Here is a 576716-nt window from a genome sequence, read left to right on the forward strand (position 1 = left end):
TCTTTTCGCTTAACAATCACATATTCAGTGTCTGACAGTAAGTTAGTTATGTAATTATGTACGTATATTTCTTATCCTATATATTTAGTGTATGCGAATAACTTAAAGTTAGCAATAATTCTACTGCTACTAGCTATTGACTGAATTACTGTAAGTAAATTAAAAATATATGTTCATATTTAATATATCGGGTTGATTTGTGAATCAGAAAATATCGATAATTGAGTTCCACACTATACTATGGTATCATTATAACGAGAAATAAAATGATTTTAATTGATATTAAAATCGTTACTTGCTTTGGTTTCTTGACGTTTTAATGTTTATATATTAAAAAAAAAAAAAAACTAGAGCTAGTACAAAAATAAAAGTAAACGTGTAACTCAATACACATGACCATACATATTTACGTCATCAAATAGAAAATTAGCTTTTTCATTATTATGCTCTATTTTTTTTTACTCTAACCTTAAAATCCTAGTTATACAATTCAATATCGCACCGAATATTAACCGAAACGCATTTTTCACGGTTTTAATGTACCAAAGAGGTTCAACCTTTGTCATCTGTTGTAATCGTCAAAACAGTCATAACAACAATGAACATATTGTCGCTGAGTTGTAACGAATCGTATAGAAAAGACGAACAATACCAGTGACAGCTCTGTATTCAATTTCCTTACGAGCTTAAACCGTGGTACAAATTATATTTGATGCATATTTAATACTTATTCTGAACAATTATCATAAATAACTAAATAAAAAATGTTATTACATATAATATATTAATCACATGTACGATATATTGTATAAGAATTTAAATAAAGAACTACAGAAAAAATTAATCTATTAATAAAAATAAAAAAAAACTAAATTATTTGGTCGCCTGTAAAATGCCTCAGCTTATAAAACGTTCAAAGTGCTCGTAGTTTTACCGTAAATAACAAATGCGACGACAATTTGTTTCGACCAAAGTCTTTAAGGTCATGTAACGTCTATATTTTTGTCTATGTTGATTAAACCAAATCCATACGTGTGTAAAGATCAAATTTAACATAAATATTATAATTAATCCCTTCGATAATTTATATTTACACAACAATTCCAACGGTATTATATTTCACATTTTATAAATTACCTTTTATGTTTCATTTGTGTTCCAATGAGTTAAGGTTACAGACACACAAATAAATACCTCAGACGCCTTGTATTATTAATATTAATTTCAGACTCAACCACTTACTGCTCTTAATAATGTGCCCGTAATAGTCTACCCTTTTTTCTTCATATTTATAGCCTTCATATTTCCCGAGATACACGTAACCTATATTTTAGTTCAGGATATGATCTATCCGTGGCAATGTTTTACTATAATGCATCCAGTGTCGTTGAACATAGTGTCCTATTTTGAAGAAATATTTTCTTTATGGATATGGACTTGTTACATTTTAATTATTTGTAAGAGCCGAGATGGTTCAATAGTAACTCAACCGTAGATTACGGGTTCAAAAACGGACCAGAACATCTGTTGTTTGTGCACATAGACTGTGTGCTGGTAATTTGTGATTTCGTGCTCGAAAAACTAGATATGCCGGATGAAAATCGACCACATGTGTATTCCCTAACCTTCCACCACCAGATCTAGCTCTCAGCCCAGTAGAGACATTTACGAAGTGTTACTTTATGTGTAAATATATATAAACATCCCAAAACATTCAATCTTAAACAATTATCGTATTAATGTCGCCAAAATACCGCTACGCCAGTGGTACCATAGAATATGACCGTGGTGGTGTCAAACGGTACCATCCATCACGAATTATCCACGCCCGTCCGCCGCTGTGATTTACGTTACGGAATTTCTTTTACGTAATAACTAATGTTATTATTGATTCATTTATCTAAGCTAACATTAAGTAACACGAAGGCTGTATAAGTTGGGCTTAAGGCTATTTGCAATAATGTAATTTATGATAGATATCTCGTCAAAAAGCATATTTAAATAAATATTAGATATAAAATATTTAAGTCTGAAGCATTTTGTCATAAAAAATTATATAAAAATAGTGATTTAAGAGGCGTTCTGAGGACCCAACTTCAATCCTAAACTGCCTCGTTGGTTTAGTCGCTTATACGGCATCAGATAACAAAGGCCCCGGTAGGGTGGACGGAGTCGCCTGAAGGTTCCCCACCAAAGAAATATTCATAATTCCTTATATCGCCTACTTATGTCCGTAGTGTAGTGTTGTGTCCGTGGTTCACAACAATAATCATTCCTCGTATCATCAATGCACTGTTATATGCTGGAGATATCAATGCAAGAGCTGGCCATACAGTAGTAGTATACTGTACACTGTTACACTGGCTTACTCACTCATCAAACCGGAACACAACAATACCAAGAATTACTGTTTTGCGGTAGAATATCTGATGAGTGGGTGGTATCTACTCAGATAGGCTTGCACAAAGCCCTACCATCAGTTGACCATGTTTATATGTTATTATAGTCAACTGATGCTTTAAATAGCCCGTAAAATCGTCGGTCATCTACGAGGAATATTTACGAACTATTTAACATAAAAACGTGTAAATTAAAAAAATACGAATTTGTTGTTACCAAAAAAAGCACTTAAAAATGTTAACTTGGTTAAAAATAAATGTAACCAAACGATGTTTTACAGTTACTTTATTAATAATTAGATTATGATTGAAGACGCCTCGAGTGATCTAATATTACAAAAACATAACGGCATTCAAAATTAATTTTTCATTTTAGTCTCCCTCAAATATAATTTGAAAATTAATTTCGTTGTTACGATTGTATCGTTCAATTTTATTTTAATGAAAATCTATTATTAGATCGTATCGAGTATTTTTTTTATTTTCCTTGTTAATAAAATATTATATTATTATGGTTTTCTACTAATAACAATTAAAACTGCTTTTATTTTCTTCCTTACATTATCATCACATATTTTAAATAGAAATCCCATAATTCCATAATCTGTATTAATCAGAGATGTACCCGTCAAACACATAACCTTCTTTAATTATTAAAGTTAGTTAAATATCACAAAGATATCGCATTCGTAAATTAATATACACGATACAAATACATCCGATAACTTAAATGTTAATAATTCAAAACAATCAAACAATTATACCGACAAGAGATTTGCCGAAGAGCAATAATTTCTATTGCTGTTTCCTGGTTTAAAGGTTGAGTGAGTTTAGGGTAATTACATACACAAGGGACATAGCGTTTCTGATCCTGTATATGGTGGCGCTTGAAGGATGTAACAAATCGACACTCAGCTCTTACCTCCACGGGTACCATTTACCTTTAAAAATAACGATTACACTGCTTTACAAATATTATATTAAAACTAATCAATTTAAATTCCTTAACAAACGTCGAAGCACTCTGATTAACTGAAGTAAAATTGAAAAGATAATAAAACATTTTAAACGAACAGTCTCAAACTGGTTGATACAACGTCGCATGCAACAGTGCAACACGCAAGCGCAGACAGATAGCATCGCCGGGAATCGAACCCGGACCAGTGCTTAATTAACCTATTCTTTGAGGCCTTCATTTATTCAGCTTTAATATTGCTTTACGAGCTGCTGTCTATAACGCATTTTGTTTTAAAATAAGACTAACTGCTAACTAAAGTTTTGTTATTAAAGATATATTAGCAGGTCGTGTTTTATTAAAAATTAATCGCTTAATTTAACTGCGCTTATTTTCAGATTATTTTATCTATATCTTTTCCAAGGTGAAATATTCCCGTTCAGTTTTGTTATGTAAATTATAATGTTATATTTTTAATAAAATATTTACACATAAAATTAACGAATGTTTCTTTTTTTTGTTACAGGTAATTAAGAAAACGATAAGAGTTATCTTCCATTTGTAACCAAAACATCAAAGTTAAGTAAACTATTTAAGGTAATAAAAATATTGATGAACAAAATGTCACATTCATAATAAATTTGAATATATATTTTTCGGAATGATTTAAGCGTCATAAATACATGATAAACGTCGCATCGCATTAGATATCTTGTCGTTGAAATCTACGATTGACATAGAAAATAACAACACGACTGATTCTTACATATGTACATAAAGATCGTGGCACTACGATTTTGATGCAATGTCGTATAAATTTTTTTAAAAAATAGTAGTAATGCCTTTAATCGATTGAAGAATACTCATATTCCAATTTACCCGTCATTTAAAAAAAAACGAACCGAAACCATTGCGCTAAGGACGCTTGAAATTTCGCACACGTTTTTTCATGCCTATAACCTACGAATTTTAATGCAAAATGTACTTTTAGTACGATCATTGACAGATCTGAATGTGTAAAACGTATACAATACGCGCAAAATGTTGAGTCCAAAAATATACTGCTTGCCCAAGTAGCTCGCCACCGTGACGTAATATCTAATCGTCGTCTACTTAAATTACGGCCAATTTCAATAATTTGGCTTTGTGCCTTCGTCCATTGTTCACGGTAATGCGATTCGAAATTAAAAAGTATTGTTTTTGGTTAAGTATAGAGTAAGAAAATTAAGATTGGAATTCATTTTTTAATGTGATATTTATAATTTTGAAATTGTTCTTTGTTACAAATGTTATGAGGACGTTGTCCTGAACGATTTCGTCCGTGGCGGTCTTTCGTAATAGAAACCAATCTTCCAACTAACTGAGCAGAAGATAGTATATAATTTTATACACATAGATATTATATGTGCGCAAACACAGGTCCCTTTCTCTGTACCCGATTAGATACGATCCAACTTCGTAAGTCCGTGTTATATCTGAAATTATTTCGACAAATAAACTCACTATTTCTTATGGACCCTGATCCTATACAGAGAGTATTTCATAAAAATACATTTCGAAGACGAATTAAAAATTCGATCAGGCCTTAAATGATCACTTAAAACTGTATTCAATTAAATCTACTTGCTTCCTTTCATAATGAAAATATTTGGAGTCATATTCATAATAATCTGGAATAATTGTTTTGGCGATTAAACGGTAAAATTAGTAGTATAAATGCTCATCTTTGTTTTTAGATTAACATTGCAAGAAATGCAAACAGTTTTTACAATGTCAATGTATCGCTCAACGTGGAATCTAAAATATAATGTATTGTAATTACACTAACTCACTCATCAGTCAATGAAATTTATCAAATTTTTAGTTGGCAGTTCGGATGCATCTTCACTCGGTCATACCACAGATACCGTTCTTATAAAAATGTAAGAATATCCACAAAACAAATGAATACTGTGCTAATGTTGTCTTCGTTTATGCTCTAAGCGGTGCCTGCTGGATGCACACACGTCAATGTATCTTCTCACGGCTGTCACCATTGGCGAGTTACATTATTCGCGGGGTCAACAAATGAGAGATTTACTTCGAAAACGTTCACAGTTGTTTGTGAAAAAGTTTACTTTAATATTTTATTGAACATAAAAGTACGTCTGTGAATATACCAATGTTGGGCAAAGACCTTCTTGAAGAGAAAGATTGGACCACGCTGAGCCTGTTCTGAATAGTAGACACATAAGTTGCACACAGAAAAAAGCACGATGAATTATAAATACAATTTAAAACTTAAACTCTGTACTTGTCTGGGTTTGAACCCAAAATCTTTTGTTAGTATTTGAATGTCCAACCACTGAGTTAGCTATTGTAATACTCTGAAGCATAATTATGTACATTGAATCGCTCAACCTACTTTCAAATAACTAATAACTGCACAATGATTTTACAAAAATCAAAACACAATGATTGACTTTTATAACTCAATCCTTTTGTTACAAAACGATTAGCGATCGTTCAATAAGTCGTTCGGTTCAATGGACGCAAATTAGTTAAGATTAGTAGCTCGATGCTACCGGGAGATATGGTTCCGTAGGTTTTATTTTTTACTCGTAGCAGGAAACTAAACGGTTATAACATCGAACTTATCTTCTCCCTTTTTCTTTTTTCTATTATTTATAAAAAATAGTTAAACTCATTTTTGTAATTGTTTTAATTCATTATATTTTAATATTTTAAAAAAAATATTTTTACCTTGTCATAATTTTTTTAAGAGCCGAGATGGCCCAGTGTTTAGAAAACGTGCATGTTAACCGATGATTGCGGGTTCAAACCCAGGCAAGCACCATCGAATTTTCATGTGCTTAATTGTAGGTATTTATAATTTATCAGGTGCTCGGCGGTGAAGGAAAACATCGTGAGGAAACCTGCATGTGTCTAATTTCAACGAAATTCTGCCACATGTGTATTCCACCAACCCGCATTGAAGCAGCGTGGTGGGATATGCTCCAAACCCTCTCCTCCAAGGGAGAATAGGCCTTAGCCCAGCAGTGGGTAATTTACAGGCTGTTATTGTTATTGTTATTGTTGTTATGTTATTTAATTTTTCGTAAACATTGTTTGTTTATTTATTAAGTATATTAAATGTAGCAAAAGCAACTTAGTTCGAACCGTTACTCCACGACATAGCTTTTTTTTTAATTTGATATCGTCAACGTTTTGAATCATTGTTTACCATGTGTTATAGATTTACAAGAAACAAATGTTGTGTGACGTCACCATGCTGATAGACTGATGACATCATATGACACAGAAAGACCCTTGTAATGTTTCGAAATACCTATCAATGATTTGCAACAAACGATTTCCTCAAAATGGCTAAATGATTTTTGTCCTTATAGCAAAATTTGAGTTACACAATAGAGAGTTTTACCTACCAATAAAACTTACCTATTATTTTTCCTGAGATATCCGGAATCCATGTTGAGTTTAGTCTCTGTTTTTCAAGTGTTCCGGCGTTGTTTACCCCTCTGCTTCCGGCCACCAACGCCCTCTAGATTAGTTTCGCTCTTTGTCCGCAGAGAGTTTTGGTGGTCACATTTATAGTTTTATTTCTTCATTATAAGCGTATGTACCAGGTAGGAATTATTTGGATTCCGGATATCTCAGGAAAAATAATAGGTAAGTTTTATTGGTAGGTAAAACTCTCTATTATTTGTTCCGTCATCGATATCCGGAATCCATGTTGAGTGATGTGTTTGTTTTCTCCTGGTACCGTATATAATTATACTATTGATGCTATAATGTGTTGTAATTTGTTGTGATACAAAACAATCATTACTTCTGAATTAATTCAAGTAAAATCCTTTTATACTTAACTACATATCATATTTGATTAAATTATTGATTAAATCAACGTAAAAATTCTATACTGCCTCAAAATATTGTGACAATGATAATTCTTTATTTAAATCAATATTATCAGAACTTCTTATCTGTCTTTGGTAATAATTTCTAAAAGTATGTTCCTGTTTCCAATTACCAGTAGCTAGAATTTGATCAATTGAATAGTTTTCTAACCAATTTAATGATGAGACAGCTGAACGTACCGAGCCAGGAGTCGCTTCAATCCCAGCTTCCCGAAGTACACTTTTGATCCATCCTCCAATAATTGTCCTCGACGCTGGTTTACATTGCCTTCGAGGTGTAATAAATAATTCTAAGAATTTACCTTCATTACGCCTTTCCTGTGATATTTCCAATAATCGACGAATCCAATATACTATATTTAAGTTCTTCTCGGGATGCTGTATCACTTTCCAGCCAGATTGTCTATGAATAGCGGAATCTGTCTTGGAACCAAAAGCTGGCCACATAATAATAAAATTACCTTCATCTATTAGATGCTCTGAATCACATCTTAATAATGTTAGATCATGCACTCTTCGACCCGAAGCAAGAAGAAGCAAGATGGCTGTGCGTTTCGAAACATGAAAGAAATTTTCTTCATCGGGACTCTGATTCTTTAAAAACTTTAAAAGTACTCTGGGATTCCAAATTGGAGGTTTTGGTGATTTTAAATTTTTTGTAGAAATTGCTTTTAAAATTTGCTTTACTAGGAAATTAGATGATATATTTTGTTCACTAGTCTTTGTAAAGGTAGATATGGCCGATTTATGAACGAGAATTGTTCGATATGCTAACCTTTGATTATTATGGAGATATGCTAGATAGCGAGCTACAGATGACGGGTGTGGATCTTTAAAATCAACTGATTGATCTATACACCACTTTTTCCATTTGTTCCAAGCCGGTATGTAAGTACGTATGGTTGATTTCCTCCAGCTCGTTAGTAATAATGATTTTTCTTCCTCAGACCAATCTTGAATTAAATCTACCCACCTCGAATCAACCATGCTTCCAAGAGTATGTTCCTCATCTCTGGCGGATGACGGCCAGTTTTTGTGTCTATTAAGACTTGCGACAGATCTGGTATCAGGAACGGTTGTTGAAGAGCTCGCTGTTGTAGGTCTGCAGTCCAAAAAGGTTTGTTCCATTTCGGAACTATTAATATGTACTGACCTTGGGCAGAGTTCAGATGAGACAGCACCTGCGGTATCAGATTTGGCGGTGGAAATAGCCAGCCTAGGCTGTAGTTCCAGCGATGCAGAAAAGCATTGCGAGTTAGGGCTTTTTCGTCTGGATCTAATGCTACATACCTGGCTACGACATGAGCTGTCTCTGATGCAAACAGATCCACCACCGGCGTCCCCCACATTTTGAATATGACTTTCGTCGCTGGTTCTAGGAGATGCCATTCTGGGGCTGTTCTTCTGCGTGACAATGCGTCTACTTCGGTATTGTATCGGCCTGGGAGATATTGTGCAGTCAGATGTACATTTAATTGGTCCAATAGAACTAGGAGTTGTCTGGTTAACTTCAGAAGGTTTTTTGATCGCGTTCCACCTTCCTTGTTTATGTATGCTACAACAGTACGATTGTCCGACTGAAGTAGTATGTGAGCATTTTTCAGCAATCGTCGTTCGTGATATACCGCTGCGTGGACCGCATATAACTCCTTGCAGTTCACATGCCAGGATAGCTGAGCTGTTGTCCACTGACCTGCTAACTTCATGTGTCCTAGTTGGGCTCCCCAACCTATATCGGATGCATCCGTCGTGAGTAGATGTGTGATGGGTTTCGAATGTATCGGTAATGTGCTGGTTGCCATCTTCATCCACCATTCCATTTCGATAAGAACTGGTTTCGGAATCATCACCTGATAGTGAGGGTGACTTTTCGGAAAATGTCGACTGTGGTATTGTATGGTTCGACAATGAATTCGCCCTCTGGGAACAACGAAGGAGGCAAAGTTGAGTCTCCCCATTAGGGACTGGGCCTGTCTGAGGGACCAACTGCCTTTCGACATCTGTTTTTGTAATGCCATGCGTAGCGTCCGGCACTTTGGTTCCGACAGGGATTTGGAATTGTTCCGTGTATCCCAAGTAACACCTAGAAATTCTAGGTGTTGTGTCGGAACTAGAACAGATTTGTCGAAGTCGATCGTCCATCCTAGATGCTGCAGCAGGCATATTGTAAATGTTACCTGATGCTGAAGCTGCTCGTAGGATTGGCTGGCCAGCAGGAAGTCGTCTAGGTAAACAACACATCGTATTTTGTTGCTTCTTAGATACTCCGCTATCCAATTTGTGACCATCGCGAATGTCTTGGGCGCTGATGATAAACCAAAAGGTAGACACGTCATTTGATAAAGCGACCCTTCGTAGCTCATTCTGAGAAATCTGCGATGTTGAGGCGCGATTGGCAGATGAAAATAAGCCTGGCTCAAATCTAATTTCACCATCCAGTCCTTGCTTTGTAGGAAAGACGGTATCCGGAAATGACTGAATAGCCGAAAATTTCCGACTTTCACGAAATTGTTCAATCTTTTCAGGTTGAAGATTGGACGTACCGATCCATCTTGTTTTGGTATTAGAAAAAAGTTGGACAGGTAGCTGGGAGAGACTTCTACTTTTTCGAGAATCTGGTTGTCTATCATGCTTTTGATTTGTTGTGACATTACTGGAGATATCTTTGTTGCAAAACTGGACATTGTTATTTGGCTTGGATATACCAGAGGCGGTTTCATTATGAAAGGAATGTGAATACCGCCTAGAAGTTTGCAGATGTGGCGTGGAGCTCCTAGATCTTTCCAAATATGTCGATATCGCATAAGACACCCACCTTGAAAGCGTTTGTAGTCATGCACGTCGAGTTTTGTTTTTAACGGGAAAGCGGGAACGAGATGTCTTGCCTTTTGGATATCCTGCAGGTCTCGCACTGGATTTCTTACCTTTAGTTCCTTTTCGGTTGCTAGATTTAGCTTTTCCCTGAGGGCCTCGGGAACCTCGAAAGGAACTTTCCTTGTGCTTATAATTAGACAAATTACCTCTGTATCCACTGCTAGTACTGGGACGACCCGCATCGTAGTTTTGATTTTGCATTGAATTTGCTGGGCCCATATTTTGATAAAGTTTCTCAGCCCCCCCTACTTTTTGCATGTAACTATTAAGCGAGTTACTGTCAAATAAGTTAATTGAATTAGGGGGTACCCTTTCTAAAATAGCACTAATGTATTCATCAGAAATTTGTTTAAGAATCGAATCTCTACGTAACTGAATTAAATCCGCTCTTCTACCGCATACTATTTGTAATATGTCGTCACTTGTTTTCATAAAATTCGAATCTTTACAAAATAAATCTTCTACCTTCTCAAAAAGGGTTGTGGCCGTCAATACTGTTTCCTTTTCAGTTGACCAATTAATAAGGCATTGTAAAGTATTGCGTAATTCATCTTTCTGAACTAAAAGCGCGTGAGTGATTGCCGCAAAAGAACGTTCCATTAAGTCTAAACGAATGTGTTCACTAGTAGACGGTAAATAACGTTTTAGTTCGTCATTAACACTGAGTTCTACAAAGCCCGGAGAAGTAAGGTACTTTTTCTGTACTTCTGCAAACCTAATTGAACTCCATTCTTCCGACTGAAATCTTTGTAACTCTTCTAACCTTTTCAAATAACTTTCTTTTGATTTTGGAAAAATTGGATCTTTAACTACCGTCGCGTAATCCGAAATATTTAACTGAGCCTTTTCTACACAAACATTGGCGGGTAGTTGTAAATTGATTCCCTCGACCATATTATCGTTTGAAAAAGGTACGGCTTTCGAGGATGACTCATTAATATTACTAGCATTCACTTCTTTATGAGACTGCGTTATCAAACTCGTTAAGAACGCTACTTGTTGTGACAAAATTTCAAATTGCAACTGACTCACCGATCGCGCCCGCTTCCTTGGTCTTGGTTCAGATTGCCTACCTTCTGATTCATCAGACCTTTCTCGTTCCACGCTACTCGAACTTGATGATGTATCCGAAGCCTCACTGTCATTCCTTTGTCTCTTCTCAGCTCGTCGAACCACTACTTCTTCCTCGTTATTATTCATTGTAAAAGCAAGGGGATTCCTATTCTACTTTAACTTTTACAAATTTAACACAAAACTGTATTCGAAAGTATTAATCTACTTTATATTCAAAAAGTAGGTAGTATTAGGAAACACGTCTGAACACTTTGAAAAACGACGCTATAATGAAGAAATAAAACTATAAATGTGACCACCAAAACTCTCTGCGGACAAAGAGCGAAACTAATCTAGAGGGCGTTGGTGGCCGGAAGCAGGGGGGTAAACAACGCCGGAACACTTGAAAAACAGAGACTAAACTCAACATGGATTCCGGATATCGATGACGGAACAAATAATAAATAATTATAAAATAGAAACAAAAAATGTGTGTGAAATATTAATAATTTTATTTTATTATTAATATAATTTTTTATTCGTCTGTTTGTCGTGGTGAATTCTCGTTTCTTCGAGTTTCGAATCAAAACGATTCTAAAAAAGTTTCTCTTTAATAATAATATAATATTAATTACAATTTATATATAATACATATATGTGAGAAATGTTTATACTATGCCGCTACAAGTATGTCGAACTACCTTTATACCGAATCAAGTAACGTCTAGATAAAAGTATCACAAACATTAAATCATTCAATAAATCTGTCAAATAATTTGTTTAAATAACTCAATTTGATTAGGATTTCATAACATTGTTTAATTTTCAACGATACAACCATATCGGATGAGGCTCAGAATAACCAACGGCGACTTCCGCGCCGCAAATCAAGCCTCGCATTATCATCTAACGCCACACATCAGGGACATACTATCAACCGTTAATGGTATAAATATATACAAAAAGATACAACATCTCCTTTTTAAAAGACAGTTACAATCAGAGCGACGGCAAGGAAGCCATTTGTCAACGTTACGTACGGACTGCGTCAGACCTGTCATACAGCACACAAAAACACTAACAACTACATCTGAAGAATCTAAATCAAAGCCTCGTCCGGATAAGGGCCTGGCACACTTGACATTACACTATTAGAGAATATATAGCTGTATACGACGATATCATAACTAAGTTCGTCTGATACAGGGACGTCTCGCAGACTGAACTTCATATTATAAGGAGATTAATGTCGTTTGTTTTTAGTAGGGGGTGATGGTGACTAATGATCTAATTCTAAGAAAAACTGTTAGAAAGCTATATTATTCCTGAGTGATATTGTGTATAAATTATTTTTATATCATATATATTAACCGAGCTATCACATCTTTTATCTATAAAGTCGGAAATAAATACCTATTAAATCAGAAATATTTTAAAATAACATCAATTCCAAATGTGAAAATTTTGGCCTTCCGTTAAAAATAAATTGCAATCAGTCATTAGTACATATACTTATTAATAATTTAAATTGAATAATATATACGTTATCTATCTCGTCTCTATATGCTATGCCGTTTTCAATATTTAAAGTTATGTGTCGCACATAAATAAGCCTCAGGCATGTTTTAATTCGAAATATTAAACATTTTATCATATTAGTGTATTTTAATTTATTATGAGATGGTTTTAGTCATTGAATTTTCTATTTCATGCCTACAAGCGTTCTCACCACTTCATAACTTTGGCTGGTGAAAAATCATTAAGGTCTTAATGTTGAAATGATAATGAAGAATCTTTTGTACGCTATATATATTATGAGCTATAGAGTATTAAATTAATAAAATATTGGTAATTATATAAAATGCGAATAACCCGACTCTGGACCACAGAATCAGATAGAGAAAGGGATATCACATAGTAAGACGATTTATTATAGAATAGAGCGTAATATTACTGTCATGTTCATAATTTCTTAACGCTACTGATTGAAAAACGTAGCTTAGAAGCATTCAAGTTAGTAACGTAACAGCTTGTAAATATCTTCAATAGCCTCCTCTTCATCTGAGGTAGCTGGCTATATAGCTGGTTACACCGTAATACAACAGTGTGAATTGGTGGATAAACAGGACCCAATCTTATTTCAATACACGTTGATATCCTCGTGTTTACTTCGCATTAAAGTACAAGATGAGACATTTAAATTGAGAACATAGATCATTCGTCGATTTTTGTCCGGGCTTAAACTCACAATTAACAAATAAGATACACATGTTCTTCACCAAAAACATTGGCCTTGTAAAAAATATTAACAATTTCTAACATCGCCAATGCGGCGCCAACAACCTTAAGAACTTGTGTTATGTACCTTGTGCCTGTAGTTACACTGGCTCACTAACCTTTCAAACTGGAACAAAATATAAGATTTTAAATTAACATGGTTATTTTTTTTACTACAAGTATTTAAAACGGGATATTTAGTTCTCGTTAAAAGGTAGATAATGTCGAAATATCGAGCTCCATCAAATAAAATTAAAAAACATGGTAAATATCCCGTTTTAAATGCTTGAAACAAAATAACACTGAATATTGCTGTTTGACGGTAGAATATTTGATGATTGGGTGGTATCTACCTGAACTGGCTTGCATAAATCCTACTACTAAGTTAATATGTAGTCCGGTGTTTATAAAACCGGCCTAAACAGACGATAAAAACATACAATATGATTATTAACAGAACATTCTGAGATTTATTTATTTAAACTTTCTACGAATTGGATTTGCATATGAATTCGCACCGAAGACGCCGCAAATCATGCGCTGGATTTAATAAGAGATTTTATCTTAAAGCGTCGCTTGTATTGATAACATTTCTAATTTATCGTCTCTTGCTTTCACTTAACATGATAAGTATTTCATGCGGAAGTTTTGATTCACATATATAGAAGTATGTTACAATAGTCACAATATAGCTGAGTAAACGCCTTTTAAGGATTACTTTAGAACTTATTTTCCATCTTTGATCACTGAGATTTAGTGAACTCAGGGATGCTTGTCTGGATTATAACGCGCATTTTTAGTTAAGATCCTGGTGTTGTATTTTATTTTATTGTAGCAAAGATTTATATCAAGCTTTAAACAATATTAAATATATGTTTTATTTAATTCCGTATTTGTGACAGCACATATAAGGACATTAATTCTGGATACTGCGTGACTAAAATTATGAATTACATTTTCAATATACAAAAATATAAATTATTATTTTTATTTTGTAATAAGTATATTTTCTATTAGTATTATTTTCTAATAATACAGTGGATATATACATATATGGATGGTCAAAAATTATTCAAATAAAAGGATATTACAAAACTAATTACTTTTTAGTTGATTGCACACCCTGGGAATGATAGTTCATTTCATGCTTCAGCCTATTTGAAATAAAGAAATAAAAAATATTATTGTATATTTATTTAGTTTATCTCGGCGGTTTTTCTCAGGTCCTGATTTTAGTTTCCGAACCGGAGGTAGATATTTCTACAAAGCAAGTGTATTGACATGACGCTTCTATGAACAAATAATTTGACATTTGACTCGGGCTACCATTTCACAGTGTGGTGGATGAAAGTACGTATTTAAGTATTTATTATATTTACACTATTTAAAATTTGTAGTTTATTTTTATCACAAATCTCGTTCAGGCAACCAGCATCACTATTAGATATGCAATCACAAATAGTTTAAACACACTAACTAATTTGAACCATTAAAATGAAACGATTAATAACTAAATATATATTATGGGGTATTTTTACCGCACTTATTCTAAGGGAGTAAAGTTGTTAATCGCATAACAACCATTTAATTGGTTCGGTTTTTGACCCGGGGTCAGAAAAAATATATAATGGCTGGTTGAGCAGGTGATGTAACGGACAAACGGACGCTATACTATGCGGTATATCTACATACAGAGTATACATACCATGTACTTTACATGAAATTCTGAACTAACGGAAGATAAATCCAAAGATAATCTCATTCTGATCGATTTCGAGGCCAAAAAGATGATTAGAATACATATTTACTAAAAAATCTAAATACCCTGAGAGGTAGAGGAGACTTTTATCATTTAAATAGTTTTTAATGGTATTTTTAACCAAACGATATTAATGGTATTCCCTCTTATAATAAACTCGTACAACAGTTACTTGACATTTACGTACATACGACTACATTTTAAACGACACAAATATTTGATATCGATATTCACTTATAAAAAAATATCTTAAAGGCACTTGATATTAAATACATGATCTATTCATGAGTTTAGTTGAACCGATATAGCCCAGTGGCTAGAAACATGTGAATCGTAACCGATTATTACGGATTCAAATCCCGGCAAGTACAGAGTCCAATTGCGCTTAATTTTTCTTTACAATTCATCTCGTACTCGGCTGTAAACGCTAGAAACGCGAGAAGGGTTAACTTTATGCATCAGTAACGTTTCAATCATATGTTACATGGAGAAACGTAAAATTCAATCTTGTTAATTAATTAAGTTAATTTTGATATGGTACAAAAATAGAAAATCACAAATAAACTCGATATAATATGTAATTCACAAATTGCATAACAAAAGCTGTATGTATTTTTGTTTGCATTCTTTATATAGCGTGCCTGCATATTTTTATTACCAGACAGCATACATATGTAATATAAATGTCTGTTTGTATATTTGTATGTTAAAGCTGCTCTTAATAAAGCTGTGTATTAAACTGCGTACATTGAAACTAAAGTCGATAGAGACAAATAGCTTTAAATAAATTATATAAAAGGATGTAATCCATTGTGATTCAACAAATACCGATATATATTAGATGGTAATATTCTAGATATTCGCGACGGTGGACAGCAGTCATTGTTTCTGCGCACAATGGAGGTGATTTATTGGAGCCGTCCACACCGGCGACGACTCTAGCGCTGACTCTAACCGCGACATTACTCTCGGACACAACTTAACTATTCCGGTTAAAATGTGCTTTTGTACTAACTATATAGCAGTTTTTATTCGCTTACCGACTTGACGCGTCTTTAAGGCGTTTCCAATACCATACGCGAATGTTTTTAAACGCAATAAAGTGCGTTTGCGTTTGAAATACATTGCACGTTATACTATGAAGCGTTTTTGGTTTTTGCTCAACGGGGAAATGTTGAAATGCCTCTTATACGATTTGTTCCCACAAAGTGGAACGTAAGTGCCTACTTACCTAGGTATACTAAACGTTTCTTATTGTTCTTACCATGGTTATAAATAGGTGGGATTAGATGTAAACTTAAAACAATTTTATGTTTACTATAAAAACATAAAAATGATTATAGAATACTTAATGTTACAGTTACGGTACGTATATACTATTATAATGCTGTCAAATACAAATTATCTTCAAATCCTACTAAACTAAGCTTTCACTCACTTACTACAATATGGCCCATTATGGTCCATAAATGCTCTAGTCTATAGTAGCTGCGATGAATCCATTCGATTGTGACGATAAATGCTTATTTGTTCGTACGCGTTCTTAGACGTAACATAAAAAAATATTAAAAAACGTGCGAACCTCGCCCGCCTTGGCATGCCGCCTCGCACAATAGCACCGTCTGAATAATGGGCGCTTGCAGTGGTCCATTACGATGGGCCATCATGTAGAGGAGCGAATAATAGCAAAGACAATGATTTGTCTATTCTATAGTATGGTAGGGTAAATTTATGAAATTTTAAATACATAGATCATTTAGTATATAAATTGATTATTTTTTTTTAACTAATATTCTTGAAAAATCTAGGAATTTTAGAAAAAAATAGGGCTGTATATTTTAGGACTGATCTAGAGCCATACTATATCTACTTCCTTCAACAAAAAAACCAGGAACGCTTTCGGGCCCAGAAAATGAAAAATATTCGTGAATCAATTTTCATAATTATAGTAATGATGGTAAAACATACCAATTCCAAGGACAAAATATGTGCCATCTACTCTTACTACTTCCCAAGGTTGGTGATATGAGGATGAATAATTATTTTTTAAAGTACCGTCTATGGGCAGTGTCGACCACTTACCAACAAGTAGCCCAATCACCAGTCCGTGACCTGTGACATAAAAAATATAATAAATATCCTTTGTCATATGAACTCATCTGCTTTGTTATTCAAACCTCATCCACCATTAGAGAATGCTGAGTTATTTTTATTTACGTCTATTGTAGTAACTCCTTGTATTCCCATTGCAGTTAGGATACGAAGTAGCCCCTCGTGAGCTCTTTACGATATGACTTCAGTATCGAAACAGACACGAAACGAATATAAAATCTATCTCAAATCGCTATCGGTCAGACCCACGCGGTAACTGGCTACCAATCGAAATAAACTGGTTTCGTCTCATTTAAAACTCTATTACGTTTAAGTAGAGTTACAATTTCCTTGACAGAAAATTGGCGGTTAAGATGCTAAGGAATTTAAATTAATATCAGAGTCTGGTGTTGGAAACGACGCTTTAAATTTAAGGGTTAAGGTTGATAATAGTGAATCAGATAATTTGCTAGTGGAGTCGGAGCGCGTGCGCTCATCATCTGCGGTACCATGAATTTAAAAGACACTCGGAACGTGTTTCCAACAATCCAGCGATCAGATCACGATCGAATTATTGCAATTCAATCTAAAATTAGATTTATTTCTATTTTATCTGCTGAAAAGCTTAGAACTAAAGAGCAATATTTTGAAACTGTATTTGAGAGCAGTGCTTCAATTTTAATTTGCGAAATTCATACATGGAACCTCTCTTGTAAGAGTATTTCGACTATTCCGTATAAACTAAGACATATTAGCTAAGACTGATCTCTTAAATCTGTCTATTATTTATTTCGGACGTTGCAAGGAAAACTGTATTTACTTTAATGCATTTTTCACGTGTCCTTCGTTAAGAAGTACATCTAACCCTAATTTAAGCACAATTTCAGTGTGTACATAGTAGAGTTATTCTGAATTTAACCTGAAATTAATGATCATGGAACATAAGTTAGTGAAACCAATACTTAGATTTATTTTTGAAAATTATAAATTAATATTGTAACTGAACTGGTACTGCCATTATCCCGGGTATCTTATCTTTCCTGATGTTTTTGTTTTTAACGACTCGCCTTTGGAGGAACGGAAGAATGGGGAAGTGTGGAGAAAACCATTGTAAATGGACACCATTGTCAAGAATAGGTCATTCATCATCGTAATGTTCTTCAGTCGTCAGAATAGAATCAAATTTATTTTTGATGATTAGAAAAAATGAAATTTGTATTTAATCGAATCGCCTCACACTAGCAGCCCTGCAAGATTAATCATCCGTGATTACGTCGGTAGCGAATGATACGAGGCGGGGCCCTGCGGCAAATTGGAGGCCCTATCACATTCTGAATTTTTTATACTCCTTTATCTGTCTCAGCAGGAATATTTAACGCGTGTACGTTATCAATTATTTTAAAGTAATTATTTCATACAAATGTATATTCTTATCATATATATAAATATTCTAACTGACTGCCTATCAAGGCATAGCTTAAAAACTATAGAGACTTTATTAGACTTGAAATTTTGATGAAACCTTCGATACGTAGCTTATAAAGAGAGAAATATATCTCTCTCCTTCTCTAACATCTCCTCTCGAGGAACAGGCTTGGAGTTTATTAAATGCTCCAATGCAGGTTTGATGGATGGTACACTAATCTTGATAATAAACCATTTCTGCCGGAGTCTACTGTTATCGGCCCAATTTGCAGTTCCCTTCGGTCTGCAAATGTCCATGGGCTGCGGTTATCGATTATCAGAAGAATCGGGTGACCAGGTGAAGGTGACGAGTAAACATTCCTTTGCTTAAATAAAAAAAAAAAAATAAAAAAAAAATCACATAAATTCATTCTAATATTCATTAATAAAAATATTCAAACACAATATTATTTTTATTTTTCAATTTAAAATCGGTAATAAATTAAGGAAGCATTTGATATGCAAACGGCGCTCGATGGACTATAAAATTAGAGATAACATGACGAGATTCTGTATAACCGCCGATCACATTTTTGAAAGATTAATCACAGACCTAATTTTAGTATATAATCTAAATCAAAATATGCTTCATTCAAGTAGGATGTAGGCAGTTTTATCTCGTCTAATAAAAGTATTGTAATATCCTCCTACTAGGCTTATACTCACCTGACACATTAAACGTTTTATCAAAATGCTTACCTGAACCGATCACTATATTTTAAACAAATTAACCATGTAAAAACTTGATAGTGGTTGCTTGAGAGTGAACAGACATCCCGGATCACCTATCACGCAAAAACAATATGATGAATCGTAATGAAATATGGTGTCTTAATCGATTTCAACCAGCGCAGGCAATCGCAGGAGGAACCAGCCAACCACGCAAGACTTATTTTAGTGCAAAAGTATGTGCACAAGCACAGGTACATTCTCTAATCTCTCACCTAAATGTTGATCCGATGTGACGGCAAAACTGACTGGAAGGAGTTCCGGCGCAAGATCAACGGCTTCACGTGCTTTTTGAGACACGTGAGTGTGAACACTTCCACCTTCCAGACTCCGGACTGTTACTGAGAATTTGTCCAAGAAAAAACCCAATAGCTATTTTATGGGCCTGACCTGAATTTTGAATCCTCGACTTAGAGATCTGCAGCCTTGTATCTCGCCAATAGACCAACGAAGTAGTCAGTGGTAATACATAATATACAAAGGCTATGTGCTGTATATGTGACATAAAAGATTTCCCGTGTATTAACTTTAAACGCACCATGTATAAAGTTCACGCGTTCTAGAACTTTCATTTACCTACTATTGTACGCCTGTACTTGTATTTTTAAATTAGATACAAACCGTAACGATTTGTTAACGAGATAAATATTTAATTCTATCAGGTTTTTATACTTCATTAATGCTCTATATATTTTATCGTAAACAAGAATTTAAATGTACTCGTTTCCTTATCAAAATTGAAACTCAATTTGTTATTTCGCTCGATATAATAAACACTGTATTCGATATTATTATTAATTTATTAAACGTATGTTGATTTTTATACAACGAAGATAAAATATGTTCGTATATAGTAATCATATTATTTAAAACATAATCACCGTCTCAACCTGCTTTTTAATAATATTTTATAAAAATATATTCTCGTATAGACATATTCGACTCTAAATTTATTTTAATATTATGAAGACTCCATTTTGACTAAATTATTACAAAATGATGGACCAATATTATGACTCGTATATTATTTATATTTAAATACAAATTTCAAGTTATTCTTTATTTACGTTATAATTATTATGAGTTATGAGTAAAAAAATACGTTCACCGAGAAGCTGAGACGAGGCGTGTCTTGTCGGATCGATTTGTTTCAACTTTCTACAGTTAATTAAACCGCAAATGAGACTATCATAATTTATGATGCCTTGATAGCCACAGTGACATACATTGAACTCGTTTCAATTAATACTCATAGCAAACAAAATACAAAGTTTACAAATTTGAATGGCATCCGTCAAAGGGTGGTTTCATATCGGCCATCCTTGTTTTGCAAATTAGAAAAGCATCCATCCATCTCACTTATGATGACGCTCGACGCGGTTGGCTAGCGCCATGTCAGTTGTGCGCGCGCAGCCGCGGGAAGCGTTTGTGTTTAAATTTTTTAAATGTTTAGCCCTTTTGCGTTATTACGCGTATGTTATTGTTGTGAATGTGATTCCATTGAGAGGAGAGAATGTTGGGAGCACGCTTGCGTGACATACACGGTTCAGTGATGTGTGCTTTTTGTGCCTAGAAAGTGAATTCAAAACAAAGGATTACAGTGCCATTAGTTGGAAAACACGTGGGAAAGATTTGTGTAGGTAAAATTCATGGTTGCGTTTGGAATTCGTAATAATACGGGCCAATTAAAATACAGCTAATTTCTATACACCTGCCTGTAGAAAGGTGTTCTAGCGTGCGGGGACGAGTAACATAATATTATTGCTCCTAATAACATGTTTCACGTGAACTAACTTCTTGACATTCAACAAAGTTGAAATTAAAGGCGAGGGGGCGATGTTTGCTTTAAGGCGATCGTTAATACATTTTATGATAATGATTCAATATTTACTTTAATAATTAAACTAGTGTTAAAACAAATGGGTATGTGATACGATTATGAGAATATAAAAATGAATATAAAAAGCCTCTTTCCTTAAGTAAGACTAGCAATAAAGTCTTCAACAATGATTCCCTACATGACCTACAGCATTCTCAGTAGTAATTATGATCACTGCTCTTAAATCAATTATGAATCGAAAATAAAATGTTTATTCTTGATCATAAATTCGTAAAATATATAGTGCAGGATCTGTTATAGTAAACTCCATACATTATTGTCAAGCCGATTTTGTGAAAAATTCTTTACGACGAGAAATAGCTTAGACGCTAGGTGAACTGTTTTACGTGCTTTCCGAGAGTGTAAACACTGCAATTTCCAGACTTCGAGTTGCTTGTAAGAGTTTATCGACCTTAAAAACTTAATTTCATACTGGTCTGATACCTGGAACCTAGGACCTTAAGATTCGCGGCTCTCAAACCTAGCTACTGGACTAAAAAAGCAGTCTTTCTTATCAAAATTGTCTTCTTAACAATGTAGCTAATTGTAATCACTATTATAGAAAAAAATATATTTCGAAGGTTTAAAGGCTAGGTCGGATTTAACACACTTTCCCTGACACACCACAAGATATATTCATCGACATTCTCGCACAGATTAAATTAAAAATATGAAACTGTCGCATAAATCAAAATTATTATCAAAATACAAGTAGAAAGCGTGGCCCTTGCGGCGCTGCCTCTCTCGTGATACAAATCATTCAATTAAGATATCATTACCTAGACAGCAACGTTGGTAGGAAGTGTCACGTGACCAATTACACTAGCTCTACAATATCAATATTTGGTAAATCTTTCGGTCACACTTTAGACCTCTTTTGTTCATAAATGTTGTTTTCATTTTTTAGTGAATTGACGTAACAGAGTGACTCGCAATTCGCAGCTCGTTGTGTATGACCCATACGTATATAAGTAAATCTGAATATCTGCGTGATATTTATAGACTTTGACCACGTGAGTTGTTACCCACTACCACGTGATTTATTACATATATGTGTATATACATTTTTATATATACATTTTTATATATAAATAGTTGCGTTATTAATGATTTTTTTTTGTACCATCCATTTTATACTAGCTTGTTGCTAGAAAGAGCTGCGACACATGAACTTCTATGCCTTTCAAACGATCGCAATGACATTTGATATATATATACAATTGCAGCTGTCTGTCCGATAGAATAATATGAAACTTTCTCAAATAAACCTTTTTATTCGATATGTTCTTCAGAACTTAAGCACCTTTGCTATTATAACATATAATCCTACAGTAACAATGTGTCTTCTATATAGTCTTTGGAAGTTCAAACTTCCTTTATAACAAATTCCATCAATTTCGATTCAGTGGTTTCGTCGTGAAAGAGCAACGGTCGTCCAGAGTAGCTTTAGCATATAATAATATATATTAGCAACTATAAGGATGTCAACGTTTTATGTATTATTTAAAATTTGTATCTAAATACACGCTTATCTTTGCAATATTATTTAAACAAATATTCTTTGTATTTAATTATTATATAAAATTTGATCTGTTTGGTTGTTAATCTACTTAAATAAATTTCAATGTCCGGGTATTCAGTATCTTATAACCTTGCTCAATATTTCGCATACTTTTGAACACTTAATATATAGAATAGTCCGTCCATAGTCCCGAGCAGCTAGAAATTGCAACGATAATGTTCAGCTCGTCTGCGGTGCGCACCGCGCGGTTACAGAACACGGATTATATACAAATGATTAATTCTCATCACAGCGGTTCTCTGAAACGCAGATATAAAAGGCGCACAACAATGGCACGACGACTGGATAAACATGTATCTTTATAAAAATTACAAACATCACCATTTTAAGTAAACGAGTCGCGGCGTGATGTTATCGCATATTTGCAAGTTACTTTTTGTCTTTATAGGCTTAAAGTTACTTATCGCGTTAATCTTGATTCATGTAATAGTGATTTGACTCGTTGCTAAGCCTGAGAATGCTTGGAAGAACAAATTGATGTGAGGTAAAGTCGTAATCACGAGCTCGATGATCGTTCCACTTCGTGTGGGTCGAACCCATCCCACGTGAGATTGACGAAATTACAAGCAATTGCTACTGCTGGACTTACAGCATTGAAAGTATTGAAGAGAGCAGCTATTAGAGTATTTTTACGAAAACGTGAAAAATAAATCCATCCTTTAGAAGAGAAAGTTTCGAACTATTCCAGCGCGCTGCGATTGGATTTAGAGCTGATTGGAAAAACACATGTGGTAGATTTTCATCTGATACATTCAGTTGCCTCGAGTTGTTTTATGTTATAAAATGATACAAATAAATTGTGCTTTTATAACTTTGAACCCGGAATCTTCGTTTAACATAAAGAGATCCAACCACTAGATCATCTCGTATGCGGTGATTAGGTTAAAAAAAACCTATGAATATAAAAGTAGTATAATTTGTGTTGCTAAGCGTTGGTACCATTTCCTACATTAGATATTATGCACGAGTATGGCCATATTAATCTCCATATGATTAAGGGTATTATAACGTCTATGTTTAATTCTTTGAAAAGGTTATACGATTCCATTTAGTTGTAAATTTTAAATATTATTTATTTTTCTAACATACTTACAATTTCTACGAAATTACTTTAATTTATACTAGTTGTCGCCCGCGGCATTGCTTGCCTTTTAAAGGTTGATAAAAGTACCTTTCTCCTTCCTTGAAGATCAAGCTTGCTTCATACCAAATTTGATCAAATTCGGTTCAGTGGTTTCGCTGTGAAAGAACAACGGACAGACAGGCAGAGTTACTTTTCCGTCCTAATAATAAAAATGAAATAGCATAACTTTTAATATACATATATAAAGATATTAATTATAAGCCTTTTTGTTATTAAATACATTATTTATATAATAAGAATTCTTACAACAAGAACAGTGCAATAGCATTTCTTATTTGTAAACACTTTATTGAGTATTACATACTAAATTAAAATGATCTACTATGATTATATTATGTTCAATTTGCTGCAACCTAATTTAAACTACAAACTTAATAAAAACGGGTTACCATTATAAACAATTTCAAATCCCATTAAGGGCGAATACGAATTAGGTCAGTATGAGATGATAAAGCGATTACCATTAGATGTGTCATGAGATAGCTTCTCAGTTAGCTCGGATATGTGAAACGGTTACCAACATAAACGTCTAGATTTATTAACCGCGAATAGTTTATCCCAGTATGGAGCTGACTGTTTAAAAAATGTATGTTTTTTGGGCTGACTTGTTGAGTATATATTTGGAGATTTTTCATTTTATTTCGATATATTTTTTACATTTTACATTCTAATATTAGACGTCGATGTTTATATGGATAACAAAAAGAGGCGAAGTGATGATTAAATTAATTTTAGAGGTGCCTTATGAAAAGTACAGTTCGCATTAATTCATACATTTGATATTATAAGTACAAAAAATATAGTACATTTATATATTAATTTTAATCAATGGAACTAAACCCCAAATACTTGACATTTACATAAGTCCTTCCGCCTTTACATAAATCATGGATACTACTAAATTATTAAGCTCGTATGAAGTATCATTTATTATATCGTACATTGACCCCACCGTAAGGCTATAAATATAATCACCTGCGTTTGAAAGTACATTTATAAAGACAATTGTATAAAATAAGTTATCATTCGCAAATGGACAAAGACGATAAGATCTTTAATACCTTCACGGGTAAACCTTACCAATAAAAATGTTATTTGCATCGTTCGTGGACAACTTAATTTATTACAGAAATACTGCCTCCATTTTTTATTATTCAACTTAATAATAACCAGTGTTGTTACATAGTTGGGGAAAAGGTTTCTCATTTGTTAAGTTTAGAGCTTAGAATGATTAATAGGGATGAATAGGGATGGATGGAATCCCGGACTCGATTTGAATCTCACATCTCTGTGATCACAATCCAAGTGCATCTATGCACTGAATCATATTGGCTTTATATTTATTTCGTACATAATTCAAAAGCTTTCAATTCAAAAATCTTTACAAGTTTTTTAAATATAGCAGCCTATAAAGGCAACGAAACATCTTATGACTGTGGTTTTACTTTTATATATGAGTATAGGTAAAGCCTATCGGTAATATATTTGGTAAAACTCATTATTTACTAATAGCAGACTTGCACTACAGACAACTAGCGAGGGAAACAATAGTTTAGTGGTAACAAAATCAGCATAATTAAATAACAACGGTCGTATAACGGATACATTCATTCGATTGAGTTATTATTAAAATTAAGGTTCGGTATTGTTAAAATTTTAATGTGACTAATAATTGTATCCAAAAATAATTTCAAAATGTCCTAGAATGCAGGACATTGGTTAGTGCATAAATCAGTACATGTCGTTTAAAGAAATGTTTGCCAGTGTATTGTCCTACATAACGGAGTGGGTGGCACCAACACTGCACTTGTAACGACGCCGTACGTCTCAAGTATTGTCACGGCCGTAAAACGTTTACGTCTGGTTTACTGGTTTGACCCTTTGCACGTTTATGAAACAACTGTTTAGCTTTTATTCGTTAATTATTAACCATCTTTATTTTAAGGCTTACATAGTGACCAGTTTTTATTAGCTTAGTTATTCAATTATGTATTTGCTTGTATTGAAAAAGCCGGGATGGTACAGTGGTTAGCACACGTGAATATTAAGTAAAGATTGGATACGATTGGATTCGAACTCGAGCAAGCATCACAAATCGTGAGGTAATCTGCATTTTTCGGATGAAATTCTTTGACATGTGTACCAGCCAACGCGCTTTGAAATAGTTTGCTTAGTAGTGTACATTTATGTTTTACAACCACTAAATAAATTACTTCTATTGAAGAAGCTTTATTTCTATTTCTATATATAGCACGATATTTACGTTTATATTTGATGCGTAAGTTTTATTATTCGGGTCAATTTGCATGATAATAATTGACAAACGCATGTTTATTTAGGTAGATGTGTACAACTCGTCTTATCAACTAAAACTTCCAAATTATGGGAAACCACAAAGATTTATTTTACTCTATTATTTATTTCCTACGAAATTTTATGAATAAAAGTTAAACATTTGAACATTAAATTAATATTAAACACGAGTCTTACTTAAAAGTATATATATATATAGTATATAGGAAGTGCCTCAGTTCGTTTACTCTTCTTAATTCATTGTTTTGATCTTGTTTTCTAATGAATGAAACTCTATTAACCGTTGCCGTGACAACGGCGAATACCGTGGAATTAGATTATTTAAGCTTGATTTCACTCATCTTTGAATATGTATATGAAAACATAAGGCTGCGTATTAGACGCCTAATCTCGCATTACTCAAGCGAACTTGCACAAGCGAAATTATTTACCCATTAACCGGTTGTGCTACCTGTTGCATACGCATATTTTACATTGCGACTTTACTTAGTACTTTTTTAATTTTCGACGTGAGAACACGCAATGAAAACCAGACGTAGGCAAATACAAATTTGTAAAAAGTTTAAAAATGTCAACAACGTCGCCCGCAGCGTACCTCATTCATTGCTGTTCTAGTATGCAAGGTTATGAAAATATGTTGAAGTGGTGATGTAATGTACGACAAACGTCGAGTAAATATGGATATGAAAAAAATACAAAAAGCTCAACAATGTCGCTGGTAGCGGAAACTGTCTTATTTAGCTTTTTGTGGTCAGAGGCTTGTTTGAAAAAAATATTATGATGCAAACAGCGTGTACCGAGCTATGTAGTCGGGACTGAATTAAAATAAATATATTCTAAGCGATTCAAATATTGTAGTGCATATATAATCATCTAAGATTGTTTTCTTTGAAAAAAGAAGTTTTATGAACTTTACTAATAATGTATATTTTATACATTAATAAATTCATAAACAACATGTTCTGGTTATAGTTTAGCAATTCAAAGAACTAAAGTATATTTATTTGATTATTGAAAGAGCTCTTATACCTATGTGATTGATTTGCCCGGCTTGAATGCTTCATATAAACTTAGAACAACAGTTAGAACTTATTCGATAACATTCAATCCCATTAATATTATGTTTACGATAATCTATTTCATACAAATAATTTATTTCTGGGGGTCGGTCGTCAGGAAGGTCGTTTTAGGCATTAAAAAGTAGCCTATGACCTACTTTAGACTTTTAGTTTTGTTTATACCAAATTTTATCTAACTCGATTCAGCAGTATGATCGTAAACGCGTAACAGACAGTCAGACAGACAGAGTTATTTTCGAATTTATAATATTAATACAGATTACGATTATTCTTGTGCTACGATATAAGCCGTACCTATTGATGTTTTATTTAACATATATTAAATTTATTAATAGAAAAAGTATTTGCGGAATGTTATTATAGAGACTAGACCTTGCCCCAGGCAGGATGTATTGACTTGGAATCGGAAACTTCGTAAGCTAAGTATGCTACGGGAGACTTCAGCCCCAAGATTATAAATAGATCGTAGGGTTAGTAGACCGTCATTTTTGTTGAAACAGTTTCAATATCAGTAGTAATATTTTATAAATATAATTTCGACAACACAAATAACATGAAATAAATTTAAATAATAAGCACGCTTTCTGCGTATGTTTTTACGACGCTAAACGCTGACGATAAAAACTTTAAGGCTTTACGGCACTCAATTTTTATTTAAAAAAGTACTTAATTTTAATTTCCTAGAATTATATTAAACCTTGGCGTTTCTAGTTTTTTATACTATATTTTATTTAACAGCTAATTACTCGGTGAATATCATTAATTACTTTTATGGTAAAAAGCAAGATAGAGTAACATCTAAAATTATAAAATAAAGTCGTACAAAATTATTAAGGAGTAATTACGATATCCGGGAAAAATGAAAAGTAGATAAGTTATAATAATAAGTATTGTCAAATAGGCACCATGTATACTGGAACTCGAAAGTAAATACTAATTGAATCTCTAGTTTGTGGCATTTAGGTTTTATTTCTTGAGGAACTTTAGAGTTTCACGTGCGGCTTCGCTCGCGTTTTAGTATGACGGACAGACAAAGTTGCTTTCGCATTTATAAAAATTGTATAGATCTGAGAAACGTGCCCGATAGAATTAGCGTAACAGAGTGGAGACTTCTGTCGACTAGTAGATGAACCATTAATAGATGAATAACGACCCAATCACAGACAAAGGGATGTTCCGTACATCTTAATACATGGTGGCGCATTGGCGATACAAGGGGTGGTTAATATATCTTACAGCTCCAATGTTTACCGCCTTACGGTACGTCTGAACGGTCACTCACCATCAGGTGGCCCATTTGTCAGTCTGTCTATCTATATTAAACAGATTTTCATTTCGCAATCACTGAGCCAGCCGTACTTTAGATCATTTCATTAAGTCCAAAAAAAAGTATCCATTGATTATAAAAGCGTCAAAATGCACATACATTACGTCTTATATAGATTGAAATTTATTCATTCTAACAAAGTTACGTTATCACGACACGATACGTTAATTGAATAACCATTTAAGACCTTGTTTTGAAAGTAACTACTTAAACTACGCTTACTAGTAATAAGCGAGTTAACTCACTACCAAATGTATACAAGGCTTTATCAGATCAATACAACTTTATACCTCGTATGTTCCGTAACCTGTCTGAAAAATATTATAATAGTTAAGTTTATTTCTCTTCACAAAAACAGACCTTACATAACTAAAAAGTGCTATTTTCTAACGAAATTGTCTGCGTGTCTGTAACAATATATCAGCAGATTTAATTTATTACAAACATATATATGTAAAAAAGTAAGAGCTTCTTATTATTCCACTGATAAATCTAAGTTCATCTTGGGCGACCTTTCATTGAGTTAAAGTTTGGAACTCATTCCAAGCCAATTCCGGGTTGGTGAATACACAGAATTCAATCGGATACAAAATGCTTTATTTTTTAATCATAACATGATGGTGTTGAACGGGATATTGATGGAGGAGGTTTCAGTCTAATTTATTTTTATTATGACAAATTAATTAGTGTAGTCTAAGAAAAGTTTATAAAACAAAAGAGAGATGGAGCGTATAGAACACTATAGCGAAGCATCAAAATCAAAAACGAATTCAAATTCCCAGTAATGTGTACAGTAATTAACAATTTGTTAATATGCCAATAATTTATATTTAAATTGACGGCACTTGTAATATATTAACCAAAAAACGTCGTTTTGCCTTGGCCATAACGTAAGTGCAGAGTTATAGCAATACCTTAGCTTATTAGTCAGTAGTTTATTTTACTGCAAGTTTATGCTGCTCTTAGTAAATTGAAAACATTAAATTTTATTACAATTTGTAATTAAAGAGCGAGTTAATTACTGAGGAAACAATAATATCGGACGAAATGTAAATTATTGTTTTGTACCTGTTGTTATATATTTAAAAAAATATCTTGTGATACTACTAGTTTCTGCCCGCGACAACGCTTACATCAACAACTCACCCACTTCCCCAGATTTTCTGAAAAATGATAATTAATATATTAACGAAAACCATTTCATCTGAGGTAGGTAAAAGCTTTTCTTAAGCATATTAATTACGAATAGAGAATAAAGCTTGTATAACCAAATCCATCTGAAAACTTTCAAGTACATAAATAGATTTACGCGAATAATCTTTGAAAATATAATGTATTCGCAACATCAGAACGGACTTTAAGTTAAGGGTGCATTCTTTAACTCACTAACGTGGGCGCAAAGCTCATAATTAAACGACTATCGATGTTATCATTACGATAACTCGAAACAAATCGCATGCGTGGGATTTTGTGATATTTTACGCGTATCTCTAAAGGTCGGGACACACGCAACGACTTACCTGCGCAGTCCGGTTCGCGCAGTCAAGACTTTGCATGAAAAACCTCTACGTTAGCTACTATATACAAGTATGCATCGACTTTTAACCACATGATTGTGGAAACCGCAAATTCACGTGTCGCCTTAACCTGTAGCAAGACTATACAATCCTAGTTTAAAGATAGTTTTACCGCCCGTATAGACGCGTTTTAACATGCAACCTGTTTTTTAAAACTCGCGATATGTGTAGGCGGGCTTTAATATTTCTTGGTTACGGGTAGCAATTTAGCGAGTTTGTCCCCGGGCAGCAATTACTGCTGTTGTAAAACATAGTTGCATTCGTAATAAATCTTATTACAGTGACGGAGAGATGGTAATCGAATGTCGCGCGTGAGATCGGAGTAATTATGTTATTTAGATATTCGAGAACCCACACATCGCTTTAAAAGACGATTAAACTAAATATACGTATCTATAGGTCTTGTAATGCAAATTCTTTATCTAAGTAGAGGTTAAGCTGGCATAGAAACCTATTTATAAAAAATATTTGATAAATTTTATTTATAAACGAAATTTTTTTTTATCTGTTATTGTCTGTATATTCAATTGTTTAGTGACTTCTTTATTTTCGGGTAAATGGACGAGCTACAAAATAATGCTGTTTTTTGACTCAGCTATACTGAGCTGGCTCCTTGTGTCACTTGTACGTGGAATTTTAATCTTCATTATTTGCTTTGTTACGTAGAATGTGACAATAAGATAACATCTTTCTTTATTTCTCTCAAAAGTCTGTGACGTCAAACATTATGTCTTTAATTTTTCGCTTAATTTGTGTCTCACCTTAACTTTGCGTTCGGAGGAACTTGCGTGACTTGGTGGCAATTTTAAGCGTTGTAATATTCCACTCCATTAAACCGCATTGGAAGTCTGGTTAAGGTTCTAAAACATTTAACCGCGTACATTATTTTGTATATCTAAATATAGATAATTGAAATAAAACTAATACGTATCTATCATATGACGACGTCTTGTGGGTCACCTTGGCAGCTGACCGATGAATACAATTTCATGTTCGCTAAATTATAAAGTCCTATAATAACTACATATATTCGACTATTTTCTAACATATAATAAAGCGTTTAATTCACATTAAGGACAATTTACATAATTTGATATACATATAATATTATATATGCGGAAATACTTTCATCTAAACGTAATTAATGGAATTTTGAGCCAAGAAAAACGTAGACTGCTTCTATACATGAGTATTTTAATGGGGCAGCATAACCACACGAGCTACAAACTAGTCGATACGTAATAGCTACGTCAATTATAATAAATTATTTTGAACATAGTCCACACACGTATTCCCATTAATATGCAATACGTGAGGGTAGCCACTAACCACCAGGGCGAGCCTCTCAGGGCGGGATGCTAATCAAACAAGTGGTTATTTAACATATTAATACTCTGTCAACTAAACGAAGATCAATTATTAACGGTAATATTTATCGCTCGTAATAACTATCGTGTACAAAAAAGAGTTCAACGAAAACTCGGCTTTTTGTTTTCACCCAAGTATCGAACACAAGAATGAGTTCTCAAACTTGCCTATGATTTATTTTGAAAATAGAATGTCATAAAATAGATTAAATACTATTTATATTTTAATAAAACATTGCATTATCACCAGCACATGATTTGTCCAATCACAACAAAAATAATACCGATGTGGTTATACGAGTACTTAAAGTATCAACGATAATACAGAGAATTGAAGACTACTTTGTATTAAATACGTTCTAAACACAAAGTTTTCAGCTTTATATGAATATCTCGATACTGCTTAAAGTCAATCTTAAGTAAGAAATATATACAAAAATATAAAAAGCACGGTACGATACACGAACAACTTACGGAGTCGTAATGCAGGTTACCTTTAATAGTAATGTTTGTAATATTTTTTTACACAGATTTATTTCGATATATTATTGATTATGCCTATATGAATGTCTCTTTGGTCTAGTAGCTAGATAAGACCGTATATTCCGAGGTCCCGGGTTCAATTTCTAATAAATCTCTCTAATAAAAAATTACTGGGTGAGAAACATTCTCTGTGGCAGCTAGAAATCTGGAAGTTTAAAGTGTGTTCACTCCGGTGGGGAGCATGAAATCTTTCCGCTCGTGTCGGACTTGCCATCCCGGCAGGTTATGAGGGTTTTGTACCCACACCTTTGAGCACTAATAATATGTCCTGCATAGTTTAGTGGTTTATCTTGAGTTCGGCTTTATTTTCACTCCATGAAACCTGAAACACGAACATGAACGCGTATTTGAATACACATGTCGGAAACATACTCTGTGTCGAATGGGGTGTATGCTCGCGTCGGGTTAGCGAGCGGCGGAAACACAAACGCAAAGCATTCATTCACTCACGCCAGTAAAAACAGTTGTACATTTTTGAAAACTAATATTTCAGTTAACATGCCCCTTGAGCGAGTGAACTAAACTGAAATAAAACTGCGAACTGTGGCTGTTGAGTTAATTATTAAATACGCTTTCTCGGCGGGAAAATCTTGGTTTAAATTCACATCGTGATTCACGTTTTCACCTGGAGCCCAAGATGACGATTACTTTGTCAGAGAATGAATCGTAAAAATATATGATTTGGATTCATCGTTATAGTCAGAATTCGATGTTTCGTATTATATTGATAACTACAAAAACGCATAATTTATTTATTGCAACCAATATTTAAAAAAAAAAATACAATATGCGCTAGGAATTAATAACTGTTAACTTAAGTATAATTTTCAATACCACCATAACCATCATATTATATCACTATTGTTGCCATAACATCTTAAAATACACAACATCATTTTTTGTGCGACCAAGATATCAATTTAATGTAATTATACAGACAAATAAAAATGTTTCTAACATCCTCATACATATTTTGTTTAAAATTCATGCGTTACTTTTTTATTGCATTCAAAGTAATTGTGCTAGATTTGTGTACCATAACAGCCCAAGGGTAAGGATCGAACAGGATTCCTACAAGAAAATATCACTTATACAACATTTTATTGTCAATTTAACCGGCTCTGTTATTAATATGGAGTAATATATATATCGTTAAAGGTATACGATAGCTATGCAGGACGTAAGCTAGCGTATCGGACCTGGTTTCGCCCGCGGCCACCTGCTGCTTGTTTTTTATCGATAATTGATTCTTAATGGACTGCGCCTCTGGAACGTGACTCGGCCTGCCTTTATATGAAATAACACCACAGATTTGATTTCCATGACATAAAACTGAGCAAAGTGTTGAAGGGATTAAAAAAACGTGTTAAAATTATTAATAAATTACAATATTATCTTCATTATAATATTTTAACTAAAAAAGTATTTTATTTGAACATTTAATTTTTGTTCTTAAGACCGATTTCCTAGACAATTGCACTTATTGTACACTAGTTTATGCAAAAACTGCTGCACTTAATATTCCCTTACTCGCATAACTTTTTCTACAGATAAAACAATTAAAATTATTTGTATGGCCCGATTCGGGGTTCCAAACAGGGACCTCAGAATCTGCGGCTTTATAACTTCTAAACCAACGAGGTAACAATTAAGAATCTATATAAAAAATAAAGATTACATGAAAACCCATCATATACTCCATTAAAAATACAAAAAACGAATCCTCAAGAATCGTTGTCAATGTTCTCATAAAGAACGGATAAGTTTTCAAGATACGATAAAATCGTAAAATGAAAGATAAAATCAAAGCAATTATCGCAATTCAGTGAGTTTTATACGATCGTTTTAACTTTTACTTAATGTATTTTTCGCAATAAACTGTTATGTTTAAAAGTTCGAAACTAATCCTGTTTTATGGCAAAGGTATTACAAATATTAAATATAAATACGAAACAATAATTACTGAATCTCAGAAAGAATTGAAGGGATTTTATATTTATTTCTTATTGTTTATTGCAGCTCTGCTATTTGTAACATGCTTTCGTGATCTTTAAATTTAACTGCAAACATTATTATTTGTACCGTAATAGGTTTTAATCAATAATAAATTATCTTTTCTTTCTCAGATTAACTTTTAGTCGGGTTCGACATCAGTGCCTTAAAAATATCCACTAGACAACTTTAAATAAGTCCACGAATGCAACGCCATGTGCGATTACACACAAAAAAATCCTATAAAATTGTAAATATAAAAGGATTTAAGATTAATAATTACAGGGATAGTCAATTAAGATTTCTCTGCTTATGTTCATTCAATATGCGGTGTTTAATGCAGATATAAAAGCATATTAAGCCAACAAATACTTAAACTCGTCCTTAACTACAAATGAAAGGTCTGACGTCATTTTTTTATCAAAGATTTATAGGAAAATTGAACTATTTCAAGGTTTAAATTAACCGGTAAATCACATAGCGGGAATGAGAAGGGAGACAATAAATAAAGGGAAGCGGCCGCAGGAGTGCGCGGAATTACGGGTAATGGGTAGTTCCAATCCGGTGAATAATGCAGGATGTGCCAGGGAATTATTAACCTTATGTCTAGGTGTTAAGAAGGGAATATTTTGTAAAATTGAGTTGTGGGGCTTCAGTAAAAGGTTCTAGGGCTTGGTTGTTATGCTGTGTATCGAAATATCTTGTATTAGAACGAGATTGAAAAATTACTTTCTGTAACACCTCTTGGGGTTATCGGCTTATGTTGTATACAGTTAGTGGAGGAAGGGTTTTTCTTTAAAGATACATAAAAGTATACGTCGCAAAAACTATCTAAATTCGTAATTCCATATTTGAAGTATTTTATGTACATATTTATAAAGTACACAATTTGAAATTTCGTTTAAAAATTCAAGAACATATTGAGTCAATTGCTACTTAACTTACTATTATAAAAGAATGTCATAAGAGCAATTATCTTATAATGCTGCATCTATTTATATCGATGTAAATTATTATTGTAAAAACACGAATTCAATTTGTCGTCCGATAATTCCATGCCATATACGCATCATTCCAAACGCAACCATCTTGACAGGTTTGGTGTTAAGTGAAAATAATAAAAAAATGTCGACAACCGCAACACGACATGTGAAATCATCGAACTCCGCTAACATACTGATGTGCAAACAATGGTGGAAGGTTTGCTGGATGTATGGCGACCAGGAGAAGTACTACAGGCAATTATATGGAAGGAGAAAAATTAACAATCCTACGCACATGTTCTTTGACGACACGAAACGACAGGGCGCTCAAATAACCGAACTAACAGATGAGTTCTTCGAAGACACGTTATCTAATGAAATAGAACCTGCGCCAGATGAAAGAGCAGAAGCGAGAGCCTCAGACAACAAGGAGTGGTTCGGCGCTGAATCGGAACCTATATACGGTTTCGATAAAACCTGGCAAAATGACCAAAGACGACAACCAATACATAATTATGATGATTTGAACGAATTCTTCGGTTCGAATCTTAGTAGTGACAGTATTAAGAACATGCTCAGTAATGGTCTTCCGTCTGATCCCAAAAACGAATTGCTAGATTCAAACGAGGTTGTGCATAAAAATGGTGACGTATTTGGAAAGACTTCCAAAACAGTTTGTAAGACTAAAAAGGGCGCAGTGGTTACTGAAGAGACGGACATTTCTAGTGATGGCAAGACGATGGCCAGTTTAAGGTTTCAGCGGTCGACTGTGAAAACTGGACCGAATAAGGTGAAAGAGATTTTGCAACCTTTAAAAGAGGATGCGGTGCTGGACGAGTGTTCGAGGAAGAAGTGCGTCGGGGACAAGTTGACAACCACGACGACGACGCTGGTGACCGTAACGCAGACGATGGTGACGAGTTGTAATGAGTAAGTAATTTTCAATATCTCACGAATATATTTAAAATCATTAAATAATTAATATCAATTATATAAATATAAAATATGAAATTTTGAATTAGTCATATATTTATGAAATTTTTATTACATAAAAGTTGATGTGAACGAGAAATCCTACTACGGCAAATGTGATAATAATTTAACAGTTACGAGAATGTAAGCAGGCCTTATTGAACTCACGGCGACGTCTAATAGCTATATCACTCGGAATACTATTACGAATCTATCGACACCTCGTACTATTGATGTTTCAAGAAATACCTATTTACACATAAACTCAGTAAGTAATAAATTATTACTTACTTTAATCCTTCTGTAATTTCAATAGTACTTCGTTAGTAGCATTTTAATATTATTTAACATAACATACATAAATATCTAAGTTAGAACATAAAAGTTAATAAAAGAGTCTATTGCTCTCAACTCTATAAATCAAAGAAATATAAATAAAACAATATTTTATACAAGGCTTTCAATACGTATTGTGAGGAATGCAACTCCCATAGAAAAGACTTCAACGTCAGCGCATCGTCTTGAAATGGCGTTGATGTTCGTTTTAAATAACTGACTAGTTTACTTGCAGTGTGCCAATATAATAAAATGTATATATTATTTATTTCATTATTTTGAATGTATTTAAATGATGTCTCTATCTAATCGAGCGTATCGATGTTTTAGACGTGAAAACTATGTATTTTTCATATTGTATTTGAAAAATTACTATAAGAAAGATCATTACAGCTAAATATTATTTTTAATGCGTACTTTATTTAACGTATTTAATATAAATTCCAAATACTCGGTTATAATAATGTAGGTCACATATATGTACATACATGTTATCTTTATATATATATACATATAAAACTTCGGCAGAACAACGCACGGCGCTGACCAATGCAAAAAAATAATAAAAGCAACATGGCCGCGAGCGGGTACCCGACGATGCTATCGCCTCGCTACTGTTTACAACCTTCATTACATTTTTATAGAAGCCTTTCTTTTGTTTCTTACATAACATTAACCATGTCTTGTACTTGTCCTCGGTATTGATTAAAAACTTACCACCGTCACAACTTACGTCCTCTTTTTTCAATACGAATTTAGTTCGTTTGCATTATTTATGTCATGTTCAAAGTATTCACATTTTATTGCATAATATAATGCCTCAGAAACATTAACACTTAGGTTTTTTATTAATATTTCCAAGCTGAATTAATATTTTTTTTTACGTAAAAGTAAGATAAGGAACATCACAAACAATACGGAGTCATAATTAATAAATATTAATAAAATAATATCTTAATATGAAAAGGCAAATTTTAGAATATCCACATAATTGTAAGTCAAATTATATTTTCTTAAACGCCTCTCGACAGTTATCTTTATTTAGTTAATTACAAAAACCGGCTCATGATACGAACAAAACGGCTTATAGTTTAATTTCTCATTCACTTAAAGTCTCAGTTAAAACAATAAAATAAAACTGTATACATAAATATACTAAATTTAGCAACTAATTAATATTATTTTGATTATTATTAATATATTTAAAGCGTTGAAATAGTGTCTTTGAACCCGTGTACAACTGTACAGTTCGCGCTTCTTACGTTGAGAAATTTTAAATAACATAAAACAAATGTATGAAACAATAGTTGAAAAAATATTTTTGGGCGATTTAAGTTGATTTGACACAAAGCGTGAAACACAAATATTTATACGGAGACATAGAATAATAAAATCCGCTAAAACAGCGAATCGTAACGGGTTATAAAACCAGATCCTAAAACGTTTTTGCAAATTTTAGCTCAGATTTGTATTTATTGATAGCTTATTTTGGGCACAAGTCTGCCCCAATTCTCAAAGGTGTGTGTCGATTTTAGACACAGAAGATCTGTCAATATGTATTATCGGTTGTTGTAGTAGTTAGTCATCAGTTGGATTTTACTAAAAAAAACATCTTATAAGAAGTTTTGTGTATATGTATTCTATTTATAAAAAGTAACTGGCAACTGACCATCCTGATGGCAATGGAACTGAAAAAATATTTAAAAATCCTTACATCACCAATGTACTACTTTAATATATAATTTATTTTTTGTCATCCATTCTTAATTAGGTACGTTATTATGGAAATATAAATAATCACTCACAGACACATTCTCGCTCCTCGTATACATATAGATTAAATAATAATAAACACCACATCTTAAAAATATTTGAACGTTCGTGTTTTATCGTAAAATATTCAATTTATGACAACCACATGCTGTCTTTCTCTACGTTTTAAATTAAATACATGCTAGACGTGATTTAAATCAATTTTATATATTAAATGACCAATGAGAAATGATGTAATAATTAATTCGGAATTACAATTTAAGTTGCTGTTAACATACTGTGCTGACTTAAAATAAACGAATAATCATAAATCAGTCATAAACTTAGGAGCACCGTATTCTAATTTCTTCCAAGCAAAAGTACCCAACCACCTTAAGTCCAGTAATCTTAGTAGTTTCACCTCAAAACTATTTAAAACAAAACTCATAGATACTTTTATCCGCTACAATATTTAAAGTAAATACAAAAGCGTAATTTAAACTCACATAAAACGAGATATTTAAAATAAAAATGTGATCTGTGACCTTGTTTCACTTTGAGTATTGAGGGAAGTAGGATGTCAAAATAAAAGTTTGTACAAGTTTACAGCTGGATATCTCGAATTCCCAGATACTTACCTAATTTTGACTAAGACGACTTAACTACTTGTTGAACTAATAGATTTTTGAACGTTTGTTAAATTGAAATATAATGCGTCAAATCTTCGACCTTAACAACTGAAGATTCTCCTACCCAACTGTTAGGCTGGTACTATTTCAAAACTACTGTTATACAATTTATCAATTCAGTAATTTGTTATTCAGAAATAACTATAACGAGGAATGCTTAAGAGACATTAACATCAGTCAACAGTCAATTATGATAAAAAATAAGATCTGTAATAAATATGATTTGCATTTAAAACCAATGATCATATATTTTTTAGAATATGGAACAGTAAGGTAATGGACCACTTCGATCAAGCCTTTTGTTTTAAATATATATAATTTAAATTAACTGTACGAGCATTTTTGATTCGTCGATTGACAAATCTGCTTATAAACTACTGTTAGATCATAATGTCGATTCTCTCGACAAGCCTTTGAAAGTAATTCCTGATATCTTTTCAGCTGATGTCAATAAATCTATAATTATTTCTCTTTTAGTGTAACTTCATTGATGAAAACATTATTCGTCTTAAATTAAATATAATTAATTGTAAGTATCTTTCTTCTAGGTAGAATCTATTTTTCGAACCGATGGTAGCTTTAAATTTAATTCGACAGTGTAAAATGAAGATTCAAAAGTGCTTTTATGAACTTGAATAAAGAATAGTTTGTTTTTGATTTTTTTATGTTAATTATTAATTTTGTCATTTCTCATCCTCTCCTTTAAACTTATTTTTAACTGATTATTTTGTTAATTGCACGTAAGACTCGTTCTTTGTAATACGTTAATCAATCACTGAAAATTTTTATTGTTAATAATTTATTAATATTTTTTATTTATGAAACGTACTGTTTGATTCGACAAAATGAAAAAAATTAAACATAAAAATCCGTCATGCTAAACGCACGCTATTTAATTCTGAAAAGTATAAACTAGCGTAGCTGTCATTTAGATAAGAAACGTAAATATATACACAAGTAACGGTATCCGACTAATAAGGCTATTAATACATAAAAGTTACATCCTAAAATATGTAGGCGTATTATTTATTTAGTAACTGTTCGTATAAAAACTCGTTATTGTAATATCTATTATTGAATTCTTCATAGGATGTTTTATAGCAGGTTTAACACCGGCTAACATCTTATTATAATTACAAATGAGATCTAAATTAAATGCAATTTACATAATATATTGCTTGGATTTTCGTCTTGATTTTATTGTTTAAACAGCCTATAAAATTAATATATTAATTAAATATATAGATATTCTCGATTTCAAATACTGAGATAGTATTATTAATAATATATTCCCTACTTGTAATAAGTTCAATGAATGAATTGCGTTATAATGTATTGGCTTGTCGTATAAATATTGCCGGCTCGATTTAATTCCTGTTTTAATTAAGAAACTGTCATTTTTAATAAAGAGCTAATTGAGAGTAAAGTCTCGGGCGTGTGCTTGTAGCGAATAAATCTTACAAGAATAATATATTATATGTCTCAGGCGCCTGCGAACATTCAATAAATTATCAGAAAATAATTTGTTCCGCGTCGACGAATGTATAATATAGTTTTATTAATTCAGTTTCAATTAAGTGTAATTAACTCGATGTAATATTTGTATGACCAGTACTGAGCAACATGGTATTTTCATTAGGTCTTTATTTTTTAAACCATTTCAATAGTCGTCGATTACATTTTTCTATTGTTATTTATTCACTGTCTCGCTCACCTTGTAAACTGGAACACATCAATATTAAGCATGGCGGAGGAATAGGATATGAGCTGGTGTTAAGTGCACAAAGTCCTAGCACCATATAAGTATAACTTAAAAATCTTGTGGTAGAACTGGCGGCTTTACCTGCGCGAAATTTATAAAACACAACTTCCAATCCCCGTTTTACCCCCATACGGGTGGAGTTTAACGTATAGAAAATCCGTTCTTAGCAGATATCTACACCCTATCAGGAACCTACCTGCCAAATTTCAAATTTGTGTAGTGTTATAGTTTCTGAGATTTCATGATTAATCAGTGAGTGGTTCGCTTTCGTATATAAAGATTTAATGTGTATTTGTATTTTACTTATTTGAGTTCATAGCATTTTTTTTTTTAGCATTAGCAGCCTGTAAATTTTCCCACTGCTTGGCTAAAGGCCTCCTCTCCCTTTGAGGAGAAGGTTTGGAGCATATTGCACCACGCTGCTCCAATGCGGGTTGGCGGAATACACATGTGGCAGAATTTCGTTGAAATTAGACACATGCAGGTTTCCTCACGATGTTTTCCTTCACCGCCGAGCACGAGATGAATTATAAACACAAATAAAGCACATGAAAATTCAGTGGTGCCTGCCTGGGTTTGAACCCGAAATCATCGGTTAAGATGCACGGGTTCTAACCACTGGGCCATCTCGGCTCTCATACTCATATTTGAGTTCATTTAAAGCGAAGTCGTAACGAGCAGTAAACTCAAAGGAGACTTTTGCCAAGCAACCTGCTATTACTGTTAGTGTGCACTATGCTCTCATTGTTAGCCATCCAGATGGACATGTTCCGAAGCCTACCAAAGAATTACATTTACAATAGATTGATAGATTTATAAAACGGAAATACTGGCATACTTTGTAAAGATAAATATACTGACTTATTGATCGTTTCTTTAGAATCGGTCGTTCATGCCCGTTCACACTTTCATACCGAGCTTTTTTGTCCCGTTCACTAGTAACTTATTTATTATGAGCGCGAAAGAGATGACTTTGTTGAATTTGACAGTAGCCCGTGAAGTTTCGTGTTTGCTCAGCTCTCGAAGCGACATTGACATATACTATTTGATGCTTGGCTTTGGGGTGACCACAAATTGAATATTCAAATTCGGGATAAATAGCTTCTGTTTTTTTACTGGTGTAGTAGACTTTTTCAAAGTATACTATATATATTATACTATCGAGTGACATTAATCAAAATCTCAGTATGTCATGGATCAAATACACTATACAAAGATATAAGGTAATTGTATCACATTAATTTACAATACAATAGTCTATGGGAAGTTTTGGCCACTTCCCAGCATTCAGGAGTAAGGGACTCTTACTATACACCATATATAGTATTGTTACCAAAACCAATAATTAGAAAACAATAGTTATGCTTAGATGAATTAATTAATGAGATCTTATCCTTAATATCTGGGAATTATGGTGACCGTGTTGAAAGCAGATGATATTCACTTCTGGTTATAACAAGTTTCAATGTTTTGATAGGTTCGATTTATTAGGTTTGTGGAAGGAATAGTTATATCTAAGTCAACAACCAAAGAGTACGCCTTCAATAAGGGATTTAGTACCTGATATTTACATCATACGAAAGAACGCTGCTGTTTTTTTATGGCTTAGGTTGACGGACGAGAATATGGGCCATCTAATAGTAAGTGGTCAGCACCGCCGATAGACAATGGCACTGCAAGAAATATAAACCATTCCTTACATGGCCAATGTGCCACCAACCTTGGCAACTAAGATGTTATATACAGGCACAAGGCCTGTAGTTACACTGGCTCACTCACCCTTCAAACCAGAACACAACAATACTGAGTACTGATGTTTGGCACTAGAATATCTGATGAATGGGTGGTACCTATCCGGATGGACTTGCATAAAGCCCTATCACCAAGTAGACTCTTTAAAGTAAATTAATATTCAGTAACAATAATATCGATGTTATGTATTCATGTTCCCGTGTAATTCAAACATCACGCATAGATGCTGGATAGAATACGCGAGATCATTGGTCGAGAGCTCGAATAATCTATGATATTCTTATGTATTTGCGAAAAAAATACGTTTTAAACGTTGACGAAGGTTTTATAAGAACTTTGGAAGTAAAACTAAAGTCATTAAAGTATGTATTATAAATAAGAATATATTAAACAAAAACTGTTTGAAATGTATGATATAGCTGAACTATTAGCAAACACGGAATACGTAAATCTAAGATTCGTTTATCATTCCTATTTCGATTGAATTAGACATTATTTCCTACGCCTATAATATGTATAGGATAGTAAGCTGCAACCTTAATATTAACTATGAATATAGTGCGAAACAATAATTTATTAATGTTTATGTTGTTTTTATGCGTCTTATTTTTAATCAAATAAACTTAATCTAATACGAGATCAAATCGAGCCAAGAAACGTGTTAACGAATTTAATGGTAAATGTTCGTCAATTTGTGCTTATAAATATGTATGTATGTGTGTGTTCAATCGGTTCAGGTTCGCACACGGCGTGTTTGCATGCGCTAATTAACGTGCAAAATGCGCAGGCGCAGGCAATGCTGAATTATATGCGTGCGGGTATTTTTCCTTTTCTAATATTTTTTTTTTTTGCATTAAAATTATTATAAACATGCTCCTTTTTCAGAATATTTAAAGCTTTTGACTTCGCACGGCTTAAAAACGTTTATGTCGTAGCACATATGACTCTATTGGTTTACTCGGCGCAAGTCGGTGGTATCTCGCAGGTCTCATATCTCAAGGTTGAGATATTGTTTTTGCATTCAGCCTACTTACACAAAACTATAATTCATTATACAACGCATTCTTCATTGTGAATCACTTCGTCCATTGGTGAAAACCGTATGAGACGGACAGACGCGACGAGGGCACTTGGTTGTATAATATTTCGTGATGGAATAATATTTACTTGATTTGTTCCTTACGTTAAGGCTCACCTCATATTTATACTTGAATTCACGATCCTCACTATTTCCCGATCACGTTTACCTTCCTGCTAAAATATAGAAAACTTTTTAAAAGAATAAAATAAAATTAATCAACATTTATAAATAATGATTTTATTTGATAACTTCAATAAGTATAAGGCTTTTTACATTAAGTGATATTCTTAATCGATGCAGGCAATAAAATGGAAATATTTTTGCACTATTACGTCAAGGCTCAAGATTGTTAACTACAAAATAATGTCATTCGGAAATGAAAAAGTTCACAATAAAAATAAAACAAACCCTGTAGTGTATGTTTAAGTTCTAGTTTTCATATTAAGTCTTCTTATTCAACTATAAATTTAGATTTTGGTTAGTAATAAGTGCATGTAGTATATAAGCTTGTAATAAAATATAATATTCAGTTCAATATACGCTTAGACGTTAGACTGTAAGCATGTGTTTTATCTAACCCGACTCATAAATAATAATAAATAATTATAACATACATTACATACATACATTAACAGCCTGTAAATTTCCCACTGCTGTTTTGGCGCATATTCCACCACGCTGCTTAAATGCGGGTTGTTGGAATACACATGTGGCAGAATTTCGTAGAAATTAGACACATGCAGATTTTCTCACGATGTTTCCTTCACAGTCGAGCACGAGTTGAATTATAAGCACAAATTAAGAACATGAAAATTCAGTTGTGCCTGCCTGGCTTTGAACCCGAAATCATCGGTTAAGCTGCACGCGTTCTAACCACTGGGCCATGTCGGCTCATAATAATTATAAGGCTTATAACAATTCATTGTCCTGTGTAATCGCTTCTAATTTGAAGAATATGCTAACAGCAATGACGTGCAACGAGAAAATACACTAGAAAATAACTTGGTCATAATTTATAACAAGATGACTTCATCCTTTCGTACTTCAAATAACGTAGTTATAAAAAAAAATACAAGCGGTTTATTAATAATTATACATACGTTTCTTCGAATAAAATAGATTAGACAACATCACTAAAACTTTTTAATATCAGAGTAGTAAATTAATACCATAATTTCAAAACTGTTACAAAATAAATTCTGTATATTAGTGATATGATATTAATCATGTAAAATTAAATTTGTAAAAATAAATTAATGCCTAAAATTCTCTTCTGTACTTCGTAAGTTTTGCTGCTAAATAATGAGTTTAGTGTAATTTAAAAATATAACATAATGTAGATATCATGTGGAATACAGTATCATTATACGAGTGAAAAAAATGTATTTGGAATTGGATCATTAGTTCCGGAGAATACATACCCCACATAGAAATAAACAAAGTTTATAATATGTAATGGTACAATGTATATAAATATATTATATATCTAATTTAACATTAACGACAAGAAACGAACTCATTCCGTTCGTATATAATGGTATAGATTGATATATAAGTTTCAGTTTTACCACTACAAGCAAGAAATTTTTCCCGCAGTGTCTAATTAGTGCATTCTCGGACAAATAGCGCACTTAACAATCATGAACATCGTAGTCTCGCTTAACAAACTCGCTCATTTGCTCTTTAGATACAAAACCGTTATAAGTGCACGACTTTATGAGATATTTACTGAATGCGGAACTCCGAAATGCTTTGAAAACATCCTGTATCATATAATAAACTATATCATATTTCAAAATGTTACCAAGCCGTTTCCTTTTTTATATATTTTTTTCGGGTTTTGACTGATCCCTTTTTAATTTTGTTCGACGTTTCGTAAGAGCTGCATCTGTCGTAGGCACGTGCTGACGCTCAGATAAAAAAGTGTAGGTCGCTGCCAAATCTCATAGATATATATATTTATTAACTATATGTTTAAGATTACCCTTTGAGGTGACATATTTATCAACCTTTTTATACTACTCACTTCATTGTACCCCACCGCTAGGTGTCGCTCTATAGAATTCAACTGATTGCATATTATAGGCAAAGAAAAGAGGCTGTTAGTGGTTCAGTGAGAAGATTTACGAGACGAGGAGTTGAGTTTGACGCTTGTTAAACACAGCTGTTCTACATGTATATTTAAATTGTGATTAGCGTATTTAAAAATGTTTGGAGGAAAGAAAAAAAAACTTGACGTCGTATTGTACAAATTAATAGTGTTCAAGTTTTAATAATTAACATTTCACAACCAATTACCAATTCACAGAAGCAAATTTAACGGTACAAAATAAAACGCAACAATGAAACCGGTTAAAATAAGCACTAGTTTTATAGTTGGAAAAAATAAGTTCGTTTTATGGTTCAACAATGTTGCCAGGCTCAGCGTTATAAACTGTTCGTATCAGTCATTACGTTGAACTACCGGCTATATTACTATGTGGGATTTTTAATTCCTTCTATATATTAATAGCATGTTCTGTTACAATGTGTATCTGTTTCGTTAAATAAATATTAATCAATTTGTTTTTATCTGGTATCATTACAGGATAGGAGAAGGATTATGATTTTATGCCATATATTATATAGTCTAATCCATTAAACAATTTACCTGTATACTAAATGTATTTATGTTATTTTGTTGTGACAAAAAAACCTAATACCAAGTTACAATGTAAGTAAAGTAGAAGGTAAAACTGTAGGCCTGTAGTACCACTAACAATAAACGCTCCCAACAAGTGGCAATGTTTTGTATCGTTATGTCGCGGTGTGAAGTAGGAGTGAGCCAGTGTACTTACAGGCACAAGGGCTAACAATTTTCATCTAGTCTGCAAGCAACTTTTTATTTATTATTTATATCATAAGTAGGCGGACTAGCAAATGCACTCCTTGATGGTACGTGGTCACCTACGACAAGACAAGACAGTGTTTCTGCAACAAATATTAATCATTCCTCGTATCATTAATGCGCCACATACCTTACGAACTGAGATATTATGTCCATTGTGCCTATAGTTACACTGACTTACTTATCCTGCAAACCAGAACACAACAATACGTATAGCTGTTTGGTGAAATAATATGATGAGCGGGTGGTACCTGCCCAGGCAGGTTTACAAAATTAGGTTAGTTAGATTATACAAAATCCTACCAATGACAATATTGTGTGATGATTTAATTTGACAATCAATGAGTGTAATGCTTTTATATTGAATAAAATAATTTCAGTTTTAGTTTGCTTCACAAATCGGTAAGGGATATGATCATTATTATTACTTTCATGTACCCATGTATATTTGCGTCAGTGTATCATTATTTGTAAACAAATCCACCATATGTGATAGTAAATAAATCAATAAAACCTTATCAATGGGAGGAATAAAAAAATCTTTTTACCACATCAAAATGACGCTTATATAACAATATTTATCAAATACATTTCGGATTTGAATCCGAGCGCTGACGGCGCGGGAGCGTGTCGGTCACGGCTCGTGCCGCACACAAGGTCACTATACTTTATCGTTATCCTTACCGTTCCATTACATCTGTGAATGGGAACTAGTACATCATTCAATAGAGTTAAAAAAAAAGTGGTTTCATATATATTTATTGGTAACTTCATAGCAGAAGATCGAGCGTTCGAATCCTTTTAAGAGCTGATTTTTAACGAAAGCTTTATTAAGCAAAAAATCATATGTTGCTCTGTACGAGAAGTCTCCATAACTTGCACAGTAACGTGTTTGAATAAATTCAAAAAATCCTCAAAGGAAGAGGAGGCCTACGCCACCAGTGGTACATTTACTTTTACTGTGACAAAGTTGTATAATGTTTCAAATTATCGGACATAACTAGTTTGAGAAATCCTTAACCTATAACTATTTAGACTGTAAGAGTATCTTAACACTGTGCCTCAGTTTTTTAATATACATGTAAACAAAGTGCGTGACACTTCATTTCGGTTGTATATTCTGTATTAACCGCTTAATAACTGATGTTTAGTTTATCTGTGATCTTTTTTGGTTCAAAGGAGCGGTCTGTCATTTATTAAACGATTATTGCGTGCTAAATATAGAGGTTATAATAACTGGTAAAAAAAGTAACTTTAAATGTGGTTTCTCATTTCAGTTAAATTTATAGATTAAGTAATGTTCAATAATAGTTTTCTTAAATTTGTAAAATTAGTGTGTAATAAAATCCTCTCTTTTCAGAGCAACTCAATTCGGCTTTTATTTTACTGAACCATAAGATCTAACAAATAAGTATAAATTAATAAGTATGAATAACAAAACTTACTGCATACGAGTAAAGTTCATACAAAATGGTACCTCCTCATACCTTGACTTAAAGTTGAAACCATAAAAACGTTCTGTCTTAGAGAATGACTATGTCACGAAAAAAATAACCAAGCTAAATTTCAAGTCAGTCGGACCTGTAGTTTTGAAGATCACGTTATGAGTCAGTAATATTATACATATATATACAGATAGAGATTTATATACAGCCGTTATTGTTGGCACATCGGTCATAGGAAATAATTTGTTGGGCTTCGTTGTTGAACGTTGCTTCCTATTGTAGGGGAATGTGATACCTGAGTGCGGTTAGTTCGCTGCTGTAGAATGCGGAATTGCCGGAATTGCCAACGTAGGGTGAAAATGCAATTATATTTACATGTTTACTTAGGAAAAACATCATATCGTCCTTATTAATATCTTATAATAATATTCTTCATCCGCAACCTAATACCCATACCCCAACCTAATTTTACCCACTACATATGTATAAACCTCGCTTGTCTCTTCCTCACGACCCTTGTCTTCGCACCTTGCTATATCACTTTGTAACTGACCATCTGTCCGTTTTGTAATCAGTTCTTGGACGCCATTTTGTTATTGATTATTAATTTGTAATGGTCCCTCCAAGAAGTTCCACCCAGTACTGTTTCTGTAAATAAAGTGTTCATCTACACTAAAAAACCTACGCGTAAAGTCAAATTAACCGTATAAAATTCAAAGGTTTCTAGACAATCTTTGAGTACAGTAGTTTTGCTGTAGGTTTAAGTAAAAATAAAAATTATTTATCCAAGGGTAAACATTAATATCGGAATTGCATTTAAATACATACTTACACGAGTTGATAAATTTCTTCTTTTTAATGTCTGCTAATAATTTATTCCTTTCTTTGTTCCAGGTGAGTGTCCGTCGGTGTATCGTGAGAATATTGTATGTATACATCGATGTTTATATTCATCATTATACATAAACACCGAAAATCTAAATTAAAATATACTTTATTCGAATAGACTTTTACGAGTTAATTTGAAGCGTCAATTTACAAAATTGTATTAAAAGTAAAGCTGCCGGTTGCGAATGTTCTACCGAGAATAGCTGGCAAGAAACTCAGTAGTTACCTTTTCCAACATTGGAAATGCTGTTATATTGATATATAATATATAAACTTTATGAAATGCACGCTAATGTGATTAAATGTAAGGACTCAGTGTAGACCTGTATAGCTTTTAAAGGCAGATGGTGACTGCTCATCATCGACATTCCTCGTGTAAGGCAAACTTTAGGCTCTGTACATTTAAAAGAACTCAGTTATTAAATACGTTGATCTCGAATTCAATTTTTTCATCGAGGACACTATCTCAACCAGAAATGTCAAATTAAAATACATAATGCTCTGAACGAATGCATTCTTAGATTTTAATTGACAAAAACTGGAACGAATGATCTCGCATTGTGTGATTGATGATCATGTTAGTTTCCATTTTCATACGACACGACATTAACGTAACGTGTACTGTCATAACATGACACTATAAAAATTTTAATACACAGAAAATTTCGAAACATAATTAAATTGTATTTAAAAATGTTATCAGTTGTGTCTTTATATATTTGTATTTTACCTGTGGCTTAACTTTTGGAATGAATGTACATGTTACGCATACGTTTTGTCGTATTAGTTTAATGGAAACATTTATCATAAATATAAAATCGAATCGGACATAATTCCTTTTTAAATAGCTCCAAAGGAAGCTATTACTGGAGTAAGTAATTGATCGCTCCTTACTCGGAAAAATTAATTACTTCGCGATGAATATTTATAGAGTTTATCCCTACATGAATTACGATTGTAACAACTTCAACTAGTGTAATGATATATGTTTTAATAAACTAATTGCATATCTTAATATATATTTTTGAAATTGCAAAGCATTTTTTTTTAAATTACTAGTAATTCTCAGGTAGCAATTTAGGAGACATACATGAAAGAGTATTATATTTATTGAAGTTTATCCTCTTTGGATGCAATTATTGGAAATTTGAAATTCGAATGTGAGCGGAACGTAAAATGTTTTTATTTTTTGACAATTTATCTAGTTGGATGGAATTCTATCAACCACCAAATTACACTGGAGTTACGTCATGCAATGAAAACCAAAAAAGTAAAGAAATATATTCTCTTTGTTTCTTTATTTTAGTTTATATATTAAATACTATTCAAATTAAAAGACTATTAACTAGCCACAAGAAAATCATTAAAAATCTTTTTAACAACCAGAAACTCGATATTCGCGAGCGCCATCTTTAAACTTTGTTTTTTTTTGTGCGTTTCGTTCTTGCATCTTATCTACAGATTACGTTTATGTCCGACTTGTTGCGTTTTGTTTTTACATTTTAATGACCCATTCATTTTGAATATGCATTTAAGAACCATTTATTTTATAACAATAACATTAAAAGTAAAGATTCAATAAATATTATACATTATAGTAATTAAATAGTAATACAATAAGTGATAGGCACTCATTAACAGATTTGACGGTATGTTTTTTTTATTTATAAATCAAATGAATCAGGTCTACAACGTGTTTGTACACAATTAAAAGATCTTCTTTTTCAACTGACGGTATATCAGTTGCATTCGTTGAAAACCTTTGTACATATTATCTTAACATATGTATATATGATAAAGACTTACGAGACTTTTATTAACATATTTATGAAGTGATCAGGTATTAGGAAACCTTTGTCTTTTTTATACCTCTGACTAAAACTATATACGAGTTATGTTACGACTTAAACATATTAACTCTAGACATTATATTTTCATTGATCACGTGGAAATAATTAATTAATATTATTAAAGTTCAAACATAGTTACTTATGTATATTCAATTATAAATAATATAAAAACGCATTTAACGATTACAAACGACAACTGACAGACGGACAAATCTCTTAATGGCAAGATAGATAAAGTAGATAGTGTCTATTCAGAAACATTGACAACCATTACTGGCAAAGACAAGAGAACGTAAGTTTTTTATGGGAGGAGAATCGCCTTAAGATAAGTGATCATCGCAGCCCATAAACAACCATAGAGAACTGTCGGCTTGTTTCAAAATAAACTATTATTATACTTTTTAAAGTTTAAACGAAAACTTCTAAGATAATGAAAACCTGCTTGTTTGATTTATTAATTTCAAATTTAAATTATATTAAGCAACGTTATTTTTATTAAGAACAAATTCGTTAATATATATGTATTTGAAAGATATTACCTTGGAGGGTTAGACCGATTGGTATGTCCTGACATATAGTCCACATGTTAAACTGCATGACGCTCTACTATCCGTCATTGTGCTATCCAACGCCCCCGTCTTCTTCCTTACGTGTGATATGTATATATATAACATACTAGTCGTTGCCTGCGGCATCGCTCGCGCTTTAGGTGTTGGTCGCCAGGTGTTACGTATAAAAAATAAAAAGCCTATGTGCTTTCTTGGTGTTCAAATTCGCTTCATACTAAAATTCAGTGGTTTGACCCTGAAAGAGCGACAGGCAAGTAATATACTAGTAAAAAACATATATTTTTTATTTCGACATATAAATACTTAAATAACCTTCAATTTAGATTTTTCTACGCACATGTTTCAAGATTGCATTAATTTTTTTGTACCCCTTGTATGCAAATGACGTTATTTTTAATAAAATCATATAAAGTCACGAGCAGGAGAGTGTTTTAGAGACGTCGGTTAGGATTAGTTTCAATAAGCCGACATTATCTGTCATCGGGATGCTGCGCGACGTAATGAAGCGAATAAAGCAGCTGAATTAAGCCTGTATTTAAACGACACTCGAGTAATTAAAGCCGCTGTATTTTTGCAAATAAAATAAGCTCAATAATAAGAGCCACTCTTATTCTTTTAAATCCGTTATTTGGTGACTGGTCGGCGCAGTGGTCGCCTTACAACGGGTATCAGTGGTTGCTTTATTACCATCTTATTCATTTTTTAATTAAAATCTATATAAAAAAAGTTTGTTCAACTTCTTTTCATTGAAATAAGTCGCAAAGTCTGATTAAAATTGAATTTAAGTCTTATTTTGCTCAATGCAAATTAAATCGTCTGTATACACAGACGTGTCGTGTTTCAACTTAAATTTGCCTCGCACACCAAACACATTGACGTAATTAGATATTAGTAGAGTCAACAGACATTCATTTTCATCACATCTAACAGTTAATAATCATTATTAAAATATTTATTAATTTAATTACCTTTTTGAAAAAGATATCAATATCAAGTAATAAAAAGCAATAATAGTAAAACTATCACGAAGAAATACTGTAATTTCACGGAAAGCATGTGACGTTGGGTGGGCGGCGCGTGCGCAGCCCAATTATCGCTAAAACGTGATCGTCTGATTTATTCGCTTTGAGCTAGATTTTTACTCAATATGTAAAAACAAATATTAATAGTAAAATGACTTTTTCTTAACATATCATTAAATTGAATATAATTTAAGAGTTTTTCTTATAAATAGATTTAAATAGAACAATTTAATATAATTTAAAATATGCTGTATCTAGAACATTTGCCTTTATTTGGCAAATAGATAAGATTGGTTGGTGATATCTTATGTTAAAAAAAACGCATATTAACACATGATTATATGTGGATAATCAAAAAAGTGGCCTTGGTAGCAGATTTCAATGAGTGATATAAATTCATTGTAAATACTTAATAAATGTACATTAATTGGTAAAAAGTAGTTACATTTTTTTGTATGTCTTGATAATTTTTTACACTTAAATGCCTTTATTTCAAGGTTAAAACATGACTTCGATTTATCTTTTTATTTGCGAAATTAAAATTAATCATAATTACCTAATTGGCGGCGGTTCTTTGAGAAAAATATTCAATTTAAATAATATAACTAATTTAGTTTTTTTGTCTTAAAATATATAATAAGATTAAATTATTTTATTATATACACTATATGTATATAATATAATATATTGAAGTCTAAAAGCTTGTTCAGTATAATATATGTATGTGCATATGTACGAAAAATCCTCACCAAGATATGTTGCTATGTAGACATTTTTTATCTCTCTGGAAAAACGCATTACGCGTTTCCCCCACGCTTATGTTGGACTCGTGGGTACCCTGGACGCCGAGTGACCCCGAGTACCCACCAAAAGACCGGCGGTAACCTCTCCGTCTGTTCAGCGGGCGCCACGGGATCGCTTCCGCATGCTACCGTGACGCCTTGACAGTCGGCCTGCCTATGCGGACATCCAACTCCTAGCGGGGATTCTCGGGGTACTAGGAACCTCCCTAACTATGTAGAACTACAACATAATGAAAGATTATTTAAAAGGCTTTATTAATAATAAAAAAGTATATTTAGAATAAAATAATTCACACACAAAATACAAATCAATGTTGTTATATTTAATATAACTTTTAAAATATAGCTAAATTTACAATTTATTTATTTAAATTCAGTCATATAAAGAGAATAATATTATACAGCGAAATAGAGAACATAGTTCGCGATCAACACGCGATTCTCGTTTCAGTGGGCGAGGCGTTCGATGTACGATTGAATACAATTTATTACCTATTTTCGTTATCACGCTTAAATATCCACTACTGCATTACACCTACGAGGCGTTGTGTAATATGTCGTGTGACCCGCAGACTTTACTGGAATATGTCAGGAATGCACAATGTAAACATGGATTTAATATTTGAATAACCCACGTGTCTCATTCACTGGGTCATCTCGATTAAAATTTAATTATATTATGTAATTATTTGGAATATGCTCCAAACCTTCTCCTCAAAGGGAGAGGAGGCCTTTATCCCAGCAGTGGGACATTTACGGGCTGCTAATGCTAAAAAAAAAAAAAAATGTAATTATTTAACTAAAATGACTGTATTTTTAGATATTGAAAAAGAGTAACTACTGAGTTTCTTGCCGGTTCTTCTCGATAGAATCTACATTCCGAAGCGGTGGTAGCTTTACTTTAAATATTTTGTTAAATGACGATTCAAAAGTGCTTGCAAAAGCCTACTTGAATAAAGTATATTTTGATTTTGATTTTTGATGAATATTACTTTTGTTATAAATTTAAAATGAGCAGTCGCGGGACGCCGAGCTGCTGTGAAACATCTATATTATAAGGTTAGCGCAGTTATTGCGCCTGGCGAAGCGTCACCTGTATAAGATGTTCATACTAAATCATACTAACATGCGGCGTGACAACCCGTCATCACGTATAAGATGTTTCGTACTAACAGACCGCGTGACGAAGTCTCACCACGCTGTATTAGATATTTCATACTAACATACAAAGTGACAGCGCGTGACCAGGCCGTATGAGATGTCAGATACTAACATACAGCGGGACGACGCATGACGCCAACAGACGGTCTGATTGCTGCATTAGACGTTTCACATCAAAACTTTATTGAACACAGCCCGTAGTGCGGTGTGGGAACGGTCGCAGCGACCGTTTCGGGCTACTACATACACAAATATATCGACACAAATATTCCGCTGAGTTTTTTTCGCTAGTTGTTATGTAATGTTGACGAAAATTGAATTTATAAAAACAAAACATTTCAGCCTGGGAATTTCCCACTGCTGGGCTAAGGCCTCCTCTCCTTTTTGAGGAGAAGGCTTGGAGCATATTCCACCACGCTGCTTCAATGCGGGTTGGTGGATACACATGTGGAAGAATTTCGTTGAAATTAGACACATGTAGGTTTCCTCGCAGTACACTGCGAGAATTACACATAAAAATTCAGTGGTGCTTGCCTAGGTTTGAACCCGCAATTATCGATTAAGATGCAAGCGTTCTAACCACTGGGCAACCTCAGCTGAAAAAACATAACAACACCAACTCAATCACACGTAAGCGATTGCTGATTCGATATTTAAGTACTAATTTAAATAAATAATCCTTCAAATTTAATTTTTAATACTATAGCTGCGAGAATTTGTATAACTGTGCTTTCATCGCCCATTTTTATTATATTATATTTGTTTAAAAAAAACTTCAATTTGTACACCTATATAAAAAAATGTTAGCGAAACATAATTTGTGACCAAATTAACCGTATCGTACCTTCCATCTCTCTCACACGCTATTGCAATTATAATATAGTTATCTCTTTCTTCTCATTGGAGAGAAATTTAATATCACACACGGCTGTCTGGTTTTGCTTGCATAATCAACATTCAAGTTTTTTGTTCGTGAAATTATTTCGATCGCAATATTCCTGTTTCGGCTCTCAATTAACTTGTGATATTTTATTCTTTACGTGAAACATTTTCTCTGAATTTCTTGGAGTGATCTTTTAATTTTTGACTATTTTTAACCTTTATATCTAGCTTAATATTATTAGGAGGGGTTACAAGCTCTAAAGCTTCAGTACTGAATTGACTGCTTTACTTTTTCTAACTAGTTTTTCAAATCATATTTATTGGACATCCACGATATCTGATCACATTCCTAATATATCATGACACGCAATGTAGTTCGTTGACGACATTAGTTCTCGTAAAAAATATCGATAGATATAACTAACTTAGTTCTACTTATCTATTACTTATACCTTAAAAACAATTACAATATCAATTTATTTCAGTTCTTTATTTGAGATATCGACGCATTTAACGTAAGAAAAATTGAAGCGAATTTACACTGCGGTTAAAGTGACGTCACAAAACTATGAAATATCGAAAATCACTAACGGACATATAACTTATCCATCAGTAATTTGTGCTGCGGTTTTTAGGACGAGTCAGTGTAATTACGGACAAGGAGTATAACATCTCAGATGCCACGGTTGGCAGCGCTTTGATGATATAAGTGGAGTAGTTAATATTTCTTGCAGTGTCAATGTCGATGGACGAAGAAACTTATCAAATGTAATTATATATAAACGATACGTGTAAAAATTATTTAATATTTGTACAGGCAAAGGAAAATATGCCACAGCCTGCAAAGTAGAAGGTTAGGAGATTTAAAATACGGCTTATACGATACATGAGGAGGTTTTTTTATAGAAACATATATTTCCTTACAATGTTTTCCTTCTCATTAGAGCGCAAAATAAACCCAGATAGTGCGCGCTCGGATCTGAACCCGCGCAGTCATGGTAAAGATCCACGGACTAACACGTTTATATAGTTAGGTATATAAGCAGAATTACAATTGTGTGTTTGTATAGTTACGTAAACAATATAATAATAAACTGGCAAGCGTTTGATTTAATTAATATTTACAGTATGTATAACAAAACATATTTGAAATATATCATTCATTCGCTTTTTACAAACATTCATTCAATAAAGCTCTTCTCTGAACCATTGTGTTGGATCAATAGATATAACTCTTCAGATTTGTCTTCGTTGTAAATAATATATAAAGGTATAAACCACCTTATAATTATGTGTCCTCGAAATTTCGCGTAATGTCTGCGCCATTATTGTCCTCCTTTTTATATCACTCGTCATACAAAACAGTTCAGTTCGCTCTTTGTACGAAACAACCAGAGAGATCACGTCAAAGGAACAGGTTCCAACTCAATTGCGTTTTTACTTCGTTACGTACGACGAAAAAGTGCAATGATTTTGACAAATAACATGCCGTGACAATTTTTTACGTCAAGAAATAAATATGGCGAATTACTAGAGCTGAAGTGTTTTAAAGATCTTTTTAAATTGATATATTTAATATTTGGCATAGAGCAGTCTAGACACGATTACGTGTCACGAATTAAATTATTAACATAACAATAAAATATTATATTATATAGGATAATGAAGTGCGAAGTTATTTTACATTTTCATACAGCGATTAGCATTCATAATAATAATTTAATTGTATTATATTTACATTTAAATTAATTTATAGAAATAGTATGTGGATAAAAGCTTGCAACGGGAATACTGAACATTACGTACTATACATATACAAATTAAAGAAATAACAAGTATATAAGAGATTCCGAAACTATTTGAAAATTGAAATTAAAGAGATGAATCATTTTTGAAAGTAGAAATATAGAAGGAGTTCTATAGACAACCTAAAGTTACCAAAAAACGAATGTTTCAAACAACGCTTCCGATAGGACATCCCACATAAAACTCGCGCGACCGAAGCCAGGACACAGCAGGTTTTTCTTGAGGAATGTGCGAAGATGCAGCATATTATGGACGAAGCGTTTTTAAGTTAAAAAAAAAAAGGTTTGGCTCCAATATAAAATTATTAATGATTGATCATAAGGTCAATTAATCATCGCTTAATGTCTTTGAGATGCAAATCATAACCTATTTCAACGTTGACATTAAACTGTTTCGTGTTTTGATCGGCGTTATATCATTTTTATAGCATTCCAATACATGTTGATTTTTAAACGACTAAAAAAAATATTAAACGTTGTTTCAGTCTTTTGTATACCTTAAAATCAGTATCGTTATTATAATGGTAGAAAGCCACCGTTAAATTTTGTGGTAAATATTTGTGCGCGTCTAGGTGGGTACCACGAAGTTTCAGTGTGTTTCAGTTTGAATGATAGATTGTTTTCAGTAATCTTAACTGTATTTAGGCTGGAACAGTAATGCGTAAATTTCGCGTAGATGCAACCACGACTAATAATATGTATGTGTCGAATAAAGTTTACTGTCAATTGATAAACGTAAGGTTAAAATACGTATAATACTTGGTGGTAGGCCTTTGTGCAACTACTACTACCGCCAAACAGCAGTACTCAGTGTTTTTGTATTCTGGTTTGAGGGATGAATGAGCCAGTGTAACTACAGACATAAGGAACATTACATGTTAATGTCCAAGGTTGGTAGGCATTGGTGATGTAAGGAATGGTTAATATTTCTTAAATCACCATTATCTATCGGCGGTGACCATCAGGTGGCCCATTGCCTCGTCCGCATACCGTTTCATAAAAAAAAATACGTATAATCTTAACCAAATAAATTATATAACAGGCAGTAAGTTCATAGACCTCTGTCGAAGAACATAACTACACAGAACTGAAAACTCGGTCTTCTAGAAGCGATATTACTTTACGTGCACAGCATGAGTACCACATAACGTTTTAAAAGGAATTTACATAATCACATAGTGCATGTTCTGCTAGCGTTTAATTTTATCTCCTTGTTATGAGAACAGCGTATAAAATAAAACAAGTATTGCTTCTACGTTCATGTTAGAACTGTGTAATCTGTATCGATAATGATATTTATGTTATTTTAATGTTTTATATAAATAACAACGGTTTTGAATTCAATGAAACCGATTAAATTTTAAAATGAACTGAGGAATCTTTGTTTGTCAAAATCATACAAACATAAATTAATTTAAACACGAATTGCCCAGAACATAGAAAAGTGCACTTTCGTCTTTCTCATAGTCTAAAGGGACGACATATCCTGCTCGATCGGAACGAGAACAGTCACTAGACTAATGGCTTAATATGCTTCTAATGCCGTCTGAGTACCACCCACTCATCAGATATTCTACCGCTAAACAGCAGTACTTAGTATTGTTGTGTTACGGTTTGGAGGGTGAGTGAGCCAGTGTAATTACAGGCACAAGGGACGTAACATCTTGGTTCCCAAGGTTGGTGGCGCATTGGTGATGTGAGGAATGGTTAATATTTCTTATAACGCCATTGCCTATGGGCGGTGGTGACCACTTACTATCAGGTGGCCCATTTGCTCGTCCGCCTACCGATATCATTAAAAAATAAAGACTTTCTAACTTTTGCTACTTAACTTAATCGAGATTTGAATCCTGGACCCCGGAATCTACAGCCTTATAAGAGAAACGAATCAGATATAATTACAACAGTATTTAAAATTATATTATAGTATGTCCTGAGGCGAAAACGCTTGCCCGCCCGAGCAATACGAAGACACCGTGCCTAAGGACAACCGATACACCTAAAGAACTAGACGAGGTACATTTGTATTCCTTTTTTATTGCGATATGGTACATGAAAAATTGTATACATTTATAAAAAATGGCTCATATATTAAAACGGCATCCTCTATTTATCTTTAAAGAAATATTGCGTACAACTTAATCGCAATAATAAATAAAATCCTGCATAAATTACTTAGCGTTTATCTGTACGGGCGATGCCATTATTTTAAAACAATATGGGAACAAATGTGCTTGAAAAATTACTCATGACGTGCGTGCCTCTTTTTTATATTAATATATTAACATGTTTTATAAATTATCAAAATTTAAGCTACCAGATTTAAGCTGCCTTACACTGGTACGATAAGGGTGTATAAGTATATACAACTTTAAAATTTTAGAACAAACATAAAAAGAAAAAAATCTTGTTTTTTTTACGGCCAGGAAGTTGAAATACTTGACTTTTAATTACTATAATATGAATGTTCATTTGAAACTTCCTTTTTAATCACTGTTTATGGATGAAAACCGCATTCAAATCCTATGTGTAGTTTAAAAGGTCAAATCGTACAGACGGCGGGAAGCGACTTCGTTTTACTATGTAAAGATAAAATCGTACAACTTACAAATAACTAAAAATGTGTAATGCAATTAGTGCAAACATATCTCAAATCTTCTGTCATTTACATCTCAGTTTTTGACATATTTATACGACAGTTTTTTGTATTAATGATTGTTGATTTAACCTTGAGTCATTTCATTCGTAAATATTATCAAGTTAATTAATTATTTAATTATATAATATCATGGTGCCGCTATCATTCTTGCCCCTCATTAAATGTCACCGTGTTAACTAACTTCAACTTAGATAAAAAAATATATATTGATAAATATAAGAAATATTTCCTTATAAAGCAGGGTCAATATCCGATAATATGCATTTAATGAATGTGTGAATGTTGTAAGAAACGGTGAATTTAATAATATCGCTTTGAACAACTAATGCAATGATCTTTAAGCTCTCGATGGAAAGGATTGCATCTTAAAACTAAACTGTTTTGCTAACTAAATCAGGCCGACTTCAAATCTATAATAATGAAAGTTTAGGACATTTATTGTATGTCAAAAACAATATGAACTCAAATCAGACGCCGTATCCACATCAGTCAACAGTCTAATATTTGAATCGTCAATTCATAATATATTTAATTAAACTTTTTTTTTGGAATAAAAAAATAATAATTATAGAACTTGCTATCACTCTGCCGCGCGCAGTTATCATCTCATTAAAGGTTCAATATGTTCTTGATTATCGTTCAACGGTTTTTTTATTGTCTTCAACTCATAAAGTGCGTGGTTTATTGCAGGACAGGACTAAGCCGCCGACTGTTAATCGTTTATACGGTACGCACTGACGGTTGCGGGCCGTGATAAAGACGAGACAGCGTATACACTTGCGTTTTAATGATAATTGCACATTGTTATCGTTTTGGGATTCTTTTATTTTATGGAATTACTTTTTCTACGATAACCTTTAGCGGATTGATAAGGGCACTATAACCGTTTTGTTAATCTGTAGTAGTTCATTTATGTCCAACTCAAATGTCAATAGTGTCTTCACATCTTGAGAATACTCGCAGCTTACTTCACGTAAATAAATGTAGAATATTTCTTTCGGCATATACAAGGTGATTTATAAAAATAATTTAAGTAAGTAACTGTTCTGAATTCCGCAACACTAAGAAAAGATATTTGTTGACATTTTAGATTACATATTTACAACTCGTATTATTTTCCAATACATATATTTTATCTTGAAAACTAAATCGAAGACAAACTCAAACTGAATTGAAGGCTGTATGATGTGATACAAAGGCTCAAATTAGTACTAATTAGGGTATTAGTTAGTCTACTCGCTAGCTCACATTTGTAAGGCACATCCCGACGAAACCAGGAAGAGTCGGACCAATAAAAACTTAATGGGGTTTTTGACACAAAATTAATAGCGACCCAGAGTTTTGAACTTGGCAATGTTTACGCACCTGTACATCAGGAAGTATGACGAGTTAGTCCTTCACGTGAATTATTTTCGGTCGTGTCGAAATGGTGAACCGTCAGATAATGAGAGTAAAGAAATAAAGTGAACACGAGACGCAAACACTCGGTCGTAATAATATGTCCTGCTCGCTCTTTTCAGTCTTTTGAATGGCCTACATATTTAGTAAAATGGGTTATTAAATAGATCATATTAACGTAGAATATAAATAAAACAAAGCAATTGGCATTTTAGTTCATAAAATATGTCATTTAAACAACACAAAAAGGCACGCACGTGATCTGTATAATTGCAAAAAAAATGTATTAAACAAAAACTTTATGTATGTTAACTTTTTCGTAGAATTTTTAAATGCATCGACCACATTCTTACGATAAATTATTATTTATTTAGCCCAATGTTTATTTACATTTAAATTAAGTAACGTTATAAATAAATGATTATCTTAAATTTACCAAATAAGTATCTGTCCATTAATGGATGTTGAGGTCAGATGTTAACAGCTTTATAAAAGTAACCGGGAATTTATACTAATAAAGATACCGTGACTTTTGTCAGATTATACAGACGGTATAATATGATTTTAATTTTATAACGATATGAATAATGTATTTAATTTTATTAAATATATCCGTAAGATTTATCATTCGGTTCAATGTGAATATTATATTAGCGCACTTTTTCTTTGTATACCATAAAAAAATATATAAGACTACCTGCTGATTCGCATTTAATAAATGTTTCCAGTTTTGTTAAAATCCATAATTATAATCCCGATAACAGCCTTCGGAATGAGATGACAGGATATAATAATAAGCCGGCGCCATTAGAGCAGACATTTGTATGCAAATAATGGTGCCTTCTGTCCTGTCGCCCCCATCGGCCGATGAGAAAACAACAATATTTTTTTCAGGATTCAAATCTCGAATCTAGGACTGTATAAACTAACCACTGGACCAGGCAGGGCGATGAACAGAGCCGTTTGCATTTGTAATCGTTCCAATATGTCAGAGTGACGGTATCGTATCTTATTGTATTGTTCATAATATCTTTCTGATGGTATCAGTCAGTATGTCCGAATGAATACATCCATTTAATACGTTCTGCTTAAACGTCGGCCTCAACCGTTACAAATATTTAGCCAATAAGCGTTAACGTTAGCGTAACTTTTGTCTATTTAATGACTTATTTTAAATTCTAATACTAATTATATTATTAGTAATTAACTATAAAAAAATATCGTTGGTTACATATAACCTTAGTATATACTGTAGTTCATTGTAGTCTTATATACTCATAAAGTCAGCGGTTTGAACTTTGACCCATTATGAAATATTGTAAACGACCATATAGGTTTAATTTTAAAGTCGATTTTGATATGTATTTTCTATATAACTTTTTGTCTACAATATACATATAGTCTGCTTGACGTTACATCCTAAATATTTTTCTTATTCTTCTAAGTTCTGATGCTGCAGGACGATGACAATTATAGTAGGTATATAGTTCTTTACAACTTTCGTTACACTTTTTAGGTAAATAATATAAAAAATTAACCAACGGTTCGGAATTACATTAATAGATAAGATTTGTTTTTTTCATTCAACTATTTCGGTTTGTAATTAATTTTATGTGTTCTTTGAAATAACTTGTAAGATATCATTTCATTCCCAGGGTGTTTTATCAACTATGCATTCATTAATTTTAACTTTGACACCCAAACGTTCTTTAACATAAGATTGTATTCAATTTAAATATATTTAAAAAAATTTAAGTTTTATGGAATACTGTTTTAAATAAAATCGTAAATGTCGGTCGCTATGTCGGTCAACATAAGCTTAGTAATATTTTTATTTTTTATACGTAGACAGACTTGTTCTTTCGCCGGTTCTTCTCAGGTCAGGGTGTTTTCTTTTTCCGAACCGGTGGTAGTGTTTAATTTGACCATCAATAAGAAAGTGTAATACTTCTATATTGAATAAAGGAATTTGAGTTTGAGTTTGAGTTTGTTAATGGTACCTACCCAATTGGTAAGTGATAACTGCCGCTCATAGATATTGGCTCTGTTAAAAATATTAACCACCCCTTAGGCCACTCTGCTAACAATCTTGGAAACTAAGACCTTATGTCCCTTGTGCTTGTAATTACAATGGCTGTCACTCTTCAAATCGGATCCCAAAAAAAAAAAAATAGGAATTGCTGCTTTCCGGTAGAACTTGAGATGAGTAAGTAATACCTAATTAGTCTATCTGGGTGGCCTACACAAAGTCCTACCATCAAGTTAACCGAGAGACAGAAAAAGAGACAGAAGAGAATAGGGATTCTCACCAGCTAACTATTAATGGAATATGTATAAAACATTATTACATAGTTTTAAATAGTATATAACGAGGTAATTAAACACACAAGTGCCCAATCGATCCTGTCTACACGGCTATATTGGCGAGAAGTAAAAACGAACGCGATAAAAACTTGAACAAAATAGCTCGTGCAAATATGTCCATTAAAGCCGAAGAATCCACATATTTACGTAACTATAAAGAATGTTCAAGGAAGAAATCTCAAACGAAAGTTGTCGAGAAAAATGTAAGGAATCCAATTGAAGTTGGTCGGCTTTTTAATTGGCGTTATTGCGGATTCACACGGTTCTACTTCGTAGCTCAACAGAAAAAGGACTGATTGATTTTTTTTAATATTTCACATTTCACTTCACCTTGATTAGAAATCTGTTTAGACAGTTCAAATGCATCGATTTAGTAATTGATCGAATCGATTAGTATGAACACGACTTTAGAAATATATAAAGACATATATGAGTAGACTTCCTACAATACATCTCTGTTCAATTAGGCAGATATTAACATCGGTCTCCCTCACACAGGTGTTTAAGAATCTCTGTATATCGATCAAAAAAAGGATTAAACACACAGCTTATGTGGTAGATTTAAAATAGGTAACAAATATATAATACGAATCTTATATATAGGCACATGTGTTGTATCTGACCTTGGTAATAAGCAAACATTGACATGATATCAGAGAGATTGGGATGGTACCATCTGCCGACTATAGCGTCGCACGCTTCCATTGGTTAAATCAAATAGCGCGCGCTTTTCCGCCTTCCTGTTACACGCTTCCGTCCCTTTTTAGGATTTCACTGCAACTTCGAAATTCAAATAAACTAAATAACGTACTGTTATTGCACTTATATTTTTAATGAATAAAATTAATACTGACTGAGCGTGAGAATGTAAAAGCAGCATCGAAAACACCATAAAAAGCAGTTCCGTCCACGAACGTCGCAAACAAAATAATAAATAACACATCATTAAAAGCTTAACGAATAGACGCTGACCGTATTACCTCCAAACATTCATATTGAAATACATGACTGTTCTTGTGAAATCTGTGTATTCGACATTTTTTATAATTTAAAATAGGTAGGCAGACTGGCGCTTGTTCAGCTGATGGTTTGTGACGTTGTGTGACGAGTATTAACCATGACCATGCATTATATAACTTCGCAACCAAGATGTTATGTCTCTCGTGCCTTTAGCAACGCTAACTCAATCAACCCTTCGAACTGACCGCAATGCACAAAACCCATATTATTAAGTAAAATATACTCAATATTATTTATTTTTAGTTAGACCGTCCAATAATAAACTGAAACACCATATTGATATATTCATTATATCAATGAATATATATTCAGTATACTGTTGGATAAATTATAATATTCTAATATCTGAGTTATGCCGCAGTTCCGCTCGCTCGTCCGTCGTACATCTAAAGTTTTCGCCCAGAGGCTTGAATTACAATGATCGCGTCATTTGATTTATATTTTCAAGTAGATAGGTTTAATTAATGTGTCGAGTATTAGCACACGAAAGAAGCCGACCGCACGAATGAGCACGCGACCGCGTTGTTTCTTTTTAACCGTTTCACTTATATAACGAATATAAAATACTTTGGATTATAAATCAATTTTCAATAATAATATATTAATTCCTTCGGAGCGCCGAAACGTTTGAAAACCAAGCGAATGTACATTAGAATTAATTTGAAAATTTATAAAATAGACATTAAAAAAAAATTGTATTGCTGAGTTATCACTACTATCAGTAAACCATATTGTTTTCAATGGTGAAAGTTAGCTTATTCTTAATTAAAAATGTAATTAGTGATTATAAAACCATTAAATCATTAACAGCCATAAAAGCTTTTAGCGGTACACGTCTCTAAGTTTTATTACTCAGTGATGACATATCCGAGTTATATATATACATATGTCGCTATAAACATGAACAATTAATATAAACCCTTATATATTAAGCAATAAAGTTGAAATTAATTAACAAATATATTTAAATTTGTTAGTATAAGTCATTTGTTATCAAGAAATAATTCCAAGTTTAAAGATTCATCTACATAGTGGTATCAGGTTCGTAACGAAGTACCTATATAGAATTTGTGTACTAGTAATATTAGTTACCATGTAAAGTAATGGTTAGAACCATTCATAATTTCAAGGGATGAAACTTCTTCTAATAATCAGAACGCCCCCCTGATCCCCCGATTTTCCCCGGACCCTATCTACACGTTTACTAACAAAGACGGCGTCGAATTATATCTTATATCCATGCCAATATTAAATATAGGTAAAATCTGTTTGTTAATATGTAGTAAACCTAGTAGAAATATCTAAATAGTATCTCTAGTAAATTTATATAATATAATTTTCTTAATAATAAATTGCATCCATGCGAAGCTGGAGTAAGCCGCTAGTGTTATGTACAGATTAAGGAATTCAGTGACCGTTAGTAATTTATAAATCACGAAGTTAGTCTCCTGTGGTGCGAAGGATTATATTAACGGAACATTCCAACAAATTCCCTTACTTTTATTCATGTGACAAGCACCGCTCACCATGGTTCTACAATTGTTTTATATGGACCGTGCAGTGATCAGTTAAATCAGTACTTTTATCTGTAAATATCTCGTTGGTCTGGAATTGACTTGTAAAAGTCTCGTGTCGAAAGGACTCAAATGTCTCAAGGTCAGAAAAGTTATTCGGTCTAGCATAGCCTACTTTAATTTAACTCACAAACATAGACAATTGGTAATGTTACAATAATTATTTTTTTGATAAAATAAAGCACTGTATGATAAAGGTCATCTTTATAGACCGACCGATATACACATCGTAAAGTCCTTTATAACATTATTTGTTCTAGTTCATATTTATCATTGAAATATAGGAACGCGAAGTATTAATGTTAATGAAAAATAACAAGTTCATGTCACCTTCCCAGAAAAGCCTACAACATTAACAGCCTGTAAATTTCCCACTGCTGGGCTAAGACCTCCTCTCCTTTTGAGAAGAACGCTGCTCCAATGCGGGTTGGTGGACACGTGGCAGAATTTCATTGAAATTAGTCACATGTAGGTTTCCTCACGATGTTTTCCTTAACCGCCGAGCACGAGATGAATTAATAACACAAATTAAGCACATGAACATCACCACTGGTGCTTGCCTGGGCTTGAACCCGCAATCATCGGTTAAGATGCACGCGTTCTAACCACTGAGCGATCTCGGGTCGGAATAGCCTACCAACACTACATATTAGACAAGTGCAAACAGGGTTGCAACATCAAACCAACGGCAGAAGGCTAGGATTAAACTATGAATTAACAAAATCGTCTCAATCCAAAGCAACGAACTCTCAAACACAATTCGTTAATAATCTTTCCAGCAATACTGACATATTGTCTGAAAGTCGGTTAAATGTATTTTAAACAGAAGGCTGTTTAAAAGCGCCTCTTAAAATTCTCATACTCATCAATGAACATAAATTAGAGGAGACGATATCTGCAAGCATCATGAGATAACCGGTCAATTTGTGGCCGCTCTCCACTGAATATATAGCGCTAATTAGTGCGGTATCACGCGTTAAATCGAAACTAGAACGCTTTATTACAACGATTAATATCTTAATACAAAATATCAACATGGTATTTATAGATATATCGTACCTTTTAAGTTTGTAACGCAAACCACCGACAATTATTTATACAAAAGAGATATATAATTTTATTGTCAACAACACTATGGAAATGGTAGAAAAGGGTAACTACAGAGTTTTTTTCCGGGTCTTCTCGAGGGAATTTACTTTTCGAATCGGTGATAGCTGTACATTTAATTAAATACTAAACATTTTACTTGGTGGTAGGACTTTATACAAGCCCGTCTGGGTAGGTACCACCCACTCATCAGATATTTTACCGCCACACAGCAGTACTCAAGATTGTAGTGTTCCGGTTTGAAGGGTGAATGATCCAGTGTAACTACAGGCACAAGGGACGCAACATCTTAGTTCCCAAGGTTGGTGGCGCATTGGTGATGTAAGAATGGTTAATATTTTTTACAACACCCATCAGATGGCCCATTTGCTCGTCTGCCTACCGATATGATTGAATAGTGCCTTTAATAAACATATATAACAAATTACAATAATCTCTACTACGAATAAAGATTAAAACAAATAAATAAACTTTGTAATGCAGATAAAGATACGCGATTACAGAAGCATTCACATAAAATAATTGTGCGGTCAATTGAAAGCGATAAAAACATACGCTTTGTATTGAATGGTCAGCTACCTTAACTCTTATTGGAACAAGTGGCATCAAGATTACGGCAAAAACTTATTATGCCCTTCGCAATATTAATTTATTTTTCTCTTATGTAAAACATTCCATATTGGAGCAATTTGTTTTATTTGAATTTTTTACGCAGACTTCTTTATGGGCTCCGTAGAAAATGAAAATAAAATTTGTATTACAAAATGATACAATCTACTGAGAACTTTATACGTACTAGGTTTATACGCACGGGAAACTGGTGGCATTACAACGACGATAAAATTCTTAATAGTATAATACATAATAATTATACTATTAAGAATTATTTATTGCATTTCTTTTTAATTGGTGGTAGAGCCGTGCGGAAGCCCTTCTGTGACGCGTGCATCTTAACCGATGATTTTGGGTTCAAACCCTGGCAAGCACCACTGAATTTTCATGTGCTAAATTTGTGTTTACAATTCATCTCGTGCTCGGTGTTGAAGGAAAACTTCGTGAGGAAACCTGCATGTGTCTAATTTCCACGAATTTCTGCCACATGTGTACTCCACCAACCCGCATTGGAGCAGCGTGGTGGAATATGCTCCAAACCTTCTCCTCAAAGGGAGAGGAGGCCTTAGCCCAGCAGTTAGCAGCAGCAGGAAATTTACAGGCTACTAATGTAAAAAAAATGTAATGTAAATAGCAATACTTAGTATTAATGTGATCTATTTTGGAAAGTGCGTGAGTCATTATACAAGGGACATACAATCTTCCTTCCCAAGTGTATAGAATGCTTATTCTTACGGCGCAAATGTCTATGGGCGGTGGTGATCACTTATCATCAGGTGGGAACAGTCAACCTTGGAAACTTGAATGTTTTGTCTCTTATGCTTATAAATATACTAACTCACTCACCATTCAAATCTGAACTAAACAGAACTGAATATCCTTAATGAGGTATAAAGGATGACTGTACCACCCAGTTAAACACAACGAAAAACTATACTTAAAATTCTTGGGACATATTTTTTACAATCTACATTCGATCCATTTTCATTAAGTTGCAATAGAAAGCGATATATCTGGTATTTAAATTAGACGAATAAAAAGTAAATCTAATGAGTGTAATAAATCCACTTTACACGTATTTGTCGCATAACTATGCTAAGTTTAAAAGATACTCTGCGTTAACAATTTGAATATATGAATACGTATCAACCGATACGTCCTACTTATAATGACGGCTTATAATAGATATAGTTTACTTGCTCCCGTTATCTCAGTAACTATGCTTATTATAGATTTTACAATCATAATAATAATGAACTCCACGCTGCATATTCCGCCTTGTTTTGTGTATCAGCGAGCGTATTTCGAACATCAGCTGTTTGAAAACTTTCTGATTTTTGAGACCAAGATTTTTAATTATAGTTTATGTCAATTCTGTAATATTTGGTAGATAATTTTTCGTGGTATGTTGGCATAGTGTCTACATATAGGGCCGCAAAATTTAAAGCCTATAAAAAGTTATACGTCGAAACATTCTAGTTAGCAGTCCGATGTCTGGAAGTTGGAAGTGTGCACACTCCCGTGCCTCGGGCGCGTAAAGCAGTCGCTCTTGCACCTGAACTCTTTCCGCTCGTGAGGGATTTTACCGTCGGATGATATGAGTGACGGAATATAGAACCCAGTGTTTACGCACACACTTGTGCTCTATAATATGTCCTTCGCAGTCGGTCGTTGAGAGTGGTGGCCGGGATCGATCAGGAGGACTTCATCGAGTTCTTTATAATATAAACTTATTTCAAAATAAGATCTTCTGTAGCTCTGCTATGTAATGAAATTCTAGACTATAAACTCTAAAGACTATATGAAACTTCGGCAATTGTACCAACCCATCTAAGTAAGCAATTATGTTCCTCGTTCCCATTTGGCAGAATAATATAGGATGAGTGGGTGGTACCCACTCTGACGGGTTCGCACTAGTAAGAACTATACTAAGTAGTCGTGTTGTTAGCCTTTAAATATTATAATAAGTTGTTTCGATTTTATCTAAAACTGAATCACTTTTGTACAACATTATTAAATTATGTGAAAGTTATTTTAATAAATAATAAACCGACCACAGAAAGAATTTAACAAGGGCATCGTTCGTTAGAGCCCACAGTAAATCAGTGGAAGCCGGCACCGATTTAACACAGATCATAAATTGGTTAGAAATGGCATCAAACGTATTTATTTTATGACTAAATTGCAATATACAAAGATTCCATTACTCAAATGTATAAAGCATGTTGGGTGGTATTTATTGGACGCTATATTACACTGTAGCGTCTATTAAATACAATCATATGTCGTATTTGTTACATGATTTATGGAAACATGTAGATAAAAAATTAGGCATTTTGTGAAAAAATATTTTGGTAAATAAGATGATCAACACTCGATTTTTTTTAATTGTTAATAAATTCTAAAATTTAAATATAATAGGCCTAATCGGCTCATCGATTAGTACAGGTAATTGTTAACCAAATAATGCTTCAAACTAAGGCAAGCACCGCTGAATTTTCATATGCTTATATTGTCTTTATAAATCGAGAAACATACATATTTTAGATACAATCTTTCCACATATTCATCCAATAACATCCAATGTAACAGCGTGGTCGAATAAGCTTCAAACATTCACCACGATACGAGAGCCTTAGCCCAACAGTGGGACACTTTCAGGCTGTTATTGTACAACATTATCCAACTAACTATAAGCCCAGGATAAGTCCAGTGTAATTTGTATAACCTTTACAATGTAGCACGCCACTTAGCGAAGGCTACCGCTCGTTATTTATATCCTCACAACGCTTGCATTTATTAATTTATGAGTAATATAAGTGTTACGTGTAGATGTGATCTAAGTTATAAAGCAACACATTACACACGTCAACGATAGGGATTTGTGTCGACCCGTCTGATATAGTAATACCTTGTGTTGCTGTGTTCCGGTTTGAAGGGCGAGTGAGACGTAACGCCATAGATCATACGTATGGCGACGTATTTATTATGTAAACATTTAAAAAATAGCACTGATCAACAAAACAATGAACAAAATTCGAGCCTATAAAAAACATACATATATTTTCACCTTAAGGAAAGTTTTTTTATTTAAATGGGACCTACCTGAAAGCATTTGAAACAAAAAAAAAAAAAAGAATTTTCTAAATCGGTTGTATATGAAGGAGTCTGAGGTAATATTATTATTTATAAGTGGATTAAAAATACTTAATAGTTATCATAATTATAGTATCGATAGACCAAGACAATTAATAAAGTTGCCATCGAGTCGGCCGCCCTACGATAAAACAAGAAACATATTGAATAAAATTCACAATATATTCCTTGGGGAAAACCAATTTGAATTACGTTGAAATACGTTATATGAAAATATAATATAATCATTTATATCTGCTTCTAATAATATAAACGCTCATTTGTAGGCCACGCGAATACTTCATATTATTACAAAGTCCTATTCTCCTATGGCTAAAACTTGGAAAGCAAATCCTCACTTTGTCTCTGTCTTGCATAGCAAAATAAAGCAAGCTAGAAAGAGATGGCATTATATAGGTTATATTGAGGTTTTTCATTAGTAGTAATATAGGCAGAATTTATGAGGCCGACGTTAAAGAGTTTTTATACGTTTATGACTATTGTAACGTAATTTTGTGGCTTAACTACGTATATTTACATCGAGTATTCGTTTGAATACTTTGAAGGGCAATAGAAAAGTGCCGTATACAGCTTATTTTTATGTTCAATAAAGTTTATTAATTTAAACTTTATAACACCGAGTTCGAGTCTTTTAAGAATTAAAATTTTAATTCTATTAAGATTATTGAAGGATTAATATTCTTAATTGTATTGAACTCAGAATTACAAAGATATAATTCTGAGTTCAATAACACAAATTAAGCGCATGCAAATTCATTGATGCTTGTCTGAGTTTGAATCCGCAATGTACAGTGTAGTCACTCGGTCATTTCGGTTCTTTTTAATGTTATGGACAATGTAATATAATATCCCATCAAAAACATAAATGTAAAAATGAGAGCCAAGTTAAATATTATGATATATACCTTGGTTGTTGACTTCAACGACAAAAGAAGTGAGATCTAAATTTTTGCCAAGTTAAATAGCCCTTCTGAAATTTATTTATAACTACATAAAATAGCATTTCTTCTTATAACTTGGGATAATATATTGTTGCCTAAGGTCTGACTTGGCTAGTTCTCATATAAGAATGATATTATAGCCTTCGTAAGTTCTAAGCCTTTACAAATGAATTATAAACACAAATTAAGCACGCAAATATTCAATGGTACTTGTCTATATATGAACTCGCAATATCTGGTTAAGATTCCTGTTTTCTAGTGACTGGACCATCGCAGCTCTTAATGTACGTATATACTAACTAAGCAATACTGAGCTGTCCTCCATTCTTCTTAGATGTTCTGAGTTATAATTTGTTATTTTAAACACAAAATACAAGTAGTGTTTATAAACATATAAGAACTAGCCAAGTCAGACCTTAGGCAACAATATATTATCCCAAGTTATAAGAAGAAATGCTATTTTATGTAGTTATAAATAAATTTCAGAAGGGCTATTTAACTTGGCAAAAATTTAGATCTCACTTCTTTTGTCGTTGAAGTCAACAACCAAGGTATATATCATAATATTTAACTTGGCTCTCATTTTTACATTTATGTTTTTGATGGGATATCACTACTTTTTGTATATAAATTATTAGTAGGTACTTATTAATAACAAAATTAATACCAAATGGTTTTTGTTAAGCTATTCTATTTTCCTACGTTTACGGGGTATAATTGTTTTTTTTTTGATACGTTCTTATTTTTCTTGTAGGTACCTCTGAAATGTTCGAGTGAATTGTCCATTCAGTGTCCGGATTTTTTTTACGCGTTTTCTGTTTATACTTAATTTGGCCAAGTAGGGTGGTATAACGTGCGCAGACGGTTGTACTCTACAATAGAGCTCTCTTGTGTCTTGATTTGAATTGGACCTAAATTGATAAGATGTACTCCATCTAAGGTTTTAACTCTAGAGAGGCCAACGTAAGCCTGCTCTTTACTTAATATAGAGGAGCCTATGTCGAAAAGAGCACCGTCAAGGCGAAGGCCTTGTAATTTGTGTATAATAGTAGAATATGCTAAGCAAATAGAGAATTATTTCCTTTGAACATATATGTACATTACTTAATATCTGTAACTTGGTTTTGACTTCTAGTTCGCAAATTAAATTATGTTTAAATTGAATTGTTATTTTACGTGCGCTATTGCTGTTATCGACGTCCCCAATGTACCTTCTCTATTTTTCCATTGGACCCATTCATCAGTCCTTTGCTGACATCAGCATGCTTGCTCGATACTGTTCTTCCAAGCAATAAGGATCCCCGTTTGTAGCGCTAGAGTACAAACTTAAATCATTCCAGTTACGATATACATACTCTACTACAATCTCACGAAACCTATTTTATTGTTGTATACTAGTATACTCAAACAAAAAATATGCAGTCGAATAGACTAGGCAGTTTCCATCGGAAGGTATTGAAATAATTCTTATGAGCGCGGTTGCCACTCGCTCAGACACGTCCGCGGTAAGGTTTAATCGCAACGCTCCTAACCCGCTGCTCCGGCGTCGCGTCGCGCGCCGTGTACCGAAATGCCTATTATTATTATTTTTTTAAGTATAATTATTTGGCACCATTGATGTGCGCTAAATGCTAGTTAATAACGTAATAAATACGAAAGTCGGCTATACTCATAAGTACTAAAACGGAAATATTTGGATTTAAAAAACTTAAGGGTAGTATTCAACTTGTTATATATTCACGTGAAGACCTTAAAATCCACATGAAGACCGGCTGTCATAAGTTTTGATTGCTGGTTCTTACATAATTTTTTTCCTTTATATTGGCCTAATTATCTACCTGCATGCCAAATTTGAACTTTCTAGGTCACCTGGAAGTAGGATATAGTTTTGATCTATAGGTCAGTCAGTGATAAAAATGACGATTTTTAGACCAATAAATTAAATAACCATTTGAGATGCGTTTATGAAATTTGGAAAACATATGTATCTCGCGAGTCTCAATATATGAGCCAATTTTGACACATCTATGTCAAATAGTTATTGAGTTATGAGGAGGTCAAAAGTGGCTCCAAATGGTTCGTGTAATATTACACACGGTGCTACTAGCCAGTTCTGTTACTAGAACTTGGCTGACACGCTACCGCGTGTCTAGATCTAAATAACGTGATAATATTTATATAACGTTTATTTTTAGTTCTCGTTTAAATAAAATAAAACTGGGGAAGCAACTCATTGATTCCCGGAAATGTAGAGTAGAAATAATTAAATAGGCTTTATGTCGTCCTCAGAAATAATATTGCGGTGTCACGGTATATGTTATATAGGCCATTATTATTGTTTATGATACATGTATAAATGTAATGTCTCCGAGTCGTTTAACAATTAATTTATTTAATTTATTCAAACAACTTTCCAGCGACACGCTCGGAGCAGGTTCATAACATACAATTAAAACGTTAAACATTTACACCGTTTCATTGTTACAAAAAAAACTCTCACCGCTCTGAAACCATATAAATAACGTATTGTTAACTATGTAACGGTTATTAATTCACGAATTTAATTAATTTGTACTATTTTCTTCAATATTAAACTACTTGTCCGAGCCGACTTCCTATGCCGTAACTTTGCCGTCATAAATTCAAGTCTTTGGTAAAGAAGGCATATTATTCGAGACAAGATTATATTGATGATAAAAAGGCGTGGAGTTAGTGCGTTTTGACTATATTTTTAGATGTTGAAAAAGAGTAAGTACTGAGTTTCTTGTTGGTTCTTGTCGGTAGAATATACATTCCGAACTGGTAGTAGCTTTACTTAAAATAGTTTGTTAAATGACGATTCAAAAGTGCTTGTAAAATTCTACTCGAATAAGGTGCGGTAGGCTGAATATTAAGGATTAAAGGTTCTTTTATATGTGAGGAATAAAACAACAGTTTAGGTTTAATAAGTAAACAAGTACGCCACAAGTTTGTTTTTGAGTTGAGTAATCAAATATACAATATATTGCAGTTATAATATATTAAATAACAACAATCATGTCTCGTATTCGCTTCCCTTATCATCTATACCAATTAGACAGAGACAAAACACTTAAAGCTTTCAAATATGAAACTGTCGTAAGTTACGCGCTCGATAGCGTTAAACGCGGGTAATTTGTTGGTGTTAAAGTGTTATCGTCTTGTCATCTGTATAAAGTGTTTACTAATTCTTGAACACAAATCTACTTGACAAGTGATCTTACGGTTTATATGTTTTAATATGTACCTAATATAGTTTTAAATCCCTATTAATGTTTATATATTTGCGAGTAAGCAGTTTTTCGGAAACTTCGGAAACTAAGATTGTCTCTTGTGCCTATAGCTACACTGGCTCACTCACCCTTCAAACAAAACAATACTGAGTATTGCTGTTTAGCGGTAGAATACCTGATGAGTGGGTGGTATCTACCCAGACCGCCATGCACAAAGCTCTACCACCAAAACCAAGCATATATATGACTGTGACCCAAAAAAAAAAATATATTTTTGTATTAAAATTATTATCATAAACCAAAGATGCTTTTACAAACTAAAATCTCATTTAAAATATTTTAATACAACATAATATTATTATTATTATTACTATAAGGTTGAAAAAAACTATACTCGGCAACCAGCTTCATTAGCCATTCAATTAACAGCCAAGCCTTTTTACTCAACGGCGCCGTTCAACCAGCTGTCTGAACGATATTCATCTTCCGTTCATAGAATAGGTTAATTTGCTTTAGGTAGTCCTGAACTCTCCTGTCTCTGCCAGAAAACTTCATTACCTTGATTAATATTTTATTGAGTTTTTATATAATTCGTAATATTTAACAAAAAAATATTGAAATAATATTATCAAACCACATATAAAATCTTAAAAACATTGTTACCTCTTAATAAAACACTTATTTCTCTCTCTTTCTATCATTATGGTTTTTATATAAAAAATATAAAAACACAGCATTGTTCAACCAATTATCACAAACAACATTTATAAGGCCATACATTTTTCAAGCGACAAAATAATCACTGTATTCCGATTATATACGCGCCAAATGAAACAAACTGTAGTAATAATGTATTTTTCTCTGTCTAACAATTGAATGATTGAACATATTCTGTTTAACAAAGGTCGTTCGTTCCCGTTGCTAATATGTATGAAAGGCACGTGCGTTGTGGGAATGTCTGTGTTTGTACACGAATCACATGTTAATATATTTGTTCTAGCATTTCTCTCGTTTAATTCATTGGCATTCAAACTTTCATAATTAAGTACACTACTACTTCAAACAAAGAAAAAGTACACTAAGAGCAAGTAAACAACCACTGCTGGGCTAAGTCCTCTTAAGAAGGTTTGTAAGTGACATTACGGGAAAATTCACACACGTCGCAGAACGTATTATAAACAGGAAAATTAGTCGGACATAGATTTGAACCTGCAACCCTTGCTTTAAAATTCCCATATTGTACCTACTGAGTCATCTTGGTTTTCAAGAAAACAGTTAATATTCCAAATACAAAAGTTAATTATAACATTATTAATCTTGATAAAAAAAACAGTTATTAAAGAATTTCCGATCGAAATACTCGATACAGTCGAACATCAACAGTGGCGATACTTCGTTACCGATTGATTTATCGAACAGAAATCGATTTCATCGAATCGTGACGATCCTACACTTTAGAACAAATAGCTTTTATTCATTCCCAATAAGGTTTAAATCTGAATGACGTTGTCAAGTCATGATTACTTGGTTCCGGAGAAATGTCAAGCAAATGTTGAACGAGCTTCCTTCGCTTAAAGTACCTTATAAGTTATGCCCTTCCTGTAATTAGTTTGCATAAGTTACATATTTGTGTATAATCAATCAAATGCGTATAATTAACCACTAACTAATAGGGTAATGAACATTTGAAAAAAACGAACGTTAATTATATAGACAAGCTGTTTTCATGATATGGTCCTAAAGTGATCCCCGCCGAACCAGTGGCTGTGGCATCCGGCGCTCATCAATGAATTACTCTACCGTCAAACGTCCATCTATACCTCTATACTAATATTATCAAGTGAAATTTATTTGTTTGTATGTAGACGATATTCTACGGAACTGATCAAATTCTAAAAATATAATCACTGGTCGAATGCTACATAATTCTTACAGTACTTAATTGTACAGTTGAGCGATAAACACTCTCCAGTTTACTTACACGGTTCAACGGATTAGGAAAATCTATCTTGATAAAGCCCAACGTGTATTTACACACACATACTCATACCTCAACAAATAAATGTGTTATTATTGTACATTATTTAAATGAGAGCCGAGATGGTCCAGTGGTTAGAACGCATGCATCTTAAATGATGATTTCAAACCCAGACAAGCACCACTGAATGTTCATGTGCTTAATTTGTGTTGATAATTCATCTCGTGCTCGGCGGTGAAGGAAAACATCGTGAGGAAACCTGCATGTGTCTAATTTCAACGAAATTCTGCCACAAGTGTAATCCACCAATCCGCATTAGAGCAGCGTTTTGGAATGTGCTTCAAACCTCCTCAAAGGGAGCGGAGGCCTTAGCCCAGCAGTGGAACATTTACAGATTACTAATGTTTTTCTTTAGAATACATTTCTGAATACCCTCGATCATATTAAAACGTGAAGATATGTTAATATTTTTGAATTGGAAATCGAACCTATTACAATAACATAGGATGTCAGGCGGGTAATAAATCATAATAATAATAACATAGATTCGTAACCTAGCGACTAAAATAAGCCGTCTTATTGGAGCGTAAATTATTGCCTTCATTTCGCAAAGGAAGTACATAAACGTGGAGGCTGAATTAAAGTAAGCCTTGTTTGTGTCCGTAACATTGTTTGTGTTCAGGAATAATATTTTATACTCGTATTATATATTGTACGTATGTCTATATAGTATACATACATTATATATATGTACATGTTATTAAGCATTTTTATTTCGTCGATACAATTACAATTTACGAAAATCGTGACACTTATGATTTTTATTTTTGTTTATTTATTAAGAAAATTTCCATAGAGTAGACGACTCATTCATTTTTCTCAATATATGTTAAATATCGAATATAGTAAGTCATTAAAATATGGCGATGTTACTTGTAAGTATATAGTTTAAATAAAGTCATAACGTTACAAATTAATAACTAACAATTTCACGTTACGTACGATTACGTACGTTAGCTCCTCCCTATATTTGACGAGTAAACAAACCGTTGAAATTTTATCGGTTAGACCGTTAAACTGTCCGAACAAGAAAAGTTCGAAGTAGCTTCGTATATGCGTTACTTCTCGGCACGCAGACTTTTGTAACCCATTTGCCGTTATAATTCTATAGGCAAATAAAACTACATGCAAACATTTTATCAAATTACGTTCCTCACAGATTTTAATATTCCAAACATGTTAGTAGCAATAGTCGTTGTCCATTATTTGGTGATCCTTGACATTTATTTACATATACATGACATAAGATCACACACGTTAATGTTAAACGTTTGTTAATTTTTCAAGAACATTATACTCGTAATCATTTGCGTCACGTCAGCCAAGATTTTAAGGGGGTGACAGCGAACACAGCTGTTTACATAATCATATATATATTTTTATGTTATGTTATAGCGGGCAAACAAGCAGGAGGCTCACCTGATAGAAAGTGATTACCACCGCATGGACATCTGCAACACCAGGGGGGTTGCAGGTGCGTTGCCGGCCTTTTAGGAAGGAGTACGCTCTTTTTTTGAAAGGTTCCCAAGTCGTATCGGTTCGGAAAGACTGCCGGCGAAAGCTGGTTCCACAGAGTGGTTTTGCGAGGCAGAAATATCTTAAAAATCGCGCTGTTGTCGATTTTCAGACATCTACGTAGTGCGGGTGAAATTTAGAATCGTATTACAATACAACCTTCTCCGTCCCAGGTTGCATCTTCTTGAATATGTTTAGTGATTGGTTTGGTTTAGCACTGTTTTTCACCTCGCTATTACAAAAAATACTCTTTCCTTAAATAATTTATATTTACCCATATTTAGTCTATATTTTCCCAACGGTTTTATTCGCATCTTTGTATTACAACACGCAATTTAAAAAAAATACCCTTAAACGTAATAAAATTAACGACATTAAAACATCGCCTATTGTGTTATCGCGCGAAAATTATAAAAAAAATCTTTTAACAGTAAATAGCTTTTAGTATTTGCCATGATACATATAATTCTTCATAGGTTGAACCAGTTTTAATAACCCAACCTTTGGAGAAAAGACATATTAATTTGGAAAGCAGTTATTTGAAACCAGAGAACGATCAAGAATCAAAAGAACACGAAGATTTTATTTTACACTATAAAATAGTTTAACTTTGCAAAATTTTCTACATCCTTGATAATGGTTTTAAAACACGCTGACGGCGCGCTGCGGAAGATCCTTACTAAAAACGACAGTAAAGTCAGCGCCTCTTGGGATTTTTATACATTATTCAAAAGATTCGAAGTTCTTGAGGGTTTCTTGAATAATTTAGCCTCATCAGCGTTTGGAGTTGTAAAATATAAAAAAAAAACTTAAAGGATCCCTTACATATATAAATATAATTGTATATGATTATAACATTTATTAAGAATGATGGAGAAGAGAAAATACTGAGTATCCTGTCGGTACTCTTCGTTAGAATCTACATTCCGAACCAATGGTACTCAAAAATAACGTTATAAATATAACAGTTCAAAAATGTTAGTCAGGTTATGAATAAAGTATATTTTGGTTTTGGTGAGCTGATGACTCAATAGTAGAGTATTATGGATCTTATCCGGCCGCTGAATTTTCAAGTGTCTAAGTTGTTTCATCACGTGATCTAATGAAACATCTGAAATATCGTGAGGTCACCTGTATGTGATAAATGAAATTCCGTCTCAAGATATGTCCACCAACCAGAGACTTAACTTCGTGGTGGGACAAGCTCCAATCCTCTTATAAAGACCCGTCCTTTACCCACCAGTCAGGGTGTTATATTATATTCGTTTTAACTTATAGAAATATATATAAAAAACGAGTATTTGAATGTCGTCTAGGCGCTCATAAACTATCCACCCGAATTTATAGATTAAGCTTAAAACTTGTGCTAGGGTTGGCTAATAAATACAAAAAAGGTTTGAATCTCATATCTAAGCGAATAGATCGTCGATTATAACTAGTCCTATATATTACACGGGAGTTAAATTAAGCAAGTTCAAATGCTGAGGCAAATTGCCTGCCAGGAAACCAGTCGGAACCATTTTCCCTCCAATCATTTAGGAATGTTTTACTATGTTGCCTAGAAAGCATTTATTGCTGACGCTTATCGGAGATAAACCTGATTTTGGAAATATTAACAGACGATTCGTTTCTCATTGTCGACGCCGCGCCATCAAACCTGGACAAGCGCCCTTGAATATTTACACGCAACACTTGTGGTTCTAATTAATATATTTTTTATTAAATCTGTCTTATACTACCCGCTTGCCAGACCTCAACCGTACCAGTCTTTCGTTGGTTTCGGACCACCACAAACGTTTTTAACATTTAACCAACATGTTTTTTATCATTTTAATAAAGTATAATTTAATTATCAAAAAAGAGTAGCTGTTAAATTTCTTGGTCCTTTTTGGTATAAGTAGCATACTGAGCGCTGGCGACTTTAAATTTAATATAATCTTGAGAATTGACGAATAAAAAGTGATAGTTAAATTAAGTTTCATTTGTTTGAGTTTTTTGTCGAAGTCCTTATGTAAACTAAAATTATTATACTTATAGTAATAGTTAATACAAATCACATGTAATTTATAACATAGTTCTGTTAAAAAATGTTATGAGCATACCATTTTTTTTATGGTAAGTGACCACGTGTCGTGCGGTAGAAAAATCCTTTCGACGCCAATGCGCCACCAACCTTAGGAGCTGAAATGCTTTGTACGTTTAGCCTGTCGGTACACTAACTCAATCACTATTTACACTGGAACACAATAATACTATGTATTACTACTTGGCGGTAGAATATATGATAAAAATATATAATATATGTATCATATAAGAGTTTTTTAAATCTAAAACATCGTTATGGAATTAACTCCAAACATTAATCTCAACAAAAAAGAAATATTTTGTTCAACAGCGGAACATTTGCTATTGCCTCAATCTCGTTAAATTACACAATAATTATTCGAACAATATAAAAATGCTATCAGATACCGATATATAATTAATCAGAGGCTAATTTAAGAATATGTATTCGTCATATATCACTGCTAGTTTGACCTGCGGGACTAATCAATCATTGAACATAGATCGGTCGCTCACGATCTCATTAAACCAATAATAAATTCCAATATATTTTATTGACCCATCATCGTTTTGTTATCATATTCTTTGACATTTTTAATCAATTTCAAATTAAATACTTAAATGGTGTTCACGATGTGAGTCATATTCACTGATTTATGTATAAACTTCAAACAAAACCGTCGGCAGATGTTGTGTGCCATCTATTATATACTAAAACTTTCTCCGATTCCCGCTGCATCGCTTTGTATAACTTATATACTTATATTAGTTTTTCAGTTAGGGACTATAATGAGCCGACATGGCCCAGTGGTTGAATCGTGGTAGAATGCGTGCATCTTAACCAGTACATCAGGCAAGCACCACTGAATTTTCATGTGCTTAATTTGTGTTTATAATTCATCTCGTGCTCGGCGGTGAAGGAAATCGTGAGGAAACCTGCATGTGTCTAATTTCAACGAAATTCTGCCACATGTGTATACGACCAACCCGCATTGGAGCAGCGTCGTGGAATATGCTCCAAACCTTCTCCTCAAAGGGAGAGGAGGCCTTAGCCCAGCAGTGGGAAATTTACAGGCTGTTTATGAATAACTATAATATTGTTCTAGATACCACGTATATACAATACACAACCATAGTAAACAAAACTTCAAAGCAACGTTACCGCAGCAGCGGCTTAAGTGAAGATAATTGCATAATAAACAGTAAAGATATATTAAAATGTACACAAATCTTAAAAAGGAAAACATAGCCTTAAAATAAATACTAAAACTTAAATTCTACAACCAAATAAATAACTAAATATTTATGTTAAAATAAGTTTACGTTATATTCTGTATAAAAAGTAGAGTACTACATATTTGTTTCAAGAATATTTTAGTCACATAGCCACGTTATTATTTCAATATGCCTAAATATTCTATAAAATATAAATACTATAATAATATAGAACACAATAATTTATTTATTTTTCAAATATATACCACATTTGTAAAATAAATAAAAGTCAAAACATTGTATTTGATAGAAATTCAAGTATAATTAAACTAACGACAATTTTCTTTCCAGACCAGTATGCCGTAACTGCGTGGTATCACCGACTGGCTCATCGCCTCCTCCGCTCCACGAGCAGCAATCATCACCACCGCCGCCCGCGCCTGCTTCGCCACTGCCTCACTTACCATCACCTCAGCCCAGCCACAGTGGCTCCTCAATACCCAGTACCTCTAACTCTCCGCACCCTTACTCCTATCCAAATTTCCGGAGAAGTCAGCCATACCAGGAATTTAACCTCTTACATAGTCATAGCGTATCACAATTGAATCACCCTGGTCAGAGTTACCATTCGCCCCAATCACCTCAATCAGCCATGTCCTTGTCTCCCCACCCAGTACCACAAGGGAAATTACGAGGTCTACTCGAACACGCAGAGAGGCTGATGAAACCTGGAGATCCTCACAGGCATTCGCAAAGTGATGACGATTCAGGCTGTGCGCTGGAGGAATATACGTGGGTCCCGCCTGGCTTAAGACCAGAACAGGTAAAAGATATTTTTTATTTACTAATTTTTTACGAAAAAAAAAAACTTCACACATAACAATGTTTAAGTACAAGGGGCTTAAATCCCACTGCGATGCAACCTATAATACATTATCGAAAGCATATGGGTATCCTTAGTTGGAAATTGATCAATATCTTAAATATAAATATTAAATAAATAAATATTGGACAACATCACAAAAATAACTCTGATCCCAATGTGAGTAGCTAAAGCACTTGTGTTATGGAAATCAGAAGTAACGACGGTACCACATACACCCAGACCCAACATCAGAAAACTAATGAACTTTTTCTACATCGACTTGGCCAGGAATCGTACCCGGACCTCGGAGGTCGTAGAAATTGTTAAAAATACACTTTATAGTCTCACTAATTGTAAACATAATAATTCAAACTGGTTTTTCAGATTTAATTATATCCCATATATTATCTAAATAATGGAACTAACAATAGAACGAGGAGGATTTTATGTGATATTATCACGAGATATTATTTCATTAAAATAAGACAATGCTTAAGTTTTTATCCGAGAAATCGAACAAAAATTATAAATGTTAGGGTGTGTGCGCCAATGGTTATTAAAAAACTAGCGATTTATAAGTTGATAGCATTGGTAATAAAGCGATCGCCTGCAGGCATTTTTTCAAATAAATATATATTAATCCACCCCAGTTTCAATCGTCATTCTTTCTCAGATCTGAGATATTTGTTTCCGTTCCGATCACAGATATTTGACGACAAATAGGCACTATTTCTATACTGAGAGAAATAATTCAAATAACATCACATGAAATCCTATAAGTACATATAATTTTGTAGTTAGTCTGAATGTCGTGCTCAACGCCGTCCATATTACAAGTGATCGATACGAAGGCACAAACATCTACAAGAAAAATAGTGTAACGAGACTGTAATGGCAAGATTAACCGTTGGCTCTCAGCGGCAGATAGAGATCTAAAAGCTATCGGCTGCCATTAAAGAAATAGCTCCAGCCACATTCTACACATGTTCACAATACAATTGTCATTGCCTATAGATCTGCTCCGGATAGGGCGGTATCTGATATAATAGGCTATTTCGTACCTAAGGAATTAGTCAGTCAATATAAGATTTTATTAGAGATAAATAATGCAATCCTAGTACCTCGAGCTATACGTAACACGAGTTGCCAGTTTTATGGTTTGAAATGCGAAGACTAAAAATAATGTTATTTATTCTTATTTGTATTAAATACTACTTGTCAACGCGGTTTCGCTCGTGTTTAGGGGTTGGTCGTAGCTTGCCAGTAATGTCCTTCCTTAGAGTTGCTTCATACCAAAATTTCATCAAATACAGACAGAAAGATCTTTTGCATTTATAATATTAGTAAAGACATAGAACTTTATTATTTAGTTTATTCACAGGTTATTAATAACCCCCTTTAACGGGGGGGGGGGACTCGATAGGAGCTTTAACTTTAACTTTTTTGTTTTTTACTTGTATAGATTTTGGCCCGGCATCATATTACATATATAACAATGTAAGAGAACTCGACTTGAGCATACTTTGCTGCAACTAACCCATAGTTCCCGCCGCTAAGCACCCGGTTGAGGTGCTAAAAGCTGATAGTTTAATGGATGCACTTAACACAAAAAAAACTCTTAGTCGGCTCCTACGACACACATACTTTAAAATGAGGTGAATCTTAAAACTATTCATAGGAACTCTAATTAAATACGTTTTTCAAGTGAAAGTCGTGTAGCATAACTTAGTGCAATTTTTGAATTCATCACTTCAAAAAAATTATTCAGTATCTTACGCTTCAGATACATTATTAAAGAAATCATATATCCACTACAAATAAGGTCTAATTTGCAATAAAAACAAAAAAGAACATAATCTCATTTGCAATACACTAATGAAATTTCCTACGATCCTATGATAATGATAGAGTAAGTAGGAATTTTATTATAAAACAATATTGCTCATTTAATTTCCTACTTTAAAGCAATAGGAATTAAGGTGAAAATTAAATAATATTGTTATATAAATTTAATACACACATGCGGTGTAATCTTCAAGCGATTATGGAATTACATGAACTTGTAATAAGGGTGGAAACAGTCTGCATACTTATTAATGTTTTGGTTACAAACTGTGACGTCAACCGAAGTATTATTTCTAGAATGTTCAAAGTACGCCATTGTGTTTTCGAGAAGCCTTTGTACCTCAAAGCTATTGTTTCGGGAAAGTTTGCTGGTTTTCGATCTTTGTATTTAAAGAGACAACGCGACGCATTGTACGAGTAAGGCTGGGTATTACCATGGTATTTTTTCCATAAAACTGCTATTAAAACTTTCAGCACTAGACATGCATGGCACAAAAGTTGTTTTGTTTATGTTTATCTACACAATTAATAAAATTAGTATCTCTGTTTGTAATATTAAAATAACCGCTTTTTACTAAATGCGTATGTATGTATACACGGTATATATACAAAAGTAACATTTTTTACAATTTCGTGTATTTGTCTGTCTGTCTCTCTGTCTAAATGTTTGTTCCGGCTAATCTCTGGAACAGCTGGACCGATATTGACGGTACTTTCACTGACTGATAGCTGATGTAATAAGGAGTAACTTAGGCTACATATATAAAATAACAATAAAGTTTTTTTTAAGTGTTAAATTCGAACGCGTTCGAAGTCGCGAGCACAGCTAGAAAAAAATAAAATTTAAATTTCGAATCGAGTACAAATTATTTTAATTTGGCGCCCATTTTACAAGAGCTCATGCATTTGTATGCTATACATATTGATTAAGTTTATTGGCAGAATGTTAATAATTAAATACAATTCAAAAAAACTAGTTTAAGTAGACTTTTACAAGCGCTCGTCAGTCTTCATTCATAAATATTTAGATTCTTTACAAATTCTGAACCGGTGCTAGCTTTGCATTCAATTTGATCCAGTAACAAGTCAAGTCAAAATTAAGAGTTTAATTACAAGTATATTTTCATTTCGATACTCACAATTTCAAAATGAATTAATTTAATGTACAATGAGCACAAATTTCTATTATAATAAACTTTAACCTTTCTGTTTAAACGTTTATTTTAACGGCTTACGATTCATAGAACACCATCAAGACGTAAAACGAAACCCCGCTCCCATTATAAAATTTAACGTCTCGAATACGAAATTCGTTTGGTATTTATAATTAAGGTAAAAAATAATGTGCAGCCCGAGTACCCGGAGGCAACCGAGCAAAAAATTAAAATGTTTCCCCGGGCGCTCCCGTCTTGAAGTCGGAGTTCCTCTTGTGGCGAATTTCGAGGAAACCGTGCGAATGAATACGAAATAATGGCTCCATGGCTGTGAGTCAACATTTTGATATATCATTATGTGAGCAATACTGACGAAATGTAACTTTATTAGTATGTTTCTTTTTGAGTTTTTTGAAATGAAATTAAATGAAACAAATTTATTTGTTGAAAGATAAAAACTAAGTTAGTTAAACATATAAATAAAAAAAGTAATTAATCAAGAAATAAATAATAATAATTGTCGCTATGCATTTATGTTGATAACGACACCTCAACGCTGGGTTTCAGTGGATGCCACCAAGTCAGAAGTATGTAACAGTGTCATATGTCAACCGTCAATAAAATGAAAGTTTGAAATATAATAAAATACTTGAATGATATAAAGTTTAGCTAATTTAGTCAAGTTATATTGAGTATATTCAAATAGTTCCATTGCGTTACACGACACAAAAGAAAACTCGATCTCAGAAATGTTTTTATATCTAAAACTTGTTAATGACGAGTCGGACAACCTTCAAACTTCCTCCTCGAAAGGGAGGAAGGCAGTAACTTTTCTTTATTTATAAGATTCCATTATTATCAAAAACTATAATGTATCAAAATAGTTTCATCTGAGAAGAGCCGAAGAGAAGCGTCTTTTCTAACATATTTTTTTAATTTTATACACTTTTCTATATAAAACAAGAAGCGATCGTTTCTTTCTCTCATCTATGAACTCACTGATTACTGTAAACTGTTGTTATATAACACTGGCTAGCTTACGTACCGAGCGCACATCAGACCAAGTACGATTACTGATTAAATTCATTTAAAATATATGCACGTAATAATACCAAATACAGCTGCTAGATGGCGCACAGCACCGCTCTATCTGGGCGAAAATGGGTTCTTGAAATCAGTGTTTCTTGCAACTTTTCTCTCTCCCGACGACGTTTGAAATAAACATATAGAATGCTGTTACTTATAAGGGCGCTGACAGATGGACTACACGCGTGCAATCGAGATTAACTAGCGATGCCCTGGCGTCAGGTTTAAGGCCACCAGCAGACTGACGACAAACGAACTACAGATTGAGTTTTCAAGAGCAGTGGTTAAAAGTTCATTCAAGTGATTTGAAGAAAAGTATTTTACATTAATTGAAACCGCATTACCATCCTAATATATTGCATTTATATATAAAAATCGTTAAATCATGTAATGCGTCATTTTTTTTTGTTTAAATTGTTGATCATTGTATACGATTTTCTTCTTTAAACTTGTAGTTTTATAAAAGCGTATAAAATATTTAACAAAACAATAACAAATTCTATGTAGTTAATTAACAGAGAATACAAGTATATACGTGTGATATATAGTATATACTTGTTTCCTGTATACAGCACGAACGTCAAAAATTCTAGTAAAAACGTTTATATCTAATCAACATACATAACATATCAAATATACACCGGGAAGCGACAGACCATATTTAAATTGATTCCGTAAATCAACAAATTGAGAATATAAATCTAAAAGTTATAAATAAATATTGCGTGTATTGACCAGGGACTTCAACCGTTAAACGGCCGCAGCTGTGCGTCTGTCGGCGCCCTATCAGCGTGTATTGATGAATGACAGCTACACTTTATTGCATAAAAACTGTAATACTAATTGAAATCGCAACTCATACGTTATAATACTTAGATCCACGTTTCTTTTTATGTAATTAATGTTCATTCGGTTTTTTAATTTAAATCGAATGTTATTTATGAACGGCCAGTGTCGTTATATTACAGTTGTCAAAGTCAAAGCTCTTTTCTCCCTTTTGAGGAGAAGATTTCAAGCTTATTCCACCACGGATTTCTGGACGCATGTGGGAGATGCTCGTCCGCTACGTGCAGGTTTCTTCACGATGTTTTCCTTCACCGCTAAACACGAGATGAATTATGATAAAAAATTATGCACATGAATTCAATGCTTGAACTCAGCATCAAAATCATTGGTTAAGGTTCACATATTTTAAGTGGAACAACAGTTTTTCTTGTGAATTATATGAGATCATAACGTCACCCCTTTTTGATCAACCGTCTGCATATGAAATAATGAGTAAAGACATGTGTACATGTTATTGAACACTGAACGCTCATTAGTCGCCTATTTCGTCATCGCTGCCATCGACTAATGGCAATCTTGAATTAAATTCAAATTAGTTAATCATTTATCAGCATTTAAAAAACGTCATTAATATTTGAGTTCACTAGTTGCTGTTTTTATATTTGTTCTGAGTGCCTTCTTTTTATACGCATACATTCAAATTTATGACACGTTTAAAGTCAAAGTCCAACATATTTACTGTGGACAAAAGGTCACAAAGAGGAAAAAAATTATATGATTTTATATTTAGATCGCTAATGTCCTGTCCCAAAGGCGTATAATATTAAAATATAAACACACAAAAAAGATCAGATAACACAACGGTTTAATAATTAGTAATATCTTATTGGATTAATTAATCAGAGCACTGTCAAAAAATCCATCAGAAAGGTTGTTTTTATGAAATATGTAGGCAAACAGGCAATCGGGCCACCTGATGCTAAGTGGCCACCACCGCCCATAGACATTGGTGCCATAAGACCATTTAATAATTCCTTACATATCCAATGTGCCACCAACCTTTAGAACCATAAGTTATTATGTTCCTTTTGCCTGTTGCAACACTGGCTTACTCACCTTTTAAACCGAAACACAACAATACAAAGTTGCTGTCTCCGCTTGCAAACATAGAGCACAATGAACTATGACATTGCTTACTATTTTTATGCAGTTTTGTGAAACTTGCCCTTGTACCTTACTCAGACAAGTTTAACTAAACTATATAAAAAATGAAAATATTCACAAACAAGAACTTATGAATCGTCAATTTAAAAGGGTTATTTGAATAATTTAACAACCACATGTTCGTTATGTTGATTCTCCCAAAAGAACCCGCCAAAAATTCAGTAATAACTTATTCTTTGTCATTAAAAAAATGTACATTTAATAGGCATCTACATCGCATGTTTATGTATCCCGTATAATATTAACGAATAACAACTCCAAGCTCTTCTACATAACAGCAATAGCTCTATAGTATAATAATCCATGTTCGCTTACCTTGAATAAATTAAAAGAAAATCTTACAACTTCTTTAAATCTCACTTTTTAAACAACCCGGATAACCGTATGACGCCATCAAAGAGCTACGTGTAACTGTTACTCTTTTGTTTTGTATAAAAATCTGGAGTTTAATTTCAACTCACTATCGCAAAACTATTAAAAATAAAAATTTCTCCTCACACACTTGTCACGTCAATAGTGTTGATCCAAAGCGGCAAAATTTAAGGCTTTTTTACTAAAAAAACTAAAATTCTCTGCATCTTTAAGTTTTTTTCAGTTAAGCATTACAAAAAAAGTCTTCTCAATAAAAATTCGTTTATAAATATATATCTATTTATATATTCAGTTTAATCATTACGTTGCTCGTACAAAATGGCAAAACTATAGAAACTCCCTTTTCACTTTTAATAAAACGTCTGACAATTCTAAGCACGTACACTTTTCATTAGACCGTCTTCATTAAATAAAACAACAACTGGGGGCATTATTATAGCTATTTATTTTCTTTATCCCACGGCTTAGTGAACAAACCAATTGGATTAATGTTATATATCCTATTTTTACGTGACTATAATACAATTTACAAATTAAAGATGGCGACTATGCGATACGATACACGTATGACTAAGAATAACTTAGCAAAAATATTAAAGAAATCTTATTACATTTTACTAGTAAGTTGAGATATTTTTTTTGGAATATTTGGATATTATGATATGAATAAAAGGTAGCTACCCGCCCCGGTTTCACTCGGGTGCAGTAAAGGTCTATATATAACTTTTACATCAAAGAACCAACATTAAAAATTTCCTTTTCTCCGGCTAGGAAAGTTGAAATTCTCGATTAGAATTGAGAATATATTTGGTTGAATTTTCCTTGTTATAACCAGGTGATTGAACCAACGAGGTATTGAAAATCTTGTTGAAAGTTAGGAAAACAACAATCTACTACTAATTCTAAATAAACTAATACTTTATCAAAAATAATATTAGTCATCGCCTTACATTAAATTAGATTAACTGGCTGTTGATATATCGGTATCATTTGATTGTTTTCGCTGATTGTTAATTGATTTTAATATATTTTATAATTAAAGTGTATCTTACACTCAAATGTCTAGATAATAAATAGTTAGCGGCATATTCACAAAATAAACATTAATTTCGAACACTTTTTGGCAACAACGTTAAATGAAAATATATAACTATATAAATTATAATTACTTATTTTAAAAAGCACATGCCCGAGTTTATTTCGAAGATTTTTTTAGTCTTTCTAGTTATTATTTCAGATCTTTGATAGATTTCAATCAATAATTAAAATAATCTATACTAATATTAAAAATGCGAAAGTAATCGTACGTATTCACGCTTAAACTGCTGAACCGGTTTAGCTGAAATTCAGTATGAAGATAGCTTAAGTCCCGGGGAAGGATATAAGCACTTTTTTTTTAATTCACCCCTCGAAGAAAGAAGCTACAGATAAAGTTTTATAAAAAGCGCAGGTAAAGCCGCAGGTTCAGCAGTAGTATTATAAATAAAGACTTTGATATTAATATTGCCTTCATAGAGTTTTTCTACAATTTTTCATTTACATATTCATATTAAGGAAATTTTCGTACAACCTTATACTAAACAATGATGATTGACAAATTCTTTAAACAATATAAGTAATGCAATTCGGTTGCGCAAGCGCATCCAGCGATCTTATTACGAAACACTAAGTGTTACACCATAAGATAACATTACATTTATACTTGTCGTGTGTGCTTGAACAATTTAAAATCACTTCGAGCTTTATAAACGTTGTCTTCCCAAGAATGCTATAATGATTGACTTTTTGAACTATTTGTTATCTAACAGGTTTGAGGTGAGGCTTAAAGTGCTCCTGCGTAATGTACGGCATTTTACGTTAGTAATATGTGCCTAATATTTTGTGCTAAAAAATTAAAGTGGAAAACAAAAGAGGTAACACGAAGCATAAATATAATTTTTGTTTTGAATCTATACTTATATAATAGATGCGAAAGTAACTCTGTTACACTTTCAAACCACTGAACAGAATTGGTGTAATTTTGCATGAAGCGAGCTTGAACCCCGAGGAAGGACTTGGCTTTTTCTACCTAAAACGATCGATCCCTAAAATACGAGCATTGCCGCGGGCGACATTAAAAACTAACTAACTATTAGTTAATAAAAATGAAATGTTTTGAAATGAAACGAAAGTATATTTTGTATTATTTTATGAAAATATAACATAAAAAAATCCGCCGAGTTACTTACGCCGGTTCTTGTGTTGATTTCAGAACCGATAGAAACCGATTAAACCACTGACTGCCAATAAGCAACTTTGTTTTTGACTATCTAGGTGAACAGTTTATATTTATGGGCGCTTACCTCAGCATCTAGCAGTGTTTTAAATAAATACTGTCATGTCAAACGCAAAAATATTTATTCTTACCCTCAAGGGTTTATTGAGAATGTACGCATGGAACGGAGGTTTATATCATCACGCTACAACTCGGTGCGGATATCCCTATTATGAATTAATAAAATGTATAGTTTAAGAGCTAATTCCAGTGACGACAAAATGACAATAAACAGTACTTTCAAAATCCAAGATAGTATTTAATATTATATTGAGAATTACCTATTCAATACTTCAGAGGAACAAAATCTTGATTATGGGGAGTTTCCTCAATAACAATAAATGTTCCTTAAAATCCCTTAAATTTATGCAAATGTATTTATTTATTTACAAGTGATATGTAATCTCACTCTTTAACGATTCCAGGTCCACCTGTACTTCTCAGCGTTGCCAGAAAACAAGGTCCCATACGTGAACAGCGTCGGCGAGCGGTATCGTCTCAAGCAACTCTTACAGCAGTTACCTCCACAGGACAATGAGGTATACCGTAGTGAGGTATACACGAATTAGCGGCCAATGACCTTTAAGTTATAATTACAAAAACTAGAATTAGAAGTCTAAAACTTCGCTTGTACTTATGTAATTTTACTTATTTCACATTTTATCATTATCACACTCGGTTTTCTAATCCATGTTCTACTGGCCACCTTCCGTACGTCGTCGCCCCATCGTGCCGCAGGGCGTCCTACAATATGCTTGTCGATTCGCGGTCTTCTTCTTTTAGACTCGAGACCATGAAATAACCAAACAACATAAATCAAAATCAAAATATTATTTATTCAAGTAGGCTCATAAGAGCACTTTTGAATATTCGTGTTACAAGTACAGTGTTGAATTAAATATAAATCTATACTACAAACCGTTACAAAATACCAATCCATCGAGGTTTTAGAGATTTGTTTGATAATTGTTTTTACTTTGATAGTAGAGCTTCTCCATTGGTCTCTCATTCCGCAATCGTACTAGTAGGATTGTCAAAAGTACCTTTCCAATTATAAACTTCGCAGACATTATTGAATCGTGATCATTACCTTCTCCTGTTTCAGGTCCGCTACTGCCACTCGTTGTCTGATGAAGAACGCAAGGAGCTCAGGTTATTCAGCGCCCAGAGGAAGCGGGAAGCCCTCGGCAGAGGACAGGCACGACAGCTGCTTGCGCCTGCGCCGTGCGATAGGGTAAGTAATACACTAAGCCATGTACTATTTTATTTATAAATTATAGAAAGTAATTATCGATTTCGTCTAGAGAAGAATCATGCAGAAGTGCGTCTTAAATAAATCAATACAAAGACTAGAATATCTGGTACGGACCACAGACACAGGTACTGTAAGAGTATAAACTATAGCTTACATTTCCGGATGCCGACTACCATGGAACCGAAGGTGTTACGTTCCTATAATTACACGGACTCGCTCACGTTTCAATCGGAATACTAGCTCAGTAATTATGCTCTTTGATGATAAAATAACTTCACCTTACAGAAGAGTGAGTATACTTTACGACTCTTTTTTTATATTTATAATTTTAAATTTTATTTTAAAATAATATTTTAATATCTTTAAAATACATGTTAACGTTGGTTTTGAATGAGACTCGATCTTTTATAGAAATATTTTACAGAATAGAAGTCACTCTTTAGGAACTCCAATTATATTGAGTAAACGCGAATTTTCGCAGGAGACCCGCTAGTAATACTTTAAATATTATAAGTTCATCCCGTTTTTAATCTGTTAAATATAATAAATTAAATACATCATGGCTCCGGCCTCGCCTCTCCCGCTGTCTCGTGAATGCATTCCGTTGTTTCACAGAAACCAATTACAAAATGTCTTCGCTATTCCCGCGTAATTAGATTAGGATCGGAAGAGGAATTCATGTAATCGCTAATCGACGATTAAAATAATTTCAATGCATTACAACCTCTCGGAAAGTAACTGTAAGTGTTTCACGAACAGTTATTTGTTTACCACAAATTGTTAGTTTTCATTCACAATGTGTGGTGTAATGGCGCTGACTGTACTTATTATAAACAGTAACGGAACTGTGATTGTAGTCGTAATAACCATCAATGCCCCACAGCTGGGTAAAGACTAGTTGGGAAGGAGGTTTAGAGCTTATGCCACGTTGATGCATCACCGCAGTTCGGTTTTACATATGGCAGAATCAAGAATCTCATCTGATTGAACATGAGATGAATTATAACAAGTTCAATGAGGCTGGTACGGTGTTGCTGTTGAATCTTTACGTGTCTATGAATTCGGGAATATTGACTATGAATGTCATTAACATTTCTATGAGCATAAAATGTATTCTTTACGTTAGATTTTATGTCATGGGAGGCTCAATACATTCACCATGCCACCGCGCCGACCTAATTAAGTACGCGCACATTTTAGTAACGGATACTTTATTTTTATTTGGTTTTATATTATTGGTATACGGACGGACCACCGCCATCCCTTACATTCCCAATGCGCCAACCAACTTTTGGATCTAAGATGTTATTTTTATTTATTTCCTTTAAGTATTTTGTGCAATAGAACAGACGGACGCCAACGTTTTTAAAATTAAACTATTCGTCATATACATATATAAATCATTAAAATCTTTTTCAATATTAGGCAAAATAGTTTACGCAAAGGGTGTGACAAATTCGCTAAACTTATTCTAGTGTTAGGGATGTTGACATTTTCAAAATAAAATCTTACCACCTCTAGACAGAAATATAACCGATTAAATAAAAAACAATTATCTAACTCGAATCATAATCTGCGAAGATATCGAGAAACAAATAAAAATAAAACACTGAATAGCTAACCTCCTTTTTGAAGTTAGCTGACAAATAAACGACATTAATCAACAAAACGAGTCTCCACTCCACTTAAAAAAAAAAAGAAAAATAATATCTTCAAACATAAGTAATTGTTGCCGTGAAGTGAAAAAATGGTTTAATTTAGTCCTCATTTGAATGCGAGTCGGAGCTGATCCGACGATCCGTATAATACAGATGTTAACACCTCTCTTTATCTTGATTCAGATAAGGGTGTGACTTTAATTTTAAGCGATTTTGTCGCACGAGCGATTTCCAAATTATATTCGACACGATGCGCGTCACGGTTGTAACGCCTGCCTAAAGTATTAATTTATATTCAATGAAATCTCGTTTAATAAAATTTAATATTGAGCTTACTATAAAATACAATTTAATACGTCAACCCATTTCCACACCCTATATACTTTACTTAGTTATAATACTTAGACTGGTTTCTTATAATTTAATAAATTTTAATTTAAAATAATATTATCATAAATTTAGATCTTACCTATTTTTTAATAATTTTATAATAAATATAAAAAAATCTCAGAAGGGCTTACACAATGCTATCTGTATTATTTTAAAAGCAAACTATTTTCTACATCACCCATCAATAAACATTTATTTACTTATTATATAAAAAACAACATTATTAACAAACGAAAGGGCTTATTTAACAGGTATGTCGTATACGCTTTCCGCCATTTCTGTCACTATAATCACAAATCGTCCGACGTCGTCGCCAGATGATTTATTTGTAGCGGAATTAAAACTCTACGCCTCATCGCGACCAATTAATCACGGAGACTCACGTCTATTACAACTGACATTGTTGTATCGCTTGCAATATTTTTACTAACAATATTGAGGAAAAAATATACTTAAATAAAAGTGTCTTTATAATCTTTTTTATAAACTACAAATCGGATATTTTGTAGTGGGACTTTGTGCAAGTCCGTCTGAGTAGATACCATATATTCGACCGCCAAATACTCAGTATATTTTTTGTCAGCGCAAGTATAGGCACAAGGGACATAACGCCTTAGTCCCCGAGGGAAATCTTATTATTATACCAACATAAAATAGTACCAACGTTAGCGTTAGCGGTGGTAACCACGAAATTATTTGTAACGCCTTCTAGTCTTATTACTTCAACATCATTATGACAATTTGCAAACACATCTAGGGAACAGAATATGATATAAGGATCACTATCATTACACCCTTCATATGCGGGAAAGCCGCGCGGGAAAACTTCTATTAAATTATAACACATCACAGAAAATATTGCACCATAGGCAATAAAATCTACATTTGAAATGTTTCAGTACCAGTGTCATGTTTTTTTTCTTAATAACGTGTTCTATGGATTTAAATACCCAAGTTTATTGATACATAACTTGACTCGACGAAATAAAATTTCCGAAATTGCCTAAAATACACTTTCGCTCCTAAATGTTTTAGAATTATACTTTGCAAAGATGCAAATTAATTTGATTCGAAACTCAACCCCCGGTCTCTCGCGTCGTTAGAAAATATCCAGACGGTGAGAATTAAGACGAAAAATTCTTATACAAACAGACATAAGACAAGACTTATCAGATCGTAATTATTTTACAGCTCGCTTTAGTAAACGCATATTTAACTATGTATGTACTAAAAGAAATTACATATAATGTTATTTACTATATCAATTTCTCTTTACTAATATTATAAATGCGAAAGTAACTCTGTCTGTTTGTCTCTGTCTGTCTCTTTCAAACTTGCTTGAAAGATAAGAGACAGACAGCTATTTTAACGGCTAACACCTGACAACTAACCCCGTAGCTTTTTTCACCGGTTCCTCTCAAGTCTAGGTGGTTTATTTCTAAATCTACTTCTTTGATCATCAATAAGTAACGCAATATTATACATGATAATTAGAATTTAAGAATAAGTGAGTCAGTGGACTCGGAATCAGACGAGGATATTACATCTTAGGTCTCTTATGATGGACAGCATGATTGCTACTAAATAAATATTCTTTACATGTTTCTTCCGTCGATTGGTCTTGGTTGACCTCTTTCAATTGACAAGACAAGTGCCTTAACAACCTTCTTTCTTCAGATAAGATATAATCAATAATTACGTTTTGTATATGCCAGGCTAATCCACTATTTCCCTCTGATTGATGATATACTGATATCCCCGTAGAATTGTAAATACCGTCGGATATCTATCTATGTAAACTGTAGAAAATTAGTAAACGGTGACAATAAAACGTGTAAAATTTTGGTAGTTTATCTATAATATTTCTGTTACGTCAGCGGTTTTCTAATTTAACCGTTATTCACTTCGACAGATTACCATCAACCGAAAAATAGTAATCAAATTCTAAGCTGTATGTTACGGTAACAGCTTACTTACTTGTCAGTTTACAATGTCGATATATATATATTAATTAGTAACATATTATGAAAACTGAGTAAAGGTTTGTAAAATGTATTATTTTATTTATTAAAATTAGAGAAGAGCACTCACTAGAAAGAAAAAAAATATATATATAAGCAATATAAGCAAGCAATAATTATATCAAACAACGTACTTGTCTAATGTCTGCGCTGCGTCCTTTTTTCATTTCCACTTGATACTAACGTCAATGACTTTTAATTGACAAACTTCTATCTAAGTCCGCCGAGGGGCAAAATGAGTTTTTATGCCGTCTGTTAATTTTTCAAACTTCCCCAATTTTATTAGAGCGTGGCGTTCAAATCTTAACAGTTCTTTTTCTTTCTTTGCATTTTTATTTAAATTCGTTAATTAAAATATTTTTCATGAGGAGCAATGTGTTAGATGAAGTTTTGCCCCCCTTTTAAGCTGGCGCAATTTGTTGTGGCTTCGAACCTTCTTCAACGGAATATCTATATCAAAGTACAATTAAAGGTATTACCGTATGTTTTATAAAAAGCTGTTCCTTCCGACGAGTATAATTCATACAAAAATATGTAATTTATTTATTAGAATTTTTGGGTAAGTTTAATTTTGCTTATGAAGTAGGTTATTACAATAGCGTCCTAGCAGCTCCGTTATGGGGCGCAGCCAAAGCGCTACTTTAAATAATATCTAAATGACGTGTTAACCGCAGAAAGATAACAATTCTGTTAGATGTATGTATTATAATATTATTAATTTTTATAGATTTGTTTAATAATAGGAACTATGAGTGACATTTTCTAGTTGGAAATACCCTGTTTAAAAATAAAGAAAAAAAATAAACGTATGCTTACATTATAAAATAATTCTACCCGTTTGTTCCAAACTTCAGCATTCTAAACGAGTAGTTTTGACTGTTCGATAATAAATCGGGCCAAAACGATTCTGTAATTATTATTTATGTCGGCGCAGTGACTTAACTGCATTAAAAATAATTGGCAGACTTTTACTGCCGTCTGCTGACGATAACCTTCCTCGGGTTTAATTTTGCTCGTGGATTGGTTCCCCTCAGACGTACAAGTAAATACAACTGTAGATCTAATCTAACAAAACCATACTGCTTTGCGTACATAAATTCAATTCTAAGTAAAAATATAATACTAATACGTATTTATATTTTCCTGCAGTTATAAGTTATTGTAACGTCTTTTAGCAATGTTATTTCTACCAGAGGCGCTGTAAGGCGACGCGGGACGTGGCAAACCGCCCACGGGCTCGCAGTAAAAGTTAAAATGAAAAGTACCTGTGTTAAATATATTAACCTTTTCAAAAAGTATAAAACGATTAAAAAGGTCCTGTCTACAAAAAAAATGTTCTTGCCCCGCAATTGCTTCCCGCGATATCAAACTTGGACAATTTTCTAGACCAATGAATCCGCGATAGACGCAGTTATGATTGTCATTATAATTGCACTCCCCCCTCCACAATTAGTGCTTAATGTAGTGGAACATCCCCCTAAAGGGAAACGCCGACTGTGGTCGAGTGGCTCTTAAAGATTCTCAAAGTTGTACGGCTCCATTGTTAATACCGATGCGTTGACACACGAAAGTCGATATAAATTACATTCTTGCTAATATTCTGACTAACGTAATACTTTAGAGTTTAGATTAGAATTAAGGATGTTTTAAGCAAATTCAATATATTTTATTGAAGTAATTGATAACTATAACTATATATTAACGATAAATTTTCAAAGGTGACAATAGTTTTTGATGATTTCGATTTAAACAGTGGTTTTTGATTTGAATATATTGTTATACGCAAGTAACAAACCATACTAAACCACACGACAGGTTAACAATCGAAACATGACATTAAAAACTAATTTATTGCATAAACTTTGTAACCAGTAAGAAAATAGCTAGAAGATCAACGTAAAAATTATGTCCTGCCGCCGCAGTTTCAATTATTGCTGAAGTATTTTTTCTACTTTTATAATTTTTCAAAGATTCAAACATTAACATGCTGATTTGAAATTTTAAAAAGTAAAGGTTTTCCATCCATCTAAATAAAAAAAAACTCTTGAAACTGCATGTAACTATGAACAAGACGCTTGAAAACTTTAACCCGATAATGTTTTAGAGTATCTCGTATGGAAACGGTCTCCGAGCTCCATTAAAGTTTTAAGAGCGCACTGCCGAGTTCAGTTCAACGGTTTCAAATGTTTTAAACTTGACTGTCTTTTAAAAGAGCCTTTTACATTGAAGTGTACATTCACAATTGTACATTATATTATAAATATATAGCACTTTATGTATAGTACTAGTTGTCGCCTACGGCTTGGTTCATGAGCTTCAAGCTTGCTGTAGCAATTCATCAAATTCGGTTAAATAGTATAGCCGTGCAAGAGCAATTTGTGCAATCCGACTAGGTAGGTTCCACTCATTATATATTTTACCGCTAAACAGCAATGCTTAATATTTTTGGGTTCCGTTTTGGAAAGTGAGTGAGCCAGTACAGGCATGAGAGACGTAACATCTTAGTTTCAAAGGTTGGTGGCGGATTGATACGGAGAATTCTTACAACACCAATGTCTATCGGCAGTGGTGACCTCTCACCATCAGGTGACCCATGTGCCAATCTGCCTTTCAATATGCCATAAAATAAAATAAATGTTAATGTAATTAGTCCGTCTGGACGTGCAGATGTTCGGTTGCAACTTGCAAGGCAACAGCTTTTCATATGTCAGACGATTATAAACAAATTACATACATAGACACATACATATTCTAAAACAAATGCAAGTGCATACGTGGATGGTAAATTAAATACAAAAAAATATGGAAAATGAAGTTTAAAGTTAACTTAGTTAACCTTATTTCTCGAAACATTACCAAACGTAAAATTTTGGAAATTTATCGTTTTCGTCTTTCCATTGATATTATAAATAAGGCCACATCTATAAATACAATTTACAATTACTTTGCTCGGGGGTCATCAACTCGCAATAAAACAGACATCATATACACCGCACGTCACAGATGGTTACTATCTTGAACTTCACATTAAGATATTAAATTGTTGTTATACATGTATTTATTGTTGATTTACATTTGTAATATTGTTTATACTCTTCCTCTACGTCCTCTATAGTAAGTCTTAATATAAATGAATGCAATGATAATTAAAATTCATATTATAACTAATGTGAATGTTGACTGCACTTATATAATAATTTTTAATTGTTAAAAATGATCAGGGCCGGACCGTAAGTTAACCCCCTGGGCTAACACTACTCAGGGCCCACCTAAAACATATCTGAACGTAGACTTGAATTAAATTAATTGAATAGGTGACTTGACTTAGCTGGGGCCCCCTTGAATACCCGGGGCCCTGGGCTGAAGCCCAAAAAGCCATATTGTAGATCCGGCCCTGAGAATGATTTACTTTTTTGTCATTTATTGGCACTCGCGTAACTCTGAAATGGTAAGTTCACTTATATTGCAATGATCAATTTTAATGGCACGTCAGTGGCTAGCTAGTAGGATGTGGTAAATATATTGAGTAATACTTTAATTTAAAAAACAATAGTGTCACCCAGTTCTTCTAAATAATTATTAAGGTAATTATAACCAGTATCGAGACAAGCGAACTCTACAAATACCCGCGCTTTCTCTAATCCAACTTTTCCTCATGCGTTTATATCTTGTTATAAATATATTTTGATAAGAAATATTATCGTTTCGATGACTCGACGTGAACTTATTGTAGCCGTTTTTAAAACTAATGTACTATGTCGCAGGTTTAATTTAGTTTTAGATAATTTTATGTATCTCATACTTTATCATCGCAAAACTTGATGCCAGCTGAGATGAACGCTCTATCTTCCATTTGCATCGACTATGTACATGACTAATTGAGCCATCTGATACCATAATTACCATATGTTAGCGATGTTCCTGCGATGCATGGCTTGAATATGCCATAAAATAAGCCATAAAGTCACCGCTTTTGTTAACTGCCGCCCATAAAATGTAATTAGTTTTTAATAAATCGTCAATTTTTAGTTTTTATTTTTACACGAAAGATTTTAAAACGATAAAATCGCGATTGAATTTTACAACGTTATAATTATAGAATTCTTTATCGTGGTTTTTGTCATTTTGTCCGTCTGTCTGTTGCTCTTTCACGGCCATACCAATGAAACGAATTCGTTAAAAATTTGCATTAAAAAAATTGAACTTTAAGAAAAAAAAGGCCGGTTGTTTTTTATGCCAATGACATGACGACCAAACTCTAAAAGTCGTAGAACCGCGTGTGTTAACTAGTTAATTATAAAATAACAATAAATAATATATTACATCTTTTTTTAAGCACCAATATTAATTTGTTTGTTACAAAAGTCAACTAATACTAAAAATGTTTCCTAAACCTAATATAACAATTAACACCAATTTCCAATGTATATAATAATGAAACATATACATAACCTAAGGAATGATTTCAATGAAAACAAGAACTGAAATTACTTATATTCGCACCTGCAGACATAACAGGAAAACTCATAAACAAAACCTGTGCGGGAATTCGCTGAGATATTAGCAAACTTTTAGCGCCATCTGTTGTCACTTTTTTGATTTATAGTTACAAATAATATGTGCGCGTCTGCAGCAGATGGCGCTGTTGAGTTGTTTATTGCGTTTCAAGATTTATAGCTGAAGGGGAGTGTAACTGAATAATCTAAATGCTCTGATCATATTCTTTGGTCTGGGAATGTTATCAGTGCATTATTTTAACTGTTTAGTAATAATTCGTTTGCCAAAAATGCCAAGACAAGTCTGTATTATTTTTGACACTATTTATGGCGTATAATTGTTGTTTTTGCTTGTATATATTTTTTTTAATATTTTCTTTTTATAAAATTTATTTTGAGTTTGAAATTACTTGGTACTTTTTTTATTTATTAATTATTATTTGGAATTATTTTAATATAGTATGTACCGATTACATATACATTATGCATATTTAAATAAACTTAAATTAATATATACAGAATAACAATAAAAATTGTTGCTTGAAAACGATGGATACAACCCCTTTAAAACACAAAATTCAGTTTTTTAGGGGAAAATTTAACCAGCCCCGTAGCGGAGCAATAAGATGGGGTTGCTGTGATTAATGCTAAAATTATTTATCCTATAATATCCAATAATAATAATCACAATTTTGTTTTTTTTTATTTCATAGCTTTTATTTTCACTTTTCTCTAGAAACTATGCTATTAGTGGTTAGACAACAGATTCAGTATCAGTATTGTAGCATTAACGATGAATTTAAGAGAAAACCTTTACAAACCGCAAAATTGAATAAGTATATAATGCATTCAAGTAATGTTTATAAAGTTGTTCATTATTTAGTATTATTTATTTCGCTCGAGTCTCTTGGCAGACTAACATAAGCTTCAGGCAAAAGTGCAATATTAAATTAATAACTGTATTGTGTTTGCAATTTACATTGCGTTATTTCAAAAATAAAGCAAATGGCGCAAAACCACTAAGTTTGACAGCGGAACACTACACTTGATTATAAGGTAAGTTAATTTAGAATAGAATATATTTTGTTTATAAATATAACTTATGCTGCCATCTATTGAGAGATTTTAATTCTACTACGAAGCTTTAGCGAAGCTACTTCGATTATAAAAGTTAAGAGGGCGCTGTGTAAAACTAAACTTTTGTAATTTCATGAAAACGTAATAGATGGCGCTTGCCGTCAACATCATCGCCGTCGTTGAACATGTCACAATTTACCGACAGATGTCGCTACGTGTAGCGTTGACAAACAACAAAAGTAAAGAAAGTTGATGCGTCCATTATTATTTTACATTCGTAATAAAAGCAACCTAAGACCTTTCTGCGAAGGTGTGAAAATAATTTTTGTTCTTCATTTTTGATTTTTTATCGTCTTTTTTGGGCGTGGGAACTGGGCAGGTAGTGTTTTTATTTATAGAATAATATGCGTCGTAAAAGCGAACACGGCATAGTTATTGTGCTCGCATCACGTTCCGGACAGGGCCTACGTGGCATTTTTTTACGATTACCCAGTGTAATCGCTTTTGTCTTTTAATTGCGTGCGTAATGTCATACCTCAATAGTATCGGCCAGCGTGTGCCTGCCCGCTAGACAAAGCTGTTGGAGGCCCGTGCGGAGTTTACGTGCATGCTTAAACATTTCCTTTAGATTTTGTCTGATATTATAACAAATTAAAGGAAGCGTTATCATATTTCGATGTTGTAGGCACTCCTTTCAACTTTATTATAAATGAAATATACATTCAGCAGCTTTTATTATTAATCAAAATTTCGACATAACTAACTAAAGGATTAAATATTTTAAACATAATGAGTATATTTAATTTTTCTTACGAGGTGTATTTATAAAATTATTTCATCGTATTGTTGTGCTACTGCAAGTAATTCTAGCGTTAGATTTTGTAATTCTTGTTTTTGTTTTTCAATCAGAATAATTGAAAAGTTCATCTTAGGAACACAAATGAAAAATTGAATAAATATTGTTAATACATCTTAATTCATTAATATAAGTTCATAGATATTCGTATCAGTAATCTAGATATTAACTCAGCATCCAAAAATTGTATGTTCACTACCAAACAATTATTTATTTTAGGAACAATACGATTCAAATACTTTTATAAATATTTATAAAATATCAAGCGTTACAGAGGAAAATGCCTTTTTCTGAGAATAATCGATAAGAGAGTCGATACTTTATGTTTCTAGTAACCCTATTAAAAAAAGAATCACTAAACGATACTTCAATACATTACATGAACTAAATTAATTTCTACGCATGATGTGGCAGTCATAAATTGCATGTATTTTCTTCCGAATTATATTATGACACAAAGTTAAAAGCTTTCCTAATAAGCTAAGCTTCATGAGGATTTGAAGTTTATTAAAGTAATGGGCTTCGGAATACAAAGCTGTAAATGAAATATAATTTGCCTTAATAAGCTGATAGATAATCAGCAAGCGTTGCAAATATTAAATCTCGCGCGAGACGTATTATAACTCGCAGTCACGACGACAACAAAGCCTCGTCGGACTCCGCACGTGTGGCTCCGGATTTACTATAAAACGCAAACGACGTCGCGATATACAGTCCGTGTAACGCGGTCACGTGACCCCGCACATATCCATTGATAACCCGGGTATGTTATGAATGGACGCGGGCTATATTTAGAACGTTTCCACAAACGCATCAGCGTTCATTCACGGCTTAAATGTGTAAAACAGATCTTTTGTTACAGCTACGTTTAATATTAACGATTCGATCTATTGATTTATTTAAACTTTCATAGTGAACTAGGGAGAAAACTATTTATTTATTTCTACAAATCATATATATACTTCCAAGCAAAGCCTATAATGATCAAAAACTCAAAATAACCTTAACAACAATACATGAACTTAACTTAACTCGATATAATTAACACAAAAGTGAACTTCGATGTTTCTTATATCAATTTAAAAGAATGATTAAACGTAAACATATTATAATAATAGATATGATTGTAATTTATGTGACAAGTTATCGCCCGCGTCTTACCAAATTTCATCAAATAAACCGATTATTGGTTTACAGACAGACAGAGTTCCTGTCACATTAATAAATAGAATATTAGTATAGAAAAAAACCGAAGGGTTAGCATTCGTTGATTCTCGTTCGAGATAAATAACAATTATATAAGTAACTACTGGTTTACTTTTCCGAAACGGTGTTGACTTTAAATTTAAATTAATCTTGCGATCCTACTTTAGTAAAATATATCTAAATTCGTTTTGATTTACTTTACGGCAATATAAATACACGTTATGAGATTTACCTGTACCGTCCACGCGAACAACGTTAAAGTTTAAAATATGCATGAAATAACGCAGTCGGTATCAATGTCGTTACGAGTTAACCAAAGTGTTTGGTTTTTCGTCACAAAAACTCAACTTGGGTTCTACGGATAACATTTTTTTACATAGAAAAACTTAATTCCGTGTTATTTTTTTAATATTCAAATGAATGCCACCTGCTATCGCATGACACAGACGAATTGATACACTATTAACATGTTTACAAGCCTCGACTACGATCTTAGGCTTACTCGTATATATTTACTTTGTAAAATGAACGCTTGCAACAGTTTTCAGAGTTAGAATCGAAAATTGATTTAAATTTTACGCTGCGGTTTAACAAATCCACTTAATTTATGTTGATTGTATATAAATATGGTCTGAAGTTAGACTGTCTGAGATGTTTAAATATTAAAGACAATAAAACATACTATTGACAAATCATTAGATTATGCGTATTCGTAAATCAAGAAGAAACTCGAAACTCGAACTCTGAACAAGAGCGTAAACTGTCAGAATGTGATTATTATAAAAAATATTATATTGTATTTAAATATCTAGGATACACAAATCAAAATGGCGTATCACTGTAAGTCGCCTGTCAACATTTCACGAGTGTGTAACGAAGTGAATTCTTACAGAATTGCACTGCTGACCTCGTTAATTGACCAAAATCGCTTTGATGCTCAAACCAATCTGTGCAGCCACTCGTGGCTAATTTCAGACCATCTTAGATAGCACGTATTGTAGGTTATATGTACTGATGATATATAATTATCTACTATTTATTACTAACACTAACTTATTAATTAAAATAAGGTGCAATCGCTTTGTTCGCTGAGACCGTGGAATCTCTACGTCCTAGGATTAATGACCTTATATATTTTTTGCAACAAACATACATTTACAACAAAAGAAATGAATGAAGAAATATATAATTAATAATATTTTTTAATCGATAAAAGATTATTTATCATAATATATGACATAAGTTCAATCCGCGCATAGTGACGAACAAATTTCACTGAGCGACAGATGTCATGCGCCCGCGCCGGTGGCTAGGGGTGCCGCAACGAAATATCCCACAAATTACATTACATCGTTGAACTGAGTTTTCTTGATAAACCGAAATATTATCGCAGTTAAAACAAGAAACACTAAAGCTTCCTAACGATCTTTATGATGAATATTACATTATGTGATGAAAAACCTTTATTTTGAAAATTTGTGGTTCTGTGAACCAGAAAAAAGGACGATAACGCAAAAATAAAAATTAACATGAATTATTTTTTAATATAAAATTTAGATTGTGATGCTGTCTGGATATAAAACACGCAGGCACATCGAACTACGGAACTACACCAATCAATAGGAAGATATACCATAACCACGGACAGCAGGTCTGGGGAGACTATGAGACACAAATAAGAAATAAATAAAAATGCCCATTATTTGGAATTTAATCATTTAATAAAGTAAATGATCACGTATTAGAAGTTAGACTTAAAAACCTTGATAGCAAAATAAAAACGGAATACGTAATAATAAGGTTTTTTTTTTTATTCCGTACTAACAGCTTTTATTTCAACTCATAATATTTTGTCAGCCCTGAGTAAGCGCCTTCCAAAGCGTCTATTTAACCTCAAAATGAGCGGTTTTTGTGTTAAGTTTTTATTTAACTTACTGCCGTCAACTAATATTATGCTTATGTTACAATTTTTTCACTCTTATCTCCGGTGGGTGTTTGATGAGTAAAAAAAATTACTTGGCTTTGACATAATAAAAAAAATATTTTTTATCTGTGCCCAGCATATGGCGTCGCGCGTGCTACATGCACATTGCGTTTAATTTTTTTCGCATCCGATTCGAAATTTAAACAGCGCGCCGCATATGCGCGCGCTTTTTTTATTATTTTTTTTTTTATAAAAGACGCCGTCTCCCTGGTCTTTGTTTATGGGCTATGAAAAAGTAATCATGGTATAAAACCTTTGTTAGTTTTATGTTAAGCGTCGGTTTTATAAGTTTCGTAGATAAGGAATTTTATTGGAAGGAATTGTCTTTGAATTTTAAAATGTTTCACTTTTGTTGTAATCTTTTGGTAAAACTATATTTTTTTCATATCTAAATATTTTTTTAGACTTTAATTACCTTATTTTTTAAAAGTTACTGTAAATCAAAATATCTAAAAAATAGCGTTCCATAATTTGATGTGTATTTAAGCACCCTAATTTAAAGGGTTACCAGTGTTGAAAATAAGTCTTAAAAGGTGATTAATTAGTTGTTTTGAAGGGATCGGTTTATGGTTTACCCCTTGAAGGTGTTGAAGACGTTTATTTCATTTTGTTAAATAATTGATCATCATAGGGGCCTCTTATTATTATATTTCATATTTTGCGCATTAGATCCTGAATACATTATAACAGTAATAAAATTTGGAACGATTTGATCATAATTGTTTCAGTATTAAATAGAACCTTAGTAAAAATAAAAAGTTTGTTTGGATAATAGTATATACTCCGGTTCATTTATAAGTGGCATTGCGCTTTCGATGTCACGCACGAGGGGTGCAACGCTATCAGCTTTATCGCAAATTTTTATGGACCTGTTCACTCACGAAGACGCGCATCCACATTAAATTATCGGCGTACATTCACAAATATATTGTTTTGTATTTTATTTTGGAGCCGAGATGGCCCAGTGGCTAGAACGCGTGCATCTTAACCGATGATTTCGGGTTCAAACCCAGGCAGGCACCACTGAAATTTCATGTGCTTAATTTGTGTTTATAATTCATCTCGTGTTCGGCGGTGAAGGAAAACATCGTGAGGAAACCTGCATGTGTCTAATTTCAACGAAATTCTGCCACATGTGTATTCCGCCAACCCGCATTGGAGCAGTGTGGTGGAATATGCTCCAAAACCTTCTCCTCAAAGGGAGAGGAGGCCTTTATCCCAGCAGTGGGACATTTACGGGCTGCTAATGCTAAAAAAAAAATGTATTTTATTTTCTTATTCTTACCTACGTCATCACTCGCACACCAAGACATTTAAATAAGCACGAGCGTCACTCATACTAATGCACGCAAATTATATTATTAAACGTGGAGGGGCGCGCCATCGTGAACGAAAAGATCAATCATTGAAGATCATATACCTTGAATAATTATATGTTAATTCTCTGTTAAGTTAATTAAAAATTTTTTTTTATCATTGCACAGATAATATAAGCCAAATACAAAAACGCTAAAAAGCCACCACAGTGATAGTGATACCTCGACTCAATGTTATTGTTAAGCATTTTTTTTAAATGTAGCCAGTATAAAAATATAAAAAGATATACACATAAAATACAACAATTTACAATATTATTGAGACAAAACTTAAGGGAATTATATATTTAAGTATAAAACATAATAAAGACAAAAATAAGTAATGACGTGGTCCTCCCCTCTCTCGGACCAATTTAAACCTAATATATAAATAATTAAGACCTAATAAAACAACAATAAAAAAAAATATTGTCTGCGCCGAAAGATCTAACATAAATCACAATCAACGGATTATAGACAGAAATGCTTAGAATATCATAAAATAACTATGAAAATTTCGACGAACCAAAATTTTCGCCCACAGCCGGCCATTCAACCCAGACTTACGAGTCTGTTCAGTAACAACGATTATTGTCGTTCACCGTCATTGCATTCGTTAAACATAGTCACCGTCTGTGGTTTAGCGTTCACGTTTAAATATGTAGGCAGACTGGCAGATACCACCTGATGCTAAGTGATCACCACTCCTCAAGGACATTTGCACTGTATCAAATACTAACCATTGCATTGCACCGCCAATGCGCCACTACACTTGGTAACTAAGTTGTTATGTCCCTTGTGCCTGTAATTGCACTGGCTCACACACCCTTTCAACCGGAACACAATGTATTCCTGCTTGGCGGTAAGATATGTGGTGAATGAGTGGTACCAGTGGTAAAAATCTACCACCAACTATTGGATGCTTAATTAAAAGCGCCGTACGATTAAGTTCACGTAACGATATCGCTTTCTTTGACGAAATACTTGATATATTTTCGCAATTATTACATACTCGTATTCCGGACATCGATTGAGTACGCAAATAATTGATATACGCTAAAATATCAAAATCAAACTGAACATTATTCAAGTAAGCTATTCCAAGCACTTTTTCGTCATTTACGGGATTATATTAAACGCGGATAGCGGCCACTAATATTTCTTTAAGTATAACAGAAGAGACGAGCGCCGGTCTATTTGGCGTCAGCTCAACATTTCCATAAATACTCATGAAATTAACATACGACGTCCAAAAATTTATTATATAATGCTCCTAAAAATAGAACTATGCAAACATTCACCTGAATAAATATTTATGAATGTTCAAGTTACGGATTATTTACGGGTTACGGGTTGAAACCAGAGCAATTATATGCTCTAAATAATTTATTGTACTTTCAATTAAACCAATGAGACATTACATCAGGTCGAACTAGTGCCTCGTTCGTTTTTATAATTCAATTGTGTTTGTCAAAGAAAAACATGAGGAACACTTCATGAGTCGGATATAAATGAGAACCACCAACTCACATTGGAGCAGCGTGATGGAAAAATCTCTAAACCTTCCTCAATGTTATAGCAACTGCAATTATATTGCCCGTGTAAACTTGCGCAGTTGAAGGTTTGGTAACACCTCTCGTAGCCATAGCAACGCGGTGACAAAAGTCGTTGCGTATTGGCAACATTCGCTGTCAGCGCCATCTTCAGTCTCGTTAACTGGTGCGGGCTGTAAGTTATACCAGTGAACATATCATTGTAATAACAATATCCACATAAATAATGTAACAAAAAGCATCTAAAAAACTCCTTAGTAAGAGAATAACTAAGATAGAAGTGGTAGGCGCAGGGTCATACGATTATTGCCTTCTGTATTATTTTACAAGTTTCAAGATATACTCAAAATGATAAGTTAAGATGATTGAATAATATAATAATAATGCGTGTATATATCTATTATAAATGTGAAAGTAACTCTGTCTGTCTGTAATCTCTGAACCGAATTTTTGATTTTTTTATGAAACCGCGAACGAAGCTGTGGGCGACAACTATACAAATTATATAAAATTTCTACATATACTCAAAAATACTATAAATTAATAATATTACACGTAAATATTTTATAAACGGATTCAAAATAAACGGTACTTATATATTGTATTTAAATATATGTATATATAAAATCGATTGGAAAACGATACATATATATAAACCATATTCTTAAAATAAAATAAAATATCAATATATTTTGTATAAACATACAGAGAGAAACACAATAAATAATGCTTTGCAAGCAAACCTAATTTATAGAGACATAAGTTAACATACATGTACATACATGTACAAGTCCCAAGCAAATACAATGAAAAGTTACCAAACAACATGAGAAATATAGTTCCATTTTCAAATTCTTCGTCTACGAACACAATTGCAAATGTCAAAAACTAATTTCAAATTTTTCGTAGCTCTACGTCACTTCTAAATGAAATCGTTCCGTGTCTGTGAAGGGCGCTTCGTATCATTGGCAGGACGTTGACCCGGCTGTGATAGTACATAGTAATGAATATATTTGGCAGAAATCCACGCTGTTAATCTGTCTGAATCGCCGAGACTTATTTCGATGGACGATAGAGCCTTCGGAATAGGGATGAGCAAGCATCGATGAAAATTTTCTTTTACAGGAATATGTATGAACATTATTATATGAAAATTTGGTATTTTGAATAAAGTTCAAAAAATTAATCAACTGACGTAATGATACTATCGTAATTTCACGTATTCTTGTTTGAAGAGTCATTAACAATTGATTAATTGAAGAGCAATTGACAAATACTAACTAACCGGAGGTAGAGTTTAGTGAGCCGGGGTAGACAACACATCCACGTATTGTACCCTCTACTGCCCTTTGAAGGGTGAGGCAGATTATGTAATTACAGGTACATGTGACATAAATATATGGCCACATGCTGTCGTATCTACTAAATACTGTGTCTTGTAGTGGTATTGCTATCAGGTTATAAACCCTTAATACTCAGTGTGTCTTCCTGTTGTAATTAAAATTGTGACGATCATGCAATTCCAATTAAAGTAATTGCGACGTTCTTATCTATATTAATATGACTGTCTGTCTGTCTAGCTGTTCCGCTTTCAATGTTAAACTTCAAAACCGAATTTTATAAAATATGGTACGAAGCAAGCTTAACACCAAGAAAGGATTTAAGGCATTTTTTCTACACTTAAAACGTTCTATTATACCCCGACGAAGCCGTCGAAAAACTAGTATTAAATATATGTATCGACAAAGATGTTAACTCAACCCTAGTAGGAAACTTGACGTAGTTTCCTTGGAAGGAACCCAAATGTCCGGAGTCTGAGGGCGGTCGATGGCGATGAATTGAAGAACTTCAGACATACATATATAACCGAGACTTACGAGTAACTTCTTTTATAAAACATTTTTTTCCGTTACATTTTCACTTGAAAACATTTATATGGTCCGTACAAAAGTCGACTTGAACTGTTTGTATAGAAATAAAAAAGTTACTAAATAAATTGTCCCGTATTAGGAAAGAATTGCTTATAAATACAAATTGAATATAAAATAAATTCTTAGCTTATGTGTATTATTTTATTATTTTATAATTTACAATAATGCTTACTATAAAAAAAAAAAAAATTAAAACAAGTCTATTTGCGACTGACGGAGAGAGTTGTACGTTGTTTGAGATAAAGTAAAGGCTTAAGATGAAGATGCAAGCGGACTGTCAAATGACTTGGGAACCAAAGTATGATGTCCCTTGTGCCTGTAGTTACACTGACACATTCAACCTTCAAACCGAAACACAACAATACTCTAACATTGCTGCGCAGTGGTAGAATATATGATGTGTGGGTAGAAAATAGGACCTACCCAGACGGACGTAAACATAGTTTTTCGATTATATTTTTCTGTAAATACTATTGATTGATATCGATTCATTAGTAGTTTCAGAGATGAAACTTATGTTTTAATACGTTGAGCCGATTCAGTGTTATTAAATACTAGTTGTCGCCCGCGACTAGGCTAGCGTTTGAGGGGTCAGTTAACATGTGTTAGATAAAAAAGTAGCCGATGTCCTTCTTTGGAGTTCAAGTTTGCTTTATACCAAATTTCATCAAATTCGGTTCATTCGTTTGGTAGTGAAAGAGCGACAAACAGACAGAGTTACTTTCACTTATAGTATTTCAATTATAATATACATTATAAGTAAAACATAAACATACATATAATTATTTGAGTCCGCGATGCAAATAGCTCTTAAACAACAGAAGTCACGTAGAATGTCGTTATTTGGCGCTATTTGGTATTATTTCTATTTCCGCTTGTGACATTCCGGACAGATGATTGAAATCTAATTATAATCGCACTTGGCTAATAATAACTCAGACAGATAAATAAAGAGCTAGCGGTCCCTGCGCGTGCGCCGACACGACGCTCGCCTTCACATTTATTTTCGTTTAAGGACATATTTTTAATCGACCACAAAGAATACATTTTATAAGTAAACTATTTTGACGTGACTCTGTTTGCTTGGATATAGCTCTAATGGGTAACAGGATAATTCTACTATTCAACCTTTAAGTATCGTTCTTAGAAGTTGATTTCGTACTACTTTATATGATTCGGAATCTTCCACTTACAAACATTTTTACACAATTTTCTTATTTTTATTTCACGTCACATAAATCAAAGGATCTTAAAGCAAATACCTGTGTTAACACAAATATCTGTCGCAGCGGATAAACCATCGACAAAGTGTTAAAGTCAGTCGTCTTCTAAAGGCCTGTTTACACTATCTAATATCTTGACGACACTTAAACATTTACGATTCAATAAATATTGTTAAAGTAAGTATCCCATGCAGGCGTGGTCGTAATATATAACCCAACTAATATAATAAATGCGACATTGTGATTGTTTATTTGTCCTTAGGACGCGAGAAAAGGTCGACCGACGTAAGCTATTTACTGTAGAGGTTAAAACGAAGAGTTATACATTATTTACTATTAATTCCAGCCAAATAAACGAATATTAAGCATCATATAGATATTTAAATACCTAATTGTCCATACATCATAATATTATCTACTGCCAAACAGCAATAATTAGTTTTTGTTGTGTTCCGGTTTGAAAGGTAAGAGAACCAGAACTACAGGTATAGGTAGGTAAGGGAAATAACGACATACGTCACAAGGTTATGACGCATTGGTGATGAGGAATGATTAATATATTCTATATACCAATACCAACGTTTTTGAGAAATGATTACCACTTACCATCGGGTAGCCCTTTTGGCAACCTATACGGAATAATAAAGGTTTAGCTATAATACACAATCCCGATTTTATTTCCTTCCCGATAAAATGTCGTCATGGCACATTGAAAACAGTCTCTAACTCTTCCATATTTAGAAAAATTCTTTAATCTCACAAAGTCTAATGAATGCTCGACTTGCGGCGATATATAAGTGTGCACCGTCTGTCTGTCCGGGTGTCACAATATCGTCCAATAAATCCTTCGCTGAGTACATTAGCGATACACTGAGACTAAATAAAATACATGTAAGGAACATTAATCATTACATTTATTCAAATTGACGAATTTAGGATTATTCTATATTTATTTAAATGAAATTTCCTTTTTGAAGACTTTTTTTGAATTATTATAACATAGTTTAAAAATGTAGGAACCACCGCTGTCGTACTCCATACTAATATCTGATCGCCAGAACTTATTTTGTACAAGCAGTTGCGGATTTGAGGGAGAGCAACGGGGGCAACTGTTATAGGGCCTCCAAAAGAGAGAGTAGAAGAAGTTAATCTTTCTCAACACTAAATATAGAAAATTCAAGTTTCAGTTAAAATTTGTGTAATTTTATTATTATGAACTAAAACCGAATATTCTTATGCGTGTTCTAGGTATGTTGGTTTAGTACTTTTTTCAGTTAGGTATTACAAAGAAACGTCTTCTCATTTATTACTTAGATTAAAATTTAAGTTTTAACAATTTTTATAATAACTTTTTTTCCACAATGTGTCTATGTCTATTTTACCCGATTCAAAGAAGGTTATATATTTGAAGCGGATTATTTATAAATAATATATATATTTTCATGTTCTTTATTTCGCTCCTCTAATCAAGTATACATGTTTCTGGCAAATTATATCTACATCGACATATAATTATATAATGTGTCTTTGTAGTAGTTTCTGTAGCAGAGCTTGCGCCATCCAGGCAAACGAGGAATAAGATCGAATTAAGCACCACATCGCCTTTGGTCAGATACTCCTGTAAATTCTTCTTACATAACATTAAAATAGATTATCATTTTTATATTTTTTTAGAAAATAAATGGTCACCGCTGCTTATAAAAATTGGCGCGTTAAGAAATGTTAAACATTAAACTAACTTACATCGCCAATGCACCACCAACATTGCTAACTAAGCTGTTGTGTCACTTGTGCCTGTAATTACACTGGCTCACTCAAACCGAAACAAGACAATACTGGGTATGGCTGCTTGCTGGTAGAATATAATATGATGAGTGGGTGGTACCTACCCAGACGGGCTTATACAAAGCCCTATTACCAAGTGAATATAAAATGTATACAATAATGATATTCGAATACAGATAATTCTTGTCTTATTCTATGTACTTATGAGCTTGTAATTATGTATATATTGACTTTCATTCATTTGATTTAATATTCAAAAGAAAAGTAATAAATGCTCGCTATAAATTGCACACCGTGCCGCCGCCGCGCTGGACAAAAATATTAATTTAGACGTAGCAATTTGTACAACATTTTATTTTATATTCACAGTTTAAAATACGATAACCATCTGTTCACACGATTAAGGAGAAATTAATTTTCGTTACAATCGACCGCGAAAGTCGTCATTTATATTATTTGTTTATGAAACTATAGTCTCACGCTCTACCGTATAAAGATTAAAATTGCTTGCATTGTTGTTACAATATTGCTTTACTTGAGTATTGTTAATGAGACAGGAAAACTGTCACCGTTCATATCTTGACGAAAATCTAAACACTTCTCTTGGAATTACTATTTGATGAACTTAAACGACTTTTTTTTTAATATTTGTCACGTTTAAATCACTTTCAAATTAATAATAAGTTTTTTGTTTTGTTTTTTTTTTTTTTTTATCAAATGTGTAATTAATTTGGTACTCTAATTAAACCTCGTTTCTCAATGTAAATGTACATTATAATTAAGTTAAATATTTAACTTTATTATATTTTATTAAACAAAACGTAATGAATTGAAAAATGGAAGGACATTACTTCATTTGTAATAATTGCTCATCACAGTACAAACTATGAGTATTTTGAGCGTCACCAGTAATAGATTTTTACTATAAATGTAACATTACTTTGATATTTATTAGATTTTAAATTATTTTCTCTTAAAAAGATGAATGTGCAATGTAAATACTCGTCTTTAGTTTTTTAGTAGCTATTTACTTTAAATATTTAATTTGAACAAATTAAAAACCGAGAATGCAGTACAATGTATGTACATTTTATTAAAGTGTTAAATTGGCACAGTTCGTCTTTATTGCTTTAATTAACATTAGTAATTAAATCACAGTACACAATATTCGAATGACACGTAATAAACCGCCCTCAATCTACACATTTGCTTATCAGAATTGATTCCATCCGTGAATTTATATAAATCCATTTCACGAAGCGTCGTGTCGGGCGGCGCTTGCAAATAGTCCGCGAATAGCCGCTGCCCCCAACAGACTGCGAAGACATCTGAAACTTTAGATATGCCATTTTAATAATAAAAACTTATTTTTTTTTAAATATTTTATTCATACATTTTATACAAAGACTAGGATTTAGTAGATCAGACATAGATTAAAAAGGACGATCATTAATATTTATTTAGCTTTAAATTAAAATAATATGAATATAAAATTATGTGGTTTTATTTGATAATTTTTAGGCTTTCCTTGTTAAATGTTAATTACTGATATAAAAAAAAAATATATTCAATAACTTGTATCTCTAGTTATAACCAAAATATATATTTAAGATTACGATAAAACAGCACTCAGTAGAAATTAAGTCTGTCTGCGCAATTTCCAAGTCTTAAAAACACTTCTAAAATCATGTAGCGCGTGCGCAGATCAAAGCGGGCCACGCGACGGGATGCGCAGACGACGTCTCGTCGCATCCCCCCCTCCCGACGCGGCGCTTTACATTTGCATATGCGCCCGCATAATTGAATTAAATTGTAACTCAATGATTGAAGCTTTGGTTATACTCGTAACGTTATCGATTGTATGTCTGTTGATGTTTTTTATGATAATGAGGAATATTTAATCACGTCAGATTTTATCGTTATTAATTACAACTGATACGTATTTACAAATGCTGATATTAAATTTAAATCTTGTTACTATTTTTTATAAATTCGGCATAGATTATAAAAATTGTGGAGAGACATTTCCATTCGATATGTATAATTTTTAATTGTATTTTATAAAGCACATCGATTTCATTTATTTATTTATTGGAAACACTAACTATTGGAAAAAGACGTACGAGTACCTATATCCTGCATATCCGGTCGCATCGAATAGCCACTCACAGTGGTAATAAGGCACAGACTGCACTGATTTTTGCGCTCAAAATTGTGCAGTTTGTTATTTCTTAAGACAATGTTATCATTTAGAAGGATTTTTTGGGGTAAAAATTTGCTTGTGACCGCAATCTGCTACGAAAATATGTGGTCGACTACGGAGCGAGCAGGCCTATTAAATGCCGATTTAAGTCAGCTTTAAAAGATTTTGCGTTGTAAGTGCCCAGTAAACACAGATGCCGGCAACTAAAACGACTGAGCGTAATATGAAGTCGTTTGCCAAGTGCTTGGCCCTGATCATAAGGATTTCTACTAAGAGTGGATGATATTCGTTCTCTCAAGTTTATTATACAAAATTATATTTTAATAACGTTCTCGTCTTATGTATAGAGAGTCGAAATAGTTCAGTGGAATCAAAAACCTCTGAATTTTCATCATGGATTCTGTATTTACAAATCATCTCGTGCTCGGAGAAGAAAAACATGGGAGGAAACCTCCACGCTTAGGTTATAAATCTGTTATCGGAGCAGCGTGGTGGAAGAAGCCCAGCCTTAGCCCAGTGGTGGGAAAACTGACAGTTACTTGAAGTTCTTATTTGTTATTCGTACCTTTTAAGTAAAATGTTCCATAAATATTTATTTATTTTTCCTAAATAGTATATTTAATTCCAATTTTTAACAGCTAGCTAGGAAGAGTCTCGTTAATATTTACACGAGACAAAATCGTGCGTCAAGCGGATATTACGGGTCCCAAAGTTCGTTTCGTTTATGGCATACAAATCGTCGTTGATATCTTGTACAGTTACACACGGATTATCGGCCAATTTGATTTAGTCCCGACCGTTAACACATAAACACTTATATTGTTATAATAATTGTTATCTTTACAACGAAGAAGGAGTGTTAGAACGTTGTCTGTTTGTTAGAATTTAGTTATTGTACGAGTTTTGAGTTAGAATGTAGATTTTACATGCGTTTTTTTAAATATTTTGTGATATTTTTTTTATCTATTATTGTAACGCTTTCATTGTTTTCCTAAATATTTATATATTCATTTGTTGTCGTGAAAATGAAATTTATATTTAAGTTTAGTTTTTTTTTTAATTTTTAATCTTCATAGTTTAAGCGTCAAAAGCGTAGTGGTTTGGGAGCCATCTAGCGATGTAAAAAGTTCGATCATGACCCTAGGCTGTTGTCGTATCTACTCCCAGCACAAGCTTGACGCTTAGTTAGAGGGGTAAATTGAAAAAATAGAGAATAGCTAATCATTTTTTTAAAAACCGCAAAATGTGTTACATGTTTATATTTTTTATAGCATTAAATGTCTTGCACCAGATAAGATGTATTATTATTTGGTGACGCGCATTATCGTAAAAGTCCCAGCTGTATACCTACACAAATTAGATACCTAAGTATTATCAAAGCACATAACAACAAATACACGCGACATTAAAGTACGGAAAACAAATTCAATAGAAAACGTAAACTAATACTTGTATATAATAACAAACAATGCGTTTTATCTACAAAGTAACAGTACACCCACCGCTATTCGACGAAAAAAATCATACCATCTCGAAATCAACTAGCATCACCATCTGGTGCGCCTTGCCGAAATATACCTACACATGTCTTTTTTCCAGATGACTTGCTTTCTAGACCAGTGTGCATCTACCACGATGGAAATTCAACCTTGGCTATTAATATTTAAGGTTTATTTTAGATTATCATCTGTAGTAAGTAGGTTACGATAGGGGTTGCCGATTATGTGTTTTGGTAGTCAGGGGTAAGATTGAATTTTGTTTGGTGGTTTTTGGAGATTTTTTTCGAGCATAATTCATATGGTAAGGAGCGTGTCAGGTTACGGCAGATGTGATATTCTGCGCACGCGTCGCGACACATTTCAAACATCTCGCTGCTGTTTTTGTTTGTTTGTTCATAGTTCATTACCTTAAAGTGATCATGTGGTCAAGTTCCGAACATTTTCGTTTTCATCGATAACGAATACGAACTATATTTTAATGTTATTAGCAATTGCATTCTTGAATTATTATTGGACTACACCATCATTTATTGGTGGTTTAAGCTATTTTAGAATCAGTAGAACCCCCCCCCCCCCCTCACTAGTTATTATATCACCAATAGTAGGACCAGTTCTATAATATTGTTTGATATGGAAACGTAAAAAACAATAAGTACATCTATCCATGATCCTGATCGCACCTGCTTACCATGAATACCGATATAAAGAACAAAAGTATGAAGTGAGATGTATTACTACGGAGTTGATACGTGATATTGTTCCCATAACATACTTACATAAGACTGCGAATTGAATCAATTTGACATTTGAAGATAAGTTATCCAGTTGCGAACTAGTTTTTACAGAACTACAAGTCTGGTAATATATATGTATTAAGAACTCGGGCTCGTCGTTGTAATAGGGAACAATTTGATAATTACTGGAATTATTTTCATTAGTACAGTTGGTACACGTTCCCCTTTGCTTTAAATACTTCATCGCGGTTAAGGGATGATTATTTGTTGGTGTTCCAGAATGTTGATTTATCAAAGGTGATAACCAAAAGCGAGAAAACACAAACGCATATAAAGCACATGAAAACCTGTGTCTTTTTATAATATATGTAGGCTGACGAGCAAATAGGCCACCTGATGGTGAGTGGTCACCATCGCCAATAGACTTTAAGGCCGTAAGAAATACTAACCATTCCTTAATCCCCAAAGCGCCACCAACCTTGGGAACTAATGAGTTATGTCCCTTGTGCCTGTAGTTACACTGGCTTACTCACCCTTCAAATCGGAAGACAACAATAACGACTATTGTGGTTTAGCGCCTGAATCTGTGTTGAGAGGTGGTTCCTACCCATATGGGCTTTGTACAAAGGCCTACCAACAAGTACCCTAAGCCGGATTTCAACTTACAAACTATATTAAACTTCACGTGTTCAATCCACTGAGCCTTGACGATATTATATATTTATTTACCTGTCTTAGTAATTAATTACATTCTTAAATCAAGATGTCATCATAAAAGCATTGTGTTTTGTTAAAAACAACTATAATATAAAATTTTCGATAATGTTGTCATACAAATCGAGAGTATAATTAGAAATTAATAAGTATTATCAACCCTGCAATAGTCACCCACAAATACCTCCCCCCTACGCGCACTAATAAATCAGACATAAACATCGATTTGTACGAATCCCTACATTATCATCTTCGCAGATAGACGGAAAAACGCGCAATTTCACTCGACATGCAAATTCACTCAACTTGCCGTGCGCGTGCGCAACAAAAAGCACGCAGCTGCCGCAGCTGCCGTGAGCTGTACCACGATGTCTGCCAGATGGTTGTGTTCAAATACTGAAGGTTCAAACCTTAAGTGTACCTCTTGTGGCTACAATTAAAACTACATATGTGTACAAAACAATTACATTCATGAAAATCTATATGAAAATAGATCTAGAATAGACACTTAGGGTGTCTTTAAGATTTATTTATTTTTATGTTAATATTCTGGGTTCTTTCAACGGATCTTCTTTTTAGTTATATTTGTCATTTAAGAATATTTGTTAAAGTATTAAAAAAGTAAGCATAAAATAAGAACTTACAAAATAAACTTACTTCACAATAATAATAAACTAAATGGTATATAGAATTTAAAAAATATATATTCCACGGTTTCTTTCACTGGTGCTTTTCAGATTAAAGTGGCTTCAAAAATGAACAGTATGTCATCAGTGACTCGTACATATATAAATATTACATGTGTAATACAAATAATGGAAAAACCTTCTTATATGGTTCCATTTAATGCAGTTAGAGATCGTAGTACAAAATATCACAACATTTTTTTTAATTACCTATACTCACGACGTAACGGAGGTCTGTGCAAAATTGTGCATTGTTCAATCTGACAGGTCTTGTCTTTTGCACATATAGAACAAATTAATCAACTAATATACTTTATTTATAGCAAAGGCACTTTCGTTTCGATGTTTTACAAGAATAAATGTAACAGCATTAATCTCTATAGTCCAATCCTCCTGAAAACAATGACTATATTATTAAGTAACTCGTTGTCGACAGCGGCTTCGCACGCTTTTGCAAGTCTAGTCATCGGGTCTTAGACATAAACAAGTATGTTCTACCTTGGGGTATACTAAATTTTATCTAATTCTGTTCAGTGATTTTGCCGTGAAAGAGCAACACACAGATAGACAGACAGAGTTAATTTTCCATTTATAATATTAGTAGGTATATAGATATAGTGTTTTATAATTTTTATAATAGTAATAATAATCTCGCTATAAGTATTGAGGAGAAACACGAAAATTGAACTGATTTCGAGGTGTATTTAAGTTTAATCGATTTTCGTGTTTATAATTTAGTTCTCCTGATCGCGTGCCCCTCGCGTAAGTGTTACCTTTGCAAATATTTCAAAATTTAATAATTGTATCAATGTTACCATGCTACTATATTATTAAATTATATATATGTAATATCTTATATTATATATTAAGTAACTTATATGTAGAATAGATGCATATATTATTAATAATAATACAATAATACAGCTTATAAATAAACACAAATACAACGCTGTGTAGATTAACTTTGTGTAATACTCATAAAATCTTTTAATTATCACAAAATATAAATTTAATTGAAAACTACAAAGTAAATTTTAAGCTATGCCGACTTACTGGGTATAACTGGAGACTATTCTTATAACTCGAAATAAAAGAAACAGTACTTGTACAGTATACATTTAAAATCAATAACGCTTGATTTGATTGTAAAATCGTCAATAACAAACTAACAAACATATTCTTTCAAGCACTTGACTTTCATATATATAATTGTATTTAACATGACTGTATTTTTAGGTGTTGAAAAAGACTAACTACTGACTTTCTTGTCGATTCTTCTCGGTAGAATCTACGAACCGAACCGGTGGTAGCTTTACTTTAAATAGTTTATTAAATGACGATTCAAAAGTGCTTGTAAAAGCCTACTTGAATAAATATATTTTGATTTGATTTGATTTGATATAAAGAATCGAGAATCTGAAGAGATGTAATATGATATCGTCGTATTTATAATAATAATAATAATTCATAACATTTTTTTAAAATTATTCAACGAAAAATCTCTCGTTATAAAATAACTTATAGATAAGTATGTCTGGATATTTCAAGTCGAATGGTAACCCTTTGAATAACAACAGGCATTCCGAATTTCTAACAACAAAACAGTTTGTTTCTTTTCTGTATAATAACATGATTACCAGTAACCACGAAACATCGCTCGGATTCGAGAGGTTTCAAATTATAAATAACAGTAGCGTGCATCTCGTAGAAGGTTACAACAGTATAATGACGACGCATCTCTTGTATGCGAAATGGATTTGAAATTTTGGGCGATTGTTTCATTTCCTTTAATAAAATTATATGTAATAAGTCTTAGATTTGAAGTTACGCATCCAAAGCACATTTACAGGTATAGGCAAAATTTCTAAACAGTAAAACAATTTATATATTTTGTCTTTAAATCTTACAGCAATAAAACACAGCGACAATTTGCTTATATTTTCTTTAAATTTAACTGAAATAGTACTGACGCGATGCAGGTATTCATTTGGCGCAGTGAGCTGCGGGCGGACTGCAGGTGGCATTGTTACCGAAACATTCGATAACAGGTTACTGGACGCTATGACTTAGAACAAAATGTTATGGAAATGCCGTTCAGTATAACAGTCGCCAATGGAATTGTTGATTACGATGAAGATTAAATTTATTGTTTATACATGCAACTAGATTAGTGGTGACTCTATCTCGTCGGTGAAGGAAAATGTGGGAACCAATCTACGTATGACATTCATTCTTGTTTATTCATTCTGAATAATCAACATCACAAATTGACAAAAAAAAACCGCTGAGTTTCATTAGCCGGTTTTTCTCAGATCAGTTTATTTTCTTTTCCGAAACAGTGATAGTGTTTGGTTTGACAATCAACAAGTAAGTGTGCTTTTATATTTAATAAAGGATGTTCATTTGTTTGTCACTTGTCTATCCAACTCGTATTGGAACAACACGGTCGGAATAAGCCAAACCTTCTCAGTTACCTTTGGCATATATTGTCAATTATACATAAAACTACGATTAATAATATAGCATATTATTATGCAGTCGCCATTCCTATTTAAATATAAATTAAATAATATAATTTAAAAAATTTTAGTTATTAACGATTATATTTTTTTGTCTTTTTCGTAAATTCAAACCAAAATTGTTTATTATACCATTTATTTATTTTCTTCTTGTAAATTTAATTCGTGTAACTTCATTGAATATCAATTTTAATATTTTATTTTTGTCTTTTTTTGTTTAGTCCATGTAATTTAATTTTATTATGTTCTTGATATTCCTACTGTTGTTATTGTTTAGTACTAATACATAGTTATCCCCTGTATTGGAATTTGTTAACTGTAATAATTGGCAATCCCGTCATGTTGTGCATGCACCCTTAGGGTTATAATCTGTTCGACACTATTAATGCTTAAGAAATATTCTCTATGTGATTGTAACCTGTTGTGTTTGCCTTAATAAATAAATAAATAAATTTATTCAAGTAGGCTCTACCGAGGTTTTTTAGATCTCGAATTATCAACATAAGTCATTACTATAGCTCGAACTACCATCGTCCATAGACTCGGTAGTTTTTTAGATTAATAATGTTCATCATGCGACGTGTATATCAAACCGTAGTTTTTGATGTATAAGTTATTACTGTGCGTGTATTAATTATTGAGCTATGATGGTATATAAATCAAAACGCGCGAGACGCCGCCAAAGTCACGCCGCACTAGACCGGCTCGTTAAATGTGCACGATTTTTTATTAATTACACAATAAATTTCGGCGTCCGTACATCAAATAAATATAAATGAAGCGCGGCAAAGCCATCTGCAAACGCTAGGCAAGCTTTACTTGATTAAAAAGAATGTTCAAGTCGTTGTTGAACAGCTTAAACACTAACTACAGTAAGTAGACAGTTAAGAACACGATACAAAAGCGATTTTCATCTTTTATGAACATGTAGCCTTCAATAATTCGAAGCCGCAACTCCATTACTTACGCCAAATTAAACGTGCCCGCTTTATAATTTCCTAACCGCATTTAGGGGTCGCGATTTAAAGAAAAAAAAAATGTTTAAGGAGTCAATGCCCCTGTACGCCATCTGGTGTGCGCGCGCGCCGCTATATGAAGGAAAACTGCCTTTTTTGTGCGCACCCCGTAGCAACACATTACAAATTTATTAATCTCGTTTTAAACAATACAACATCTAATTATATATCTTATTTCTATGGTATTAAGAGCTATTTACATGTGATTCGAATGTAAATATATTTTGTCGTGGAATTTAGGGGGTTGCTCAAAGTAAAGATGTTTTGCCGACGTTAAAAACCTTTTAATCCCTAAGTTAATTGGAGTAAGACTTGAAATTGGTTATTTAAGTTTAATTTCGCCGTGGGGAGAGATGGCATAATACAAGGGATTAAATTTAGATAAATGAGAATAATAACACGCACTCACGCAGCGCGTGCTGACTGATACGGAATATATTGAAATAAAAACTCCTATAAAGTAATATAAAAACAAACGTAAATAAAATATATGAATACTGCATCAATTGATTGAAAACAAAGTTTTCATCGGAATATACTAAAGGAATATACAATACATTGAATAAAGTATTAAATACCGTTGACTACACCCGCGTTATTATAAATATTATTAATTTATAATATTAATAACGATTTTAGATATAAAATCAATAATAATCCATTATTGTAATGATACGCGAAACTGTATTTCGTATTCGACGTCTGTATAGCCATTTTGTAAGAACAAATTTCGGAATGTGCAACGCAATATTTACGATATTAATTATAACGTTTAAACGAACAAAATCGGGTTTCACTATAAGTGGTTTTCAATATTTCACGATCGTACGAAATAAGTTGTACAGTAGGTATACCACTGGGACTTAAATAATATTTATAATAATAATGATAGTACGATACGTTTGTCTAATCTCAAAATTTTATATGAACATATTTCTTCATTGCGTACAAAATAAGTAATGGCACATTGGAAGATTAAGGTTGTCGTCCTTTAATTAAAATTTTCCAAAAATAATTTTGTTTCCTCTAAAAAAACAAAATTTCACCTAAATTTCAAGGTCTTGAAAGCTTAAGAAAGAAGATTAATATCGGAATAAAGAGTATACATGCTGTCGAATAAAACCATCACGCAGAGCGAAAGGTCCATAGAGTAGACCTGCATAATTTGCAAGATATAAACATTAATTTTTTCACTAGTAGGCATCCTAAGTACATGACGAAAGTGTCCCTTATATGTTGCTTGTTACATATATGTATATAGGTGGCTAAAAGTCGAATTATCTATGTGTGTATGTACCCTTGAGTGTTTGTATGTGTTGGATTCTTATTTTATCTCCTCTTCTATCGCGTGGACGTATTTCATTTACAATATAAAATCACTTAAGATTTGGAAGGTATATCACAGGATCACAGCAGGAGCGTGCCCGAGCGCACCTTGTCGCGTATCGTTTGTTCAATCAACCCAAAGGGAGCCTTCGACTAAATATAATTCAATAGACACCCTCTTCCTGCCAAATACGCGGTCTTAACTTACAAATCAACAATACGTTTCGTCTGAACCTTATCTATTTATAATAAGTGCGATTTTCGCTTGCACTGATAGAAGATTTTTCTTAGGTTTTCGAGCAGGTGTGCCGCAAGGATCGCCTCGGGCATTTATTTCTGAGTCACGGTCCCGACACGTGGCTGAGCTGAAGCAGTGCAAAAACCATAGCAGCTTTCGACTTCCGTATGGCACAAACATAAACAGAATTAGATCGCCATAATGTTTTTCCGGTTTCGTGAGTTTGTATTGCTCGGTCCTCGAGTGGTCTTATGCCAATTATAAGGGCCAGTTAGTTTCGCAGTTTTGTTGATGTGTGGATTTATATGGGCGTCTATTTTATTGCAATGTTATAGAAATGTTTGCTTATAAACACAGCGAGAAAAATGTACGTCAACTCGAACGCTCGTTGATTATTATTAATAAAAGTTTATTTTGTCATCTTACGGTATGTAATAAAGAATATATATATGTTGTACCGGGAAGATTCCTGTCGCTTATTTTTAAATAGGTTGCTTTACATTACTTTTAATTATGTAAAATAACAATCCAATAGTTTAAAACCCCGATTGAATGAAGCATAGTTTGATTGACTGATTGAGAAATCATATTATTTAAGAGTTTGTTGTCGCCCGGTCATGTCTGATTGCCATCCTCTTAGGGTCAGAAATAAACAGTGTATTTACTGAAATTCACCCACGATATCATTTATAATAATAACTTTTGAAAATAACATGAATGGTGACTGCGGTAACTACGCAGACGCACAAAGCACGATAAAGAAAACCCATAAAAACCGTAAATTATTCAAAGAGAAATTACCAAATTACATTTTAGCATTAGCAGCCCGTAAATGTCCCACTGCTGGGATAAAGGCCTCCTCTCCCTTTGAGGAGAAGGTTTGGAGCATATTCCACCACGCTGCTCCAATGCGGGTTGGCGGAATAGACATGTTGCAGAATTTCGTTGAAATTAGACACATGCAAATTTCCCTCACGATGTTTTCCTTCACCGCCGAGCACGAGATGAATTTTAAACACAAATTAAGCACATGAAATTTCCGTGGTGCCTGCCTGGGTTTGAACCCGAAATCATCGGTTAAGATGCACGCGTTCTAACCACTGGGCCATCTCGGCTCCAACTTACAATTTTATTAAAAACAAGTATTGAATCTAGAATGTTGAGTTGAATATAAAATCATATTTCAACTTAACACAAATAATCTAAATAATCTTTCGTTAATACGTTTAAAATTCGTCTCGTTAAATAAGCTGTATATTGTAAAGCACTTTAAAAACCCATTACGTTTTGTTGATCATTATTAGTTGCTAGTAAAAATACTTGTAAATGAAATATATTTTCCTGACAAGAACGAATACTAAGAAAAACAACATTTTACCGTTATATAACTCAATTTATTCGCAATCAAACGTTTATTTTTATCAATAATACAAGTTTAAGTATTTAATGGATTATAGAATAAATAATGAAAATATTTCATAGAGATTGTAATCGAAAAAATTACTTTATAATGTTCACGAAACGTTTGCGTGTAGGGCAGCACAGCAGTGACTGATTTAATAACAACTCGAACTGGCTTTTGTAACGCAACATTTGATAAAAGCGAGACGACTGCAGCTTTACGAGTGATGGAGTATCAATAAATCATAAAATAGTCAGCATTACATTACGCATCAGTTTGTAAATGGTCTCTATGCATAGTTGCTTAATTGGTCCTTCGAGCCGGATGACGAAGGCTTAACTGCTGTTTCATTTAGAGACTTACTAAAAGAAATCATTTAAAAAACAATACTTTCAATGAACTGTTTAAACTCAGATTTTAATATAAAAAGCACAATTAATTCCGGAATCTCAGAACACGGATATCCAATTAAACAACAGATACTACTCGCCTTTTCAATGCTTTTATTAAGGAATTTCGTTACGATTTAATTTTTTTAAAAAGTTTCCTATTGTTATAAAGCAATAACTAGTATATAAAATAAATTATATAAACAACAAGTCATATTATAAATACTTTAATAAACGCTCTATTATAAATACATAGATAATATTTACTCTTTTCTGACCGCATTTATATTTAAAGGTATTTTTGTCACACTCTTATATAAGACATGTGAAGGGGACGTCTTGAAAGCATTGAGTTAAACATCAAGTTTTATGTGATAAAACTACACGTAATTTGTATTATTTTTACTAATTATTTTTCAAAACCTTTATTTAATACGTATTGCTTTATTATTTATTAAACATTTTTATTTAGATATGAATTATTTACATTAGGACCTTAAACGATAATTACAACAATATTATAATAGAATAAAGGGAAACTGTTTCCTAAAGTTTTACACTTAACAGACAGACGGAATATTCCTGTGACATTTTTTCAAGAATATAAATCACGAAATGTTGGTATATAATTTTTGCGTTTATAATGTTATGCAAAATGTATGTAAGCGAATACTCACCTTTATTGTAACATTAACAATAAAGAATAAAAATATAAAGTGTTTTGGCATACAGCAACGCTGAAGGGCGTTATAAGTTTGTGGGGCGATTTTATAGGTCGCTACAGCGCTTTACGATTCACCTTTTGGGTCATGAAAATTGACCTCTATAGTCCGACTACCTAATATTGGTCACTTAAGATACAATTGTTTTAGAAATTATATTATTCTCAGAAATTTATTACTCTTTTCCTTTAACACTAACAGCACTATTATAATAATATAAATAAAGTTTTTAAATAAACTAATTATTTATTGAATAAAAATATATAAATATCTATAAATACAGATATAATCAGAAGTTTAAAACGAATAAGTAAATATGCAAGCAGAAATTAATTATAAAAATATAATATGAAATAACGATTAAAAACCACAAGAGATCGAAATACCAATCCTCGCCGCGAGCACAGTACGTCGGTTGAAACAGATTTAATCAGTCGACGAAAAGCCGCGCACGCTATGTCCCGTGTCTCGCCTACCATGCCCAACTAACTACAGGCTAAGCGTTCACTGTGGAGCCTAATCATAGCTCAAAATCACGCTAGATAATATAATGTACTAATTTTTATTATGAGTTATAAGATAGTCGAGAAAATATCTAGTATGATCCTCACCACGACAAGAAACCACCCATTGCTAATTTGCCGTTTGAGGAAATTTGGGATGGAGTTAATCTTAGATACCATGAATGATGGTGCGTGTACGTAGTGGTTTATATTTGTTCCACTATGGGGAAAGCTGACCACCAATAGCTTGACTATCTCCTCGGGTCATCGTCACTTGCGATCCTAAATTAAATTAACCTACTTTTTAAATTTAATATTTTCGCTCGACGTAACGCTTTTAAAGCGTGGACGACGTGCCTTATACTCAAAAAATACACCCTTGGCATTATGCCACGATGTTGTTTTTCATATCAGTCAAAATGTACTCCACGCGTCTATCACAAACGAAATTGTATTGGATAAGTTAGGTTTGGTTATAGATTTTGTCGGAAAACTTTTTGGAAGTCAACAAAATTTGGTTTTGATTAAATGAAAAGTTCTAGATTTGTGTGCTGTGGATTTTGGAGCTTGTATTTACTGAGTTCCTTGCCTATTCAACTCGTTAGGATCTACATTCCGAAAACATAAAATCAATCAAGAGTCAAAAGTTCTTGTAAGAGCCGTCTTTACCAAAGTATATTTTGATTTGATTTGACTTGACAATATTCTTCCAAATTTTCTAGGAACTATTTAATTTTTTAACAAGTAAGCATTTCGCTCTGAATCGTGAAGAAACATACGATTTTATTATTCTGCATGAAAATAAACCAATGTAATTTTTTTATCATCCATATACTTAGTTAACGTAGATTGTTTTTTTTTTAATTATTAATAATTTAAACCTTTTAAAATTGCAATTGTATGCATGCAACATTGTTCACATGAGTCGTGATTTAAAGTCAAGTTAAAATATTTGACGTAAACAGTGAAACAATTTTATATTTTGAAGCAAATCAAAAACCTTCTACTGTATACATAGAACAGTAAATATTCGTTTCAATAGTAACTTGTAAACCAGATGGCTACACCGACTGCTCACCGACAGTTACATCATTTTTTGCAACCGTAACTTGTACCGAAACTTTTGCACCTTGAACTACAACCGTGCTATTCGAATTTCTTCAATAAGGAAATACATCATTATCTCGATGGCGATTAGGATCAATATTCCTTGGAGCAATCATAATAGCTATTACAAATGATACAGTTGAGGATTCCCTTTCAATCGATTTGCACCTTTCGAATTAATTTAAGCTCGCTGATCTAACATCTGGGGTCAGACTTACTGTTGTATTATCTTCAAATAACTTTTTTTTTGTTGCAGGTAAGTCTGAATACAATTCTTCAAAGGTGACTTTTTTTGCGCGGACACCGGTAGTTTGTCGCAAGTATTGAGACTTCGTCTCGTATTCTATATTTTATCTTCACGCTCATATTTGAAAGAGGTAAGTTTTCTCTTTTATCATTTATCACTAATCACGCCGAGAGCTTCGCAAGACACTGTATCATATAACTTGAGTACGAGTTGATTTTAGAAAATACTTTCCTTTCGTATAAGATAAAATCTATATATTTATGCCGTTTGCAGTTGAAAAACTTTGCCGCTGAACGTTGGAATGATAGTGGAGACATTCCTTAGAAATAAAATACTCCGTCTTATTGTCTCCACCGAAATCGGAAGGGCTAAATCATTTTCCCAAGAAAATCTAAATTGCGATTAAACGATAAAATAAGTTTTCTTATCTCTGTTATATATACTGAAAATCTGTATATATTTAAATTAACTTCACAGGGGCAAATTTAAATAAATAAAATAAGATACAGAACTTGTCAAGAATATTACATTAGATATTAATTATGAGTATGGGTGATTATTTTAAAAATAAGAATCAAAAGATACTTTATTCGCGTATGTGTACCTTTGAATCCTCAATTTATAGAACTATATGAAAAGTAAAGCTACCACTCATTCAGAATCTCGATTACTTTTCTGTAACACATTATGTTAGTTAAATACAATTACATATATAAAATATATCGTGCCAAAGTCAATAAGTATTAACTCCACACTTTTTTATAATCTATAATTTAATCTTTTGAATTTATGGATTATTTTAAGTATAGATACAAAAAGATCGGTTTTCTGTTTCAATTTAAAGCAAAAATATTGGTTTAAATCGAAATCCAGTTGAGTCGAAGTAACAGACTCTCCCCGGGTGGTCTAGTAACGTTAACAGGACCTATGATAGTGTCAATAAAGATTTGTTACATCCTATCAATAGATTGAGGTTAAATTTCACGCATCTTTAAGTTATTTTATAAACTATACTAAATAAACTCTTTATATTCTACTACTATAAAGGAATGTTTATTGGCACAGACTTTTCTAATATTTATTAGACATTTTAATGGAATTTTTTGGAAAGTCGAAATTTCTTTGTGTAATACATGCTTTTAACTCAACTCGTACTCTTAATAAGTTCCAAATATTCTTCTTGACCGCTGATTGCGGGTTTCATGTGCTTAATTTGTGTTTATGATTAATCTCGTGCTCAGCGATGAAGGTAAACATCGGGAAGAAAAATGCGTGTGTCTAATTTCAACGAAATTCTTGTATAACCAACCCTTTTCGGAGAAGTGTGGTGGAACAAACTCTAAAGTGTGAGGAGGCCTTCTCTCAGCAGTTGAACATTTACAAGCTGTTACTGTATTTCACTTTTATTAGCAAAACTTTTAGTTGGTTACGACATAGCAACCAGTGCAGGAATATTCTCTAAACGGAAAGAGTTGAAACGACCTCGCGCGTGACGCAGGTGTTAGCGGTGCTGTAATCACGACGTAATCGACTGTGAAATGACCAGGAATGGAGGGTAGCTCGGAGAGATTATAAAATACTTGATTGTTGACGGCACCGATATGTAAATATTCGACTACTGCCAATAGGCTTACTTGCCTAAATCTTACATAAGTTTATAACACAGAAAAAAATAACAATTTAAAAATTAATACATGATTGATAAAAAATAATTACTCCTAAGTTTGTTGCGATGGTGGAATTCCATTAAATTTAATTTTGTGAAAATTTCCTTTGAACTGGACCTACTTCAACACATCACAAGGAAGAAAAATCTTGTGTCGGGGAAAGTATATAAAAATTAAACCTAAGCATTTTTTTTCTTTTAGTTTACAATACTAATAATAGTTTAGTTGTATCTAAACGTAACATAATTTATTGTATATTAACGAACAGAATATCTTGTGTTAACGTGATAGAATTTATTGAAACCGAATAAGACGATAGTTGATACCTTAGACAAAAATGTAGGTCACCTGTAAAAAAAGGATTTTCTAGGTATAGACAAAATAAACTAAAGATACACTAACAATATCAAGTTCCCAGCTTCGCAAAATCACTGAATCCTGAGGCAAAGTATTACCTTGTATAATATAATATCGCAGATACTTTTAGCTTTGTCAATTTGTTATAGATAAGGCTTATGATGATGGTGATGTCGACTTGACTGATTTCATTCATGGCGGCTCATCTCAAAGAATACGAGCCAACTATTCAGGACAAACTCTCTATCCCTCAGTGTCATGATCCTATGGGACGTCAAATCCGATGCGACTGGAAAGTGTTTCTGTGCTATCCGAGACACGAAAGTGTCTAGTACAGTACACACTTCCAACTACCAGAATGAAACTGATTTTTTTTCTACAGAAAACTTTTCCGTTAGCCCGACCTGAAGTTTAAACATTAAATTTTAGCCACTAGACCAACGAGGCTGTGCACATATTAATGTATAACACAATACATGTTGATGATATAAAAGCTTCGAATTCGTATTCGTTGATCCATACAGGAGATATATATCCTAGATCTATGGCCTGCTGTATACTGCGGTCGGCCGAATGATGATGGTGATGGTGTCGAATAAACTTTGCTAATACCTATACAGCCCTTAAAACAGAAACAGACGGAGCAGGACATTAAACCGATACAATTTCTCTAGTAATTATCGTAAATTATATTATCGTAAAATAAAATATATCGAGCAATTTACGAAAAGCTGAAACAGTTCAAATTAATAACATGCCGGTAACGACCCATTATGTGTACGGAACCGGATTATCGTTTCGTGTATTATTTCAGCTAATTGGTTGAAGATTTGGAAAATGCTTGATTCGTACGGAATTTACGACGTAATTCTAATAATTTAACCTCATTAATGGCTGTTAAGTGTTTAGTCTTTTGGCGTGGTGACCACGAGTCACGTAAATGAGCGTTTAATGCTGAGTTAGATTTGTTGGTCTCACTACAGAGATTTCTAAATAATTGACATTAAACATGCTCGTTGTTTGAAACGGTACAATAATAATTGTTTGCTAAATCAAATGTTTCACTAATTTATAATATTCGGTCGCACTAATGTTAAATACCAACGAAACTTATTTATTACCAACATAATAACTCTAACTGAAATCCGGCTGTAGGGAAAACTAGATCTATGTCGATAACACAGTATACCACACTAGCAAAAGATATCTTCAAGGTTGTCTTCCACATAGAGTTTAATCCATCGTCACATTGTGATTTTTATCCAATCCTAACATATAACTCATTATTGTGATTTCAGCTAATGGACTTATTCTCTTACACGCTCTCTTGTGCTCTTTGAAGTTGAAGATCTTTTCATAAAATCAAAATTAAAGCGTACATACTTTATTTAAGAAGGCTCTTTTAATCGGGGTTCTACAAAATTCAATTAAGTTAAAGCTTACCGCTGGTTATGAATGTATATACTGTCAACAACTTACTTTGTCGCTACCGTTTTGTGCAAATACTTCTGAGTACCACCCACTCATCAGATATTCTACCGCCAAACAGCAATACAGAGTATTGTTACGGCCCGGTTTGAAGGGCGAGTGTCCCAGTGTAACTACAGGTACAAGGGACTTCACATATTAGTTTCCAAGATTGGTGACGCATTGGCGATATAAGGAATGGTTAATATTTCTAACGGTACTAATGTCTATAGGCGATGGGGAGTACTTATCCTCAGGTTTCTATGTTTGCCTTGTTAAAAAAAAATGACCTAACATAGGCAATATAAATAATAACTATACATCACGTCGCCAATGCGTCACTAACCTTGGGAAATTGAATGCTATATCCCTTGTTACTAACACAAGTTACTGCAGGATAGTATGCCGACCTTTAATGGATTGCTGTTTGGCGGTAATATGTGATGAGTAGTTGTTTACCAACAAGATTAAAAACATTAAATAAAAATATTAAGTTTAGCACGAGAATACAAACATTTATTATAATGAGAATAACTCGAAAGCTGTCAGTCATTCCAGGAATCATTCTGGATCGCAATCAGACGGTAATTGTTTTGTTTACAACCTAAAAACGCAAAGATATCTGGAACGCGATGTTTTGTTGAATAAATTACCAGGAAATTATTCAATTTCGCCTAAATTTTAAGTCAATTTGAATAATTTATCATTTAATAAGCATAATATGCGTTACATAAGTTAACTTTATCTAATATTTGTGTGTGTGTTTATTTATGTATGTCAGGAAGTCAAACATCCCATTTAATGTATAATACTGGTCAGCTCGCTGGCTTACAAAGGGCACTACAAATACAAACCCTTAAGAACAAGTGACTACTCACATGTTCTACCTTCTACGGAACAATACCAAAACAACAACCAAAAATTAATGTTTGGCGGTAGAATACGTAAAGATCTACTAAAATAACGCCCTTGATTGTAGAAGTATATATAAGCAAATGATAAAAAATTCGTAACTGAAAATCTTATCGAAATATCTGAGCTATATTTTACTGCCTGTGCATTAAAAAGAGAGAGAAGAAGCAACGGAATCAAACATAAATAACCTATAACACTCTTTGGAAGATTCCGCGCCGATTGGTTTCATACCGAGACATATATAGTTATCCCGTGACATAGATTGACATAACTAGCTAGATATTATTAGCATTAGCAGCCCGTAAATGTCCCACTGCTGGGATAAAGGCCTCCTCTCCCTTTGAGGAGAAGGTTTGGAGCATATTCCACCACGCTGCTCCAATGCGGGTTGGCGGAATACACATGTGGCAGAATTTCGTTGAAATTAGACACATGCAGGTTTCCTCACGATGTTTTCCTTCACCGCCGAGCACGAGATGAATTATAAACACAAATTAAGCACATGAAATTTCAGTGGTGCCTGCCTGGGTTTGAACCCGAAATCATCGGTTAAGATGCACGCGTTCTAGCCACTGGGCCATCTCGGCTCAGATAGATAGCTAGATATACAAAACACTAATACCAAAAATCAATAAGACCTAATACTAATAAGCAAAGAATGTAATTATATTCTTTTTCTGCGTTTGTATAATGATGATATTTGAGACCAATAACTAAGAAATATTTTTAAAAACAAATTACGTCGGTTTTTGAAACCACTATGGTTTAGAAATCCCCGAAATAATATACTCACTAGTTTAAGATTGCCAACTAACACTTACAGTCGTAAAACATCTAAGCCGGCCGATGTCTATGGAATTCGGTGTAAGTTGACTGCAAAACTGTTTGTCTCGTTATAATGAGTGATTCACACTCTAAATGGGTCAATCCATTATCTGCCGATCTGATAAGGGCTGGTGTTTTGGTTTTACTTGTTTTAATCGACAGTGTTACATTCCGATGGGGACGTGGGGGTACGAAGTAACTACTACGGACGCGGTATAGGTTGCCTTACTTTATTTAAGTTTACTTACTTGGCGGACGGGCTCTTATCAGACCCTAGGTTTGTCTGGATAGGTAACACCATACCACCAACTCATTCTAACGCAAAACTGAATTACTTAGTGTTATTGTGTTACTGTTTGAAGGGTGAGCCAGTGCAACTACAAGCACAAGGGATATGACATCTTAATTCCCCGGGTTGGTGTGGTATTGATAATGTAAGGAATGATTAATATTTATTACACGAATGTGTTACGTGGTGGCTTAACATTAACAGCCATTAACTTATATGGCCAAATATAAATAAACAAGGAGTTTATATTTGTACATGATTTAGATATTTACAACAAATTACTTATAAAATTTATAAAATTGTCAGTTTCTGTTACAGCGATAATACACAAACGATGCAATAATTTAGTTCTTCAAATAATAAAATCCCATATTCATTGAAATAAAAAATATAACGCATCCGAATGTTTTCTCAGATTCACGTATTTCTCGGAACACAATACAATGATTGTCGCTTAGCATCGAACTCGGGTCCGGCGCATTAAAACGAAAAAAGCGTCAAGTGGTCATCCGAGCACCCAAACGTAGAGGCGCCAGTGGGATGGGGGCATAGATCCGATATCACTGGAAGCGCTATGAGAAATATGGACTTAACGTTCTACTGAACGACAATACTAACTTAATAAAAATATTTTATTTACAAAAAAAAAAAAAAACAAAAAAATCCAACGAATTACTATTAAAATAGGTATAAAAATAAAAAAGTCATAAACAAAAACATATAATATACATATGTGCTCGGGTAAAATTTTGACAGGCGAATTAAGAACCTCCTCCTTTTGAAAGTCGGTCATAATCAGCACAGTATCTTATAGTTTAAGTCAAAAAGTAAAATAAGTTTAATAATAAAATAATAAATATAATAAAAACAAAAATTATAATATTAAACCTTAACAAATGTACATTATTAAAAGATGTATTACTTTAAACAAAATACAACCTAACTTCTTGAAGTGTTGAAATCGACCTTGTAAATAAAAAATCAAAGTTGCTTTTAAAATCATATAAAATTTTTATTTTTTTAATTTAATGTGATTTAAATTTGAATAAAATTTAATTTGAGTTTTTTTATAAAATTAAAATGTGTTAACCGAAAATCTAAAACTTTTCGTTCCATTATCATGACATCTGTGTATATCACACCCAGAGGCCAGGCGCCATCTTATCAAGCGATTCCGGTGGTCAGGTGGTCAGGTGAGATTTGAGATTATTCCAATTTAATTTACGATAAGGCACAGATACCACTAAACGTCGCTCAGACAGTTCTCGCCTTTGCGAAATTTATTATCAAGACATTTGTTACTAATTAAATCGAAACATTGGAAACCAACACGAGAACATTGCTATAATATGTACATTTAATGTTATCAAAATATAAAGTTTGGAGTATTTTGGTTGAAATACTGTATACATACAAATGTTTGTCTGTATATAAGTATACTTAAAGCGCAATCAGAACTAACGCTTAATAAAGATAACAAAGTTAGTCAAATTAATCTTGATTCATTTTTTTAAATCGACATCTTAACTTTGCACGACCGGAGACAGTGAAAATCTGTTGTTTGAGTAATAAGCCATATTTATCAATGATTTTCTGACATATCAAACAACCTGAAATATTACGAGTATACCTGCAATTACACCGGCACACTTTAAGCTGTCGGTTGGTTATATATAATGGTATCTACCTAGACGTATAAAACCTTAACCAAAAAATAAGTGTTTGTTTACCAAAACACAAATAATGATTTGCATTATGACACTGCGCGCAAAGAGCTACTTCCATAAGACACGAGCGATTTGATATCCTTTACGATCTGCAGGAAAGTTAACGACTTCCGACAATTACGTTTTTATACAAATTTCGAACAATGAGCTCATATGATAGACGGACGGACAGCCCGCTATTGTTTAAGACTTTCATTCATAATTCAATCGCAATTTGTATGCTATTGATGACTTTGCGTGGATTCGTAATAATTGACCGTAGTTCTCAGTTAGGCGATGCTTACTAACGGTTGAAATTAGTATTATATCTGCGACCCGATAATAATAATAGAACATGATTTAATACATTGAAATTAATATCAGCTTACTACTTTGAGGCTTAATCGATGATTGCAGGTTCAAACCCGGGCAAGCACCACTGAATTTAAATGTGCTTGATTTATATTTAGGTATAATTTTTCGCGGCGGTGAAGGAATACGTGAAACTATTTGCATCTGTCAAATAAAATTTGCTTCATATATATTCAACATTAGATCCAGCTAGAAGCCCAAAAAATTCTCCTCGAAAAGAACGCCTAAGCCCAACGGTGGGTCATTTACGGATTGCTACTCGCCCTCAACAATTCGATCTTTTCCTAATAAAGACTGGCTTAAATGTTAAGGAGTAAAAGCGGAACAAGAAATTCAACTCAGTAACTTCAATAAACAAATGAATGGAACTTATGGTATTCGTATAGAATATAAATTCTTGTCAGGATCTCATAACATGTGTTAGTGACGTGACGACACCGACGCGGCGGCGACGCGACGCATTTGCATCGGCTTCCGTTACTCGGAGGATACAGGTTCATTTCCAGGCTAGACAATTCGCAATTATGACTAATCATTGCTAACCGACATCTGATGTCATATTTATTCGTCCTTTTACATTTAGATGCCTAAGTACGTGTGTTTTTAGTAACATTCCAGGAAGTAAAAACTTTTTTTGTAAGTTATACTTCAAGTACTTGGTCGTCTTTAAAAGTTTTTAATAAAAATCAAAATTTACTTTATTCACGTAGGCTTTTACAAGTACCTTTGAATCGTCACTTTATAGAACTGTATGAAAAGTAAATCTACCACCGATTCGGAATGTAGATTCTACGGAACCGGCAAGAAACTCAATAGTTACTCTTTTCCAACATAATGGTAATGATAACTAAAATTGTATAATATATGACAATACTTTCAATCAATTAATTAAACAAACTATTTTTTCAAATTCTTACTTTAACTTTGTACGTAGACATGAATACGAGAATCATGTATTTTTCATCTGTATCTGCATATCTATGGCACTTCTTCCATTATCTGTAGGCTTACTTCGAATAGCACAGTGCGAAGACAAACAGACGCGAGACACGTGCCAAAGCAGTCAGGACAAAAAAATGTTATCAAGAAATTAATTCCTGTGGTAATATTATCAAAACTCCTCGGGAGTCGTGATAAACGACGAATAATCGATAAGATTGCGCACGCGCCGCAAGGTGCTTCGTATTAGTGTCGAGATTAGCTTTACAAATATTCCTTTTTTCGTTATCATAGAGACATTTTTTTATAATTAAAAATATATCAAAGGACCTCTGTGTTTAGTTTTTATCGGGATTATACGGCGCAGGTGCAGTCAGTTGACATTGATCGCTTTGTATTTAGTGACGCTTCAATTCATTACCGTAAGAGCACTAGTTCATATTTAAATATACTTCTTGATGGTACTCGGAAGGAGTCCACTCTGTCTATAGATTACGATACGATGATATTGTAACTCAGACCCAAACATAAGAAATTAAATATTATTTTTCTTGTTTATGTAATATCATTGACTCACTGCCTATGAAATTATTTAACCGAAAACCAGGCCAACACCAAAACCCAGGCAATAACCACTTGTTTTTACCTGAGCAAACTTGCTTTGTGGCACAAACACATGCATCGTTAAACAGTTAATGTCATGAAATAATAGACATATATTTGTAAAACTCGTCATGGTAAGACGTCTTCTCTAAGCAGCGCAGTCGTCTGCTCATCATAAGCACACACTAGATAACCCTGTTACAATTCGTATTCACTGGCGTAAACAACTTTTATTACAATATTATAAATAAAATATCTAATTAATTGTTAAACATTATAGAATAAAAATAATATATTATTTCCAATTATTTCTCACCATCCAGCACTAGAAATATCTTTGCGAATCAATGCCGATAAATTTTTATACAATAAAATATTTGCTACATATTTATTTAGAAAGGCAGACTACGACGCGGTAAACAGATGTTTAGGAGAGTTTGATTGGTACTCCGAATTAGAAAGTTGCGGGAATGTCGATGCTATGGTAGAAAAATTGTATAATATCTTGTACGCTATAATTGATTCTCATGTTCCAAAAATCAAGCCAAAAGCATTTAAATATCCTATCTGGTTCACATCTTCCCTGATAAAATTAATTAACGAAAAGGAGAAAGTTAGGAAACTGTGCAAACGTTATAAGAATCCTAGAGATACATTAGAGTTAGCAAGAAGCCGTAGGCGCGTCGAGAATCTACTTGAATTATGTTACAGCCGTTACATTTCCGGAGTCGAGGATTCAATCCTTCGCGATCCCTTAAAATTTTGGCGTTTTGTTAAAAAACGGCGTGGAGCTAAATCCGAGGTCCCATCTGAAATGTCACTAGGTAACACCACAGCCCATTCTGGTCAAGCGATTTGTAATCTTTTCGCACAGAACTTTGCGTCCTCATATTCTTCTTTGCAGCCTTGTGTAGAACTCGTAGAGGAAAGTCCGGACTTTTATTCTCAAATGTCTCTCGCTCACGTCACACTAAATGATCGTACTATATCGAAGGCATTACGCTCAATAAATCCAAGCAAATCAGCTGGTCCTGATGGCATTCCTCCTCTTTTTTTCAGAAAAACGTGTAAATTACTTGCACTCCCATTAAAAATTATTTATAACACATCTCTTCAGACTTCAACTTTTCCTACGAAGTGGAAGAAAGCTAATATTTTACCAATTCATAAAAAGAAATCAAAGAGCGATGTAAGAAACTACCGACCGATTTCAATGTTAAACGTATTGTCCAAAACCTTTGAAAGTATAATTACCCCAATTTTGTCCCAATATATCAAAACCATGATTACAAGTGATCAGCATGGATTTTGCCAGCGTAAGTCAACCACTACAAATCTCACAACTTACATACATTACATTTCCAGGTGCATGGATAATAAACAACAGGTTGACTCGGTCTATACCGACTTCAGTAGCGCGTTTGACAAAGTTAATCATAAAATCTTAATTTACAAGCTTAGGTTATACGGCATTCATGACCCCCTGCTATCTTGGTTCCGATCGTATTTATCTGATCGAGTACAAAGAGTTACACTCGGTGGTTGCAAATCTCACGAGTTTATTGCAACCTCTGGTGTTCCACAGGGATCACACCTAGGCCCAATATTATTTATCATCTTTATCAATGACATTGCACACTGTATCAAGAACAGCAAATTTTCTATCTTTGCTGACGATTTAAAGATTTACCGCTCTATAACATCCACGAATGATTGCAAATTGCTCCAAGACGATCTAAACTCCATACAAAAATGGTGTGATTTGAATGGAATGGAACTTAATGTCGATAAGTGCCAGTTTATTAAGTTTACGCGAAACAAAAACATAATAAGACATCAGTATAGCTTACAGGGCAAACCGCTCGGGGAAGTTTCGGTAGTTCGTGATTTAGGTGTTATGATCGACGCCAAACTTAAATTTAACACTCACATAAATCATATTGCCACGAAGGCCTGGAAAAACTTCGGTTTTGTCAGACGTAACTGCAATGATTTTAAGAGACCGGCAACTATTATAACCTTATACAATTCGTTTATACGTAGCGCTTTAGAATATGCGGTTGTAGTATGGAATCCGCATTATAAGATTTACATTGAAAGGTTGGAACGCATACAACACAAATTTACAAAATTACTAGCTAGTAGAAGTAACAGTTGCCCTTATAAGGCCGACTATGAATCACGTTTAAAATATTTTGGACTGTGCACTCTAGAAAAACGCCGCGAAATTGCCTCTCTAATTACTCTTTATAAATTATTGAATAACCACTTGGATGCAACAGATCTACTACAAGATATTGACATAGCAGTGCCACGTACTGCACCTAGACAACCTCTTAAAAAAATTTTCTCCTCTCGAACTTCCAAAACAAATATAGGTAAATACTCTCCACTCAACCACCTCATAAACTTATATAATAAAGTCAACAGTGATGGCATTGACATTTTTCACGACTCACTACCTCTTTTTCGCAAAAAATTAACGCTGGGAGCTTTACTGTGATTGTGATATCTTTACTGTTATATTTAGTTTGTTATTTTCTGCTTAATATTAGAACTTTGTAAATTATGGTATTACCTCTAAAAAATTTATACTATAATTGTTTGTAATTATTGTTAGTTATTTTTTTTACTTCATTTATTTTGCTAATTGTTTAAATGTTAAGTGATTAATAAGCGTGTTATATTGCAGTCTGTAGTATTTATTTAATAAAGTATTGTTAAAAAAATTGTTATTGGAGGCTAACGTAACTATTAATGCTGTATATACCTATTAAGTGTTTGAAATTGTATCTGTCATTTTATCGTATTCTTGTTTTAAGTGCTATATTTCAAATACTGTGGTGTATCGATTAAATAAATAAATAAATAAATAAATAAATAAATAAATCATACCGACTTAGTTAAAATAGATTTAATTTCACGCCAATCTAGGCAGCCAGCCTCCATAATGGACTTTCCTAATGCAACTGTCCCAATAAACGCTTAATTTTTTTCAACGTACAATTTGCCACATTAAATTGTTGTTAGCTTATAATTAGTCTGGATTTCACGTTGGATTACCGTGAACGACATAAATTTAAATTAGACAGGTTTCGTAATCCGTATTAACTATATTTAAAAGTTCTTTAATACTAATATTGACCAAATTATCTAAAATTAAATATAATAAACAGAGAAAATGTATTATTTAAAAAAATATATGAGATATGTAGGCGGATGCATATTGGCCGACTGATGGTAAGTGGTCACCATTACCGGATGTAAGAAATAATACTCATTTCTTACATCGCCAATGCACCACCAACCTTGGGATTTTATGTTTCTTGTGCCTGTAGTCTTTCTCGGTCAGTTCAAACCAGAATACAAAAATACTAAGTATTGTTGTTTGGCGGAAGAAGAAGTGACGATTTGGTGATACCCAGACAGTCTTGCACAAAGTCAAAGTCGCTGAATAAAAAAAACTTTTAGTTGTCTCTTACAAACAGTACAGAATGAGATGAGACACGCTGAGGGGAGGTTGTGTCAAAACGATCTTGCTACCTTCTTTTCTATGCCGGATTTATATTGATTAGGTACCACATATAATACAAATGGACGGGACAATGGACGATCTTTAGAAAAGGCATCAGGCATCTCTCTAGGTTACTCGAGCACGCACACAATCAAACACATACAAAAAGGAAGTTACTTAAACTTTACTCATTTCAAAATTAAACAAACGCAAAGCGCGTAATAAAAGAGAAACTGCAAAAGCAAACATAGAAATCAATTCATGTTTTACATTATTTTTATCGCTACATCTTCCCACGTCCGTCTGTCGCACAATACTAACAATTTCACCTAAACAAATAACGCTTGTAACTTACGGAGACGAGGCAAAAATTTAACGGTTTGTCAATTAAAATGAGGTAAAGTGCTCGAGTATTACATCTGTGTTATAGTCTGTGTCTGCTTCATTGATATATTTTTAAATTTTGAACTAAAAATATCTGAAAGAATATGAATCATTGAACGAGATTAAGTTTAAATCTATTCAATTGTGACCTACGTAGAGAAAACCAATTATTATTTTTCGCGTGTTAGTATGTATTTTTGATAAATTTTGGTAACTGGCTTAGTTGATTGAATATTGGCCATGAAAATGCTCCCCAAATTTATGTTCAAGGACAAACATTCACTGCTCAACGCACCTCACAATGTTCTTAAGCTTAATTCTAAGGGAGTTTCCATACTATTTAAGAATAGTGTCATATGGTCATCAGCTATCACAAACAAAGAATTTCGACGTAATCTTACTAGAATTTAAAACCAAGGGATCCATATATAATCGTAAATTCAAAATTATAAATCACTTTAAGCGATATACAATATAAATACGTTATGTATGGATCTCCGTAGACGACAGTTGTGTCAATATTGTCCGTAACTGTTATTCCATTATCGCGCTTGACCAAGACCCTAACATAATTACCCCTGATAAAGGATCCGAGCATTGAGATGTATCGACAGAATTTTACGCCCATTTCACAATAATGGCCGTCTTAAAATCTGGCAAACAAGTATGATGGATGGGAGGCGGCGACCACAAAGGCCTTACAATTCTACCGCGCGTCCAATTATCCCAGTTGAATTAAAATGCGAAGAAACATCTTACCGAGTTGTAATGTTCAAACCATACGTATTTATTCAAAAAAATATGGTTCTGAATCAATCCATTACTCGGTTACTTAGTACATAGTAACAAATGAATATTACGAGTTTAAAGAAACACTCTAAACGACACACCGCTAGACTAAGGTCTCCTTTTTGACAAGACGGTTTATAGTTTAGTCCTTAATAAAATCATTTATGGCAGGTATTGATCTGATATACATATAACACGGTGTTGTATTCCATCTCGGAGCACGAGAAACGTAAATTAAGCACATGGAAATTCAGTGGTCCTTGCCTGGGTTAATATTAATTAAATGGGTAAATATTATTATAGTTATATTAGATACAACAGAAAGTCGAAAATGTTAATATTTATTGTTCAAAAGATTGTGATATATTTAGTGTTGCCACAACGTAATATTTTTTGTTTATTTTTTTCCTTTACGAGTTTACTCCAAGGATATTGTCTACCCTTGTCTCGCATGATTGCGCAAAAAACGTCGGACAAGAGATAAAACTTGCTTCAAATCTGTCGCTCTTGATCCAACTACGAGGTTTAGACTAGTTATCAATGGAACAAATACCTACATTTAAATATATAGGGTTGCTTTTAAATTTGTATCTATATTTTCCAAAAATAGAATATAAGGTATTTTATTTAAATTGAACCACACGATGGAGAGTGATCACCACGGCCTATACACGTTAGCAATGTAAATACTAAACATTCCTTACATTACCAATGCGCTATCAACTATGGAAGCTAAGATGTTATGTCCAAGGTGCCTGTAGTTACACTGGCTCACTCACCCTTCAAACCAGAATACAACAACACTAAGGAATCTGATAAGGAATTGCACAAACCCCATCCAACTAGTAAAAGTAGTTTATTGATAATTTATCAATAACCAATGAAATATACAAAATAAAAACATTCAACAATTACGAAACAGTAAACAAACCCATTTAATCCAAGCCGCCTCTGTAAGGACACTAAAAAACAAACATATCGATTATCGAGACTGTATATTTTAATTAAATTATGACAACGATTCACGAGACGTTAAAAGCGATTCTTTATGGAACCATATCGAAATCAAAAGCGATATAAAGTTTAAAAATCATTTCGAAGTTAATTAATATCGTTTGAGGATTTCATACTTTTGGACCTTTTCGAATTAATATGAAGGTGATAAACGCTTTGCGAGAACATTTATTATTACTTAATTAAATACATATTTAACTTATCCACTCATATATTTTAAGGTCGATAATGTATTTGTCGCGCCTTAAACGACAATTAACATATTAAAAGATATTTCGAATAAGTGTTTGGGATCAATTAACCATAAAATAATTTAATAAATTTGTCCAAATTGAAGAGGCAAAACACCTTTGAGTCTAGGTTTTACTCAAACTGATATAGAAATTCCAATAATATAAACACAAGTCTGGAGAAATTGCCACTGTTTAAAGCTTGAAGTAATTGGAACCAATGTCGTTCAAAGTCGTGTCTATCTCAGCAACATTAGGCTAGAGGTAACATCGTGGTGTAGTCCAAATCTTCTAGCGCACGTTTGCTGATGCAGCTCACAGCAATAGGCTCGAACGAATGGCTGCCCGCAGTACCGGCATCGGAATAGTCCAGGAGTCTTCTTCGCTTTGTCCAAAACGTGACGACAAACGCAACAATCTCTGGTAAATATAATAAAAATAAATATATCAGTAAATATGAAGAATAAGGTAACGTTTCTTGTTTTGCGCGAAAAACAGTGAAATTCCTTTAGTATATTAATTATTATTGATATGACAAGTTTTAAAGCAGGTTAATTCTATGAATAAAGTTATAAATTTTTGCTCTTTACATAATCCTTTGCCTTATATTTTCCTGAATTAAAAAAAAATACCAAAGCTGATTAAACAAACATTCCAAATTTAAATTATTTAATTATGATATGTATGTATCTTGTAAAAACTCACTTCGTTTGACCGAGATCATGCCCTCGGATATGATCACTCAATTTAGATGGCTTATTGAAATCCGCGCCGCAAATATTACAAACGTAATGTGACTCTATACTCCTCGTTGATTGAGGGAATTGGAGGAGCGACAAATATGAATAACAGTCGACGTTCGGCATGTACGACAAGAAACTCTTGAAAGTATCTGTTGAAATCCTCAGCAGACTTAAAAAGCTTAAAGGATCAGTGTTTACGGCAATCGTCATTCGTTGATGAGGAAAATCGTGCTCTGGTCTAAGAATTTCTTCAATAACAGCGTCACCATTTTCAGAACATGTTTTATGTTTTGAAAGTGACTTAGTAACTTCAGTTGAACAATCTCTAGTTGGAATTTCAAAAGTAAATTGTACAGAGGATGATTTACTTTTCAATTTGCTACTAAATTGTATACTTTTAGTAATTTTTATACTTTTAGATGTTTTTGCACCTTCTTGAATTATTTCATTTACTTTGTACGATTGTCTATGGTTTTTGCTAGACCAATTTAATTGATGTTCAGAACTACCAGCTGTTTTACATATAAAACATTTATTAGTGTCTTTTGATATGTGTTTGCGAAATGAGTCTTTTTCCGTTAAATTTATTTCACCTTCGTCATTTGTTAGCTGCGCATATTTGTATTGTATATTTTTGTAATCATCGTTTCTTTTTCTTTTTTGTTTATTCTTATTGATTTCATCGATAAACTTATTTATTGACTTGATAAGATTTTCAAGTTTATTATCTATGTTTATTAATGATAATTTCTTCAGATTATTGGAGTGTCCAGGTAATGTTTCATCATTTATATCGGTGTCAATATTATCTTTTAGGACACTCGGCATAGGCTCTGTTTTATAGGTAGCTTTGTCGTTGTATTTACTTTTAACGAAATCAGGATAAAACTTCATGTCTGCTTCGACTGAAATCATTTTATCAAAACTAGTGGCTCGACTGTGACAATATATTCTATTATAATTGGGAATGTCTTTATACATTTCTGTGTCGACAGCTTTATCGAGTCGACTATTAACTACTCTACTTTTTTGGGACAAATATTTATCGCTTAAATGCCTAGGCCAATTGTTTATTGATTGCTTTATTCGTCTTTCCTTATCCATCAATATCAGTCTCCCTTGAGAAGAAGTAGGATAGCAATATGAATCCCTATCACGCGGGGAGTACTTATTAGCTTGAGATTGTCTTACCCTTTCGTTTAATTGGCGGTAGTATCTACAATTAGATTCAGATTCATCGTATGTTCCGTAAAATTCATGTAACAAATGCTTACACGGTCTAGACTGAACACAAGAGAACTTAGTTTTATAATAATCATTGAAAATTTCAGGAGTGATATACTCTTCAGACTCCTTAACTACGAGCCTGAGTTTTGTTTCATCATTTTTTAAAGCATGTTTGTTTTTTAATTCATTAATAAAGTTATTCCAGCTGACCGTTTCTTTTTCTCTTTGTCTTGCAATTGCGAGATTTTTAACTAATCGTTTCAGTCTAGCGTTCCTTTCCATTGTTTTGTATATAAATTGTTCATTATAATAACTGAGTACTGGACGACAATACGTTGTCTTATCTTTATACACTTTTTCCGTCGATGTCAATCTCATTTCGACGTCATTTGGTAAAGTTTGAATATCATTGTATAAATTGCATTTCAACTCGTGTTTATAATCATGGTTCATTGTCTCTTCTATCATCAATATATTTTTTCCACGCCTGCATCTGTACGTTTTATATACTAAAGTAATATGTTTTCCGTTTTGCACAGAATCCGTCAATTGTAATTTTCTGCAAATGGCGTGTTACTAATAATTATTGTTTGTAATGCTAAGATAGTTGTTTAAGTACTTATACTTATTTAAAATAATATTCACAATATCTCTGTCAATATCAGTGATTTTTTACTACGTTCAAGTTTTACTTAAATCAACTTTTTATGTGCAAAGTATCACTTCTCCAATATAGCAAAATATATTTTCAAACGTTTGTTTCATTTAATTTATAAACTTGATATTAAACTATACTTATTTATCCACGAAAATTTATAAAGAGACACTCGATAATAATTTAAACGTCGGCTTTGTCCGAAAATGTCATTTTGACGCTCAAATTTACAGTTAAGCGATTGGTTTAAAGAACCTCTTTGATGGAAAATTTATTAAAAAATCACACGATGCCCTCGAAAAGGCTCCCCGAGTGCGGATGGCCATAGAATGTTTTTAAGCCGATAAATTTTCATTTTTAAGTTATAACAAAAATGTAAATAAAGACGTTGCAGTCCTAATGCGCCCTAACGAAACAATGTTATGGAGTTAAGGACCTCTGAGAATTTGCAGAGGTGTGTGTGGCCTCATCGAGCCTTGTTAAAAGATAAATGAAATTCTAAATGAGAGAATTAAAACAATGTTCCGTAGGTTATTAATTTATCATAAGAAATATATCACGAACTCGCAATTAAATTTAACTTTATTTAAGTACGCTCGTACAAAGATTTTTAAGCCTCACTTAACAAGATCGATTCAGCATTAAATCCGACAAGAATATAGTTATATCAACAATATAAAAGATAGACATATTACCTATATGTATAATATAATTTGAAGAAATGAGAACTTAAATAAAAATCATGTTTATTGAATGCATAATCAGAGAAATAATTTCATAATCACGGTACCCTAATCTTTGATAACGCAGACCACCTAAAACTCGGGCAATAAAATAAAAATAATATGATAAAACTTGAATATAACTTATGCCTTATCGACCCAACCAGTGCAGAAGCAAACTGCCTTAATTATACCATTAAATTAAAATACGATTATTTCGAATGCCTTAAGCCCCGATTGGAATATAAAAATATACGAAACAAATATATTAATCTATGTTGATATTTAACTGAATGTACTTCATTATTTGTTGATATTATTGGATTTGTTGATACTAAAATACTTGGTAGGATTTTGTGCAAGCAAAATTAGTAACAATAAACTTAGTAATGTTGGGTTCCGGTTTGAAGGGCGAGCCAGTGTAATTACAGGGTATATATAAGACAACATACTAGCTCTTAAAGTTGCAAGAGCATCGACGAAGCAACGGGTAGGTTATATATCTAACAGTGCTAAGGTCTATATTCGGTGGTGACCACTTATCATCAGGTAGCCCAAAAGTCAGTCTGAGCGAAACAGTGGTAAATTATATTTAGGATATTTTTATCCCATATAATGAAACTTACCGAAATGTAAAATAAAGCAGCTAAGTAAAGGTATCTCAGCTCATCTCAACTCCAATTAAAGATCACACACAATGTTAAAGTCAGACACGAGCGAGACTCATATATTATAAAAAATGACCAAACTCTAAACGTTCAGCATAAAATTATAGACCCATTGACATTATACAATCTATTTCAATAATACATCGTCACAACGAGCGTTTTTGTGATGTTTTTTTATTTAATTTTTAAGTATGTTGCATTTTTATTAGTTCCTTCAGTTAGACACACGCCCGCGCCTCGTTCACAGCTTGTCCTACGATTATGCTAATGTACACATAGAATATTCATCGAAAAACCACCCTTACGTTATGTCCATTGTCCCCCTGATATGCCTCGGTGTCTCCGCGATGACATTTCAAGTGCATGTATCGTCATCCGTTGCTACATCTTTTATTATTAATCATCCATCTTTAGAATGAGGTCGCACGTCCACGGAACATCTATCGACAAAAAATAAACCGAAATCAAGCTAATCACTTAAGATTATATATTTTTAATCCTCTGATAATATAAAACATAATAGATACCGCTTGCCGCCATTTGAATTACAAATTAGGTATCTAATTCAATAATCTCCTATTATACATTAATAAATCAACCCAAGGTAACACCATAATTACATGTACTTACATATAAAAAACCCTTATAGCTTTCCGAACGATTTCCCCTCCGTGGAATTTGAATAGTGATTCGATTACCCCTCTCGATGAACAAGAAGTCGTGTAAACAACGCCCGAGAGAATAAAAGCCGCCCTTCAAAGGGTCACCTTATAAAGTAGATGCCCCAGAAACTTACCCTGAAGTACCCCCGTGCCGTTTACACTACTTACCGTGCCACTTATTTCAATTTATATATTCAATTCGTTCTGTATACATCGACTATTTGTTTTAGATACAGAAAATATATGACGGTGCAAAAGATTCCATGGAAATGTTTGTACGGCTAGGTCATACATAGTCTATAGCGTCTCCGAAGTCGCCTAATAATTTGTTCCTTACCAGACGAAGCCGTTATGCCAAGGTGAAGGTCGGAGCACGCTGAGGCGTTGCTATGGCAGTCCCGCTTCTGTTGATTGCTAATCACCCATGTATTCAGTTTTAAATAATAATTCTGGAGTATGAGTACGCCGTATCGTTGTATTAGTGCGTAGCTCAATTATAGTAATTTGATTATTAGTATTCACTCCGTCTGCTACAAATTCTTCGTATAAATAAGTACATAGCTTACAAATACTTAAACCGTAATGTTATGTTAAAGTTTTCAATTTAAAGAAATTACCAAATAATTTTACAGTTATATCAGATAAGGCGTCTTAAAGGACCCTTGCATCCAGTCAACTGTCCGGACCCTCAAGAACATTATAAATTAAATGGTAATTCGGTTGAATGAAACGAAAATAAAAAATGTCTTTGTAAAGGCGCGACGTCAGAACAGGACGAAAGTAGACGAAACTATTGCATTGTATAAACATAATGGTTTGTCTACATGCTTACACGATTGTGCTTCGAATTCGAAGGATTTTTTATTTGATCTTATTATTCATAGGTAAGCATTATTGTATCTCGGCCAGTTTTAGGGTTCAGAGATCTCAGTGTAGGTAAATATTGACGCTTCTATTGGACCCCAAAAGTTTATAAAATTTCGAGATTTTGGGATAGATTAATAAGATATAGTCTCCTAAGCAATAATTTAACTATCTGTGGATTCTTTTATTTATTCGTATTTAATTTGGAATATAAAAGCGTATTACAGTTAATGAATACAGATTTATTCTTTATTTTGTATTGTATTCTAATTGTCACTTGAAGTTACTGGCTTAATGTGAGACATATTTTAAAATGCAATTTAAAAGTTTCTCATGTACCTGTATTTTGTCAAAGACCAACAAAACTCCTGTTAATAGTAACCGAGTATGTTAAATGCGTGTAAAACCTACGGAACCCGTATACAATAAACGGTGTTAAAAATATTTTTTCACACCACGGTTTATGTGAGGAATGCGAAGTTTAGGAGATTACACTGCGTCGGCGGCGCGGGCGCACAGACGCTTGGAACTGGCTCTGTTACTATGGTTACCCATTGTTGGGCATGAATGACTAGATCCATTGTAAGTTTTTTGGCCACCTGAATGAAAATATGTGGTATCATTTGAATTATTACTTTATTAATTCTGTTATCATTTTTATTTTGTGTTTCAAAGATTTCTTACTAAAACCAAAACAAAGTATAATTTAAAACGAATACATACAACATACGTCATTTTAACTCGGTCTGTCACCAGGCCGACTTACAATGAAACTTCAAATTTCCACTTTATATGTTCAGAGAGATAGCAATGACGTAACAAACAAATATGGTAAAAACAACGTAATTTTCAGTTTTTTTTTATACGTATAAATGGAAAACGAAACCGCGTGCGTCAACACGATGCCATTGTTGTGTGCTGACATGACGATAGTTGTAGAAACAAAAGGAAAACCATAAGACATATTGCAAACAAAGTTATCAGCTTCGATAAGGCTAACGGAGTTCTTACTGAAGCTCCCACGGCCTCGGACGGTATTTGGAAATATATGTTTCAGTGCGACGCGCCTTCGTCTTTCACTTATCAATGCTTAACATTAAAATAAATAAATTAAAACAAATTTGTCTAGTCTCAATAGTTATGTTACGATTTTTAGTAAAACCTTCAAATTTGCGAAATGTATTTAATTTCAATATCATTGTATTTTTGAAAAATCTCTGATCCAATTCGAGGAAACTGACCACGTCAACACCAGAGATTGCGAAGGCCACTGACAACGGTCTATATTGTCGAATTTCGTCGAAATTAAACCTCGTTACGGAGATAATGATTAACTTAGATCTGATGGAAGAAAGCTTTTTTTTAGCTGCTTATCTTGTCTCTTTGATTGTTGCAACCCATCATCGTACCTTGATCCCTTTCGAATTGATACCAATAAGTTTTAAAAATCCCTTTTTAAGTCAAGGTCAGATAATAATCTTCTGTTACATATACGAAATCAATTAACTTTTTGTAAAAAATCAAGGTCGATACAAATGCCGAACATTCTCGCCAGGATATAAATCTTCTAACAAATAAAAATTCCGTGACACGGAGTACGTTTTAGCCGGCGCTTAATAAAAAGGGTGTTTTTAATATATATTCTGATGTTTGACCACGCCCACAGCCTGTTACGACAGGTCTAACTCTTTAAGATAAGAATGATTCGCAACGAATTTATTGCTTCGAAATTTAAAGAATTCTCCTGCGAAACTATTCGGTATTTTTGTAAATCTTTCGTTTAATACTTTTACAGTCCTAATATTTATTTGAAACTCGTTCAAGCTGTATACATTGCAGCTACGATACCGGTTCCTTACCGAGAGATTATTATTTAAACCCGAATCCGATGCTTTGCAAAAACTTCGAAGAATTTTAATCGAGGCCCTGAAGTTATGACCTTGCGTTATTACGTTGAAGATTATCTTTAAGCAATCACGAAAACGAACGATTCGAATGAGCTGCGATTATCATAATAAAACTCTGTATTCATCTCTCGTCCGAAAATCGACTATAATATTTAAAATCGATGTTTTGTTTACGTAATGATGAAAATAAATCAACAGAAAACCAATCAATTAGTGAGCTCCGCGGGATCCAATTGGATTAGATCACAAAAAAGGGCCATCCTATTATTTCATCGAATTTTGAAACTAATGTTTATAGCAGTAAAAGCTACAATACCGTATAGAGGTTTGAAATAAAAAGACAGATCGAAAGGCGATAGAGTCTACACTTTTAATTATCGTTTACCGACCATTGTTTGAAAAAAGAAAGAGATAAAAAAATATTAGATACAGAGTATACTGTATAGAGTTGTCTGATCCGACGCGAAGGCAATCCATTTAGAGGCGTAGACTGTAACTCTTTTTTGTTAAAACTGTGACGAAAAAAGTGACGTCGAATATTTGTCTCTATATAAAATAGTTATTTATTTAAAATTTGTATATAAAATGAAATGGAAGAGACGTTATAATGCCTACTTAATCCGTACTTAGTCTAAGTCGTTTGTTCTTTTGATCCTTTAAGTCATAAAGTCTAATATAAATATAAACGTATATAACATCGATCGTTACTTATTTCTAAGTTTAATTTTGTAACATAATTTCATAATATTTTAGTAAACATATCTATTGCATTATATCTTGTCGATATCGTGTAGTCCTTTAACAGCTATCATATTTTATAAATGCTTCAAATTATAGAAATAGTTAAAACCACGCGTACCTTACAATGTCTCCAGAAAACTACGCAATCTACCGGTACTTTACCAAAGTAACGAAAATTGCAACAGTAATAGCTTCTTGCCGGTTCTTCTAGGTAGAATCTACATTCCGAACCGGTGGTAGCTTAACTTTAAATAGTTTGTTAAATGACTATTCAAAAGTGCTTGTAAAAGCCTACTCGAATAAAGTATATTTTGATTTTGACTTAAACTGTCAAGTTAATCGTATAAACTTCGAATGAACGAACGAAAAAAAAGCATTGATTTTATTTAAATTAAAAGTTAAATTGAACAGTATGTTAGGGCTGTAAATATTTAATTTAATTATCTTACCACAATTGTTCCGTATTTAACATTAACGACATATCGTTTACTTCTCGTAAGATATAAACACAGCAGCGAGTGGTCAAATGTTTTTTTTTAAAGTGTTGAGCCACGATTTCATGGCGCTCGGTTCACACGCGACCCCCGGCTTTGATTTTTTAGACTCTCCCTTTTATTTCCATTGGCATCGTATATTTTACGAGTTGGTATAGATTTATATAAACGCAATTAACATAAATAATAACAAATTTTCAAAAAGATATTCAATTGTTATTTGCGTGGAAAATCAGATAATCAGAATCAGTCTTAATCGATAGTGTAATTAATTTATTAATTGTATTTTATGTTTAAATACAATAATACATATTCAATTCTTAAACAAAAATACAGATACATTAGTATGATTCACTCTGATCTAAAGTCGATTGAAATAAAAATAATGATAATGTCTCGTCCCGCCAAACACTTCCCATGTTTAGCGGGACGACTCCAGTCCGAATGTTTGCTGAGACAAAAATACTCGATCATTGACATCAGAATGTAAACATTCGTATTGGGAACAGACGAATCAAGGGCGACATACATAATTAGTGTATCAATCAAATAATCCTGATAATAATTTTATCAAGTAAGTCAAACAAGAGAGAGAGTCTAGCTTATTGTCCACAGCTTACGTATTAGTACAAGTACAAAATCAAGTGATATTTCAAACTTTTTATGAAAGATCGCACAACACATACCTTTCAATTTTAGATGGTCAACATTTAGTCCACTGTGACTTATTTTGACAGCCGTTCTGGTGAATAAAATAAAATAAATACAAAAATGGAACTAATTTTATTTCAACACACACGTAGAAATATTGACTATCACAAAATACGACAGAGGTGAAATTACTTTGCCTCATAGAAACTTTACATTCCTTGAAAGGAGTGAGATAACTCCTGAATTGAAATTTATATAAATTAAAACATACAATATGGGGCGTCATAGATATTCGTTTACTAAATAAATTAAAAACTATCAAAATATATTTATAATAAAAGTGCTTATTAGTTAATCTTTGTATTGAATCTCAGGAAGAGACGATAGAGAAACAGAGCCTTGTTAAATTATTTATTCCAAATTATGGAAATTACCATTGTCAACTGTTCAGATCATTAAACTATTAATAATTCATACATTTTTAAATCTCTTTTACGTTTCCAAGTCAACAATAATAAATTAAAAAGTAAATTTAAATGATTAATTTCAAGTACAATTGATGAAATCTCGCACGAATCTAAAATTTATAATAATATATTCTTTGTATAAAAATATGAGAAATTCTGTTTCGGAAATGTAATTGTGAAAAATTTACCGTTGCTGTGACCATTGTATCTAGATTATAAAATTTAGCGTCTATTATACAAAGCGTTCAAAGTCGATATATATCATGAAGTCTTAATAAATATATTTACAAAATATATTTATATCAATTTATCGCCGCACACTAAGATATTATTACTATATACATTTATGATTAATTTCCAAAACGATGGCAGAAATAATGACAATTTAAAAATGATTTATTGTAAAGTTGTCTACTTGATATTTTTTTTTTAATTAAAATTATTATTTAAAATACATTTGATTTGACTTTATAATTGTGAATTTTAAAAACTACTAAAATTACTCCGATGACAATTATAATGTTTATATCACTAAACTCGTAAGGGCTTCGCCTAGGATATCTTCAATGTCGCTTGTCTAATACTTAAAACGCAGTAAAGTTTAATATTAAAGATTTCAGCGCTTAAATCTTAAACTAAAAATATTGTGATACTCTTTCTAAATGACGCTTATTTTTCTACAACAAAGGTATTCTTTGAATCTTATATGTATATGTATATTTAACCGATAGTTGTAAGCATAGTGACGACAGGAAATACAGCTCAACGCTGTGGGTCAATTATATACATATATTATAGTAAAATTACAAAATTAACATATAATAGATACATATCGCATTAAAGGGCACATTTACCGAGTAAACCTGATAAGTCTCGAGCAAAAATCTAATTTAAATTATAATAATTCAATGTTGATAAACTTTAAACATTTAAAATATTAAATTTATAACTAGAAACGACAAAAAATATAGAATATGTAATTACTATAATCATCAAAGGAAAAATTTAATTATTCATCTAATTAGAACGTCCAAACATTCTTAATTAGTCAGTTAAATGTTGATGACAGTGTTATTATATTAAAACAAAATGTTCGGAAACATTCAAATACGTTCAGAAATAAAATTTTACATATTACTACTGCAAACTTATTCTGTAACCTTTTATAAGAAGGCTATTGTTGCCTGCATTATTACGTAAAAAAAATCTGTTGCATGTTACTAAATTTAGTTTTAAATAATGAATTGTATAGTCAGACACATATGAGTTCATACAAACAAATATTTTACAGTCTGTTTCAGAAATAAAGATATACTTGTAAGATCATAGAGATTGTAATGATCTTAGAGAATACGTAGATTTTATAGAAAAATAGTAGTACTTATCAATAAATATACATTCCGAATACGATTATTTTAATTTACAAGTATACTACAACCTCAAAAGGATTATAACATTTTATATAAATAATCGAACAAGCAAAAACAATCTTCAAAAAGAAATTCCGTTAAACAAATAGCACTTCCCTTATTGGGTTTTACAATCATAAGTATTCAGAAATACAACTCAAAGTCAACCTTCGAATATAATAGAAGCCTGGCGGGCTTTATTCCCATATTTGTCAAACGTTTATCAATCTTCAATTGTCGTTTCGCTAACGCTTCCCTAAAATAAGAGATACGTGATCACGCTCCGATCCGCCTCATCTCACCTGATCGTCACTGTGACGGCATTCCTACCATCGTAACACATACATACCCATCCATTACCCCTTTTGTGCCACGACTGGTGACAGTGCACGGTATCGTTGGAGCGATGGAGGATAAACCGATCCATCTTTATTGGATAACTCGATGTTCAAATTCCGGAGCGCAGCAGGTATCTTAGTATGATGTAAAAAATAATACAAGTAGTGGCGACAGCGTGAGGTACGTTTTGTACTGGTGTGGGAACATTTACGTCGCATGGACCTCGAGTTCTTATAAAATAATATTTAAATATAGAAAGTAAGAAATTCATATTTTTAAGATTAGGGATTAGGTTTCGTTTTTGTTTTAGTCCATAAATTTTCTTTTGTAAAACATGCAGCCATTACATGTATTTTTTTTCTTTACCTCGAATTACTATCAGTAAAATTACTGCCATCAAATATTCTACTTAACAGATGAAACACGACCATATCCAGCTAAGATCTAACCTAGTGTTAAGATATCTGTATACGGACGCGTCATGCCTGTTTTTAATGCATTATATCTCTCTTAAACATTACTGATGAAACGTTTATATTATTTACTTTCAAAATAACAGATCTGATGTGTAAAATAAATCTCTAAAAAGGAAATCAAAACTTGCATTTCAAGTTAAAATTGTATCGGTTGAGATCTATAATTCAGTAACGTAGATATCACGCAAACAAAAAAGTTTTACTCCGTTCAAAGCGCTGCTAAATAGACCTTCTCAAGACACATCAATTAAATTCTCATACTTACTAGCACCACGTAGGTGGTCCTACTATTAAGGAACTTCAATATTTGCGCTAAAATTAACAACGAAACATATAAATCGTTCCCTGTCATTACAACACCGATCTGTTTGTTGATCGCCGCCATCGTCACACTACGTGTTTTTGTTGCCTCCTTTATAAAAATCATAACCAAATCTTTCATAATTTAAGGCACAATTTGCAATGTCTACTAATTTAACGTCAGCGGTAGTTACGTCGGCCCTTTTCAAGTTGGAGTCATTCTGAGGGGCGGGCCCGTAGCTATCAGTGTTTGACTTGCCGCAGTTTTCGACAGATTAACGCCGACAATCCAATTTCACTCGTGATGGGTTTTTTACCATCGATTCTTATAGGTAATTTCTCATGTCTCAAGTGTGGTCTATAATTGTTATTTCATTTTAAATACCGTTAAACGTTTTAAATAATTATACAGTTGTATTTGTTTTAACTAACAAATTGCCAGAAAAGATTTGACGAATACTTTATCATTTATTTTGTAAAGTCATCGTCTGTACGAATTGGCAAGAATTATTAAAAGAATAGGACCTAAAAAGTGTAAATTGTTTTCTAAACTTCTGGTCACAACAGAAAAGCAAGTCAATATAGGTATTTATATGGTAAAAGAAACGGGGGCAACAGAAAATGTCCATGTATTATATTTATTTTCAATCATTTGTTGCATTATTAATACAATAGTGCAAGACTGGAAACACAGCATAACATGTACCGTTGATACATCATTACAAATGAAAATATACTTTATATACCATATACTCAAAATATATTCAAAAAACAAACTTTTGACAACGAATTGACGCGATATCCTCGTCGAGAGCTTAAATAATCTATATTTATTATGGATTTGCGAAAAATTGGCTTAGAATGTCGACGAAGCTACTATCGGAACTTTGGAAGTAAAATTAACGTGTATATGAGTAGTTAAGTGGGATAATTTTGTATTACAAATATATTAATCAAGAACTGTTACAAATTGTATGTAATACGTAAATCAAATTTATCTTTGTATTTAAACTTCGGCTGGAATTGACTATAGAGGGGACCACAGTCGCATCAAACTACATGCACTTGGGCAGACTACTCTTGAGAATATGATGACCGATCCTCTTGACACTAGAATCTAAATTCCGAACCGGTACTTTTTTATTTTTATCTTCAATTTAATCTTGTTAAATATTAAACATACTTTGGCATTACGCATCAATCAAGAACTTAACCTCTATTCGCTCGTCACTCGTCGTACACATCCTTTGTAAACGAAGTAACGACCGGACAATCATAAAAAAGCCTCTCATTAAACTTACGTCGATGATTAAAACACCAGCGTCGTATGAATCGAAATAGTCCAGCAACCTACGATAACATCCCCCGTGACGTCACGTCCGTTTCCGCTCAGCTGATCCCGGCGCGGTCGTCACGTACTTCACAATGCTAGTGAAAGTCAAACAACCTGTGTTAGTCAGCTCCTGGCCGGTGTAGCTCGGGATGACTAAAATTGATAAGTGCACGAATTCAGTGAATCTCAATCATGGTGAACCGAACTCTGAGTCTAGTCTCGAATGACGAAAGTTTCTCAAAAATCTTCTTACTCATGCATTTATTAATTATTCATTGCACGGTATAAAGTCCTTTCGATATCTTTCAAAGTTTTTGAAAAAAGGGGAAGCAACATTTGACGACCAGACAAATTAGTCTCATTGGGTTAAATATAAATATTTACCAAAATTCAGAATAATAATTGTCCTAAAAGTATGTTGTTTCAAATAAAAAAACACAATGGTATTTCGAAGAAATAATATAATAATCCTATTCACAAAAAGATGTTATGTTACTCATATCGTCACATACAAAATTAAAAATATATAAATTGTAATGTATCTTATTGCGTTTATACAATCTGGTGGTGTTCTAGCTACACCTTACGCCCCTGAATCTTTATTTATGTTTATAACTAATCTTTTACTTGGTGTTAGAGTTTTGTGCAAATCCGTCCGGATAGCTATAACCCACTTATGAGATATACCGCTAAACAGCATGCTTGATATTGTCGCATCCCGTTAAAAAGGGTGATTAAGCCAGTGTAACTACAGGCACAAAGGACATAAATTTTACTTACCATTAGATAGACCAATTGCTCTTCCTAGTCTATAAAATATATACCTATATATATGTTCTTACTGTCTGTAAATAATACCTATATATTTTACAAGAGATACATTCACTATAAATATACTTCACGCTCTATACTAAACTCAAATAAAGACTCGGGAGAATAAAAATATAATGACGATAAATTGAAAAGCAACGCTAAAGAATAAACCTGAGATGTCTGATTAAAATCTATAGGTCTACCTTCAACAATAACGTACGAACTCGCGTGTTGTCTGGCGTTAAACACAAACGATGGAGTTTTACGGAACAGAAAGGCAAACGAACACAATGAAGACATAAATAATAATCAACTAGATATCGTTTACAATGCTAAACATATTCTGTGTCGGTTTTTAAGATTATATGAATCTTTTGATAGTAAGTGATTTCATAATTTGTGTAGCCTCCCGTAAGGGAACTCAGCCTGTAAAGGCTAACTCAGCCTGTGTGAAATACTAATCTTACTCTTGACTAGTTTGGAGTATGATAAAAGAATTAGAAAAACATGAGAAAAAAATAACTATATATCAAAATAATACTTTTTTATACTATTTTATTATAACACATTACATTATGATTTGAAGTAGCCTTTAAGTTCCTTTCTATTTCTTTTATTTAATTTAACATAATATATGTATATAAAAATCAATAGTTGATATGAGAACAGATTAAATAATGAACTTCCAGTACGACATACTTTACCTTAATTATGTTCTGAGCTAAATATTTAATTTACTAAAATTACTGTAGTTTTTTTATCCTAATTTATTCTATTAACTTACCTATGACTGAATACCAGTTAACTACTACCTTTAATAGATCGTTATGAGATGGATGTTTTAGTAAAATGATCTTACGTCGCTGGCGGCTGTGACTTGTTCCATGGAGGTAGGAACTGTGAGTCACCTGAGTCTGCGCGGCCAGACGAGCAATGTGGAAGTACTGGCTTGAATAAATCCATAGTAACCGTGCTGAGAATCGCAAACACAGCGTTTAGCAATATTAATAAGATTCACGGTTTCCTATCGGATATCATGATGGTTTGACGACTCCATTTCCCGGAATCGCTTTGAGATTTATGCCTTATTAGGGATCGGTTAAACACGCTCATAGGAAGTATTCAAATTAAATCAATTCAAAAATTGTTTGAGAAGGCTCTAACTAGCAAATATATTCCATGTAAAGCTACCGCTGGTTCGGTATGTAGAATCTATCGAAAGTAATCAGCAAGAAACTCAGTACTTACTTTTCCATAATTTTAAATACAAATTTATATCAATCAAATACTATTTCATTGAATATGAACTACCAAGCACTGAGTTCAGCCTTTTTCTTATTTATTAATGTAATAAAAACATATATGTTTATAAATTATCGAAGTCAATTTTAAAATTATTCAGTAATGATATTTTTAAGGTTTTTTCCACTAGAAACTGATCCAGCACCTGAAATGCTGATACGCTATATTGATACGTGTATACGTATATATTTGTTTACGACCAAACGGGCCACCAGATGAAAAATAGTCACCACCGCTCATAGACAATGGGACTGTAAGAAATATTAATCATATCTAAAATCGCCAATGCGCCACCGACCTTGGGAACTATGTTATGTCCCTTGTGCCTGTGCACTGGTTCACTTATCTTTTAAACTGGAACACAACAATGCTGAGTACTGCTGTTTGGTGGAATATCATATGAGTGGATGGTACCTGCCAGGCCAGCTTGCGCAAAGCCCTATCGCCAAGTATCCATATTTATGTCATAATTATTGCAGTCAGTGTCGCTTTCTGACATTTCACGATCACATTCTGTCTTCGTGTTTGTTCGTATGATTTATTACGCATTCACAAGTTACGTGACTCACATAAACATTCGTTTAATCGAAAATGTCATTTTAATCTATATTATTCATAGATTCCGTTGGCGAAGACAGACTACTTACTTTATGTTCACTAATTGCTTCGAAATATAAAATTAATTAGTCAGACTTTTGGGCATTTAACCAAAATCATAGTTGAATTTATTTAAATGAGCACAAGCACTTCTGAATCGCCGTTTTACAAGGAAATTTAATATTTCATTCAAAAAATTACCGGTTTGAAATTTAGATTACTAAGAAAAGCCGACAAAAAACAAAACATTGAACTAGGTACAATACAATACGAATACAAGTTTTTTATGAATTATTTATAATGAAAACCATAAGTCGAAGTTGTAGCCAATCAAAACTTAACTACGTAACAGTGTGGTCGATACAGCAAATTCCATTATTTCATAATTGACTGATTACAAATGAGTTCAGAGAATTAATCGAATATTCACGACCCTGCTGTTTTTTTTCTCAGGGACAGAGAGCCCTTGACCTCTCTATGTTTCAATATGTCTATCTAACCGATTCAGCCGTGACAAAATACTCAAAGGAGAATAGCTAACTGCACAGATAATATAGTGACCAAATATGTGCGTGAACACAGATGCACTATCTTTATGACTTCAATGAGACCACAACATGGCATGAGAGGAGAGATTAGATGGAAAACCAACGCCCTTTAGATACTTTCCAATCTATGAGATTTTAAGCCCTGGAAACTTCCAATCTACTGGTGTTCTGATCTTATGAGTATTTCTTGTAAGATAAAACTTTTTCCAAATTTAAATATGTCCAATTAACAAAAGGCACTAACGTAATATACTCTTAGACTCAATGTTTAAAATTCAACTATATAGTTAATACAGTTCTAAAGATACAATCTTGTGATAGACTGATAGGCAGACTTCTTAGGCTTTATAGTAGGGTAGTAACACCACCACTTTTTTGGGTATGAAACCTTAAAGGCATATAGACTTTACCTCTAAAAAATAAATTGTCTCATATATTGACGTTAGCAATAGACGTTTTCAAGTATACTTACATTATTATTTAAAATAATTAATCTCCTAACATATACAAATATAACTTACGAATATATAGTAAGTAACGTAATCGAACAGTCGTACAACATTATTTGGAATCCATAAAATATTTTTTGAAAAGAAAGGTTGCTATCAATTGTAAAATATATTTTAGGAATTTAAATCATACGTCCAAAAAATCGTTTATAATTTGAGATTATCAGAACCTAGATAAAGCGTTGCCCAAACTGTTTATAACTTTAACTGTTAAAGTATTTTAAAATAGTTATATATATAAAATAAAAACGAAAAAAGGTTTTATTTATTACAATATTATATTTTAGCTAGCTTCTGCTTCAAGTTTTAAAAAAGAGAGTTCGATACTGATAATCAACTAATTCGTTTAAAAGAGATCGCACAATATTCTGAAGTCATTAATCCAGTATCACAGATACACAAGTAAAAATGCCCATTAATTGTGGTAGAAAACCTACAAATGAATACCATTTCGCATAAGAGCACTTGGGACACCAATTGCGGACTAGACACGCTTAATGTCATCTCTATAAAATATGTGGCTATCGTGAATTAGCTGGGTGAATTCTTAGGACTAATTGAAGGTCTCAGTCTGGCTCTTAAGCTAAAGTCTTTAGAGGCGCCTGCTGTAATACGATCAGAAAATATATCAATTAGTTCATTTCCTAAACAGCAGTTTTTATATTATGAAATAAATTGTCCATCGCATTTGAGTAAAAACCAACGATTTTGTCCATTTTGTAACAGAACGAATCTAGAAATAAAATTGCATGGTATAGATGGAACATTTAAACTGAAACTAATAACCATGGCTTGAATCGTAGCCCACATCACGAACACGGAATAGCACACAATACCTCTTCCCCGAAGCTACGTGTCGGCCTCGCAAATTGTAATTATAAAAAAACGATCCGCTACGTGCTCGTCGACAAGAGGTGGGTCGACAAATAGGTCCCTAATTCTCAGTACGGCTTATCTATCGTATTTGTCGATAATATTTATCGAAACTTTTTGCCGTCATTGCTTTAAAAGAATTTTACCGATTTTACTGCAAATTTACCGATCTATTTTAAAATTGCCGATTGTTGATCATTAGAATTCTTTGCATATATCAAAAACTGTACTTGAGATCACTACGGTGTCTTGCTGTTTGAAGGGTAACTGAGCTGACTACAGGAACAAGTGACGTTACATAATATATTGCATAATTGGCGGCGCATTGACGGTACCACGAATGATAAATACCACTTACACGTCCATTATTTATGGGCGGACGTACCTACCATCAGGAATATAAGACTAAAAAATTTTCTCCATACGTTACTCGTAAACACACGAAATGAGCTGAAGAAATAATCGCTTTCTTAAATAAATACCTTCTTAAAGAAAGAGCATTTGTTTAGTCGATTTAATTAATAGATTTTAATTTACAAAAAAATGTGTAATAAAGTATTCCTGGGGATAACAGTATCTTCGCATCCAACGTTCAAGACGACATTGTCGCGGTACATCGACTAGTAAATAATGCGAGAATTCAATATAAAACTAGTTTTGCGTTTCAATTATATCAGGAGCAAGAACTAGTACGAGACGTTTGGTATTTCTAAATGATCAGAAGCAATGGTCTTGTATCATCCCATACAATTTCACCACTGCAAGCCGTATGACGATTATTTTCCTTTCAATACATGAAAAGTAGCAAATAGAAGAATCAAATATAAGTCGCCAAGGCTAGAGCATTACATATTAACCAGATAACCGATTTATACGAACTGTTATTTTTTTGGGTTGCATATAACCAGTTAGAGATGAGTTTTTGTGCTATAACCTACCATCAAAGAACGCAATCTTGTTATTATGGCCGTAGAACCACTAGAAAAGAGTGCACCTGTAACCGCGCACACTCGCCCCCACAGCGCAATTAACTACAAGTACAGTATTGTCTGTGTAGAGAGTGTTTGGTGTGGCCGATAGCATTCTAAAGGACGTCATCATCACATTTATTTATTGTATCGTATGGCGTTACGTCAACAGCAATGCAACGTCAATCCTATCAAAATACAATACAATTGTAAATAAAATTAACTAACTGAATATTCAAAGCTATATATAAAAACGATTTTAGGGTCAAAATTACTTCGAGTGACAACAGCGGCTGGGCTATGCGATTACGATAGGATTTTGTAAATTTTTGTTTAAGCATTGGCTAAACTTCTTCGTGTGTTTTTGGGTCAATGTTGCTACTGAATATGAAACTAATACATTTTTTAATATACAAAACTAATACATTTTTTAAATAAAAGATTATTTTTAAAATATACTTTTTAATATTTTACACAAAGTCTCGAAGGCTTTAGGCTGGCGAACTAAACTTGCGATTACGGCTGTGTATAGAGATTATATAAAAATGCCAATGCAAAGGTTGTGCTGCCGATGTGGCCGCTGGTCCCGGATTAGGAGCGAGGCCGGTCATTGTTTACGATCTTATCCTGATAGTGCAACGCTCTAATAAGTGCTTGACTGCGCTCTATTATACGCACCTACAAATATCGTTTAGATTAAATATTATATATACGTTTATCTTCACTTTAATGTATTATAAATATTAATTATTTACAATTATCAAGATAATAAAAGATATTACGTTTAGAACTTCAATTTCATTGTATAGTATTTTTGATCGGATATAAAATAAAAATGAAATCATTAATATTATATACTTTATACTGTGCGAGCACAGTAACAGTGTGGTGTCTGTCCAGGGTATTATAGTAGGTACATATCTAGGGTCAGGTTTTCTCAGCGATTCCTGATAAGCAGGGCGGCGTTAGGAAGTTAGCCGTACGATTCGATATTATGTATATATTTTATAATTAGTCTTTTATTCAATTTATATTTATCGATACAAAAACCCATCCAGATTCTCGACTTTACTTTACATTATAATGATATCGAGACGAGCCAACTTTACTGGAGATGTTCTAGTGAACAAATGTGCATTTCCGCACATTTGTTCACTAGAACATCTCCATATGTGCTCTCTATTTCGTTACGCTTATAATCCGATGGAACGCAAATCCGATACGTCCGGAAAAAGTCAGGCAGAGGACCAGATGCTTTACTGCTATTCGACTTTACATATCCAGCGTTACCTGATATCCGAGACACGAGGCACACTATCAACTTCCAGAAACTCAGGATCTCCCGAGATCCTTATATCTCGTCACTATACTAACGAAATCGACAACATTATAAGTTGATTATAAAAACCTATTAAAATAGTTTTTTTTTCTCCAACAGTGTGAAGAGACCATGTCCACGGGAGACATGTGTGTGTCCGCGGCGAGAGCTGGCCCGTCCGCGAGATGGCATCCAGCATGCTTCGCTTGTAGCACCTGCCAAGAACTTCTCGTAGATCTCGTCTACTTCTGGAAAGATGGTCGCCTGTATTGTGGAAGGCATCATGCCGAGACCTTGAAGCCGCGGTGTTCTGCTTGTGATGAGGTGAGCTTGATTTTGAAATTACTTATACTTTTTTTTAATCGTTTTTTCTAATGTCATTGATAAGCGTACAGACAAATGGTGACTGATGGTAAGATGTCATAACTGCCCATAGACATGAACGCTGTAAGAAAGATTATCCATTCCTTACATCATATTATGATCCCCGTGTTTGTAAGTACACTGGCTATAGTATAAGTAGTTCAAAGGCATCTGTTATATTTGAATGTAATTTATAAGTAAACTATAATGTCTGTTACAATATATTTTATACCGATACAAACTAGCCAATCGTACACTGCTATCCTACGGACCCCCACAACGAGGGTTCCGTGATGATATCGCAGTTCCGCTGCCGGATATCGGACGATCGACAATTACACCCTTTAGAATACAATACAATGCATACGCTCCTTGATAACATTCTTGACATGAAGGACGCTATCCTATCACTCGATCTTGTTAAGCGTTAATCGCTTCAGTGCAGCGCTTACAAATATTAAACACTAAGCATTGGATACTATTCGATTGTTATTCGTTTGCTTTAATAATTTATCATTGTGATTTTTTTTATGACTTTTTATAAAATAATTCTATCTTGTCACCTGTAATTTTATTTTTAAATAATAGTTAACTTCGTTGTATACAAGCTATACAACGAAGTTATTAAATGTTAGTTATGGGGGAAATATAAAATAATACATCTTAGTAACATATTGGATTAATTTTGCTTGGCTTATATTGTCATTAGTGATTTTTTGCTTGCGTGTACGTTTTTAAACAAAATACCATGGAACAGTTCGTTAACCCCAACAGTTGCGAGCCAATAAATCAAACTGGCTTATCAAATTGGTCTCAAAAGGGTCTTGGTAAGTGGCCACGGGGAGGAAACAGCCCCCCACCGGAAACGATAAGGATTTAGGCCGAAAGGGGTTAACCCCCTTTTAAAAAGCCTTTCTAGACATAAATTTGGCAGCGCCGTAATTGATGGTACCTAATTTGGAGGTAGCTGTTATAAAATTGCTAGGTATTTTTTTACGAAACTTTCAAATTTTTTAATTTAAATATTTAACTTTTTTTTACCTTATCGGTGTGAGTTTAATTTTTCTTTTAATTTTGTTAAATTTACACTTTCTTATCAGAAACACGCTTTTCGTAAGCTTAGGTGTAAAAAGTAATTAAAAATTTGATTTCGTAATTATAATATTTAAAATAAAAATTGCTTTACGACTATATTTTTGATTTGGCCAATTAATTCGTGAATAATAAAATATATATTTAATAGTAATCTAAATTAACTTTACTTATCTGGACTTTTGAAATTACTTTTATGTAGTAACTGCTTTATTTGAAGTTATACTAAAGTTTATTTAACAAATTATTTGAATTTATGAATCGGCATAGTTAAAAGTATAAGTAGGTTATTCAATAGACTGGCTAAAAGCCATTTAGCCATTAAAAGTTTTTGAGATTAGCTTATTAAATGTATAAACTCTTCAGTTTTTTAGGTACAGTGTTTACATCAATAAAAATGTATATACCTAAATGTATAAAACTGTCGAAAACTAAATTAAAATCTTCTTCTCTTATTAAAAAACTTATACAGAAATATATTTTTTAACTTAATGAAGTCCTTTATTGTATTCAAGGTACAAAACAAAACGCAAATTGCCGTTTAAATGATAGCACGTAATTACGTTATGTCTTGTATCAAATGTCACGGTTTTTAACACTTTTAACGAGCGATAAGTTTCCCGGAAGGAAAATTATTTTAACTTAACAATTATTAATTATATGCAAACAAGTACGTGCAAGGAAGTCATTTAACAAAATTAAATCACAAAATTATAATGTCCTGAAGTGATATCGGTACGTTTATATAAAACCTTTTAATATGTAGAGTTAAAAATGTTACTTATGGAAACTAAGTGTGACCGCATCTTTTAATGCATCGAGTCATTGGTACTATTATTATATATATAAATATATATGTTATTTATTTGGTGGACCTTTTCACCTAGAGTTTCATGTCGGTATTTCTCGTAGAATCTACATTCCTAACCGGATTAAAGTAAAATTTAAATTACAAATAAATATTTCACTTCGCTTAAACTAAATTCATTAATTTATTTGTTAAAATTAAGTTTTAAGATTAAATTAAAAAATATATTAACTTACTAATGAATACTTATTTTGTACAAGCGGATTCCGATTCAATTATAAAATCTTTTTTGATTCTGGCAACAAATAAAATCAGTCCAGTGCGGTACACAATATTTGAACAATCTTCGGCTCATGTCTAAGTCATGTTATATATATATATATATATATTTATGGGACACCAACTGAATTAAAATTGGTCTTAATGCGAGTTTCGTCTAATGCCGTTATAAACTTCCTATTTCCGATTCCGGATAGAAAATGGCAAAACCGGAAGGCTTTGTGCACGCCCGCCTGTGTGGGTACCGATTCATCCACTTTTACTGTACCGCCAAAAATCAATACATTCGCATCGTATTCCGGTTCGAAAGAGCCTAATTACTCGTGAGGCAGCCAGTGATTAACCAGCCCTCCTAAACAGTGGAGGCGCCACTGACGACAGGAGGATTCGTCCATTTTTCGGTCAGAGGATTGGCTAGCTACCATTTCCACGCGGTCACGATTTTTACACTAATCGTTTTTTTATGTTGATTTATATATCAATGTCTTTACAATAAATAATTCTTACGTTACAAAGATAATAACATATTCCATCCCATGGAAATGCATACATATATGTGCTAACTTTCATGATCTCGGTTTGTGAGTACTCTATTAATCATATACATATACACAAACATAAATTGAGGTGTGAAACATGGAGATATATATATGTTTGGTTGCCTGTTACGGTATCCGACAAACCGGCCGGATAGATTTGGATGAAATTTAAAATTTGAAGCTAAATACCCAACTTAACATCGGGCCTAAGACGTCTCTCTTTCCAAGTGAAGCCGTGGGCGGTTACTAAAAAATAAATTTAGGCGATTCATCTGAATGTACATATATACAAACGATGTAATCTCATTTATATATTCTTAAAATAATGCAGTCCATTCGAACTACAGTCTACATCACTGAATTCATTACAATTTTTTGTTAAATCTAGATTAACAAGTCTATATTTTAATAATCCACTTCTATTGTTTGATAAATTAATTAAAATATACTAATTTTCATGGGAAATTTTAAAGAATAGTCACTTAAAATTTACTGAAACCTCGTTTGTTAAAAATCGAAATGCGAGCGAGTTTTAACCCCGCTATCAGAACGGGTTGTCTAGATTAAAATTAAGCCTAGATTTGAGGCACGCACATAATTAATTTTGATTGGCAGTCGGTGGATTAACTAAATGATTACTATTTTTTGTAACGTTTTTTAACTTTCAGTAAATATGATGGATTACTATCGAATTGCAAGTTCTAAAGATGTTTTTTTATTATAATTTCATAGTATGTATGTAAATATTATACTATAGTGTACTGTAGTAGTAGTACTGTATTATATAAATATATGACTATATTTTACAAGTCCTTAAAATTAAACAAAATTATTGTCAATCATTTATCTTTTATTTTATTTTATTACATATTTTATTGTTTAAAAATATGTAATTATTTAAAAAGTTAAGATCCATAATTACTTAGTTTTTCTAATATAATTTATTTAAAACCATCATTTCTTAGAATTATTATAAAAAAATTACAAGAATGTAATTAAATTATTTTTCCTCTAACATATTTTAATTGAAATAAGATTCAAAAGTGCACGCGTACGCACACGTAGAGTGTGAATGAAGAAGAAAACCATTCTTCGTGAATAAAAAACATTTGAATTAAAAAAGATTTCATGATTAAAAAAAAAAGATTTATAATTAATTATAAAATGGTGTAACAAACTAACAACGCTCTACATAATAATATAAATTAAAATAACAAAAATATTTCTTATAACCTTTAATCACTTACTCGAATATTTCTCATGTTTAATTTTTACGATATATTATGAATATTTTTTCAGCCGTGACAGATTGCTGTACGATTCCGCCCGTCCTCGCATGTCGGCGTCCGATAGCTCGCTCGCTTTATAATCGTACAGCACGCGACCGTCTCGTGACTGTATTGACTGACATATCAATCTGCCTATTTATTTAATCATTTATATTAGTGGTCGCTCATTGGTCGACATTCGACCGTAATTTATTATTAACACAAATATGAGATTAATTGATTCAAAAGATAGGTAAAATTAGGCTCAACTGGACGACACCTCGTCATTCTTGCTATAAAAAAAAAAACAAAGAAACGTCAAAAAGGGCGCTATTGATTTTTAAATTTGACGTGACGTGATTTGGCAGTATGAACGTAAACTATTAATGTTTCATATTAAATGTACTTATATCTATGCGTATGTGTGTCAAAGGCATCGAAGGGTGTATAATGTATTTTTTTATATCATGTATTTGTAGTACATATTATGTATAAATTTTAATTTTAGTCACTATATACTTTGCACATTTATTTATATTACTTCTAATTATTTTGATAAAGATAAAATTCTATATATAATGTGGGTTAACATTTTTATTTCAGTTTAGGTTTGTGAGGTAACTATTGCCAAGAAAAAATGGTAAAGCCATTTAACGTACATATACCCACGCATTAATGCGCAAAGCACCACCATTAACGTCTTCCCTTGATGAACTCTAGCAAGTACGTACGTTAAAAAAAAAGCAGTACAAATTGTGCCGTGGAATTTGAATCGTAATTCAATTCACTGCATGTGAAATGAGCAACGTTTTAATTTTGAAAAAAAAAATTAATAAAAAATAGTTGTAAAGTATGTACTTATGTACCACCAGGGGGTCATTGTTATTTGTGTTTGTACGTTCAATAAAAACAAAACGTCATCAATATCTTTACCGATTGTAAATGATTAGTAAATCTGTTTTTATTGATTATCGTAATTCTCATTTTGATATAATTAGTTTCCCATTCTACCATTTAGTATATTTTATACACACTAACCTATTGTACACTTTCAAAGTGTTAGTTCGGCCTTCACTAATTTTTAAATTTCTAATTTTTAACTGAAATGTCAAGGGGTGCGGTACTGCGGTACCGTCAGTACAGTCGGCGTAATTTTAATAAAACAGATGATTTAGAAAGTGTGAGTGTTAGGCAATTACTTTTAATAATTCAGTTATTGTTTTACTGATGATACGGTTTTACTGATTACGATATAGAAATTGTACCATCCGCTTCATAACACTTCTATACCGTTCAATTTTTCGCAAAGGCTTGATAAACATATATAATATGTACATATATGTAGGACAACGTTTGCCAAAATTTGCTTGTAACTAAATAATGAACTAAATACTACGTCCGTCACTTCGCTCTAATAACTTTTCTGCAACTTTGTTCAATCACAAAATATAAACAAAAGAAAAGAGTTGTCAAAATCTAAGTCAAAACTGCGATATATGAAATTTAAAAAAAATTAATACTTCTTTTTCTATCTATTATATATAAAACTTATTCTATTCTATTCTATTTTTTCTTTGTTCCGCTTCCTATATTTTATATACAAATATCTTTAGCCCACCCAAATAGTTAAATAACATGTTCATGATAAATTATTATTATTTGTGAACAAAACAGTACGTAAATTATTGTTTCCCACTGTACCATGCCATTAATATGCCATAACGTGGCAGACAAGGCTATCCGACGGAAATGCGGCCGTACTGCAGACTGCGCCATTGCATCTTTGACAGATTATCAATAAAAAAATATATTTCAACCTTTTTTGTTTTGAAAATATATATGGTGAAAATGAAAATTATAAAAGTCCTATATCAAATACTACACCAGAAGACCCGGTCGAGCGTTCCAAACGTTGAATTATATTACATGACACATACATATGTGATGAAATTTGCTATGACGACTGACGACCGATTACAAAAACGTGAACGAACCCGCGGGCTACGGCTAGTAAGTGATGAATTAAATTATTTAAATTTACTACAAGTATTTAAAACGGAATATTTACCATGTTTTTTATTTTTATTTGGTGGAGCTCGATATTTCGACATTATCTACGAATGTCTTGTTCACGAGACTTAACTCCACCAAATAAAAATAATAAAACATGTTAAATATCCCGTTTTAAATACTTGTAGTAATAAAAGTAACCAAGTTAATTTAAAATTTTATATTTAAATTTCATTTAATATTTTCCGGTGGAAAAACAGACGCCAACCAAATTTACGTCAATTGTTTTAAATTTAGGATTTCTCTTGATCCTTTTGTAGCCAATATTCATTAATGGCAACATTAATGAATATTGGCTTATTACTAAATAGTATTGTAACAATAACTATTTTTTATAATTTAATAATTAGTTTTCCTGTTAAAGTACATGTTAAAAACGATTATGTAATTGAAGACACTTTCCTTATTTACTGTAAATATATTAATTCATAATTGTAATATTTATGTTAATAATAATATAATGTTTTACTAATTATACTGTGGTGTAGGTTAACTTATAAACTAATTTTGACCATTGACTGTTGTATAGCGAACGAAAATAAAATTTAATTTAAATATTTAAAAATAGCAACATTATGTTTTTTTTTAATTAATTAATAAATATGGAATGGAAAATACTAGTACTACAGTAGAGAACAGTACTCGCGTGATAACCAGTTAGTACCCTGATATTCCGCCTCTCAACTTTCTCATACTTAGTAGAAATGTATCTCGAAGAAACTTCTACTTTTTGTTTTGCGTCACTAAACTTATCACAATATCTTTGGGTGGAAAAAGATGAACATCAGATTTTGTCTACCACCGATCACAATAACCATCTTGCGAATTGTAAAATGTCAACTTCTGTTATTATTTGTTATATTCTTAGAATATTTTAATGAATTATTACACAATACTGCTCTTTTTGGATTAAACAGTCGATCAATTAAAAATGTTAATTTCAACATTCGAACACGTTCGTTACTACTTACAACCGTTAAAATAGTTCAGTGTCAAGTTCATTACGCATTCTCATAATTACGTTAAACTTGTAATTTACATTAAATATAAGATTTTTTATCGAATCATGCTTTTACAAGCAGTTTTGAATCGTCAAACAATTAGCCGCCTCTGGTTCGGAATGTTGGTTTCAACAAAATTAACCGTAAGAACTCACGCAATCTTGTCGAAATATTTTTTGTTACTTTAATTAAACTAGATCAAATTGAGTTCAATATATTTGATTGCTCTTCGAAATATCGTTGTTTGATATTTAATTTTAAAATTGATGTATTTTTGATGCGATAGTAAAATAAAACTATGGTGGGATTTGAAAAGTTTGTACGAGTATCGCTTAAGTAAAAATTTTCGGACACGTGTAACCGTGCACGCGCTTCGTTTTAGTATATTCTAAACAATGTTACCTCTATGCTACTAATCTTTTCCGCATTTTAAGTATCAAATTCATCTGTAATTGTGATAAGCAGCAACTTACAAACAAGCAAAATATATTTTAAAAGAAATTGAAAAAAAAAAAACAAAAAAATTAAACAGATAAAAAATTACTGGAACTATATGATTGATAAGTATCTGCATCCGCGTGGCAAAAGTGTCCAAGTGTGAATCATAGGAATTCCAGCGCACGGCTCAGTCACGTGTGAATTATGTAAGGCGACCGTGACACCTGCCCCATGTTTAGGAAACATCCTTGACAATAGATTACGTAACTAGGTCACTCATTTTAATTGAAATAACTCACATGAGTTGTGGAATTATTGAAATTCCTGAATCACATCACGAAGCATGAAAATATTTAATGTTGAAATTAAAACTGATTCTCGATCGTAAATTTTCTTACGGAATCGTTAACTTCACAGAATTAAAGTTTTTGTATTGTTTGGTAATGTTATAAAGTTTCTGCCATTTATTTTTGACTAATGACTTTCAAAGTTGATGACCCAAAGTGCCATCTAGTAAGAGTAGTAAAAAGTAGTAGTAAGCGTTCACCTTGACTAAATCGCTCCACAATACAGCATAACACTCTTACTATTCCACCTATCAGGAATTACACTGACTCAACCTTCAATCTGTATAATATTTGGTGTTATCTAACTAGACTATTATACTCACAATCAGTATTTTATTATATCCACAATCCCTACCCGAAACACTTCTTAGCTTTAAGGTTATAATAAGAGCAAAAATACATTAAATATACTATTTACCAATTGTTGTCCCTTACTCAAAAATGAAACGTCATAAAAACTAGAGCATCTGGTCCGCGTGTGCTTAAAAATTTATAGTTAAATGAATTGTTGAAATTCAACAAAAGACAATAACTGTAACTGAGGTCGTGATAATGAGGTAGATAAGGCGGCTCCCAGGGCAAGCAATTGAATCTAGTGAGAGCCTGATGACCTAAGTGTAACCTAGGGAATTCTTAATGTTGCAAAATTCACTTTGTTCACTGTGGGTTATGTAAAATAGTACACCCAATAGATGCCGACTAGTTGATACTAAAACTATACCAATATGACAACATTTTTAATTTTCCACATATTCAAAATTATCACGTTCATTCATGATGGATGAATAGAATTGTATAATACTTGACACTCAAAAAATATTTTGAAAACTTTTCAAATCTAAATAAATTACATTTTTCTCGTGGATATTTTAACAATTTCACCTCGGTTTATTAACACCGCATCGCTGGTGCACTCTAAAAGCCAAGAGTTAGCGCCGGTCGTCGCCAACCGCCCAGCGTAGATACCGTTTTAAAATATTAATAACGATGTAGTCCACTAATGAACGAACAAAATGTAACCGCGGCGTGGGAACACCATTGTCAGACCACTTTCCTGGGGTCGAGCACTGAACCGCGCTGTGATAACGTATAAAGCCCAATTAAACTTGTTTATCCGAGTAATTAATTAAAAGGCATCAGTGCTGGGACGAATATGGATTAATTAGGCTGAGATGGCGCCCGCTCAACTGAGATTTAAATTAGAAGATAACTTTGTCGACCGTGTTTAATTTGATTTATAAATTTTAAATTGACAGATAATTTCATTCGTTTACTGACGGACACGGAGAAGTATTAACCAGCTTTCTGTTTAGAATATCATTGTTCTACTATAGTAATCGTTGATATAATAAATCTTGAATCAACTTAAATAACATTAAAAACGTTGACGAAATATACTTTATACAATTTATTTAAATTTTTTAAACTAGCGAGCGGATAAAATTTCAGGAGGTCTTTGACCTAATTTGTAGAAGTCGTGATTATTATAATTAAATTTATTTAAACAGCATATTAAATCGTATGATGATATATATATTCTTAGTAATTTATGCATTATTTTTTGTTACTTGACGCTAACGTCTTTCATTATCTGTTGCTTAATTGTGTATGAAAAAATGAAATAGTTTCTAAACATTGCATAAAAAGTTCACAATGTAATGGAGATGATAATTATAAGTATATTTACTCAAATTAAAAACTTCTGTCACACGACAGACTCATTACTCGCACAGTATTAATAATAAATTTTTTTTCGCAGATTATCCTTGCCGACGAATGCACAGAGGCGGAGGGAAGAGCGTGGCATATGAAACATTTCGCTTGCGCTGAGTGTTCACGACAACTGGGTGGACAACGATATATCATGAGAGAAGCGAGGCCATATTGTTTGCCATGCTTCGATAATTGCTTCGCGGAATACTGTGATGCCTGCGGTGAACCTATCGGCGTTGACCAGGGTCAGATGTCGCATGAAGGTCAGCATTGGCACGCTACGGAGCGATGCTTCGCTTGCCACACGTGTCGAGCCAGTTTGTTAGGCCGACCATTTTTACCACGCAAAGGTGCCATCTTCTGCTCTATAGCTTGTTCTAAAGGGGAACCGCCGACGCCATCAGATTCATCAGGACCAGGGCCCCGACCACCTAGAGTACCGAGACCAAGAAGATTACCTTCTCCTAAGTCCCCTACGAGATCTCCCCAAAGAGAGCCTTCACCCCAAATAGATGCAGACTCTGAGCCGAGCGGGTCTCTTGCTCCGGAATCACCACCACCTCACCCACCGCCGCCACCACACGCTTGCCTTAGTTTAGATCGAGCATTAGCAGATTTAAGGTTAGAACAATCTATGACTGAACACCAAATACAGCCAACACCAACTTCCGAGGAAACAAAAGATTCACCAGATTCACATTGGAAACCTCCACATCCAGTTGAAGCACAGACTGTAGTTACTCCGGGTCATTCTACATCTATGCCTGAATTAACACTAGTAGACGGGAAGACGCAAAGAAAACCAAGAGGTGGTAGAACTGTTAGATTTTGCGGTGATGATAATGAAGCTTTCGAACCGGATGAGCCAGTTCGAAAAGAAAAGGTTAAAGAAGAAGATGCCAGTAGCTACTGTAGTACTTGTTCCTCGTCGTCGTCTTCAACGGAATCTTACACACTACCCACGAGACGAGCATATGGAGGAGTCAGGATATCTTACGTACCAAACGACGCTGTTGCGTGTGCGAAGCGAGAAAGACAAAGAAAAAATGCCCAACACGATAAGAACTGTATTATTTCGTGATCCTGGCTTCTAACTGTGCCTCCACAATCCTCCTAGTGACAGCAACCTCCGAGCGAAAGACTGAATTTTTGATAGATTTTGTAGCCCCTACACGCCATAGTATTATAATAGCATATGTAAGAAAATGTCTTCCTTGGATAAAGAGTGTGAACGAATGAAGTATAGGCAGCTGACGGCACCGCCCGACCTCGCGTCACTAATAATGTTGTGACACACAGGCGGACACTGATGGCATTTCATAAAAGGCCCTAAATAAGGGTTCGGATAAATTTGTCTCGCTATAATTTCACACTTAATCCGTCGATGGATGTCACGTATTCACCGATGCGCACCTTTCCTTTTGACGATTCGAGAACTATTTTGTTGTTTTTTTGCAAACATTCAATATTTTGCAAAGGGGTTTAATATAACGACCTTGGTGGTCGCGAAAATCAGCTTTAATATACCGAAAATATATATACGAAGCTTGTTAAATTAATTGACATATCTATGCTAATACGTATTATCATATCGTGTTTTAAAAACTTTTTATTTAGGACATATCCCACTTTGCCACGTAGCCGTAAGTGTAAGTAAAAGAGAATAGCGTTACATAAAGAGATCAGTACAAAATTATATTGTATTACTTTTAATACATTTTTGTATGAAAATGTGTGTTCAATTTGTACATATTGTATAAGATTAGGCTGTAAGATTGCCTTACGTGCAAACTGAGTTATTTTATTGTAAAACACAACCTGTACGACATCGTTGAGATGAAGTAAGATGTTGAATTATTAATAGTTCTCAACTGAACCGGTTTTTATAGAAATTGTTTCGACTTTGTGTAGTATCAGTCTTATTTATATCCTATCAGCGTACAATATGACGATTTCATATTTATTTATTTATTTATTTTATGGGCCATAACGAATGATCGCTTTTAAAAAATATAATAATTAATGATTGATCATATACAACGAATCGCAATATGTTGCATTGCATGAATATTTGTTATAATTACAATGAAATAATAGATCAAAAAATTAAATGTAGACCGTTTCTAATCCCTAACCAAAATGATAAAAAATTAAACAATTTATAAAGATAAAAAAAAATACAGACTTAATATACTTTTTAATTTTTAAACAATAAATAATCCTCTAGGTTGTGAAATAGTCTATGGTCCTTTATTAGCATAAAACATATTATGTATCTGTTACACTTTATATAAAAAAAGAAATCGTTATCCAAGCCGAAATCATAAATGTAAAATTAATGTACGTAAAATTTTTAAGTTATTTGTAACTCGAGAGAATAAAATGTTTTTGATAAACTGATTTTTATTTAATTTTATTATTTCTACATTATTGTTGTTACAAACTGACGCGTATCAATAATCTTTAGCGAACAGGAGTTTGGAATAAAGACTTTTGTCTTAGTTTGAAAGTTACATACATATATGTTAAGAGATTAGTAGTTGAAATAAAAAGAAAGTTCGATTCTATAATCGATTTTATTATTTAAGAATATTAGAATCGAATGAATTCGTAATCGGTTTATTATTTAAACCGATTCAGACGATGAGGAAACAAAAATTAATAGTAATTTTAAACTTAAATGTTCTTTATTTGAATATCTTCACTCTAATATAAAACTCCTGGTGACATTAAAAAAAATTAGCTCAATTAATCATAAGAAATAGATTAACATTATTATAATTATTTTTTTCTATATTTTTTAAAGTATGTTCAATAATATTAAATTATGTCATAGATTGCATTTTATATAACTAATTAAAAAAAAACATTTACAACCTAACAACTTGAATCAGAATATTTTGCGCCACGATGAACGACGAAAAGAAAAAGTAGTACAACCATACAATTACAAGTAATAGGCCCCTAAAAAATATATATATTCTAGATCTCAAAAACTTTATAGAAGTCTAGTCTCATTCGGTGCTTGCAGGACGATGGTCCTGCAAGCACCGAATGAGGACCAATTAATACTGTAAATGATTGAAATCTTATAGGAAGTCTAGTGCATGTAAAGATAGCAGTTCTGTATGCTATCAAAAGCCGTAATTTCAATTTCTTAGAACACGTTGCACGCATTTCCCATAATCAGTGGTAAATTCTTAGCATTATGTCAACCGCTGTAATGCTGTTAGCGTGTCCTGTGATCCGAGAAAGTGTCTGAATGTTGTGGGAACAGTGCATAATACATTAGAATAATACGCGGAAGATTATACGGAAATAGTGACTGAGGTTTGACCCATCGTTGATGTCTCGCTGACATTGTAGCGAAGTACGTTGTACTAAAAATTAAATGATATTATATTCTGGTACAATTTCTTATCACGAATAGCCGTGTGCCCGATAGGATATCCTGTGGGGAAGAACTGCGTCGTTGATAGAAACCTCATCGATTGGCTTGTTTCTTAATAAATGACGAACTTCTATACAAACTGCCATTAATTTTAACTCTGAACCGGCATGACAGCTTTCTTTAACTGAAGAATAGAAAAAACGCCTTAAGACTGATTCCCAAACTTCAAATATTAGTAAAAGGCTCCTCCAAAAAAGGATCCACAATTTTGCCCTCTGGGGTGATTAATTTTCCAAAACGCTTCAACATCTGTCTTTTACTTATGAGTAAAGCAAAATACAGATTAAATACAGATTTCCATAACTTTCGTCCCCCATTTAACACCCCTAATTAACTTAGAATCCTCAATTCGTTTTTTTTTAAATGCTATTAAGTAGATATCTCGTTGTTTCATTTAATGGAATTGGAACTTGAAACCGAAGTTCTTTTCGGTGCCATTTCAAACAAAAATATTATGGTATTAACGTAATAGTAAAAAAAAAAATTGTTATATTTGAGATAAGATAACATCGATTCAACAGTTTTTCTCACTACAAGGTATTTCTCAATTTTGGCTGATTTTGACCATAAGCAAGTATAAGCTATACTTCTATACTAATATTATAAATGCGAAAGTGACTGTGTGTGTCTGTCTGTCTGTTGCTATTTGACGACCAAACTACTGAAAATAATTGGATGAAATTTGGTATGAAACAAACTCCAAGGAAGGACTAGACTACCTTAGACCTACCCCTAAAACACGAAAGAAGCTGCGAGCGGCAACTCATTTTGAATAAAGTAAATACCTTTACCTTAGTCCTAAACAAACATTGTAATTTATTCATAAACATAATAACAAAAAGTCAACAACTTAAATAAAATTAGCATTTCTCCACTGACGTATAATTAAAACGATATCGTTTTATACTGACATCCATATCAACCCCTTGAAAGGGTTAAAAGTCACCCCGCTATTAATCACCGTGCTAATATCCCCCTAATGATATAATAACGCGTGACATATTACCGTCGGAGCTGAAGGGTTAATTAAAATTTCAGGGGTGCGTTTTCAAGGTTATCTGCCTTTCAGTTGGGGTAGGTTGGTGATATTAGTTGTGTTTAAAAAGATCATTAATTTTTAATTGTTGCATAATATGTACTTGAGTTTTAATGTTTGGGTTTGTGTATTAATATGTTTTATGCGATACGAAAAGATATTATGTCGGTATATTATGATCAAGTTTGTCATAAATACATTGATAAGTATTTTATAGAAGTGATTCATAGATTAAAAAGACTGATTACGTATTAAGTTTATTATAATTACAAGTATTGATATCCTTTGTTAGGCTTCACACCAATGACTTGTCTCACAAGACTGAACAATTATTATCGACATATTTTGCTATTCCTATTAGTGGTACTATTAAATCAAAGCTAAAATGTCATAAGTCAAACATGGTGTTGGGTTGTCACTGAGTGACTTTTATTTTTATGTTACATTGTGCTAGTAATCACATGTGATGTCTCTAACCAAATTTCGACAGAAGTGTTTGCAATAATTGCATTCACAAATTTTTGACTCAAGATATGTGGAATGTGGATGTATATCCTAGCCACTTGATTAATAAGGTAGACATATATAATAATATAAACACAACAGCTTGTGATAGTGGCGAATCCAAAGATACTTTACCTACACTCAGCGGATTCAAGTCCATCCAAAACCACAATCCTGGAACCACCAGTGGTTCATCAGCTAAAACATATTATTATTTAATATTCTTTAGCGTGATTAAAGAGGTTTTGTGCAACATTTTCTTATAAATATCTATTAAACAATACTAACAGTAAATTTCTCATTTCTTATAAACATAACTTATATTGATATAACTATGTAAAACAAAATCCTATCAACAGATAGTAAATCAATAACCACGATCAGGTGCGTCCGCGCAGCGTGACGCCACCTGTACAGCGTTCACGCTTCACGCGAGGGGTTGTACAAATTGTCCGGTAATGTCTGAAACTGTGGCATATCTCATTAACTCCGTGAAATTGATTACAACCCGCCGTAGAGTATGACATGATAGGGTGATATGACATGATGACATATCAATATTCTGATAAAAAAAAATATTTTGAGTTTTACGTTTTAGGAATAGAACAGAATTTACATTTTGTAAGGCTATTCCTAAAACGTAAAATTCCATACACTACGTATTACAATCACAGGGAATATTCATTGCAACAGTTAAATGAATGAAAAAAACATTCAGAATTTTAATAATGATTAACCGACCAAATTAAATTTTGGCATTAGAGACATACAAATATTTTCCTACTCGAGGTAACACCTATATATTTTTTTATCGTATTTAACATACGTAAAATATTTGAGCAAGTTTCACTGTAATTAATAATTACGCAACAACTTGAAGAATACGCATTCTTTGGGATTACAAGAATATTGTGTATAAAAGACAATGAAACATTCAATGATTATGTAAACATTTGGCGGCAAAAATTAGTACATACTTGTATTTGAAGAACTCATTCTTTTGCACATTTTTTAAATAGTGTTGCCAAATAATATAAAAATATGTCATGCTAGCGACACAAAAACAAATTGTAATTTGACTTTTCTCAGCTTTCACATCCTTTTTTTTCTTTTTTTTTTAATTATCTTTACACTCAGGTTTAGCGGTGCAATGATGCAAGTAATATTAAGGTTTGCTCCTAATAGTTGTTTTACAAATCAGTATTGCGGTTGGACAATTGTAGTCAGGGATCAAATAATAATAATTAAAATAATAATTTCAGCATTGAAGCTTACTTGATAGAGCAAGTCAGAAGTAGGACGTAAATTTTAGGTAGAATTCAAGCAAAGGACTACCGTTATTTGAGATCCGATCACTGGTGTAAAACACTTTTTACTTGCTACTTAGGTCTCATGATTGATAACAGTTGAAAAGTATTGAAGTGTATTAATGGTATCAGCCCTTCATAGAACACATAAAGTAGAATTAATGGGTCCAATAAAAATTACAACATGTTCGACTCAATAGAGCTTCAGTAATTTCTTCGCCTTTAGTAATATGGACTATGGACTAAATCAGATTGTCTATTTAAAGTGTTTTATATAGTAAGAAAAAAGACGGGCTAATGGTGCATCTGACGGTAAGTGGTCACGTCATCCCAAAGACATTGGCATTGCGAACTAGGAGGGCAACCATTCCCTAAGCCGTCAATGCGCCGTCAAGAGCTTCGTCTATAATTATACTGCCTTCCTCGGGGGGAGTAAATAGAAAAGAAAAAAAAAGTACTCATGTTTCACGTTGGAATAACTGATAATAATCATTTGCTTGTTCAAGTAACAGAGACTCAATTACATTAATCTGAGTTCCTTTTACCGGGTCTTTGATTTTGATTTGACTTTATGTTTGTAACAAAATTAACATAATAGCGAATTAACTAAGGATGCGCTTCTTAACAACAGTAAATAGTTTTAGCTTCAGCAAACATCCCTGAAGAGCTACAGAATGAAAGGACCCATTAGCACCCTCGATTAAATTGAACACGATTGGTAATTAATTACAATAATTTACCAATTAATAAGTTTAAAATTCATGATTTCGAGTGCTCGAGGTCAATGGTATATATTTTGATTTCATCTCTTCTAAAGAATAACAAATCTACATTTCATTAATTATGTTTTTAAAACACAGAATTGTCATCAAACATTGTAATTAAAAGTTCCATCAATTCATTTGTCTATGGAGTACCGTACGATATGTGACCACAGGAATCGAGTTACAAAGGGTCGTATATCGATTCCTTGTTGTACTCGCTCAGTACGATACGATAAATTAGATTAATTATATTATCTGCGATAATTCATACGTGTCAGTGTCGCGACGTTCAACTAGCGAAATTGAAGATAACGTTTATTTTTTGGCGAAATAATCTGTGCCCTCTCGGCACAAATAAAAGGCAAAATAAAAAAAATGTTTATTTTGCATCAGAAAGAAGAAAGCATTATTCAACTGTTTACAAACTAAACAATATTTATAGGTAACTGTTTAAAGTACACGTATATTATTCTAAAATATTTTTATAGTTCTTAATGACAGACACGCTGAGAATTTTGTGTGGAAACAAACTTTACACGACAATTACAGTAATTCCAAGTTAATTTGTCAGTAATTTGACGTCAACTAACGTGTAATTATTACGGATCTAATTATGACTGTTTAAGAATTTTAAACGTTTACCAAATAATTATAACGAATCCTTAAAAGTATACGACTCTGTTTGCCTCAGTGATAGCTTTGCACAAAAGAAGCACAAACAAACCAACACAAATTTTGCTATTTTGAATATTTCTGTATTTTGCTTTATAGTTTCGAACTTGTTACCTTCGGTTAAGATTTACGTGTAACCACTAGGCCATAGCAGCTTTTAATTAATTAACATGACTCAGAATTTCACCTTTACTATTTCCTCACTATTCATGACTTCAGCGCCAAGCATGTATTGTATTGTAAACTTAGTTACTACTTAAAAGCGACGTAATGCTTGCCTAATTTTGAATTTCCTATCTACGTTTTCTATCCATTGCGCCAATTTGTCTATAACATTTTGTTATGAACCTACAATAAAATCACAACGTATTATATCGTGTGGTTTTATTAGCACTTAAACAACATGACAGACAAATAAGGAACCCTGGCAAAGTAAGCTGGTTGCACTCGCAAGGACGTTCAGAAATGACTCAACACTCATCTCGTCTTTGACATTTGACAGCGCGGGAACAACGGACAGAATGAAAACAGCGCGAAAAATTTTACGTTATTATGACTCATGTCATTCATAATAGTCGAGACTTTAGCCCGGATATCGAATCCGTGCCTCGCTATGCGTAACTTTTTAAACGGTGAAAATATGCATTGGAATCCGACAAGGACGACCTTTGTGATTCATCGATTAACTATCACGGATTGCGCAAGATAAAATAAAACTAGGAAAATTAATTTATTATTCTAATATTGTTACTGAACATGTTTTAACTTTAATACTAATAAATACATAACTCTTCATTCATATTTAATATTACGTTCAAATGATATGAATAATAGCGTACAATATTTAATGAAAGAATTTATGACGTTGTTGAAAAATGATTATTGTATTAATTTACACTGATTTGTTTCGCAGACATAATATGTATAATAAAAAATAAGTACATTAACAGCATCATTGCCAGAACCTTAATTAAATAAGCAAAAGAAAAATTCGTGATAAAATATGAGACAGATTAAAAATAATTTTGTTAGCGGTGCGAAGTCGGAGCGAGTCGCGAAGTAATAATTCAACAAGTTCGCCATAAAACCAGTTATCCTCATAGATGTCTAATAAGATATTTACTGTATCGCGTATACGCAATTATTTAATAGCGAACTAACAACACGGTGCGGACGGTAATGACTGGACTCGAACTCGCATCTGTCTTACAAAATAATTGCAACAAACTGAAGGTATAATATGTTTGCAAATGTTTTAATCATAATACAAAATGTAGGGCGAAAATGATTCGAAATAACATAGCCTTTATGGGTCAGAAGTTATATACACGTGCAAGTAATGGGCACCGTAATAATATGAGGAGGCAGGGCTGTCTGAAGAAACTCTCGAAAATATTAAACAGACCTACTGCTGTACTAGAAATAGTTATTAAGTTGTGCAGCGAGCTTTGGTTGGAGTATATTTAGATTAAATCGGAAAAGATATTATTCATTACATACTGACTGAGAAAGAGTTACTGACTAACTTGCAAAATTTGCAGATGGGCTGTTCATGCATCTTGAAGGAGGTCACGACTGGACGCAGAAGGAGGAACACTGAGAGATTTGGCGCGCTTCGTAACACGTGCCAGCAATAGATTGTGGTTGGCAGAATTATGCTGATGAAGACTTTGTCACCAGTAAAGATAACACAGATTCATAAATAAAACCATTTTTATCAAAATATTTCTTGCTTAAATTTATAGGATATACAAGCTAAAGCGGGGATAAATGTATATTTACTTGATGGTGTGGTTTGATTACAGAATATCTGATGAGTGGGTGGTAACCCAGACGGTCTTATATAAAGCCCTACCTCCAAGTACCACTCTTTCAGATTTTTATATTCCTATCAAAGGCTAAGGGGAGACAGCCCTATACAGAAATATTTTCATCACAGACCTATTCGAATATAACTGATATGATAACATCTGCCCTGTCAGACATTTACGATCGAGAAAACAGTTTTATGAGGTCCATAGAACCGCCCAAATACTACAATAATAATTTTAAATTACTTAGAATAGTTTTATTGTTCTGCTTTAATAAGTAGAGCAACGATAACGCACACCAATAACAATTATTTGCATACAGCTTACAAATTTATTTATTACGCTTAAAGCGGAATTCTATCTGTATCCAATAAAAATACTTTCATGAACAAACATTATTAACTATAAAATCGAGCTCAAAATAATATTTATACAAGTCGTTGTATATTGTATGAGCAATTTTGATTCGTAGATTGTTTGGAAAGCTCAGTTCAATGACTAGGTTCAATGACCTACTCATTATCCCAAATTAAATACATAGTCAAAAATGATTTCATAACAACACTTACCAACTTATGTTGTTTAACGCATTGGCTCAGTAACACTTGAAGCCGGAATTCAGCAATATAGATCAATGATGGTGGTAGAATAATGGATGACCACCCAGAAGAGTCCAGCCTAAGACCTAACAAGTACTCTATTTTATTTTAATTTTGGTATAAAAAAATATATCTCACATTTTTTATTGTGTTTAGTAAAAATCCTTGAATCGACAATTTTCTTTTACACTCTAAATACCCATACATGTGACATAAGAAAATACCTCAAAATATAATCCTCTATATTTCATGAAATACACATTCAAACACGTTTTATCCACTATGTATAATATCCGTATGATTCCGGATTACTAATTTTGGATTAATTCGAAAATATCAAACGAAACATATCTCGGTGACCATCGTTACGATTAATACTCGTACTAAGCCGCAGTTATTACAAAATCATTTATACGCCTGATAATAACTTTTCCGTTTAGTAAACTGGATTTGTATAATAATACCAATAAATATTTACTTTAAATAAGAGCGAGGAAAATTATGCAGTCGCCTAGATTACACAGTACCTACTTGAATGATTCATGGAACATTTGAATACTGGTGATACTTAAAAACAGATCAATTTAAGTTATGAATAGCAATAACAGCGGCACTTGCGACCCAAGAGGGCAGGATGTCTGCGAGTGAGGACAATCATTCTATCAGCGGTAATCATACAATCATTCAGGTGCGCGTGCGCCTGGCGCCTGACTATAAGCTGTGTAACATCATGACATGACATCAACTCGGAAAATTTTGAGACAGTATTTTTATTTCTTATTCATCTGGTTGACTGTATTCCGTTTCCGTTTATAAAATTGTAACAACCCGGTTAGCTTTTAAGATTATTGATAGCGAGATCCGATGAGCAATTTACGGGTCGGGTTTATTTATGGTAATCGATTCTCTTATAAGTCATTTTCAGTATTAGCTGAAATTACAAAATTGGCAGTTACACTTGAACTAGGAAATCCCGTATAGCCGTTTGTCCTCGGTTTCATCCGATCACGTCTGATTGCCGTGCCAGTTGTGAGAGAACAAATAAGGAGTTCCTGTATTTACACAAACACTGCAATAATATCTGAATACTTGGGTAGTTCTTAAGATTGGCGTACCTGAAATGCAGTTAGAGGGACATCATAACCCTGATTGATTATTAAAACAACGGTCCTTTAATATCTATTTATATATAAGATGTCCAATAATACCTACCGTATATTCACGTAATTTATAAGATAATAAATAAATATTTCTCCATTTCAATCCTTCGAAAGAAACGATATATTCTGAAGGACGAATGATTTCACTATTAATCTAAAATGTCGTCATTACAGTTCAGAATTTATTCCCATTATATAAAATACCCCAAGAACAATAGATCATTAGAAAATAAATAAAGTTGTAAAGGGTGATTTCCCTTATAGGGCAGGTCTGCATGTGTATACGTATCATTACTAGGAACCAAGTGACGCAGTTAGTGACGCTGTTTGTCTATTACTAAGTCTTTCTTATCTGTATTATTCACACCTGGGGGAATGACTGACTAGCTTATATAATTTGTAGATTAAAATAGATGGTTTCAAACTATGATGTAATGGACGAAAATAAAATATAAGTAATTTTTTATTTTCAATATTTAGTCATCGATTGAAATGTTGATTTCATTTTATGGTCCTGTATTGTTTGTTAATCTCTTCATGTATGAAATTGAAACACATTTTTTTTTTTATAATTGAATTAGTTTTTTTTTTTATATTAAAATTTACATCAGAAACTTGTCCTACTGCTGGGCAAAGGCCTCCCTCCTGAGATTTTGCAGTTATTCAAGCAAGCTGCTCCAATACAGATTAGATGATGCGCAGTCACGTGGCACAACCTTGTCTTAACCTGCAGGTTTCCTCAAAATATTTCTCTTTGCAGAGCATAAAATGAATCAATATAATAATCAAGCACATTAAATTTCAACTGTGGTTTGGCAGATTTTAATCCACTTTTAATATCCATTTACACCATACAACCGCATCGATTTGTATTAGAACTAACACAAGGACCGAAAAATAAATGTATTCAGCTACTAATTCAAAAAAGCATACCGTAAGGATGTTTATCTAACATACTAAATAAAAATGTTAACATAATAATTTACATTGATTTCGTTTAAACATGATTTCGTAAAAACCATTATAAGACAACAATTTTCGCATCGTACATCAGAGACGCTTTAGTGCGTTACAAAACGTAGCGGACCGCAAAATATATCACTGTGTAAAAACTCAATACATCGCAAATAATGGTCTGTTAATTAGTCATTTGTAAAATTATTTAATATTTTTCTTTACGTTTCGTATAAGACCACAGATAAAGTACACTGCAACCATGAAAACCAATTTGCCAATGTTTTAATATGATCTAATCTATCAGAATTACAATTACAAAATAAAATTGACTGCTACTTCGATTTCGGCGATAAGTTCGACTATCTTTCGTGATTCATACAAATATTTGTGGCACTTATACATTTATCTATATACATATAAATAACACCGTAACGTAAAATGTACCGAAATAAACAAGGCAAACATTTTATTATGGTATTTTTTGGTTGAAAAAGTGAACTATACTTATAGTGCAATATAAAAGACCATGCAAGTAACAATTCCAATTTCGACGAATAGAAACGACGAACCAGCAAGCCTTATATAATTCTAATTTGTATATAGTTATTTAAGTGTCTCTCTTATAAAGTTACAGATCCCTAGGTCCTAAGTTTGAACCGTGGATCGGGCGACTAAAAAAATATTGGATTTGACTGTCGAGAAATTTTCATTAGCCTCTAGGATTCAGGAAGTGAACAATGACTACAATCTCGTACCTCGGAAAGCCCATAAAGGTGGGTCCCAGCGGACTATTTACCACCTACTTCCTACTACCTGATTTACTTAAGGCCATTTCTTGGTTATAAGTGTCTTATAAGATAACGAATATTTGACGACTGAAATCATAATCCTAAATGCTTAATACATACACACAAATTATTCACACTATTTCCTCTGATTTAATGGATTAAAAATATAATAGCCGTTTATAAAAGATTGCCGAAGCTAGAAAATTGAGACAGGGCCGTAAAAGCTACGAAAAAAAACTAATTGTATATAAAACGGCGAAATCTTTGAACATTTATGTATTATGACTGATTGCTTTTTTATACGCTAAATATATATTTTTTACGATATTAATATTATAAATAAAACTAAAATTTTTAACCACCTTAAAAAAGAATAACTGATTAGGTATTGTAAATATTTAACTATTATTTTTTAGTTATTAATTTAACTTGCATTTGCACGTAAAAATATATTTTAATGAATATTTTTGTCCTTGAAATGAAAAATAATATGAATATATTTTTTAATATTTATGTAATGTCAGACGAGCAAAACGACTGGAAAGCAATTCTTACAATCAAGAAACCGAATCCGTCCCTGCAATAGTAATATAATACATTGGAAAGTCATAACACTAAATTAATTCGTCACAATCAATGTTTCATCCATTAGATTGGTCACACGCGGTCAGAATGAAATCAACAGTTTGGCACACAAAGATTTTATTAATCACATCTATTTCTACGTGCTAGATTATCTGTGCGCGCATGGACTGAAATAGTATTAAAAAAAAAAACACAAAAATTTTAATTGAACTTGATCAGTGACTTTGATTCAAATATACAAACTTTTTTGTAAGTATACAAATATGAAATTAAAATAACCTCTTACTATGTAAAGAAAAATTAAATTTCAATCAAGAATTGTGGAAATATCCCTTGAAATTTTAGGTAGTCGCTAGTTTTGTGGATTGAGGTAGAAATATTTTATTAACTAGGCCGTATCGGGTTATGTTAAATACTTGAAACAAAATGCGGCTAACAAAATTCATAACAATAGCTGCCTACTTCCTTTTAAGGTGTACCTTAAAACTACATTGTTATTATAAGAAAATTTGTGTTACTAGTTAAACCTAACACAATTATTTTTAACCTGTAATAAAGAAACAGATGTTGAAATCCTGATTGCAGGTTTAATACAATTGCTGAGCATATTGTTATCATAAACAGATGTTGCTAGCCGAGAGTCCCGCTGCACCTTTACACGTGCGGAGTTGTCTATGGTGGCGCTTACAGATAACAAATGAACAACTAAATACCGTTATTCCAAGGTAACTAATTACTAAAGGCAACGTTTTGAGACCTTTTATCTAATAGGTTAGTTTCCGTTTTTGTAGGTGATTGAATTTAATCCAAAACAAATGTTTATTCTCGGGATTTATTTATTACAATGATGTTAAGGTAAAGCTTGGTAATAGAAGACTTTGTATAGACACTTTGCTATTATCTTTTGTGAGTTTAGGGTAACGTGTAGCTATATTGAGAGAAACTCGGCACAAAAATATAAATGTGAATATTATTAGTTAGTGTTGTCATATAAACACACGCCTATGTTCCTTGCTTTATAAAATATTGTATTTGTCGTGGCCATAACTTACTATATTAACTAAAAAGATTTTGATTGAGATTTACAATTCAAGGACTGAATTTCAACTTTAAAATTACTTCTATGATCTCTGATGAATAATAAGTAATTCAATGCAATCCTTCACATGTGTGCAAAATAATCATTAATTCAAAGTAATCATAACTTTTTATACCTCTAGAGAAAATGTAACTTGTTCCGTTTACATCGATAGCAATAAAGCACGTATACAGTAAACGAATGCCATCTCTCTCAGACGAGCCCGCAGGATCGCGGTGTCCACGCCAACATCCCGCAGGTACCGTGAGAAACTAATCAAGGCATTAGTATTCACAAACACCTTATCGCCATTGTAATACACTATTCAGTTAAACTTGCTTTGTCTGAAGGTGCTTTTATCTCTCTTTACGTAAGACTTCCCTAAAGACGAGGTAAACTTATTTGTGCTTATTATTATTTTAAACTTTTCTTCATGTCTTTGTATATATATCGGAAGATTTTCTAAAGATTTTTTAATTTCTCTGGTGTCTTAATAAACAAAAGATATTATGTAGATCTACTAAGTATCAATTTCTTACAATATCAACAAAAGCTCTATTAAAATTACACTTAACTAATGAAATCAGTGACTTTTTATATTTTTACTAAAAATTAATTCGAGTTAATATTTTCGCGTTAACATTTTTTTTTTCATTCACACTTTAATGGTACAAGTTTGAAAGTTACAACACTAGTGTAACAGAATGTACTAAAACGGGAAGCGATTTAAATTACTCGGTATCTTTCCATTGATAAATTTTTGTAACTTCTAAGAATTTACGTTCATACAAATATTACAAGCGATATTTTTTCAAGACAATTGCTCATACTCATCAATGAATCCTTTTTATTCTGTGCGAAAATGGCGCGCTAGTTTTTTTTTTACAATAGCATTGACACCTGTGTTTGGAGGAAGGCCAATGGTTAATCGCATTGTTCCATATATTTTTGGCGTGTGAACGGGAACTTTTAAATAGATTCTTTATTATGCCGTCACGTCGCTAGATCCTTGGATGTTGACTGTGACGAACTTTTGTTTCGTGAATTTTTATTGCTTTTGTTTAGAATTCGCCCAAATTTTATTCATAAAGTTTTTTTTTTTTAAATTTTGTTTTATAAAATACTAACTAGAAATACGTAAACATTTTTTTCGTCAGTTTATTGAATCTGCGCTCATCGGGAATACTTGTTAGAAAACTACTGAATAAAACATTGTAAAAACACCATTATATTTCCATGACGGAAAAAAAGTTGAGAATATTTTTGCCAGAATTGATACAAAAAATAATTAATTGATTATGTAACAGGTATACTGTAAAACTTTTGCTTCCAGGACATTTGACATACATTGATATACTATTTAACGTCCACGACATTTTTCGTTGTTCATTTATTGGTCTATATTATAAAGGATAATTAGACGAAAACTTATCAATTTTCCTGTTTCGGATATTTAATTTCCACTCCTATTTCCAATTTTACATTTATAACAAAATTATGTTAATAGTTACCAAAAAAAAGACTGGAAAACGGTACTGAAATTTTTTGTCCTTGGCCATATAACGTGCAAAGAGGAGAACATTTTTATTTGTTTATTTAATATAAAAGCAGAGAAAAGCAAAGCTACGTTTTACATACCTCAATTTTTTTAAAGATTTTAATTTTATTTATTTTTTGTTTGCCAGCAAAAATCAATGTTGACTAGAGTTTAACTATAAGTTAAGTTCCTACGCTGTTCTTAGATACATACAATTTCAATTAATATTTACTTAGTAACACATAATATGCTTTTAAAGTCAACAATATCATAATGCATTCTATCGAGAACAAAAGGCGAAACCTAAAAAAATATACATGTTTGACACATGCTATACAGTATAAAAGGAATCCATTGATATTTGGTTTGAAATTGTACTTTTTCGGATGGTTTGACTATTTATATAATTATATATTTATTATATGGTTTGGTTAACCGTTAGATACATTATATTAGAAATGAAATATATAAATTTGCACAAAATCCACTTGAAGTATGCAAACATAATCTACTAGCGCCGTTCGGCCTATATTGCGTAGGTACACGGGTAGGCTTTGACGTAAGATAGACGCCCAGGGGTACATTGACCATGATTGCTGTTGAACGATTAATATTGATAATATTTCAAAATAAAGCATATTATATAATACAGCAAATATAAGCATTGACAATTATTTATTATGTAAAAAAATAAGAACAACTATCTTAGAAGCAAACTGATGATTAGTTAAAAACTAAATATGTTCAGTAATATAGAATAAAATAAACCCACAAAAAAGTTTAAGTTTTATTGAAGTAAATGATCATATTTCATAAAATATTTAACAAGCTAAATTTACATAAAAAATATATATAATTCAATTGTTATTCCACAACACCAACGTAAACTTCTTTAAAACAACATTTTATTAAGTTGCATCAGTAAAACATCGCAAGAGTAAATAAGGGTAAATAATAAGAGGGTGTTCTAGTTAAATGAGCTCGTATAATGACCCTTCACTTGACCTATATCGTGTAATACGATACAGATACGACGTGACAGCCCTAGAGCTCTAATTATTGCTAATGATCTGCCCTCAGTTCTACCTCACTTCCTCATTAATATGCTATCTAGATCTGACAGGTTACAGACGTTGTTCTGCACAATTGACTTCGCTACGTTTTAGGGAGCCAGTGACATTTCAATTAGTTTACCCGCCTGATATTGTATAATTATACATAAAAGTATAATTAATATCATTCATACCAGAATCTAATGAAGCCATAAAATATATCGACGCTTCAGACCTAAGTCTGCGGAAAAAGAAATAATTACCATTAAAAAAAATAGCTGGATAATAGTACGTGATATCTGTCTATAGATTGGTTCGATACGTATGACATAATGTAAATGTTATTGATATATTACAAACACTACCTATTAGTATCACAACCAAAGATTTTTGAGTAAATGTAAATGAGAGCCGTGGTGATTGTAGAAATGAAATAAAAAAATAAAAACATTTCAATAATAATAACCAAACCTTTTTGCAAGACCCAATTCTTAATAACAAATCAGTTGAGTGGGGTTCATATTTTTAAACCTTATTGGACATGGTCGTTCTGTTTTTATTGCAAATTTTACTATCAAGGCTATAACTATTATGACTGGTATAAATAATGGTCCAGTGATTAATCAATGTCTATACTATTAAATCGCGTAGACTACATACTACTAATATTATGTAATAAAATAGCAAAGGTCAATTCGTTTAGCTATAACCGGAACACGTCAGTTGTAAACATAGTGTAGTTCACGTAAAAAATTGTACATATGTATATTAAAAGTCCACTTTAAAATTATTATGATTATTAGTTGTATAAAAATTAAGTTTATATTTTTCCTTATAAAGAAACAGTATAAGTTATTATTTATTGTATTATAATAAGGGACATAAAAGATGGAGACCCTAGAGTTAGACACTAGGAAAACTCGGTACTCCTACGCGCTTCCTTGTCTAGAGGAAGTGAAGTCATCTATGGTCTACATTTACTAAATCAACTATTGTTTATATTGCATAATGATATATAAATTCAACGTTAAAATAACATAAAATAAACATTGATATAAGTAAGATTTTTAGTATTCAAAACAAAAAAAGTATTTACTGTAATAATAAAAACTGTTATAAAAAATATCATTCATTATTTTTATGCGCGAAATATTCAAAAACTGATATAAATTACTTCAGGATATCCGTTTTACTACTTGTACGTAATAAAATTTGATATTTTTTGTATAATAATATAAGAAAAAAATATTTTTACATACTTTTAATGAATTAAATAATTATTCAATTTCTGAACGATGAATTCGTTAGTACAATGTCTCAGCGGACATTTGTCACCGCGCGTCACTTTTGCGCGGGAAGCGGCGCCATTACACCAATTGTCGTAAGTAGGATGCTGCTGAATTATACAGTACACTATGTCTACAATGATTCACGCGTTGAGTTTTCGACACAAGAAAACTAGTTTTATACTATTCTTTAACCCGAAACTGCAGGAAAACCATCTAAAATACCATAACCGTAATTTATTTCCAAAATCCATCTCGTCTGTCTCGCTTAGGTATACCTCGTGAACTACTATTCCCGGTTATTGTAAAAGAATATTTAAAAAATGCTTAAAAACACACTTCTTAATAGTAATTCAGAACGTATTTCCATAAACCAAGTCAATGTCCAGGAACCACAGATTTTGTGGAGACCCTAAGAGTACAGATATCTCTTTAGTAAAAGAAATATTCACAACGCAACCAAATCAAAGCTTTATTGAAACATACAATCGCTCCGGATTATAATAATAGAACAAATGTCATATAAGTAAAAAATATATCTTGTAGATTAGTTTATTATTGACTGTTCACAAGGTTAAAATAAAGCTTTTTCAAATGATGTATGAAACTTCTTATACGTGCAGAGATTTTTCCAGATCCTTGCAAGTCAAATGTAAAAAGCCTATGTTTTGATTTTTGACAAGAAACCTACCAAAATATGTCCAGATCAATGATACGTAACGTCATCTCGTTCAGACAGTGACGTCAACGTCCCATGTACGGACAAGTCTCCCACGCTGACGATAGTTTGCGTTCGCTCCCAGTCTCGCCGTGAGATTCATCTCATCGACTGTTTGCTCAGTTTTCTAAATGGAATCGTATTGCCCGTATGCTTTCCAACGGCCGATGTTGGGTCTACATGGGATGTTTTAAAGGGTTTCGACATTTAAATTATGATAGTTCGCTCAATATTTATTCATTCATCACGGATATTTTAGAGTCGTTTTTGATATTACTAAAAAACTAATATAATATGGCGCAAAATAACTACAACGGAATGAATGATTGTCATTTTGTGTTAAGCAATAGAATTCAGAGTTCAAAAATACTAACGATTCATTACTTACTTACTTACTTAATTATTATATATCTAAATGGTATATAATGCGTAATTTGCATCGTATAGCATCGTCCATTTAATCCCTGACAGCTAGCTTGTTATTTAATATATGCTTATAGCATAGATACTGTACTGGTACTGAACGTATAAAATGCAAAGATTATTATTTTTCTTTTACAGGATATCTCTTTCAGAAACGCAGACAGTTGGTCGTTGACAGTGCGTACCTCGGAAGCACCAAAAGCCTTGAGATTGATTGATTGATTCTCAACTCTGTCCGGTATGTCTGATTGCCAATGCATCGGATTATGAGAGTGAAGTCGTAGAGAGTGCAACTATATTTGCACAAACATTTGTGCACTACACAACGTGTCTACTCCTGTAGTATCGGAAGTGGTCGCCGAAGTTGGCGTTTATAATGCGCTCATTGCTCAACAGAACTTTTCTAGCAGCGTTACTTAAAACGAAGTAAAACCTATATATTTCCAATTATCGAGAATTTTATGATATAAAAATATACTATTATTGTTTCTGATAAATAATCCTAACTAATATTCTAAATGCAAGAGTGGGTTTGTCTGATGTCACGTCTTAACCCATCAACTGACGATCATAACACTTGACAGACACGTGGCATGTAGAAAAGGACGAAGCACGCAAGCGAAGCCGTGAGCGAAATCTAATCAATAATATTGGCGACGATCTCCGTCACCGTGGACAAACCCACGAGGACAAAATCGAAAACGGAACAAATTTCTGAAAATTACAATTATCCGGATATTTGACAAGTCTCGTGATTAAATTTTCTGTGACGGTCTGTTATAAAATATATTTCGACAAACGTTGTATTCTTTGTAAAACTACGAAAATCTTTAATGTGACGTCACTGGGCAACTTCGTTCAGGTATTCTTGTATCTGTACACTGGCTCAATCGTCATTTAAGCCGAAACGCAGCCAAGTTGTTTAGTGCTAGAATAAGTGTTACATGGATGACACTTGCTTGCAAAGTGCTTGCGTGGAGGGTTATCATTTATAAATGTTTATTCACAGATAAATATCCATTGTGTCATTTACAAGCTTAAAAAAGAAGTTATGTAATAACATATTCGATATTAATTATCTATATAATATAATTAAGCATACAAAAGGGGTTCTATACCATCATATCATCTATTCATCCCACAATCATAATACCTATCTAGTCCCGAAACTAGTCTATTCAAGTAATTCCAAACCGACACAAAAAATAACTCTTCTTTCAAATTTGATAGCGTAATCGTAGTATATTATATAAATACAAGTAATATTAAATATATATTAAATTTCTTATACTAAAAATGATAATAAATTACATATATTTTAATGAAACTTCTTCTACATAGTGTATGTCAAGGCCCTACTTTCCTTGACAGCGTCACCAATTGGAGGGCTGAGTAATGAGAACCATCTTAGATAAAGCGAGCCCATGAGTGTACTCAGTAAGAGTCCTAAGGGTGTCTCCTGTTATGACTTAACTCTGACTGACTATCGTCAATGTCATATCAAAACGCTATAAGTTTGTCAACTGTGTATAATATATAACACTTTTTATCTTGAGAATGTAAGGGTTTTCTGAAAATAGTTATTACCTTGTTTTCTCCTGTCTAAAATGTAAGCGTAGAACGTCGCAAATCAAGCTCGTATAAAATATTAAAGTATTCTTCGCGGACGGGTGGAGCCATGGCGCACAGAAACCTCCCACCAAAAACCATTCCAAGACAAACTCAAATACGTGCGTAGTAATTTCGTGAACAGTTAACTTAGTTTGCTACTGCGTAAAACTTCATATTATCGACTCTAATACCTTGAAAACAAGAACTATATTACTTTGAATTATAATGGTGTTTCCCCAGCTGAGATAAAAAGAAGTTAAGGAGGAAAATAAAAGCCATTATTACTAGATAAACATCAGAATTTTTATATCATTTAAAGTTTCATAGACACATCGATTGCTAATTATAAAAATTTGACATATACTAATTCGCTGCCTATAAGATAATCTTATGGAAAGTTCCCACTTGCAAAGTCAAAATTTAAGCTAATTTAATAAAAGTCTAATTTAATTTAATTTGAAATTTATTTAGATAACAAAATACCCTTTCGTTAGCATGTAGGAGTTTTAAATTTAGTAATATTTGCTTTGGTTGTCGCGATAACTTCACATTAAAAACTATTGAACGCTTGATATGTTTTTTTTTTTTGCGAGACGTTTTAATCACAAGAACTAATTCGTATTGCTGTTAGTTTAATTTACTTCAAATTTAAATTCAAAGAATACTTCATACGAGTAGACTTTTACACGTATTTTTAAGTTGGTACATTGCATATCTGTCATTACAGTCCTAAGTGAAACTACTACCGGTTCAGGAATATAGGTTTTACCGAAATCCCACAAGGAACTACTTAAAAAGAGTAGTATTAATTCATTAAAGACACATATTGATCAAGGAAAAAAAGTGAGCTATTGTGATTTACCTAAGAGGGTTTTATAGTTAATAATTATTATTTATAATAGGTATGGGAGACGCACACTCCAGAACTCATAAAGATTTGCGTACGTTGAATGTATATAAATACTAATTAAATAAATACTATCCAAATGATGTCCTCATGGATGGTACTATCATAGATATTTATGCTTAGAATCACAATTCCGTTGCTCTTATCGATAAATAACCAAGCCCTATGAATAGCTGAAAAGTTTGATTTGAATATTGTTTCTTTCTAGAATATTCCAAACAATACAACGACCTTTCTACAAATAAACAATCGCTGACCGCGACAAACAAAACATTGACAATATTTTACATTCAATAGACGTGTTTATATCCATTAGCTATTGTATAGTCGAATCTAAACAGCATTTAATAACTAAACCCATATTTTATATAATAACATGAAAATGTTGAATTTCATTCGCTCATGGCTCTATAACGGAACGAGTGTAATCTGTTATGAAATTGTTTTCGACATAAAAACAATCAATTTAACATGCGCAAGACACGAATGTAAGCCAACAGCCAAGATGAAGCTTACATTTTAATTCCAAATAAACACCGTTGACATACACAACACGTATATCGATAGTTTTCCTTAATTTATGTCCTTATTTCATAATGATTATAACGGACAAGAAAAGATTTCCAAAATAATTTGGTTAAAAAACGAGAGTACATCTAAGTATTAATTTCATTTAATTAATATGATTTTAATTTTTTTTAAGTTCATATATGTCATTTTAGCTTTAAGCCATTACTAAACGAAATTGACACGGTTAAAATATTGAAAAATACTAGGAAGCTATTGCGTAACTTAATGCAATTTAGTTCTGACCCCTTGGCCTACTGTCGTGCCCACAGGGCCAAAGTGTGAGCAAGTTTTAGGCTTGAATTGTTTTTGTAATATAATCAATTTATAACTTTTTTCTTACGTCCACTTTTATAAATTCAGGAAAAAAAGTAATCTCTTCCTAGTTTTTTTTTAGAATATTTTGACAGGTATGTAAATAAACCATTCGGTAAATAAAAAATAATGTTTTTTTTTTTTAATTCTCAGTTACCGCCTTTAGTTATGAGGTTGCTGATTTAAACTTTCCTAAGTCAGAAAGCACGTAAAATCAATTGGTCTAACATATTCTGCGCAGTAGGCAGTTTCTGTATTATTTAGGAATAAAATAACATAAGTACATCGTTAATAAACAAATACCTCTTAACCCTTAATTTGCAACTTTTATCAATAAACACAACCAGTCCACGTGACGTCCATCACGGAACGTGAAGCCCGCATTACAACAAATCAGAAATAAATTACCATTATAATATGTTAAACCACTCACTACTAAATATATTTTTTTATTCATTATCAACAATCAACACCTTTGTTTGTAAATGAACCAAAAATTTCACAGGCGATTTCACTAACAATAATAATGTACACCTGACTTTGCCTTACAATATTAAGTAGAAGCGGTATAATGGTTTTTAAACGCTTAACTTTTTCCAAAGGTTAAGGTAGGATTAATGATTGGTGACCTTTATCATTGCTCTGCCAACCAGATATATCTAGCAGGACTACAAACTAAACATTAACTCACCCTATCACCAAAACAACAATGTCTTGCACTGCACTATTCGAATACGGGGGTGAATGAGTTAATATAAGGGTCAGGGTACATGAGGGTTGTAACGATTAAAATAAATACTTTTAAATGCTGGTGTTTAAACGGAAACATATCTATATAATTTCTTGCTTTTTTAAATATAAAAAAAGATTCTATATTTTAAAACTGCATTGAAATACAATATCAAGATAAACTTAATTTTCCTAACATCTAAATCATTGTATTAAAAACTTAAATTAAATGGAGTCAATATCGATTCAGTATGAAGATTCTACCAAGAAGAAGCGGAAAGAAATTTTTCCACTTAGTAAATTTTATAGTTATGTTAATTGTATATAAATTATATTTACATAATCTGCATGATAATCAATGAATACGTCCACGCCATTTTATCATTTATAAAATCTTGTTTAGAATAATGTCTTGTCTAATAATAAATTTATAACTGCAAATGTTTTGACGTTTGCGGGATTTTATAGTGGAAGTTGAGTCAGTTATAATGTGTATAGTATACTTAAAATATATATAATATTGTATTGAGCAATATGCCCTATTTATATATGTTGCAGTTTATAACCTAGGTTCTAAGTTCAAGCTGCAGCGCTGGTAATGGGCGAATGGGGCACAAAGTTTGGGAGCCATAATTTTCTATCGTAAACGTCAAACCAAAATCATCGTTGTTGGATTTTTAGTTTATAAGCTATTCATTCAAACACTTTTCACGTCAAAATTCTAAATGAAACTAGATGCGCAGATGCTTATGTAATAATATTACATTTGAAAACCTTTTCGGAAACGCACTACATCTTCTGATATTAGTTTTGTTCATTTTACAGTTAAGCGTTACAAAAAACGTCTCATTTATTAGAATAAATGGCTGGATTATTGCATTCTAACGCTAAAATATACGATAGTTCTTTCATTTACAAAGACCTCAGGTAAATTATACTCCATGTACTATAGTAATGAGTCACGTGACCCAGGCTTGGCTGGGTAATGTCTAATCTGTTAGCAATGTGACAATATGCACCCGTAATTGGACATAAATGTATCGAGTGAGTTTCTCCACGCATGCGCAGTAAATTCATAATACTCCAATAGTGAGATTTAAGTAAAACTAGCTTATCTTGCAGTACTAGGTATTAGCAGTTGATTTATCATTGACTACTTCTTTCCGTAAGAAAGTACTACTTAACAGAACAACTTATATATCATACTGACACTTTATTAATGAATTATATCATAATGAGTTGTATTTAAAACAAGATTTATTATCAGTTATTATATAAAATGAAATCAAAAATCGAAAAAATATACTCATATAGTATATTATTGCGAATGGCTATCTTACTTAGTTTATATCTTTCGTTTAGTTATAATTAATAAAAATCTTATACTTTTTGTGAGCGAGAGTCGTGCGTTTTATTTTTTTATTTATTTTTTATACGAAGGAGTTTTTTAAAACATAATTTCGCTATATTTGTCGTTTGCTTGTACTTGTCATATTTACTTATAAAAAGGATTTAAGATGTCTATAGTATATCGCCAGACCTCTTAGGAATACTTATATTTATGATTTAGTCGCCAACGATTACGTGCTTGTAAAGTGGATACGTTAAAAAATTCTAAGCATGATTATTCTGCCCAAAGCAACAAAGAGGCAGAAAATACTTTTTTTACTAACATAGCTCTAGAATCTCGATCACGAACGTCATAACATCCATCAAATATACGTCCGAGTTAGTCCACTACCCATTAGCAACAGTTCCGCTATAACATATTTTATCGCCGATTATGTTTCTTCATCAAACGATAACTCGGTCATTCATTACATATTATACGTGGGTAGAGTAGTTACGCGGTCGTAAAACGAACTTGCGTTGATGTGACGGTTACGTCACTAAGAGACAAATATATTTAATTGATGAAAAAAACAAAACATAAAGAGAGACGACTGTGCCAGTATTATGCGTTTTTAATATTCCTATGTAGTCATAATTTACAATTTTGTTTTATGTTCCTAAAAATTATAAATATAATATACTAAAAAGTCGACCATAAACATTCAATTCAATTAGTTTTATATAACACTATATCTCCTTAAATTTTAAAAAGTAACAACGCTATCCAGTATTGTTTAGCGGTAGAATAAATTTTATTTCGCATGTATGTCAAATAATGTACATGAGAAATATATTTGAGGCACGTGACATAATTAACTTGTAAGTACAATACGATAAAAGGGATACTCACCCAAACTTATCAACTAATTAATATTCATCGATAACGCAGCACGCCTGATGAAGGGTACTTCATTAAACAATGACGAGATAAAAGGCAGGTGACACGTGCGCTCCGATTTTTTAGCCCACCCTCGAACCTAACTCGCATAAGGGCCTAAAAACTGGTACAGGGTACTAAATTTAGCGAAAAAGAAAGTAAGTACCTGGATGAAATAGTAATTATCTATACTAATCTGTACTAACTCTGTCTGTTTGTCTGTTACGATTTCATGGCTTAACCATTGAGCCGACTTTGATCATATTTGTATGAAGCAAGTTAGGAATCCCAAGGAAGGACACAGGTCTTTTTTTTTAATTCACTCGTTCAGTGGATAAAGTTTTTAGGTTCAAAGATTATAAATATGCAAGTTCTTCGAATGTGCAGTTTAATATGTGCAAATGGGCAAGTAGGCCCCTCATAAGCAGCTGAATAGTCAGGCGTGCTAGTGGGAACTCGTTATTTAAATAATTATATTTCAGAAATAAGTTCCATTACACGCAACTAACATGATAAGCCACAACAGTTTATACAAATCAAAATAACTACAAGTTGATTTAAAATAACAAACATTCGAAACTAAAAAAAAAAGTGCATTATAAATATCTCCAATTTATAAAAACACAAACAATGTGACGCATAAGTGCTCGACACTTATTTAGGTGATCTATATTGCGATCTTTTTTATGCGCGCACGCAGCCCGCGCACGTGCTGCCATCTGTCACAGGAAGAGGCACTCGTGCGGACGATGGGCTTCCAAACAGCCTGACGAGGTGTGTGACAGCTCGTCACAGGTGCTCAGACGAAAAACTGACTTGACTGGTTCGCGCACTCGCTATTGTTACTTCAATAAAATGTTACCTTGAGTTATCCTTATTTTTCCACTAGTCATATGTCGCTGCATGTTTGAACTACCTGTGGTATTAATGACCCAATTCATTTAACCAAGACGATTGTTATTAAAGGTCATTAAATTCTTTGCATCGTTTACTAATAAGTAAATATTTGTAAGTTTTCATGCACATTCCATGAATCTAGATATAATGAGAGTAATATAATATTATTATTATAAATTATCTTTGAAAATAAACAATATTGCTCTATTTCCACACCAGTGTCGGCTCGTTTGTCCTAATGATGAAATCATGTCGAAAATTAACCAAGTGGCATAATTCAATAAAACATCCGCAAACCGGAGGTAGTGCTTCGTAACAGAGGCCGACATAATGGATTCCCCGCTCCTATTCCACCAAACGAGAATCACCGTTGATCTAACGTAACACGGTGCAGAATAGCGTTCACGACTAAAACCCTGATAGCGTAGTAGGAAGATTTTCGCAGAGCATAATGACAAAGTGGGACGGGCACGTAGGCATGTTAATTGGACGCAATGACCACTGGCCGATGCCCATAAAGGAAGCAAGTGTGGGCAGAGCGACGCTCCGTCTAAAATCGCGACCAGGTTTCAGATCTCATAACTTTCTAGCGTCAACCGCATCTTCACCCTGTTCGTTTGCTTCGTTGGGAGGTGCGGGAGGTCAAACTACGTTGGTAATGAAAAGCTGACGCTGGATGTCTCCGACAATTGTCTCGTTTTGCCTTGAATTGATGTGTTCATTCACAGTTTTGCTCGTGGCCGTAATCAAATAACTTAGTATTTTATATCTTACGTTAAGACTTCTTGAATTAAGCAATTTATTATTTTATAATAACCTATCGAATTACTATGACTTATGTATCAGTTAACAAATAGATTTTAACTAAGTTGAATATAAAAAGATATATGAAACAATGTGTTATTTTAGATCTTCAATGTTGTGTATCGTCGATGCAACACGACGCATCTACATATTAAACTATAAAATATATTCTACTAATCAATTTTAACTTTCGTGCCTCTCATCGTTGGTATTTAAAAAAAAAAAAAACTTTTTAACACATCCGAGTTTTGATGTAAGACAACTAAACATTATGTACCTGATAATGTGTAGGAAATTATTACACTGAATAAAGATAAAGAATTAAGCGTTTTATAACACATAGCTCTTTATACCGTTATACTGACAATACCTTTATCTTACAAATAATGATCTAATAAATAATATATTACTATTGTTTTTTATTCGCTACGTGATTACGTTGATCGTGGCAAAGATAACAGGAATGTAGTTAAATTACTGCATATTGTGTAACAACATGCAGCCGACAAATATTCCGCATAACCGCTGACAAACCAAGCAGAACCGCTCGCTAACAGATCTTACGAACATCGAAATTGGTTAAACCAATAAAACGGATTTTTGAAATAACAGCTATTTTTTAAATGGCCCGACGAAGCCGTAAACATATTTCTTTAATCCCTATTCATGACGCGTCGACATCCTGCCTAATTCCGACAAAATGGGTAAGTTCCTCCGTAAGTATTGAACTCCGAAAACGGCTTTAATCTACTTCGGAGCGGCGTCTATTTCGGTCGTTGTCCATCCATCGGGAACTTGTGATACGCAGCTATTCCGGGCGGGGCAGGTTTTCGGGGAATGTCAACAAACGAACGGCCACTCATTCAATGAACTCTATGCATGCGACGCCGGTGGCGGACCGGTCTGCCTCACGCTCTCGGCTATCTATTCATAAAAATATGCTCCCAGAGCCTCAATGGGCTGTCCGTGTGCCTTTTTTCTAGGTCCTTTATACAGCGACGAACTAACGCTCCGTAAAATTTTAATCCCAATTGTTTAATTCGTAGTAAAAACTATTATACCTTCCTTCAATTTCATTCATTAATTTGTATATTCTATTTGCGTGACAGTTATTTGCAATTTCAAAATATTTCAATAAATATTTAACCTTACAATATTTAATATAAATATCACTTAATTTATTTTCCATGATATGCTTGTACTTTTATAAAAAGTAAAATTTAAAATTGTATTAACAAGTATGCTAGCTTATCGACGTAGATCTGTTGATAAATTATAGGCGAAAACAACGTCACCTTAATCCAATATACATATGTATCAGGTGTATGCTCTATTGCACAAGTTTACGAAAAGCGATATGTATTGTCGTGTGGGTGGCCACTGCCTTTACGTATGCGGCTGACGTATTCGGTTTGCCCAATCTCTCATTAAAATATTTGCACAACTTACTTTATCGATAGAAACTTGTTTAGTCGATGTAGTTCAATTAACAAAAAGTTAGGAATCTTTCGGTGTTTATACAAAAGCAGGTCAAGATTAAAATAATTATCGAATACTGTGTACGTTCTAACGAACACAAGTGATCCGTTCTTTAAGAGCGTAAGCAGTTTCACCTGACAATAACCGAACATTCCGTCCGAGAAGATTCGATAAATTGTAGAATTCAATGCATCTTTGTCCATTCATGGAGGAATACATGGCAATAGTGTAGGTGGTGAATTTAAGGCGGGCGAGACGAATGAAAAACATTTTTAAGGATTTAGTTTCGTATAATTTTCTTTTAACAAATGATCAATAGAAAACTGTATAATTAACAATGTAGCATCTTAACAGATATTTCAAAATTATTAGCGATGTAGGTAATATTTTACATATACTTTGGAATGTTCATATAAACGATCTCATATGAATCGATACAACAGGACTCTCACAACACTCATTCGATGAAGTTTCTCGCTTTGGGAACTGAGAAGCTGGCGACATCACATTATACGTCAAACACATGAAATAGCCATAGGAATGGTAGAGAATGGTCTAAAGTAAAACAAATCCAAGTTATCAGTCCCCAAACGCACATGAGAGGACGCAGTCCATAAACAATTTGCTATTTTTTTGTGTCACCCTACAGTGTGAGCCGCCTGGAGCGATTAACAATATTAACACAGCTTTAAGAATACATGACGATAGAGAGAAAGACCGTAAAACATTGCTTTATTAGATAGTGAGAGGTTAACGATGAACTTCGTGTAAGAACTAGGAAAGGAGCGGCAGCCGACACTGCAAGAGTGATTTTATACACCATCCAATGTTTTACGATTTTTACAATAAACGAGATTCACAGTGAGATTACAATAGGGAATACGATAGGCGAGGCCGTGCTTAGCAAGGTTTAATTGCAGCCGTTAATAATTATTATTAGGCGAAATGGATGCGGCCAATCATCGAGTTTTAACTAAATAAAGCAGTCAATAAATAAATGTTCATAAATATCTAATAAATACCTACACGGGCTATATTTACAAGAAGCCTTCTCATTAAGGGCACATCTCAGCCTTTAAACGAATATAATACAGCGCTATCCCAGTGGGATATCAGGTATAAATTAAAAAATAAAGTAAAGCTGCCGGCTTAACACTCGTATTACAAAATAATACTGACACCAGTAAAATACTCTATCCGCGCGATGGAATGTGCGGGCTGCGCGCCCGGGGCTACGGTGATAGGAACTGCACTACTCGCTACTGCCTCAAAAGCATCCAAATTCATCACATTCTATCTTTATAGAACTATAAATACAATTAACATTGATTCACAACTATCTAGACAGTACGCCCTGCGGCTGGGCCGAGCCATGAGGCCTGCACATGCTCCCGACCCTCAATATACACATAGTCCTCTTATTACAATGTTTGCATTGCAATGGGCCGACCGATTGCAATGCAAGGCACGATAACCAGGGGCATACAGTGAGCCCACTTACTAAACATTTGCTACATTACAAAACAATAACATGCAGTGGAACCAGAGGCACCCACCCACCCGCAGGAAACACTTGTCCGTATGATGCAAATATGCCAAACTACATTTATCAGTTTTTCAATTACAAATCCAATAAGAATTTTAAATACAACAAACAGAAAATGAGATAAGTTATTTACATCAGAGAGACAAGTCTCCTGCCTCCTGCGATATAGTGCCAACAATACACAACATAACAGCTCTACTTGAAGCGAGTAGCCTTAGGTACATGGTCGTCACTGATCTCACAAGTCCAATACACTGAATATGAACAAAATAATACAGATTACATTTCACAAACACCGAGGGAAGGACTGAAATTTGACAAACGCAACACTTCAGAATGGCTCGGATCCGGTATATACAAAAGAAATTACTTCAAAATAAATTATGAGCTTCGTAAAATAATTATCACATAAATTTTATATCTCCCGGTCTCTCCACATAACTTAACACATAATCTAACTATATGTACACAAGATACAGTATGAACAGGTCGCTCTGGCAGAGTCCGAGGAACAAGCACGGCACTAGCGCGGAGGAGGCGCGGGCGCGGGCGCGGGCGCCGCACACAGCTGCACGCGGCCCCGCGGCGCCGCCACCGCCACCAGCTGCACCAGCCCGCGCTCCGGCGACAGCGGCGCCTTGCCTCGCCGGTGCAGGCGCACCCACGCGCCGAAGCAGACTAGAATAGCGAGGAACACCGCCACCGTCGCGCCGCCCGCTATCGACGCCGTCTCCATCATGAGCTGCCGGCTCGTCAGCATGTACGAGTCGTCCAGGTCCTTGAACTCGCACCGCGGGCCCACGTATCCACTCTGACACTCACAGTTGTAGATGGGGCTGTCCGAGATGACGACGGTGAAGCACTTTCCGCCGTTGAGACAGTAGTATTCCGAGTAATCAGGCTCGCACTTAAAGATGGGGAAGGTGACATTCAGGCGCGGCTGCGGCTGCGGCTGCGGCGGCGGGCGCTGCGGGCGCGCCGGCCTCGCCGGCCGCTTGGAGATGGAGCTGGAGCAGGCGCCCGCCAGCGCCCAGGCCGCCGATACCACCGCCCACCACACTACCAACGACTGCATTGTCCGCTGGCTCCGGACGCTCGCCGCTCGCGGTGAGTGCACGATTTTGACATTGGACGGTGACTTATACGAAATCCGAGAGGCGATGACATGACCGCTTTCGAATTTCGAACTCGAACCCTTCGCTCGCATCCGCGTCGGCGGTCCGCCCAGACATGTTTCCTGTGTCAACTTTTTTTACGTCGACGATCACTCGCTCATGACGGAGGCGCGGTTTCTACGAGCGCCCGAGATATCGCATCGATCCCTCCGCGGGCATGTCGAAAGTGAAACACTAAACTACGTTGTACACTTTGTTCGTGGTTTACAATTATTCACGGAGCACATACACACAATGTCCCGTTCGAAATGTTATACACAAAATGGTGCTGAGCGAAACGGAATATAGCACTGTACTCGACGAGTTGTCTATGCGCGACTGACGGAAGGCGTCTACTGCATCCGCCATCTGCCGACGAGAATGAATGCGGTGAACTCGCCGCCGGGCGCTAGTGTGTGCCTGTCTGTATAGAGAAGTATAGTTGTGTGCGATAAAAGCAAACATGTGTGAGTACACTTTTTTCTTTTGTATGGGACAAAAGAGATTATAAAATCCCATTGGTGTAGGCTTATACAGGCAATATGTTAGTTAATTTCTTGTTCCTACGAACTTGAACCTTACTGCTTTGAAGATCAAAACTTCAATTTTAAGTTTCATTTTTTTTTCAAAACCTTATTTAAAGTGAGTTTTTAGTATGATTGTTTTATATTTAGCCTTACTAGAGAGTTTACCGAAATTATCTACTTAGTTTAAATATATAATAATGATACCTATCGCATATACAGCAATATTCTTATATATAAAAATGCTTTGTTATATCACGTAGCTATGTTAATGTTAATATTATAAACCGGCCATCAAAGGATTAATTTCTTACATGGTAGAAAACATAATAATTTTTTTAATAATAAACATTAAAATATATTTAAAAAAATGGAGCTTAATGTTTTTACATGACAATATTTTTTATAATTAATCTTATGTATTAGTAGCAAAATTTTATATTCAATTACATATTGTTAGATGAATAAAATTAAATTTATGGTCCCTTGACATTCAAGTTCAATTGACAAAATTATAAATAAAAAACTGAGTTTAGTTACATAAATAAGTTCGGTACAGTCCCATTTAAACAAAACAGCTAATTTATTGATAGCCTTTTTACAGAAACTATCTCATGAAAGATAAAAATACGATTATGATTTATGATCATCGCTATTTTTTATATGAATTCTACGAACCAATCGACTGTATGAAACAAAACAGTACGAAAGGTTTGTTGATTAAATTGTCAAGGTATATGATATGGTAGGATTTAAATTGAATAATTAAAAAAAATTGTAAATTTTTGTAGTTGAATAAAACGTTATACTTATTCCTTTTTTCGGATTAGTTGAGTTAATTTTTTTAAACATGTTTTTTATGTTTTATGTTAACTATATGATGATTCAGTGAAACAATCAACAATTTTCATAATGCCAAATAAGAAAATATATAAATTATAAAATATATTAATTTCATGAATTGATTTCTTAAGTTAAAATAATAAAGGCATGCATGCGAGAAGACGTAAAACACGATTATTTTAGTGCAATCACTACTATCTTCTTTTAAGAGTTCTGGTATTATGGAAAGATTTCATGGATCAAAAATCATACTTTATTTAATTTGTATTAATTAAATTTACAAATCGATACAACTCGCTTCAAAAACTTTAAAATGAAGCTTAATTTTCTCTCACCTTTGCTTTAAAATAATAAATAGTGAAAAAAGCGATGAAGTGTCAGTTGTCAAATGTCACTGTCATATTTTTTCAATTTAGAAATTTAGTTCTGTCAACCAATTTGTTGTCAATACTCAAGCTTTGAGAAATTGTTTTGCCAACAGAATTAGATTTATAATTTATATTTTTAATTTCTATTAAAAAAAGAAACTGTAAAAATAAATGTAATCTTTCTCGCTTTCAATTCGTAGTGTCTGTTAACTATGTCAGAGTCATCTAAATCAAAGTCTGCATCAAATATCAACCCATCACCTACATTACAGTGCAAGGATCTTCATGAGTATTTAAAAAGTCGGTCACCACAGTTTTTGGAGACATTATACAACTATCCGACTATATGTTTAGCTGTTTACCGGTAAGCTTAACAAAACATTAATTTAAATATATATAGTTAAACATAAAGGTTATGTACTAATTTATTTATTTTTTTATATAAATTCTTACGACATAACTCTTGTACAGTATCAGGCATAACTTTTAAATATCTCATAAATATTTGTTAATGTTAATACATTTTCTCTTAAAGTTGGTTCTTATAAAATCTTTATTATTTCAATTATAATATCTTTATTTTTAACCCATATTTTCAGTAGGTTTCTCTACATTAAATCATGTCTTTTAGTGAGTTGCCGGAGTTAGCAAGGCACTTCGTGATCCGACTGCTGTTTGTGGAGCAGCCTGTCCCACAGGCTGTGGTAGCATCATGGGTTACACAAACACATGCTAAGTATGTATTTTTTACAATATAAAAAAGATTGCAAGCCAAACAATAAATAGAATAACATAAAAATAAATGTTGCTCCAAAAATCAACCATGAAATTTCCCTTAATCGCACACAAACATAAGGCTTTTTAGAGTTTGGTAACAAAAATAAAAAATTAAACCAACATTTATAACTTTTTAATATTTGAACTGCCTTATTAGTCTATTATTTAGTTTTTCAGGCTTTAAATTTTCAGAGTTTAAACCTCAGATGATGTGGTTTATAAAAAGTTATCAGATTTCCTAATACAAAAACATGATATACAGAAACAGTCCAATGGATTATGTCATCATTGTGCTTAAACTCTTTTGCACAATAATTTTATTTTTTTTATTATTATTACCAGCCTGTAAATTTTCCCACTGCTGGGATAAAGGCCTCCGCACCCTTTGAAGAAAAGGTTTGGAGCATATTCCACCACGCTGCTCCAATGCGGGTTGGCGGAATACACATTTGGCAGAATTTCGTTGAAATTAGACACATGCAGGTTTCCTCCCGATGTTTTCCTTCACCACCGAGCACGAGATGAGTTATAAACATTAAGCACATGAAAATTCAGTGGTGCCTGCCTGGGTTTGAACCCAAAATCATCTGTTAAGATGCAAGAGTTCTAACCACTGGGCCATCTCGGCTCTTAGCAGTTATCTAAATTCCATCATAATAGCTGCTGTAATCAAATTGACAAATGAAAACCTTGCAAAAAATCCTTAATCCTTAAGAGATGAGAATACTTTAAATATTAGCTCATAACTGTTTAAACTTAGTGTCTACTTTAGTATTTTGTAAATGACAAATTTTTCAACTACTTTGACAAATAACTAGAACAAAACAACTGCAGTCTTAAGAAATTAAGCTGTAAATAGATATTGGAACGGTTTAATGTTTAGTTGGTGTGCTATGGAAATAGTGCTGCTAAATGCTTGCATTCAATATTTCCAGAGAACAAAGTAAAGCATGTGAGGCTCTGTCAGAGCTGTCAGTATGGCAGGAAGCACCGATACCTGGTGGGCTCCCTGGATGGATGCTCGCTCAATCATTCAAGAAAAACCTTAAAGTTGCTCTACTTGGAGGGTAGGTTCAGCTTTAAATAATGTATATAAGTGATGTTTACATTTTTAATTGTCAACTATTAATATGTTGATTGCTTTTGCTCTGTTTTTAAATAAATGTATTATATAAAGTTATCTCATATATGCGAGTTTATTTTGTATAAAAAATGAATAAAATTTTTTATTATCGTTATTGCAGCGGGCGGCCATGGAGCATGTCGTCGTCGCTGGAGCCGGACGGCAAGGCGCGCGACGTGGCGTTCCTGGACGCGTACGCGCTGGAGCGCTGGGAGTGCGTGCTGCACTACATGGTGGGGTCGGCGCAGACCGAGGGCATCAGCGCCGACGCCGTGCGCATCCTGCTGCACGCCGGCCTCATGACCAGGTCGCTGAGCTAACAGCTGATGAAACATGTAACCTTCAACAAATCATTGAAAATTATGATTAAAATTTTGATTTACAGAGATGCAGAAGATGGCACGGCTGTGATAACAAGGGCAGGGTTCCAATTTCTACTGCTGAGCACAGCTAAACAGGTATAGATTTTTTTTTGTAATTCAATATTCTTAATACCACTCTAAGGTCTTAAATGGCTTGGGCGATTCAAATGCGTAGATTTTAACCAAAAAGCGCATGTGTAAGGTGAAATTCTGTATATACTATCGCATGTACTGCAACCGCAGCTTAAAACTAACTACTTGAAGGCAAGGACCGGCTCGTAAATTATAGGTATCTTAAATTCCTAGACTAAGAGAGATACTTAATGATTATATATATATTCCATTTGACCGAAACGATAACATTATTTTAATCCATCATTGAAATAAATGAGTGAATTGTTCGCAGGTGTGGCTGTTCCTGCAGCACTACCTGCACACTGCGGAGAAGCGCAGCCTGAGCGCGGCCGAGTGCCTCGCCTTCCTCTACCAGCTCAGCTTCAGCACGCTCGGAAAGGTACTATACAATGCCTACGTCACTCAAACAAATACTACTATGAAACACAACATTGTTGCATATTTGTTTTGAGTCTTTGAAAGGTGCATAAAAATAATCATTCGAATTCTATTGAATCCAAAACTTGAATAAAAAAAAAAAATATCTTTGACAAAGACTACTAACTATACTATAGTTTGCTTTAGTAATGATATACACAAATTATTAACGTTAATAATATTAATGGCTGGAAAATTCAACTGTCTTAATTAATTTTATGTGTAAATATTTTGTTGTAAATAATTATTAATTTGTCAATAATCTTGACTTAAGTAAATGTCTTCAACTCTTCAGTGTTGGCAACTGAGCAAAAGCAGATAAATTAATTGACCAATGATCATTCAGATTATTGAATGGTCATTGGTCAAAGGCAGTCGATGACGTATTAGGCGGCCAATGAGCGTTCAGTATTTATCTGATTAGTTAAACGGACTGTTCATCGTTTTTTGGTCATCATGACGACTTCCGTAGTCGAGTATTGTGTACACCACACTACACTACACTACTAACACAAGTGCTTTAGCTACTTACACTGGGATCAGAGGAATGTATGTGATGTTGTCCAATATTTATTATTTTAAAAATTGGTCGCTAGTTTACTGATATAACATATTATGTTCCAAATTAAACTATTTAAGGTGTTTGATGATAAATAATACATCTTTAAAAACCCCTTGAATTACTTCCACCGGTTCTTAAGTCAGAATATTATTTTCCGAACTGGTGGTAGTGTTTTATTTCACTATCAATAAGCAAGTGTAAAGCTTCTATATTTTATAAAAGATTTTAATTTGAAAATGTTTCGTCAGGATTACAGCACAGAAGGAATGAGTAACAACATGTTGGTGTTCCTGCAGCATCTCAGGGAATTCGGACTCGTCTATCAGAGAAAGGTGAGAACCATTTAGTTATTTAAATAGTTTAAATCGGATAAAATTGTGTATCAATCCAAATTAGAGTAGTTTGATTAAATTACATTCATAACGACACTCTGGTGAGTGTCGTTATGAATGTCATTTGAGTTGCCAGAAGTACATTGTAATACATATTTCATTTCATTATAACGCTGCAGTAGACAGCACACAGAGGGGTACGCGTACATACTAAGCCGGTTACCATTCCAGCGCAAGGCGGGCCGCTTCTACCCCACGCGGCTCGCCCTGAACATCACGTGCGTGAAGGACGGCATCGCGCCGCTGGAGGCCGCCGCCAGCACCGGGTACATCCTCGTGGAGACCAACTACCGCGTGTACGCCTACACGCAGACCACGCTGCAGGTCGCCCTGCTGGGGCTGTTCACGGAGCTCATCTACAGGTGCGGCGCCCGCGCGAGTGCCCGCGGAGCGTGTGGGCACTCTGACGAGAGATTAATCTGTAGCTGTCTCCCGCCGGCAGGTTCCCGGACGTGGTGGTGGGCGTGCTGACGCGCGAGTCGGTGCGCGCGGCGCTGCGCGGCGGCATCTCGGCGCAGCAGATCATCCGCTACCTCGAGCAGCACTCGCACCCGCAGGTGTTTTTTTTAACATCTGATTAAAATGTATTAATGGCAAAGTATTTGAGAAATTTTATTATAGAACTTGCCCAAGAAGAGCTGAATTGACTGTTTTCTTTAATTCTTTAAACAATATTCATAATAAATTTATAGCGGTAGAATGAGTAGTAGCTGGCTGCCTATGTCTAAATTCTATCAAATCTCTAGCTAAGCATACGTCTGCTAAAGTGGGCCAACAATCGCCACCCAGTCATGGAATGTAACGCGTTGTATACTAAACTTTGCTAACAAACTTTGCAGTTAAATAATTTGCACGTGATTGCAGATGTTAAAGTCCGAGACGGCCGGGATCAGAACGTCGTCGGTGTTGCCGCCCACCGTCGTGGATCAGATCCAGCTGTGGGAGAGCGAACGGAACAGGTTCACCTATACCGAGGGTATCGTCTACAACCAGTTCCTGTCTCAGGTATGCCGTGTTAAAGCGACTAATTTTACATATTCTTAAAATATATTATCATAGTTTTGGATATATATTTAATACATGTGTTACATGAACGATTGGGTAGATTTTTTTTAATACCTTTGTCTACTCGTACAAGACGCCACGATAGACTGACATTTTTTTACAAACTAATAATAATTTGCAATTGTTATATTTCACACGTCTCCGGGCGATGAGTCGGGGGGGGGGGGGTGGTAAATATTAAGATTACCTTTTAAAACGGCGGGGTTTTCGACCGTTTGAAGAAATGAGGAAAATGAAATAGTTCCTTATAAGAAATGTAAGACGTGCGCAGGCGGAGTTCGGCGTGCTGCGCGAGTACGCGTCGCGCTGCGGGTTCCTGACGTGGCACAGCGAGCGCGCGCGCACGCTCGTGCTCACGCGCGCCGCGCACGACGACGTCAAGCGCTTCTGGAAGCGCTACTCCAAGTCGTCCTGAGCCCCGCGCCCTCCCGCGATTCAATCGAAATGGAATCGATCGGTGCCAATTATTCACTTCGAAGTTAATTTCCTCCGAAGCGACTGTATTTTAGGAGTAATTGAGACTGTTAATTATACATACCTGTAAATAAATTGTGTTTTTGCAATATCCGGTATTTTCTTTCTATGCGACTGTCGAGTCGCAGGCAAGACTACGGAGTTTCGAAAGTTAAAATTTGAAACGTAATTTTTATATTCCACTTATGATTTTTGGAAATTTTACTTTTAAATCGAATCGAAGGAGAAAGATAATGTAGGTACTAATAGACTGAGAGCCAGTGATCGACAGACTTATGGTATAGTAGCAAGCTCCATATTACTGCCAGGTATACTGCTTCACCTGGTGTTGGTGAAATGGAGGTTCACTATTCCCATCGAGGGTTCCTTTGAGCATGCCATGGAGTCGAAAAGCATAAAAATTTACTTTAAAAACGCGATCGCAGCAAGTCTGCCCTTTTGATATCTTAAAATATATAGAAAACTTCAATAGCAGACACTTACTCCGGTTCCTTCCATATTCTTTATAATTTCAAAGCTACTTAAATTTGACAAAAAATTACGTTATTTCAACAAGGCTGAAATTTATATATATTATTTATATTATTATTATATACATATAATTACAAAGGCAGACACATAGGTCGGTTCTAAGACGCAGGCAGACCTACAGGTCACTGTTCTAAACGTGGGACACGAAAAAAAAAAAATTAACCAGTAAGTACAATTTTATATTAACTCTGAATCCCTAACTAGCGTTAACTGTATGCCATATATGAGTAACTTCAGCTAACCTTGAACACCAGAAAAGTTTTACGGACTTGAACTTTATTTCTAACTTGAAAAGGATAATTTTAGTACTTAATTTTAATTGTTTTCGCAACCAAATCTCGGAGGTTACTTTTTTTCTTTTAGAAATACTTTTGCGAGCCTTTAAAGTCAGTTATTATAAAGAATGGCCCCAATACGTATCGATTTAATACTTGTTTGACAGGACTAATATATTTGTGTACTTGAATGTACTTCTATTCCATCAAAATGAAAAATACTTTAATACATAATTGTTTTATTTATAAAAATAAAATGTACACTAGATTAAGACTTATTTATAACTATAAGTAAGACTGTCTCAAGAATATTTCATTTGCATCGAAAGCTTCTCTTGCCCTCGTGTGACAATTTTTTACTCTGAAAAACTTTCTTAAAATATGTCATACTTATTATAAAATATGTCATAATTATTATCGTGCGATGCCTGGATGCTATCACAGTACCCATACAAATCAATGATACACAAGAAATATTTTTGTCACACGTATCAGGTCAGGCCGATACAAAATGAAACGCTTTTTACTCTAAAACAAAAAGTTATTTTTTTTATTTCACTATTAGACTAGGGCCCCGCCGGGGCGTCACTGCGCGAGGGGCAGCGCGGGCGGGGTGTCGGAGGGCGCGGGGGGCGGCTTGACGGGCGCCAGCGCGGCGTACAGCTTGCTGAGCGCCGCCTGCGCGCTGCGCTCCAGGCCCTCGTCCTCGGGGCACGACACCTCCTGCAAGGGACACGCGGTCAGTACGCGGAACAGGGGGGGTGGGGGGTGTCGCAGGCGCGACCGGCGGCGGCGCTCACCATGGCGAGCAGGTCGACGTGCGCGCGCCGGCCCGCCACCTCGACGTGCAGCTTGTCGCCCTTGAACATCTTGGGCACGGCGTCCTCGCCGAACATCTCCTGGAACATCTCGATGACGCACTCCTTGAAGTGCATGCGGTCCAGCTTGGGCGCCAGCGGGGCGGGCGCGGGGGCGGCGGCGGCGGCGCCCAGCAGCGCGGCCAGCACGGCGTCGGCGTACATGTCGGACACGGGCTGCGCCTGCCACTCCAGCGTCACGAGCGGCAGCTCCAGCGTGAGGTCGAGGCAGCCGTACAGGCGCCAGCGCGTGTCGCTGAGGAAGGCCACGGGCCCCGCCACGCGCAGCACGGCGTGCCGCAGCAGCGCCGCCGAGCCGCCGTACGACACCGACACGCGCTGCGACACCTCCGACTGCGACAGCTCCGTGTACTCTGCGAGCCGACAGAGCTCCGTCAGCGGACTGTGCGAGCGTGTTGGATGTCATGTTACCGCTGCGTCCAGAGGAGCAGTGAGATACCGGCAATAGAAACATTCAATTTGATTCGATTTAAGATCCATATTTGGAAGCTCACTATTGAGGTCCGAGGGTGCCAAAATGTGATAATTGAAGTTCCTCTTCACTAATATACCCTGCAGCTGTCGTCCCGGCATCGGGGGCTCCATCGCCAGAGATCCCATTACCTACAAGTGAAATATTAAATTTCGTTACTTAGTGAAGTTTATTTTTTGAAACGATAACTTCTTATGGGAGTGTAAACCGCTTCGTCACGTAACGCGTTACGGTGCCAGTATGTCTTTATTCCCTTTCTCTTACGCATACGGCAGCGGTAGGCAGGCTCCTCCTCTCTCCCTCTAACCCACTGCGCTTGCCGTATTTCAGACAGGTGTTTTTTTTACTTCTGTCGAGCGTCCCGAGATGCACACATATAATTAAGCTTTAGTAATTAGATATAATAAGACTTTATTGGCGACTATCCCTTATTAAACTGACTTATATATTTTTTTAAACCATATATTTAATCAATAAAAATATTATTATTTTTCTAAACGTTAGTAGCATCCTCGTTAGACTAATCAATAGTTAAAATAAGACAACACGTCTTTAAAGTTTTTGTCATTTATATTTGTGTGTGCGCTTCGTATGCTTGTGTAGTTTTCGAACGTTAGCAATGTGATCTCCGCGGAAGGCGTGTGTATGTGTCAGACCTTGGCGGTGCGGTCTCCGCGGAAGGCACGCGCGCGCGCGTGTGTGTGTTTGTGTGTTTGTGAGTGTGAGTGTGTGTGCGTGCGACCTTGGCGGTGCGGTCTCCGCGGAAGGTGAGCGCGAGCAGCTGCGTGTTGCGCGGCGTGTGCAGCGCGAGGCGGCCGCGGTGCTCGCGCTGCAGCGCCGCCTTCAGGCGGGACATCTCGTTCTGCTCGCCGTGCACCAGCACCTGCGGCCACACATACGTTATAGATCTGATCACTCAGTGTTCAGTAGGCAAAGAATACAAATGTGATTATATTTGTTAAGTTATTTTTTTTTAAATCGCCGATCGACCGAAGGTGTTGTTCCTTTACACTTAACTATACTAAAATAATTTATTCATAAATAAAAAATTTAAAATGCATGGACGACCGATGTGACTCAACAGATTTCTTTAAGCTGTGCTTTATTAATTATAACAGATATTCATAACGAATTTCAAAATTTAAACATCTTCAGTTGCAAATTAAGCTATCGTATGCGTTCACTCACGACATGCGGTGGTTTCAGTATGTTGATAAATTCTGAGGTCTGCTGGTAGTCGGTATGCGCTGAGAACGAGATGTAGTCCACCGACATCTTGAGCGGCAGCTTCTGACCTGACATGGACGTGATCTCCTCCGGCTCCGACAGGATGGTCTTAGCCAGCGTGCCCTCCACGCAGTACCCTACGCGACAGAAAAATACACATACAGAGATTTTCTAGAAACATGTACAACTTATCCAGGAGATAACTAGTACCTTAATTGTTCAGGCTTAAAGTTACCACTTAAAAATTTATTCCACAAATATTTAAGTTAGTTTAAAAAAAAATTACCTTTATATTTGATATATTGACGTAGCGGTTAAGCTATATTAAGTTTATATTTAACTTACCAGCTATAATGACACCGTTTTTGGGATCAGTGCACCAGGATTCGAAGAGTTCTCTGGATAGACCAGATTGCATCATACCGGGTGAGGCCATGATCACACACGGACCTATATCCTCGAAGTGGTCTATGCCCTGTAACAAAGTATATTATTTTAAATTTAGAATAGAATTTCTCACATTTACATACATACATATGTTATATGTAAATTACATAGTGTTTTCGTGATCTTCATAGCCCATAACGTGTTTCAAGCTTTAAATTATATCCAACTCTGTAACATGACGATTCAAAAGTGCTTTTATGAGCCTATTTGAATAAAGAATTTTTTGTTTTATTCTGACACGTGACAGCAATAAGGACAACAGTTTATTGGTATTTATGTAGTAGGTAGGCGGACCGGCAAATGGGCCACCTTATCTGGTCACCACCGCCGATAGACATTGGCGCTGTTAGAAATATTAACCATCCCTTACTTCGCCAATGCGCCACCAGCCTTAGGAACTAAGATGTTATGTCCCTTATGCCTGTAGTTACACTCGCTCACTCACCATTCAAACCGGAAAACAACATTACCAAGTACTGCTGCTTGGCGGCAGAATTTCTGATGACCTACGCAGACGGGTTTGCAAAGAGACTTACCACCGAGTATAAACTGAAAATCTCAAGGCCTTTGCCTGTAGTTTCGTTTGTTTTTGATAAGTATTGTAAGCCATTCTTATAATTGTTCTATGAATGTTCTATTTATACGTAGCATTGTTCTGTGATGTATAATATTTTTTAGAAATGCGATTTTACATTGAACCTAACAGAAATGTTTCAAATCAAATGTTTTTGGTTTAAATGTTTTAACTTTATTTACAAGATTTTTTTTTTAAGTTCACGAAATAGCCCGTAAGTCTAGTAAAGTTCATAAATACTAAATAATATTTCAGACAATCCTTTTCACTTATACTGATTTTATTAATAACAGAAGGAATTAAAAAAAATACTATGTTTGTTATTAATTATAAAATCTAATGATAACTTATAATTTATCTACTCCCTTAACACTTAATTGAAATAAAGTGATACATAATCTGTATTTTCTTAATTCATATCGTATTTATAGATATCTGCTATGTTTTGATTACAAAACAGACGCGTAATAATGATAATAAAAAAATCGGTACGAGTGATATGACCTTGAAATATTAAAAAACCGAGTCAGGTCATTGAACGTTTTCAGTAACAAACTACGTTCCGATTTACGCGATAAATTTATCACTGTATAAAAATACGATAACAAAATATAATTTCATTTGAACAGAATTAAGAAAATAGTATATATCGTAGCTATTTTTACAATTAATTACAATACTTTCTTAAATAAATAAAATTATACATTCGAGTAGACAATACTCTTTGAAATGTATCTGTAAATTCTAACCTATACAAGTCACGAAAACAGCGGTTTTGTTTTTGTTTTTTTAGTGACCCGGTATTAAATTAACCGCATTCGATTTAAAATAATATATTCAATAAATAAAACTATCAGTCAATCAGTAGTTGATATTATTATTGGATTTTAGGCAGCTGCTTCATATCTCAGTCTTTATCTACAAATTATTAATTACCTATCGTAGCAAATAATTTGATTTTATTTTCAATGACAAGGGCGACGCTTACCGCTGTGAAATTTTGAGGTTAGTTTGTAAAACTTGTATTGTTTTATTAAATATTTATGTAACTTTTTTGTAACGTAACATTATTGTTATTTTGTAATAATTATTGATGCGGTGCCGTATGCCATAATATTTTAAATATTAGTATCAAAAATTTTAGCGCGAGTTCAAAATTGTGCAAATTGTATAACATTTAACACAAGATTTTAAATTAACTTGGTTATTTTTATTACTACAAGTAAATACTTGTACAAGTAAAAAGGAGCTCCATGTTTCGACATTATCTACGAATGTCTTGTTCACGAGTCTCGTGTAAGAGTTTTACGGTTTAAAATACTTGTTGTATAATATATATATAGTGACATTATTTATGTTTTGAAATGCATGTAATGAGAAAGACCCTATTACTTGCTGTTTGTCTATGTTTATCAAATATTCGAAAACATTTATTTTTTGAATATTGATATAACTAATATCAATTATATAAATAACGAAAATTTATTACTATATTTTAAATATTATTATGGAATCATAAATGGGGATAAGGCTTCAGACATAGCATCAATAAATTAAATTCTCAAAAATATAGTTCTTGCAATGCATGAGTTTCTCGTCGGTTGTTAGGGATCGCCATTCTGAACCGGCGGTAAAATTACAATTAAATCTTGTAAAATTATGATTCAAAATTGCTTGTACGAACTTGAATGAAGTACGAGAATGAGTTTGAATGAGGTTTTATCGTATAAACTTTGAAAAATATTTGGCAAAGTTATGTTGACATTATTGTTACTGCGAGGAACAAGACTCCTCGATTTAGAGCAATATCAGCCTTATGTTATTTTTGGGCATCATAAGTTATCATTGTTTTTATCTAGCTTTACATTACAGAACGTAAAAAATGGTGCCGAAACTTTTGAAAAACCGTATAATACAATGGTTAGAAGATCATCGTGAATTTGTAGTTTGCGCATTCTGCCTGCCCGCGAGCTTCCTCTTTACTCTCTTTCTGCGCTTACGAGCCTTTATACGGAAACTAAACAGCGACCCGCAGAGACATGACAGTGCAGTTAGCGAGATACAATCTACGGTGAGTACTGAGTGTCATTATTTTAAATCAACATTTCAACCGGACTATGGCATTTATATGCGTTTCTGTAATTCCAGATTCAAAAATGGAACAGGCTACCATCAAAGAATCGTCGTCTCCTTTGCACTTCCAGACCCAATTGGCTCTCACTTTCGACGACATTCTTCCAAAAGCACTTACACCACAAAGTTTCGATACCCCTGTATGACATCTTGGAGCTAGACGAGAAGACCATGACCGTCAGAGTTGAGCCCATGGTGACGATAGGGGATATAACTGAGTATTTAATACCTAAGGGGTACTCTTTGGCTGTTACAATTGAATTGGAAGATGCCACATTGGGAGGTACGGAAATTGATCATTTAAGTATATTATAAATTATATATATTCAGAAAGGCTATATTACACTAGTAAAGTATGACTTTTCAAGAAAATGAAGAATAATAACGAACTATAATTGTCCAATTAAACTCATTAAAAATTGTAATTTCTTTTCCTTCAGGTCTAGCTCTCGGAACCGGCATGTCGACACATTCACACAAAGCAGGTCTCTACCACGAAACGATTACCAGCTACGAGGTCGTTCTAGGCGACGGTTGTCTCGTGACCGCCACAGCGGAGAACGAATACTCAGATCTCTTCAAAGCTCTCCCTTGGTCTCATGGTAGCTTGGGATTCCTCGTTGCTTTGACATTGAAAATCGTAAAAATTAAGCCTTACATAAAAATAAAATACACACCAGTTGAAGGACAAAAGAATTACTGCGATATGATAAGAGATATATCCGGAGCTAACGAGGCCGCGCCAACTTATCATCCAGACTACATAGAAGCTACCATATTTAGCGCTGACAGGGCTGTCGTTATGACCGGAGATTATTCAGACTACGACAGAAAGGTTACGGTGAACCATTGCTCGAGATGGTACAAGCCATGGTTCTACAAACATGTCGAATCTTTCCTGGAGAAGGGCGAGGGTGTTGAACTAATACCATTGAGAGATTATTTGCTACGCCACAATAGACCTATATTTTGGGTCGTCGAGGACATGATTTCATTTGGAAATCATCCATTATTTAGACTATTTTTCGGGTGGCTATTACCTCCAAAGCCAGCTTTTCTCAAGTTCACCACAACACCAGGCGTCCGAGCTTATACGTTCACGAAACAAGTATTTCAAGACATCGTCCTACCACTACAAGAATTAGAAAAGCAAATTGCCATCGCTAGTAAATTGTTCGAGAAGTTTCCTCTACTGGTTTATCCGTGTAAAATTATCGATCACGGTCCACTGTCTGGCCAACTGCGTCGACCTCACAGCAAATACTTAGTACCGAAAACGAGTTACGCAATGTATAACGATTTAGGTGTTTACGGCGTTCCGGGTAAAGTGAAAGACAAGAAGCCATACAATCCTGTGAACGCTATGAGAGAAATGGAGAAGTTCACTCGCGATGTCGGCGGCTATTCATTCCTTTACGCGGATATATTTATGACGAAAAAGGAATTTGAAGCGATGTTCGATCTGACACTCTACGAAGTTGTCAGGCAGAAATATAGTGCTGAAGGAGCGTTCCCTCATCTTTATGATAAGATAAAGCCCGAAATAGATGTGTTTGCGATCGGTGAAGAGAATGTCATAAAAGGCTAAGGGCCGACACGCAACATCTGTTTTCGTTACTTTGTTATTCTTTGAAATAAACGCCTTGTTGTTAATATATACATATACATCTAAGCTCTTTTATATTCTACTGTTCCGGTTTGAAAGTTACATATCATCTTAGTACCTAAAGTCGTTGACGCATTGATAAGAAATATATTTGTATTTGTAATGTGAATATTTCTTACAGTACCAATGTCTATGGGCGGTGGTGACCACTTACCCTCAGTTGGTACATTTATCCACCCGCCTAACTATTCCAAACAAAAACGACTTCCAACAGTTTTTCTTACCACACGATTCTTTCGTTCACCATTGATCATTAAATTATTTATGAACGGAAAAGTATAAATAGTTCAGTAGTTTTGAATAAGCGTCCTTTGTTTAAGATTTACGCGTTTCATCCCCATCGACTCGCCCCATATATTTAGGTGGGCATACACCGCACATAAAATATAATAATAAAATATCGTCTGATTAAACTAAATATACTCAAGCAAATTATTAAGTCAGAAGTAGAGATCTATTTTGCATCTGAAAATTCGCATATTCCTAAACTAATACAATATAACATTTAATAAGTGGTAATCGCTGTACAAATATGCTCAAAATATTTTAGAAACGAGTATGGTCTAGAATTTCCTCTTTACATCACTAAAAGCATCGTTGGAAGCACTAACAACAAACAACGCCCCCCCCCCCCTCTTGAGAGAATGATGACGAACGCCTTACTATCTTTTATCGTGTTCATGAATGCGTTGGAGCATATAAAGTGAATGATTCACTTCATCTTTTGTTATACAATGTGGCTCTGACGTCAACGCACATAATTTATAGCGTTTTAAGACCAAACACAAAAAAAGAACAATCAAATACATTAATTTCAAATATTTACAACATCCTATAACAAAAAATAGGTCAAACGTTGCCGCTCCGAACTATTCATTCGCAAATTAGAAACCTCTATAGTAATGCCGGCTGAAGGCAAGGGGAGTGTGCGGGCAGCGGGCGAGCGGGGTCGTCGCCGTTTGAAAGGTTATTGGGGTTGAGTTGTGAATTACTTTACTCGAAATTTTCATTTTTTTCTTATTCGTCTAAACAAATACGATAAATAAACTAGCATTAACCATCGCTTCATTTAATGCGATAACATCGGCGCCAGTATGTTTTCTTCTATTTCTATAAATATATACAATAAATAGTATTACCGTTATTAAAATATGTGGGAGCGACGTATGTGTGTGGTGCTCACAGACGAGCTTGTAGGAAATAAACTCAGACTCACCTTTAAATTAGATATGTGGCGGAACACGAAAGGATTGTTGACTGCGATCTGCCGTCGGATGCGATCGTTCATGGCGTTCACGTAGGTCTGGTACACGGCCATACACTTCTTGGCGAGCGACGACGCGTAGTAGATCGGTATGTCCTGCAGCTCGGGGTGCAGCGACCAGTACTCGTCTGCAACGAGCGGACGTGTGAGAGGGGGAGGGGGGGCGGCTCGGCTGACACGGAGCGGGCAGGGCGCGGCGCACCGAGGATGAGCAGCAGCTCCTGCGCGCGGCCCAGCGCGAACACGGGGATGAGGCAGCGGCCGCCGCGCTGCACGATGTCGCTCACGAGCCCCGTGAAGCGCGACTCGCGCTCCTCGCGCTTCTCGTGGATGTGCGTGCCGTACGTCGACTCCTGCGGGCGGCGCGCGCACAAGGTTACTTACGTCTGCCTGACCGAATATCTTTACAAATGATACAGGAATATTTAATTCAATTTTCTTACTACTCAATATTCTTGATACTCTGGGCTCATTTCTGAATATCGTTATGACTATAAATGTTAATATTTGATAATAATTTCTTTCAATTTTATTTGCTTTAAAAAATAAAACATTCTTATAAATACGCACCGTGATGAGCACGTCCGGATGTACCGTCGGAATTTCTGCCGCCATCAGATGCCTGTCTTCTTGTCGAGAGAAGTCACCCGTATATAAAACCTGAGAAAAATAAAAAGTATATAATGATTCTCATGTGAACCTCAAGGTTCTCTCTATAGGCTCATGTAAACCTCGAGGTCGTCGACGCGTCGTTGATTACGGATTAAGATCGTGGATAGAGTGGCTCTGAGTGACCTTGACCCCGGCGATCTCGATCATGAACATGGCGGCGCCCAGCACGTGGCCCGCGTTGTACGCCCAGAAGCGCACGCCGCGCACGTCGCGCTCCTCGTGGAAGTTGATCGTCTCGATGCGGTCCATGGAGCCCTCCAGGTCCGACTCCGTGTACAGCATCTGCTCCGTCGATATGTTACTGTGGGCGGTCCGGCGACGGGTGTGAGCGACGATAGAAAATGTCGATGCTTCGGAATTTAATTCCTCATGTCGATTTATTTTTAAGTTTTAATTTTCTCTCATCACCTTCGTTGATATTACTATCATTATTTATTTATAATTTGCGGACTTCTACGGATTGTATTTTATAGAATTTAGAATACTTTATTTTCATCAACAAACATTATCAGTGAGCGTTAGTGAGACGACATCCAAGATGGTAAGCATTGTTAATAAGGAACCCAGAATAGAACCCTGGTGTACACTTTATGGTCTTGTTACAAAGTCACTTCTAGAACTGCACAGCTTGTAATCGATTTTAAAAGTATGATGTTGAACCATTGTAGCAAAATCCCATTTATCCATAGAATGCTCAATTTTTGAATTATAACATATGGTCTACACAATTGATAGCTTTTTCAAAATTCATAATATTTATGTAATATACATATTTAATTTTAAAAATTTAAATTGTAAAGTTACAAAGAAACACTTACCTAACTTTGATATAATCAGAAACTAGCCATCTGTAGATGGCTTTTGTAGCGTGTGTCATAAATACTCTACCCTTGAACGAAGTTTTGGTAAGGAACCATGGCAGAGCTCCACTGTGGTCTAAATGAAAACTGTAAAGAAGATTTTACCATACGTAAACAATACTGAGCAAGTTCTATATGAATATTTTGATATTAACTTATCAAATAATGTTGATCTGATATGAACTTAGTTAGATACCAAGTTTGGCCACCGGTTAACTGTGTAAGAAGTCAGTTCTATTTTTTGCAAAGTCAATGACAGAAGGTGACGACTTACCATTAGGTGGATCGTTTGATAGTCTTGGTATCCTAAAGTATTAAGCAAAATATTTGAAATATAATAATATTTATATAATATTTCTATAGCTCACTTTTCATTTAACAGAAATTATTTATTACTTGTAAAAACCACTAAATGGCAAGGTAACTTACTGAGATATCAGTAGCAAATCAACTTCATCTGCTTCTATTAAATCTACAAATGGCAGTGCATCCATTCCTGACAACCCCGGGTGAATACCACAGTCCAGCTGAAAACACAAAGAATTTATAAAAGATAATCACAATGCTTTCCTAACCTAATTTGGTCCTGGATATTATATATAATTTACACAAACAAACACACAATTTATCGAGCACTATAACTACTGTCAGGCCCTCACAAGTACTTGCATGTGTCGACAAAACTTTTATAATAATTATTATTAGGAATATGCATTGCATCAAAAGACTAGTTAAGCCTGCCTATATACTCTCTGATACCTTCAAACTACAACACAAATTTCTATTAAACTCCTTCCAGTCTTTTTTATCACAACCTCTCTACTCAGGATGTCAATTTAATTCATACAAAAATGACAATATAAATGGATATGAGATAGGAATAGTCTCTACTTTAATATGTACAAATGCAGGTGTACTCTCATAATCTGAATTTTTCTGTAATTAAAAATAACCTATAACTTCTTATGGTAATTTTAATATTATTTTTAGTTTTTTTCTTGATGAATAAATAATCCAGGACCTTATTAATAAGGTATTCAGCTTAATAAGCCAGTCACACAAATCCAGTGATTTGATTAATAATAAAAATGTGTTACAATGTTATTGTAAATAATAACTAATTACTAACCATAATTTTCTTTCCTTTAAACTCTAACATGATGCAAGATCTACCAACTTCTTGACCAGCTCCTCTGAAATAAAATTAATTACTAATACTAATCTTTTGTACTAAATACTCATTATGTATTGTTTTAAATTAATCGAATTTAAATAATTCTCAAGATCTTTAAAGATTAATTGATATGAGACATCCATTAAATAAAAAAAATATATATGTTCAACTTTTCAATACTTGGAACGTATTGAATATAAAATAAACAATATGATATAGTAAAAAAATACAAATATTTACAGGGGCCGAATAGTTAGTTGATCACTCTCCTCCAGAGGTCCCGGTTCGGTACCCTTCCGCGGATTAGTAGTCATGATTAATTTTATTAATTTACTTCAATACCATATAAATAGTTATAAACGTTCAACAAATAATAATGAAATTATTTTATAACAACAAAACACATCACCGGACAGCAAGTTAGGTTATGTTTAATGTTTATCTGCCAGTGCTTGCACTGCTTGCTAGCATTTGTCAAAATTAACTGTCACATGAAACAGCGCAAATGAATTTAAAAAAATACGATGTTAAATTTAATAATGTGGTCTGACTTAAACAACTTAAATTATTTATACACAACATAATATATGAATCATTCAAAAGCTGTTTAAATAGTGATTGATTTATTGCGTGTCTTGCTGTCAGTCAACCTTGTATTAGGCTGTGGCACATATTCGACTAACATCTGACACATTGACAGATATGAGATAACTTATGTCTTACGACTGTATGGTAAACCATGCTGGAGTTTTATTTATGTTGTTAGGTTATGTTTACTTTTAAATATAGAGAATTATATGTTTAACTAAAGCCACATATAAGTTAACATGCCTAAGCCAATACTATTCGATGAGGATTCGGAAGAAGAAGTCGAAATTAAAACAGAAAATGCATACGCCAAGAGGTACGATACTTGGCGAGAAAAAGAAGAATTACATAAATGTGCGTCATTGGTAGTTCATTTATCCATTATAGATATTTTTCAATAATTATTTAAACTATTAATTTGCTTCTATTTTCTATAGTGGAACAAAAATACGGCTCAAAACCCTTAAACGATGACGGAACAGTCTCATCTGACAGTGAAGACGAAAGCGATGAGCCGCCAGAGGTTTCCGAAGAGGTGGAGAAACAATTCCTCAAGACCCTAGCCCTCTTGAAAACCAAGGACCCTAGGATATACGATCCTAGTTATAAGTTTTTTGATGAGAAAATTGAAAAGGAAAAAGGTATATTGCAATACTGATAATAATTAAAATATTTGAATCAATCACTTAGTTTCTGTCAGTCATTAATTTATAAAAACAGTGATACTAGTTGTGTAAAGCATTTAACTAACTTTACAATACATAATTTAAACAAAGTTTATTATTTGGAGTAACATTTAATTATCTATTTAAAAATAGAGAAAGAACCAGAAACCAAGAAGCTAACATTCGGCGATAGTGATGATGACGAGGATGATGATCCAAATATATTTAGCATTGAAAAGAAGGCAGAAATAGACAGTGATGATGGCAATAAAAATTGTAAGGAGAATGCAGAGGTACGAATGATATTATGAAGGATAACTCATTATCTTTATTATTTTATGTCCTGTGACTAGTGGGTCCTTACAAAAAAAACTACATTTACTTCTCTGTTATAATTGTTTATTAAGTTAAAGTATTCATAATGAATTAAAATTAAATATATAATCATATTTTTTTTAGAATATAGTTTGTCATCTCCTCAACTAATGATCCAATACTTAAAAATGTTTTGACTGGTAGAAAGCTATATTATTCCCGAATACTATAGTGTATTTATTATATTTATATTGTATAATTTTCTTCATTAATAAATTGCAAGCATGCAATATATTATTTCGTAAAAAATATACATAAAACTTTTAGCATAGGATGGGGACATATCTGAGAAGATTGTAGTATTTGATTAAAATCTTTAAATGTTTATAAACTAAGGAACCAAATTTTACCATTTGTCACAATTTGAATTTGAACTCTTATGAAAATTAAATAAATCGTAAATTCCCTTGTCCCATGTATAATAAAGGTGGCGTAATTCGGTTCACTTTGTTTTCTTTCAGAATGAGAAGATTAAAGAATTTTTAATTGGCAAAGTTGACCATGTTGACGATGAAGTAGAAAAAGATCTCGCACCACTCAGGGCTTTGTGGTCAGACCCTAAATTAAATGATGGTGAAGCATTTCTGAGGGATTACATTTTAAATAAAAGGTAAGGGGTTCTCTACCATGACAATTATTGTCATTTTATCTACTGTACTAGTATCTGCCCAGTGGTCAAAGTTCTATTATAATCATTATTGAAATAATCTTATTTAATTTTGCATGTTTTGTACAAAACTATTCATTTTGCTCCTATTTTTTTAATTAAAACTAAAGCTTGTCATTAATTCTTCAAATATGATGCCTACCTTCATACAGACAGAGGAAACCTACCTACCTGCAAACAGAGAAAAAAAATGTGAACTGAACTGTTTTGAATATGTCTATTTATGTATTTATTTATACATAATGATACATACATATAATTGATTTGCTGTTTCTACTCATATACAATTATGTATATAATTAATTTGACGTAAAAAAAAAAGACCCGCTGAGTTTCTTTCGCCGGTTCTTCTCAGGTCAGGGTGTTTTCTTTTTCCGAACCGGTGGTAGTGTTTAATTTGACCATCAATAAGAAAGTAATACTTCTATATTGAATAAAGGAATTTGAGTTTGAGTTTGATGATAATTTCATCCTCAATCTTAAGAAATAAAACCAATTTTTGAAAAAAAAAATATCATTTTTATTACTTATATACTAATAGTAATTGTATTATGTTGCCCAGTATGCCTAATGCGCTCTATAGTAATAAACAATAAATTGAAACGAAGAAATGTAATTTAACAAATTTCCAGGGATATGTCAAACACTATTTTATCCTTAAATTCTAGCTTCATGTTAAAATTGCAATTTCTAGGTATTTAGATGATGGTGATGTTGGTGACGCTGCCGATAAAATAAGGGATGATGATGATTTAGAAGAAGATGAAAAGATGGTGGAAGAGCAGGGTAAATTCGAGCGAGCCTACAATTTTCGTTTTGAGGAGCCCGATGAAGAATATGTAGGCCTAAAAATTTTATTTAATAGAATCTATTTAGAACTTAAATCAAATAAATCCATTATATCATACTGCCTAAATGAGCTATTGGTGTTCATGCTGTTATTATTTTTTGTGGTATATCATTCATGAGTAAGACATCAAAATCTCAAATAGTGATGGGATTTTGTCACGTCTAATCTAATCCTCTATTTCAGTTAAGCATTCCAAAGTCTAGTGTCAAAAAATTATTAAAAAAAAACTACTAGTTTCATTAGTAATCAAATATTTCCAGTTAAAACGTTTCCCTCGAACAATGAACTATATCAGACCAAAAGATGATCGCCGTTCCCGTAAGCGAGCTGAGATACGCGAAAGAAAGGAAGAGGAGAAAAAGAGGAAGATGGAAGAAATAGCCAGGATGAAGGCACTTAAGCTAAAAGAAATACAAGAGAAGATTGCCAAAATCAAAGAGGTCACAGGCAACCAAGACCTGGCTTTTAAGGTAACCTATTATTTATTACTTGTATTGTGTTATTAAATCTGAATAGAACTTTTCTCATTAGTTGTGTTCATTGCTACGTTCCATTTAATTCAAATTTAGAATGTAATTCTGTTTCATCAATAAAAAATACAATATCAAATATCTTTAATATAGAGAAAGATAAATTATTTATGTATATCAATAATAAAAATGACCTAAAAACTACCCTTGTTTTCTTGAGCATGGACCCAGAAGATTTGACTAGACCTTTGTGTAAGTGTTACAAAAACATATTTCAAGCAATTTCAAAACTCCTAAATTTCTATATTTTGTAGGATGAAGACATCGAAGGTGATTTCGATCCTGAGGAACACGATAAAAGAATGAAAGCCCTATTCGACGAGGAGTATTATGGCGAAGCTGATGACCAGAAACCTGTCTTTCCTGATTTGGATGAAGAATTGGAAATTGGTAAGTTACAAAATAAAAATAATATAAATATATTACGATTAATTCCAGTGAGATACTCTTTCCTAAAATATTTTGACTTAAAATTATTATTTAAAGCAATATATTTTACGGTTTCAAAGTCAATTCCATATTCCAGTCACATTTGTACTGGTAAACTGTTTAAAAAAAAAAAAACCCAAAACACAGAATTTAATTAATATCAAAACCTTTTAATTAAAAATAACTTTTCAATATGTCACATTAAAGACATAAAAGTCTAAAAAGTCCTGATTCGAGTTGAATCCTTAAAACCTTTTTTGAAAAAACCAACCCTCAAATAAGTTCAACAAAATTTCGAATGTTTGAATAATGTAAAGACACCATAAATAAAATGTTATCAAGTAATAAATGGTATATGCACACATTTGAATGTTACAGAAAATTGGGAGAATTTCGAACCAGAATATAAAGAAGACAATGAAAATGCGGATGAACTACATTGTGAAGATACGGACTTTAATGTGAGAACAATATTATAATTTATTCCTAATATATTGTTTAATGTACATCCTTAGATTTCATCTACATTTGTTCAGTGTAACTTTTTACACTCAAAAATTGGATTGGTTTTAAATATTATGACATATAATTTAAATCAACAGATGGACGCAGACTATGATCCAAAGAAAGCGAAGGAGAACCTTATAGAAGAATTGAAACGAAACATGGGCAAAAAACGTAGGAACAGAAAACGTAAATCAAAGCTTGCCGAGCTATTATCAGATGAGAAACCAAAATTTATACCTGATGTTGATAAAACTTATGCAGAGTACATGCAGGAGTACTATCAGATGGACTGTGAAGATGTTATTGGGGGAGATCTGCCCACAAGGTTTAAGTACAGGGAGGTGGTGCCTAATGACTTTGGATTGACTGTCGAGGAGGTAAAGAGTTAGAAATAATCATGGCATTTAACACTAAATTAATTAAAATGTTTTTAGTTCTATGTATTCATTAGTTTTAGTTATTAACTGTATTATTCTTAATGTCTGGAATGGTACACATACACAAACACACACATACATATTGTCCCAACTTTATTCTTTGTTATGCAAATAAGCATCACCAGGGTTTTAAATTTCAATTAATGTATATAGTCATTAGTCAGTATGTCGAATGAATATTTTGTTTTTCAGATTCTTCTCGCAGACGACAAAGAATTAACTCAATGGGTGCCACTTAAGAAGATTGTAAAATATCGTCCAGAAAACGTAGAGAAAGGCGAGGTCAAAGTTTATTCACAAAAAGCAGCTGATATCAGATTGAAAAAGAAAATTCTGCCCAGCTTGTTTAAAGATTTACCAGAGTAAGTTTATAGTTTAGTCTTTTTAACTTTAGATATATAATAATTCTCTTATAGTTTCTATTCACCTCCATTCATATCGAACTTTATTATCTGTGATACTGGAACTGATGAATCTTAAAAAGTTCTCATTACTATGTAAACAAATACAATAATATAAATTAAACTAATAATAATAAAGGGAGAGTTATAATTTAGATTTGTCAGATATTTTGATTAAAACTAATTTATCTTTTACAGAGAACCAGAAATAGTAGTACCAACAGAAGCTAGTAAAAAGAAAAAGAAGAAGAAAAAGAAACACACGAACCAAGAAAACAATGACGAAATAAATGATTTAAAAATAAATAATGATACTTCTAGTAATACTGAAATTGAGAAACAAAAAGAAGGAAAAAAGAAACATATTAACCCAGAAAACAATGAAGAAGCAAATGGTTTAGAACAAACAAATGAAAGTAACATTCAAAACAATAGCACAGAAACCTCAAAGAAAAAGAAAAAGCACAAACAAACTGAAAACGAAGAAAGTGTCAATCACGATGGACCCCAGAATACTGGTAATGAAAGCGAAATAAATATGAAACATAAAAAGAATAAGGTTAAAACTAAAAATCAAGAATCTACTATAACCTGTCAAGAAATAACTGCTAACACTATTGAGATTGAGAAACAAAAAGAAGGCAAAAAGAAACAAAACAATGAAGAAATATATGCTTTAGATAAAACAAATGAAAGTATCACACACACACACAAGTATGGCGGATTAGAAACATCCAAAAAGAAGAAAAAACATAAAGAAACAGAAAACGTGAAAAATATAGTCAATATAAACGCAAACCAAGATAACACTGAAGAAAGTGAATCCTTAAAAGTAGAACATAAAAAAGGAAATAACAAAAATGTTAATGATGAACCAAGTATAAGTAAACAAGAAATAATTAACTCTTCTAAAGTAAACGAGAAACAGAAAGAAGGAAATAAGAAAAAGAAACCAAAAAATGCATTTAATGTTGAAACCATCAATGTTAAAACTAACCCCAGTAGCGGAACAAATCCTATGATTAATGAAAGCAATAGTAAAATTAATAAGAATAATTTAAAACGCAAATCAAATTCAACTACGGAAGAAACTATTCCTAAAAAGAAAACTAAGAAAAATAAAAATTTCAAAAAGGTTAAACCTCTTAAAAAAAGTGTTCAGAATGACAAACCGGCCAATCCTTTAAGTAAGCTATCCGATGAAAGACTTAAAGCTTATGGCTTGAATCCGAAAAAATATAGAAGTTTCCTGAAGTATAAGAAATTTTAAAATGTACATATTATATTAAATGTAAATGTCAAATATTATATAACATAAAGGAATAAATATTTTTAAATATTTACTTTTATTTTTGATGTTTAATGTGTACCTCCCACTAATAGATTATGATATACTAGTTTGCGCCTTTGTGATATGCGGGTGTTAGGTACCTGGAAAAGATAATAATCTATCTGTGTCAAATTTCATTCGGATCCATTCAGATCCGGGTTGATGAAGTAACAAGCATCCATACATCAAAATATTCACAATAAATTATTAATGTAGTCAAGTTTATAATATTTGTATAGGTTTAACATTGAAGATGGTATTTTACAGTTTTCTCTGTTTATGGCTATATATATATAGAATATCATTTATAAAATATCATATATATATTATTATATCAATAAATATTTGTTGGAGTTACTCTGCTTTGTGTGCTTCAATTTGATTAAATCTAGTTATTAATCTAACATAAGCCAATTGTATCGTCGCGGTAAATTATACATACCAAACCATGCAACCATTATACATGAAAAAGAATAGATTGGCAGCATCTTGGAACACTATAATATCATGATTAATTAATTTTTATTTCTTATTAATATAGTTAAGGATTCTATGTTAGAAATTCTTATGAAATTAAATATATATTTAATTATATATATTATATAAAAATTAATAACTCTAATATTCAACTATTTAATTTTTTTTCATATAATATACACATGAGAGAACACAAAATTGATATTAGTGAAACACCAATTTTTAATACAAAGACTATTTAGTAATGTATTTTTAATATGAAATTATATTAATAACCCTCGTTGAAATAAGTGAATCAAAGTATTAATATATATGTGAATAAGCAATTAAAGTTTTTTTAACAAGTAAATAATTTTATGTATATTTATTTTGATTATTTTATAATTTATCGTATTCAATAATGGACTTATTAATCTACTCGAAATCTATAATATAATATAATGTGAAAAACTAACATATTACTTCAATTAAATTACTTAATTGTCTATTGTCTACAATAAATTATTAAGGAACGATGTTAAAATAAGTGGTTATATACTCTGTGCAAATTTGTAGATCAAATTTTCTGTCTCGTTCATCTCGTTGCAGCTGACAGTTCTTTAAGTCATCTCTTTTTCGGCGAGCGTCGTTGGTTGAAGGTGCGTTTTGGGAATTATGTATCTTATAGTTTATTTTTAATTAATTTGTAATATAGGGTAAAACACATTTAATTTTGTATGTTTTATCTTGTAACAACTGTGTAATTGGTAAATTGTTTTCGATTGTTAAGATTAATGTGGATTTTAATTGTAACCTACAAAATATTATCATGTTGCTCTCACCAGAGCCTTTAAGTAGATCATGACAGCCTTAAATAGGTGTTGTGAGTGGACAAGAAGGCTAAATCAATGTCACGTGCTATGATTCCCAAACGTACTCTACCCAGAAATTTTTCCACACTTCAATTTCTGGTATTTCCGTTTGCAACGGCTAGTGGCGACAAACCCCCTCAACAATGTTTTAAGGTTACAAAAACATTTTCATATGAATTCATATATTCATAGTGTATATTATTTTATTAGCTCGCCATCATGGTGAACAACCGTGTACCGTCGGTCTTCTCGAAGACTTATGTCACGCCGCGTCGTCCTTTCGAGAAGGCGCGTCTCGACCAGGAATTAAAAATCATCGGTGAATATGGTCTTCGTAACAAACGTGAAGTTTGGAGAGTCAAGTACACGCTCGCCCGCATCCGTAAAGCTGCCCGTGAGCTGCTGACATTGGAAGAGAAAGACCCCAAAAGGCTTTTCGAAGGTAAACAAAACAACATACTAGCATTGACGAATTTTCATTTAATTTACTCCTATCTATATATTATTGTATGTAACGCCAATAAACTTACATTATGGATTCAATAATCCCTGGAATAACTTTTAACAACTCATTTAGTCGTTCGTCATAGTTCTAGACATGTCGATTTTACATATTGTCTTTAATACTTGTAAACGTGCTGCGCACATGTTTTCTTTACATATTTTTTTATCGATATTTTTGCCTTTGTGTGTTTTACTTAACTCGAAAGCCCAGTAGAACTTGCTCGCATATAATAATTACTATGATGAAAATATCTGGCAACCTCTTGTCTGAAATATACTTGTAGACAATATTATTTTGTAAACTGAACTACATACTCTTGTTTCAAAAGGGTAATCCTGAATCCTTTATCTTAAACTAAACAAATTTATAGGCAATGCACTCCTACGTCGTCTTGTGAGGATCGGAGTATTGGATGAGAAACAGATGAAGCTCGATTATGTGCTTGGTCTCAAGATTGAGGACTTCTTGGAGCGTCGTCTTCAAACACAAGTCTTCAAAGCTGGTTTAGCTAAATCTATCCATCATGCTCGTATTTTGATCAGACAGAGACATATTCGGTAAGAAACTATTTTATTCCTACATGTGCTATGTAGAATTAATTAGCAGTGATACCATATAATCAAGTCTTAACAATTTTTTATTTGATGAAAGATAACTGGGAATAAGTGTATTTGACATTCACTTTTTACCTACCAATTACACAGGTGAACAGGCAGCACGGCCGTGTGATGCCGATTTTGTGAATAAATTCTAATAGACCACTTGATCTTACTTTGTTGAGATCAATGTCTTGAAATTTTTAAGCTCGATTTGAGTGAGACCAGGTAATGTATAATTAGCATTATGTGAACTTTAAGTGTGTTGCCAAAGAAATGTGAGTTTCATTTGATACATTCGGATTTTTTAATCTCAAAATGTAGAAGGTTTTTGTCTAAAATTTAACAGTTTTTTGAATAATCCAAAAAAAAATTCAAAAATATATGTAACAATGGTATAATAGCAACAGATTATACAAGAGATTATATATATAAGATAATATACATTGTATATTATACAATATAAACATTGAATTATTGGGTAGTGTTGTATCTGAGATGTAATCTTAACTGGAATAGTCTAATTTAATGTTCCAATTCATTCTAGTGTCCGTAAGCAAGTTGTGAACATCCCATCCTTCATCGTCCGTCTGGACTCTGGCAAGCACATTGACTTCTCTCTGAAGTCACCCTTCGGCGGCGGCAGACCCGGCCGCGTCAAGAGGAAGAACCTTCGCAAGGGCCAGGGTGGTGGTGCCACTAATGACGAGGAGGAAGATTAGACCAATAAAGTCACATTTATGCCTTATTACTTGTTTTAATTATAAACAACTTCCTAACTAAATCTATCCAAGACTTAATATTTATTTTACTTGGTTTCCTACAAATGAGACATTATTATTGTTGTATAGCTTCTTAAAAGGAAAGCATTTTAATTTCTAAACAAGGTGACCATTTAAAAATAAAGCTACAATGTTTGGTAATTTTAAAAATTAGACCTGATCCCTACTCTTGCTTGATTCACACCTATTCCTCTTATTGACATTAAGTGTGATGCACTCACTGATATGTACCTCAATGATGAGTGTACATAACATTAATGATACATTTAATTGTTGCTGGTTTGTAACATTTACATTTTTAACTTCAGATACATGGATGTATTATACAATAAAATAAATGTCACTATAAATAGTATATTTAAGAAATATTTATGCCCTATATAGGCAACCTTAGGAATGTATATAACTAATAAGTCTGCAAATACGTATACAGAATATTTTCCACTTTAAATTTCATTATTATTTTTTAAGCTAGTGCTTTGCAGTCTCTGTGACTTCTTTGGCTGAATCCATTGCAATTACTTGTTCTAAGCAGAGATCTAGAATTCTCTCCAATGCTCTTGCAGTCTTTTCTGAAGAATATATGTTGGAATCTGGTACATGGATGAACAATGTTCTCGTATTATCTACACTTAGTGATGTGTAGTATATATATTCACACAGATATCTGGAATAAATGAACAACATAAAATTTGACTTCAGTAGGTAAACAAGGTTAATATTAAAAGAGAACTGCAGTAGCTTAAATGGATAGAAGTGAATATATTCGTTTGATTGGCCAGTGAAATTTTTTGCAGTCATAATTTATTTCATAATCTGAAGGAAAACTATATAAAATTTATTCATAAAATATGGGTTGGACGCAGCTACAACAATATATAAGTTTAATGTTTTATATTTTCATGCATTAATGTTAACAATTTGCTTTGTTATATATATAAAATTTTCATGATGGTTGATTATATTATTATATTTATTTATATTTTTCATCACTTAATTGTAAATTATAAATAATTATTAGTTACAATTGTATTTATGAATCACTAAGGCTATAGAATGAGATCTTTTAAATACTATTTACCTATTACTAATGTAATAATAATATAAATATTATTTTATTGCTATAAAACAAAAACCTTTTTTATTTAATTAAGATTTGAGATTTCATTATTAATAAATTGAATTAAGACAGAGATAAACATAAAATTAGGATATTTAAAAAATATATCTACCTGCCAGCATCTTTAGAAGTAATGGCACTTGTTTCTTTAAGTGGACATCCGTCATTGAAGTCTTTACATATTTTTTCCGTGTCAAGCTTTGTGTGAATTCTTATAGCTCCTTCGGCAGGACAGACATGATTTGCCGGACATTTATCGAAGTAGTCCAATCTTTGATACCCTTTTCGATGAGCTTGTGTTTCTAATGTTATGTTACTAGCAATACTTGAAACACCAACATGGATCATTAACTGAAATCAGTTCATTTTATAAATTTATTTCAAAAATAGTCTATACAATTCATATTGATGTAAATTTGCGGGATAAATATAATATATATAAGTTATATATAACCTTAGGAGTATGAGTGTCCCAGAGTGCGGGAACAAATTCATCTACGTTTTCATACGTTACAGGAATCTCCAACTGAACCAACTCAACGTTATGTTTTTTCTCTATTTCTTCTTTGTTCATCAACTTCACAGCCTCCCAACTAGCGTTTACCGGGTGATTTAAAAATGGACCAAAACCAGTTACCAGAACTATAGGCTTAAAAAGATAATCAAAGTCACTCATTCTTATATTAAATGTTACGTTGATATAAAAATTATGGTAAAGACTACAAATTATTTTTACGCTTATTACTTCGATAGTTCTAATGTTTTGGTTTACACAAATTATTTTAACATTTGAAACGTTCTGTATTTATGTATTAGCAGTCAGCTGATTTTTGTTATAATATTGGTACTCAGCATGAATTAAATACAGGTAACGAAATATGTCAGCTGGTAGCTGCTTTTATGGGCTACCAGCAAGCAATTATTTTTGTATCTGTATATCTTGTGAAATTTAATCTATCGCACGACATTTTCTATCCAACGACTTTCAGCTCAATTTTGTGCAATCGTTCATTTTTGTTCACCTACATAGATAATGTCGAACTCGTATGGAATATATTTCTATGGCGCGTTCAACATTTTATAAAATATAATGTTTTCGTCATAACGATAACATTTAACATAGTAATTTTATTGTAGTTTCTCTTCTCTTTTGAGTATATTGTTTATAACGTTTTATAGTGATAACAACGTGTACTTGACATTTTGCTGATAATCTTCTTTTAGGTTATGTTAACGAGCTCGTATTTATTGTATAAATTATATAAACAATGACCGAGGGAGAAACTGAGAATAATTGTCGGGTCGTAGGTATACCATACCCGTTTACAAAACGGAAAGTAGAATGTGCAGGTGGTGCGTTCCTTCGATATTATAATATAAAATGTCACGGTGAGGATACATTATTGTTCACATCAAAATCAAAAGATAAGGCCGAAGAAATAGTGTTTGAAGACGATGTTGAATATCTTCGAAGCCTAGATCCCAAGGAGTGGAAGAAGCAAGATCACTACGCTGTTTTAGGTATTAAAAGGTTACGTTACGAAGCTACGGATGATGATATTAAACGTGCCTACCGACAGAAGGTGCTGAAGCATCACCCGGACAAGCGCAAAGCGCTGGGCGAAGAGGTAAGAAGTGACGATGATTATTTCACATGCATTACTAAAGCCTACGAAATTCTTGGGACACCAAAAAGTAGACGATCTTATGATTCTGTTGACCCCGAGTTTGATGATTCTGTACCGACTTCGAGTGAAGTTAAAAAAGATGGATTTTTTGAAACTTTTGCCAAGTACTTCGAAATTAATGCTCGTTGGTCTGAGAAAAGGAACGCACCTCTATTGGGTGATGAAAACAGCCCCCGTGAATTTGTTGAAAAGTTTTACTCATTCTGGTATGAATTCGATTCTTGGCGTGAGTTTTCTTATTTAGATGAAGAGGAAAAGGAAAAAGGGTCTGATAGAGAAGAACGTAGATGGATAGAGAAACAAAATAAGGCAGCTCGTGCAAAACTAAAAAAAGAAGAAATGGCAAGAATACGTAGTCTTGTAGATTTAGCATATGCAAATGACCCCAGGATACAGCGTTTCAAACAAGAAGATAAAGACAAGAAATTAGCTGCTAAGCGTGCTAGACAGGTAATTTAAAAAGCAAATTATTTAAATTTTCACTGTATAAAACTGTTATGTTATGTAAAATGATTAGATTTATCATAAAAAAAATTATTTCTATTTTCAGGATGCAATACAAGCTAAAAAAGCAGAAGAAGAAAGAATAATTAAAGAGGCACAGATCGCCAAGCAGAAGGCAGAGGAGGCAGAAAGAGCAAGATTAGATGCAGCAAGAGCTGAGAGGGAACTCATAAAGAAGAACCTGCGTAAGGAGAGGAAGACATTTAGAGACCTATGCAAAGCTAATAATTACTATGCTGAAAATGATGATGAGACTGTGTCACATATGGCAGCAGTTGAGAAAATTTGTGAAATGTTGAAAACTGTTGAATTACAGGATTTAACAAAAGATTTGGAAGTTACTGGTCGAGAGGCATTCCTAAATGCAGTTAAAGACTCTGAAGATAAACTTGAAGCAGAACGTAGGGCTTTATTTGAAACAAAGAAGGCGGAAGAGCAGAAAATAAAAAAAAATGCAGCATTAAAAGCTCCTCTAGAGTGGTCTGTCGATTCAACGCAGTTACTTATTAAAGCTGTAAACCTGTTTCCTGCTGGTACAAACCAGAGGTGGGATGTAGTTGCCAATTTCTTAAATCAACATGGAACATTTACAGATGATAGACGTTTTAATGCAAAGGAAGTTTTGAATAAAGCTAAGGACTTGCAGAGTTCAGATTTTTCAAAGAGCAGTCTTAAAAAAGCAGCAAATGAGGAAGCCTTCGATCAGTTTGAAAAAGACAAAAAGAAAGTTGTTAATGTTGTTGATGACAATAGTATTTCAAAGAATGATACTCCTAAGCTAGTGAATGGTACAGCTCGACCAAAAATTAATGGCGATGTTAAAGAGAAAGAAGTTAAAGATGAAAAGCCATGGACTAAAACTGAGCAGGAGCTTTTAGAGCAAGCCATTAAAACATTCCCAGTGAGCACACCAGAGCGATGGGATAAAATTGCAGATTGTATTCCAAACCGATCCAAAAAAGACTGCATGAAAAGGTACAAGGAATTAGTTGAATTAGTTAAAGCCAAGAAACAAGCCGCCAATATATCTAAATAACATTTAATAACAGCATTAGTTCACTATCAAATTATAAATGACAATTTCAACAAAGCTAAAAATATCTGCACATTGAATTATTTCAACACTTTAAAATAAAGAAAGTTCAGCATATAATATGATTTTACATAAGATAAACTCAATATAATGGTTAATATATGAATAAAATGGTTAATCTTCTCGCATAATTTTTATTAGGTAATTAAAATTATATTCTGAAAAGCATATATTATAAACAAAATACCGAATGTGAAAAGTTTTTCCGTCTAATTAATTTGGAGAAAATACTTAACTTCCAAGTACACCGTTAAATATGCATAAGTATATACCATTTTAGTATTTTTCCAGTTATACCAATACAAACAATGTAATCTCATGTTTTTTCACATTTATTGAGATTGTTTTTTAACCTATTTTCTTAATTATGATAACTATAGTATATATTTTTTTTGTAATAGAAATAACTTAGAACATGTATACATGATTAATTTTTAGTGAGCCATTTAATATTTATAAAATTTCCAAATTTTATTTGATAGTGTTTTATTTGACTGAATTTCTTTTATTTTGTTTGTAAATAATCCTTAAAAGTACAATAATTTGGTAATTTCGCGCATCTGAATTTAATCAAACATAATATCAGCTCCAGTGTAATACTGTCTCATAGATATTGTATACAGTCTCTTGTAGGTACAGGTGATTAATGCATTGGCGGATTTGAACCACTTCTATATGAGACAACACACTAGGCATATTTTTGTATTTATGTTTACTTTGTGATGAATTAACATAGTCAATTGGTAATTTAACATTGTCTTTTATTTCCCTTGATGAGGTTAATAAATTACAGCATCCTAATTGCTAGTATAGTAGACCACCAATGTTGTCATTTATTTTCAATTAATTTTCAAAAAACCAAAACAAAATACTAGTGTATTAATAGTTATTACACTTACAGCGTCTATTAGCTACAATCTGGCCCATGACCAAGAAAACTTATAATCAGTGTCATACAATTAAATACTGTAATAGGTAGTAAAAAAATATCAAGCATCAAAGAATTTTTTCTTGTAATTTCAAATAAAAGTCAATCAGGAATTTGATGATTAGACTGTAGTTATGATTCCACACACCTTTTTTTCTTGAAATTACGGCACTTAGAAATTATGAGAAGCTGAGCCCGAATATGATTTTTTAAATTAGTGCAAATTTCATTTTCAATGTCAAATTGAAAATATTTTTTTTTTTTACGTAAGAGGAAATTCTTACAAAATTTGTGGACCCTTCTTGAGGTCCACAAATTTTGTAGTAATAGGATAGATTAAATTATTTTTTATTGATTGTAGATAAATATTTCTCCTATTCGAATAGCATAGGTATCTTCGTAATAAGAGTTTGACTATCGGTCAATCATTGTGATAGTTAAGAGCTGCCGAGACGTCCATTACCTAGAGGCCTCTAAGTGGCCCTACCATCATTTTTGTTTAACTATGTGTAGAAGTAATATGTAATGTTAAACATTTTAATAAACCCTGCGCAGATCTAACAATCCCTTATTATTATAGTAAGGAATGTTTTTTTTTAAACTATAGCAATACATAGGACCTTCTATCCGAATCTTAAACTTGCTAACGCAAGTCCTAGTCTCCAACAAAATCATTTCAATAGTCCTCTAATTTATTATAGATATCGAAATAAAGTAGTTATACGCATAATATTACACAATTGGTTTTGATTTCTACGCTTCTACAACAGGATCCCAGAAAGCGTTCAAAATGCTTCTGTTGCCAAATTTAAAAAAAAATGTTAAGGAAGGCTTGTGTGCTAAAGGTTACACTTAGTGACTTTATATTTGATAGCACACCTTGTGAATGAAACGATCGCCTCCTGGCTGTTTCTATTCATATACAATTATATATGTAATTAATTTGACAAAAAAAAAAGACCCGCTGAGTTTCTTTCGCCGGTTCTTCTCAGGCCAGGGTGTTACTTTTTCCGAACCGGTGGTAGTGTTTAATTTGACCATAAATATGAAAGTGTAATGCTTCTATGTTGAATAAAGGAATTTGAGTTTGAGTACTTAGCACTAGAGTTATATTTAAATGGCGTTACGGTACTATAAATCACTCTTCGTGAAGTTATCTGTATTCATATTATTCATACGCCTGTTTCTTTAGTCATATCTAATGGTTAATCTGATCGAATTTGCGAAAGTAACGTTTAAGACTGTTATATCGATCACTGAACCTTAGCGACTCAAGACGATTAGTAATGTGATAAAAAGTTTCCCAGGGACCTCTTTTCAAAAGCTCGAATATTATACAATAATATAGTATTAATAAAGAAGCACGTAATTCTAACAATAAATTAAACGAAAGCGGAAACATTAGAAATAATTAAATTATATGATTCACTCCACAAACGCACGAGTGGACGAGCGCGGTAAAACGTTTGACCTTTCACCTTTCCCTTTTAATTCTCATGACGCCACTGAACCATAGAGTATTTAAGTATTGCGTTTTGTATACTAAATCATATTTACTTAGTTAATATCATGAGGTGAAGACTTAGCTATAATCAATTAATACCATAAGAAAAATACGTTAAAAATAAATAAAACACACATGTAATGTAATAATTATTATTATTCATAAAAATTAAATTAAACATCATTCGAGTTTGGTTCGGTTCCCTTAAGGCACGATAAAGGCCATAGATTGCAGTTAAAGCTAATCATTACTTAAAGTAATAATAATTATTTGTAAAATGAAAGTTTTACATATGATATGTCTAAATGATTTCAACTAACGTCTTGATTCCAGAGTAAATAATTTATCTAGTATGATTTAAATATATATATTTAGGTACACATATAGCATACTAAAATTGATACTTATGAACATTGGAATTGTGGTATAATAATAGGAAACACTGTATTCACAGAATGTATTACATATTCCGTGACTAATAGAGATTATGTATTTATATGCAATGACAATTTTGCTATGAATGTGGTTAGTTATAATATATATTTCAGTATTATTACATCTATTCCTAGTAGTCTTTGTTCTTGTTGTAGTCATCGAGATTAAAGAGTTATTTAAGAAATATTCTTTTCTAATAAAACATTCATTTCACATTTAATATGTAATTAATAAAAAACTTACATACTATGTTATTTTTCTCATATTATTAATAATAAATTCGAGAGAGCAATATGGTATAGAACTTAACATTTTGAAGTTTAAAAAATACAAGAGCACCACCAAATTGAATTATTTCGATAGAAAAAAAATATATATATATAAGTAATGTGTAGACTGTAGATAGACTATTCTTTTAATACTCTGTCAATAAAGGTAATTTTTAATCAGTCTTAAGTTTATAGAAATTTCAATAATTAAGTACTAATAATAAAAGTTATAAAGTATTAAACTTCTTAGTTTAATTGAATCTATGAATAAAAAAAAAACAATTTTAAAATAATAATTCAATACCAATTTAGGAGATTCTTATCATGTTTTGTTTATAATCATAATACTAGTTTTTAAATTCTTCTTGAATAAAAAAAGTAATATTTTTAATGGAATAAAAATAGTGAGTACAAAAGTCTTCATCATATAAAAATTAAGATTAAAAAGAGCACCTGGTTTGTGTACAATCAGCATATTATAGAGATCAAAAATATTTAAATGAGAGAAATCACAAATTTGGAATGTAAAATTAAAAACTATTATTCTTATAAAATAATACGGCACATTTGTCCCGTTAATTAAAAAAAATGGCTCATTGGTTCCTTTTCTGCAGGTACTGCTACAGATTAAATAAAGAATAAATAAAGTCTTATAATTAATTAAACTAAAAAAAATATTATTAATCAGCTCCATTATAAACTTAGCTGATACATACCATATAAAAAATTATATTTATAACTTGGACAATTGTAAGAAAGAAACCATTACTAATGCAACAAATAGACTTTCACTGACTGTATAAATTAACCATTAAAATTTATAAACCAATAAAAAAGATCAATTCTGTGAGATAATTAAATAAATTTTAACTTTTACTCTAATTTTTGTATGTATTATAAGTGGCCATCAAAGTGGCAATTCAATTTATTAATTATAACTGTAACATTACCAAATGAGTGATTAATTGTTTCATGTCCCACTGACTATTAATGTGTTATTGTATCTTGCATCCTCGTCTTTTCTTATGCATGTCAGCCTGCTTAATCTTTTTTTTTGCTAGGTCTTCCGCTGTTATATCTGATATGACTGACAATCTCTTTGAAGGATCAGGCCTTTCATAGCTTTGCTGAGGTGTATTATCGGGGGGATATGTTGAGGTATACAAATTGTTGTTTTCACTGAGACTGTTTGGCATAGATGTATTATGGTTATCGATTCCTGACAGAATATTGTCTGTTGGGTAGTGAGAAGCTGGCCTAATGCTGATTGGGTCAGGGAATCTTGGTTTTTTGCCAGATGAAGGTGGAAGAGGAGGATGTCGGTGTTGAAGGGAAGTTTTATGAGAATTAGAAAAATTAGGTGTATCTGAGTCAAATGATTTTGAATGTTTGTGAGAGATATTCAAATTACTGTTTGAAGTACCAGCTTCCTGTTTATAATATTGTTTAGATAATTCTTTGGATAACAATGCACTCTCTTTAGATTGAATATGTTCTTTTTCAAAAGGCTCAACATAATTGAGGTCTGAATCCACAGACTTACATAGTCTTAACCCATTCTCTCTTATAAGATCCCTTGGATTGCTGTAAGCATCGCAAAGAGTTGTTTGAGGTGGTTCTGATGGAGGAACTTGCTGCTGGGCAAGTCGCTGCTGTTTTTTTAACAGTGCTTTTTGCTTTGCTTTTTCTTTTGCTCTTTGTAATTTTTTATACTCTCTCTCCTGAAGCAGCCTGGCCAATTCCCCATCCTGTGCTTCAACTGCACATTTCATATCAGAAAGTAATGCATCTTGACCTTGATTTTCTTGACTGAGTTGTCTTGCTAGCCTTGCATCTCTCTCTTCCTGTTCAATTCTACGCCTCATTTCTTCAATTTCGGTTGCAGAAAGTCCCAATTCTTCAGGATCGATATCCGACGGCGCGGCCGCAGGAGCTTTAGAAGAGCTTGGTTTGGGACTTGGTGGATGTGAGTCATAGTTTGGAGGAGGACGATGTTGTCTGCGAAGGTTAATTTCGGCCATTTCTCGCGCTATTTCTAAATCTATATCTGCCTGGCGACGTCGTGCCAACTCACGTAATCGTACCTCATGCTCTATATCTCTTTGTTCATTTAACGCAACGGGAAAATCCTCCCGAATTTGCTGATTACGATACCTATTTTCGCAAAGATGCGAAGAGATTTCTCGATCTTGTAGATGATGAGCTAATGCTCCATCGGTCCGGACCAGCCACTGTTCACGTAGATCCGTCACATGCCCGATCTTGGGCATGGTGTCACTTGATTTTAAACGCGACATCCGTGTCAACAGCCTTTATTTTTCCAAGATTAACACGACGTCGGTATTACGAGTGGGAACTTTTGCAACGTAATAATATTAATGTATAACACGAACACTCATGATGCGACACAGTCTTATCAACAAATACCTTTCACATTAAGCACGAACTTTCTTCGTGCTCCGTGAGAATAAACGAACACTTTTTATGTTTCTCGATCTTCGAACAATAGCTTTGATAATCTACATAATTAATTACTGAACTTGCACCTTGCTATGCCTTTTACGATGTCACATCCCTCCTCTTCACAACAAATTCATGAATAATTAAGAATTCCAAATAGTTGACACTACTGATCATGACAGGTGAATTCTTCAATTTGAAGTAGGTAAGTACCACACAGGGTTGCCAGACATTTCGAATTGGAGGTCTTCAGAGGACTACCTAAATAAAAATTCGTCTTCATAAAGTAAAAGCTTAATATAAATTGCTTGGTGGTAGGGCTTTGTGCAAGCCCGTCTGGGTAGTTACCACCCACTCATAAGATATTCTACCGCCAAATAACAATACTCTGTACTGTTGTGTTCCGGTCGGAAGGGTGAGTGAGCCAGTGTAATCACAGGCACAAGGGACATAACATCATAGTTCCTAAGGTTGGTGGCTCATAGGTAATGTAAGGAATAGTTATTATTCATTAAAAGAGTACTTTTTAGAAAAAAACGCCAGGATTTAGGCTTGGGTTCCATCACAGAACACTAATTATTCTAAACAACAGCATTGTAAATCTGTTTATTTGAAAAGAGCAACTATACGAGTTTCTTGCCGTTTCTTCTCGCTGGAGGCTGCTTTCCGAAATGGTGGTATTATTTTAATATTGACGATTAAAAAACGTTTCATTGTGAAGTTTACTTTAATAAAATTGATTTGATTTTGCAATAAATAGTATATGTCTAAAACCTGTATATTATTTTACTGGATCGTTATTTACAGTTAATACAGGGCCCTTGCATATGATGTAAAGTTAGGAGGGAATTAAAAACAGTGATGATAATGAAAGAGTATGATTTATGTAAATTATTTATCGATTATTCTTTTTAATTATTATGAACACAACAATATTTGCAACAAGTTTTGCCTCCACGCAAAGTAAAGATATTTTAATCGTACGTGTATAAAATAACTCCAAAATCGTATAAGTAGGAATTAAATCGTAGGTACATCTGGCAGCACCGGTACCATATTACAATAAATATCGCCGTAACTAAATCGATTGTTTGATTAGTGGGAGAGTGTTAAATTAGAATAAAACAGAACTACTTTGCAAAGAGTTATTGACTGCATTTTCTATTTAATGAAAACGACAAAAATGTATTTCAATATTTTAAGTCATGTTTCTGATAATGTTCCTCCTGTTGAACGTCGCGTTAAAGAACTGCGAGGGCATTTCTTGAACTCATTTAATCCTGAAATTTTTCCCGTATCTGCAACAATTTTTTACAAAAAACTTGATTCATTAACATACTTCTTGATTCATTAATAAACTTCGACAGTAATATATATTATAAAATGATTAATGTTTATCTGAATAAATGGTATAGTGGTGAAACATATATACGATAAACAGATAATCCAGAAAAATTGTAAAAAAGAATATTTTATAAAAATAAATTAACATTAGACTGACCTATTCTGTTTGTAAACTCACTAAGCCCTTTTTTGTTTGCCGTAACAAAAAAGGTCTGTTCGGACATCCGATAAAGCCAGTTTGATAATAATGGAAACCTAATTAAAAAACATAAACATACACTTTATATATGACAAATAAAAATAAAACGGTTGTTTTATACATTATGAATATTGTACATGCCTTAAAATTTGTTAAAATAAAATGACACTATTGTCGGATCTTTCCAATAATAAACTTCAATCGATAATGCTGATCCAGCTATTCTGACTGAATAAAACGATTTAATTCGTTGAAGATGTTTAAATTAAATTTCATGGGGGTCCCAACAAAATCACTACGCTTGAAAAATTGTTACGATACATACCTACAACAAAATAGTTTTATAATTATGTTCGTTACATATATTATTCGTTGATTTATTTTTTTTGATGAAAAATTAAATATATTTATAACGTCTAATGGACAAAAGACGCCTTCATTCATTCTCCAACATTTGCGAATAAGAGGATGACAACTACGATGCTTACTTTTTTAAATTAAATTTTACCTTTGCTTGTCTACTGGAACGAGAACATCCAATGTGCTAATGGTAGCTGCAACAGCGATGTCACCAAGGGTCAACCACGAGCCACTCAACCACAAGTGCCCAGTCAACATTGTTTCAAGATCTTGATAGGATTTTTCAACATCTTCAATTGGTTGTGGCATTACATAACGGCAATTTTCGTATAAAATTGGGTACTAAATAAAAAAAGAAAAGCATTTATTCAATAATTCAATAAATATATATAACAGATGCTATCTCCCAGCTTCGCTGATATTTAATAAGAAAAGATAAAAGATCAAGAAATCAAAAAAATAATATCCTATAGCTATGTACAAACCATTCCGCGTCGTTTGGATGTAGATGATATTTAGAATTAAAAAAATCCAATCTTTGTCTTTCATTCTTTATTTAGAATAGTCTCAGTAACTTGGAACTAAGATCTAGGTAACTTTAAATGGCACCTTTCCTAAAGCATTCTACTGAAACTAATCTTCAGGATTATATTTTACATCAGTTATTAAATATACAGCAAATCGAAACGCGTAAGGCCTCACTACCACTTCAGTTTGCTTATCTTCTGGAATATTTCAGTTTTACTAATCACTTAACTTTTATTGCGATTTTTCAGAAAAAAACCAAGCCCTTTTCATAATCACTGACGTCTTTTAACATGTTTATTTGGTACACCAGTCCCATCGGAAAGCTCTACTTGTCAAAACCATGTATAATTACGGAGAAAACACGCTAATTAAAGATTTTGTGGAGTGGACCGCGAAAAACTCTACAGAAAATCCTAAAGGCTACCCTTCCCCAACTTCGTTATTCGTCGGTGAGATTGAAATAATTTCAATCACTGCTTGCATTGAGTCTACTGATAACTGAGATGGGTAGACAACTAAATAGTAATCTGTTTCACTCATAATATTAGACCGTTGTCACTATCAACTCCATTGAAGCTATTTCTTAAAGAAATAATTTATAACTATAGTATTTAGAAAAAATATAAAATCACTTACCACTGACACGTAGTAACGTGGCTGTAGAATTCCACTATTATAGTGCAACAATTGATCAACTAGCGAACGTCCAGCTGGATCTTGAGGTAATATTTTATCAGATTCATCATACCGAGAAGCTAAATATGTACTAATTGCATGGCTAAAAAGCAAAAGTTTCCTCTATAAAACTTTGTTATCATTTTAGTTATTAACAGCAAATGCTGATATGTTAATTACCTGTCACGTAGAATTAATTCTCTATCTTTTAAAATAGGTAATGTTCTGAAAGGATTCATCTGAGGATAAAACAAGTCATTTTAAACTCTATATTAATAACAGTTCCAATGCGAAAGAAAAAATCGTTAAAAAAAAAAAATTGTGTGAATGTATAGAATTCAGTTTTCAGAACGCGATGTGGCGGAATATTTGCTTCGTGGGCGTGGGCCTCCTATCAGATGTGGACTAAGACATGTTATAGGACAGATCAGAGTGGAGCCTTCATTTATGATATGACTGGTCCGAGGCCTCCACGAGAGAGGGGCCTTTACAATAGAAATTCTAAAAAACATAATTCCGACGAGTTAACAATTTAAAGTAATGTAAAAATAGCAGTATTGCATGAATTTTTGACGTTACTAAGAGAAACAAAAGAATCAGAAAAAAAAGGTCAGCTGTATAGAAATTATTGAAAAACCAGTATGATAGAAATTAAATTTGAATTTCTTGTTTTACCCAGGCTACTGGCTAGACGTTGTAGTATGGGACTGTGTGAGCGTGTTCCTGGTTGCCGAATCATTTCGACGATTGACTACCGTTATAAAACGCTCTTGACAGAGAAATCAGATATTTATAAAAATGTGACTCACAGCTACGATTTCTGGGAGATTATGCTCATCTTTATCAATATCCACATCTACTTCAGTTAGACTCAAGTTCATAGCATCTAAAGCCATCATCACTGATCTACAAGCGGGACTTCGGTCTGCCTTCCATAATGTGCAGTTGCTAAATTTATTTCCATGAAATATTAGTAATTAGTAAAAAAAAAAGGTTCGAATCGATATGTTTCAAGTGCAGCAGTAACGTATCTATATAAGCTTACTGTTTTATAAAACTTATATCCTTAATATATTTGAAATCTAAGTAAGTGTTACTAACTGAAGCGTAGTAGACAAGGTTTTACTGCCAGCTATGCCCATTGCTATAACAATTTCGATGTATTATTAATAAGATTTAAATTAAATTAAGATAGTTAAAACAATAATATAAAATATGAATAAAAATTTTGAATGCAAATTAAATGTAATTTCTGCATTCATAAGACATTACATTTTTGACAACTCTTGAAAAGAGGTTACCTACATTGATGTTTTTTTAAATCATTATGAGATTTTAGAAATTATTCTATTATTGTAAAGGATAAATATCCAAATATGAAATAGATCTTTATTTACATGATTCCAATAACATTTTCGAATGTGTAAATTGAGTAATGTTACTGTTTCTAACTTTCCGTAGTCTATAAGGTTTTTTTCTGTTTACTGATCAGGGTGAATTTTAATGTATTTAAATGTCTAGAATTCCCTATTCGATCTTTCGCATTCAGTAGTTTAGTTGGACGCAAAGACGAACTACGTTTCATTTTTATGTTATAATGTTTCGAGTATTAAATAAAACAATTCCTACCAAAATGCTGCAATATTGCAGTATAAGTTATGTCAAGTAAGTACTTACTGAAGTCAATTATCAAATTACATTGCAATTGTTATATTTGTTTTTGCAAGTTTTTATTTAGATTATATTATATTCTATTCGTTTGTTTCCAATGTAAGACTTTTGAAATTATTCGTAACTACCTATATAAAATCCTTTAAAGCTAAAGTTAGTTTGTAAATATATTAAAATAAAGAACTTAATAATAATTATTTTATAGAAAGCCTTAAACTAAATAGATGCAGGTATCTTTATACAAATTATAATAGCATTTAGCTTTTACTCAGTGCCCTTATTTTTTTTAATAATTGTGGCAGGACAGCAAGCTATGTTAAACCTATTCTTTACGGAGACGAAGTTTCTCCTCCAGTTAGGTTTGTAATGATGACAGCGTCAATTTTAAATATCGATATCGAGTTTCATAAAATCGATTTATTCAAAAATGAAAATCGTACTGATTTTTATCGAGAGGTAAGATAGCAATTAAGTATATTTTGAATTTACATTTCTTTCTAAATATGCAACGATTAATTCTGTTACATTTATATTTTTTTAGTGCTGTTATTTTCATTTAAAGTTTATATCATCAATATTAATTATTCTCATTCAAAATATAAGTTAACTATTGTAAATTTTAGTTTTTTGTGTATACTTTACAACTAACTTTTATTGCCACTAAAGTTTTTTCCTTTTAGATAAATCCTCTGCAGAAGGTACCAGCAATGCAAGTAGGCGATTTAAAAATAGTTGACAGCCATGCTATTGCTCTGTATTTGTGTCAAATCGCCGATGATAAAGACCTATATCCTCAAGATCCTGCACTTAGAGCAAAAGTTAATCAAATGTTGTTTTTCAATTCCAGTACTTTATTTCGTATTGATAGTTATATAATGGTAAGTTACTGGCAAGTAGCAGTAGCAGTATTTAAATATCACGGTAATATTTTTATTTAGTATGAAAGTATACCTACATACATAAATGTTATTTTTTATACACTATAAATTATATTTTTTGATGTTTATATTATTTTTTTTACTTAATTAATAAGATCACATGTTTTAGTCAAAATATTTTGCAAGACAGCCTGTAAATGAGACAACGGTCGAGGAGTGGTATACTGCCTTGGATTATTTAGAATACAACTTAAAAGATAATTGGCTGGCAGGCAATAAGGTGCCGTATCATGCGATTTAAAAACACTTATATCCTAATCTCTTTTATCTAAAACACATTATATGAATTATTTTTTACAGATGCTTTTATGTGATATATGTGCGGTAGCTGTTGTGACGTCTATGTTTCCATTGTTTCCTTTAATAAAACGACACAAAAGAGTAAAACAGTGGATCGAGAACTTTCAATGTTTACCATTTTATGATATCAACAGACGAGGCTTAGTAAACTTACGCATGTGTATTGACGCGATCAATAATGAACGTTCATAATATTAAAATTGATGACAATCATTAAAAAAAATTTTAAGACTTATTGCTTGTGTTTTATTTACTATATTATATTATATAATATAATTCATAAAATAATTAAGATACAAATGAATATATTTGATTTTTTTGTTTCTACATAAAATCGATTTTATTCTTTCATAATAATATATATTATAGAATATGGATTATAGTATGATCTCGCATTCTACAATCTACATCACTGAAGTGATGTGATATGTCAAAATCTCAGTTGTCTATGGACTCTATTGATTGGTCAACGAGGAGATGTAAAAAATGGCTGCCTTGCCTTCTCCTACTCAGGTAGAATTAACGCAAATTAAATTATTTGTGTAGTGCAGATTAAAAAAAATCGCGAATTCAGACAAAGTTTAATAAATGATCTTCTATGTAGTGTGGTTCAATTGATACAGAAGAAGTCGGAACATTACTATATTCGATGTCGAAGTGTTAAGGACTCTAGTCGGATCCACTGCTGTTAAAACTTGTAGTTTCTATGGGTTTTCTTAATTACTACTTTAATTTATTATTTAAATAAATAGTGTAGTGACTCTTAGTGGTGTATATTCGAGTTATTTTTTATTAATTTTCTGATTACTCCGTAAAATCCCATAGTTTTTGCGCGAACATTAAATGTCATGAACTGTATAGACATGTCACACCCATATAACGATAGAAATTAATCGTGTAAAATAAATACTCGTGTACATTTGGCTTTGTGAAATCTTCTCAAAATGTGGATTGAACCATTGCAGGTGGCAGGGACCCACAGTGCTATATACGAAGCGTATTATCATCAAGTAAGTGTAATGAAACAAACAGACTTTTTCACTTAGCAATTACATCGTATTTTGAACTGGTGAATCTGTAGGATGCAAAAGTAAAAACTCGTTATCGATTAGTGAATAAAAGCTAGTATCTATCTGTCTACTTTTATATATTCAATTAATTATAAAATCAATAATTTTTATCTTCAAGCCTCTTTACAATGTTTGAAATCATATTCCGTATTATATTGAAAGTCCGGAGCTTAGAAGGAAGTTTAGTCGAAAGACATTCTTTAAAATTATGATTACACAATCGCTTAAGATTTATACTGTGTGATAAAATTTGAGGATTAGTGTTGTTTTGATAATGATAAAAACCCATGTTCCTCAATCTGCTGTTATTATATTTGATGAATAAATTATAATAAATTAGTTAAAATTTTTAGGAATATCTGTTTTTAAGAGGCAGTAGATGTATCTTCTAGAAACATTAAAACAAGATTACCCTTGTTATAATTATTAGAATTAGTTGCATGTAGAATATTAGCATTCATTATAGGATCTTGTTAAAGTTTATGTAATAATAAATGCTAATTACTTAGTTGGATGTAATATAATTATACATATAAAAAATAAGTTAAATTAAACTCTGAAGTAACTTCTGCTTTAGAGTTCTATCTTGTTAATGTTCATTTTTATTGTGCTTTAATTTTCTAGTTACATATAAGATTTATTGAAAAATGTTATATCCTTAGATTGAACAAATCTTATCATAGATTTATAGTTTTTCAACTTGAATTGAATATTATTTATAAATACTATCTGAACTGCACCTAAACACTATATATATAGACGTGATCTCGCCCAAAGTTAGTTGTATTGATTTTTCATGCTGGTGATGTTATTGTTATTCTATTGAAGTCTTTTTCATATAACATGTATTTATTGGTATTCAAATGTTGATGCATAACAAATGGTATTCAAAATGTTTTTCCTAAGAGTAATATATCTTTAATGAATATTGCAGGTAGACCCAAATGGCACAGGAGCTATACAAGCTTTGGATGCTGCCCGATTCCTTAAAAAGTCACGCCTCAGCGATGTGGTACTTAGCAAAATATGGGACCAGTCAGATCCTACTGGAAAGGGATATTTGGACAAAGTAAGTGGCTATAAAATTACCTAATGGATCCATTTGATGTTGGTTGTTTAATGATGTTACGTTAATGTACTTTCCTTTCTTTTCATAAATACTATAAATGTATGGGATTTTCCATGTTCACATTGAAGTGATATACGCAGATAAATGATAATCTATGAGGTGTTCTACAAGACATAACAATTACAGTAGTATTGTGCCTGTGTTTTCCTATACAATTTTATATTATTTATAAAAATTCAATAATGAATTGTCTACTATTGCCCTGTATACCACTACTGTCTATTGTAGGGAAATGGAAATTATATTAACATAATATTATTATTTGCATCTAAGGTCTTTTTATAATTTGTCAGTTTAGTGGCAACCTTATCAAAGCTTTGGTGGGTAGATATGATACAATTTTTTTTTTTTAAAATATGAATTCTATTCTACTTACGGTAACAATAAGGCTCTAGATAGGCACTTGAATTTGCTTATGTTATGGTCAGTCAAGCTTTGGTTCACTCTAAAGGTTAATTGTGCCAGAGTAACTCTATTACTAGGGACATAAGTTCATTATAAAGGCAAGTGCATATGAGGTGGCAATTAATGAATGGCAATAGACTAAGCCATTACTAATTATAGATATACATATTCTCTGTTTATAAGAAATTGTGATACTCTATCATTACGACATTTTTCTTTTTTTTAATTTGAAATTATGCTTGATGAATTAGTTGGAGAGAGAATTTTATTGTCCCAAGATTTTAGGAGAATAATTTATAAAAAAATATTGTGGATAAATTTGTACAGAATATTATTTAAAGAAATGTATGTGTATCAGAAAAATTTAGATGTTATCTTATCTAATAGGTACCTTCTTATTTGTTTCTGAACTTTATTGTACATGTAAATAATCTTTCAAACATTAGATTACTATTTGTGTTAGGCTTTTTTATCATACATTTATATTACTGGTTATATTCAAGAACATAATATAGTACATATAATAACATTGTATAGATATGTTATACATGTGTTTATGAATGTGAAATTTCATTGAAACATGCTTTAAATGCTCAGAACTAATATAAGAAAAGATTTGGAAAATTTGTTCAGTTTAGTCCCACTTAATATTTGAGAAACATCTCTCAAGGTTGAATAAATATGGGATAGATATTTTTATTTCTAAGACTTTAATTTTATTTATAATAATTTTTAACTTGAATTTTTGATTTTATGTAATCACATAAGTTTTAAATCCAATCAATAGTAGCTACAAAGAAATTTTAATTTCCCATTCTGTTCTATCATAGTGGTAATACTCAGATCATGGTTTTAAGAGGTTATAATAAATCTACTAAAATGTTTATCTAATAAAGGATATTTATAAAAAAAAAAGTAAAAAATGGACCAATTTCAGTTAAAAATAAATCAATTGTTTCCTTTATATAAAAATCAATCTGAAGTCGAACATATAATCCTCTTTTATGGACGTACAATAATGAATCCGATTTAACATTAAATAATAACAGATAAGATAGTAATTTTGATTGACAGTTGAATGTCTAGCAAATAGCTGGTATCCACTAAGACTGGCATGCAAAGCAATATTAATAAAGTATTATAGTATTCCATTTTAGATATAGAATACTAAAATGTTTTACTATTGTATTTATTAATCAATAAAATATTCCTTTAATGGTATAAATTTGTAGGATCAGCTTGCAAGTTTTGCTTTTGCTTATAACATTGCGGCCTTCATGTATATGTTAAATTTTACGACTATCATATTTATAATATCATGTATTACGAATATCAGCTGAGTGATAAAGTTCGTACATCAGAAATTATTTTATGCAAAATGTGGTTGGATAATAAAAATGTTTTAGTGTTGCCATTGATCAAGTAGTTCAGTTTATTGTGTAATATTATTTTATTGATCTGAATTGCGAATATTTCTTCAATGATAATTCACTTAATACCTATAATATGAGAGAACATTTTCCAGACGGATTTTTATAAATAAATTCTTCAAGTCAATGATTTTTTAAGGGTTAACTTCATCTTCTAGTTTAAAATTTCAGTTATAGGTAGTTCCAATTTTGCATTTATTTGGGACATCTGTGTGATTCAAGTGCTCTGTGTGATTCAATATTGAGAAGGAGGTTTAAATTTTATCATTTTAAATTAAACACAAAGTCAATGTACAGCAATGTTGTGGTATAGATAACAAATATGTAAGATTACCTTAAACAAGGCTACGTCAAAATGTAATATAAGGAAATATGATTCTAAATCAATATTTATTTTCTACATTAATAAGATAGTTCGCAAATATAAAAACACTTTAATAAATTCCAACATTAATCCAAAAAAAAAAACCATACATTTATTAACAACTTTTTAAGCTTACGTAAGAGTGATACTCACTAAGACGCAATAAGAATGATAATTTATTTATTGAAATCAGTGTACAAGAATAAATTTAAGAGAGTGTCGCTTCAATTCTATTTGAATTAATAAAGAGTTATTGCTACTAAATGGTAGACGGTCGGCGACGCGCAAGGTCAAAGGACCTCGGCTTTCTTAACTATTTCTAAACGTGCGTAACAAATAGTAATGTTATGTTATGATGACATCATTGATCTGCTTCGTTGGTCTAGTGGCTACTGGCTCATGAGGTCGAGACCAGATCGAGATATCCTGGGTCGGATCATTAGAGAATAGCAGGGCCGTCTCAGCCCATTCGAGGGCCTACAGGAGAATAAGGGATGATAAACATCTTCCGCCAAACACATCTAAACCGTTACAGTCGGTTTCTTTTTATATTTTCAGTTATTTGAGCTTTCAAACTACGTAATTAGATAGTGTAACAATTGGGTTAACTTCAAGGCAATAGTGTTTATTCTTGATGCTTATTCAGGCATCTTTTAACAAGCGGGTTCCATCTTAGACTTCATCAGTTTACTAAAAGGTAACTCTGTGGTAAAGGGTAAGCCTGTTGTCTAAAATAAAAAAGGAAAACGTTCTCATTTTATATTTACAATAGATTTTTTAGGATGATAAATGTAATTTGCTATCATACATATATGTCAATAATGTAATAACTATTAGGGGTGGATTTTTGGAATGATTATATTGCTGAATTCGACTGGTCGAGCTCTAAATAAAATACCTTGTAATCCGTATATTGACGGCTCGCGTAATTTTTGCTTTCATTCAACTCAAACGCCATCAAAACTTAAGGCCATTATAAATAAGAGGGCTCTCCTAATGAGGACGTGAAGGGTGAGTACTCGTTGCTCGTATACGGGCTGCGTGATTCGAGAGGGTTGAGATCGAGCGGGGTCAGATGGTATACTCTGTCATCAATTAATAATATTTACAAATGTAGAAGGTTTTAATATAGATCGTAGCATCATAATGAGATTTATCATCTTCAGAACAAATCGACCTTCGTCTGTGTTATACGTAGGTAGGAAATTTATCCTAGTTTACAATTATTTATTATAATGCAGTTTTTATTTTGAATGAATCTATTGTATGCAGTGCCGTATTTTCTATGGTATGCCGTGGAGGCAAACGACACGACGATCGGGTTAACATTGTCGGCAAATAATTGTTCCAAAAACTGTTTTTTAGACAGAAATTATATTGAAATATTAATAAATTAGGGTTGTTCTATTTAAAATTATACAACCATTTGGCATCATAGCTGTTCTATTTTATTTTACAGATTTATGTGTCTGCTTGTCATCCCCCCTTAAACCTAGAGAAAAGTTGGACATTCGCCCGAATGTCCTCGAACACTATATATGTACATATATACATATGTTCTGGTTTGATCTACTTTAACCTACTTATTTTTACGATATCCGGATCTTCAATACTACTGTGAATTTTTTTTTTAGTTTTTCTTCTTTGGAATGGACCTGCAGCGTAGTGGTATAAGCTCCAAATCTTATCCTCAACGATGACCATTACCCAGTTGTGGGACATTAACGGGCTGATACTTTTTTTTTACTATATATATCTATTACAAAATATTCATAATTAATACATATCCAACAATTAGTTTCAATAAGTTTAAAAAAAATTAATTTAACAATAAAAAAAAAACAAATTTAAATATTCTGGAATACATAAGCGAAAGTTGTTTGCCTGAATAACGCAATTCATGTTTTCTGTAACAGTTGCAATTTGAACATACAATCAAAAGCTTCTATTAAGTAGATTTGTCGCCTAACTAATTATGCAACTCCGATGTAACAAATCTTCTCGGCACGTTTACTGTGTTCATAGATTGATATCAAGCAATTAAAGGCTCCGTCCATATTTACATAGTTGAATTATTTTTTAGCATTAGCAGCCTGTAAATTTTCCCACTGCTGGGCTAAAGGCCTCCTCTCCCTTTGAGGAGAAGGTTTGGAGCATATTCCACCACGCTGCTCCAATGCGGGTTGGCGGAATACACATGTGGCAGAATTTCGTTGAAATTAGACACATGCAGGTTTCCTCGCGATGTTTTTCTTCACCGCCGAGTACGAGATGAATTATAAACACAAATTAGGCACATGAAAATTCAGTGGTGCCTGCCTGGGTTTGAACCCGAAATCATCGGTTAAGATGCACGCGTTCTAACCACTAGGCCATCTCGGCTCTCGGTTGAATTATTTAATAATATTGAATGAATTATTAAATAATAGTTTTTTTTTCTTTATTGTTGATTTTCTAGAACCTTCTTTTTCTGAATAGGTATTTTCTTTATTCTGCGGTAATATTATATACATCTGTGGTAATATTTCTAGTTTGTAGAAGATGCTAACTTATATAGGAATGACTTAGAAGGTTATTCACTATTGATGAATTTAATCAATAAGACGAAAACGAAGCGCGGAATCGCTTCGAGAGTTTTTGCTGAATGCTCTTTGTCCAGCCCCCCCCCCCCAGTCCGCTCTTTTCGCTAGGCGAATGTAATGATTTCTACGATAATAATAGATTTTAAAACAAAACGTCATTGAATACGTCGTTATAGCCTGTTTGAATATCACAAACATATAAACCTCCGCATTAAAAATTGTTTGTAAGTTTGTTTTATTAATGATATTCGAAAAAATGAAGTTGATTTGTTTTCCACGTAGAAGGCGGATTTAAAAGGTCACGGTTCTTGCGCCGTCGTTTGTAATGAGTGTAGCGAAAGGTTTTTTCACATGTGTACTTCTATATTAGGATTTTCGTTTCTATCTTTAAGTGTACTTTGATGTTGGACGTTACTAGCGCTGAGTTTTTTGGTTGATATTACTTTTTAGTTAAAATAAGGTAAATTAAACTCAACATTCAATATGTATTAACATATTATATTATATATTCCCATGTACTGTACTCTCTTTTTTATGATATAATTTGGTGGAAGAGCAAATTGGCCACCTGATGGTGAGTGGTCACCACCTCTCATAGATAATGGCGCTGTAAGGAATATTAATCATTACTTATATCGCCAATGCGCCACTAACCTTGGGAACTAAGATGTAAAGTCCCTGTGCCTGTAGTTATACTCACTCGTCCTTCAAACCGGAAAACAACAATACTGAGTTCTGCTTTTTGGCGTTAGAATATCAGCCCAGACAGGCTTGCACAAGACCCTACCACTAAGTAAGTCTCAAGTCGAAAGTCTTCGAACAGTATGAGGTGCCGGTAATGACTTACGGATCAGAGACGTGGTCACTTACTGTGGGCCTCAATAGAAGACTCACTCAAAGAGCAATGGCTCTCCATTTTAAAATTGTACTCGAAATTTCAATGGACAAGGTCCATCGCTATCAGAACTTATGGCCACTAGGGGCCGAAATGTTGTCTTGTATAGCGATCACGATGGTATGATGCGAGATGTGGATAGCCTGGTACCGGCCATCGTGGAAAGCTTAAATCATTTATTAATATCGTTAGGATGAAAATCTTCCACATATGTATTTGATGTAGGTATACATTGGAAAAAGTCAGACATTAGTTCAGCAGTGAGACATTTGTAGGTTTATTACTCTAAAAGTTTGGGATTGCGTATAGCACAGTTGGTTCTGTAACTTGATATAGTGTATGCAAGAGGCATGCTCTTAGAACTAATTAAGCAATGCTGCCCATAATTGCATACCTAAGTTAAACATGGATTACAATTACATTTATTAAGATAACTATATATGTGTGTACTTCAATGGAATGTGAGCTGCTGTAATTGGGATTCGACATTGTTACGTTTGTCATGAAAAAAACATCGAAGATTTGAATTTCGAATATTTTTCGATCTTTGTAGTTTTGTTTTTTTTTTTTCGATTCTCGTTTCATTTGTATACATTCAGGGAACTTTATAATTTATTTTATGTATGTGTGCATGAATGAAAATATGAATGAATATGTGTTTATATTGTATAAGTATACAAAATTATCACTTCTGTTGTTATTATATTATTTTATATAGTAACTAATATAATAAATTAAAACAACACTTATCTACGTTTTGAATTTGACTCGCTCAATGGTAATGAAATAAAAAGAAGAACATATTTTACACGAATTCATATAATATAAAATGTCGTCATGATGTTCAGAAATAAAGCGAAAACAATAATTGATGAAAAACCTTTGAACAATTTTTTTTCGAATTCTGAGACAAAATAAACAATAAGGCACCATAGAAATATCGTCATCAAATCAGTCTAGTCGTAATCTAGTCGAACATACAACCTCATTTATGAAGTCATTTAAAAAAGTTTTACATTTTAGGGTAGCATTGATAGTGTAAGCAATAGTTAAAAATTTTACATTTTATTTCATTACATTAGCAGCCTGTAAATTTCCCACTGCTGGGCTAAGAACACCTCTCCCTTTGAGGAGAAGGTTTGGAGCATATTCCACTACGCTGCTCCAATGCGGGTTGGTGGAATACACATGTGGCAGAATTTCGTTGTAAGGAGAAAATTTGAACAGGAGATTTGAAGACTAATAATGAATGAGTGTATGTGATAATTACAATTTGATAATGTAGTATTGACTCAGTCCGCTCGCTGTTACGGATGTGTCGTGTGTCGTGTGTCGTGTTTGGTTACTGAGTGATAGTGAGTTATCTTTAATAGCTTCGTTGGAACTGTTACTGGTTTCTATACAAAGTTTCCATTAAAAACGTAAGCTATGTTATTAAATAAATTAATACATATCCCGCATAATAGACTCACTAGAGCCTACGACTTAAGATGTAGATAAAGTTGAGATGAAGGAGTAGCCAGGGTTTCTTTGGGTGGAAGGTTCCGCTTTGAAAGCCAAGAAATAAATTGTCATTTGCTTGATTTTGGTCAATATTCATTTTATTAATGTGTTTTGTGCTATATTTGAGAGATGAGAGAAAAGTTAATAATTCATAAAGCCTTCGGATCCCAATTTGGACTCAGTAACGCTCACGGATTAGGAAATCGAATTCGAATATCATCTAGGGTTTGATACTCTCCCGATAATATCGTGTAAAAGCCGTGTTGGCCGCGTCGCATCGACCTCTAGTGTTACATTTAAATTAGTTATCGATACTGTGATGAATTTTGTCTTTACTTCAGATAAATAATATTCAGAATAAACAGAGAATGTGTTTTAGTATATTCTTGGATCAATATTTTATCGTATGATAATATTATAATGAAATCCTAATACTTTTTATGAGGGATCTATATTTATTTTTATTTCGTACCATACTCTGATCCCTTAAAATAATTTATTTTTAACAGGGGGGACCTTATTAAAAATATAATTTGCCTTATAAATAGGTGCTGTAATATGTTTATATGCAGATGTTCTACTTGTATTTTAGATAATAATGAATGTGTCTTGTTCCCAGGCTGGATTGTTCGTTGCACTGAAGTTGGTAGCGCTGGCACAGGCAGGAAAAGACTTCAATATGAGCAACATCCACTCAGAGACTCCACCACCTAAAGTTGTAAGTAACAGGTCGTAATTGAGCTACACCTGGGCAAAGGGTATCTCTTATTATCTCCTCCAGCTGGTGTATGGACACGTAGCAGAAATTTACTTGGCACTAATCATGAGAAAATCTAAACGATGTTTTTCTTAATAATAATTATAAAGATAAGTTTACCGTTTGCTTGAATGTTTTGTTTTTACATATTTAAGGTTAGGCATTTCAAATGGTTTTATCAATTATTTTAATTGGTGTTTAATGTGACTCGTTTGTCAGGTTTAAAAGAAATGGAACCGGTTTACTAAATTAACAACGGAGCAGGTTTAATTAAAAAAAATGACTGTAGTTGAAATTAATCCTTTTTTTCTCTCTCGATATGTTATATCATAAACGTAATGAACAACAACTTAAATTGAAACGACCTCATACGCTTGGAGTCTGTAAATATAATTTGTATAAACAACGGATATTATTTGTGATGAAGCGAAAGAAAATGCCTTTATTTTAGACTGATATGAGTTCATGTTTTACATTCCTAATGACAAAACGCTACATTCCGCAGCAACAAAAACGTTCTTATTCTCTCTCTATCTCTCTCTCTTTGCAAATTAAAATTGATACATTCATCATGTTCAATTGCTAGCAAATTAATGGAAAAGAATAATGTACTATTGAGGAATGTTAGAGAATGTGGTAGTCATTTAACCAAACCCCAGGTTCGAGTATACATCGGCCGTTAAGCGGAGACGTCCTTCACTACATGTAGAGTGTACTTGGATCGTTATGTCTGCCTATCGCGACCTAACGAGTCCTTTATTTAGTGCTCTTCAGACGCGAGAGCTGGGGAGCCTTCGTTATCGTGTATGAAAATCGTTTTCGTTTTGGCAATGAGCCAATGGTAATCTTATTAATCTCTTTGTTGATTGGTTGAAAGTGTGAGCATTATAAAATATTGACGTATGAGCGATGGGTTTTCTTTTGTTTTTTATTAGAATGTATTTAAGTTTGATTCAATCAAATAATGTTGAAGAAAATTTGTAATGAATGTTATATTTGTTGCAGGGTGAGCTACCTAAAGTGCCACCACCTTCAGCGACGCCGGCCACAGCACCAGCGCTGGCTCCGCTCAGCGACTGGAGCGTGAAGCCAGCTGAACGAGACAAGTACAGCCAGCTCTTCGACTCGCTGCAGCCCAGTAATGGACTGATACCGGGAAACAAGGTTAATTTTGTTAATAATGAACTAATGAAGAGACCCAAGAATTTAAAAGAGAAATGAACTTGTGTGTGAAAATGGTTAATTGATTTAAGCGTGGCTTCAATTTTTTTGTTTTCATTTTAGGTAAAAGGAGTATTGATGGAGTCAAAACTTCCGTTAGATATCTTGGGTAAAATTTGGGATTTAGCAGATCAAGATAAAGACGGCATGCTCGACAGGCACGAGTTTATTGTTGTAAGTATTAATTTTTCTCTGTAAATTTATTTCGGTCAAGTTTTTTCAAATGGTCTAAGCGACATTTTCTTTCTTCAGGCAATGCACTTAGTCTACAAAGCGCTAGAGAAACATGCCGTGCCAACGACGCTGCCTCCAGAGTTGCGCGCGCGGCCCGCCAGACCTCCTTCAAGGCCCCCCTCGCGTCCCCCTTCCAGACCTCCCTCGCGGCCTCCCTCCCCGCAGCCCCGCGTGCCCCCGCCGCGACCGCAACCCCCTCCACAGCAGCCGCAATCGAATGCGTCACTGCTGGAGGGATTGCTAGATTTGTCCAGTGTGAGTATAAAAAATCTTTAAAGTTTTATTCATGCTCTGAAGAATTACGTTCAATCTCTCGTACAAAATAAATTATAACATATAATATATCTAATTCTCCAATTATGTAAAAGAATAATAATACAAAGTGAAGGAAACATATTATGGCGAGGAGTAACGATCGTATCTCCCGGCAGCCCCCAGCCCCTACTCCCCCTGCAACCCAGCAGTGGATCACCCCCAGCGAGCGCGCCAAGTACGACTCGCAGTTCACAGCCGCAGACACGGACCGGGACGGGTTCGTGTCCGGCGCGGAGATACGGCACGTGCTGCTCGACAGCGGCCTGCCGCAGAAAACGCTGGCGCAGATATGGTGAGTGAAACACGACGTGTCGTTTTGTGAATAATAAAATCCAGATTTTAATATACTTACTACCAATAAAATAATAAGTTAGTAAATAATTAATCGATTACATCATCAAGGAATAAAACCGTATCTCAGAGGTTTACAGTGGTAGTATTACACCCGTGTAAACAAACATAAATAGCGCAGGGCTAATGGAAATACAGAACTTTGATACTGTCGGCAGGGCGCTCTGCGACACGGAGAGCACGGGCAAGCTGTCGCGCCACCAGTTCGCGGCCGCCATGTGCCTCGTGCAGCGCGCGCTGCGCGGCCTGGCGCCCCCCGCCGCGCTGCCCGCCGCGCTCGCCGCGCCCGACGTGCCCGCGCCGCCCGCGCCGCCCGCGCCCCAGGTAACGTGCCCGCGCCCCCGCCACGCCCCGCGCCCCCGCCGCGCTCGCCGCGCCCGACGTGCCCGCGCCGCAGGTAACGTGCCCGCCCCCCTCCCTCCGCAAGTAACGCACATTCCAGCCGGACTGGACCATGCGCCGAGCTGCTCCAAAAAACTCACAGTGGTGCTCTCATTATAAAGAAGAAACTTCAGTATCGTAAACATCATAGATGCATTATATTACGATCTTATGTTTATTTAAAAAAATACTCTCAGTCGCCCGTTTTAAACGAATATATCGTAATTTAAGTTATAAAACACACAAGACACATTATTTTAAAGATCCCTTTATTGAAATGCTGGAATACAATTGCCATTATCGTTATCCGACGTACCGCTGTCGGTGGTGCAGATACCTCACGCTCAGCCGCAGCAGCACGGCCGCGACGGTTACGATAGAGATCAAAGTGAAACGTCGCTTGTAAATGGCTTCGACGTCGTTTCGCACCACCACCCTCACAGCTCCAGCTAAAACGCCGTCTTGCCAGCAACTTGTCCGTGAAATATTTATTTAATCTTAAAAAATTATAGTTTGGAACCAAATATATTATAATGAAAGCCCGCGGCTTCGCTCGCGTTTTAGGGTTCGGGCGTCAAAAATAAAGTTCACTTTAACCGTCAAAGAGCGACAGACGGACACACATACAGAGTTTCTTTCGCATCTATAATATTGGTATAGATTACCTATATACGGCTGCATCGCGATATTCAACAGGATTGAATATAATGCGATCTCTGGCATCCAAACGTGCTCGGCCTTCGCTTCTTCGATCTAAATCCTTTGAGGATCCCATTTTGGTACCGATTCGCCATATTACTGGTATATTACGAAGAATTGTCCTGAAATACCGTAAATTAAATAATTATAAATCGACTATTTTCCTAATTCTTTTGAATCATCATATTAAAAAGTTTTTTGAAAGTGATTGTGTATATGGAAATACCTCATAACTAATTTTGCAACGTACAAATGTCTGCTTGTTTTTATTGCTTCTACGTTTGAATCTGTTACACCTAAAAAAAAACCGGAATAATTCCAAGATTCGATTCTAATTAAACACGCATTCTGTGGAAATCATGTCGAATAACTTAAAAACCAGAAGACTTAGGTTGACCGCCTAGCCTCCAGATTGTTACTGACAATTTTTATAATCATAAATCACAACACCGTTCTTCGGAAAACAAGTGTCGTCGTTGTTTTGAACCAAAACTATTTCAGGGTATGCAAGCATTGTCGTCCTATTGTATTATGGATGTGAGGGAATAGAGGGAGCAGAGTTCTGTTTGCGCACACACGCTTGCACAATAAGTTAAATATAATTTAAAATAGTGTTAATAGTTTGTTGAGATCCGACTTAAGATAATACGCTATTTTAATGCGTGTATCGTTAAAATGCTACAATTATAATAGTCAATATCGCGTTTACGGTCGTGTTCTGTGATGAGTTTCGAATTTGTTCATAAGTAATAACTGTATTATACTGTCTTAAGGCTACATATAGATTGTAGCGTATTTAGGTGTATGCGTACGTTGAAACGTCTATGTTTTGTCTATGGAATGATTTTGACGTATGACGTACTTCTTTTCTCTCTTCCCTTCTGGTGTGAGCCGCGGTAACGTGTGTTATGTGAGTGCGCCGCGCCTTTTAAATTAGCTTGTGTAACGGACTTATCCTTCTCCTATAATATCACCCATCCCTTTGGCTGTGTTCTTCGAGTGTATGAAGACCAAGGGAGCGCTCCCAAGAAGAACGTGTCTTCACCGAGCCCAGAGTTTTGAGGTAACACCCTTTTATACCAAAATACAGTCCACTTTTCTCTCGCGCGTACATTTTGGTCCTTCGTAGCCAAATTTGAGATTTAAAATTTAGTGTAAATCGGCGATTTTGTGTGTTTTAAATCGCGTGTTAATACTTCAAAATCATTCCATGGAGAAACGGATAATACTTTCGTTAGGAGCTAATGTGTAATTTAAAATAGTGTTAATTTTTTATTTCGCTTTACAACATTACGTAATTTATATTAATTGCGTATTATTTGCATTGTAGAAAAGTGTTATTTTACAAAAATAAAAATAATTTAGTCGATTATTTTTCGAAGTACCTTCATATTTTGTGATATTGTCGGTCGATGCGCAACCGCACAATATAGACCGGACGTGTCGTGTTATAACGCTGTCGAGTTAAAAAGTTTAGTATTATATTATTTAGTGTCATAATAATTGTGTTTGTTTACTTAGGACAACTTGTTTTTTAGTTTGAATTGAATATAAATCTTATTCCTTAGCTAGTCTCGTGTTTTGTAAAATAATAATTGTATTGTGTTAAATATGGATTTAAATCAATTATTATTTCATAGAAAATTTCTCGTTAAGCAATTAGACCGTATGTTGCATTACGAAAGTTCGGATTTAGTTGAATAGTTCGACGCGAGTTATGGTGATTTAGACTTACTTCGTTCTCAGTTTGAAGAAACACAGACTAAAATCGAATCAACTTTAATATCTCAAAAATTATTTGTAGAATCCGAACAGGAGGAAATCCGTGATAATTTTATGGACAAAGTGATCGATATTCGTGCGAAATATAATAAATTCTTAAAGCGTAAGTCAATTATTGAGCGTAGTGATAGTGATAATAATTCTGAGCGTAAATCTGATCGTGGAAAGTGTAGTGCTCCGAATACAAGTGTTAGGTTACCTAAGCTGCCGTTGTTAACGTTTTCCGGTGAGTATTCAGAATGGTGTAGTTATTTTGATTTCTTTAATTCAACCATAATCGGTAATAATAGTTTATCGGAAATACAAAAGTTTCAATATTTACGTGGAAGTTTAAAAGGTGAAGCATATAATTTAATTAAATGTTTATCATTAACATCCGAGAATTTTTCTGTAGCCTGGAATTCCCTTGTAGAAAGATACTCCGATAAACGTCGTATCGCAAATAAATACATGGATGAATTGTTGAATTTAACTTCGTTGCGTAGTGACATAGACGTCGAAGGTATGAAACGTTTAAGAAATAATTTGGTAGAAAATTTAAGTGCATTGAAGGCTTTAGGTTTTCCTACCGGTGAATGGAGTTTTTTGTTGCTTCACTTAGTGTTAAAAAAATTAGATAGTGAGTCGAGACGTCGCTTTGAATTGTCCTTAGAAAATGATCGCGAATATCCGACATATGTTCAACTTCTAGATTTTTTAGATAAGCAAATACGTGCTTGTGAAGCGTCGAGTCAAGGTTCGTTGCGTAGGGTGTTGAGTGTTAAGAGTGCTAGCGGGAATAAGTATGTTTCTTCTTTTACAACCGGATTTAAAAATAATAATGAGTGTGTAATGTGTTATTCTAATCATGAGTTGTATAAATGTCCTAAGTTTTTGCATCTGTCTCCGTATAATAGATCGAAAGTGGTAAAGCGAAATAAATTGTGTTTTTTGTGTTTATCAGGTAATCATGTTGCCTATGAGTGTAAATCAAACTTTAAATGTGACAAGTGTGTAATGTCACATAATAAACTCTTGCACTTTAAGCAAGATAGTGTGAATGAGAAAGAGTGTTCTCGTGTTCGTGAAAACGAAAGTGGTGTACGGCGAGTGTCTGGCGAGTGTGTGAATGCCAGCGGAGAACAGGCTGTGGTGTCCCTTAAAGGCTCTGTGTGTGCGAGCTCGGGAACAGTTTTGTTGTCCACTGCCGTGGTTCGAGTGAGGCGACGTGACGGCTCCTGCGAGATGGCTCGCGTGTTGTTGGATCCCGGTTCACAGTCGTCGTTTGTAACCTCTAGTTTCATTCGTCGATTAGGCTTACCGATTCGGCAGGTGTGTGTGCCAGTGTGTGGTCTCAGTATGTCTAATGTGTGTAAGGCGAATGGTGTCGTGTCGTGTGAGATACTACCTGAGAATAGTGATGATAATTCTCAGATTGTGTCATGTTTAGTGTTAAATAAAATTACGAACTTTATACCTAATGTTTATGTTCCTATTGAACAGTGGGATCATTTAAAACCATTAAAGCTTGCCGATTCAAAATTTAATATTCCATCTAAGGTTGATATTTTGTTGGGCGCTGAGGTGTTTCCCTCTATCATAAGAGACGGTCGTGTCGTAGGTGCGTGTGGGGGTCCCTATGCTATCAACAGTGTGTTTGGTTGGTTGGTTATGGGAGAGGTGAGAAATAAAAATCTAAAGAACCCGCAGAAGGTATCTATGACTAATTTTATATCTGATGAAAACCTTGATTCAATTTTGAAAAGGTTCTGGGAGATTGAATCAGAACCAGTTGTTGGTTCTTTTTTAAGTCTGGAGGAGAGGCGCTGTGAAGATCATTTTGTTTCAACTCATTCTCTTGACTTAGGTAATTCGCGGGATATCGCTTTGCGGCATTTATTAGCTTTGGAAGGAAGGTTAAGCAAAAATGAATTATTGAAAAAGGCATATAGTGATTTTATGAAGGATTATTTGGATTCGGGTCACATGGAATTGGTTAAAAATAATTTGGATGTTCGTTATAGGCCTAACTACATTCCACATCATTGTGTTATAAAAGAGTCTAGTTCAACGACTAAACTACGTGTTGTCTTCGATGGTTCTGCGAAGTCGGGTAATGGCGTGTCGCTTAATGAATGTTTGTTGGTGGGGCCTAAGCTTCAGAAGGATATTGAAACTATTCTTTTGAGGTTTAGGTTACATGAGATAGTTTTTGTAGCGGACATAAAACAAATGTTTCGAGGAATATTGGTAAGCGAAGATGATAGGGACTATCAGCGAATTTTGTGGCGAGATTCATCATTTGATTCGGTTCGTGAATATAGTCTTCGAACGGTCACGTATGGCCTCTCTTCTTCTCCGTATCTCGCAATACGGACCTTGCAACAGCTGGCCTCTGATGAAGGGCACAATTATCCAAATGCTGCTAAGGTTCTTGTTAACGATATCTTTGTCGATGACATCGTGAGCGGAGCAGCAGATTTGAAGTCTGCACTAAAATTAAAGGATGAACTCATAGCTTTATGTTCTCGAGGGTGTTTCGAACTTCGCAAGTGGGCAAGTAACAATCCTTCTGTGTTGATTAATATTCCTGAATGTGATAAGGAACTTAGTGTGAATTTTATTGCAGCAGAAGATGAAAGTGTCATCAAGGTGTTGGGTGTGCAATGGAATCCACAAAGTGATGTGTTCCACTATAATGTTAGACTCGATTCGTGTGAGTGTACCAAACGAGCAGTGTTATCCCAAATTGCTAAGTGTTACGATCCCTTAGGGTGGTTAAGCCCAGTCACATTGTTTGCTAAGTGTGTGATGCAACAATTGTGGGTGCGTGGTTTATCGTGGGATGAACCTTTACCAGTTGATCTTAAAAGGGTGTGGTTACAATATACTAAGGAGTTTTCAGTCTTGTCGAGTGTGAGAATAAATCGATTTGTATCGACGACTGCAGCTTCGATTGAGCTTCATGGGTTCTCAGATAGTTCTGAGCGTGGTTACGCTGCTGTTGTCTACTTTCGGGTTACTGCTGCTAATGGACGCAGTGAGACGTATTTACTTATGTCGAAATCTCGTGTTGCACCTCTTAAAAGGATTAGTATACCACGGTTGGAGTTGTGTGCTGCAGTAATTCTATCTCGTTTGATTAAATATGTTATGAACGTGTTCGAAGATAGAATAAAGATCGATAGAGTTTTTGCGTGGACTGATTCTACTATCGCTTTGTCCTGGATAAAGAGTTCATCTCATCAATATAAAACTTTTGTGGCTAATCGAGCCAGTGAGTGTCAGTGTAATGTTAGACCTGAAAATTGGTTTCATATTGCTTCGGTTCATAACCCCGCGGACGGTGCTTCACGAGGAATGTTACCCTCAGAGTTACTTTCATACAACCTTTGGTGGCAAGGGCCTCCTTGGTTACGTTTGTCACGGGATCAGTGGCCTGTGTCTATGACTAATGACATAGGGGATAGTGAAGTTAATATTATAAATAGTGAAAGGCGTGTTATTAAAGCTTTTGTTTGTGTGAATGACATTGATTTTGATTTGCTACATAAGTACTCAGATCTTTCTAAGCTAGTGTGTGTTACGGCGTGGTGTTATCGGTTTAAAGTTAATTGTTTAAATGATGAAAAAACTAAGTGTAATTATATTACAGGGTCGGAGTACAATTTAGCGTTATTGAATTTGATTAAGTTAGTTCAAAGAAATGAGTTTAGCGATGTGTTTAATTGTTTATCAAAAAATAGACCGTGTGCAACTGGTATACAAAGGCTAAAACCCTTTATAGATAGGTCTGGCATACTGCGTGTTGGCGGGCGGTTGTCTAATTCTTCGTTGAATAATGATATAAAAAATCAAATTATCTTACCTAAAAGAAATCATCTTACAAAATTAATTATTGATTATTATCATAAAATCTATTTACATGTTGGTGTACAAACATTACAATATTTATTGCAACAGAAGTATTGGATACTGTCAGCTCGTAGTATTGTTCGACAAAGAGTATTTCAGTGTATTACTTGTTTTAGGAATAAGCCGAAAGCTGTGCAACCGCTTATGGGCGATTTGCCTTCTTTTCGAGTGGATAGGTGTCGTGCTTTTTTACGTGTTGGTATTGATTATTGTGGGCCTTTTATGATAAAACTAGGAACTCATAGAAATGCCAAACTTTATAAGGCCTATGTGTGTTTGTTTGTGTGTATGGTGACTCGTGCAATCCACTTAGAGTTAGTGTCAGAATTAACAGCTGAAGCCTTTATTGCTGCTTTAAAACGATTTTGTAGCCGTCGAGGTGTGTGTACGGATGTGTACTGTGATTGTGGTCGAAACTTTGTGAAAGCGAGTAAAATGTTGTGTGAATATTGTGTCTTGCATAATTCTAGTGATTTTAAAGACAAAGTTTCGAAGGAATGCCTAAAACAAAATATTAATTTTCATTTTAATCCACCATATTCACCACATATGGGTGGTATGTGGGAGATACAAGTACGTAGTTTCAAACATCACCTGAAGCGCGTGATAGGTCAGCAGACGCTTACATATGAGGAATTCTATACTATCGTATGTCAAATAGAGGCCGTGTTGAACTCTCGTCCAATTTGTCCGTTAAGTTCTGACCCTAGTGACCCACAAGCGTTAACACCTGGTCATTTTTTAATAGGTCAACCGCTTGTAGCTATACCTGAACCAAACGTAACAAATGAAAAATTAAATCGTTTGACTCGATGGCAACTTCTAAGTAATATCGTGCAGCATTATTGGCAACGATGGAGTCAAGAGTATCTCCATACGTTACAACAAAGATCCAAGTGGACAGAGTCACGGAACAATGTTAAGATAGGCTCATTAGTGGTCCTCAAAGAGGACAATTTACCACCCTTGCAATGGCGTCTCGGTGTTATTGAGAATACGCATCCCGGCAAGGATGGTGTGGTTCGAGTGGTTTCTGTGCGCACAGCACAAGGTGTTTGCAAGCGTGCAGTTGTTAAAGTGTGTCCGCTCCCGGACAGTGAATAATATATTTTTGTATTTTAATCAATAATCAAATAATAGTATAGTTTAGTTATAGTGTAGTGTAGAAGCCGTCCGAGTGTTTATATTAGAGTGAGTGACTCTAAGGCGGGCGGTATGTAGCGTATTTAGGTGTATGCGTACGTTGAAACGTCTATGTTTTGTCTATGGAATGATTTTGACGTATGACGTACTTCTTTTCTCTCTTCCCTTCTGGTGTGAGCCGCGGTAACGTGTGTTATGTGAGTGCGCCGCGCCTTTTAAATTAGCTTGTGTAACGGACTTATCCTTCTCCTATAATATCACCCATCCCTTTGGCTGTGTTCTTCGAGTGTATGAAGACCAAGGGAGCGCTCCCAAGAAGAACGTGTCTTCACCGAGCCCAGAGTTTTGAGGTAACACCCTTTTATACCAAAATACAGTCCACTTTTCTCTCGCGCGTACATAGATATATTTCATACCCCGGACATACGATGGTAATTTCTTGCCCCGGTGAAACAAACATAATATCTCGAGTCGTGTCCGGGGGCTGCGGAGGTGTCTTCTGACATAAAGAATAAATTCCCGCGCTATTGTTAACTTGCTCTATAATCTCGTTGGATTGAGAACGAATCTTCACTATATTGTCTTTGCATGGTACCTAATGTTATGAGAAATCATTACTTTACAAACAAATACTTTTTCTATTTAATCTTTTAAGATAAGTTCAATTTTATAACCTATCCTCCAGTGTCTGAAACGCTTGTCAAACTCAGTTACCTAAATCATCTTGAACCTAAATTCTTATTGGTCGTCTAATACGTCATCAGCTTCTACCCACCAATCACCTTTCAGACTCAAGCCAAAAAAGTTAATTAGAATTTTAAAGAACATTAATATTTTTTTTAAACGGAAATGTTAAGAGTGGTCTGTTATATGCTTTGCCATAATGCGTAAATTATACTGCAAAAGTCGATTATTGATTTGATAGACTAAAGAAATGAACTTAGTTATTATTTCCCATTTGTATTTGACTTGAATAGAAGAAAATTGATTTAGTGGTGAAATTGTGTGATTTTCAATAATATAAAATGTTTACCTTACATAATCCGATCATAATTTCGTTGGGTCTTGACTGAATTGATGTTACATTTCGAATGAACGCTGGCAATATATCAGAACGACAGGGTATTCCTTTGGGAAATGCTGGTAAAAAAAGCTTTTAAGGTTTAGGTATTTCAGTCAAATACAGACATGTCCAAGCCCTAGTCTGGTTAAGTACCACCCACTAGTAAATCACATATTCTACCGTCAAAAAGCAATACTTGGTACCGTTGTGCTCCGGCTTCCCTTGGTTCCCAGGGTTTGTGATGCATTGGTAATATAAGGAAGGGTGAATATTACAGCGCCAATGTCTATGGGGGCGATGGCCATTTATCATCAGATGGCATATTTGTCCGTCCGCCTATTTCAGAAAATAATGTGAATTTTATTTTTGGTACGTTACGTTACAATAAGTTGAATATTAACTTGACTATATTTACACATACTATTAGGGTAGCAGGAAAAGGTCATATAAGGTCAATGAGCTTTTCTTTTTAAAAAACGGTTTAATTAGTAAAATTTAATTAAGAATTTTATCGGTAATATTAAAATTAATAGAAATTTAGTAAAACTCCGTTTCAAATAAATTAACAATTGTAGTTCACTCGCATTTTTTTTTTATCATACTGATAATGTTTTGTAAATTATTTATATTACGATGTTATTTTCTAGCCAAGGTTATCTTAAAAAATGTAGGTCGTCAGTGCATCGAATGCATACGAGAGCAGTGCGAAAAATTACCGTGAAATTGCTTCTGAAATGCATTTGCTAAGTATTGAAACTCGAATCATTTGTGTGGTGTTTATAGTGAGAATAATACAGTTTTATTTATGAACTGTCATTTTACGTATTCGTCTAACATATAAGTTGATAGAATATTACCGTAGAAGATTTCACTCGTCTCGTTATCAACGATAATTTTTGGAAGATTTTGGAATGAATCTTCTGTCACCTAAAATTGATGAAATGGTTCGTAGTTTCGTTAATGTATTTATATAAAAATTCGTAAAATAGCAATTGTTGTTTGTGTCATTTATAAGGACCTTCCTAGACAAATGTAACAATGCAAAAACGATATCATAAATGTATACAAATAGTTATACGGGAGATTTATTGAACGAACGTATTTTGAAATATTTGAATATGTATCTTATGATTAGTTTAAATTCGGTAACCTTTCTAAATTCTGAATAAAAGGTTTTTTTGTGTCCAACTATTCGTATAATTATATTACTTTAAAGTAAAACATCTTAAAATAATCTCTGTACCTACTTACAACAGGAAACCGGCTTTCCGCTTCGAGTATGTTTGCTACGAAGTATGTAATGTACGAACTGAAGTAAATACCTTTTCAGTATAGCCTCATAGACCAATTTTTAGTACATCTGAGTGATGCAAGTTAATTTTAAATACCTTGTCAGAGTCAATAATTCCTACAAAACAAATGCCATATCGTCGTCGTCTGCCCACCGAGTTACATCGGCTGCATTCGCTCCAAACCGACCAAGCTGTAAAAACGACAAGGTCGCGGCTTATTCGTACCGGTGGTGACGGATAAGGGCCCCGTGACGATTCTGGCTTTACCTGAATAATGTTAATATTTTAAATGAAATTAGTAAAACATGGAAGTATATATAAACATACATTCTATTTGGGACTAAATATTAGTGCAAGTTCAAGGCTTCAAATATACTATAAAATGTATGGTTTTCAAACTGTTAGCAATAATGGCGTAGGACTTTGTAATCTTAGTACGTCTAATATCGCTTGGTCAAATTTCCATTACCACATGACGTGACTATGTTCTTTATTTTATATATTACTAGCATTCGCCCGTGGCTTAGCTCGCGTTTTAGGGTTCTTCGTCAGGTTTAAGTCATAAAAAGTCTAGCTTATGTCTTGTCTAGTCTTACCTTCCTTGGAATTAAAGCTTGCATTATAACAAATTCATCAAATTCAATTCTGTGGTTTGGTCGTGTAAGAGCAATAGGCAGACAGATACAGACAGGATACAGAGTTACTTTACCATTTATAATATTTGTATAGATCGTCTGTTTTTAAATAATATTAATATCCTCTTTAAAAGTCTGGGTTATAGTTAATCTCCTAAACTACAATACTAACGATGTTGAAAAGCTCTTCGTCTACTACTTCCAGCATCACAAAGCCACCGTAACTGTTTCCTAATTTACACTGATACACTCCAGAGTCTTCGATTCGCGCGTAGTGTATTGTGAAATCAATATCCCTTGTGACAGTCTCTTTATCTTCTATTATGTGAAATATTTCATCGGCTGACTGTAAATAAATATATAATTGTCATAAGTTGTAGTATAGCCTTCTTGTCGGATTCCTTCCACCTTGATCGTTTGATTGTCCTGATTTAATGTCTAAATATTCTGTCGTGTCTAGATGTCCCGTTCGATGGAAGAATGCACCCAAAATTAACATAAAAATATTCGTCTTTAAAATATTGTATCGTATGTAGATTGTGGATACTAATTTTATCTACAACATACGATACAATTATTATTTATATTGGTAACCCAAGAATCTACATTAAATGTTCATAGAGTAATACATAGATGTAACTATAACTCAACGTCAAATTACATAAAATCTAGACGAATTATATACCTTTATGACTCACTCCGTCCTTTAATGAGAACAGTATGAAAATCTTTTCGGTAGTTTTTGTGTTTATCGCGTTCAGACAGACAGTCGCGGCAGTGATTTATAATTATGTAATGACGTATGGCTACTGAATCCACTTTTATATGATTGTACAAATGTCATCGTTGATATCATTGTACCTGGGCATACAACCATGTACGCTGGTCACGTTCAGCTGGCGACACACACAGATCGCACGGCAGCCTCGCTACTGAACCTGAATACACTCTCACGATCTCATTCGGCAGTTGAAGGGATTTTGTCAAGCTCTGTGTCAAGTGTGACAGGCATTCGTAGTATTTTGACCAATTATGTGATATTACCGATAATTTTTCTTTATCATTCCCTTAACAGATATACAATGTTACTACTTAGGTCATATCATCATCTTAAATATATAATTCAATAATGGTACTTTTTTTAAATCAGCTGATTGTTATTATAGATTTAGAGTAGGTTAGACACCGCTTGTTTATTAAATAGTATTAAAATGGAGCGCGTCATCCTTTTTACATCTACGATGACGTCACCCCAGTGATACTTGAACATAATAATACAGTGGACCCCCGGTGATCCGACAAATGTTTTGCAGGGCAGTGTCAGACTATTGAATTTGTCGGATTATAGAGTACTGCCGAAGAATAGTAATTTATTACAAAAGAGTATCTTGTAATCCGACAAATTACAGATCCAAGATAAGATTCTTGTAGAAAGACTCACATGTAGTCAAATTCAAACTAAGCAATCAGCGTCAAAACAAAAAACGCGTCGAGAACAAGTTGTAACCTGCTCAATCATGCATTATATACATAAGCGAAGATTGTAAAAAAAAATATTCAATAATAATAGACATGTGAGATTACAGTGGGTGCCGGATTACTGGGCGTCCATTGTAAGTGATTTTAAAATGAATTACAGTTTTTTGACCAACAAAATTACTTATCCGATGGTAGGTTTAGCATCAACTTCGACCACGCTTGGTTCCACGACTAGTGGCTTAAAAACTATTCTTTATCTGTATTTATTATCTACTCTGCTAAAAATACACCATACAATTATTTTTTTAAACTAACAAGTAGCAGCACGTGATTAATTACATGGGGACGGTTCGTACAATGAATGATTAATTAATGATCGTCGAATGAACTTTAATAATTAAAAACCTATTCGTCTGTTTTCTATCAATAAAACATTTATAGTCTGTTATTATCCATGAACGTTACTTGATATATTTAACTTACCCGGGTATTCTAATTTAGTATCATCACATTGCTTATTTAATTTAGTAGCAGGTTCGTACATGATTCCGTGCATTTTTATCAGTTCCAAAACTTTTTTATTTACTATTTCTTTAAATTCTATGTCAACGGCAAGTGAAATATCAACAGAGACAAGTAATATTATAATTATTGATGAATTCATAGCGATACGTCGTTGCTAGACAGAATGTCAGAGTGATAGTTAACGTTGGTTTGATTTAAGAATACTCAATAATGTTTTAAAATGTTGACTGGCGAATACAATTTTCACCTTTTTTTATAAGAAACGTCTTCGGAATTTAAAAAATAACTATGTTTCAAATTTGTTTAATGGATACACGTTTTATAAGTAAAACCAGTGCCAAATATCTTGCCTGCTAGATTATGAAATAATAAACAAATTATAGCCGTCATTGCTGGGCTGTATAATTGCCTGCTAGATTATGAAATAATAAACAAATTATAGCCGTCATTGCTGGGCTGTATAATTAAGATTTGACTTATAACATAAATTTAACACCTACATTGTAATAACTTTGAAATTGTTCCTCACAGAAACCGGAACCAGTAAGCCTGGGCCCACAACCGACCCCGGAGATGGATGCGATCGCGCGCGAAGTGGACGCGCTCGCCCGGGAACGACTCGCGCTGGAGGCGGAGCTGGCCGCCAAGCAGCGGGAGGTCACCGTGAAGAGCGGGGAGGCGGACAGCCTTCAGGTAGAACGTTAACTAACTCATAATTCTGTTGTTTTGAATTTTTAGGCCGGCCGCTTGCCTCCTGCGAAATATCATTGGGAATGATTTAGTGCGTGGGTTTTTTTTTGAGGATTGCTTTATCCGAACTCAGTCTAGGTAATAATCTAGACTGTGATTTCTGGAAATCAATGAATAATTTTCAAGTCATTTAACTCCAACTGTTTTTTTCTTTCAGAGTGAGTTAGATACTCTGACGGCGACGCTAAAACAGTTAGAAAACCAAAAAGGCGAGGCGCAGAAGAGATTAAACGATTTAAAATCACAAGTGAGTGTTCACCGTTCGAATGAAATGTTTTAATATTTCTCGCGGAGCAATATTCCTTCTTGGGATACACCGAGTACCTTTGTTATGAAAATATTTATACGATTCGACCCTAAACACGAGCGGTATCGGGCAGGTGGACAAGCTGCGGTCGCAGGTGTCGGCGCAGGAGGCGGCGGCGGCGGAGACCGAGGCGGAGGTGTCGGCGCGCCGCGCCGCCGCCTCGTCGCTGCGCGAGCGCGAGCGCGCGCTGCAGCAGGAGGCCGCCGCCGCGGAGGCCGAGGCCGAGGCCGTCACCGCGCAGCTCAGCCGCACCGTGCTCGCCGTCAGCCAGGTGCGCGCGGATATTACGTGCCGAGTGCCCGTACAACTTGTCAGTCAATCGAATCGTTCGTTAATCCTGAGGATGCGATCTCTGCCCACAGGCGAAAATCAAAATAAGTCACCTCGAGGAGCAGCAGCAGTCGCTCACGTCGGCCGTGGAGGCGCTGGAGGCGGGGGGGCCGGGCGCGGCCGGCGTGCTGGCGCTGCAGCCGCTGCACTCCGTGCAGCAGCTGGCGCAGCTCGTGCGCGGGACCACGCCCAACGACGCGCTCGTCAGTACACTCCCTACACCGCTTCATACGCACCATATTTATGAGCATAACGTACAAATTTTATGCTATACTGTACACTTATTTTATACCTCATTGAATAAGACTACGCCTGTTTTTGCACCATACTCTTTGCTGCACGGATAACCCTAAAACTGTCCACCACCGTACATCACGCAGTACACCGCCATTCACTACACTGGTTACGATACTGCCGCAGTATAATAGCTCTGTTTCTTGATGTATCTACCAAATGAGCGCATTTGCATTCGCAGGAAGACGAATCTTTCTCCAAGAACGAATTCGGCGCGATGAACGGCTCGAGCGGCTTCACGTCCGACCCCTTCAAAGACTCCGCCTTCTCGAGCGTCCCTCACAACGACCCCTTCGCGCCCACGTCGAACTCCAACCACTCGAAGGTATACACGATGATAATTTGTATAATTACATCATGTGAATAGTCAAAGATTACCACTTTTAAAATAATCACTATATATATGTAATATATGTCCCTCGTGCCTGAAATTACTCCGAGTCACTGACCGAAAGCAAGCGACACAAAGTATTGCTCAGTGGTGGGGCGAGTGGCGCGGGGCGAGCAGTCACCTAATGACACGAACTGTGCGTGGCTTTCAGGACGGCTTCGCCGCGGACGCGTTCGCGTCGGACGCGGACCCGTTCGCGGGCGACGCCTTCGCGCCCGCCGACGGACCGAAGCCCGACGACGTGAGCCGCCTTATTCTCGCTTTGTGTAGTTCTGTGCCTGTCATTTGCGACACTCGTCGTTCTTCGACCACTCACTATCTAAATATTTTTTTTACTATCTTGGGATTTAATATTAGTATTATTTTGTTTTTTTGGAAACATTTAAGTGTGAAGTTAAAAAAAATAGTTTCGGAAAATAAATGTAGCACCTTATATTTTCCATTATGATTCAGTTTTTGTTTTGTAAAATTTAATGCGACGGTATACATCGACGGAAACCTGTAATATAATGACGTCACCGCGCTCGAGTGACTGTACGATTCTAATAATTTCGATGCTTCATTGCCATATGATAGGCGTCGCCTTACTTTTTTAAAATGTTTAAAACGATTACGAGGAATGTACTATGTGGAACCCAGCATCAATGATGCGACACGGGCATTCGCTCCCGGAGCCGGAGCAGAGCGACACGTTTCGCATCACGTAAAATGTTGCGGGTCACTGTGCAACGCTGCAGCGTCACGTAGATCGCGAGTTAGTTTCCGAGTGGGTCTCGTACAACGAGCGGCCGAGTGAGGCTGGTCTACCGATGCGCTCGTAATAAAGTGGTCGCGTGCGATGCGCAGGCGGCGTGGGACGCCGACCCCTTCGCGGTGCTGCACGCGCCCACGCGCGCCAGCGCCGCGCCCCCCCCCGCCGCGCCCCCCGCCGCCGCCAACGCCAACGCCAAGCGCCACAAGACGCCGCCGCCGCGCCCCGCGCCGCCGCGCCCCATGCCGCCGCACAAGGTGAGCCAAGGCGTTTGCTGTGACGTCACGTTACTTCCTGCCTCCTGTCGAGACCGGCAGCGAGAAGTTATTGATTAATAAAAAAAACAATTTGCGTGACTCGATTTAAAAGATTTGGATTTCCGTCACGAGGTCCGTGGGGACCGTTTCCGTTGGTGTTTTTAATTTTTGTTTTTTATGAAGGACATTTTTAGATTTTCAGATTATTTTTTGTGTTACACGAAGTTATTTTACCCCTTCTCCCGACTTAGTATAGCGGCATGAAGCGAGTAGCCGGCGGTTGCGAGATAAAAGCTAAATATATATTTTTTTTATTTTTTACGCTGCAGAGAAAGTAAAAAAAAATGTATGTAATTTTTTTTTATCTGTGTAGAATGCGCGTCCTTTTTTTAACACAGAGAATGGCATTTTGTTAAAATACAGTTTGTTTAATAGCCATTAGTAGAGCGACGTGCTTCTTTATTTTATTTTACTTTCTCTGTTGCGCATAATGCCATTCTCAATTGTGCACACGAGGCTTTGAAGGTATCTTTTGAAAAACACTTCATGAAACGCGAACGTAAAATTTTACTAATTAAAATAAAAACTATTACTTACATTTATACAAGTAAAAAATGAGATGCCTTCAATATGCCAACGCCCTTAAGTCTGCCTAAACTAAAATTCAAATTGAAAAATCTTAATGATTTTTTTTGAATATTAGTCGACGCCATTTTGTTTTGCCTAGCGCAGCTTTATCGGGACGAGCGTTTTATTTGCATGTATCATATTTTTTTTTATCTTATTCCTTCGTTCGCACGTATTAACACCTTTTTTATATGTTGCATGCTATTTGTGTATTTGTTAGATTCGAAATTGGATTAGATTTATAGTGCCTCTAAAATAAAAAATAAACATAGTTAAAAATAGTTGCGTTAAATTCTTTTTGGATGTATTGTAAGATAATGAAAGTTATTTTTTTATGGGGTAATAGGCAACAAGATGGTATGTGGTCACCATCACCCATAGAAAATGGCTCTGTAAGAAATATTAACCATTCCTTACATCGCCAATGCGCCACCAACTTTGGGAACTAAGATGTTATGTCCCTTGTGCCTGTAGTTACACTGGCTCACTCACACTTCAAACCGGAATACAACAATACTGAGTACTGCTGTTTGGCGTTATAATATCTGATGAGTGGGTGGGACCCAGACGGGCTTGCACAAAGCCCTACCACCAAGAAAGTTGTAGTGCCACCTGCCTGTATGTGAATACTGTTTTTAGTTATACTTTATACCTAAACACATCAATAAGGTTAAATTACCAAAATCCGCTTTTTAATAATAGAATTTTCCTCCTAAAATTTCAAGTATTTACATTCTTCCAATGTTGTGGGTTTTTAAAAGTCTAGTTGTGAGTTGAATGAAATATGTTTCATTGAATGTTTTCTACTTGGTGGTAGGGCTTTATGCTAGGTTGGGACCACCCGTTCATCAGTAATTTTACAACCAAAAAGCAATACTTAGTACTTTCGATTTGAAGGGTGAGTAAGCTAGTGTAACTATAGGTACAAGGGACATAACTTAACTCTTAATAGTTAATATTTCTTACACCGCCAATGTCTATGGCCGGTGGTGACCACTGAACATCAGATGGCCTATTTCCCCTTCTGCCTATCTTTTACATATATAACAAATTTATGGAGGTAAGCCTTGCATAAAGCACTACCCCTACCACTAAGTTTGATGATACCTTTAGCGCCTCGGGTTATGTAAAGACATTGATCCCGCGTCTGATCTCGTCGCATTATGAGAGTCAGACCATAGTCTGTTTGTGTCTTCACACACAGCAGCAATTATCTTTAGCAGTCGCTTCAGTTGGTTAATTTTAGAGGATGTCAGCGGCTGTTAAATTTCGTTCAGGAGGAAACGATTATTTTTAGATGTTTGAAATTATATTCGCTAATATTTTATTTCACTTTTTGTAACAATGAATATCCAAGCGTACCGATATAACAGCTCGTCAACTATTTGTAGGACGGTGTAGTGGTTGTAGTGTGTGGCTAATACGCTTTGTATGTGCATGACGTCCTTTCCGATTATATTTATTTTTCATTTCTTATTTATTTTTATGTATTTTTCATATAATTTTCATTGAATGATTAATAATTCTATGTAAATAATACTTACGAATATTGTTATACGTCCACAACGAGGCACCGGCGGAACTCGTAACGCTCTGTCGGCCGGCGCCTCGCGTGCGCGTGCGGTCCACTAACATGCTAACACGCTCGTGCTTGTCCCCACATTGCAGCGCTAAGCGGACGCGGCGGACGGGCTCTTGTGCGTACACCCCACCCCACCCACACCCGACGCTCCCCCACCCTCGCCCTCTCACCCCCTCACTCACACACTTTGTGTTCGCCCAGAACGACCGCAAACCCGCCCTCGACTTCACGGAGGATCCCTTCAAAGACTACAGATACGAGGACCCCTTCAACATAGAGGACCCCTTCGCCGACGTCGTCGACGCCAAGAAGATCGACCCCTTCGCGAGACCGACGTCCGTCGCCGGCTTCGAGACGGACTCGTTCGGCCCCGCCTCCGCCCTCAACGGCGGCTTCGCTCGCCCGCAGGACCGCCACGGCGGCCGCGTGTCCGCCCCGCCCGGCGGGGACCCCTTCTCGGCCTCCCGCTCCAACAACAACGAGGCGTGGGTCGCGTGGCCCAACGACAACTGGGCCATGGACGACGCCTGGACCAAACCCACGCAGGACGCGTGGGGCACGAATACGTCCAAGAGTACCGCGAGCGACTGGAAGACCGGAAACTGGGCGAACAAGTCCGACAACTGGGCGACCGACTGGGACAGCAACGCGAACGCGAGCGCCAACGCCAACGCCAACGCCAACGCGAGTTCGGACCCCAAGAAGAATTTGAACGAAACGTGGCCGTCGAACACGCTGCCCAGTAAGAAGGAAAAATCGCCGAAACCGGTCAAGTACGCCAAGTCGCTAGTGCACACGATAGGAGGCATCGGCCGGACGAGGCAAAACAAGGACAAAAAAGCGAAGTCGACCGAATCCAAGAGTTCGGAGTTCCTGCCGACGGAGGAGCAGCAGTGGGCGTGGGCGGCGGCCGAGTCGGCGCGCCTGCAGGCCGAGGCCGACGCGCGGCGCCGCCAGGAGGACGCCGAGCTGCAGCTGGCGCTGGCCATCTCGCGCCAGGAGAAGTGACCCAGGACTCTCATGTCTCTGCTGCGGGGGAACAACCGCGCGCGTTGACGCGAGCGGTCGTTTAGTCGTAAGGACTATATTGGCGTGCGGTTGACGAATCGTCCGATTGTGAAGTCTTGCCTTTAACTCTCGAAAGATTTGTATCGAAGGATTCGTTTGAATCGGTATTGAATTATTTTGTATATCGTTGCTTTCGAATGAATCCGCTAGTCATTATCGAGAATCAAAATCTCGAGTCTTCGATGAACAAACGGGAAAATTTGAGTTATAAATCGCTTGCAACTGAATATTAAGCGAACGAGTCATTTATACGAACGGCTAAACGAAGGTAGTAGAGAAACATAAAAAAGATATTACGAGTATTAATTTATTAAATTTATGTCTCTTCGAGCGCTGTAATTCAAAAGAGAAAGCATTTTTTAATTTTTAAACCGCTTCATTTGTGCCCAAGGAAAGGTAAATTTAATATGGAAGATTGATTAATTATAAGTTTTATTCCATATTTATTCGATAACTATGAAAGAAATAATACAATCGACTTTACCTTCTAGAGAACCACCAGAGGCACCACTGCGGGGTATAATGACTAAAGTTTCTCAGAAAACCGTTGTTAGTAGAAATGTCCCGTTTGCTTAGTCTTGAATACATATATGATAAGAGATCTGATCACTCAGGAAGGCGTCCTCCGCAATAAGTTATCAGCGTGTATTGGTATGAGTGACGTTCGTTCGTATAAGATGTATTAGTGTGCGTGGGATATCTAATGTAAGTCATGAATAAAGATAGCAAAAAAAAAAAAATATTATATTTGTCAATACACACCAATAATTTAACGAAGGAGGAAGGGGGGGTGTCCTTCGTGAGTGAACATATCTAGACTTACATAATTACTCATAAAAAATGGCCTAAACCTTTGTAATATATAAAATGATGTACAGTCCTTAGTTTTATCGTTTATGGTTTAATTATTGATAAAATATTTATAAAATCGGATGCGAATTGCAAAAAGGCGTTAACCTGGGGTCCCTCTTATTTGACATATTTATTATATTTTAATGTATATAAACTAATTTACGGATAATACTTGGGATTATAAGACTTTGAAATTGGAATGTAAACGTTTATAAATCATCTTCCAAATGGAATTTCGTTCACAACAAGTGCTTTTGTTAAGTTGTATACATTCAAAGTTGATCGTAACATATTTATTTCAATATGTCGTCACAAAACGATATTAACTCGATTAATCGATTCTCGATTTATAATTTTTGATTGTATAATATTTACGAGTGATATCTGTTCTTACGTATGTTTTTATTTATCGTTATTTTGTATATAATGAATAGTTATAACTTGTACAAAGATTCCATTCGATGCAAATCGGAGCGACTTCGATAATGATCAATCAGGGGCGTCATTGGAACGGACGTATAGAAAAGTTTTCGAATTTATATGAACAGACTTTGTTTAATGTACAATTTTTTGTTGTCTCGGTAATGTTAAATTGTTTTTATTCGACATGATTTTTAATGCAAATATAATTCGATTTTTAAAAATAAAAACAAACAATAGTGCTTTGTTTTGATTACGTTGTTTAATTGTTTGTATTGTTGTAGATCGAGGAATATTGTTTTCAGTACACGGTGACGTCACTCGTACTTCCCCAACTATTTGTTATTTAATATTAGATTGAGTGAATGCAATATTCCGAAGCGCTAGTTATGTTACGTTTTATTTAATTGCATGTTAAGAAAATTATACGTTTACGAATTTTCCGATGTGGTAACATTGAATCGTCCAGCTATGTGTAACTTTACCACCGATTGTTCAAATAATATTTATATAAACAGCGTCTTGTTATTTATCTATCTATAAGATCATTTTATCAGCAATAATTGAACGAATGTTACTTAAGTTTGTCTATGGTGCCTTCAATCGTCAGATAAATTGGATGTGAAGAGGTCTCGTGTCTTGTCATTTCATCAAAACAAATTATAGAACTGTGAATCTTATTACAATGAGATAAAACCGATAATAATGTATCACGTCTCCCAATATGTTAGTAAGTTTAAAGCGATTCTTATAATATTCAGCGGAGTCGTCTGAGCTGTCTATAAAGCTTTTAAATTATACTACTACATTAAATATGTTCGATATGTTTAAACTTATTGTATCAAAAATGTTTTTCATACCAAATTGGTAGTTTTTAGCTTAGCTATGTAGGTTAGCATCGGGCAACACTCGCTTATGTGCGCACGGGCCGTAAGCCGCCTCCGGTACAATAATTAATCTAGTATGCACGCTTGCCGAGACATAAAAACTACCATTTTCTCGATGGCAACACTGAATCTTTCTACTACGAGTATGTCTCAGCAAGCCTCTAGTTGTTTAGGTAAGTGATTATGTAAATGTAAACTTATAATGTAACTATTAATACCAACGTGTTTATGGGTAATATCCTAAAAGTTGTTATCTCTTTCTTAGGCGCTGTTGTTTATGGCTCATCGGTCTGCGTGGACGCCATGTTTGTAGCATTTCATATGGTGTTGCCAGTTGAATAAATCTATCTATTTCTATATTTATAGTGAAATGTTTCTATGATACGTTTGTGTTCTATGATTAATGTAATTCGTGTAATTATAGCTTGTTCATATTTTGTAAATGTTATCATAGATGTATTTATTTCAGACGAAATCGTCCTCAGTCAATTTGTATATTTGTTTTGTAGTATAAATTATGTAATTGTAATATTAATGTTCTGATTCTTCCAAAGTCCACGCGGCCCGATCGACCCGTGTCTGTTATCAGAATATATTGTAACGTACCTTCAATGATAGCGGATTAAAAATGATACATTAATTCTTCGACGTTGACGTGTATATGTGTATTTAAAGCTATAAATAATGTAATTTTGGTAATATTTATATTTAAGTGATGCTTAAGAATCCGTTCATCACACCGAAGCTTGCATTTCATTTATAATACGAATGTTGCTAGTTAAAAAACCTTTTTAATTGCATTATAAACATATACAAGAATACTACATAAATTGGCTTTTAGACAAGACGTTTTTAGAGTAAAATAATGTAATATGCCTTGCTGTGAGGAGCGGATTCTCAGAGCCGGTAGTGACGGTGCGCGGGACTCCGACGAGTTAAATAAAGATGGCCGGCGTTTGCTTCTCTTTCGCACTTACTGCACTCGAGCGAAACGGCGATATTACTTTGTAATGCTAATCAGTATTATCCGGAACCGCGCGCCTAGTATAGAAGCAAATTGGTTCGTTATATTGGTGGAAATTAAATAAAGTATAAATATACTTTATTTAATTAAATTTATAAGTATATTATTATGAAAGCAAATGTGAAAAAGCTATGCTTCTTTGCTCATTTACAACTAGCGACATTACGGCCATTGCTGCCAACATCATAATGTTGAAACATCGTGGTAGGTTAGTAGAAACCATTTAACCATATAAACGAAATGTATTGAAATAAAATAATATTCATATTATAGAATCATCACAAAATTATCATTATTATTCGTTGTTGCAATGTGTGTAAATTATAGAAAACGCATTTATTGAAGTTTATACTGTGAATAGTTTATTTGACTCTCTCGTGATTACGACTTTTTGTTCGTCGCTTTTGATATGCAACGAATTGTGAGTTAATTTCTAGAATCATTCCAAAAATTATATTTTAGCGTTCATGTTACCTTCACAAACGGTCCTCATAAAACTTTCATCTCATCATTTTAATATAAGGTATACGAAAACTACAACAGAGAAAAAACATAATCTCATTCTGGCCGAAGATACCATAACATATACAAAGTATAATATGTTATCAGGATACATGTGTTTTTTGCGGATTATTTAATATTTCTCCTACCATTTCTTTGTATGTTTTTGTCATTGGTAAAGTACAATTATCATATCAAAACGCTGGGGCGTTCGTATGTTATTCGTTGATAGAAATGTTTAATTATTATTATTGTGATCTAGTGTTGTACTTAGATGTTCTAAAATGGTTAGCGGAGTAGCGGATATCAACACTGACACACCAAAGGTCGGAAAACTTTTCTCACGTGTATTGCCAGTTAATAAAAATATCATATCATTAATATATATATTTAAAATTATCGTATGATTAAATTGTTTTTTTTTTTTTACTGGACGTTGTTGTGTCATTGTTGAGATATAATTTTTATTGCGTAGGTTTCTGTGTAATGCATAAGCCTTTGTGGTATATCTTTTATAGAGAAAAGGCTTTAATACATATTCATATTCGATCATTAGAGTAGTTTTCTACAAATCAAAATAATAAACAACACATTGAAATATTGACACCTGTGTGTGTTCAACGATAATGCAATATGAATATATTTTTTTTCTATTGAAATGTTGCCAGATTACGTATTCCAAATTTAAATGTAAAACTATGTTTCAATATAAACATATCGCATGGATTCATCCCTAATACAAAAGCTTTTATATTGCGTTAATATATTTAAGCATTTTCTATACATTTTCTTAACACAGGGACCTATTAAATGTGGAATTCGCTGTCGTTTCGTATTGAATATAGCTTTTGTTACGGTTACAAATGTATGCACTAGATAATGCGAATTTAGATATGATCTTGTAGGTAATATATAAAAAGTTAAATGTTTGTATGCAAGCGAGTTGTGTATGTTTCTTTTAATTTAGCGTGTTGCTATGACAACGCCATCTTCGAATTTTACACGCCTGTAACAATCTTGTTGTCGTTGTAAATTTTGAAGCACGTATATAAACTCGACGCCTCGTCGCAATAGTGTTGCCGTCTGTACGGATAAACTTCAACTGAGCGTGGATAAGACATGGATGTGTTAGGAATAGTTTAATAGCACTATTAACGACCTAAAATAAATGTTACGTGTTATTTTGATTGGCTGTGTTCTGTTGCGGCATTCACTCGAAATATGTTTTATACCACACGAGACTTTTTAATTTTGACGGATTATATACAATTTTCGAATAAGTTTCGATGAATATATCAAAGTCAATATTGAAAAGTTGTTCGTGTGTTTTAATAATATATGATGTAAATGGGAATTGTCATATAACTCGGTCAGGTACAACGTGCCGGCATACGTCATTACCCGCTGAGACCCATTGTAATGAAACTATGATATTATATTAATATGAAAATAATTCCTGAGATAATAAAATGAACAGCATACTGTATATCCACCTGAGTTTTATTTTATTATTATTATTATTATATGAACTTTATTTATCTTCATGCTTAAATAACAAGCGATAAATGCATTTTTTCATTATTACACGCACAAGGGACGTAGGTACTCAAGTTTAAATAATTATTTAGTAAAATTACTTTTTATTTACAGATGATTATAAAATGACAAAAAGCGATATCAGAATAATTATGAATACTAACTTGGTAATAGTACTTCATGACCCCCCTGCGCAGATACGACTTTCTCATCATATTCTACCTCAAAAAGTAATTCATCCAGTCATCTTAGTCAAAATTAAGTAAATATCTCGAAATTCGAGGTACCCAGTTATAAAATTGTGTAAACTTTTTTTTCGACATCCTGAAATTTGTGTACTCGACTAATTAAGTAAGGTAAAATTGATTTTTGTCAATTTTTTACAAATATATCGCTCCTGTGAAGTTACGCCATTGGTATTTATTATCAATACTGCCAAGGACAACATTATCTACAACTTTTGTTTTAAACCTTTTTTGTACCTTGTACTAGAACACTTTCGCTTTACTTTATAAAACGAAAGTTTTGTGCAGTCTAAATACTATTTACTTATGTATTATGTACTTATGATGAAATTTATAATTTGCCGCAATCGCCATTTGTGTAATTCATGAGAAATTTATATCTGAGCATACCGGAATACAATATCTTAATACCAAATCCAAATCATATCTATGGAATATACCATTAACTAACCACTAGCATCAAATAAATAGTCGTTTAAATGTAAAGTTCATACGATTATTATAGCGCTTACAATAAGTCGTTAGTAAAAATAAGTTTATGTCAGTTGGCAACATAACGAATAACGACGTTTGTGTATTTTAAATAGTTAAAATTCAACCATTTTTATTCCTTTATCAGTCTATCAGAACTGTTAGCTTGCTTTGTTTGTAGTCTCATATAATCATAATTACAACTATAATTAACTTAATTTGATTACGTATCGATAAACATAATAGAAAACTTATTTAAATTATTTCTTTTTAATATACTTTTATTTGTGCCGAGAGTGCACATTATTTCGCCAATGTCACGTGCGTTTATTTAATTTCACGTGTGAAATTGTCATTGACAGAACCTTTGTCCTTTATGTTTAACCTTGGAGTCACATTATTAAAGTTTTTATAATCTGTAATTGCATTAATAAACACAAATATTAAAGTGTAAGGGCACTTAGTTTTGCCGATTATGGGTTTGAATAGAAGAATAAGTAGAATTAGTAAAAGAATTTAAAATTGTTTGTATAAATCTCATTGTCTTTGTTTAGTTAACAGTCCAGACATTATGTTCATTAGAAAATGCATGTGAAACGAGAAATCAAATTTTTGAATATTACCTTTTACATAAAAAGCTAACTCTCCCCCTAAACATCTAAAACATCAACAGTTAAAGTTAAATAATTAAATTAAGTTAAAGTTAAACATCTAAAGTTTATTAGGCTTGTCTGGACTATAACAGTGATTAGTTTGCCAATGAAGACATACTTCATGTCAAAGTTGAAAATCAATAGCACCTTTTCATCTTTTCAAAAGAAAAGTCATTCTTTTTTTAAATTGTAATAACGACAATATATTGTCTGGCTTCATTTGTCTTATTTTTCGAAAATACATTATTTTATATTTTTCTTAGCAATTAATGGCGGCTGGAATATCGAACAGTGGAGACCAATAGTTATTTTTAATGTTTCGAGTTCTAAAGGTCTGGCAGCCCTAATTTCACAACATTTCGACCGTGAGGTTTTTATCATCGCGCCTAATAATGTATCACTTCGATGGTATTTTTTTCAGCTATAAGTCTTACTCTATACAACAGTAAGGTTATTGGTTCGGCTGATTTTTAAACAGATGTTATCGATGATCAGTTATTTTCGTAGTAAATATATATAAAATACAAGGCAGTGAATTGATTTCGAAAATAACTGATGAGACAATGTAAATTTTTAAATACAAGTCTATATTATTTGTTGTTATATATGTTAATAAAAAAAAAACTATTTTTAATGTTTAGTCTTTTTAAGTTTAAATGCATGGTACATTTACATGGATTTTTATTACACACATCATTGCGCAAAATATATATTGCACAAGAAGCGGACATTGCACAAAGCAAAAATCGTTTCTACCAGACAACCCTACGAAGCGCAAGAAAGAACGTTTGAATTTGAATTGATGATAAAAATATAATACAAATAAACATATTATTTACGAATACTAGTTACACAATTTACTTAAAAGTGAGTGCTAAGAAATTAAGTGACAGATTATTATGTCCTTGAGGGTTGGTTTCCGTAATATCATTTTTTGGTTTCATCACGTATAGTATGTGTTCAGAAAAATAAATAAAAACACGTTACTAATCGAATACGTAGTTGTAATTATTTTCCATATCAATGTCGAATGTCGATATACATATAATCCTCCGATTTTAATCTGCAACAGGATATAAATAAGAATGAATATAATATAAACAAACTTATCACTTATTTATGAGTAATAAAAGTTAATTTTATTGTTTGATTGTTATTTGTTACCTCTGAGCCACGACTAAATAAATTACTCTTTATTATATATTTTTATTGAAATTCTGAATAATGTTTACCCGCCATCTTCAATAAAGTTGCGTCCATCTTCTTTAGTTGAAGATTAATTATTTGTCCACGAGAAATATTATTTAAAATATTTTCAAGGTTTAGATTAAAATAAACCGGTTACCTGTGTATTATATTTAATATAGGTACTTTTGCAACATGCCATTACATGTCTCCTTAGATTTGTTATAATAACTCAGTTTTGTTATTATTGAATAAAACTAATACTATCACATATTATTTGCGGTGCTTATGTAAAATGCATTGTGCTCGTTTGTGTTGTGTTATTGTAAATATCTATGTCTCGCTTATTGAACATAATCTAATAATCATAACTGCCTTGTTGCTCTAGTGGCTATCGAATTTTACGGATTTTTAGTCTTACTTCAGATCCCGAAGCCTTGGCCCCAAGTCGAAAAAGAGATTTCTGTAAATAAAATCAGTAGCAGGCCGGTATGGATGATAGTTTTAACGTATTTGTATCTATTATTGATAAAGTTCATTTATTTTTACGCCCCTGTCATGGAATCTGGCTTTATTCTTCCTGATCCTACGATTTTTTATTTTGTATAAGTTTCATCATAATCAAATAAATTATTTTTGTGATTTATAATATCAGTAGTACCTTTTAATTAATTATTATTTTTGAGGTCGAACAAGACAGCGAGAGAGCATGTTACTAAGTTTGAATATAATTTCATAGTCTTTGATAAATATGTGATACGCTGATTATATTTGAGTAAAACATAATAATTATTTCTGTTTGAAGATAATCTCTTTACACTAATTATAGTATAATTTAAAACTCAAAATATTTCCTATAGGTATAATAAACAAATAAAGTAAAATTCCCATTATCCAATGCATAAAAATAAATTAAGAAAAGTAATTTTGAACCGTCATAAGTAGTCTTTGTTGAAATAAGTATAGTTTTATTATATTTATATTTGTATCTCCACAGACATGTCTGTGGTTTTGATGTATCTTTCATTTGTATTTGTTAGTTTAATGTGTCTGCATGTTTTTATTACCGGTCAGAATAAAGCACAACAAGAAATTTTTCTTACGCCTATGGGATTCGAGTGTATGTACACTCGAATCCCACGCAAGTCCATTAAGGGTGTTTTACCAAGGCGTTGGGAGATCCCTTTGTGGACGAAAAAGTCTAGGATGCTGAGCTTGATTTTTTTCGAAACCCAAAGCTATCCCAGAATAATAATATGATCATTTTGTGACGTAGCGCGTAGTATCTTTGATGTGAACACGTCTTTACCGCTTTATGAATCACTTTTTTTTTTAATCTAAAGGGCATCTTTTTGCGATAAGAGGCTTTTGTATTTACGTTTATTTTATTTTTATTTAAAATTGCATTGTTTAACGATAATTGATTCTTATGATGATATGTTGTCCTAACCGATTTTGATCCTACCCACTAAAATGACTGCGATGGCGGATGCGTGACGGATCGGAGAGGTTGCGGGATCGTGCAAATAAAACGTATCCGCGGCCATTCCCGTGCAACACAAGGCTATCCTGGCTGTCGTCCTCTTCAGGGTCGTCTACAATAGAAAACAAGAGCCACCCGAAGCATCCATGGCCCCAGGCTCACAGAAGGAGTCTACGGTCCTCCATACCGACTCCCTGCGGAGCATCGCCGGCACGATTGCTCGCACGCAGACGTCTTGTTCAACCTCGTGTACCAGGCCCTTTCTGCGTTTTGCGTGGGGCGAAATCATAGCTAGCTAGTAGTTACGGTGGTCAATCTCAAGGAGACCACTCAACTATGTGGCACAAACCTATTAGTCACAAGTGTGCGCGCTAAATCAGGTGCACTCTCTATTCCTTCTATCTAATAATCCAATTACATGACAAATCCTACACGAGCGGAAATAAATCAGGCGTAGGATCAGCGACTTAACATGCTTGCCTAGGGAATAAAAGTAAGTAAGAAAATAAAAAAGTAGTTTATATACACTCACAGAGCCGAGATGGCCCAGTGGTTAGAACGCGTGTATTTTATCCGATGATTTCGGGTTCAAACCCAGGCAGGTATCACTGAATTTTCATGTGCTTAATTTGTGTTTATAATTCATCTCGTGCTTGGCGGTGAAGAAAAACATCGTGAGGAAACCAGCATGTATCTAATTTCAACGAAATTCTGCCACATGTGTATTCCACCAAACCGCATTGAAGCAGCGTGGTGGAATATGCTCCAAACCTTCTTCTTAAAGGTAGAGGAGGCTTTGGCCCAGCAGTGGGAAATTTACAAGCTGCTAATGTAACTCACATTTCCATATTCCAGGTTGCGGCTAATGAGAATTTTTCGACAAAAAAGCCAATATCTTTCAGGCCCGAACTGGGGTGAACACAGGACTTAGGCTCGCCCCAGATCGAGCCAATAAGGCATTCAAGTTTTTTCTTTGTTTACAATAAAGAAGAATTGTATTATCTATCATGATTTAAATACATATCATGCAATGTTGATCATGCCTGTATATACCGCTTTAGGTGAGGTTATTGATAATAAGTAGATAATAGAACTAATATAACTCGAAAGAATTACAATTTACGCTTTATAAGTTTTGCTCGTGGCATCGCTCGCTTGTTATGCCCTTCCTTGGGGTTCAAGTCTGCTTCATACGAAATTTCATCGAATTTAATCGTGAAAGTGTAACAGGCAGACAGAGTTACTTTCGCGTTTATAACATTAGTATAGATTATAGGTTATTATAGATATCGTAATCATTCTGGCGACGCAATCGCGATCTTCATCATTCAGATATCATTGAAGCAACAATGAAAGGTTTGATAAAACTTATAACTCTGTTACTTGACGGCAATTCTAATTTTAGCAGAATCCTATAAAACTATCAAACTACCTTTGTTCTGAAATTTAATTTGTAATTTCGAGTGGCAAAGCTGCACCCTACCAATAAATAATTAATGAGTTCACATATCACAAATCTAAATATATCGTATAACACAAAGCCGTCTGTAGGTACGTTTAGATATTTTAAACTACGCAACGGATTTTAATGCGGTTTTCATACATAAACAGAGTGATTTAAGAGGAAGGTTTGGTTAATATGTATTATATAACCACAAATTTCAACTTTTCTAGCTGTGAATATGTTTTGTCTATGTGCTGTCGGGAAAAGTAGCTAGCACGTATAAAGATTACCCCGTGGCCGTTTCTTTATAATATTGAAAATTTAAAGCAATTAAAATATTAGACAGTAAAATCAACCGAATTTATTTCGCCGGTTCATCTCCGGCCAGGATATTTATTGTTATTATTTATATTTTGTTTTTATTTTGACAATCAATAAATAAGTGTTATGTTTCTATATTGAATTAAGAAAATTTAATTTGAAGTACTTGATTGATATATTAAATAATTATTGACATCGAATGGATGATCTTAATGTATAAAATTTATTAAATGGATTGGTTCAATGCGTTGCAGTACATTTTTTTTTAAACTTTATCGTATGTTTATTCGCGCGCCAACTATTTTAATACTATATTAAATCTATGGTTCTTTTTCAAAAACCTTCAGTGACAACAATAACAGCAATCATCACGTCATGTAAGTTGCGTAACGCACAGAGCAAGGACGAAACTAAGCATAATTTTTATAGTTTAGAACACAAGTGGAATAAATATTACTAACAGTGTTTACATTTACCAAATGACAAAAGATATATTTACATAAATTATTCTAGAAAAAAATACTATGTCTAAGTGTAAATAATATATATATGATAAAAATAACAATATAAAGATGGACAGTAACGTGGAGACGATAATTGAAGATTGTTAGGAATATGTTTAAAATTTTATTGTAAACAAATAATTTATGTATTTTTACAATTCTCGAAGAAACTGCTACATTTTTTTATTATTTTAGGTAGAAGTCACATTATGTTTAATGACGAACCAATATAATAAGACATCGTTAGAATTGAATTAATTAACAATGAGAAATTAAAACAAATCAATAAAAAATATACTATAATATCTAAATTCATTACAAAAAAATCGACAAGCAATGATATTTACCTATCAAAGAACGCATTGTATTATCAACTTTATGATTAAGGTGTTATGTATCAAAGCATATGAACGAGCAATATGAGTGGCTTGTGACGTTACGACTGTACTCCAATGAGATAACTGTCTTGATTGCCGGAATAGGTCACTAAAACCAGTTGTAAATTAAATCCGAAACATGACGGACGCAGAGCAAACGTTACGTGTTTTTTTGGACAAAATTTTGGACGAAAAAAATTACAAGCCGCGTGAAATAAAAATTAAAGCAATACCGACTGACGGAGGCAATTATACATCAGTGCTGTTCATTGTTAACGTCTCATCTCCAAATCGAGATGAGCTAAAACTCTTCGCGAAAGTTGGGTGTGTGGGAGAAAACTTGAGACTGCAAATGAATGCGGATTGGCTTTATGGAAACGAGAGATTTGTTTACACAAAACTGGTTAAAATATATAAAGACTTAGAAGATGAATTGAACATACCCAATGAATACAAATATTTGTTTCCAAAATTTTACGGCTGCAAAGAAGATAGAGGTAAAGAAACAGTCGTGCTTGAGAATTTGACTGAGAGTGGTTATAAGACTTTTGACAGATTTAAATCCATGGACTGGGAACACGCTAGCGCAGGTGTCGAAAATTTAGCTAAGCTCCATGCTCTATCATTCGCTTTCGCGAAATATCATCCCGAGGAATTTAATGAGCTCACATTAGATTTGAAATTTAAGATTACTTTTGACGAAACGCAACATAATGATTTTGCCAAAGAGATGTGGGAGAAGATGATCAATGCTTCTTTACAAATTTTAAAAGAAGATCAAAGGGAAGCAGTCGGGCGCGTATTGTATGAGAATCAGAGCAATTTTACCAAATATAACAATCCAATTGGTAATCCTGTTATTGTGCACGGAGATTATAGAATGAGTAACCTTTTATTCCGGAAACAGGTGAGAACAATTACTGTTTACATTGTATAATTATTACCTTATATAATAAATTGTTAATATGGATAAATTGATAGTCTATTCATCATCAGCTAGCTGATTGTTTACGAGGCTTGAATTTAGTCACTTCAATTCTTATGTTACCTTATAGTCGAATTTACTATAATCGTTATCAAATAACTGAGGAAAACGTATATGAATTATTTTTATATTTATTATTTTTTATCGATAACACTAAAATTTAAACAAAAAATGTCTGACTAGTTTTTCAGTCATTTTTTGTCCTATTTATTTATATATTGCTTTGAATTTGTCTAAATATAAAAACGTATCCTTGTCTTAGCATGTTATTATAATTACATGACTTATAAGTCATGAATATAGATTATATGATTATAATGAATAAATTAAGATCATTCTTTAAGTAAGTATGTCTCAAGACATACCTAAATGGTTAGGTCAGTATTAGTATAGCATACTAAAATTATTTTCTTAATATAAACGCCATAATTATACATTCAAATATAATATAACGATTTTATCGTTCATGTAAAGACGTACATAAATAAAGCACTTATAATAATTGATTCAATATTCATATCACAAAAGTTATTACAAAATGTTGTAAATAATAATTTATACAGCCAACAACAAAGAAAAAGATTTATATTCAAACTTATTTATTTAGTTTTATATAATGATATTAGGAACGCAGACAGGAGACAACAAACATCATTATGTTGATATTGTTTACTATCGATAACACAGGACAACACTAATGGTAATTACTTTATGATAAGTATGTGTAAGACTAATGCGTTGAATTCTGTTTTAGATATAAACTATATAGATATAACGATCAATTTTTGAAAAGGACGAACCAAAAATCACTGCTTGGAATCAATCGATTCATTGCGATAGTAACTCTTGCTATTTTCAGAAAATACATAGTTAAGTCTCATACAAATAATATTTATATATATTTATATGTGAAGTTGTCTGTGAAAAAATAGAATTAAGTCCTCTGTATAAACGAAATCTAATATAAATAGCGATTTCAAATCTGGTCAAGTATGAGCGTGTTTTATGTGCATTATATGTGGCAACAATTTATCAGTGTCGATTCAAACTTGCATGTGTATAAACTAGTGTTATATTAACAGGCTGTATTTATAAAATATTTTATGTATTGATACCAAAAAAAATTAGGTATAAATAAAATCCATACACATAAATATTTCATCCCGTATTTTATCATCCTTTGTGGTGGCATTTTGTCTACAAATTGAAATGGAAAGTATCAAGTACACTGGCAAATAAATAGAAACGAATAGAAACCCTCTTTGCTTTTTGAAAGTTGATTAAAAATATAAATGTTGTAAATACATTATAAATATATAAACATCGTTAACTTTATGTGCTGATGAAACTTAGCAAGATATTATTTGGTCACCATATTGTATATTTTTATCCCATTAAATAAAGGCCGTTCTCATTCTTAGCGAATTTTAGAAACTGTTCAGATCTCCGAAGTTGACAATTAGATGTTTTTTATCATCGACCGTGATCTCATTTGACCTTAATGGCTAAAAAACACGCGTTTCGTCGTACATTCGCTGACGATTACAAGGAACACAGCTGTAATTATTTTTGTTCGTGTAATCGTTTGTTTATTTTTGTTGTCTAAGATATATTGTCGAAATTAATATTTATTGTATCCGATTCATTGTTGGAAATATTTTTAATATTATTGTAGCCTTAGATATGAAGAATTAGCATGTCGCTACTACGACTGGCAAATATTTAATTACAAGTTTAGGACCTTATATATAAAAATAGTATTATTATTCTTAAAATAACCTTTACATCTGTTTCAAGTTTAGACTATACCCACGTCAAAAACATGATGAGTTTATAAATAGTTCTATTCATCTTTTTTGCAAATAGAGCTTTAGGTACAATGTTACTAGCATTAGTTGGCATAAAATGCTTAACACAATCAGCAGGTATACAATGATATTCAAAGTCAAACTAAATAATAATACAGTCCTATAATAGTACAGTATTAAACGTACTTTATAAAAAAAAAAACACAAGATAAACCTTGATTAAACCATAATTAACCAGATCTTGTTTATATCTGTCGTATAGAGAATTTGTTTTCTCAAATTTAAAATCGTATTGTAACCGATATAAATACATAGAATTGGTCCTCAGTTAAGATTAAACTGAGGTTAATTTTTGTGACGAGTTGTCGAGGTTAGCTCGGGATAGAACTGGGTCGCTCGTCTTTCGGTTTTGAAAATATCGGGATTGAATTTGATCGTCAAGGGATGGATGATTGATAAAAATGAAAGAAACATTTTTATAAAAATATTGTATTAAAGGGAAGCAGGCTAGGAGAAAAAAACAGCTAACAACAGGCTAGGAGAAAAAAAATTGGACGCGTTATTATTCCTTTGATTTTATAAAGTTTTAATTGTTACATGCTGACCCTAGGAAGTTTTTTAAAAATACTTTTAATTGAGATAAAATTATTTGCTTTTGACTCTCAATGTGTTTTGTAAAGAAACTGATCATAATCCGATCTGATCTATGTATAGTGTATACGTATAAACATAACTTAAGAATATATGTCTGAGTAATGGTTGTTTCTAAAATGTAAATCGAAGCTGTTGTTTTTTTAGAATACTTTTGGTAATTTTTTTATTATGTTTTAACTTCAGGTATTTTACTACTGTTGTTAGGTTTTTTAGTAATATTTTTTAACGTTGAAAATAATTTAAATATTTAATTCATATAAAATACTCTGGGTTTTTGGTACCTGTCTACAATCACGCGTAAACAATCTCGAATCTCGAGAAAAGAGTCAGGATCGGATCGAATTCTGTAATGTTGTACCAATTCACTTTTCACTTCACCTGCCGAGCCGCCATGTGTCGTCATGTACTTTCAGCTCCGTCGCCTGTCATTATTTTGGTTTTGCTTCACATTCTTGGTTTTGGTTTGATAAATATTGTAGAGGTTAGAAAAACTATCTCAGGGGTCTAAAACTAAAAATGGCCAACGGGAATGTATGAAATAGGGGTTCCGTAGATTGCCAAGTCGCTACTATAACTAGAGGACAGATTTAAACATGTATGTGTTTATTCAGTGACGTATAAAATGGATTAACAGAATTACTTGAAAATGTTTATGGCCTTTTGAAGGTGAATGTCTAAAGCTCTCTCTTCAGTTGCATTTTACTCATTACTCTATCATTAAGGCAGCGCTTGATGTACTTAATTTCCAAAAGTGTATAATTTTCTATTTGCTACAAATACGACATTTCGTTCGTTTAAAGATATGCTTATATCAAAGCTTATTTTATGCCATAAATTTATACTGGGGTGGCATTTTTTACAGTGCTCAGGGGCGGCGCTAACAGTGAATTCGGCATTGCTAATGACTATTTTGCTATTTTTGTAATTGTAACCTCTAGCTCCAGCAGCACCACACTTTAGAGTTTGGATTGGTAATCCTTAAAGTTATGCAACCATTCTCACACAACGGTCTGTTCAACGCAAAACTAATTCCTTACACATACAAACCACCTTTACCATATTGGTATATGTAGATTATGTACAGGAAAATTCTAGAACATTGACAAGATAATCACAGACACGAGTTTACTAACCTGCTATCAATGCAAACACGATGTGTTATTATAAATGGATACTCCTAGTCGCATGATATAATTATGTAATCAATTCTAAGACACTTTATTACGGTAGTAACATAAAGGCATAGAAAATGAAAATAAGAAAAAAATGTTAAGAAAATTTATACAAAATACAAACATATTTGTCCATAACTTCTGTAAGCCGTTTTTTTATATTTTTATTTTGTTATCTTATTTCAATTTAATTCACTTTTATAAAAACAATTTATCTTTGACGCTTCCTTATATTGATACTCATTATTTTTTACGATATAGATTAAATGTTAATTAAATGTTAAACTGTAGCGAGCCAAACTATGTGATTTATTGTGTTAGGAAGTGACGCAATATTGAAAATTGCTATTTATTAGATTATATATATACATATGTTACACACTGTGTCGGCTTCCTATAAATAAAAAAAATGAGGAAGGCGCAAATATAAGCTTTTTTATTCACTAACATTATGTACACAGTACGTATAACGTAACATAAACGTACAAGTACTTTAGCGTTTCTTTGATTACATATATGTAGATAATGGGGCGAAAAAGTAATCTGGATTAGGGATAGAAAAAAAATATAGCTAGTCATTAAGAAGTATTGAAATAATTAGAAAGCACTTAAAAAAACAGTTAAAAGTTTAGTGTCAATATATATTGACTTCTAGTTTCTCTTTCGGAAACATTTTCCAGCAGAAAATTATAAATAAAAAGCGTTAAGTAGATATAAAATATAGATAAACACTATTTTCAAAAAACCTGTTTTTAGCTAAATTTGAAATGTTCAAATCCTACTTAACCTTTATAATAATCGCTCATTTCTTTTTAATTTTGCCGCTATACTATCCCTCTAATAATATTAGCCGCTAAACCATTATTTATAGTTCCTCCTATGAGATCAATTGACGTGCTTATTATTCGCAAAAGTTAAAGTAGCAACTTTTAAAACAGTTGAATTTTGCGGCTAGCCCGTTTAATTATTAGTTGCAAGGCATTGGTTGCCTGGAATATATTAGTCTCATACGCGTGGGCACCAAATAATGCCGCAAATTCTGTCAATGGGTGGGGTTCATGGAAATGTTAACATCCCGTGCCTCAGCGAGCACGTCAAACTATTTGAACGGTCGTTTCCGGTTGTCATCAAACCGAATTGTGAGAGGAAAAGAATAACCGTATACATTTGCGGGCTGTCATGTCTTCGGCGCAGTTTTTAAGTATTGACAGGTCCTTTAAGTCACTTGCTCATGTTTTCACTTACTTTGAACCTAAGTATAGTCATAGTCTGTAACTGTCTTATTCCAAAAGAATAATTCGAACAACTTTACTCTGACAAGAAACTATATAAGAAGCACACAGTATCGGACCTAGTCCCTTTTCCAAGAGCGATATTGTCTTTCGTTAGTGCTTCGAGAGTTCGTAGGCAATTCCAGTATCCGTAAGTAAGACGAATCTTTTCTTGAATTTTGTTTCCGAACTAAAGAATAACTTTTTTATCAGCTTTCTAAAATTCTCTTAAAATTAACTTCTGATTATCGTATTGCAAGCCGAGTCTACCAGCTGTAGATCTCAAAATATGTCAAGAAAATGTATCTGTCACTTGAAATTGTTATAAGCATATATGCAACCCTTACGTCCATCTGACATTTGTGGCAATTGCACCTCCTTTTAGCTCTAGGCTACCGACCTATAGAGCAGAATAATAATAGCCTTAAACGTCAATCATTTTAGAAAAATAAAGGTCAATACGTGTAGCGAAACCATTGACAATGGCGACACGGATGAATGGACGGCAGCGGCGCGTTGGGTCGAGTATTAGGATAAAATGTCGTAAGTACGTCTTGTACTCGGTTATTAATCAGGGTTATGAATTGTGTATTATCACAATTTAACGCAGGTGCGAATTTTAACAATTTAATTAGTAATATTTGTGATAATATTTCAAGATACGGACTTGCTCATTTTTAATTTCTACAGATATGATCATATTGGCGAATCTAAGATTTGCAACAACGACGTGGATTTTAGATTAAGCCCTGAAGAAACTATTTATACATATTAGTTTCGATTGTAAATTCACAATCACTGACAACAAATAAGCCCAATATATCAATAAAAAAATCAAATGATTATTTATTCAAACAGCCTTAAATTTAAAGCTACCAGCGGTACAACACTGTACTTTACTCGTGTGAGTAAAGTATAATCCAATTTTTATATATCTTGCCTAGAAATCAGTAAATACTAAGTCCACGCTTTTTTATCTTTAATATCATTTTGTATCAAAAAAACATTAACATACGTTTTAATATTGAGATAATTTTTTGATAGGCCAAGTTAAAAATAACTGTGGAATCTTATCGTAGAAACGAATACCGTGCCCCAGGAAGGATCTATTAACTTTCCGAAGAAAGTTAGAGGTGTTATTAGTTTACCTGTCCTCTACATTCAAAACAATAACAACTTGAAGAAACGCATGTTTCTCGGCAGCAACCTCGGCAGCAACCTCGATCTGAACAGTTTTTAGATTTTTCCCTGAGAACTTCATCATTAGATATGGCAAAACATATTATATCTACTACATGGTGATGCGATGTTTACACTATTATAATCTTGCTAAGTTTTATCAATATACAAACAGAAATCAAATGGTGAACGCAAGAATGTATACACTTGGTGGTAGGGCTTTGTGCAAGTCAGTGTGGGTAGAACATATCACCCACTCATCAGATATTCTACCTCCAAACAATAAAGGGGGAGTGCACTAGTGTAATTACAGGCACAAAGAACATACATACATAACATCTTAATTGCCAAGTTTGGTGGCATTTGGACGATGTAATGAGTGGTTAATATTTCTTAAAGCGACTTTTTCTGTGGGCTGTGGTAACCACTTACCATCAGGTGGCCCTTCTATAACATAAAAAAGTAACATAGTATCATATTTTAATAAAATTTAAATCGCCTACAATTGGTCCACGCCAATGGTTACGTAGAGACAGCGTTATAAATTGTTATCATGAAGTTTTAATACTATCTAGCGAGTGTCCGCTTGTCGCGTGCCACTACATACCGAATATAAACAATATCTGTTTTCTTATCTGTAATTATTATATAGATATTTTTTTAAATATATAAAATGTTTTATGTAGTTTATAAGTTTAAAAGTACTATATTCTTAAATATTTACTAGTTGTCGTAGTTTAGGGATTGGTCGGTAGGTGTTAGCTATAAAAAGTCCTATTATATCCTTTGGAGTTCGAATTTGCTTCAAAAATATTCATCTTCATCAAATTCTGTTCAGTGCTTTGGCCGTGAAAGAACAACAGACAGAAAGCTACATTCCCATATATAATATTACATTACTTTAACAGCCTATAAATTTCCCACTGCTGGGCTAATGCCTCCTCTCCCATTGAGGAGAAGGTTTGCAGCATATTCCACCACGCTGCTCCAATGCGGTTTGGTGGAATGCGCATATGACAGAATTTTGTTGAAGACATGCAGGTTTCCTTTACCATCGAGCACTAGATGAATTATCAACACAAATTAATCACAGGAAAATTCAGTGGTGCTTGCCTGGGTTGAACCCGTAATCATCGGTTAAGTATAATATCAATATAGTATATATTTAACTATATAGATAAGGTAGCGGTATTTTAATATTATTACTAGTATTTAAGTAATTAATTATTGAATCATTAGATACTTGAAATAACCCGTTGAGGAAAAGGTACGAGCTTACTCAACGACGCTGTTCCAATGCGTACAGTGGAACACGTGTAGAAGATTGTCGAAAATAATTATTTATGAAGATAAATTAACATATGAAAATTCCGTGATGCTTACGCGGGTTTGAACTCGATATTTTCGGTTAAGATTAAAGTTTTCTAGCTACTAGGCTATCTGGTATCTTATTTTTATTTATTATAATAAAATATAAAACATCGTTTTGAATAATAGGTACTTGTAAGTTGTATACTTGTGTAAATAATGGCAAAAAACCGCAAGGTAAATAAATGGCCGTGCAACATAATTTGACCATTAAATTATTTGAAATCGTTTTCAAGGGCTTTGTTTTTTTACTACTTTATAGGTTTTTTTTAATATTTAATGTTATGTAATAATTTACAATCATGGAAATTCTAATACTTTATTAATAAATAATTAAAAAAATCTCAATTACACAATGGTACGAAATGCAGACTTTGTCGTACATGTAAATTGTATCTAATTAGTTACTCTTAAATAAAATTGTATATCATGTACGTGTGAAGTAGTTGACCGGTCAGAAATTAGTCACTATTTACTGCACAGATAACATTATAATTTTTAGAACCATAAGTGCGTAGTATCTCATTGTGGTATTTTGTAAGCAAGTATGTGCGGCATCCATTTTGGAAATCAGATATATATAAGAACTCGTAGAATTTGAATGCAGGAAACAATATTATAATATACAGAGTGTTTATATTTGCAATGTACTTTTATAAATAAAAAGTTGCTTTTGTTATTATGTAATATTTCAAAGTAAATAAATAAAATACACAAAAAGCGTGTTACCAAATTGAATTGGTGTAGTTTAAGTACTTATACTGTATGGACACGGCTACAAAATTACGATAACAGTCACAGAATCGGCCATGATTGATTGCAACAATGGGCTAGATGACATTGTGGGCCCATTCACCGTATCTTTCTTTCGTAACATTGAATTTTGTTTCGTACCAAACGATGTTTAGATGTTCCTCGTCTAATTTAGGTGAATGATTATTTAGGCACTACGGCTTTGCTATTAATCGTTCATTGTTGTTTATTTCGGCCTTTAAAACGTTAAGCGAAAGACAAATTATTTTGTATACCTATTTATATATAAAAGGAAACAATTTACTAACTACGTCGCTTTAATAATCTCGACATTTATTAATCTTATTTAGTTACATCCTTATATATAGTGGATTTATCGCATCTGACATGAATACATCACGAAATTATTATATTTAATTGCATAATAATAATTATAATGTAAAGTAAATAAATAATGATGTTTTAAATTTATAGGACGATACACTTCAAGCGATTACCGTTGATTACCAAACCGTCTACGCGGGGACTCCGGTTTGTGACCTAATTTATTTCATCGCATTGGGGTCTGATGAAGAGTTCAGAAAGCAGTACTATGATAAATTACTGGACCACTATTATACAAAGTTAGAAGAAGCGTTGAAGAGGTTTTCCGTGGATCCACTAGAGGCTTATCCAAAGACGAAATTTAACAGCGATCTGAAGGAGGTACCTACGCATAGTTTTCTTCGTATTATCATTCTCTTGGAGATGGGTGATCGTTCCTCGTTTGACCAAATCGTCACAGTGGAACAAAGACTTTTCTGTAAATTGTCACATAAACACAGAACTATAGTAGTCAAATTAAATTATAATATCCAATCCCAAATTAATTGGCCCATTATTTAAGAGAAAAGTAATTAAATATTTAGTAAAACCAATTAATATATATCATTGTATTCATAAACTTCTAATAAGAGATGTTTACTTATTACATATAGTGAAATAAAATTTATGATAGCCAGTTTGTAAGTATAGTTTATACGACATTGTATCAACTACAGATACCATGTGATAATTCTTATGGATTAAGGTATTTTACAAGAAATGATTGTTTAATTTCTAGATGCTGCCATATGCTGTGCTGTTGGGCGTGACGGTTCTCCCCGTGGTAACAGTCGATGCCGCATCTGCGCCTAAAGTTGATGGCGACGCTGACGGCAGCAGTTTCATCATGGCACCCAATGAACAATACGCTGAGCGGTTCCGTGGACTTATTAATGACTTATGCAAATGGGGCGTTATTTAACGATAGCATTTAATATAAGTTCATAGTTATTCAAGTGTTGTTAGTTAATAATCGGTATAAGATATGTTAATTATAGGGTCGGATTAATCACGTCGGGGCCCCTAGGCATTGTAGGTCTCGATGCCCCATTAACCTTTTCCAAAAATATTTTTTTATCTGCCTAAAGTCTTTTAGCCGATGCAGAGCCCCTAGGCAGTTGGCAACACTGCCCAATGGATAATTCGGTCCTGATTTTATAAATTATAATAGGTCTCATAAGCTGGACTTCGCTTTAAAATAAAGTGCCTGGTGCGGGTACGAAATACTTGCAAATGTATTAATTATAAGTATTTGTTATATACATTTGTATTATATTTTATATTCATAAGTAAAATCGATTTCTATATGCCGCTATCACTATAGATTCATCATATATTCTACCGCCAAGCAGCAATAAAGTTGTATTGTTGTGTTCCGATTTGAAGGGTGAGTGAGAGTAGTTATACGCACAAGGGAGATAACATTGGTTACGTAAGAAATTATTAAAATCTCTATATATATATAGACTATGGGCAGTGGTGAACATTTGCACCTCTGCCTACTTTTGCCAAAAAAAAAGACAAATACATTCAAAGTATTGTAACTTGGTTTTGTGTTTTTAAATACGCGAACTTTGAACTTGTTCTAGTATTTCATTTTACAAATACAAATAATACATAATTTCTATTTAACACGTATATCATGTGTAATTTAATCACAAAGGCAGCCATTGTAATATAGTTACCTATATATTCAGTTATTATAGATATATCTTTTTATGTAACAAATGTTTTTGTAGATATTTTTACTAAAATTTTGTTTGTGTTTTTTGATTTTTTTTTTACTTGTTTAAATGTGCAGACTTATTTAATCATTACTGTTTGGAATACCTCTTTTGACATTAATAAAGTTTTATTTTTCTTATTCTTATTTTTTATAAGTATTTATAAGCTATCGTCATACCTGGACCTTTATGTTATCTACTGGTTGGTGCGTGATTTGTACAAGAGTAGAGCGGTTACGGTTGCATGGTGTTTTGGCCTCGGTTTTGATATTTATTGATCTAGCTAATCTCTCAGACTTGCATTGGGAAAATCAAGGAAAAGGACCTTTTCTTTAATAATTATTTATAACACTCGGACCTTGGAGTAGTAGTGCAAAAAGGTTCATTCAAAGTATAACACCTCGTCTCGCCACGAACCTGGTGGCAGGTGGCAGGTGGTGGAGGTTCGATTTTTGCTCAGTTTATCGATTGAGATACAACGGGGAAATCCTGCAAGCATCCTTGCCACCATTCCACGCGGTCAAGATCTATACATTAACTGATTTTTATTGTTATTTGTATATATATTTAAGGTCTTTATTTAAATAAATATTGATATAACAAGTATCATGTCAAATGATCTATCCATCCGTACTGTGCCAAATCCGAGGTCAATGTCATTTCTCGTGGTTTCTGCAATTACAACACTCTAAAACTACTGATACAAATTGAAGAGTGACAATCGACTTTTATTCACAGAATACGTTTACAACATATGGTTTTTCAATTATACATACGTATGTGTGATAAATACATTGTGAGAAAATTACCTAAACGATAGGTACGTATAGAAGAGAGATTTTGTAGATATCGATACTTCTATACTATTCGTTTAAAAACTTAATCAGAACGTATTAAACATACTCGTATGTATGTATTATTATTAGCATTATTATATTCGTAATTTTGAGCCTTGAGGTAAGCAAATAAAAATATGTACGTACGTATTTATTTGTATGTCTATTCTTATTATTGATAAAAAATCTCGACTCTAAAAGTCGCCAGCAGTTATACCAAACAAAAAGATTAATAAACTCTTTAGACAAACAGAGGAGAAAGGAGTAGTGAACTGTTTTATCTTTGCCAATTTATAAATAGATAATAGATATATTCTTCCGGAATTTATAACCACATCGATAATCGGTGCTTTAGTAGAATTAAGCGGATATTCACTTCGTTGTAGGGCTTTGTGCAAGCCTGTTTGGGTACAACCCGCTCATCTGATAATTTATTGCCACACAGCTATACTCAATATAGTTGCGTTCTGGTTCGAAAGTCGAGTAAGCCCGTATAGCTACACACACAAGGGACTTAACATCTTAGATTAAGGTCGGTGGCGAATTGGCGATGTGAGGAATGGATAATTTATTTTACGTTGCCCGTGTCTATGCGCTGGTTTGCCTGCCACCAACATATGCCATAAAAAAGGTTCGATTTTATTTTATATAATTTACTTTGTAATAAATTATTTTCTATTGTTTTGGTTAAAGTAACGAGTTATTTTTGAATGAAACCCAATCATTCCATTATCTTTCACTAAATAATTCTTTGTATGCCCTGTATGTGTATATAACAATATTATAATTTGACCGATTAAATATATAATGATGGAGAATGTCTGAATTTTTACACGTAAGTATATATATTGTGGTATAATTTATTAGATAAGATCTATGTATCTCTTAATAATGTTTCTTATTAAAACTATATTTGATAAGAAATGTTTACGAGACTGTAATTGGTGGTGGTCTACTTGGTGATAGGGCTTTGCAAGCCCGTCTGGGTAGGTACCACCCACTCATCAAATATTCTACCGTCAAACAGAAGTACTCAGTATTCTTGTGTTCCGGTTTGAAGGGTTAGCCAATGTAACTACAGGCACAAGGGACATAACATCTTAGTTTCGGTGCATTGGCGATGTAAGGAATGGTTAATATTTCTTACAGTACCATAGTCTATGGGCGACGGTGACCGCTTACCATCAGGTGGCTCATTTGCTCGTCCTCCAACCAATATAAAAAAAAGACTAGCGACCCGTCCCGCCTTTGCACGGTTTAATTTCTTACTAAAGGAAATTCTTTCATATAAATATCATTTATACCATATAGCACACAAGATATCCCGATAGCTAGCAAAGTGTATGTGAAATGTAGGTACTTACAACCAATCTGATGATATTTCGCGTTTTATTTGTTTACTTGAATTCTACAATTAAAATAGGTTTCATGGACTTTCTTTAATAAAAACCCTCATCATGTACTTGAGTAATCACTAGTTTACAGCACAAACGACGACGACTGTACGACAGTTGCCGTACACAGTGGCGACCAATATCCCATGCCATCTATTTTTTGATTACTAAAAGGTATTGATTGCTTAAAGCAATTGTTTTTTCCCATTTCTACATATAAAAAAAAACGTTTTTTTATTTATGTATTTAAATGTGATAAAGCAACTAATTCAGCGTTAGACGCTTTTGCTATTATATTTGTAAAGGAGGTTTTGATCTAGTTGTTTTGTTAGGAAATAAAATAGTTAAGAATTAAAAAAATAATAAAGTGTAAACGAGTCATAAGACGCACTTCTTATTATAGTGAAAGTCGATTTGGATCGATTTCTACGCTCTGAACAGAAATTAGTAAAAAAAAAAATAGTTTTTCGTTTATACCTAGTACAAAATAAAATGCATACTAACTAATCTTTGTTTTATAATTTGCAACCTGAATTTGTATTTTGATGTACTTAATGGATAGATTTTTGACATTCAATAAGCAAGGGTAATACTATGTTTTCTATATTGGACTTTAAAGAAAAATGCAAACGGGAACATTGTGATTGAACGATATAATATATTTTTGGACACTATTTTTTGAAATATTTAGTAGCGCTTTAATGTTCATGATTTTTATTTATTTTTCACTCCGTTGAAGATTGCCAAATATGTTTTAAATGCGCCAAAATTCGTCCAATTTTCAAAACGCCGAGATGTATTATTATGTTATATCATATTAAAAAAAATTAATTTAAATGTAAAATTATCGTAGTTATATTATAAATGATATTATATTAATGGCAATTATTAATTCACCAACTGATGGTGACTAAGCTCCAAACCATCTCCATAATAGCAGAGGCCAGCCCAGCCGTGGGATCTGGTATTTACAGGTTGTTTCGACTTTACCATAATACAAATATTTAGTTGATAGTTCAAATTGCAACTTTTCATCTGATTAAACGTTATACATTGAAATTAATTTACCGTAAAATATTCTATACGTAGACGCTGACGCTAAGTAGTGTCGCCATATTCTTCGTAACCTGCTTCAGGATATGTTTATTTTGAGAATTAGTATCTGTCTCGTCCGCTTCTTGGTATTAAAAGTTCTTAATGGTTTATTTATTTGAACCGCAAATAAATTGAACAGTGTTAGTTAATCGGACAAAATATACGTATTTGTAAGTAGCTGTATAATTACACTAAAACTAATTGTACATACTGTAATAATAACAAAGAAAATGAATACGATAAAAAGAAAGAAACACAAGTTATAAAAAAATAAACTAATAAATAATAAAAGAAAGCACAGAAAAATAGAATATCATCTTTAATGACGTAATTTAGATTAAAAAATACCTATATTATTAGCATTAGCATTGACAGCCCGTAAATGTCCCACTGCTGGGATAAAGGCCTCCTCTCCCTTTGAGGAGAAGGTTTGGAGCATATTCCACCACGGTGCTCCAATGCGGGTTGGCGGAATACACATGTGAATACACAGAATTTCGTTGAAATTAGACACATGCAGGTTTCCTCACGATGTTTTCTTTCACCGCCGAGCACGAGATGAAATAAACACAAATTAAGCACATGAAATTTCAGCGGTGCCTGCCTGGGTTTGAACCCGAAATCATCGGTTAAGATGCACGCGTTCTAGCCACTGGGCCATCTCGGCTCAAAAAAATATATATCTGTACTTAAAATATACGACATGATAATATATTTACTGCGCAATTTTAAATCAAAAACTACTCCTTTTTTACTCCTATATCATGGTGACCTTAGCGTTAAGGTCTTTACAGTAAAATGTACCCATTAAAATAAGGATAATAGTTTTATGTATCTGAATTACAACACTCATAGTGCACGCGGAACACAAGACGTGTTGAACTGGTCTAAGCACCAGAGAATATTTTTTAAACATTAAAGAAATTGTATAGAAATGGTAAAAATGATTCCTATAGTTTTATTAGTTTTGTTTTTAAAAGAAGGCTCGTCTTTTATTTATAGTGTTAACGGTAAGTTGTTTTGTTTTTTATATTGTCCCAATTTTTAGATGTTTCTAGCTTATTATGTACAAGGTGCTAAAAATTCTGCCAAAAAAGAAATTTAAATATAATTTACTCTGCACGAATAATTTTACTCTGTTTTTACGTAAATATCTTGCTATATGTTTTTAATATGTTACGTTCGTGGTTCGTAACAATGTTCGATAAAAAGATAAGTATAAGTAATTCTAGTATTTATATATTAAAAAAAAACTTATTAAATAAAGCATTCTGTGTTGCGTCAAGTTTATGTCCAGGAGCAAAAGGGTTTTGTTAAATTTAGTTATCCGTTTTTGTACGAAATGCAATTTCAATTATAAAGTAATGGATGAAGAATTTCTTGACGGATAAAATGAGTACCCAGACACGAATACAAGGTGTAGGCGCTTAACTTTATTTATTGATATGAAAATAATATGCCGGATTTAAACACTAATATTCTTAATAATACGTTGTATGTTTGTTTATTTATAGAATTAATACAATTACATTAAATAAGATAATAATAACAACTAAGATATAATAATCCTATCAATTAAAAAATCGAATGTTTGGAGTAAAAATATAATAATAACACACTACTAGATATAAGTAGAATAATTAAAATAATATAACAAGACATACAAACGCTTATATAAAAAAAAAAACAATGATTTGTGATAGGAATACCTATCTATACTTAATATCTATAATCATGTTTTATTGGTCAGTGGTGGGATGGAAGGGTGGAAGTGTGGGATTCACTGGGGCCGGAGAACCCACTAAGAAACCAGAGGTATTCACTTGCGTGTATTATAACCACCCTAACGGTAGGCAACAAGGTAATAAGCTGGTGGCAAATTCATCGTGTTTTATTCAGTTGACCGTCAGGCCATCAGGGTCTTATTTAGTAGACCCTAATAGCCTGACAGAATTTCAATGGGATAGAGGTATACCTCTATCCCATTGAATTTTTTATAATTTTTTATATTAATTATCTATAGATAATCTCCAAGGAGAAGCTTGTCCAAGTATCTTAAAAAGGCTGTTTGTATATTTCAAATGTAAAAAATATGTACTTAGAAAAAATATATTTCTTTAAGAAATCATGTTAAATTCGAAAATATAATTGAATCTTCATTTATCATTCTTATCATGTATAGCAGATAATTTGAATAAGGGTTAATAATGAAATGGGGAGAATGTTTACCCAAAAGATATATTTTTATTAATTTTTAATGTAAAATACTTAGCACGTGGAGAAATCTCTAAGACATGGAGTTTTCTCAAGGACTTTTAACATACAATTCAGTACATTGTTTTGATAATGCGATATAAGATAATTTGGATAAACACCTTCATACTTCAGCCATTTTGTGCCAAATATTTACAAATTATATAATATACAAGCCTCGTTTATCATTTTTTTTCTTAGTGAAAACCGTGTCGAAATCTATTGAGTTGTTTGGAAAAAGATAGCGATGGTACAGCCAGAGGCAGAAAGCGACTTCTTTTTACACTGTTTATATGTACCTATGTATGTATGCAATCAGCCTCGCCACGTCATAAACACAACACGGGCCCAGGTACAAGCAGGGTTCTGGCGATCTTCACCTTAGACTTCACGATCTTCAAAAATATTTTAAAAGACCTGGGACATCTCATCGATGTTTCAAGACGTCCGTCATGGGCGCGGTGTCTCTCAAAACGTGGCGACCGAATATTCAATTCACAAAGATATGACCACTAAATACTTATAATTTATTACTTATCCTTTTAACCATCTATAGTCTTTTAGTGAGTAATAAGTTTTAATTATAAATATTTTTGGCATGAATTAAAATTTATCAATAGACCAAAGATATTATGTACCTTGTGCCTTTAGTCACCCTTTGAACCAGAACACAACAATATTGAGTATTGCTTAGTGGCAGAATATAGGATGAGTGCGATTTAACATATATGTATATCATAATTATAATATATACCCAGACGGTACTGCACAAAGTCCTGAAGAATAATTAATTTCCGGTGCAGTTTCTGCATTACCGCTGCGACCAATATCAGGCAAGAGAACAACAACACAGCATGGTAGTAAGACATACCATAATTTAAGTTATTTATTTATTTTTGACAAAAAAAAACTTATCTAACATTATAGTAATCCAATGCGTTTATTAAGCTGACTACTATTATTGTAATAATTCCTCTGTAAAATTTAACAATACAAATCAATTTATAAAATCCCTTAACTGATTAAAAATAATATCAATAATTCAGTGTCAAAATAATAAAATAATCCAAAATTAAAAAAAAAACACAATAATTCTTATAATCCGTCATATGCAGAATGTTATATTCATTTTTCATGTGATTTATATATTTTTAACATAAAGTAAAAGTAAAGTCAGATCTTCTAAATATCTCTCTGCTGGGCTGTTTGAGGAGATGCTTTGCCTGGGTTTGAAGCTGAAATCATCATAATTCTTACCACCGTCTCGGTTTTTAAACTGCAACAATTTAATACAACGTATTCCATGTAGTGTATTATTATAATAATAAGTCTCATTTACCCTTGATGAGGTTCAGAAGTCAATAAGGACTAATTCCATTTAAACACAGGTTATTGCGGTGTAATTAAAAATAATGGGTAAAAGAATATGCACACTGCAGATTTTATCGTATAAGTTTCATTCTAATTAATATTAGTTATTTATGTTAAGCCGTACCATTTTAATACAAATAAATAATATTCTGCAGATATTTGTCTTTGCCAGACTTTTTTATATACTATGTAAAAAAATAATAGACGGGGCATATTACACAATGCAAGATTAGAAAACTAAAGCTACGTCAGCTGTTAGATACAAAAAGTAAAATACCTAATTTGTAGTAAAGGCTCGCTTCATACCAAATTACGTAAAATTTTGTTCAGTCGTTTGCCCGCGAAAGAGCAACAGACAGAGAGCATTTTCTTATATTATAAATGCGAGTTACTACTCAATTTATAATACAAGAATATATACATTTAATATTATTTATTAGCATAATTAAATAATTTATTTGTTGCAGAAATGTGTATTGCTATCACGATTAAGTTGTTTTCTTGTTTAACTACTAATTGCACTGTACAAGGAATATTACTAGAGAGACCTCCAGCATAGCTCAGGTACTCTAACACAGACTTTTGACGTATTGTCAAAAGTATAAAAGTTATTAGAATGAATATTTTTTACTACTTTTTACTCATTATTATATTTCGGGTCTTTTTGGCAGTATCTATAATGACCCTGTGACGATATTATACGATAATATGTCTTTTGAGCCGAGATGGCCCAGTGGTTAGAACGCGTGCATCTTAACTGATGATTTCGGGTTCAAACCCAGGCAGGCACCACTGAAATTTCATGTGCTTAATTTGTGTTTATAATTCATCTCGTGCTCGGCGGTGAAGGAAAACATCGTGAGGAAACCTGCATGTGTCTAATTTCAACGAAATTCAGCCACATGTGTATTCCGCCAACCCGCATTGGAGCAGCGTGGTGGAATTTGCTCAAAAACCTTCTCCTTAAAGGGAGAGGAGGCCTTTATCCCAGCAGTGGGACATTTACGGGCTGCTAATGCTAAAAAAAAAAAGCTAATTATGTTGACGTATGCATAAATAAAGATTGTATCGTCAAAGGTATCTGGTTAGCATCAATGTAGTTTATCTGGTAATTCATTACGGTTCCGTGGACAGTGACTGTGGACGCTTCAACAACTGAACAGTTGTTTTTTGTAGAATGAAATGGATTAATTATCTGTGTCCTACATGTAGTAGCAGTATCATATGTGATATTTAAACCCGCTGAGTTTCTTTCGCCGGTTCTTCTCAGGTCATGGTGTTCTTTTTTCCGAACCGGTGGTGGTGTTTAATTTGACCATCAATAAATAAGTGTAATGCTTTTATGTTGAATAAAGGAATTTGAGTTTGAGTTTTGAGTTTGAGTTTGATAATGTGGTATTACTTGTTGGTAGGGCTTTGTGCAGGCCTGTCTGGGTACGTACCACCCACTCGGCTATTCTTACCCTACAATGCTTTAGAATGGTTGTATTCCAGTTTGAAGGCTAAGTGAGTGTAAACACAGGCTCAAGGGATATAGTACATTAATTCTCAAGGTTGTTAATATATTGGTAATGTAAGGAATGGTTTATAATTCATATAGTAAAAATTTCGGCCGAGATGGCTTAGTGATTAGAACGCGTGCATCTTAACCGATGATTTTGGGCAAACCCAGGCAGGCATTGAAGCAAAACTATAAACAATAGTGATCTCAATATGATTGCTGTGATATTTACTCTTCAGAATATATATCTCAGGACTCAAAATTCGGTGGATTTCTCATATATAAAAAAATATCTTCCTTCGTGATGTTTTCGAGTACAGTCACAAACGTAGGTGACAATTCATTTTCTATACGACTTTGACGTGACTAAATGTATTTCTATCTCGTTCTTATGCTTAGGGTTAAAAAAAGATAGCTTTTGATTCTTTCACATAAGTGAAAGATCAATTTTATTAACAATAAATTTAGCACCATTTTTTAAATTTTGTGGAACTATAATATTTATAATGAATAGTCTAGCTCTACTGTCTTTAGTATTATACGTGTTCATCTTTTATGGCACCGTTTAATTCTTATTATTAATAATATTTATTATTGGTATATAATATACATAACATTATATAATTGCCGTAATGCAATACTGTTCAATAACAATCGTAATTATTAATACAAGTTTGCGTCGTAATGCAACCGTGTAAGCCGTCGACGATGCTTACGTTAAGGTAGAAAGATTCAATTTGCAGACGGAACCCGAAATTTCGAGAGTTGGTGAATTCACAAGTAAGACCAGCCCATTAAACATGACGTATAGAGCAAAAACCAGGGCCGAATTTAGGGGATTCAGGCTATAGCCTCGAGGCCACAAAAAGAGGGGGCTTTGTTTGTTTCCCTTCAACACTAAATAAATATTTTTTTTACCAGCGCGGGGTTTGAACTATATGAACAATGCATAAATATAGATTGTATAGTCACAGGTATCTGGTTAGCATCAATGTAGTTTATCTGGTAATTCATTACGGTTCCGTGGACAGTGACTGTGGACGTTAACAATGAACCGGAGTTCAAGATTAATGTTGATCGTTGAAGGAATTGAGGAAATAATTTCATATAATTATAAAACTTAAACGTTTGCGAATGTTATGTATAGTGACAGCCTGTAATTTTCCCACTGCTGGGCTAAGGCCTCCTACCCTTTAAAGGAAATGTTTGGAGCATATTCCACCACGCAATATTCAGATTGTAGATACGCTTACACTATGCATATTAGTATATTATTATAATATTAGAAAATATATACCGTCCTAGTCTCACACCCCTTGCTCTAGTTCTATAACGACCCCTATTGTACTCGCACAGTAGGGGTCGTTATAGAACTTTTAGATTGAAGAAAAACATACAAAAACATTTTTTTCCTTTTCCGGTTAGAAAAGTTGATATTCTCGATTTTTTATACTTTAACTAGCTGTTTGCCCGCGGCTTTGCTCGCGTGGAAATTGATTATGTTACAGAATAATTTTAAATATTGGGTTAATTTAAATCTTTTTTGTATACTACATTTGTGGTTCGACTTTCTTGGGCTAGATTTACCAGACGCGCGAAAACAGTCTTCTCTTAGGTCTACTCCGGGCATTTTAAAGATTTGACCTTATGCTCTATTAATTGTCTTAGTGAAGCAGACTTTAAGCGCGAACTGTACTCTATTGAAATTAAGTTATATACGAAATTTCAAACCCTATTTAAATACCCCCTACCCCTATACCCCTTAGGGGTAAAATATCTAGAAACATTTAAATACATATCTACTCATTTCTAATCAGTAGCTCAAAAATAAAGATTAATCAATCTCTATGACACGCCTTAGGGGTAGAATGTGTAGAAACGCTTAAATTTATATCTATAACTTTTAAATCAGTATCCTAAAAATAAAGTTTCATGTTTCTAACTTAAAAAATGACGTTCTTTCATACAAACTATTAACCCCTATTTGACCCCCTTAGAGGTTGAATTTCCAAAATTCCTTCCTTTACTCAATGAAACGGTCCTACTCACCAAATAACATAGCCCTTTTTCTTGAACTTTAATAATTTACGCTCGGCGATGATGAATCAGTCAGTCCGGAAATGTTATTTAATATATATAGAAGATATGTACCTATGTATTATAGTATAAATCTTCCTATTGAATCATTCTGATTATTGATGCAAAATCACATAAGTGTTCGTCGGCTACTTAAAAAGATCCAAGCGTACAGGCGGCGGAAAGCGACTTTGTTTTTTACTATCTCGTACCTCATCGTAGTGACTAAATAAGGATAAAAACAAATTATTTCAAAGGTTAATATCCGCAAGACGAATATAAATGTGTTTTTTGAAGGAAACGTGTCAAAACTTTTAAACATTACAAACGGAACGAATCTATTTAAAACAATGCGGAGTTACGATAACTGATTGTTGGAAGATGTTCAAATAAACTTTATTTACATAAGAATTATTAAAATTAAGGCCTTAAGGCCTTAATTTAAACATATTAAAAAAAATAATCATAATTGCTGAACAAATCATGAACGGCGTCAAGAATGCTGGCAGCATTTCCCCGTTAAATCGCAATTTCGACCAAAACATGGATTATAAACGGGTCTATTTTTTTGTTTGATTGTCATGCAAAACCTACTAACCCGATTGATCTCGAACTTTCTTATTTTGATGGAAGGTACTCCACCAAAATAAGCAATACCCACTCATTATTTATTCTATACAAGCAGCAATAATTACCACGGCTGCGTTCCTGAAGGGTGACTGAGCTAGTGTAACTACTCGCACTAGGGATTTCTCTAAGTTCCCAAAGTTGGTAGCACATTCACGGTGTAAGTGATGCTAAATATTTCTGACATAGTCAATGTCTAGGGGTAACCACACCACAGAAATATTACTTCAAAATAATATTAGTCCCGCGAAACTTCATGTTTATTCAAAATATATTTTAGGAATGTGGAAGCCTATGACTGGTTTTGTTTTGATTGCTGCTTGCAGTTTACAATAGAATTAAATCACTGAGTGACTTGTCACTCATCTACATATGGAGTCAAAATGATGAAACCTCTTTTAAATCAAATTTTTAAAACCAAATACCTAGTTTATGTGTGAGTTCTATTAGAATGTTTACGTTTTCATTTTTTTTTCTTATACAGCCGTAGAGTGCCGCTCCGAAACGTCAAGTAACTTTTTTCCGCTCTCAAAAATTATTTCTTTATTATATCGTAACAATATTATACATTGCTATCATTAATCTTATTTAATTTTCTGTACATCTACGACTGGAGCTCTTTAAAATAAGACCGTAACCGATTTCTTATATGGAGCCATCATCCCATAAACACTGGGAAAAAAATCGGTTTACTTAATATTAAGATTTGTTTTATATTCAGTAATAGGAGTTAGTATTAGTATGATAAAGAAAAATAACTGTCTATGGCGAAAGTAGACAATTTAAATGTAGGCTGGCCCAAAAGAAATCGTTTGTAACTCTGTACATATCAAAGGTCGTTCGTCGAAATAAAACGTATCATTGCATAATGTTTTCGCAAATTGGTCGGTTAATATTTGGTAAGGTAACGTCGTAAGTAATAATAATAATAATAATAAAACTTTATTGAAAAAACACAATGCTTACATAATAGATTAACATATGACACTATTAACCTTCTTAAACTTAACTTAAACTATTACAATGTTTTCCATTGGTTGAGGTGCATTATGGTTTAAGCAATTTTAAAATTTTGATTATCTTTGGAACCCACACTAGGAGACCTGTATCGTGGGGCCCGAGAAGTATTTTTGATAGTTCCTCTAACTCTGGACACGTTGATGTATAAATCTTGTGATTGTTCGTGTAATGTAAAATAATAAGAAGATGATAACCCTAAACGACTGCGATTATTGCCGTAGTCGGGTTTTAATTATCAATTTTATTTTTAAATAATATTTAATATATCAAGGGACATAGAATCTTAAATTGATAGCGCATTGGCGATGTAAGGAATGGTTAATATTTCTTACAAAAATCAAAATATACTTCAAGCAGGCTTTAACAAGCACTTTTGAATCGTCATTTAAGAAACTATATTAAGTAAAGCTACAACCAGTTCGGAATGCAGATTATACCGAGAAGAAACGGCAAGAAAATCAGTAGTTACTCTTTTTAAACATTTAAAAATACAAAAAATACAGTGCAAATGTCTATGGGCGGTGACTAATTAACATCGGGTGCCTTATTTATAATAAAGAAGGGTTTTTGGGATAACTTTTATTGCAATCATTATGAAAAACTACATTATTCCAAATTCAAGTTAATGATATTAAAGCACGACGAGGTGTGAATGAATGATATCATTTTTCAGAACGTTAAGCGGCTTTATTTAATCTCCTGTTTATTATAGTTTTAAGATAAAAATAATTTGAGATTTGGTAAGCGCATTGTGATGTTTAATGTTAAACATATAAGTAGCAAAATTGACCAAATACAAATGTTACTAATAATAGTCACTATTGAATAGTTAATTTACAAAAAAAAATGTGAAGCTACCACTAGTTCGGAGATGATAATGGAGATTCTTCCGAGCGTTAGCAAGGAACTCAGATTAGAAGGTATTGGATAGGAAGCTTGAATACATATCTTTTAACTTTTTATTTAAGATACAAATAAAATAAATGAAAATCTAGTTGCGCATGCTATACGGCTATATAAATATGTATGCCTTTAGTAATGCAATATTAACATCCGGTAAATAGGTCACACTAGAACAAATACATTTAAAAAATAAACAATAGTTATTCATAAAGGAAAAAAAGACATAATCCATTGCGTGTATAATTTATAATAGTTGCGAAAGAAATGAATCGATCATGAGATTATTATGTTTACTAAATCTAAAATTTTACACATAATAAGTCATGAATAATCAAATTCTATCAAACGCTTTTGATAAAACCTTCTGAGCAGGTAATATTTATTGGCAAAAAATATGCTAAGATAGACATAAGGGCCAAATGGCAGTCAACCCTAAAAGGAAAAGATAGTATATGTGGCAAATAACACGAAGTTAAACAAAAATATATACAAACATTCATATTAGTTAGAGCCGAGATGGCCCAGTGGTTACGCGTGCATCTTAACCGATGATTTCGGGTTCAAGCCCAGGCAGGCACCACTGAATTTTCATGTGATTAATTTGTGTTTATATTTCATCTCGTGCTCGGCGGTGAAGGAAAACATCGTGAGGAAACGTGCATGTGTCTAATTTCAACGAAATTTTGCCACATGTGTATTCCGCCAACCCGCATTGGAACAGCGTGGTGAAATATGCTCCAAACCTTCTCCTCAAAGGGAGAGGAGGCCTTTAGCCCAGTAGTGGGAAAATTTACAGGCTGCTAATGCTAATGCATATTAGTTATAGCATGTGAGAGAAAAACGAAAACTTATTTACTAACTCACGGGGAGAAACGAATAAATAAAATAAATTACGTACATAGTTTTTATAACATACGTTGAAGCGACTGCTGTGTTGAAGCGACTATATTATAAGCGAAGCGTTTATACGCCACTATTATAATAAAAAGAATAACTGAACTTGCGGCTTTCCCAAACTTCCGACCCCCGTTTTACCCTCTTAGGGGTGGAGTTTCGTAAAATCCGCTTATAGTCTACATCGTCTAAGAAATCTACCGGTAAAATTTCAAGTTTGTAGGTGTTATAGTTTCTGAGATTTCTTGATTAATCAGTGAGTGGTATTTATATATATATATATATATATATATATAGATTATTTTATTTAACTTAAAATTATATGGTTGCCAGAAAGTGAATACCTCAAGATGCCTCCACTGTTCGAGATGGACGACTACGGCGAGTGTATGTTGGAGCGAGGGGGCACGTATTGTGTTTCTTCGCTCGACCTCTATAGTGAGGGTCATTCGAATCTTATGCATTTTATACGGGTGAGTACAATCGTCATACAGTTGTGATAATAGAATGAGCTTGAGGAAAGGGTCTGCTTACCTAAGAGCCTATATACCCACGTTATAACAAAAATTAACTTACTATATGCATTTAGTTCTCGGCTGAAAATAGTTTGTTCATCATTAGTAATTAAGATATATAATTTGATGGAGTTTGTTAGGTTTATATTCACGTACATTCAATGTCCATAAAAAAACGTCCTGCGTCATATATGAGTGCGGCATTGTAAAAATAAATACTATTTAATATTTAACAATTAGTTGACCTCTTACAACTAAAAGAATCACAATATCAGTAATTATTCACACCATTTGTTCAGGGTTAGTGCGGTGTATTTTAATAACACTGCAAGGAAATAGATATTGCAAACATTTACGTCCAGCCTCACGCGAACCGTCCTTGCGAAAGCTACGAGTATCTGTGTGTTTGTTAATCAACATATACTCGAATGGCTGGACGGATTCTAGTAGTATTTGTATTTGATTTAATATTATTAAACGAGCGTCATGTACATGGCAACTAGATATAAATTGTTATAAGAACCTCCGTATTAGGTATATAATAAGTAAGTTATAAGTTTAAAAATAGTAACTTGGCTATGTGATCTTAACGTAACCATTTACGAAATTAAAAAGTTTACTCAAACTGAAACTTAAATTCCTTTATTCAATATAGAAGTATTACTTTATTATTGATGGTCAAATTAAACACTAACACCGGTTCGGAAAAGGAAACACCCTGACCTGAGAAGAACCGGCGAAAGAAACTCAGCGGGTTTTTTTTTTTACGTCAAATTAATTAAGACTAAATTAATAAATAAGTCTTATTATTCATTAAAAGAGTACTTTTTAGAAAAAAACGCCAAAAATTTAGGCTCGGGTTCCATCACAGGACACTAATTATTGTAAAAAAACAGCATTGTAAATCTGTTTATATGGAAAGAGCAACTATGCGAGTTTCTTGCCGTTTCTTCTCGCTGGAGGCTGCTTTCCGAAACGGCGGTAGTATTTTAATGTCGACGGTTAAAAAACGCCTCGTTGTGAAGTTAACTTGAATAAAATTGATTTGATTTGATTAATATGATTGATTAGTTTTTAAATTTTATTTTAGAACCTTAGAAAATTACGTTTTCATCTCCAAGTTTATTTTATACAAAATATAATTTATAAAAATATACCAATTCTAAATTTCGATTTAATATTGATCTTTTGTTTTTATTTACATACATTGCTGAGTCACCATAATTTTACCATCAATGTTATTAGTTTTTGTTACGTAAGTACCTACAAATATTTTGACCGTTTGATTTCCTCTTCTAGAGATATGAAATTCGAAGATCACACTTTATTATTATATCACCAATGACATAACAATGTTAAAGTATACTTTTGCATTAAAAAGCTGTACAAAATAATGTTAATTCAAATAATTTTAGTCTTATCTTTTCAACAGGAATACTCAGCTTACGAAGCGAAACATTTCAACCATACCCGTATACACAGAGCTGTATGCCTAACAAGTTCTTGTAAGCATTATCTCGATGCATCAAATACAACGATGGATCCAGAAAGGACGGTTGAAGAATGCATCAACGAAACCATATGGAGGAATTATGAATTACAGGCTAAGTTGGCCGAATTACACTATTGTAAACGACATGAAGATAAAGTGATTTTGGATACAAGTGATTATGCCGTAGCAACTATTTACATCCTGTTGATAATGTTCAACGTTATCGGAAGTTTTTACGATATAATTTTATGTGATGAAGATCCAAAGAAGGGTAATAAAGTTATTTAATTGCACATGTTAAGTGTTAGAGGGCAAAGATGAGGTTTTATTGCTAGAGTATAATAAAGTCAATAGTGAGCCGTGAACGCTCTTATTAAGTTTATAGTTAGGACTTTATTCTGACCTTTGACGTCTATAAAAGCTGAGCGGATGTAGTGAAGAAGTCGATTGTAAATTTCTGAATGTTTTTATTTTTATTATGATAAAGGTAGGCGGGCTGGCAAATGGGCCTCATATTAGTAAGTAGTTTTGACCCATAGACATTAATAATTCCACATATATCCGATTCGCCACCGACCTTGTGAACTAAGTCATTATTTTCCCTGTAGATATACTGGCTCACTTCAAACCGGAACACAACAATGATAAGTATTGTTGCTTGACATGAAGTGGGTGAGCGGTTTCTACACAGACAGGCGGGTAGAGCCTTAAAGCTCCAAGAAAAAGAATATCAGAAATTATTGTATAGATATATTTATTAACCAGCAAAGGGTTGCCAGGAATGAACTTTCGTTGATTTGATGAAAAAGGAATTGTATAATTTATACGAGTAATAAGGGAATTTCTTTTTCTTCACAGGGAACCAGTATTTGTTAGCGTTTTCATTACGAAGGAACTGGGCTAAGCTCATAGCTCCGGGAGGCAGAGGGCCGGATCTGAGAATGGAAAGACTGAAATTATTTAATGGAATAAGGTAAATCGATCAAATGATATAAGCAAAATATATCTTAACAGGAAAAATATATGATTTAAATGTTTATAGTCGATTAGATTATTTTGGGATATATCTCAGAAAAATATTTGCAGTAATTAGTTTGGCGATCTTTTAAGTAGATTTACTCTTTGGTATATTTAGTAGAATAATGAGTAAATTGCCAGTGAACCCTCCAAGTGCAAGCGAAAGAAAATGCGCCCGCGTCTTAAAGATTTATGGAAAGAAGTTTTTTTACGCTACATACAGTAGAGTAATTTGGCAGAAATCGTCGCTTAAGGCAAAGTTTTGGCTACAACAGGCGAGAAAGAGAAAGTGAGGGCTCTTTCTCTCTATCCCTGTCTCTTTCTATTATATACCGTTTAATATTACATTTCAAAAAACAAGTAAAAATACTTGTTTTTTGATCCCACGACATATCTCTTTTTTTTTAAATATATATAAAAATAATTTGCTTATTTTTCTTTCAGAGCAATGACAATGGTTTGTATTATATTCTCCCATACAGCACTGGTGATGTCATTTACGTACACAAAAAATCCGTTTTATCTGGAAAAGGTAAACATATGAAAATAATATTTATTTTTCTAACGTTATTTTTAATTAACTCAAACACATATTTAAAAGAGCAGCAAGGTTAAGATTTTTAACTCGCGAATAACTTTCCAAAATCAAAAATAATCATAAATACTATATCTATAAAATTCACTAAATCGTGATCACACGATCGTGAAATTTCAGCAAATATGCGAAATTTATGCGAAATTATTATTATAATAATAACATTTAAAATCTATACACAAAAATAAAAGCGTATCTGCGTACGTCGGTTTCAACATTACACGACTGAGATACGAGATAAGTTCTCACAAGCACTCCTGTCAGAACATCTAGAACAGAAAAGATATGAATGGTATAATTTGAAATTCAGCATTTATGTTAATTTTCAGGCATACGACGATCCTTTAAAGCAATTACTTTTCAACGGGAGCCTTGTTACACACACATTTTTTGTGATGTCAAGTTTTCTACTGGCTTACAATTTGCAAATACACGCTGAGAAGCAGGAGATAAAATGGACAAAGATTCCTATGGCAATCTTATTACGTTGGGTCAGGTAGGGTGTTCATATTCTCTTTTATACTATACTAGATGAAAACTCGGCTTTGCTCGAGTAAAATAAATAAGACTAAACAAATATAAATATACTAACTACCGTACCCCTGCACGAAATGATTTGGAACACACTTTCTGAACGCACTCGTAAACGTCAAACATGACCGCCGAATTTGGTGGATATATGTTGTCAACTAAAAAATCATTTTTTTTAACGATCTATAATGGCGGATAGATTTCGATCAGGTCTATCGTAGAACTGCACAAAATTATTAGTATCGATTGCTTGTTAAAGCTGATTAAGGGTCGAATAGATCTGCTCGGATTATTAAAAATGGAGCATATACAATACATCGAGCATACATCTTAAGCTTCTACTGACCCCCTCACACACACACATATCCCTAAATAAAATTGCGTCCTCTGACAAACGCAAGGTAGGGGTCTAATATATGTAACATTTCAATGGACTAAGGATACAAATCAAAATGACGTGCCGTTAGTCGATTGTCAACTTTTCACGAGTGAGATACAAAGTGAATTCTTTCAAAATCGCAGCGTAGTTTATTTTATATTTGAGATATATCAGATATATTTTATTTTTAAATAGAAATACATTGTTTATATTTTCAGGCTGACCCCAGCATACGCACTTGTAATAGCCACTATAAGCACGTGGATGCGGCACATCGGCGATGGACCGCTCTGGCAAATGATTGTCACCAGCGAGGCCAACTATTGTCGCCAGTATTGGTGGGCAAACATATTTTACTTCAACAATTATATATACAGTGACGACTTATGTTTTCCCCAAGGATGGTAAGTTTGATAGTGTTAAATTTGTTAAATAACATATAATCTGTATACGTGAATAGTACGGTTTATCTGAGTCTATATTAAACAAAGGCTGAAAACGAAAAATAACATTGTCGCTGTTTCATTGATTGTATAAACAAAGAGAATATATACGTGACAATTAAAAAAAAATTAAAAGCTATTATATAGGATCGATAACATTTTCTTAGAAATTAAAAATATTGTATTTTTATAATTCGATAAATTAGAACTGAAAATCCAATGTAGTTTTAAGAAAATTTGGACTATGGAGAATCGTCGAAATTATGAAAATGATGCAAAATTAAACATTACAACATAATCTAAAATTAATAAATATAATGCTATGATAAATTATTTCTCTATTTAAGCAGTAAGTGCTATACATCAAAACTCACACACGCACAAATTCAGACATACATACACTCACATGTAATATTTAATATATGCACAAGCATGCGTCCATAAACTAGAAACATAAAAATCACATATTAGAGACTTTACTATTTAGCAGCACAATAAAAGTAGTAGTATAAAAGGCTATAGTTCATAAGGTGGACATTTAATAATTAATTGTTTTATGCTGAGTCTTCTGATATATATAATAATATACAAACAATTAATTATATATAAAATTTTATTAATAAAGTATTTTTTGTAATCGTAATAATTGAGTTCGGTTTCTTCTATATCGACTTACTCTCAATTCATTTATGAAGAAGATTTAAAATTAACTTGGTTATTTTTATTACTACAAGTATTCGAAACGGGATATGTACCATGGTTTTTATTTTTATTTGGTAGAGATATTTCGACATTATCTTGTTCACGAGACTGAGTGTCGAGTTTCGTGAACAAGAGATTCGTTTCAAATTCTTACTACAGTAATTTATAACGAAGTATTATGAGATATATTTCTTAAAACTAAAAAATCTGTTTACTATTACGGCTGACATTATCAATAATATTCATAACACAATTGTGTACAAAGTACAAACACAAGTAGATTGTCTATTCCCTCATTACTTGGCGGTAGGGCTTAGTGCGAGCCCGGGTGAGTGAAGGGACTTCCCCAGCACAAGGACATTATACCATAGTTTCCAAGGTTGTTGGCGCATTGACGATGTAAGCGAGAGTAAATATCTTTCATAGTGTCAAAGTCAATATATGTAAGCGGTGATAACTACTTACTATCGGCCCAAAAAGATTAAATAAAAAAAAAGGAGTGTACGGACACAGGAATGTTTTGCGTGTTTTCCGAAAGTCGGTATTAAAAACATTGTCAACTTTTAAATTCCGGGCTGAATATTTCGCCACAAAATAAAAACCTAATAACTTTTGCCGCTCCATACAGGGTTGAACCCAGACACTAGGAATGTGGGATCTTATAAGCCACTAGATAAACGGAGTCAGTCATAAGTTATAAATATAGAATTATTTATAATGTGCTTTGTATTTAAATTAATTTATCTGTTATGTGCTATATCTTTACAGGTACTTGGCAGCGGATACGCAGCTTTTCTGCCTTGGTTTGATCTGTCTAGTAATCATCCAACGACCTTGCCTCAGGAAAATAGCACTCGCAATATTATTCCTGGTGTCACTAGTCATCACCGCAGCTCATACTTACTTCCAGGACTTAGAAGCGGTCGTTATACAGTCGCCTGAGTAAGTTCTTGTGTTATTGAATAATTTTATTATAGTTAATGAAAAAATCTATATATTTAATGTTAGGCAAGGGCTTAGCTGGGCAACATTACATTACATTAACAGCCTGTAAAATCCCCACTGCTGGGCTGAGGTCTCCTCTCCCTTTGAGGAGAAGGTTTGGAGAATATTCCACCACGCTGCTCTAATGCAGGTTTGTGGAATACACATGTGGCAGAATTCCGTTGAAATTAGACACATGCAGGTTTCCTCACGATGTTTTCCTTCACCGCTGAATACGAGATGAATTATAAACACAAATTAAGCACATGAAAATTCAGTGGTGCTTGCCTAGGTTTGAACCCCAAATCATCGGTTAAGATGTACGCGTTCTAACCACTGGGCCATCTCGGCTCTTAGCTGGGCAAACCTTCGCATAAATGGAAGATTTAAAGCCGTTACTAAACCTATACTCAAACCTAAGGCCTGTCGAGCTGTATTTAAACAAATTCATGTCGCGGTCCACGATTCGATGGCTTAAATGTCTTTACGGTTCCTTTAAAGATGTAGCAGTATGGCTAGTTTCGTACAGGTGGAATAATATCATCCGACACATGGATTTCGTCACCATATTTTCCTTTATCGTTGAACATGATATTATGAAATAGCTCGGATATGAATCAAACTTCGGTTAAGATTTTTGTATGTTGCATATCAAAAGATAATATAAATACAGATATATATAATATGTACTGCATTCTTTGACAAAACTCAGGTTCAGTGAGATTAGACTTTACAGAGAAGAGTCGATAGATCTATACTTGTATATGAGGAGACGTTTTTCTAATTGTTATACGTAATTGAAAAAACTACTAGACCATAAGAATAGAACCAGTAGATGCAGTGCGTTTACAAGAAGGTTTTGGTATATTATATAATTAAACTAGCGACCCGCCCGGCTTCGCATGGGTGCAATGCTGATACTAAATATACTACAGAATGTCTTAGAATGTTCACAGTTTTTAGTCGTTAATACAAACCGCTATGTTTCTGCGTTTTAAATCTCTAATACTTTCGAAAATATTCATTTAAATTACTTGCTGTAAAGGGCCATATTGATACATATTAAATGCACAATTTATTTAAGGTCCTTAATTGAATAAGGGTTTATGCTGTATTGCTTCAAATCTCTTCGAAAATAAGCCATTATTTCTCGTAAAAAGTAAAGGATAAAAAATGGTTGTTGTGGATTATCCCTAAGAGATCCATCGAGGACATTTTTGAAGACCTTTTCAAGGTGTAAAATACTGTAGTATTAGTGTTCATTGTCGACATCACTTTAGAAAACTCTAAAATTATTAGTGTTTCTCTACTATATTGTACATATTATACATATAAACCTTCCTCTTGAATCAAAGAACCGCGTCAAAATCCATTGTGTAATTTTTAAGATCTAGGGACAGACAGCGGTTAGCGACTTTGTTTTGTACTATGTAATGATAAGTTGATGCACTTCGCGGTTTCACTCACTAGGAACTAAGATTTCATATTCATGTATTTTAAGACTAAATAAATCGAATCTTCTTTCAGATCCTATCGCAGTATCTACGTTAGCGACAAAACATTTAATCTTGTGTACATAAGGGGCCATACTAACATCTCCACTTACACCTTGGGTCTCGCCGGAGGACTCCTGACTTACCATTGGCAGAAAAGTGAAAAAGATTTGACTCCATATAAGGTAAAAATTCTCTTAAAACCTACTCTTAGTATATATCTTTCAAGTTAGAGGATAAGTGCGAAAAACCCGCCGAGTTTCTGCCGCCAGTTCTTCTTTTCCGAACCGGTGATATTGTTTAATTTGACGATCAATAAGTGTAATCAAATCAAAATTCCTTAATTCATTGTGGAAGATATTGAATAAAATTAATGATTTGATTTGATTTGATTTTAGAAAATATTTTTGGTTTTGTAAAATACTTTGTTATTTAACTTGACCTCGGTGTTAACATCAATTATAATTCCAGCTAACGTAAAAAAAAATCTCCGTGGTAATGCGCGAGATAATATAAATAGCTAAATTAAATCAACTGTTTATTTCTAATTAATAACAACTGTGTTTAATTGCTTAATTTGTGTTTGTATTTTATTAATTTTGTGTACTCAATCATGTTAATTATGTTATAACACAATAACATAATTGATTTAATTTTAAGTTTAATTAACTCTTCGAATTATTTTCTTTTCAGAAATATCGGTGGGTGTTCTGGTCGCTGTTTCCGATGGGCGTCTCTGTGATACTCTCCGGGGGCTTCTTCTATATAGACGGATTCACGCCGTCCACGCTCATCAGAGTTGCTTACGCTACTCTTTACAAGCCCGTCTTTCAGACTATCGTGGTCGCGTTCATGATTGGCACCATCTTTAAATTCGAAAGTAAGAAATGGTAGTAATTATGATTTTCTTGGCCGTTAAATTATTATCTAAATGAATAATGTATTGACTGTATCTTTATAACAAGTTAGGCAGATATTAAGCAGTATTATTGTGTTCTGGTTTGAAGGGTGAGTGAGCTATGGGCACACGAGTCATAGCATCTTAGCTCCTAGGGGCGGCGCATTGGCGATGTGAGGATGGTTAATATTTACTACAGTGTCATTGTCGATGGTCGGTGTTAACCACTCTCCATCAGGTGACCCATTTGCCTACTCTATCTTAAAAAATATATATTTAAGACTGTTTTTTTTAAATATTTATTAATATTTTAAATTACAGACGTCTACCGTGGTATAGTGGAGTGGCGAGGTTTCGCCTGGGCTGGTCGGGTCTCCTACAGCGCTTTCCTTCTACACACAATGTTTCAAAGATCATTCGTTGGATCTCTGACTGAATTATTGCACATGACTGACTATTACGTGGTAAATATCTATTGTTATAATAATGATTGCTATATTTAATTAGAATTAGATAAAAACCGAATAACGGACACAAGTGCCTTTGTGTTAGAAGTTTAGAACGCATGCAGCAGACAAAAGATTTTTTATGTGCCTAATTTGTGCTAATAATCCGTCTCGGTAGTAAAGGAAAACATCGCGTGGAAACATACATGTGTCTAATTTCATTTTAAATTCGTTCTTCTATTGTCTGGATAACGAAATATAAAAAGTGATCGACTAAAAAAAAATACATCGCTACAGAGCAAAAACTTAAGAACTGATTTTTTTAAATAAAAATAATCTTTATTCTAATCGATTCGGGAAATACATTCTATCTAGAACCGGCAAGAAACTAACCTAATCAATTATTAAAACGAATTAAATTACATTAATTTATTTGCATGAAATTATATTTTTTGGAAATAATAATATGTTTCCTAATTTTGAAATTAAGTTTATGTTTGATACATTTAAGATTCCTTTAAAGTAGTAAATAGGTTTAAAAGGTTTTAGAGTTTATTTCATCACGATCCAATTGGTGGATACACGTAGCAGATGACACGTACAGGTTTCCTCACTATATTTCATCAATATATTTTTCTTTTAATACTGTGAATAATAATTACAAGGTTTGTTCGAAGACAAGGTTTGTTAAACAAATGATTATCTCGATTTATCGTTGGATTTAAATTCAATGTCATTTTATCATATTCTGAATATTTGGTAAAGTGTTCTCCATTTAAAATAAGTAACTACTTATAAATATTAATGGTCAAAGACGGACTAAGCAAGTATTACATATATATTTATTGTTTTTATTTTAACGTATTCTTAGATATTTTCAAATATTGTTAGAACGGAATGCTTATCTCCATAAGAAATTCCTACTATTCCTGTTGTTCGTTAATATTTTAAATGCGAAGGTAACTTTGTTACCTATTCATGCTTAAGCCGCTGAACCGATTTAGATGGAATTTGGTATGGAGATAGTTTGAGTCCCGGACAAGGATATAGGCTTATTTTTTTAATTCACCCTCGAGAGGTTGACATTTTATGTGATAAAGGTAAAGTTTTATAAATATCGCGGTTCACCTAATATTGATATAAAAACAAAAGTATGTAAAGCCTAGCATAATAATATCCAACAATTTAAATAAACAAATAAATATAAACCATACACCACAGGTTTGGAATCTTTTGCTCTCGTTTTTTGGGAAGCCCGTGGAGCCTTTATCAATTAGTATGACTTTTGGAACGTTTTTCTTTCTTACAGGTCATAATCCTGTGTGCATCGGTATTTCTCTCCTTCCTGTGCGGGGCGGGGCTGTGGCTGCTGGTGGAGGCGCCCTTCGCGGCTCTGTCGCGTGCTTTAATTGGCAATAATAAATAAAAATCAAAATCAAAATGTATTTTTCTTAAATCATTCTTTAAATCTGTTAAATGAGAACGACATTGGACAATTCAAAAGTACAAGACTTATAAAGCTCAATTAATCGAAAAAAAACAATCCTGTGTTGTGTTGGTTGTGGTGAGCCAGTGTAGTCGCAAGGGCATATCATATCAGTTCTTAATGTTAGTGGCAAATTGAGTATGTAAGAAATGGGTTGAAGTTCATACAGTGCCAATGTCTGTGGTGGCCACTTACCACCAGGTGATCTATTAGCCTGACAACCTACTGACCATATAGCCATAAACAAAAGACAAAAATATACTTCAAAAACAATTTTGTTATTCTACCGGTACCTCAAACGTAAGTAAGTAATCACCGATTATTAATATCAAAGAATAAATAAACTACTTAGTACTTAATTATATTCTATAAATACAATTTTTAGTAAATTTATTAACAATAATTTAGTCTTTTAATGAGATTATTTAAAATTAAAATACAATAAAGTTATATAAATAGTTCTTGATAATAACTCATTTAAACAATGCGGTTGTTAAAGTATTAAAGCGATACTAAGGCTTGGCGCGCTGTTTTCGGATGTGCTATTGGAGATTTTTACCACATAAGGTTTAAAAAAATATTACTTACTTAAAAGGGTAAAAAAATACCTAATCTTTTTGGCAATTAATATCAAACAAGGCTTAGGTTACTTATACATTTATTTTTTTATGAAGTTGGTACTAAACTGAATCAAGTAGCAGAATTAATCTTTGTAATACCTGCCTGATGTTTCTTTTTAGTTTTTCGTCTATTTTCTAGTGTCCCTCTGAAACGTTCAGCAGCAATAGTCTGTAATCATTTTAACATTCCATTTCCTTGGAGCAATTTAAGTGAAGACTTCACTTAAATTCCCAAAAACGTCTGTTTTTACGAAATGCCTTTTTACTTATGTTGCATCCTAATTTCCTGAATTTTTATAACAACTTTTCCTCTATTTACGTGAAGTATGAACTTTTCTCATTTCTTAGAATACGTTTAAATTTTTTGAAAGATATCTCCTCACACAAATAAACGTTACACGGAAATTTGGTGAATTGGTGCAATCGTGAAATCGAAGCCATTTTTAAAAATAAACTATTTCTCATTGATATTTTTAACGAAACACTATTTTCCTACATATATTTGATAACTGCATAGTTTAATAAATATTGAAAATAAGAATTGTTATCAAAGAATATTTGTACTAGGGTATTTGTTAAGATTTCTAATAAATTGTGATGATCTTTTATTATATTTTTTCCGTTAATCAGCACTTCGTTATCTATAGAAACCATTAATAATAGATTTCAGACTGATTGCCTGGGTTTGAACCCGAAATCATCGGTTAAGATTAACCACTGGACCATCTCGGCTCTCACGCGTTATTGAATCTACTGAACACTATTTCACACAGCATTGTAATACTTCTGCGTTTGTTCAATCGACAGCCTTTGGGTGTTAAGTGAAGTAATTAAAAAAATATTTAATAACAACAATATAAAACAACACACTTGGCTCTCTTTCTATATCTGCCTCATCCCGAAGGTAGTACGATATGCCAGAGTTATTTGAATTGTGATGGGTACCGTGGTAGGTACTGATTAGACAGGCACTAATTTGACGAATAGTACATTGGAATGTATTAATACTCTATACAATTTGAGTTTTGAAAATTCAATGTAAATGTCTGGGAGTTGGATGTGTGTGGTATACGCAGACCGGGCTCCGGTCCCATGCTTTGAGGAGCTTCGTCGAGGATTTTTCATAGTTAGTGGAGCATTTGTATTCGCAACGCTTATGTCAATGTGTCTGCCTTCCTATATATGTCTGTCTTTGTTATATATAAAACTATTACTTGAGAATAGTAGTGCGTTTCGGAGAATGTTTTAGTATAGTGTTATAATATTATGTAAACAGCTGCGCTTTTCAGTTTCACTTGTTTCAAGAGACCATTTCGTTGACAAGGTAGTTTTTTTAAAACTTTTATTATATAAATACAAAACAATAACAAAATATCAATATTTTATGTAAATATATATTTTTACCAATTTTAATTTTAATATGTTATCATCATAATGGCACACAGCATGTAATATGTTGTCATTATATGCGTATTAAATTTAAATACGTATATATCTGCGTTTTTGCAAAAGCTTGTATATTATAATAACGACGGACTTCATCGACGAACATTGCAGTGTTCATAACAAGACTGTGTGGTCGTTACCTGCGTGTCTGAGTCTAAACTTGCAACTGAAGTAAAAACCTAACCACTTAATATTTGGCTTACACTTTTGTTACTCCATTATCCAAAAAAGTAGCGACATACTTTTAATTTCCATCAGCACAAATCTTTAATAATGAATTTAACATTGCGATTTTTAATATTGGTTTTATTATTACACGAAAGCTACTGTGTGATATATTTCTTAAACGGTAAGTAGGTATTTCCTTTTTTGTATATTTTCTCTGGTTGCGGAAATATTGATTAACTAATTAGTCATAGGTGCGCCCCGTGGTATTGTCTACTTTCAATTCGTTTTCTAACCGAACAATATTAACGAAAACAATACAAAGCTTATCTTAAAAACATTTCAAAATTCCCGAAAATGGATTTTAGTGATTATAATTAGTACTTACATTTATAAATAGAATAGAGATAACCTAAACAACTTTGTACGTAAACTTCAACTTGTCGTTACTTTGTATTAGAGCTTTTAGCAAGTTAATTACCACCCACTTATCACACGAGGGACATAACACCTTTATTCCTAGGGTTCCAACCGCTATTCCCCGTTTTTTTAATCCCCTATGTTTCGTAAGGAATGTTAAATATTTCTTTTTTTTTTATATATAAATTTGCCTGTCTACAAACCTACGATACAAAAAAGTACTGATAGATCAACAAATTTTAACGAATTAACAATTATTACCTGTTTTGAAGATTATAATGAAACAGACAAACATATTAAAAATAATCATTGTTATATCTGTGATAACTTACAGGTATTATATTAGCATACAAAAGGAAGTTACTTTGACACTTAAATTTTATTTATTTGTAAAGATAATAATCGTTATCACGATATGTCCAGTAGCTATACAACTTGAATCTTAACCTTATATAGCTGGTTCATCCAAGCCAGGGATTGTATTTTCGTGTGTTAATTTCGTAGGTGGTAAAATAAATCTAAAATCTTAAGCAAAGGTTCAGATATGTGATGTGATTTTGCGTTTTAATTTTCCAAACCATTTCCTTGTTAGATTACCTAGACCAATTTTCCCACATACATACAATATATGCGATACACACGGACAACATTTAAAAAAATACTTCAATGAAATCAAACTTTAGAGACTTCTTGAATAAATTGTTGAATGACTTGTTGGTAAATACACTGAACAATAAATAATTTATAATATAAAATAATAACAAATATCATAATAATTTATAATCCGTATCTCGCCAAGCGATCTTTGCGTACTCAGTGCTAAAAAAAACTTATCTTGATAAGATTTCATACTTACAAATACATCATGTGTATTGGTTTTTTCTTATTTATAAAAACTGTCGAAATAAATATATATATTTATGTAAACAGTCACATTTTCTGATACAATATTTTTTTATATTGCAGCTAGTGAATATGAACGCATGCCGCCTGTATATAAACTCGACGATTACGACTCTTGTCTTCAAAAACCTAGCGACGTCTACTGTTTATTGCATTTCACACTGGTATCCGATGAGCCGAGTGAACTTCTCCAAATGATTGAGGTTTATATTATTTCTATTAATATTATTTATATTTGTCAGTATATGCCACGAAATTGACTTTTTTCAAATAACTTTAGTATGGCGTTTAATTTATCATTGTAAATCATATGTAATAAACTTTTAAAATTTTTTAACGAATGTGGAGTTTTAGGAATATTCAGAATTTAAACAGTCACATTACAATCACACAAAACTGAGATATGGTGTGTGTGTAACTAAAAATTGCCAGCGTTACATATACAATAAAACATCGGTCTCAGACAAAACCCTTGAGGGATGCCTGAATCAATCTTTTTGGAAAGAATACCAATTAAGAACAAAAATAGAACACTATTCCTGCTCCAGTTTAGCTGATAACGAGGTCGAAATTGATGTTGCTGATATCATAACAGGATTTATAGTATTGGTTTTAATACTTTTAAATATATTCGGAAGCCTTTACGATATCTACAATACGAATAAAAACGAAGGTATAGTAATAAGATCTAATTTATTACAAGTCACACATATAAAATGAGAGATTAACGTGTGAGATATTATTTATAATAAACTTTTATATCTGTTCATTTGTAGGTATGTTAGCATGTTTTTTTTTATCATTTTCAATAAAACGAAACTGGAAAATGCTAACCTCAACAAGACGCTCTTTGGATCCGCGTTTGCAAAGACTTAAAAGTTTGAACGGATTGAGGTAAGCTTATTATGCTTTAAAGTATGCTGCGTTATCATTTTAAAGCTTTATTTACCTACATTTAAGTTTCGTCAAAATCTTGTATTAAGGTATTAACATTTTCTCGATCGATTTTTTTTTAAATATTTTTGGTCTGTCACTATTGTTGCTTAGAATACTTGAAGATGTGATGCGTGGTTGGTGACTGTGACTGGCTTATCAGTCGGGTTTGCACAAAGTCCTACCACTAAGTAACACACCTAACTAATAAACTTTAAACTGACAGTGCTCACGGGATAGTACTGTTTGATTACAATGTTTGAATAACATTTGTTTTTCCCTTATAGGTGTATTTTGGCGTACGGCGTGATAGTAGTTCACTGTGTAATACCGTACATGGTTGCCGTTGAAAATGTTCATGACTATGAATTGGTAATTGATATATTTAATTTTATTTTAGATACTATATTTTTGGACAGGTTTGGTGTTGTACTTCATATCAATTAAATAAACGATACTATGAGTACTTGCAGTGAATTATTAGTACATATCTCTAACTTAAGTCCATCTAGATAAAGTCATCTAAATTGTTTTTCGCGTTTACTTTCAGTCATACTCCAATATATGGAAACATGTGTTTTTTAATGCATCACTTATGATGCAAACCTTCATTGTCATTTCTGGATTCTTTCTGGCTTATAAAATTGAAATAAGCTTTGAGAACCAACAATTAAACTGGAGTATGGTTCCTAAGGGAATAATCATCAGATATCTCAGGTAAATATTTTAATTCTAAAAAACTAAAGGTAATCTTTCTTGGCACTGTATTGTTGTGTTCTGAGAAGGGTGAGTGAGCCAGTGTAATCACAGGCACAAGGGATATAACATCTTAGTTCCCGAGGTTGGTGGTGCATAGGTGATGTAAAGAATGGTTAATATTTCTTACAGCGCCTTTGTCTATGGGCGGTGGTAACCACCAACCAATGACATAAAAAAAACCTACGATGCAATTGATAGTTCTTACGGTAAAGCCGTAATTTTATAAATATTCAGTTCCAGTACGAAGATCACTTCGTTTCAATCAATCATGTAATTGATACTTCAGTTTAATAGTTAAACAACTACTACATGTTAAGTGTCAGGGTTGACAGCACAACTAAAAGAGGTGGAAAATAAAGCTAAAGCTAAGAGCTAAATGAAATATATATGATAATGATATGATCCCCGCTGAATTTGTGCTGGAGACTTTGTAGTATTCACGTTTTTGTGCAAACACAAGCTACGATTGGAGAAATTTCAAGAAGAGGATTAACATCTTACGTAGCTTGCGTGGAACGCGAGTGTACTGTCAACTTGTGTCAAACCTTAAGATACTTTTAAAAATTTCTTGAGAAGAAAAAATTGAATATTTCGATTATTAAATAAATATGTATATCGTGTTTTTAAAAACCAAATTGAACATCGTTTACGTTTAACGCTAACCTTGAATTATATGCATATTTTCAGATTGACACCAGCCTATGCTTTTATTATACTTCTGACGGCAACATGGTTTAAATTTTTAGGACCTGCACCGCTATGGGAGGTAATATTCCCATCAAAACTACTTTAAAACATACTATAACAAAAAAATGTATTGTAACTAGTTAAGTAAATAATCGCATGTTGATTACGCAAATAATATTTATTGAAAATATTTTTGATGTTTTTCAGGTAACAGGAAACATAATGGTATCGGATTGTAGACGGCGGTGGTGGTTAAATCTCCTATACGTGAATAACTACGTATACGACTCCCAGTGCTTGCTGCAGTCTTGGTATTATGAATCCTACTTTATCTTATTTATAAAAACCATTTATCTAATTTTAGCAATTTATATTGCCTATAATAGTATAATATTTTACAAATGAATATCAGGGAACTACCAATTGAAACATTCAACATTAAAATCGGAAAATTAAAAAAATGGAATATAATAAAAGATAATAATTTCTTCGCAGGTATCTCGCTGCAGATATGCAACTGTTCTGCTTTGGCCTCGTCCTATGCATACTACTCAAAAACTACAGACTGAAGAGGAAGATATTGACATTTCTTTTTCTCATTGGTATTTCAATGGTTGCCGTTCACACCTATATTCGGGATCTTTATCCTATCTTCATAATTTGGCCGAGGTGATTTGTTAAAATTTATCTGAACATTTCCTTAACTTAATTCAATGAGAGGTTATGTAACAAACATTCCGATCGCCTTAATACGATTTCCGTTCCACTATCTTCATTTGGACCATAACGGTCTTACAGAAGAAGACTACGGTCTTCCACGCCACTTTTCTGTGGTGTATACATGATTGCTCGCAGGGAGATGTCTCATCTGACCTGTTGGACCAAGATCTACGCATTTCACGCATATAGCTTTAAGAGTCCCGGTTTGTGCCACATTGGTGACACACCGTTGTCACTTCGCGTCTGATCTTTAATATTCTAGAAAGTATATGTGACTGGTCGCTTCGCATTCGTCTCATCCAAGCTATAAAGTCCAGCAGAATAATTCAAACGACCCATTTATTTTACATTATTGTAATATTATTTTGACCAGCAGACTAAAATTCTTAATTCTTCTTAATTCTTGATGTGATGTTGTAAGACCTTCCGTAACTAACTCCAAATAAAATAAGATGACGGTGGAGCTAGAAGTACTTGAAGCAGCTAAATCTGCTCTAATTCAAGCCTGGTTTTCGATTTCACTGATATCATCCCCTGATGTTGAAGAAGAGGTGGCTTGGCTTCAAAACGCAATTTTCGACACTTCAATGCCATCGGCGTAAGCTGGTACATGCAAACAGGTTGCGTGAAAGAAAAACTGAAAATCTCCACAAAAATAGTTCCGTTCTGATGTACTTATCTGGGAAACTATCCAGTGTTTTAATTTTTCAATATTATTTTCTGTCTTTTTTCAGACATATTTTTATTTCATCCTAAATACATTCCTGATCGGATATCTTTCTCCTTACTCTGTCAACAAATCTATAATAAAACTTCTGCTCAAATGATTAACTATCAATCAGTCAGAAATAATCTATAATATATGTAAGAAGTAGAGTTATTGCTGTGGTTTTAGAAGCAAGGAGTTATGTGTACCGCAATACTTTTGGAGTGTTCATTTCAACAAATTAATTTCACTAATTTCGTTTGTTTTAATTACAGCGACGGCAGTTTATTTTTCAAGACGGATCCTACTTTTAACGAGACTTATAAAATGGGTCACGGTAATTTTGCCAGCTACATTATAGGAATATCACTCGGTTACTTCGTGTACAAGTGGCAAAACAAGGAAGTAAATATGAAAAAATATTCGGTAAGAAATTATTAATATAACTACACTACACTTCCAATTATTGCTAAACTTTGTTATAAAGTCGTTTTTTTATTATTATTAATTTGATTGCCCTATGTCAAGTTATTAAAAAGTATTTTCAATTAAACAAAGTTCAATAGTAGTCCGGAGTTTAAAAGTTAACAATTGATGTATCTAAAATTGGGTAAAAGCTGGTTGGGTTGCATCTAACTCCGGACGTGTCTGATAGCTGTGGTCTAAACAATGAGATTCAAAGTGCACTTATTTTTATACACATTATTGTATACTATAACATTTCCTGTGTAATAACTTGCATGTATAATTAGAAACACGTATATTTCAAAGAGTGGTATTTAAAGCATTACTATTTTCAATATTAAGAAACAAGGTTACATTTTAGGTAGACCAGAAATAATAAAGTTTTCCAATAAATTTACAATGTTTACATATTACAGTATTTACATAACAATTGAAGAATCAATCAAACATACAATAATAATTGATTATATACTTTTTGCGTTTTTTTAGAATTTTAGGTATATTTATTGGATCGTGGGTCCTTTGATTATCGCTTCCATTATGAGTGGCGCTGTTTTCTACAGACAAGCGGAGAAGGAACCTCTGTACTTAAGAGTGATTTACGCCTCTTTGGCTAAACCAACAATGGCAATATTATCGGCTATACTGATCGCTGGAATGATTTTCAAATTGGAGAGTAAGTTCCATGAAAGTCTTTCTGACTTCTTGACTGATTTTGAATTTCTTTATTTATATTTCTCTGCCTCGTTAGTCTCGTGGCTAGCTTATTAGACGAGATACTAGGTTCAAACTCTAGTTTGGACTAATGTGATTATTAGTTAAGATGGCATGTTCACACGTCCGTGTCTCGGAACAAACGTAAAACTGTTGTTCCGGTTGAGGTTTCATCGAATGAGGAAACGGAGGTAATTTGTGCGTGCACTAATACTTGTGCACTTTAATGTATTGTGCAATTAACTACTTTTCCTTTAGGTTAGTCGCTATGAAATCGCTCAAAAATATATTATTCTATGTATATATAGATGTCGTCGATTACGAATAATTAGTAACTCAGTTGATTTTGTTGAATCTGTGGGGTTTGAACGCCGTGACGTAATGAGTCACGTGATCGGAATCGTTTGAAGGGACAACTGTCACATTATTAAATAATCTGTGCACTTTGGCTTTGGCACAAATAAAAGCCAGAAAAAAAATTTTTTTTTTGAGAGCGTTGGTTCACGCAACTCTGATAATTATAATATACCTACTTTGTAATTTGTGATTGCTTTACACGTCAATAACCCTGTATCAGAAGCTCCTAACGATGACGGGCGTGCCGCTGGTCTATGGCAGTCGTCGACATAATTATATAATAAAAAGTTTATTAATTTCTTACTTTGATTCTAATGTACAAGATTGAACACGTCCTAATAAATAAAACCGGTAGTAGGAGGCCACTCTCTTGTAAAACATCAATTCTCTATGCGACAAATATATATTTTACATATATTTAAACGAATAAACTTTTAAATTAAAACAAATATCAAATACAAGAAAAAAATATATCCTGTTTTTTATACATTGTAAGCTACGTATATTATTAAATATGTATGTTTGTTTGTTTGAGACTGTGCACGTTCGTGTGTGTGTGCATGCGTGACAGTGTGTATATATAATGTACCGTTTTTTTCTATTATAAGCTTTATTTATAGGTGCGTTTTAATAAAATATTTTCATTACAGGTGTATATCGGATTTTTTTCGAATCAAATATATGGCTGATACCGAGCAAATTGTCCTATAGTGTGTTTTTGTTACACTACTCGTACATAATAACATACACTAACCTGCAAACAAGTCTAATATACTTGACGATGTTTAACGCGGTAAGAATCTGATAATAATTTCTTGTTTGTAAAGATGTTGCATTACTGCGAAACTAAGATCACCAGTTTCATAACTAGAACTTACCGGTTATTATTATGGGGTGACATCTATAATAAATAATAATATTTTACGAGTTATAATAAAAAATAAAAAACTACGATAATAACATGACTTAGAAAATATTCGAATTTAATTTTGATATGAACAAAGTTTTAATACATATTTTTTTTTTATGGCATTGGTTGGTGGACGAGCATATGGGCCACCTGATGGTAAGTGGTCACCACCGCCCATAGACAAAGGCGCTGTAAGAAATATTAACCATTCCTTACATCACCTATGCGCCACCAACCTCGGGAACTAAGATGTTATGTCCCTTGTGCCTGTGATTACACTGGCACAAGGGATAATATTAATATACATAATTCAAAGTCAAAATCTTTATTCAATATAGAAATGTTAAACTTGCTTTTGGTCTGTTAAATATCTACCAACGTTTCGGAAATAAACATCTGTCCGAGATTTTACGTGCGGAATATAATACGACTTTCGATAAAATATTATAATTGATGTAAAATACACCGAGATTTAATTACATTGGGGCATTGTGGTCAAATAAACTTCGATAACTTCTCCTTTAGACGGAGGTCTTAGCTCAGCAGTGGGACGTTATCAAGCGATATACTTTAGTTTTTTAAGTTACATAAGGGACGTAATGTCTAAGTTCCCGTGGTTCCCATTAATTTTATGAGATATGAAAACATTTCTTATATACTCAATATCTGTGCAGAAACCATCAGGTTTCCCATTCCGATTATAATTGATAATAATTAAATATTCATATGTATATAAATTTTCATTCCAGATCGTTTTTTCCGTATGCATCACACTCGTTTCCCTCGTAACTGCGGTTCCGTTGTTTCTATTCGTCGAAGCACCTTTTACGGTTTTCACAAAACGTCTTGTAGAACAACCAAGAAAAGACGTTATGATCATCAAAGCCCAAAATAACAATGAAAATCACATCACTACTTTATAAAAATCTTCGACTTGGTCGTTTATATGTCATAGCCGTTACTGTAAGTAGCCTTTCAATTAATAGCCTAGCCATTTTATTAAACGGGGTCGTTCAAGCGGCGGTCTATATGACGCCGGTATATAAGCCAATATAAATAAAAATACTTTTATTAGGTTAGAACACCATTATTTGGTTACTTAAAAAAATTTAAATTAAACTTTTTTAAAAAGTTTAATTCTTTGTGCAAGCCCGTCTGGGTACGTAACACACACTCATCAAATATTCTACCGCCAAACAATATTACCCAGTATTGTTATGTTCCGGTTTGAAGGGTGAGTGAGCCAGTGTAAATACAGGTACAAAGGACATAACATCTTAGTTCCTAAGGTTGGTGGCGCATTTGCGATGTAAGGAATGGTTTATATTTCTTACAGAGCCATTCTCTAAAAAAAAATTGTAACATAGAAATGCAAATGTAGTTTCTTTTAGACAGCGCATTTGATTTAACGGCACCGCTTATTAAAAAGGCTAGGCTATTCGCTGAATTTATAATGAAGCTAGGCGCCTGACATATAAATCATCTGACGATAGACCTGCGCTTGATCACCATGGTACTATTTTTATTGATAGAAATAGAAAATAAATGTAAAAGGTCTCACAAATAGACTTTGGAATACATGAAATAAGTGTCAAATCGAAGTTTTTGAATTAGAAATAGTCGTGTTATATAATTTACTACTTTATATTTGATCTTTTTATAATTAATTCTAATTAATTATTTATAACTACCATAAAACTGAATCATATTGCTGTTCCAGTTTTAAGTGAGTGAGCCTGGACGCAGACGTAGACACTATGGCATACGAAATAAAATGTGGAGTAAATATTTATTTATATATTTAGTTTCTTAAAAATAATGTAAGTTAAGCACCTGTATTATAATAGTCTTTAAATTGTTTATTAGGATTAACGTTTTTATTAACGCTTATATTATCTGTATATAGAAGTAAAGAAAAAAAGTTAAGTATATAAATTGTTTACATTGAAAATATAACCTAATTTACAAAAACTTATTAATCCTTATAATCCTTATTAAAAAGGCTATATTTCATTACTAGTAAAGGTCACTGACCATTCATTTTACCACAATTTTCCATCACAAGTACTCGTACGTAGGCATTTTCAGAGTGTAGCACTGTAGCACATCGTAGCACCGAAATGCTTCATAGTTGGAATCTAATATTTTTAGTTGATCTCTTGATTTGTTTGGCTAGATATGATACCCTTACATTGGTGATATTTAAGAAAACAAAATAACTAGAAATGGGCCAAATGTGGATTGAACCGAATACGAAATTCAGCTAATAATTCGGTAAAAATAAAAAGTTCCTTTCTATCTATGGCGTTTTCTCGTAAGCGAAACATTGTAAAGTCCGAGTAAACTTTAACTTACTGTGATAAAAATTTAATTCTTCTTCTTCGTCCATGTATTATATATATAAATCTCAAATAACCTTGTATATTAACACAAGATACTACAATAGTGCTTAAATGTTCAAATTTTGGTGGTAAAACAATATTCGTCGCTCAAAAAAAATTACTTTACACACTAAATAAGAGATTAGCAGTTAGAGATTGTATGAGGAATTATGTTTATGATCAGCTGTTAGAATTTAATAAAAAAGAACAAGATAGTAATTTTAATCACATTGTAAATTAAGGTTTACTTGTTCCTACTGAAATAAATAAGCATGAGTATACAAAAAGGGCTAGCTTTATTGTCTAGTTATGATATATATGATACATATGATATCCATTGATTTCAGTCAAAATAGTGTAAGTAGATATTTTATTTTAGTTTTTTTCTTGCAATGAATGTCAAATCGGTTCAAGCTGCCGAAATTTGGATAAATCGAATCCCTATCCCATCTCTAAAAACAACTGATTCCCGCCATTTTACTAATGATTTATTATTAATCCAAGAAATTTTGTAAATCAACTTAAACTCACACAACAAACAACTTAAAATATATCACAACATATGTACAATACATATATATAAGTTTAATTTTTAATTTTGTTGTTTTATCTTTATAGTCACTTTTAATTTATGTTCTTTTTTTATTGTAATTTATAATTCATTGATAACCGTCTAGTTAGTGTAAGTGGCGTCGTACTAAGTCGTTGTAAATAAAAATCAATCAAGAAATAGCATAGTGACATCAATGAAGAACTGCACACTGACCAGAATTTTTTTAACTCATCCGAAAAATGGAACAACTCATGAGTTCACTGAAATAAACCATGTACTCCTTTAAAATTCTCTACAGAAATTTTATATAGTATAAAGCACTTTTATGAATATTGATCACTAGCAAAATTGGTGATGATATCTTGACCACTGATAAGAATGTTTGTAAGTGATCGTAATGAAAGTGTTCCTGTTACCAATATACCTTTTAATTAAATGAATAACGTTCGTCAATTAATACACTATTTTAAAAAACTGAAACTCTTCTTTGTTTTTTTTTTTCAAATATTCATATGTGTAAAACATTGCTGGAATTATAATATCAGGCGTGCACCAAAAAAAGCATCTGCTGCACACAACTTCAGTATATCAACATATCCTGCTTTGTTGGCAGGTCTCTCGTGGCTCCGGTCGATTAAGGACACGTTTGTTATTTCAAAAATATTACTCTTATTACTTTAATCTTTACGGATACTACTAAAACAACCCTGTGATTGAGTTGGCACTTCACTATCAGCAAAACGTATTAAAAAAATTTGCACAAAATCATCGACCGTATTCCCGGTTCTTCCGTAACCCACTGGAGTCCACAATTTTGAAGGTCTTTGGTACTGCTGCTAAGCAGGGCAACGTGGAAAACGCAACGTATGGTACATTGCGATTTTTCACTTTAGGACTCGTTTAATTTACTGTATTATTTTATACCATTTTTGCAGACACGTTGAATATTTTTACATTGCAATTGGAACGTGTAGGTTTTAAGATATTTTAACAAACTCATAAAGAAGTATGCTGTGTGTCAATTGCTCGTATAACGCTATTCATATAACATTGAAAAAATATCACTGTTTTAAAAAGGTAGTATTACAAAAACATATCGTCACAAAATAATAACTTATTTGTTTATGAAAACTTAAATTGTTTTCATTAACGTATATAAATTTTCCATCTCTATTGCATGCTGGCAATGAATGGTATTGCCCTAGTCTTATAAAACAAGCAATGCATGTTGAAGCATATAATATATACCTATGTGTGACAAATAATCTATTCCTTAAAGGTAATGTATCCTTAGATTCAATTTGATTTCCACTGCGTAGTCATAAGTAACGTGACAAACTCGTGCTTTTTAAAACCACCATGTTATATAAAACATCTAACAAATATTTGTATTAAGAATCTATCATCTAAATAGTTTTATGTGTAGACTTAGTTCAAGGTTGCTAGATGCTGCGTGCAGTCGTTTCTCCGCTTGCAAAATAATTTATCAGATTTTGTGATTCTAATCTTGTAAGTATTTTTTTTTTATTTTTATTTGATTTCTTTAAAGACTTTAATTTAATCATTAATACAATTACGCGACAATAACTAATTTAAAAAAAAAAACCTATATTGATATTTTTTTCCGCATTAAATCAAATATTCGGTTTTATTTAAACATTCCAAATTATTCAAAATTAATAATGAATATTTTTAATTGCTTAAATTGCAAATTGTTTACCACGTTTGTAAGGTAGTTTGATTTTTTTATAATTTGTCGATTCCGGTAGATTATTAAAGCGAATAAAATATAATTTAAATGTTAATAATAACGCTTAATATCAAAATGTAATTTGAATAAATAGATAATTTAATAACACCGTAATAAATATAATTTATAAATAATAGGATCGGTAATCATTGTACTCGATTACCCCCTTTTTTAAATATCATCAAAAGTGTAATTAACATCGAAATTTTGAGCTATTCACAAGAAAATGCAGTAATTTAAATACCAAAATATTTTATTACTTAGATTTTTAAAGGAACTGAACAGCTTCCGTCTTGGGCCATGTAGCAAAGTGCGGGTATGGTGCACCAGGGCTCTGAAGCTAACTAGGCACCAGGAGCAAATAATTAACTGAAAACTTCGTTCAGAATTTTGTTTATCAAGGAAATTAAATTTCTTTACCGGCAATATCAATTTTGTGTACATTTTATAATCTTATGATGAAGAAAAAAAGTCTAAATAATCGCCACGCAATAAACCGCGACCGAGAATTAATTTTTTAATAACATAATGTCATGTATGTATATATTATAATACGTACAAACAATATTAGAGGTTAATTTTTGATGTTTGGCCAGAGAATCATTTTTATTTATGATTAACTCTCACATCTGCGGAAATTGAAGAACTTTTAGCTACCCGAAGATTATAAAAATGTTTAAGAATCATTTCGAAGTCGCATTTGCATTGAAAACAATCGAACTTCGATTTAAGTAAATTGTAAAACGTTTTTGTAATAAGCGCGCTAGAGATTGTGTATCTTATTGAGACGTCTTTTAATCTTTTTATGTTGTATCTATTAATATCCACATATGTATATGTATAATATTTATTATTTACGAATGTCTTCTTCTTTAGATAAACTTTTTATTACATAAAATTAATTTATTTCTTTACCCACATGGGAATTGGGGGCCTTAGCGACCTAGCTTCGTTACTGATGGGCCTTACTAGTTTGTTTTTATAGAAATAAAATTCGTTATTATACCATGCGCTGGTTCACAATAGCGTCGAATATTCTGAATGATTTAGAACAAACACTTAAAGTCGGATATCCGTTTTTCCTACTCCTTGTATATTTAATCTATAATTTTCATTATATGTATATTTTTAACGATAATAATATAGAACAAATATAATATAACAATTCAAAAATACAATATATTGTAGACGCTTAGAAAGGTCGTGAGTATGTGTGAGCATATATTGTGTATCAATGTGTGTGTCGTGTATTTCTCACACGCTTAATTAAATAAAAAGTAAAAAATTAATTCAGAACTTATATTAGGCACATGAAAATTCACTCGTGCTAACCTGCAATCTTTATTTAAAATTCACATATTTTTACCACTGGGCCATCTCGACGATAAACAATAATCTTTATATACAAAAATGTGTATATTAATATATGAAAAAAAAATGCACATTATTATGAACCGACGTTTTCTTCTAGTACAATTAAAGGTATGTTTAATAATAATCACTTACAAATAGGGGATTATTTTATCATTCATTCAAATCATTATTTCATATAATATTATTACTATCTCTTTCCCACAAACTAATATTTGTATTTATATAGGTACCTACATATATGTGATAAAATGTGAAAACATATCAACTATGTTATTTTAAACAAACATTTACACATAAAACAGTTACACTCGTGTTATTTGTATAATAGATCTTGTTGCAAGTAATAGACTTTTACTACAAGTACTTTTGAATAATAATTATAATATAAATGTGATAAATCCATAGTTTTGAACAAAAAAATATTGGATTTTACAACTAATGCTCTTATTCGTTTAAAAAACAATTACTATCACCTTAGACCTTAGGTTTGAACACATCCGCTTGGAGTTTGCTGCTTTAAAAACAATCCATTACTGTTATTGTTTATAACATGTACTTATTGAACCGATTTTCAAGTAGCACCTTTGTATAATTTCACTTGAAGGTAAGTGGTCACAAGTTGTCATAGGCAATTGCTTTTTAAGAACTATTAACAAACCATAACATGTGCCAAATGTGTCATCAACTAAGATTTAATATCCCTTCTGCCTGTAGTAACACTTGCTCACTTACCATTCGATCTGAAACATAACAAGTATTGTTGTTTGGGATATAATGAGTGGGTTGTATCCAAGTAGGCTTGACCTTTGTATATCTTTCACTAAAATAAACGATCACTAATTCTACGTTTTTTAATTTAACCAAATGCTATTAAGGCATATAAATCCGTTCTGACCCTGAAAGGTAAATATACAATGGTTCATTGAATAAGTATTAAATTGCCTTGTTCCTTGTATAGTGGCCACTGTACTAGGAACAGGGCAATAATAATTGCTATGATTGTATTTATTTATGACACTTGCTACTAGACTTTGAAAATAAGATGTTATATCCCTTATGCCTGTAGTGTAGTGCCGGAAAAAACATTACAGTGTATTATAATATGCCATATAGTATAACTACGTATTATAATTTATGCTATGCCACAGAATCGTTAGAGCCGAGATGGCCCAGTGGTTAGAACGCGTGCATCTTAACCGATGATTTCGGGTTCAAACCCAGGCAACCACCATTGAATTTTCATGTGATTAATTTGTGTTTATAATTCATCTCGTGCTCGGCAGTGAAGGAAAACATCGTGAGGGTTATGTGTCTAATTTGAACGAAATTCTGCCACATGTGTATTCCAACCCGCGTTGGAGCAGCGTGATGGAATGTGCTCCAAAACTTCTCAAAGGGAGAGGAGGCCTTAGCCCAGCAGTGGGAAATTTACAGGCTGTTAATGTAAACAAAACGGAATCGTTGCCCTAATCATTTTAGCGTAATTTATTATGCTACTCTTCTTTCTGGTGTAAACGCTTGGATAAGCTTATTCGTTTTGAGTTCCTGTGTTATAATAAAATTAATTGTAACCAAACCCAGGTCATATACCTACAATTAGAATTATTTTCATAATTTTTCGGTCCACACATATCTTTAATTTTTAACAAATCTCTGAAAACGGTTTCGTCTCCTGTTTTATTTATTGTGTTTAAAACCACTACTTAAAATTGGAACGTCATCAAATGATCCAGTAATTATGCCTCCTTCCATAATCTCGGCATAGAGGAAAATACATAAACATAAATCACTTGATTAATGCGTCTCCAGTTCGGATAAGCATGAATTATATTTTTTATATTTTGGGAAATACGGTTTCACCATGATTGACTACTTCTTTAGCGTATGAAACGTTTTTATGAAAACTTGAAAGATTATGATTTTAAAGATAAACCTTTTAATTTAATTATTTAATACCCGAGTCACATCTTCCAACAGTTTCCACGAAGTGAATAAATATTTATAGATCTGTGCTAGACAAATGCATTCTACAAGTAACAATTTTAAGTCATTTTATATTTCTGATAGTCATAAAAGGTAAAGGGCAACTTTAGTGACATTATTTGTTTGATAAAATATATTGTATTCATACTGTATCATAGTGGACAGAAAAAATTATAATAATGTAAATTATCATAGGTAGAATTGCTTTACAACAAAACATAAGGGCTTAAGCGACTGCAAAACTTAACTTAACTTTTTTCTCAATCCTAATCATATGGTTTATCTTATTAGTTAAATTAATTATTATGTATTATATAATAGTTTAAAAAATGTATTATATTTCTTATTTTTAATTATTATTATATTTTCAATAATTACATTGTGTAATATGATAATGTATGGTGAGACTACCTGCAAATAGTAGAACTTTTGTCTTGATCATTTTGAAATGTAATTTTTTAATTTTTATTTTGGATATGACATTGTATCTTCTGGTGGTTTTTTTCTAATGAAAATAAAATAAAATAAAACAGTAAAACGAAATTTACATTTGACTATAATTCAAATTACTGAATATTTAATACAGGTTACATTTACAGGTAGGACGTTTAAGAACGTAAAAGTACATTAAAATATGGTAAATCGATAATTTATTTGTGACATAAATAAATGTACTCAGATTTCTAAATAGTAATCTGAGTAAAATGTATGTAGACAATATGTATTTAATTATTTAATAGTTGACCCCATCTCCGTGCTTAATTCTTACGCAAGGAAACTAATCCTATCATTACTTTAATTACAGAGCTAAAATGGATGACAATAGTGAAATACTAAACAAAATATTGGACAGAGTAGCTAAGGAACAGGAATATGAAGACGGCGAAATATCTGTGAAGTCCATATCGAGTGGTGGGGCCAACTACACTAGCTATCTGCACCTCGCCACAGTCTCAGCACCAGGGAAAGATGATCTGAAACTCTTCGTGAAAGTTGCTGCCATGGGCGAGAAGATGAGAGCATTTGCACCCTTAAGAATTTTCGAAACTGAAAGTTTCTTTTACAACAATTTGCTTAAAATCTATCAGGAATTAGAGGAACGACACATGGTCCCTGCTGAACACAGACTTGTCACGCCAAAGTTTTATGCAAGCAACGATCAATGTTACAAAGAAGCACTAGTTTTAGAAGACATGACATCGAAAGGCTTTCAAGCCTTTGACAGATTTAAGTCTATAGACAGGAAGTATGCATTCAAAAGCGTTCAGAACTTAGGTAAGCTGCACGCATTGTCTATCGCATGGTCTGTTGATGACCCAGAAGAGTTTCAAAAGACTGCAGGATTTAAGTCTGATAGCAATATTGAGACAATCTTAGATTTTTTAAAGAACGTAACGACCAGCGCTCTGGAAGTGACAAAGCCAGAGAACAAAGAGAGAATGTCAAATTTTTTAAAGGAAATGACTGTACTGAATGTCTTCGCTAATTTTTATAAGCCTATACGATGTCCAGTACTAGCACATGGGGACTACAGGCCAAGTAACTTATTACATAGGGTTCACGATGTAAGTATTAATGTCTTAGAATAATAATAAAGGAATTATATTTTTTTCAGTTATTCAAAAAGGAAATAAGCTTATTGATAATGGTTACCTGAACATTAATACTCTAGGTCATATGCCATAGATACGGCTCCGTGTTGTGTCGTCTAATTAAGAGTTATTTCCTTTGTGGATAAAGAAGAACACATCAATAACGTTTGACGATTAACACAATTCTGAGCAATGCAAACCGCTGATTAAGTTTTTAAGGAAATTAAAATTTTCGAAATCGCTTGTCTTAACTAAATAATATAGCGATATTTCGAAAATATAGATGTTACATGTTTACGAATTTTAATGCATTACATAGATTACATAAAATATAATTTTGTAGGGTTTGTGTAAATTAGTTTAGGTATATATCACCTATTCGCCACTTACCCTACTATTGTCGAATATTCGACGATTTATCATTAGATGAGCCATTCGTTAGACTTACCGAATGTTATTAAAACCAATTTTAAATTAATAATCGCTTGAAATAATACGCGAAAAGATTGAAGATTTAGTGAATATTTATATTTCATTGGTTAAAAAAAGAAAAAAAAAATACTGAAATTGGGACGGGTAGCTCGTGTTGCGTACATTTGACTATATCAATGAATATATATCTCAAAACGTCCTTGGACCGTAAAGTGATTGATGTCTCGTATGGCGAAGTATCCATAAACAACATTGTAATTATTTATGTATTAATTGCGCATCTGTCTGTCAAATGTTAATCTTACGTGCAAATATTAATTAATTGCAATTATGACGCTGTGTATATAAAATACAAATATGATTTATTATATGTTCGTTGCCGGATTGTCAAACTGATAAGGGAACCATTTCATAAAATTGAATTTCAATTTCACATAGATCTCGAAAGTGCTTTAAATAGTCATTGTTTTATTAGCATTAATTTCAATTCAGTATATTATATATGTTATCCACCATCTTGGTTTTGATTCTCTTGGTTTTGAAGTTTGAATAAGATTGATATTTTTGTTTAATTTATTACGAAGCGTTTCACGTCAATATCCACTCCGTCTCTTTGGAGGCATCACGGGTTCACTTGTGCATGGGCAGGGCCTCCAATAAGTATATCTTATTATTTGTACCCTGGGAAATCCTTTGTATTCCTGGGGTACAGAGACCCCCCCCACTCCCGGCAATTCTTACACGTGTTATAACATAGGTGCAGCGCAAACCAATGTGTAATTTAAAGTCCCACGTAAATACTCTACCGGAACTAAATGTATATCTTATTTTGTCCTGACAAACAGAAAAACGTGCTTCTTATAATAAGGAAAAAACATAATTAATATAATAAGTAAATAATTGATCGTTATTGAATCGAGATTCTATATGATAACATATAAATAATTTGTTTTTTCCTCCTAGAATTTCTGTATTTTTCGCGGTGGAGAATAATATATCGCAGAAATCTACATCGGTCGGCTTAATTTTACCACATATGTTCACCATTAACGAGCAAGATACGTCAAATTAAATCATATAGATTTCATTGATTATGTTTTATTAAAATACTCGAAACAGGGATCTCCTACACGATGAATTTCCTTAAAACAAATGAGCTATTTTTTAAGCATATATATGAAAAACTAAATGTAACTATGAATAAACAAAATAAACAAATATTGACAGGACGGCGAAGTCGACGTCATCTCCGTGGATTACCAGACCTTGCAGATGAGCAGCCCCATCATAGATTTGATGTACTTCATTTTCACCGGCTCCGACAAGAACTTCAGGAAACATCACATGAAAGACACCATAGAACATTACTATACGGAACTGCGCGCCGCTCTCGAGAGACTCAATTTAAATCCTGATGAAGTCTACCCGAGGGACGACTTTGATTATGAATTACAAAAGGTATATATACGGATCCTATCAATAACTAACTGCTTCACGCGGGTTCATCTGTTCCTGCGTACCCCTCCATTCTGTGAGCTGTAGTATGACTTTAAATAGCCTACTAATCTCTCTTTAAAATTGGGCAATCAAATGCAAAAATATTTTTCTTGTAATCTCAAAGATCAAACAAAGAATGCGTCTCGATGCGCGTGGTTGTTTCCTCATATAATATGTAGATAATATATTGACTGTTCCGTATTTGTAGTCATTTGTTTAATGTTTCGAGTAATAATTATATGAACAAAATAAGAATACTTCTCCTTCCTACAGGCATATAACATCAAGCAGTAATTTTCACACTGGCAGGTGTATGTGTGTGCAAATTGGTAGTAAACACAGGTGCACTATCTATTCCCCAACTCTTATAATCAGATGGAACTGTACGTACTTTGCAATGCACGAGTGCGTAAACAACTTTAAAAGTCTGTGCTTTTAGTGAAAATTTCTCTACGAAAACACTGAATGACTTTTTATGGTTCCGACCCGAGGTTCAAACCAAGACCATAAAATCTGCAGCCTACATAATAGTCACTAGGAAATCAACATGACAAAATTGTCATGCAGAAGGCGTTCTCGCTTAACTCGACTGCAATAATAAACATTTGAATATTAATGACTTATTAACTTAAAGAATAATAAATATATTAACATATCAAGTCGGTGTATAAACATCAAACGTTATCAATTAATATTTATTAAAATAACCATAAAAATCAACAATAAGTATTTGATGTAGTCATAATTTGACTCGAACACGACGGGTACCCAGTTTCGGGCAATTTCCATGCCTTTGTAAGACACCGATCGTTGAATGGGTCATTATAAGTTATTGGTCAAACATTGTCGTCAAAATTTCATCTATATACAGAACAACATTTTAAAGAAGGTACAAATTATAAATCACCAGGGAACTTCCCGGAGCCAAGCCAAGTCGTTGGGGTTTAAAAAATTGGCCTACATAATTCAGATATTTGAACCTTATTTATATATGTGTGCTTCTATGTCCTTGCCTGTTTTAATTTATATAAATTGCATTGGTTAAACCGTTTAAATTCTCCGAATTGTAAAAGCAATATATTATAAATCGTGTTTTGTATACGTTCGCCTCATAGAATTTAATCGGGACTTAAATTCTAAGTCTTTAGAACCACTATATAGACGACTTTGACATCCACCTGTTGGGTAACTTATGTTTTGAATCAGTTAATTATAGATAAACAAATATCATCTAAATCAGACAAACAAGATAACAAAGATCAGAAATTTTCACGTTTAGTAGAATAGGTTATGATGTATATAATATGTATTATAAATTATGAGCTTGATTTAAGCCGTATTAACCATGAATATTCAGAATTTACTAAGACCTGATAAAAAGATTACATAAATTAAATATGAGAAAAATTCAAATATTTTTCTATTCTAGGTGATGCCCTTCGGTCTTCTGATCAGCATGTTCTGTCTTCTCATCATAACGGTTCAAGAAGAGGATGCTCCTAAGGTCAACAAGGACATTGAGATAAACGACTTCGTCGTCAGCCCGAACGATCTTTACAAAGAGAGGCTTAATGACATTATTGACGATTATATTGACATGGGATTGCTTTAAAATATTCTTAGTTCATAAGTTTTAAGTTCTGACGAGGCTTAATTTAGTCCACTAACTAAAAATACACTGGATTTAAATAACTAAACGACTAAGTGTTAAACGCCCATTGGTAGAATCTGAGACATCAGCTATCATCAACAAATCAAAGTAAATCTTTCTTTGATCAGCGTTTCAGAATGTGTGGTTAGACTGTTAGATACAATCATAGTTCTCATTGTACTAGTAATCTTCCACACTATTGAATTTAGTGAACTAAGTTTAGCCAAGCGTGAAACTTTATTTTCAAAACAAAGTATAATAAAAGATAACAATATTCTTATCATGACAGTCCAAATTAATCGGACTTACCAAACATATAAAAGTTGTTTTTTAATCTTGGGTTTAACCAATTTTTTTTTGAAAAGTCCTCTGTGGACCCTTTGAAGTATTATATGAGAGGAATTCTTTTGTTATGCTCTGTTTTAAAGTATTTTCTTTTATAAACGTGATTAATTGACGTAATCGCAAAATTTATACTCAAAAAAATTATGCATTCAAATTTATCATATTTTATTTGTGTTCTGTTTTTAACAATAATTTTGGATATTTTTTGGACATTTTAATTGTTCATTATTTTTTTACAATTTTATGATTATGATATAACGATAATGATGATTGAATTATTAATTAATTATTAAACATGTATTCATTTTTAATTACTTATAATATAATCTGATATAAACATATAATGCATTTTTATTATTTTAATCACATCGTCACCGTTTTTATTGAGTTAATATGGAACCGAAATGATCCACCTTGCGCCACTGAAATTAACTTCAATTGTTTTTGTGATCTCTTGCACCTCCTCAAACCTCTATGTGTTGGATGAATAGTGCCACGTGTAATGGCAGCGACCCGCATTACAGCAGCGTGGAGAAATAAGCATCGTTGTCCAACAGTAGAACATCTATCATCCCTTACTCTCGTAGGATTATGAGATGACAAATCCAACACAAACAGAATGAGTTCAGGCTCAGGACTTAACATGTACCTACCAACATCGAGACTCCGGGCAGTTACATAGGGCAGGCAGTAGCTCTAATTTTTTATTTACTTAAAATAGGTAAGTAGAGTGGCAAATGTGTTAACTGAAGGTAAATTGTCATCACTGCTCTTAGACATGACACTAAAAATATATATATTAAATACCATGGTTAATGCTTTAAGATTTAATGCGTTTCCAATTTTGGGAACTATGACGAGATTTTGTTGACTCTTTAATGGTGTGAGTGTATTATTTAAATAATTTCAGTACCAGTGTCTATGGATCTATAAATATTTTAACATAATAAATAAGAGATAGACAGTTATTATTTATTATAAAAGTTTGTATTTCTTTTGCTGTTACAAATTAAATCATACCTTATATTTAAAACATAAATTACAAACAATACATTGTATTGATTACGCACACAAACATATTTTATTCCAAATTTGAAGGACATTTTATAGCAAACTACGATCAGGAGATATCACAGGTGCACTTTCTTTTGTCTCACTCTTATAGTTCGATAAATAGGACGGCATTGTATGACTTTCCGTACTTTTTAAATCACTGCTGTTTTAACACTTTTAAACTCGGAACTGCTGACGACGATATCTTAACAGAACATTTCAAGAACTGGTTTTTAATGGTCTCAAATTTGGATTTCGGGATCTGCAGTAAGCTTGTAAGATATTTAATATATCAACGATTAAATTAATCATTATACTAAATATTAATTTGTTTGCACAAAGTATGCAAAGGTACTAAAGGTACATAATGCCAAAAGGCATTCTCTTCTTCTGAGAAGAGAAGAGAAGAAGCAAATAAATAGACCAATATATACAAAATTTATAACAAAAATCAAATAATGATAACAACAATAAGCAAATACACAAACTTATAAATAATTGTGACGATAGTGAACATAAATATTGCTAGCACCCATTCAATAAAGTGCTGACCTTTGTGAACACAGTCATGAGAGTATTTTTTTACTAAATTCAATACTTAATAAAGTTGCAAGTATACATGGTCTTGGCACCTAAAAATTACAGAAAACCATGCCCACAGTATATTACTGTGTTTATAGCGTCACTTAATATAGTTTTGATTAACGTTTCAAAAGTTATTTTAAAAGCCTTCTTGAATAAAGTATTATAAATATTGGACAACATCACATACATTACTCTGATCTTAATGTAAGTAGCTAAAGCACTCGTGTTATGGAAAATCAGAAGTAACGACGGTACCACAAACACCCACATCCAAGACAACATAGAACACTAATGAACTTTTTCTGCATCGACTCGGCTCGGAATCGAACCCGGGACCTCGGAGTGGCGTGCCCATGAAAACCTATGTAGACATTTCTCAAGTACGGAGGTCATCAAATATTTTGATTTTATCACAAGATGCTAATGGCAAAGATGTTTAAAAATCTTAACTGACAGTATAAATCATCTATTAACTTCTAAAGATATAGTGAATAAAAGCAACAATGATATTATCATTAGTGATTGGATATCCTCTTAAAAGTATAGTAAATAAACTAGAGTTTCCGGTTGGATATAGTTGTTTCAATTCTTCAAAAATAATTCGGATCTTCACTGCTGTCAATCGCTTAACAATACCATCTGACACACACGGATTCTAATACATGCCACTTAAAGATATTTTAACGAAAAACACAAGATGAATTACATAATTGTCTTTTTGAATCACTCACAATTCAACGTGTTTAGACCTAAGCAACGCCTTGAATGTTATTTCTTTGTGTTCTTGTTACTAAATCTATTTTGGACGGCTCTGGTTGGCTGGTTTCAGGTTCGACCTTGTTGGAACCATTTAAACCAATGAGCGCCTTCCAGAGCTGTATTGAGGGTAATTCGATAAAAAGATATACTGGTATCGCTACGAGATATGATAGAACCGTACCCACTACCAATAAAGAGATCTGAAACAAAAATTAATAATATTATTTATTGTATACCACAATTATATCAATAAAAAAATTATTATAATTATTTAATATTCATGAAGTGGTGGTCTTGGAATTTAGAAGAAATTCCTTCTAGAAAAATTTAAGGGCTTCAAACTAAGTCAACAAAGAGTCTAGCAAGTTAAGCATATGAAAACTGCGCTGTTAATGGCTGATGAATTATTTTTTCCATGTTTTTATTGTTGTTCATTTAAAATAGATATATATGAGGGTGACAACAATTCAAAAGTAAAAAAACTAAGAACATAATTAAGGGTTCGAATTTAATGGCAAGTTATAGTACGTTTATAAGCAGCGCAAAATTATGGTGTGCATTCATTTTGTATGAATCCAATTGTGAAGAATGTACCATACATTTTCAGATAAATAATACTTTAATTACCATGGAGTAGACGGAGACGTGTCCAATCTGCGTGTTGCAGGCCACAGTCATCCTCATGATGATGAAGTGGACAATGAACACAGCGTAAGTCAAACGACCCACGACTTGGAAACCTCGCCAAGCAAGGATGTCTCTCAGAATAGCTGAAACCGAAAATCATTAATTTAGTAATTTTAACTCCATTGTTTTTATATGTTAATTGCTTACGAATAGGTTCCAATGCTGTTTGACAAATCCTATGAAATCAAACAAGAAAAACACCATTGGAAACAGTTAGTATGGTATGTACCTCTAACATAATTAACACTTTGCTGATAGTTACAATGAATTAAAATAATAACTACAGACTCACATTTGCAATTACTGAGACATCCCAGCAGGAAGACATTGAAACAGAGTGCGATGATCACTCGATCGAGTGAGCTGTAGAGAGCGGCGAGCCACTGGGGGGGAGCGGTCTCTCCCAGAAATACAACACCCGCCAGCGACATCGCACCCGCCACCGACAACGATGCGTGAAACAACAGCTTAAACCACTGGAAATGATAATGGTAGATGTAGTTAGGGAGAAAAGCTTTTTGAATATCGTTTAATCCGATTACGTATTCAAGTCCGTATAAATCAAAACGGTGTTCATAAAGGCGGTTTTACACGCTGAAACATATCTTAGTGAAGTGGGTATATAGGAAAATTGTATTTACGTTACAAAATGGGCCTTTACCAAAGATCAGTCTATGGGTCTTAATTGAGCTTCATTAGTTTATTGTTTCATCTTACAATATTTAGGCTACTTATTTTTTAATCAGACTGATTAATTCGCCACCCGATCGTAAACGATCACTTTGGGCAACCAAAGACATTGCTACTGTAATAAATATAAACCATTCCTTATTTCGATATTATTTCCCTTGTGCTCGCAGATACAATGACACACTCACCCCTCAAACCGGAACACAACATTACCAAGCTTAAATTTAATTATGTATGACGGCAAAGTACTGGAACTTTTTTATAATAAATTTTCAAATTACCTTTGCTTCACTGAGTTTGTAACCGATAGTCTGGTTATGGTAATATATGAAGGCGATGGCTAGGCCAAATAAGTATCCGGAGAGATTCATCCAAACAGGTAAGTACAATATCTTCATTATTCGTGAACCTTTGAACATGCTACTGACGATCCTGAAAACGGCATATAATTTAGTAATCTCCTATGCACATGTGTACCCTGAGGGATAGCCTCAGTCATAATCTGATGGAAGGATCATCCGACACGAAAGGAAAGTGTTCAGGCGATGTGACTTTATGCTTGTCGAGACATGTTCCTGGTAACACTGTTTTTTGTTACGGAGAATTTCTGGCTTGAATACAGAACCTCGAGGTCTGCAGCCTTATGCACTAGACTGACGACATTCGCATTTAAGGCATTGAACGATCTCACAGGAGAAACCTAAACATCTTGAATCGAGAATACTTCTTAAATTACATTCCTTTAAAACCAAGCTGATGCTATATGTTGAAACTACAAATATTGGTGTGAATAAACAAGTGACTTTTGCATCAGTTGATGGTTCAAGTACAGTCAAACTATTGACACTTATTTTATGTTATAGCAAGATAAGCACTAAATTTATTCTATAATATAAGAAAAATACTTTGGTTTTCTTATAGAAAATAAATTGTATACAGATGACCGTGGATTTAATATGAGAAAAAGATCAGCTATGAGATTCTTTACGGTTACTATCGGTACATTAATGTTACGTCGAATTAAATCATGTCACATGACGATTTTACGACGAAAACTGCTTTTTAAGTGTAGACTTAAATCAAATGTATGTAGATAAAAGTCTGTTGCAACAATGTTTTAACTTTTAGTAAATTGATTATCCAGAAAATAAATTTAATTATACTTACTCAGGTGATTGCGCAGTTATAATCGGTGTCAAATTTAAGAAGTAAGCCGTTAAGCCAGTCGCAACAATAGATCCAACAATCAGTACGAACACAACTGGTTTTACCGCGCGTCTGCACTTAACGAAGATGAAAAGCAACAGTAGACCGATTACATGAAGCTGCATGTCCGCCGCCAAGTACCTGAAGTAGTATTACAGTAAATTTAGAGAATAATATACTTAATATTCTTAACATCTACAAATATTGATATTCTTAATTTGTTTATAATTATTTCGTGCCATAACCGCCAAGTCTTCTCCTCGAGAGTGGGGGAGATTTTTGTCCAATTTCGGATAGTTTTATTTACCATAGCCCTTATTATTTTTCTAGAAAATACTTTTTTTCTATAATCGTACGCTTGACCACTGTTAGACCTGATGATGTAGTCTGAGATAGAACACGCTTGCCTAGGAAATGACTATTCCCGTATTGTAATGGTCAGGAAACAACAGGATACTATGACTAAAATATCTCGTATAGGCTATCTAATTATTATTGACTTGACATTAATTGGTTACTGCTACAACCACACTAAGAAATGAACTCACCAGGTGTGTCCCATGCAGAACTTTCCGAGCGGTATGTAGTTGTGTATGTAGAGAGCGTGGTACCACCAGCGCTCGGAGCAGTCATGCGCCTCCCGCTCGATGAGCCACACCCATTGGGGACCCGATCCCAGATGCGGGTACCACGTGATGGTGAACCACAGAGCAAATAATGCTACTGGCGTTAATCTATGTATATTATAAAAATAAAAAATCTTAAATAGTGTAAAAATATATAAGAGATAGGAAACCAATAATGGAATAACTTTTTTTTCTAAATTAATATGAATATTCATCCGATTTTGATGAAACTTTAATGTGGTCGCATGCCCGCGAAGGTTTATGTCACAGTTCCATTGTCAGTTACTCTCAGATAGTACGTTGATGGAATCAGATGATTTTATGTAAAGCTTTCCGGAAAATAGATTCTATGTTACTTTAAATGACCTTATATAACGATTTGCGCACGACAGCAGGCATTTGATAAGTGTGAACGAGCCGGACTCTGAATAGATCAGCACGAAGTATGTCGTGAGGAAGCCGGAGATGGAGAAGAAGACCTGCATCCACAGCGGAGTGTTAAACGCCGCTTTACCGCCCAGTTGTTCAAACATCTGGAAAAAGCAATATTGTCTTTAAATTAAAAGAAATCGACTACGAGAAAAAACTCCTTGAAAAAAAAACGATCTTGTAATCAAGTAAAATCTTCGTTTTATATGCTTCATTTGGATTTAATGGAAAATATCGTGGGCAAATCTGCATGTGTGAATTCACCATCTTCCAGACCAAAACCTTCGAAATTCATTCTTATACCTGCAGTTTGCAAACTGTTACTTCACTAAAGTAGTATAATTACTATAAATGCCATACAATACTAACGTGTTCAATGAATTCTGGATTGTCAATGTACGAAAAGACGAAGATTACAGTAACATGTGTGAAAATAACGCCGATTGTTCCCAAAAATCTGTAACATAAGCCAAACATTAGAAGAACTTATGAAGAAAAGTTAAAATAAAACAAGAAACGAATACTTTTCGTAATATCAATACCTGAGTCCCTCCAAACAAGCGAGGTCTTTTGTGCGATAGTTAGTTTGAGATTCAGACCTGATTCGTTTCAAAATTTGCCAATTTTGTTTCAATGAAAAAGCGAGCAAAAATTTGTTCTCTGAAAATAAATGAATAAAAGATAAAAGAATTAAGTAACTTGTTTCAAAAGTGAAAGTTTCTTATTAGGAGCAAAGAAGTTCCAGTCATTGGACACATAAAGTATTTTAATAGAAAGAAAAATCAAAATTGTGTCATAGTGACGGAAAAGGGAAAGAAAGCGGAAGGTTAGTTCAAAGATTAAACTGAGACAATCGCGCAGATGTGGCACAGTAGTAGAGTATGAAATTATTTGATTTGATAATGGTCATAATTGTAATAGTATTAAGTGAATTATCATTATAATAATTAATTATTATAACAACACTTATAATCCACATAACAGATTTAAGTCAGAACAAAGAAGAAACAGAAATCAATCTAATAATACTTATTGGAGAAAATGACCTTAGATGACTTTATTATATTCTAAGAATATTTTTTACGGTGTCGAAGAATGGAATTCGACAGTTATGTAAAAATTTTAGTTTTTAACAGTATTTGTCAAAATAAATTTATTTTTCATCTGTTCCGCTTTTGGAATATCTGTTTTAAGTATTTTCTGTAAACTTTGTAGGCATATCGGTTATACTGCTCTTTTTTAGAGAAATCTAGTAACGAGTGAGCGGAATGGCATATCAAGATGTCTGTCGTACATATAAATTACGTCATATCATTTTTTACAATAAAAATGAAAATAAAGTCTTTACTAACCACGTATAAAAAATCGTGTAAAGAAAGTGCGTATGCATATAATAATGCCATTTTATGACCCACAACACGAACAATATCCGAAATTATTAAGAATTATATTTTAATTCTTAGTAATGGCTACTTTCAACAACCCTAAGTTTCACTGGCTTGCTTGATTAAAACTAAATGAGTGGTTAATTGACCGTAACTTAAATCATAGTACCGGGCAGCACGTCTAGTACTAAACATATAAGTCAATACGAAATTCTCATAAAGTTACTATCACTGCCAATATAAATAATATAAAATTTCCAACATACCCGCAAATCGTGCACATCGTCCGGCAAAAATGTGTATTCCTGTTGCCAGCGACGTTATAACCAGCAGAGATAAAACTACGATGTTAAAACTTCCCGTAGACGGACTTCTATAAACCGTTGCAGGCGTTTTACAGAAATGCAACGTCAACACCTTCGCCTGAAATTGACAAAAACATACGTGGACTTTATAAACATTTTTTTGGCAAATTGGCCACCTTATGGTAGATGATCACCAACGCCCACAAATTTTGAGTCAAAGTCAATACACTATCAATCTAAGAAGCAAATAATAAACCGAAACATAAATATTCTAAGTGTTGCTGTTTGGCGGTAGAATATGTGATGATTGTAAATAAATAATATGTTTAACAAACTGAAGAAATAAAATAGTAATCCATACCTGCAGACCATACTCCGCCAAGCTATTGTTAAGGCAGCGCTCAGCGGCATCACTCCGAGTGTCCGGACCCTCAACCCCACACTTGCTGATGCACACGCCTCGATGTACCATCGTCCGGTTGTAATGCTTTTGAGTTTTTGAGGAATATGCCTAAAAGAATAAATTTTGTTTTAAGATTGTTTATAGATAAACTTTTGCATGGACAAACATGTTAGTAAGTGTAGATAAAATCTTTAACTTAAATTTTAAAAAATATTACATTTTGTTGACGCTGACGCATAAAACAGTCTCGTATACAAATTTACTAGGATAAAGTGTTGTAATTTGATTAGAATCGCCGCAAAAAAATGATTTAAAAAATGTGTATTTAATCCCGTGAGAAGTTCTACTTCTTCAGTGTAATTAAGATAGATTTTAATTGGTTGCAAATAATTTTAATATTAATAATCTACTTATTTATAATAAAATCATTATTATTGTTATTTGTTAAATTTGTAATAAAAAAAAATTGCAAATAAGAAAAAGTGTAAAATTGAAAATGATTCAATTCGAGTAAGTGCTGTTCAATAAAATCAAATTAATTCGTGAGACGTTTTCACTAGATTTTTACAATAATAATTATTGTAAACTAAAAAAAATTCTTATTATGAAAATAATTTTAAATCAATTAAACTTTTTTTCTCATGACTATCGCTTCCCGCTGTCTGTCTGTCCCTGTGAATGCTTAGATCTTTAAGCAAAAAATAACTTTCGGTTGTGTTATAAAATAATCATATGCTATTTTAACGGCAACTTGTATAGCATGTTTACTTTAATAACATATTCTGACATTTAAAAACGATGTACCACTTAAAAGTAAACCAAGACAAGTACGCAATACCATGTGCTTAGAATCAGGAACTATTCCGTAGAACAAATTCGAAACTCACCGCAGAACACTATTGTGAAATTTCACAAGCTAGTATTCGACATCGACAACATTAATTATGTCATTTAAGTGAATTTAAACACGCCCAAATAAGCGTATTACCGTAAATAGATTGACAACATTTTACGAGTAATGCTAAGTTTAAAGTGCGCTCAAAATTGCTTTGATCGATTGATTTGAACGCGATTATCAATACGTTTCCGTTTGTATGTCGTTTGTTTTCGATTAAGTTTGCAGATAAGAGATATTTTTATTGCCATAAGGCGCAAGCGATTATACAAGTTTAGTAATATTTCATTAAACCATTTCGGAGTTCGTCTCGTAATAATAAATTTATCTTAAATTAAATCTAATACGAAAAACGAAATTTTTATCTGGATATATTTTAAGTCATATGTATAAATAATAGTCAATATTAATCCATACCCCGTTTTTTATATAACGCTAAAGTTCCGAACAAAGAGGTCACATTTCAAAATTGAATAAAAATTAAATGCTTCTATATTGCCATTACAAAAAATTGTTGAGATCTGTAATTGGTATTGATCGATTGCGTTATTATATTTGGTCTTTTTAATTTGGTCAATTAAAAGTTATTGTGTGCGTTGATAATCTAGGGTTAAAAAACGAGAATCTTAACTGATGATTCCCAGTTCAAGCCCGGGCAGGCACTATTGTCTCAAATCACTATTGTCTGTCACAAGTACTTCTTCTTGACTTTCATTTGCTTAATTTGTGTTATATTCGTGCTTTACGGTGACGGAAATTCTGTCACGCGTATCCAATCCTCATAGCAAAAAGGAGATTAGGCTCTAGCTCAGCAATGGGATACTTATAGGGCGACTAGTGCAGTGCTTAACGTACTGGTCCTCTTCGCGTTCAGGCTCCGCTACCACTTACTATCAGGTGAAGTAGAGTCTATACCTACCCGGCTTATAAAAAAAAGGTTGTTACGTTGCGTTGGAAGTTCGTAGTATTGATATTCCCATGCCTCGAATCACGTAACACTTAAGTCATTGTCGGATATGTTTACTGTGCAAGCTTTGCGCAGACACTTGAAAATTTTTCCGATCTCGTCGGATGTATTTGCGCAGACATTTAACAGGAGATCTGCACGGATTCGCCATTGAGCCTGCCTGTCGTAATAAAAAAGCAGTCATGACGGTCAGGGGGACACCGACCCGAGGACGTTGTATGGAATGTTAATAATAATGTGTTAAGTCTAAACTTAAACCAACATCATAACACATGACCTCATTCCTTCAAACAAAGTAATTTAATGGCTATTTAATATTTGCTATGCTGCCTACATATAACATAAGTTACTCCGTCTTCAAATTACATTACAATTTTAGGTAGATTCAATTTAAAAATATCTAATTAGTAATTATATATATTTATTTATTGACTAGTCTTTGTTTAAGTTTATTATAGTTATGGAAGGCATGTTTAAAGCTTAGCGTTATGTTATAAAGTATTAACCTTTCATAATCATTCATCCATCCTATTACCCCTTCTAAGAAGAAAACTGGAATTAAAAAGTTACAACCATCATCACGATGAGGTTCCAATTTCAATAAATTTAGTAAAATACAAATATAATTCTTTTTAAGTATAATATATCAACCTTAATTTTTTTTTTTAGGGCATTTTGTTAGCGGACGAACATATGGGCCACCTGATGGTAAGTGGTCACCACCGCCTATAGACAAAGGCGCTGTAAGAAATATTGACCATTCCTTACATCACCTATGCGCCTCCAACCTTGGGAACTAAGATGTTATGTCCCTTGTGCCTGTGATTACACTGGCTCACTCACCCTTCTAACCGAAACTCAACAATACAGTGTACTGTTATTTGGCGGTAGAATATCTGAAGAGTGGGTGGTACCTACCCAGATGGGCTTGCACAAAGCCCTACCACCAAGTAATTTGTTAAAAAATTAGATTTGTTTGTTAAAATAATTTAATTTGACTAAAAGATACTCTTGCAATTATTTAGAAATAATAATAGTTTTTTTCTCCTTTGTTGCTTCATGGCCTACAGGTCTGGCCCTGTAAACCCTGCAACCGGCATTAAAAATCCTGAGACTACCTCGTTTAAGTAAAATATTCAGTTTTTGATAATAATATAATAACTGACATTGATACTAAATGAAATTGTTAAATTAATCAAAATCAAAATATACTTTATTCAAGTAGGCTATAAAAAATCCTATGTATTATTTAACTAGTTAACCCTGATTTTTGAACTCGGTTATATGTTATTTACCATTAGATATATTGCGACCTCTAACAGCAGTAACTAATCATAATAAGCTGCTTAATTCAAGGTAGATGTTACGAGCCCTTTGAATGCTCATTTTACAGATTGAATCTATATATATATTATATGTAGATATATTTGTGCATCAATTACGTAAAAACTACTGAACGTATCGGTATGAGAATATGACAAATCGACGCTGAAGTGTCCGTTTATAATTATTTTATGTTTTGTTTATCCTTTGTTCATAAATGTTTTTTTTAAAGGTGACTCGTGGGTTTCATATTTTATGCAAATAATGCTAACCTCGAATCTTTTTATGAAATGGATCAGGGAAAGTGTAAACGATTTCACTTTCGAAACTAATTTAACGTTCTCCAGGGACATCTCTCGTGTAATCTCTAAGAGATAAAACGATCAAAACAGATATATGTATATCTTACTTCGATATTAAGATCGGCAAAAAATCGTACGTACAGTAATCACCTTTTTCATATATATAATAATACAAAAGTAAAACTATCAACAAATTCCAATTTAGCTTTAATACATAAAAGAAAAGCTATCCTTAAGAAACCACTTAACTTATCCATTAGTAAAAAGTACGTATAAGATGTACCTAACAAGATTATGGGCTGCTTGTATTCATGTCGAATAAAATGCTCACCAGTTCGCAAGATCAATAAATGTATTGCAAACGTTGCAACAGCCTCTCGACGGATGTTTTAATGTCGACTCTGTTACTTTTACTTAAAAGACATTGTTGAAATCGAAAAACTTTTTGGTGTTTCTTACTGGAAATTCCAAGAATTCAATTTTGTATGGAAGTCAGTTGGCTAAATGTCAAATCATTGAATCCACGAGTTAACGTTACTAACATCAAATCTCCGAGATGCTACTGAGAATATCTTGTTGGTTTTACCCAATAATTTATCCTTAATGGGATTTGCATCCTGGATCTTGAAGAATCTTTGAAGCTAGCCGTTACAACAAGGATGCAGTCATAAGTTTAACCGATTCCAAAAAAAGTAGGTCATTAATTCCATTGAGTTTATTTTGTGTTACCTCAGTACTCCGTCGCTTTTAAACCTATTTGGAATTTTTTTTTTTGAATTAAGTGGAAGTGTTCAATCCCGTTTCAATTTGAAGGATAAAATACCTCCCAGAAGGGTGAAAAAATATTATAATTTATTTTAAGAGTAATAATAAATACTCTTTTAGATCAATAGATTTGAAGTCAGTTTTTTTAATTAAAATTTTACATGTATTTATGTATTTGTTACATTTATAACTATTTTTAAAAAAGCATGAAAGTGCGGTTTTTTCCTTTCTAAATCTAGCGTATCTTTAAACCCGTTTATGTATATTGCAAGCATGTTACTGTCCTTGACCCACTTGCACTGAGTTCAAATTTTTTGCACAGTCAATACTGCGACAATCTCTTAGTCTAACAAATACTTTTAAATTTCGAATCACGGGCTCCACCTTCTTGAATAAAACGAGAGTAAGCCATGACCATATATCACGATTATAAAAAAGATAAACACGATTAATAATCTGTATGTATATTATGACATTTCGGTTTCAAGATGTTTGAATGAATGATTTCGGACGACATGGCGAAATAATTTTTGCTCTCTCGTCAAATAAAGCCCAAAAAAAAGAATGAACGATTTCAAACGAGAATAAATAAATAAACGTTCGTTTAAAACTGAATCTATCGGGTATACGAGGTATTTAGACTACACAAATTAGCGTTGTATAGTTAGTGAAGGTTACACACGATTAACAATATTCTGCCATCAGCTAGGACAAAAAAATAGAATAAGACCTGTCTAAAGGATTTTTTTTAATAGATATGAGGCATTCAAACTCATTAATGGAATCATTCAAGTATGTGTATAATCTCCTCATAGTGTCCGCTATTAGAGACATTTTATTTATTTATACAAATATAGATGTTAATTGTTTTTATGTCTATTTACTTTGTATTTAACATTAACAGTTACACGACGACTCATAAGTGGTTTATTGAGGTCAATTTTAAAACATATTGAGTTCGATAGATTACTTATTTAGAAGGGTTTTCTATTATTTACAAGGGTACATCGGCTACTTGATGGTTGGTGATGATGGCCAAAAATATTAACTATTCCTTACAGTATCGCTTTATGGCTGTCTTTACACTGGCTCACTAATCCTTTCCGACCATAACAATACTAAGTATTGCTGTTTAGGGGCAGTAATTTGTTTCGGTGGTACCTACCTAGACTTCCTTGTACAAAGGTCTAGCAAGTGAACCTGGAGGAATAGCTACTAAGACAATAAAATGCAATGAATTACCTTTATATAGTCAAATAACGGTGAGGGGCTGGACGATACCAAAACTGCGTCCACAATGCAGTACACATCCTTCGGCCGCTGACATTGCGACCACTCGTCCAAGTGGAATAGTGGCGGCAGATCAAGATACGTTGTCTCTGTGAACGATTGAAAATGATATTAATTTCAAAGGCTTGGCTATGTTTTTATTTGTGATTAAAAAAAAGGCAACATGGTTATGGATATTGTTGCATCAAAAACTGTATATTCATTTTCAGGCAAACGAAATCGTGCAGGGAGCTTGCTTTTAAATAAAATTATGTACTCTATTCCAACCATAACAGGAAAAGAGCCACATAAACATCATTTGACAACAAATTGACGCGATATCATTGGCCGAGAGCTTGATTAATCTATGATATTCACTATGGGTTTGCGAAAAAATGGCGTTTTAAACGTCAACGAAACTGTTATCGGTATTTTGGAAGTAAAATCAAAGTGGAAATAAATAGTTAAGTGTTATAGTGTTGTATTATAAATAATGATATATTAATCATAAACCTTTAGTACTGCACATCAAGCTGATTTATTAGCAAGTCGAATGAAATACGTTAACCTAAGGTTTGTTTATCTTTTTTCCTACTTCCATTGGAATAGGCTATATGTGACGCAGTTAATTAGTTTATTTATCCTTTTAATTAACAAACTAGCCATTTTACTAAACGACGCCGTTCAACCAGTGACCTACATGGAAAAATCAGGTTTTAATAAAATAACTCTTTATTTCCCGCTATTACTTGTTTTTTAATAAACATTAAATACTATTCCAATTATAAATTATCTTTCAACTAAACAATTATCGAACTGCCTACCGAATTCCCGTTAATTGTCCAAACTTTTTTTATTTACAGGATAAAACTAGTTACACATTGAATAGAATTTAAAGTAAAATTTTACAGAAACATTAATTAATTATTAAAATAATTGTAGTAGGTAATTGTTGTTATTCGATTGGTAAGCTTCACAAGTGCTATTAAGTTTTATTTCATACGAGCTAATGTCGGGCGTTCATTGCAATGTAGATACATTTTGTAAACAATCGCGTAGGGTGACGCGCGCGCCAAATATTAACACTGGTGTAACGCCATGTACAGGCTTAATCACGATACTGTCCTTCACCATTGAGCGCGAAATTAATTATAAACACAAACTTAAATATAAACTTCAAATTTAAATGTTGCTTGCCCGAAATTGTACTCGGTATCATTGATTAAGATTCACGTCTTGACATCAGTATGTCAAGTAATATAATTAGATATTAATCTAGTCTATTTGCGTTGTCATATTTATTACTACATTATGTATATGTATATTTCCAGCTCAATAGCTTGGTGGAACTTTAAAACTTTTTTCACAACAATTCAGTTCCGACATTTGACTTAACTCAAGTTAAAATAAACATTGTAATTAGAGTATTTTTATAAGTCCATATATAAAATACATGTGTAAATTGCTAAGATTAATAGCAAACGTTCATAATTATTTATACGATATATATGTAATAGATGAATTAAAAGTCAAGGATATAAAACAAATAAATAAAAATATTAATTAATTTATGAAAAGTTTATAAGCCTTAATACATATGTATATGTCAACGTTGTTACGAAAACCTGTTATGTAAACTAAATATATAACAGGTGTATTTATCAACTATTATTATTATTCAGCATAAAAAATACTCTGTTCACGAGGCTTTTTACTTTGCGAATTGCCTACTTGAAACTAAAAGTAATTTGTATTTAGATTCTAGTGTATTCAATCAAATGAAACAAGTACAATTTGAGAGCCGAGATGGCCCAGTGGTTAGAACGCGTGCATCTTAACCGATAATTGCGGGTTCAAACCCAGGCAAGCACCACTGAATTTTGATGTACTTAATTTGTGTTTATAATTCATCTCGTGTTCGGCGGTGAAAAAACATCGTGAGGAAACTTGCATGTGTCTAATTTCAACGAAATTCTACCATAAGTGTATCCACCGACCCGCATTGGAGCAGCGTTGTAGAATATGCGCCAAACCTTCTCAAAAGGAGAGGAGGCCTTAGCCTAGCAGTGGGAAATTTACAGGCTGTTAATGAATGAAAAAAAAGAAGTACATTTTAAATATTGTACATAAAATAAACGCATTGCGGTGATTTATTGAAAACAATCACTATGTGATTTCATTTAAAGCTGTTCTTTGAGTAATATCCGAAAGTTGTACAAGCTATCTTTGTCAAACATTTTAATAAAAACCTAAATATTGTTTATTAATGAATACCATGCGCGTCAAATATGATTTAAGTCTGTGCCTTGGTAGGTAGAGGTAAAATATTCCTGCACTCTCAATCAAATCGTTTGGAAATAAACTATTATTTGTTTTTGGGTTAAAAAGCGAGCCACGGTGCAGGATCATACTAGTATGAAGTCAACGGATACATTAAGAACCAGTTCACCGTGAACTTCTAAAATAACCTATACGTATGAGACCTACAAAATTTTCCATAAAGACTTTTTTGATATATTTTATAACTTTAAAGGGCAACTGGCGTCATGTGAAGCGACCGAGGTTTTTATATGTTATTAATATTTATCTCTTTACCATATATTTATGTCAGGTTGTCATAAACTAAGCCTAGTAAGGTTACGGTTCAAAGGCATGCACCGAGAAACGTGAATACCGAAATGAATTTGGGAAGTGACAAGACGACAAAACGAATGCCCTTTGCTATTGTGAAAACGGTTATAGACAGCCGAGCGTTGGACGAAATGTCGACTTATCAGACTGAGTTTAGCGGATCATTCTACGTTTTTTAAACCATACACGAGTATAGTCTACTCTAGTCTTAGAACTAAATAAGATAAACAAACCTAGATTTACGTAAACCAAACCATTTGCTAACAGCTCTAGCTCCGTTGACGTTCACGATCGTTACGCCATTTTTTCATAAATCCATAATGATTATCATAGATCAGTCAAGCTCTCGATCAATGATATTGCGTCAATTCGATGTCAAATGTTCATTATTTGTTTGTATTATTTTGTGGTTGGTACAGACTATAGGTACTAACATGTTCCTCGTTGACTTCGTGTTAAAATATAGTTTAAATCACGTGTATTTGAAGTTAGTACGGTTTCTTTAAGATCTATTAATAACCCCCTGATAACAAGAAAGTTTATCCTAACGTTCTTCTTATGAACATTGCATACTCAATACACGTTTCTCAAATTTTCATCCAACCAGGTCATCCTGACGTTATCCTTCACGACTGATTCCCAGGAGCAGTATAAACATAACTATACCTCAGTGGTTCTTGCCGGGACTTAATATTTTAACGGTAAAAAACTAGTCTATATATTGTAATTTACCTTATTGTTGTATTTAAATAAAGTTGATTCGTAATAAGGTCGCCGGCTCTACTTTATGCAAGTGGGTCAAACAATTTTAAATAATAACAAGTCACCGATAATTATTTTTCGTTGGCCTTTTACACCGTACTAACATCATACTAGTACATAATTACGCACAGCGATCGACACATTCTAAATCTACAATTAATGTAAAATGTTGACGATAACAAATTTCAAATTGAAATAAAATGTCTGTCAATATATTTTATTTAGGTCTATGGGTTTAATCATTCTGCGTAGGTACCTATTAATCCATATTAGAGCACAATAGCGTGTTTGAAAATACATCCCCTACGGGATTAAAATTGGGGTTAAAGTTTGCATGGAAGTTTGCATGTCATTTTAGAAATACTTGGTGGTAGGGCTTTGTGCAAGCCCTTCTGGGTAGGTACCACCCACTCATCAGATATTCTACCGCCAAATAACAGTATGGGTGAGTGAACCAGTGTAATCACAGGCACAAGGGACATAACATCTTAGTTCCCAAGGTTGGTGGCGCATAGGTGATGTAAGTAATAGTTAATATTGCTTACAGCGCCTTGTCTATGGGCGGTGGTGACCACTTACCATCAGGTGGCCCATATGCTCGTCCGCCAACCAATGCCATAAAGAAAATATAGGAGTCGGTGTTTAATAATGGGTTGTATAGTGGGCGATTTTGAAAATTCATCACTTTAGAGAGTAAAATTGGGATTGTATCTAAGTTTGCCATTTTTCAATGTTATGAATATGATAATCGGGTTTTAGGCTTCTATAGGTACGCACGAACAAAGACAGCACTAACGACATTTTTTAAAAATTACTCGTTTTATTAAGTAAATAAAGTAAGGTTAAATAAGTAAGTATTTGTGAGGATTTAACCAACATTTCTTTTTATGCAATAGGTGGCAAACGAACTTTAGACTCATCTGATGGAACGTGACTACCACTGCCCATCATAGACACAACACCGGGGTGCTTGTAGATGCGATGCCGGCCCTTAAGGAATTTGTAGGCTTTTTCCATGAAGGTTCCTAAGTCGGAAATACCACCGACAAATATGTAATATCATATTTATATATATTTAAAAAATATAGCTATATAAAATCGGTTTAAAGAATTTATTCTCAAAAAGACAGATTTACTTACATGAGAACAGTATGATAAACGTAACATTAAAAATATTCGCCTTATAGATACTTAGTTAACGGAATAGAATATATTTTAATCGCTACAAAAGTGGGTATTCTCTAAAATATATTTTGAGAGTTGATACTGAAACCCGTTAACTGAGTTTACATTTTTTATATAAAATGGTAGTTTGATCCTAACGACTTTTGTTATGAACTTTTGTAAGCATGACTTTGATTTAGTCTCCACACAATCATATCTAGACTAAAAATTTAAATATCAATTCTTTCAAGTTTTGAAACTAATTATCACTATATTTCTAAGCTGATTGCAAATATCTTTTTTGCTTAACGATGAAGAAACTTTTTTCGTAATCGTTTAATAAATTCATAAATTGATTTAAATATTTCCAAGTTTCAAATAAATAATTTTAAGTTTTATTTAATATAAGTCTAAACTTTGGAGCATTAGCATTTGCGATTGAGTTATTAAGAACCCCCGACTTTTCCCGCGTGAATTTATAAGACTTTAAAGTACACAAACCTTCATCAATATTTTACCTTCTCGAGGAGTGAAATTAAAAAAAATATAAGCCATGTACCTATGTATCATTTCTCGGAACTCTATCAATGTACTAAATTTTATCTAAATCCGTTAAAATTTAAAAGGTAACAGACAGAGTTACCTACGCATTTATAATATTAATAGAAACTTAATTGAAAGCAGTTAGCTTAAATAACTTAAGCAATGTGAAATTATTGCAGATTTGCTAGAATCCTTTATCGTCTTAAAAGCTTAGTCTAGATTTTATGAATAGCCTAAATTATAATTACAATATAGATTATATTATAAATAGCCTAGATTATTAACTGTCTTATTCCACATCCATTATAAAGATAAGTAAGAAATATATATTTTTGTAACAAAATATTTGACAAAGGTCAGAAAACTTTATGCCCAAAATCTTGCTCTGAGTGAGAGATTTGAGAAGTGAAAAAAATCCTCAAAGCTCCTAAGACCGTCAAGTACATCTTTCTCATATATATTTACGCCTCAGAGTATTTTTATATTGTAAAAGACCTACCGTTTAGCATCATGGGGTCACTGAAGCACCCCGGCCATAGGGTGGTTACCACGAAACATATTGACAGTAATGTCTTAGGGCACTTCATAGCGGCAACACTTGCACTTGTTATCTATTTTTAACTAGTCTGAGTATCTAAAAATAACATAAAATACATTTTTAATAAAAACACATTTTTATATTAATGAACCAAAACGAAATTTAAAATTTACAAATAATCAAAACAAAAAATATTCCTTATATATGTTTACCTATATATTTTTTTTAAATATACTACCAAAGGATTTTTAATTAATTAGATTATATATCGTAATCCGCAACCGGTGCGCACGCGCAAGATAAAGCAAACTGAACTTAACACGATCAACGGTCATTACGAAAGCATTGCTCAAGCTCCGCAGGCCTCGTCCTTCATATATTACGTCAAGTTAACAAATACCCATATCGGTCAAGTTTGTATAGTAATAGTAGTTACGATACGATTTTAATTAACTAGTTCTTCGTAGTATTCGCGTGAATGCAACAGAGCCAATCGTAGCCAGCCAAGCAGTCTCTAGTCAATTAAGGATTCAGTGCCGTGAAATGAAACACCAATTTTGATCTTATGTAACAGGTGGCATACGGACAAATGCGCAACCTGATAAGAATTTTAAGCAATATTAATCATTCCTTACATCGCCAATGCACCACCAACCTTGGGAACTTAGAAGCTCCCTTGTGCCTGTAGTTACACTGGCTGATTCACCCTTCCACTCTAAATATTAAGTATTGTTGTTTAACGGAAGAATATATGATGATCTATCTATCTAGCTATCTAGGCGGGCTAGCACAAAGCCCTACCTAATAAATGAGAAATTTGAGTTTGAACTTGAGGGACAAGAGAATCAGGTACGAAATATTTCTCAAATTGTACCTGTTTACTGTAGTAGTATAAGATTTTTGAAATTAATTAAAAATAAATGATAATTTCAAAAAAACTACTGAAAGTAGACTTTGATTTGAATTTATAATATTAAGATGTTTCTCCTAATTCCAAATACTAATGACGAGAACGCAAAGCAATATATTATATCAAGTTTAAAGAAAAACCGGCACATGATTATGATGACTTATAGAACCAATAAGGCCATAGCTATTAATGACGTAACTGAATATTTGAGAACCATTGCAATATTGTATGAGTAAATACAGTTTCGAAAGACATTCATCGTTCATTTTTATAGCGAATTAAGTATGATATTTTTTATTTTACTGTGTATTGTTCGACAACTGGTCTTGAAGGCAAGGGTTTGACTTTATGAATCGGCAAAATTGGTAAAAATATCTGCGGAATTTTATTATAGAAACGAATCCTTTGCAACAAGAATTTGGAGATAAAATATTGTATTGGATTGACTGATTGGATATATTGCTCTATTTAAATAAAAAATAACTAACCAATTTCCTGGAATCGTTACAAAAAGCTGACTTACTACTAACAGATATACATGAGGGTGGTACTACTGTGTTATTATAACAATTAAGTTTAAAGTCTTGCTTAAATATTTATTTACTATATACTAATTATTATAACCAAATTTCTCGCATAGAGACTCATATATACCCATGTAATCATGTACGTGTTCATATACTTATGTATACTATACAAAGACTATATACCATATAACACAACGTTTGCAACAGGCAAGCGTACTATTTCTATATGATTTTCATTTGATTAAGTTCGTTCAGTAAACAAGAGAGTGAAACATGAACAATTTGTTTTTTTTATTTTTAATTAAAGGTACCCATGCACAAATTTAACAAACGCGATTTGTTTTTGGAACGAAGTTCTCGTGCGCGGCTACGGCAGAGTGAATTGGCATAAAACGTTCTGTTGAAGGGGTTCAAGCGATCTCTTCACCTCCTTTCTCTCTGTCTCTTTCTATTATATAAGAGTTGATAGAATATTATTTAAACGTATTTTTATTATTGTTTTAATCAACTCAAGATTTTTAATTTAATAACAGTTTTGACAAACGTTTTTAATTTATTTTATCGTTTCTGTTACTCAATACATAATATATAGCAAAACCAACTTCGTTCCAACCGGTTGTCTCCCTTTTTTTATAGTTAAAATACATATTATAAAACATACTTTTCATCTTGAAAGGAAACTTAGACTATGTAATAATATTATACTAAATCCTCTTCCCGGTATATTTTTTCTTCCCGGTATTAAACATTTAATATTTGTTCGAATGCTTTCCTAAAAAAATGTACTGATATTTGAATAATAAATATACAAGGGTCTCGATACTTACATTACAGTACACACCTGTCCATGGCTTCCTACCTTGGCTAGGATATTTAAAAAAAAGTCATATTAACGATATAATCGATATTTTATTTGCATTATTAATCCTTCATTTCAATTAACTATGTACAGACGCTCGTTAAAAGTACAGTCGTAATAAAAATAGTCATCTTTTCGACAACACCAAACATTGCTCTTAATAAACCAAACTAACAAATTCAATACATTATCGCTTAAAGCCGAAAACGTATTATTTCGAAAAAAAAAAAACAAATTTAAGTTTTCTACAAAAAAAAATACGAAAATAGTGTTGCCATATACCATATTTAATTATAAATAGTGTATGGCATTTCATTTATATATTTTTAAATATCATAATTAATACTGTGTTTTATATAAAAACAATATTCTATATTATCCGTTCATAGCAAAACCCGTCTATTAATTTATTTTTATGTTTAACGACATTTAATGTTCGACAATAAGCACAAAAGAGGTTTTACACAACGAAATAATACGTTTCGACGACTTTTAATATACAAACTAAATCACTAAAATTAAACAGAAATAAAAAGTTTATACAATTTTAGAAACAGAAATTAATAAGAATCTAATAACCACGAATACCACGATATATTAATTTCATTGCAACGAGTTTTTAAGAATGGCAACATACAAAAATATATATATAAAAGAATTAAAGGAACGTTTACAATGAATTCAATGGCGATATGATAAAACTTAGGTATAATTTTGTCTAAAAAAACGGCTTTGTTTATAAAAGTTCTTTCGCGGTTGTTTAGTGGAACACTGCTTTCTCTCTTTCTTTCGTCATAAAGTTACATTCCGATAGAAGAGGACAACATTTTTATATTAATCACCCCTCAAACAATATTTAAAAATAAAGCCTAGAAGTTGGCTTAAACATATAAGCAAATATTGGTGTCAATTCCGACGATACAATAATAAAGTAATTGGACAATATTAAAAAAATACTGCTGTCCCTTTCTGGTGTGCAGAGTAAATAAGGATAGCACGTTTTTTTAATATTATCAAAATATTTTACAGCAAACACTATTATTTCGGTTATCGAATTCGATTTGCACCTGATCGGTAAGTGTATTACAATTGTATTAATTTGGCTTTAATCTAAACGGTGATTGGTCGGTGGCATCATGACGTGATAGGTGACCAATGAGCGTTTAGATTACATCTAAACTAATTAAACGGACTTTTACCAGCGATTTGGAAACTGCATTTTTAAGGATTATGTGATTTATTACTCAAAAATACTTTTAACCATATATATTTTTTAATAATTTATATAAATAAAATTCATTTATTTACTACATTGCTTCTTTTCTTACACAATAAATAGCCTGCTCGACTTCAATAACTGAATATAAATTTAAAAAAAAAAAAAAATACATTTTTTTTTATTTATATGTTTGAATAGAAATTTCAAAATGTTGCTACAATATATTCCTTTGAAATTAACAATGTGTATTTGTATGAACCAATGAAAATAGTAGAAATTTTAAACAAAACCATACCTTAACCGATAACAGAAAAGGACAGTTTGATAGAAAGATAATTTCGAAAGAATAAAGTTGATAGAATATAGTTGTTAGAGAGGGATGCATATATATATCTCAACTCATCCAACACATGCATTAGACGTTTCGTTTTCGGTATTACTTATAAGCGTTGTTTAGCAAATATTTATTCAAACAAGAATATCACTTTCCTTCCTAATTAATTTTACATCAGAAAGAAGAAGACAAAACATGTATTGCTAAACACTCCTAAACAACACTTGTCTAAAGCAGTGTATCACTCTATATGACATTAATAAATAAATTGACATTTCACTCAAATTCGCGTTCTCAAAGAAAATCTATTAAAAATAAAAATTACACCGTTAATTCTCCACAAAATTATTCAAAGTATAAATGGAAATATTTTAACATATCTGTTCAAATTTCATAGTATCAATATGTGATATAATTTTCCGTTGTGTAAATCAAAAACATATGCATTGAATATTGTATTACAACGAATACAAAACATATATATATATATATATATATAATTAATGATAAATAAAAAGTAATAATAACCGTAACTAAGTTTTCGCTTAATAATAATAATAATCTTTATTAAAAAATATATTTTCATAACCTAACTATGCGATTTAAGTAAAACGATTATAAAATAACTTAGACGAAATAAGGTCGGAATATGTTTTAAACTAAATAAATACAAGCTTACGAAAAAAAAAATTGCTCGACACTGTGTCAAATCACCCTCCATTAGATGGAACTTTTGAAAATCTAAACATTTTATACATTAGCAATTTTTTTTACACCGTAACCTAGACTATATACAGATAATATTTATTTTAATACGAAAATAAAATAAAACATCGCATTCAGCTATGAAACAGGAGAAAAATATTAACAGGATCGTTTAACGTTGAGCTGATTTTGATATTTGATCGTTGTTCTATATAGACGGTATGAAATACATAAGCAATTGAGAGATATAATTTTATTTTCTATATACAAATATATTTGATCGCTGTATACTTCAAAGTCTGTACATAGACAGTTTGCATCGTAGTCTATTGAAGATATTTTTAATGACGCAATTGATTTTACTCGAGATAATTATTCACTATATAAATAGCTGAATGCAATATTTAAGCGAAAGCAGTTTAAGCGATTTCAAAAACATTTGATAATATCGATTTTTTTTTTTCTTTAAATTAAGTCTGTCGTGTCTTTTTGTTAAATAGTAATTGATATGAAATTATAAAGTTATTTATATGATATTCAATAGTAATAGTAAATCACATAAGATTGTGGTATACAAGCTAAGCAGGACAAACAAATATACATCTTAATACAGTGAATTAAGGTATAATTTTAACGTTTACATTAATATAAATGAAGGCTACTTTAATATCACTCTTATGAACTGACCTATTAAGGTTCAAATTGCGATAACGTATTAAATATTTGTATAATTAGTAATTATATATAAATAATGAAAATATTGAAAATGATTTACGCAATTATTTAAATGCATCTTCACACTTAGGGTTGCCAGAGTTATTAATAGAACTTACGAATTCATTTTTAATATATATTTTTCTCTATTACTTATAATTATTTAATTAAAAAAAATACTTTTTAATTGATAGCAATAAGGCAGGAGATGTCAATAAGCCGCTTGGGGACAAGCAGTACCAATTCACATTAGAAGTTTATCTTTTTTATATGTAATTACACTGGCTCACTCGCACTTCATACCTAAATCTGGTGGAATGGATTGCTGGTAACCTGGTACCTACCCAGGGAGCCTTGGTAGAATTCCTACCATCATCAAAATGTACACAAGGCAATTTAAAATTTTAATTATACACATTGTATACAATTATACAATCTAGCAACCCTATAGACATTGTATTGGATATTAAGTCATCTCTAAATGGCACCATATTTTTATATTATTGACAATTTCGTAACAATAAATTAATTGAAACACTTCCTATAATCGTTGTTCAAGTGTGAATAGTTAAACGACGTCTTGTTCTAACATTTATCACCTCAATAATGACAGAAAGGGACAAAACACTATTTAACCAAACACTAGGCAACGTTTATACGGAAGGCCGTTAATAAATACATTTAACATTAAGTATTGCGATATGACTTTTGCTATTCGTATTTGAATTTCGAATTAATAATATTTAATTTAATATTGGACGTAAGAATAAAACACACTGAGACTAAGTTTTAAACAAATAATGGAACAGTTAAAACGAATATACTACACAGAGGGAAGAAAACGAAACAAATAATTTTATATATATTTTTAAAACAGAGCAAGTGTGAAATTTTATATTTATAAAAAAAACGATGAATAAAATGTTTCAAACCTCTTACTTTCCTTACAAAATGTTTTATAACGAATGAATTTCACGTTAAATATAGGAATTTAAAATATTTTTATGTGCCCTCGTTGATAATGTCCTCATAAGCGCAGGGCACTAATAAGTATATCGAGGACCTGTAGTTCTCAGTCGACGCCAGCGAAGCCCTGCGACCCTTCGATGGCTTTAACGAGCTTCTCTCTCAGCTGCTGGTAGCTCTCATACGGCGGTAAGTCGATGCGGTTGAAACTGTCAACAGAAATTTAGAGTTATTTCTATTTAGACATGTTAGTATCCCTTTAATAGTAAAAAAAAAATAAAAGAAAATTGTATAAAATATGAGCCGAGATGGCCCAGTGGCTAGAATGCGTGCATCTTAACCGATGATTTCGGGTACAAACCCAGGCAGGCACCAGTGAAATTTCATGTGCTTAATTTGTGTTTATAGTTCATCTCGTGCTCGGCGGTGAACGAAAACATCGTGAGGAAACCTGCATGTGTCTAATTTCAACGAAATTCTGCCACATGTGTATTCCGCCAACCCGCATTGGAGCAGCGTGGTGGAATATGCTCCAAACCTTCTCCTCAAAGGGAGAGGAGGCCTTTATCCCAGCAGTGGGACATTTACGGGCTTCTAATGCTAATTTAAAATATATAAAATATGTAGGTGGACAGCATCGTATACAGACACTGGGTCTGTAAGAATTATTAAGCATTCCTTACATAACCAAAACGCCGTCAATCTTGAGAATTAACATGTTATGTTCCTTATACCTGTAGTTACATTGGGTCGCTCACATTCAGACCGGAAGACAACAATCGTACGGTTTTACGGTTAATTACATTTAGATTATATAATAAGTGGATGATACCTATTCAAACCAATTTTCTGGGTAGATACCAGCCACAGTACAAAGCCCTCACCAAAGCTCTTAGTCCATACATAAATATATTCGTTAATCGAAAGCTTAAGCTGGCTTATAGGACCGCAGGCTGCAAAGTCCTGGGAGCAAACCCCGGGTTGTTGCAATAAAAAAACGTTTTCTGTCCAAACTTCTCAATAGCTGCTCGCAAATGGAATTTGGTAGTGAGTGCGTGCCACGGTGTGTGTAAACTTTGCCCCTGAACTGTTTCCGGTTCACCACCTGTTATATCACTGTAATCAACTCGAAGAGTGCTTACCAAGTATGCGCCCTGGGATAGTTCTCCGGCGAGCCCCACTTTTCGATGGTGAAGAGTTGTGGCCCGTTGGAGCCGTACAGCTCCTTGAACCCGTTCATGGGCACACGAGAGGTGCCCGTCACGAACTGCAGCAGTCTGGAGCGCATCTCGTTGGAGAAGGACAGCACCACCTGCGAATCGAGTGGTAAACCATTTAACATTAAACCACAGTTTTAACTTTTATTAGTGTTATATATATTTAAAAATTATAATCCTCTTCCATGAAGCTTCGATGTGGCTGTAGGCTTGCACCAGGGGTCGCCTCTCAGTCCGCACCTCGTTCTAATGAAGGCTATTAAATCTGTGTATCTTATATACTACAATTTTTGTGACTCACCCTCCAGAACCACTGCACCACGAGGTGATTGGCGTGGTAGTCTCCCTTGTACAACGTATTGGCACGCCAGTCGCGCACGTCGATGTGTTGGATACCGCACAGCAGCAGCTCCAGCTCGTTCTCGTCGAAGATCTTCAGCAGCGGCAGCGGCACCAGTGCACCCAAACCCTCGAGGAACGCGTACATTTGTTCCTGGACTCGGCTCACGAAGCGCCACTGGATCACGAGCCTGGGAGGGGAACGGTGGATAATGCTTCGTTTGAACTAAAGGGTACTGGGGACTAGTCAAAAGCCAAGCCATTGCATATAAATTGACAAATTGTTTCAACGCGGCTAACTTATAGTCGACACGTGGCCAAGCAGATGCGAACGAGAGACGATAGAATTATTTCGACTCATGATATTATTAATAAATCATCTCACTTGATGTACTCGTCCTTGTTCTCGTTGTCGATGGGGATGTTGGCTCCGCCGGGCTTCAGTTCCCGCTGGATAGTCTTCCCGAACTGTTCTTCGTCTACTGAGAACGTCAGATACAGTTCCGACGGGTCATTTTCCTAGAAGATAACTTATTTTAATAGAAATTTCACTAGTAATTATGAATTATATTTTTGGTTATCAGAAATATTGATATAAACCATTTTTCAGAGTATAAACATAAAAAATAATAATAACAATAGTCAGGGAATTTGTGTTCAAATCGAAGCTGACATAGATTATTGTCGATTTGAACCCACTCGCACACGCACTCAATTCAGCGCATTTTTCGTTCGCCATCGAGTTTTTAAATACTTATAGTTTCCTCTCATGTGAGATTGAGGAAGGGGAGGGGGGGGGGGGTTCTTTTAGCTACTAAATAACCAATGTCTTTTCCTGTACCCCTAACGATATGTATGCATTTTTCCGAAATCGAATAAGATATTACGACATTGAGGCGTAACAAATAGTTTACTTGCACTTTCGTATTTAGAGTATTAGACAGGATTATTGTCGAAACAAAAGCCTTTCACCAGTTAATCCAGTGACACGTTAATACAATGAAAAGTTAAAATTATTTCAAAAACAGCTGCTGTATAAAATCAAACTGGAGAGGAGACGATACAATTCAGTATAGAGTGTGTAGTACCTTGATCCACATGAGCGAGTTGTAGTATTCGAGGTCGACGGATTCCATATCCTGGAGCTCAATGGGCTTGCCGAGCATCATCTTGTAGAATGGACGGATGAAGAACGCTGGAGGGAGAAAGTATATTGAAGACTTATGTTTATACACAAAATAACTCGAATTCACAACAAAATATTTCAAAATTCGGGTTGCATCATTAAACATGATTAGTGACTACTCAAACGTAAAACTACTACTGATTTGGAATGAAGACATTTATTTAGACATTACATCGTTATGAATCAGCGAGAATTTCTTACTCTTCTTTTACGTCTATACAGATATATTCCGAAGTTGTAGCTTCTTAGTATAAATCTAGATTATAATCTCAAGAGAGATTATTCAAAAGCCCAGACGTATGATTTCATAATTCACAGAAACAATGCCTTTATACTTGACAGACGAGGCTTGTCAGTATGAGCGGAAGATGAATTGGCTGATGTCAAACACCCACCGCCCGTGGACGCTACGAGCATCGTTCATATTCAAAAACTCACCATCAAGCAACTTCCCATGATACACGGCCATGCCGGCGACTCTGCCGATGAACTTGAAATAGTTCAGGTGCTCCTCGTTACAGACGCCGCTGTTGGGGTTTATTTGTAGGGTGTAGTTGTCCATCGCCGAATACTCGAACAGACCGTAGTAGGGGTTGAACATCTCCTTGGAGAGCAGGAAGAACCATTCCCGAGCTAAGCCACCGTAATCTGAGGTACAAATAAGATAATAGGTGTAATATTTGTCAACAATAACGAATACAGGGCCGAGACGACCCAGTGGTTCAGAACGCGTGCATCTTAACCGATGATTTCTGGTTCAAACTGGGTAAGCGCCACTGAATTTTCATGTGCTTAATTTTTCAAAGTCAAAGTCAAAGTCAAAAATCTTTATTCAATATAGAAGTGTTTGCACTTGCTTATTGATTGTCAAAAATCTACCACCGGTTCGGAATTTAGCACCTCGGACCTGAGAAGAACCGGCGAAAGAAACTCAGCGGGATATATTTTTTTTCATTTTTTTTTAACCATTTTCCATGTAGGTACAATGATAAGTATATATTAGTTGTTTGAAACAGCCTGGAGGCGATCATTTCATTCCCAAGGTGTGCAGTCAACTAAAAAGTCATTAGTGTTGTAATATCCTTTAGTACACAAACGCTCTTTAACGACTCTTTTGAATTTTATAATTGAATAATTTTGAACGTTTTCTGGGATCCTGTTGTAAAAACGTATACATTGCCCCAAAAAAGAGTTACTAACCCTGTGTAATCGGGTACTTGGAGTAACAAGTTTATTCTTGTTCCTAGTGTTAATAGAATGTACGTCACAATTTCTGGGAAAATCATTTATGTTTTTGCGTACATACATAACATTATCAAAAACAAATTGAGAAGCGACAGTCATTATTTTAATTTCTTTAAATTTACCTCTTAACGAATCTTTTGGGACCAGGTTATAAATTGCACGAATAGCCCTCTTCTGCAGTACAAAAATAGTATTAATGTCAGCTGCATTACCCCAGAGTAGGATGCCATACGACATTATACTATGGAAATAACTGAAGTACACAAGGCGTGCCGTATCCACATCAGTCAAAAGTCTAATTTTTTTTACCGCATAGGCTGCAGAGCTAAGTCTATTCGCCAATTTATTTATATGGGGGCCCCATTGGAGCTTAGAGTCTATTGTCATACCAAGGAACTCTGTTGATTCTAAAACATCTAATGCTTCCCCGTTTAAACGTACACTCGTTTTGACACATCTTACATTGGGAGTAGTGAATTTAATACATTTAGTCTTTTTACTATTTAACATTAAATTATTAACACTAAACCAATTTACTATTTCAGAGAGAGTATTGTTCACATCGTCATATATTGAAAGACGTCTTTTTATTTTAAAAATTAAAGAAGTATCATCAGCAAACAATACTATCTCGAGTTTATCACCTAGGAGATGTGGCAGGTCATTTATATAAACAAGGAAGAGAAATGGTCCAAGAATTGATCCTTGAGGGACACCCACAGTAACTGGAGACCCGGGAGATCTCTTTCCATTTACATCAACCCTCTGAATGCGATTGCTCAGATACGAAATCAGAAGACTGAGTGCAGTGTCCCTAATTCCATAATGACGTAGCTTCCTGACCAAAGTTTCGTGTTGCACACAATCAAAGGCCTTAGATAAATCACAAAATATCCCTAAGGCATCCTGTGACTCCTCCCAGGCCCTGTAAATATTTTTAACGAGCTCAACACCAGCGTCAGTTGTCGAGCGACCCCTTGTAAATCCAAATTGTTTCTTGTGTAGCAACTTGTTATTGTTAAAATGTACTAGCATTTGATTTAGTAATAACTTTTCAAAGATCTTGCTAAGAGTTGGTAGTACAGAGATGGGCCTATAGTTGTTGGGGTCTGATGTACTACCTGATTTAAATATTGGTAATACTCTACTATGTTTCATGAGGTCAGGAAACACGCCACTAAGGACACATTTATTAAATATAGTGACAAGGTAGGGTGCGATTACATCAATTATTGAATTGACTACCTTGACAGAGATCCCCCACAGATCGGCCGTTTTCTTAATATCTAGTGATCTGAAGGAACTTATTACATCACTTACACTTACTGTATTAAATTTAAAGCTAATATTACATTCTTCCACATGGTTTTTTAATAATGATTCAGCAACGGTAGGAGAGGAATTTAATGAGTTAGTTGTCGAAAATGGAATGTCAGCAAAAAAATTTTCAAAAACAGTTGCAACATCCCGATCTGAGGAAAATAAATTGTTGTCAATAGATAAGCTAAAGTCGGAGATGTTATTTTTGACTCTTCCAGTTTCACAATTAATAATTTTCCATGTCATTTTAATTTTATCAGGTGCCTCAATATTTTTTTTTTTTATATGCAATGATTTAGCTGTATGACATACACGTTTGAATAGTTTAGAGTAGGCACTAACATAACTGATAAATGAAAAAGACCGGTTGTATGATCTTTCACTATAAAGTTCATACAACCTCTGCCTACTCTTGTGAATTCCGACAGTCGCCCAATCATTAAATTTAAGAAAATTCCTAGAATAGACTGTCTTGGAAGTAAATATGGCATTAAATTCTGTTTTAATTAATTTAAAAAAATTGTTATAAAGCTCATTAGAATTATCATTTAATTGTAAATATGAGAGCTTTGCCATGATATTACTTCTGAACTTCTCAATTCGATACAAATTGATTGGAACAAATGTCTGTTTTAAATCCTTAGCATTGTTATTTATTTGCGAATTAAATGAAGCCAACTGTCCACAATGATCAGAACTTAACATATTTATAATACATTTATGATTAGGTACACAGTTGGTAAATATGTTGTCAATACATGTTCCAGTGGATTCAGTGATTCTAGTTGGCTCTAAGAATAAGTTAATGAGGTTATATGAATATAATAATGATCTGAATCTAATACTTGTGCTACAGTTTTCTAATAAATTTATGTTGAAGTCACCACAAATAAAAATATATTTACTTGATCCAGATAATTTCAATAATGCACTTTCCAATATTTTCTCAAATGCTTCATATAACCCGCTAGGAGGTCTGTATACGCATACAACAATGACATGCTCAAGCTCTGCACAGGCTATTTCAATAGTCTGCTCAATAGAAAGGCTCACAACATCCTTACGTTCTTTAAATTTTAGATTTTTGTTAATAAGTATTAATGAGCCACCACGTATAGCTTTTTTTCTATTGAACATACTAGCCATCTGGTGACCACTAAAGTTAAACATAAACTGATAATTTACAAGCCAATGTTCTGTTATACATAAAATATCAATGGCATTACTGTTTATGAATAACTCAATTTCTAAATCTTTTCCTGTCATTCCTTGAATGTTTTGGTGCACCAGGTTTACAAGTTTACTATTATTATTGTTTTGATTATTTCTAATTTTAAGATTTAGGAATTTATCCAAGGTTAAATTACTATTAGGTAAATTAATATTAGTATTAATAATACTTGAGCCAGAGACTATCTCTTTTGTCTTAAAATTCAATTTAAATTACTTTTATCAGTGTTAAGATAAATTAAATTGTTATTTTTATTATGCATATGATCCTTGGTAACATTAGGCATAAAATAATTATTGATATTGTAAGCTATTAGGTTACCAATTTGTCTTCTCGATTTTATTGGTAGGTACATAGTACCCTCTGTCAACTTAAATCTATATATGAATTTATTAATGTAAATAACATAAAATCATTGCTACAATGTCGGGTCAAATTGTATAAAGATACATTTAAGTCATAAATATGTAAATTCTGTGCATCTGTCAAGGTATGTGAATATGGAAATGTACTAATTATAAATTTGCATTTCTTTTGATTTTGAATTTCACATAATAATTTTATATCCTTAATTAGATTATTTTTGTTCAGAGACAAGCTGTCTCCATGCATTAATACAACTATATTATTGGAATCCAGATGCATAGAACTTATCTTATTTATTTGGTACTGATAGGTTGCCCCGGGTGAGCATGTATTGACTACATTTTTTATCTCATTTTTTAGTATTGAGCCAAAGCCCTGACCTAACTTGTCAGATACTACTATAACATTTTTAACATTTTTATTTATATTTATTTCTAACCCCAGTTTATTGTGGTTGTGGAACCCTGGTGAACATTGACTCAACTTGAGAGGTTGGGACACTGTGTTAATATTAGTGTTAGCAGAGGCCAACTCATCTTCTTGAGTATGCAAACAGTTACACATGGATTCCTTTGATAACGATTCAAATTTTTCCAAGTTAGAGGTGCATAGCTCAAGAAGATTGTTGGCTGCATGTATATGTTCCTCTATCTGTTTTTGAGCCAAGTCATATTTTTTATTCACAAATTCTAAAGATCTCTGGAGGCTAGAAATTTCTAGTTGCAGATGTTCAATGTTATTGTCATATATCAATTTATTATTTTGCAACTTATTATTACATGATTTTACTTTATTAATTAAATGTGACCGGTCTTTTCTCATTTTGTATACATATTGATATTTATAAGTATTACTAATTATTTTTTTTGTTTTTTTAATGAATTTATTTAATTTTATGTATTTTTTTATCTTTTTATGTGAATTCATATAGGTATGATTAGCTTCAGACTCCTGCAAGGTGGTATTGGAGTCAGAGGCATGTGTAACTAACTCATGATACAACCTTTCAGTCGCATCACATTTCTGGATTGTTTTAATTTGTTCTAGTTCTATTTCTAATTTTCGGGCATTAGTAAGACTTACTTCCAGTTCTGAAATGCGACTCAAAGCTCTTTCATGTTCATTGCTACACTCTTTAAATGAGGTCACAATCTCAAGAAGATTGTCCCGCTGGCTAACAACATCTAAACAATGTTCATTCAACTTAGCTAGCTCACTTTTGAGTTCAGTGTTTTTTTTCACAATTTTTTTAATCTCTTCTTCACTGTCCTCACGCTCTTGAAGAAGTTGTCTGTTTAACTCTTTGGAGGATTGTAATTCCTTAAGGGTCAATTGGAATTTGACTTCCATTTCTTTTATTGATGTTTTCCGGGTCATAATAGTATACTCCATTATGTTTAACTGTAAATTATTCAAATATGTATTTAGATAATTAAAAAGATAATATAATATTATTATTTGAATATATGATTACTTTAAAATTATATGATATAATAAAAAGTAATTAATTATATATTATCAGTTAAGGTAATAAGGCAATTAATTTGGACAAAGTAAGGGAATTTTATGTGATCTTTTATATTATTTTATATCAGTTACTAAATGTATACAATGTGAGTCACATATAATGTTTTTAATTATTTCTTATTTTCTTTTAATAAATATGTATGTATTAAATTATTTGCTTATTTGCTTGTCAACTGATTCAAACAATATTATAGGCTTAGTGTATACTGAACACAAGGATTACAGCTTACAAAATAAGCTGAATCCTATGCACAGCACAGATATTGTGAAGAACTATCTGAGGACTATGTTAAAATCTTCAACTTTGCTCCCAGCTAATTGTCGAGCAAAGTGAGACAGTAATCACGCCAAAGGGGAAGACAGATGTTGTCCACAACATGTAAGCCTTGCTCGAATCAGGTTTATAACGTATAAAAATGACTATATAAAACTTTAAAACAAAATACTCCCCGGGTTTACGTATAAAATTTCAAGTCAAGCGGCCGTTAGAGTATGACAGTCGACTCGATTCTTCTTTTGTTTAGATATAGTGGCGTAGCTGCGTTACAAACACTATGGACACTATTTTTAAGAATTGTAATCCAGAATTTCTACACCAATTATTATTAAAACACTTAAAACTAAATAATTTAAAAAATTTTAAATAAATTCAAATTTGACATGTCACCCAGAGCAGTGTTACCCGTGTTACCAGTGTTAGTTTATTTGTGTTTATAATTCATCTCGTGCTCGGCGGTGAAGGAAAACATCGTGAGGAAACCTGCATGTGTCTAATTTCAACGATATTCTGCCACATGTGTATTCCGCCAACACGCAATGGAGCAGCATGGTAGAACATGCTCCAAAGGTTCTCCTCAAAGGGAGAGGAGGCCTTAGCCCAGTAGTGGGAAATTTACAGGCTGTTTATGTATGTATGTAACGAATACTATGCATAACATTTGTTATTGGAGAATCTTGTTATTAAATACTGATATAAAAATTTTTCAAATCAAGTCAAAACATTACATTTTAAAATCACTTACTTATTTACGTTGCATTCTTATAAAAAATCAAATGAGATATCTATCAACTTATTCATTATATATACGTTTTGTACACAAATGTCAGAGATATATCGAACACTTTCAAAAAATATTACAGATAATATAATATTATTTGAAGAGTTTTTAGTGTTATCACTGATGCATAAATATCCAATCGATCTCACCAAGCCCCACTTCCGACTCGAACTCCACCCACAACTTGGTCTTGAGCAGATCCAGCCGACTGACAGAGCTGATAATGCGGTACGAATCCTCCAGGATCGAACTTCTGCGCACTTTGATTTCGAACTTGTTGGGAACGTTGCTCTGTAATAAATTAATAACGAAACTTGAAAATTAATAATAAACGTTGAACTTGGAAACGGAGATAAAGTTGAACTCTATAACTTAGATATTAGGTAGCACATTGATTCAACACAGCAGTAGGCTCTGAGCAAGCTACCATGGATATCGGCATCTCTATCAAACAGTATTACCGTCGGCTGCATCGTTTTGTAATATTTTCCTATAGTGTGGGTAACTAACGTGGTAAAAAGTAGTTAATATTTTTTAAAGTACCAATGTTTCCAGATTGACACCGCCACTGGTGACACTAACTATTTATCTGCATACCATTAAATATTTATCCAACCACAATGATTCGGACAACTCCAAGGTCCGATCGGAATGAACCGGACTTAAATCGATGGCATATATCCCTATACTTTTGATACAAATGTAATATACGGTTGCACGTACGGGTTTGCGCAGCTGGCTCTTGAGGTACTCGTATTTGCGCTTGTAGTCCCGCGAGTAGGGCACGGCCGGGCCCGCGATCTGCGGGTTGGACAGCCGCGGGTCCTCCCACTGCGTCGTGCGCGTGTCTGGGGGCGGAAACGTATCGAGCGTACACAAGTGCGACGACGAAGGGACGGGATCAGGTAAGGGCTCAGATCGCGAGACCGAGTGGGGGCGCACTCACTGTGGTCGATGAAGAAGATCCGGCCGTCGGTGTGCACGCGCTCCTCCCAGCCCTCGGGCAGCGCGCCCAGCTCGTCCGCGTCCGCGCCCGCCGCCGCCGCGCTCGGCAGGCTGGACGCGCAGCCTGCGCACACGCACACTCGTGACCCGAAAGGTTCCCGAAAGAACAGTACAGCAGATTGAGGTTTAACTTTTTAATTTTCTTCCGAGGGACACTATCTCCTTATTTTTATTTTGTTTGTTGAAGATTCTGGCGGACTGACACGTGGGACCACGATGAGCGGTCACCGCCGCCCATGGACATTAGTGATATAAGAAATATTAATAACTCCTTATATAAGACTATCTGCGCCAGGAACCTTGACACTAAATTACATTGTGTTCCTTGAAACACGACAACGATAAGTACTACCGTATTTTAAAAAGAGCAAATATTTTGGAGAAAATATTAAAATACAATTTATAAGAACTCTTTGCCACGTGTGTATTTATTTAACCTGTTCTGGGATCGATCCAAGTGGTAGTCTTCTGGTTGTGGTCTATGAAGAATATCCTTCCATTCGGAGCGCGCTGCATGCTCCAGCCGGACGGCAAACCTGCGAGCAGTTAACTTAATATTACTGTGAACGTTCCTTGTGTGTTTGTGTATTTGTTACTAGCAACTAGATTACAATCGGCGCCTGTTCGCGGTAATAGCAAGTTACTATTTCTGACAATTGCCAATCCAACATCAAAAGCATTTTGATTCCAATTGACTTTGACAAGAATTTTGAATCTAATTAATACTTTACAGCTGTACGCTGCCTTTATATCGGATTTTGGCAAATATTAAGTGATCGAGGTAACAAACTAACTGCCCTTTTAGTCTTGCCATTTATTTTTTAAGCCTTGATCGGAAATTTTGATTTGTGACATACATTCTTATATACTATAAATATTATTATCAATAAGGAATAACTAATAAATAAAAATCAATATAAAACATCGGATACAAAGGCGGTAACATCAACAGAACAGAATTAAATAAGTCACCGTAAGAAAAATATACAAACCGTCGCTGTTTGGTAAATTCTGACTCTGACTGCTACTTGAGCTGCTGCTCCTCGTGCTGTCCGTGGACCCGTCCGTTTCATCCTGAAACATGTCAGCTGATGCAAGAACGACTTTTTGCTGATTTCATAAAAGTCCCATAAGGGAAAACTGATAAAATTAAAACAATTAAAAATATTTTCTCAATTCTTTCAAACTATACAAAAGTTAGTTATTATAGTTATAAAGAAAAAAAAATAAAAAACAAATATTTCAAAATTAATTATAAAGCTTAATATTGTTAAAATTACCTTTTTAAAACTGAGAAGAGAAAACAAGCGATTTTTCTGTATATACGATAAAATCGGCAAATAGCAAAACAAAAATATTATTCTATCTACACAGCACGCACAAACGTCATACACTCAACAGATCTACGGCTACAGAGGCATGCAAGACGGGAGACAGAATAAGAAGAAATGTGTCAGAATTTACACTAAAACTATACAGAAATTCAATCCTGTTCTACTAACGCTACATAATTCAAAACTAAATGAATTCTAAACTTAGACAAACTAATCAAATCATTTATTATTAGCTTAAAGAAGAAAGAACGATGGACAAACCCAAACTGGAGGAGTTACAGAACCGCTGGTTTTACATGCTTTTTAAGGCACAGAGTATATATACTGGTAACTTCTAAAGTCCTTATTCATAATGAGATATTTTTTTGAGAGGATTAATAACCTAACATCTGACCCGGATCAAACCTGTACCTTAAAAGCTAGCTTAATATTTAAATATATTTATATATCTTAAGAAAGCTTATTGCGTATATGGTTATAGATAAAAATGGCTAAATATTTCAATATTATTTCTATAGAAAAATAACTATAATAAGCTTAATATGATTAGGAAAAGATATTGAAACTAAAATCTATAACAAATGAAGAGGCTTCGATGAAATGGTTCCTAACGAACAAAAGCTATTATTTGCACCCAAAACTATAAAATCTGAACTGCATCTGACTGTACTTGAAAATAAGTCTAACGACTAACGACATCTATATTTATGATTTAAAACGACTAAACAACGATAAAACTTTACACTATCCCTTAATCTGTATAACAATAAAATACAATGTTTTAAAAGCTAAGAATTTATATATGTCAGAGATTTGCCGAATAAATAAATAACCGATATAGCTTGGAATGAGTATACATGAAAGCACAAGACATTGAGGTTTGTAACTCGTGTGAGCATCAGTAATGGTGTATTAGCGTCGTGTTAGTCTAAAGCGTGGAGCACGGGTATCAATCAACGCCACAAACGCCTGTTGTCCTTCACAATGTCCTCAACATGGACATATAGAATACTATTATAAATTATTCAAATGTTATGACGATTTGAATCCCAAGTGTGACAAAACTTTGCATTGAAAATGTCATCTATATGTCCACCACTCATAGACAATCGCCCAAAGCACAATCGTGGTTACAAGCGAGTTTTTGGGTCATGACACGCAGTGCATAAAGTCTATTTTCTATATATATTTGTTTAAAAGGGTCGATGAACGATTTAAAAATTGTACATTTGTGGAAATAAACGCACACATTCAGAATACATTAATTTTACGCATTACTTATCACGCCCACAAATCCGCTCGCCGCTTACCTCCGAGTCATCCAATGAACTTGTCGTCGTCCTTCTCCTTCTAGAGGTCGACGCCCTCCTTTCGGGAGTTACACCTCCTGTAGGCGTACTAAAGTGATTTTCATCAAACGTCAACGATTCTCCTGACCCATCGCCCGTTTCTTCGGTTAGGGTTCTCTCTCGACCGAATGTTATTTCCTCTATCTCCGTCCTTGTGTCGTCGTCAACAACGTCTCCGTTGGATTCTGTATCATTCAATAGTGATTCGATTCCTGATTGTAACTCAGTGTCGACTGCGTTCACATCCGATTCAACTGTTTCTTGACTAGCATTTTGATTATCGCTAATTTCTTGAGCATTTTCAGCAGTGTCCTCAGTTTGATTATTGTCTGCTTCAGCTGTATGGGCAACATTCTCATTACCACATACTACATCGTCTTCTTCGTTTAAATTTTGTCTTACATTAGTATCACAGTCATTGCTTATATTTGTCGATGTTTCCGTAGAAACTTGCTCCCTCAGCTCTGGCGAGAGGATTGGCGTCGAAAATGGAGTATTTTCGGTTGAGTTTTCGGCTCGCCTTTCACTCACATCCTCCTGTTAGAGATTGCGAATTGACACTAGCTAGCTAATACATATTCTGATTACTTCATTCTCATTCTCATTCTAATTTATTTTTATTGTTTTATAACCATGATTTGAAAAAAAAGATTTAATATTAGTTTTGATGGCGTTGCTATTCAAAAATTAAGGATTCAAATAATTCAATATATTATATAATGTAATAAACTATATAATATAACTCCTACCTACCAATGCAATTTCTATGGCTATAAAATGATAAAATTTTATGATAATACCTCACTCCCCTATTTAAAGTCAACATGTGCCGAATTGTCTATGACCAGTGAGGACAACACGATGTTTTTGAAAACACACCCGGTTCGAATGTTGCAAATAAACCGATGAATTGCGAAATTGTAGCCAATACCAGCATTGGCCGGTTGGTAAACTTGATCAAATGCCGAGGCAAACTAATGCACCTAAATTATTATAACCATTCACTACAATGTTTCGCAAGCCATTCGATCTAATTAAACCAAAATTAGTGTGACGTTGGACATGATTCGTCAAGTATTATTTGAAAATAAACGTGTAAAGTTACTGATGATTATTATGTCTTTGATATTTTCGTGACATTTTATGTATGATTGAACAATGAACTTGAGTCCTTTGTATATTAAAATGGATTACAATGATATCGTCAAATGCATCTTCACTTCCGACGCTATTGAAATAAAATAATAATAACCTTGAAATTGGCCAATTAGGTAAGTTTAAAAGCACTTCTAATTCCATTATTAATATTCATCTTTGATGTTAGTGAAGGTGCACTTTTGTAAGTAATAGTGTTATCAGGTGTATCGTTCCTTTTCCTGCGATAGGCCATGCTGCAAGAAAACCTTACAAAATAATTAAAACAAGATGTATAATTATCTTTCACAACCCCATTATGAAATTAATTAGTATTGTGATTATTTTTATTTATAATATTTACGGTCATCGAATCATGACAATATTTAACCCAAAAGGTGTCAGTTTTGAACACACATCCACAACACGTAAATAATATAACAAAATTATATGTTTCCGTAAAATAATTCGCATTTAGAATCGTTGGAAGTAATTCGTGATTAGTGATGACGGTTAAACGAATTATACGTTAAGATTGCACAGACCAAAAACCAAATACTTTTAATGGGATTATTTAAGTATCTTATTAGTAGAATAATGGTATTTTTCGTCATAGTATATGTGTCTTTTATATTTCAAAAAAACAGCTTTAATTATTACATGCAAAAGCAAACTTATTAAGAATATTTTTAATTAAGGAAAACGATTTTAGTTTTACTAAGCAGTTAATACCTATATGCATCGGGTTTCAAGCTGCGTAATGCTTATTATTTTACGTTAGACGTATACGAATATGAGTCTTATGTATCGGTGGGTAGAGATGATTATCCTAATACCTAAAAATTGCATGCAGCGTATCCAAAACATAAATTCATGCACAATGCAAGGCACGGCATTAAAGCTTAAGTATCTTTCACATGCACAAAATATAAATTAAAAGATATTGTTCATATGAAAGCTCCTCAAGATTAAAATTCATTCTCACAACATTAAATGGAACAGTTTTATAACAATGTTCCATTTTTCGTTCGATTCCTCATATTGCATATTCATTTAAATACACTATTTCAATTATTATTCTATTGTAAAGAATGTAGAGAAAAGTTACTCTCTCAGAAATCATCTTAATAAATCGGTATATCGAGAACAACTATTTAATAATTGTGTTGTACAAAAATAACAATAAGTTAATTCTTTACAATATCTTAAAACAGAGTATTCAGTAAGTAATTGTATAACAAAGGGGCGCAAACGAAATAGAAGTGGAGTTTAGGCTTCCCACGAACCTGCAGCGGCGCGGGCGCGGGCGCGGCGTGGCCGTCGTCGGCGGAGATGTGGAAGCGCCGCTGGAACTCCGTCACGGCCGTCTCCATGCGCTCCGCCTGCGACTCCGTGCTCATGTTGCGCCTGCGCACCGAGACACACTCCCCACTATGTAGTCTTGTTATGATTAAATCAATATAAAGAGGATCAACATGTTGCAGAGAATTATATCCCCTGTAATTTACGACGACCGATGTAGAATTGATGTTATTTCGTATCCAAACAATATGGTCCCCTGAATGATTTTGACCACAGATTCTAAACGTACAATAGATCAATATTTAAGTTCAAATGTGTGTTCACCTAAACAGGTGCACTCCCATTTGTATTACTCACTCAATTACTAAGAAATCCACATACAAAAATGTATAAAAAACTCACGTAAACGTCGGCCGTCCCCATTGCGTGGACCTCGCTATGTGGTTCACGTAATACGTCCTTCCGTTCGCATCCTGTCTCTCCTCCCAGCCGAGAGGCAGGGGGTCGCCGCCAATCACCTACGAGAATACATCATCAGACTTGGTAGTATATTCTTACCTACATTACAATGATCACCTCAACTCATAGATTATGGCAAATTTAAAAGCAACAGATATTCTGAGCTTTCATAAACATATTGGGACTTACGCTGTTCTAACCTTTGGACTTTACAAAACGTGTACTTACCGTTTCGACACATAATGATTTCTAGACTTTAATTGATTGATGAGAAGTGTTACCTTTAAGGACGGAACTAAATATGATGATGACCATTACAACAAGTGTCAAGGTCAATAATTTTTCCCTAGACGTCTTAATAGGGTATACTTAATAGTAAGGAAATCAATTTAGTTAGATTTCATACCATTTAAATTTAGAACAAGAGTGCAAGTGACCATGACAGCGTTATTACTGCACACCCATTTTATTACCTGATATTCCTCTATGAACTGTACATCCGAAGCACTTATTTATTTATATATAAAATTAACATAAAATTACTTAAATAAATATGCAAGCAAATGAAAACAAAAAGAAAACCTACTAAATCGTGCAAGTCCGTGGCATCCACCAGCAGCCAGTCGTCTCCGGTGAGCGACGGTACCGTGGACACCTAGTGCCATTCAAAACTAAGCTTTACGACTATGGTAATAAAGTCTACTTAGCTACATATTAGTCTACTTTAAAAGAGATAAATAAAAATTTAACTAAATTACGATTCACTTTAAAATGTTAAAGATATATTCTGATTATAATGTAGCAGGAAAATATGTGCCTACCTTGGTGTGACATTGACCTATAGAAATTATAAGTATCAATTCAGTATAAACGATATGGACATAGCCACATAAGGACAAGTGAGGCTACCTAACACCCCCCTGAAATAAGTCGAATTGTAATCTAAATCAATCCCGTTTTGGTATTTCGAGGAATTTCCCTCGAATTAAATTTTATCAATTACAATGTACTACAGGTATACTTGTCTGGTATAATATTGAGATTATTCTCACTGTTGGCAACCAACCATGGAGTAAAAGAATAACATAGAAACCATACAATGAGAGTATAAGAAACGAGCAAGATATACATACATAAAAATGTATTGATAAGTCTAATAATAGAAAATAATTCGAATATATTCGAGCTTTAAGTTTGCATCAAGCGTTTTTACAAGAAGACAAAGTAAAAAAATAAAGCGAGTGCTGCAAAGTACACGTGAACTAAGTGGTCGTGGTCACATTCAACACACTACTGACACTAGAGAGATAAAGAAACATCATTCTTACTGAATCCTCATCCATGCTAGTCATCGCAGACTACACGAAGTAAAAAATATACACAATTAATCATTTAAGAAATTCAAAATTTTTTAATTATTTAAAATTTGGAGTCATCAACGTCCATAGACATTGGCACCAAATATCAATCATCTCTAACATGCCAATACGCCACTAAGTTGTTATGCCGCTTGTGCCTATAGGTTAACTATCTTACTCGACGTGTGTCAAACAGCAATACTTGGTATAGTTAGTAGCGAGTATCTTTAATCTATTTTAACATTTGCCGCTATCTTGAATATCTGCTTAGATAAAGTTGAAATATATCTAGATGGCGTTAAACGTCGCTTTGATTTATTGCATTTGTTTGTGTTTAAAAAATACATAAATATAAATTAGCAATGCGTCTTATATTATAATTCTAACAATGTGCCAAACTCAATAAATATTTTTACCGTCAATATGAATGATAACGACTATAAACACACACATATAAGTGCATTTCGTATATACCATACGCACACACATATTTTCGTGAACACACACATATATGTATTTTATTAAAATAACATGTGACACTAGCGATACATCAATGACAATCTTACGCTTTCTCCGTCCATACTAGTAGTTCCAGGCTGCGATAAAAACAGTTACATGAACAGACTATTAAAAAAAAATGAATATATTGTGACCTTGCATTCGAATCACAATCATTAGATATAGAAAATAAACATTAACAGCCTGTAAATGTCTCAGAGCTGTGCTAAGACCGTACTATACTCTATTCCAACTATAAGAGAAGAAAAGGCAAATAAACAACATTTGACAGCAAATTGACGGGACATCATTGGTCAAAAGCTCGGTGAATCTATGATATTCACTATGGATTTGCGAAAAAATTGCGTTTTTAACGTGGACGGAACTGTTATAGGAACTTTGGAAGTAACATTAAAGTGGAAATAAGTGGTAAAGGGCAATAGTGTTGTATTATAAATGAAGATATATTTATCCCAAATTTTTAGTAGTGCACAATATAGCTGAGTTATTAACAAATCACATGTAATACGTAAATCTAAGGTTTGTTTATCTATTTTCCTACTTGCATTGGAATAGGCTATATACATATAATAAAGTATCTGCCAGACTTATTGAAGTGAAGGTTAATTGTATTGAGAAGGAGAAATATGTTTAACCTATTCAAGCTACATAATTATTCCTTAATAAATCACTATTATTTAAAATAAACTACACAAAATGTCGACCTTATAAATGTTGTTTTATAATTTTTTAGTTGAACATAAACAATTAACTCGAAGAATACACAACCTCGTTTGACTAATTAACGTTTACGTTTGTAGGCAACACCGTAGAGAAAGCCGTAGTATACAGTCATAGTATACCCGTAACAGTCGAATAGTCAAAAGTACGATAAGCAAGCAGACGTCGCAACGAATCAGACTAGTTGCGAACATTACGTTAAAACCATTTATAAATTACTAGCTGTCCGTCACGACCGCAGCGCCACCTATTGGATCCAATCAAAGAGAGACCCCACACCATAAACACAAAAAAAAACATCGAAATCAGTTCAACTGTTTAGGAGTTCAGTTACACACACATACAGAAGATTATTATATATATCTCTGACGTTTAAAATATATATAATAGCAACAAACTTACCGGCTGAACGTTTCCAACTTGAGGCGCCGGTTCCACCAATTCCCAATCATCAGGCGCCGGGTTCGGGGCCTCCTCTGTGCCAGGGTCGCCCACTCTCCCGATCAGCGCGTGGTAAACCTCGATGTACCCGCGCACCCGGGAACGGGCACTACGGTGGAAACGAACTCGATCACCATTTAGTCCAGAGCCAACGATAGAAAGCATCGAAATTTGATTAAAACAATTATGAGATGATATGATAATGTAACCAAGGAAATACAGAACACACTGGATTTTATGTTAATGTATAAATAAGTAAGTTATCGCAATAGTGGAAAATAAATTATGAAATTTGATAAAAATAAAAATATACTTCAATATTTTGATTTTGAGTCATAAAAGCGCATTATTATTTTATTATATTAAAATTAAAAGTCGTAATTTATAGTCTGTATATCACGTGACCTAAAACACGAGCCGCCATGGTGTGACGTCAGATAGGCAAAAACTGTCATTTCAATATCATCTGGCACTTTGATAAATAACTTTCCTGGAGTTTAAATGTTAGTATTTGTACATGATTTTAATTCATTATTTTCCCAAATATTTATAACTGTTAACGTTGAATTGAGCCGAGATGGCCCAGTGGTTAGAACGCGTGCATCTTAACCGATGATTTCGGGTTCAAACCACTGAATTTCGTGTGCTTAATTTGTATTTATAATTCATCTCGTGCTCGGCGGTAAAGGAGAACATCGCGAGGAAACCTGCATGTGTCTAATTTCAACGAAATTCTGCCACATGTGTATTCCACCTTAGATAAATTTACAGGCTGCTAATGTAATACTGACGGCGATGTTACTTTTAATGATCATCACAACGCTTCATTTACTAGATAAACATAGTTATCAAAACCGGTTATGCTATTAACTTTTTAACATACTATTTACAAACTTTACAAATAGATACAAAATTAGAATAAATTATAAAGGAATATTACTGACTTACTTTCTCCACTATTTAATAAACCGACCGAAACTAGTTTGAACCGGTCCCAACTGACTGTATTAACAATATTTGATACGTTTGTTTAGTGAATTGGAAAATTCTAATATAGAGAAATTCAAACTCCGAGGGACGCAATAACACCGAGTTAATACAAGATTATGTTTATCATTAATTGTAAATATTATATTTATTTTAAAAACTTAACCCTTATTAAATATTAATTTGGTGCAAAATAATATTAAAAAAAAAAACAATATATTGTAACTTGGATGAATATACATGCTATTAAGATATTCTTTTAAAAAAACGACAATGTTCTCAATGAAACACTGTTTATTGGCAATCGGATTAAAGATTAATTTAATAATTATTCAAATAAAAAAGTAAGCTTAATTAATATTGAACACTCTAAACAACCAAGTCGCGCCCCCACAGTAAGGAGAATAAACATTTATTACGCACACGTAAAGCTTTAACTTTAAGGCCGAATACAACAAAGGAAAAAAAAAATCATGCCACAAGTATACACACTTAACAGTATTCATTATATAAATACAATTAAATAAAATATATAAGCTTAGTAATTGTCACCTGGCCTTGCTCGCGTTTGAGGAGTTGGTCTTTTAGTTTTTGGTATAAAAGAGCAATCTCTTTTATACCAAAAACTCCACACCAAATCTCATCAAAATATGATCAGCGGTTTGGGTGTAAAAGAGAAGACAGAGTTACATTGGGAACTGAAATATTATGTTCCTCGTGCCTGTAGTTGCACTAACTATTGCTGCTTGGCGGTAGAAGAATAGATAGGTAGAGCCCTACCATCAAGTAATAATCTCTTACACTTATAATAACTTTAGACAGGCGTAAAACATTTCATTTACAAAAAAAGTTATTATATTTTGATGTTTAGGAAACAGTCGAGCCTACAGTTGCTGCATTTAATCAACCGCTTATTTTCATTTGTTAATCAATTATTTATATAATCCGTCACGATGGAGTTGAGCAAGGCGTGCGGCGGCGGCGGCGGCGGCGGCGGCGGCGAGGGAGGCATCCCGGGGGCGCGCTACTTACACGGACCTGCGCGGGCGCAGCGCGTACTTGACGGGCGGCGCGCGGCCGGCCGCCGCGCTCTCGGCGCCCGCGCCCGCCAGCGACACCTCCACCATGCCCAGGAAGTCGTCGCGCGTCAGCCGGTTCTCGTCGAACACCTGGATCAGCAGCTTCTGCTCCTGCGGCTTCACCTGCGCGCCCCTCCCTCGGTTATCGACTGCGTATCTTACGTTTGCGGTTGCGAGATCGCTTCATATTTTATAATCGCATGACGATCGTAGTTTATCTACTTCGAGCGATGAAAGTAAAATTACTTAATTCAGCCTTTCGAATGCACGGTTGATACGGCCGAATACATCGAACATTATTAGGATGTATAAAAAAGGTTAACTAAATTATTTTCAAAATTTAGAAATAAATATCGAAAAAATGCACTTTGTATTATTTACAAGACGATAAAGTATCTGTTTCGTTCTTACCCTGAATATAAACTCCTGATTCCATACTGGATTTAGAGTCTGAAAAATAAAATATTCATACAGTAATAATGTATGCGTAATCTTAGATATAAATGATAAAATTGATGATTAGTACTCAAACAACAATCATTTGAAGAGAGATATAGTGCGTGTTACTAGCTGTCCAACCCCAGATGGTCTCTTAAAATATTATTAAAAGGCCTTCTGAAATGCCTCACCTATCCCCGGACCTCACCATCACCATCATAGCAAAGAAAAACGTGCGTCACCCGGTTTTTTACCTCTACGCCCTGGACTAAGACGGACCTGGTCACATGACCAGATAACATGAAGTTATATGAACTACACACATGTATATAAAACTCATGTCATAAAACTTCTCCTTAAAAGGCCTCCTTTCCTTGAGATTCAGAGGCCTTAGCCTAGAATTGATACAGGCTGTTACTTTTACTTTTAAGAAAACATTTGGTTTACAATATGCTCCTTAAATAAGTGATTGAGAAGAACAATTCAATGCGCAATCCGTAATTATACAATCTGTCCAACATTGTAAAATTTACTGATTCAACTACAGGCGACTGCATCCGGTGAGGAACCACCCTAAGAATCTACTTAAATAACATATATTTTGATATGATCATATACCTTTTTCTTAGTTTTCGTGAGAAATGTTTCAATCGTGACGTCACCGTCCACCTTCTGCAGTTCCACGCGGACATATGGATCACTGAAATTATATAAAAAGTAAACATTTATAATTCTTCTTCCCAAAAAAGGCAACAGACGACGATATTTGTAATTCAGTTGACGTAACATTTACACAATAAACTGTTCTGTTCTAATCTTAAAATCATCAGGATTTATATTTTATAAAGGCCAACGAGACTCGAAATCACCTTCATCCATAGACACTGGCAAGAAGTGTCAACTACTTCAAAGCGTAGCATTATAATATCGTATATACCTTTTGTCTGTAATTAGTTGAAAAAGTAAAAAGTTTTACTGGGGAAGGAAGAATAACTGTGGAGTGGGTACTACCCAGATGAACCGACATAAAGCCGCAGCATCATTTATTCACATTACATTACCATCCTGTAAATTTCCTACTGCTGATCTAAGGCCTCCTCTTCCTTTGAGAATGTTTGGAGCATATTCCACCACGCTGCTCCAATGCGGCTTGGTGCAATACACATGTAGCAGAATTTCGTTGCAATTAGACACATGCAGGTTTCCTCACGATGTTTTCCTTCACCGCCGAGCACGAGATGAATTATAAACTCAAATTAAGCACATGAAATTCAGTGGTGCTTGCCTGGGTTTGAATCCGAAATCATCGGTTAAGATGCACGCGTATATATATGCATAATTTATTTGTTGCAGCTTAATTTGCTTATTATCATAACGCCATACATATATAACGTGCCCTTACAGCCTGTATGTTATAAGAACAAAGATAACTACATTAGAAGTCCATCAGGTTTGTACATTAGGCGGTAACATCAAACACAATTAAATAAAATCGACTTGTAATTATCTCGACAATACGCGTATTTAAATCATTGTCTAGTTTTGTGTCCGAATAAATGACAACCCGTGACAAATATTGAAGGTGATTAAAAAAAAAATTGACGCGGCAATATTTAACAATGGTCGTTACAACAACATAACTAGAATCATATGGTTTGATACAATTGTTAAGTATTGCGCCGCCGTGTGGTTTCGATAGAAGAGATATACTGCTTCTTAACCAATGGGCATATAAAAGAATACCAGTGGTAAATTATATAAGAACATTTATCATTAAAAGTAAATTTAAGCGCCTCGAGAACCCGGGAATAAACCATTCCGGAGGAAGATTTACGTCAAACATTTTTTGATACAAAGGTAAACAAATGATGATTACTATTGTTATATATAATAATAAGCTTTTATTTCGATATACAGTTAATCATAAAAAAGTAAATAAAATAACTAAATGAAAAGCAGCGTGTAACGTACAAATAAAAAAGTGTTAATTTGAACTACACCGCAGTGTGACGTCACTAATAGGATAGCTACTCAGATTATGTCGGCCACCTAAAAGCCTATATACATTGGACCCTCGAGTTTCATCGCTGATTTTCAATGGCCGGCTTATAATAATCGACACCTACGCTAACAAGCAACAGGCTAAAATAATTATAAAAGAAGGATTTATACGTAGTAGAGCTCGAAATTTTATCGCAATCATTGAAAACCTCAGGGAAAAAAAATAATAAGTTTCAAGTTTCGAATTGTTTTTTCTAATCATTAATCCATTTTTTTTATTGATAAATTTATAGTTCGTCGGTATCTATCACACAAAAAAAAAACGCTTAATAAGCAAACGAAGAAAAGGGCATTAATTTGTTTATCTTTGCCTAATTATATGTGTTTATATAGAAGCCGAGATGGCCCGGTGGTTAGAACGCGTACATATTAACAGATGATTGCGGGTTCAAACCCAGGCAGGCTACACTGAACTTTCATGTGGAATATGGTCCTTAACTTCTCCTCAAAGGAAGAAGAGGCCTTAGCCCAGCAATGGATAATTTACAGGCAATACATATTTATATAGGTAGGTCATTTTACCGTAAAAAGTATTAATATATATTTCTCACGAAAAATAAAATTATAGAAAAACTCACCTAGCACCAAATATATCCTTCTTTGCTAACGAATAAGCCCCCACTATTTTCAACCGAAGCAGGTAGCTATTCTCATCAGTCTGAAATTTAAAAAAAAGAACAATTAAATTAAATAAACAGAACGCGAAAATAACAACCGACATCGCATCGTAACTGGGACTTCACCGGTAATATTACCTTATCAATGTTATCATTCCCTAATTATTTTATAATCGACTACACTCATGCGATTGTGCACACAGCCTACTTCACGAAAGGCTAAGTTATAATATTTGCACTTTTAAAATACAAGCCGCACGTGCAGCTTTGCCCACTTTGCCCACGAATTATTTTTGTAGAGTATCAAAATAACAAAAACGAGATATTATCTAATTTCCTAGTTAATTTATAAGACGACTATGGAGGAAGGTGATTTATTTTATGCATATATAATTTTTTTGTATGTGTAATGTTTCTTTGAAAGGTTTTTTGAGGTGTAGACAATAGCTAGAGATTTAACGGACGAGGAAGGCAATTTTAAATTAATCATAAACAACATGAGAACAAAACCAAATAAAGGTTGCTTTAAATCATTTATGAGAATAATATAATGAAAACATTGATCTCTTGATTTCAAGAAGAATAAACAATAATTGTTAATCTTAAATTAAATAAAAATACTATATATATATTAAAAAACAGACAATCATAATTATTGACATGATTACTGATAAAATGAATGTAATTTTTTCAAATCAAACTTCGTAAGGCACAATAAGTTTTAAATATCAAGGATAAATTTAAATGCAATTTTTTTTTATTATGTTTCTGATGCAAAAGTCTCAACTGAGACATATGTGGCATGTTTTTTCTGCTTTTTTTCCCTTGCTCCTTGACTAGACAATTAATATTTATAAAAAAATAAATATAAATAATTAATATTAAATATAAATAATTATATTTAAATAGATGATTAATATTTTAATCTATTATATAATTTAGCAATAGAATATAATATTAAAATCAGATAATTTAATCACACATTTTATCAAGAGCAAGAAATCATGAATTTCAAATACTTACATAGTCTAAATATTAATGATAAATAATATCATAATATAACTATAACAGTCTGAATTTATTAAAAACAAAGATATGTTAACAATTTCAAAAATTTAATTATTAATAATCCAATTAGATACTTAAGGACAGTTATTTACTAAATTGAGTTTAAATGTGAAGCCAAATCGCACACCTTCAGATTCAAGGCATTGACCATCTAATAGTAAAATAAATACTGTTACTTAGCCTATCCAGCATCAATTCAGTATGTTTGGATAGTTACTTCTTCTCGCTAAATACATTCATTATAACCAACTGACCATCTGACTGTTATGTTCTATCATATCATATATTATATGTCATTGAAGATACCTACAAACTATCACACTTTCATGGAATTGTATTAAAAGGTTGTAATAAAATTAAAAAAAGAAAATGATATAATTGTTTAGTATAATCTACACGAGTCTGTTTAAATAGCTTATCTTTTCCAAACATATTATATTTGCCATATTTTCTGATGATAAACTATACCAAAATCTTTAACAGACATACTAACAGCCATTTTCATAATAATAACAGTTCATTTAAAGATCATTAAATTTTAAAAGCTTTTAAAGACAGTTAAAGACCCATGGTTGGTTGGATTATGTATAAATGAAGAGGCACTTCAAGTTGGTGTTGAAGTACCAGCATACAATTGATCTTTCAAGATTAAATCTTAAGAAATTTATCTCCCACAGCAACCCTATAAAGTCAGCTGATCTTTTTAACCTTAAAATGTTGTAAAGTACTAGTACTTTACTAAGAACATATTACAAAGTAGAACTAGATCTTAACATGGTACTAATACAAGAATACAAAATCAATAAGAAATATTAGCAAAGAATTAATATTATAAATTAATTTTAATTGATAGTATAATTTTATAGCATTTTATTTTTTAAATAATGTAAATAAAATATGCAATTGAAAGTTTAGTGACCTACAGATAAGGTCTAATTTGAAATCTTATTAATTATTTGTAATTTAAATTCTGATAAAGCTAAGGTCATGTTTAAAGAAAGTTTAAATTTAATACTGCATTTTTTTATTCGTCATGGTAACAGCAGTCAAGCACTAGACAATTTAATTAAACTTATAAAATTTTAAGTAAAAAATACAGTTTTAAGAAACATTTTGCTTTAACAATTGTTAATTGAGTCAATTATCTGATAAAAGTTACTAATTTATAATAACTTGGTTGCTTAGCTACTTCTGTGATAATAAAGGTTGGTTAAAAAATAAAAACAAACAATAGTAAACTTTTTAAGCATTCAAATGTAAGACATTATAACATGACCATTTATGTTATTTTTTTTAATAATTTTTTTATGTTATTAAATAAACAATCCAATTTAAATAGAGTTGAAGTGACAGATGAAAAAAGAACATTAAAAACCAATCAACACACACCTCATTTGTTTAAAACTATGTTTAATATATGTAAAAAAGTAATAATAATTACATGTTTATTGTTGTTTATGTTTTTGTTTATTTAAAAGCAGACAATAGCAGACTACATTGTTCATCCGATGGTAAGTCACCATTGTTGGTAATAGATTTTGGCATTATGAGATGATTGTGAATAGTATAAACCATACAATATAATTTCAATAAAATGTTACAATGGCAACAGTGAGAGAATTTGATATATTGTATAATTACATTATTATCATTATCTTAAAATATAAAAGAAACTTAAATTATACTGATATTTACTCAATAATTTACTGTTCAATAACTGTAAAATACATAACTGTGCCTTCATAACAAAGTCAGGTGATTTTTAACATATTTTATCAACAAGATTAATCAACTCATTAGTATATTCCTTATATAAGGTATATAAACGAATATATGAAAGATTATTAGCTAAAGTGTTGAAATAGGAGTATTACCCTTGAAAATTACACACGAAATATTCTCTAACTCCTTCAACAAGCAACAATAAGTTGGCAACACAAGTCTAGCAAACTCTAAATAGTTGCACAATAAAATCATATTGATATTCAAATAAAACGAAGGCACTCATCGAAACGTCTCAGCTCAAATACACTTCATTTAAATGTTAAATCAATCACAAGGACGTGTGTTAGTGATTAATTGTTAGTGTCCTTTGGTAGTTATAGAATAAATTTGTGAACTTACGCGTGTATCCGACTGCCAAGCCATCACCCATGTGAAATTATACTAATATTTAATCGGAATGCAAAACAATTGGCGTTTCTTTTCTAAGCTCATCGGTTGAAATAACTAAAAAGTATGACACGTTTGCTATACAATTTTTATTAACTCCTCTTTAGGATACGTTCCACAGTTCGGTATCATCAGAATCTTTTAATTATATAATAAACTATGAAAATAAACTCTACGACATAGAACCACTACTACGGTTAAGGAAAAATACAAACAAAAAACTAAAATATCATGGAAAATATCGTCTGCACCTTCTGTGACAGTCAATTGACAGCGGTTGACAGGCTTTGTCATAATGTCACTTCTATTATACGCATTACACCACATTATACGCAAAGCTAGACAAAATTTTGAAATATGCATGATTTATATTTAAGATATCGAACGAATTTTTAATATTACAAGTTATTATGTATACAAATATCCACCAAATAATTTCCCATGGATAATAAAAACAGTGAGATGGCAGAAAGATGTAAATGAAGGTTAAATGTCGTTATATTTATTTAAATTAATGATTATAAAAACCTGTCTGACTGTATTAATCAGAATAACGCCAAGCAATTTCATTTATCGTTAAAAAATATACATACTAAAAAATAAAAAAAAATATACATGTTAAAAAATAACCCTTGTATATTGGTTACAGATCTTACTCTATCTATCAATAGTGATATTAGGCTTCAAATTCAAATTAATTTTGTGTAATTTGTGAGCCACTACCACTCCTGAAACTATATTCTATCATAATGTGAAATTTTTAATAATTATGGGCTAAGCAGTTAATCCGTATTAGCAAAACGTAACTTACCGTTTTTAAATATGAGTCTGATAAATAAATCTTAAGTTTGATAAAATTATTTCTTACAATAAAGATTTTTATGATAATTTTATCAAATCTAGTGTGTAATTTTTATGCATTTTAATTGCCCGTTCATAATAGATATAATATAATAATTGATAATATTTTTTTTACCCATTGATAACACATTTAAATCTATACATTTAATTAAAAACTGGTATATTAAAACATATTTTCAGTTGGTTCAGTATTATGGTCGTGTTAAATATATATCGACGCTATCAAATGAATACCTACTGAAAATTAGTAGGCACCTACGTAATTGACATACGAAATTATGTGAAGTCACAGCTATAAACAATTTCAATTTAAATCTATTTTTCTACGGTATATTTTATACCTGACACTGTAACGATAGTCGGGGTTCCGGTCGAGGTAAGTTATTGGTTCTTCGCCAAGACCAAGATGACGATCTGCTCCGATGAGGTTCCACAGGCCTTGCTGGTAGCTCCAACGGCCTTGGGTTATGCATGACTACCACTGAACGGATATCTCTCATTTCACGATAACACCATATAAAAACACCACAACATTATCACTTCCGTTTAAAATGAACACATAATGTTTCTTAAAATTATATTATTTACAAAAACCTTGCACAAGACGCATTTAAGATGGCGCTCTGCGCTCCATATGACTATTCTAATCTTATCAGACCAAGAAATGAGCGATAAACGAGCGACCGTTCGCAATTAACATTGCTATGATAACTAGGTTTTGGAATCGTGAAAGTTTAATATTCTTTGTTTTGTGTTAATTTTTTAGATAAGTAACAGTATCAGTCATTCAACATTATTTGTAATGTCTGTCGGTACGACTAGTGCGGCTTGGTGGCATACTTTTCAGATTTCAAAAATACATTGTAATATTACTGCAAGAACGTCAAGGCTAACATTCTTGTAACTTATAGAATTATTTCGAGCATATTAACGATGTATTTATAATATAAAATAAATTAAATTAAACAATTTTATTTTGGTTTTAGTCATAACAGTAGGTTTGTACCTAGCAAAAAGTAATTCTCTCAATTAACATTTTTCGATATATATTTTTACTAGTGTTAGTTTCCTTAGCCATACGGGTTTGTGAAATTTATTTTTATAAATTAATAAATAACTAATTTTAACATAAAGTTTTTATGAATATCTAAATTTTAAATTCTAATGTGTTTGTGTAATTTGATTTCGATTCTAGCACCTCACTTCAAAATACGTATAAAAGTAAAAATAGTTCTTTCCACGTATAAAATATATCACCCCAAAAAAGGTGCATTGACTTTACCAATACGACAAAACGCTATTGTCACAAAAAATATTATTTACGTAAAAATTAATAGTCTTTCTTCCACTTATTGTAGGTACAATTACACTTGTACAATTAATAAGTAAGTATTGTATTGTACGAAGATTTTCAAGGCCGAATGACTCCTTAACCCTATAAGAGTGAAACAGTTATAGATAGGATTAAATTAATCATCCTTTTTAAAGATAGCGATTAATATTTGCGATAAACAGGAATGAAGTATTTAATCTAATTTACGTACTCTTTGATACACAACTAATCTTCGTTACTTCAAACACTAGGTCGATATTTTTCCAATACGTACGTACGTATTTTTCTAATGCCCTTGATTCTCAGACCAAAAAAGCAATAGCTTAATCTTTCATTCATATTTTATGCGTAGTTCTATGCATGTATATAATATTGCTAAATGTTAAAAAAATGCATTAGATTTTAATTACTTTCTACATGCTTTCTTAATAATTATTGACAAAATATAATTTGAAACAAACGATTATAGTTTTGAATATGCCTCTCATTAATTTAGCCCGTGATATTTACTTAACCGCAAAATGAAGATACCTTTAAAGCTTAGTTTGCTTTTTCATCATTAGAATGAACATACATTTAAGATAACACATGAAAGAATTAAAATCATTGTAGTTAAATAAATTTTAATTAGTTTCAATATGCTTTTTGTTATAATGTTTTAAATATATTTAAAAAAAAAAAAAAACATTTAATTTTTTCACAATATAGTTTCTGAGCAAGTCATTGTTAATTTTAGTTCAAATTCTATATCTCAAATATTTTATTTACATAACAGGAAAATGATGATACAATATAAGCTTTAATTGTATATGTTCGTCATTTGAATGAATACTTACAAGAAATAAAGTTATTTGTAATTAATTTAAAAGATTTAACATAACACCAAATAGTAAGAAAAGTTTTAAAAAAATATATCTCATCTTATATACATCTTTGTCATTGTAAATTGGATTTTTAGTGCTACATTTTGTCTCTTGTAATGTCAATTGGTAAATGACAAATGTCAATGTAATTGTGACTTTAGCATTTCAAATATTTGTTGTGTTGTGTATTTGTATTTTGTACACGAAGTGCCTTTATTTATGGATGTTGAACATAACAAATTTGAACTGAATCACATACTTATTTAGTTACAAATAAATATGTCCCAGCAATTAATTAACGAAAATAGTAAATACATATTAGAGTATGTTTCGTTTAGTTTCTTAGAATAACCTAAAATGGAAATGTTTATATTTATTTTAAATTCGTATATTTATTTTTCAGCTTATTCTCAGAGCAGACTGTAGACTCCCAAAGTCTTGAATCGATATGTGCTCAAGTGCAAAAGAGGTTTCCGAAATCAGATCATTTTAATTGTTAGTATAAAACCTTTAATATAATATACCTTGTAAAGTGAAATCTTATTCATTTATTTCTACAAAACAACTTCTGGTTTAGACAATAATCCACGTTACATTGACAATTATGTAGTATTTTTCGTCCTCTAAGCCATATTTTAAAACAATTAGTATTTCAGAGTTGACCTCAAAAACACAGAACAATTTTAAAAATTAATAGCTCTGTTACATTATGCGTTACTGACAATTCTTGTTTGCTATATCTTTAGAGAACAGTATTCCACTTCACCACTTCAATATTACATCCAAATTAATAATGTAATAACCAATTGCAACAATTTATTGTCAAAATTGTCTAACTTGCTTTACTCCTCTTGAAGTTGGAATATAATTTCTATTCAAAATTGTTAAAAGTGAGTAAGATATACTAAGAGTACATTAAAAATTATATTAAAAATATAGCAACCAATATAACTAATCCTATGGAATTGTTACAAATTCAATTTATATCAGATATTCTGATAAAGGGTAGCTAGTGAGTAGCCTTGAAAAACTAATTTGTTATGTCCCTTATGCTGTAGTTACACTGGCTCACTCACCCTTCAAACCAATACAACAATACAAAGGTTAGTTGATTGGTAGAATATTTGAGGAGAAGGTGGTACCTACCCAAACAGGCTGGCACCAAGCCCTACCATGAAGTAAAATTTTATGATATATGAAAAATATTTCTTTGAAGGAATAACATGAATCAAAAATTAAATTTTTAGAAATTATATTTCTCTAAAAATTTAATTAACTTATAATAAATTTTGGATTTAAAAGATAAATAAAGCAATAGTCAAGTTTTCTTAGAATTTCTTTAGATATTCATAAAAAATAAAAACTAATCCATTCTATTGAAATATTTTCCTTCAACGACTCATTTGATAAATGAAACAAACCATTACAATATTTTGTTATCTGTGTTGATCACTAGAATTCATCACTATCATTCATGATTTAAATAAATTAGACATTGTATTTTTTCTTTTATTTACTTATATGACAAACACTTCAAAATATTACATTTGATTTCAGTATGTCTTCTCCTATCATCACTCATAACCGGTGGTGACTTGTCTCTCCCCGGTCAGAGAGTGGTAGCACTGGCCTTAATATTTGATTTTTACAAAGTGGAAAATCCCTTCAGCTCACTGTTCCTCCACCTTCTGGATGGCAAATCGGGTCTATTGCCTCTGGCGCCGCAAGAGAGACTTTTTATTGGTCAGCTACATGGTTTTATACCGGTTAATATTAAGGATGTAAGTATATCATTGTATTGTTGGTATAGTTGTTTTTTATCTACAAATTAATGTAAGAATTGTACTTTGTTTTAAGATATTAGTTACAATGTGAGTGAATAATTTATTTTTAAATTAATTTTCTATGTAGTTTTGCTTTCATGCATGCATCCATGCATGGTGAATTAACATCTTTGTGACAATGAGTTACTAAATATTGTAAACCTTATCAGTTCATAAACAATCTACCTTGAAGATTGACCCTGAAGAACAATCCACTCTAAAGATAAAACTGTCTCAAAACTACATTTATATGTAATTTTTTATTTTATAAACGCAATGACATTGGCTCGATCTCTATAGTAAAAAATATCCACATAAATAGTTTTTGTTTTTTCATTCAATAAAATTCTCAGTAGCAACCCCGAAAGTAAAAGCCGTTAGTCCTGCACCTGAACTGTTTCCGGTCTTGTCAGGTTTACCGTTCCATCGGATCATCGGAAGGGAATTGAGAGTGTATGGGTCATCTGATGGTAAGTGGTCACCACCGCCTATAGACAAAGGCGCTGTAAGAAATATTAACCATTCCTTACATCACCTATGCGCCACCAACCTTAGGAACTAAGATGTTATGTCCCTTGTGCCTGTGATTACACTGGCTCACTCACACTTCTAACCGGAACACAACAATACAGAGTACTGTTATTTGGCGGTAGAATATCTGATGGGTGGGTGGTACCTACCCAGACGGGCTTGCACAAAGCCCTACCACCAAGTTTGTTCGTTCCAACAAGTATAATTCGTTCTTTTTCCAGGTCTTAAAGAAGTCTGCAAAGCAGGTGATGTTAACTGAAGTATCATCGAAAGATCTAGAATTTGATTATTCTTCCATTCAATCTGTAACGGCTGAACGATCAGCTGACATCAGTTCTGTTGCGAGAGCGACCGCACCAGCTTTAGTACCGCTCAGTGATGGGTATGTTGTATTTTTTTTATTATACATTTAAGATAATTGAATAAAAACACTAGGTCACTATTATTTTAATTAGAACTTTATCTAAGGACTATGTTTTAGTATATATTCTCCTAATGGTCCAAAATCGACCACATGCATTATTGCAAATCCGTATCTTCATGCTTCCATTTTTATATTTCGTCTCCTATTTTGTTTTCTTTATTGAAAAAACTAAAGTTCGAATATGAATACAATTAATATAATGGCCATTGCTGCCAAACGAAAGAAAATCGGTTAACTAGCAGAAGAAAATAAGTATGGATCTGTTCAGTCAGGCCCGTCTTAATCCTGGGTGCAGGGGATCTAAAAAACCCGGGCCCGCGCGTTAGGGCTCCTCGCCGACGATGGCTAAGCCTTCGACCATCGGTAAGATGCCCCTGAAGGTCAAACTAAAATCACTTTTGGGGAACGTTTGCCAGAACACTGCTTGCACTAAGGCACCAAGGCCGATTTTAAGGGTTTTTAAGGGTTGGTCGTCAGAAGGTAGCAATTATTGTCCGTGAAACAGACAGACAGAGTTACATTCAAATTTATAATGAGTAATACTATTACTGCACACATTTTAAGCCAAGCTCGTGTGTTAGAAGAAGTTTTAGCGGTGACATATAGCCTTTCACTTCGCTGTACTGCCCTTAACTTAGCATTTTTAAAAAGTACATTTGTTAATAAGGCATATTATTCAATACAAGATTATACAGATGATAAAAAAGCGTGGAGTTAATGTTTGTTGACTTCCAGACAGGATATATTACATAAATATATAATTGTGTTTAACTAACATTACTGTATTATTAAATGTTGAAAAAGAGTAACTACTGAGTTTCTTGCCGGTTCTTCTCGGTAGAATCTACATTCCGAACCGGTGGTAGCTTCAATTAATATAGTATGTTAAATGACGATTCAAATGATTCGTATATTTTGATTTTGATAACATGAAGACGACCGCACCGCTCATCGTATATCTCCAAGTAATATTGTGTAAATACTTTGAAAATATAAATAGTATCCATAGCTTATACAAAAAAGCACTATATTAACACGAAACACAGATTTTTTATTTGTCTGTGAAAACGTTCAGTTAATGTCTAATTTAACGAAGATTCATATTATGACTTTCTTTTTAAAGGAGTCCACCGAACCGCATGGCGATGAAGGAGCTCCTAGAAGCGCTGATGAGTAACGAGTACTTACCGCTGCACCGCACCCTCAAGCCGTCCGGGCCCATCCCCCCTCCCACATTCCTCCTCGACCCCACGGAGATATCCTTCGCAGATGAGGTAGGGATCGTTGTTATGCCACTTATTAATATTTGTCAATTTTAATGAAATCGTATTACGCAGAGTGTCGCAGATTTCGTAATTTAGCTGTCGTATACAGGGTGTGTGGAAAAATCTAGTCAATAGAGGTGTGTACGTGCCGCTGTACGACACGGACTTCGAGGGGCTGATCGGCCTGAAGCCGCCGGAGAAGGTCGAGAAGAAGGTCGTACTACCGAAGGAACAAAAGCCTAAAGTGGTAATTACTTTTTTCTCAATTCTTTTTATTTTATTTGAAAAACGATGATATAACAAAATGTCATTTTCGGCCATGACACTCTTTTATGTAATAGGTATGCGGACCGGGAAATGTGCCACCTGGTGATAAGTGGTCACCACCGCCTAGTAGCATTGGCGCTGTTTTAAATATTAACCATTCCTTAAATCGCCAATGCGCCACCAACCTTGGGAACTAAGACGTTATGTCCCTTGTGCTTGTACTTACACTGGCTCACTCACCCTCCAAACTGGAACACCATAATACTGAGTACTACTGTTTGGTGGTAGAATATCTAATGTTTAGTGGTAGTAGTAGCTACCACAGAGTAAGTTGGCACTGGCAACGTAAACACACCGCCACCTAAACAAATGTATCACCGTAACTTTAAATATACGCAATAAATGGTAAATTTTTTGTTCACCATTTATTTAACCAAATCTCGACCAACGATGTTGCAGGAAGAGAAGAAAGAGAAGCAGGAGGAGAAAAAGGTGGAGGAGAAGGAAGTGAACGTGGCGGACGAGGCCAAGGAGCTGACGCAGCTGGCGCTGAAGGCGGCTCTCAGCGTGCCGCACCAGCAGAGGCTGCTGGGCCTGCTGGACCACCACCCCGACGTCGTGTACGACGTGGGCCTGGCGCCCTACCAGGTAATTCTATATCCTATATAGAATTTTCACTGTACGCTGTAAAAGGCCACTCGAATAAAGTATATTTTGATTTGAACAGTTGCCGGAGCTGGTGGAGAACAACCCGATGGTGGCCATCTCCGTTCTCCTGAAGCTGATCCACTCGCAACACATCACGGACTACTTCTCGGTGCTCGTCAACATGGAGATGTCGCTGCACTCCATGGAAGTTGTCAACAGGTGACGATTTTAATTCTAACGAACGATTTACAATTTAAACAACATTTTTTTATTAGAAAGAACATATGCACACGTACGTACATATATACAGTCGGAGTGTTTAAATAGACATTATATATATGATAAATAGTATACCTAATTCTGAGGCACTGCTCAGATGTGTAAATATACAATATTTATTTACAAAATTCGTAAGTAAATCCGATGGCTGGAGCGGGCGAGGCTGACGTGGTATCGTGTCCCGCAGGCTGACGACGTCGGTGGACCTGCCCGTGGAGTTCGTGCACCTCTACATCAGCAACTGCATCTCCACCTGCGAGACCATCCGCGACCGCTACATGCAGAACAGGCTCGTCCGCCTCGTCTGCGTCTTCCTGCAGTCGCTCATCCGGAACAAGATCATCAACGTCAAGGTGAGGGCCCGTACTCGGCCGCCCTTGGGGCCTAGGCAAACGGCGAGAGAGCTTCGACTGTGGTATTAAAGCTGACGAAGCTTTCTCTTTCAAATCGAAGTAACAATGTCTCAATCCATGTCTTTATCAATCTACTTGGTAGTAGAGTTTTGTGCAAGTGTGCCTAGGTACATATAGGTATGTACCTAGGCACACTTCCACAAAAGACCATCGATCCAATCATAAAACTGTCAAATAGTAATCTTAATATTGTTGTGTTCCGATTTGAAGAGTGAGTGAGCAAGAGTAACTACAGGCACGAAGGACATCATGTCTTATTTCGCGAGGTTGGTGGTGCATTGGTGATTCGAGGAATAATGTCTATGGGAAGCGGTGACATACAAAAAATTTGACACATTTATGTCAATCTTAAATTTCCAACAATGACAGGATATTAAGAGATTATTTACAAAATTAGTATTCATCGGCTGCATATAAATTTTCCTTGAGTGTTGAAAAATATTTTAGAGTATATGAGGGTAATGAACTAATTATAACATATTTCATGTTATAGGAATTATTTATAGAAGTAGAAGCGTTCTGCGTTGAATTCAGCAGAATCAGAGAAGCGGCTGCGCTGTTCAGGCTGTTGAAACAACTAGACTCGGGGGAAATGCACAAGGAAAATAAGGAAAACTAGACAAAAGTAACTAAATCCTGAATCTGGAGAATAAATCAGAAGATTTCATAGTTAGATGATTTTTAATTCATTGTGTTATTTATGCAGTCGGCCTTAAAGTTAGGATCGCCAGGCAACGAAGGTCACAGATAATCTATACACATGGACGAATATTCAAATAAATGTGGGAATATTAAATATTTTTCAAAAGTAAGCAGGGATCTTAATATTGTAGTACTGGTAGACTGAACTAAAGCTCACAACCCAAATCCGGCCCTGTATTAATGTAGTTTTTAATACAATTAAAATGGATTTATATAAAAATAAATAAATAAAGTTCAATTCAAAACAAGCCTAAAAATAATATTGTTTATAAAACACTTACCAAGTAATGTATTAATGAGCAATAATATTAATTAAAATGCAATTACTTTATTAATATATAATAAGCTTATATTAATCAAGTAAAGTAGTGCTAAGAATCAAAATATAAACAGCCTGTTTACTTTTATAAATATTCGCGTGCCCCGCGGTAAAGGAACACGTCGTAAGGAAACCTGCATGTCTCACTCGTGTGTCGTATACGCCCTTTTCGTACCAAATCTCGAATTTCCACTTTAATCCATTTTGTTTAGGGCTAGCGTCGTTTGACTGTTTTCAAGAAGGGCATCACCTCATATTTAACATTTTAATTTCCTATTATAAATAAAGAATATTCCATTAATATAATAAATATTAAACGAAATAAAATATCAACAATTATAATATAAAAAGGGAACTCAAAAAGGTACAGACACAAGTCTGTGAACAAACCTTCTTTCATAACAGCCAGTAAAACCATTAGCCCAATATGGATGGATACTGGGCCGGACCGTAAGTTTAGAGGGCCCTGGGCTAACACTACGTAGAGGCCCACCTAAGACATACCTGAACGTAGACTTGAATTAAATTAATTGAATGGGATTGATTAATTGCAGGACTCGAAGGGCTGTAAACCATACGATCTGTTTAATTTAATAAAGTTATAGATTCTTTCGCATTTTCGTCTACTTTTTTTACTTTAACTTGACTTAGCTGGGCCCCTTTGAATCCACGGGGACCTGGGCTGTAGACCAAAAAGTCATATGGTAGATCCGGCCCTGGATGGATATAGATATTTCCCGACTGTTACGGTAATATTTGTTCATATTTAATTAATAATACCGGTACCCAATCTTCTGAAACTTCTTAGGACACAGAAGTACCTGTGTTAAAAATTTACATACTATGATTATTTTTTTTTAAATGAAGTTGTTGAAGATGATAATTATCTTTGCATAATATCATTAAAGGTAAAACCACCCACTCAGTATATTTTCCCATGATGATATATCAATAAATAAGTACATTGTAATTATGGGTAGGTTTGTTGAGTGAGTTAACCGGTGTAATAGCAGGCACAGGAGATTTCATACTACATGCCATAGTTGTATTATTAAAGGTGTAATTGTTAACACTTCTTGCAATACTGGCCCCATGTGATCTCATCATTTGCCCAAATAACAATGAATTACAATTATCCCAATATAAAATATTGTAAACATACTTTATGTTAAACATATATATTAAAATAATAAACACATAACGAGGTAATTATTTTAGTATTAAATTATGTACCTATGTATGATTTGAGATATTTCTTGATGGATTGTTAATACATATAAAAAAAGGCTTGCTTTAGTTACGTTTGCTAGGAAACTACTAAATGCCTGTTGAGGAGTGTTTTCAGAATTAATAAGACACAGCAAGTAGGGCCAGATTAGCAATTTATCATTTCTGTCGGTCAGGTTTTTTAATAATAAATGCATACATGCATAATCTCAATGCATTAAGATTGTTATCACATCGGTTTTTTTTTAATATTTATTGTGGAGATAGATTAATTAAGGCGACTAGTAGGGTAATAACTTAATAATCAATAAGCCACTAAAATTATACATTTTTTATAAAAGTATTTTGATATTATAAGATAGGCACTTCTCAGATTGCAAATTTCAAATGTTTCAATATTTTGTAATTTGATATTCAATAAGATAGGATATTCTTATAACAATAAAAACAATTGTACCTATATGTATGAAAGGCTTTACAGTTTGTATCCTAGTGTGGATTGACTTTAAATAGCAAATACAAGAAATGCAAAAATTGTGATAAGTGTAAATATATGTAATAAAATTTTGTTACTACTGAAAAATACTTTTTGTCCCTACTCATACCCTTAATAACAAGTCAACACAACGGCCAGGTAAGTTGTCAAATTAAAAGTTGTCTTCATTCAATTTATACTTAAATATTTACTGCCTCGTTTGTCTAGTACCTAGATATGGTTGCAGATCCTGAGCTAGGCTCAAGCCCGAATTTCCGACCATTAAAAAGTTATTGGGTTACATTGGGTTACTATTCAATTCGCAGTGACAGCCCGGAATGTCTGGAAATTGGAAGTGGAATCATATTCGTGACATCGGATTTGGAGACTGAGGGAATAGCTAGTGCACCTGTGTTTGTGTGCACACACAGTTATAATATATCCTGTGTAGTCTGCTGGTCTCCCTTGAGATTGGAAGCTATGGCCAAAATCGGCCAGATCATCAACAATATTGATATTATCATGTACTTTTTGGACTTGAAAATTTTGATTTCTATTCATACTTACATGAATAGGTTTGCTATGCGTAATAACAATAAATAACTAAAAATATTTTAGTATTTTTTAATAGTATTTTTAGTAAATAAATTATATAACAACTATTTTACAAATGCTAATCTGTGTTCATAAAAATTGAAGAAATTAAAAACTGTATTAGTACTAACATTTATTTATAATAACTACAATGAATAAGATATAATTTTTTAACTTTAAATGACATAGACATAAATTTATAGACTAAGACATTACGTAGCATTTTCTAGAATGATTCTGACTTCTTCGTCTGTGGCTACATCCAGTGGAGTAAAGCCTTCATCATCCTTCAGAAATGAAGCCCCGGCTTCTAATAGGATTTGAGTCGATCTGACATGGCCACATAATGCAGCATAATGGAGAGCTGTCTGTTTAGATTTGTCCAGGGCATTAACATAGCAACCCCCATTTAAAGCAGCGGTTAATGCATTAGTAGCATCTCTGTCAGCAGCCCAATGTAAAGCTGTCAAACCATTCTCATCCCTCTCATTACACAACTCAGGGTTTTCACTTAAAAATTTTGTAACAAGTTTTCCCATGTTCTCCCTTGCTGCATCAAACAATGACATTTCATGATCCACGAGTTCAGGTTCTGGGGAGTACCGCAATGAGGACATTCTGACCCATGTTTCATGTAATCCACTTTGTACCCCAAACTTACAATTAGGATCAAATTTCTGAACTAGATCTATATATTTTGTTTTAGCTTCATCATTAGAAAGATCACCGAGAATTTTCCAAGCCTCCCATTTCCTTCTGCCTCTGGCATCTAACCAACCTGGTTTTTGAGTAGTGCATTTCCCTTCCATACTTTGCTTGTAGAAGCCATATAGCTCCAGAAGTTGACTATCCTTTAGCTTTGAAGTAATCCTCAAAACATGATTACAGGCATCAAAAAAATCCTTGTCTAGTGGAGTCCGATTGTCAACTGAGAAATCAGAGTCAGAACTGTCTGAAAGTGCCTCAGCCATTATTAATACTACCAACTTCTAAAAAAATCTAATTATTTTGTATTTGCACATTCAAATTTAATCCCTCGAGAGTATGCAGCTGTTTATTTGTAGCATCTTCAGCTCTGGATGGACTGGCAAATTCTACAAAACCATAACCTTTGCTTAATCCAGTTGAACGATCAAAAATTACTCTTGCACTCTGTATTGGACCAAATTGGGCAAAATACTCTCGTAGCTGACGATGGCCTACTGTCCAGGCCAGATTGCCAACATAGAGGCGAGCAGCTCTCGCTGTGCTGGCCATAACCTAAACAGATACGATTTCAAGCAAATGCAGGGAACGTTCACCGATCAAGGCCCTGTAGTCTACACCAGAACTCTCACTCAGCGAATCCAAATCCACAAGTGCGCCTTTCAGTCCCCACTTCTTCAGTAGAGCCTCAATTGACCAATCTGCGCTCCGCTCCTGGTAAGCACACAAAAATCGTGCGTCAGTTCCGTCCAAAAAATAAGCGACAGTTGAAAGTACTTCTTCGAATTGAGAAGGTTCGTAAAAACAATCAGAAGCAAGTAATAAGTCTACAGGTCTTAAATTATGTACATCGGCCAAAAAAAGTCCCCAGGCTAGTCCTAGAACTTGTAAATCACGACCGGGAACTAAACCATTAGCCTCACAGCAAGCCGACAAGTGCCTCAACGAGCGGGGTAGAACAACACTATCTGTAAGAGTCACGTGAGCACCGCACTTAGCTGCTAAGATTCCAGGTAAACCAGTACCACAGCCTAGCTCTAAAATACGTAAACCACGTAAGTTTCTTCTTTGAGTCCACAAATACCAAGCTAAAAGAGGTGCTGAGGGCCACGTGTAGAATGAATACCCAGCTGATAACAACTCCGGTATAACAATTTCTAAGTATTCACCTCTTGTGTCGCCGTTGCTAGAAGATTTTCCACGAAACACAAATTTCTTCAGTTGACCACTTACAGGACGGCCATCGCTCATTGCATAAGCATTTTATGTTGACAATTTCCTAAAATAGGGCAAAGTTTAGCTTTATCTTTAGATCAAATTAAAATGGCTTTGTCAAAAACCAAAGAGAATATAGGTAATCAATAACGTAATAGAAATCACAACTAGATCTACTCCGTATTATACTCTATTACTACTACTACGTAAATGAACACGCATATTTGAATATAATTTTAATTTAAACAAAAAAATTTCCATTATTTTGAATTTACTTTATATAATTGTATTATTTAAATCAAATTAATACATCAATTTTAAAAATAATTAAATTTTACTCTATGGTTTTACTGATAATAATTCATTCGTTCAATTAGGGAACGGATATAAAAAGTTAATTCAGTTCATTCAATTAATTCACTCATTCGGCAACTTTGTTACCGGGTGTTGACGTAAACTTTTAAATTATTATATTTAATAGTTTTTTAATTTAAGTACGAAGCATAAATAATTTTAATCATGTCGGTAGCAGTAAAAGGTCAGTAATTTTTTTATGTTATGAATAGTATTTTAAAGATGTACTAAAAAAAATACAATGCTTACTACTTTTCACTGGGGTCAAATTCCAGTTTCTATTTGAAGATAAAAAAATGTAATAAAACAGTTTTTCTTTGATGATAGAAAATAAGATTGCAATAAGTTTACTTTAAATTGTATATTTCTTAGAATGTGTGAAATTAAATTAAAGAAAAAATAAATACAATGCTTTTAAGTTTGTAAATATTTGCACTTATTTAACATATTTTTCTTATAATAACAATATATGTTTTTTTTTTTTAATTTAATTATATAGTTCTCTAAAGATTCGTACAAAGTCATGATCATAGATCAATTGAAGTACAATGACCTCGAACTGATTAATATATTTGTTGCCAAGATTCACATTTTTAACCTTACATTGTATATTATAATATTAATAATAGAATGTTTTTATCTGACAACTACTCATACTCATTATGATTATCATTTCATATACATATTCACACTTATTATCATTCTGTTTTTTTTTTTTTTAATTAATGTTATATCTATGGGAGAAAGTGGTTTACTTGTAGCATTTATACAGCCTAATAATCACAGAATTTCCACAATATTTATTCTACCTGTTTGAAAAAAAAAAATATGACCAATTTAAACAATTGTATATATGTATTAATAATTTATTTAGAAAATAAAATAATGCTTTTATTGCTTAAATGCAAGTTGATGGATACACATGCACCTCACAATGTTATCCTTTATCTTATAAACACAAACTAAGCAGTTGAAAATTTAATGATGCTGGATGGCTCCATTGGAATTATTGACTAGGATTAAAGTCTTTTAACTAATGGACTCTTATATCATATCTCTCTTTGTCATATACCTGCTATTATATGTTTTTACTATGAAGTTAATGCTTTTAGAATTACATAGTGTGTTTTTGTATTGAAGTAATTTAAATCAAACTTAATTTTTGTATCATTAAATTAACTCATAAGATATAAATTTTATTGATGTGTATCCATTTTCTATTAACTTTCTTTTAATTTCATATCTTATAAACAGAGACCTGAGATTTTTTTTAAATAAAAATAGTGTGGTTATTCCATCCCATTAATAAAGGGAAAAAAATCTAAGATTCTCGAGTGTTAATGAGACAAAAATAAAAAATGTTAATAATTATTGAAAGCTGTCAATGATTTCATTAAATGAAATTGTAAATATATTCTTTAGAAGGAACATAGAGAACTATGTCCAGAGTAATATATAAGGTCTGGAGGGCTTGGGGCCACAAATTAGTGGAGGCCCTAGACCATCAGAGGCATGGAGACCCTAATAATTATATTATGAATTAATTGGAATATTTTAATTTCAATAAGCAAGCTATAATTTATTTACTTGTGTTTTTAAAACTTTGTTCAGTGTATTATTATTTGCTGAAAGCCAATTCTGCATTTCTAACTTCTGTATTTGAATTTTGAAATTATTTTGAAGATTTTTTTACTAGCAATGAATTAGAGTAGAATTTGAACTAATTGTCGGCTTCTAGTATAGAAAATAATTAATATATAATCTATCATAGATTAAGCACATCCAAGAGAAATTATTTGTCTAATTATTGTATTTTAGCTCAATATAAACAAATTGTCATAGTTCCCTAATAAATTCCGAATATATTTATTGCTTTACTTTACTAGTATGTGTGTACTTAGTGGTTTAGCTACCATTTTATTCGATGCGTTCTCTGTTTAGGACAGTCTGTCTAGACATATAATTTATTTTATTGCTTATAATTTTTTTTTAATTAAATTAAATTGTTGGTACGCTAATATAATTCCGCTGTTATGATAACTGGCGATTTTAAAAGCTAAATGTGTGTTTATTTAATTAAGTTTGTTTTGCAGGTATTTTTATCGTCGGTGCTAAACGCACACCTTTCGGTACGTTCGGCGGTGTGTTTCGAAACACGACCGCGACGGAGTTGCAGAGCATTGCGGCTACAGCGGCTCTTAAGGAGGCTGGAGTCGCTCCAGACCAGATCGACTCCGTGATTGTCGGTCAAGTTATGTCGGTAAGTGACAATATTTTATAAAATTCTAATTATTTAATGGAGTTTTTAATGTCAAAACAAAATAAACAGACACATAATCAATGAATGCGTGGTACGTATTACGGCACTACCATCGTAATAATTATTATTTCCGACCAGGCTTCTCAAACTGATGGCATTTACACACCACGACACGCAGCGCTCAAAGCAGGGATCCCTCAAGACAAGCCAGCGTTGGGTGTGAACAGGCTGTGTGGGTCTGGTTTCCAGTCTGTGGTGAACAGTGCACAGGTAAATATACAAATGGAATGTATAGAAGATTTTATCTATATAAAATTATTTACTTAAGATAGCAAAATTGAGCTGATTCATGGTTTGATAATTTTTGTGTGAGTGATAATTTAGTCTTCTGATATCTTAGAGCTGAATTTAAAAGCAATGTCAACATAAATGTAACATCAATATGCCTGTGCCTAAACAATGACAAAAAATAAGGTAATAAGAAAGGAAAGGGAAGTTTGCCTGAAGGGGGGGGGGAACGCTTACGTTTGCGATTTCTACCAGTTAACTCTAGTGTAAGTCGAAAAGAGAACGTTCGTTCAACGTTCAATAACCGGCACGCGCAAGTGATGAGCTCGGTCGCAGGACATACTGACCGGCGTGGCGAAGATCTCGCTGGCGGGCGGCGTGGAGAACATGTCGCAGGCGCCGTTCGCCGTGCGCGGCGTGCGCTTCGGCACCGTGCTGGGCGCCTCGCACGCCTTCGAGGACACGCTGTGGGCCGGCCTCACCGACTCCTACTGCGGCCTGCCCATGGGCATGACCGCCGAGAAGCTGGGCGGCCAGTTCGGGATCACCCGCGACGAGGTCGACAACTTCGCGCTCCGCTCGCAGCAGAGGTGGAAAGCGGGTACGTTGGCACTTTCAGATTTGTCGTCACAGCTTTGTTTTGTTGTTTACGGTTTGACGGTACCAGCGTACCTACGGGCACGAGGGTCGTAACATCTTAGTTCCCAATGTTGGTCGTGCTTTAAGGCTTGTTAATGTCTCACAGCGCCAATGGCTATGGGCGGTGATGACCACTTACCGTCATATAAGATAAGATAATAATCTATCTATCTACTTGAAATAAAATAAAAATAGTTGCTTCGAAAATCCTCCTGTTTTAAAAATGTACCTGAAAGGCGTCAATTTCATATTCTCATAAAACCTATATGATGGATGTTACATAGTCGAATCATTTGAACGGTTAAAATATATTGAATTATTTCTCAGCCTGCGACGCTGGTGTCTTCAAGGCCGAAATCGAACCCGTCACTTTAACCATTAAGAAGAAGCAAGTGAAAGTGGAAGTTGATGAGCATCCTCGTCCTCAGACAACACTCGAGGGTCTAAAGAAGCTGCCCCCTGTTTTCAAAAAGGAAGGTCTTGTAACTGCTGGAACAGCTTCGGTGAGTTAAACTATTTTAAAGATGTTTACTATCTACAAGTTTACTGTTTTAAATGGTTAAAAAAAATGAAAAAAAATATATCCCGCTGAGTTTCTTTCGCCGGTTCTTCTCAGGTCCGAGGTGCTAAATTCCGAACCGGTGGTAGATTTTTGACAATCAATAAGCAAGTGCAAACACTTCTATATTGAATAAAGATTTTTGACTTTGACTTTGACTTTGACTTAATAAATAATTTTGGTAAAATGGGTAAAGTAAGACAGTATAATTGCGGGCAAGTTGGTGGCAATCGTAAAAAATGTGCCAGTTTCTTTATGTTATAAAACTATAAAGAGAAATTGGAGGCTAGTAAGTTACTAGTACTACAAGTATTAAGACCCTTCCATTAAACTTAAGTTAATATGTACTACATTGTTAATGTTATAGACATTAATAATGTTGAACGCTATAGTGGCCTGTTTATCCATCTGCCTGCCCATACTTGAATTATATTAAATAATCAATGAACGCCAACAGGGTATAAGTGACGGTGCTGGAGCCCTGGTTATCGCTAGCGAGGAAGCCGCGAAGAACTTGAAGCCGCTGGCCAGGCTCGTAGGCTGGTCCTACGTCGGAGTGGACCCTAGCATCATGGGCGTCGGACCGGTTCCCGCCATCGAGAATCTTCTCAAAGCCACTAAGCTGACGCTTAACGACGTAGACTTAATCGAGGTGAGCTGGTTTTGTGAAGAGAATGACCTTTATAAAAAAGAATGGGTTGAATATTCATTTTATGTCATAAAGATTTGATATTATATTATAATCGGTTAAGTATTACGGTTAAAATACTGAATATATTTCCACTACTTTCGCCAGTAGCTTCGTCCGTGTATGTCGGGCCCGGGGGGAGGGGTCAGTTTTTAGTTACCCTATGTCCGGTTCCTGTACACCTAACTGTTGTCTTTGTATATTCGCTACTTTTTGTCTATGAATTTGAGCATCAAGCTCATCGCTACTTTCGTGCGAGACTTAGAGTAGCCTGTCTGGAAAGCTCTTGATGGGGCTGTGTTTCCCGACCCCGGGGTAGTCGAGTAGTAGCTATGGGAGGCGGTGACAGTAGTCCTGTGTGCAGATCAACGAGGCGTTCGCGGCGCAGACGCTGTCGTGCGCGAAGGCGCTGAAGCTGGACATGGAGAAGCTCAACGTGAACGGCGGAGCCATCGCCCTCGGACACCCGCTCGCCGCCTCGGGCAGCCGCATCACGGCGCACCTCGTGCACGAGCTCAGGTCGGTGTCGCCAGCCAATACACACATTCCGCCCCACACTCCGCACACTACACTACACACTCTGCACACTGCTCTCGCACCAAACTCCGCACCAAATTCCGCACATCGCAGACTATACAACAATAACTTTTATTGCTTAAATCTATTTGAATATAAATATGTTTTAATGTAAAGTCGATTACAATAAAATTAATTTTGCTTACGATATATATTATACTCAACAGACGGCGCGGACTGAAGCGCGGTATCGGCTCCGCTTGCATCGGTGGCGGACAGGGCATCGCAGTTATGGTTGAAGTAGTCTAACTTATTACTCGAAGACCATTTCCTGTCCATTCATTGTTCCTCTAAAGGTCTTAGGAAGTTATCTCTATCAAATAGGATAGCTCCTACCGTATTGTTAATTTCGTAAGCCTATAATAACTAGTGTTGTAACAAATTACAACAATGACAAAATGCAATATGCATAATCTTAATGGTGCCTTTCTATTGAAATAGTCGTCTCAATGTTATGCTTGCAATTGCTTGTGAACAGCATGGTCCAATTTTTCTCTCCGTTGAAATGCACTTAAAATTATCATTTAAACCGAACTAATCATAAAACAAATGTACATATCTGTCTTGTATTTTGTTAAAGTCAGCTGTGTCACATATTTATCAGTTTGATTGATTTAACATTTTTTTATGATAGATACTCAATACTCAATACTTTTTATAATTTGCTTCATGTGTGCGTCAAATAAATACTTATATCTGATGAAATTAAGACGGGACCACCTTGGAATTATACAGAATAATATACTCGAAGACATGTATCATATAGTATGAATATACATATACATACATAAACAGTCTGTAAATTTCCCACTTAGCCCAAGCTAAGGCTTCCTCTCCCTTTAAGGAGAAGGTTAGGTAAGAATAGTATGAATGCCTTAAGCTATTAAGAAGTTTACATACATTTATAGAGCTATTTTTTGGAATATATTTTTGTAATTTTTCTAGTTATCATATTATACTTATATACAAAATAAAAACTTGAATCTAAATTGTTTTTATATTTACCTACGTACAGATTAAATTTATGTAAATAATGGAACAATTATTTTTTATGTATTGTTTATTTAAATCTTCTTTAGATTATTTTCACACAATTGTAATCAACAGAAACAATGAGATTATGTATACTTTGTTTTTAAAGCAATTGTTTTATGAATATTGCGATTGTTTGTGTTAAACTTGTTGATTTGTTAATACTCAAATTACAAACTACCCATAAATCTTATATATTTTTGCTATCAATATAAAGATAATATTGAAATAATTGTCAGCTGCAATTCAACGATACGTCACAGCAATGAAATATATTTATTTGTGTTTTTACAAGAAAATGAAATGAAAATAAAATAAATTTATTATATCGTATTATTTCGAAGTGTTTTTATTCTTAAATCTATGTAAATAAATAATATAGATTGTATTGAACCCAATTCAAGTAATAAAATTATTTTTTTCTGTTATATAATTTAATAACTACAATTTTGCTGACGGTACTCTGTGATGACCTTGAAAATGTAAAGTTTTGTAGCGATTACTTGACTTTCCAAAATAATTTTATCTGCCTGTCTGAAATGGACGAAATTGATAGTACTCGTGGGTTGACTGCAGTATTGTGTATAAATTCATCTTGTGTTTGATGATGGAATATATCGTAAGAATATTTTCGCCGAATAAAAGCTTAAACCGTTTCTTTAGTAGTAGAGAAGGATTTTTCCTACCAATGTACAATAGTAATGTCATATTACGGGTTGTTCCACTCATTTGCATATACGTACACAACTTTGTACACTTCTACAAATAAAGGGGGAAATCATTGAAATTTAAAGCTGAATAATTTGATGAACGAATTAACTTATTATTGCTCACAGATAAAAATTCACGCAAAGATAACGATAGTAGATTATATCTTTTTATTATATAATTAGCTATCATGTTTTATATCAATAGATAAGACATTAAAAAATATAGCGGTCAAAGTCTAGAATGTTTAGAATTTGTATAGTTAAATAATTTAGGTACCTACACAAATAATGTTCGTGGAAATTTTCAATCTTTATATATATGTAGTTAGGTAATCTTCTGAATTGGTAAATGGTTGGACTGATTTCGATGATTTTTTATTGTAGGTTTTTGAGTGGGTCTCTTTGGATGTTTTAGATTTGAACGGTTAGGAGACGCTGGGATGCTGAAATGCAAATAATAGTCTTATTTCAACCGGATGAAGTCCGGACTGATAGCTAGTATGTTTATAAGTCGATATTACTTGACATTATGGGTATATTACAAGCACTATTGCATCGCCACTTAGGAGTTAAATAGGTAGCAAACACTAGTTCGGGAGTTGGAATCCACATACAATGGAAATGAATGGAATCCACATAGACAAGTTTTCTGCTGAAAAAATCACTCAGGGAACTGGTAAACTCATTATGTACGACCTTCGAGCAAATCGGGGTGTTTAGGGGAGCTCGAAAATCCACATTCGTAACTCCAGTTTTACTGGAAAATAATTATATAAAAATAATTTTATTATCTTCATACTAGAATAATTTTAATCGAGACATCACAGATAGTTAATACAAGATAAGTAGTGCTTAATAGAATTTGCACCATCATTTTGTTTTTTGCTGATAAAATATTTATAATTTTTTTTTTTTTTTACTTATTATAAAACTACAAATTACATAATAACATTGTCGATAAACGATACTGGTAATACAATATATGTAAATAATATAAATATGTAATGTAAAAATAAACCAATTTATATTACTACTGGCACAAGCCAATGTTATGTACATTAGCTCCCAAGGTTGGAAGCACAACTCCAATTTCTGTGAGCAGTGGTACAAATTGAAACATAAAATGATAATGTTCAAAAGCGTTTTAGGACAACAACTGGCATAATAATTAAATTTAATTTAAAAACATGTAATCAAGTTAGATATAGCGGGGCTCGCTTATCATTAATTTTCCCTCAAACACTTCAAACCGATCACACGCTAAGTCGTGTCGGCAGCCGGCTAGCGATTACGTTGTTCATATTTAGTTTTGTTTACGTGATATATTAAAGATGGCTGTTGCTGTTAATAAAGGTATTTCAATAAATCCAATATTTCGTTCTTAATTAATGTCAAAGTTAAATTACTTTCGATGTCAGTATTTATATTTTTGTTTAATTATTAAACCGGTTCGTTTTAATATTGTTAATATTTACTGATTTCATAAGTCGTTACCTAATTAAATACTTGTTATGTGAGGTTATGTTTACAAACAAAACAGAAAAACATAGGTATAAGTAACTAAACTTAAGCAATGAACTTGTTCCCATTAAAATATAAATAAACCCATAGGAATAGGCTTGTTTCCACTAATCATAAATCGGATGGCTTTGAGTTTCTAATGATAAATCATGATAATTAGTAAATAAAAAAACAACTTTTCTACAAAAATAATAAAAGATTAATTGTATTTTTGGAAAATAAAATCGACAAAATGAGGCATTTAATCACGTGACATTAAACACCAATCAGAGTCGCGTGACGTCACACCTCGCGAAACAAGCGCGGAACGCTACGTTGTTGCTATCAATTATCATTATGGCAGATAAACTTGGGGTACTACTTGGTTCTGGATCTTTCAAACACTGCGATTATTGACAAACTTTGTTTTTTCAACATATATCTTCTTGGCATTCGAACTTCGTTGGTATACAACCTGGTTTCATACGCACTTGTGTCTTTACCCATAATATGATACTCTGTATAATTAGTCATATCATTTGGCAACTAAAAAAGTAAAAAGAGTTTGAATTATTACATTTTATAAAACAAAATAATATTTTAACTCAAACAAATCATAAAATCCTATTCTAGTCCTAACATTTTATAGGTTATGTGTGATATATTATATTTGCTAAATTCATTTCTTTTACTATACATTTATAAATAGATATATCAAGTTGTATTTAATACTTACATCGAAATGATCTTCACAGAAATAAATTGTGGAATTAGTTGACAAAATAAGAGCATCTTGCCTCCATGCCATTTAACCACTTTATTCGTATTTATTTATTGTTTGGTACGTATATGAATAATTTGTCTGGCGTTTTTATCGTTGTAGTTTCACATTGGGGCACCATACAGTATTTATAATACGAGGAATTCATTATTTATTAAAAAACACAATTGACTGTCATACACAAACACGGCTGTTTCGCGAGGTGTGACGTCATTCAAGACGCCATGACAATCTTGGCCTTTTTCGCGGTCAATTTCAAGTTCATTTCTAAAAACTCAAAATACTAACATAAAAAACCTATTTTTCTTAAAATAGTATATTTTTGGGGTGAAATAGATGCTAAGCTATAGTTTTAAACTAATTTCCAAATTTTGTCAACTAGCCTATTGTGGTACTGTGGAACCACAGAGTCACTGACCTCTGTTACGTTCGAGTTTGACTGGCTAGTGGCTGTATGCCGCACAGCTATATAAATATGCAAAATGAATTGTATTTGTCTCAATAAATTTCAGTAAAATTGAAAATTACGTTATTAAATAATAATGTTTTAAAAGAAACACTTTATTTCGACATAAGTGTTATGACTGTAATTGTTTTATTATATTTAAGTTTAATAAGTATATATTTGTACCATAGGTACTTTATTTTCATTATTATTTATAAAATGAGTGTGTGTGAATTGAATAAAGGGACTTACGGGTCACCAAATACCACGTCAATTGTCAATGCCAAATCGGGAGAAATTCCACAAGAAATTAGAGTTACAGCTACCATTTGCGCTTAGTGTAGTCAATTTAAGTTGATAAATAAAATAAGAAGATATTCGTAGTTAAAATGAAAAACACAGTCGCACTAATTTAAAACATCATCAATTACCGATGCAAATAGTCAATGACCAAAGTCCTATAAATTTTTTTTAACGATAGTAGGTATTTATCGAATGTTAACGATAATATAAAATCTTTAGATTGGCAATATTTTTTTTAGATTAATGCTAAGTTGATAATATTTTAAGTACGAATACAACTGTTGTCGATTAAAAGTGACATTGAATTTCTGCCTATTCACATGACGAGAAGGTTTACGACTCATTTCACCACACTACTCCAGTGCTGATTCGTGGATAAATATATTTATTTATTCGATTCATACAAGTCTTCTCTTCACAATGTTTTTCTTCGTCACCGAGTTCGACATTGATTTGAAACACAAATTAGACACACGAAATCTTAGTGATGCTGTTTTTTATATGAATGATACAAAATTAATAAATAATATTTAAATATATCCAACTAGTTGTAGCCCGGGGCTTCGCTCGTGTTTTAGGGGATGTTTAGGTGTTTAGCATTAAAAGTAGCCTATGTCTTTCCTTGGGGTACAAGCTTGCTTAATACCATTTTTAATAAATTCGCTTCAGTGGTTTGGCCGTGAAAGAGCAACAGACAGACAGAGTTAATCTCGTAGTTATAAGTAAAGATTACTGTTTTCAATACTTAAAGTTGGTTTAGTAGTAAGTAGATTGTCTGATTGAGCTTGTTAGAATTTGGATGCCTTCGAAATATAGTAAAATTCCAATTTTATTTATTAACTTGCCATTAAATACTCGATAAAAAAACAAGTTTGAAACACATCGTATAATGTATTTTATCAATGATAAATAATTCTATTTGCCTGCACCTAACTTGGTACAAAACGTACGTTTACAATTACAACTATCAACTGAATATATTAAATAATTATTTTCGTTCAAATGTTTTCATTTGTTTTCATGCGATAACTAATTTATGCAGTACGTAATACTCCAACATTATTATTAGGTAGAAATGTTAAGTAGACCTAGTTTTTGAACTGTTCGAATTATAACATTAACATTGAAAAAAAAAAACGAAGTTAGTTAATATTCATATTGCACATATTTATTTTATAATAGATAGAGAGAGACCTAGAGAAGTATATAAGACCTTATTACATATTCGTTACTTCTATCAAATTATATGTAGAAGACATTACAGATTTTCTTAGTATTGAGTAATGTTACCATAGTCAATATTATAGATAAATATTGAAAATTATATATATGCAAAAAATAAAATTATATAAAAATATGATATTGAATACTAACCGCCTCGTTGGTCTCTATTATGAAGCCACAGATTCCGAAGTGCTAGATAGAGAGAGATGACTTCGCATTACATTAATATATCGAACATTTCTTTTTTACAATGTGTGCAATAAAAATATTCTTGTATATTTTCTTAAAGGACTTAATTGCCTTTGCTTTTTCGTAATGTAATTGTAAATGTGATTCGTATTATAGAGTATTTTACATATGTATGAATTAGCGTCTACGTCTCTGTAGCAGTTTGGTTAGAAGGATGAGTAAGCTAGTATAACAACAGGAACAATAGACGTTGCATCTTATCTCCCAATTTTCGTGACGCATTGCTGATGTTTTGCCGAAGGTATGGTTAATACTTCTTACAGCGCCAATGTCTATGGGCGGCAGTGTCAACTTACCATCATAAAGACTATTTGCCCGTCCGCATAAAAATAAACTAATTTAGTTTTTTTTATATCTTTTATATTATTTTTTTTATTTTTGCTAGGTGTGTACATCGTGGCAGCAAAACGAACTCCGTTTGGCAAAATGGGAGGCATGTTACGAAACATTTCTCCTGCTGATCTTCTAGCGATTACTGCGAAAGATACTTTAAAGGCTGGTAATGTAGCACCCGCTATAGTGGATACAGTCAACGTTGGTTTGGTCAATACGGTGGGTATTACGACTTAAAAAATGTTTCAAAAGTTTTTTTCTCTTATTATTTATTAGTTATTTATATATTCTATCTTTAAACTAAGAATTTACATTCCTTCCGAAAAAATATCACAAAAAAAATCTGAAGGAAAATCTGTTGAAATGGAATTTGGAACATTTTAAACTTTTTTTTTTAGAATTTAATAAAAGATTAAATAAACCGTAACTGTGCATGTAATAGTAAACTCCAAAGAGACATGGCTTCTTATCTTCCGTGTTTGTTGGCACATTAAAGCTGTAAGAAATGGTCACACATATGAAAGTGGCTTGTCTGAATTTAAAAAACCAGCTGATAAATGCCATTAATTATACTATTATTATTCCAGCTGAGTTTGAGTTCAGATGGTGGTCTAGCTCCGCGACATGCAGCTCTAAAATCTGGTGTTCCACAAGAAAAACCAGCGCTCGGCGTAAACAGATTATGTGGTTCAGGATTCCAGGCTATTATAAACAGTGCGCAGGTACATCTCAGCTTAAATGTGACCATTACTGCTATGACTCTGTTCATTATTTAGAATTTATTTTGTATTGTTGATATTTTTAGGATATTCTAACAGGAGCCGCTCAAGTATCACTCGCTGGTGGAACAGAAAATATGTCAGCTGTTCCGTTCGTTGTAAGAAACGTTCGTTTCGGGGTTCCCTTAGGTGTTAAAGTGGACTTCGAAGATGCTCTCACTTCCAGTTCACTAGACACATACTGCAACTTCACGATGCCACAAACTGCCGAAAATTTAGCTGATAAGTACAGTATTACGAGGGGAGAAGTTGACGATTTCGCATTGCAATCACAGAAGAGGTGGAAAATTGGTGAGTGATCTATCGATTTCTACTCAACTGGCTGATTCAGGCAGATGACTTGTAACTTAACCAAATGTACATTCCTACACAGCGCAAGATAGCGGTGTTTTCAAAGCAGAAATAACACCAGTACCTGTAAAGCTGAAGAAACAAGAAGTTATCTTCGATAAAGACGAACACCCACGTCCAGATACTACACTTGAGCAACTTCATAAGTTGCCAGTATTGTTCAGGAAAGGCGGTGTCGTCACTGCAGGAAATTCTTCGGTAAGGCTATTTTCTTGAGAATCGTGAGTTTTTAAAACTGTTTGTATTACTTAGAATAAAATCATAAGAAAATTAAAAGGTCTGTATGAATATGATTTTTGGGATAGCTGATATCGATGTGACTGCCTGGTTAGTTTTATCAGAATTAAATTGAATTATGTTATTGTGACAATTTAAAAAATTGGGGATTTTCTACAAATATAATCTCAGTCAGTCAGTGATGGAGTTACAATTTTCTTGCTTACACGTCTATGTCTCGGAAATGACGGTCCTGTTTCCGAACATGGATGTTGGACACTGAAACGATACTTAATAAAGTATTTTCTTAATCTAAATTTATTTTGTTGACTCAGTTTTTAAATTGTAACATTGCTGATTTTAATTATGCAGAGGTGATTTCAATAATAATTTTTTAAACAGAACTTAAATAAAAATAATTCGACTCTGTAACTCATATTATTAGTCGTAAAATAATAATCAATAAAATTAAATATTTTCCTACAAGGGTGTGAATGATGGTGCTGGCGCTCTTGTCTTGGCAAGTGAAGAAGCGGTCAAGCAGCAGAGTTTGACCCCACTGGCCCGTCTTATTGGCTGGTCCTTCGTCGGTGTCGACCCCAGCATGATGGGAATCGGGCCAGTTCCAGCTATACAGAGTCTACTCGCCGCTGCTAAATTGACTCTTAATGATTTAGATTTAATCGAGGTGATTTTTTTAATGTTTTTACTATCATATAGGAATATCATATAATATTGTAAGATAATGATTTAGTTAAGAAACTGCAAACCAAAATTTAAAACAAAAATATATTTTAACCACCTGTAATAGCGGCGAGAATCCCAAAAAAATATTTCAAGAATCACAATTTAAAAAATCTAGACAAAGTCCTCCTATAGTAGGCTTGTGGCAGTTGACACAATAACTCCAAGTGATAAAGCACACATTGCGCACAAATTTAAATGTTTCCAATTTACTTCACGGTCTAAGTGTTTCAACTGTAAATCATAAACATATATTTGAAGTTTCATCATCTTCTGTCATCCTCATAATTTTAATTTAAAGAAAGATTTTTGTCAACAAACAAAAAAAAAGGTTATATAAAGGTACTTATGACATTTTATTAATTAATATAGATCAATGAAGCATTTGCAGCCCAGGCTCTCGCATGTGTCAAGGCCTTGGACTTAGATCAGAGCAAGCTGAACGTGAACGGTGGAGCTATTGCGCTCGGACATCCGCTTGCCGCTTCTGGTGCCAGAATCACCGCACATCTGGCGCATGAACTGAGGTTAATAGTTATACATTTTTAATATAGAAAGTAACATCGTATAACTTAATAAACGATACAAGTAGTATATTTAAGTTTAAGTGGTAATTTAGTTTAAGATCGCGTTATTATTATATATTCCTTAGTTAACATAATACATATATATTTTTTATTGTTATTTCCAGGCGTAGAGGTCTAAAAAGAGGTATCGGTTCAGCTTGTATTGGGGGTGGACAAGGTATTGCTGTGCTTATTGAAGCAGTTTGAATTATTTATATAATGGAATGAGAAATGTAAATTTTTTATCAACATGTTATTTTTATATTTGGTATTAAATATTTGTTACAATCAAATTTGTTTTATTAATATTTGCGACGCTGTTAAAGAAATACTCGACTAAACAGGTCAATTGGACTATACAGAATAAACTACGCTATCATTTATTATCATTACCTTTTATAAATAGTCTATACTTAACACAAAAAGAAATCAACAGACTGTTGTACTTTCCTTTCGGTTAACAATGACTCTTTATTAATATTATTTCGACAATCTATTAGAATTATAGGTAATTACCGTGCAGTTACATTGGAAATATGAAAGTTTTAGCACACAATTTAATAAATATAACCTTTAGTTGAAGTTTATTTACATACTCTTAGAGATAAGCCATTAAAATGTCGGACAAATGTCGGAATAAACTACATTGTTATTAAGTAAAAACATTAAATTATGATATAAATAAAAATGAATAGTTAACACAATCAAATACATTCAAAACAATGAAATATTCTACGTTCGTAGTTCATATATTATATTGATGATTTAAAACGATAATTTGATATTCTAATTTTCCAGTAAAATAACATACCATTGCTAAGCTATCACATAAACGACTTGTTTATAATATACAAATACGTGAGCAAACACAAAAATTTTATACAATTATAGATAAAATTGTTTTGTTAAAACTTGCTCGTGACAACAATCATATCTTTTTGAGGTTATTTTAAATCCTCTGTATATTTTATCAATTTTTATCAGTTCGCTTGGTATCTTCATGGCACTCGCTTCTAAAGGTGAGTTTTAAAATATTGCAAAAACTGTGTTATTAGTATTACTTTAAGGCAGAAACGCATCGATTAGGTACATTTTATTTTGAAGTCAATTATACTGTTTTAAATGATTATTAATAATGTACTATTGATCGCTATTCGCTACATACAATATCGGATACTAGTACTGAATAAATCAAAGAAATAACTTTTTAAAAATAAAATACTTATTTATTTTTAATTATGTACATATAGATAGGTATCATCGCTATAGTAAACTCAACTTCTGTGCTATTTACAGGTATTTTTGTGGTTGGCGCGAAAAGAACGCCATTTTGCAAATATGGCGGTTCTCTCCGAGAGTTGCCAGCATCACATGCATTTGCAGCCGCGGCAAAAGATGCTTTAAATTCTGGAAATCTAAATCCAACTTTAGTTGATAGTACGATTGTTGGAAATGTTAATTTTGTTAGTTCATTTATATTATCATTATGTTACTTTGATGTTTTATTTTATTTTGAGCTAAAACTTAATATTTCAGCTGAGTCAATGCGATGGCGGTAAAACTCCGAGATATTGTGGCATTTATGCCGGAGTTTCTATTGACAAGCCAGCATTGGGAGTAAATAAGGCTTGTGGTTCGGGCTTACAAGCAGTTCTCACTGGTGTTATGGTAACATGTAATATAATACAATTTGTAAATCTAACACATATAAAATAACATTAAACAAAAAAAAATCGAGAATTTCTTAAGAAGTAAGCGAGATCATTATTACCTGGTTGTACGTGTAGTTTAAACTAACATCTTATATTGTTGTTTAATTTAAAGACTTTTCAGAAGCATGTGATTCACATATACTCGTACGTACATAGATAGTTTTGCACATTCTTAACTATTTTATAGGAGATCTTAACAGGTTCTGCTGACGTATGTCTAACAGGAGGAACGGAACTTATGTCTTCATTGCCTATATTGGTACGCAACGTTCGATTTGGCACAACTCTCGGCTCAACATATCACTTTGAAGATCATATAAAAAAACGTTTTCTAGATAGTTATACAGGACTGAGCTTAGAAAAGATGGCAGAAAATATTGCCATAAAATACAATATAAGTAGAGAGATGTCAGATGATTTTGCGCTTAAGAGCTATTTGAAGTGGAAGGCAGGTGAATATATGATAATTAACAAATAACTAAATAACTGTGTTACAAATATCTCACAGCATTGTAGCGATATCGTATAAAAAAGTACATATATCATTAATATATACCTTAAAATAATATAGAGCGATGCATCATTGCTACCGTTGAAAATTCCACACATTTTTTTGTCAACTATTTTGTACATTAATCATTGGAAAAACTTATTGATTATTCTCTAAAGCTTTTATTTGTATTGCAATTGTCGATTTTAGGTCAAGAATCAAAACATTTTAATGACGAACTTACCAGTTTGAAAGTAATATTAAGAAAAAAGGAGGTTTTGATTGAAAAAGATGAACTCATTGAAGTAAACATGACTTCAGATAATATGGCTAAATCACTGCCGTTGCTCGAAGACGGAGCGGTGGTGACATCTTTAAACTCATCGGTAAATTAATAATTTGACGTTATGATTTAAATTTAAGGCGGATTTAATAATATTTAATAATTGTTCTATACATATATATTTTAAATTAAAAGTTATCAATGGTAATAAAACTGAGACCAAAATCAAAATACTTGAAAATGTTTTACTTAACCACTTTGGAAGGAATTTAATGAAACTTAAAGGCAGAAAATTATGACACATTATCCATCGTGGACAAAATGTCGCAGGTCCCTGCAGACGGGGCCGCAGCTCTCGTTCTGGCCAACGAAGCTACAGTCAAGCGTAACAACTTGATTCCTCTGGCGAGAGTGTCGGGCTGGGCTACTGTTGGGGTTGACCCTCTTGAGACTGGACTGGCGGCTGTACCGGCTGTGAAGAAATTATTACAAGTTACTGACACGAATATTGATAGTGTCGATTTATTTGAGGTGAAGTAGATTGTATTTATATATCATTCTGAGTTTCAGCTGGATGTGGTTAGTTTATAAGACTGTAGGGAGACTCTGAGGTCCTATTTAAACCCCGGTTCGAGCCATAAACTAGTGGATTATTTATTAACAAAAATGAAGCTATTACTTTTAAATATAATTTTATTAAGAGCATTAACACGACACCTGTAACCCCCCTGGTGTTGCAGATGTCCATGGGCGGTGGTAATCACTTTCCATCAGGTGAGCCTCCTGCTCGTTTGCCCCCTATAACATAAAAAAAAAACCTGTGAAATTCTATCTATCTAAAAAGACTTAGTACAGAATATATACTTAGACTTACTACTACTAACTTAGACAATAATTATATCAGCATTTACTTTTATTTTTTTCAGATAAATGAGACGTTTGCTGCTCAAGTTTTGGCTACTGTTACAGAGCTAAAAATAGACGACAGCAAAGTCAACGTAAATGGCGGAGCCCTTGTGCTCGGGAACCCTGTTGCCGCAACTGGCGCTCGAATGGCTGTTCATCTTGTTCACCATCTTAAGTATGATAAATAACAGTGATAACACGCGCGCACATACACACACCCAGCGTGCGCGCTAGCAAACACACACATACACACACGCACACAGAAACCCAGACGCGCGCGCACGCAAACTCATATACACACACTAAAAGATCCTTTTCATAAAAAACATACGATTCGGCGGACTCGCCTATAACAAAAATACACAAATTGCAACTTTAAAAACGTTTGCCCGTATAGTAGCGACGGTGTAAGAATTTTTTTGATTGAAGTCCGACGTGTCGACGGAGCTGATCTAAGTGATAGATCATTTATATACAAATAAGAGTCTTATTAGATAAAATAAAAGTTACAGTGATTTCTTCACAATATGTTATTATGATTACAATGACTATATTAACGGAAATAAATTGTTTCAGTCATATTAAAGCGAAGCGGGGAATCGCTGTATCCAGCTGTGGGGGTGGACAAGGACTGGCGGTTATGTTTGAAGCGATCTAAGGACTTTTAAAATGATACAGTGTAATAAGTAATAACTAATATATTAATTAAAAAAGTTATATCAACAACATGGATGGAAATATATTTGAGAGAAAAATATTAATGAAACGTTTTCAATGATAAAAGGACTCAGACATAAACAAAATTTCTACTTTTTACTAATATTATTTACTCCTAACAATTTGATATCTATTAAATGTATAAATATATAAATGTATAAATATAAATCTATTAAATCCAGAATCACAAAATATAGACCAATTACAACAATAAAAAAAGGCAACACGTATAGTTTTGTCAAATAAGCTTATTATTATGATGTGCAAGAAATACATATGTGCCTGACATAAACAAAGAGTATGTAAGACATAAATTTAAATTTCAGGCTTAGATGCTTTTTGTCCTGCATTCTGGATGCAGAATAAAAAGTAGTACATCACACAGAATATCGAATTAGTTAAAATGTGCAATCTTTAATATACAACTATTCTCAGAGACGTGAATTAACTTTTATCCCAAGTAACCCTTTATACAAAAACTTTTGGAACAGTGACAAACTTATTCAGGCTCTCACGCTCTAGACTGACCTTGAAACGTTAGAGACGAATTACGTTGCTATTTTTTTTTAAATATCCTTTAGTAAAAATAGATCCAAGAGCATCCAAGTTAGTGCGTAACTACGTGGAGAAGTATCTTTATATATAAATGTTGTCCTTCAAAATGTATTAAAATCTTGTGAGTAATCTTTTTTTTAATTATACTACTACAGCAGACTAATTTCGCGACGAAATAACATGTCATTCTATTTTTACATTAAATATTTTGCATTCAAATTATTATTTATAAATCAATAAATTAAATTAATTAATACTCAATACTTTTATAATTCAATAAATGCTCAAGTTGATATTTAAATAAATACCACAAGTTAGTTAAATTAAAGAAATTAGATAGTAAGTAATTTCAATTATAAAAAACAATGGAAAATCCCACTTTTATTAGTTGTATTATTATTCTGAAAAAGTAAAAATAAAACAGTTTTCTAAATATTGTGTGGTTTAAAAATATATTCAATTAAAACAATCAAAAAAGGTTTTAAAGCAATTTTATTAAACAATGGAATTATTTAATACTCAAATTTAAAATAATAAAATATGTATATATACTATATCATACTTGTTGACAGTTTGATTTTTTTTTTGTTTCCAATAGCCATATTGAAAAGCATTTATTTTATTACTAGCGAATAGGCGTTAAGTTCAAAAGTATAAATCCACACAGACCAAATCCTTTTACCACATGTATACACTTATCTTTCATACACGAGAAAGATCCAGAGTAAATAACTTTCACAATAGTAAAAACAGTATATTATACTTGTGAACACTTTCTTCTACGATCATAGAGAATCTCTATGTACAGTCGATAATCTCATAAATAAATCACCAAAGAGCTTGATCATGATTATTGAAATCAAATGTCAATTAAACTTATTTTAATATACAAAAAGTAAGCTTAGAACAATTTAATGACAAGCACAGTAAAAATCTATTTTTTTTTTTTTTTAAGTTTCATGTCTGGCAAAAGTCAAAACTAAGTCATTAATAAAACTTAGCAGTAAAGTTGGCACAACAAATAATATCAATACCTTAATCTAATCAAAACATTTGAATACATTCTAAAATATACTTAAGATAATAGAATATAAGGATTAATGTAGATATTAAGGTTAAACAACATTAATCATACATGAATTAAGGTATTGATATGAAAAGAATGCATTTGAGATTTAAATATACATAAATAAATGCTTTGAAGTTTTCAGACAAAAAAAAAAATCTTTGCTTATGTGAGCGTCTCTCCTTTAGTGACCTAAAAAAAAAAGAATTACCATTACATATTAATTTCATAATCATTCATCACTGTAATTATGATATTTTGTTGTCATCAAGCCAATATTATATAGTGAGTTATCAACCTTTTACAATGTCATTCTGTCATACAGACACAAATTTTGATGCAACTGCTTAAGCTTTAGTTTTCAATTAAAAAAAAAAACTTCTTTTACCCTATGGTTAATGTTTATCTATGCAAAGCAAGCTTTTTTTAATAAAGCTACCTATTCAGCTATTATTATTTAATTGGAACTTATATGAATTAAATATAATTACTTCAACATGTATATAATACTTACACAAGCTTCCAAATAGTCAATTTTTCTCTCTAATGAAACTAGTTTTTCGTGTAATGCAGCCAAGCGAGATCTGCAGGACATATCTGAAAACCATATTTATAAAATATCATAAAAATCAAAAAAACAAAACAAACACATTTTAATTGCAATTCTAATGGTTAAAACCTCTTAATGTTACTGATGGACACAATTATAATTATAATCATATTTTTAAATGTGTCAATGGGTTAAAAAGAAGCAACAAGTTTAATAGTTAGGTTAAAAAAGATTAATATATAACAAATACCGAAAAGAATTGGCAACATTTAGATTAAACGAAAGTGACTAATATAAAAGATAAATAACCAAACACTACATAAATTATTACAGATATATTATTTCCATTTAAGAATTATTCCTGTATGATCAGTAACTTTCACTTCCACTTTCACTACTTCCACTTACCAAAAGAATTAAGAAAATCAGTAATTTTCTTTATGCTTCCTGTTATTACTTCAATGTACTCTCTGTTTGCCCAATCTTGCTGGATTTGTTTTTGTATAGTTTCTCGAGGTGGTTGTGACATTTTTGCTACGGCTTAATATGGATTTATGGATACACAAATCACGCCTAAGGATTCCAAATTTTCGATTATTGCTATTGCAAATACGATATAGTGAATTATGTTCTACATTCATGCAAGTTTGTCAGTTGTCACAAAAACTAATATTTAGTGATTTTGTGCATCTTAGGGATGCCATATTAAAAATAATTTCTGCCTTGAGAGTTGAGTTATAAGCAATAACGTATGAAAATTATGCTTTTATTTTAAAATTTTCATTGAATATTTAACATTATTTTATAATAATTGATTATCTTGTAGTTCATATAAGAAAAAAATATTGAGTTTGGTAGCCCGTCAAATGGCCTTCAATAATTGAGTACAGTCCGTAATAGTTATAATCAAATTCATTAAAACCCATCCTAATTCTTCAATTTAAGTCTATAGTAAAAAGATTTTGTTCATAATGTTAAGAATTAAGATTAAGGTTGAAATCGACTATTTTTTAACGAAAATGTCAAAAAACAGCTGTGATGTGACATTTCAAGTGACACATTTATGAACAGCTGTGAGCCGGCTGTGTATTACACATTTTTGTAATTTAATTAGTTTAATATAACAACAATGGATGAAATTGAATATAAATTGAAAACGAATAATAGTATTTTAATTGTCAATGCGATAGATAAATTAATATCGACAATAAAATCAAAATATAAGCCTGGTGAACGCCAAAAGTTTGTGTTAGAGAACGAGGAATTAAAATATTTAAGGGATAAATGTGCTTCTCCTGACAATATGGTGAGCTTGACGGCATGTCAGGGGCTGCTGGCCTTGGTCGAGCTTGGAGTTCTCGAAATAGCCCATACTATGTCAACTGTCGTCACATTACTTCCAAGCACACAGTACGTATAAAACATCTTACATTCACTTGTTTTCGATGTTCAAAGCTTTTCCTTAAAAATTACTTACTACACAGCAGAGATAAATAAATCCTTATCTTTTATATAATATTATTTATTAAATAATAATCCTTACATATGGTTTTTAAGTAGGATTTTCTTATAACCATTTACAAGTTTGTAACAAGAAAATTTCTCCTTACCTTTTCGAATTGTGGACACTTTGAGCGTCGGGTGACATCTCTGCAGGGCTTGTTTACACATCTTGGAAGAACCTTGGCACTCATTTAATTTGTTATGATTATTCAGTAACTACTCAGCAATCATATCAACAATGGCTGGCCTTTTAGTTCTGGATCTAAAGTCTCGCTTGATTCCTGGACAACAATACAAGTGTCAGTTTTCACTAAAATCACCACAGCACCCATTCATAACTGTTCTGGAAAAGAATAAAGATGCTGAAGATGATGTGTTGGCTCAGATGCATGCTCTGTGTACACACCCTGAGTATACGTAAGTTTGTAATATAATATTTAGTTTTAACCTTCAAGCCATGCATTTTTTGGATTATAAGTAATGATTTCTATATTTAAATTTAATTGAATATTTTCTAGAATTGCATCAAACAGCTTAGAACTCTTAAGGCCGGTGTTTCTCTGGCTGACATGTAGCCCACATCGAAGCCACAGCATCAGGCCCTGGCAGTTGCTGCTGAGCTTACCTCAGTCTGATGCTCAGTCCAAACTATTGCTTTCCTGCATCAGTTGTCAACAGGTGATGAAATTATTATCACTGTTCAATGTAATCAAAATACCTTGCAATTTTTTGACCATATATTTAAATTGACAATATATCCTTCTCCTTCGAAAAAGGCCTTCCTTTACTAACACCTGTACCCTCTTTCACGCGGGTGGAGCTTCGGCCGGAAACTAGTTAATAATAGTATGTTTTCTAAAAGTTGCAATTTTAGGTATGACCTACAAGGATGAACCATTAAAGTTTAAAAATAAAATAATGCAGAGTACATATCATCTGTAATCATTTAAACGTTTTTTTAATTTTAAATGTATATTTTACAGGTTTGTAACCCAAAGCAAATAGAGCAAGCATATGCAGCATATTCGGCGGTGACGGACGCAGCGATCTATCAGCAACGTCGCGAGCACGTGGTGGCCCTCATGCCCATGCTCGCGAGAGTTTGTGCTGAGTTAGTAACACATGGGTAAGACCACTGTTACCTATTTTGAATTTCGTGTTTTCTGTTACATATATGTAGATATTCTGATCTTATTTTTCTCTGAATTTTCATTATATAATGGTAAAGAAAATATTATTTTATTATAATAATTGGGAAAGTTTGTCATTCAATTGTTCCTGGACATTTGTTTCTCTATTCCATTAATCTCTTTCTCTAGTTTGTATTGTCGTCACGTCAAATACCTTGAGATATTTCAAATTTTTACTTCTTCATTTTCTCATATAAGTTGTGGTTGTGGTCATGATAATTCATATTGTGATCAGCGGTGAATAGAATTTCCAGTAAATTTTGAAAATGTTGATAATAAGTTTTGGGTGGATAAACGCGTTGTGTTGTTGCTATGAGGTCCAAATCTTCTATTTTTCTCTTTATCTCTCAGAAGATTTAGTTTTTCTATCAACTGCACGCCTTGCTTTCCTTATTAACACTTCCTGACTGAGTTAAGCGAAGGATCGTTTAATAATTTACTATGCTTGGCTTTGTCCGGTTCTTTCCTTGTTAAGCAATGTCTCCAACACTATAGATCAAGTACTTTGTTGCAGACGCGACCCGCGCGGCTGCTACAGTTTGATCGAAAGGTGTTGTGCGCTGGACGCGCCCGAACTGAAAACGGTCGCCGGCTTCACCGTCATGTTGCTCGCGCAGAACTTGATTAACACCTCCGCGCTGTATCTACATGAATTGTTTAATCTGTGTGAGTAATTGAACGTGTATTATTGGACAGTTTATAAGGATATCGCTTCGGGAATTTGTAGGAACTTTCATTAGGAATCCGGCGATGAGAAGTTGCTAGTGCGCACATTCGTATACATCACATATATTTGACCTGCGTTTAGGTTGGGAATTTAAAGGCGCGAGTAGCATCTAATATTACTTAAATATTATATAAGTACCGTCTAGCGCGATAACACATAGTCACATATGTATAAAATAAGCGGGTGAGTTGCTATGCTTTTACGGCAGGGGCTAACGCATTAATTGTCAAAATTACATTTTTTTTTCAGGTCTTAATATAATTAGTAAGTATGAATTCTCGTCCATATGTCTGAACTCCTTCGTCGGACTATCGCTGCAGTGGCTCCATCTACCATCGTACTTAACAAACAACGCCTTAAAAGTAGCCTCCAAAATCGTCGACATACATCAAGAATCCAAAAATACAGACACGGGCCTTCTAATAGCGAATTTAAAGTCGAATGCAACTTTCCAAGCCCTAGTTCACGTCGACAAAGAACTGTACGTTTATTATAAGTTGCTTAATACCTGGGAACGATTGAGAGATAATGAGGACAAATTAAAGAGTTGGATCGAAGGTTTGTTGAACGCGAACGAACAGTTGAAATTGGAGCTGCTAACATTTTTTATAGGGATTGTAATGGACAGGCATGGGAATTTGGACATTGTTTTGAAGTGTATAAGGCTGATTATCGATTTAGTACGAGTGAAGAAGGAAGTGTCAGTGACGGTGTTGCCAGTACTATTGTATAAAATAGCGAATGATGTCCGACCAAGTGTAAAGTTGGAGTGCTTGAAGGGTTTGCCATTGATGGCTACAACTAAAGTGAGTATCGTTTAAAAAGTTTGGTAACGTACATAAAAAACGTACGTTTTATTATTATTAAGTTTACACACGATTTTTTAATCAGTAACTTAAGATTCTAAAAAGTCAGCCTAAAGTCCAGCCACTGAGAGAATGGATGTTGTAACTTTGAAGATGCGAATAATTCAATATAAAGATTTTTGTATCATTTGTATCTAATAATATCTTTAAAAACTAAATCATATAATTAACTTACAATAAATATTATTATTTTATTTTATTTAAATAATATATCGATATACCTATTTCTAAAAATTCATAAATCGTTGTTACAAGGTTATGTCAACCGTTGATTTTTCTAACGCATCAGTCCTGACTCCTGAGTTGTGACCAATTGCCATGCCAGATGCCACTCGCACCGCCTAGTCGACTAACCTATTCATTCTCTATTCATCTATTGGATACACATTGCGCAGAATTTCATTGAAATTAGATACATGCATGTTCCTCATGACGATTTTCTTTGTTCAGCATGTAATGGATTGTTCAATTAAATTCAGCACATGATAATTCATTGTTCTTGAGGTTAGGACGCTTTCCCAACACGTGGCGATCTCGGTTCTTTAGTTAACTACATTTTATTCAATGATATTAATAATAGTAAGGAAATGAAACGAGTTGGTAGCATTTTAAAATTTCATTTGACAGGAAAACGTTCCAGCGCTGGTAGCGATACTGAACAAATTGAAAGTTGGAAGAGGCGTCCCAATTTCTCTGCTTATCATGCTCTACACGAGTCTTGCCGAAACACAGGTAGGCTGTAGGTCAACTTACGATTATAAGTTTGTTACGAGTTTAACTGGCAAATGTCTTAAATGCGTTGCTCTGTATTTTCAAAATTTTGTGTGCAGATATGTGTGTCTGTCTGTGTTATATGCTGCGTCGTTATTTTAAAGATTCCTCTTCTATGAATTAGATCGATACACTTATTAGTTACAGGCAAGAGACCTCAATGCCTTTCCGCAGTAAATGAAGAAATAAACGCATCTTTGAAAACATTTTATTTCTTGATTCATAGACAAACATGTTATATAAGATTTTTTTACTAAATTCTCAATATACTAATTCCTAATGCTCGGAATTTGAATGTTGCCAGTACTTCCACTTCAGTGTCCCGGAAAGCTAGTAAACTTTGGGTCCCATACATGATCTTTTAGGAAAAAATTCAGAGTATTGTGACTGCACCGCATATTCGCCTCGATTATAATATTTCCTACGTAGGTGGCTTGGCTTTGAAATTAGCTACCGCAGCCTAAATTAGATTACATACAATTGTCATAGAATTGCAAGTACATTATACTGCCAAACCACGTCATTTTCATTGATTCAGTTTATAAGAACAATAAAGCATTGTTGTTTTATAGCTAAAGTGTGGTTGGCACTCTATTATTATTTCGCGAAACGTTTTACCTTACTCATGCGCGTGCGCAGGCCCGCTGCTTCCCGTACCTGCAAGAGACGTTGTCGGAGAGCTCCCCCGCGGAGTTGAAGTGGGAACTTGACGCGGTGCGTGCGCAGGCCGTTTTGAAGATATGCGAGCTACGGTTAGTAATAATTTATTTTTACGAGATTATGCCACACCCGAGATGATTATGGCATATTCAGTTAATATGCAAAACTTGTATGAAAAAAATTGCCCTCATTATCAAAGGTAAAATTATAAATTTATTTACCGATTTTTAAATGACTTTTTTCGGGCATCCATTACGAATATCATTGAATATTCAAGCCAATAATATGTGTCAACTCGATATCAAATATTGTTTATTTTTCTTAATCCTCTAATGGCCGTTGGGACAGGCTACAGGAAGCCTCGCAACAACTCGCATAGCAACTTGTTAAGAATGCATACGTTAACGATCGTATTCCTGTAGCCCGTCGCCATAAGTCTGAGTAACGTGTCGCCCGCAGGCCGTCCAGCAACGGCCTGGAGCTGGTGTCGGTGATATCGTCGCTGCTGACGCGCTGCTCGGACCGCGCGGGCGCGGCGGCCAGCTCGCTGGCGCTGGCGGCGCTGGCGCAGCTCTGGCGCGCCGGTGCCGTGGCGCCGCCCGGCGCCTGGCGCGCCATCGAGCCCCGCCTGGCGCGCGACACCCGCCCCGCCGTCCAGCTCAGGTACTCCTCGGAACCATCGTAGGTAACAAGCGGTAATTGAAAATTTCGTCCAGGCGAAATGTTAGTTTTTCCAGTTCGCCCAGCTAAATAAATGTGACCACTTGTGTTTTTCAGAGAGCCTGTTATCGCTAGAAGTAGAATAAGAAGGGCCTCCTATGGGTCGAAAATAATATACAAATTAATGTTACACTGCAGTAGTGACTTCCATATGATTTAGGAATTAGTAGTAGTTATTTGATGTACATGACGCTGATCGGCTAAGTCGCCATGAACCCTGACTTGCAGCCTGTGCAAGCTGCTGTCGGAGATCCCGGCGCTGCGCGCGCCGTCGGCGGAGTTCGAGCAGCTCGTGTGCGACGCGGCGCGCCGCCTGTGGCAGTTCGTGGCGGAGGCCGACGAGCCCGCCGTGCTATGCGCCGCCTGCGACGCGCTGGCGCTCTACCGGGTCGACGACTACAAGCTCAAAGATATACCCGAGGTAGGACTTGAAGCGATAATTTACTCAAAACGACTTTATGTTACTAGATAGGAGCAACCTACCCATTTCGCCTTAATATTCAGACAGATCTTTGGCTTTGAGACTTTGCTCATACACCTACAGAGCCAAAAAAACAAGGACGTCCGAATCGGAGTAGTCGCTTAAACTATTCCACTTGGTTACAATGATCGTAGGCGTTGTTCGTATGTCAATAACATTTAAGCGGCTAGTGAAATAGCTTTAAGCTAGTATTTATGTGTGTGTAACAGATCTACCGACGTACAGTCAAACTGCCGCCATCGTACTGTAAGACGCCCGCAGACGCGGCTCGGAAACCTGAGGATGTACTCGACTATGTGCCTTGTAAGTATGTTTTGAAATGCTCACAAACAAAACAGCTTTAATGGCGTTTAATGATATCAATGTGTGGTTGTAGAAAACTATCATAACTCAAGAGGGATGGGTAGACAAAAAAATCATTCAATTCAAAATAAATTATTAAATTTTGACAATGTTAACTTTGCACAAACAGAATATTAGTGCAATATAATGGGACCGGTGTCGATACTTTATTAAGTTCCTTTGCAGTTGCTTATTTTCATCTCATGGAAGTTTACTGTTGACTTTGTCATTCTTGTCAGTTTTATGTATTTCGGACGCTCCTTAAACGTCTGTAGACGTAACAATTACTTAGCTATCGTATCTGGAGTGCTGTCCCTCTAAATAAGAGCAGGTGCTACCTACCCAGATTAGCCATCACCAAGTCCTGAGCTTGATCTTTTTCCACTGAATCGTCTAGGCGAAGTCTGGCCGGAAGTATTCAAGAATTCAAACCAAATCGCTCTGGCGAGCGTGCAGCGCCTCGTGTCGAAGTTGATGGAGCGCGAGATCAAGTCGTACCGCAGCGGCGTGTACGCCCCGCAGGCGCGCGAGCCGCCGTCGCTGGCGCATCTGCCGCCCGCCAGCGCCGTGCGCGGCCTCATGGAGTGCTTCCGGAGACAGGTGCCACGCCAGTAGCTTCGGAATATGTTCATTATAATAACACTAAAAACCACCAGAACCCACTTCACCAGTGGGTCTTGAGTCCAGTTCAGTCATCTGTCACGGTAGCACGTGTCAGCGTACGTTAGGCGTCAGTTGTCTTGGATGGAAGGGGAACGGTTTTTTAAGCAGTTTAAAGTCTCAACATATAACCAAGATATTTTTTTAATTACAGGCGACTTCTCCATCCTACGACTACCCAGAAGCGGTTCTTCTAGCCATACTCCACACTCTCTCAGCGGATTACCCGAAGCCTCTCCCACCTCTTGACTTCTGTTTCCTCCACGAAGTGTTCCACAGGGGCTATCACTGGAAGGCAGGCTGCGTGAAACTGGCGGCCAGGCAAGCGAGCACCTCGGTGTCTGCCAAACGTTTGATCGAGAACTTCCTGCAGAACATCGTGCCCGGACGCAGCGAGGTTTGTTGAAGCGACTCTTCTGTGCGGATTTTGTTCGGCTTGGCATTTATAATATATGCTCCAATACTATATAAGGGTTAAAAAGCTTTTGTCATATTGCATGGATGTATATAACAAAAGCTTGCAATTTGCCAAAAATCATCATACATTTAATTCATTTGAATACAACATTACCGTGTGACTTAACTACACACCTCGCACTAAAGACGTACTAGACGCAACGGTAATAGATATGCTATCAGTACTAAGCGGACAGGACAACTCCGCGCGGGGGGTAGTCTCTAGTTAAGTCACTCGTGTTGTAAATTTGATTCAATAATTTCCACATCATGTATATTATCATTGTAAACATTAATTTTTTCAGGAATCTGACATAATGCTGTTCTTCGAGAACCTCCCGATCTTCTGTCGCACCGTACCTCCGAACAACATCCGAACACCTCTCGAGAATTGTCTCACTGAGTCCTTCTATCAGCTACCGAAGTCGAGTCAGGACCCCGAGGAGCTGCTCTTCATCAAGCAGTTGAGGATTATCAAGGAATGTTTGGAGTCGGATAGGATACATGACGCCAATAGGACCCTCCTCTCGCAAATCGTCGAAAACTATTTTTCGGTTCTTGATGATGACCATTTGGTAAGTTTGACGTTCCGTTGAAATGAATGACCAAATAAGCGTCAGTTGTTTTTAAAACTGTAACAACATAGTTATTTTTTTTTAATCAAGGTAGAACAGATAACAGAACAAGTACAATAAAGAAATAAAAAAAATATATCTAATAAAAAGTCTTATATGTATGCAAGTGCGTACGCGTGTGTGTGTAAGTGTGTATTTGTACATGTGCATTTGTATGTGAGATTGCGTGCTATATGGTAAGTCATTAATAAGTCATTAGTGAGAATTCGGATTCTTTATTTAAGTATTATTGACACTTTTTAATAGTAATGGTACAGAATTAACTTGATCGTAAAGTTACAACCAATATAATAGGTCAATATATACCCTTTTTCCAACGAGAGATGAATTTAGTTTTACAATTCAGAACATAATGATGTCTGCTTTGTTAATAAGAGATGAGAAGAGATTAGTGACCTAATATTAACCCTTGTTGAATCCTGAACTGCGATACAGCGCGTCGTAAATAATTTCAAGATGACATATACGTGATACATATATTTTAAACTCAGTGCTGTTGTGTTTTGATAATAATATTTCGGTAACGATCCCAAAGAATATCTCAATCGAATGCCTCACGTAATTTAATCTAGTACGGTAGTTTTGTCTGTTTTTATTTTCATGCGATATCAACGTATCGCATACTTTTACCAAACCGTCTCATTATAAATGACATGACAATGTGTGCCAGTTACGGTTGCGTTTTAGGGGTCGGTCGTCAGATGTTAGGACTCGTGTGAGGACCTCGAGGTTCAAGCTCGCCTCATACTAAATTCCATCAAATTCCGTTCGCTGCGCCAGAGCTACTTCCGCAATCGTAACCGCGGCCCCGTGCGCAGGCGTGGCCGGCGTACCTGGAGACGTGCGCGTGGCTGCCCACGAAGCACCTGGAGCGCATGACGTCGCCGGCGGGCTGGTGGGAGGTGTCGGGCGCGCTGCTGCGGCGCGCGGCGCGGGTGCGCGCGGCGCTGGCGGCGCGCGGCCTCGTGTGGCTCAACGAGCTGGTGGACGCGCACGCCGCCTGCCCGCCGTAAGTGCCGTATGATAGTCTCAGCGCACGCTGGTCTCCATTGAGAAATACTCAATATTATTTTAATGGAGATCTGCGGCCTCGTACGTATAGCGACTAGACCAACTAGGCAGTCAGATATACATACATAGATAAGCTATTTATAATTCACGGTAATATTATGTTAATGTACGAGATTGTATCGCTTTAATATATTTTTTTAGTTCTTTATATTTTGATTTTAACTATTCAATTACTGAAAAAAAATGTCTGCACTTCAAAAGGGAACAAGAGAACTTCCTTCGCTGCATATTGCCGGCGCTACAGGCCGCCAACACCGACGAGCAATCGACCACGGACTGGTTCCTGCAGCTGCTGGCACGAACGCAAGTCGCTTTTAACGAGTAAATATAGTTTTAACATCGTCAACCAAATCACTGAGTACCGATCGGAACGGTCTCCTATACCGTATCGAAACGCACGCATTCGTGTCTCGTAGGACGGAGGACGAGGCGCAGAAGCTGTTCCTGTGCGACGTGTTCTTCCTGAGCGTGCTGGTGTTCAGCGGCTGCTGGTCCCTCGAGCCGGACGCGGCGCGCGGCGCCCTCCGGCGCGCGCTGCCCGCCGCCGCCGCCGCGCTCGTCGCGGGCGCCCGCTGGCGCGCCTGCGCGCTGCCGGTGAGTGGCTGACCGGTACTGACTGTACTCTAGCCGCCCTGACGGTTAGATGACTCACCTTACTTTCACAACGACGAGTGAGAGACATGTCCACGATAACATTTTTAGATTGGAGTTAAACGAATTGAAAATCCTTTCGTATCAACGGAGGGGTCTCCTTGGGAGCGAATACGGATTAAGTTTTTTTTTTAATGGTGTATCTTTTCACATGTCACCTACCCACCGCGGCAGTTATTGGAATGGCTGTGCCACACGCGTGACACGATCCGGGAGCCGAACACGGCGCATTGCTGCCAGCGCGCTCTGCTCGCACTGAGGCACACGGAACAGTTCACTACGCAGAAGATCTGGATGAGGATGTAAGTATAATATAAGTATACGAAGAATATTTTTAGTTATTTTTCCAACTAAGAAAATACTTTTGAAAGTCGCCCATCTTGATATTCTGTGTACAAGAATGAGGATATTTTGGAAATTAAAATAGAATATTTAGTATGTAACACCTTTAGGTATAAAAAAATCGTTGTGCTTAATAAATTTTAATTCTCTTTTTCAATGCTAAAGGAGGAATATTGAAGAGATCTAAGGAGATGGTTTGTTTGTTTCTCTAGTACTTCTTTACTATTAACTATTCATTGCTAATTTACAATCCATAAAAAATATCAACGGCACTAATACAAAGCAAAGTTTTAGCTTAAAGACTGCTAATTGTGCTTATTCTGTACTTAATCCTTAATTACATAGAGGTTCAAAGTATAAAAGTAATAAATAAAATGAGAATAGGAACGAATGTCCCAGACGCGTTCAAGGTCACTATAATAACTCACCACTTAGCGTTTATTAATGATGTTATTTGATCAGTAAATATACTGACGTGAGAGGATATAGCGGGTTGGGAGCAAATAGGGGTTATAACTTTGCTTTAGTAACGTTCAAAGGAAATTCCAGTCCATACTCGTTAAATTTATTATTCTTATACTTTGCCTGCTATGTTGGAACAGTAACTGCTGTCATTCGAATTACATTTTATATAACAACGCTAAAATAAGTATTTCATCAACATAATGTTAATAATATTTTTATTCGGAAACAAAGATTTAACATATTTTTTGTTGTCCGTACTAACACATATGCACGTGCAATAAATATTGTGATAACGCTTATATCCTATTAATAATAAGAATTTGACAAACAAAAATATTTTTACAGGGAGATGAATCATGGAAAGACTGCTATCGCGTTAGAAGATTCAGAAGCTTGTTAATGAGATATTAAAAAGTGTTGCCATGTATTATATTACGATATTTATAAAATTCATGAACTACGTTTTTAAATGTTAATCTGGCCAAGTACTAAGCAAATACAACAGTGTAATTACGGGAACAAGGGACATAACATCTAAGATCTAAGGGTTGGTTTCTTAATTTAAATTAAATGGGAGATATTGATCTCTTATCGTCGGGTAATTCCCCTCTTTGGTGCTTCTCTAAATTAAAATCATGTAACCTTCAGTTTCTAAAAACATTAGCCAGAATAATTTACAATCTGATCGCTCATTGGTCGTCTATTGCGTCATGTGTCACCGACCAATGGCCATTCAGATTAAAGCTAAATCAATTTAGACTTTAATGAGCGTTTCAAAAACTAGAGATAAAACAATGTGCTTAATTTCATGTGTCTTATAAGAAGTCTCAAGTACCCGTTAAATATTTGAGTGTGGCATAGCATACTTACCTTCGTGAAAGACTGAATTTAACATTTGCCTGAGACAAATCCTATTTTTTTAAGGTTAATTTTTCAAAATATCTATACCAATTAAAAGTTTTATTCAATAGTTCTTCCCTAACCAAATACACCAAAATTGATTGATTACCACTTATTATGTAAATGACACAAGTTTAAAGTTATTACTATTATATTATTAAAGATATTTGACATTGTTATTCTTTATAAAATACACTAAAATACGAATCGCTTTTAAATGGAAAAAAAGATGACAATATTGTATCCAATCGATCATAAATGTTTAATAAAACAATAATATATACTAAAATGTTTTTTATTTCATTATATCGTGTTAACATTCATTGATTATATTTTACATAGAGATCACTTTTTATAATTATTACTAGACTTATTATTATAACATATAGATTTTTTATCTGTGGAACACTAAAAATCTTATAAAAATGTCATTACAAACAACATGTTTATAGTATGTAGCTAAATGTCCTATCGGTGAGACTGATTAAAATATCTAAATACTAATAAATATAGTATGGATGTTTTATAATGATACGCACACATGCGCACTAAATAAGTTCAAGTAATTACATAAACAAATCTAAGCTATTTTTATTTAAATTTACGCTAAATAAAAGAGAGAAGTATGAGTTCTTTCTACATAACTTCATATATTATTTAAATGAAGCTATTCTTAACTCATGTATGATAGTTTTATTTTTTACATTTTTACATTAGCAGCCCGTAAATGTCCCACTGCTGGGATAAAGGCCTCCTCTCCCTTTGAGGAGAAGGTTTGGGGCATATACCACCACGCTGCTCCAATGCGGGTTGGCGGAATACACATGTGGCAGAATTTCGTTGAAATTAGACACATGCAGGTTTCCTCACGATGTTTTCCTTCACCGCCGAGCACGAGATGAATTATAAACACAAATTAAGCACATGAAATTTCAGTGGTGCATGCCTGGGTTTGAACCCGAAATCATCGGTTAAGATGCACGCGTTCTAACCACTGGGCCATCTCGGCTCTTAGATATATATTAGTGATAGTTTTATATCAATAAGTAAACATTTATATTACCAATTAAATAACTACATCACATATAACTTATATTATACAATAATGAATTCTTTATACACAATAGTTACACACACTCACTGTCACTCTTGTCATTAAAACGAATGTCAGTTCCAATCATCGTCTCTATGAGTCTAGATATGTTTTACCAAAAGGGAGATGACGTTTATCTCATTTATCAATCATATTTATAGCATGTAGAAAATCCATTGGGGTCAACAAATAAAAAGTAAAGGAGTATGTTTTTCCATTTTGTACGTAAAACATCTTTTAAATTGTTACATGTGATAATGTCTCAGTCTGGTTTATGCTTAATTTGCATTGTTTAAAGCGTTAGCAGAAGGTAATCACATAAGAGGAAATCACGCCGTACATTTCCACTGGTACAGCCATAACATGGTGAAGTCACGCACCACCCTAGGGTGTCTGTGTATCTACAATGTCTGCGCGTCGTGCCGCGCGCGCCGGGCTCAGAGAGCAGTCTCATCGGCTGGCGCCTTGACCAGCGGCTCGGTAGGGCTCCTTACTGGGACCCGGAGCACCTCCTCTTCGAGTTTTGCCTCCACTGGCATGTTCTGCGAACATATTCAGATTAATATATTGATTAATTTATAACAATTGTCAGAATAATTTAAAGGAATCTCTTTTTAACATTAAAACATTGATCAACTTCCTTTGAATTGTTAAATGATTTTATTTTCAATTCAATCATTAAATATATATGTCAGCAGGTGTACTGGGGGTCATGTGGCAGGCAGTGTAGGGGTACCTCTAGCGCGGTGTAGTGGTTGGCGGGGCGCGGCGCGGGGCGCGGGCGCGCGGGCTCCAGCAGGCGCGCGGGGCGGCGCTGCGGGCTGGCACGCGCGCCGCCCACGCACGACACGCTCTTCAGCAGTCGGGCTCTGTAATTACCTGATTGCTGATTAATTATATTAATGTTAGTTTTCTTCTTACCAATGTACTGAAACTTACGCATCCAGGAGTTTCAATAGCAACCGACTGTACGATCGGTACTCATCTTCTCCAAATTCGGCGGGATGGTGTCTCGCTGACTCGTAAGCGTCACAAAATTGATGGACCAACTTCTGCCCTCGACCATCTAGGGGTGCAGCAAGAGACGACAGGAGAAATGCTCGGAGAGACTCGCGCGAATGACGTTTAAGGACCGGATCTTGACGAGCTATTTCATCTTCTGCAGGATATGGAATTATTAATTATTATACAGAATATATTTACCAAAAGAAAACACATCTGGACTAGACATTCATAAAATTCCATCTTATAAAATTCAAATATTATTATTGAAGGCGAACTCCTGAGACTATCATTAATGTGCCACCCTATTGGATAAAACTACAATCAGGGCCGGACCGTAAATTTAGGGGGCCCTGGGCTAACACTACTTAGGAGCCGACTAAGATTTATCTGAACTTAGACTTGAATTAATTGAATGGGTTTAATTGTTTGCAGGTTATAATCTGTTTAATTTAATAACTTTATGGATTCTTTCGCATTATCGTCTATTTTTGACTTTGACCTGACTTAGCTGGGGCCCTGGGCTGAAGCCCAAAAAGCCATGTGGTAGATCCGGCCCTGACTACAATCTACATTTATATTATTCATATGTCAAATATAATAAAATTATATTTAATGGTTTCACCCCTAATTTCAATAATCAACATAAATTCAATAATCAAAATTTTAATCTTAACTATACACACAGTATGTGTCTGAATCAATCACCTAGAGTTGTGTGTGTGTGTGTTTTTTTATAGGAATACAGATGGGCTAATCAGCCACCTGATAGTAAGTTGTCAGCACCTCACACTATATATTAGCATTATACAAATATTAATCATTTAATTCACAACCAATGTACAGGTAACATGGGGCCTAAGATGTTATATCTTTAATACTACTTCAAGGCAGTACAGAGCAAAATAAATTACGGCCGTTTATCTTTTAGTTATTTTTAACAGGATTTGGTTATAATTTTTATGTAGCTGAAACAAACAGTTCAAAACTAGTTTTACCTAATGTTTTAACATCATCAACAGCTCGGAACCTATAGTGATAAGGCTGCTGTGGTTCAAGTATGTAGTGGGAAGGTTCGGCACATAGCAAGCGTGGCTCATGCACAATCCGAGGAACTGCTTCTATACGACGCTCTATTTCTCTCTTTAAGCACTGGAACGAAAACTAATATTCTTAAATATTTCTTTGTGTTATCAGTTGTTGATGTGAATCCTAATATTTGTTCAAAAATAAGACTATTAGTAAGAACAATGTTATTTTTTCACTATTTCTATTTTAATTTATTGCAATCTTACTTTACAAAACTCGTAAAATCCCAATAGTTTTATTACAGATTAAAGAAAATTAATTTGATTTCTTTTGAATGTCACCTTTTTCGCGGCCACACCAATGGGTATATGAGGGCCTCGCCTGGATCGAAGGGCGAATCTTGTTATTTGTCTTTTTGCGAAAATGAATAGGATCACGAAAGTTAACACACCCCCGCTTATAATGAATATAATGTTCAATATACTTGTGAAGTCTTGCATAGCTTTAAGTTCTATTTAGGAGTTAATAAAGTATAACAAGCTATATAATTCAATAACTTTTCTATATATTTATTATTAATCACAATATGAGTTTAGATGTTTTTGACTTTTGTATAGTTTTTTGACATTTGACAAGATAATTTATTTATACACGCATCACACAAGGTGGGAAAGGCTTCAAAACATACAGCCGAAGAGACCAATTAATTCAATTGCAATTATATTTAAAGTTTTCTTGAAATTCATAAAATGATATAAAAGTATAAATTACCTCTAGAATATTTAATTGAATTTCTAAAATGTAATCTTCTACTATAAGCATAATATAAAAATAATTAATTTAAGGTTATATATATGATTATGTAGACATTTTATACATAGGTTATATAATATAATTACTTGGTGAATTAATCAAGAATAATTTCTTAAGTCTTCGTTTTTTACGATTGTATGTATGTATTTTGTTAAATACGCGATTGTATCGCTTAATCATCATATATACGTATAATTTTTTTAATCTTATTCACTTAGTTCGTCTACTTGGATTTTCATAATTATTTATTAAGAGTAAACATATTGTAGTGTTAATTTTAAATAATAATAACACATTAGTAGGCATTTAACTAACATGTATAGTATGTTACCTAAAATAAAAATATATTAAGCGGTTACCTTAAGATTTTGCTATTATTTTTAAGTATGCTCTAAAAACGTAGTATTGTTTTAAATAAATAAATCTTAGAAAAGAATATAGTATACTGGGATTTTCTATGCTCATTATTAATTCCTAATACGGCATCAAATATGTGCTCTGATTTTCAATTGAAACTATAACTCTTAGAGCAGAACTTAAAACCTAATAAGACATATTTCCTTCAAGAATTGAGTCTATGCCAATTTCATGTCACTAAGGTAACTAGATAGATCGCTGGAATTTTACAAAACATGATGAATTTTAATGTGTTTTCTTCAATATATATAAAAGAGAATTACAATATAAAATAGAATGCAAAATGAAGGTTTAATGAATTGATGATGAACGTTTACTTCAATGAAAATTATTAAGCTTTGACGATATTCAAGGAATAAAAGGAAGAACGTGGAATTAAAATAATAATAACAAAAATTATAGTTTTGTTAAAACACCAAACTTATTCAGACAACAGACTATAATAAAAAAAAATATATATTCTTCAATTTATTTTTTATTTAATACAAAACATACAGATATATACTACAAGTACTATATACAATAAATAAATAAAAAATTAAAGGGTTTGTAAAGGGTAGCATGAAAATTAATTTCGTTGTATGGAAAAATATATAGTACAAAAGGAAGAAGTAGGGGCAGGTGTTGAGGATAACATTACATTTAAACTTCAAGTTGAGTTCTACAAAAGAGTTCAAAACAGACCGTAAGAAAGAGATAGATTGAATAGAACACAAAACAATATAAAAATATGAGAAAGAATGTTAGTATCCCTGTGAAGGCAAATTGAGATCCAATAAATCTTTTTGTGGCAAACAGAAATATAATCTTACTTGGTAAATATAATAAGTACAAGCAGAGACACTAAATATGCTATGCTTTTATAAAATAAGTCTTCCCTCAGATCAAAATATCAGGCGTCTACCAATATTCGGTGGAAGGATGGTTTGTACTTACACAATTTTGGTTAGAATCGTTAACAGTCGCCACGTCTATGAAGTCAATAGCAAAAAATATTTTTCTCATAGCTTACGTCGCTGATCTGAGGTTGCAAGGAAACGCTTAGTTAAAGTCCCTACTATCTTGATTTTTACAATCTCGCGGTAAGATATTATTAATTTTTATATTAACTTAACAGTGCAAACATACTAAAACCACCACGATGGCTGTCTTCAGGATGGGTCAGAGTGACTGCGGGATTGTGTTTCCTTCAGTGCTGAGCTCTGCTCGTGGCTCGGTGGAGCTCTCTTCGTGACATGCCACAGACCTTTTTTTTATTGCAAAATGCATTACCTGTTTTCCCCACATGTAATGGGATATATGGCATACGTCTCACATATATGGGGGTGAGTGGTGGGGATTCGAATTTATGAAGCAGGAACACTACTGATTGTTTTGAATTGATCCTAGCATTAACTGTAACTACTCAAGATATCTAAAATGATTATTATCATTGTCATCTTTGCGAATAAGAATCAAAATTGTTTATTTTTATTAATTTACTTTAGTTTTCCCAACCCAACCAACTTTAAGCCTTATCCAATGTAAGTAGGAAAAAAGATAAACAAACCTTAGATTTACGTAATTCATGCGATTTGCTAGTATGAATTTAGCTGCTAGGAGTTTATGATGAATATATCTTTATTTATACTACAAAACTATTGCACCTAACTACGTATTTCCACATTAATTTGGCTTCTTAAAGTCCGAAAACAGTTTCGTCGACGTTGAAATCGACATTTTTTCGCAAATCCATAGATTAAATATCATAGATTAATCAAGCTCTCAACCAATGATATCGCGTCAATTTGCTGTCAAATGTTGTTTGTTTAGCTTTTCTCCTGTTATGATTAGGATAGAGTATATATTTCCATACTTTAAAATTACACTCCTTAACTACAGATTTATAAATATGCCATCAATGACCCTCTAACACGGAGTTTCTCAATGAATTGATTTAATTCTACAAATGTAATTAAACCCCCTAATGCCTATTCGTGATTATTTAAAACGAAACACAGCAATCTAAGTTAATTAATTAGTAGATCTAAGTTAGTTGTGATTCAACGGGGATTGCCGCTAGCATTCTTGCCACCATTCCTTGCAGTCATGAATGTACAAAAGCTTTTTTTTTTAATTTTATTTGTACGCTTATTATTAAGGCCTTCATGTATTTTTTATTTTAATTTTTATTTTTAAGGAAACTAAAAGTATGTAAATATCTGTTAAAAAAAATAATAAAGTATACACCCACGTATTAAACCGCTTATCGATATTTTTTTATTTATAAAATTAAACTTATTCAATAGGGTAAACCTCTAAGTGCATTACTATATTAATGCACGCGTTTTAAAATAATGAGATTCCTAGAATTACTTAAATATTCATCGTATATCATACATACAAGCCGAACATAAATTCCATCAACATGATTCTTTCGATTCAGTGTTGGGCGAGGCACGAACGGCTTTGGCGGGAAACGCGGCTTGCATACTTATTTTCCAATATGGAGGACGCTATGACCAATACTTTTTAATATCAAAGATAACATAAGTCTTTGAATATATAATATGACAAAACGATATTGAAAAGGGATAGACGACTGTGTTATTTTAAAAGCTTATATACATATGTATCATGTTGTCTCTTTCCCGTTTGAATGCATAGTATAAATACGAAACATTTGAGCAATGTATGTGTATGTTTTTCCAATATGGTGGACTTGCTGTCAACAGTTTTCAATATGGAGTTCAATTGTTGATTGCTTATTGGTCGTTTCGTTAGATGGTTTTGTCGACGAATTCGGACAAGAATATTTCTTTATGTAGATTCAATTGCACATAATCATTGTCTTGGACGTGATCATAGTTACCCATTAAATAAAATAGTCTTTTTATAACATATATATTTAAATTTATTCTAATTGTACCTACTACAATTGCCTTGTTGTTCTAATGTGGTCTTATGATTAGTTGATACGACTGAAAACATTGAAGTCTTCGATTTCTCAGTCCGGCCAATTAAAGTTGTTAGTTTGATTTCTGTAAAGAAACCTATGACCATTGTGATGAAGACCACATACAACCTGAACTAGCACACGTTAAAAAGGTCCTACAGCGGAATGGATATAAAGTGGGAAACACAGCTACACGGGATCATAAGTTACTGCGGCAGTACAGGGTTGAAAGACAACCAGCATTTATGCCATGCCAGCTAGAGTCCTGAGCAAATATGCGGTGAAGACTATCTTCACTGCTTTCAAGAAGATAGGGCAAATGTTGCGTTCACCTAAAGATAGCTTTCCCTTGGAAAAACCCGGAGTTTACAAAATCGATTGTAGCAATTGTATAGAAAGTTGATGATTTCTCATACATAATAGACAGTATATAATGAATTCGTGGTCTATAAATATAGATAAACGATCTGTAGCACTCTCATCAGTTATTCTGCTGAATGGTTTCTGTTTAGCTGTAGTTAAGGGAATGTAAGGGATGGAATGTACTCATAAATCTAACAGGAATGTTACCTAAGCGTGAAGGCAACCACTTACCGTCTAATTTTTAATACCTAAGCGATAAAAAATTCTAGAATGGAAAAGATCATAACACAATTCCAAAAATGCTACAAAGATTGCTGATTCTCAAAAAACTCATATTTTAATCATTACATTAGATTTCAGAAAATATTTTCCAAGGTAATATAATATTATAAAGTAATATATTAAATTTCACAATTTCGTAACATAGAATATAAGTAATACCGTAGCTTCTCGTCAAGGTCAGTAATTTTAGCGGGAATATGTCAAAATGGCGGCGATACGTCACAAAATGGAGCGCTAAATACAAAGTCACGAGACGGCGGAATAATTTATTTTAAGTGTATATTATGTAGTTTTACTCGTGTTGTATAATATAAGCGATATTTTTCTTTACAATGATATACATTTTTTGAATAGATTGCAAGACAGAATAGCATTATTAACGGGACGTGAATCATTACTGTTTTATTTTTTAATTAATAAATATAAAAAATAAATGAAACTTTTTTCAATTTTTAATGATAATAAATAATAACTATATAACCATGTTCAAATACTTATTTTATTTCCTAAATATTAAATAAAAATGATATCATTGAATATTAAATTGAATGAATGTTAAATTTTTTTTTTTGATGGTACGCATTGGAGTTGGCTACTTAAAAAAGAAATCGGCCTCATAAAAGAGCCAAAAGCAACGCGCTTCACTTGACGTTTATTTAACGTTTTGAAATAGGTACTGTATGCGTATAATTCAGATCGCGTACGAGTCCCACCGTCGGCACGCGGAGATATGCGCACGCGACGCTACCTGTGTCAATTTGGCGATATGGAATATCATTAATTCTATGTATAACCGCCGGCGAGGACCTACCTGTTAAATGAAATAACAATAGCTTCATTTAGTAAATGCTATAAGTTAAGAAATTATATAAGTAAATGTCGATTATGACGTAGGAGTTGTCTATTGAAAATAAAATGTATAGTATATCTACGTGTATAACTTGTGAAATATTGACGGTGATACGCCATTTTGATACGCGTATATCCCATAAATTTTATAAATAATATGGTCATTGTCGCATATCAAGTTCTGATATTATATGCTCGTATTCTGTGGTTATATTCAATTTCGAGAGTGAGAAAAATCTAGATGTTCAATATTAATAAATTATATTTAATATTATATTTTATATTTTCTCGATAACTTATTCGATACATTATCAACAGCCTGGAGTATGGAGAAAGGAAGTAAGACAGCTGGCATTTTTATACTCCCAGCCTCAAATTTAATTAAGCTGGGACAATCAGCGTAAGAGCATATAAAGGCATCTTGTATTTGAGTACAGATGGCCCAGTGGTTAGAACACGTGCATATAACCGATGAATTCGGGTTGCCTGGGGCAAGCACCACTGAACTTTCATGTGCTTAATTTATGTTTACAATTCATCTCGTGCTCGGCGGTGAAGGAATACATCGTGAGGAAACCGAAATTTCAACGAAATTCTGCCACATGTGCATTCCACCAACCCGCATTGGAGCAGCGTGGTGGAATATGCTCCATACCTTCTCCTCGAAGGGAGAGGAGGCCTTTAGCCCAGAAGTGGGAAATTTTCAGGCTGTTAATGTGCATTTACGATGCACAGTCATTGAAATTAACTGCCATAGCTAATCTCACAGACGAAAGTACGAAAATTTTATCAAATTGCAAAAAATATCATAAGTAGATTTGCTTTTATATAAAGAAGAATATTCTAATACACTAGGAATGAAAAGAGCTTAAGTACCGACAATTTTTATTCTAATTAGAGACAATAAATCATAGATACAACCAAACACAATATTTACTTTCAAAACTTCCAGCGACTTGTTTTCAATTAATATAAAATAGAACTTAGCAAGTGATTGACGTTAATTGTGCTCGACAAAACTGTTTCATAAGGACACCGGGCTTAGTTTTGTACTACAGGGTATTCAAATTGAAATGCCTATTTAATTTTTTTAATGTTTTATATTATTTTGAGTTAACTTGGATAAAGGATTTTTTGTTATAGGCCTGTAAACATACTTATACATATAAAAATTTCTATAGTCGATTCTTCTCGGAAGAATATAATTTTTTCTTTATTAGCTTTACATTCAATTTAATGTAACATGACTATTGAAAAAGCCTGCAATGGCCTCTTTGAAAAATAATATTTACCTACATTTGATTTGTCAGTTAGTGCCAGATACCCCAATAGCCCAAGAGTTCGAGGGAAGCTACGAATAAGACGTTAAAAAAAAAAGTTGATGGTGTTATTAAAAATTGATAATTTCGAATACCAAATCTCAAGTTTTGCTTGTAAAGGTTATTCAAAGTTTAATTAGCGATGCATTCTTGTTCACGATCCGACGTCGCAGTCGCCATGTGTACCGAAGAGGGCGTAATTACACGATTAGCGGGATGAGTCACGACTTGCATCACTCGCCGCCCATTCATCTATTGCGACTCCCACACAGTAGAGTCGCCATGAAAGGTTCAACAGTTAAACACTTAAGACACAGACTTTGTCGTAAAAAAAAACACAATGTTAAAAGGACAGTTTCTAATAAAATTTTATCAAATTGACGTGAAATGACATCAATAGTTCCACAGAATACGGACCACTTCGAGACATGACGTACGTACCTTCTCAAGTTTTAAGTTTAACTTGAAGGTAAAACGAAAATACTAACGATTCGATAACAGGAATCGCTGGAATTCTTTAAAATAAAATAAAAGTTAGTTATTAAGAATTGATTACTAAAATTTTATTTACCTAATGTTTTAATTTAATTTAATAAAAACTTAAATTACGTAAATGCAAATCAATTTATTTTAATCTTACTGTATGTACATAAGTATTAAATACTAGGTATGTAAAACAGTAGGTAAGGCTCATAGGTATAGACTCCTAAGACTCCGAATATATTTAAATACTATTATTCGATGTCAGGTTGAGGTTCGTTTATATTAAAAATATATCTGGAGATAAAATATTATATATATATATTCATGTAGACTCATAAAAGCCCATTTGAATAGCCATATTACAATGTTGAACTTAATGTGAATCTACCACCGATTCCGAATGTAGATTCTACCGAAAAGAACCGACAAGAAACTCAGTAGTTACTCTTTTCCAGCATTTTTATTTCGTGTTAGTTTATATAGAGATGACTTCTGTAAAAAAAAACTCTTAATAATCCTTTGGATATTTTCCTATATTACTCTAATACTTAAATAGTCTTTTCACAATGACAATTTTATTCAAATGACGTGAACAATTACATAAAGTGGCTGGATATAGTTATATATTATCTACCCTAAATCTAAAAAATGTTTCAAATGATGACGTATATTCTTGATTGCTTTGTTAATTATGTCTTCCAAGCCTGTCATAACGCAGGGAATGCCTCGGTCAAGTCGGTAATAGTCAAGTCTGAGACCATCAAGGTGGCGATCTAAGAGCGTCTCTTAAAAGTTTTGGGGGAGAGTAAATCGTCAGAACTCTGTTTGCACCCGGGCTCTTGTTGTATTTAAGACGGCGTTGTTATCGTCTGTATTCATTATTTTATTTTGAATATTGATGATAAAAATAACCGCATCATAGATTTTTTATATTTTAATGACGTAAATACATGTCAGTTATCCACTTTGGTTTGGGGATTTTCCTCATTTATTTTAGAAATAAACGATTATTGTTATAAACGTAACGTTTACCTTTATCCTGAAAGTAGCGAAAGCATGGCAACACTACATACGCGGGAACACATCTGTTTCTTACGCCCTTTGTGTTTATTTAAATTGTCTATATACTTAATTTACAATATGCAATTAAATTATAGTACAAATAGTACCCACTATGTAATAGGAAAATTAAATTATGATAATATATTCTATGTATTAATTCACTATAAACCTTCACAGAGAAAATGTACATACAAAATATACGCAGTACCTACGTATAGAATTTCAAGTACTTATATATGCAATTTAAATATATCGGTACTCTATGATTTAATAATAACTATTATTAACATTTTCCAGTTCGACGGAATTGTACAATTTTACTCAAGAAACTACTCGTTGGGTAAAATTTTACAATTTCTTTATGAAAAACTTTGATGTTAGGAATACGGCTGTGAGTACTTAATTTAATTAAATATTTTTACTTAAATATTATATTAAAAACGGATCTTGTGAGCATCTGTGACGTCATTTTGAAAGATTAAATTGAAAGTGAACAACGGTTCCAAAGAACTGGTACGAATATTCCAGATAAGCTTGTATTTTTGTGAAATACACATCTATGTATACTTACTATTAACCAGTTAGCAGTAAAGTAATAGAATAAGCCCCAAATATTGGTGTAAGATCTCCTGCTTGCCAAGTAACAGAATATTTAGGAATATTAAATTAAGATTTCCAAATCATACCCTTGTTCCAATTACAGTTTAAACAGTTGGACTTTGGGGTAATCATTCATTGACCTCAATAAAACATAACACCCCGTCTTATTACCTCCACCGGTGCCATAAGAGTTGGTTAAATTTTAGTCCAGAGGATCAGAATTGAGATTCAACGGGGAAGTGCTGCCACCATTTTCCTAGTCACGATTTGTACATATAATTTAAATTTTGTATTGTATATACTTATTTAAATCCACAATGTAAATAAGTCTTATGTAAATACATGACAAATTAAAAAGTATGTAGTTCAATTACAAAAGCATTTGATGTACTTTAGCGCTTTGGTGTTATCTAAATGTATTCATAATTCAAGTTTTCTTAAAGTGCCTTTATTATTACTATTATATTATATTTATGGCTAAGTGCTTACAGTCAGCTGTAACCTTTTGATCTTTTACTTATCTGTAAGAAGCTCATAAAGTTTTTCTCCCTCTTGTAACCCAGTCCATTGCCTAACGTTGTACAGCCAAGATATAGGTTTTTCATTTGTCACAGCTTGTTTTCGTATTCAAATATATAAAATAAAACAGCGTGCACGTTTCATTTGTAGGATTTAATATTCTACGGTTATTTAAATATTTATTTCCTAATATTTTTTATGAAATAATTATTTAAATACATTCTAAAAATTCAAAGACCTAAATAAATAAAAAAAAGTATAATCAACATTAAAAGTTTGTCCTACAAAAATTCTTAGTAATTCTTAGAATTCGAATGTAAGCAATAATTTATATTTTTTTAAACGTAAGAAGCGAAAAAAATTCAGTAGCAGTCGGTTGTAGATTTCATTTGATAAGTTACCGTCCGTTTTTAAATTTACTGCCTAAGGTTCGTCGGCCGCACACCGCAGTCAACAAGAAAAAAAAACAATGTTTTTTTAAACTGAATAATAGAAGTAGATTATGTAGTTATTATTAATTAAAAATTCTACAACAATTATTGATTAAGATTGAATAATTGTTAAATTATATTGTAACCAGGTTTAGAGAATGAAATGCGCGGAATGTCGAAAAACAACTTATGTTGCTCCATTTAATCGTCATTCTTACTAAAAATAATCCGATTGCAAAATGTTGGTGCCGGAAATTTATATAAGGTATGTACTTCGTATATATTTATTGAATGTTTCAGACTGTTACCTACTACCAGCTATTCAGCAATCTTAAACGTGTTAGGAACTTAAATAAAAAATAACAGTATTACAAAAATAAGTGTAATTACATAGTCTGTAATATTTATGTATATAAAGTTAAAGCCTAATTATAATCAGGTTAATAAACAAATGAAAGTTTAAAATAAAATCAGTTACCCCTTCTATAAACCACAAATACAAATGTTGCTATTTGTATTTGTGGTTTCTTTATAGTAATTTATTGTAATTGAAAAGTAATTATAATAGAAAATACTTAAGCAGTAATATAACAGTAAATAAATAAAATGAATCTCAATTGTTCCAATATAAGAAAATATTTTTTGAAACTATCCGTGACTAATAAGTGTTAGGTAAATATTTTTTGTCATTTTTGTACCCCAAGCTTAAGACGTGATCTGAATAGTAAAGTCGATACAACTTGTTTATTTCCACCTGAGGGTGTTAAACTCGTACGGAAAAAGGTTTTACGAATCAACTTGAATGTAAATCACGCGTTTCCTGGACCAAAACTGATGGACGGAAATCAACCAGGATGTACCCTTTATGGCAACTGTCTCTATCACATCCAGGCAGACTTACAACTGGCTCCTTACTTTAAAATATGGCGGTGCTAGGTGTTTTGTAATGCATGCGCGTGCGCCGTTTCCTGCATCGAAAGGAGTGCTACCAACCATTGTTTGGTGGGAGGGGATGTGTGTGACCTGAATAAAAATGCGACAAACTGTCGAACTAAAAAAATATCGTTCGTTTTACCGCCTTACCGTACATCTGTTTAAAAATATATCCTTGTTATTTTATTTAAATACTAAGGGTTTAATATTGAAAGGACACCTTCTATAAATTTCGTATGGACTTAGAATATTACCTTTATACAGCAATTTTTCGTCTGTTAATAAATAAATATTATGAAAAGAACGATATTACATTAGTTTAATGTCTCTTTTTTGTGAGTATTAAGAAAGTACTCGAGGGTATTAACTAAAGTACTGGTTTTCTAAATATAATTTCGGTTATATGTTTATCTCTATCTTACGTTTGAATGTATGTATAACAACAAATTTTATCTACGTAATGCGCTCAAACGCTTCATTACTATTCCTCTAGTAAGCATCCTATAAAACTGAACCTAGCTAATTACATAAGTATTCAGTGGCTGGGGACATATTCATGTGTAGAAACAATCATCTGGCTGTTTTAAAATCGTGTGACGTTCTCAATTCCGTGTGACCAACGTAAATGAGTGTCGTTAAGGTAGAACTCAATGGAAAAGTACATCTGAAGTATGGGGGTACCTTATTCTTCATGTCTCCGTCTAATGACAAATACCTACATAGAATGTCTAATTGGTATTCATCTGAGCGCGTGTAGACCATGCCGCGGTGGGGAAGGGTTAATAGCCGGCGCCGCCTCCGCGCCCAGGCATATTGTTCCGAGGTCTGCCCGCGAGCGCCGTACGCTCGTCCGCCAAACGCTAATTCACTCTGTCAATATTTGAACTAATGTAGTGACCGCTTCGACGATTTCACTAATAATCAAGCCGGTGGCTGGGAAGGCAAGATGTCGGCATAGCTGATTGACTGTGATATACGGCTGTGTCACATCGAGCCAGCTCAATCCGCCGGCGTTCGACGAGAGAAAATTTAAGAAGATGGATGCTCCCGTAACGAAGACGAACTCGTATCGCGATCGCTCCCGTAACGCGGGGTGGAGGGTGTCTGACAGCTGTCATTGCGCACTTTCCTATTTTCTCGCGGCAGTCAGATCGAAAATCTTTATTTATATCACATACGACGATGTTCCCGTAGAGTGCGACTGGCTCTGTGCGTGAATTACGAATACGAAAACACGACGACAGAATGGCGAACGACGAGGTGCTAGGGCCGCGGAAAACGATGTTCGTTTTAGTGATTGTTGTGGGATGTTTCGCCGTTCTGTGGCCCAGGATCTTGTCTCCGCTTATCCTGGGCCACACTTCAGAGCAGCTTAAGCCGAACAAGTTCGACCGGGAGACAGGTAAATAGGTATTTTTAACTTTAGCTCAATGTCAATATCGCTGGACCGAAACACGCTTCTAAATCTAATTATACGTTTCGCGTTGATTTAAAACGATTTAGACGGATAATTCTCGATTTATAATTTTAAAATAAATATATTACGTATAGAAAGTCAGTTAAAAGCTTTGAAATATGAAGACGAAGTCGAAAGTTACCGAGTTGTGTAGATAACGATGTTTGCGATTCTCAAGAACAAGATTTTGCTATACAAATATAATGTCGGTCCAGTTGTTGACTAAGCATTCATGTTTACAAAAGATCTGATTGGAATGCGACTGGTACTTATATAAGAGAAATATATATATACTTACTTATATGAAAAACTATATACAGACTTGTATGCATGCATGTTATGCATAAATAAAAAATAATCAAAAACATTTTTCATTAAATAAGATAAATATTATCAAACAATATTAAGTAAACAAGTTATTAAAAACCTATAAATGATTAAATAATATAATTTAATTATTAATCATATATTTTTTATTCATGTTATCCTTATAATTTTTTTAATTAATAATTTGATTCAACGGCTGACAGAGCAGATTATTTCAAATAATCACTCAATGTAAAAAAAACAAACAAACTAGCAATGATAAAATAAGGAAAATTAATTGAATAATAGTATATAGATATAAATATTAAAAAAAGGATAATTTATATTAAATATATTTTTATGTAATAAGTTGTGTAATTATATGATTTATCAAATATCAGGAAAAATGTTTGCGTAAAGTATTTTGTTTCATTATTAATGAACAATATTATTTTAATATTTAATAATATTTCATTACCGCATTAAAAATAGTAATCTGTTGTGTTGTATTGTATTTTAATAGTACTCATATTGTAAGAGTTGTTTCACAGTTATAAATATAGTATATAAAATATTATTGAATTTTTTTATCATTGAATTGATATTATTAATTATAATAATGAAACAAAATTCAGCTGATAAAATACTATTTGTGTTCAACATACTAAAATTATCTATTTTTGTAAAATTCAAAATATATCCATTCATGAAATAAGTTATTTTAAAATTGAAATAAGGTTCTGTAACTATGTGGTTTTTTTTTGTTAATAACGAGCAATCACATATCAATTTTTAGAATCGTATGTACATTCATATTGTATGGATGTTTATAAAAACTTTGTAAAATTTATTATAAATCTATATCTTATTTTCAGCAGATGTACAGTTTATCTAAAATAAACTGTACATTGAAATATATTATGTATATAAAGGTGCATTTACACAAAAATAGTTGGCATTTTTTATGTTTATAACTGTTTACAATTATTAAGTAATACACTACTATAAAGACAACTATTACTTTTTGTTGTTAATGATTTTTTTACACCAGTTCTTCACCAAATGTACTGACAACAAAAATGCCACCTGTTTGTGGAGAGTTATATTTTACAGCATCAATATATAAGGTTTTTATTAGGCTGCTGTGAGGTGTTATTTGAAAGGGAAGTGGCTGTGCTCGAGCTCCTAAATGAAGTTTGCAGTTCAGCTCTTGGAAAGGAGAAGTTTACGCCACAGTCAGTGGCACAATGTCGCAAAGCTGTCAATGATACCTGTGGATTGGATATAGCGGCATTTGTAAAACGAAATGAGAGTGTTGGAAAGACAACAAGGATGTTGTTGGAGACTATGAAGAAGAGCAATAGCTCTTGCCTCAAACAACATTTTGGAGTTCCGATTTATAGTTTGAGTACACACTTTGCGGCAAATTCCTGGACCAAACAAGACAGTTAGTCTTACATTTTAAGCATGAATGCTTTTCATGACTAATCCAATTACCAATAGCAACTAATTGTTGATGTTGAGAGCATCATGACTAACAATTTAAGCTAACAGCTGTATAGCCATCACTAACCTATCTATATATTTGTTTGAGATTAAAAGACTGATGCTGTAAGTTTGACCATACATGTACAGTGTTCATGGAGAAAGTTTTATTCATAGATAGCACTGCGGTACACGACATATAGCATTCAACTGATCGCTATGACAATAATTTTATAGATTTGTAGCGGAATAGTTTTAAGATAATAATAATAAATAAAGATGAAGTAACACGAGCCGGGCATAGCTAGATATATAACTATTTATATGTATGTATAAAATTGTATGTTCCTCTATATGTGTGTTTCTAAACCAACCAACTGATTTATTAGTAATATTGGACAGTTATTGACACATGCTCGAAGGTTTCTGGCATAGTACCATCAACGTACAATGGTTGGCGCAAAAGTCTTATTGCAACGTATGCCGAGCATCAGCTAGTATGATAAAACAAGAGGTTCCTTATATATATGATAGATAACATTTGCGTAACTTTGCGATTTAAAATATGTTTTTGGTCATAAGTATTCCGTTTCCGATCTTCATAGTTTCTAAGCCATTGATTGATGAAAATTTGGTGAGTTGTATCGGGAAGGTTCCTGGTCCAGAAACAGGAAATTTTCTTTACATATTTGTCCTTCAATGTAAACGTTTTATAGACCCTCTTCTGCTCGTAGACGGGACGTGTAGCTAATTTTTATTTTTTTATTTTGCTTTAATCATTTATCATTCGACGGATATCCTCGTAGACCACTGTCAATCATATGCATAGCGCGCCGCGTACGTAGGTCACACTAAATTTAGACGCGTATACAAAAGTTTAAAATGTATTCCCCAAAACGTTCTGGATCTTATGAAATTTAATAGATGTTTTATTATTTTCCGTATACTATTTTATTATACCTTGACATAAATATTGTTTAGACCTTGCAATGCAATCTTCCATGGATTGCGAAATGTTAAATATTGTATAGAACAAATATTACGTACGATTTAACGAGTATTTGCAAAACGCGTGATTTAATCTTATTGGGATTTACAACTAATATTGAATTTAAAATGAAGATTTCTCTAAAATCGTGAGTCGCGACTTTTATAATTTGATTTTCTTTTAGCGTAACTATCTTTGGCACGGTATCCACTCTATATCTTAAAACGCAAATGTAAAGTTAAAATTATACTTTTAACAAAGATATGTTTTTCCGGTGTTTTCGGAAATGATAAGCAAAGTTTGATTTCAGACCAAACACGAAAGTTTATTCGTCTCTCATTGCGACCAGTGACCATTCAGATTAAACTCAAATTAGTTAACTTTGATCAGCGTATCGGAAGGAGGATGGTTGTTCATTCGAATAAATTTGATTCAATCTGTGCCACCTTCTTAAAAACCCGGACAGTTTAACTTGACCTTCCATAACTAATAAATTTGGAATATTGCTACGAATAATTAGCCTCGTGAGGTCTGTGTAGAGTTAGTAGTACAGCTTCATCTATTTTGTTTAAACGCTAAGTTAGGTTAGTTAAGTATTCATAGTATGATCGTCATAATGTATAGGAAGAATATATTTTTGCGAACGTAATAGATTTTCTTATCTATGTAACATAATGATTACGCGAAATCAATAACCATCTCAAATATCCAAAGTTAAATTCTTAGCAGCTAGTATTTAGGTCAAGGGATCAAAGCGATCTAGTTACTTATCTAAGGATTACTTAGTTCGCCGGTTTTGAATGATCTCATTATCTACAAGAGTTTTTGTACCATCTGTGTTTATATATACTTTATTCCTGTCATCTCCTAAAACATGTGCACCAAGATTATCGTTTGCGTAATAGTGACGTAAGTTGTATGGAGTGTGTGAAACTGGTTCCAATACTTGAACTGATTTTGAAGCTCATTTTTGGAATTCTTCAAATTCTGGACAAAATTGTGTATACCTATCCTTATAATCAGTTGTGATTGAATTGATAAGAGAGATGATTAGATTTTCAGTACTGTACACCTTCTAAAAGACTTGTAAATTGTTTTTGTTGTGAAACTGCGATTGGTGAGCCTCGGGATAAAGTCGATTCGTATGCCGCAACGGCAAACGGCATGATGCCGTCACGCCTCTCCGCCGCCGCTCTCTACTGATTTGGCTGCGACTCGTATGATATTTATACTTCGTGCTATATTAATAAAAAAAAATATATATATTTACTTTATTAAACCAAAAAATCTGTTTTTATTTTACTCTATATTTATGTATTGGTTTTCATTGAAATTAAATTATTTCGATACTAGTCTATTGTAATGTTTAACACATGCCGGGCGTAGCGTGACGACTACGACTACTTTTTTTATATGTCCTGCCACCCATAAATTATCAGCAGGAATAGAGCAGGAAATTGTCAAAAAACTAATATCTTCGTTCTAATACTAAGCGGACAAAGTTGTGGGCAGTATTCACATTATGTAAACTATCAGCATCTATAAATAGACACAATAGGCTTCTTCATTAAAATTTCACTTGACCGTCTGATGACTGACTAACATAATGGTTCTCTGCAAACTCGTGGTGACACATTTTTTCCTCAAATCTCTTCTGTAATTCATTACGACGAAATCTAATATATTTAATAAGTAATTTAGAAAAATCCGCAAAATTAAATATTGAAATCAATTAAAAAGAGTAGGTATCTAAACTGGTTTCAACGGTTTTCGGTATAGTTAAAGAAGTATTCAATCCAAAGGTGACAACTTCATGTCATCGTGTTTGTCAGTTGTCTAATAGATTGCGTCGTACATGCAAATACAGCTTTCACAAGGTGACAATGCGGAGTTTCAAGTAACTCGTTTCACGTGGCCTCTACTTAGTTGTAATACAAGAACAAAAGTATTAACGCACCATTGTCACTTGCTAAGGTCACCGAGTGAGGCGTACAACATACGAGTGATGAGCGAAGATCTTCAGCGGATTATTTCACATAGCAACCAAACTTTTCTGCTGCGAAATTTTACGTTTTGTGTTAATATATTTACGATTCGGTCACATTAACCACACAATATATTTCGTCACGTTCATAAAATGTCGAATTAATTGCCATTTGTCGTGTAGTCAGGTTATTATTTAATTTAAAATGTTTCTCGTTTTGTAGAACATTAACACGAATTACTCGGTTTTAGTCAAAATAACTCGGTAAATTTTTTATCGAACTACGTAATATATTTCAATAATAAAGAATTGAGCTTAATTTTCAAACGTTATCAAGTTTGTTTGTGTAGCCAAATCAATACATGATACAGGTAAAGATGCTGTTGTTCCTGAATTAGGGTTATTGGGGCAGTAGTTCCTAGCGTCACTAATTGCGCCAAAATGCAATAATTCCAAACCAAACTAAAATATTGTAGACACCTTTCGAGACTCCGATGGTCAGGGTTTTACGAGTTTATTTCTAGATAAGATAAAAAAAGAGACATGCTTGTAAGGTCAATGTTCTTAAATTGGCGCTAAAATGCTATGGAGCCAAAGAGCGCCAAAAGACTAAATGTTAATAATTATGTCGTATGATGAAGGGCTACATTACTAACACAATGTATGATTTTTTTTTTGGTACTGTCTTTGTATTAGTAGAACTTTCCAACTAGAAATCGTCACCAGTTTGGATAGGCAAGTAATTTAATCAAGAGTCCCTTTAAGGGATTTGGTTTAACATCCGTCCTGAGATGCCTTGTGGCGAATAGATGAATTTCTTTATGTATTAGCGAAATTTGCTGAGAATGAAACTAAAGTATGAATAGTATCAAATCTTCTGTAGATAACTAACAGGAATCAAGGTGTGCCCCCGAGGCCTCTTTCCTAGACATGACCATGTGTTAATGACTCCTAAATATTCTAAGTGAAATGTTACTTAGCCGCGTTGAAAGGCAGGCACCGTTGCTGAGTTGGATGATGCTTTACAACAATTTGCATAAATCACACGCTTCTGAAACGTATAACTTGGTCTTTATGACGCCGAAATATTTTTATTTCAACGTTAAAGTTTAAAATTTGGTTAACATGAAGTTTTACATTCATTTGTGGTCAAAATAAAAACATATTTTAATAAAAAATACTTCTTTGTCTGTTCTATGTATAATTAATAAACATCCGCCCGCGGCTTTTCTTGCGTTTGAAGAAAGAGCTAATGTATAAGTTCAGGGTTTACTAGATATTCTAAATTGATATAGATATTCTAAATTTAATCCAAATCGGTTTACTAATTTTTGCGTTAAAGTAACAAATATTTATCCAATTAAAAAAATTGTGTTCTTTGTCTTGGGCAGATAGGATACAAACTACTGTGTTTAAAGGATAGAAACTTTTTACTATGTGCAAAGAAAATGCGTGTTTTTTTTTAAAGTAATCATATTAAATTTGGTGTATACACAAAGATATAATGACGAGTTCACGACTCACTTAACTTTTGGTTTGGTCTTGTAGAGTCAGCTGTAGAGCCTTTTGACCTCGTAAGATAACAATCCTTATGCTGAGCTCGTAGGACCATTGTAGCTTGCATTTAATAAGGAACACTCTGACGAGTCATCTTGCTTTCAAAAAGTTTTTTTTTTAAGTCAGTAGAGGCTCATATCTGATTTGGACGTATTGTCTTATATAAAAATATGTTAAACTACCTGACCCGACACATGTTGTCCTGTCTTAACTATGAATAATGAATTCGAATGGTATAATGAATAAAATGATACACTCTCACCTTTATTTTCTTTGCTAATCAATTTCGCTTGCTCCTTTATAACCTTGTCTGGTATCATTGCGAGTTCTACGACTAAATTTGTATGCCACATTGCTGGCATTTATATAAACCAAAGTTCAACTGAAAATAAAATATATATTCTATTGTCTTCTTCTTTATAATCATGTATAGCTTGTGTTAATCTATAAAAATATTTTATCAAAGCTCACCAAAATTTCATATTCAATTGCACTTTTAATATTAGGCGTGATTGTTCTGAACTAACATTCAAAAAACTTATTATACTATTGAGAGGGCTGTAAAATATGCTTTCAGAATTGATTAATTAATTATTGTATCAATATAATCCCGACTGACGCATATGTTATAAACATTTGCAGCGCGTGTTCTGTCAATAGCGCCAACGTACGAAAATATTGGAAAAAATAATATAGTCGCTTAGTTTCCTTAAAGTTTCTTATATTTTTCTTTCATAATAACCTTCTGACATTAACAAACACACCAAAAAAGTATTTGAGAAATTGGTCCATTTTTTCCCGCGAGCTGCTGTGACCAAGGGAAGTAAGGATTCTTTTTTATACATTAATAGTTATAAATTAATAGATTGAAGCTTAAAGCAAACATTTAAATTTATTTTTTATTAAATATACCTATACGTCTTTATGATTCTTATAACAGGAACTTTGGACATATCTAGTTTCGGTATTATCACAATTCAAATGAAGACAGCATTAATGGATAATTATGATTACTCAGGTCTACAATGTTAACAGATTAACGTATATGTTTGAACTATTCTCAAAGATTTCGTAAGAGTTCTAAGTCCCTCCATCTTCGGGGCCAACCATTTAGGCTATACAAATGGATCCTTTATGCATTATCTATTTTTTTTTTAACTCATTCGATTATTAAAAATAAGATTTTGACATAAAATGCTAAATGGTACCGATTTGGAAAAAACATAATATTAATCCTTATAAAAATGAACCTCAGAGGGGGCCTTTTCTATTAATTGATAACCTCCTACTTGATCCTATTCGACTTCGACCGAATCGCAACTGAATCGTATTGTAGAGGCATTTAAACAGCTTCGATTAAGTTTCTATTCGATTGCGATGAAGTGGCAATTTATTAGTAGAATTGCTCCCAGTTGTCCAAACATGCTCACGAGTGCACGTAACCACATGCTCGATGGTATCTGGTAAGAACACATATTTGTTTTACTTATAAGTATACATAAACGATTACGTAGCGTTGTTTAGCGTCTAAGGGCCTTGAATTCCCATACGGGTTTAAACACAAATTAGGTAATATTGCAATTGACGAACTGGGTCAAATTGTGGCTGACGATTTTTTAAGGCACGAGCGGTAGCGGAGCGGGGAGCGGTTTTTGAGATGTTAGTACTTGATTGGTTCTTGATTATGTAAGTTTCATAACTTACAGCTGAAAAGTAATAATATTTTTCGCTCGAATAGGATTTCCTTTCTTATGTTTTTACACGTTACATGTCGTGCTGTTAAAATTGATGTTTTCCTTATCGTAACATAAAAAACCTAACTACAAAGTTGGTACCAACGAACTTTGTATAGTAAGCTAAAGAGTTATTGTTATCTTTCTTTTGGTTTGAATTGATCTTTCTTTTAGTCGTGAATAAAGGAAAATAAAGAATTTGTAAATATACTATACAAACCGAATAGTATTCAATCCGAGTGAACAGTATTTTTTTTATTAATATGTCGATTTTTGTTATGCCACGTGTAGTGTGTAGACTATTTTTACCTTGTGTGTAATTCCCTTCATGAGTAAGTTAGGCCGCATTACCATTGTGTTTAATTAGGAAATGGATACACTGGTGCTAATTAATGCTTCGTATTAACACCAAGATATCTATTAATAGCTTCGTTAAAAATAAATTTATGTCTATAGGTTTTTTTTGGGAGAGCGCTGTCTTTTTCTCTCATTTGATGTTTTTCTAAAACAACTATTAATTTCTGATTCAATATCTATAGCACAGTTCAGTCTGTTATTACACTGGTTCACTCACCGTTCAAAACGGAACAGTAAAAAAGTAAAAAGTTACAGCCTTTAAAAATCCCACTACTGGGCTTCAGCCTCCTCTCCCTTGAAATAGAAGGTTTGGAGCTTAATCCATGACGGTGCTCCAATGCGGTTTGGTGGTTACACATGTAGAAGAATTACTTTGAAATTAGACACACACAGGTTCTTCACGACGCCTCTTGCGCCGAGACACATTTCACATATTAAGAACATAGAATTCACTGGTGTTTGCTAAGATTTGAACCCACACTCATCTATTAAGATGCATTCTAACCACTGGACCATATCTGCGAAACCGGAACAGCGATACATAATTAAAGTTATTGAGCTATGTTTGAAATATCTGGTAAGTGGGTGGTACCCACACAGGTTGGCTTTTGTGCAAAACTATTAGAGAATGTTGTAATACCTTACACCTATTACTTAAAGTTGTAATAGAAATATAGATGTTCAATCTATTATTATTTCTAACGAATTATCGATGACGACACATCAAAATTCTATTAAAAGCTTATTATTTGTCTATGACTGTATAAATATATGACTGTTTGGATTGTAATGTGTGAAACACATGCGCGATTAAGCGTAATATTAACAACACAAAGTCCAAAATCGCACGGTAACACAAGTGTGGTCAAAGCATTACAGAAGTGTTTGTTGTTTCTTAATTAATCAATTTAAAATATAATAATTTTTATATTAATACAATTTTAATTATTATTTAAGTATTCTCTAACAGGCACTTGTGAACATATAGATTATATCAAAACGTTAATGTTTTAGAGTCTGTGGCGAACCGGCAAATATTACTGGTACCCAATCAAATTACGTTAATTGATTCGATTAATTGGTATTACTTTCTAGGCGTTTCTCGGCGACTATGACAAAGATAAAATTTTAAAGTTCTTGATATCATATTTTGAATATAAATAAAATATACCGGTAAACTATTTAATTACGTAATCAACTCACACGTGTTGGTGTGTCAGACAAGCATAGATTTATAATATTATAAATAAAAATAAATAAATATTGGACTACATCACATACATTACTCTGATCCCAATGTAAGTAGCTAAAGCATTTGTGTCATGGAAGTCAGAAGTAACGACGGTACCACAAACACCCAGACCCGGACCCGGAGCCGGGAATCGAACCCGGGACCTCGGAGTGGCGTACCCATGAAAACCGGTGTACACATATTATAAATATTATTGACAGCTATTTCAATTTCATTGGAAATGTTAAATAATAATAATATATTATAATCATCATCATAAATAACTATGTATGAAGTTTTTTTTTTCTACTAACTTATACTTGCGCATGCGTAGTAGATTACGGAAGCAGATTAGTACGAAGATCTCATTTCATAACCTTCGAGTACTTTACATGAGTAGTTTTATTGGGACATCTCATTGTCCATCATTATCAAGATACGTAAATCCAATGGATGGCAAAGCATTGGGATGATCAGTAAGCAAACTTTTTTCAGAAGGTTAGTCTATTCCAACCATAAAAGGACAAAAGTCAAATAAACAACATTTGACATTTTATCGTCACGATATCATTGGTCGAGAGCTTGAATAGTCTATGATTTTCATTATGGATTTACGAAGAAATTGCGTTTTGAATATTTGAACATCGATTAAACTATCGGAATCTTGCAAGTAAAATCCAAGAGGAAATAAGTATTTAAGTGGGATAGTGTTGTATTTAAAATGAATATTTTGTATACTATATACGATATAGTATACTAAATAAAGATAAAGTATAAAAATATAGGTAGAGAACTTTTAGTAAAATCCAATAGTGTTGTGCTATTATTATATTATATTAGCAAATCGCATGTTATCCGTTAATCTAAGGTTTGTTTTAATTATTCTTCGATTGGAATAGACATAAGATCATTCTTGGTCCTATTAGGTACGCCTTATTTATTTGGTGTCTCACTCAAAGTCAAATATATTTATTCAGTATAGAAACGTTACACTTGCTTATTGATAGTCAAAAATCTACCACCGGTTCAATAAACACGTCGGATCTTAGAAGGATTGGCGAAAAACTCAGCGGGTTTTTTTTTAATGTCATTTTTATTTTCGTTATTTCTACTACTAATAAACATTAATGTTGAAGTTTTGTTTGTATGTTTACTAATCATATATGTGTTAAATTATTGTATAAGGATTTAAATCGATACTACGACTATACAGGGCGAACATAAACATTTATAATAACTCATTTCCACAGCAATAAAGCAAGAGCGATCACCGATCCGGATGGGACCGCATCCAGCGTTACTCGAGAGAGGGAGGGCGATACCACCAGGACCACCACCACCGGCCCGGCCCGTCGTTCTACCACCTCACGTCAGGGTACGCTCACCACTCTCTGTGTACTACGATTTGGACATCAAGGTCAGTTGTCACGCGTGTGATAGCTTGGGAGCTGTGGCAGGAAGCTAAAGCCTTTGAGGGTCTGGAATTCCATAATAACTATATGTAGGCCTATTTTGAAAAAGATTCATTCTGTATAAATTGCTGAAGAAAATATTAATATTGGTTATATATTATATTAGTTATCCGTCTCTACTTCTTACGGATGACATTAGAATTCTATATAATGTTTTTGCTATTTCTGTTTTGGAACGCGTTCTCACTTACTGTTGTAAAACGCAATGTCTTCGAAATTGTATTTGAAACATTTGGAGAAAATTATAGTGGATATAAATAGTTAAGTGGAAAAATGTATGTCTGTCTGTACGCTTAGATATTTTATAACATGCAACTTTAATCAATCAATAAACAGAGCGATTCAAGAGGAAGACTAATGTCTGTCTCATAATATAGTAGAGAATAGCCAAGACTTTAATTCTTTAACCTAAAAACTATATATAAAGCCTTATTCTAAACGCGTCGAGCCGTGACGTGTTATTATATATAAATATATATTAATAATGAATTGTCATAACAGAGAGCTATTACAAAACACGATATATAAATTTATAGTTTACTAGCTGTCGCCCGCGGCTTCGCTCGCGTTTTAGGGGTTCGTGATCATGTGTTAAGCAAAAAAGTCTATGTCCTTCCTTGGAGTTCAATTTTTTCTTCACACCAAATTTCGTCAAATTCGGTTCATTGGTTTGGCAGTGAAAGACCGACAGACAGACAGACATAGTTACTTTCACATTTATTATATTAGTATAGATTTATCTTCATTCCTTCGATTGGAATAATCTATATTAATATGAGTATTTGCCACCCGCGGCTTTGCATCGTCTGATGTTAGGTATAAAGAAGTAGTCTTTGTCCTTGGTGTTCAAGCTGGGTTCATACTTGATTTCATCAAATTCGGTTCAGCTTGGCCATGATAACGTAACAGACAGACAGTTAATTTCGCATTTACACTATAAGTGTAGATTAGATGTCCAGACTCTCAATGGTGTGTAATATTCTAACATCGGCAGCTTCGCGATCTTTGCTTCCACTAATATAAGGTAAGTATTTAAATTTAATTTTGAAACACAAATAGCTTTTGAATTACGCAAATATATTATGGCAATGTTTAATTTAGCTTATACGTGTTATTAATCTTATTTATTATTCTGTATATACATCACATCGGGATGAGCTACTATTACGTAATTCATAATCAGGGTTACCATACATAAACACGTGAATTTTTGCATCGGGCAACATTGATTTCAACGTCACGACGTCGTAACTTTTTTATCTGTAGTAACCGTTAATAACATAACATAAATATTTTCGTATTAATGACAGTTATTAATATAAAAATCAATGAGTACTATCTTCATATCTTATATACGTAATATTTTATTGAGTAATAGGTACCTTTTATTTATTAACGTTTTCTTATAAGGAAAACTAACAACGTACTATGAATATTCTTTATAGAGGTTTAATACATAAGCTGCCTTCTATAACGTAGAGTAGTTATTGCTGGATACGCAGTTGGGTGATGTTCTTATATATTAATTAAATTTAGAACTAATGCTAATTAAAGGATTATAAAGTAATACGTCATAATTTAAAAATAAACCACACACAGTGTCAAAGTCTTCAGAAAGCGACGCTTGCGCAGGGTTATAGACAGGCGTACATAAATAACGGACTAAGATATAAACTTCTTGCTTAGTAATTAACCGAAATATTAATGCTAGAAATTCAGATATAACTGAAACAAAAATCTCATTCTTAATTCAAATAACTGTGTAGATTTGCTTTATACGAATTGGAGAATAAGGAAAAATAATAGAGCTCGTTGCGAATTGAATTTATTCCACAGAATGAATCAATATTTTAATAGATTGTTCAAAGAAAATATTTAAATTGATAGTGGCCAGTAGCAGGCAATTCTTTTATAGTAAAAGACAAAATACTTTTTACAAGAGATTAAGTTTTGCTTATAAAATAATTTGATAATCCAACAATACATATATATTAAATGTTTATATACGTATAAATAAATAGTAGTGGACAGATTTTCATTAAACTTTAATAGTTATTAATTTTCATTGTAGATCATGTTATAATCGTTTCGGCATCAATTTTTATTGAGTAAAGCGTTGATATATTAAAATCAAGTTTACTCCCTTATAATTATAAAACAATATGGTCTCTATTCTTGTATTCTTATAGGCCTTTACAAGCATTTCATTTTACAGAACCATAATGAGCATGCTACATGTCAGTGCTTGTGGACGATAAAGTTATGTGAACAATCTGTTACAAGCATGCTAGAAATAAATTATCAACCAAAACTTAATCTATGTTTTATCATTTACTGCTAAAAGCATAAACCTCTCCAGAATTCATATTTAACGTTTATGGAGATTTATTAGTGGTAATAAAATAAAACATATTAAGTGGCATATTAACAAAATACTTAAATCAATATAAGCAACATGGTTTAGTGTAAATTTCTATTTTAAAAGACGCGAGGATGTTTTTTTGGTAATATCTTGCTACTTAGCAAGCAAGCAAGCAATTGATTCTTAAAGGCATATATACAAATGACACTAATTATAAGAGCAAGTGTGTCAGTTGCTTGATAACATTGATTCAAATTTCGAACAGTTTCTAAAAATAAAAATCGCTCGTCGCTCGCATCTCAGAGCAAACGTAAGAAGAAACGGTTACACGCATGATGTCATTCTCATTATTTTTGGACCTCGGTGATCTTGTGATTGGGGCACATTTATATTTACATGACATATATTGTCTAAGACGTTTACACGAGTATCAGATCTATTGTTTAGTAGCTACGCGAAAAATCAACATAACTGTAGCAAAAATCTTTCGTAGACGTGTTGTGTGGTCGAAGCTTAACACAGTGAAGCGTTTTTACTGTTTCCTGTCTATATTTATAATTTAATTCCTCATTGTGTTCTAAATTTAAATGTGACCAGTACTAAAATTTCATAGCTATTGTCATCTGCCCTTCGTTGCCCATATATATAACTGGACACTCATTAAATTACACAGTTATTAGTTCTGATGACAATTGTCTAATTTTAAAACATAATACACCAATATATATGTAGTTATTGTAGTCGTAACCTTTTTTTAATTCTTTTGATTCTTTTTTTATGGCATTGGTTGGCGGACGAGCATATGGGCCACCTGATAGTAAGTGGCCACCACCCATAGACAAAGGCGCTGTAAGAAATATTAACCATTCCTTACATCACCAATGCGCCATCACCATTGGGAACTAAGATGTTATGTCCCTTGTGTCTGTGATTACACTGGCTCACTTACCCTTCTAACCGGAACACAAAAATACAGAGTACTGTTATTTGGCGGTAAAATATCTGATGAGTGGGTGGTACCTTCCCAGACGGGCTTGCACAAAGCCCTACCACCAATTATTCTCTCGTTTTAAATGTAATAAACTATACACAAATGCATGGAGATAATCGGTTGAAACTTCTTTGAGTGATGAAAGTATAATTTGGCTGTGGTATTTGAGTTGCAAAGTTTTTCAAAGGTTTGAAATTAACTGATAAAGCGGTCACCCTGTCACGTGTCATTTAGAATAGGTCCCCTCATACTTTTCTTGTATTTTAATATTTATATATCTCTTTCTATTTTTTTATGATTTCTTCTGCCTGGAAGAGATTTGTCGTAACGTTAAGGCCGACTCTTGTATATCTTCCTCGTCTGTATTCTATATTTTAATGTATTATATTTTATTATACTGGTAAATTAAAGTCTTTGGTCTTTGAGATGTTCCACAGATTCAAAAACCAGTTATGAAATATCTGAACATCGTTGAGTGACAATCACGTGTGTTAGTCCCTGAATCAGACGGACATCATTCCGTTCAACAAAGAAGATAATTATACAGACGCTCCGTCTGACATTTCGTATTATATTGCAGTGTGAAGTAGCTGAAATTAACAAACACACTAGACGTGTCATGTCTCAATTTGTCATGACACAATTGCTAGAACAAGTGTCTGGCTAATTGTCAAAAAGGTACCGGATTACCCTTTTCACGACTGTCGAATGATTAGTCTAGGGTTGTTTCATTTTCCTTTTAATAAAACTTACTTTCGCATCTTCAATCTTCTGTCAGTTCGCTTTGGAACGGCAAGAGATAGGGTTTCCAAGTTAATGGACAAGATTTTCCAAATTTGGATCGAAATAGCAAGGATATTGTTTTCTAAGGTTGACATCCTTGACACCATAAAGGCATTCGTTGTTATATTTCATTTAGACATATATATTTTTCCATCTTTGTAATTTGGCTACGAAGGGTTTGATATTTTTAATATTCTTGTAATATTAATTTGTTAAAATTGCCAACCCTATACTATCGTTGGAATATATTATATGTATAATTCGAAGAATATGCCATCCAGTACAAAAATATTAGGATGTTATCTAGAAAGTTCTTTGTTATTTATAGCCTCATATAAAAATTATTCTTAACTAAATAAAGGTTGATAAAAACCCAAACCAAACTTCTCTGGTCAAAAAAAACAAACGAATAAGCGTATACATTAGCGTTATATATTAAAGTAAAGATGAGATTTAAATATTATAGGTAATTAGATGCGATAGTTTCATATGCTTATAAAGTCCGAGGTGTCTCAAAATACCCTTAACAGGGAACAGTTCTATGTCCAGGATATCTGTATACCATGTGAATCTGTTGATATAAATAGGCACAGGCTGGCAAATAGACTTGATAACAAGTGGTCACCAATCCTCAAAATATTCGGCGCTGTAAGAATATTAAACATCGCTAACATCGCCAATGCGCCACCAACCTTGGAAGAAGATTATCTCCCAAATGCCTGTAGTTACACTAGCTCACTCACTCTTCAAATTGGAACACAATAATACTAAGTAATGCTTACCCAGATTGGCTAGCACAAATTCCTTCCATCGTGAACCATAACAGAAGTCCAATGTCCAGATATCAGATCAGATAAAACATAAAACTATTTAAAAGTGAGCAGTGAATTTTAAACAATTTAAATTGGTCATAAGTACAATGACACGTGCATGCACTTAAAACCTTTTTGTTATTTACTGAGTCAACACTCGTCGTAACCACATTATGGTCATTTCGGTCACATTTTACATTACCATCACAATGCTATAGAACCGCTTTGTGTCTATGTATTTAACTTCGGAATCGTATGAAACTTGTAATGTTTTTTTTTATTGTCTATTACGTTTTGTTTGTTCAAACAAAGGATTATGTTTATTTTTTAAACGATTGCGTAATAGCTTGTAGGCTTTAGGGTACCACAGACTTATAAAGTTGCATAGAATTGATATATTGTTTAACCTAAAACCAATGCAGAATATATAAATACATTTAATTTCCAAATTATACAAATCTTATGTCTTACATTTTGTTATAAACAATTTTATAGAAATCTTTCAGTATGTACGTGTGTATATATTTTTGTCATACACTAAAGGTTCAAGTGTTATGTAAGTAGAATTCAAGTAAAATTCAGTTTCTCCCACCAGCCTGCCAGCGATTGTCAGCAAACCTCTTAGACCCCCCCCCCCTCACATACTGCCTATAAGCATTGGTATATTTTTTACAAATTTGTTAATATTCCTTTTATTAATGAGTGAGATCTCTCATTGTTACTAAGTCTATGCACAATGCGTGGGAGCAAGTAGCAATAATCCGTTATTTCGGGGGAGATGCTTTTCCCTTTCGAGAAACGACGAGTAAAGTTCAAATCGGAATCTACTAGCTTAAGAAAAAAGACAATATACATATATAAAATTAAAATTTCTTAACAAAAATAAAAACACCGACTTCAGTAGCAGTGAAGAGTTCCATTTTCTGTCTTCGAAATTAATCATCAGTTCTTTGAGAAATTTAAATGGAAACATATCGGAATTAACTTCTTTCGAACAAAAAATTGTGCAAATCTATCTATAGAAGACAGAGTTATGCTTTAATGTATAAAAAAACTGTGAACATACAAATTGAGAACCTCCTATCTTGAATTTTTAAATAAATATTGCTAACGTAAGCATCGTGCAAAACCCCCAACCCTTTTGAAACTGACGTAATACTTAAACGACGCCTACGAATAGATCCAAATGTAATTTGTAAACATTTAAATATCTAGTTATGTTGAGCAGAACACAGCTTCTGCCCACTAAGGAAGCTCTAGAAACTAGACCTCCCGTGAGTTTCCAGTAAACTTGCCGATTCCTTCGAAATTAATATTGTATAATTTTTAAGTTTAATCATTCATTACATGATTGGCATCCAATTTTGCCACATGTTTTTGTTTTTGGTTATTTGTATTTAAAATTAAAATAAATTTAACTATTATTTTGAAAAGTCCATTATAAATTACCGAAACTTGACTATCTACCAAATATTTTTAGATCATTTATCATTATCACCATATTGGATAAGTTATTACTTATTATTTAACATATAATTCAAATGTAATAAAATGTATATTTCACCGGCGGGCTATTGGCTATTTGTATATATATATGGAATATATATGAATTTCAGCTTGGTAAACTGAACTAGTGCTCGATGTACTCTATATTTAGCTCGAAAAATCAATACATCCTTCCCCGGGCAAGGTGCATTCGTAATGTAACTGCGCCTGTCATAACTTTGCGAATGTGTTTATTAAAATATCATGTTACGTTTCAAACAAATAGGTATTATTAAATAGCATTAATGTAAGATAAATAATTATTAATTTGGACTTTATTAACGTACTTCTATAATTGAATTGGTAGGAGTAGGAAGTACTAAGTTCCTTTTTTTATTTTAATGTTTAGGCATGTGATTATGTCTAGGTAAAAGGACCTTGGAAGCTAAGATATTATATTCCTTTTTGTCGTATTTACACGAGTGCAATTATTACGAATTACTGTTTAGCGGTAGAATATCTAATGAGTGGGTGGTGCCTACCCAGACGGGCTTGCACAAAGCCCTACCACTGAGTAAGGTTCTTGGCGTCTCTTCTCAGTGAAACGTACATTTTGAATCGATGGTAACTTTAAGTGTTTTTTTTTTTATAATATTAACTACAAAGTGCAACTACTTATATAATAAATTTAAAATATATATAAAAAAATCAGTTACAAGAAAATATGACTTATTTTTTCGTGCAGAGTTTAATTTAAAAAAAAAAAAAAACAAAAAATATATATCCAAATAACATAACGACATGGAAATAAAAATAACTATGAAACGCATAATAATGTTTTAATTACTTGTTAGTTTTTAAATGCAACGTTCAAAAGTTTAGTAGTAAAGTACCGATCGAGATAAACAAATCAAGTTTAGTCGACATTGGTAACGACCCACATACACGGCCTAGACACACTGCGCAGAAATAAACGACTCTAGCTGCGCGCGCGCATGTCCTAATATTAAATGAGAGGGAATAGATGTGATTAGATCATGAATAGATGATTTAATTACGTATACAATCATTCACTAGGATTATAAATTAATAATAATAATTATTATTATATTCGTTATGAATAGACATGCCAAAACTAACAACGATAAAACGTTTCTAATATTTTTCTTGGTTCTTACATAATAGTTTTTACATGTAATATTTTAAGTAATGATTAACAAGAGTTAGTAATTTGTATTTTGCATATTGTCTTATAAATATAGTTTAAAGTTTTAGGTTTTGATTTGAAATCGAGTGTCTTTGGTGATTTAAAGTATTATGTACACTCTATTCCAAATTATTATAACAGGAAAAAAGTAAAAAAAACAACATGTGAAACAAACAATTGACGCGATATCATTGGTCGAGAGCTTGATTAATCTATTATATTCACTATGGATTTGCGAAAAAATGGCGTGAACGTCGACGAAACTTTGGAAGTAAAATTAAAGTGAAGATAAGTGCAATAGTGTTGTATTATAAATAAAGATATAATAATCATAAGCTCTTAGTAGTGCACAAAACAACTGAGTTATTAGCAAATCACTTCAAATACGTTAATCGAAGTTTTCTTATCTTTTTTCCTACTTCCATTGGAGTAGGCTGTAAGTACATATTCATTGACAGCCTGTCACTCTGACTGACTGACTTTACTGGACGAGCAAATATAACCAGGAGTTAGGGTAATACAAAGAGTGGTTCGGTTCTAAAAGATTTAAATTTATTTTACCGAATAAATATTTCAAGAGACTATCAGAGAAAAACATACTAAATTGATAACAAACTGAAGAAAGTAATTACAGGCCACTACACTATTACCTAGTAGGCAACTATTCTATAATAAAATACCTACTATTTAAAACAGATTAAGTTTCGCCTATAAAATCAATTGATAATTCAACAGTAATAATCAATTTTCGATTTTGAAAATTCGCCCGCAGTCGAGTTAATTGTTTTCACGATAATGGACAAATTTTATCATTACTGGCTGCTCACAGTAATACTCGAAACTGAACTATTACACTACAGTTGTCGTTCTAGTGAAGGTCCACACTAAAGGATACACCATAAATCGGTTGCCGAAATTTCACAAGTGATATACGACAGGGTCAGAATAACGACTTACTCAATGGTGTGTTTATACGAATGAAAAGTTTTTTATTTACTGCATTATAAAACATAAATATCAAGTAACGTCATGATTATAAGCAACACCCAAAAAGTAAAGCTAAAGTCACTAATAATTTTAGACCTATCCGGTCATTTATTTTTTTAATCACGGAATATGGTAGCGCAGACTTACGACGAGACGGTTTTATTTTTGGATAAGCTGCTGTTATATCGTACCCAAGTCTGTGTCAGCTATTATTGTGAGATTACTTGTGATAAAAAGTACACTCTTATGTTTATTGTGATACATACAAAGAATAGATATGTATTTTCAATTATTTTTCCCAAGATACTCATGGATTTACAGCGACCTTGACGGTAAAGCGACGATCTCTTTCAGGCAATCTTTGGGCAGAGGATAGATTGTACCGCTTCCCAATTATTTATATATTTAAATGCGGGTACAAAAATAATGATAGACTTTACTAATTAGAAATTCGACTAGCTCGATTGCGAAAATTCCATACAGTATAGCAGTACATAGTAGCTGAAATGAGGTAAATTATTCGTTTATTTTGTATGAAATAGTATTTATAACCGGCGACAATTTAGTCGTATGTCTATCTAGTTTAAGAGTAAACACAGGAAATCGCCTCCACGACGTTGTAACGCTTATAAATCCCGATTCGGTGTCCGGGCACATCGCTAAATAGCCGTGATTCGAAATTCAAACAGCTTAATACGTAGCAAATTAAAAAAAAAGCAGATTGTTCTTAAATTAGGGTATATATTAAAAGTATTAATAAAGGTTCATATTCCCTTTCACGTTGTCGTTGGTTTAATCATCAGTGGTGTTTAATAAATTATTATATAATTAAATTGTACATTGTCGAGAGTTAGTAATCTTTGTAAATATAACTGAATAAACACTATATTTATGGTTGATTAGTTAGTGTTCTAGTGTGACATTAAATAGGTTTGATTTACAACGAGATGCATCATAAAAAGGTAAGTATACGTTGACAATATCGAAAATAGATTTTTTTTTAATATATGGTAGGTGGCATATTACCTGATGCGAAGTGTTGACCACCGCAATTCCTTATACCGACAATGCGCCACTAACCTTTAGTGACACTAGTTCTCTCACCCTTCAAATCAGAAAATAATACTAAATGATGCAGTTTAGCGATAGAATAAGGTGGGTGGCTTCTACCCAAGTTTGCACAAAGTCCTTGTCACCAAGTATAACCAAACAATATAAAAAAATTAAAATAGAAAATTTCAGAAACAAATATTTCTATATTTGTTCAATCTTGTAAATTTTAAGAGTAATTGTAACAGACTTTCGCTTTTTTAATAATAGTAATTCTGCCCCGTCAGTGAGATGCAAAGTTTAAGTAAGGTTTGGACCAATTTGTAAAAAAACTCGTTTTATAATCTTGGACACTAAAATATGTATCGTGCAGTTAACTATCCTTTGTTAAGAATCGCAAATAGACATCGGCTAGGAGAACCTTATCATTAAGCTAAAGCTTTTATCATAACGGCAATGATAATATTAAATCAGCAGCTTGGTTATATTAACTTGCATGTCCATTCAGTTCTTTGAAAAACGGCCAACAATTCAAAATTGCGAATAGTGATTAAGGTAACAAACATTAAAAAGTAACGTGTTTTATATATCTTTTGGATATATTAAGCGTTGGATATTGATTGAGGGAATACTGTAGAATATGTAAATGGGCATTGTTAAGCATCATTAATGTTATCTATTCATTAAATAAAATGTATATATACATCTAGTATAAGCAATTAAATATATTGTGTGTTATTTAAAAAAAAACAAATTTGCCACCGACCTGCTTTGCGGCAGCGTGGTGTAATAATATCATGAATTCTCAACGGGAATGAAGTCAACCGTAGGACACCTATTGGCTATATAATTTCTTTTTTTTTTCGTATGAAATGTAATAATGATCCTTCGTTTTCAGCCTCCACCAATTCCTGGTATGCGTCCCCCGCTGGGCTCTCCCGGCGGTCCGGTCCCGGCGCCAAAGTCCTCAATGGGTTTCGTGATGCCCATATACACTATCTGCATTATTGTATTCTTCGTGTACACTCTCAGTAAGGTAAATGTTTTCTGAAGATATCTCTTTAATTTTATGGTCTCCTAGTACTTGTCCTGCAGGCACAAGGGATATAACTTCTTTTTTACATCATGTTTCCAAGATTGCCGACATACTGGACTTGCAGGGCCAAAGTTTATGGGCAGTGTTGACCACTTATTATCAGATAAAGATCAATTTGCTAGTCTTCCTATCTCTTTGAAATTAAAATAAATAAATAAACTTCATATATATCAGGGTCGTTTCCGTTAATGTTGGCTATCGTAATACTTATTTACGCGAATATTTACTTTGTAATTACAATCGCCTGTTGTAAACAATTTGTTTTACTAATTTTCTTAGATACTTTTTAAACGTACTGGTGCGCCGTTTGATCCCGTCGCGCCCGATCCTCAATTCCGGAGACGGGTGTTCAGGGATGATTCCAGGACTTCGCCTGACAAACTGGGTAAGCTGATCAAAGCCATTTCGATTTAACTAGTCCCGCGTTGCGAGTCATTTGTTCTTAATTCGTTTCTAAACCAGTAATGTTATAAAATCTAATTGATTTCACACTTGAAAATTTCAACGATAAATCGCACTCAAATTATTCAAATATAATACACGCCGTAATAAAATTACACTATAGATACTATACATTAGAACTAATATGTAAGAATCGACTCGGAACTCACGCAGGCTCCACGGGTGTGACGTCAGTCATGATCATTTTACTCGTGAAATATTTACATATAAAAAGTTAACTTCAAATCTTAGATCTCATTTCATATAAACTTTTATTTTTTTTAACGCATGCAGGACACAAAGAGACTGACACAAGTGAGTATTATTTCGTATGTGTATATATTTGTGTAATTATTTTATTTTGTCGGTAATCAATAGGAAAGAGTTAATTAGCTTGATCCGTTAATTAGTTACTATTCAGCGATAACAGAGTTATTTGAAGTTGTGTTACTCCTTTCAGCGTTTCTCATAACGCTATCAATTTGTAAATATTGTATAGAATTTTGAACGGACGAGTCTTTGGTAGGTTATATTATCGGGGGTAATTTCCGATTTTATTCCCATCCGTTTTCGACTTTTGATCACAAGAATTAACCTCAGCTTGTTCGTAAGTGAAGGCCAATTCTACTTATCTATATCGGTTACGATACTATCATTAGAGAGTAATAATAAGCGTTTATAGAATAGGTACTGGTCTAAGCGGCAACGATTACGTTTCGATTGCGATAAACAGTCAATTTGTTCGTAGAATTGGCATCCTGAGTTTTTCTCCTATTTCAAAATGCTATTGCGACTTAATCGTTTACAAAAATTCAAAAGAAAATAATTTATTTTAAAAATATAACAACGAAACTTTTATCAATGGCCCTGGGCTAACACTACTTCACTTCGCATTATCGTCTATTTTTTGACTTTGACTTGACTTAGCTGGGGCCCCTTGAATTCACAGGGCCCTGGGTTGAAGCCCAAAAATCCGTATGGTAGATCCGGCCCTGAATAAACGGCAACCTAAACACTATGTCTGTCTTTGAAATAGCAAACGCGCTTTACGTTTTTTCTTTCGGATGCGGATTTTTTAAAACGATCCAATAAGAATTAATCGTCCACTATTCAGCCGGATGTCGGACCAATTGTTTAATGTGATGAAATTAAACGATATACAAAGATATATCCTTAAGACATCGACTTTTTGGATAATTTTTGCCTCTAAATTATCAGATATTGTCTCATGTTTTGCGCCACGTACAAACAATGCGGACGGACGAGCGCTCGGTACGCGAATTGAAATATATATACCTAAATAACATTTTGAGATTGGTCAATATAGATCTTGTTGTCCTTATCTATTTATTTTACTATTGGCACAAATTATGCAAAGATTGACAATACAACAACAACAACATAAGGCGTTTTCATCCAGTCAACATTTGGTCAGAGAAAGCACGGAAAAAACACACATTCGTAATTTTTACACTATACTTACAATACAATAGTATATGAGTTTTAGATCCACTTAACACTTTTCAAAAAACTTATAAAACTTCCCACTCACGACTTCAACTTTAACATTGAATTATTAAGAAGAAAATTTATTTACTTTAATGAGATATGCCCAATATATATGGTGACACCTGGCAACTCTAGAATTAATTCAAAGCTCATTTATTCCTAAGATAATTGTTTAGAAAGAGATATTGTTATTATACTACACACTTAGTAAATTAGGTTTACTCGTTATCTTTTAAAATAAACTGAGCATATAATTCACAGACGTGGTTAAATGATTAATTTTATTCAAATGGATTATATAATATTAAAATAAATTACACATTTTTTTCTAATCGTGTTAGTAAAGAATTTACAGTGTAAGGTTCAAATTCAAAAAGGTCGATTATAGACGGCTTTTGGGACTATTACCAATTGTGCATGTGTCAACTGAACACCACTTTAGGTTGTTTTATCGCGAACCTTAAATTTCCACTGCTGAAGACTTTGCCCTGTTGAAGATAAGTTCTTAAGGCGATTTCACCACGTTGACATAATAAGTCAAAACAAGTCGGTGACCGCTTAAGCTTCTATTGTATTTATATTCTAAATGGGAATATCCAGGGGACGAGGAGTTAGCGGCTCTGAAGGCGCGTCTGGCCGAGACAGAGCGTGCGATGCAACGGATCGTGGGACAACTCGCGAGGCGCGACGCGGTACATAGCTAGACACCACTGATACGATTCGATATGCCCTTTTTATTTGTTAGATTTTGTTTTTGTTGTTGTTGCTTTGATGTTCTCCTAGTACCTATGTCTGTTTGACGTGTTTTGTCTGTAGTTGATACATCATTATGGAAAACACTAAGGGACCTTGGTATAAAAAATACTTTCTTATGAAATTAAACGCTAGAATTGTAAAACTTTTTCGGTATTAAGACATTCATCATAGCTTCATGGTAATCTAATGTCTAATAGAGGTAAATTTTGATGTCCCAGAGATTAACAGATAGCCTTGACTGTGGCGTCACTGAAGATGATAAGTGTTGCCATATTATTTGCCATTAAATACTTTTCATCGATATTTATAATTTTGAATAATTGTATTGAGATATATTAGACATCTTTTAAATCAATATAATGAAATACAACTTTAAGTTTAGATTGGTTTTTTTAATGCTATACAGTTTTTACACCAGCGTCAATACCTCAAACAATATTTTAATTAAATTGGGACAAATCTTGTATTAGAATTTTAAACTAAACCCTACTACTAATACATTACATACAAAAATTAAGGCACACATACACCCTGGTATATAAAGATTAAATATCAGTTTTTTTTTTAATTTTGTCGTACAATTTTATGTTATATCGAGAGGAGTATCGAATCGTAATCGTATTGGTATCGATTTAAAAATATTTCTCTTTTACTCGAAGTGTTAGAAAATTCTAAATCCTTTTAAAACTTTGCCAATAAGTAATTAAGTGTTATCCTTAGTTGTTTTAATATTAACGCTTGAGGCATGGTGACGGTGTTATAATTGTTTTTTTTTTTTTATGTAGTTGAGAGATTTCAATAGATTTGATTCCAATGTTACTTTATTTTTAGTGCTAATTATTATCTTTAAAATTGTTTGGAAATTATAAAATACTGGAATTACTGCCCAGTGAAATGATTTTCAAATAAAGGCTCTTCATTAAGTTGACATTTTCAAAACAAATAAAGACAAATAAATGTTTCTATAGATCGTTAGTGTCCATAACGTTATTATTAATTCAAACGGATTAAATAACGTTATTTGTCGAAGAAACTTTCGTATCACCAACGTTAATTTGAATTTTTAGTGTTCCTAAAAACGACAACGAACACATAATTAAAAATTCAGATTTTTATTATTATTATTCCTAAAACTATAAATTTACGCGAAATTTGTGCGAATGCAAATTCCCTCTAATATTGTTATATTGTAATAAACGCGATCCATTCCACAAGCCAAAATTTGGCGTCAATCCAAAATGCAAGCAAGTCCAATCGTCCGATGATCAAGCTATTTTCGGCTTAACGTCCTTCGTTATACGTTTTTGTGAAAGTTTATTTTTGTCTGCATACTATCATTACATAATATTTTGTTTACTTTTCATTCAAAATGTCATTCACGTAATTAAAATCAAGGTTTCGGAAAGGGCTAGCGGAAAAAATGCTTAAAAAATTAAATAAGTATGATATAAAGTAATATTTTTCGTATTAGAACAAATTAGTCACAGGAACTTGGCCAAGGTCTCTGATAACGAAATTATTACTGATTAGGGTTTTTTATTTTTAAATTTGTAATAATCATAGAGAAATAATATTGAAGCAACACAAGGAATAAATTGGTGTTGCTATTTTGATTATTCCTTGTAAATTTAAATTAATGAATCAATTTTATTAATTAGTAACGATTGTTGAAACCTTCACCAATATACAAAAAATATCCTAATATACTTTTAAATTTTATAATAATGACTAATAATTAAATTGTATATAAATTTTGCGATGTGCTTGGGCATGATACCCAATTATAAAGCGTAACCAACAAATACGATATTAGTCCCGACAAAACAATTATAGCCAAAGTAAATACTAATTCAAAACTTGTGGCCGACAGTTGTATCGGCCATATCTGGTCTGGTAGCGGAGGTCCAACAGCAGATGGAGGCGAGCTACACACAAAACCAGCAACGACAGGTCTTTGCATGACATTAACGAATTTGGACGTAATAAGTCAATTACAATCATCTGATCTTCTTCTGGATACAAAACAAACATCGCAAAGAATTCCAATTCGCCTTCTCGCTAAATTTTAGGCTCTAGCGATAGGCGATTGTTTAAAACAAAAGATTTATTCGATTGTTTCGTTTCTTTGATAAAACCATCGATTTACTTTGGTAGCTCTGTGCAATCCCGTATGGGTAGGTACCACTCATCAGACAACTGACAACCCAAGTTGAAGGGTGAGTGAGCCAGTGAAACTTCATGCAGAAGGGATATAATAATGGGTGGTGCTGATAACTTACTATCAAGTGCCGAATTTGGCCTTCCGCCTACTTATTTAATAAAAAATATATAACCATGGTTTATTTTTGAATAAACAAATGAATCGACAATCGAAGTTGCATAATAACAATCGCGCACCGCTGGTCTCTTTGATACTAATTCGAAACTTGGTCAGGCCGAAAATAATGCGATGATAATTTTTACAATAAAAATATATTTTACGTATCCGGTAAAAGGGTCAGTTTAATATATTTCTGAAGTCGATGATTTAATTTCTTTTTCTCCGTTATGTTTTGCTTGCCTTTGGTTTGTTATATTTTTTTTAATAATCACAAAATACATTTCATATCATCATCGTCATTGTATTATTTTCATAATTTATTCTCTCTCGTTTGTCGTTATTTATTTATATATGTTACCGGAAATGTACGAAATCTAGGAATCGTATACGAGTCCTAGGAAATTTATACAATTCCGAAGCTATTTAGGAAATGTATATAAATTTTGTTTTAAAAACTATTTAATACACAAATGTTCTAGGAAATGTGAACAATTCCTAGGAATTGTATATAATTCCAATATCGTATTAGGAAATAAATAAAAATAATGCTTTCTGTAGTAAGACACGTTGTTGAAAAGAGAATAATAATTTTTATTAAAGCACTCGTTGAGACAACAACGTTCAGGTAACAATCATATCGTAAAATATAATCTTCATATTATCTTATTAATTAAAGCTTCGAAAATCAACCATCTAGTAACATTTAAAATGTATTTATCACAAAATCGATTTATATTATTGTTATAAAGTCAAACTTTCGTTAACAATAACCCCCCCTCGCACCGCTATCCCCGCGTACCCATTGATATCTCAAATGTTTTACATTTCCGTGCGATTTTAGGAATTACATACATTTCCTAGGAGTTGTATACGATTCCTAGATTTCATACATTTCCGGTAACATAACATACGTAACATCGTAATTTAAATATGGAATAATAATACGCTTGGCACATTTAGCTTCGTTTCGACGATAATTCCTTAAAATATCTTTGGCATTATAATTATCATAGATTTCGTAATAGACGTAGAATGCCTCTTTCTTTTGTATCATTAAATATAATTTCCTTTTAATTTATTTTCTTGTCATGCTTAATTTTTTCACGTCGTTTGCTGATCATCTGTCTGTTTGTTCTAAGCTACCTGACTTTACAACCTAATGAACTGTACATAATAATAACCCTAAATCTTAACATAAAATATCCAAAAGTCATAGTAATAACCAAGCAAACGGAAATATTTAATACGTTAATGATTCAAATACCAGTAAAGCGTAACATGATAAATACAATAATTTTCTAAATATAACAAAACAATAGATACATCATTTCACATAACAATCCAAGATAATAATTACGAAAGAACTTGGCTTACTTTTCTCCTGATATGTTCCTCGGATACTTAATACGTGTACTGTATTTAGTGTAATCTTTTTGATTTTTATGCTTATTCGTAGAATTAACCGAGCAATCCTCTGTTATTTTTAGTGTGAGTTTAGTAGTATTGTTATTGCTCCTAGAGGATGTGCTTTCTTGTTACATTAGACGTTTTACATAGAAATTAGATTTACTGTTATGCTGCTTTAGATTTCTTTTTCAAAGCTTTTTTTGAGCTGTTCTTAAATGCTTAATACAAATACATGTATATTTATTTATAGGAAGCGCTGGATAACGCTCGCCCATACACAAATGGAACTGTTCTTTTGAATAGTGGCCCTTACCAAATTGTAGCTAGTGAGTATAATGATCCTCAAGAAAAAACTCCAGTAGCACAAAAAGATAATGAAGCCCCGAAAAAATCTGATCTCGATTATGAAAAGCCTGATGTGGAAGTGAAAGAAGCAGAAAAAGTAGAGGTACCGCCAAAATCAGTTAAACCCAGGAGGTCATCTGGCCATTACGAAACCATTTGGTTTGGAGAAGACGAGGTATGTGTAATTGAACCTTCAAGTTCACCTGACTCTCCTGTAGTATCGATGAGTTTTTTCGGATCAGAATCAAATCAGCCCGGCGATAATTTGAACCAAACAAAGGATAACGCTGAAGAAGTCCCAACCAAACCCGACAATGCAGAAACATTAAAATCAACGCCAGAAGATGAAGTTCATACAGAGGAGAAGGAAGAGAGTGATACGTTTTTAGATCTCTTTCAAATATCCGAAGGGACAGAATCTAGTGCAGGAGATTACGTTCCAAAGTTACCGGAGGACTTTTTGAATGAGGTTAAAGCAGAGCAGGACCGACAGATAGAGAAGGAATTTACTCCATTACCTCTAGCAGAAATTATAGAAAACCATCGTATGCGCCAAGCTGAAAATATGGACAACATAGAAAATCAAAGTGTCAAGGTAACTCGAACGAATAGAGGCTTAAATTGAATAAATTAATGAATATTCAGACTTTAATTACCAATTCGAATATTTTACATTTCAGGTGGTGGGTATGGAAATGACCGCTCATCCAGTGGACGGCGGGGCCTGGCGTGTAGACCCGCCGCGCGTCCCTCCGCCGCCGACACCGGTGAGCGTTCATGTCACTGTGCATATTGTGCAAACATTGTATGAATGATATCTCATACCGACACAGCGATCTATAAAACTGCATGTATTTTATTTCTAAAATATTATTTGAAATTTTAAATTAAATTGATTATTCGATTGAAAGATAAATATTTTAAATACATAACGATTGCTATTATAACAGCGGTGCACTCCATCTTCCCTCATTCTTATTTTTCCATGGATCGGTAAATCAGACTGACAAATAGTCCAGATGGTTTTACTTGCTAAAACTAAAATATTATAAATACCAGCTTTAAACGACACTTTATAGCCACGACAATAACATATATATATATATATAATCGTGGTATATATGTACTATTTTCGTGGATATATCTTGAATTTCTCTCTGAAGTTGTTGTGCCGCGGCGCCATCTACAGGCGATCATATCATTGACACGATAGCTGTAGGCTACCGTTGGGGAAATACCCGGGCAAGGATGCAATTTAATGGTAAAATAAAAAAAAATGCTATCACATTTTATAAAATACGTTTTAATTGTTCTTTCGTTATGTATATATATATTCAGTTCTGGATAAATGTAGTTTTATGGAACACCGTGTCTTTTAATATTGTTTAATATTATGTAGATTTAATTATTAAAAATCGAAGTAGTTGTACTATTAATGTAGACGCGAGTCTAGTATAGAATTATTCTATATCAAGTAGTGCTAATTTTTCATAATACTTACTGTGATTGTACTCACGTGTTTTTCATTCCACCATCCATATTCAATGATTTGTAGTAACTTAGTAGATAACACGGAAATTGCATTTTCGAAACCGCTTACCTATACATAGTTCTCAACTGTTATCTTAAATAAATTTTCCTTTTTAATTCTGGAGTATTCATTCCTACTAATTTCTCTATCGACTAACAATATTATAAGTCGTTGCTAACTCATTGAATGTATTGGAGGATGTATTTTTGAATGGTAACATCCCCGTAAATTTAAAACCGTAAGGTTCGTCTCTCGTCTTAGGGAGAAAATCTTTTATCGCTCATTTCCACTTGGAGTTTCACATATATGTTTCTGAGGAAGAGGAGCCGAGTACAATAACAAAAACTAAGCACGTGAAAACTCGGCGATTCTAGCACTGATGCAAAGATACCATACCATACAGCGTAGTGTAATTTCAAAATATTTAATTCTTAATGGCAACAAGATCATTACTGCATATTTATATTTTGCGTCCATAAAATATACAAATGAATGTAACTGATTTATAAAGCAGTTAATGTAAATTAATATGTATTTAAAAATTGGCGCCCAACGTGGTACCATAGCTACGTTGAAATAATACAAATCATAATTATTTCTTGTAATTTATATAAAAGCACAATGGAATCTTTAATTCTAGCACAAAGCTGAGGATGTGAAATCTATATTCCTCGACACGGAGATCCCCCAACAATCCCGAGTTTTGGTATCAGACTTTGCGGAAGACCGGACGAATAAACCAAAGCCCAACAAAAATGCGCCGGTGAGTTACATTTATTTATTATTCATATTACGATTACATTTTAATATCTTTTATAAGGTAAACTTTTAGTCGTAGGTCGTATGATTTTGTCAATAAGTATAGAAACAATGTGTAAATATCTCACTGTTGCGCTAAAGCCTTGTTTCCCTCTGAGGAGAAGATTTAGGACTTATTCTACAAGGCTACTTCAAAACAGATAGGGCTGATCATTCGTGGCATGTAGGGATCCTCCGAGGTTAAGGAAAACCTTAACCGCCGAGCTCAAGATGAATTATAAACTCAAATTAAGAGCATGGATACTCAGTTGTTCCCGTACTCTGTTGGGTTGCAGTTCCTTCGGGCTATAAAGAGAGTGATGGACTATAGAATACACCTGAGTGTGTGCACTCGCTTATCTACTTTAATATGTCCTGCGCAGTTAACGAATCTTCACTGGCGGCTCTATATACAAAGCGATCATCGGGCATCGTCATCAGCATCACTAAAATGTATGTTCACGTTACAGCTGGTCGTGAGAGGGAAAATGACTTTGTCGTTGATACAGGATGCTCCGCGCTACACGCCTGACCGAGACTTGGGTGAGTTTTATTTGATAACTAGTAATGGATGTTGTCATCAACCTGAGAACTTAATCACAGTTTTATTTTCTTATGTTAAAAAGTATTCAAATCGAAAGTCAAAACCATTTCATGGATGTCATTAAAACAAAGCTCGTAGTTTATGTTGTAGAGGTAAGAGGTAATTTACAAAATGTTTGTTATGTAAACCCAGCCTTGTAACTACTTTTAATTTTTGTTTAGTAATATTACTGGTGAAAAAAAAATGAAATTTCCTTAGAGGGCAATATACGAAGAAACGACCCTGACAATATCTAATCAGTATTCATTAAGTAGTTGCTATTTTTGTAACTAAGGTATTTATTAGATATAATACACATACATCTACGTCAAAATAACATCATCACATTACACATCATCACAACACATACGTCAAAATAAATTGATAAGCTATTATATATGCATATTGATATAAAAATTGTCGAAGATATCTAGGTAATATACCGACCAAGAGGTGGTGCTTGTCTTCAGACCACTTCCTAAAAAAATGACCGTAGATGACTTCACATTTCTTCTCCTCTTCTTCGGATATGCTCATGTTGATTTTTATTCTGTGGCCTTTTCAGAATCTACGTTCGATGATTATACCACAGCAAGCGGCCTAACTCAGCCCGCTGCAGAGGTAATACATGATTTTATATAGTCGAAAGACAAATAGTTATGTGCCCATTTCAGCTCTGTTTGCACCATCACCTCCTCTATCACCCTGAATTATTTGATCCACGATATTTGGGCCACTCTGTATTCCTATACATACGCATACGTAGTTCATTTTATAAAACTTATTTCTATTAGGTTTCCTTATACCTAAATAACTACCACACCATTATCCTATAAATTTTAATTTATTTTTAAGTTTGTTTAAATCAGAGTCAGTTTATGTCAATTTAACAACTTAAAAAAAAAACTATTTTCATAATAGTGAAAATGTTAAAAAAGGAAATTCTTCAACAACCAATAATGATAAAATGTATTTTTAGAGGGAAGACGATTTATCCGAAGAAGAGATTGAAGAAGAGATAGAGGTCGAAGAAATTGAGGAAATTGAAGAAATCGAAGAAGATGAGGAAGAGGAGGAGGAAGAGCCTAATTATTTGAAGAAATGAACTGATATTGTATAAGGTAGGAAGCTGGTGATTACTGGTAGCTGGTTACAGTACAACTCGTTAAATAGTCAGTCGTATAATCAGAGCTTAAGTAATGTTAAGAATTAATGAATTAATAGATAAGCCTTGATTTAAACGAATCGTTAACAAAAGGAAAACAAAATTAATAATAATTGTCATAAGAGTAATTTGTAAAATAATGATACATTTTAACATCTTTCGGATATCTTTATAAAGCGTCTTATATTCCCAATACTCAAATTGCGACCAACTAATTGTCCATTACTTGCCATTACCTGTATGCCTACTGTCCACAAAAACTTCACACCTTAGGTCAAAAATAATTTTAAAAAAAAAGATGCTATTTAAAATTCCAAATGTCATATAGTTCCGTAGTCTAACAAACAAGTATATATAATTTCATTACTTACGCTGCAATTTCGCGCCGTCCTATTCCCAATATTTTTTTTTTAATTTAACATGACTACGGAACTTCACCCTTAATGTCAATAGACGCTTTTAAAATTTTAAAAATCATCAGATGTTTACCGTCTGTTTTTAGTAAATAATTGTAACGGAACGCGTAGATCGCCAGCTTCCAAGGACTGTTTCTACAACATATAATATTATTAAAAATAATGTTTACTGTATTTACACAATGTCAGTTTCGTTCGTTGAAAATGTTTACGCTTTTTTTTTCAAATTGTAAATGAAGTTGATTTTTTTTAATCTGTTTAAATTCATTTTTATGTAAAACATTTCATTGAACAAAGTTATTTTTAGGTTAATTATTTAAAGATTTTATAATTTAATTTATATATAAATAAGAAAAACTAATAACGTAGAGTTTGATGTCGTTTACTTCAAAATAGTTATTAAGTATATAAAAAAAAAACAATCTCAGTGGAAAGCCCTTCTCTCTTCGTGTCTAGGACTCGCATTTTATTCATTGTACATTTTTAATCTGTACTTAATTGATAATACAATTCGAAGTTACAATGTATAAAAAAAAAATCTATATTATACAAATTTATATAAAATAAACTTCAATAATCGAGCAGATAAAAAGTGTATCAATTAATACAAAGTCAAAATACGAATTTATTTATTTTTTATCTATCTGCATTAACGCTGTGTTGCTGTGTTAAAATTTGTGCCAAATTTACTTCCAGCTTTACATATTTTTGGGTAGATTTTTTACGTGTGTTTTTAGATTTTATTATGTATGTAAGTGATATTTTTGGTATTTTTACAATATATAATGGTTTGTCGAAATTATGAAGATTGTGATGTCCACTAGTCAAATTTACGATATTTTAAATTAATTTACTATTTTTTTGTTGATAAACAATTCATTTTGATTGTTGTTGATTGTTAAATTTATCGCTTGAACATATTTTCTCATTGTTAAAAGATGACTTACAACATTTTCAAACTTTCATTTGTTAATAATAATTTCATCTTTACTGTTTTTAAAGTTACACGTTAGACTCCCTGTTTGTTTCAGCTCTGGCGTTGGCTTCTTAAAGTTCTGCATTTAAATAATTGTTTTCTGCTTTACGTAACAAATATGAATTAACTTTTAATTGCCTAACAGTAATTTGACAGGACTAAAGTATTGCATCTCTTTCTTATGTGTGGTTTTAAAAAGGATAGCCTGTCGAATTATTCCTGTTTACATTTAGATATTGTGTATACTGAATCGGCATTAATAAATATGTGCTGTAATACTTAATGTTACTAAATAGATTATATAGAATATTACACTTAATTAAGGTTTTTTTTTTTCAAATGATAAAATTAATCTTAATATTGTAACTGAGTATATACTTATACACTTTACTGAGCATAAATTCTACAACTATCATCAAATATATATGAAAAAAAAAAATTATTGGCCGAATTATTTTGGTCTACAACCGCAACACCAAGAGCATAAAAAAAGGAAATAAAAAATGGCGTCTATAATATTTCACTGTATTTTTTTTAATTATGAAAAAGGAATTCTTATTCTATCAACGATCACAGCCAGTCGTAACACCGGAACATTCCTTTTTGTATTATTCTTGAAAAAAAAAAGAGTAAAATATCTATTTTTTAATATTTATTAGAAAGTTTATGTAATGATGTTATAGAAAGTGTGTAAACATTATTCAAAGCATTTTTTTTGTTATTTATTGCTTATTTCAAATGTTTCATTAGTTTTTAAGAAATAAATATTTAATGTAGAATGAAGTTTTATTCACGAGACTTAAATAATTTATTTATCTTGGTATAGTATTAAAAAAGGTACTTAAATAATTTTTCTGTTACTGGTTTAGAGTTCCTTGAACAGATAAATTTAACAGTTTAATTAAAATATGATTTAACTTCATATAGAGAGATCATTTTATATAGAGCCGAGATGGCCCAGTGGTTAGAACGCGTGCATCTTAACCGATGATTTCGGGTTCAAACCCAGGCAGAGTGAAGGAAAACATCGTGAGGAAACCTGCATGTGTCTAATTTCAACGAAATTCTGCCACATGTGTATTCCGCCAACCCGCATTGGAGCAGCGTGGTGGAATATGCTCCAAACCGTCTCCTCAAAGGGAGAAGAGGCCTTTATCCCAGCAGTGGGACATTTACGGGCTGCTAATGCTAATGCTAATGATCAAATTATATGAAGATTTTTTTCTCTGCTGGAGACAAACATTACTCCCTATGGCTATACAGAACGGTACACTTGTACCGTTCTGTATAGTATACATTTATTGTCCATAGCCAGGTTACCAAGCAGCAAATATTTTCCCAGTCACTATATTATTTACAAAAATATGAGGGAAACCTTTGTTTATGCAAATAAAATATAGAGGTAAATTAAGATGATAAAATAAAATACAAAATATCGAATTATACTTATATTTCCATAATAATTAAATAAAGATGTTGATTGTATTTACAGGCTATTCAAACTAGTACTGCTTGTGAGAGATTACTTGGAACCTGGAAAGAAAAAAAAAGTTTTTACATTCATTCATTTTCTATGTATGTACTGATTATAGGAAGCGGATATATTCAAGAAATCCATGAAATATCTAAATTTTATATATTTTTTACAAATAAATAACAACTAACATTATACATAATGGTTTTTTTTTAAATAAAGTGAAAATGTCCACTTTGAAGCTGTATAAGAATGGACAAATGTATAACTATAATATTGCATAGCCCAGTGCTAAGACTGCCAATATAAATAATCCCTACTTTGATAATCAGAACTTAGATGTTAATTGTTTTATATAACATAATCAACAATATTTTACATATTTTATACAATATTTTCCATATTGTTGATGTTATTGTTTGTTTGGCATTAAAAAAGCCACAAAACTGTAGTTTTATCTATGTAGTTCTATTTTATATAATAATTTTTAATAGTATAATACCAAATATAATAAAAATTTTATAATAAAAATAGTCTTAATCAGGGATGTTTTGGAACTCTAGAACCATCAAAACTATCCAGATATCGAAAATAAAAATCTATCCAAAGCTGTAACTAAATTTTATAAAAAAAATATTATACTTAAGGAAAGTACTATTACATTAAATTATACCTAATACCTAAAAATAAAGGCAAATCATAATTGTCTTTTACAATTTCTAAATAATCTTATATTTGTAACTGAAAGTATTTGAAACAATCAGATTATGTGAAATAATTTCATATTCACAACTATATCTCAAACCAGTAAAATGTTATTCATATTTATGGATATGGATCCTTACCAGTTCTGAAACAACATATCCATAACATCCCTGGTCTTAATAATACTCAAAAATATATTAATGTCCTTTTAAGTTTCTTTTACCAGTTCTTCTTAGGTCTGATATATTTATTTTCGAAACATCCTCGCCAGAAATATATCCATTACTCTACTGTCTATAGATAAATTATTGTCTCATATTAAATGGAAAATTTTCTACATTCTATCGAAACAATTAAATAAAAATTAAACCATAGGCTGTTCAATAAATATATAACTTTAGTTATATTTAAAGGAAATTATTTTTAACCTAAGAGAGAGTAAAAAAAACTAACCAGCTGTCCAGGTTTTCAGTTCATCGACATCTTTCACTAGAGTCCAGTCATGATGAACAGATTTGATAGACTTGGGAGCCGAAGTTATCTCAGGGACTAAAGTCCAGTTCTCATCAATTGCCGTCTTCTTTATCATTCCGATGGCTCCGAGAGCTAGGCACACTGGAACTGCTACGACTATCGACTTTTTCCAAGCACCAAATACGGTGCCAGACGCAACGCCACCAAGGAAATAATTCCAAACATCATTCTTTTCTCTAATATTCTGTGCTGTATTTGCGGTTACCGTGAAAGCAGCGGCCATTCCCACCATAGGACCCAAAAAAAATGCATATCTGTAGGCTGTGTTGAAAAGCCCTTTAGGATGAGAGTACATCAGAACATCGAAAGTCGCCACTCCTAGCCCCGCCATCCCTGCATATTTTGATGTTACAAATACTTTTTTAAAAATGTCATGGCCCTCAGGCGTATCGTAATATTTGTAAGACAGCATTGTTAAAATTTATGAAAGTTTAGTTTTTATCCCAAGTTGTTACACAACTTGTCCCGAAAAATGTCATCGAAAACCTTAATCATTAATGACAGCCAGATACTGACAAGAAAAATGACAGCTCCGATTCACAGACCTATATTTTTCGAATTATGAAAAATGAAACCTAATAAACTAGTATATTTTGAATTCCAGTTACAACTAATTTAAACATTAAAGTGATTTTATAATAAATAAATACATCTATTAACATTAAGAGCTTAAATATATTCAAATATGAATTAAAAATAGTTATTGAATTATATTTCTATATTGACATATAGATTATTTTCAATCTTTTTCTTGATTAGAGTTTTGCGATTAAGTAAAAACTTTTATAGAACTATATAGCAATTAATATATATTTTTGAACTTTCTTATTAATATATTAAACAAATTGTTTTCTAGGTATTGTTTTTTATTTCGTAACATTTTGTCTAGATTCCGAGTTGAATAAACTTCCTTCCGTCATCAATTTGTCAGACCATTGTTGATGGTCGTTATTCTTTTTCATCTGTGGTTGTGTCAAAAGTACCAAAAATGGCGGCGGACGGTGACGAAGTGATTAGTGATCAGGAAAAAGTGAGAATTGTTTCGGATTTTATACTACATTCGCCACCAGGAGAATTTAATGAAGTGTTCAACGATGTAAGAGTATTGCTAAACAACGATACTCTACTCAAAGAAGGCGCGAGCGGAGCCTTCGCACAGTACAACAAGGACCAGCTCACGCCCGTGCGTCTTGAAGGCTCAGAACTTCATACGCTAATCACGGACCATAATGACCTTGGTGGAGGCAGGTTTTTCGACCCGCGGTCAAAGCGGTCTTTCAAGTATGATCATCTACGTAAGGAGGCATCCGAATACGAACCGTATGAACCCGATCGAGTGGCTGAGCCATGGCGAGCCGCACTCGACGTGGAGCTGACAAATTATGTTGCCGAACATTATAAACATGGTGCAAGTTTAGTCGTGGGACGTGCTCTAGAATCTGGAGACGTATCTCTCGTTGCGTGCATCGAAGATCACCAATTTCAACCCAAGAATTACTGGAATGGTCGGTGGCGTTCAGTGTGGTCTTTGACAGTGGGTAGCGGTGCGACAGAGCTTCGTGGTATGCTTCGCGTACAAGTACACTATTATGAAGATGGTAATGTACAACTGGTTAGTTCAAAGGAAGTGCGTGCACCGTTGGTGGCAACTGGCGAGGCCGCAACGGCTAAGGAATTCGTAAGACTCGTCTGTGATGCCGAAAACGCATACCAGACAGCCATATCCGATAACTACAAGACAATGAGCGACACTACCTTCAAGGCGCTTCGACGACAGTTGCCGGTGACCCGAAGCAAGATCGACTGGGCGAGGCTCGTCTCCTACACGATCGGTAAGGAGTTGAAGAGCCAATGATGTCCCGCCGCTGCGCTCTGAGCTGCAGCGGTCGCTCCATGCCTCTGTACATATTCTCATAAGAGTAAATCTTGTTCAAATGTTTACTGGCTCCGAGGGATGTCGCCCCCCGGCGCGTATTTATCTATGAGTATATAGAGAAATCGCTATTGTAACTGTTAAATTTTATTGCATTTTGTTACTCTCATTATGAAAGGATATTGATCGCTTCGCCCGCTTTAAAGTGGAATTAAGACATGTTTTTTAATTTCAAGAGAGTACTACCTGTCCGTTTCAGTTTGTAGGGATGAGATTATAGAGAACTGTTTGTTATTTAGGTCTGGACCATTCTAGAGTAGGCTCTAGGTCCGCAGCAAACAATTCAACTGATTTAAAATTTTGATTTACGAAAGTTGTTGCGAGACATTATTGTTGTGTGAGCAATATAAATCTGATTATATTAATTTGAATCGATAAAGAGACGTCAATTACAGAGAATATTTACCTAAAATCATATTAGTATCGCTCCAACAGTGATGACTATAATTTTCATGACACCTTAGTCCATCCAATTAAAGCATTGAACAACAGTATTATTAATTTGTATATTAGTTCGTGAATATTGCTTGCATAATAGTACTGCGTGAAATTAATAAAGCAACGTTGATGATTTTCAAATGGTGCATTTATTGTAGTTAATTTAAAAAACTGTCCACATAGCTTTAATGCTGATTATATGGGCAAAGAGCACAATATATTGATTTTATTAAATTAAAAAATATGTGGAGGTTTGCTCAAGCAACACGGTTACAGAAATGTTGGAGGTTGGTAGAAATTTATTGTCCATACGGCTATGACATTGGGAGTGCGAATGATAGCATAACTTTTATATGTATGTAACGATAAAACGCCAATAAGGTTTATTTTGTAATTATTATTATAATTTAAAGAACGTACATTAAAAATTCAAGTATTCTGTAATGTATGATTGAATTCATTTGAATAAAAATATATATTAAAATGTTGCTAACAAATTTTTTATTTTTTTTTTGTTTTACCAATTACAGTAAATATATAAAACTTAATCTTGTTTGTGTATACAAGGTGTGGCATTTGATACCACTGTATTCTCTCGTTATCTACAGCATGTACTGATTATTTATTATAGTGCAACCTATACATTACAATTGTATCCAAATGATCACATTTAACTTAAGTTTGTTTAAAAATCAATATTGAAATATTAAGTATTCATTTGATAAATCAGGTCATTAAAGTCCAATAACATTAAACTGGAGGATACATTAGTGGAAACGCAGTGACGTATCTATCGGTGAGCACATGAGTCATCGGTGCCGCCGCCAACACTGTCCACAACCTAATTGAGAATCGAATTTAAATTGAATGCATTTTTTTGTTTAAAATTTGGCAGATGACGCGTTCATTATTTTTTTAACAGATTTCAAAAAAGGAACATTGTCGTTTTTGTCCGTGTAATTGTAGTGCGTGATTTATTCTTTAAGTATTTTTGAACTGCTTTTGTGATTCTTTCAAGGTTAATCTATATAGTGTTGGAAGATCATAGCCTATACAGTTTTAAACTTATTTAGAGACTTACAAACTTTTGAATCAAAAAACTACATTATAACTCTACATAGAGTTATGATGTCGTTTTTTGATTCATGAAGTGGTTACTTTAACAAGAATTAATGTTTATCGTTTTTTCACTAACAATAAATGAGCATACTGTACTTTATAGAGTAAACTATATCTACGATTTGAACTTATTTTTTCATAATATTTTACTTACGCTTATAATATTAAAAAATTATTATTACGCATACGCATTTACAAATAACTACGACTGCTTAATTAAGTGGAATTTTACATTAAAAAAAATAACCTAAATTCAAAGTAGTGGTCGCTAGTAACGAGTTGTTCATCGATAAAGCTTACGACGATTCTTCGAATCCGAAATATTTTGAATGTAATTAAATAGGTCTAGGATCATAAGACAGTAGCAAAAAAAAAAACGAATAATCGGTATTACTCAAGGAGGAACGTCCTCGTCGTCCTCGTCCTCCTCGAACGTCGTTTTTTGAATTAAATAAATTAATTAACTAATTATTATAAGACAAAGTTTAAAAAAAACAACGGTTAATCTATTTTAAAATTGCCGTTATATATAAAAATATCTTAAGATACGTTCATACTTTCGCTCTTGATGGGTCATTACTTGGTCACACTATGTTTTGTTAAAACGATTTATTTCGTTTGGAAATTTTTAAAACCGTATCTTATCATATCATTCATGCATTTTAAAGAAAAAAGTGGAGCATTAACGGTATATAATTAAATCCTTAAGCTAGTTATAAAACAGTAAAAAGTAAATTTTGTAGATAAGATTATATGAAACTTGATTTTGATAGAGTATCAACAAGTTTTTAACGTAAGTTATTTAATGAATGGTTTGTAAAACAACACAATCTAGTTAATTAAAAACCGTAATTATCAATATTTCAGCCTAAGAGAAGTTTTTTTTTAACTCAGCATTGCCATGATGTTGCAACGTACATATAATACTAAATTATTAAAACAACCATACGTAATATGTAGTATATTATACCAAAAATAATATATTGACCATGTATTCCATAATTTGAGATATGATTTCTTCTTAACAATAGTTTAATTTTTATTCACAAGACTTGTTTTATCGGAGTCTGTGGTAGAATACGAGTTTCCTGTTCACGATGATGGCCTTCGTAATAAATGACGATGTTAATTTCATTTGCGTATTTTACTACGATATACTTATAAAAGCAATCGAGGCGATTTTTTTTTTCATTTAAATGTGAGTAATAAAGTTATACTTGCTAATTAAATTTTCATCCGGCCAGCCTTGGTCGTTTTACAAAATATTCTATCAAAAACTGGTCACTAGTGTCTTTTAAATTAGTAATAAGAAGTAAGAAAGAGAAAGGTTTATCTACACTTAGGTCTTCTCAAGCAATAACAATCACGACTCGTATGGGACTTTAATAATATCATGGCTTATAATTTTTAAATGAATGTGGCTATATATTTTGTTTACAGGAATTACGTAGGGCCAGGCTTTGTTGTTGATGTTAATGATAGCAATTAAATCAAAATAAACGATATTGCAACTATTTTTCATTTTCCACGTAGTTAAAAAGTTAAATACCAATTCTGAACTCGTATCAAAACATTTTTACAATTAAAAAAGTTTATCGTTTTATGTTTCGCAAGCAACTGTTGATTCGCCCCGGTATTGAATTCCGTTGAACAAACCTAAAAAATGTTCATCAGCGAGATTTCCATGGAAGTGGAAACAAGATTCTTGCCGGCTATATATTGACGTGTATCGTTTTATGTGTCAAGGGCCGCCTGCGTGTTGCCTCCAACGACATGACTCATCGTAAGAAAACAATTTAATACAATCGTTATTTTCTTTTTCCTCGTACTATTGCCAATTATAATAACAAAAAAAAAATATGTAACAAATAACACAATTTTTTTAAGTCGATCAAACATATATTGTAAACACTAAAATTTTGTTTAAAAAGCGGTAATATATGTTTTCGATTTTGTTTAAATGTACATAAATAACAACAATTGTGCTGTTATCATTTTTATCGTGAAATTATGTTGTTTTGATAATATTCGTTCATTTCCAAGAAAGACACGAACGAACGATATCGCGAGTTTGATTGGTCATAATAATCTTACTTTTCCTATTTATCTGCAAAATACTTACCCAAACGGTGTTTAAATTGGTCAGTTTGTTAAACTATAAATATTTCTATTTAATTAAATCCTTAAAATAAAAAAATATATAATTTTGTTTTTAAAATATAGGAATCTGGACTAGCGAACGGGCTACCTTATGGTAAGTGTTTGGCAATGCTAATAGTCCAATGTCACTGTTATTATTTTTACAGCACCAATGTGCTGTAAAAATAATAACCATTTCTTTCCAATGCGCCACCAATCTTGGGAACTGAGATGTTAAGTCCCTTATGCCCGTAGTTACACTGGCTCACTCACTCTTCAAGCCGTAAATACAACAACACTAAGTATTGCTCTTTGGCTGTAGATTAACTGAGTGTGTTAACATGGTACCAAGTATAGCGAAATTTAACAAATAACTTTCCCTTCAGTCTGAATTTATTTCGTATCCACTCGTAAAATGGTATAAAGATTTATAGAAACACGCTATATCGAATCACCATATAACTACAATATAAACTAGACTAAATATTCTTAACTAAGGCAGTTGGACTGATATCGAAGCTATTACATAATTTGTACAAACATTTCGGTCATTTGGTTTAGAAATTGTATAAATCAAGTGATTTATTAATAAATTGAATTCCTATTAAAAAAACTATGAGTAAATCTATCATATCAGATTTTAGCTGTTAAATTCGTATTAAATTAAACACGCTTTAGTATTGATATAACTTTATTTGTTTTTGAACAATATATTTATAGATTTTATTATAAATTTTATCTCCAAAACTTCCGCCGATAAAACAATAAGTCATGTTTTAAAATTTTTACTCACAGCCCATAATTTTTTGCCGTTAACATTTAATCTTAATTACAAACAATAAATTAACTTAAATGCTATAATTATTCATTGCTATCACACTTAGTTACTGACTGGCAGCGCAACCAGCACCTGGGTTGCCTCGTAGTAGCTAAGTGTGATTGTGGACTATACCAGAGATTACCAACCTAATATGTGCCATGCCATTCCGGTCCCCTGGTCTATACAAATATTTTATCACTTCCTCTCGTGATGTAAACCTTCAATACTGTTACTTACTCATATCCTTAGAGTCGATCCTCGACCACGCTACAAAAATGCTAGCTAGAAGAAAATTATCGTCCTCGATTCTAATTCTACCCTGCAAAGGTCCTGAAACCGACCGGCATTTGCAGCTCAGTCCTCCTCTGGTTGGTTGGGAGCAGGATGCATGTCCAGTCCAAACGCTCAGAGAGAATAGGCCGGCCCTGTTTTTTTTGGGCAAATGCTTGTTAGACACGCCAAAAAAATAAAGTTTTTTCTTCTCTCCTCTTAATTTGGAAGATATAACGGCCTATTGGTTGGAAAGTCTTGGACTACAAAATGTTTTCAGTCTTATTTATTAAGAATAATTCCTTACAACTAACGCTGGAGGTATTTTAGTATAAATGCTTCAAAATAACTAATTTGTTTTAGATTTATCAAGTAGTAATACCATCGGCTTCGTTTTTCGTATGATATTTTTGGTGGTAATATTCGTGATCGTAGAGGACAGCGGGGGACGATCTCCAGTTCGTTTGTAAGTGGGTTTGCTGATCTGGAAATAAGAAAAGGAATTATTTATTCAAAAATTGTCGATCTGTGTATTCAAAAAATGTTTACTGCAAGTATAAGTATGTTTAAGTTTTAAGAAGCACCACTGAAATTTCATGTGCTTAATTTGTGTTTATAATTCATCTCGTGCTCGGCGGTGAAGGAAAACATCGTGAGGAAACCTGCATGTGTCTAATTTCAACGAAATTCAGCCACATGTGTATTCCGCCAACCCGCATTGGAGCAGCGTGGTGGAATATGCTCCAAACCTTCTTCCTCAAAGGGAGAGGAGGCCTTTATCCCAGCAGTGGGACATTTACGGGCTGCTTATGTTATGCTTATGATAATGCAAACTTGAAGCTGGTAGAGGAATGAAATTTTGCGCTGGAGTTCCCTTCACGCGTTATGAGAAGATTCAGCACTGTGTTATGTATGAGTTTATATGGACGTTTGTCATTTAAGAAGATAGATTTATATTTTTATTATTTTGTTCATGAGGATGATTATTATATAAATTTCAACTGATTTCTATGATACCAATAATGGTAAATTTAAAATTAATTCAAATATTTATCTCGTGGGAGTCATAACAAGCGTGCCATGTAATATAGGAAAAAGTAACAAAAATTATGTACCTGTTTCCGGTGGAATAACAAAATTCTTAGGCGGTAATATTACCGCGGGAATCGGTCCTTCTATACCCGTAGGAAATTCTAGATCTTTCTCCGAATCTATCACATGGAAAGTCGATAGAGAGGGATTTATAATAGATAAATTCTTATCAGGTAATTCTTGTCTCAATTCTTCTTTAACACCAGTAACATTTGCAGCTTCAACTTCAGTGATTTCTTTGGATTCTTCTCTTTTAAATGCATGCTTGCCTTCAGTTAAATCTATTTCTTTTGTTGTATCTCTTTCGACGTTTTCTTCTGCATTTTTAATCACACCAGTTGTTTCTCCAGTCGCATTGTCATCAGTTTTTGTATTTGTACTTTCTTTAATAGCTTCAATTACTTTTTCTTGTTTAGAGTTTTCGTTTCCAATATCATTAATTATGTTGTAGTCATTCTTTTTTACAAGGTTCTCAAACATCGGATCCTCAAGCGGGATCCCTTCTGGTAGATCTTCGAAAGAGTATTCATGTGAGATGACTATTTCGCCGCTGTCCGTGAGGGACCGAGCTTCGTTGAATAGATTATCTGACGCGTGGTAGTTGTTTGTGCTTTCTGATATTTCCGAAGGACAGTCTTCTGGGATTGTATACATCTGCAGATATTATTGTATATGAGTTTTATGTTCAATGTGAGGTATGTTCTAATGTAATAACTACCTTTTATATTTGTTCTGTATTTTATATGTGCTACTGGATATATGTAAACTTTACTATTTAAATATTAATAATATAACGCCACAGTTCAATTTCAGATATATTGTAAACATACTAGTAATTATCTAAACGTTTTTGTTAATTGATTGTTCATTGTTCTCATCACAAGCGTATGTTTACAATGTCATTAGGTTTAAATGTAACGGCATTTACAATTATTATCTGTTTTAATAAATATATTTTTAAGCATACAGTTGTAATATATTTATTTTGTGTTTTGGAAAATATAATATTTCTTTCAACGTTGTAAAGATTAACCGAATCGTATTACATTTAATAGTGACAATTGTGTATATTTTTTATGTAAATTTTATTTACTATCATTAAATAAAAAAAAAAAAAAAATAAATAAATAAAATAAAATAGCCTTTAATGCTGCTTCTTCTTACAATAAATTGATACATGCCTACTTGTTAAAAACTAAATATATATTCTAATTCTAATTTTTATTTAAGTGATCGGCAACTTACTATCATTAATAGTGCCTAAATTTCGTTAGCATAATATCACCAGTTCATTCTATCATCAGAAATTATTATTTGAGATGCCAAAACTTCAAAATGTATATAATAAGATAATAGGTATTATTGTTAGACATTATCTATTGGTTCATGAAATCTAAATCTGTGGATTAAATAGCAGATTATATTTAAAAACAAATATATAAAATTTGTTAACAGTTAAACTCACCTGCGTGTCTTTAATATCAGGTCTGTAATAGTCAATAATCTTGACGTATGCGGGCTTGGTCCGCGCCTTGGGTCCCACCACGTGTATGTCGATGCACTGCCGGCCGACACGTGACACCGTCTCGCTACCGTCCCGCGAGCCGAGGTACATACTCACCTTACCGCTGTTTGGAGATAGTTCAATGCGACGGAGAACTGGGAAACGAGAAAATTTTATATTTGAAAATCATAATAATGATAGATGTGTCATGTCATGACGGGTGGGTAAGTTAAACTAACCATATATTGGTTGGATCAACGTGCATTGTCCAAGTTTTTAATCTTATCAACTAAGAAGATGAAAGTAACTCTGTTTGTGTGACCGTTGCATTTTCAAGACTAAACTACTAAACCGAATTAGATGAAATTTGTTGTGAAGCAAGCTTCAACTCCAAGGAATGACGTAGACTCATATCTAAAACGTTCGCAAACACGCAGGCGAAAACTAGTTAAGTATAGACTGCGACCCAGTGCAATGTTATTTTATTTAAATATAGAAGTGTCCACATTCAAGAAAACATTTAAAAAAAATACGATATGCCGTTTTGAACAGATACGCTAAATTTTTCTGAGTTCTGGCTTTAAAGTCCGTGACGAGGTCATCAAAAAGTTATTGGTTGTCATACTCAAATTTCTTGCCGGATTTTCCATTGCATTATTTATCGGTGAGGGGACTGGATGGACTGGATGGGATGGAGGACACTTGTGTTTGTGTGCCGAGTATGCACTATAATATGTCAGGCAGAGTTAGTCTCTTTTGACGAAGGTCTCCGTAATGGAGAACATCGTCGTGTGAATATTTTTTTTTTTTTTATGGCATTGGTTGGCGGACGAGCATATGGGTCACCTGATGGTAAGTGGTCACCATAGCCCATAGACAAAGGCGCTGTAAGAAATATTAACCATTCCTTACATCACCTATGCGCCACGAACCTTGGGAACTAAGATGTTATGTCCCTTGTGCCTGTGATTACACTGGCTCACTCACCCTTCTAACCGGAACACAACAATACAGCGTACTGTTATTAGGCGATAGAATATCTGATGAGTGGGTGGTACCTACCCAGACGGGCTTGCACAAAGCGCTACCACCAAGTGAATATTATATAAATATATATAAATAATTTCAAATTGTGAGTATTTTATAATTATATAAAATACTCACAATTTGAAAATATTTAAATTTATTATTAGTAAAATGTGATTGAACACGGAGAGCATCTAGATTAACTTATCATCGAGTAGATAAATGTAATCATGTAAATATGTAATTTTGTAGTGAAAGAGAATTCCGTTTTGGTTAGTTATCAATAAATGAATTTCCAAAATCTAAATTGTTACGAAAATTATGAAAAGTCGGTATTTTATTATTCATTTCCATAATATCGAGTATATTTCGATTTCTAATATGTGTTTGGAATTAATGTCAGCGAATAAATAGCTCTCGCATTCCTTACTCTGGACGTGCGCCGCCAGCCGGGCTGGACTGATATATTTTTGGATTTGGGTTAAATGTCACGCAAATATTGTACACTAGCTGTTTACGGCAACTCTGCCATCAACAATTCATCTTTCTGTGAGTGTTGGTATTTGTAATCCTATGTCATTTAGGTCTCAGAGACTTTGTATTAGGTAGATACCTTCGGTTCAGGTGTTAAGTACTGATGAGGTAACAGATAGACTAACACACTTTCTTTCACGTCAATATTAATCTTTGGCTTAGTGACTAGATTTTCCTTATAGTGCTATACAATATAAATCTATAAAAATGTAATCATGCCATTTATAAACTTAAATGATAGTAATTGGCGTCGGAATGTTTTAATACAATCGCCGGATTGTCCGTGACCCGGTCACGTGATGCGCTTTTCATTTCGCGCTATTCTCTCCCGGCGGGTATCTAGGACAGTCATTTAGCTTACAACTGCGATCGTATTCGTTATAAAGGGAATCCTGTTTACATTTATATAACGATGTTTTAATGCATGGATTCTCTTTTGGATTAATATGTCGTACTAGTTACGTTTGATGTTTTAATTGTTTTAGTTGATTGGAAAATGGAAATTATGAAACATAATGGTTAATAAACAAATATGGAATAAATAGAAATATATACATATGATAGTTGGTTGGTAATGGTATAGGAGCAGCGTGGCGGGAAAAGTCACAAAACTTCTCAAAAGCAAAGGACACCTAAATCCAGATGTGGGACATACAGGGAGCCAATTTTACTAACTTATAACCGCAATTAATTTAACTCATTTACTATATATGATACGATCCCGATTCATAAAATCAAATCATTTGTAATTTATTTTTTATAAAAACATATTTTATTCAATACAGGATTTTATAGATGACAAAAAAGCGTGGAGCTAATACTTGTCTTTAACTAATATAACTGTGTATTTTAAATGTTGAAAAAGAGAAATTACTGAGTTTCTTGCCGGTTCTTCTCGGTAGAATCTACATTCCGAACCGGTAGCTTCACTTAATTTAGTATGTAAAATGACAATTCAAGACTGCTTGGATAAAGTATGTTTTGATTTTCATTATATTCCAACACAACTTCGACCGAAACGCAACTGGATTGTTTATTATTTTATGATATCAGTCGGCGGACGAGCAAATGGGCCACCTGATGCTAAATGGTCATTATCTCCCATGATGTTATGTCCCTTGTGCTTGTAGTTACACTGGCTCACTCACCCTTCAAACCGGAACACAACATTACTGCTATTTTGTTAGTAGAATAGGAAGACGGCTGAACGGCATCGATTACGTTTCGATTCGATTGCGATAAAATGTCAATTAGTTATATATAGAATTGGCGCCCAAGCTGTGACTTTGTGAAGCGTTATCGGTAAAGGAATTTGTGATATATAATATGTGAATAGGGTTTCTTTAATTCTTTGAACTTGAATACGAATCTCATATATTAATAGCATAAGCCGATTTTTGTCCCAGTGATTATATGACGATAGCTGCACGTAGAAGATCTGGCGTGGCTTTATTTTAAAGAGCTCCAACAGTAGATGAGCAGAAAATTAAAGAGGATTATTGATTGCAATTAACTACATAGCTACGATTTAACAAATAATTAATTTTAGAGAGCGAAAAAAAGTTACTGGCCGGAGAGAGCAGCGCTATGGATGTTTTTAAAAAAAAAATCAAACGTGCGAACAGACGTCGTCAGTTTAAAATAAAATTAAATCAAATCAAAACCTGTCATAGATTTCGAAATTCCTAAATTCCTAATAAACGCGAAGGTTCGCGGCGTCAGTAATAATAAACGTTTTAATGATTTAGAACAGAATGTAACCAGAGATGGAGGGAGACTAAGAGCTTTGAAGAGGCACCTTCATTAAAGCGAAGTAGGTTAATCACCCGAGAGTCCAGCCATTAACAATGTTCAAAGAAACAGACTAGCTCTTATACCATCTATTAAGTGTCTAATAAGTGTGATAAGTAATTTATTGCTTAGTTATTCGAAATTTTATCAATGAAAATGTATATTCCATTCTATAATTTTTTTTCGAGTTATCGGATAATCAAAAATACAGATTATTTCTAAAAAAAAAGAAAAATGTTGTAGGACGTTTGGAATGAAGTTGCTTTCGCTATATCTTATGTGTTAAATTAACAGACATTGAGCCGAGATGGCCCAGTGGTTAGAACGCGTGCCTCGGTCTTAACCAATGATTTCGGGTTCAAACTCAGGCAAGCACCACTGAATTTCATGTGCTTTATTTGTGTTTATAATTCATCTCGTGCTCGGCGGTGAAGGAAAACATCGTGAGGAAACCTGCATGTGTCTCATTTCAATGAAATTCTGCCACATGTGTATTCCACCAACCCGCATTGGAGCAGCGTGGTGGAATATACTCCAAACCTTCTCCTCAAAAGGAGGATGGAGGAATTTACAGGCTATGTAATATAGCTGAAACTTAGTTAATCAGTGTCCGTCGATATTTATTTTAAGTATTGTAGGGAATAGTCGATTATAATGTATATATTTTCAAACAACGCCGCACCGAAGCCTTCATGCGTCTAGATATGCCACTGTTAATATTTTACTAGAATCTAAACGAAAAGCTTCCACCGGCCCTTTGTTACATTCACAGCTTTTATCTATCTATATTTTTGTAATCGAATTGTTAAACTTAGTCGTTCATAACATTCGAGAGGTTGGTTGACGTAATCTTGCTTAATAAGTGTATTTGTCTTAAAGTCAAATAACGTAGTTTCGTAGTTTCAGTGGTTGGTGTTCATGACCCGGTCACGTTTTTCGTTCGTAGCTTGTTTGTGAGCGAAAAATCTAGGACGAACGTTTGTTTGAATGTAGCTTTTATTTGCGATGGTACATTTTTCTCTTCATGTTAAAATAATGGGCAGCTTCTTTGTAACGTACAGAGATATGAATGATAATGAATATAATTTAACTTGGTAGGGCTCTTACTAATTTCATCGTCAAACAGTTATATTCAATTATATGGAGTTAGTTAAATATTGAGTTTCGGTTTGAAGGACGACTGAGCCAGTAACCAAACGCACATGAGATATAGCATCTTAGGTTATGTGCCCTTGTGCCCAAGATTGGTGCATTGGCGATGTGAAGAATTGGTGACCACTCTATCAGATGGTTCATTGGCCTGACACAATAGGAACACAACGATACCAATACTGCTGTTTAGCTACGCATATCTGACGAGTGGGTAGTATCTACCTTAACAGGCTTGCAAGGCTAGGCAAGTTTAAGATCTTGTTCTACGACGATTCTTTAGTTTGTGCTTAAAGAATACTGGTTGTCCGAAAATTACAAAACAGAGGGCGAAGACGACCACTTACATTTAACCGTGGTTGTTATTTTTTGTTCGTCATAAAATACTTTACTTTGGCGGGAAATCTTTAATATATATACTAAATTACAAAGAAAGAAGGTAAATTTGTTTGTATAGGTGTGATGTATGTAGGGCAGTAGAATCCTCCCGAATTATTATTAATATATATCTAGGTGATGCCTGGTATTATCGTGGTAGAAAGCGAGAGAGATCCCGTGACACCTCCGAAGAGATGGAAGTATCGCTGGTTTTTTAGTTGGTTTTGCGGTGTACTACGTTGCATCTACGAGTCCCACAACCTTCCACTTCATGTGAGGGAAAAGTGTTTCTTCAGCAAGATAAAAAAAGGTAACGCTCATCGCTGTAATACATCTTTAAAGTTGTACGTTGTTTACATATACGATATGACTTGTGCTTAAATAATCTCCTCATTTAAAAGGTCATGTGCTACAATAATATCTAACAGCGAGTAACAAATGTACTCTATGAAGTAACTACCTCCGGAACTGAGAGACCTTGACTGAAATTGTACCCTTTTCTACTTTTAAAGAAGTTTCACTTCAAACACTGCCTCATTTCCGTTGAATTTTCCATCTCATTATCCAACATGGTCCCAGTAAATAGCACGTAAGAATAAACAGAGCTTTTCAATGCTATGTAATGAACTACCCTTGACCCGGCGCAGTGGCGTGATTAACTCCGCTGAGCGAACCAGACCGGCATTGTGTAAAACAATTCTGCGTAATAAATTACTTTTATTTTGTAATATATTAAAAGAGACTTGTCATATTTAATACAAAGGACTAGTATGCCTTCCTAAACCATCGATTCGACTGTGATGAAAATTTGGAGGGGGGGGGGGGGGTTTTTTTGATCTGTGTACGCAAAAAGACTAGATTTTTTTTTGTACAAGTGTTAAAGTTCTTCGATGTTAACGTTTTCTCGATACGTAGAAAACCGTGACGTTTGTTTATAATATAAATTTATTATTTTTATTTTTCATTAATTTGTAGAGGAAAGCTCGATATGTTTTAGAATCTTGTCAACATTAGATCTGAAATATTGTCCATTATTTTTAAGCAATTGAGAAGTGTATGTGTCATTATTAAAGCCAAGTTAAGTGAAATAAGTTGCATCAAGGATCAGTGAGCTTGTATTATATACAAACCGTCCTTCCAGTTTTACTACTTTGGAAGTTATCTTCGCTTTTACTAGGAGATTCTGTGTAACCGGTGTGGTATTCCAGTGAGTGAGCCAGTGTAACTACAGGAACAATGGTCATAATAGTTATTTCTTAAGATACTTTTGTGTTTGGGCGGTGGTGACAATCAATTGCGTCATTTGTCAACTTGTCCACTACCTACTTTAACTTTTGGGCACTGTAAGAAGTATTAATTTTTTTTAGGCATGTCCCTTGCGCGTGTAGATTCCACGCAACCTTTTGGAAAACAACAATACGAAGTATTGTTTAGGATAGCTCGCACAACCTAGCAAGTATAATAAGGCACCTGGCAACCCTGTTACTTAGTTAACATAGAGTAGTTAAGTTAGAAATTAAAAAGTCATTTTGTTTTTTTCTCAACTAGCTAGATGCGAACGTAAAAAGCATTAGCGGGAGGACATTTGACCGGATTGCTTTGTCGGCGCCCGCGAGTCGCGCTCGAGGCCGACGCGGGATTAAAACGAACGTTTGAATGCACTAAATAGGATATTAATGGCGGCTTTAAATTACTCGCCTAATGGCGTTTTATATGTAGTTGAGCTTCTGTAAAAATCTAGTACGTGCAACAGGGTTAGCAAGATTGTTTTTTTTTTTTAAGTAAAACAACACTCAGTATCGAGGTCTAATTTTAGTGTAAAGGTTACAAATATATGTAACAAAGAAATAACTTCGCATCTCATTCGTGAAATTTTGACAACCGACTTACAGTGACACGCCATTTTGATGACGTGTATCATGTACTACTGTAAGTATTTAAAACGGGATATTTACCATGTTTTTTATTTTATTTGTCCTTGTTCTTGTGAACAAGACATTCGTAGATAATGTCGAAATATCGAGCTCCACCAAAAATAATAAAAAACATGGTAAATATCCCGTTTTAAATACTTGTCGTAATAAAAATAACCATGTTAATTTAAAATTGTGTATGTTTTATAATGATTATAGTTGAGGTCTGGTCATGCGAGTAGCAGAATGCGAGTTTTTCTTTTTTAAATTAGGTATATTTGTTTTGAGCCAAGATGGAAAGAAGTTAGAACGCGTGCATCTTAACCGATGATTGCGGGTTCAAACCCAGGTAGACACCACTGAATTTTCATGTGCTTTATTGTGTTTATAATTCATCTCGTGCTCGGCGGTGACAGAAAACATCGTGAGGAAGTCTGCATGTGTCTAATTTCAGCGAAATTCTGCCACATGTGTATTCCACCAAAATGCATTGGAGCAGCGTGGTGGAATATGCTACAAACTTTCTCCTCAAAGGGAGAGGAGGCCTTAGCCCGGCAGTGGCAAATTTACAGGCTGCTAATATGATGTAATGTAATTTGTTTTGTGAAGTCGCTCGCTAAACCGATAATTAAGTGTCAAGTCGCTAGAAATAGACAACTTCTCACTCTATCTTATTGTATTTTATCACAAATTTAAATTGTGAATGTGTGTGTGTGTTATAGTAATGGTGCAAAAAGACGAAATTACATTTATTATAATATTTTTTTTGCATGCAATTAAGAATTATTTTTAATTACGCCAAGAACTATCACTTCTCACGTACGTATGTAGGTTCCTGTGCCTTTTTATTTTGTTGGATTTGTAGCCGAAGATCATTATTAGGAGGAACTGTTATTTTTGTAGTTGTGATCAGAGGTGGATGATTTTCTGCCAAGATCTAGTGTTGCTACTAGTTGCGTTTTATTTTTGTATGAAATAGGTGGCCCGACGGTCACCCTGCCTGCAGTTGGATGGGCCACCTGCAGGTAAGTGGTCGCCGTCGGGCATAGACATTTTCTGTAAGAAATTTTCACCATTCCTTAGATCACCAATGCGCTACTGACGTTGGGAACTAAGATGGTGTCCCTTGTTAAGTGACTCGAACAGTAGTTTATAGCTAAATCATACTATAAATCGGATTTATAAAAAGTGTTGTGAAATGATGTATACTCACGCGTGTGGTCAGTGAGCTGCGCGTAGAGACGTTCCGCGTCTGGCGCGTATCCGCTGGGGAGAGACACCTCCAGCAGGGACATGGGGGGGAAGGAGTCCGTCCACATCACGCACACCTATCGGGAGTGGTGTTTAGAGTATTAACGCAGTGGAAATATATTTTTGACGATTCGCCTAAGTCACCATATTGGTTATTGATGCTATGACTCGTCGGTCTAGTGGCTAAATATAAGTCCGAGGATGCCGAGGTCCTTGGTTCAAACTCTCACTCAACGTGATTGAAGTTTTTCGTTGAAATATTCCCAGTAGCAACTCGGAGTCCAGAAGCTGGAAGCGCATATTATCGTGCCACAGTAAGCTCATGGTCCTGTTCCTAAACTCTTTACCGTCGGGTCGGAATTGCTGTCCCCTCAGACCAAGATTTATCCTATGTAGTTAGCTTACATCCCTTGAGATGAGAGAAATCGTCCGAGCGAATGTCATCATCATCGTCATCAGTGGATGGTTCAAAAAGGACATTAGGTATTTTTGTCAATAAATTTTCAGTAGCAGTCTGGAGCTACGGAGCTGGGAGTGCTTTCCGGCCCCCCGTGGACAGGTTAAGCTTTATTATTTACGTCGGACCAGGGCGAGCGTCCCATCGGACTGCGGGACTGTGACAGCAGAGCGTGTCTGTGTCGGGACACGTCCGGCGCTGTTGACAAGTTTCTTGATCGTTGAGATCGTCGGTAGGGGCGGGCGTCACCTGTAAGAGCGCGGCGCAGTAGCAGGCCCCCTGCGCGCAGTGGAAGGCCCCCCGCGGGCGCACGCGCACGCGCACGGAGCCGCGCGCGCCCGGCGCCGTGACGCTGTGGTACGCGCGCGTCGCCTGCACCAGCGCGCAGCCGGGGCCTGCGGCACGGGCTGGCGCTACACTACTCTCTTCTAACAACTGCGATCCCATTGAAGAACAACAACAGTAACAACGCGACTCGACCCCAGCCAAGCCCCACTGAATTTTCAGGTGCTCAATTAGCATTTATAATTCATCCCGTGCTCGGCGGTGAAGCAGAACATCGCGAGGAAACCTGCATGTGTCTTATAATGAAATTGGGCACATATTAATCCACCAAACTGCAATGGAGTATCGTGGAGGAGTAAGTTCACAAAACTCCTAAAGGGAGAGGATACCTTGGCCCAGTAGTGGGATATTTACTTTTGAAGTACCCTCGACACAATTTTTTATCACACACATGCCCTTCGTTGCGGTGCTCCGTCACTCGAATGACAGATGACACTTCTCGAAGGGAAAGAGAAAGAGCCTCGATCTATGCGGTTCTCGCTAGAGCGTATCGTCTCCGCTGTATAGCTACCTTCGACTGCCACGTTGATCTGCTGGCTGGCCGGCAACCTCACGAGTTTCGGCACGGTGGAGTCGGCGGTCAGCTGCAGCGCGTCTGAGCGCGACCCGCTGCGGATGTTGACCGTCATGTTGGAGGCCGACGGGAGGAGATCTCTCCAGCGGGCCAAACCTTCCAGCGCCACGAGTGTGTCCTGCATCAGATAAGATTATGTCAAACGTAACCACATATATGTATGCCAGTAATAATAGGAACGGTGGGAAGTGTGAGAGCGGTTAATAGTTTGTAACAAGTGGGGCGGGCGGCGCACCTGCGTGGCCACGAACCCGCCGGCGGCGCGGCGCTGCGCGGCCAGCCAGCGCGCGGCGGGCGGCACGTCGCGGGCGCAGCGCGCGCGGCGGGCGGCGCCGCACTGCGCCAGCGCCTGCAGCGCGTAGCCCGACGCCTCCACCGACGTCGCCGGGTTGCCTGGTTTTGACGGCCGAGGCCGCCGTTTTCATTACTCGCCGTCCCGAATAAACTTATTGACAATCATTACAGTTCACTTGCCCTCATTCCGTTTACTCGAAGTCGGTGAAGCATGTTTTATGAGTGCTTAGCTTGCTGAGTGAATTTTCTATCACTACAGGTGCCGATAGAACTTAGATTGACAGATACGATATTCTTATTTGTCTATTATGAAGATTCAAGTATAAGTTAACTTACGTCGTTTAAAAATAATCAAAGCCGCTCACCGGTATCCCACCACACGTACTCTCCGCTGCGTTTCGCCATACTAAGAAACTCCATGAGCACCTGCAATTCCTCGTCCTCCTTCAATCCCTCCTCCTCGCCCGCCTCGTTGCTCCTCGATTCCTCGTATCTCCGCAGCCTCATGAACGCGTACGTTATTATCGAGTGGGCGTAGATCCGGGACGGGTTGGGGGTGTTCGATTTCGATGGTGGTAAGGCTCGGAGACAGGAGAGGGAGTTTTTTATGAGTTTGGGGGGAAGAGGAGAAGCACTGTCGAGTAGAGCGATGATGATGTAAGCCGTTAGAGCGACGTTCGATATCTCGCCCTCTTCGTTCAGACCACCCTAAGTATATTCACATCTAATTTTAGTTTGACATAATATATAAGTGGATTAATGATTGATTGAAAACTAGTGTAAAATTAACAAATGAATGACTTTTTGGCTGAGTGAACGAGATGTGGAATGAGGTGCTTAGGACACGTCGTATACCTGCAGCTCGTGGTGGAACACGTGTCCGTCGGGCCGGAAGCAGCCGTTCTCCATCTGGCGACTGGCCAGCCAGCGCTCCGACCGCGTTATCACCGGGGGGACGGGAGCCTTGCCGGATATTACCTGAGAAGTTATTCATTTTAATCTTGCAACTAAATTTCAAACCAGTTGTAACTGGTTGAGCTAAAAGTTTGCACTAAATTTTGGTTCTTTTTTAACTTTACACGATTAAAAGTGCAAATAAGGACAAATTTAAACACAGAAAATATGATTTTCATTCAAGACACAGACAGAGTCTTACCTCATAAGCCCGTCGAAGATATTTTAGACAGAAGGCGGTGAGCCAGGCGGAAGGTTCCGGGTCTGCGGTGCCGAACGCGCTGAACCCCCCCTCTGGGTGTGCGTATTGCAGCTGGCGCGTCACACCTGGAGGAGCACTAGTTTAAAACTGGGTCGATGGAGTATGTAGGAATCTGAATGCCTTATAGTAGTAGTAGTAGTATAGTATTAAACCACTTAAGATAATTGGAATAATTATGTTGTATGAAAAGTATCATTACCTCTCGCGATATGGTCCTTGGCGGTTAGGGTTCCGTGGCCAGGTGTCATCATCTTCAGAGCCAGTAGATTAGTAGCGAGTCGCGCCATATTCTGCTCTCCACAGCCGCGTGGGAGCTGAACAAGGCCATCAGCATCCTAGGAGAAGAAAAGGAATTGGAGTTTTATGCGTCCCAGTTTATGAAGAACCATAACGGATCTCTTGTAGTTACAGACTACAGTTTATATCAACGCTGATCGTGTTGTTTAAAACTCACAGCAAGTAATGGTCCAAAGGTGTCTCCAGTTGCCCAGACGGTCACAGATTCTGTGCCAGCCACTGCTTGAACCTCGGGCCAGGACCACGATATTTCAGGCATGCTTGTGAAATTTTGACTATCTGGAAACAATTATAGAATTCGAGGCGGCACTTTTTTGAGCGAACTGTTTATACAATTTTGAATACTATGGGGCATTCGAAATATTTTGGCGCTAACCTTGACCACAGAGCAGGGCAGAGTGATGTTCTTGCACCGGTATACCTTCAGGGTCCACCTCGATGCGGATGATCACCTCGTCACTGGAATAACACAATGGTTTAATATTAAGGCGTAAATAAATATACACAATATACGTCTACATAACAAGATGTAGACGTATATTGCTATGATTTATTCGTAAAAAAATTTTGTCGTGAAATTGTAGGTGATTTATATAGCAGTTAAAATAGAAACGGACCTAAAATTGATTCTTGCGGTACGCCCATTTTTTTACAGATCCCAATGGTTTTAATTCTATTAGCGGGAACTTTGTCTTTCTTCTCAGATACAAAGTAATACATATTAAGAGATTTCGGTTTAATATTGTTTTTTATTCAAGTTTATATAAGCTTGTATGTAAACATAACGTTTTGTGATACATACAATCCGAAGCTTTAGAAAGATTGTTTAATACATCAGTCTGTAAAACGAAAAGCTTTTCACAACACAATCCCGGGGCCCACCTGGCAGCGACCCCCGCCGGGGCGGCGGCGGCGGCGCAGGCCCCCGGCGCGGTGCGCGCGCGCAGGCGCAGGCGCGCGCTGCCCACGCCGCGCGCGCGCAGCCACACGCGCCGCGCGGCCGACGCCCGCGGGGACACGCACACGCGCTCGGCGCCCTCGCCCGCCGACAGCGGGTGCTCCGCCACGATCTCCACCTCGATCTGGGGGACGCGATCGTGGTTATCCAATTCACCGAACCCCAACCGAAGTGGAGCGTTCGATTCATTAGAAGTTCGACGACTAAATATGTAATGAGATATTGATCAACTCACGCTGAGCGGATCGTACAGGTAGTTGAAGATGCGATACGGAACGATGATGGAGTCTCCCCGTTTCATTCGCTGGGGACTGCTGGCGTGGATGAAGAACTCGCGGAACACCTGACGGGGAAACGACAGAAACAGGTTCGAGTTGATCTTATGAGAAAAGGAGGATTTCCTTCGATGTTTTTCGAAATAATTGGCATTGAATATCGAGAATAACCGATGAGTGGATGACACTTACTAAGATAGGTTTCCACATTCCTTTCACCACGAAATCATATAAATCATTTAAAATAGTAGTTTGATACACTATCGGAGCAGAGATGGCCCAATGTTCAGCCGATAAAAGCTGGTTCAAATTCAAGCAAGCCCCACTGAACTTTCATGTGCTTAATTTGAGCTTATATTTCACCTCGTGCTCGGCGGTGAAGAAAGACATCGTGAGGAAACCTGCCCTAGTCTAATTTCAACGAAATTCTGCCGCATTGCAGTAGCGTAGTGGAATACGCTCCAACCCTTCTCCTCAAAGGAGAGGAGCTTTTAAGCTGGTCTACATCATAAAGAATTTGATCCCAACTAAAAGGTCTAAATTATGAAAAAGTGAGTACATGTTACCTGTAACACAGCAGGTTCAGATATTGCGATACCACTCTTCGCAAGACAGACAGCCGTGGCCTCGTACCGCGTGATGGAGTCGGGCGCACGGGCGGTCACCACTACTGAGCCATTGGCACCCACGACCACGAGGCGCCAAAGCCATGACTGGGTACAGTTTTTGGTATTTTCAACATAATTGTTAGTTTGTAAATTTTAAAGGACTTATTACCTAAGAGTAATCTTTTCCAGGTAACCTCTGTTCAGGAATAAGGCGGAACAAAATTCAATATATCTACATACATACATAAATATATACATATTATACATATACTTAATAATGTAATATGAAAAAGTTATTTTTGTCATACGTTTGTTAAAACAAATTAAATTGCCCACTGTGCAGGAGGTACTAAAGGGCAGGTCGGTGCTCAAATACATATGCACCCTTTTTTGTCCCTCACAATTAAATGGGCCGATAAATCCAACGGTTGGAGAGAGTTTGGCATCAATCGCTCTGTGCACTTTTCGAGGCATGGTATGTGGCGTTTACTGTGACTCTCGAAGACAAAACTAATTTTTCATTGATAAAATTATTCGTGTTAATTATTATTAGGAAACTAATCAGCGTCTTTTAAGAGAATAGATATATGTACTGTGGTTGATTTTATATAAGGTCGTACTTAAATGTGTTAAGTAATACCTCAGAGAAGTCGCTCCTCGGCACCATCACATCTTCAGTTACGAGTCTCGCAGGAGAGGCGCCGCAGTGTCTCACGATATTGTCACCGCCCAGCAGTCTGACTCCAGCAGACGACAGCCACGAGGACATGAATTCTATGCTCGATGTGGGCAGCTCGGGCGTGTCTGATGCTGAATATGGAAAATAAATTAAGGGCAAATACTAACAAATTTTTTAAGGGACCTTCTGATACCAGGATAGGGTAAAATATCGTATATCGTCTTAGTCAAATTGGTCCCAAACGTTTCGGCACTAAGACCTATTTTTATAACCACCATTACATTTGTATACCATAATTACAAAAATAACAATATCTAACTCAGGAAACATTCCCCAGCCGCGTCGTGCTCCGTAAGGTTCCTGTTGGCGTCTACCAACACCCGTAGAGCCGCAAGTATGCTCCCACGCACGATCCCCGCGCCCCCCTCGCCCCCCAGGCCCGCCTCCAGCACGCTGAGCGCGCACAGCGCGGGGCCCGGCGTCTGCACGTGGAGGGTGGACAGCGAGCCGGGGGCCACGTGGCGAGACGCCCAGCGAGCTTCCACCTAGCAGGAGACGGAGGATACGACGCTATTAAAACTACTTTTGACGTTTCGATACTTTTTTGACGTTTCTTTTGATTTTAGAATGCTTAATATAAAGAAAAATATCCATCAAATTCGACCTTGAAACATGATTTTAATTCATACACACGAATTTAAACATGTAAGCCTCTGTAATTATGTAAAATGTAATGATTACCTTGTTGGCAAAACATTCTTCCAATTCGAAATGTTTACTGGCAGTGATCAACTCGTTGTTGTAATAGAAATACGCCACCAAGTGGCTGTCGGGGCACATCTGGTGGGACACTTTAATCGGCAGCATTATCTTCGACAAGTGTCTATCCATGAGAGCGTCTAGTTCAGAAGAGTTCCTTGCATCTAGATTCTTCTCGAAGATTTTGTCGAGTTTCACCTGGTTGGTATTGGGGCAGGGGCTGTTACGAGGAGACGTCTGGATCGGGTCGGTGGTGCTGGTGATCGGGCATTGGGTGGTAGCACCCCAGCGGTATATGATCCCTCCACGGGTGATGACCTGAGATCAAAATTGTGGAGGAAATTCCTTCAAAGAATTAGTCTAATGGATGTGAGTAAATAAATGTATTAAATACATGTGTTAAGACAAAAAAATAAGTATGTAGTGGGGTTACACGATTTTTTGATCGTTTTTTTATGTTAAAGTTATTTGGTTTAGAAATTGGATCACCTGATGACAAGTGGTCAAAACTGCCAATAGCCACAGGTGCTGTCAAAAGTATTAATCATTTCTTATATCATCAATGCGTCACCAACCATGGCCACCGAGATGTCACGTCATTGGTGTCACCATGTGGTTACCATGGCTCAAAATGTTCAAACCGAAACACAACAATACTGCAGCCGGTCGGCGGTAGTACTTTCGACCCCATTCCTCCTCAATGGGGCGTGGGGGTGGGGGCAAAATTTGTAAAAATCAGTATCAGCGGTACGGGACGATCGAATCCGGGAGCTAGGGTCGCATCGGCGGCACGGGAAGGGGGAAGGGGGAGGGCGAGGGGGCGAGGGCGGGACCCACCACGAAGTGCACGGTGAGCGCGGCGGCGCGGAGCGGCAGCGCGACGTAGAGCGGCAGCAGCGTGCGCGCGCGGCCCGCCGTCAGCGCGCCCAGCGCCGCGCGCGCGCCGCCGCCCGCCGTGCGCGCGCGCAGCCGCGCCGCCGCCGCGCCCGCCTGCGCCTGCGCCGGCGGGACGCTTTTATTTTAATACTTTGTTCTAATAGTTACTTGAACCGAGACAAAAATCAGTCATTGACAGTTCATAAGATAAAAATAAATTCAAGCACTAAAGCTGGGACACGTTAATTAAATATTACTTAAAAGTTAAATAGAATTGGTAACATTTTTAATAATCTTAAATAAAAATATTCAACGAGATCCAGTTAAGCTATAGAGGATTAAACTACATTTTCAAACAGCCCAAATATCCGTAAAAAATAAATAATAAAGTATAAAGTATTATCATTGTGAAATAATATAAGGTACCTGGAAAATGTAGTACGGACTGCCGTCATCATCAGCTGTGAACATGACCCTCGCGATGCCTTTCCCATCGGTGGCGGAGTCCACGCACGAGGCGCTGCTGGAGTTGAACTCCTCGTCGAGAGTGTGCGCCGCGGACCAGCACAGGCGCACGCTCTCGTTGGTCGCGGGCTTGTCGTCCCAGCGGGTGGCTTTGACCTGAGCGATGAGTTACATGTGCAACGTTTTTGACATCAGAATGATTTTCCTTCTGACGTGTACTGATTTGCACGCCCCATATACACGATTATAGGTTACTTGTTCGTAGTTTAAAATAAGTATCACGTAAGAAAAGGCCAATTTTATCAAATAATTGCCTCATGAGTTTGAAATCAAAAACTACTTTTCGCTAAAGAATTGCGAAGAAATTTGAATAAGTCCAGAATTCTGCCACATATATTTTCTCTAACCCGCAGTGGAATTGATTCCACATAAGCTACTACTTCCTTAAATATGGGAAGACTTTTGTCAAACTGTGGAATCATTATGGGCTGTTATTTATCAAATGAAACAAATACGCACTTTGATTTTGTAAGGTAGTCCAGGTGATATAACAACTCTGTGCTTGGTGAGGAACTCCAAGGTGACCGGATCGTCTACCACATGAGACACCACGGTCGTGTTCTGCCATATTCTCGTACCCTCCTCCTATAACCGGAAAATATTTAAAAATTGGGGTTATAAGGAGATTCTGATATTAAATTAAATACCTTTATTATTACAATTTATTTATTATTAAATTTACTATCTTTTAATGAACCATGAACATTAATTAAGTTCTAAATTCTGATGATCATACTAATGCCACTGCCTGTTCCTTTACAATGGTCTGTTATTACTTCAAATTGGAACATGGTAGAGTATAAGTTTGGCTTTTCTGAAGTCCAAAACATAAACATTATGACATGACATGATTATGACATTTTAAATCCCATGAAACGCAATGTTGAATGGCATATATTTCTTACAGCGCTATTCTTATGGCTGAAGTTAGAATGTTATGTTTGCTTGGAATATATGTATGTATTCGCACTTACTTGAAACGAGAAGTCAGCGACAACAACGTCAGGGGAACTGTCTCCATCCAGACCTATGCGCTTAGACGCAGCCGCGTGTCGGTGACACGCTCGGGGCGCCTTCAGGCGAACTGCGGTTCGGATTCCACCAGTGCCTTCACCGGAACCTCCCACCCCGCGGAGACGGATGACCAACATGCCTTCCACTGCTTCTGACCACGGGTATCTTGGAAAGCGATTTAGGATAAAAACCAAGATCGAATTAGCGAATTAACTGATGTAGTGGTTAAGAGCTACAATCTAGGCAAACGGTGCTTTTATGTGCTTTGCTCAAAAGCTTTTTGCAAAAACCAAAAAAAGTCTCGGATGAAAACTTGCCACTATTATATAGATATATCCACTGCATAGAACAGGAGAAGCGTAGTGGAATGAGATCGAAACCCTCTTAATCCTTTCTTTTCTAGAATACTATATTAAGGGCTGTTATGTACGAGTAGTATTAATAAAAAAGTAAAAATGTACATTTCCTAACTTTTTGGGCTGTTGTTACATTCATTAATCATACAAGTTTTCCAAAAAAATATAATATAGTTCTGACTCCAAAATTTTCTTAACAGTAGTAATATAGACGTAAAAAGTAACGATTATTACCTCACACACACGGTCCAGACGAGTCTCTCGCTCGTTCTCAAGATTCTAGGTGCGTGACGAACTGTCAGTTGGAATGGCGGCAGTTCGTAGTTACCGACCAGGAATGATGTAGATCCCTATGGTATTAAATTGAAAAATATTTAAAATTGAAGGTTACCTAAATATAAAATAGAAATTAATTTGTCTCTATATACACGTGTTTTTCAAGCAATTTTCTGTATCTGGGTCCTTTAGAGGAGAAAACTACTTCGGTGTTCTTTTCATGTTTTTAAATATTTTCTGAACGATATTCTACTCGGTGGGCCCTCCCACCGGACTGGTGCAAGTCCGTCTGAGAAGGTGCCACCCAATCGCCACAGGGCGAGGTTAACGATTCCTACGCACCAGCGCGCCGTCGGCGAGGCGCGCGCGCAGCGCCCAGCGGCCGGGCGGCGCGGCGGCGTCGAGGCGCGCCTGCGCCTGCGCCACGCCCAGGCGGCTGCGCACGCGCGCCCATCGCCACGCCCCCGCGCCGCCCGGGCCCGACACCCAGATCTCCTCGAACTGCGCCGAAAGGTTTCATTGAAAACATGTCAATTCACATACCTGATATTCCAAATTTAACACCGTGGGTTCGTCAGAAATCTAAACATTTTTTTACAGAACTATATTAAGTATTGATTTCGATTGATTGAATTAATCGATCGGCAAAATTAAAAATATCTGCGCAATTTTATTATAGAAATAAACACCTTGCCTCGAGTGAGATTTATTGACTTTGCGGAGTTGGAAACTTGACTTTAAGCATATAAGCTTATCCTTACGTCTTCCTTACGTCTCGTGTACAGACAATGTTTTTTTGAATTATGAGTATTCCTACTTTGTATAATAAAAACAGATTCAATATCTGTAGCGTTACCCCAAAGTAATATGCCATATGACATAATACTCCTACTACGACTACGAAAATAACCAAAACGTACTAGACGAGAGGTATCAATATCAGTTAGTTGTCTAATTTTACTAAACACGTACGCCGCGGAGCTAAGTCTTCCTGTTAGGGACGATAAATGAGGACTCCGCTGATGTTTAAAATCACTATTATTCCTAAAAACACCGTAGTATCTGTTGCATCGAGATAGTTACTAATGATATACACACATGCACACTAAACTAAATTATTTATTGTGTTCCAATTGTGTAGCTACTAAACTAACTTGACGAGCAAAGATATAACTTTGGAATTTTTCTCTATTCCATAGTTACAGTTAGTTAAAATTAACAGTAAGGAATTAAGCAAGGGAATCCAGACGATACCGCTAGTGTTGAAATATTAGACGCAGGGCTAAGAGGACGTACAAGCGGGTCCCGAGACTCACTCAAGGCTGGTTCGGTCAAGTGGATATCTCCTGGTTGTTACGAGATACTTCTACGTGAGCCAGCATACGAGACACTTAGGGTTGTCACCTCCGAGTGTCGGAAACCAGGACATTATGAATACTCCATTTATTTTTTTGTTAAAATCAGGAATGATGCGTTTTACAATTGTTTTTTATGTATTCGGGTAAGGAATTCTTATTGGTTATTTTGGATGCAAATTACGGTTGAATAAAATTAATGACATCGCGACAGACATTTTTGAAATCTTCTATATAAATAAATATTATATATAAAATCTCAGAAACTATAACACCAAAATTGAAACTTGGCCGGTAGATACCTTATAGACAGGGGGTAGAAATACGGATTTTACGAAACTCCACCCCCAAGGGGGTAAGACGGCCGCAGGTTCAGCTATTATGACATAAATTACAAATGTTGCCTAAAATTTTGGCACCAGGAAGGGGAAGGAAATCGATTGAAAACTTTTAATAAACGTCTTTGTCAATTAGCATTGACACGAAAGTATCACGTAAATCACGATTTAGGGTCGGACTTTACGTCGCCGAGTTTTGCGTACCAAAATATATAATTCATATTTAGAATAGTATATTACATGTAGAGTTAATAACGGTCACTATGATGAAGTTGTTAAGGAAATGGACTAATCCTCATTTAATAATTTTAAAATTCGAAAATGTCCTACGAAAAACAGACGGCAGGCTACCCTAAGCATTCAACATATTCCAGATTACGAAAGGGCCCTTATATACCCGTATCTACTATAACTGATAACAAATTAATATTAACGACCTTTACTTGCCAGCATTCCTTAGCAGGGTGTAGATAAACACTATCTCTTTTCCTATCATTATTGATTTCTTATTAAATAAAGACAAGGCACTGTTTAACAAATCCCCCCCCCCTAAAATAAATTTGTTTCTATTCTAAATCTACCTTTAAAAATTCCATAAAATATTTTATCTGTAAATGTTAGTAAAAGGTCTGTACAAATAACTCTCATAAATTAGAGGAATTATTCCAAATATGCATGTTACGAAGGTGGGGGTGGGGGTAGCATTTGCGTATAATATGCCTCGGGTTTCAAGATTACTTCATACCAAATTTTATCAAATTCGTTTCAGTATTTTAACCTTGAAAGCGGTGACAGACTTACGTTTCCTACTATTTGTAAATGCCTTAAAGTTGAATAATTTTTTTTTTACATTAGTAACCTGTAAATTTCTTACTGCTGGGCTAAGGTCTCCTCTCCCTTTGAAGAGAGGGTTTGGAGCATATTCCACCACGCTGCTCCAATGCGGGATGGTGGAATACACATGTGGCAGAATTTCGTTGAAATTAGACACATGCAGGTTTCCTCGCGATGTTTTCCTTCGCCGCCGAGCACGAGATGAATTGTAGACACAAATTAAGCACATGAAAATTCAGTGGTGCTAACTTGGGTTTGAACCCGAAATCATCGGTTAAGAACATTGTTCTATTAGAAATAAAGTCGACTCTAATTAACGTGCCGCTTGTCTAAGTTTAATTGTTATATAACAATGAACAATTGTATTTTTATTTATTTTTTATCTTTTTTAGTATTGTTTTAATTTCCAATCTATTTAAATTTAAATATAAGACTTGTATTAACGAATTTGATTGTTATAAAAAAAAGGAACTAGCAACAGCCTGTATATGAACAATTACTGTACTTAAGTCTCTCTGAAGAAGTTTTGGAATATATTCCCTAAAGCCTTTACCTAAGATTGGAATATTTATATGCCATTATGTTACTTCTGGCAACACGGCCAAACAAATACTAAGCCATCGGTATTTTTAAGCAACCAGTCGCTACGAGTCATTGCTCGTTGAAATTGTACTTACGTTAGAATGTGCAGGAGTCAGGTCCGCTTTGAGCACGATGGCTCTAATCCTCACCAAGTCTCCGGGGCGGTACCTCGCGCGGTCGGTGTGGACGACCACTATCTTCCCGCTCGCTATCCGCAGGGATATACGGCGGTCCCAAGAACATTTTGCTTCGGGGTACCTGGAAATAGAAACATTTCATCATTTCATTATTCCACCTTAAGAAGATCCAGACATTGTTTTCCATGTTTGAGATCTTCAAACTTTGACGGTGTTTTTGTAGATCTTGCCAAATATTTGAGTCCCTGGTTTGTATTTAAATTGATGCACAAACAACACAATGCAATTAATACCGTATATTAACACTGAGTTCTGCTCTGCTGTTTGGTTTTTCTGGCACCGAAATATCGAGACAGCCTCCGTCTCCTGGAAACAGAAACATTTATTTTAACTTATAATTCACAGTAATCTACAAAGTAGTCTTCTCGAAGTAATATGGACTATGACGGTCAAACTCAAAGACTAACTAACTGTGCAGTATATAAAGCTAGTGTATAATCCGTCGGAACGTAAATCCGAGATATATATCAAGTGCAGATGCCCGTCCTGGTTTACAAGCTTTCCGAAACAGGAATGAGTAATACTTCCAGCTTTGATTATTGTAGTTTATGCTCTAATACCGAAATACGACAACTTTTTACACGATGAGAGATGATACGAAGTATAGTTCACGTGTTATAGGAAACACTGATGATGGAACTATTACCACTATACGGGAGTCTGACTTGTTGATTGGTTTTTAATATATTTTGATACTTTTTGTCACTCGTGGGTTTGCTCGCGTTGAAATCATATCGGATAAAATTTTGCTTATGTCATTCCTTATTGTTCAAGCTTGCTTCGTAGCAATTTTCATTAAATTATCTGTAATGGTTTGGCCGTAAAAGAGCAACAAAAAGACATATGACAGTGTTATTTTCGCATCTATAATGTTACTATACATGATATTCTAGAAAAAAAAAATCAATAGTGTTATGATTTGAATTGAGCTAAATAGTGAAACGTTTACACACCAGGCGACAAATCCCTGGTCGCGCTCGACCTCTCGCCGTCCTCTGTTACCAATGTCAAGACCATTCGCGCTGAACCTTCCGGGTAGAACCGTGAGATACAAGTCCTGCTTGTGCCGCCAGCTGTAAGCACGCCTGGCGCCAGGAAAAGATGGTACCGGTCCGAACATGGTGAACTGGAAACATAAATAATATATTTCATATTAAATACTAAAACTACTTTTATGCTGAGCACCTTAATTATTTCATCTGCGTAACATAGGATTTACTTTATATTTTCTTATATAATATATATATATTATCCTTGAAGAGATCGCTGCTTTAGCGATAAGGCCGCCTGTTGCACCTTATACAAATTTTGTTAAATCATATATTCAATTTCTTTTAAGTATTGGTGGGCAAAAAACTATATTTAATTTTTTTAAGGAGATAGATATTTTGTAAATCAGATTTTAAGTCATTCTTTTTACAGATAAATGACGACATAGCCAAATATCTAATGTCAGTATTTTTCCTGTAATTTTATTCGCCTGCATAACTTTAGCCGTTCGAGATGATGTATTTATGGAACACGAGATAACTATCCAAGGGAATTTAAATTTAAGGATAAGACTATTTCGGCCAGTATTGTTTTTAGTCTTCGCGAAACTATCTTCGTCTACATACGACGAAACATAATAATTAATGAAAAGATGATAAATCTCATAACCAAAATAGATAAATAGATATTCACAAAGCATAACTTGTTTCAATCAGTTTATAATTGCAAAACAATTTTGAAAAAATATGGTGTAAAGTAAGAGGTCATTCCAATGAATAATTTAGTTATTAGACTTTATTAAGTTTATTATCAAAAAAAAAATATTTGAATTTTTTAATGGATGGACAATTTTTCGACCTTTCTAGATTTATTAAAAACTAACGGTCTTTACAATTATCCGAACATATCCACGGAGATTCTCGAAGAATCTATTGGATAGCGTTTTATTGATTTTCAAATTAAGAACTCAAAGTAAAATAAAATAAAATTAACACTTCAAAGAAAAGTTAAATAAAAGTAAATATAACACCTTCTTGCGTATACATATATTATTTAATATGTTAAAGACAGATAAATTACCGTTATTCTTTACGTACGTATGCAAATATTAAATCCTCAATCCTTTGTGGGTCAAAGTCGACATCTACAAATTCAACAAGGTTCAGTAATGTTTAATGTTCCTGCGTTATGGAGGTCAGATAAAAGAAATCGAGGACCTGCAAACGGACAGCTGTTTAGAGGTCAGAGTACGAGATTCTTCGAAATTTATTACTTTTGATAATTTAAACTTTGCCAATTAATAACTTTTTATTGCGATTGGAACCCGGCTCTGTAGTCTGTGGCCTTTTATGCTAGCCGCTATACCAATGAGGTAGTTATAACATCTTATAATTAAAGCGGGTAGTTAAAATCACGATACAATAAATAAAGTTAAGAATAGCCGTAGAGGCACAGAAGAATGTGGTAAGAAAATGTGAATCTGATGATTCTGAGTTTAAATTCGGGCGACTATTTAGTTTTCAGATGCTTGATTTGTGTTTATAGTCAAGGAAAACATTGTGAGGTGCACGTGGCGGATGAAAATCTCTTAGTTGATGTTACTTGGAAGTGTGCTCGTGTAACTACAGGCACAAGAGACATATTATCTTACTTCACAAAGTTCGCTGGGTAATGGCGATTTGAGGAATGGTTAATAGTTCTTACAACGCCTCACGATGTCGATCTCAATGGTGTGATTACTTATCAGGTGGCCTATTAGCCACAGTTATTTATAAAAAATAAAGCATTAGTTAGGGGACTCAGCTTGTTCGCAGTATGTATACATAATTATGTATTTGTTTAGATGGTTCACAAAATTGATTTAATACATTTTGAAGTATAATTTAAAAAAAAAAAAAAACGATTATACGCGCTTTCGTCTGTGTTGCGTCTGAGTCAGACCAAATAAGCGCAAACTTGATTATTTCTGCCATTCTTCGATTAATTGTTTCTTCAGGAATGTGACAATCATTGTATAGACGTGAGGAGAGGTAAACTGATAACACTTATAGCCTACTCCAATGGAAGTAGGAAAACAGACAAACAAACCTTAGATTTACGTTTTTCATGCGATTTGGTAATAGCTCGGCTACATAATGCACTATTAATAGTTTATGATTACTATTATTTTTTTTTATAATACAACACTATTGCACTTAACCACTTATTATTACCACTTTAATTTTACTTCCATCCTTCCTGATACAATTACCGTGCAATTGTTTCTATAATAATTCCACAGTTATTTTTAACTTGTCCTATTTAAAAAAGTTACGGTTCATGTCAAAAAAAAAATCATAAATAAGGCATATTACTCAATACAAGATTATATTAAAGATAAAAAAATTATTGTTAGTTATTAATTATACTTTACTGACATACTCTGTAATTGAAATATTAAAAAAAGTTTCTGGCCGGTTCTACTCGGTAGAATTCATCAGCAGATCAGCTCGACACTGCATCATTCAGCTACACTGCATCGTTGCTCTAATGAATCTTATAGTACACTAAGGTATAAAGCCGCATCTCCCGGGGTCTTGGGTACAAACACACGTTGCGACCGATAAAAAGTTATATGGTTTTTCTAAAGTATTTTAAGTAAGTAACCAAACTAATAAAGCCCATCAGTATTTATGATGCTGGATTTCATTTTCACCGAGCACGTGATGAATTATAAACGTAATAGTAGTTTGTGAGATTATCATGTTCTGATTTCCAGATAGGTCGACAGATGCTGCGGGGGATTTTGTTTTATAATATGCATGGGTATGTAGCAGCGTTCTCCATGTTAAACAGTGATCATTCGAATCATTTAGTAGAAGTAGATCAGTAAACGTAATTGAAGAATAAAAGTAAGATTGTCTATGAATTTTTTTAATTAAATTTTATCCATCGGATATTTTACACACATACACGCACGATCCAACCCGCATTGGAGCGTTTTGATGAAAAAGGCTTCAAGAAAAAAGCACATACAAATTATAAAATACATAGTGTTAAAAGTAATGTCTTGCGGTATTGTGTATTGTATCCAGGACGCGAGGAGACGTAGACAGATATGCTTCAACTTTAGAGTTAGATAATTTTCGGCGCTTGAGTCATTATCTCAGCTCACTAGTTTCTTAGAAATATGTTTAATAATATTTTTGGTATCCAATGAATACGGAAAGATATTTTATTTCATAGAATTATACATTTAGATGTACCGAGTAACCAACCGGACCTTCGTCCATTGTTTCCCCAGGCAGAATAATTAACTTTTTTGTTATATTCAAATCAACGTAATTATTATTTGTAAGTCGTTCATTAATGATGAAGCAAAAAATAATCGTGAGAAAATCGACGGAGTTAATTGTATATTATTATTAGTACGGCAAGGACCGATGGCTATGTTTACGTCATTTTATAAACGTTTTAATTTTTTTTTATGTCGTGGTAGGCGGGTCGGGAAATTTGCCCCCTGATGTTAAGTGGTCCTCACCGCCCGTAGACATTGGCCCGTAGATTTTCATTCATATACCGCATTTAGTAAAAAGCGGTTATTTTAATATTAGAAACAGACACTGCAATTTTATTATATGTATATGTTACTGTATAAGCTCGAACTAAGGTAAATCTTAAGATTTTCTAGTAAATCCTAAGATTTACCGACATGAGTTTTTCCGACTTTTACCATAACAACCTAACCTAATATGTAAATCCTAAGATTTACCTTTAGTCACTAATGGTAAATATTCGAATCCCAAATTTTTTATGGACATTTACCATTATAGATATTTGTATATAGATTTTTCCGGCGGCAAAAATGATATGCCTAAATGCTATTGTAGCCACTCCCAATACGTGACAATTTGACAAGCAACGCGCGGCTTTATGTGAATCGACATTTATTGCAATGATGTATATGTGTGTATATATTTGTATGTCGTAGGTACGATTTTTATCATTCATTCGTACATTGTAAATGTATTTGTTGAAATTGTTCATTCAAACGTAAAACGTAACGTAATGTAACAGGGGTCAGCAAGTTCGAAATTCAAATAATAAAAAAGACGTACGTTCTTAATCAAATAAAAATCAAATTAAAATATACTTTATTCAAGTAGGCTTTTAAGAGCACTTTTGAATCGTCATTTAACAAACTATTTAAAGTAAAACTACCACCGGTTCGGAATGTAGATTCTACCGAGAAGAACCGGCAAGAAACTCAGTAGTTACACGTTTTCAACATCTAAAAATAAAGTCATATTAATTAAATACAATTAATATATAATCTGTCGTGTTAGGTCGACATTAAAGTAACATCCGTTCTTAATATGGATTCAATCAAGTGATAAACTCGTTACTTATTATGGTCTACAATTTCAGTTAATATTGGTATTTAAAAATGTTTAATAAATATATTATTTTGGAACAATTATTCATACAATCATTTAATTCAGTTAAATTATATAAAAAGGTTGATAACCGCTGTTTCTAGAATAGTATCCGATTATGTTTGTATCAGATATAGCCACTGCCTTAGCATAAAGGAATTCTTCTAAGCTATGAGTAAGATACTCTTAATCATTGATACGTAAAACTTAACGCGTATTTTATTTATAGTTCTAGAACTGTTATACCTGCATGCATTGCTGCATGATTATTTTCTTTAAATTCCATAGAGGTGACCACTTACCACCAGATGGTAAGTGGTCACAGTCAATATACATTGGCATTGCAAGGCTGATATCTCAGATATTGTTGTCACGGGCGGGCCAGCTTGTGCCAATGGTACCAACAAAAATTGGCAATTCCAAAGGGCCGTTTATGTAAAGGATATGGGTATAAATCTTCACAAAGCTTTAAGTAATATTAATCATTAGTTACATCTTCAATACGCCAAAACCATGTGAACAAAAATAACAATATCACCTACATACGTGAAAATCCTAGATTACTATGTTTTAACGCCACTAGGATAGATCTTGCTTCTGTTTACAAATACATTTCGAAAATTCAATTTAAGACATGAATAATACTAATATACATACATTAACTAAGCACTAGTTGAGGGTAAGCTGGGTTTGGGAATACGAATCGCCGTTATACACAGCTGAACGAATTGTATAACCATAATAATATAAATATAAAATTAGTTTTACATTGCGACTGTTGTTCAATCCTGATGAATATTTACCATGGCATATTTGAGCAGCTAATTTTTTTTTAATTATGATGGATAAAATTCAATTCAAATAAAATATCACACTGACCTCGTAATATTTTGCGGTGTTTCGATGAAATTCGCCTGAGCCGGTATTATAAACAATACGATAAACCAACGCATTGTCACGTCTTGTTTACCTGCTTTTTTGTAAACACTCGTCCAAGACACTTATATCACAATTTATTTTCAATTTTTTTGTATCGTATTCAAAGCACAATAGAAAACTTTTAATCATTTTACACGCAAGTTTATTACTAAACTGATTCTAAACAAGCAGTACATGACAATTTTTTTTTTAATAAATTTAGCGGCAGAAATATTGTTTGTTAAAAGAACGCTTCGATTCAGCCTAATAGGTTAATGGTAAAATAAAAAATAGCTTAAACATTCATTCAAAAAGAAAACATTCTGTATTTAAACGGAAATGAAACCGCGTTGTTAAGAGAGATGCGCTCGACTAGATCGCTGACCGTCGCTCGCGCAAAGGTCGCGCGCGAATGTGTGCGCGCAGATGTCGGTAACATTTTTTTTTCTTTATTTAATTATTGATGCGTAACAGTTATAACTTTTTATTTGTGACCTCCTTTATGAGTACCGTTTTATATTGTTAACGAAATGCATTTATCGAGACGATTCAATAAAATCCGTATGTCTTAATTTATATTAACTTGTTTACAAGTTTAAGAGCAACGCCGGGAACTTTTTAATAGTAACAAAACATACCATTTAGATTTGATCCAAATCAACAGTCATTTTATATTTAAACTTATTATAATCGAGACCTTAGAGCTTATAATTTTCGTGGTCACGTAATTAGACAACACCATTTTATTAAATGGAATTTTTTAAATATTCATATTAATTGAAAAACGAAGTTTAAATAGTTATACGTTATAACGTTAATGGGTATTTTTCCTCTAAAATATAAGTCTCAAGTCCATAGGTCTTATGCCTTACACAAAAAGTATGTATATATATTTAAATATTAAAAAATAATCTGTAAACATTTGTAAAGGTATTCTCTGGCATAGATTAATGAACAGAAAATATATTAAAATGTTAAACTTAATCTTAATTACGGAACCAGTTAAATTCCAACACGCTTAACATGTTTTTTTAATTAGGTAGCGGTAAATCAACCGTATGATATGCGATGCAAACTGTGATGAACTTCCAATCTTATTCACGACATAAATAAATAATCGATACAATAGAATCCAATTTTAAAATATTAAAAAAAAAACATCAGAGAACTATTGTTAATTATTATATGTAAGTATTTATAATTTAAAAATGTTGTTCTAGCCTGGTTAGGTTAACAGGTCGAGCATTGACCGAATAAAATAGATTATGATATAAACAATGAAAGCTAGAAATGAATCAAATAGAAATAACTCATTAGCGGTTGTTTTTTTTTTCGAATAGCACAGACCTAATCGCATTCAGCCAAGTAATTAAATATAATAAACTATAGAATTCAATTTCAGTATTCGTTTATCGGTTATTATAATGATCGGTTTTTTAATCATATATTTAGAGATAAAATGTATACACAGTTTGACAGTTACAGTCTCACCTGTAGGAATGTGGGTTTATGTATGCTTTATGTTTATTAGCGTGTGTGGTTGTATCTTTATAGTGGCCTTCGTTGTAGTTATGCTTCGCGCGGTCGCAAAGCAGTTTGTTCGCTTTGATTCTGATTACTGTACTAAAACGTAAGAAATGTGATTTTAATACGTACTTAAATCAATAATTGTAATTAACTGCATTTTTATCAATGAAATTGCAAAGTGTTATTTACATTTGTCACTGATGTACATTAAACGATTTGTTCGTTTGCACTCGTGACGCTCAGCAGTGAGTGTGAACATTTACAAAAAAAAAACGAATACATTTGTTACCATAAAGTATCAACAATATTACAAAATATTCAGTGGCTCAACACTGACCACAAGCCTGTCCTACGGGCACCAAATACCAGTTACAATTTAGCACGCTTAAACAGTTGTTCAGACGATATCTCGTCCCCACATCTAATACTTTCACTAAAATTAAACAATAATAATACGCTTCATGCTTCTCTATAGTCCAGTCTTTATAAAAATCAAAATATTATTTATATATATAAAGAAGGGTTGGGTATTAATTCGTTATCAGACATATTTATTTCCAAAACTATAAGTCTCGTCGTTTTTGTTCGTATCTTTTTTAATATTCCATCAACTCTGACACTTCGATTCTTTTCTTTTTTTAACATAACACTGACGTTGTCAGCTTGTACAATAAAAAATAAAATAAATTGTAAATAAACTTTTTGATGCTTCGACATATATTATATAAAAGTCTATAAACAAAAATCATCGTAAACGTAGGGAAGATTTAAACATATAAAGATAATATTAAAAGTATCAGCATTGACATGACATCTTGTCAAAGATGTTTGAGTTTATTCTGCTACGCTGTTCCAGTGATTGGGATAAATATCCGGAAGGTGGTAACCGAATTTTGAGTTGAAATTTATCACACGGCCGCCTTGATTTTATAAGAGCTCCTTCCAATTTTTGACGCATTCTAATAGTTTGAGTCGCAGCCTAGTATATATAGGTATCTGATATGTCTTTACAGTTTTTTTCACCAATTTTAACACCACGAGAACGATTTGAGTTATTAACGCAACTTAAGTAGTTGAAAATTTTAATGGTGCTGGACTGGATTAGAGATTGAATTTTTTGGTTATAATCTACGCGTTTTAGTCCCTGATAATATTATATAAATCGATAATCATTATATTCTTAGGTGTCATATCGTACGGTGCCGAAACTTGGACACGAAGTACGGGACTAGACAACAAATTTAATAATAATATAATGACTCAGAATGCTATGAAACGAGTTATGCTCGGAGTATCTTTGAAGGATTACATTGAGAATGAGTCTATTCGGGGATGAACTGTAGTTTGCAAACGACATAGCTTGAAAACTGAAGTGACAGTGGGCGGGTCACCTATGTCGTAGGATCGATGTCCGTTGGACAAAACGAGTCCTAGAATGGAGAACATGGTTTGGCAAACGCAGCGTAGAAGATCCTCCAGCCAGGTGTACCGACCTGAAGAAGGTGGAAGGACCAGACTAAATGCGTAAAGGCAGAGAATCAGGAGCTTTGGCGCACCATAAGTTCGATTTCATCCAATTTCATTTTATTTGCTTTTATTTCGACGCCAAGTGACGCCATCTATATTATACAAAGACAACTACTTAGTTTGATACATTGAAACTGAGTGTATCGTATAGAGGGCGTTAGGTGAGAACAATTTGAATGAATTTGAAATATACATCTATTTATCAAAAATAGAAGTAAAATGGGCAGTGGTTTTATTTGTTAATAAAAGAATACAAATTAAATTAACGTTAAATAACGTTACTTGTTATTTTAACATTTTCTGAGCGAATACGATAAGCTGCAGATAATTCTGTGGCTTAGTGCTAAAAGGGCTTCAATTATTAATAATTAATGAATCTGAAATCTTTTCAGCCACGGCGAGCTATATCAAGGAAGCACAACCAACTACGCAGAATATATTATACACTCTCTATTCCCTCACTCTCATAGTCCTATTCGACGGCAAATCCGACACGACAGTAGTCGTGTAAACGTACTGGCGCAGAATCAACGGCTTTACGTGATAACTAACTCTAAGGCTGTCATTGAGAATATTTTTAACTTAATAAAGTCCTGACCAAACGTGGTTTGAACCTAGGACCTCGGGATCTCTGGCCATTTATCTTGCCACTAGACCAACTAGGCAGTGAACAATACGTAATGTTGCTCATATTAGTAATGTTATGCTTACTTTCTCAGTTATAAAGTAAAAAACATTTTTTTAGCGCACGAAACATTAAATTAGAGTAAAAAAATCGAATACAATATCAAAATCGAATGCCAAGCTTCGGTAGTGTGTGTAGTTACTAACGATTTGGTAAAACGTCAATAATAATTAATAATTAACTAAAGATATAGCTCTAACTGACATATTAAGTATTTTCGCACTACCGGTATTTTTTTTTGTTGCTTCTTTATAATGTTGCGTTATTATATACATTTATTATTTTTTAAATTACTAAATATAGTTTTCACTTTATTCAAAATGTTAATTTTATTTATTGCCAAAATATTTCATATAGTCTTTGTGGAAGTTTGTCGATAAGCTAACATCTCCGCCAGTTATTATTGGAGGTGGTGTCTGTAATTTAAAATTGGTAAAGATTTAGATATCTTACAAATTAAAATATACGTAGAAATTGTGTTTTTAAAATTTCTGAAATACAAAATTATAAAAATGTATGTGTTTCTATATTTATTATTTAATATCAGTGAATGGTACAAATAATAAAAAGATTAAAAAAATCAATACAATCTTAGACTGGCTGTATAAAATGTATACCTATGCCATTTCATTATTATGAAAAAAAAAACAAAATTCAGCCATTTGCTTTAGTTTAAACTTTAAACAGTCACGAATCAACCAAGAATCAACGTTGAAAATTTGAATTACTCAACGCTTTAGTGCTTTATTTTCTAGAGATTGAATCGTATTAACAAAGAGTACCTATTCAATCTAACGTTTATTATAAGTCCGAATGAAACTTCAGACACGAACTTCAAATGACGTAAGTTAAAATGCAAATTAAAATTATATTTTAAAGTATTTAGAAATGTTAATATATATATGTGTAAGGTTTATTTAAAAAATTATCCTAAATTTAAAGTAGCTTTACCGGGAAAATGTATTTTTTATATGAACTGGGCACACTGGTGGCCGCTCGGAGGAGCGGGGCATCTAAACAAGATGGCGGTTGGTTACCAAGCGCGGGAAGCGATATTTTAAAAGTTACTGTATTGTATTTCAAGAAATATAGTCATTGTCAGCTAAATATTTGCGTTTAACTATAACCTTTGTCGACACGTTCAGTGACATAAAGGGGATTTATTTTTACATCTCAGAAGTGGGATAAACCAATAAAAATGTAAGTACACGCCTACAACTTAATTATGACTTATAAAGTCCGATTGTTAATCTTTGTAGTTTGTTTTCACGATTAGAAGTATATTATAGTGATATATATGATCCGAACCAAAAGCCAAAGCATGTTGAAACCGTCTTGTTAAATAGACTACCTACATTGAACGCATGATATTCACGAAATGCCACTTACCTTCGAAGTTCAAGCTGATGTTATACTTCCCATCTAATTCTAAAAAGTTTTATCGTATAAACTAAGAAAAGTTTAAATTGAAAGTAAAAAAAAAAAATCTTTATATAATAATGGGTATTAAATATAAAAAAATAAAGGTATTATATATAATTTATAAGGTGGATCAAAATTTCGTTATTTTTGCGTAGGACGCATACTTTTCATGATATTAAGGATTTTGTCCTTTCAATAAAAATCACGTTGCCCGATTTTATATCTAATGCACACAATTTCCGGCTACGAGTTTCAGATGATGGAATCAAACGATGTTGGCCGGACGGCAGAAACTCCCCGACGCGGCCGATCGCGCTCCAGGCGCAGCCTTACTCTCGGGCGTGATCGGCGCAGCCGTAGTTACTGCCGCCGGCTGCAGGATCGCGAAGAGGCGCTGAGGAAAGAACGGAAGCGGGTTCGCCAACTGGAGCTCGAGCTGCAACGAGAACTAGACGTGGAGCAACGTCGTCAGCGGAGCGTACGCCGCGGGTCGCCACAAAGGGCGACGCGGGAGAGCCGCAGCCGCAACCGAAGCCGTAGCCGTAGCCGTAGCCGCAGCTGTAGCCGTAGCCGCAGCTGTAGCCTTAGCCGCAGTCGTGGTCGCAGAAGTGGCCACGAACGCGGCCAACACCGCAGCAGCAGTCGCGTACCCGAGCGAGACTACCGAGGAGATTCTAAAAGGTCACGTAGCCCATCCTTTTCTTCTAAAGACGTAACTCAAATAATTAAGTCTATTAAAGATATCTTTCCGTCACAGCCGAGCCATAGCACACAAATTTCGAATAGAGATAGCAAAAACATCATACCGGAGTTTAACCCTTCGGAGAAAAACCAGCGTATGGATATTTGGCTAAAAAAAGTTAACGAATGTGCGATGGTCTATGGCTGGGACGAGAAGAGCACAGTACATTTTGCTATGCAAAAATTGTCCGGGTTAGCTAAAATATGGTACGAAAGTCAGAGCTCGATTTTGTACAGCTGGTCGGAATGGCAAACAAAATTATTAAACGCCTTCCCTTGCGAACAAAATTATGGGCAATTACTCGAAGACATGTTAAAGCGCAAAAGTAAGATTAACGAACCTATCCAAAACTATTTTTACGAAAAACTTTCACTACTTAACCAATGCGATATAAGCGGCAGGCGTGCAGTCGACTGCGTTATCCACGGCATCAGCGATAGGACCACAAGGTCCAGCGCATTAGCGCTACGGTGCGATGAACCTGACGATCTATTGAAGTTCCTAATTAGCAATAATAGAGATTCTTACACTCCTCAACCATTGTTTTTGAAGGATCGTAATTTCAATACGAATGACGATAAAGTAAATAACCGTTCTAATATGAAAACCAATCCTGGGTTATTTTGCTACAATTGCAAAGAGAAAGGGCACCCGTTTTCAAGATGCCCAAAACCTCTAGTGAAATGTAGTCGTTGTGACAAAGTGGGACATAAAGCTGAACTTTGTCGTTCCAAACAAGAGACGGGATCGAGGGAAACCGACGGGGTGGCGAAAACCATGATCATAAGTAGTTCAAAGTCTAACAATAAATTTACGAAGGAAGTAATTGTAGAAGACATTCCATACCAAGCGTACATTGATCTGGGCAGTGAGGTGACCTTAATCGCACAGTCGTGTTTGGCAAAACTCGGGTTGTCTCACGACCAGATTCCATCCACTATGAAGGGTTTCGGCAATAACCTTGTGAATTCATTGGGCTCTGTAAATCTAAACGTGTCTATAGACGGTGTGGGAGCGACAGTTTGTTGCCGCGTAGTAGAGGACCAGTTCTTAGAGAAGGACTTGCTTATAGGACAAACTTTCACTGAACAACCTCAAGTAGTTGTTTTTAAAGACGTGAATAGACTACAATTTATACATGTTGACTCAGTACTACCTAACTTTATTCAAAATGATGACAATGAACGGTTTCAGAAGGTCAGTATTGTAGCACGCTGTAACCTCCAAGGAATTGCTAGCGTCAAGGTCAGAACTGGAACGCTATTTACCGGCAGTATGATAGTTGATACGAAGGTAGTGGGCAAACTAGGTGAGCAATACATTATTCACGGCGGAGTTTACAAAGTCAGAAACGGTTCATTCTACGTCACAGTGCAACCCTGCGCCGTCCCATGTAAGCTTCAGGAAAACTTGGTGGTTGCCAGGGCCGAAAGAATAGAATTGGTTTATAGACTTGCGAGCGAGGAGATTTCTACAGCTATGGGCACTCGCACCGAGTCTACCTCAGCTAAGAAATTCGATGAAAGTCTAGTACAAGTAGACGAGATGGTTTCTGATGAAGCCAGGACCAAGCTTCTAGACGTGTTGCGGCGCCATGAACAGTGTTTTGCGCATAGCTTGGCAGACCTTGGATGTACTAACATGGTAGAAATGAAAATAGAATTGAGCAGCCAGCGCCCTGTAGTTTATAGGCCGTATCGCCTGTCTCACTACGAGAGAGAGAAGGTTCGTGAAATGGTCGACGAGATGTTAGAAGCGGGTATCATTCGAGAGTCAACTTCTAACTACGCTAGCCCAATAATACTCGTGCGGAAAAAGAACGGTGGCGTACGACTATGCGTAGATTATAGACTGCTCAATTCCCTGACCATAAAAGAGAGATACCCCATCCCGATAATAGAGGACGAAGTGGCGAGGCTATCGGGACAGGCGTGGTTCATTACTCTTGATCTCATGTCAGGTTATTATCAAGTACCGATATCGGAGGACAGCAAGCATTTGACTGCTTTTGTGACCCCCGACGGTCACTACGAATATAATCGTATGCCGTTCGGACTGGCAAATGCTCCAGCTGTTTTCCAAAGGATGATGAACCACGTTCTGGGACAGGCTCGGTTTAATAAAGCCACAGTGTATTTAGATGACTTATTGATTTTTGGTGAAACTCCGTTTGAATGTATAACTCGTTTAGAAGAAGTTTTAATATTGTTAGAAAAGGCGCAGTTGAAACTTAATTTATCTAAATGCAACTTCTTGCAAACCAAAATCGACTACTTGGGGTACGAAATTAGCGCGGCTGGCATGCGCCCAGGTTCTGCCAAAATTCAGAGCGTAGCGGATTTTCCCTTGCCACAAAATGTGCACAACGTGCGCCAGTTTTTAGGACTTGTGAGTTATTTCCGGAAATTTATACAGTCATTTGCCCAGATAGCACACCCACTCACTAAGTTGTTAAAGAAAAATGCAACGTGGGAGTGGACGACTGAGCAGAAAGACTCATTCGATGTCCTGAAGTCCAAACTGATAGAAAGGCCTGTCTTGGCATTGTATGATCCTACAGCCGAAACAGAACTCCACACGGATGCGAGCAAAGTAGGAGTTGGAGGGATATTGCTCCAGCGTCCAATGGGAAGTCAAGACGCATTTCATCCCGTGGCGTATTACAGCCGCCAGACGACCCCAGAAGAAAGGAACTTCCACTCGTATGAGTTAGAAACTCTTGCAGTTATATGCGCATTGAAGAAGTTCCGGGTTTACCTCTTAGGGAAGCCATTCAAAGTGGTTACTGATTGCAGCGCACTGCGCTCTACTTTTGAAAAACGTGACCTGATACCCCGGATTGCCCGCTGGTGGATTGCCTTGCAGGAGTTTGACTGTCATATCGAGTATAGACCAGGTACAAGAATGGGTCATGTGGACGCCCTTTCCCGGAATCCTACATACGATACGGACACTACAGACCACGTAAGATATCCACCAGTACTGGCAATTTCCGACGAGGATTGGCTACTGACTTTACAACTAGGGGACCCTGAATTGTGTAGGATTAGGGATATTGTCAGTAGTAAACTAGATCCTAAAGGACTAGCTTACATAAGAGACAACTATGTGTTAAAGGATAACAAGTTATTTAGGTGCCTTGGGAGCGATAAAGAGAACGTCAGATGGGTGGTTCCGAAGGGTGCTAGGTGGCAGCTGTGTAAGATGAATCACGATGATATAGGTCACGTCGGTTATGAAAAAACCCTGGAACGCATGAAGAAAAGTTATTGGTTTTCAAAAATGAAACGGTTTACGAAAAAGTATGTCAGTGCATGTATAGATTGTGCCTATGCTAAGAAGGCTGCCAATGGGCGAGAGGGATTGTTACACCCCATAGAAAAAGTTGCGATTCCATTTCATACGTTGCACGTCGACCACCTTGGACCCTTTGTGAAATCGAAAAGGGGGTTTACACATACGCTAAATGTCGTGGACTCCTTCACTAAGTTCTTGTTTATCAGGCCTGTACGGAGTACTAGTACTGCAAATGTTATAAAAGCGTTGCAAGACATTTTCAACATATTTCGAGCACCTGATAGATTGATTAGCGATCGAGGTACTTGCTTCACTGCTCATGCATTCCGAAGGTTCTGTCTTGAGCGAGGCATAAGACACGTGTTGAACGCAGTGGCAAGTCCTAGGGCCAACGGTCAAGTAGAGCGCTACAACAGGACCATACTTGACTGCTTGACAGCCCAAAATTTACGCGACAATGAGAAGGATTGGGACAATAAAATTGGGAAAATACAATGGGGCTTGAACAACACCATACAAAAAACTACAGGAAAGACACCAGCTGAAATCATGTTCGGTACGGCAATGTATAGTGAAGTCAAGCCAGCCTTAAACGCAGTCGTGAATGATACTCGCGATATCACTAACTTATCTGATCTCCGCACTGAAGTCAAGGAAAAGATCGATGAAGCCCAAACTGTGCAAAAGGAGCAGTACGATCGGAATAGGCATGCTGCTCGTACATATAGAAAGGGTGATCTAGTTAAAATAACAAAGGTTGCGTTTCAAGGTAAAGGTCAAAGCACAAAGCTAATGCCTTCTTACGAGGGGCCTTTTAGGGTCATTAAGGTTATAGGGAACGATCGTTACAGGGTTGCTCCAATCGCGGGTTTTGTGGGTATGAAAGGGAAACGCAAGACCACGGTTGCCGCCGACAGAATGAAACCATGGATTCATGTAGCTTCGTTAAGTTTAGATGAAACAGACAACGAACAAAGTGATACTGAATCAATTGAATGATTATGCTCTCATGTCTTCAAGTTCCTTCCGACCAGTTTCAAACTACCCAGAGCATAAATACAATTTTAGTTTAATGTATGTACGTTGTGATTTAAATGAAATGTTATGCGAGGATGTTGTTTTGTGGTGTTTCAGGTCGGGCGCGAGCTACAGACACATTCGCGCCTGGCCTGATGCCGCACAAAACAATCGCCAGAATTTATATTTAGAAATTAGATAGCACGCTATTGTGATTTAGCCCTGTCTAACTGTTGTCTAAAAACATATTCATGAATTTGAGATAAATTGTGTAAATATTACTTCGAGTTTTGGTAAATAATTTATGCTATTATTTATATATAAATATTTATGCTATATATAGTGATTACAATAAATCTTTCCGATTTTAAGATGATTTTACGATTATAAAGTTAGTTATAAATGGTTATAAGTTTTCAAGGATTGTTATAAGTGGTTACAAGGTTACAAGGATAGTTATAAGTAGTTATAAGGTTACAAGGTTACAAGGATAGTTATAAGTAGTTATAAGGTTACAAGATTACAAGGTTACAAGGATAGTTATAACTAGTTATAAGGTTACAAGGTTACAAGGATAGTTATAAGTGGTTATAAGGTTACAAGGTTACAAGGATAGTTATAAGTGGTTATAAGGTTACAAGGATAGTAAAGTTATAAGTTTATATTTGGTTTAAAAGATGAAAATAAGTTTTTGTTAAATTATATAGCGAAATTATCGTTACCGTTAGTTCATTTACTTGCATTATGTCTCTTGCTAATTTATTGATGATGAATAAATTTTAATTAACGGTTAGTTTATTATTATATATTTGCAAATACAAAAAAAAATACTGTAATTATTATAATGAGTATTATAAAATCGAATAGTGTATAGTATATTATTTGAATGCCTCGTTCTGCCAAGTGTAAGGTTTTATATGGTTCCACCTGGTGCATGCATGAGGACATGCATGTTATCAGGATGGTCGAGTGTAAGGTTTATTTAAAAAATTATCCTAAATTTAAAGTAGCTTTACCGGGAAAATGTATTTTTTATATGAACTGGGCACACTGGTGGCCGCTCGGAGGAGCGGGGCATCTAAACAAGATGGCGGTTGGTTACCAAGCGCGGGAAGCGATATTTTAAAAGTTACTGTATTGTATTTCAAGAAATATAGTCATTGTCAGCTAAATATTTGCGTTTAACTATAACCTTTGTCGACACGTTCAGTGACATAAAGGGGATTTATTTTTACATATGTATATCTCTTTCAATGTAATTTATTTAACTAGACTTGAATTAGGAATAAATAGTTGTATAATTATAAATTATTTAAAGTACTATGAGCAAAATAACTTCTTGTTCGCGCACAAAAGAAAAAACATTTTAAAATCTTTCTTATTCTTTAGGTTATGTGTAATGTGCTCGCGATTGAACACTTGATATTCATGACGTGTTAAATGCTAACACGTGGCTTAGTTTATCCTTTATTTAATTCTAGTCAAATATAGATTATAAACATGAAGAGTTCGTTGCTATACTGGCTATCATATCTTAGAAGTCGGATTATATATTCTTCATTTTATATTGTAATTTTAGTTTATAATGTAAAGGACTGCTTAAAGTTAAGGTTACAAGTACATTCACGGCACAGATGGCGTACTCACATTGATTATGATTAGGTACTTCACATTGATTTCCAAATCGATAGCAATTGTTTTTGTTGGTGTGATTAATTCTTAATATAAGATCATATTGCTGTTAACTATTACTTGCATTAAAATTTGCAACAAGCATTACACTTTTGCCGTAGATTTTTTTAGAAAAGGCGTTTTTAATAGGTTTTTTTTGTTGCTTTCTTCTTTACACCTATCAGGAGGTATACATCGTGCGTGGGATTTTCACAACGATATGATGACTCGACGTAAAATTCATTAGAAATCACCCAATATACTATATATATTTCGATACGACTTTTATAAGGCTTATCTTTAATTGTTTACTTGGTGGTAGGACCTTATGTAAGATGGTCTAGGTAGGTATCATCTGGTAGGTTACTCTGTTTCTGGTAGGGTCCTGTCTATTTTTTAAAACGAAATTCATGATGTTAGCGTGAATCAACTTCGTACAGCGCCATCTAGTAAATTACATAGACAATATTTATTATAATTTACCAACAGTAAATAGTCATACATTTCCGAACTATTATTAATAATGTACATACATTTGATAGAATAACTAGCAACTCAGATTTTTCACATTCTTTATGTGAGAGTTAATAAAGTTGGCTATATTCAATTTAGATCTGAGCAGTCTGCTATGGGTGTAAAAATAGTTTCTACCGTTTTAATATTATATTAATTAATTATGTTCATTTTGTTTCAAGTGTTAACGAAATAAGTTGATTTTATATTGAAATTAAATTCAGCGATACAGTCTAAGAGACGTCTACTCGTTGGCGAGGTCCGAGGGGAAAGGGATTATAAAATACTTTTCATCAAAGTGCAACTGCAAGAAGGGATATTTGTGTAAATTGCATCTGTTCAATGTTACATTTTTTCCCAAAATATCGGTTAAATGTTTTATTGCCATCTACATTTTCAAGGGAAAACTTTTCTGCTTTATGCTTGGTCGTGTTGTTTACCAAGGAGTTTTCTGTTACGTTAGATAGATGGCGTTGGTATAATAATCCATTTTATATAAGTATTTCTTACAAGCTTTACCTGTCCCGATGTTTGTCGTAGTTAAAACAACGTGCTCTCCGGATAGATAACGTTAGCATACGTACACAAAAGAGAGGAAAAATTAATTACGAGAAAATCACTTGGAACAAAATGTTCCAAGTGACAAGCAAGACAGTTAACCAAGACGGCAGAGGAAGGCTTGTAACAGCAGAACATGAGCGTGTTTGTTGTCTTAGATTTTCGCGATTATTACACATTGAAATAAAACTAGTTTTTAACGGATTTAATCGCGTATATTAATTATTTTTATTTTTAACATCACGACGTTTCGAGCACTTTGCAGTGTTCGTGGTCACGGGCAGACAGTCTGCTTTATTTCATGAGCGTGTTTGATTTTTTTAGAGACTTAATACATTATGTCAGGATATTTTTATTAATTTATTATATTTTAAAGTTATAAGACAATAAAAGATTATATATGAAGCACAAATATTTTTTTAACCATTACATTAGTTGTAGTGAACGTAATATTGTAGGGGAAGTATGGACAAAATGACAGGGTGTTATGTTTTTAAGCATATTTATTTATTTAATGGTATTATAATCAGTCTCAATCGTTTATATTATATATATATAGTACGGACCAAATGACAGATAAGCTAGGGACATAGTCACATACTAATTCTTAAGAACACAGTTCACATATGGATCGTTGGGACATCAGCACATGACGCATGAGCCCAAAGGAAACAAGAAATACATCGTAAACAACTTTCTATTCCTTCTCAGAAAGCCTTCAAGTCAATCTTGTCCAGCAAGTTTCTTGTCGTTGTTGAAAGAGTGATCGAAAGAATTTTTTTCGGCTAGTTCAAAGGCAAGCTCTTGAAGTGATGTACGCGTCAAACCAAAAATTCGTGTTTCTAAAAACTTTATGTGTTTCAAGAACTCCTGGTCAATTTTAGAATGAATGTAAATGTTTTCTTGAATCTTCCTAATCATTTTTTTTTTATATTGAGCGCATGTCTTCTAAGAATCACCTGAGGAAAATCAAATGTTTTTGCGGCCAATTCCCGTCCCATTTTTTTCTACTTCCATGCGTCAATAGTCATACTCATGGATTCTTGGCTCCAAGACTGCCGATTAGTTTTTCTTTCGTATTTTCGCGGCATGTCAAACAAAATAATAAGTGTTAATTATCAGAAACTCTACGGACAAAATGACATACATAATGACATGCCCAAATGTTAACAAAAACGAATAAATAATCATACTTCCATCAAACAACTAAATGATTGAATAAAGTTAATCGAAATCATGCAGTACTGGTATAGTTCATTGATTTTAATAGAAATAATTACAAATAACAACTTTTAAAGGACACAACAAATAAACTTTTAAAGGAGGGAAACACGTTAGAACTGCTTACTGCGCGACTGTGACAATACATACAGATAAACATCTGACAGGATTTTAAATATACCTGCCGTCACGTGATACATTGTCCATACATGTCATTTTGTCCGTACTTCCCTTATTAATTAATATTTACATTAACACCAATGACCTTATTACTAACTTTGTATCTTGATAATTGCAAAAAACAAAATTCATATATCATCAATAATTTAACAAACAATAACAATTATACTATATCACAATATAAAATTATATCATGCCTTAAATGTTAACACCTTGCTGCTCCAGGAAGAGTCGAGAATAAAGTCGTTCTGTACCGAGCTTCTATCACTTATCTAGCCTTACGAGCCAAATCATATGATTCACAATATTGAACAGAAAAGTCAAAGTATCCTCTTATTTAGTATCAATGTTATCGATACAATTCGAAAATAATTGATGTCGAATTATTATTGTTATAGATTTATAATGTAAGCCTTTTTGTTATCATCTAATTAATTAATAATTTCTTACTTAATCTGTCACGCGCTAGAAAAAGACTAATACAACGTTATAGCTTAAACTTGTAATTTATTAAAATGTAATATACTGAAAAGTTAAAAATAAAAGTATAAATACGTAATTTATTGTTTATTCCGTCACTCTATTCTTGTCACAGGAACAATTACTTTATGTGGTTTCTAAGGCGAATTAGTGTAACTACCAATTTCCCTAATTGAGAATTCCTTCCTAGTGAAAATCAACAAGTTCTAATTAGCCCGAGCTGAAACCTCAGTCTTACAGCGTTAGATGTATATTTTTTTAGCGCAACCTCATTTTCGAAAGATACCTAAACGCCTTATAGAGCCCACGCCCAGTTTTGTATGATGCTTAATTTTTATTTATTTTATTAAATAGGACATTCAAACAACATACAGTAAAATTTCTACGATCTTTTCGAACCTCACCTCACCAAAACGCCCCCAACGCACGGCTCCCGCTTTTTTTTATTACAACTATATTACCGTTTGTGTCAGAGATAGTAGCGTAGAGAAAATAACAACCTTTAAAACTATTTCATTAGGTTAGGAGGAATTTAATTTTAATACAGGGTCTTTAATTCCATAAAATTTTAGTTTTTCTGAAAGAACATCATGCCTTATACAAAGCGAGTTTGATAAGCTTCGAAAGCTTTTGATAAGTCACAGGAAACGCCAATAGCATTTTGTGGTTTTTTCCGCGCGTCATGTGTTTTAATATAGGAAATACCCACATCAGTAGTAGAACGATACTCAGTGGAACCGAATTGCTTGAAAAAGTAATGGTTCGAGTCAAAAAGTAATAATAATTGAAAACGCATCCATTTGATAAATATTTTACTTAAAACTGGCAATATTGAATTAGGTCTGTAGTTGGATTATTTTTATCACCGGACTTAAATAATGGAATTATTTTACCGAATTTCAATGTATCTCGAAAAGTTTCAAATTCAACACATATTAAAGACTAGCTGTGCTGCGACTTCGTGCGCGTTGTTTGAATTTAAGTAATTTAGATTTTGTAGCGTGATTTTATTTTTATTCTATATATAATTCTAAAATAAAAGCCTAAGTTACTCCTTATTACATTCGCTATCTGCCAGTGAAAGTCCCGTCGAAATCGGTTGAGCCGTTCCAGAGATTAGCCGGAACAAACAGAGAGACAGACAGATAAAAATTGTAAAAAATGTTATTTTGCTATATGTACCGTATTTACATATGCATTTAGTAAAAATGGGTTATTTTAATATTACAAACAGCCACTCCAATTTTATTATATGTATAGAAGATGACATTTAAGTAGGGAGCCAAATCGACAATTAATGTCTTTACAGTTTATCTTTTGCTTTGGGTATATTAATGGCCCTCCAGGACCTACAGCTGATTTTCTAAGGAATACACTAATTGACAATTTATAATTGTTAATACTATGTGATGGTTGATGGACATTTGTTCTATTATACAATATTAAAATACTTTAGAAAAAAATCAGTTTAATTTTCTTTACTATATAAGCCATGCATATTATGTACGATACTAAAAATATATTTATAGAGTGCTTACCCGTTGTCTTATATGGCTCATCATTAAAACGAAACTCGTCAAGCACATATGCTGTCAATTTAATGAAAAGATTTCCTTTTGGATCTTTGGTATATTGCATACAATCACAAAATGACTAAAAAATCCCGTTGAGTTTCTGTCGCCGGTGTAATGTAGTCTTTGCAGTTTTTTAAGAATTGTTTTTAACAAACAGCTTATACGTGTTAAATAATTTTATGATTAATTATTTAAGTACTACTAAATATAAAATAATAATAAAAAAGTAAGATATTCGTGAAAATTTGTTAGTATGTTTATTTTTACTAAATCATTATCGGCTTGTATCAGTGTTATTTTTCTCCGAAACTGTGGGTCTAGGAAAAATGAATCGGCATATACATTGTCCGTGAAAATTTTAGTAAGTATTTGGTTTTATTGTGTTGTATTCGAATAACTATTTTATTACTTAACAAAGATGGCGTTTATATAACAATTTCATATATCTTTCTATGTAGTACAGTACGGAGGAGGGGTAGATTGAAGTTTCGTTTTTTATTGAAGTGATCCCGTTGCTTTTCTGAATGTGTTAAACGCGTGTAAAAAAAATAATTAGCGAAGAAAAATTCACAAAACGCAACTGATTTTTTCTTAACTAAACAGTTTTCATTTGTTTTAAAGTAATTACAAACATGGACGGTTCAACCATATCGTTTACGCAAACTCAGTTGCTTAATGTTGCCACCATTAAAAATTCAACTCTAACTCCCCAAACTGGAAACACTCCAAGCGTCAAAGCCCACCCCGTCGGCGATATAAAATAATTAATAATTTCACACTACGTTTCGTTTATTTGATAAACGTATAATTAACAAAATTGGTTTATGATTTTAATTAGTATTAATACCTTTTTGAGGTTAATTATGAGGGAAATAATATAGGACTTCGTTTTATAAATGAGAGAAAAAAAATATTATTATAGCTTTTATATTACATAGATGCGTGTACTCAAAAAGGCGCGTCCCGTTGAGTTAAATTATTTTCGGCGTACATAAGTATGAGAGAGAGAGACACTAGTGCTTACAACATGTCGTAGAGTGCGTGAGACATCTATGAAAAAAGTAAACAAAAAAAAGTATTACATAATTTTAACTTTATTTTATTAAAGAATAACTTAACATAGGGAGGCGTGCCTTCGTGAGTGAATATATCTATACAACATTTCGTGTCTATTGTGGTTGCCATTGTGAAGATTTTTTATACTATTGGATGGTTCTAATTATGCTTGCATGATTTGACCAGGACGAATTAACAAGCAATGCAAGATAAATGTAAACTTTTAAAAATAGTTGGTTAAACAAATGTAGATATTGTCAATTATTCCTCATACCGTCAGTGCGCTAGAAACCATGGCATCCCAAATGATAGCTAAAACCGGTTAAAAGAAAAAAAAATTTTTTTTTCTTACTAAGTCCTTCTTCTAAAACTTTATCTATTTATCTGCTTCTCTATTTCGTTTGCCATTCCACTGTAAGACAAGTCAGCTTCAATCATCGGTCCTGTATAATAATAGACCAGCCTTAGCGAAAAGCTTCGAAGTTCTTTGACATTACGAAATTACAATATTTCAAGATAGCTTAAGATTTAAAAACAGAACTATCCTAATATACGATACACCGAAAACATAACTCTCTTTGTTTATTAATTGGTTAAGTAATTGCAATCGTTGTTGTGAGTGCATTTGTGTTTAAGTCCATTTTTTTCCAACGAATCGAATTAAAGTACCTAAGACAACATCGACTTTTTATTATTGCGAACTCGAAACAGGGTAAAACGTTTGCACTGCAGCTTTTTACGAGATACAGTGTTTGTTCTCGTTAATTGCTCTCTGCAACTGGATCTAAAATAAGTTTAAAAAGTACTAAATTATATAGTTAGATTTGGTACTGAAAAATAAAATTTCCCATTAAGCAAATACGTATAATTGTGTGTATAAAAGTGTAGTGGCTGCTTCACAATATATTTATGATAATATAATGTTTATGAAGAATATACGCAAGTATTCCATAAAAGCTGATATACATACTATTAATACAAGAAATAAGAATAAACTTGTAACCCCTACTTTCCGTTTGCATACGGTACAGAGAACGTTTTTTGGCAATGGTATACGCATATATAATAAGATACCGGGAAATGTAACCAATTTACCATTTACAAAAATAAAAAAGTTTAAATTAATAAATAAGTCTTATTATTTGTTAAAAGAGTACTTTTTAGAAAAAACGCCTGGATTTGCCTGTCAACTAATCTATGCCGTTTCTTTTCACTGGAGGCTGTTTTCCGAAATGGTTTTAGTATTTTAATATGGACGATTCAAAAACGCTTTCCAGCTGTGATGGATTTTAGTCGGACTTTGTGGAACATTTTCGGCAATCGATAAATAAGTGTAGTACTTTTATATTGGATAAAGAATTCGACACTGTAACTGACTTTTCCACTGATTTTAGGTTTCTAAAACACGTCACTCTTATCCAGAAATTCTAAATTTAAATCCCGGTGAACACCAATGAATTTTGACTTGTTTAATTTGTGTGTAAAATTCATTTGTGTTATGGATTAAACTTCAAACGTTAGGTTAGGAAATATGTTGAGAAATTCTCGATGAATAACATTACTGAAAGCAACTATTAATTATTTCAATTTATAATGGTAACACTGAAAATAAAATGACAAGAAGGGCCTTAACAATAACAGTAAATCTGACGAAGACCCTTCTGCTATTTCAGATGTAATTTATTGACACTTAAAATAGAGCCTTAGAGCCGAGATGGCCTAGCGGTTAGAACGCGTGCATCTTAACCGATGATTTTGGGTTCAAACCCAGGCAAGCACCACTGAATTTTCATGTGCTTCATTTGTGTGCTCATCTCGTGCTCGGCGGTGAATTAAAACATCGTGAGGAAACCTGCATGTGTCTAATTTCAAAGAAATTCTGGCACACGTGTATTCTACCAACCCGCATTGGAGAGGCGTGGTGGAATACCTTCCTACCTTCTCCTCAAAGAGAAAGGAGACCTTAGCCCAGCATTGGGGAATTTCCAGGCTGTTAATGTAAAAAATTAAATAAAAAAGTTTGTTTTTTAATAGTGTGACGCCAATAAAGCCATTCGGTTAATTAGCTACGCTGACAGTCGATTGATTCCAACGAACGACGACATCCAATTACGGCGTAAGCGTGAAATAAATAATAGCAGTTAAAGTTTCATAAAATTGACAGTTACACGTGGCATTCTCTCACCCCGCAACGTACTCGGACGTAACAATCTTTGTTTACGCAATTTCCTTTTTTGATTTAATTTAACCCTTTGAATTGAGTTGATTTACTTTGTATTCACCTTTTTCATAATTATATTATAGTTTGTGTATTGTCAAGTTCTATGTAGAGAAGCACTAGCGACTCGCCTCGGGTTCGCACGGGTGTATGCTGATACCAAATATACTACAAAATTTCTACAAAACAACTCTTTTTTTTCATTGGACAATACAAACCGCTATGTCCCTGCATTTTAAATCTTTGTAATATCTTCAAAAATTTTGATTTAGATTACGTGCTGCAATTGATCTATATTAAATGCACAATGTATTAAAAGTACAATGTACTTAATTGGTTAAGGATTATTATTATATTGCTTAAAATCGCTTCGTAAATAAGTCATTATTTCTCGTAAAAAGTAATGGATCAAAAATGGTTATTGTGGGTTATCCCGAAGAGATAGACCTATACCGTCGCACTTTTTGAGTCCTTTTTAATGTGTACAATAATGTAGTACATTATTTTGATTTATTCTATCTCGTAGGGTTCAGCCCGCGTTTGCAATGTAAGCGCAAAAATATGTTAATTTACGACATCACATTAGAAACCTCTAAAATTATCAGTGTTTCTCTACCATATTAGATCTCTCATATTAGTAAACCTTCGTCTTGAATCATTCTATCTGTTGAAAACCGCAACAAAATCCGTTGTATAGTTTTATAGATATAAGCGTACATAGAGACAGACAGTGGGAAGCGACTTTGTTTTATACTATACAGTGATTACTAATTTGAAAAGAAGTTTATTTCTGCAATTGTAGCCTGTAATTAATGTATTAAAATTTAATATTTTTTAACCCAGGACCTTGGAATCTGAATCCTTATAGGTATACCCACTTGACCAAACAGGCACTCAGTACAAAAGTAATCGTACTAACAACTGAGTTTCTTATCGATGTTAATACTATACTAGTCTAGTGGGCCGCGAAACTTGGCGTTTATTCAACAGATTTTTAGGAATTTCGATACTTATGACAGGTTTGTTTTGATTTAATTTCATGGTAAACTGACGACGTCTGTTCGCTCGTTTTATATTTGTTTTTTTTTTATACAGTCATAGCACCGCTCTCTGCCCGGCCAGTAACTTTTTTCCGCTCTCTAAAATTAATTATGTGTTAAATCTTAACTATTTAGTAAATTGCAATCAAGAATTTTCTTTAATTTTCTGCACATCTACAGCTGGAGCACTTTAAAATAAGAGCATATTTATTCATTGTTTATTTATAACGCTGTGAATATGGTCTCGTTATTGACGTGTGATTCTTATTCAATATAGATGTCATATTAATGAGGACTTAAATATGTATCCTTTATGTCATCAATAAAATAAAATCTAAATAGAGCCTGCTCAATCTTCAAAAGCCGGCAACGCACGTGCAAGACCCCCCGGTGTAGCAGAAGTCTATGGGCGGTGGTAGTCATTTTCCATCAGATGAGCTTGATGTTCGATTGTTACCTATTAAATAAAAAAGTGTTACCTATTAAATATTATGTGCAATTTTTTCGGCATTTACTTATGTTTATACATTTTTATAAATACAACAGTACACAGAATATTTTTGATTATTTGTTTAATTTTGTAAAACTTTTTATAAAATAAAATCAAATTGACAAAAATCTCATATTTAGATTAAATCGGTGATCGTCATTTTATATTTCTAGTTTTGCGCGGGAAAACATCTTGTATTATTTTTTAAAGCCATAAAAATGACGTTCTGAAATCCAATACAATTATTTTTATGAAATCGGATACAATAACAAATTATGAGTTTATTAAATATATTATTGTAGAACCAAAAGTGAGTGACGTGGTCAAGGCAGTGACGTCACCTTTCAGACGTAGTAAAAGAAAAGGGCATCTATCTTGGGTTGTCATGGTGGTAACAAGTATGTAGCTGTCAGTTGCATTCTTGATGAATTTCATAATATTCTGTTGATATATAACTGAAATTTAGTTAATCAGTGTCCGTCGATATTTTTTTTATTTTTTTTAGCGAATGGTCGATTATAATTTAGTTATAATTGTAATGTTCACATGTAAGGTCGATTTACCAATTAGATAAAATAAATATTATATTTAAATATCAGCTTGCTGTGCACAGACATCGTCTTCACCGCGCGCCCATTTTATATCTCCTCTTTTCCCGCGCTTTCGCGATGTGTGTCACTCGAGATGACAGATGCATAAATACACAGATAATATATATTTATATAAAATATAAATCCAATACTAATGAATATGTTATTATAGATCTGTGTATACAATAATATAAATGTAACTACATAAATAAGTATTTCTAACTTTCTTTGTTATGAAATTTGCTTTTCGACAGAGTTGCTGACCGTAGTCAAGAGATGGCTATCTATCTATCTCACCCTGACAATGCAATTTTGATTTGTGGTTTCAAGTTTTTGAGAAGAGTTAATGTAATGTATGCTATATGCGACAGTTGTGATGTAATCCGAGTGTCGCCCATCTAAAATTTTAATACGTGTCTGTGTATAAAATGCAGCGGAGTCAGTTGAGTTACGAGTTATATTAAAGTTCCACGCCGACGTTAGCGGCATATTTGAATGATATAAAATTCTTCAGTGGAATTCTTACATTAAGTACGTTCACACATTTCTGAATCGTTTGAGATTTATTTGAGGCTTTACAAATATTTTTACTAGTGACGGTGCTATCGTCTTTCTATTCTGTGGTTTCATGTATTATTTCATGAAAATATGCAGGGATGGTTACAACTTCAAACTAGTCGAAAAAAAATACGACATCGGTCCTAAATATTTTTTCAAGGCTGATATTTCTATTCTGTGTTACTAAGGACGACAAAAGGATTCTGAAGATACCTCAAATATATCCAAATCTGTTCATTTAAAAGTTACGATGGATACCTAAAATCATTTAAAAACGATGTCTATGTATAATCGATTTCAGTGTTTAGTTTGACCAATTCCGCCAATGCAAAAACGTACAAAATGTTTATAGTTTAGAAATTGCCGTGGGTTATTTCATTTATAAATGTTTGGAGTGTAAATACCGTTAGCCATTTGGGCACTTTTTGTTAGCGTCACCGGATTGGGACGCTGCTGAGATTTTTATTATGTTTGTATTCGATATTTGAAAAGGCCAATTATAGATTTGTTCACTCAACAAAGCGCGCACGTTCACGTCGAATCGGCGTGCATTAACAAATATAATCTAATTTGAAATTTTTTGCTGTCTTTGTTCTTAAATTAATGTTCTGTTACGCACGAGGGTCACTCATAATGCGAACCGACAATTAAGCGTCGAGGGGTGCACCTTCTTGAGTGAATAGATCTATACGTTAAGGCAGTCGAGAATATTAGCAATTCTAATTTTGTCATATATTTCAGAAGAACAACTGATACTTTTTATTAAGTTTTTTTTTTTTTTAAATAATTGTTAAAATATTTATTCATTCTAATATTAAATTTGGAATAAGAAGATAATATATAAATATCAATTCAAAACATCATCATCTTGAAAGTAATAGGCACCAAAATCAATAAAAAAACAACTCAAATAAAAGTTGATGGATTCAACTCTATTTTTTTAAAGCTCGTAAATGCACTTTTCGTCATTTTTAGTTAGATTACTTTTTCTTATAAATTAAATTACATAAGTATATTAATTAAATATTTTATTGATGTGTTGCCTAAATCAACAACTATGTACTCCACGCTTTGCTATTTAAAATTTAAGAAACAAAGAATTATTAACGAGAGTAAGAATAATGACAGAAGGAAAGTATTATGTTAAAAATTAAATAATAAATAATCTAAATCAGTGTAATTATTTGGTATACCTGGTAATCATTTGTAATTATATAATCCGATGCGATGCAATCGGAGAACAGAACAATTATAACATCCGAATTAGTAAAACAAAACCTAATTCCATCAATAATTCCATTTAAACGTAAAATTGAATTTAATTTATTTTCCAATCTAAATTATAGGGAATTCTAAACTAATGAATTAGATTTGCGATACCAATTTTGTGACGACGCAATTGACACGAATTAATTAATCCTACTCGACACTTTTGTGTCGTTTAGCAAGATATTGAAATATTACAGTTTCATAAATTTTTGTTACAAGCTTTTATTTAACTTGCAACATTTGTTAGTTCGGGTTCTTGCGAGCTGAATTGGAACCTCTTTTTATTTTCCTCCTTTCTTACAGTTAATATTTTAAGTATTTATGATGTTTTATATATTATGATTATGATAAGCGTGATCTTGAAATTGGCGCTACATCTTTATTAACTGAATTAAATTAATAAAATAGATATGAGTTTGCTTTTGTATATCTTTAATTTTTATCATTTGTATCCTTACATGTAACTTAATATAATATTAATCAAGGGTTTAAATTTAAAATATACATTTGGAGTTATTCTGTTTTTAAATAATTTTTTACGGTTTTTACGGATTTAGTATGATCACATTAGAGACGTCGACGTGTAACGACGGAGTTTCCTTCCAATAAAGTCAATTGATATCATTTAGCCTGATTGTATTGTATAAAGTCGTGTGATTCAGGTGGAGTAGGATAGAACTATCTACTACATTTCAATTTAAGTGTTTCGTAAGAGCTGACTGAGGGAATATATACAAAATTTGGATGGTTCATACTCGTATGTATTTCACGACATCAACGCTGAAGGCCACGCAGGGTCTACCCTTAAATGTACGTAGTCTGAGCCCTTAAGTGGACTCTTAAAATTTGGCTCGAGTCTCAATCACCCTTCCACCAGATAACACTGTAAAGGCCAGAAGCGCCAAGAGTATTCTCATTTCGAAAAAAAAAAGAGTGCTAGGGTTCGAAGGAGGGTGGCGTCAGACAGTCGTTCAGTTTATTCTCCTATTTTTTACATGTTTCAGTGACTCCAACTATTCCGATAATTCAAGCTTTGTAAAATGATTTCTAAGTCAAAACAACTATCAAAGAATCGAAATGAAATACGCAACTCCTTGAGGGTGCTTTTTTGAAATCGTGGTAGAGTTGAAATATTGACGGTACAAAAATGCTTAATGAATATAACGACACATTGCCATTATCATTATTTTCTGTATCCATCTGTGGCTACCGAGCGATCGTGGGTAGGCGGGCGAGGAGAATTAAAACCACGTGTTTGAAGGTTTTACAATATAACAGTAATACAACCAGCACTTTCGATTTATTATAATAAAGTAACGACGCTCCACCAGGCACGTCTTGCTTACGAGAAATGCCCATGCATTACACAAAAGAGCCTGAAGTTGCGTCAGAGTGAAGAAACGTCCAACCGCACTATATCCAATGTTACTGTCAAAAATGTCATTATTACTTTTTTTCGTTTCTTGACACTCTCAAAACACAGTAGCCCGTCAAATATATTTGAATATGTTTAATTTTTTATAATAAGTGCGTACTACAATACATAGAAGGTCCTACAGAAATCCCCACTAACGGGTATTGATCATAAAAATGTGGCCGATGTCAAAAAGTTGATTGATTTTGAAATAAATGGTTAATAAAGGAAACCAATAAATATAAACAGAGTTTCATTTATAAAGTAAATATTTTTTTCTTATTATTATAGTAATATAGCAACAAAACGAAGTATATTATATAATGTGTGCGCCACTCACAAGGAAGTAAGGAGCTGTTTAAAGGTGGCATGACGCCGTATTTGAGGGTTACGCCGTTTGTCTTCACGTCACGAATCGGTCACTCAACGCGCGCAAATAGATGTTTTACATCAATATAATATCTTGATGTCTGTTGGATTTTATCGTTATTGGAACGAAGATCTTTTACGCGGCTTGCCGTAGACTAGCAGAATCGTCAAAAGGAAAAGGCTTTATGCTGTTCCCTTGAAGGAGTCCACGCAATCTTTCCCTTTCTCTCTATCTCTTTTTTTTATATTTATTGTTTGTTAATGTTTTCATTTACAAGGGTTTTCTGATAAAAAATGTTTCTTGTTATTAAAATTTTCACAAACTTTATTGATTTATTTGATTCTGTCTGTTATTTAACAGACACATAATATACATCAACAGCGACTTCGTTCTAACCGGGAGTCCCACGACAACTCTTTTTTATTTATACAAATGTCGTAGTATTTTATATAGAATTAACGATACCAAAAAACTGTAAAAAGTATTCACCTTTTCGATTCGATCGAGAAATATGACGCAATAACACTCTCGCAATATTTAAATTACTCCGAAGCGACAGATTTTCGGACACATACCATTTATCAAAAATGTTCGTTACGTGCGTCCGTGAAATAATAAATCTTAATTGACAGCTCTGTCCGTCTATAATAATCGGATTTTATTTAAAACGAGCTGTATTCATGACTTCGTACGATCGCGACATGAAGACATGGGCTTTTAAATTGCTCAGCGGCACTAAAATGTCTAAAATAAAAAAAGTAAATTAGTCGCATTTAAATCTTCCATTGCTGGACCTTCTCTCTCTTTAAGGCGAACGTTTGCATTGGATCAGAGGAGGAACAATATGCACAATTTCATCAAAATTAGGCACAAGCATGTTTCCTCACGATCTTTTCCTTCACTCTTCCCATGAAAATTCAGTGGTGCACGCCTGTCTTTGCATAAATCGGCTAAGACGCACCCAATTAAAAAAATATATATTTTCTTTAACCTTAACTGGATTTATTTTGTGTTCATAAATATTATCTATAAAATATGTTCTATTAAAACGTGTTGTTCAAGTTACAACTGAAGTTAGGGTGTCTCTTTTAAGGTAAGTACGTAGGTATCACAATAACATATACATTTATAACACATACTCGTTAGTGTCTATGGCCTACAGCGACGGATTTAGCGCCGACGATATTTGCGAATAATAATTATGATACTTATATTTTTTGGATTAGATTTAGTTTTCTATCAAAATGCATTTATTTAAATCTAGCCATAAAATTTAAGTTAATATTTACTACACATACAAAATATTTTTTTAGAAATGGTCCTTCGAGCCGGATATTCATATAGTCAATAAATACATTAGTTTTAGTATTTAAAATCCACAAAAATGTGGACGTTGTAAATCCATCACAACTGTATGTCCTTTAAAGCAAAAAATACGGTCTAATGGAGATAAAAGTGTGACAGATATTCTGAACGCGATCCACGAGACACATCGGTTTAGATAAAACATATGAATTCATGTAATTGACAATGAATTTCAATAAACAATTTAACAGCCATTATTAATATTTCTAATTGTTCTTCCGTACTGGTGGCAGATCAATAAGCAAGTGTAACACTTCTATAATGACTTTGAGATAGAATTCTATTACAATTACTATTATCAATTACTAATGAGGGTAACGATAATTATGTTACACTAGCAACACTAATTAAAGTTCAATTTTGTTAAAGTAAAATATAGTAAAATAGTATTTCAATGAATATTTTAATTTGATAATTAAGAAAGCTAATTGATTTCTGATTGTTTCTCGCTTATAAAATAAATAAGGAGAGGAAAATATATTATGACTGATTAATGTTGGCAACACCGAGAAAAGTTTGAATTTGTTCAGTAGCTCAATCAAATAGTTGAGTTCAGATTTTTCTGTAACAGTATTCAGGTTAATGTGTTTGATTACAAAATTGACTTTTTAATTTATTTGGCCTAATTATTGAATATCCTTTGATGTGTACTAACCCAATAATCATAAATGGTCTCTCAAGACGGATTTCATGTTATAAGGTACTAGCGACCCGGCCCAGCTTCGCACTGAAAGAAAGTGAAAATACGCTTAGTAAGAGAACATTAGGCAGATACGTTACTTTATTTAATAAATATTATTTATTAGATTATATAAGTACGTCATAAATGAGAAATATAAAAAGGTTATTATAAAAAGAGGTTTTAATCGTAATTTTATTGTCCACGGCTCAAAGATTCAAATTTGGGTAATTTTAACTGTCAATGTCAAAATGTTATTTGTACAGCCAATTACTAGACCACTTGTTTTTTGTTTACAAGTAATTTTGCGAACGCTGATATCTTCGAGAGTATTCATTCAAATGATATGGTATAAGATAATTAAAATCTGTTTTAATTGCCCAAGGAAAATATATTATATTAATAAGAATTAAATGATTTGAGAAAATGGCTTAACTCGATCTATAGTTTCTTAATAATTTGTAATGGATGAAAATATGTCTATCTAGACATGACGTATAATAGCGGACTTTTCTATTGGTTTTTTAAGACCTAAAATTTTCTGAAGTTTAGTTTAGTTTGTAATGATGACGATAAGAGCCTAAGAAATATTGGATAAAAAACCGTCATATATTAGAAATATCGACAAAATATTTACAAATCATATAAACCTTCCTCGTGTGCTTTCAATTACCGAAAACCGTACCAAAATCCCTTAAATTGTTTAGAAGAAGAAGACAGAAGCAGACAGCGAATTTATATTATACTATTTATAAAGAATTACATATTTAGTGTAATTTCACAATCACAATCACAATTGTACAACTTTAGTTGATATTATTTTATAACATTTAATACTGGCATGTAAAACTATTTCTTATTTTAAAAGTGATGGAACTGTCATAAGGAAAACAATTGGATGATTGTGGATCATTGTAAAAATATAGAGAGAGATTGAAACATCATGGTACAACTTAATTTTATTTTGCCATCCCGAAGTACTGAAATTACATTTGTAATAATAATAATAATAGTAATAATATCCTGGCAACCAACCAATATGTCAACATGTAAAAATTTGGGCTGTCATAATATTATTTAAAGAAATTTATTTAAAATAGTTTAAATCTAATTTTTAAAACTGAAAAAGTGTAAAACAGATATTTTAAGACCAATCATAATAAAATATACATACCTATATACAAACATGAATGAATATATATCAACAATAATGTGGATTCTAACAAAAATTAAAGTGACAGTGTCATAACAAAAATAATGTTTAAAATCGAAGAACATGTTGACAAGAGCCAGACAACGAGCGCACAACAATCCATCTCCGGACTCGCCGCTCAGCTCCGCCTCACAGGCACAGGACCCCACACAAGGAACTAATCTAGTGTCTGCAATTGCGTCGAGCTCGAGCGACGAGTACTTCTCCCCGCCGATGTCGCCAACACCTGTACGTCGAGCGGGGAGACGCCGGCCACCGACGGGCTTGGGAGCCAGAGGCCAACCGGCCTCGAACGGAGTCCCCGCTTTCGGTGGTGGTGTGCAGTGCATGCGATGGACACAACCCATTAATGAAAATGTCATGCGCGCATACTATGGGGCTACAGAGGGGGGAACTAACCTCACGGCGTACCGTGTTAGGATGCTCTCTCTGTTTCAGGCGCTTGAACCGGCTATCAACGTCTCGGCTCAACGACTGTCGAATCAGGTGCGGGTCATTCTGCGTAACAACAGGCTGAGTGACACCGTGCTTGATCGGATTCGCTCAGAAGTGAGTAATAGCGGTGTCACTTTTGCCCCGTCACAGCCTGTGGTTGAGGGACCACTTCCTGCAACACCACAGGGCTCGGATCATGATGATGAAGGCGAGGGTGATATGGCTATTACAACAAGTAAGTACAGTGATCAACTGAGGAGCGCACTGGGGGATGCGATTCGGGAGTATCGTAACACTTCCGCTGAGCTTAGGCCACGGTTGCCACGTTTGCCCATGACTAAACGGAATAGGGACCTAGTGTGCACTCTGGATTCACTGCTCGCAGATTATTTTGAGAGCAGTGAAAATCTCGAAGATACACACTCAATTCTGTTTTGTGCGGCTGTTGCAGCATGTCGTGTAGCCGGTGTTACATTTGAAGATACCGAACGAGTTACACGACCAAAGGCTGCTGCACCGGCCTGGCAGAGCAGGATTGAGAAGCGTATTAATGAGACCAGAGTGCTCATTGGAAAACTATATTGTTTTAAGGAGGGGAATACGCGTCCACGTGTAATGCGTTACGTGGGGCGGGCCTTCTTGGGGACTGGTATCATTCCGCAAGAATATCCGTCCCATGTCGTGGAGCGTATTGACTTCCTAAAACAAAAAGTTTATGCATGGGCGAGCCGCATCCGTCGTTACAGGCGGCGAGTGGACCGTTATTACTTGAATCGCATGTTCCAGAACGATCAAAGGTGGGTGTACAGAACGTGGGAGCGACTCGACCAGGGTGTGAGCGATGGGTGTCGCCCAGATGATGACGCCACGAGTACATTTTGGCGCAACATCTGGTCGGTGCCCGTCGACCACATTGAAGGTGACTGGATGCGGGAGGTCAGGCAAGCATGCGAGCCTTTGGAAGCGATGGGAGAAATTTCCATCGCTTCTGAAGATGTAGCCGCTGCAGTTCGGTCCGTTCCCAACTGGAAGTCTCCGGGACCGGACGGGCTGCATAGCTTTTGGCTAAAATGGTTGCGCAGCTCGCATGAATGCTTGGCATCTCAGTTCCAGTCAGCTCTAGAGTCTGGGTCGCTACCACAGTTTCTTACCACTGGAGTCACCCACCTGCTCCATAAGTCAGGTAGTGCAACGGATCCTAAAAACTATAGACCGATTACTTGTTTACCGACGGTCTATAAACTTCTTACCTCCATTCTGAGAGATAAGATTAATAGTCACATACAGAATATTAGTATTTTGTCTGTCTCTCAGAATGGATGTAGGGGTGGATCACAAGGCACTAAGGAGCTACTCCTCATTGATATGATCATTAGCCAACAGGTCCGTCGTTTTCGAAAGAGTCTGTCGACATGCTGGATAGATTACAAGAAGGCCTATGATTCCGTGCCGCATACATGGCTCTTGAGGGTGCTGGAGTTGAATAAATTAGATACAACTCTATGCAGTTTCTTGAAATCATGTATGGGGCAATGGCGGACAGTCCTTCGCTATCCAGGATGTCGAACGATTCATGGTAATGACGAACCGATAAGGATTGAGCGGGGAATATTTCAGGGCGATAGTTTGAGTCCATTGTGGTTTTGTTTAGCCTTGAACCCTCTAAGTACTCTGTTGGAGGGTTCAAGGTTGGGCTATCGTTTGCGGAGAGGAGGTAAAGTAATATCCCACCTACTTTACATGGATGACTTAAAGCTCTTTGCACCTTCAGGTTCACAATTAATGGAGTTACTAAAGGTAACAGAAACTTTTAGTAATTCTATTAGAATGGAATTTGGAGTTGACAAGTGCGCGGTTATGCATGTAGAGCGAGGAGAGATTATGGAATCTGACGGATTACAACTTTCAGATTCCATAAACTTTAGATCACTGTCCGCAAACGAATCATACAAATACTTGGGTGTGTCGGAAGCGTTAGGCATCAATGTGACCGACATGAAACAATCACTGCAGGAGCGTTTCTTTGGTCGCCTGAAAAAAGTGCTCAAAAGTCTTTTGTCGGGTGGCAATAAGGTTCGCGCTTTCAATGGTTGGGTCATGCCGGTCTTGATGTACTCTTTCGGCATACTCAAGTGGACTCAAAAAGAACTAGACGCCTTGGATAGGAGAGTCCGTGTCCTGCTGACTGCATATCGGATGCATCATCCTCGGTCTTCGGTGATGAGATTGTATATCCCACGGAGATGTGGTGGCCGAGGCTTTTTAAATGCCAAGACCCTACATAACCGTGAAGTATACAAACTCAGGGAGTATTTTCTCCACACTGACTTGGATATGCACCGAGATGTAGTTACAATGGACAAGGGGCTAACTCCGCTCTCCTTAGGCAAAGAGAACTGGCGCAAACCCGTAGTACTAAGTACTGAGAATCGCAAGGGGGTATGGAAGAGCAAGGAGTTACATGGACGCTTCTATCGGGCCCTTCATGGACCCGATGTGGACTTTATGGCGTCCGTTTCTTGGCTACGGTTCGGTAACCTATTCGGTGAAACCGAAGGTTTTGTCTGTGCAATTATGGACGAAGTTATCATGACGAACAATTACCGGAAGTATATTGTGAGGGATGGCACGGTGGACATATGTCGGGCGTGTCACACTCCGGGCGAATCCCTTAGACATATTATTTCCGGTTGTTCTCGTCTTGCTAACGGAGAGTATTTGCACAGGCATAATCAAGTGGCCAAGATTATCCATCAACAACTTGCACTTCGATACGATCTTGTGGTATCAGAGGTACCATACTACAGGTATGTGCCCGACCCAGTTCTCGAGAATGGTCGTATCACACTGTACTGGGACCGATCTATAATCACTGACAAGGCTGTTGTCGCCAACAAGCCTGATATAGTGGTGATAGATCGGTCAGAGCGCCGCACGATAATTGTTGAC

At 33.7% G+C, this 576716-nt stretch overlaps 30 protein-coding genes across 43 annotated transcripts; 18 read left to right on the top strand and 12 right to left on the bottom strand.

Moving 5' to 3' along the window:
- Positions 1 to 21102: 21102 nt before the first annotated feature.
- Positions 21103 to 177362, top strand: LOC125070420 (protein prickle-like). The gene is made up of 7 exons (XM_047680286.1): positions 21103 to 21154; positions 35418 to 36234; positions 82226 to 82697; positions 91946 to 92059; positions 92626 to 92754; positions 165393 to 165596; positions 175237 to 177362. Exons 2-7 carry the CDS (start codon positions 35447 to 35449, stop codon positions 176269 to 176271), a joined length of 2742 nt encoding a protein of 913 aa, XP_047536242.1. The 5' UTR covers positions 21103 to 21154; positions 35418 to 35446; the 3' UTR covers positions 176272 to 177362.
- Positions 177363 to 204775: 27413 nt separating this feature from the next.
- On the bottom strand, positions 204776 to 207584 carry LOC125070565 (pro-epidermal growth factor-like). Its single transcript, XM_047680479.1, has one exon. It carries the CDS (start codon positions 207247 to 207249, stop codon positions 206566 to 206568), a length of 684 nt encoding a protein of 227 aa, XP_047536435.1. The 5' UTR covers positions 207250 to 207584; the 3' UTR covers positions 204776 to 206565.
- LOC125070568 (general transcription factor IIH subunit 4) lies at positions 207317 to 214329 on the top strand. The gene is given in 13 exon segments (XM_047680485.1): positions 207317 to 207499; positions 207502 to 207637; positions 209088 to 209295; positions 209563 to 209667; positions 210644 to 210775; positions 210953 to 211138; positions 211217 to 211289; positions 211600 to 211707; positions 212556 to 212639; positions 212871 to 213061; positions 213142 to 213256; positions 213564 to 213704; positions 214036 to 214329. Coding segments are annotated over 13 exon segments (1806 nt in total). The 3' UTR covers positions 214180 to 214329.
- Positions 214330 to 215309: 980 nt separating this feature from the next.
- On the bottom strand, positions 215310 to 226869 carry LOC125070561 (cleavage and polyadenylation specificity factor 73). The gene is made up of 14 exons (XM_047680474.1): positions 226652 to 226869; positions 226367 to 226430; positions 225667 to 225764; positions 225196 to 225324; positions 224501 to 224678; positions 224276 to 224365; positions 223908 to 224058; positions 223658 to 223833; positions 217967 to 218096; positions 217583 to 217758; positions 217137 to 217277; positions 216417 to 216525; positions 215845 to 216275; positions 215310 to 215767 (listed from the first exon to the last, which is right to left on the bottom strand). The coding sequence occupies exons 1-14, from the start codon at positions 226723 to 226725 to the stop codon at positions 215630 to 215632; spliced, it is 2085 nt and encodes a 694-aa protein (XP_047536430.1). The 5' UTR covers positions 226726 to 226869; the 3' UTR covers positions 215310 to 215629.
- LOC125070567 (40S ribosomal protein S9) lies at positions 216979 to 236367 on the top strand. Of its 3 annotated transcripts, XM_047680484.1 has the most exons (5): positions 216979 to 216983; positions 222227 to 222230; positions 234729 to 234960; positions 235394 to 235580; positions 236167 to 236367. In XM_047680484.1, exons 3-5 carry the CDS (start codon positions 234738 to 234740, stop codon positions 236339 to 236341), a joined length of 585 nt encoding a protein of 194 aa, XP_047536440.1. In that variant the 5' UTR covers positions 216979 to 216983; positions 222227 to 222230; positions 234729 to 234737; the 3' UTR covers positions 236342 to 236367. The 3 variants fall into 3 exon arrangements, with proteins under 3 accessions (XP_047536440.1, XP_047536438.1, XP_047536439.1); XM_047680482.1 differs by lacking the exons at positions 216979 to 216983; positions 222227 to 222230 and adding an exon at positions 234190 to 234305; XM_047680483.1 differs by lacking the exons at positions 216979 to 216983; positions 222227 to 222230 and adding an exon at positions 234655 to 234671.
- LOC125070569 (protein KRI1 homolog) lies at positions 227095 to 233130 on the top strand. Its single transcript, XM_047680486.1, has 11 exons — positions 227095 to 227353; positions 227437 to 227640; positions 227818 to 227957; positions 228501 to 228649; positions 229401 to 229545; positions 229817 to 230026; positions 230341 to 230476; positions 230894 to 230976; positions 231118 to 231399; positions 231652 to 231821; positions 232059 to 233130. Exons 1-11 carry the CDS (start codon positions 227239 to 227241, stop codon positions 233128 to 233130), a joined length of 2706 nt encoding a protein of 901 aa, XP_047536442.1. The 5' UTR covers positions 227095 to 227238.
- Positions 236368 to 236741: 374 nt separating the features above from the next.
- Positions 236742 to 238363, bottom strand: LOC125070566 (pyroglutamyl-peptidase 1). 2 transcript variants are annotated; one of them, XM_047680481.1, is made up of 4 exons: positions 238267 to 238363; positions 237976 to 238170; positions 237634 to 237872; positions 236742 to 237068 (listed from the first exon to the last, which is right to left on the bottom strand). In XM_047680481.1, exons 2-4 carry the CDS (start codon positions 238093 to 238095, stop codon positions 236873 to 236875), a joined length of 555 nt encoding a protein of 184 aa, XP_047536437.1. In that variant the 5' UTR covers positions 238096 to 238170; positions 238267 to 238363; the 3' UTR covers positions 236742 to 236872. The 2 variants fall into 2 exon arrangements, with proteins under 2 accessions (XP_047536437.1, XP_047536436.1); XM_047680480.1 differs by having other exon boundaries at positions 237976 to 238339.
- A 175-nt stretch (positions 238364 to 238538) lies between these two features.
- On the top strand, positions 238539 to 241558 carry LOC125070562 (dnaJ homolog subfamily C member 2). Its single transcript, XM_047680475.1, has 2 exons — positions 238539 to 239659; positions 239760 to 241558. Exons 1-2 carry the CDS (start codon positions 238790 to 238792, stop codon positions 240747 to 240749), a joined length of 1860 nt encoding a protein of 619 aa, XP_047536431.1. The 5' UTR covers positions 238539 to 238789; the 3' UTR covers positions 240750 to 241558.
- Positions 241559 to 243428: 1870 nt separating this feature from the next.
- Positions 243429 to 246583, bottom strand: LOC125070563. The gene has a single exon (XM_047680476.1). The coding sequence runs from the start codon at positions 246237 to 246239 to the stop codon at positions 244938 to 244940; it is 1302 nt and encodes a 433-aa protein (XP_047536432.1). The 5' UTR covers positions 246240 to 246583; the 3' UTR covers positions 243429 to 244937.
- Positions 246584 to 247533: 950 nt separating this feature from the next.
- On the bottom strand, positions 247534 to 250678 carry LOC125070564 (glutathione S-transferase 1-like). The gene is made up of 7 exons (XM_047680477.1): positions 250610 to 250678; positions 250318 to 250456; positions 249689 to 249747; positions 249470 to 249611; positions 248454 to 248647; positions 247904 to 248001; positions 247534 to 247700 (listed from the first exon to the last, which is right to left on the bottom strand). Exons 1-7 carry the CDS (start codon positions 250648 to 250650, stop codon positions 247606 to 247608), a joined length of 768 nt encoding a protein of 255 aa, XP_047536433.1. The 5' UTR covers positions 250651 to 250678; the 3' UTR covers positions 247534 to 247605.
- A 446-nt stretch (positions 250679 to 251124) lies between these two features.
- On the top strand, positions 251125 to 252609 carry LOC125070617 (glutathione S-transferase E14-like). Its single transcript, XM_047680565.1, has 5 exons — positions 251125 to 251173; positions 251482 to 251635; positions 251860 to 252057; positions 252227 to 252337; positions 252418 to 252609. Exons 1-5 carry the CDS (start codon positions 251142 to 251144, stop codon positions 252607 to 252609), a joined length of 687 nt encoding a protein of 228 aa, XP_047536521.1. The 5' UTR covers positions 251125 to 251141.
- Positions 252610 to 252858: 249 nt separating this feature from the next.
- On the top strand, positions 252859 to 289095 carry LOC125070560 (epidermal growth factor receptor substrate 15-like 1). Its single transcript, XM_047680473.1, has 17 exons — positions 252859 to 252930; positions 253383 to 253427; positions 254422 to 254556; positions 262415 to 262513; positions 263558 to 263716; positions 263837 to 263947; positions 264026 to 264262; positions 264439 to 264614; positions 264832 to 264997; positions 278098 to 278259; positions 278474 to 278563; positions 278697 to 278894; positions 278986 to 279156; positions 279429 to 279572; positions 279790 to 279879; positions 280485 to 280646; positions 283057 to 289095. Exons 1-17 carry the CDS (start codon positions 252904 to 252906, stop codon positions 283861 to 283863), a joined length of 2979 nt encoding a protein of 992 aa, XP_047536429.1. The 5' UTR covers positions 252859 to 252903; the 3' UTR covers positions 283864 to 289095.
- A 6866-nt stretch (positions 289096 to 295961) lies between these two features.
- LOC125070290 lies at positions 295962 to 307242 on the top strand. The gene is made up of 3 exons (XM_047680091.1): positions 295962 to 296732; positions 305490 to 305720; positions 306118 to 307242. The coding sequence occupies exons 1-3, from the start codon at positions 295965 to 295967 to the stop codon at positions 306298 to 306300; spliced, it is 1182 nt and encodes a 393-aa protein (XP_047536047.1). The 5' UTR covers positions 295962 to 295964; the 3' UTR covers positions 306301 to 307242.
- A 4050-nt stretch (positions 307243 to 311292) lies between these two features.
- On the top strand, positions 311293 to 331993 carry LOC125070618 (nose resistant to fluoxetine protein 6-like). Its single transcript, XM_047680566.1, has 12 exons — positions 311293 to 311437; positions 321406 to 321545; positions 323020 to 323350; positions 323938 to 324052; positions 324541 to 324628; positions 325021 to 325187; positions 325820 to 326005; positions 327515 to 327688; positions 329258 to 329408; positions 329917 to 330103; positions 330443 to 330585; positions 331877 to 331993. Exons 1-12 carry the CDS (start codon positions 311362 to 311364, stop codon positions 331991 to 331993), a joined length of 1875 nt encoding a protein of 624 aa, XP_047536522.1. The 5' UTR covers positions 311293 to 311361.
- Positions 331994 to 335119: 3126 nt separating this feature from the next.
- LOC125070619 (nose resistant to fluoxetine protein 6-like) lies at positions 335120 to 340494 on the top strand. Its single transcript, XM_047680567.1, has 11 exons — positions 335120 to 335126; positions 335671 to 335810; positions 336040 to 336280; positions 336384 to 336501; positions 336828 to 336912; positions 337091 to 337257; positions 337987 to 338065; positions 338179 to 338297; positions 338482 to 338655; positions 339688 to 339838; positions 340441 to 340494. Exons 1-11 carry the CDS (start codon positions 335120 to 335122, stop codon positions 340492 to 340494), a joined length of 1335 nt encoding a protein of 444 aa, XP_047536523.1.
- Positions 340495 to 346154: 5660 nt separating this feature from the next.
- LOC125070398 lies at positions 346155 to 355079 on the top strand. The gene is made up of 4 exons (XM_047680256.1): positions 346155 to 346301; positions 350705 to 351464; positions 353151 to 353381; positions 354850 to 355079. The coding sequence occupies exons 2-4, from the start codon at positions 350712 to 350714 to the stop codon at positions 355030 to 355032; spliced, it is 1167 nt and encodes a 388-aa protein (XP_047536212.1). The 5' UTR covers positions 346155 to 346301; positions 350705 to 350711; the 3' UTR covers positions 355033 to 355079.
- A 2341-nt stretch (positions 355080 to 357420) lies between these two features.
- LOC125070494 (nose resistant to fluoxetine protein 6-like) lies at positions 357421 to 375002 on the bottom strand. The gene is made up of 14 exons (XM_047680385.1): positions 374916 to 375002; positions 374665 to 374799; positions 369039 to 369175; positions 363503 to 363652; positions 363103 to 363259; positions 361994 to 362111; positions 361821 to 361908; positions 361389 to 361555; positions 360945 to 361130; positions 360358 to 360537; positions 359472 to 359622; positions 358793 to 358976; positions 358441 to 358583; positions 357421 to 358013 (listed from the first exon to the last, which is right to left on the bottom strand). Exons 2-14 carry the CDS (start codon positions 374750 to 374752, stop codon positions 357804 to 357806), a joined length of 1959 nt encoding a protein of 652 aa, XP_047536341.1. The 5' UTR covers positions 374753 to 374799; positions 374916 to 375002; the 3' UTR covers positions 357421 to 357803.
- Positions 375003 to 379068: 4066 nt separating this feature from the next.
- On the bottom strand, positions 379069 to 410023 carry LOC125070195 (E3 ubiquitin-protein ligase Nedd-4). 6 transcript variants are annotated; one of them, XM_047679941.1, is made up of 22 exons: positions 409672 to 410023; positions 405191 to 405270; positions 403170 to 403251; positions 402525 to 402563; positions 402073 to 402236; positions 400009 to 400156; positions 398934 to 398963; positions 398338 to 398367; positions 396953 to 397068; positions 396535 to 396655; positions 394076 to 394651; positions 392424 to 392505; positions 391869 to 391967; positions 391373 to 391495; positions 391150 to 391274; positions 390576 to 390717; positions 384118 to 384327; positions 383582 to 383688; positions 382879 to 383012; positions 382456 to 382684; positions 382080 to 382249; positions 379069 to 381146 (listed from the first exon to the last, which is right to left on the bottom strand). In XM_047679941.1, the coding sequence occupies exons 1-22, from the start codon at positions 409828 to 409830 to the stop codon at positions 381044 to 381046; spliced, it is 3069 nt and encodes a 1022-aa protein (XP_047535897.1). In that variant the 5' UTR covers positions 409831 to 410023; the 3' UTR covers positions 379069 to 381043. The 6 variants fall into 6 exon arrangements, with proteins under 6 accessions (XP_047535897.1, XP_047535896.1, XP_047535900.1 ...); XM_047679940.1 differs by having other exon boundaries at positions 402067 to 402236; XM_047679944.1 differs by lacking the exon at positions 409672 to 410023 and adding an exon at positions 408422 to 408743 and having other exon boundaries at positions 402067 to 402236.
- Positions 410024 to 411696: 1673 nt separating this feature from the next.
- LOC125070553 (CCR4-NOT transcription complex subunit 11) lies at positions 411697 to 418158 on the top strand. The gene is made up of 10 exons (XM_047680465.1): positions 411697 to 411849; positions 411930 to 412021; positions 413084 to 413307; positions 414102 to 414262; positions 415428 to 415578; positions 415679 to 415816; positions 416296 to 416484; positions 416564 to 416703; positions 416951 to 417116; positions 417670 to 418158. Exons 1-10 carry the CDS (start codon positions 411806 to 411808, stop codon positions 417793 to 417795), a joined length of 1431 nt encoding a protein of 476 aa, XP_047536421.1. The 5' UTR covers positions 411697 to 411805; the 3' UTR covers positions 417796 to 418158.
- Positions 418159 to 420614: 2456 nt separating this feature from the next.
- Positions 420615 to 422573, bottom strand: LOC125070443 (acyl-CoA-binding domain-containing protein 6-like). The gene is made up of 2 exons (XM_047680322.1): positions 421817 to 422573; positions 420615 to 421479 (listed from the first exon to the last, which is right to left on the bottom strand). The coding sequence occupies exons 1-2, from the start codon at positions 422447 to 422449 to the stop codon at positions 420706 to 420708; spliced, it is 1407 nt and encodes a 468-aa protein (XP_047536278.1). The 5' UTR covers positions 422450 to 422573; the 3' UTR covers positions 420615 to 420705.
- A 250-nt stretch (positions 422574 to 422823) lies between these two features.
- Positions 422824 to 428781, top strand: LOC125070209 (3-ketoacyl-CoA thiolase, mitochondrial-like). Its single transcript, XM_047679967.1, has 8 exons — positions 422824 to 422951; positions 424861 to 425027; positions 425166 to 425297; positions 425652 to 425916; positions 426282 to 426457; positions 426971 to 427165; positions 427566 to 427720; positions 427945 to 428781. Exons 1-8 carry the CDS (start codon positions 422933 to 422935, stop codon positions 428024 to 428026), a joined length of 1191 nt encoding a protein of 396 aa, XP_047535923.1. The 5' UTR covers positions 422824 to 422932; the 3' UTR covers positions 428027 to 428781.
- A 1993-nt stretch (positions 428782 to 430774) lies between these two features.
- LOC125070208 (3-ketoacyl-CoA thiolase, mitochondrial-like) lies at positions 430775 to 437294 on the top strand. Its single transcript, XM_047679966.1, has 8 exons — positions 430775 to 430872; positions 434407 to 434573; positions 434942 to 435076; positions 435160 to 435424; positions 435507 to 435682; positions 436188 to 436388; positions 436817 to 436971; positions 437136 to 437294. The coding sequence occupies exons 1-8, from the start codon at positions 430851 to 430853 to the stop codon at positions 437215 to 437217; spliced, it is 1203 nt and encodes a 400-aa protein (XP_047535922.1). The 5' UTR covers positions 430775 to 430850; the 3' UTR covers positions 437218 to 437294.
- Positions 437295 to 437958: 664 nt separating this feature from the next.
- On the top strand, positions 437959 to 441151 carry LOC125070412 (3-ketoacyl-CoA thiolase, mitochondrial-like). Its single transcript, XM_047680276.1, has 8 exons — positions 437959 to 438029; positions 438307 to 438473; positions 438547 to 438678; positions 438910 to 439174; positions 439423 to 439598; positions 439826 to 440026; positions 440422 to 440576; positions 440978 to 441151. Exons 1-8 carry the CDS (start codon positions 438011 to 438013, stop codon positions 441057 to 441059), a joined length of 1197 nt encoding a protein of 398 aa, XP_047536232.1. The 5' UTR covers positions 437959 to 438010; the 3' UTR covers positions 441060 to 441151.
- Positions 441152 to 442217: 1066 nt separating this feature from the next.
- LOC125070402 (probable protein BRICK1-B) lies at positions 442218 to 443966 on the bottom strand. Its single transcript, XM_047680261.1, has 3 exons — positions 443698 to 443966; positions 443254 to 443336; positions 442218 to 442931 (listed from the first exon to the last, which is right to left on the bottom strand). The coding sequence occupies exons 1-3, from the start codon at positions 443816 to 443818 to the stop codon at positions 442905 to 442907; spliced, it is 231 nt and encodes a 76-aa protein (XP_047536217.1). The 5' UTR covers positions 443819 to 443966; the 3' UTR covers positions 442218 to 442904.
- A 400-nt stretch (positions 443967 to 444366) lies between these two features.
- On the top strand, positions 444367 to 455952 carry LOC125070516 (focadhesin). Of its 2 annotated transcripts, XM_047680414.1 has the most exons (20): positions 444367 to 444699; positions 445006 to 445209; positions 445311 to 445470; positions 445776 to 445918; positions 446497 to 446648; positions 446959 to 447515; positions 448203 to 448307; positions 448986 to 449098; positions 449466 to 449669; positions 449955 to 450147; positions 450417 to 450510; positions 450947 to 451149; positions 451364 to 451606; positions 451971 to 452240; positions 453119 to 453309; positions 453573 to 453692; positions 453788 to 453965; positions 454197 to 454324; positions 454530 to 454558; positions 455175 to 455287. In XM_047680414.1, exons 1-19 carry the CDS (start codon positions 444419 to 444421, stop codon positions 454549 to 454551), a joined length of 3561 nt encoding a protein of 1186 aa, XP_047536370.1. In that variant the 5' UTR covers positions 444367 to 444418; the 3' UTR covers positions 454552 to 454558; positions 455175 to 455287. The 2 variants fall into 2 exon arrangements, with proteins under 2 accessions (XP_047536370.1, XP_047536369.1); XM_047680413.1 differs by lacking the exon at positions 454530 to 454558 and having other exon boundaries at positions 455175 to 455952.
- Positions 455953 to 456953: 1001 nt separating this feature from the next.
- LOC125070368 (protein C1orf43 homolog) lies at positions 456954 to 459468 on the bottom strand. Its single transcript, XM_047680207.1, has 5 exons — positions 459195 to 459468; positions 458823 to 458976; positions 457762 to 457981; positions 457559 to 457691; positions 456954 to 457364 (listed from the first exon to the last, which is right to left on the bottom strand). The coding sequence occupies exons 1-5, from the start codon at positions 459351 to 459353 to the stop codon at positions 457260 to 457262; spliced, it is 771 nt and encodes a 256-aa protein (XP_047536163.1). The 5' UTR covers positions 459354 to 459468; the 3' UTR covers positions 456954 to 457259.
- Positions 459469 to 470697: 11229 nt separating this feature from the next.
- LOC125070609 (resistance to inhibitors of cholinesterase protein 3) lies at positions 470698 to 506224 on the top strand. 5 transcript variants are annotated; one of them, XM_047680553.1, is made up of 13 exons: positions 470698 to 471261; positions 472760 to 473068; positions 482207 to 482331; positions 493004 to 493141; positions 493481 to 493586; positions 493937 to 493957; positions 495752 to 495843; positions 499885 to 500574; positions 500660 to 500746; positions 502151 to 502273; positions 502779 to 502851; positions 503457 to 503512; positions 503871 to 506224. In XM_047680553.1, the coding sequence occupies exons 1-13, from the start codon at positions 471105 to 471107 to the stop codon at positions 503994 to 503996; spliced, it is 2103 nt and encodes a 700-aa protein (XP_047536509.1). In that variant the 5' UTR covers positions 470698 to 471104; the 3' UTR covers positions 503997 to 506224. The 5 variants fall into 5 exon arrangements, with proteins under 5 accessions (XP_047536509.1, XP_047536506.1, XP_047536507.1 ...); XM_047680550.1 differs by having other exon boundaries at positions 470699 to 471261; positions 482207 to 482373; XM_047680551.1 differs by lacking the exon at positions 493937 to 493957 and having other exon boundaries at positions 470699 to 471261; positions 482207 to 482373.
- Positions 506225 to 506881: 657 nt separating this feature from the next.
- Positions 506882 to 508658, bottom strand: LOC125070612 (NADH dehydrogenase [ubiquinone] 1 alpha subcomplex subunit 11). Its single transcript, XM_047680558.1, has 2 exons — positions 508081 to 508658; positions 506882 to 506981 (listed from the first exon to the last, which is right to left on the bottom strand). Exons 1-2 carry the CDS (start codon positions 508571 to 508573, stop codon positions 506971 to 506973), a joined length of 504 nt encoding a protein of 167 aa, XP_047536514.1. The 5' UTR covers positions 508574 to 508658; the 3' UTR covers positions 506882 to 506970.
- A 444-nt stretch (positions 508659 to 509102) lies between these two features.
- On the top strand, positions 509103 to 511020 carry LOC125070610 (F-actin-capping protein subunit alpha). The gene is given in 2 exon segments (XM_047680555.1): positions 509103 to 509118; positions 509121 to 511020. Coding segments are annotated over 2 exon segments (912 nt in total). The 3' UTR covers positions 510017 to 511020.
- A 4039-nt stretch (positions 511021 to 515059) lies between these two features.
- Positions 515060 to 545023, bottom strand: LOC125070620 (murinoglobulin-2-like). Its single transcript, XM_047680568.1, has 29 exons — positions 544618 to 545023; positions 539287 to 539459; positions 538567 to 538639; positions 538232 to 538394; positions 535370 to 535528; positions 534986 to 535101; positions 534356 to 534560; positions 533841 to 533966; positions 533283 to 533477; positions 532818 to 532976; positions 531963 to 532298; positions 531541 to 531766; positions 531183 to 531352; positions 530501 to 530647; positions 529895 to 530002; positions 529584 to 529783; positions 529078 to 529160; positions 528859 to 528980; positions 528604 to 528739; positions 528345 to 528469; positions 528044 to 528166; positions 527554 to 527896; positions 527130 to 527287; positions 526832 to 527012; positions 526225 to 526370; positions 525481 to 525595; positions 517438 to 517631; positions 515996 to 516626; positions 515060 to 515364 (listed from the first exon to the last, which is right to left on the bottom strand). Exons 1-29 carry the CDS (start codon positions 544689 to 544691, stop codon positions 515249 to 515251), a joined length of 5103 nt encoding a protein of 1700 aa, XP_047536524.1. The 5' UTR covers positions 544692 to 545023; the 3' UTR covers positions 515060 to 515248.
- Between the last annotated feature and the right edge of the window lie 31693 nt (positions 545024 to 576716).

Source organism: Vanessa atalanta, chromosome 17 (genome assembly GCF_905147765.1).
Source record: "Vanessa atalanta chromosome 17, ilVanAtal1.2, whole genome shotgun sequence".
Lineage (NCBI taxonomy): Eukaryota > Metazoa > Arthropoda > Insecta > Lepidoptera > Nymphalidae > Vanessa > Vanessa atalanta.

Excerpts from the sequence above, each read along its gene's own strand:
- LOC125070553 (XM_047680465.1), top strand. The coding sequence starts at position 411,806 with ATGTCCCAGCAATTAATTAACGAAAATAGTAAATACATATTAGA. Across the intron at positions 414,263-415,427 it reads TTAGTACCGCTCAGTGATGG|GAGTCCACCGAACCGCATGG; the intron begins GTATGTTGTATT and ends TTCTTTTTAAAG. Across the intron at positions 415,579-415,678 it reads AGATATCCTTCGCAGATGAG|GGTGTGTGGAAAAATCTAGT; the intron begins GTAGGGATCGTT and ends TGTCGTATACAG.
- LOC125070567 (XM_047680484.1), top strand. The coding sequence starts at position 234,738 with ATGGTGAACAACCGTGTACCGTCGGTCTTCTCGAAGACTTATGTCACG. Across the intron at positions 234,961-235,393 it reads CCCCAAAAGGCTTTTCGAAG|GCAATGCACTCCTACGTCGT; the intron begins GTAAACAAAACA and ends ACAAATTTATAG. Across the intron at positions 235,581-236,166 it reads ATCAGACAGAGACATATTCG|TGTCCGTAAGCAAGTTGTGA; the intron begins GTAAGAAACTAT and ends AATTCATTCTAG.
- LOC125070620 (XM_047680568.1), bottom strand. The coding sequence starts at position 544,691 with ATGCGTTGGTTTATCGTATTGTTTATAATACCGGCTCAGGCGAATTTC. Across the intron at positions 533,967-534,355 it reads TCGCTGACTTCTCGTTTCAA|GAGGAGGGTACGAGAATATG; the intron begins GTAAGTGCGAAT and ends TTCCGGTTATAG. Across the intron at positions 527,288-527,553 it reads GTACGTGTGGTGGGATACCG|GCAACCCGGCGACGTCGGTG; the intron begins GTGAGCGGCTTT and ends CGTCAAAACCAG.
- LOC125070368 (XM_047680207.1), bottom strand. The coding sequence starts at position 459,353 with ATGCAAGACTTCACAAGTATATTGAACATTATATTCATTATAAGCGGG. Across the intron at positions 457,982-458,822 it reads TGATGATGTTAAAACATTAG|AAGATGAAATAGCTCGTCAA; the intron begins GTAAAACTAGTT and ends CATATCCTGCAG. Across the intron at positions 457,692-457,761 it reads CTATTGAAACTCCTGGATGC|AGCCCGACTGCTGAAGAGCG; the intron begins GTAAGTTTCAGT and ends AGGTAATTACAG.
- LOC125070209 (XM_047679967.1), top strand. Across the intron at positions 425,917-426,281 it reads GCAGCAGAGGTGGAAAGCGG|CCTGCGACGCTGGTGTCTTC; the intron begins GTACGTTGGCAC and ends ATTATTTCTCAG. Across the intron at positions 427,166-427,565 it reads ACGACGTAGACTTAATCGAG|ATCAACGAGGCGTTCGCGGC; the intron begins GTGAGCTGGTTT and ends TCCTGTGTGCAG.
- LOC125070443 (XM_047680322.1), bottom strand. The coding sequence starts at position 422,449 with ATGAGCGATGGCCGTCCTGTAAGTGGTCAACTGAAGAAATTTGTGTTT. Across the intron at positions 421,480-421,816 it reads CGCTGAGTGAGAGTTCTGGT|TTGGTAGTATTAATAATGGC; the intron begins GTAGACTACAGG and ends TTTTTTTAGAAG.
- LOC125070561 (XM_047680474.1), bottom strand. The coding sequence starts at position 226,725 with ATGACTACTAATCCGCGGAAGGGTACCGAACCGGGACCTCTGGAGGAG. Across the intron at positions 224,059-224,275 it reads ATCCGGACGTGCTCATCACG|GAGTCGACGTACGGCACGCA; the intron begins GTGCGTATTTAT and ends CGCCGCCCGCAG. Across the intron at positions 218,097-223,657 it reads GCCACATATCTAATTTAAAG|GGCATAGACCACTTCGAGGA; the intron begins GTGAGTCTGAGT and ends ACTTTGTTACAG.
- LOC125070564 (XM_047680477.1), bottom strand. The coding sequence starts at position 250,650 with ATGGGCATAGCTGGCAGTAAAACCTTGTCTACTACGCTTCA. Across the intron at positions 250,457-250,609 it reads ACCTTGTCTACTACGCTTCA|CAACTGCACATTATGGAAGG; the intron begins GTTAGTAACACT and ends AAATAAATTTAG. Across the intron at positions 248,002-248,453 it reads GTTCCAGTAGACAAGCAAAG|GTTTCCATTATTATCAAACT; the intron begins GTAAAATTTAAT and ends TTTTTTAATTAG.
- LOC125070617 (XM_047680565.1), top strand. The coding sequence starts at position 251,142 with ATGCTGCAATATTGCAGTATAAGTTATGTCAA. Across the intron at positions 251,174-251,481 it reads TGCAGTATAAGTTATGTCAA|GACAGCAAGCTATGTTAAAC; the intron begins GTAAGTACTTAC and ends TAATTGTGGCAG. Across the intron at positions 251,636-251,859 it reads GTACTGATTTTTATCGAGAG|ATAAATCCTCTGCAGAAGGT; the intron begins GTAAGATAGCAA and ends TTTTCCTTTTAG.
- LOC125070619 (XM_047680567.1), top strand. Across the intron at positions 336,281-336,383 it reads CAATACGAATAAAAACGAAG|GTATGTTAGCATGTTTTTTT; the intron begins GTATAGTAATAA and ends GTTCATTTGTAG. Across the intron at positions 338,066-338,178 it reads GACCTGCACCGCTATGGGAG|TTTGATGTTTTTCAGGTAAC; the intron begins GTAATATTCCCA and ends ATTGAAAATATT.
- LOC125070562 (XM_047680475.1), top strand. The coding sequence starts at position 238,790 with ATGACCGAGGGAGAAACTGAGAATAATTGTCGGGTCGTAGGTATACCA. Across the intron at positions 239,660-239,759 it reads CTGCTAAGCGTGCTAGACAG|GATGCAATACAAGCTAAAAA; the intron begins GTAATTTAAAAA and ends TTCTATTTTCAG.
- LOC125070569 (XM_047680486.1), top strand. The coding sequence starts at position 227,239 with ATGCCTAAGCCAATACTATTCGATGAGGATTCGGAAGAAGAAGTCGAA. Across the intron at positions 228,650-229,400 it reads GATTACATTTTAAATAAAAG|GTATTTAGATGATGGTGATG; the intron begins GTAAGGGGTTCT and ends TGCAATTTCTAG. Across the intron at positions 231,400-231,651 it reads TTGGATTGACTGTCGAGGAG|ATTCTTCTCGCAGACGACAA; the intron begins GTAAAGAGTTAG and ends TTTGTTTTTCAG.
- LOC125070566 (XM_047680480.1), bottom strand. The coding sequence starts at position 238,197 with ATGAGTGACTTTGATTATCTTTTTAAGCCTATAGTTCTGGTAACTGGT. Across the intron at positions 237,873-237,975 it reads GGGACACTCATACTCCTAAG|TTAATGATCCATGTTGGTGT; the intron begins GTTATATATAAC and ends AACTGATTTCAG. Across the intron at positions 237,069-237,633 it reads ACTTCTAAAGATGCTGGCAG|ATATCTGTGTGAATATATAT; the intron begins GTAGATATATTT and ends CATTTATTCCAG.
- LOC125070208 (XM_047679966.1), top strand. The coding sequence starts at position 430,851 with ATGGCTGTTGCTGTTAATAAAG. Across the intron at positions 430,873-434,406 it reads GGCTGTTGCTGTTAATAAAG|GTGTGTACATCGTGGCAGCA; the intron begins GTATTTCAATAA and ends TATTTTTGCTAG. Across the intron at positions 436,389-436,816 it reads ATGATTTAGATTTAATCGAG|ATCAATGAAGCATTTGCAGC; the intron begins GTGATTTTTTTA and ends TAATTAATATAG.
- LOC125070290 (XM_047680091.1), top strand. The coding sequence starts at position 295,965 with ATGACGGACGCAGAGCAAACGTTACGTGTTTTTTTGGACAAAATTTTG. Across the intron at positions 296,733-305,489 it reads ACCTTTTATTCCGGAAACAG|GACGATACACTTCAAGCGAT; the intron begins GTGAGAACAATT and ends TTAAATTTATAG. Across the intron at positions 305,721-306,117 it reads TTAACAGCGATCTGAAGGAG|ATGCTGCCATATGCTGTGCT; the intron begins GTACCTACGCAT and ends TTTAATTTCTAG.
- LOC125070195 (XM_047679940.1), bottom strand. The coding sequence starts at position 409,830 with ATGAGAGATATCCGTTCAGTGGTAGTCATGCATAACCCAAGGCCGTTG. Across the intron at positions 391,496-391,868 it reads TTGGATCGATCCCAGAACAG|GCTGCGCGTCCAGCCTGCCG; the intron begins GTTAAATAAATA and ends GCGTGTGCGCAG. Across the intron at positions 383,689-384,117 it reads TCATGGGAAGTTGCTTGATG|CGTTCTTCATCCGTCCATTC; the intron begins GTGAGTTTTTGA and ends TTCTCCCTCCAG.
- LOC125070412 (XM_047680276.1), top strand. Across the intron at positions 438,474-438,546 it reads TTGTTGGAAATGTTAATTTT|CTGAGTCAATGCGATGGCGG; the intron begins GTTAGTTCATTT and ends TTAATATTTCAG. Across the intron at positions 439,175-439,422 it reads CTATTTGAAGTGGAAGGCAG|GTCAAGAATCAAAACATTTT; the intron begins GTGAATATATGA and ends TGTCGATTTTAG.
- LOC125070516 (XM_047680413.1), top strand. The coding sequence starts at position 444,419 with ATGGATGAAATTGAATATAAATTGAAAACGAATAATAGTATTTTAATT. Across the intron at positions 445,210-445,310 it reads TGTACACACCCTGAGTATAC|AATTGCATCAAACAGCTTAG; the intron begins GTAAGTTTGTAA and ends AATATTTTCTAG. Across the intron at positions 445,471-445,775 it reads CCTGCATCAGTTGTCAACAG|GTTTGTAACCCAAAGCAAAT; the intron begins GTGATGAAATTA and ends TATATTTTACAG.
- LOC125070612 (XM_047680558.1), bottom strand. The coding sequence starts at position 508,573 with ATGCTGTCTTACAAATATTACGATACGCCTGAGGGCCATGACATTTTT.
- LOC125070398 (XM_047680256.1), top strand. The coding sequence starts at position 350,712 with ATGGATGACAATAGTGAAATACTAAACAAAATATTGGACAGAGTAGCT. Across the intron at positions 351,465-353,150 it reads TATTACATAGGGTTCACGAT|GACGGCGAAGTCGACGTCAT; the intron begins GTAAGTATTAAT and ends AAATATTGACAG. Across the intron at positions 353,382-354,849 it reads TTGATTATGAATTACAAAAG|GTGATGCCCTTCGGTCTTCT; the intron begins GTATATATACGG and ends TTTCTATTCTAG.
- LOC125070565 (XM_047680479.1), bottom strand. The coding sequence starts at position 207,249 with ATGCGAGCGAAGGGTTCGAGTTCGAAATTCGAAAGCGGTCATGTCATC.
- LOC125070609 (XM_047680550.1), top strand. The coding sequence starts at position 471,105 with ATGGCGAACGACGAGGTGCTAGGGCCGCGGAAAACGATGTTCGTTTTA. Across the intron at positions 500,747-502,150 it reads TCCCTCCGCCGCCGACACCG|CACAAAGCTGAGGATGTGAA; the intron begins GTGAGCGTTCAT and ends CTTTAATTCTAG. Across the intron at positions 502,852-503,456 it reads CACGCCTGACCGAGACTTGG|AATCTACGTTCGATGATTAT; the intron begins GTGAGTTTTATT and ends TGGCCTTTTCAG.
- LOC125070420 (XM_047680286.1), top strand. The coding sequence starts at position 35,447 with ATGTCGACAACCGCAACACGACATGTGAAATCATCGAACTCCGCTAAC. Across the intron at positions 82,698-91,945 it reads CTGGCTTAAGACCAGAACAG|GTCCACCTGTACTTCTCAGC; the intron begins GTAAAAGATATT and ends TAACGATTCCAG. Across the intron at positions 92,755-165,392 it reads CGCCTGCGCCGTGCGATAGG|TGTGAAGAGACCATGTCCAC; the intron begins GTAAGTAATACA and ends TTTCTCCAACAG.
- LOC125070560 (XM_047680473.1), top strand. The coding sequence starts at position 252,904 with ATGGCTGCCTTGCCTTCTCCTACTCAG. Across the intron at positions 252,931-253,382 it reads CCTTGCCTTCTCCTACTCAG|GTGGCAGGGACCCACAGTGC; the intron begins GTAGAATTAACG and ends GAACCATTGCAG. Across the intron at positions 263,948-264,025 it reads ACAGGCACGAGTTTATTGTT|GCAATGCACTTAGTCTACAA; the intron begins GTAAGTATTAAT and ends TTCTTTCTTCAG.
- LOC125070402 (XM_047680261.1), bottom strand. The coding sequence starts at position 443,818 with ATGTCACAACCACCTCGAGAAACTATACAAAAACAAATCCAGCAAGAT. Across the intron at positions 443,337-443,697 it reads TGATTTTCTTAATTCTTTTG|ATATGTCCTGCAGATCTCGC; the intron begins GTAAGTGGAAGT and ends TATGGTTTTCAG. Across the intron at positions 442,932-443,253 it reads TTGACTATTTGGAAGCTTGT|GTCACTAAAGGAGAGACGCT; the intron begins GTAAGTATTATA and ends TTTTTTTTTTAG.
- LOC125070494 (XM_047680385.1), bottom strand. The coding sequence starts at position 374,752 with ATGAAGTGCCCTAAGACATTACTGTCAATATGTTTCGTGGTAACCACC. Across the intron at positions 363,653-369,038 it reads CGTTATTTGACTATATAAAG|GCATATTCCTCAAAAACTCA; the intron begins GTAATTCATTGC and ends TTATTCTTTTAG. Across the intron at positions 360,538-360,944 it reads TTCTGCATGGGACACACCTG|GTACTTGGCGGCGGACATGC; the intron begins GTGAGTTCATTT and ends ATACTACTTCAG.
- LOC125070563 (XM_047680476.1), bottom strand. The coding sequence starts at position 246,239 with ATGTCGCGTTTAAAATCAAGTGACACCATGCCCAAGATCGGGCATGTG.
- LOC125070618 (XM_047680566.1), top strand. The coding sequence starts at position 311,362 with ATGGTAAAAATGATTCCTATAGTTTTATTAGTTTTGTTTTTAAAAGAA. Across the intron at positions 323,351-323,937 it reads TGATGAAGATCCAAAGAAGG|GGAACCAGTATTTGTTAGCG; the intron begins GTAATAAAGTTA and ends TTTTCTTCACAG. Across the intron at positions 326,006-327,514 it reads TTATGTTTTCCCCAAGGATG|GTACTTGGCAGCGGATACGC; the intron begins GTAAGTTTGATA and ends ATATCTTTACAG.